This window comes from Sciurus vulgaris (genome assembly GCF_902686455.1).
Source record: "Sciurus vulgaris genome assembly, chromosome: 4".
Lineage (NCBI taxonomy): Eukaryota > Metazoa > Chordata > Mammalia > Rodentia > Sciuridae > Sciurus > Sciurus vulgaris.
Window position 1 is genome coordinate 156,988,744 of NC_136464.1, and position 576,716 is coordinate 157,565,459.

General features: G+C 37.4%; 2 protein-coding genes and 1 long non-coding RNA gene across 3 annotated transcripts; 1 reads left to right on the plus strand and 2 right to left on the minus strand.

Annotated features, from left to right (window-relative positions):
* The first annotated feature begins 38,304 nt into the window (after positions 1-38,304).
* Positions 38,305-453,726, plus strand: STARD13 (StAR related lipid transfer domain containing 13). The gene is given in 17 exon segments (XM_079137263.1): positions 38,305-38,457; positions 51,967-52,098; positions 115,784-115,817; positions 384,611-384,682; positions 387,291-387,372; positions 415,406-415,469; positions 426,293-426,362; positions 426,365-427,658; positions 428,802-428,975; positions 430,376-430,535; positions 437,991-438,189; positions 443,187-443,397; positions 443,990-444,104; positions 444,950-445,171; positions 446,477-446,694; positions 450,035-450,211; positions 451,340-453,726. Coding segments are annotated over 16 exon segments (3,240 nt in total). The 5' UTR covers positions 38,305-38,457; positions 51,967-52,068; the 3' UTR covers positions 451,458-453,726.
* LOC306659596 lies at positions 118,336-123,565 on the minus strand. Its single transcript, XR_013763345.1, has 2 exons — positions 123,273-123,565; positions 118,336-119,468 (listed from the first exon to the last, which is right to left on the minus strand). It is a non-coding gene; the product is annotated as an uncharacterized lncRNA (long non-coding RNA).
* A 41,168-nt stretch (positions 453,727-494,894) lies between the features above and the next one.
* On the minus strand, positions 494,895-532,428 carry KL (klotho). Its single transcript, XM_079136555.1, has 5 exons — positions 531,587-532,428; positions 502,059-502,569; positions 501,054-501,322; positions 496,041-497,142; positions 494,895-495,529 (listed from the first exon to the last, which is right to left on the minus strand). Exons 1-5 carry the CDS (start codon positions 532,391-532,393, stop codon positions 495,192-495,194), a joined length of 3,027 nt encoding a protein of 1,008 aa, XP_078992681.1. The 5' UTR covers positions 532,394-532,428; the 3' UTR covers positions 494,895-495,191.
* Positions 532,429-576,716: the final 44,288 nt, after the last annotated feature.

The following is a 576,716-nucleotide window of genomic DNA, read 5'->3' on the forward strand; positions in this document are numbered from 1 at the left end:
TCCTAAGCAATACTGTGTCCCCTTCTGATCACCTTGTGACTCTAGTTTTCCTCTAGACTTCAACTCTGAAATAACGTTTTCAGTTTTCTGGTGAATTAAGGCAAGAAGGTTGTGGGGAGAAAGAGGAGGAAGAGGAAGAGAAGACAAAAAGGAAAATAAGAATATATATGATATAGATAAACAAAATGCCTTAAAAACTGATGTAAACTTAAAAAATATTTTTTTAGTTTTTGAATACTAAAGGGAATTCGATTCATATGCATAAATAAACAAATATTCATCTTTTAAGGCAGAATTCTAAAATCTATCCACTAGTCTCAAAGCTAATGGAAAGCAATAAAATATTTTCTTTGTTGCTTTATAGCCAAATTGAACTAATTCTGATTAAATTTTGAGGGAGAAAAAGAAAAACATAGATGACAAATTAGGTGCCAGGTTTCAGCTTCCTGGGATTCAAAACCATGTTGCTAAGAAGCAGGCTGCTGACAGATCTTTAATTACCAATATTAGTGCTATGGGCATACAGCCTATAATAAGGAATGCATAATATGAATATAAAATACACAAGCAATATAAAATTCAAGCTGAAAGAATTTTAATTAATGAATGAACATCATAGTTGCATTAGTTTCTTAAGTAGGTCAGAACTCAACACTGTCCAAATAATAGATTTTTATGTTTTTTAAATCTTCATATAACTCAGGGCAAGAAATAAATATTGTCCTGTTTCAATGTCATTACTAGATTAATGACTGTCATGTGTGGAGCTTGGCTACAGGAAGCTCCTTAAATGCACAGTCATGTGTGGCTCCTGAAAAATGAACAGAATCATTTTTCTCAGAGGATATGATTACATTGGGATATCAAATAGATTATTTCTTTTTCAGAAAATAAGGAATGTTAAATTCATTCTGATGACAGTGATGAAATGAGACTTAGAAATGAGAATGCCTCTCCTTTCTGTCATGCCTAGCTTATGCAGTATAAATACCATTTCAATTTAGAAAATTTTATTGAGCACACTTTGGGGAATGCAAGGCTGAGAGAGATACGACTTTTTCCCTAGGAATGTTTTTCTACTTGGGGATAAATTACTCCATCAAGATCCATTGATATATATCTATATCTATATCTATATCTATATCTATATCTATACCTATCTATATATATATGTAGCAAATGCAAATAAACATGCTTGAAAATTGAAAATGGGTTTATAAATTATATTCATCTTCTTTAACACAATAACGTGTCAGTGGAGAGTTTCCTTTAGTTAAAAAAAATTTAAAATGTGATTCCAGATAATCATTGCTAGCTAGACTTCTCCATCTGCTAGACAAGATAGATAGACACATGTGAATGACAGGTCTGAGTCCTGGGAGGTGGATTTTGACTATTCGTCTGCCCTTGCCTTTCAGCAAAACTCTTCCACTCTGGAGGCAGCTCTTGAAGAGTAATGTAGGGAAGCTGTTCAAGGAGAACCCTACCAACAGGAGTTAGGCTTGTCTTCAAAATAAAATGAACATGAAATTCCAAACTTTATTAGAATAAAAAATTGCATATGTTAATGTGTGTGTGTGCGCACGGGCGTGTGTGTATGTGTGTGTGTGGTGCATTTGCTAAGCAAAGCCTTGTGCATTTGCTAAGCAAGTGTTCTACCACTGAGCTACACACCTAGTCCACATGATACATTCTAAGAGACTATTCTATAGTATTGCTTTGTGATACAAACAGAAATCATTTATTTTTTTTAAATCACAGATTGGAAAAAAAGTAATTTTAAGTCCTTATAACAACTTCAGGACTAAATGTTTAAAGTTCCATTGAAATTCTCTATATAATGATATTGTATGGATGATTTGTAAGAAAAGTAAAACAAACCTCCAGATTCGGCTTAGAGGTTATCAAGGAAAATGGATGGTCTAGAATCTCCTGTTAATTTAAGACGTTAAATGTGTCCACCCTTTGCCTTGGGCATCCTTATGAATCCTGAAGTCACCAGCACCCAGCTTATTGTAGATACCTGGAAAATGGCTTATTGAAAGTATAAGCCCATGAGTTAAGTGGGGGAGAAATTGTGAATAAGACAGCAAGTCAGTTAGTGTGTATGTGAATGAGTGAGTGAATAATGAATGAAAGGAGTTGTGCCAGGAACTGCGGTGAATACTAGGACTTGCTATGCCTCGAACCTCAAACCAAAGATGAATAAATGCTTCTTAAATCCTGTTTGCTATGCTTTTGTGTGTGACCCTTACTTGCTAGCCAAAGACTTTCTCAAGTTCTTCATTTCAATTGTGACAATGGTACAGATAGGGAAGCTGTCACCTCCTTTATTTTTAAGCAATTCTCTTTCAATCAACTTTTAATTATTCTAAAGGAGGAAATCAGTGGTGCAGATAATCCCCAAATCTCTTTTTGGAATGCATTAGATGATGACTTTTTTACAGTAGTTTGCCTTCCTAATTATGTTTTGATTAGGTTTATATTACAGTTATTGAGAATTCCCTTAGCAGAGAGGACAGCAGGTCAGGCCATCCATGACCACTATGAGCAATGCATTGAAGTTGCCTGGGACTGACCCAAACCTTTATCTAAGGCCTCCTTTTTAAAATGTATTGTACTGCTGGGTGCTATGGCACATGCCTATGATCCCCAGCTACTTGAGTGACTGAGGCAGGAGGATCTCAAGTTTGAGGCTAGCCTCAGCAGTTTACCAAGACTCCACAACTTAGCAAGATCCAGTCTCAAAATTAAAAATAAGGAGTACTGGGGATATAGCTCAATGGTAAAGCATCCCTGGGTTTAACCCCTGGTACTGCAAAAGTGAAAATAAACAAAATGCATTGTGTTAAATACTTTGAAGTATAGAAGGTCATAATAGATATTTAGGGTTCGAATTTTATTCAATGATCATCACTGAGAATCTATTAGAAGGTAGGTACTTTCCTACAGGTGCAGAGACTAAGAAAGAAAAGACATAATCTTATACAATGCATAATGAAATATAAGCGTGGAATTTTAGGGGCTTCCTACATAGACAGCAAATTCTCCCTGTGTGCCCTTTAGAAAGGCAAGGCAATGTGTGATGAATGTAAATGGGCAGAGAAGATGCAACAGGATTCTGCATAGGAGCACTGTTCAATAGAAAGTTAATATGAACCACACATGCAATTTAAACTTTCATCTCAGTTCAGACTGGTACATTTCAAGTGCTTCACAGCCACACAAAGCTAGAGAAGATCATATTGGGAAGCACAACTCTTGAACCTTGCTTCTCCATTATGGTCTGGGGATCAGCAGCATTGACAACATCTGGGAGACTTAGAAATACAGAGGCTCGGGCTTCACGTTAGGCATAGTACATCAAAATCTGCATTTTAAAAAGACAGATGATTCTCATGCACATTATAGGTTAAAGAAGCCTGGTCTAGACAGGAGAAAGTTTTGAATGATCATCTGAAGATGAAATGCTGAAGGATTGTTTAAAAGCCAACCATGAATAGGGTATGTGAGAGGTTAGAACCTGAAGACATAAGAGAGGTTGTCTATAAGGACTTAGATAAAAACCAGTTTTAATCTGAGTGTCTGTTTCTCGGTCTTCAAAAGGAAACTAATTTTGTCCACATTGCAGGACTGATGTTAGAATTAGAGACAGTTGGAGTAAATAAGTTTATATGATGCCTGGGTCCTAGAGAAAGAATTTACCAGATGTTATTACTGATGAGTCATAACCAGGTAAAGACTCTGTGCTGCAAGATTTTAACTATGAGGAAAATGCTTGAAATTACAAGAAAATTGGCCAAAAAGGGATGCTTGCAGAAGGTCACTGTTGTCACATACCAGTTCTGTATGTTTGGCAGGAGTCTCAAAAGAGAATTCCTGTCAAAGCAGTTTCACCCAAAGGAGGATGGGAAAGGATAGCCCTATGGGGGTGAGTGCAGGTGCTGGGATTCACATAGCAGAGTCTTAAGTCTACTTTGGCCTCCCCTCATCAAAAAGTCTTGCACAACTTTGGACATCTGATTTAACAGGGAATTAACAGGGTAGGAAAGGATCAGATCACTGGTCCTGGTGCTTATTTAACAGTTGGTTGTTTCATTAAATGGGCATGTTAGGGCAAGACACCTTATTCCAGCTGTCAAGCTGTATCACTGTGTCTGGAATATTATTCATCATCTCCCCTACTTCAAAACATCAGCTATCACCAGAAGGGGCTACAGTTGTGCAGACTCTTGGATTTAGGGGCATCCTGGAGATTTTCGAAAAAGAATCAAAGTGACTGAGTGAAATAAGTCACTTAATAGGGAAGAGAGAGAATTCTGGGATGATGAAAATATCCTGGTTTGGAAGTCTCTAGGATCACGGGATTCTAGTTTTAGCTCTGTCATGTAAACTAGTTGTTTTTCTTAACAGAAGTTTAATCTGCCATGGCTGCAGCTTCTGCCCTGATAAAACAAAGAGCTTTAATATGTAAATCTCTTTGGACATTAGTTTTATTTTTATTGATTTTAAAATGTTTACTTCACAATTTTTGCACAATGACAAAATTTACAATCCTAACCATTTTTATGTGTTCCAGTCAGTGGCATTAAATACTTTCTCAATGTTATGTAACCATCACCACTATCCATATCCAGTAATTTTCATCTGCTCAAACTGAAACTCCCTAACCATCAGACAATAACTCCCCATTTGTCCTGCCCTCAGACCCTGGCAACCACTACTCTGTATGAGTTGGACTACTCTAGGTACTTCATATATGTGAAATCATATCTTACAATATTTTTCTTTTGTGTCTGGCTTATTTTACTTAGTAGAATACAAGATACTTCTATGTTGTAGCATGTTGCAAAATCTCTTTCCTTTTTAGGATTATGGATATACTATATATATATATATAGTATATCATGGTATGTATATACTACGCTATTTTGTCCATTCAACTGTCAATAGAAATTTGAGTGTTTTCATCTTTCAGCTATTGAGAATAATGTTACTATGGAGATGATGCACAGCCAGACATCTGTTTGTGTACCTGCTTTTGGTTCCTTGGCATACATACCCAGCAGTGAATTGCTGGATCATATGGTAGCTCAACCTTTAATTTTCTGTGGAACTACAATCCTGTTTTCCATAGGTATAATACCATTTTACACTCCTCCAAGCAGTGAGTGCACAAAGGTTCCAAACTCTCCATATATGTTATTTTGTTTTGCTTATAATAGTCATCCTCATGGGAATGAAGTAGGATCTCATTGTGGTTTTAATTTACATCTCCCTGATGATAACTAACATTGGGCATGTTTTCATCTTTATTTGATTTTAAATGTTGTCTTAAAGCAATAGGAATTGGACCAAATTACCAAACTGAGCCACGCCTACCTGACTGCAGAGATGATCCCTATTCCTTGTGTCCATGGTGTCGTCCCCACTACTGTAGCAAAAACTGCATTTTAATATTCCTTGTGATGATCTATACTTGTCTCTGCAGAGCTCAAGGACTGTGAACAGACTTTCAGTTTGAGTGCATTGGTACATGATTTGGAAATTAGAGTTGCACTAGTTACTAGAGTGGTGCCTGAACTGGAGAATAGATGTGTTTCTACATTATCTGTGGTTTCTGGAGTTAATGGTGCCTTAACCCAAGCATCAAGAAGGGAAATAAGGAAGCCAGTCAAGGCAATGATGTAGAACTGCCAGAGACTGACTGAGGCCAGACTCTAAGGACAGAGAAAAGCCAGTTAATCAAAATTTCAGGGAAAGTATAAACCAAAACTTAGAGCCACCAAAAGAAAGATCTAAGATGGAGCTATGGAAAGACTAGAGAGATGCAGAAGCACTCAGGGGCTGAAGTCCAACGGAGGACTAACACTTTCAAATGGATATTGGAGGTTGATCTTTATTTTTATATGAGATATAATGCAGTGACTCCATTATAATTTAACTAGCATGACAGATTATGGAATTGATCTTGGTCCTACTGGGAGCTCATGCCACTCTAATAAATACATTGATCTGAAATTCCTGAAATGTTTTTATTTAAAGTTTTACAGAACTCCTACAGTGTTATGGTGGGAAAAGCCTTGGATGATTATCTAAACTGATTTTTCTCTATAATTGTTATATTTTAGGACCAGAGTTCTAGGAAAGGATTGATAAACACTACATACTAAAACATTCTGACAATCGTCCTTCTAATCTCAAAAGCTAAATTATGGGGAAAATGGGCATGAAGAAAAGGCTAATTTAAAAATTAATTGTGCAGAAAATTTTCTCATTATCTTTATGATATATTTAATAAATCAAAATCTACTTATTTAAACTGGGTTAGTAAGTACTAAATTAATCTGTAGAACCTGAGTATAATGTCTTTAGGTCCATTGAAACTGCAACTTTACAAGATTATTCTAAATTTATTTTAGAATTGAGCTATGAGTTGGGTTTTTAAAGAAGTATTCATTTAAAATCTTACAGTTCTGATATTTTTCTTGTATTTCCCTGGGAGAGATCAAGACGTACTTTTGTATGTGTGTTTTCTAATCTTGAATAATCATAATATAAGATTATTTTCTTATAAAAAGAGGAGAAAAAAACTAGACCAAGCAGACCTTTTATCAAATTGATGTTCTTCCTTTGTTTCTTACAGAGTGTCTACTCTCCTCAAATTATTTGTGTGTGGAGTCCTTTTTCAAATTTTTTTTGTTTAATATGTGATACATGGTCTTAAGACTATATTTTAATTAATAAACTTTATTTTTAAAGCAATTTTAGATTTATAGAAAAATGGATTTCATTTAGTTTTGTCTTTCATGGTTGTGGTTTGGGCTTGGTATCTAGAAAACCATTGTCAAATCAAAGGTTACCAAGATTTCCTCCCGTGTTATCTTCTAGGAGTCTTATAGCTTTAAATTGAAGTTGACAATCTTTCATTAGTTAGTTCTTGATGAAGGTAAAAAGTCTGTGTCTACAATCATTTTCTTTTCTCTCCTCTTTCTTTCTTTTCTTCTTCTTTTTTTTTTTTTTCATGTTGATGTCCAGTTGTTCCAAAGCCATTTGTTGTTGAGAAGACTATTCTATTCTTTCTCCATTGAATTACCTTCACTCTTTCATCAAGGATGAGTTTACTGTATCTGGTGTGTGTTCATTACTGGAACTCATTTTATTTGACATTAACTGATTTACTAGATTTTGCTTCTTAATACTATTGGTTATTAGTAAGCACATTCATTTTCTTTAAACCAGCAATTAAAGCATTAAGATATTAAAATCACTAAGAAAGCTTTTAGGAGTGTCTTCTACAGATGATTACACAAAATTCCATCAAACTGTATTAAGGTTTGTTACGCTAAACAATATTACATTATGTGTAATTTTAATCTCTAGTCCTTATTATTTTTTAATCCTATCTTTGGTGGAAAAACTTTAAGATTTCTCTAAATTTTGTTACTGTTAAAAGAAATATTTGGGGAATGAATGATTGACATGGATGTGGGGAATACTATGTGGTTTTCATTTTTCATAGAGAATTCATCAACCGAAGATTAATTATTACTATCCACCATCAAGAAACAGCACCAACAATAATTTTAAATATTTGAACTAAAAATTCTAAACTGATAATAGAAACAGGATGTTTCTGTCTTAGTTCATTTGTGGTGATACAGCAAAATACCTAAGACTTTGATTTATGAAGAACAGAAATTTATTTTTTCACAGTTTTGGAAGTGGGGAGTCTAAAATCAAGGTGGTGGTGTTTGGTCTGGTGAGGGCCTTGCTATATCTTCATCTGGGAGAAGGTCAAGGGCAAGGTAGCCTGCCTCTGCATAAAACCTCTTTAATAAAGGCTTTAATCCTATCCATGAGAGAAGAACCCACAGGGCCAAATCACCTCTTAAAGGACCAGACTCTTAATACTATGGCCTTGGCAACACCTGAATTAACAAGGATGCAAGCCATAAGCCATAAGAGTTTCCTTTAATTTTTCTAATTTCATTAATCCACTAACTTATTAATACATTCAATAAATAATTAATGAGTTCCTGCTGCCCATAAAATTCTCACTGGGATAGGTACTATGGTAAAATTAAAAATACTTTGAAAATAGATCCTTCATTTCAAGACCTTTACAGTTGAAGAGATCTGTCTCATATTCACCTTGTGGCACTATGAGTTATCCTACAAATATTATTTTTCTTGAGCCTTAGGCAACGTGATTTACCGAAAACCGCCGCTTCTTAACCTGGGTTGCTTCAAGCGGCTCGTGCCGTTTCTTGCTTTTTCGGCACGATCAGTGGGACAAGAGACACGTACTCTTCAGAAGTTCATGAAGCAGCTTTCCCTTTATTCAGATATCACCCTCAATATATAAGCAGTCTCATGCATAAGCAATTGTAACCAGATATGTCCATCCAATCCTGTTAAAGGTCAAGTGATCACTTGCTCAAGTGATCATGTAAAGTGTATCTGTCCACGCGCTAGGCGGCTGAACTGATTATCATACAGCCAATTGTAAACACTTCCTGCCTTTCTCCAAGAATAATCAGGATGCCATCTGCTCTCTGCCAGTTGCCATCTTTAGATGCATGTGGCATAACCCTGGGCCCCGGGTCTTGCCCACCACAGTGATTGGCAAGAAGGGAGAGGAGCACTCCATGTAGAGGGAATGGTATGTGACAAAGAAAAGCAATGCAGGGTCTTCCGGCCATTTCTTCTTTTCCCTATCCCCACATAATGTAAAATTTGATCAATGTGTGCAGAACATATGGTTATCTCTTTGCTCTTTTGAAGTCATTGCTAGCACAACTGACCTAGTGACAAAGGAATATAGGTATAAATTCTGTTGCTCCAGAGCTCATTAGGTTGCCAGCTCTTTGCTCAGTCACAGGAAAGAAATGAAGGGCAAATGTAGAAATCTAACACTAATAAGACATTATTATTCAGTGAATAAACATAGCTTTAGGGAAAGTCATCAAATGTAACATTTCCACATTTCTCTTAACCCATAGATATATTTTTTCCAAAATATAGAAGCTAAATGAGAGTAGATTTCACAAATGTAAAAGTGCTTGTAATGAATGAACTGTGAAATTCATTAAAATAATGGATGTTGCTTTTTGACTCATGAAAAATGTAATGATTTATTCATTTTCAATCTCTCTTTTTTTCTAAATGTTTCAAACATACAGATCTATGGATCACCAAGTGAGCTTCCTGGTTTGGAGCTATATTTTAAAGGAATGACCAAATATATTTCTGAGGTTTATCCCGAGGGTTAGACACCCCAACTTCCTATGATTAAACAGCAAAGAGATGGTCATAATGGAACTAATGTCAAGAACTTTGGTATCTGCCTGTAGGGAATTCACTGGCTATGCAGATCCGCCTCAGGAAGTTTGACAGTTAATCCCAATTATAGCCAATCCGTTGAAATGTTGCTTGACAGTTGATTTTTGAAAGGTGTATGTAAAATGTATGTAGTTAGTTATATCTTTCAAAAACTAAGAGCAACTAAATTCCTGATATGATCTATGTGAAATGAATATGAGGTTCTTCAGAAACTAAAGCAAAACAAACAGCTAGCATCAAACCCATTATTGGCATTCAATGAGCACTTTTGACAACCTACCTCTTCAAGTAAAACATTTAAATTTATTTTTGATATATATAGAGGTTTATTTACAAATTATATACTCATTTATTACTTACTATTGTATACATTTAAAACATGCAGAAACAGAGTATTTTGAAGTGTAAAGAGGACATAAATAATATTTTTGACTGATGTGCTAATGTTGGTGACTTTTTACCATCATTAGCTAAGATCACAGTTTATACTTGGAGTGAAGTTCATTTAAAATGTTAATGGATAAAAATCCATATTTTAAATTATTTTCTTGAATATTACTTTAAAAAGTTAGACTACTTCTTAGTTTTAGTTCCAAACTAAAAATTTTGACCAATTTGATTTGTTTACTTCCTGATGTAGTTGGGAGAGTGTTTGCAGTTGGACAAAGAGCAAGGATAGTTCAGAAATTTTCTTGCTTATAAATAAATAAATAAATACTTGTATTGTCAATATTGTCATCCAGTTTCATTGAAGAATCCTGTTTATTCACTTCTCCTTTATGTGAAGGTTATATAATCTAAAACTAGATAACATAAGCCATAAAGCTACTTTCAGCCAAGCACATAAAAACTGCAATCTGTCATGATGGTCAGACTTCAGGGTAGGGATAAAGGCAAGAGGGATGTGATTGGAAGTAACTCATGTATATTACCCCATTTTCATTCCTCTTAATATTTACTATCTCAAGCTTCAATTTCAGTCCATACTAGCACTAACAAACCGAAGACATTTATTTTAGAAGAAATATTTTTATAAACTGTACTGAAAAACTGCAGCTCGGTATCTAATATATGTGACAATAAACAAAAACATACAATAACCTCATTAGAAAGAAATCATGTAAACAATTAACACAGAAATATATCCAGAAAGAAAAACTGAAAAGTAATGAAGTGATTGACATTGTAAGATAATTTCTCCAAAAAGTAATATTTTTGACAAGTTTCATTAGGACCTTTGGGGTTATTTTTATGTCATATAGGTATATGCAAATATATGTTAAATATAGATATGTATATGCAAATATATGTTAAATATAGATATGTCTATGTGTAGATATCTATATCTATATAGATATGTATATGTGTGCTTCACTGTGCAAATGGTGATTTTTAGACTGAGAATATAACAACTTATGCTATTTAGGTCCCCATCTGTTATAAGTAAACAAGTTTAGAAATATGCTTCAACTATATTTTATTTCTTCCTCTTCAATATTCTTCTGTATTTCCAAGTACAATGGAAATACTATTGTATTTTTGGTCTTTAATATAGTTTGGAAGTACTTATAATCTGATAAATATTATCAATGATCAAGTTGATGTCCAGATCTTCCAAGTTCATTCTTGGGGAGGTTCTTTCACCTATTATATTCAATTACAAATTAAAAGCCTGCCAAAAATGATATTTCACATCAATACAACAAACTTGATGGCATTTTAGGAAGAGTAACATATACTACTAGAGAAGCACTTGACTTTTAAGGTGATTTGCACTACTTATGACTTTCCAAAGCATGATCCAGGAAGCAAGACACATTCAGGTGTCCCCACGATCAGCACACCTAGTCAATTCTCTTCCACCACATTCCAGACTTCTCTTCTTTGGCAAGCAATATTCCTGATTTTTTATCACATTCCTATACCACCTGTAATCATTATTTGTTTAACATTTAAGATCAAGTTTTCTTTTTAACTTAAATGTAATCTTTATCTATTTACTCTGAAATCACAGGGTTTTTTTTTTTTTGTCAGAAATCAATTTATTTTGTTTATAAACTGAAAAAAAAGAATATCTACTGATAATATCTGAGAAAAAAAGTCCTTGTATTCTGCTTTTTAAAGCCCTCTGTTCCCGCTAGCAGTTAGTATGGCAGCCTCTGTAGTAACATAGTCTATTGTCTTTCTCCTTTGCTAGTGAAGCAATAAAACTTCCTTTCCTTTTTCTCTAAATCTGCCCTCCTTATTGGACTGGCAGCAGGGACGAGGACTGAGCTTTTGTCTCATCCTCAGTTATTTCTTTTTCTTGCACTAATTTTTAAAACTTCCAGTATAATATTGAATAGAAGTTGTGAGAGGAGGCATCCTTGTCTTGCTCCCAATCTTAGGAGAAAAGCATTAAACCTTTCACTATTTTGATATTAGTTGTGTAGTTTTCCACATTCCCTTCATCTGGTTGATAAAAAGTCTTTATACTTCTGTTTTGTTGAATTTGTTTGTTGTTTAATCATGAAGCAGTTATTAGTTTTGTCAAATGGCTGTTTTGTGTTTATTTGATGAATGTTTTTTTTTGTTTTCTATTCTATTAACATAGTGTATGAAATCACAGTTTTTAATGTGTCATTTTTTCTAACATGTTATAAAAATGCACATAAAAGTTCTGCTCAAGTTTGTCAATATTACATACAGTATGCTGTGGGAAACAAATGCCAGAAATCAGGTTCCTACAACAGTGACAGAAAGATAGAGGGAAAGTCTAGCAGGAATCCCTGAGATCTAAATATTTCCTGAATTTAGTTCCCAAGTTGAACTAATGAAGGAACAATTGATTTCAGGTATAATATTTGACATTCTTATGAGATATAATTCACAGATTATCTTCTTTTGCTTCTTGGAATATCTTCCAGAATACCAATTTACTTTCGAACATGGGAACAAAACCTTAATATCTATTGTTGTAATATGATCTGATTGTTATCACAATTGTTTAATGGCTTTTCAGGAAAACCAAACCTTTCACATACACAAGTTCAGCCAGATATTTAGCTATATAATTTATGTTCTCTACTCTACCAGGATCTCTGGTCTTTAACAATATTACCACACATAGTATAAAGAGAGAAACAATTTCATAAAAAGATCAAGCCAATATTAATAACCTTTTTTCTTTGTGAAATAAAATTGCTATTCCCAAGTAGGATTAGCTTACATGTGTCATTTAAGATTAACTAAAATGAAGGTGTGTGATCATAGTATGCAACATATTCTCACATGCCATACATAAAAATATCTTTGCCTGATATCTTTAGCTTTTATAAAAACTTCAAAGTTTTAAACTAGCAGGGGAGACAAAACCCATAAACATGAACCAGTAAATGAAAAATGAAGTTTATCCCATTTAATTAAGAAACTGATCATATGTCATCATATGACACTGAAGTTACTTTATATTGGTTCAGAAGTATTAGCATTCTTTGAAATATTGGTTTGCTTCTTTCTTATATAAAAATTCTACAAAGTGTTATATTTGAAGCTGTATGAATAATATCATATAAAATCATTTTGGCTCACATTTCCCTGAGCGGTTTTTCTCTGTTTTATCTATGTAAGCCATCCTGATAATGGAGCAATCTATAGAGTAATAAATGGATAAACATTTCATAATTTAATTTGATATTATAATTGGAAAGGAGACTAAAATTGTTAATTCATATTGATAATGCATATGTATGATTTTATTATGGAGCAATAAAAAGAAAAAATCCTTAAGGAAATACATTAATGAAATGTGAAAAATAAAACATATCTCGAGGAATTTTTTTGCAACTCTTAAAATATAGATTTTCAAATTTGATATAATAAATTGATTAGGAAGTCATTTTTAGGGTTTTTTAGATATATAAAGCATCAGTATGAAACACTAGATTTTTGTTTAAGATCTGCAAATAGGTTGGTATACATGGGTATTAGACATTTAACCAGAGAACATGTTTTCCATGGACTTCTAAACTTCATTTGAATCCAAATGGCAATGCTTTATATAGAGAGCTATTGATTATACTTTTAAAGTTTCTAGTTTATGAGTTGAGATGTTTTCTTATGCACATGAATTATCTATACTGTTTGTATAGTCAGGTAGGTATCACCATCACCATCACCTTTCACTGTAGGAACCTAAAGGAAGACAATTTGACCTCGGAAAACATTTTTGATCAGAGGCCACATAGTCATGAATTTCTTCATTAGTATAACAACATAGAAATGCATATCCAATATGTTAAATATACTAATGTAATATGCTAAAGTATATATTCAGAAAATATGTACAAGATAAAAAATTGAAAAAAATAGTTTGCAATCCAAAGTCCTAAGTATGTTGTACTATTTGCACAAGAATATGGTACCCAGAAAGAAAGACTAGGGACAATTGACAGTTGAAGATTAGTATATTACTCAGCAGACAAAAAAGAAACCTTGTTTATTGCTTATTTAAGTAAATATACAGTTCTATATCTCTCTTTCTACTGTTCGCTTTAATTAATATTTAACAAATTTTGTTGTTTTCCAGCAGGCTGCTAATGTAAGGTCCTCAGAACAGTAATCTGGCATTCCCAGCCTAGTGGGAATTTATTTTATTTTGCAGGAAATTTTGGTGCCTGAGTTTGTCCCATATTTCCTCTGCTCTCAAAACCTGTACATTGTTAACTCCCAGAAGAGGCATATTTCCAGATCTCCTTAAATATTCTCCTGTGGGAAGCCGTCCTTATTTAGCAGAATCAGCCTAGGTTGAACCATGGGACACAGAGGCCTGGCATCTAGGAACTGCCAGGAAGCATGTGTGCTGCATGGGAGTAGGTCCTGTCTCCTTCTGGAATTTTCCCCTAGGAGGATGTCTCCCCTAACTCTACCATATCCTGTTCATCACAGAAGAAGCTCCTCCCAGTCCTGGCCCCCTTTACCTGTATATTATAAATAAAGGAGAGTTGGGCGACTCCATGTTGTTGTAAGAGGCCAGAGCTGGTAGGGCCGGGACTGTCACGCCCCCTCTCATAAAAAGAGTATTGGCTTTTGGGTGTTCATTGAGTAGATACGTTTTTTGGGTAATAGAAAAAACACCAACATCCTCCTCCTGCAGTTAACGCTTTTCTCATCCAAACAGGATGTGGCACAGAGGACCCCCCATGTTCTCCCATTGAGGAGTGGGGTGTAGCCCAGTGGTTGAGAATATGCTTAGAACATGTGAGACCTTAGGTTAAATTTCCAGCATTGAGAGAGAGAGAGAGAAAGGGAAAGAGAGAGAGAGAGAGAGAGAGAGATTTTGATCCTCCCACTCACAGAATCCTGTCATTGTAAAAGGTAAGCAGTTATTTCTGTGGCAGGGAAGTACCTGGTGCAGAGCAGGCTACATGTCATTTCTGGACCCCACCATAACATCTTCACCTCTTGGAGGGAGGGGGAAATATATGGAGCCCACTCTTCTACATTAGATACTGTTTCTGTTACATCTGTGGTAAACTTGAGCACAGAATAACTACTGACGAGAATGGGACTTGAGCGCAGACTTCCTGGCTCAGGAGAGAAGGAGGCATGGCCCAGGTCTCTTCCAACTCTCCAACATTTAGAATTAGGCATTTGAGTTTGACAACTAATATAAAATAAAGTATTAAAAACTGTCACAATAAACTGCTATATTTAATTTTTAACTATCTACACATTAGATATTTCTTTTCTTCTCAAAAGAAAAATAAAATAAGTTGAATTTGTGATATTAATTTTAGGGATTGAAAAGCTTTGGTTCACTTTGTGAGGAATTCCTCACTTTGGTAATTTCAACAAGATGCAATGTGAATTATAAGTGTCAAACAATTCCCCAATGTAGGTAATTCTACTTAAGATTCTTAATGGATATAACTCATTACAATGGATGCTCAACTTCAGAGAGAAGCAGGTGTCTTCCCCTATGAGTCTGCTAAGTGACCATTAATTTCAAAACTTTCAAAGAAGGACCTATCAGACACCAACTTGGGAATTCCTATAAATTCATGGCATGGAGTCTATACAGAAGGATTCCTCTTCAGGGTTACCCAGAGCAAGTGCAAGGTAATTCCTTCATCTCAGGACAACTGCCAGTACATGGACCATGAGCAGTGATTAAAAAAAAAAAAAAAAAAGAGGTTCTTATGGGGAACATATAATTTACTGCTATAGTAGTAGAATATTTGTATTTCCTTCTTCTAGTCATGTCCCTCTATACATCTTTCAAAATATCACTTCAAAGAAAAATCCAAAACAAATCCTAAACGATAACACAGCACAAGTTTTCCCCCAACCTCAAGTGCACAGCCATTGCTGTTGAAGGAGAATACAACATACATGATGTGTCAGGTGTCTTATTTGATGAGTGTGAACAGAGAGGAGAGGAGGATAGGGATGCCCTCAGCCAGTTTCTTCTCCAGGAAGCCCTTTTATAGGAACCTCCTCTGGGAGCTTACCCCACAAATGAGCAAACTATCTGTGGACTAACAAAGAAGAAAGTTCTGTATAATCAAGAGTTTCAGTAAGCATTTTGGAGACAAACTAGAAAAAGATAAAAGTGAACAAAGGGTAATCCACCTGGTGGTGAGCTCAGTTGTTAGCTAATGGCAGCAGGAATTAGGACACTGCATTAGACTTACACACTTTTGGAATGGTGGCGCCTAGATTATTTCTAGTGTATATATTACATTGTTCTTGCCAAGTAAAATAAGGGGCAGAAAGATCTGTGAATGGGGTCAAATTGGCAAAGTAATTGATGAAGTTTAAATTATCTGTAGGTGTCTCAATATGTTCCAAGTTTTTATCATTCATGTGTAAAACATCAAGGATATTACCACCCAACTGATAGGAAAACCAAGTTCCCAAATAATTCATCTTGCAGTTGAGTGTGAACATCTAGGTTTTAGGGTTCTAACTTCCTATCCCATGCTCTTTCATAGATGCCTTCATGATACACAGAACCAAAGGAAGGTTTAATTTTAAATGATTTCAAATGAAACACAATATTCATTACTTAAGCTTGTGTTTAGAATAGAGCTACATGCTGATTTCCTCTTTGGATGATAAATTTTTTAACAGAAATAAGCATTACTCTCTATGTATTTTATTTTAACTAGATCTTAAACTATTAATCAAAGGGGAAAATTCATGTTTCTGTCTGAAAGTTTAGTTAATAATTCACTCTATTGCCATGTCATCATAAACAAAATAAAAGGTTCACAAAAACAATCTGAATAGTCTATGCTATATATTATAGTTCAAAAGTCAAAACAGCACATCAATTATAATTCAAATTCATAATGAAATGTTGGTGTAATCATCACTTCCTAACTAACGGTCTATTTTGTAAACTTCTTACTTTTGATTGATCCACCTATAATGAGGAAGTTTTCTTTTTATTCACTTACTCCTTATTCAATTTTTTCCTTTAACTTCAAGCCCTATTTATAATTTGATTATTAAATCCCTAATATTTCTTTAAAACAAGTGCCATGATGGAGCATAGACCATTCTCTAATTGCAAATAATGTGCTACAGAGCATTGGTCTAAGCACTAGTGTTTCTATACCTCATTTTCAGTGTTGTCAGTCTGCTTTTCAAAGTATTCAATTTAACCAGCTTACCCTTTCACAAGCAAGGTGAAACTTACATTGTCCTTCTTACTTGCTGACAAAGAATAACATGGTTACGATATTGTGTACAAGATTATTTGATATATTTATACTAGTCATTTAATAGTATATGTAAATTAACATTCTCCCCAACTTTGATGTGTAAATTTTCTAGACATAAGGTTCAATAAACTTTGTCATTGTGTTTTTTATACTCAGATCACAATGATTAGTAATCAACAGTGAAGGTACTGTTTTTGTCTTCTACACTGTCAAATCTGTGAAGCAATTTCTTTTAAGAGGGTAATGGTTACTGGTAGTTAAAAAGTCATTAGATAGCAGATCTATGGGAAAAATGAATTTCCTAGCCCAATATGTCATTAGAATAATTCTGTCCAATTATAAATCTCAAAAGCTTTATTTGTTCAGTCTACTCTGAATTTTATGGATAGATTAGATATTGAAATAGATATATAGATATAGTTATATAGATATATGGATAGAGATAGCAAATCTTCCTGAAATGTAATTTAACAAATCTTCCTTGGATAAATATATAGCTAATTGTAAATTCTATAAATTATGCCGAGGCCTTATATGAATAGACAACTTTTTATATTTAGCCTATTTATTTGTTTAATTTCCCCTACCCTTTCATATCCTGGGACATCTGACATAATTAGCAAACCAGGACATTAATTGTTCCTCAATTACTTAGTGCCTTAGAGACAGCTAGCCATCCTGTGCAGACAGGAAACCCCATGGTAACAAAACTGGATTAAATCAAAAGTTTAATTAATTGTTACCTCCAATACTGTATTATTTCTCTTGAAAGTTTCATATACCTAGGACATAAATATTTAAAGCAAGTTTCAGAGCTGCTCTTTCTAGTATTTTATTAATAAATGATTGTTGCAGGAGAGTGCTAAGCATCTTATGGTACTTTCCAAGTTATTGACCCTAGAGAGCCCATTAATAGTTTATTTGCCATTGCTACCCCTTTAAGTTCCCTGTTTTTGCTAGCTTTTCATTACAATAAAATACCTGAGATAATCAGCTTAAAATGAGGAGAAATTTATTTTGGCTCACAGTTTCAGAGGTTTCAGTCTACGTTTGCTTGGCCCCCTTGCTTTGAGCCTGTGGGGAGGTAGAACACCACAGTAGGCACCATATGGGGCACAACTACTTGCCTCATGGTGACAAGTAGAAAACATGGAAAACATGTCATGGAAAACAAAAAGAGAAAGGGACAGTGTCCCCGTATTCTCACCAAGGGGATGATCCTAATCAACTGCCTTCCTTCTACCTCCCACCTCTTAAAAGTTCCAGGATCTGGGCTGGCTATATAGCTCAGCTGGTAGAGTGCTTGCCTCACATGCACAAGGTTCAATCCCCAGTACCACCAAAAAAAAAAAAAAAAGTTCCAGGATCTTCCATTAGTGCCATGGACTAATGACCAAACCTTTAGCATATGGGCCTTTGGGGGACATTTAACATCTAAATCAGAACTGGAGATGTGGGTTAGTGGTAAGGTCTTGCATGCAGAGGCCCTGGGTTCAGACCAAAAACAAACAAAATAATCAATCCAAACCATTACTCTAATCAACATTGGCATTTCTGACATTGATCCCAGGTCCTCTATACCTGTTTGTTTTCCTGCCCACAATTCCAAGCAGACTCTCTTTGTCTTTATGTTGATCAAAACATGTGCCAAAGTGAGGTGGCACATCATGATAAAAGAATTCATACTGCAGAATGAAGAGAATTACTTCTCAGGAATAACACCTGTTAATAAAGCCTGTAGTTACCCAGTTGTTTTTCCCCTCCATCCCGCATCCTTTGAATCATATTAACTATTCATGGAAACAGCAGAACAACAAAAAAAATCCCTAAATACCAACACCTTTAAAAACAAGCTCTTCTCTTTCCAAAGAAAAAATAAAAAGCAAACCCATAAGCATATTGTCATTTTATTAATAACAATGTATGACCCAGTGAAGTCCCAAAGCACTATTTACACACAGATATCTAAGGGAAGATCAAGGAGATAAAAGTGGGATTCTGGCACAAAGGGAATGCAGGACATTTTGACCCAGCTATTTAGACATAGAATATTTTGACCCCACATGTATAACTTACAAATGTTTCAATAATAAGTATATTGATGTTGATAAATAATTGCTGAAAATTCACATTCCAGAATGAATTTCATTAACTAATTTAACAATTAGATCATTTCTCTATGTAGTTGAACCATTTTCATTTTTTTGTCTACTTTCATTTTTTCCCAAAATGTTTCATTGCTTTCCTTTTCTGTATAAATTTAAGATTTGATTTACAGAACAGTTTTTGACCATATTGTTTCATAGATAAGAACTTATCAACTATAATTCCACCTTTACAAATTTGTAATTTGAGTTATTAGCTCTATGAGAGTCCATCTTTCGTGATCTAAATGCCAAGCTTTGATTCTTCTGTCAGTTGTAGTCTGCCACAGATTCCACCTTTGGCTGATTGTCAGTTCCATTTTGTGTTTATTATTTTTACTAAGTTCTCATTTTCTCTGGGTCCCTGTCATCTATTTTCACAAAGATGTACATGATGTCATGTACATTGCAGTTAGAATTCAGCCATTGATAGTTTTATTTTGTGTTGGGTACTCCTATCAGAATATTTGTTATAAATTTTATAAAAAGTTGTTCCTTCGTATTTATTTCTTGGAGCAAAGAGTATTAGAGGTGGGTGTGTGTACCTATCAGGGTCAGAGCATTCTGTTTCAGCAATATATATTTAAACCATAATCAAGTGAAGCTTAAATAAAGTTTTGGAGAAAAGCTGACATGTGCAGTAAAGCACAAGAATTGCTCTGCAGGAATACTAGAAGGGCATTCTATGGCTTGCTTAAAATGTTGAGGAGTAAGAAATAACTGAAACATCAAATTAGACAATGGGAAAGTGTATGCTAGAATCTAAATAATGTGGTAGGTGATGGAAGGCCTGCTATAAACTAGATGAAATAAGAAATAGATTATGGAAGGATGGAATTCAGAGACAGAAGGGATTGCCCAGTAACAGATTACACCTGAGGGCAGTGACCCCTTCTGCTGCTTAATTCCATGAAAGATCTACAATTGGGAATGCGGATTGCTCTGACCTGGCAAACTTCTCACTTCTCTTAGGTTACTTTACTAACAAGTTTAGGGTGGGGACACCGGGGATGGGGAGCTGGCTATATTTCAAACCATGCCACTGATTGGTCTTGTGATCTTTTGGCCCTCTTGTTTGAAGTTTCCACAGAAATGAAAGGGAGAGCAACCTTAAAAGAGGATAGGATACATTACCATAGGATAAAGTGTTTTATTCCTTCTATAGGGTTTTCCCAAGTGCCACAAACTGTGCAAGGGTTGAACTTGTACTGAAAACTGGGTATTGTCTCTGAGTCTCAGACAGAGATTATGAGGATATACAAATATTGTGGTAAGTTCTTTAACAGATACAGACACAGGTGCTTTTAAAGCCTGAAGGGGAAAGTAATTAATTGGGCTTGGGAAAGCTTTTTGAAAGTGACACTGATTTGGATGAATCAATGAATAAACAGGAAAGTGCTCGTGACACAGACAAGGGAAGAAGGGAATAGCTAAGGCATTCTGGATAAAGTCCTTGGCTGTTGGCTGATGTTAATGGCAATAACTGTGTCTTTCTGTGACTTTTTTGTTTTTTTTAAATCTGTTCAGAGGTAGGGCTGAATCTGGGCTAGGTGAATGATCTGCATGAGCCTACAGATAACTGATGTTCCTGTTTTCCCTCTCCTGGATTGCAGGCTCAAGTCCTCCATCACAGTAGTCTGCAAAACTTACTAAATCCATGACAAATTTACTTTTCTTCAGTTTTACCAGTATAAACTTCTATTTAAAGTCACCAAATATATTACATATTTTATGAAAATATATCTTTATAAACATCTTATTTTTAAAAATCTTCTCCAAAAACAACAAAATTGCTATTTTAAAAAAAAATTCAACTCTAGTTAAAAAAAAAAGTCCTAGCAGTGTCTTATAACACTCAATCTTACCTTAAACTAAATCAAATTTTACCTTGAGATCAAGGGTTTCCCTTATTGTTTCTCCTCTAATTATAATCCTCCAATGGCTTATGCTAAATCTAATTTTACCTTGGGATCAAGCATTTCCCTTGTTGTTTCTCCTCTCAGTTTCCAACTATCATGCTAGGAAATATGCTGTGATATATGAAATTTAACTTATAATTATTAATATTATAATATAATATTTGATGTCTTTATTTTATTATATTGTATATTTGTGAAACATGGTTTCTTTTTCTAAGGAACCAAATTAGGTAAATTAATCCTTAAATACATAAAATTAACATTGTTTTGCTGCATAGTTTGTTTATTCAACAAACATATATTGATAAATTACTTGGTACTCCAAGGTATAGAAAGACCAATGAGACGGAATCTCTAGACCTTGCAAAGTTTACTGGTGCATGTCACTTCTGAAATATAAGTAATTAATAAGTATGCAAAATTAAAAGTATTTGTAAAATACTATTTAATTACAAAAGAAAACAAGACTGACTGTGGAGAGTGCCAGAAAATTTCATGGATAAAAAGTCATTTAATCTGAGGATAGTGTTGAATAAATATTGGATACATGGGAATGGAAGATTATTCTATGCAAAGAGAAAAAAGTGAGTAAGAACATTTGGTGAAGGAGTATTGGTAGCCAAATTGGAGAATGATCAAAGGTTTACGGTCCATGACCATAAAGAAAATTATAGATAATAAACTTTTTCAGTTAAAAGTAAAAAAATAGTTAAAATAAATGTGAAGATTTGACTTTCTAAATGTGGATCTTATATCTTCCAAAATTGCCACTCACATACATTGGAAAAAATGTTTACAGTAGATCTATATATATCTCATAAGAAAAGGGAGCATTGAAATGAGGTTCTGAACTAAACATCATTAAAGACTGTAACTCATCTATTATCCTCAGATAGCAATGGAAATGTTATCTCAGCTCTGAATATTTTGAAAACTTTGAAACGAGATAATAAGCTGTTAAAGTTGAAAAAGATGACCAGTTCTTTCAAGCTGACTGAGAAACCTCAAGGCCAAATTATGTTACTTTTCAACTGCGGCTATGGTTTAAGCAGATAGAAATGACAGTGCATTAGTCATGTTATGTGGTACAATAATGGCTCCAGGGTGGGGTTATTACTAAATGATGACACCTTTGGAATTGTCTGACTAATGCTGTAAATTATCTCTGTGCTGTATAAAACGCATTACAGTATGATATTTTTTATATCTTTGGATTGAAAAGGATTAGCAAGTAGCTCTGAAAAGCTACTAATTTAGAAGGATTTGAAATGAAGAACAGTCTGAAGTTATTCACGGCTATCCATGATATTAAACTCAATATACTGGCAGAAGGCTGTAATGAATTTCAGGAAGGTAGTTTGGCACAGATCTATAAAATCCAATTTGTAATACACATCTAAAGTCATTCATGAAAACATTTTCTAAAAGACAAGAAGTGCAATGGAATAAATGAAACACTTCTAAGTAATGCAATTAGAAAATAACAAGAGAATTTCTAGTAGTGATCATAGGAATCACAGTCTGTCTGTCATAGGAAACCATGTTGCAAAGTGAATAGTAGAAAAGATTTCACACAAATAATTGTTATCTACGTAGTTCCTTCTCCCAAAAATGTCCATGTTCTTTGCAAAGGTGTTAAACCCCAGAATAAATCCTATAACTCTCTTTTACTTTTTTTTTTTTCTTTTAACTTGAATCAAAAACATGCAGAATTCCTTCCTTCCTTCCTTCCTTCCTTCCTTCCTTCCTTCCTTCCTTCCTTCCTTCCTTCCTTCCTTCCTTCCTTCCTTCCTTCCTTCCTTCCTTCCTTCCTTCGAAAGGAAAGGGATACTGGGGATCAAACTCAGGGCATTGTGAATGCTAGGCACACTCTTCCTCTGAGCTACATTCCCAGCCCTCAGGATTTCATCTTCATGCATAGCTAACATCCATTTGTTAGAATTCCAGAACAAAAAAGAAGAAGAAGAGAGAAAGAGATAAGGTGTGTGTGTGGGAAAAGGCTTCCAAGTTATTTGGATCAGTAACTTTATAAGCTTAAGTGCTTTTCATAGCAAACTAAAACTAGAAAAGGTTAGGGAATTAACCTAGAAAAAAAAAAAGATTCTCTTTTTTTCTTTTTGCAGTACTGGTTATTGAACCCAGAAAGCTCTGCTACATCCCCAACTCTTTTTAAATTTTATCTTGATAGATCAAAACCTAGGAATAAGACCAGAAACTATGCAACTCCTGGAAGAAAACTTAGGGTCAATACTTCAACTTCCAGGCAACATCAATGACTTTCTCAATAGGATTCATACAACTCAGGAAATAATGCCAGGAGTTAATAAATAGGATGGCATCAAACTATAAAACTTCTGCACAGCAAGGGAAACAAGTGTGTGGAGAATGATCCTCCAGAATGGGAGGAAATCTTTGCTAGTTACTCTTCTGACAAAGGATTAATATCCAGATGACATAAAACTCAAAAAAGTTACCACCAAAAAACAACCTGATTAATAAAGGGGCAAATGAATTAAACAGATACTTCTCAAAAGAAGAAATGCAAATGACCAACAAATACATGAAAAAATTTTCTACATCATTAGCAATTAGGGATATGTAAATTAAAACTATGACTGAGATTTCCTCTCATTCTAGTTAGAATGGTAGCCATCAAGAATACAAATAACAATGAATGCTGGAGAGGATGTGGAGAAAAAGAAACACTTTTACACTGTTGGTGGGATTGTAACAACTTCAAATTCTCCTATTTCAGCCTCCCAAGCAGCTAAGATTATAGGTGTGCATCACTGCACCAGGCAAGTATTATGTATATACATATATATGTATATATATTACATATTTTTAATGCAAGCTAGCAACAGTGGACTCTGAAAGAAATAACACTTTTGTAAAGCTTATTAATACACCAAAGACATGAAAAATATGCTTTCAGTACCAAAATCGTTAAGTCTGCTGAGCTGTTGTCAACAGATTGCAGAATAAAAAGAGATGGATAGAACTCAATCAAACATACGATTATATTTAATTATGTGGGGCTTTATTTGAAGTGTTCTGATTTTGTGTGTCTGCAAGTTCATTCAGTCTAATGAAAGCATAACTACAAAAAGCTGAAACTTACCTGATAGTGTTACCAGCCTTCAAATATTTTTAACTTCAAATAGGCAATGAGATGTTTTAAGAATTTTAAATGGTTTATAGCATGTGTACTTACCAAAAATTCTTTAATTATATAGTCTCAATGGGGTTGATTTCCTTTTAAATGTTGCTGCAGTGATCTATTCACTTTTGTTGGCAACAATTCTTCTGATGCATGAAAAAGTCCCTTTAGTGTGACCCATTGCTTGCAAGATTGATTATATAAACATAATCCTTCCACATTTTGAGGTAGCCATGTTTTTTGTTACCCTAGAGTCTGTGGGAAGAGGAAGAAACTAAACACATTCAGGCGTTTTCAAGGCTAATTATTTTATCTTTAAACTCTTTTCCCTTTAAAAAATGTTTCCCTAACATACTATGCCTATCAGCAGTCTATATAAGGACTGTCTGACTTTAAGAAAAAAAAAAAAAATCTAAACTAAACCTCATAATTTAAGCTTTAAACCAAGAAGAAGTTTTGTGAGAGGGGGAAAATGTGTTAAAAGTTAAGAACTAATGTTGCTCTAATATTTAATATACTACTTGTACAATATAAGACGATAGCAATTAGGGAACAGATAAGTAGGGAATATAGACTATCCTTGGGATATCACCTATAATGTTAACACTTTCTTATTTCAAATTAAGCACTCAGAATATGCAAATGTCTTATTCAGTTTGGGCTGCTATAACAAAATACCATAGATTGAGTGGCTTAAACAACAGACATATCTGTCATAACTCTGGAGGCTGAGAAGTCCCAGGTCAAGATGCCAGTTGATTCAGTTCCTGATGAAGGGTCTGCCCAGCTTGCAGACTGGAGCCTTCTTGCTCTATCTTCACATGGCAGAGAGAGTGTGTTCTGGTGTCTCTTTCTCAGCTTATAAGGGCACTATTCTCAGCATGAAGGCTGCACCTTCATGTCACCCAAACTTAATTAATTCCCAAAGACTCTAACTCCTAATACCATCGCATTGAGGGGTTAGGCTTTCAAAGTATAAATTGAGAGAAGACTTAAATATACAGTTCATAACACCAAATATATGAAGTTTTGACTCTTCTTAATATCTCTATTCTCCATCTTTCCTGGGCTCCAATAATGTTAAAATCCTTTCATACCTAAGGGGTATCTGATTATCATGTTCTGTGTTTAAATGGAATTTGTTTCAGTTGAATAGAATTGGTGGCACTTTTGGGAAAACAAGAGATTGCATTCTAAAAAAACATTATAAATAAATATGGTGGATTAATGTAGTTTCGAAAATAATTTGTAAAAATAGTATTCTTCAAAAATATTTTCCAAACCACTCCTCTAATTTGTGGACACAGGGAGAGCAAATTAAGAAACTCAATGGGCTTTGCTAATCACTTACAATGATTATTTTTCTGGGAAAGAGAATATAAATGACAGATCTGTTAAAAATTATACTCTAAACATGTCAGTCATATGCCTAGAAACGTTCAATTAAAAAGTCAACTTTTATAACATTTAACATTTTATTTTCTTCAATCATTAGGATATGTACTAACTTCCAGATGAACCTGGAGATTACTGACAGTTAAAAATGAAACTCATATTGAATGGAGCCTGTACTTGATATCAGCAGTAATGTTATATTAATAGACAGTATCATCATAATTATTTATTTGTCAGGCTGAATATTAGATGAGTCACTTTTTTATTGCATTTATCATGATTTCCATTTCCTAGGAAGTCAAACAGTATAGTAGAAACCAAAAAACAAAAAGAATCAATACACCATTATCTTACCAGAAAGGATACAATTTTTACTTTCCTTCTTAAAGAAAACTACTAATTCCATTTGATTTCTTTCCCTTCTTTTTCTCTACTACCTGGACAATTTTATTTTCCTTTTAAAATTCCAGATATAAGCACGAAGAGCCAAAAATAAATCTGGGGAAAAGTATCTTACCAATTGGGCCACATTTTAAAAGAAAATTTGTAAATGTGATTTTGTAAGGATATTTGTTTTTAAATGTCATTTATTTAACCAAGATTTATTGTTCCTAGTTTTTTCCTGGCACTTTTCTAAGTGTTTTTAAAATATTAACTGATTTGATGCTAACAACCTTGTGAATTGAACATCCTTCAATTTTAGACTAGGAAACTGAGGCATAGAAAGTTAAGTAGCTTGCACAAGGACCCAGAAACTATAAGTTATGGAAAGAGATTATGAGTGAAAAAATGTTGGCAGGATATGGACACTTTTTTCCCCTCCTGAAGTTCTGCTTTATTTCTCTTCTACAAATGAAATTGTATTCAACTTTTACTACAAAATCTTTTTTTGGCTATATTTGATTTTTTTATTTTTTTATTTTTATGGGACATTTTTATTAGTTTAAATCACATGCTGGCTCATTCCCTTGTGTTTCTGTCATCCACACTTAAGGATGCCCTGACTCAGAGAAGGAATCTTTGGCAACTCTACAATTTCCTTAAATTTAGGAACCATGGTCATGTCAGTACCTCTTTCTCTCAAAGTCCCCCATAGCCTCTGAAAAAACTGTCTACCTATTTAACTCCCTGTTTCTTTTGTTTTTATTTTTACAGACTGCATTTTGATTCATTGTACACAAACAGGGTACAATTTTTGTTCCTATTGCTGTGCACGATGTAGATTCATATCATTTGTGTAAACATACATGTACATGGGGTAATGATATATGTGTCATTCCACCATTTGTTATACCCCCACTCCCTCTCATTTCCCTCTATGTAACCTGAAGTTCCTCCATTCTTCTCTCACTCCACACGCCTCCACCCTTGTTATATATCATCATCCAATTGTCAGGGAAAACATTCAGCTTTTGGTTTTTTGGGATTGGCTTACTTCACTTAGCATGATATTCTCTAATTCAATCCATTTATCTGTAAATGCCATAATATTCTTCTTCTTTATGGCTGAATAATATTCCATTGTGTATATATACTACAATTTCTTTATCCATTCATCTGTTGAAGAGCATCTAGGTTGGTTCCACAATCTAGCTATTGTGAATTGAGCTGGTATAAACATTGATGTGGTTGTGTTACTGTAATGGGATAATTTTACATCCTTTGGGTATAAACCAAGGAGTGAGATTACTGGATCAAAGATGGGTCCATTCCAATACTATACTTTCAGGGATCATTTCTGTAGGATGTAAATCCCTGTTTCTTACCAAGGGCTTTATACCTAGACTTACTTTAATTTCTCCAGAAAACTAAAAGGGTGTGTGTGTGTGTGTGTGTGGAGGGGAGATGAAGTAATTTTTACAAAATTCACAATCTTTCCAGAGTGTGAACAGCAGTTCGAAAACATTTACAGAGCACCTTTTACATTACAGGCACAATGCCAGTACTGGGATTATGAAGAAAAATAAGCTACAATGCCTGTCCTCAGATCTAAATTCTATTTAGATTACAAATATAAAATTCTATTAAAATTTAAATGGCTTTTAAAAAATCTAAACTAAACCTCATAAATAAGGTTTATTATCATTAAAATCTACCTCAATCAATACACTAAAATATCACTGCATTCCCTATTTTATTTATGAAGTTATCTTTGTTTTGTTTATATAGGTATAATCACACTGCTTATATAATTTAACTTCCTATTTCACTTAATATGAATTCATATGCATTAGTATTTCTTATAACATTATTTATAATCATTTTAATAACCATACTATTTCTACTTGTGAGTCACACATTATCAATGGTTATTTATTTTATTTAGTGGTGCCGGGGAATAAAAACGATGGCTATTTTAATTAATTTCCTACTTAGGTGTTGTTTCCAATTTTGTATATTTATCAATGAAGTTGCAATTAGTATCTTTGCCTCACTCCATTTTATGATTATTTTCATAAAAGACATTCCCAGAAATAAAATCCCTAGGTCAAATACAACTGTTTATATCAACAAAAATTATTGAATTGTCCATTTAATTTTTTTTTTTTTTTTTTGGTATTGGGATTGAACCCAGGGGTGCTTAACCACTGAGACACATCCGCAGACCTTTTTTATATTTTGACACAGGGTCCCCCCAAGTTGCTTAGGGCTTCATTAAATTGTTGAGGCTGTCTTTGAACTCTGGATCCTCCTCCCTCAGCCTCCTGAACCACTGGGATTACAGCTATGCACCATTGTGCCTGGCTTCAAATTATTTTTTATTGTTGTTTTATATGCACTAAAATATGTAATTATATTTCTTGAGTATTTTGTTTAATTTATATTCTATTCCTACATTGGTATTAATATATTTCAGTTCTAATAGTTTTAAAATATGGCATTAAATCATCACACTCCAACCATAAACAAGTACAATTATAATCCGTCAATAAAAATGTTTAGTATAGCTTTATAATTCATTTCTCTTCCTTTCAAAACATTGTGTGCATTTTTGTGTTTATCAACTTCTAGATGAACTTTAGAGTGACTTTGTCAAGATGGAAAACAATTCAAACCAAAATTTTATTATGATTTCCCATGGATTACATTTAATCTATAATTAGGACCTTATAGGTAAAGCAGGGTTAAGAGATTATAGTCATAAATAAATTTAAAATAAAGGCAGACAGTTCACTATATAAATCAACTAATAACATTTAAAATACTTTTAAAGAGTATAATTAGCATTATTCAATAACTGTTATCCCTTCTTCCTAAGAATATTTTTGGTTTTCCTTAATTCACAAGTCTTCGATAAAGATTATGAATGTGTGTTTGCTTTGTTATAAATAAGAATTGTACGAAAGTTTCCCTTGGAGCTCCATCAGATGGTCAGAGTAAGCACAAAAGGATGGGAGGCAGACTTCCATAGATTCAGAGAAGCCTTTATTCCTTCGTGGACTCTGGCACCATTGGGGCCCATTTTCCAGATGGGGAAAATGGCCCTCAGTTACAGGGGGGATTTTGGTTTTATAGGATACAATGATGTAATCATTGGAAGCTGTGTATTTGCAGTTTTGACCATCAGAGGTTAGTTGTACAGTTAAAACTTTAACTTAGGAGGGTGGTTGTAAAAAGGTTGAAACTCATTGTTCTTACTCTGGGATCCATTGTTTCCCAGAGTCTCAATATTTGCTGTGCCTCCATTTAGGGCTAATTTGCTGTGGGGGACAATCTAAGTTTAGGGCCCATTGTTATTGGGAAAGGGTGTGCTGGGAGAGGTTTAAGTCTGGCCAATTTCCCCTCCCAAGCCACACTGTCCCTCCATTTTTCTTGGGGAATATTATTTTTCATAACCCTTCAGTCAGTGCTTTTTAATTTGATTATTCACTTGCCTTATTTAGCTTAGGATATTTGAAGGAGAAAATTCCCTTATAAAATACTCTTCAAATTCTTTCTACTTCATTGTTTTATGTTCCAGAGAACTTACTGCTAATGCTTAAATGACCATAGTAGAACACTGCTCTTTTCCTGAAGCTTCCAACGGTTTAAATTCCTTTCCTTTGATTTAGTTGCCTCAGCTTTCTATATTCATCAAACTGCACATTACAAAAATATCTACACTTGCTTTTCTATATTTTACCTCCTTTTCTTCTCTTAGGATCACATATTTTGTTATAATCCTAAAAAAAAAAAACTTCAAGAAAAATTACATATATTTTTACACAACATCCTAAATGCTCACATTTGTGGAAAAGTATAAGTAAATCCAGAATTCTGTACAATAGGAAGTTTAGTTGTAGAGACATTATTGTAGTATACACGAAATAGTTTAATAGAACTTTGCTTAAAGGGATTGAAGGCCATCTGGTAGAGAAACACATTAAAGACAGTGGGGATGAAATAAAGGTTGGGAAAGGTATGGTTGAAGAGAATGGATAATGGGAGGTTGGATTTAATCAATCCATACAAGTTATATGAATATATAGAAATATCAAAAACCCATTAATGTGTGCACCTAACATATGTTAACCAAAAATAAAAAATAAAAGATAAAAAATAGAATAACACAAACTATATATTTTGCAAAAAGCAATAAAGGGTATACATTAAATGATAACAAAAAACAGTGGGGTTCACACAACAGTTACATCTATGTAAGTAAAACATCAAGGATACGGAAAAGCTAGACTCATTTAACTAGTGCTAATGACTAATTTTGAGTAATACATGTACATGGCTAATAATCACAATGAAACATAAAGAGTTGTAAAAAAATCTAGGAAATGGCTATTTTGTGGTAATATTTTAAGACCATATAAAAATACCTTAATATTTTTACTTTTTCTAAAGTATTAAAATTAGCATTGCTGAAATTAATATGGCAAACTTAGATATGTTATTAAATAGTATATATTTTATCCATGCCTTACAATGTGCTAATAAAAATATCGGCTCAGTCAGTACTCTCATTTAAAAGTTATTATAACTCATCCATACATAAAATCCATTATCAATGTAAAATGCAATGTATTAGTTGTCTTTTTTGATCACAAATCAGAAATATTCTGAAAACACAATAATATATTTAGTTCACGAGGGAGCATGCTCATGAAATTAAGACAGCAGAATATTTAATTCAAATTTATTTCCAAAGAATAATTTGAACCTGACTTTAAAAAGTCAAAAGAGTAAAACATCTGAAAACTCAAATACATTATAAGGCCGTATGAAGGCTAGATATTCAACTGGCAGTGATGGACAAAATGATACATTGCCAGTATAAAGGATACAAAAACTGGTCTAACATTGAGTCAAAATGTGAACACCAGTATTGTTAGGCTAAAATGAAAACTTTTAATAAGTCAATTTATTGCAGGGAAAACAATATTTATAAAAATTCATCTAGTGGACTGGTTTGTGGCTCAGTGGTAGAGTGCTTGCCTAGCACATGTGAGGCACTAGGTTCAATTCTCGGCACCACATATAAATAAATTAATAAAATAAAGGTCCGTCGATAACAACAACAAAAAAATTTAAAGTTATCTGTGATAGTAAAGTCATCTGTGACCTAAGGACTCTCAAAGCCCATGAGCTTGCCTTACTCAGTATCTGACACAGAGATAGAAAAAAATCTAGTGGACTGACTTAAAAGAAGCAAGTGTAATTGATACCTAATTTTATTAAAAAAAAAAAAAAACACACACACAAGGTACAATTGCATTGATCTGATGTAACTTTGTAATAAATAGTATGGATCCATTCTGCAAAACTCAAATTGAATCCATTTCTTTCCTCACATTATTGAAGTTCTTAAAATTGCATTTATTTAATGGAAACCTTACTGAATCACTGCAAAGGCACCATTTTGTTGTTTTCATTATCAGATACATTAATTTGTAAACCAAGGAGGTACAAGTTATTTTTATAGTAAAGTCACTCATACTAGAACATTCCGAAGTTTTTATCAGTTTTAGGAATATCATCAGTTGTTATCTAACAATATTTGTACTTCAATTAGGAGCAAGGATGAAGATTATAGTGTGTATCGCATTTTATTCATAGGTAAGGGTCAGTAAATGCACTGGCTTTGACAGAAATAACTTAAAAGGCTTGCTGAAAAGGACAAAAATAAGTTTTGAGGTACCATTTTTACCAATGAAAGTACTATGTACGTTTTTAAATGGTATAGGGGTAAACAGTAGATGATTCAGTAAAACAAGGAACTATTGATACCGCCGTTCACTGGTGACAAGTTCTGCTTCCTCAGGTGTTGAAGTATAACATAAGAGAAACCCGCCAAGGCAAGCATATTAAGCAGGTTTTATTTAAAGGTAATGAATACAGACTTCTCCCAAGGGAGGAGAAGGGGCCATGGCTGATATTCTAAAGTCCCAAGAAGTGAGCGCAACCTACATCTTTTACAGGTTAAGGTCTCTTTTGTTCTCCAGTTCTCTCCCCACTTCTCTCTCTTTCCTGCCCAGGTGATTAGGCCTGGTTTTGCGGGTGAGATGTATAAAGTGAGAAGTGGGAGGGGCCAAGGTGATTCAGTCAGGTAAGGGCCCAGGGATCATTAATTAGAAGCTCCTTGCCTTGATAAGGACAGGTAAACTTAGTAATCAATGGGCTCTGGAGAGCCTTGGCATTCCATTCTCCCAGGGGCAGTCTCCAACTTGCAGAGGCAGATGGTGTTCATGGCCTCCATTTCCTGGATTTGACCTGATCCCCTATTTCTACACTAACTGCCTGTCCCCAATTTTGGTTTCACTATCACCTGATGCAAAGGGAAACCGAAAAGACTCTGAAATCTTCCAAAGGATAAAATTAAAGTGTTGAAACTCTTTTCTCCTTAACTGTAATGATTTCTGATTTATCAATTTTCAACAGCTAATGTGAAGAACAGAAATTACATCACAATAATTGAATTATTTAATATACTTGATGTTACAGCACCCTCTATCATATGATCAGATACAGAATATATTTATGTGAATTAGTTGCGTAAATAAGTATTTATGTAAAACCTTTCCTAGATTAGAGTTTAGTTTATTATTTCCCTTTCATGGAGTTAAAAAAAAAATTAGTCCACTTTTAATACCAGCAATTTAACCTAGTATCATCTCCCCTGCAATAAACAGCAAATGGCATTACTGATAAAGCAATCCTGAGCTCTTAAATTATTCCAGAGTGGTTCTAGCAGTAACCATCAGTATCACCTAAGAACTGCAATTATCCAGCTCTACATATTCCCAGATCTTCCCTCCCTCTTAGAAACTCTGTAGTTGGGGGCCAGCAGTCTTTTAATTAGGCTTTCAGAGAATTCTGACTTATGCCCAAGGTTGAGAACCAATGTAATAGAACAAACATCTAATGGCAAGTTAATATCTGAATTATAATGGATATTCCCTTTCACTACATATTTTGATACAAAAGGCACCATTCCAACAAAACACTGAAAACAATAGTTAATACTGTAAGCCTTTCAGCTTCCAGGAAAATCTGTTTATAGGCAAGAATTAAAAATCTGTCTTGATTTTGCGGACTTGAGGGGCTTACTTTCCCTGAAATATTCCATGTAAACCAATCTATATTCAGTGTTTGAGTATACTTTTTTCTTTTTTTTGTACTGGGGATTGAACCCAGGGGCCCTTAACCACTGACCCACATCCCTAGCCCCATTTTTTAAATGTAATTTATTTAGAAAAGGGTCTCCCGGAGTTGCTTAGGACCTGGATAAATTGCGAAGCTGGCTTTGAACTCCTGATCCTCCTGCCGCAGTCTCCTGAGCGGTTGGGGGTTACAAGCACAGGCCACCACGCCCAACCTGTGAGTTACTTTTCTAACGCAAATTATCCACTACATTTTCTGCTCTCCAATGGGTCCGGAATACACTGCATGATTTTATAACAAAAGTAAACGAATGGAAACAAAAGCTTGTGCCATCTTCCCCGGTGCAAGAAATGGGAGACTCCCGGTAAAAAAAGTGACGTGGATATAACTGGGAAGACAGAGTGAAAGAAAAAAACGAGACTATTTTTCGGGGCTTGAAACTAGAAAAGGCACACTTCCTCTCCGTCTGGGGTATTCATCCCTCCCACAAGCAGTTCCGGCTTCAGAGTCCCAGCGAAAAGCTTTCTGCGCGGGAACTCAGTGGGGCGGAGACTTCGGCCCCTCCCTCCTCGCGAGCTGGGCGGGCGAGAGAAAGGCAAGACGGGGCCGCGGTTTCTCTGGAAGGTTCGGAGAGTTAGGCGCGCGCCCCCTCCGCGGGCAGAGAAACTCAGCACCAGATGGCGCTGCAGCATCGAAAGCCAGAGTCTGCGCCGCTGGGGAAATAGGAACAGGCGTCACCGGATCCTTTACTTCGCGTCCGTCGCCGGAAATGTGCGCCGGCGCCAGCCTCTCGTCCCGGATATTAAGACTTCGGGAGCGTTCCCGCGTGGGGGCGGGGCTAGCACCGGAACCGAACGGCGACCGTCGGGCCTTGGGGCGGAAACCCTGGGTGGTGCCTGCAGGCCCTGATTTCCGGTGTTCGCCCCTAGTTTGGGCGGGAGCGCTAGGGGGAGGAGTTTCTCCCTGCGCTTGCGCACATTTAGAGCGCCGGCTCCCGCCAGTGTGTGTGTCTTTCTCCATTTTTGCACGTTTGCTGGAACTGGCAAAGCGGAAATGATAGCGTAATAAGTTTTTTTTTTTTTCCTCCCCCCGCCCACAGGGTTTGGTTTTCTGGCTGAGAGTCAGGTTTCTGGAAATCGCTGGAAAGTTAGTGGTTTGTGAGGTTAAAAACTGAGCTGTAGTTCCTTCGTAATCTTAAGCGGTCCAGATATGTGCTGGGCGCGGTCCCAGTATTTCCCCCTAAATCTGAGCCGGCTTGACCCACCTTGTTGTTTTTTTAAACATTTATTCTGAGAAACCTGGAGCGTCGCAAGGAAAATAGATGTCGCGCAGGCCAATAGGCTATTCGTGTGGAACCGAAAATATTAAGTTAAATACAGAAGGATGTGACAAAGTAATTTACTTGCTTTGACTCCCATTTTTTGTTTTGTCAGAATGAGCATTTGTATTCAGCTTTTTAGGGTGCGGCTTCGAACACTGCAGATGTTTATCAGAGGAAAGTTATGACCCTTCTTCACTCTATAGTGGCCAGCCACTTCCTTAGCGGCGCTTCAGGCTCCATTAGGTGCAGCGTGAGAGCGGCCAAGTACGTTGCAGAAAGTAAAATCTTTGTGAATGTGTGTCCTACCTTTTAATTTCTTGCCAACTCTAAAAGGTCCGCTGTTCGGAGTGCCCAGATCCCCCAGAAAATGTTTTCATCTTTGACATACAATATTTGGGATTTCAAAGCATGTTTTAAAAACACTACCTGAGACTTTTATGTAAACTGAAAAGGACGGGTGGCCTGCGGATCACAAGAGTTAGATGGTCTGGAGTAGCCAGATGAGGACATTTTACTGGTTTTTGCTACCGTCTTTTTAATAGTTTGGGTAGTTCATGTTGTAAAGGGAGCTATAGGGACTTGAGTAATGCCATGGCACATATTTATGTAAAAGCCAAAGGCGAAATATGGGCAATGTTACAGTATCGTTCAGGAGTGCTGAGAAAGGGCAAAAAGGAGACAGGATGTTCGGGGAGAAAAGGAAAACCGTAATGGAAGATAATAGAAAACATCTGAAAGAGAAGGTCACAGCTAAAGCTGAAAAAAGTTAATTTGGAAGACAGAGAAAAATAGTATTTAAGCCTCCAAATGAAAGTGTGGAATGAAGGAATAAGTTTATTTCATCATTGGATATTTCAGTAAGCTTTGGCTAGTTCCCTTCTCCCTTGCTTTAACTTCTCTATACATTCTCATCCTCCCTCGACTTCATCTCCAACAATCTTAAATTGAGAAATTACTTTGTTTTATCACCATTATACTGAAATTTGGGTAACTCTTTCAGAAATAGTGGCTTTGAAAACATTCCTGTGTAGATATTCTCAATTCTTGACTTTGGCACTTAACTTGCCTGTCAAAACACAAACCATGGGCAAACTCGTGCATTTAGGTTTTTTGTGCTTGCCCCCAGCAGCTTAGCAATTGGGTGGACACCCGAATTGGCTCCCTACATTGATTAGCCATATTACTGCTTTTCTCTAATTATTTTGCTTTCTCTCTCTTAATATTTAATTCTTTTTCTTCCTCAAATCACAGACTTCCTCCTTAACTAATGGCTTTGTGTCATTCCTTATTGAAAAAAGAATTGTTGGAACATAAACCAAGAACTCTCATATTCCCACTAATCCATCTACATCTGCACTCTTCAAACAAACATCTGTTTTCTAGTTCTATCACATGGCAACATTTAGTATTTTCAGCCTTTAGTTTTAATCATTGGTGGTCATATGGCATTACCTCATTTTTGTGACCTGTGTATACAAAATTTGCCCACTTTTAATCTGAGTTGTTGGTTTTAATTGGTTCTAGGAGTTACGAATACTTTTTTGTCAGAGGTATATGTTGTGAATATTTTTCTTACAGTATGTAGTGTCTTTTGAAGAGGAGCTTTGTAAATTTTATTTTTATTTAATTTTTTTTTTTTTAGTTATCCAAGTTCATCAGCATAAAGCTATTCACAAGATCCTCTTTTTAGTATTCATTGTAGAGAGTCCTTCCTGGATATCCTTGGAGGATTGATACCAGAACATTCCTTCAGTATGAAAATATGCAGATATTCAAACCTCTTCTAGGAAATGGTATAAAATTTGCATATAACCTATGTACTTACTCCTATATTTTTGAGATCACCTCTGGATTATTTAAAATATCTAATGCAACGTAAAAATTCCATGTAAATAGTTGTTTTATTCTATTTTTTTAGGGAATAATGACAAGAAATAAAGTCCGTACATGTTCAGTAGACATTTTTTTTTAAAGCATTTTCCATCCACAGTTCAATCTGTGAACACAGAACCCATGGGTACAGAAGTTTGTAGTTAATTTATGCCTCTGATCTACTTAAAGTAATTTTTCTGTATGGTTTAATAACAGGAGTTGATATTCATGTTTTTCAAAATAGGAATCCAGTTATTCTGCATGTATCAAAAAGATCATCCTTTAACTCCATAGCACCTTTGTCAAAAATCAGTTGATTTTCTGAATCTATTCTCTTTAGTTCAGTTGGTAAGTATATGTCTTTCCTTAAGCCAATGCCACCCTGTATTGATTACTATAACTTTATAAATCTTGAAATAATATAATGAAAGACATTCTTTTTTAAAAAATTATTCTAAATCCTTTGCATTTTAATATGAATGTTAGAATTGAAGTTTCAATTTCTACTAAAGCCTGTTGGGATTTTGATTGGGTTTCTGTTTAATCTACTCATCACTGTGGGGGAAATTGACATCTTAAAAATACTCAGTGTTTCAAACTATGAACAAGGCAAATATCTCCATTTATTTTGGTCTTTAATTGCTCTTTTGTAATATTCATTATACAGATCTTGCACTGATACTGTTAAATTTATTTCTAAATCCTGTTTTCTTTAAATTTTATAACTTTTTAAAATTTCTAATTGAGTCATATTTTTCTAGAATTTTCATGTCATCCATATGTGTATAGATTCTACTTTAGTGAAATTCTATGGTTTGTGCTTAATAATTCCTGTATTTGGATCTTCTTTACATCTTATTTCTGTATTGTCTTTATCTTATTCCTGTTTTGGGGTATACACAGAAATTCTGAGTGGAATGCTATTTTTGTTCACACAAAAAATTTAGATTTAGAGGGATGATTTTACTTTTATAAAAGATTTACTTTTGCATCTGTTAGGAAGTAAACTAAGAGAAGAGTACCTTAATCTAATGAAGAATTGAGATTATTTCAAACTGCTTTTCCATTTTTTGTTAGGCCTGCTCTATTTCAGGCTCTTTCTTATTTATTCTTAGGATGGTCCTTTATGTGTCCCAACTAAAAGCCTGAGGTGTTTTCACATCTCCACAGTGGGCCCTAAAAATCTTAGTTTTTATTTTCTTAGAACCATAGAGCTCCTGAAAGCTCTTCTCAGCTTATCTGCTTATTAGCTGTCATTTTCTGCATGAGTTCTCAGCCTCTGGAACAGTTTCCAACATGGCAAATAAGTCAGGGAAAATACAGTTGAATATGAGCAGACTTCTCTGCACCCTTCTTCATGATCGTACTCTTTCAAGGGATACCTTCAGAAAAGTCCTTTTTGTGTTTTACTCAGCTTTTCTAGTTCTCCACAGGAAGATGTATCTGGTTTAATTTTTTTTTTTTTTTTTAGTAGGACCTTTTTCTGCATATCAGTATCACCACTTTTTGTCTCCAAATATCAGAAACAACTTGGAAGATACAGTATTAGCTTTTTGTCTTGATTCTGGAGGTGTTTGTGGGTCCTCCTAGAAGTGGTACCCCCTTGCCACAGGTGGTTTCCCGGGAAATACCCTTAGTTCTCTTTAGTGTTTGTCTGTCTTCTGCATGGGGAAGCCCCCTCTACTCTTCCTGCTGAGAGACCAGCATGTTTAGTTGCCACATAAACTAAACATGACAGTTCTGTAGCTGTAAATTCGATCTGTCACCTTTGGTACTCTTACAAACATATGTTCTAGTCAAGCAGGATGAAATGTATCCTTTTTTTTTTATAGGTATCAGCAAAGAAATATGCTTACCAGAGAATAGATTTGATTTTTCACCTTAATGTCAAGAAGGATTACATAAACTATTGCCCACAGGTCTATAGTGTCCTGTATAAAGATCTGAGTGATCAGGACATAATCACAAATCCTCCACTTCCTGCACGGTTAGGTGGAATTCAGTAAGTTATTTCCTTTTTCTGACTCTCTGTTTCCCTTGTTGGTCAAACCAAATGTCTACTTTTGGGGGCTGCCATTAGGTTGAAAAAGATACTGCATGAAGTGATACATGATATGTTCTATTATTTATACAGAAAGCAGTTTTAACTTTGGAGAGAAGAGCCATAACTTATCTAAATAGCAGCAATATTTCAGAATGCAGAGTTTCCAGCTTACTGCTCATCACATAGTTTAATTTAGTAAACACTGATTTGGTCCCTACTAAATGTAGAGCACTATACTAATATACTAGGATGCAAAAACATTGAAATAATAACCTACGTCAGCTATGTTAACATTTTGTCCATTTTATTGAAAACCATGGTCAATTGTTCTGAAACGGTTTTATCATCAGTAGTGTTTATCAGAAATTTTGGTATTTGTTCTCTTGCTGCTATTTAATGCGTCCTGAAATAGGGTTTACAAACCTAAAATAAAATTTGATACAACTTAACCTAAAATTTAATAGAAAACAGCTCCCATATGAATAGCGCCCACTTGAATTTTGTTACTAACAAATCCATAATATAATATAATGATGCAGTTTCACTTAGAAGGCTATATGACAAAATGAGACCTGAGATCTGCTCCAGCATATTAATAATTAGTTTGTTACAGGGATTGGAAGAAAGACTGTCATCAGACATCAAAGGAAAGTTCTCCTGTTAAGTGTGATGACAGATGCAATTTCTTCTTAAAGAGGAAAACCCAAGTTGTTTTGTAGTAGACTCTTCATCAAGGGCTCTCTGTCAGGTAAAATTTTGTCCTTAGGATTGCCCATCCCAGATAGAGTTGAAATCTCCTTGAACACAAGACACTCAGCTTTAGTTATCATGTTTACTCTCATACCCATCCCTAGTATCTACCTAATAGTTATGCAGTATATAAAGACCAAGTAATTTAAAACATTCTCAGATCCAATAGATCTTCCTGTGATAAGAAAATGTATTTAAGAATCAAATATTCTAATTCCTGAGCTTGACTTTCTTTATTTGGAAGTTCATTTTCATTTCCACAGCCCATAGAAAAAACAAATACAGCTTAGAGCATTCTTAAATTTATTGACCAGAATATGATCCAAATGATGTTGCACTGTTAAAATTCCCTAATCTTCTTGCTTTAAAAATACACAAGGATTAAATCCCCAGTACCAATATACATATGTGTGTATGAATGATGTTTTATATACATATATAATATAATGGCATGTGATGTAATGACAATACAATTTAGTCATCTTATTCACCAATTCCATCTTGCTTCACTATTTTGTTTTGGACCTTTGAGTTTTCAGTTCTTTATGTCACAGGTTTAACATCATATATTTTGATTTTATTTACATGCACACATTGAAAAAGGAAATGTCAAATCTAAAGTGACTTTCTCATAACTCCGCTTTATTAATGTCTCAGAAATCGCCAGATGCTCTTATTTCACATCCTTATGAAGCCTGAGATGTTAAGTCTGACCTCTACATGTTCTATATGGTATTGCTCAACCCTCCTACATTCCAATAGTTTAAGTATAGATTTTCTGGCAGTTATCTGGCCTTTTATAATGCGCTTAGATGGAATCAGTAAAAAAAAAAATGTGCCTTTTCTTCCTTGAATGGGGTTATTGTAGAGAATTATGAAGAAGCCACAAATAAGGGTGCAAGGTTCCCTTTATCCCCAAAGCACAAATAGTCTTCTTGAGGGCTGGAATGTATTTACTCCAGTTTTTGTGATAAGAAAAAGAATATAAGTTTTTTATGTTCAAAATAAATTTGACCTTAGTGCAAAACAACTAAATATGTTGAAAAACTCTCTCCTCTTTTGTAGCAGGTCTTTGTTATATCTCTTTAATTCATATAATTGAATTATTTTTAAAAATCAAAAGAATAAATTGACTTTCAATTTTCGGCTTCTAGAAGTTTTTTTCTAAATTACTAAAATATAATACGTTCTTAATTGCTTGCTGTTGATTCTTTGTGGTGCAACTTAAAATACAGCTTATCATTTACTTAAGTATATTAATTTGAAATTATCACGGTTCAAAAATGATTCTAAACTGTTTTTAAAGCATCAATATTAAGCTAGATTTGGCTAAAGATTTGGTGCTAAAATTTGTTTTTGAGACCCTGTCTCAAAACAAAAAATAAAAAGGACTGGGGATGTGGCTTAGTGCTTAAGTGTCCCTGGGTTCAATCCCTGGTACCAAAAAACAAACAACGAAAACAAGAGGCACAATCCTTACTCTCATGGTGCTTATGGTAGGCATTTAATCACTAAATTGAGAAGATAAATTTATCTAAGATTATTGAAACTTTCTATAACCACTTTTAACATTGTTTCTACAATGTATTCTATGTATAAAAGGAAAATGTTAGGAAAGAAAATGTTCTTTTTCTCCTGAATATCATTGTACATGATTACAAAATGCAGGCATTAAATAACATCAAACATGGTTTCAAACATCTTTAAAACAAGGTTTCATGACTAAATAATTGATAAGCAAGAGAATTTTTATGTTGAATTCCAAAGTCTACTTGTTGAATCCACCAGAAAACATACACTTCTGTCTTTACCATTTTTCTTTGTCTTGAGGAGTATTTTTACAAAACTTAGAAACATCTTTACTCATAGAAGTGCATCATCCAGTTAAGTTATGACTGTCATTAATCTTTGTGTACCATTCCAACGAAGATATTCCAAAAGCCTGATTCCTCAAAATGACAATTTTTAAAGGCTTAATGGTTTATGGTAGGAGACTCTAAGACATAAATAATGAAACATTCTGTTCATAGTGAGAAATCTGAGACTATGGAGAAAGTAAAAAATACACTCAGCTAATAGAAGGTATGATAGGTTGCTGATAGATTTTCTTTGCCTGCCCCAAAGCATTCATATTTTGATGTCTTAACTCCACTTATTTCTATTTATTGTTTAGTCATCAATTATTCTTGAAAATTTCAATACACAAAATTCTGAACTATACTATAATTAATATAAAGTAAGTATAATGTTCTTTTTAGAAAGAGTAATTAGAGAAATAATTAATATAAAGTAAGTATAATATATGTCCTTCCTTTTTAGAAAGAGTAATTAGAGAAAAAAGACACACATGTAATGGGAACTACTTATAATGAAGTATGCAGTTAGGGTATTTCTCAGTCTGGTATCAAAGAAGAGCATAATAGTAGCCACTATTTGTTTATGCCTCTTCTAAGTCTTCATAATAAAAATCAGCATCACTGAGGAAGTAATTAAGCCATGCATCTTTTTTGTATGCTTTCCTGTATCTATTTTACAATAAAGGTATTATTTTGAAAAAACACACATACACAATGGAGGGAGTCAAAAGTAAGGAAAAGTTAATCTCAAATTAGGAATACTGAAATACTGGTGACTATTACGCATGCATAAAACTCTTATTTATATTGTCTCCCTGTATTTTTTAACATTCTCAGTTGTAAAATACAACAATAAAAATAGAATCCAGGGGCTGGGGATATAGCTCAGTCGGTAGAGTGCTTGCCTTGCAAGCACAAGGCCCTGGGTTCGATCCCCAGCACCAAAAAAAAAAAAAAAAAAAAAAAAAATAGAATCCACAGGTTTCCCATTACCTACAGCAAAAAGTCAAACTCCCTAATATGTGGCTTCTTATCTGGGGGTCCCCATTCACCTTTCACACATCATTTACTGCCATTGTTCTCTAGGTGCTATCAGATGAAGTCAGATAAAAATCCTCACTGTGCTTTGAACATGCTGTATTCTTTTTGTGCTTTCATGCCTTTGGGATTTTCTCCCCCTGAAATAGTACTGTTCGTCCTTCAAAACTGAGTTTAAAGGTTACCTCCTCCATGAACTCTTCCTTTTCCCTTAGGCAGAATAATTTGCTCTTTTGTCTGTGTTCCCATACCACTTTGTACATAGTTTGCCTTGTAATGTTATCTGCCTACATGACCCTTTATCCCTAGATGAGAAATCTTCAAGAAAATATGTGAAATTCACTTTTGTTTTCCTTGTGCTTGGACAAGGCTTGGCATATGAATGGATGTTTAAATAAGAAGAAACATCAATTGAGGGGTTCCAAAGATGTGCTTTTCTTAAGGAAAACTTTAAGTGAATGAAAACATGAACATACAAAAATTAACCATATGCAAGTGAAAAATAAAACATGACATTATTAAAGTGTGTTTTATATGTGTGTAGAACTGAACATCAATATGATTCTTCTTTGTTCTCATATCTCATTTTTATTCCATTAGTTCTATATCCATTGTCAGGGGATCATATTGACCTAGAGACATTTGGGTTCTTCAGTTAACATGGCACTAACTTTCTCTTTAGTGGGTTCATGTTGGATCCCTGTTGACATTTTTGTAGTAGTTGACCCATCCAAAAGGGTGAGTCCATAGCTCTCATAGACTATATAACATAAGATTTCTAGCTTCCTGAAGACCTGGCTGTGTCTTGGGTAAAATATGAGCCAAAAATAAAATGGGAAGTAATAAATAAAACCTTTTGAGTAGGTCCTGAACATCCCTAGTGAGACAAGAGACATTGAGAGGTTAAGTAACTTGTGAGGTCACACAGACAATAATCAGAGGAATCATGATAAGAATTTAGGTAGCAACCTGCTTTCACTACAATAAATTATAATCACTAAGTAAATGGTAGTGTGATGGGGAAGAGAAATCTTGTGTCCAGCAATAGAATATGTAAAACTGGAAGACCTCTTTGTTTCTCTAATCTGGAATCCAGTGGTATATTTTTAGTCGTGCAACAGAATAAGTACATTAGTTTCCATTCTAGGAATAACTGAGCTTAGAAACATTGACAAAGATTAATTCAATGCAAATTATTTTAGCTTGGGAAAAGCTATCCTGTGATTACGTTTTTTCATGGTGTTTTAAATGTCCTCTGAAGGTTAATTACACAAACTTGTTTTTTGACACGTAAGACAAATTTACATGAAAATAAATAACAAGGCCTCATTTATATTTGGAAATCTCAAATTAACATTACATTATTTAGCTTTTGTATATTAATATTCAGTGAAGTGAATGTTAATATTCAGTATTCTAAATGTTGAAAAACATGAATTTTTATTTTATTTTATTTTTTTGGCAGTACTGGGGATTGAACCCAGGGTCTTGTGCTTGGAAGGCAAACACTCTACCAACTGAGCTATATCCCTAGCCCATGAATTTGTTTTTTCTTTTTTTTTTTTTTAGTAAAGACTGCTGACAGCTGTTTATTTCTGGGACATAGTGAATGTGATTCATCCTGTTTTAACTGGATCAGCTGATTTTTTTAAAATTTATTTTTATTGTAAACAAATGGGATACATGTTGTTTCTGTCTGTACATGGAGTAACAGCATACCATGTGCGTAATCATATATTTACATAGGGTAATGATGTTTGATTCATTCTGTTACTCTTTCCTTCCCCCCCACCCCTCTCACCCCTGTTTTCCCTTTATACAGTCCCTCCTTCCTCCATTCTTGCCCCCCTCCAACCCCCCATTATTTGTCATCATCCACTTATCAGTGAGATCATTTGTCTTTTGGATTTTTGAGATTGGCTTATCTCACTTAGCATGATATTCTCCAATTTCATCCATTTGCCTGCAGATGCCATAATTTTATCATTCGTTATAGCTGAGTGATATTCCATTGTATATATATATACCACAGTTTCTTTATCCATTCATCAATTGAAGGACATCTAGGTTGGTTCCACAGTCTGGCTGTTGTGAATTGAGCAGTTATGAACATTGATGTGGCTGCGTATCTGTATTATGCTGATTTTAAGTCCTTTGGGTATAGGCCAAGAAGTGGGATAGCTGGGTCAAATGGTGGGTCCATTCCAAGTTTTCTAAGGAATCTCCACACTGCTTTCCAGAGTGGCTGCACTAATTTGCAGCCCCACCAGCAATGTATGAGTGTACCTTTCTCCCCACATCCTCACCAACACATATTGTTGCTTGTGTTTTTGATAATCACCATTCTAATTGGGGTGAGATGGAATCTTAGTGTAGTTTTGAATTGCATTTTTCTTATTACTAAAGATGGTGAACATTTTTTCATATGTTTGTTGATTGCTTGTAGATCTTCTGTGAAGCATCTGTTCATATCCTTAGCCCATTTGTTGATTGGGTTATTTGTATTCTTTGTGTAGAGTTTTTTGAGTTCTTTATATATTCTGGAAATTAGTGCTCTATCTGAAGTATGAGTAGCAAAGATATTCTCCCACTCTGTAGGCTCTCTCTTCACATTGCTGATAGTTTCCTTTGCTGAGAGAAAGCTATTTAGTTTGAATCTATCCCAGTTGTTGATTCTTGCTTTTATTTCTTGTGCTATGGGAGTCCTGTTAAGGAAGTCTGATCTTAAGCCAACAAGGTGAAGATTTAGACCTACTTTTTCTTCTATAAGATGCAGGGTCTCTGGTCTGATTTCGAGGTCCTTGATCCATCGTGAGTTGATTTTTGTGCAGGGTGAGAGATATGGGTTTAGTTTCATTCTGTTGCATATGGATTTCCAATTCTCCCAGCACCATTTGTTGAAGAGGCTATCTTTTCTCCATTGCATATTTTTGGCCCCTTTGTTTAGTGTGAGAAAATTGTATTTATTTGAGTTTGTGTCCGTGTCCTCTATTCTGTACCATTGATTTACCTGTCTATTTTGGTGCCAATACCATGTGGTTTTTTTTACTATATTGCTTTGTAGTATTGTTGAAGTTCTGGTATTGCGATACCCCCTGCTCCATTCTTCCTGCTAAGGATTGCTTAAACTATTCTGGATTTCTTATTCTTCCAGATGAATTTCATGATTGCTTACTCTATTTCTGTAAGGTACATCATTGCAATTTTAATTGGAATTGCATTAAATCTGTATAGCACTTTTGGTAGTATGGCCATTTTGATAATATTAATTCTGCCTATCCAAGAACATGGGAGATCTTTCCATCTTCTAAGGTCTTCCTCAATTTCTTTCTTTAATGTTTTGTAGTTTTCATTGTAGAGATCTTTTACCTCTTTGGTTAGATTGATGCCCAAGTATATTATTTTTTTCAAGGCTATTGCAAATGGAATTGTTTTCCTCATTTCCCTTTCAGCTTTTCGTCACTTGCATATAAAAATGCTTTAGATTTATGCGTGCTGATTTTATAGCCTGCTATTTTGCTGAATTCATTGATGAGGTCTAGAAGTTTTCTGGAGGAGTTTTTTGGATCCTCTAAATATAGAATCATGTCATCAGCAAATTGTGACAGCTTAAGTTCCTCTTTTCCTATTCGTATCCCTTTAATTTCTTTAGTCTGCCTAATTGCTCTGGTAGAGTTTTGAGGACAATGTTGAATAGAAGTGATGAAAGAAGATATCCCTGTCTTGTTCCCTTTTTTAAGGGGAGTGGTTTTAGTTTTTCTCCATTAAGAATGATGTTGGCCATGGGCTTAGTATAAATAGCCTTTACAATGTTCAGGTATGTTCCTACTATCCCTATTTTTCTAGTGTTTTGAGCATGAAGGGGTGTTGTATTTGTCGAACGCTTTTTCTGCATCAGTTGAAATAATCATCTGATTTTTATCCTTAAGTCTATTGACATAATGGATTATGTTTATTGATTTACAGATGTTAAACCATCCTTGCATTCCAGGGATGAACCCCACTTGATCGTGGTGCACAATTTTCTTAATATATTTTTGGATATGGTGGGCCAATATTTTGTTAAGGATCTTAGCATCTATATTCATCAAGGATATTGGTCTAAAATTTTCTTTCCTTGATGTGTCTTTTCCTGGTTTGGGTATGAGGGTGATATTAGCTTCATAGAATGAGTTTGGGAAGGTACCCTCTCTTTCTATTTCCTGGAATACTTTGAGAAGTATTGGAATGAGATCTTTTTTGAAGGTCTTATAGAACTCGGCTGAGAATCTGTCTGGTCCTGGGCTTTTCTTGGATGGTAGGTTTTTAGTGGCTTCTTCTATTTCATTGTTTGATATTGATCTGTTTAAATTGTGTACGTCCTCCTGGTTCAGTTTGGGAGGAGCGTATGTCTCTAGAAATTTGTCAATGTCTTTGGTAGATTCTATTTTGTTGGAATACAGATTATATTATGTATCTCAGTGGTGTCTGTCATGATATTTCCTTTTTCATCACGAATTTTAGTAATTTGAATTTTCTCTCTCCTTCTCTTTGTTAGTGTGGCTAAGGGTTTGTCTATTTTGTTTACTTTCTCCAAGAACCAACTTTTTGTTTTGTCAATTTTTTGAATAGTTTTCTTTTGTTTCAATTTCATTGATTTCAGCTCTGATTTTAATTATTTCCTTTGTCTTCTACTACTTTTGCTGTTATTCTGTTCTTCTTTTTCTAGGGCTTTGAGCTATAATGTTAGGTCATCTAGTTGTTGACTTTTCGTTCTTTTCTGGAATGCACTCCATGCAATGAATTTTCCTCTTAGTACCACTTTCATAGTGTCCCAGAGATTTTGATATGTTGTATCATCATTCTCATTGACCTCCAAGAATTTTTTTATTTCTTCCCTGATGTTTTCTGTTATGCATGTTTCATTCAATAGCATATTATTTAGTCTACAGGTGTTGGAGTAATTTCTGTTTTTTATTTTGTCATTGATTTCTACTCTCAGTCCATTATGATCTGATAGAACACAAGGCAGTATATTTTTTTGCATTTCCTAAGGGCTGCTTTGTGGCATAACATATGGTCTATTTTCAAGAAGGTTCCATGTGCTGCTGAGAAGAAAGTTGATGGATGGAATATTCTATATTTGTCTATTAAGTCTAGGTTATTGATTGTGTTATTGAGTTCTATGGTTTCTTTGTTTGGTTTTTGTTTGGAAGATCTATCTAGTGGTGACAGTGGTGCATTAAAGTCACCCAGAATTATCATGATGTGGTCTATTTGATTCCTGAAAATTGAGAAGGATTTGTTTGATGTACAGGGATGCACCATTGTTTGGAGCATAAATATTTACTATTGTTATGTCTTCCTGATTTATGGTTCCCTTAAGCAGTATGAAATGTCCTTCTTTATCCCTTCTGACTAACTTTGGCTTGAAGTCCACTTTATCTGATATAAGGATGGAAACCCCCACTTTTTTACTGAGTCCATGTGTGTGGTAGGTTTTTTCCCATCCTTTCACGTTTAGTCTGTGGATGTCTTTTTCTTTGAGATGAGTCTCTTGTAGGCAGCATATTTTTGGGACTTTCTTTTTAATCCATTTTGTCAGCCGATATCTTTTGATTGATGAGTTTAGGCCATTAACGTTCAGGGTTATTATTGAGATATGATTTGTATTCCCAGTCATTTGGCTTATTTTTGGTTTTTAAGTTGGCTTGGTTTCTCCTTTGGTCTTTCTCTAAGGTAATTCCTCCCTTTGCTGACCTACATTGTTGTTTTTCATTTCCTCCTCATAGAATATTTTGTTGAGAACATTCTGTAGTGCAGGCTTTCTATTTGTAAATTCTTTTAACTTTTGTTTATCATGGAAGAATTTTACTTCATCTTCAAATCTGAAGGTTAGTTTTGCTGAGTATAGGATTCTTGGTTGGCAACCATGTTCTTTCAGAGCTTGAAATATGTTGGTCCAGGTCCTTCTAGCTTTTAGAGTCTGGGTTGAGAAGTCAGCTGCTCATCCATATTGGTCTCCCCCTATATGTAATCTGATGCTTTTCTCTCGCGGCCTTCAAAATCCTATCTTTATTTTGAATGTTAGGCATTTTCATTATAATGTGCCTTGGTGTGGATCTGTTGTGATTTTGTGCATTTGGTGTTCTGTAAGCCTCTTGTATTTGATTTTCCATTTCATTCTTCAGGCTTGGGAAATTTTCTGATATTATTTCATTGAATAGGTTGTTCATGCCTTTGGTTTGTATCTCTGTGCCTTCCTCAATGCTGATAATTCTTAAATTTTGTCTTTTTGTGATGTCGCATAGTTCTTGGAGATTCTGTTCATGATTTCTTACCATCTCTGTTTGGGCAACTTTATTTTCAAGATTAAATATTTTGTCTTCATTGTCTAAGGTTCTGTCTCCAAGTGATCTAGTCTTTTGGTGCTTTCCATTGAGTTTTTTATTTGGTTTATTGTTTCCTTCATTTCAAGGATTTCCGTTTGGTTTTTTTTTTTTTTTTTTTTTTAGAATCTCTATCTCTTTGTTGAAATGATCTTTTGCTTCCTGCAGGTGCTCGTTCAGCTTATTATCATTCATTGCCTGCAATTGCTCTCTTATCTCATCCTTTGCTTCACGAATCATCTTAATTATGTATAATCTGAAGTCCTTTTCTGACATTTCTTCTATCATACTGTCATTGGATTCTATTACTATAGAATCTAGATTTGTTTGGATCATTTTCTTCCCTTGTTTTTTCATGCTGTTCATGTATCTTCCCCTCTAGCGCTGCAGATCTGGGGTGTTGCAAATTTCCCCCTATAGGCTTATAGTGGCCCTACAGGTTTCCAAAACCCTTTCTTTAAGGGGAGATCAATATTAGCAGTGCCCAATTCAGACACTATGTAATCCTAGACCAAATAGCCCCTATGAGGACAATAACAAAATTATCATAATAAACAGAATGAGTTCAAATATTATCTTCAGTAAAACAAAAAAAGATTTGCAATAAAGTCTGCAGTTTCTAATGGAGGACAAAGAGGATGCAGAGGGATGTAGAATGTGACTGTTAATGGGATAAGAGAAGAACATACAGAAGTTCTAGATAATAGAAAGGTTATGAGTATAATCAAAAGAAATTGAATGTTAGCATGCAAAAAAGGGAGAAAGAGACTCTGAGGCAACAGGTAAACAAAAGGAAAAGAAAGCAAGAAAAGTAAAGAAATAAAAACTTAAAATTTTTCAATAAGGAGAAAAAAGAAAATCTACAGTGTAACATTCATATACTAATGAAACCTCCCAGTGTTCAGTAGCTTGATGCATGAGAGGTACCTGACAGTGGCTTTAAGCCTCCAGCAGGCGTCTCAGGATGGGTTTTGCCCCACCTAAAGATCGGAGCTAAGGCTTCCAGGATTACCCAAGATGGCTGCTCTGGCTTCGAAATGTGTTGGCAAACGGGAGCTGCAGCTCAGGGTGTGGACGTGGTCAGCTGGAGGTCCTGGAGGCGGGATGTGGTTGGTCAGGCAGGGGTCCTGGAGGTCTGGTGTGTTTGGTGTGGTTGTGGGATCCTAGAGGCCGGGTGCAATCAGTCGGTCTGGGGTCCCGGTGATAGGGTGCAGTCAGTTCGTCTAGGGGTCCTGGCAGCAGGGAGCAGTCAGTCGATGTGAGGGCCCCAGAGGCAGGGACTGATTGGTCGGGCTGAGGGATCCTGGAGACGGGGCTCAGTCAGTCCGGCCAGGGGTCCTAGGGGGCCTGGCTGTTGTCTCAAAATGGTGCCAGCCACATGTAATCAAAACTGCAGGTACTGTGATAGAGAACTTCCAGGCAACAGCGGGCAGCTGGTGCTACACTGGAGGTTGGCGATCAGTTTGCTGACTGTTGTCGGATGATCAGGAGGTGAACCTTGTGCATTGGGTGATGGATGGGTGTAAGGCAGGCGATGGACAGGCCAGAGGCTGGCAAATGGCCCAGCCCATGAATTTTTAAAATACAAATGTTCTGCTTTCCTCTAGAAAACTTTATTATCTTGGTCTTCAGTTTCTCAATTAGTGAATTAGTAGGATTCTTCTTTCAAATAAGGAAGTTAAATAATTGGACAGTATAATTTTGAATTTTATATAAAATTAAAACATATTAGAAAAGTTGAATTTGTTTTAAATAAAATGCTTGTGTTTTCATTTTTCCTCCCTCATATTTTGAAAGAAGAGAATGAGTTAAGAATCTGTGCCTTTTCTCTCCAGCCTCAGTCAGTCTATAGTGTGCTACTTGATTTTTTGGCATATGTGCATTAAGGTGAATATCTTAGAAATTTTTCCCTATGCTCTCTTTCTGTAAAATTTGGGCATATATTAGATGATAATTTTACTATTGATTTTCTATAATTCATAATTTATTTCCTTTCGTGGCTTATTTGCATATAGATGAAAATATTCAATGATGTTTATCACATCAGTGAAGTCTAATATTCTAGGGTTTATACCTATTCATATCAACCTTAGAAAATGACTATAAGGATAGCATTTAAAAATTTTTGGTGTTACTTTTTATGTGTGCAAAGGGGCTCTAGGACAAGAACAAATGAAGAAGCGTAGGCATAATATAAGAATTACAAAAATTAAGCAATGGATAAAGACTCAGAGAAAAGAACAAAATTTGAAAAATCAAAGATTAATTTTCATGGAGTTATGAAGCCTGAAGGAAATCTTGTTTAGTTATTTGCATTAAAAAGATATTAAATTAAACCCTTTGAATTATATAATTTAAAAAAATCTAGTTTTAGAAGAACCTAAAAATGTAAGAAAAATTTCACTAAGGAACCAAACCTAATACTTTTCTCTGACTGTGTCACTTTTTTCCCAAAGAAGGAACAGTTTTTTTTGTTTTTGTTTTTTATTTGTTTTCTTTTTGACCACTAGGGCTTGTTACTTGTAATGGTTCTAATACAACACTAAAAAGTGTAACCATTACTGAAAACTTATATCACATGATTCTCAGAGGATCATCCCTGAGGCAGAGAGAATATCTTCATTTTATCTCTTTTACAGATCCATTATTTCTTTATCCAGTTACCTGTCATACACTATCAAAACAATAGCTAATATTAATTCATCACTTACAATGTGACAAAGTACTTTTAAAAGTGTCTTACACATATAAACCCTTTACAATCCAGGAAATGGGAAGTATTATTCTAGTTTTACAGATAAGGTACAAAGAGGGAAAGCAATTTAATTCAGGATTACTCTGCTAATTAATGGCAGAGCCTAGCTTTGAACCTAACACTAGCTACAGAGTTTGCATACTTAACCATTCTTTTGTCTCTTGGTTTGCTGTTTTAGTCTGTTTCCTGCCACTATAATGGAATTATCTGCAGAGTGGGTAATTTATAAACAAAAGTTTATTGAACAGCACAAAAAGCAATGGAAGAAATGAAAGAAATTATATTTTATACATTTTTTCATGGCTATAAATGTATATTTTTTCATATACCATAAATGTATACATTTGTCAATTAAGAAATAAACAAATAACAATTACAAATACAAAACTTTGGTATTGCTGTTTTAACAGTTTCCAAATATACCTATATAGTTTTATATTATACTTTGATAGTTCAAAATTACTTTTAGTTTATAAATAAGTTTTCAGGCTTTCCTAGGGCTGATTTCACTAAGGATAAATGTACTTGAAAAATTATTAATCTTTGAGGATATTCATACATTTTATGCTAATTTTCAAAGCTATTGTAATTTTAAAATGTATTTTTATTAATACATCATACATACATTGACTTACTTGAATTATTGCCTAGAAAAAGTTATTTATATTTGAAAAAACTTCTTAAATTTGTTCTTCTATAGCATTCTATAAATCTGGAGATCACTCTTAGAACATCAGAAGGGAAAAACATTTATAGAAACAAATTTGAAAACTTCCAGAATCTTGATGGTGTACCAAACCAAATGTCAACTGGAGCTCGACCAAAAACTAAGGTAAGGAACTTTATTACAGAATACCTGGCAAGAACTACATATCCTCTCTAAGTGCTGTTTACCAAGGTAAAGTAGAACCTACCACACTCACACATTCTCTACTTTTCTTCTCATTTTTAAGTTTAAGGTAGACCATTTTTATTACAACATGAGGGGATTTGTAATGAAAATATATGAAGTTGTTAACATTTACAAACATTATGTAGTCATTAACATTTACAAAATAAGAAAAAATTCTTTTCGATGTTCAGAGAAAATGATTAGTCCAATGTGATAGGTGGAGCCAGAGTAAGGGACTGTATGCATTTCATTTATAGTGGAAAAATATGCTTCAGTTGCAAATTTCCTTAGCTATTATTAGAAAAGACTTCCCATTGAGATGGTCTGCGTCCCATGGTTCAGTTGTCCGGAACACATATTCCAGACATTAATTTTGTTGTACCAAGATAAATAAAACCCAGAGATTTTGTTGTGTTTTTGATATACTAAAAATGAAGAAAAACTTACCAGCCTTCCTTACAGATATTTTGCAACTTTTAATCAGATTAAACCTTTTTCTGAATATTTAAATTTTTTTCATTTTTAAAAAATTGAATCCAAAGGTAGATATTAAGCCCAGACTTAATATATTAATTATTGGATATCTAAAGATGTTTAATAATAATTTGTAAGATTTTATGTAGGTGCTTATGATTCCTGATTTATGATGCCCTGGCTACTTTATGACATAAAAGAATAATAATTTTATGAATAAATATAAAGGTGACATTATGCATTGTCCTGACAGGAAACCGGAGGAACTTTTAAAACGTATCTGAAGTGGGATAATTTAACAGATTGCTTACAAAGCCATGGACAAGGTTAAGGGGAACCAATAATTCCTTAGATGTTTGATAGCCCAGCAGTTCGCCCAGAAGATCTTTGTTCTTCATGGGCAAATGTACCCCCCAACCAAACTAGAGACTAACAGAAGAAACTAAGTGAGCTGCTTCTAACCTTCTGTTCTTCTGGAACTCATATTGACTGAAATCATGGAGAATTAGAGGGAAGGACACTTGGTTGATGCAGAGGATTTTTAGGATAGTGAAACTACTCTTAAGAATTATATAGTGGTAAATACATGGCATTATACATTTTTCAAAATCCTTTGAACAACAGCAAGAGTGAAGCTTAATGTAAATAATAAAATTTGGATGATTATGATATGTCAGTGTAGGATTATCAGTTGTAACAAATATACCACTTAGTCAGGGAATGTCATTGGTGGGGGAAGCTATGCATGTGGGAGTTTGGGGAGATTTGGGAAAGCTCTGTACCTTCCTCTCAATATTTTGTGTACCTATAGGTCTCTAAAAAGTAAAATCTATTTTTCAAATGTTTTCCAAATTAATAGAGCAAAATATAGTACATCCTAACTATTCTCTCTTTTGGTAAAGAATGATAGACAATATCAAACTTTTGCACTCAACTTCCTTTTTAGATCATTCCTAGCCCAAGAAGAAAATGTCTATTACTCATCAATTGATTTTTTTTTAAAGATTAACAGTTAAAGTTAAATAGGAGAAAAGCATTATCTTTAGTGTGATGCTATAGTTCATTTCCTGTTGCCTCTTAAGGGAATGTAATTTATTAAAGAGGTATTTGGGACCTTTCTTAGCCACTTTCCTAATAGAACTTTTTAAAAAATTCCCATTCCTTTTTTTATACAGTAAGCTCTTAATTGTTCTTGGGCAGATAATTTATTTCCAAATTAGTCCTTCAGGATAGGGACAGGATAAATGTATAAGTTATTATATAAAAACATTGGCAAATATTTAATTTCCTAACCCATCCATAGAATCATAACCTGAGTCTTCAGTCGATTCTTAGTGACGTAAGGAATGTAGAAGATACATATATATTCTCAAATATTGACACAGGGATCTATGTAACCTCTGAAAATATTTTTCTGTTTTCTGTTGTCACTACCAACATGTATCACAGGTATTCCTTCTAAGATATTCTTTTGTAAGCAGGCAGCATGTAGGACAGGCAGGGGTCCCCTTGGTAGAGGAATTCTTAATTCTATTCTGCCTATGAATCCTTAGGCAAATGGATAATAGACTCTGAAAGCTTCCCTTGCTGTTTTCCTACTCTACTCTAGGAATACTCTGTAAAAGTCTGCTCACTTTTGGTTCCTCTGAATATGTCATGAACTTAGAGCCTCCTTGATAGAGAAAAAGTTTCATTGACTAAATTTCTTTCAAGATAGGAAACAAATATTTCTACACACATTTATGATTTATGGTAGCCTAATGTATGTTCATTTGTGTAACTTATTATCATGGTCATTTTCTCAGGCTAGCCTGCAAATCCCAATTTTATCCATAATGTATCTAATTTATAAAATTCACTGTCCTATAGAGCATGTCTGAAGAATATGTGTTCTTTTCTGAATGTAGCTATGGTTGCCAAACAAAGGACTCTCTGTTCCTACCAAATACTGAGGGCAAGGCCTCTTGTAGCTTTAGACAGTGTTTCCCCAGAGCTAGCACTGCACAGAGAATGGTGTATTAAGGTCTTATTGCTTGTGTCTTATTGCTTACAGTCTTATTACTTATGTTAATTTGCTTCTTATTACTGTAAAAAATATCTAAGATAACCAACTTAAAAAGAAGTCAGGTTTATTTTGGAGGTTTCAGTCTATGGTTGGTTAACCTGCCTTTGTGTAGGCAGTATATCATGCTATGAATACATGGTGGAGGAAGCCTTCACCTTATAGAGAGAAGAGAAAGAAACAGTAGGGTTCTGAGCTCTTAAACCCCTATGAGGGCATGCCTCCCCCCACAATGACTTGAGGATTTTCCACTAGGCTCCTCTCTTAATTGTTCTACTACATCACAATAGAGCCACAAACTGAGGACCAAGCCTTTAACACATGGGCTTTGGGGGGACATTATCCAAACTACAGCATTGCTTATCAAGACTTCAATGTACTTTGAGTACAAATTTCCGAAGTTCAGAACATGAGTTTGTACCCTTGTAGAACTACTCATTTCTATTCATCTTAGATATCAGTCCTTACGGACAAAGTAAAGCATGATAGTTGTTGTTGTGTTTTGGATATGAGATGTCCCTCAAAAGCTCATGTATGAGACCATGTAGGAAGGTTCAGAGGAGAAATGATTGGATTTCGAGACTCTTAACCTAATCGGTTCATTAAACCCTGATGGGATTAACTAAGTGGTAATTAGAGGCAGTGAGGTATGACTGGAGGAAGTGGTGAACTGGGAGCATGGATATGGGGTATATATTTTGTATCTGGAGAATGGTGGCCCTCTTTGCTTTCTGATCATGATGTGAGTTGGTTCCCTCTACCACACTCTTCCACCATGATGTCCTGCCTCACCTCAAGCTGCGAGGAATGGATCTACTCACACTTCTCCAGTGTCCTCTTTCTCTCCCCTGACTTTTACTTAATGCCACAGCCATATTAAACTACTTTTAGACCCTTAGATTTTTATTGACCCTCCTTATATTTACATCACTTGTTTCTTTCACCTGGAATTTCCTTTCTGTCTTCTTTACATTAGTTCACTTTACTAGGTTCTCAAGCTCTGCCATAGAAAGTCCCTGTTCTTCTGGTATTTATCACATTAATGCCTTTTGTATATTTTTGCTTCTCCTTCATAGATCTTGAGGCAATTTGAAGTCCATACTGAGTCATTCATCTTTGAAACCTCAGTGCTAGGCGAAATAATTGAAAATAGCATGCCCTCATGAAATGCTCAAAAATATACTATGTTCTACGTATTTCAGCTGGCAAGAGTACCTTTCTGCTGTGGAGTATGGACAGAAGTTGCTATTTAGATACATATGAATCAATGTTTTGGCAAGATTTTAACGCTAGAAATGAAGATGGAAATAAATTCACACCACAGAAAGTTAGTGGTTTCAGGATGTCAAGAATTAAATAACTGTCAGGGACAAAGCCTTCTCTCTAGTAGAAGTTCCTAGAAGAATTTCTCATCTAGGACAGACTTATGGTTCTTTCTCACCCCCATCCCATCCCCTGCCTATTTTTTGTCTGAGAGGAGTTGGCAGCATGCTGTCCTTTCCACTGCTACCTTCTTTATTTTCATCTATTATTTCATCTATTCTTTGACTCCTGAGAAATAAGAAAACTGGTCTCAAGAAAGAAATCTCTTCTACAAAATTTCTTATGGGTTTCACTAGAAATTATAAGAAATAGACAATGATGAAAAAAACATTTTACATACTATCCTTCTATCAATACTTTACATTTTTCCCAAAAGAGTATTGGTGGGAGATAAGACAGAACACAGGTCTTGAGCCATGTTTCTTATACTTTGGAAGCCACCTATGTTCAGTGAATTTCCTGGAATATAGTTTATAATAATTAAAGGATATCTGTAGACTTTGTAAGAGTTGAGATGAAACAGGCTAGAGATTTGGCAAATGAGTTTTTTTGCTAGAAGAGAGACAGCTACAGAAATGTGGGAGAGGGAAAGCCTCAGGTGGTGATGTTGGGGGAGAACATTCTGACTCTTGTTACTTCTTCCTTGCTGTTATTTCTAGAATGACTACCATATGGATCCCTGCCTGAGCTCCTCAGTGGGGAGAAGTTCAAAGATTTTTATATGGTCAAAGGAATGAGGAAAAGTGTGTGAAACATATCTTCCCAGTAGCAACTGTAAAGGAAGCAGAGTTACTTTGACCACCAGACTAAGAGCAATTCCCAAGGGACTATCTGTACCTACACAATGGCCCAGAAGACATAAGATAGAAACTATTACTGTGTATGTTTATTTTAGTAATATCTTAAAGAATAAAATACTTAATTTACATTGGATTCTATGAGCAAATTGTGATTAATCTTCTGTTTGTTACCATAGACTTAGAGAATATTTGCCAGAGCTAGTATGTACTGAGCCATAGCTGTGTAAAACAACATCTGTCTCAGGAACACAGCCCACTTGTGTGGGTGAAAATATGCAGTTGCAAGCCACATGTGGTCACTGCATTCTTTAAGCCTTCTTTGTCTTTGAAATCATCCCAGCTACCAACCAAATTTATTCCTCCTCCGAATTAGTAAAAAGTATTTCTAAACATGGCATATCTGAAAAATTCAAGGCTTTCATTCAGTTTGTTTTATAGTCCTTACTAATTACACAAATTTTCTCTGTATCTTGAATGGATAGCATTATTGACTATTGTAATAAATTCTCCACCCTGCAGACTTGTGCAGCACAGGTCTGTGCCAAAAGTTATGTGCCAGATGGCATCTGAAAATGACTGGATAACTATGGTGAGAGGGTATTTAGAGAAAATACACAGTAAAGTACTATATCCACTTTCAATGCTTTAAAAAATATATTGAATAAGACAGTCTGCAATATTAATTAAGTGCCTATTCTATGTAGGACTTTGCAAGTACTGCTGCTCTTGTGCCAAGTTATCTGGACATAGAACTTAAAAATATTACTAATATGTCATCTCTTACAAGAATATTGGAGAAATAATGACTTCCTCAAATTTCAAGGTTTATCCACTGTTGATTTTCTGTGATAGAAACTTGGAACTGGGAGTAAGAACATTTTAGTCAAGAACAATGTTTTCTGTGGGTTTCTTAGCTGGGAATTGTTAAGTTAAAAATTTCAAAACTTCTTAAAGCACTTCAAAAGACCTTTGCCATGGGATTGTGCAGTGGAGAGAGACTGTTCAACTTCAAATACAGCCCAGGCAAGTAAGAATTTATAATTAAAGATATGTGGGGGCCAGTGAATGAAAAATTTCTAAGAGGAAACATCAGGAGTGTTATGATTTGGATATGAGGTGTTTCCCAAAGGCTCATGGATTATCCAATGTAGCAATGTTCTTAGGTGAAATTATTAGATTATGAGAGATATAACTTAATCAGTGAATTAATCCATTTGATGTATTAATAATTTGAATGGAATACTGGATGGGAAATGTAGGCAGGTAAAGGGATGTCTGAATGAAGTAGGTCACTGGGACATGTTCTTAGGGATTATATTTTGTCACTGGTGCCTCTGTCTCTTTTTCAGCTGTCATGAACTGATAGTTTTCCCTGCCACTTCCTTTTGCCATGATTTTCTCTCAAGTTCAGAGCAATGGAGTCAACTTCCCATAGACTGAGACCTTTGAAACTTTAAACCAAAATAAACTTTTCTTCCTCTAAGTTGTTCTTGTTAGGTATATTGGTCATAGTAATGAAAAACTGACTAACACAAGGAGTAAGGGAGATTCCTGCTGAACCAACCTAATGGAATTCTTGCTGAAGGCAGGATGGTTATCTCAGACATCCCCTGGTGGATGGAAGAGGAGGGGGAACCCCACCAGATAATGAGGGTGATTAGATATTGAGGGTGGAAGTTTCATTCTCAACTAAGAGTAGGTTCTTGGTAAAATTGGGAAATGCTAGGAAGTGCTCAGTAAGATAAGTTTAGAAGAAAGTTTAGGAGCCTGACTAAAGTTTGGTTAAGTAGAGAATCTTTGTCAGCATGTTCCATGGCCTTAAGAGACCTGTGGGAGATAGGATCCATTGGGATGGCCCAACTCATGGGCAAGATCTGATCAAGTGACAGAAATAGATTTGGTCTGTGAACAATAGAGCAGGGCCCTAGAGACATTAAGCATCTAAGAAAGCCTCCATCAGAGTATAGAAGTGACTGTGAATTCTGATGATAAATGTTTGTGTCCTGACATTCTGGTTCCTTAGTAATTGCACAGCTGTTCCTGGAGAGAGTGGGGCACATAAATTAGTGACTGTAATGATTATGCTACTCACATCTGCTCTGCATCATCTTCTCTACCCTTTCCAAACAGCTGTAGCCAAGTATGAAATTTCCTTCCCCACAGTTTAGACCATAGGACCTTAAGTTGTATCCCATCCCATCTCCCACCTTCAGTATCAAAACAAAGATTCTTCAGTCTTCCAAGTTTTCATATCACTGTAGTGGAGGACAACCCCCAAGAGGTGGCCCCACTTCAAGGAAGAATACTATGAATTTTCCATGTTGACACAGTGGGTTTTTTTTTTTTTTCTTTTTTGACCACAAAAAAGTTATGTTGGTGGATTTAAAGAATAGCCACATGTAGATGGCTTTCTAATCCTTTATTTTGAACGGAGAGTCAAGCAGTAAGTCCAAAGTAGAAGGCAATTTAATTAATTCACACTTACGTATAAATTACTGAAAGACCTTAAATGCTCTTGGAAAGTTGCATTTTAAAATGATTCTCAGTATACTGAACTAAAGTTTAGTTCAGTGGAAAACCACTTGCTTAGCATGCACTGGACCCTGTGTTTGATCACAAGCACTGCAAAAATAAAATGAAATAAAATAAAATAAATAGATTCTCTTTTGATCCAAACAAATCTCTGGTGAAGGGTGATCTTGGCAATGTAATGTGGTAAAACAAACAAATCCATAAATGCCCCAGAAACTGTTTTAGATGCAGGAGCAGAACAGAGAGTATTATGGTTTGAATACGAAGTAGCTCACAAAGACTCATGTTGAAGACCTGGGTATTTGGGTAAGTGAGTGGATCATGAGGACTCTCGCCTCCTTCTTAGCTGAATGGACTATTAGGAGGTGGTGGGGGGTGGGACCTAGTTGAAGGGAATGGGTTATTGGGAGCATGCCCCTGAGAAGTCTATCTTGTCCCCAACCCCTTTCTTCTCCCCCTCCACTCTGCTTCTCAGCAGCCATGAGATGAGCATCATTCCTCCATTATACCATTTTACAGTGATACCCTGCTTTGCCTTAATCCTAAAGCAGTGGAGCTGACTATCATAGACTGAAACTTCTAAAGTCATGAAGCAAAATAAATCTTTCCTCCTTTAAGTTGTTTTTCTCAGGTATTTTGTCACAAAGAAAAATCTAACTTACATGACATATTCCCATCTAAGTTTGTGCTCTGTTAAGTTGTTCCTGTTTTCTCATAGCCTTTTCATGCTCCCTCTACTTCTAATTCCATGGTTATTTTGAAGTTTCAAGTCTTTTTTTTTTTTTTTTTTCTTCCAACAAACTTCAGAATCAGAACTTGAGGATGGGGGTAAAAATGCCTACCAGGGAGGAATGATAGGTAGGGAGTACAGAGACAGAACCATGGGTCTCTAAGTGTTCTGGTCATTGTGAGTCCTATTTCTAAACATCAGGGGAAGTCAGTGGTTTGTTATAATGTATCTGTGTATGGATTGATTTGTCTGTAAAAATATCAGAAGTAGAAAAATAATGGCAAACTATAATTGAGAGTAGCTGTTGATGTCAAGCATTTGGAAAACATCCAGCCCCATTGCTCCCTTGGGCTAGACTGATACTGCCTTGTGAACTTCCTTCAAGAAAAACATAACCAGTTTCACCATCCATTTTTATTAACTCCACATTCTCAGAGGAACCTTTATGTACTCCCTTGAATATCAGCACTAAATTTATTTCGCTCCATGAAGAACCATCTTACTAAATTCACAAAGCCAATTGTGCCTTCCAAGACAAGTAGGAATATCTGTGAATATTCTTCCTCCATTATGCCTGCTTTCTTTTAAGTCTCCAGTCATTATTTCAAGAATAAGGAAAGTGATATTTTTATTCCTAATGGAAAAATTTCAGAATCAATATGCTTGCTATGAGCGGCCTCAGGTACTTATATGAGTATGGGCTAAGAAACTTTTCTTTGGTTAAGGTAGAGATAGATCATCAAAAGGAATTGGGTTTTAGCTACTTTAATGGTGATATTAATGCCTACTAGAAAAGAAAATAGGCCAAGAGATTCAGGGTCTGATGAAGACCTGAGATTCAGAGTTGAAAGCTACAGGTCAGCACTGCCCTTGGAAGTGATCCACATATTTAGATTTTCTAGTAACCACTTTTAAAAAATGAAAGTTAACAGGTGAAATGAACTAATCTTAATAGCATATTATATTGAAACCAACATATACAAAGTTATTTCAACATGTAATTAATACAAAATTTTTAATAAGATTATTTTTGAATTCTAAGTCTTCAAAATAGAGTATGTATTTTACATGAAAAGCATATCTAGACTTAGACTAGCCATATTTTAAGTGTTCAATAGCCACATGCCTGGTAGACAGAACAGCTCCAGGGGATAATCCAAGAAAGAAATTCATGGTATTGAAAACCATTTATTTATTCTAATAGAACCTAAGTCAGAGAGAGCAGTAAGAATCTAATGAGAGAAAATTAAGAGAATTTCATAACTTTGGACAGAGATTTTCAAGAAATAGATTGATCAAAGATGATTAATGTGAATAGGCAGTATTTGCTGAGTATGATTCAGATGGATATAAGGGGATCAATTTTTACTTTAAGGGATGAACTTGGAATTCATCCAAAATGATTTTGGTTTTCTTAAAGTAAGTAAGAAAAACAGTTCTGCTCCTGGAACAGGGTAGAAGTAAAAGTTAAAGCCAAAGAACATGTGTCTAAAAAAAGCTCCAAGAATATATAACACCAAAGGGTAAAGAAGACTCCTGAAACTAATTTTATATATATAAAGTGCTTTGTTAGCTGAAACTCATAAACATTCATGGGTTATTGTTATTGGCTAAAGAAAGGGCTGTTTTGTGGAGATGAGCTATCAGGGAAAATCCATCATCAGAGAGCACCATTAACTGTCAGAGATGTGCTACTCCTGGTGAGCAATAGAGAATAAGTGGAAGTGAGGGAGGGCTGTCTTTCTGTTGAGGGCAATCAGAGATTTGTTTTATCAAAACATTTATTGCCTATTTTTTAGAGCCTTCATACCATTACTCTCATTATATATTTAGTGTGAGGGCATATTATGCTCAATAATTAGTTTTTTATCCCCTCAATGTAGGTTTTCAGTGACTTCATAAAAATGATAAATGGCTCTTCTTCATGCAAGATAGAGATTGGCAGGCAATTCAAAGTTAAGATTTCCCAGTAGAACCATCACTACCAAGGAGATCAAACACTGCCTCACCTCTATTCTGAAAAATGTCAAAATTAGGCCAAGATTTTTATGATCCCTACTCCATACTGCCTAAAAGGCTTTTATAGCTTCCCCTTTTTTTTTTTTTTTTTTTTTTTCCTTTTTGGTTGTTCATTTGCCAGCAATTTCTGCGTTTCCTCAGTTGTATCCATTTTGAATATGCAGTTGTTCACAGATGCTCCTAAAGGCAGTCATTTCAAGGAGCTCTAGGTTTTTCTGAGACCATTGTATATGTAGGAAAAATTATTTTCTTGGGAAATGGTTTAGGAAAACACAAAAACATTTTTACACTAGAAAGCAATTGAACTATTTGACAGCATATCCTGCAAAGCAGTACACTTGGAACCTTTAATAAATAGCCTATTCTGAAATATCCAATGTAAGTATAACACTATTAGAGGATTTTCTCACACCTCATCCTGTTTGAACTATACAATGACCTCATCAGGGCATTTGAAAGATTCTACTGTTTTGAAGCCAGAATGTTTAAATGACTTGACCAAGGTCACAGAGCTGGTATTTGACAAAACCAGTGTCTAGTGCTATTCTTTATATGCCATATCGTCGTCCTATTTCTTTGAAAGTGTCTACCAGACCACAAACCCTGGAAGTAATGACTATAACTACATGCTGTCTTTATGGCTCTGCTCCCATTTCTTATAACTTCAGATCCTACAATTTCTACCCATCATTCTAGGAGTCTCAGGGTCTTTGTTCCCCCAGGAATCTTGGTGGGAGTGGAGTATGAGAGTTCACATGTATTTGGAACAGTGCATTGTGACAAGCACCATTTTTTAAAGTTTAGTTTATTTTTAAAAACCATTTTATAATACAATTGGGAATCCATGGTGTCATCTCTTACTGCCCAAGTCATGAACAGTTGAATCCCTTTGAAGATACCAAATCTGCGGCAGTGTTATGTTCTCTCACTTGTCTGGTCCAGTTCCAGGCTGTTGTATTATGCTGCTCCGACTCCAAATGCAAAGGTAACACTTGAGCAGAGAAAGTGCCCTTTGCTCCACCCCCACATGCCACTTTCCTTTCTTCCAAAGCTGTTAAACACTGCCCTCAACAGAGTCTTTAAGGAAACTGCTCTTTTCACTTTGATTGCTTGTTTTTATAGTCTTCTTTCTCTGAGTAGTACCCAGAGACTGAATTAAAGAAACCAGGTAATAAGTCCCATACTGTTCCCTCCAGTTGCTACATTCCTCCTCAATGACCTATTGAGCTTAAACACAACTGACCTTCCTTTGAATAAGTTAATTCCCTAAATATTCTTAGATCTTTCCCAACAACAGATTCTGCCCATCCTTCCACAGCCCAGACATGTTCATGCTTTAGATAATAAAACCCAGATTGAAACAATTCCCCCCAGAAATTGTCCCCATTTTCTTAGTTACCCTTTGTGAACATCTATTGAATCAAAGCCAGATTTTTCTGCCTGAATGTCAAATTACCTTTCCCAACTGTTCATTTAATCTTATTATCTTTCATGCCCCTGCCTCTGTAGGATGTCAGAGAAAACTTGTGTGTAATGAGTGTTTTCCATAAGTATCAATGATATAAATGAGTGAATAACAAATTATGGGTGAAAGATTATAGACTGACTTTTAGATATATTTCTAGGTATTTTTTATTAATGATTAAAATTTTTTTCTCTCAAACTACAAAGCTGTTATTCATTATCAGTGTCTTACTCATCTTCAGTAGTCTCTTCTTATCAAGTTAACATGAATAAAGATGTTGGCAGTGAATAAGTAAGGTTTTTATTATTAATGAGGAAAACACATTAATTAGTACAACACTGAGTTAAGTTATTGAACAAACCAGACCTTAAATGAAACAAATACCTACTCAGAAGCTCAAAATCTTAAGGAAGGTTATAGTAACTTAGATCTCTTCTATAAAATGACATGCAGATACTCACAAATATATAATGCAACATGAAAAAAATCATACTTTGTGAACATTAGTACAAGTGGTTTTATGTAGTACAGAGTTTAAGAATGAGTCATGAGAATTGTATCTTCAGAGAGGATATAGCCAAGTTAAAAAAAAAAAAAAATCAACACTCACTTCCTTTTTGGAGAGACTTCAAGAAGGAAATGAGATTTCCAACACTCTTTCCTAAAGGAGGAAGGAAGAAGGTAAAGTTGTAGAGGTCAATTAATCCACATACCTCAATCATCTAGATTTGGAACTAATTGATATGTAAATACAAGCATAAAAAAGAGATGAAAATAAATACTTATATGGCTGATAAAACTAATTTGATGACCATGCTTTGTGCCCAAAATTGCCTTCTTGTTTTCCCCTCACTTTTATCCTGAATAGAATTTTCTTGTCCCAAGTGTATCAGCTGGACATATTCAGGCCTCTGTGAAAGAGTCAGGAGCTGGTGAAGGGTTACCATGCAATTTTCAAAGGAGAAATACAGAGAAAGTGAGCCTCATATGTCTAGCTTCCATCCCCAATTGGAAAAGTCAATAATCAGCAAACTTTCTGAAAAGGGCCGGGTAGTAAATAACTTAGGCTTTGAGACCATGTGTTCTTTGTTTCAACTACTCAACTTTGTGCTGGTTGCACGGGAGCAGATGTAGACAATATGTAAACAAAGTGAGTACAGCTGTTGTATTATTTTGGTAAGGCTGCCTTAACAAAAAACCACATACTGGCTTAAACAATAGAAATTTATTATCTCACAGCTCTGGAGACTAGAAGTCTAAGATCAAGGTGCAGGCAGGGTTGGTTTCTTCTGAGGATTGCAAGGGAAATCTGTTCCTGGCCTCTCTTAGCTTCTGGTGGTTTGCTGGGGATCTTAGGAATTGCTTGACTTGTAGAAACAAAATTCTGATCTCAGTCTTCATTTTCACATGACAATCTTCTTGTGTGTGTATCTCTGTTTAATGTCCTTTTTATAAGAACAACAGTCATATTGGATTAGGAATTCACTTTAGCCCAGCATAATCAATATTAATCAATTACATATATAAAATAATCTTTTTGCAGATTAAGTCCACATTTTTAAGTACCAGGGATTTCAATATATGAATTTGGGGTAGGCACAATTCAACCCATAAGAGCTGAGTTCCAATAAAACATTATATATACACATAAAATGTTGAATTCCATTAAAATGGCCTTCAACTGTTAATGCCTGTTATGATAAATCCTTTTTTTTTTTTTCCCACAATTATGCAGACCATACGAAAATAAGCCCCCACAGGTTACCAACTTCTGAGTTAAGTCACTCTTCCTCCAAAGGGAGGACTGTGTGAGGCAGGGAAGGAAACCAAAAGTGTTTCTACAATTCTTACTCTCTGGGGGTTGAGTGAGAATAGAAGTATGAGGACTGGGATAACAAATGCCTCATATCACATAGTCCAAAGAACCCTGGCCAACTGGGAGTCAGAATGGGAAGCATTATCCAGGATTTCCCATTGGGGATGAGATGGTCCAAGGTCAGAGATGACAGTGGAATAGGAAAAAATAAAAATCAGAGAAACAAGAAAGTTTAGAAAGTGTAACTTCCAGTCTTCATTTTAGGCCATTTAAAAGCCACAGTACACCTTAGAAGTAATTGATCAGCCAGGTCAAAGTAATTCAGGAAGAGGAGGAATAGAAGTAAATCCATAAGTAGGAACCTTGAGGAGAGGATAATGCAAAAATCCAGACTGACTTTACAAGAACCTGGACTGAAGCTATAGTTAAGAGGGAATAAAAAAAAATCTTAAAAAAAATCTTTCTCTGCTCTAAGTTCTCTGACACTTCTCTAAAATGCTTATTTCTGAAAGTCCTTGGTTATGAGTTCTTACACTACTTATTATTCCCATCTTGTAGGTAATGCAATTAAGACTTTGATTTTCATAGAAAGATTGCTCACACATAGGGTGTTTAGTGCAGAAATATATATATATATATATATATATATATATATATATATATATATATATATATAATTTTCAGCAACATGCCTTAGGCTCTTAATTTCCTGTGATCATTTTCATCCTTTAGATTCCCGTGGTTTGCTGTGTAATTTTTACTGCAAGGCTTTATGAATCAAATGATTATTGTGAGGGGTGGTCTTGAGGGACATACCAGCCTCGTCATCCCTTCCTGTAGAACACACTTCCAAAATCTGCTGAAATATCAAACTATATGACTAAAAACAGCCCATGTGTACTTCATTGTTTCAAACCCTCCTTCTGAATTGCCTCCAAGGATTTACAATTTAATAAGGGTCTCTGATTTTTAATTAAAGGGCAGTTTTTGCAATAAAAGTCACAGAGAGAACATTTCTGCATCTTTTGTGAAGCTTCTGCTGAAGATTTTTGATCCTATTATTTGATGCTAGTGCATGAAGCACTATGTAATAAGCTATTATTAGATTTTAGTGTTAGAAACAAAGAGAGAGTCTCCTTTGATGAAGTATTTCCTCTAAGATAACCATGCACACAGAACTCTTCAATATTCATTTTGTTTTACCATTTCAGAAGGTCAGAGATAAATTTTGTACTTTAGTTGAGAGACTCAACCCAGGTTTTCAGTTTAAGTTTTCTCCTCTCTCACTTTATTCTTTGGATCCTTTTATTTTTAACTTGCTTTCATGGTTTTATTAGAGTGCTTTTTATTGCAAAGAGACACAAAACATTTTTGAGCATAAGTAGACTATAAATCACCATTAATAAATGATTGGCTCTTATCACTTTGTCCATGGGGATTATCCTCTAATATGGAACTTTGTGACCTTGGTTACCTATTAATGCTATCTTGGGTTACAGTGAATTTTTTTTTTTTTTTTTCCACACAGGTTCCTTAATCAATGGTTTCTGTCTTGAAATGCTGTATTTGTTAAAGAAACAAACATGTATTGGACTGCAGAAATACACAAGTTTGTAAAAAGAAACTGTTTTTAGGAAGCAGTTTAATTATCTCTTTGAAAGAATTAAAATTAAATATAAAGCACTTTAGCTATGATGTTCCTTAGGATTTATTTGCTTGAAAGTGACAGAAGCCCAACTCAGTATCATTTAGGAAAAAAAGATATATATTGATTTGAAAAATTTGGGAAGCTTTACCTATAACTAGATCTAGGAGCTCAAATAAGACCCTTTTGCTCATCACTGCTTTACTGAACTATTTATTGACTTCATTTGAATCAGGTTTTCTCTACAATATACAAAAGTGACTAGCAGTAGTTCTGGGTTTCTAGTGTACCACTAACTGACATTTGAGGGAGTGGTGTGGGAAGGGGGAGTCTGTTTGAAGGCCATTTGTCAACAACTCCAAGGAAAGCTTTTATGGCCTGTCTTTGGTCATGTGACCTTCCTTGGACTTAACTGTGACTGAAGAATTCCAGTGAGTACTTAATTAGCCAGGGCCCCATGACATGCCTCTTCCTAGAGACAGGATATGTGATCTGCCCCACCCAAATTACTTGGACTCAGAAAGGAGAGTTCTTAAAGAAACTCTGGGATGAAGAAAGCACAGGTTAACTACATCTTTATGTTTCCATAACATGGATGCCCAGCATCCATTTTTATACCCATTTATAAAAATTCCCAAAATGGTTCTTGCTAATATAATGTAAATACACCTCTACAAGGAAAACTGCCCTACCTCCACCCTTAAGGGAGACAGGACTCATCCAGTTACTGCTTTCCACTTTAATTCCAGACTCTCTAAGTTAAGGCATTTTTCTTGGTTAGGTCTAAATGTATCTCCTCATGCCTTGGCTAAAGGATACATTTAACACTGCCAATTCATGGTGGTAGGGAGAGAGAGAGCACTTGCTGCAATAAAACTTCCATTTGGGAAAGGATAAGAGGGCAACCACTAAATAGTGATCTCAAATTTGATAGCAATTGTCTCATGCTACTGGGCAAAGAAAAGCAAGGACTCTCTGACTTAGCAGTGGAGGGAGTTGTTTGTTCAAGAATCTGACTTGCCCTTCACTGTTCCAGGAGGAACTCCTTTATCCATTGTCCTACATGGTGACAGACAGATAAACTTGAAGAGGTTTTCATTCAGACAGCTCTAACATTTCAGTTCCTATTTCCTGTAGATATAGATTTGGAGCCTGGAATTTGCCTTGTAAGTTGAGCATTTTCAGTTGTGTTTGGTAAGCCTTGGCATTTCTCTGGCAATGCCACTGCCTTTCCTGATGGACCTGGCTGCTATTTGTTGGTCTGTTGATTTCTTAGATACTCCCCAAAATGGTACCCAGAGCTCTTGGACAGTCACTAGTTTCAGTTCTCACTGATTCTCCTTCTTAGTAATCAGCCTTTATTCTCTGCCCTGCCCACCAGCCATATGGGAAACTAGGCTGCAGTCATGCAGATCCTAACCATTTGTGGTGGTGGAAATTTCTGGGAATGGGGTATTGTGGAAGAGTTTTAATTATCCTCTTTGTTAGGAAATGTATGGATAGCAACAAGTATTTGCAAGTGATCCTTTGGTTCAATTTCTTTTCTCATTCTGCTTTCTACCTGTACTAGCTTTAGCAATGGCAGAGACTAACACATCTACCATGTCAAAGGCACATGGTTATTTGCTCTTGGCCATTTTGGAGTTCCAGGTGAAGGCAAAAAGGATGACTCTGAGCAAGGACTTAATCTCATTTCCTCTCTGCTTCCAGAACTGCCAGATTAGTTTGGGGAATATCCTTTCTTGTACACTCTGGTTGAAGTTTAAAAATAGTCAAAGCCCTCCAAGATACTTTTTTTCCTGATTCCATAAAACTCTATACTTGATATTTATATGATTTGAGTTCCGAGACACATTAAGCATCTCCCAATGGACTTATTTGCTGTCAAGTAATAGGTTTTGCCTTTTTTCCTAGCCTTGAATGGGGGAATACTCCACCGACTTCAGCTCAGCCAATATCACATTTTAAGGTCTGTTGTTATCATGCTCTACATTAGAGTTTGGTACACATTCCTATAATGCATACCAAAAACTTAAATAGAAGGAATTTATTGGCTTCCACAATTAAGCCAAAAATATAGTTGTCTTCAAGCATATTTATAAAAGTTCAGTGATGAGACCAGGGCAAAAGACAGGTAGCTTATTATCAAAGAAAAGAAAATGGATAGATAACACTTCCCATCACCCCGTTGCTAACAACCTCCAGGACAGGGGAAGGATTGCACTTTCACCCCTGTGACTCTCTTCCTGCCTTTTGATCATTTTTGGTCACATATGCATGAGAAGAAAGGAAACCTAAAATTTATAAAGGGACAGGACATCCCCACTCCCTTGGGCACACCAGCTCTGAACCCCCACTCTCTGGAGGAATCTCTCTCTCTTCCCACTGCCCTCTGTTCTGTTTCTTAAATAAAATTTACTTTTTGCTTTTGCCTCAGCGTTTCTCAGGTGATTTATCTTCAACACCTGGGAAACAAGGACCTGATTCTGATTCTCAAGACCGGTTTCAGTGTGATCAGGACACATCTTTTTCCATCATCTCTACTGTTTTGGCCACAGTCTAATAGTTTTACTACTTATAAGCAAACAGTCAAAAAACAACTCTAAGCTTACATAATTCTCAGTGTTATCAACACAGCCAAAATTGTAAATGCAAATACAAGTTGAGCATCCTCAATCCAAAATCAAAAATCCTAAATGCTCTAAAATCCACAATTTTCTTAGAGCTGACATGATGCCATAAATGGAAAGTTCTACACTTAATCTCATGTATTAGATCACAATTAAAACACACACATGCATTAACAAGATTCTATAAAATTACCTTCAGGATCTGTGTAACATTAATGAATTTTGTGTTTAGGTTTGGGTCCTAACCCAAGATATCTCATTACATGTATGCAAATATTCCAAAATCCAAAAATATCCAAAATCTGAAATACATCTGGTCCCAAGTATTTCAGGTAAGGGATAACTTAACCTGTATTCCTTTGTTGGCCTGATGGGGTTGTTGGTACAACCCCAAGGGAACACAGTACTCTATTTAGTAAAGTTTGTAGCACATGTCAACCTGGAAACAGGGAGTAGGATCAGACACTTAGACTGAGAATGGAAGGGGAGTGGTTTCCCTGAAGAGATGCTAAATCAAAATGCTAATGTCCCCTGCATTGGATAAGTCACTTTATATAAAAGGGGAAGATTGATTCCTAAACACAATTCAGTCTTAATTATATACCACCATATGATTTTTAACATATTTTACAGCATAGCGATTCTTTTTTTATTATTTTGATTCATTGTACACAAATGGGGTACAACTTTCATTTCTCTCATTGTACACGAAGTAGTCACACCATTTGCATAATCATACATGTACATAGGGTAATGATGTTTGTCTCATTCTATTATTTTTTCCTTCCCCCCACCCCCTCCCCACCCCTCATTTTCCTCAATACAATCCATCCTTCCTCCATTCTTGCCTCCCTGCTACCCACCCCCCAACCCGTTATGTATCATCAGAGAAAGCATAGTGATTCTTAAACACTGTGGTCCCAGGATCCCTTTAACTTTTGAAAGTTATAAAGGATCCCAAAGAGGTATTGTTTGTATATGTTATAGCTGTTGATGATACTTATATTAGACATTAAAACAAAATTTAAAATTATACTCTTTAACTTCATTTAAATACAATAGTAATGAAACTACTACATATTAACATAATTAGAATATTTCAGTGAAATAATTGAAAAAAAGAAATTTAGTAATAAAATTTTACATTCTTTTAAACAGATTGCTACTTTCTTTTGCATTTTTGCAAATCTCTTTACTGTCTAACTTAATTAGCACCTGAATTTTCATATCTAATTCTGCTTCAATTTATTGTATTGTTGTTATTAAGAAAAATATTTTAAATTGCAGATGGACACAATACCTTTATTTTTTATTTATTTATTTTTATATGTCACTGAGGATTGAACCCAGTGCCTCATACATGCTAGGCAAGTGCTCTACCACTGAGCTACAACCACAGCCATGCAGTGTTGTTTTGGTGAAAGAAAATCTGGCCTCACAGTTACATAGTTGAGAAAGGAGAAGCATTTTAATAGCCCCTTTAGTAGTTTTTCGTATTCATTTTTACACTACATCAAAATCAACAAATAATAATTTCTTCATATATAGAATCTGAAACCATATTGATGAATTTTTCATCTTCTATTACATTAAAATACATTTATACAATGTGTTCTTTGAAAGTATCTTTTTTTGCACCCGTGATTTTATAGCATCTCACCTGGGTTATTTGGAAAATGTTGTTTCACTGAATTACGCAGATCTTCCAAATATTAACATGTTTCATTAGATGATGTAAAAAAAATCGCCTTAACTTATATAATCACTGTTCTCAGAAAAGTCTCCAATATTTGGAAGCTGTCAAACTCATTGTGGTGGATACAAGTTTTCCAAAAGTCTAACTTTCACTTGAAAACTGAAATTTTATAACTGGCAATAAATATTGTCTTTTACTTTGAGTGACCAGCTCACTTTGTTCATTTTTGAGAAAATATCTGCCAAACACCCAAAGCTGAATAAGTATAGTTTGTCTGTCAATTGTTCATTTATGTAAAAATGGTCTCCTATGACATAAGCATCTGGTCTAACTTGCAACCCAATCACACATGCTTTATACTTCAAGCACTTTCCTATGTAATAATAGTGCTTTATGCTTACTTCCTATGTTGTCACACAGAAATATTAAAAATAGGTACACTCAAGTGTTGAGATTTAAGAAAATAATTTTTTACTCCTTCATCACCAAAGACATTCTTAAATGAAATTTGTGTTTTGTGTTTCCTCCTACAAGTTCATGGCAGCGGAGGATACAGCTATGGCACAGTTTGGCACCATACCAGCAGTTTTTTTGTGTCATCAATAAGATATCAACATAGTGAACAAAGGCAAATAACATCTCAGTATTTTAAAGAAAATAATTTTGACCCTACAACCCCTCTGAAAGATTCTTAGAGACCCACAAAGTTATGAAGACCACATTTTGAGAACCAGTCATATTTCCTAAGAGTGGAACTAAAGATAATTTTTTAGGACTTACCATAAAAAGACCCAGGCACATAAGCTACTACTTTGACTTGTCTGCTGATTTTTTTTTTTTAATTTATTTGTTCTTTTTGGTTATACATGATTGTAGAAATATTTTGACATGTACTTGCATGGGATATTACTTCCCATTCTTGTGGTTGTACATGATGTGGAGTTACACAGGTAGTGTATTCATACATGAACATAGGAAAGTTATGTCCAATTATTCTACTGTCTTTCTTGTCCACTGATTCTTAATCAGTCATTTTTTATTATTATTAAAATCTTTTTTATTTTTACAGACTGCATTTTGATTCATTGTACACACATGGGGTACAACTTTTCATTTCTATGATTGTACACATTGTAGATTCACACCATTCATGTAATCATACATATACATAAGGTAATACTGTTTCATTCTACTATCTTTCTGTCCTCCATCCCCTCCCACCCCATTTCCTCTATACCTCCCAAAGTTCCTTCATTCTTCTCTTCCCTCCCATCACCCCCCACCCCTCATTATATATTGTCATACACTTATCAAGAAAACATTCAACCTTTGTTTTTGGGGGCTTGGGCTATTTCACTTAGCGTATTTTCCAACTTCATCCATTTACCAGCAAATGCCATAATTTTATTGTTCTTTATGGCTGAGTAATATACCATTGTGTATATATACCACAGTTTCTTTAGCTATTCGTCAATTGAAGGACATCTAGGTTGGTTCCACAATCTAGCTATTGTGAATTGAGCTGCTGTGAAAATTGATGTGGCTGCATCACTGTAGTATGCTGATTTTAAGTCATTTGGGTATAAACTGAGGAGTGGGATAGCTGGGTCAGATGGTGGGTCCATTCCAAACTTTCTGAGGAATCTCCATACTGCTTTCCAGAGTGGCTGCACCAATTTGCAACTCCACCAGCAATGTATGAGTGTGCCTTTTCCCCCACATCCATGCCAGCACTTATTATTGCTTGTGCTCTTGATAATAGCCATTCTAATTGGAGTTCGATGAAATCTTAGGGTGGTATTAATTTGCAGTTTTTCTAATTACTAGGGATGATGAGCAATTTTGCATATATTTATTGATCACCTGTATATCTTCTTCTGTGAAGTGTCTGCCCATTTCCTTAACCCATTTATTGATTGGGTTCTTTGTATTTGGGGTGTAAAGTTTTTTAAGTTCTTTATAAATTTGGAGATGAGTGCTCTGTCTGAAGTGTGTGAGGAAAAGATTTTCTCCCACTCTGTAGGCTCTCTTTTCACATTATTGATTTTTTCCTATGCTGAGAAAAAACTTTTTAGTTTGAATCTATCCTGTTTATTGATTCTTGCTTTTATTTCTTGCGCTATGGGGGTCTTGTTAAGGAAGTCTGGTCTTAAGCCAACGTGATGGAGATTCGGACCTGCTTTTTTCTTCTATTTGGTGAAGGGTCTCAGGTCTAATTCCTAGATCCTTGATCCATTTTGAGTTGAGTTTTGTACAAGGTGAGAAGGGATTAATTTCACTTTACTGCATATGGATTTCCAGTTTTGCCAGCACCATTTGTTGAAGAGGCTGTCTTTTCTGCATTGTAAGTTTTTGGCACCTTTGTCTAGTATGAGTTAACTGTACTTATGTGGGTATGTCTCCGTGTCTCCTATCCTGTACCATTGATCTACCTGTCTATTTTTGTGCCAATACCATGCCATTTTTGTTACTATTGCTCTATAGTAGAGTTTAAGGTCTGGTATTGTGATACCTCCTGTCATTCTTCCTGCCCAGGATTGCTTTGGCTACTCTGGGTCTTTTGTTCTTCCAGATTAATTTCACGATTGCTTTTTCTGTTTCTATAAGAAATGTCATAGGGATTTTAATTGGAATTGCATTAAATCTGTATAGTGCCTTTGGAAGTATGGCCATTTTGACAATATTAATTCTGCATATCCAACAACATGGGAGATCTTTCCATCTTCTAAGGTCTTCTTCAATTTCTTTCTTTAATGTTTTGTAGTTTTCATTTCAGAGCTCTTTCACCTCTTTGGTTAGATTGATTCCCAAGTATTTTATTTTTTTTGAGGCTACTGTGAACGGAGTTGTTTTCCTCATTTCCCTTTCAGATGTTTCATCGCTTATGTATAAAAATGCTTTAGATTTATGTGTGTTGTCATTGTGATAGTACATGGGAAACAACTTTGTAATACTTACTCTAAATTTTCTTTGAGAAATGAAGGAATAAAGTCAATTTAATGAAAATAGTTAAGGCAGAAAATATTGATTCTTGGCAAATGTGTGTGTCTGATAAGTTTTAAAATTGTCTATCTTTTAAAATGTTTTATTGTTTAAGAAATGTAATTTTGGACCTAGGGCTTGGGGCTCAGTGGTAGAGCTGCTTACCTAGCATGTTTGAGGCACTCGGTTCAATCCTTAATACCACATAAAAACAAACATAAAGCCATGCTGTCCATCTATAATTAAAAAAAAAATTTTAATAGAAACTTAATTTTGAGGGATACTATTAATATTTTGCTATTTATTTATTTTTTCTATACTATATAAAATTTCATTTCTATAAAATGACTATAAACATTTGTAACTTAATTCTGCATACTTGTAAAATACTTATAGATTTATATACAGAATTCTTTTTTAGAAATAGAGAAACCTAAGGTTGCATTTTTACCACACCATTTGCCAACTAATTGAGCATGGGTTTTTAAATATTGGGGATATTTTCTATGAATGGTATAATGGCATAATAAATGTGAATCAGTGTTTTGCTGGCCACATAGAAAACACTCAATAAATGTTCACTTTCTTCCACTCATTTACTATCCCTATACATATTTAATAAGAATGACAAACACTGGATTGCAGACTCATACAGTAGGGGTAGTGTTGATGTTCCTCCATTTACTTCTAAGTGAACACCCAAGCTGCTGTGAACCATGCCTGGGGAGCAGACTTGTTTTGAGGCAGATTAAGAAACAAGTATAACTGAGGACTTTCTGTATGAGTAGAACCTTTCTAGAGATAACCTCAAATAGAACAACATTTTTTGTTATCTTCTTGATTTTTTTTTTCTGATGAAAAAATATGGAAAGTGTGGAAGGAAATTAAAGAGAGAAAAGAAAGGTGATGTGGTAGGGAGATTTTTATTGTTGTTTTTCAGATTTCAGTTTTTTTCTTTAACACCACATTTTTTTTTCTAATAGCTAATACTGTTCTTCCTCAAAGAGTAAGCATCTTATAATTACAACATGAATACTGAAGCATTATTTGATAATCCTAAAAAATCTTATTGTCTTTACTATATAAATTTAAAAATAAAAGCAAGCCAATGCCCCAGTATCATGAAGATTTAGAAACTAGAATCATAGCATTTTATCTCTTACTGCTTATCCTCATGAGTGATGCTGCCCTCACAAGAGCATTCCTGCTATAGTAGGTTCTACCTTAATAATACTTGGCAACTCTTGGCTCCTTTTACTGCTAAATATATAAACAAAATGTTAGAAGAAGTCATCACAGTCTGAGGCAGAAAGGATTTGTAAAGCACTCAATCAATTTTGTCTGAAGAAATAACAAGCCAAAAAGCACCCAGAATGGATTTATTTAGCAGCCAGCAAATTTTTCTATTGAGCAACTATAAAATATTCTGTCAGGTACTGTTATAGCTGTTAAGCCTAGTAGTTATAAAGGCACATAGCTAAATAAAATGAGATGGACATCATATACAAACACACATACACACATACACATACACACACACACACATATACATACAGAGAACTGTGGGAATTTATTTATATATATATGCACATATATATGCATACATGCACACACACACACACACACACACACACACACACACACACACACAGAGTGAACTATGGGAAATTGCCAATCTGATTTCCCTTACGTTGGGAGTTGTCTAATCTTTAGCTTTTTTCAGCTCTGGTTTAAACATAAATAATTTTTAAAGTTAAATAGTATAAATTAAAATACACTGATAATTTGGTTTGAAAAGATGACTGGCCAAATGTTTTCGGGAGGCCTGGGTTTTAGTCCTTATTTTCACTCAAAAAATTTGTAAATTCACTGTTTGTTACTAAATGTTTGGTACCCCCAAAATTCATATTTAAGTCCCAACCCGGATGCGATTATATTTGGGTCTTTGGGAGGTAATTAACTTTAGATGAGTTCATAAAGCCAGATTCTCATGATAGCATTAGTGTCAATATAAGATGAGACAGAGGATCACAAATTCAAAGCTAGCCTCAGCAACAGTGAGGCACTAAGCAACTCCGTGAGACCCTGTCTCTAAATAAAATACAAAATAGGTTTGGGATGTGGCTCAGTGGTTGAGTGTCCCTGAGTTCAATCCCCAGTACCTATCCACCCCCGCCAAAAAGGAAGACGAACAGGAAGAAATAGAAGTTCATTTTCTCTCCCCCATATGAGGATACCACAAAGTGGCCATCTTCAACCCAGAAGAGCATCCTCACCAAAACCCGACCATACTGGCACCTTGATCTTGGACTTCCATCTTCCAGAAGCAAGAGAAGTAAATTTCTGTTGTTTAAGCCATCCAGTCTAAGTTATTTGTTCATGGCAGTCTGGACTGATTAATAATACTCATTCAAATCACCTAACTTCTTTCAGCCTCAGTTCTATCATTCATAAAAATAACAGTATCTGATTAAATAATTTTTTAGCTGATTCTTATGCTGGAATTTGAACTGCAGTGTACTCTGATAGTTTAATTGTGGTAGGGCGAACTTGAGACTGTTTCAAATTTTCTCTAAGTATTTTTAAAGCATTGCATGTTAAAACATGAAGAAGGCACAATAAATCTCTTCACTATTTTATATTGAAACTTGTGCAGCTTGTCGTGGTCTTTACTTTGGATTCATAATGTCACTGTCTCTGACATTCAGCATTTTTTATTGCATATGAGAATTGTCTCTCATCTTGCAAAGATGTTATTTGAAATTGTCATTTTATGTCTATTATTTGGATCCTTTAATGGATAGCATTTATACTCACTCAGTCTTACTGGCTATCTTTTCTCCCTAAAGTAAATGTAATATATTTTCATTTTATTAGTAGAGACCCTATTACTTTATCTCTTAGCTATCACAAAAATGTAAATATTTTTACATGTTGAATTCATTCACCACAGTGATATTCCAAAGTAAAAAGGCAGAAAGAATTCCTAATGTAAAGATATTAGAGAAATTTGAATTTTGATCTACTTATCTCTCACCTGTGTCATTTACATTATGACCCTTTCTCCAACATTGGAATAACATTCACCACAGGTACAAACTTGGCAGAAGAGAATTCCAAATTTCTATAACAATTGAAGTTTATCAGTTATCATGCTGTGCTTATATTTTGTTGCCTAAAAATCCCAGAGTAAATTGTTACTTTCATCTGTTTGCAAAGAACTAGCTGCTTTTAAAATTTCAGTCCAGATATGTGTAAGTATCAACAGCTTCTAGTTGGTTTTACTGAAGTCAGTCCACTGGTAGCACAACTCTTTTTAATTAGCTACTATTTTAATGTCTTATGCTATGCTAGTGAAAAGCTGCTTGCTATTGACAGTAAAAGTACTCATGTTATAATACAGATTCTTGTATGGCTGTATTTATCAATTCTAATGGCACTAAAGTAACATACTAGAGCTAGGGGGAAAAAAAAAAAAACACCGATCATCCAAATCATTTATCATTTTAGAGTTCTGAGGGGAATATGCTTCAAAAGACCCTCACCCATTTAGCTCCATTCTTATGAAACCTGATCCTTTCTACAATGAGGAGGATCCGTTGGACACACATAACATTAACAATGTACATGTGAGCATGAGAGAGCACACTACATCAGTCTTTCCAGGACAGTAATTAGATTAAAGATTTTGAAATCTTGAAGATCTTAGAATCTGATTAGACTCTTTGAGGTCATTCAAATTAAGCTAAGGATGTTTTTATTCTCCTCAAAATTTATAAGGCTTGCCAAGATTTATTTTTCTTGCCATAAAGAATAACCACAAAGGAAAACTAGTATAGGAATAGGCCAAAAGCGATTTCTGCTACAAAACTTTGATTTCTTATATTTTTGACATTTGCTCAGAAAATATCCTATGATTATCATTTTTCACATATATATGAAAACAATAATAATACTGATGATACTAATAATAGGAACAATAATAATTAACACTATATTTATAAGTGTATTATGCCATTATAATTTCTTATTTTACAATTAATTTCAAAATATTTATCATCTGAAATAACAAATTATACTAAATTTGGAAGATAATTATCCCAAGATGAAAATTAATTTAAACCATCCATTATAAGAAAGATGGCAGACAGAGATTAAAACAAAATAATTAAAAATATGCATAACTTCTTCCTCATTTCCATCAGTTTTATTCAAAGATAATATATACATGGCAAGTGTTTCTGTCCTGTTTAGAAGATAGGAAAACCGAGACAAAAATATTTAAATAAATTACTCTAGACAAAAATGTAAGTGATCCTCATGAAGAAAGTATTCATAACTTTAGGTCATAGAGGCCCTTGGGCATGTTTATCATTTGTCTTTGAGGATTACTCAAAGAGTTACATGAAAAGAGAAACACACATTATTTGTTAAGTAACCATTTCCTTAGCAAATCTCTAATGCAAAACAAAAGCACTTCTTCCAGATTTCCAGCTTTAAGTGATGTGAAAGAAGACCTGATGTGATGAAATTCTTATATTTGGCATGTACAACTATAAGAATGGCTGAAACTGTGAAATAAATTGACTTCTGACTTTATTTTTGCCTGTTGTATATTCTCTGAACAATTTTTATGATTTCCAGGGACCTGAGCTACAAGTATCTGACATTGATACATGAGAGCTAAACTCAGGGAGGCCTAGAGCTAACAGAATTGTAGGCAGGAAGTGGAGAGTCACTGAGTCATATCATGGGAATTCCAGCTTTGATAACATTCAGATAGACCACACTGTTGATTCTGGAAGATTTGCTGTGGGAACCCTAAGTAGAGTACTTTTGGGTGCATCTGTTTTTATGTATTTTACTATGTTTAAGGGGTCTGGACTATTTATTTCTTTTCTTTTTATGCCACAGCAGAGAAAACCTTGGCATGGTGACTATAGAATATATTGCATAAGCTCTCTGCTTGGCAGTTGTCCTAAATGGTCAACTGCTCACTCTTACTTTGCTACATATAGGGGGAGTGGGGAAAGGCCTCCAATTTCAATCAGCAAGCTATTTTGCTCAAATATCCATCCAATTACATTGGGATTATAATCTTATCAGTCAGTCATGCTGACCACTTTTTCTCTTCAGGAATCTTCTCCTTGGTAGTATACAGTGACCAATACCATGTATCAAAATAAAGCTGTGAAAGCTGGTGGCAGAAGGTCTGGGAAGATAGAGCAGGAGGACCTTAAACTCAGTGTTCTCATTGTAAATCCTTTTCACATATATTTTCTGCCAAGTTTTGGCTCGCTCATTCAAATCAGCAAATATTTATCAGAGGCAAACCAAATGTTATGTTCTGTGGTCTAAGGATACAACAGTAAGAACAAACTCTCTGCCCTCCTGAAACTTAAGACTTGTCCAGTGGGAAAACTATAAACAAAATAAGTTGTTTTCATCAGGTTTTTCACCACCATGACCAAAAGACCTGACAACAGTTTTAGAGGAGGAAAAGTTTATTTGGTGTTCACAATTTCAGAGGTCTCAGTCCAGGAAGACTGATTCTGTTGCTCTGGGTCCCAGGTGAGGCAGAACACCATGGCAGAAGGGTATGGCACGGGAAAGCAGCTCAAGACACAGCACCAAAAAAGAGAGACCTCTGTTCACCAGGGACAAATTATATACCCCAAAGGCATGCCCCCATGGATCTACCTCCTTCAGCTACACCTGACCTGTATACAGTTAGCACCCAGTTAATCCCTATCAGTTTATTAATTTACCAATCAGGTTAAGGCTCTTATAATCCAATCGTTTCACCCCTGAACTTCCTTGCATTGTCTCACACATGAGCTTTTGGGGGATACCTCATATCTAAATCATAACAGCAGTAAAATATGTTGTATTAGGTTTCTCTAGAAGAACAGAATCAACAGGAAGTTTGGTTATATAAAGGGGGTTTATTAGATTGACTTACACGACCAGAAGCTGGATAGTCTACGATGGCTGTCTGCAGGTTGGAAGAACTGGAAGAACCAGCAGCTGTGCAGTCCAAGATGCAGAAGCCCCAGAACAAGAAAGATGGACAGTGCTACCTTAGTCTGAGACCAAGGCTTCTGGAAACTACCTGGAGAATCCCTGGTAGAGTCCTCTTTGGAAGAGTGAAGAAGCAAGACTCTGATATCCTCAGAAGAACAAAGCAACAATCAAGAAGAGTGGAGCTTGCATCTGCATCTGCTTCCTTGTTCTTCCAACTTTTATTCCATCCAAGCCACCATCCTATTGGGTGGTGCTGCCCACACTTAGGAAGAGTCTCCACTTCACTTCACTATCCCATATTACAATCATTTCTAGACATGCCCTTATTGACACACCCAGAAGCTCCTAATCAATGGCATCACTTAATTCAATCAAGTTGACAATTAAAATTAACCATTACATATATAATATGCTTAATGCAATAACTGCACTGGGGGAAAAAGAAAGAAAGCCAGAAAGGAGGGTGGCGAGTTGGTGCAGGTAGGGATATGCAGTTGCAAAGCAGGTAGTTGGTGAATGCTGCACTGAGAAGATGCATTTCGAGCTGGTATTCCAGAAACCTAGCTCTTTCTGCCCTCTGTTGTAAAAGGACATTTGAGGTGAACAGCTAACCCTGGATAGGTTGATATTCTAATGTGTGCATTGTCACCACAGTATTTTTGCCTTTTTGGGTTTACCACTCTGTCTGCTGAGGAACTGACACCAAGTCATCCAGGATCTCATTGAGAAGGGCATTAATGTGGCACCACTTTGCTGATTCTCTCATTGCCCTTTTCCACTGAATCTCACCTTTGACCTTGAATGCCTCCAATCACTGGGCATTTTCTGTGAGTGTGCAACTGTAAATTTGGGGGCTGAGGAGTTAGAATTCTAGATTTGGGTTTTCTTAACTTTAATTTTGTTCTTATTTTTATCTTTTGGATATGCAATGTTTTATAACAGCTGCTATAGGAAATAATTTTAAAAAAATTAAACTTTAATTTTTAGAATAACTTAACTTTGTAAAAAAAATGAGCAAAAAATATAGTTTCTAAATAATTCCCACTCCCATTCCCCCACCCACTGTGCCCTATTACTAACATCTTATTTTAGTGTGGTGTACATTTGCTAAAATTGATGAACTTATATGATACATTCTTATTAACTAAAATCATTGTTAATATCAGTGTTCAATCCTGGTTTAATGTCCTAGGGATTTAGACAAGTGCCTAAGCACTTACTGATCATGTAATAACATTTCTTTATTCATTCTGGGACCTGGCTGGGGGACTGAGACTTCATGAGTATGCATCCAGACTAAGGAGGTATGTCCATGTCTGAGGGGTGGTTCTCTAAGGAGGTTCTGCTTGCAGTAATTGGCTTGTTGTTCATAAAGTTCAGGTGATGGTGATGAGCTTTTCAGATGTCCTACCCCATCCATACATAAATGCTGATTCTAACAGATGTGACCCAATTGTAATTACCTGTGTTCCCCAACATCATAAAACCTTATTCAACAGAACCAAGATATCCTAGAAAATCTTTGCAATGAGATGCCTCTTCCTTTGGTGGGCCATATTTGGAGCAAGATAATTGACTCACTAGGCAGTGAAATTTTGAGTGTCCTTGGGCAGCTTAACTTCTTTGAGTCTCAGCATTTGCAATTAAAAGTGGCATAAGAACACTAAATTCAGATTCAATGAGATAAACTCTACAAAGTACCTAGGTATAGTTGTCACTCAGTAAATGGTGTGTGACTGCCATTATCCAACTTTTCTTATTGCCCCATCTTAGAGGAGCTCTTACTTTTAGGTTTCTCAATAGAATTCCCTAGTATTATGGTTTCAAACTTTGTTCCTCTTTGCATTTGGGGAATAATAAAAAGAGTGGGCTGGACTCCAACTTTCCATTTTGTTATTTATAAAACAAATTACACCCAGTTTAATTGATTCTAACTTCTAAATATTAATTTTTATTTAAAGTTTACTATGGTATCAGGTGGTAAATATACTGTAGCAAGTATAAAATTTGAGAAGTTTGTAGATAACTAAAAAGATAAAGTGAAATTGGGGAAAATTTTATGGCAGGACATGTAGAGCAATTCATTGAGGGAAAGATCTTACATGTGGAAGAAGAAAAGGGCATTTTAGAAGACCAAGGTTAATCATAAAACTTCACATCCCTAACCCTGAGTCTTTGGAATTTCCCTCTCCCTTTTGGAGCCTTTATCTTGCATCAACATTCTAAAATTGTACTCCTTTTTTTTCTCTTACAGACTACTTAAAATATATTGATATCTTCTTTATATATAAGGCATGTAGCTAAAGTTACTTTAAATATTTTGAACATTTGGATGATTTTCTATGTATATATGTGAAATGATAATTACAGAAGACTAAATAGAGCCAAGAGACATTGCAAAAAGTATATCTATTATACATATGATGCAAATAACAACAAAATCAACAATAATAGCAGCAACATCAACTACTACATCAGCAGCTGCTAAGATTTTCCTTACTTTGTGCAAGGAGAATGGTGAGAGCTTTTACCTGGATTATCTCATTTGATTTCCACAAGTCTACAACACAGGGACTGTGAATGTCTATGTTTCATATGAAGAAACCAAAGCTTAGGGAGGTCAAGTTGCCCAAGGTCACAGAGCTTATGAGTGCTAAAACAATGACAGAGGCAGATTCTATACCCTTTGAAATGTCATTGTTTTAATAATAAATAGTTAACCCAGGCTAGTGGTAAGTGTAGAAAGATGCTCTTACTTGGGAGACTTATTCCCCAACAGAAAACTTCATGTTTTCAAAGGTATAACATAGTAGGCAGTACAACTTAACATACATTGCTTCTCTTTTTGGCAGACAAGGGGCAAGAAGTTGAAGTGCAATAGTTTGTGTTTGGGAAGAGCAGTTGAGGAGGGGAGTGACCACCAGGCAAAGAAGTCTGTTAGTAAACAGAATTGTATTAAGACATAAGTCATGTAATCACATATCTGGAAATAAATGTTGACAAGGAAGGATGGAAAGAGGAAGGAGGAAAAGAAAGAACTGGAAGCTTTCAAGAAAGCAGCTGACAGTTTTCTGGGTTCCACTGAACTCCTTCATGTTTGTTGCTTGGCAACTGTATTTAGACTGCAAAGCCTATTAACCTGCTATTAGTGACTCTTAAGTTCACTTTAGGAGTCTCTAGGTCCAAATATAAGAAATCACTTCAATCTTCTCCTTTCTTTAGGGCTACTCTGGGTCAGGGCTGATCTCAAAATGTAGGTGAAATAACTGAGGAACACTTTAATCATGATTTATAAGCAATGTAGTCAAGGGTCAACAGTGAATTATTTTCATCTTCAGCACTCTGAATTTTGAAATTTCTACATTCAACATTTAAAATATCTCTAATTGATCAATGTATACCTGATAATTAATCTCTTTTTAATTTATTCTGTTATTTGTTTTGTTCTTGCATATCTACATGAACCTTCTTTGTTCTTGAAGTAATCTGAAATTGAAAGGTTGTATAACAGTTCACTTTCTAGTAATGACATTGATAATATCTTATATTTTATAGACATTCATACAATTCAAAGTGATTGCATATCCATTACTTCATTTGATCTTGTTTGAAGTGAATAATGATGATTCTGTACCCTTGGAAGACCAATTTTTGAGATGTTTTTCAGGAAATTAATGAACCCCAGTCATTTCCAGAGTTGTCTTCATATAACACAAGAAATTTTCCAAGACTGAAAATTCCTTTATAATCTAAGCTGCTCTCCTTTCAAAACATTAATTCTTCTTCTTTTTTTTTTTTTTTTTTTTTGTAATGAACTTATGCCAAAGAGCATTTTTAAGTTTGAGGGCAAATATTATATGGTTCATTATATATACTGACACAATTTTCTAATTTCCTAGAGCATTTTTGAAATCCAGAAATATATTTAAAACAAGTATGTTAAATTTTAAGCTGGTCTCACTCAAAAGATTTTTGTTTAACATAATGCACTATTTCACTTTAGTATTTAAAAATACCTTTGAGTTTCAGAAGAACTGTTAAGCATAATAAAATTAATAATCATTGCTTATTTTTGACATTCATTTAATTTAAGGCAATCTGAATGCATTTCCACTAATTGCATTTTCAATTTAACAAGTAGGAGTTTTGGGGAAAATATTCTTGGGCTTAATTTGCAAATCTCTCATAATAATTGATTTTAAATAATGGAGATCAGTTCCTCAGTATGTGAATCTGCCATTTTTTATTTTCTGTGTTGCAATAGTTTGCTTATTCTTTCATCTTTGATAATCGTTATCAATATTTATAATGTCTATTTTTAATTTTAATCAATTATGTATTTACCAATAATTATAATTATTAAACCCACAAGAAATTTTTCACTTGATATGTCACTCCAAGAAAATTTTGAAAATGAGAAAATCTACATCTGTAGGCTTATTTTTGTTACAGAACTATGAATAGGTGATCCATAAAGTGCTTTATTGATCTCCTTTACATTAGGATAAAATTCTAATGGGTGAGTAGAACTGATTTTAAGGAGAAAAAGGAATACAACAGTAGTCCTTTCTTACTGTGGGGTACATTTCAAGATTCCCAGTAGATACTTGAAACTGTGAATAGTACTGAAACATATGCCTGCTATGTTTTTTTCTTTATATACGTACCTCTGATAAAGTTTAACTTACAAAATTAAGCAGAGTAAGAGACTAACAATAATAATAATAATAAAACAGAACAATTATATATTGTAATAACATTGCCAGTATCACTACTTGTACTTTGGGGCCACTATTAAGTAAAAATATGGGTTATTTAAATACAAGCATTATTCCCCTTTGACTGTTGATCTGATAATCCATGGCTACTAAGGAACTAAGATGGCTACTAAGGAACTAAGGTGTGGGAAGCAGATATGAGGTAGATATGACATACAAAAGGATGATTGATATCCAGGATGGCATGGAGAAGGATGGTTCAAGTATTCATCATGAGTGCATCATGTGCACTTAGAAGAGCCCACAATTTAAAACGTGCAAACTGTTTATTCTTGGAACTGGTCATTTAATATTTTTAGATTTTGATTGACTAAAGGTAAATGAAACTGCAGAAAAAAAAGTCTCATCAAACTGCTGTATAATGATTCCAAATTATTAATAGATGTTTTAAATTTCACTATGAAAATTTTCAAAATACAAAGAGTAGATGTACCCATTACCTAGTACCACTGTTAACAACTTATGCCAATCTTGTTTCACCTACATCCTCACCCACATCTCCCCTACCTATATTATTTGGAAGCAAATTCCAGTCATTATATCAATTAATCAATAAAATTTTGGCATCTATTTCTAAAAGATAAGGACTTTTAAAAACATAACCATAATATTATCATACCTAAAATTATCAATAATTTTTAGTATCACCAAATATCCAGCTCTTATAGCCAATTCAGATTTTTTTCTAAGTTTGTTTAAATCAGAATCCGAATAAAATACACACATTAAAATTGGTTTAATGACCCTCAAGTCTTAACTTATGGGTACTCCCACATACATGCCCCCCTTCCCACACCTTTGCCAAACTATTAATTGAAGAAATCAAACTGTGTGTTCTATAGTTTCACAGAGATTGGACTTTGATGATTACATTTAACATGTCCTTTTGTATTCTGTATTTCCTGCAAATTGGTAGTTGGATCTAGAAAGATAAATAGGATGTGGCTCAATATATTTTGGTAAAATTGCTTTATAGAAGGGGTTCTCTTCTTCCATTAGGAAGTATTTGTATCTGGTTATCTCTTGTTTTGTGATATTAGCAGCTGAAGTAAATCAATGCCTAGTTCCACTATTTCCTTAGGGATTGCAAATGGTGATATACAAAATTAGTATGTTCTAATTAATCATTAGTATGGTCTAATCAATTATCATGTTTTATTTATTAATGCTCTCCATCACTATTTGGATGTTTTAGTATAATTCATTTAGGGAAGACAGAATTAATGCTTGATTCTTTTTATTTACTATTTTTCGAAATAATTACTTTGTCCACTAGCATTTTCCAGTGATGTTTCTGGAAATTCATGGTTTTAACATATTTGGTATGCTTTAATCCACTGTCGTTTTCCTTAAATGTTTCCCTGTTTGGTCGATGAGGGACTCATAAAGTTGGCTCCTGGTTCTTTTGTCATAACAATTTTTCATAGCTTCCTGTAGGCTTTCAGGTATACTACGACTCTTCAGGTTTATCATAAATGTTGTCTACTTCAGATCTGAAATTAGCCATTTCTCTAAGGATGTATTTCAGTCAGTTTTTTTTACTGCTGTGACTAAATGACCCAACCAGCACAACTGTAGAGGAGAAAGATTTTATTTGAGGGCTCACAGTTTCAGAGGTCTCAATCCATAGATCTGGTTCCGTTTCTCACAGTTCGAAGTGAGGTAGACATCTTGATGGAAGAATGTGGCAGAGGGAAGCAGCTCACATCATGATCAGAAAGCAGAGAGAGACTCCTCCACTTGCCAGATACAAATATATACCCAAAGCCACACCGCAATTCCCACCTCCTCCAGCCATACCCTACCACTCAGTTAATCCCTAACAGGGCATTAAATCACTGATCGGGTTAAGACTTACAACCCAACAATTTCTGAACCTTCTTGCATTATCTCATGTGAGTTTTGGTGGAACACCTTACATGCAAACCATAATAGGAGGGTCTTTCTTTTTAGTAAAAATATGTAATTTGGAAAATCATAAATTATTACTCCTATTACTACTAGTCTAGTCACTGTTCCTAAATCTTTACAGTGGATAGATGTAAAATATATGTATCTGTGAATAAATGTATTTAAAGACAAAATAATAACAAGCTTCTGTTCTTGATTTCAATTTAAATTCAGTACTACAGCATTTCTACTTTTCTGTTTTGATTTTCTGTGTTCTCTTTTCCCATAGCAAGAATCCTTGTTCTGAAAAGCACTGAGAATGATAGGATACCATGCATGCAATAGTCATTTGTTTTATTCCATAATGTATGCAAAAAGTTTTCAGAATTGATTAAACCAATACTACTACTTCCAATATAAGTACTGGAAATAGTTAGTATTCATTCTTTGTAGTCACTTAGCTAGTTCTTCTCTGTATGGTTAGAATATCAACTGGATATGTATTGAGCTTCATTTTGTTTATTATTTTTATAGATTTCTCTTTTATTAGAGCATTATAGTTATACATAGTAGTTTCGTTCATTTTTACAAAGTCGTACGTGCATGGGAACTTAATTAATTCCATTTAAGTCCCTGTTTTCCCCCACCTTTTCCTCCCTTCTTCCCTTTACCTATTCTCCTTTCTCTACTTTAATCATTTTCCTCTTAATTTTAATGGGTGTTTTTTACCTATACATTAAAGTGGAGTTCTCTGTGGTTTATTTATAAATGTACATAGCATGGTTTTGTTGACCATTCTGTATTTCCTCCCCTGGCCCCCTCCCTTCCTCTTGATCTTTTTCTACTCCACTGATCTTCTCCATATCTTTATGACATCTATCCCCACACCATTGCCTTTTATTCCTCATTTTGCTCCAGCTTCCACATATGAGAGAAAACATTCAACCCTTGATTTTCTCAGGGTGGCTTATTTCACTTAGCTTGATGTTTTCCATTTTCATCCATTTGCCAACAAATGCCACATAGATTTCTTTTTTTAAATGTTTGATATTGTTCTACAATTCTGTAGGATATTAACGAAAAAATGGAATGTAATGGAGTCCTAGTTTCTATTCCTATTCTTTTGACTCTATTTCCTTCCTGCACTAATAGATAACATTTTCCATTTCTGTTTTTCTTTTTTTTTGTACTTGTGTTTAAACCTAGGGTCAATGTACCACTGAGTTATATCCCCAGTCCTTTGTATTTGATTTTTTATTGTTTGTTCTATTTAGTTATACATGACAGCAAAATGTATTTTGATTCATTGTACACAAATGGAGTACAACTTTTCATTTCTCTGTGCATGATGCAGAGTCACACCAATTGTGTAATCATACATGTACATAGGGTAATGATGTTTCTTATTCCACCATCTTTCCTTCCCCTGCCCCTCCCTTTCCCTCATTTCCCTCTGCACAGTCCAAAGTTCCTCCATTCTTCCCTTATCCCCCCAACCCCTCTTCCCCTTTTTGTATCAGCATCTATTTATCAGAGAAACCATTTGGTTTTGGTTTTCTGGGATTGGCTTATTTCACTTAGCATGATACTCTCCAACTCCATCCATTTACCTGTAAATGTCATAATTTTATTCTTCTTTATGACTGAGTAATATTCCATTGTGTTTATATACCACAGTTTCTTTATCCATTCATCTTTTTCCCCATATCCTCACCAGCACCTATTGTTGCCTGTATTCTTGATAATAGTCTTTCTAATTTGAATGAGTTGAAATTTAAGGGTAGTTTTGATTTGAATTTCTCTAATTACTGGAGATGTTTAACATTTTTTCCTATATTTGTGATCAATTGTATCTCTTCCTCTATGAAGTGTCTGCTCAGTTCCTTAGCCCATTTATTGATTGGTTTATTTGTTTGTTTTTTTTTTGGTGTTAAGTTTTTTGAGTTCTTTATATATCCTGGAGATTAGTGTTCTATCTGAGGTGCATATGGTAAAGATTTTCTTTCACTCTGTAGGCTTTCTCTTCACATTATTAATTGTTTCCTTTGCTGAGATAATGCTTTTTAGTTTGCATCCATCCCATTTATCAATTTTTTTTTTTTTTATTTCTTGTGCTTTGGGAGTCTTGTTATGGAAATCTTGTTCTAGGTTGACATGATGAAGATTTGGGCCTACTTTTTCTTTTATTTGGTGCAGTGTCTCTGGTCTAATTCCTAGGTCCTTGATCTATTTTGAGTTGAGTTTTGTGCAGGGTGAGAGATCGGGGTTTAATTTCATTTTACTGCATGTAGATTTTTAGTTTTCCCAACACTATTTATTGAAGAGGCTATCTTTTCTCCATGGTATTTTTTTGGCACCTTTGTGTAGTATGAGATAACTGTATTTATGTGGATTTGTCTATATGTCTTCTGTTCCATTTGTCTACCCATTTTGGTGCCAATACCAGGCAGTTTTTGTTACTACCACTCTGTAGTATAGTTTAAGGTCTATATGAATGAATACACTTTTATCCTCAGCAACACATGGATCCTTCTCTAAAATAGACCATATGTTATGCCACAAAGCAACTCTTAGCAAATACAAAAAATAGAGATACTACCTTCCATTCTATCAGATCATAATGGGATTAAATTAGAAATCAGTGATAATAAAAAACAGAAACTACTCCAATGCCTGGAGACTGAATAATACCCTTGAAGGATGCATGGATAGCAGAAGATATCAGGGAGGAGATAAAAAAAATTCTTAGAGGTAAATGAGAATAATATAACATATCAAAATATCTGGGACACTATGAAAGCAGTACTAAGAGGAAATTTTATTGCTTTGAGCTCATTAAATAAAAGAATAAAAAGTCAACAAATAAATGACCTAATATTACATTTCAAAACCCTAGAAAAAGAAGAACAGATCAACACCAAAAGTAGTAGAAGACAGGAAATAATTAAAATCAGAGCTGAAATTAATGAATTTGAAACAAAAGAAACAATTGGAAAAGTTGACAAAACAAAAAGTTGGTTCTTTGAAAAAATAAACAAAATTGATAAACTCTTAGCCATAGTAACATAAGAGGAGAGAAAAATCTCAAATTACTAAAATTTGTGATGAAAATGGAAATATCACCACAGACACTACGGAAATACAAAACATAATTAGAAGCTATTTTGAAAATCTATACTCCAACAAGATAGAAAATCTTGAAGACATCAACAAATTTCTAGAGACATATGATTCATCCAAACTGACTCAGGAGGACATGCACAATTTAAACAGATCAGTTTGAAATGATGAAATAGAAGAAACCATCAAAAGCCTACCAACCAAGAAAAGCTTAGAACCAGACAGATTCTCAGCTGAGTTCTACAAGACCTTCAGAGAAGAACTAATACTAATACTCCTCCAAGTATTCCATGAAATAGAAAAGGAGGGAACCCTTCCAAACTCATTCTATGAAGCTATTATCACCCTAATACCAAAACCAGACAAAGATAAATCAAGGAAAGAAAACTTCAGACCAATATCCCTAATGAACATAGATTGTATTTGATTTTGAGACAGGGTCTTACTAAGTTGCCCGGGTTGGTCTTAAACTTAGGATCCTTCTGCCTCGGCCATCTGAGTAGCTGGAATTATAGGTAAACACCACCATGCCAAGTGAATAGATAACCCATTTTAAACAAATTAAACTATCCTTCCACCATTGATTTAAATTCTATAATTATATATAATACACATGCATATATGTATGTTACAAATATATACATATATACACACACAAAAATACACATATGTGTATTCCTCCCTTTCTTAAATTATAGCACACTTTACATTCCGTCTTCCACTCTTGTTTTTTTATTTAATAATACATTTAATTTCATTTAACAACATGTCCTGCAGTTAACTCTGTAGTGCTACATATTCTTATCTTTTTTCTTAACACTTTAGCACTCCATTACAGGGATGTACCATAATTTATCCATCCTGTCTCTCACTGATGTTCATTTGAGTGTTTTCAGTCCTTGGTTTTTACAAGAGTACTGCAATGCAATGTGCATTTGTCTATTTGCATCTTCATTCCATATCCTTGAGAAAGTGGAATCAGTGCATTTCTAGATCCAAAGATAAGTACAGGAGTAGTTTTGTCAATTATTGCCAAATTCCTCTTCATAAGAGTATATCATATTTATATTCTCACCCGTACCTCTTTCCTCTTGCCAAAAAAGAATGCTGTTAAAGTTTTGGGAGTTGTACTAATCTAATAGATGAGGAATGGTATCTGTGTGGTTTTCATGTGCTTTTATCTTATTTTGAGAAAGGTTGATCATATTTTGTTTTAGTCAGCTCTTTCACCCTTGTGACTAAAAGACCTGACAAGAACAATTTTAGAGGAGGAAAAGTTTATTTGGAGCTCATGGTTTCAGTCCATCGATGACCAACTCCTTTGCTCTTGGCCTGAAATAAGGCAGAACTTCAAGGCAGAAGGACATGGTGGAGCAAAGCAGTTCAGGACATGACAATCAGGAAGCAGAAAGAGCTCTGGCTTACCAGGGACAAAATATGTACCCCTAAGGCATGCCCTAATGACCCACCTCCTCCAGCCATACCTTACCTGCTTAGAGTTACTACCCAATTATTCCCTATCAGGGAATCAATGCACTGATTAGAATAAAACTCTTATAATCCAATCATTTCACTTCTAAACTTTCTTGCATTGTCTCACACATGGGCTCTTGGGGACACCTCGTATCTAAAACATAACATCTTTTTGTATGATTAGGAACCATCTGTAACGTGATCCATTTCTATATGAACCATATATCCACTTCTGTGTTGCATTTCTCCATAGAGGTTTTGATTTTATCTTTTACTTTTAGAAGCTCCTTCTATATTAGGACATTAATAATTTGAGTGTGATATACTGCAAATATATTTTCCCAACTTGTCGTTTGACGTTTACTTCATTTTTAAAAATAGGCAATGGTGGGAATCAAATTACTATGGAATTTAGATTCCACTGGACACTTTGAAAAAAGAATGCCCCAGTTTTATTATAAAATGTAATATTTTATCATATATTTGACTTACATTCTTTTCTACTATTAAATATGTGTTGAAAAAATTGATGTTTAAGTTTTAAAAAAATTTTTAGAAGACACAAGAGGAGGTACCTAAGGAAAATCATTTGAAGATTACAGATCCTCATCAGTAATTTCTTTAGTTTGGCACGAACAAAACAGCATAGGCAGGTATCAAGAAAGATCATATGACTTTGTAGTCTGAAAGTAGAAATTCAGACTTTGCTGAATCACTATAGACAAGTTTCTAAACCTGTTTGATCCCTGATTGCCTCATATGTAATACATAAAAATATTAATATATCTCCCACATGGGGTCATTATGAATATTAAGTTGTAATGTCAATGTGCCTAAAATATAGTAGTCCTTAAATATTTTCATACTACTTCAGTTAAAAAATAAAGACATAGTTAGTTAGCCTTATCATATTATCAGTTAGCCAGGATCAGATTATGTTCCAATGCTTTTATGATTTTTCTTCTTCTTTTTCACAGTCTAAAAATAATAAGAAAAACGCTATTATACTGGTATGGTGATGTTTGGAATGCCATTCGTTCCTTTTATATCTCCTTTATGTGTAGAATGTGTATCAGGTACTATGCTAAATATAAATATTCAGAGATAAGACAAGATCCCCACCTGCATGGAGCTATCAGTGAAGCAGGCTAACAAGTGAACAAATGTAGTCAGAGCAGTGCTGGTTTTACTGACAGAGATATTTATATATTGACGTGGATGCACAGAACTCTTAACCTGAGATAGTCAAAGAAATCAGATCAAATAAGATATCTCAAATCAGATAATGACAAAGTATATACAAAGAATGAATAAAATTAGGATGTGGTAGGAAGAGGAAAGAAGGTGGGCAAATATTCAAGAGTTCAGAGCCTGAGAGCTGCTGTATCTTGAGTATGGCTAGAATACTGTGTGCACTTGAGAGTGACCAAGGTGGGAATAAAGTTGGAATCCAGGTCATAGAGGGAGGGGCAGACCTTGCCAAGGAACACGAATTAATAATGGAGTGAAAGGGTCAACATCAGGCTTCTGTTGTCCACAGATTACTTTGGCTGCATTATCAAGAGTTGATTGGAAGAAAAACTATATACAAGACTTCTGTACTCATTTGTTCATTCATTCAGGTATTTAACAAGAATTTACTACATATCCCAGGCCTGTGCTAAACACTGAGTAATAAAAACCTAAATGAAGGCACTGGCAGAATGTTTATACAATTTGTTGACATAGCAGAGAATGGGTTTGATGTGTTGGGAGAGGTATGGCAAGATGACGATATCTGGTTTAAGTGTCTAGATTGTGTTTGAGGAGGAATTTTCCTGTTCTAAATTGTTTTTAACTATTGGAAGTACTCTTTTCATTTCAATAAAAGACTATTTTTGTAAGAATCCACCTTGAAACTTACATACTGAGGCACACCTTGTTATAAACAACATACCCACATAATCAGCATTTAGTTCAAGAAATAGAACATTACTGCCCTCTAGATATTTCCCTTCATGTTCTCTTCTAGTCACCAACATTCCACAACTTCTAAAAACATAGATTTAGGTATTTTTGTTTTGTTTTTGTTCATTAAAGTTAAATGGTATGTATTCTTTTGTGTCATCTTCTTTATCTCAACATTATTTTTATCTAAATTAGTATATAAACCATAACTCATTCATTCTCATTGCTGCCTAGTATTCCGTTATGTGACTATACCATACCTTAGTTATTATTCTACTTAGATGGATATGTGTAGTTTCTAATTTGGGGTTATTACAAAAAGAGTTCCTAGTAGCATATATGTTGAGGCATATACATACCCATTCCTGGGTCCATCTAGGAGTGTAGTTGTTAGGTCACAGTATATATCTATTCAGTGTTATCAATTTTTTCTGGTGCTTATACCAACTCAAATTCATATTTCAAATTTTGCCAGTGTTTTAAATTTTATTCATTCTTTTGATATATGATGGTATCACATTGTGGTATTAATTTCCACTACCCTGCTGATCAGTGATATTCAACATTATTTCACATGTTTATTAGTCATTTAATATCCTCTTTTGCATCTTCTCAAGGATTTGCCTATTTTTATTGGGTATGTATTTTTCTTCTTATGTGTAAGATATAAATTAATATATTTTCATATATATCTATATAGTATATATATGATGTATTATGATGTATGTGTGTGTTCCCCAATCTAGAGACTGACCTTTAGCTCTTGGTGACTTAAATGAGCAGAGGTTTTTAGTTTTAATATGTTCCAATTTATCAATTTGTTTTTGTTTTGTGGTCAGTGCCTTTGGGGTTCTGTTTAAGGAAGTTTGTCTTCTTCAAGGACATGAAAATGTTCCTCTGTATTTTCCTCTAAAAACTTTATTATTTTACTTTTCACATTTATATGTACAATCCATCTGAAAACACTTTCTGCATCAGATGGGAAGGAGTCAATTTTTTTCATCAATCAAAAGCAAAGCCCTTGCTTGAGTGGGAGAAGCAGGAGTAAAGAAAAATGAGAAAATGTGATGAGTCACCACGAGGAGATTGTAACAAACATAAGGCCCTTTTACATTTCCTCTCTTGAATTAATACTTCTCTAATAACCCAATCTGAAGTGTTTTCTATCACTTTTGAACTTTCATGGTGCTTATTGTCTATATTAGAGCTTTCTCAACTTTTTAAACCCAAGAGACTTCAGATTTTGGAATGGTTGAAAATAATAAGCTGAGGTTCTAACTACCTCAAGTTCACACGTGGTCATGCATACTGTGGGGAATTAAGATCTTGGCACATTGTGTAACCCATTTATGGCACAATTATTAGGAAGTTCTACCTTATAATATTAATTTCAAGATTTTTTTAGGTATTAAATTGTTATGTAATGAATTAACCAGTGCCGCTCAAACTTTAGTATGGATTATAACATCACAAACAATATCTAAAAGGATTACTAAGCACAAATTTCTGCACTCTATTCCCAGAGCTTTGGATTCATAAGGTCTGGGATGGGGTCCAAGAATTGTGTTTCTAACTATGATGCTTGTGCTACTGGTCCAGGGACCACAAGTTTGAGAAACACTGTGTATATCTTATAACTCTCAGCACAGAACCTTCATATATGTTGCATCTCAATAGCATTAATAGCATTTGAAGTCTGAATGTTTAAATGAGTCAACAGTAGATTTATGAAGTCATAATTTCTCTTTATTATTAAGAATTTGTATAGATAGACACGCACTATTCTGTGAAGATATCTCTTACTTTTCAAGAGAGAATAATTTATCCTCTACCCTCCCTCCATATTATTGCTGAAATTTATACATATATTCAGTTGTATACTCACACATTATTTTGTAATTTTTACTTACAAGTATGTCCAGAAACTTTGTGTTTTTGAGCCAGACAGATTTATATAGCTTCAAATGGGAGTCCTGATACTTATTGGATCAGTAAAATTTAGCAAATTACTTAAAGCTCTAGTGTGACTTCCTAGGTTTAAGACTGTGGATGATACCATTTATTCTAGACTTTGTGAGCATTATATGAAGCTCCACTGTGGGACTTTATAGATGATGGTGTTCCTTCTTTTCCAGACACCAGATCCATGGTATTCTATTGATTTTTATACCCCAATGCCTTGCACTGTGGCTGCAATCACTTGATAAATGATGAGTTAATAAGCTGACTGACAAGTCCAAGGACACCTATAATTCTTAATTATTACATGTCTAATTTTTTTCATAACCTGTAGTTTCCTTCAGTGTATGAAGGAATCACTGAATTCCTGAGGCCACGTCATACCAATTCAGGGACTACCTAAAAACTGCCTGAATTTGGGGTAGATTGGTCTCTTCAGATTCTTTGAACAAGAAGGAGTCAAAGATATTTTAAAATCTAGAAAATTTTACATTTCTCTTGGGCATGGATGGGGCTAAAATGGGCCCCAGGTCTATGGAGAAACCATAGGAGGAAAACATAATCATTTGTCCCCATCCATTTTCCTCAGTGTTAGACCTATTCCTCACTTGTTGGACCTATCTTTGCATATACTTGATTCTAAACCATTCTGAATGGATTAGAAAAGTTGGGTACCTGAAGGCATTTCTTGGGTGCATTTTTGCTGCTGGATGTATTGGTGTATGTTTAGTATTCAGAGCTAAGCAATAAAACTGCACCATCTGTGTATGTTAGTGGGTCTTATTCTGACAGTTTTATTCCCTCTTCTCCACCCCAATTTGGGAACAGCAAATTTTAAAAATGACTAGATTGATGCTCTTGAAGATTACACGTAAAAAAGGAAGGTACCATCTATTTTATAATTCGATGAAGGACAAGGAGAGTACACTGTGTATTTTCACTTCACTTCTCGTGCTTTTATCTTAGAAAGGAATTAACATATGTAGATATTGTATCTATGTCTGAATGATTGTCTTTAAAGCATTTATAATGAAATATTATTCTTTTTATATTTCTTCTCACTTCCATTTGAGTCAAATGGAAAAGAGTAAATTCAGTTTGAAAGCATCTATAATGCAACTTGGTCTTCTAGTGCTGCAAAGATTTGTGTCCATTTCAAAAGAGTCCTTGAATGCTTCTCAGGAAGGTCATTTTGTTTTGCTTTAAAAAATAAAAATATGTTGTCTGCATTGCAGATAGGCATAAAATCAGTTGGTCACATGATTTTTTCCCCAAGGAGCCAAAAAAGCAGGGAGCTAATGTGACTGAACTGTGAATGCACCACTCTGGTAATCAATTATTTCTGAAATACAGCCATGAATGTGTTATATTTTAGAATGGAAAGAGCCCTCTGAGGGAACATGAGCTATTCCTTCCCATTCTGAAAGTAGAAGTAGCTTTGTGAATCTAGCAAATAAAAAAGAATTGGGAGTTTATTTAAATTGATCTGTGTGCTTGGAAGCTATGGATAAAATACTGTGAGCCAGCCATGACTGTAATGTATTTGCAGGAATCCAGTGCTGGTATCTGCCAGGCTGGTTTCTATTTGGCACATCACAGAATGATCTTTGCAGCATATCTCTGCATGCTGCTGTCTACTACTCTTTGTTACTAGATGGTGAGAGCAATTTCACACTCTTTTGTCTTTTCTATGAAAAAGACAGAAGTGTTTGACTGAACGTCTTATTCGTATTTTAAGATCATTACAGCAGTGACTCATTCAAAACAGTGCAGCCAGTGCTTCGTGAACATACATCCTTTCCCTTCATCCCTACCCTTTCTGGAATGGTTTCCTTGGGATGTCTCTGATCAGGAGATACAGATCCTACTTTTGGCCCCATCAATATCTCATCATATTGATTGGACCAATATTAAGTCAAATGTCTCAATTTCCTCTTAAATAAAATGGGTAATAATGTCTGCTCTTGGTATCTCACAGAATTATTATGAACAACTAATACACATAGTAAATATTTTTATCTCTCTCTGCTCTAGCATTTCTTTGCCAATGTCTCTTTCACAGTCACATACCTAATGTCTGTGAGAGTATCAGTAAACATCATTCCTTAAATACCTGTTGAATGAAACATAAGCTATTTCAGTTTAATAATTCTTTCTACTATTCATACTGAGGGACATTTCATATAAACTAAACTTTCAGTGACTCAATGAGCCAAAACGTTAAAAACATCTCTCAAAATGGTCTAAAACCAAAGAAACTATACCATATGAACTTTAATTCTTAAAATGACTTTTTTTCATTGTTTATAGGGAAAAGTGGTCATATAATATATATTAAGAGCTAGGCCTGGGAATTAGGCAATCCTCAGTTGACCACTGATTCTGAAACTTATCTGTGATACTGTGTAAGTTTCTTAAACAATAAAAACTTCAGTTTTGCTTTTTTTGTGTATGTGAAAATAGGAATAGTAATAATATATTGCTTATTGTATTATTCTGAGGGTTAAATGAGATAATTCATGAATGTGCTTAGCATGATGCCTGATATGTAGTAAGTGTGCATATTAGGGTAGGCCTATCTGTGGTAACGAATAGGTCCTCCAAATAAATACTGATTCAACTACAACAGCTTAAGACTTAGGTTCTTATTTAGCAGATTGCTCACTTTTGTATAATATTCAGGAATTCAAGTTCCTTTCTTTAAAGAGTCTGACTTACGTCTAAATTAGCAAAATAGGAAAAAGAGGGTGGACAAGGTCTTAGATAGGAAATTACCATAATGATCCTGCATTCGTCCATTGGTGAGATGTTGAAATGCAGAGGAAAGAATGAATGAGTTGGTTGCTGTCTTAGTGTGTTTTGTACTGCTGTAACAGACTACCTTTGACTGGGTAATTATTAATGAACAGATACTTATTTCTCAGTTTTTGAGGTTCAAAAGCCTGAGATCAAGGTACCAGCACCTGGTGAAGGCTTTCTTTCTGTGTCATCCCATGGCAGAAATAAAAGGAAGAGGGAAAGAGATTGACATATCCCTTTACAAGGAACCCACTCCTACAATTTTGAATCCACTTCCATAATAATGGCATTAATCCATTTATGAGGACAGTGCCTCCATAACCTAAATACCTGTCTTTGGCTGCACCTCTGCATTAGGGATCAAGTTTCCAACACAAAAACTTTGGAGGAACATATCTAAACCAGAGCAGTTACTAACTATTAAAAATCTGTCATGGATTAGTCAGATAAAAGGAGCAATAAGAGGTAAAACTAAAGGATAAAGCATTTCAAAGCAGAGTAACTATAGAGATACTGGTTCCTCTTTTTTTTTTTTTTTTTAAAGGCACAAAAATAATAAATAGGATGGGAAGAGAGAATTATTAATTCTAATTTAGAATGTTGAATTAGCTCTCCAGAAGAATATCCATATGCAAGAGTCTTTCAGGCAATTGGAAATGGAGGACTGAAACTGGGGATGGTAGGGAGTTCAGAGTGGTAATAACTTCTTTGTGAGTCCTTCTCATGGAATTGATGGTTATAGCCCAGTGATTGAAGGCAGTTGCTAAAAAGATGATTCTTCAATTTTAACTTGCCTTATTTCTGGCACATTTGCTGTTAGTTTTGCTTAAGTAACAAAAGCGTGATTATTCCTTATAACTTTTCAGAGGGTGACTGAACTGTGAAGATCTTGCTGATCACCCCCTTAAACAGCAGTTCCAAGTTGTCCTTAAATCAGGCCTAGTGATTAAGTATAATATCAAATATATACCCATATATAGAGAGATCATCTATATATGAATCTATCTATATATAGAAGATAGATATCTATGCATATATAGATATATATCATCTATAAAGTAGAGATAATAATAACATCTACCTCATGGAATTGTTATGAAGATTAACATACACTTGTCTCTGGGTGTCTGTGGGGAATTGGTTCCAAGACCTTTATTGGATACCAAAATTTGAGGATGCTTAAGTCCCTTATATAAAATGGGGTTGTATTTGCATATAATCTATACACCTTTTCCCATATTCTTCATATCATCTCTAAATTACTTGTAATAGCTAATACAATATAAATTCCATGTAAATACTTGTTGCGCTGTATGGCTTAAGAAATAATGGCAGGGAAAAAGCCTGTATGTGTTCAGTACAATGCAATATTTTTTAAAAAATATTTCTGATCTGTCATTGGTTGAATCCATGGATACAGAACCCACAGATATGGTGGATCTTGGCTATAGATGGTGCAGATAAAACGTCTACCTGGTACATGGTACATTTTCTCATCTTACTTTCAAATGACTGTCATTGTTACTATTATACCGTTAACTTAAATAGGCAACCCCAAGACCATCCATCCACAAATTTAATAGGTGCCCTCATTTTGCACTGAGAAGAGTTGTCCTGCTGCACTTAGATGTCTCCTAACTTTAACATCAACTTCTGATATGATTCTTTCTATATGATTCATCTATAGATGGGCCAGCTTTCAGCAGATCTCCTTTTTGTTTAGTGTCCTCTTGGAAAATAAAAGTATCTGCTACCCAACAATACACTGGTTATATGCTTGGGAAAATATTTATTTTGTTTGTTATTATGTGGACCAAAGATCAGAAAAAACTGCCAAGTACTTATTTCCCTTCTGTATTGTATTAAAATAGTATTTAGGGGTTTAAAAGACAAGAGTTCACAAAATCCATCTTCTGACTCTTAGACTACTTTATATTCATGTTACATTTTCTGTCTTGAAAGAAATTTAGAAATACCAATGAATGCCATAAAATTATGCTACATTTCTAGGTTAGTTTGTTAGTTAGTTTTGGTTTATATTTACTGCTTTCACTTAGAGATTTTCATCTAACTTATATCCAATCTTTAAACTCTTATGTGATGTTAGTATGCAAATACATTAAAGTTGAGTGAGATAGAATAAAATACAAATAAACAGTGAGCACATTCATTTCATGGGTGTAATATTAAACATGCAAGTCTGAAAATATAATTATTGCTAAGAACATAAGGGAATCTCATAGTTAATTTTGTTCTCATTTCTTACTTAATGTTAACTACATTATCCTGAAAGCTGATAGTAATCTGGTACAGGGAAGGTGCCAGTATTTCTGTATTTGTAATATACAGAATATTTGGCAGATTTTTTTCTCTATCCAACCTAGAGTGCTTCTTAGTGTAGCATGTGCCATTTCTCCAGGTAGGGCAGTTGATCTCTACAGGAATAAATGAGAAAAGTGGCATATGTAGATCAGGGAGGTCAGATCCTGTAAGATTCATCCTGAATGCAGTGGGAACTTATCAGATTTTCAAGCACTGAAAAGGAACGTTATCTGATGTATATTTTTTGAAGACTCCTCTTGGAGAAAGCATCATAAGAATACAAAAATAGAAGCAAGACCAATTAAGAGACTTCTGCAGTACAAGCAACATATGCATGAGGATCTAACAATAAAATACTCCTACACAAACTAGTTTTATACCCCTAAGCCTGGATTAGTACACCCCAGAACTCAAGTTAAATTATCATAGTGAATGGTAGAAGTAAGGAAAATGACAATGAAGAGGGTAAAAATGCAAAGGAGTTAAAAGCACTTGGTAATAAGTATGAATTCAGACAAGGAGAAATCAATGACAGTTTTCAAAATTTTGAGCTTGAGGTTGTGATAACAGAGATGGGGAAGATGCAGGGTTAAATGATTACCTGCAGTCTTACTTCGTTACTGGACCAAGAACTCCCCACAGGCAGGTAACACAGCTACTCATGTAGTAACTGGCACGTAGCAGAACTTCAGCACATCTTTAAATGAATAAAGATAGAGCATTGTTATGCAAAAGTAGCACAAGATCACTATGAAAGAAAGAGGAGAGTTTATGGCCATTTCCAGAATCCCTGCAGACACTAAAATTACCAGATGCCTTGCATATAACCCTTGCAAATTCTCCCATATACTTTAAATCATCTCTAGATTACTTATAATAGTAAGTAGCTGCTATAATAATAAATAGCTACTACTGCTATGGGATAAATCCAAGAAGCCTATACACATGGTTAGAGTCTCTAAAAGAAAGAAAAAGAGGAAAACAAAAAAGTAAATCAAAGAACAATGGCCAAATTTTTCCAAATTTAGTTAAAACTCAAAACTACTAGTACAGATGCCTACCAGGAAATTCAAGGAACTCCAAACATAAGAAATATGAAAATCACACAAATGTACATCATAATGAAAATAATTAAAACCAATGACAAGAAAAGATAAAAATAGAAAAGGAAAAGATACATTTCACACAGTAGATCAGATTTATGTTTGTAAACAATGCAAGCCAGTGGAGCCGATGTCTAAGTATTGTGGGGAAAAAGTGAAACTAGAATTATGAACCCAGAAAGATAATCTTACAAATAAAGGTGAAATAATCACTGTCTTATGCACACAACAATTAAAAAAAAAAAAAAGAATTCAGTATCAGTAGACCTGTATGTAGTTCCAGGAATATTAAAGACCTTCAGACAAAAGGAAATTGTGCCAGAGGGTAAATAAGGATCTACTCAAAGGAACAAGGAGTAATGGGAATGGTAAATGTGTAAATAAATGCAACTTAAGACATTTTAATCTCTGAAAATAATTTTTTAAAGCAACTTTGGCAACAGTGTGCTTGGTGGTTTATAATAGATGTAGCAGTTAAATGTATGACAGTGAATCAACTAAGGAAATAAAATCTTTAAAAAATGCAAAAGAAAGCAGACAAAGAGGCAAAGGCAATTTAATAGTGAAAAAGTAGTCTCTTGAGCAAATGGTGCTGAGACAATTGGATATCAAATTGAATATGTATATTCAAAAGAAAAAAATTGAAATTTAGCCCATACCTTTCATCACATTCCAACATTATTTGAAAGGGACCATAGACAAATATAAAATATAAAGCTACGAAATGTATATAAGAAAAAAGTCTTTGTGACCTTGGCTTGGACAAAGATATTATTATATTTCTCTACTATTTCAATTGAAGGCCTTGCCAGCCTACTTTTTTTAAAGCGGTTTTAAAATATATATTTTTAATAAGTATTTCTTTTCTAGTGTAGAAACTTTGAAGAGATATCATTTGAAACTATACAGAAATATTTTTCTGAACTTTTATTGTTTCTTGGAACAATTTATTTGTGATGTAGTTTTGTTCTATTCTTATCCTACCTGATTTTTTTCAAGTTTTTCTACCAGTTCCTGAGTGGTTCCTTCACCATTATTACTCATACTTGAATTCTATGTCCTGCTTCAAAAGAAATAATATGATTCTAGGGCTGGTGTTGAAGATGAATTGGGACAGTTTGTTGTTTTATCATAAACATTCTGTCACCGAATCTGTTATTTTCTTTGCCCCAGGGGAAGTCTTCTCTCATTTTTGGATATTCTTGGCAAATATTTTTCTGCAAAGGGCCAGATAGTAAATATTTTAGACTTTGGTAGTCATTCTTTCTCTGTCTCAATTATTCAACTCTCCCATTACAGCCTACTATGAATTGAAATGGATCCCCTTTCTTAGTCTGTTCAGACTGCTGTAACAAAATACTATAAATCAGGTAGCTTATGAACAACAAATTTATGTCTTACACTTCTGGAAACTAAGATCCCAGATCACAGTGCCAGGAGATTTGGTGTCTGGTGAGGGTTGGCTTTCTGGTTCATAGATGGTGACTTCTCACTGTGTCCTTAAATAATAGAATAGACATGCAGCTCTCTGTGGCTTATTTTATAAAGGAACTAATCCCATTTATGAGAACTCTACTTTCATGACCTAATCACCTCCCAAAACCCCTATTTCCTAATACTCCCAGGCTTCCTTTTGTGATAGGAAGCCACACATAAGGGGACTCCAGTTTCTCCCACACTCTCCTGGTACTGAGAGTTCTGGTTATAGATAATCACTTAGGCCTTTCACTCTTATGACACTTATTTTTGGACAAGTCTGCATCCTGTTCAGAGCTGGAGGTTTGGTTCTGTTCTCAGCATACTCATTTTGGCAGAACTTTCCATTGTAATTGACTTCTGTGTGTCATCATCCGTGGTTTAGGCTTATGGCCACATACTTTTTAGGTGAAGCAGGGTTGAATTTTATTCCTCCTGATTTCCATTATATCACTGGAATTTAAGAACTGGAACAAGTAAAAGTTCCTTTACTTACACTTTTTGTTTTTGTTTTTGCGGTGCTGGGGATCAAACCCAGGGCCTTGTGCTTGCAAGGCAAGCACTCTACCAACTGAGCTATCTCCCCAGCCCTACTTACACATTTTTGAAAGAAAGACAAACAATTCTTAATGGGAATGTGTCTTTTGTTCTCTGTGTTCCCAGAACATAGCCCAAGGACCTGTTCAGAGTAAATATCTGCTGAATCACCGGTGTTCTCAGTTTTCCCCATTTTATATTTCTGCACCTCTTTTCTCTACACTGGGACCCATTATACATACTGACTTCTTTGCATGTCTGCACCAACTTCCAGACTAGCTTCCTCTGACCTGTGCTTGTTCCTCACAAATTCATTCTCTACTTTGCAGCCAAATGATCTCATCCTATCGCACATCTTGTTTAAAATTCTTTAATAGCAGCTCTTTATTCTTAGATAAGCTCTAGAGCCAACCACATAGTATTCATTCAGTAAATATTTGTGAAATAAAAGATTGTAGGGAATCAGGAGCCTCGGGCCTTGAGATGGAACAGACGTAGGTCATTAAGTTGTAGTACCACTTTTGCCAGTTCATCAAATTTTTACTTGCTTCAGTTCTTTTGTCTATAAATATGTGCTTAGGACCATGAAACAAAAATAAGGCAATGTATAAATGTGTTAGTTCATATCTGCCAAGAAGCAGATATCAAGACAGGATAAGATACACAAGAGATTCATTGAGAAAGGGAGGAGGGAAAGGTGAGAAAAGCCCCTAGACTACAGTGGACATCTGTCATGAATGGAAGGAGAGAGGGATGAGGAATCTCATGCTACAGTGCAGTTTCAAGAAAGACTTAACCAGACCAAAGATAAGTCTTGGAGCCAAAACCATTCGTAAAAGGTGAGGCTAATAGGGCTGTATCAGTCCTCCCCGAAACTCCCCCACTGAAGTGAGCAGCCTATGGGAAGTACGGTTTCTTTACTAAAAGGGTGATGGACCAAGAGAGGCATAAATTTCCCACAGCAGAAGATCTGGGCAGTTCTGGGTGTCATGGCACATGCCTGTAATCTCAGCAATTGGTAGAGTAAGACAGGAGGATCACAAGTTGGAGGTCAACTTAAGCAACTTAGTGGATCCCTAAGTGAGACCCTCTTTCAGAATAAAAAAGGACTGGGGATGTAGCTCAGTGGCTAAGTGTCTCTGGGTTCAATCCCCAATAAAAAGAAGATAAGGCAGAAGAAGAGGAAGAGAAAAGGGAAGGGAAGGGGACGGGAGGGGGAAGAACTGAGCAGTACATTTTGCAAATAGAAGACCCTTAGAATTTAGAGATGATGAGACATTAAGTAAAACATGAGAAAAAAATCACTTTTCAGTTACACAAGGACTGTCTATTTAGCTTGTGGGTTTCACATCATAGACTCATCAGCCTTGCTTTTTAAGTCTCTTCTGCCCGCTACATTCCTTTTATCCATCTCACTCAGTACTTTTATGTAGAGGTTGACAGGAACAGAGAAGAAAAACTTCAGACCATTCCTTTCAGCTGTTGGGCTTTTAGCAGGACCCAATCCCCACTCTCCAACCATCACCACAACCTTTTATATTGTATTTTTCCATTTCTAAGGAATAATTTTCTCTTCTTTTTAAAGTGGTAGCATACAGTAGTATTTATGCAACTGTTTTTGTTACAGTTGATGTAAAATTACATTTGGATTGACAACAGTTTTAACATCCTACATCTCTACTAACAGATAAAAGTAGTGGTAGTATATTACTATTTTCTACTATATTTCACCTATTATTGATATTTCCTTAAACAATTGACTATTCTGTGGCTTTAAATTAAAAATGAAGGGCTGCTCTAAAAATCTAACATCACCATAGTTTCCTCCATACGTGGAAGAAAAATGTTCTTAGGGATCATTTTTAAGTTTTAAGCCCTTAGGTTTCATCCAGGAAGTTACTTGAGTGGAGTCCAGAAAGAGGAATGGCCATCCACTTCTGACATTTTCCAGGGCTGTGTGTCAGAACTTGGTGACCTAATTATCCTGTTGGCCTATGTTCAGCTGAACGAGTCATGGCCTAAGAGACATGGGGCTTATGAGGCAGGATTTTGGAGGGCTTTTTTTTTTTTTTTTTTAAAGCTCTCGACTATTGTTTTAAAGAAAATGAAGCTTTAATTAAAACATGCTACTTTAATCTTATATAATCCTGAAAGCTGGAAGTACTAGGCTATAAAAACAATCCTGAAGGCCAAAGCAAATATGGCTATGAAACAGTCAAACCCAGGGGGATGTTATCCAAGGAGGACCACCAAGTGCTAACAGTTAAACCAAACTCATGATATTGATTTCTTTTATGTAGGCGAAGGGTGACTACTAAGGGTCAAAATTGGGATGTGACAAAATGACTCTTTTCCAACATTTCTTTAATGTTAGGCAATATATTTTAAAGTTACAGATGAAACTGAAAATAGTAGCTAAAAAGGACATTTTCATATAAATACACATATGTGTTTCAGACTATGCATTTATTCAGAATGGATTAAAAAATCTGTATTCAGTCTAGTGCTAGATTCAATGGATGGGAGACAGTACATAATTTTTAAAATTTAATCTTTACATTCTTATGAGGTCTATATTACTATCTCCCATTTATACATAAGGGAACTAAGTCTTGGCCAAGTGTGAAGAATGCTCATGTAACTAGTGAGAGTTGTACTCAAGACTCAACCCCAATGTCTCAAACTAAAAACTCAAGTCTTTTTAATAAAAGTTTATTATCCTTTATCTTAAATGCCTGGAACCAGAAGTGTCTTAGATATTGAAGTTTTTCACATTTAGGATTATTTGCATATAAATAATGATATATCTTAGGGATGTAACCCAAGTTTAACATAAAATCCTTTTATGTTTTACAGACATCTTAAATATACATAGCCTAACAGTAATTTTACATAATATTCTGGAAATTTTTGTGCATAAACCAAAATTTGTGGTGTGGAATTGTCCACTGACATTACCAGCATCATGTCCAGTGTTCAAAATGTTTCGAATCTTGGAGCATTTCAGATCTTCATATTAGGGATGCTCAACCTATATACCATAATGGTTTAAAAGAAACAGAGATGAATTTTCATTCCCAGTGCTCACATTTATTTGAAAAGAAGATACATTTGTGAAATAACTAGAATATAGTTTGAGGAGGTATGTAAGTGTGAGACTACTATATTCTGAGCACCACAGGAATACAACAGTTGCTTTACAGACAGAAAACACTTTTCTCCTGTGCTCCTCTCTATTTCCAGGGTCTCCTACGCCATGTCTTTCATGTCCCAAGAGAATTGAGAGGTCCTCCCAAACAGGCCTCCAACTATCAGTTGTCCACCACAGCCAGACTATTAATATCCACACCCTCATTTTCTCCAGCTGACCCTACATTCTTGGACCCATTCTTAGACCCTTCTTCAGGTATCTGCTCCCTGGAATCTGCAACGGTAGTCTTTACAAGTTCTTTTTCCTTGAGCTGTAAACATATTGAAATATCTTCTAATTTAGAAAAGTGCTTCATCCAATTACCTCCTAAGACTAGAACTTTGGCTTCTTTCAACCTTTTCTGAGCTTCTTAAGATGACATTGCTTTATTTTTTATTTATTCCTTTATTTTATTCTAATTTCTATTCCCTGGTCTGGCCAAGGTCACATCATAATTACCAACTTCAGAGTTGACCGTTTTCAGTCCTTTACTATTAACCTACTTCTGCTGATTAAAATCTTCCCTTTTCTAATATATACTACATCATTTTCTTCTCTGGCTGCTTTTTCTTAATCATCCTTTCATCCTCATAAATACCATCATGCCCAGATTTTGGCCTTTACCTTTCTTTTTTTCAGCACAATCACTTTTTCTGAACAATCTCATCCTTGTTCAAGGCTAAAATTATCACCGATATTCTGTACTCATTCAGTCCAGACCACTTTCCCGAGCTCCAGCTTCTTTATACAGTTCAAGATGGTGTCCCACAGACCCTTCAAACTTAATGTGTCCAAAAGTGGAAGTCCCTTCACCACCTCTTCTGTCACTCATCTTCATCAATGTGACACATCCACCAACCAGGTGGCCCAAACCTGGAAACCATACAAGACACTCTCTCACACTCCCTTCCTCTCTCTGCTTTTAATCAGTCCCTTCTTAAATATACCTTAAATACCTGTGCTTCCTCACACAGTCTAGTACCAGCCCTGTGTTTTACCTAGTCATGGTCCATTGTAACAATTCCCTGGTTTGTTCACAATTTCTTCACCCTACCTGCAATCCACCCCATATGGTGGTTCCAAATTTGCCATTATAAAGCCTGCATTTTTTGAGTCTTCACCACCATATGAGTCATTTTCAACTCCTAAATGTAGTATGCACTCTCATGATCTAGCCCAATCCTATCCTTCTAATCCCATCACTCTCTATTCTTCTCCAAAACTGCTATTGTAGCAACACAAGAATGGCTTCATTTCTCCAGACACCCCTGCTTTCTTCTGCCCCTCATACACATTGTTCCTCCTCCCTGAAATCCCCCTCTCCCTCTTACTCTCCCAGTGAGCCTATTATTCTTCATAAACCTCCCCATTTCTCTCCATGAGATCCACCATTCATTCCTCTTCCAATATGAATATGTTTTATATACACCTTTGTTCCTATACTTGTTCTGTACTATTATAAACTTTGTGTTTGGGAGGGGTGTTGTCTTCTGCCATATCCTAGGATCTCATTCAGGGAATAAGAACTCATTTTAAGTTAGCCAAGTTTTCAATTGCACACACAAACTATTTCACCACCAACTATATTCTTAAATGTTAATTGAGTTTATTAGCTAAGTTAGTTAAATCCATATTGTAATAAATCCTGCACTGAATTGCTTTCTAGTAGTGTTATGTGTATATGTCTTATCTCTTCTTCTAGATTGTTGGATTTCTTTGTTTTACCACAAAATTATCCTAGGATGGATCAGGTGCTTCTTAAAGCTAGATAGCAGAGGCCAAGATGACCTTTATATTTGACCTCAATATCATGACTTCCCTAGGAAATACCTATTTCAGTCATGAAACAAAATACTTTTTTATGATTATTAAAGAATTATGAACTAAATAAAGAAAAATGTTTGATTTTGAGTTAATTAGTTCACATTTCCATGTCTTTATTTCTCACAAATTAACTCTTTTGGCTTTATATTCAGAGTTTTGGTTTATCAAAGACATCTCAGAGCATATTTTCTGTTATTACTACTATATGGGAAATGCTTGTGTACATGTAGTCACTAATTTTTAATTTTTTTAACAAAGTCTAGTGAAAATACATGTGACACATGTTATACTCTTATATGGAAGCTTCCAGATACGTATGATATCTTCCAGAGGAAAACAGAAGAAATTGGTTGGTTAGGATGAATGAGAATCAAAGGACAGCCCAAGTCACATGTCCATATTGGAGCAGGACACTGAGCACAGGATCTAAAGAGAGGAGCATAAAAAGTCTAAGCAAGAGGGAATAGGGAAACCTGTATTTCAGGTTCATGATTGGAAAAGGACTGCCCCAAAATGAAAGGGCATCTGGAAGCCCCAATGCCTGCCTGGCTTTCTCAGCAGCACCGTCCCTAGCTGTTGTCTGTCACACAGGGTCCTGGCAAACCCTGCCTTGAAAAGAAGGATTGATCATTTGCCTAGAGTGAATACGGTTGTACAAAAGGATGAAAGTTCTTAGGCCCTTTTGAATTGTTGCAGTTCTGGAAAACTTTATTCAAGTATTTGTCCAGATGCGAAATGCCTTGGATCATTGTTTTAGAATGAATTTTATTCACTAAACTAGATCCAGGAAACTTCCATAATCAGTTCTGTTATTAAGAAACTTCTTTTTCATTTGATGTATTCCTTTCTTCATTTATTCATTCTTGAGACTTGGCCCAACTCTTACATAAAACATACACAGAAAGATAGAAAATAAGTGGCCCCTTTATATAAACTAATCAAGAAGGAAATGAAGCCACCCAAATGTGGCCTATGCCATCTGTGGTCTGTGACAAATAGCAAAACTAAAGCCTTGGTTTTTTTCCTTAAATGTTAACAGTAAAATATAAAATCCTTTTTATTAGTACCAGATGTCAAGAATGCTTATTAAAATGCCATGGTTTATTAAATAACATCATTTCAGACTCACTGAACTAATAAAGATTAGGGGTTTTTTTGCATTAGATTAAGTGTCTGAAATTATGTATTACACTTCTGTTTCAAAATTTGAACACTAATATACACGTACCAAAATTTATATTTAGAAACAGAGATTTATACATCATGGGCTAAACTGAAAAATGCTTAAAACCACAAAAGTAGATTTTCATATCACTCTGAGGTTTAAGGTTTATTGAGATTTTTATATAGCACTGGAAATAAGATTACATATGTCAGGTTTATAGGAAATCAGGGAAACAGAGTAGATCTTAAATTATATAATATATTCTCTCTATAAATTTTTAGAATATTTTTCCTTGGATTTCATGGCATAATTATTTAAGGAAGTCTGTGTTCTTTCTCATCTCTCCCCTCCCTCCCACTATCTAATATTTTCTCAAACTTAGTTGGGAAAGGATAGATTTGACGTCTAGTCAAGAACCACTTTAGAGAGTTTTTTCATAAATTAAAAGGTTTTGTGAACTTCTCTGTGTGGCTATGATCAAAATATTTTTAATTCAAATTTAAAGTCAATGAGATTTCAGTAAGATAAATAAGGAACATCATATTTTTATTTTACTTCACTAACTGATGATTTGGTTGAAACATTTAAAATTATTCTGCAATTAGAGATTATAATGCTTTGAAGTATTTCTTCCCCATCTTTACCTATAATACGTATTCAATGTATTAGGTAGCTAATATGAGAGAGATTTAGGAAAAGGTTTTACTTTTTTGTTTGAGATATTATTCACCTTCAACAGTCAGTCTTAACTTACTTGAACCAAAGTCAGTGTGTAATATTCACATACCATATATTTGTCCAAGGAAACAAATTTTTAGTGGTAATCTGGTGATTAACCTTTTCTGCTCATTGCTACTTAGGCATTATTCAGTAATATTTAAATCAGGGCCACTACTGAATATGTTCTATTGAATTTGAAATCAGCAGGTGAGTTCTGGATAAGGTAAAGGGCAAATAGTAAAATGACTTACATGTTTACCTATGATTTTATTTACTTTGGGAGTTTACCTGCTGCTTTTGGTTTTCAGAGTTTATGAGGGCATTAGGAACAAATGGGTCTTTTGTGTTTCAGAGCAGCAGGTGTTGAAATAGCTTTCTAGTTTGACTACTACTATAGTAGGTAATGTATTTATTACATGCCATAGGCTCCCAATAAAAATTTATTGGGATGCTTTTATGGTTATCTAATTTAGTTATATATTTTAATCTAGCATATTTGGGTAAGTAGGCAAAGGATACATGTTTGGGTATCCTTTTATTTATTTTATTTTTATGTGGTGCTTGGGATTGAACCCAGTGCCTCACACATGCTAGGCAATCACTCTACCACTGAGTTATAACCACAGCCCAAGAAATTATGTTTTAAATATAGCCCTATCAGAACAAATACCTAAAATATTTTTTATCCTTAGGGTATGTGTGAACATGGAGTTATAATTACTAAGGCTATAGAGTTACTAGAAAATTTAACATCTTCGGAGGAATCTCACCAAATGAGGCAAGTGACTCTAATACTACTAATGAAGAAAGAAACAAAGTCACACAAATGTGGTCCAGCCATCTGTGATTTGTGATAAATATCAAAGCCACAGTCATGATTTTTCTATGAGAATTATCCATTAGCTAATTTTAACAATTGTTCGTGAATTGCCCATGAGATAATTCCAGCAATTCTAGAGTTCCCAAATCTCCAGATTGGATACTTACCTGCTCCCAGACACCTGTACAACAGAAAGAATAGGTGAAGCACTCAGCAAATGTTTATTTCTCTACATTTCTGTACCAACTAAGCACTCAACAAATATTTATTTAATAAAATATCTAGAGAAATAAAACATGAATGATTTGAAGACATGTAATCTAATTATACTGGCCCTAGTGAAGCTGGCATCATGCCACATTTTGTCCAAGATGTACCCTTCCTATATGTTTCTAGAGCTAACTATAATCTCATGATTATTAGAGGGGAATAAGTAAATACCTCTAAGAGAGTAGCAGTTCCTTTATTATTTTTTCTTAAGTCACAACTTGGATCTTAGAGAAGTATCCTATAAATGTGTTATATTGCTGGAATCTAAAGAGTTTCTACTCTATTAGTTGGATTTTTCTAAACAGAGGAGTTTGAATTGGGATGCAGTGGAAGTTTCAACGTATGGAGCTGCCTTAGACTGTGCATCTAGTGATTTTTATTTTAGGGATCATTTTTTGTATTTGTGATAAAATACACATAACATAAAATTCACCATCTTAACCATTTTTAAGTACAGTGGTATGAATCCAACTATATCATTGTGCAACCATCACCACCATCCACTCAAGAACTTTCATTTTGCAAAACTGAAACTCTGTACACATTAAGCAATAAATCCCCATTACTTACTCCTCCTACTCCCTGAGGTCTAGTGATTTTAAGTAAAAACAATTATGTTAAAATATTTTTATATATTCATAAAAAGTACATGTTCGCCATCACATTTATGAATTTTTAGTATTAACATGTTATAGAAAATACATATTTTACATTTGTTCTTTTCCTTATCAATTTTCCTGGGAAATGAGAGCTCCTATGCCTCTGCTTCTCATTTTTCAAACACAATTGAAATGGTTACATGCATCAGGGGCTTATTTTAAAATATTCCAACATCTTTATACTTTAGTAATATTTTTCATTATTCAAACTGACTTTTGTTGCTTTAATTTTAGACATTTACTTGTTACTGTTTTCAAATGACACTTCACATTTACAACATTCAGATTTTTAAATATGTTTAAACATCATCCCACTTTTTTTTTCTCTAAACTGTATCTTTTCTGTATGTTTCTAGAGCTAACTGTAATCTCATGATTTATGTACCTTTTAATGAAATGTTTATACTTAGGACAAAATAATACTTGACCATACTTTTGTCAAATGCTCTGTTTTATCTGAGAATCCCTATTTCACCTGTGTTGCATTAATTTATTTTGGAAATCAAGTAATCTGACTTCATTCTTGTATCAAGGGTAATTGTTGTTGTTATTATTTTTAAAAAATGTTTTTTTGTTGTAGGTGGACACGATACCTTTATAGTATTTATTTATTTTTTTAATGTGGTGCTGAGGATCAAACCCAGGGCCTCATATGTGCTAGGCAAACACTCTACCACTGAGCCACAACCCTAGCCTAGTGGTGGTGGTGGTGGGTGGTGGTGGTGGTGGTGGTGGTGGTGGTGGATGAATAGCTCTGTCAATACTCCATCTCAAGGTATGGTTGAAGAAGCCTATTTGTTATATTTTACTTCCTCTTCAAACCCTAGGGCTGAAATTTCTCTGAAGCAATTGCTCTTAACTCCTAAGTGAGAATTTTTTAAATAGCTGAACATGAAGAATTCTACCAGATTGTTTATGTTCATATGATTATTAAACCATTGCTGAATTTAGAAAAAATAATTCTTAATATTTTATTATGTTCAGGTAATAGAACTTATTTTACTTTCTAATTTTATCCTGCTTGTTATTCCACGTCAACTAGTCATTAAGTAATCTGCTTCCAAACCAAGTCAGAACCATTTAATAATTATATAGTACTCTAGTTGGGTAGGGTTCATTCTAGAGCAGAAAATAAGCATGTACTTAATATTATTTGAGAAATCTTTCCCCTCCTGTGTGTCACAGTGTCTGTAGGCTTACCATTAGAGGTTTATTGTCAGATGGTACTCCTTAATGTGTGCACATCCGTGGGAAGAGTGACTCTTATTATCAGTCACCAACAGTTTTGTAAATTTGCTATTACCCCAGGGCAAGTAGGAACAGAGATATAAGGAAAGGTGTGTGTGTGTGTGTGTGTGTGTGTGTGTGTGTGTGTGTGGACGCGAGAGAGAGAGAGAGAGAGAGAGAGAGAGAGAGAGAGAGAGAGAGAGAGAGAGAGAGCGAGAGAGAGAGAGAGAGAGAGAGAGAGAGAGAGAATTTTAAAAAAGGGTGGGGAGGAGCTGTGATATGTAGAACAAAACTTTAATTATGTCAGTGTTTTGCCTCTTTCATCTCAAATTCCTATAGAGTATTATTTATCTGATGCTTTGAAAAAATAAAGTGTAACCCCTGTTTTTCAGAATTTCTTTCAGAATAATCAACAAGTATTTATTTTATGCTTTCTCTATGCTACTCATGAGTCTCATTATATATCACTTGAATTATTGTACTTACTCCTCCAAGAAACCCCACTTCACTGATGAGGAAATTAGATGAATTTGGTAACTTTCTTGAGGTCATGCAGATAGTAACTATCTTTCTGATTGCTTAACCTCTGCACTATATTAATCCTTAGGTTCATGGGGGACTATTGTCTTTAAAAAATTTATTTGTCATATCATACATACATAGAGTATATCTTCCCATTCTTGTGGTTGTACATGATGTGGAGTTACACCAGTCATGTATTCATATTTGAACATAGGAAAGTTATGTCTGATTCATTCTACTGTCTTTCCCATTTCTAACTCCCTCCCCACCCCACTCCCTCCTCCCCAATCCAGTGAACCACCATTCCTTCCTCCCTGCTGCCTATTGTAAGTCAGCATCCACATATCAGAGAGAACATTTGGCCTTTGATTTTTGGGGATTGGCTTATTTCACTTATGATAGTCTCCAGTGCCATCCATTTACCCGCAAATGCCATAATTTCATTCTTGAAGGGTCTTAAGAAGACAATTAATGTAATCACATTGTTTTTAGAAAGATTAAACTGTCTGTGAGTAGATCAAAGAGAAATAAGGCTAGAGTCAGACTAAGAAGTTAGGAAGCTATGAGTTACCTAGGTAAGACTTGAATGTTGCACAGGAGGTGTCAGTAATAATGAAAAGTGGTGGATTGGCTAAAGTAAGATTTGGGAGTAGGCAACAACAGGATTTAGTGAAACCAGGAAGAGAGGTCAAGGATGAGCTCTGAGTTCCTGATTTTAGCAGCCAGGTAGATGGTGATGCCATTCATTAAGACAGGAACACAGAAAGAGGATCAGTTTGGAATTGGAAGTGTCTGGCCAAAGGAGTGGAGAGAGGATGTAGGAAGGCAGCCAAGGATTCTGAGTTTTGGACACATGGAGTTTGAGGTATTTACTAAAGCATGTCTAAATCAGATGTCTAATCAGCACTTGGCTTCATTGACCTGGAGCTCAAGGAAAGAGTCCAGGTTGGAGATATAATCTGAAGATTATCAGAATATGGACAGAAAGTAAATGATGTCACCCTGGAAGAAGGTACAAAATGAGGAGAGAAGGCCCAACACCTATCCCTGATGAAACAAAATAAAGTAAATGAAATCAACATATAAGGAAGACACAGGCAAAAGGGCAGCAAACCAATAAAATGATAAGGAACAGCCAGAGGGTAGAAAGACTGCAGGAGCAGAGTGGGAGTACAGAAGGCCTGAAGGATCATGTTTCAGAAGCGGGAGTGGTAGTTTGCATTGGCTGCTATAAATGTTATTGGGGAATCAAGTGAGGCAGGGACTGGATTTAGCACTAAGGAGATTCCTGATGATTTGAGGGCAGTAGGATAGTTGATAGAAACTGGAATTTAGTCTTCTTAGTCAGTGGATACATGGTAGCATGCAAATCTTTACTTAAATTAGAGAAAAATAACTTGATGCATCTTCCCCAGCAGTGATATATCTTTCCCCATTACTTTTGTGATTCCTAATGAGTTGTGTAGTCCCTCAAATCATTCAATTTTAATGCTTCATTTGTTTTCATTTCTGGAGTCCTTTTGATTCTCATTTTATAATCTGACTCTTTTGTTTTGAACTCAATGGTGATATTCTTGACAAAATGGTGAAATTTTGAGATATTAAGAGAATCATGATTTTTTACAGGTGCTCTCTGACAAACGAAGCAAAGGAAGAGCAGGTAAGTCTCCTTGATCAGTCATGTTTTACTGTTTATTGGTAGAAAATGTTTGAAGAAATTTGTCTAGTTCCTATAAATTTAAGCATGCCATGAGTGTTCTGAATCATTGATAGAAAGTCAGTGGTCACTATGTGGTGTTAAATCAGAATATGTTGTACATCTTGGAGACTGAATCAGTTCACTTTGTTCTTTCCTAATCCTCATGCCATCATTTTGTATGTTTATCCCCATTTGGTAAGGTTGGATTCATACAGAAATTGTTTTGCATAAGCAGTCTTTATATTGAAATGTATGCTATAAATTCAATAGGAATTAAATAAAAGCTTATGCATGTACTGAAAAATCCACTTAGAAGAGAAGTCATCTTGAGAAAATGGTACTTATGAGGCCAGCATCTCCAAATGTCTTTGAGTTTGGAAATGTTTTGTGTAAGTCCAACTATTTTCTATCTTAATTTATTGATTTTTTTATTTTGGTGACTTTGTAAAGTAAGAGCTAATGACTACTTGAGTCAGTACTTCTTAAGACCTTTTATCAGCTGTTGTTTTATTCTTGATTTGCTCACTTATCAGTCCTTAGTTCATATTGACATTTACATACTTAAACATGAGAAAGAACCACTTTGAAATCCTTTTTCTTCATATCTGTAGAATTACATGTTTCTGAACTGGTTCATTGTGATGTTAAAACTTCTTTTCTCTTGAGTTTTTATCATTAAAGTCTGATTTGAAATAATCTTGTCAAATAATCCCTCTAAAAATAATAGTCTAATGCCGCCCTCATCTACATTGTTAATCATCATTATTTCCTGTTTTATAAATTCATTTTTCTATCATCTCTTAGGAACCAGTTTTAGTTCATTATTCTAAAACTCAAGATCTTAGCTTTAGTGCCTATTAATACAGGATTGGATCTCTGGGATTTATAGTAATTCCTTACCTGTGGTTTTGGAGTCTATTGTTACAGTTACCTGAGGTCAACCTTGGTCTGAAAACATTAAATGGAAAATTCCAGAAAAAAATATTTCATAAATCTTAAATCATATGCAGTTCTGAGTAGCATGATGAAATCTATATTTCCCACTACATCCTGCTCAAGTTGTGGGTTGTTCCCTTTCCTCTCCATCTGTACTATCTGTGCTACCCTCCTACTAGTTATTTACTAGCTTCTCAGTTATCATATTGATTGTTGTGATATCACAGTGATCATATTCAAGTAACCTTTATTTTGCTTAATAATGACCCCTAAGCACAAGAAGTGATAGTAAAAATTTTATTGTAGTATAATGCATTAATAGTTCTATTTTATTATTACTTATTGTCAATCTCTTACTGTGTCTAATTGATAAATTAAGCTTTATCATGTTCATGTATGTATAGGAAAAAGGCATACCATATGTAGGATTTGGTGGTACCCACAGTTTGAGGCATCCATTGAGGATCTTGGAACATGTCCCCCATGAATAAAGGGAACTACTATAGTCACCTGCTATTTTTCCAGCTCCTGGAAAGATTTACAAGAACACCTTTTAGTAGACCACAGTTATGGTGACTGGCTTGAACTTTGTCAAGAAGTGTTGAAGTGTCTTCAGGGAGTATGCAGAGCTCAGCAGCTGTTTCAGTAAAAAAATGCTTGTTGCATCAAATGTATACAATTTTATCTATGCCTACTTTTGTGCTTGGGACTTTAACTACATTTAACTTTCAGAATCTGACATCTAAAAGGGAAATAAGTAAAGTCCTCTTCAAATTGTATAAATGTACCAAAATAGTAAATTATGCCCTAAGTAGAACCCTCTGTGCCTCATGTCTCTTGTTGAGATTCCATCCTGAATTCAAGGAATCAATGATGTATTTCCTTCAGCAAAGAATGTGTTTCACTCCAGAAATGACCAAATTAGGACTTTTCACAAGTGAGAAGCCTGTGAAACCCTTAGACAAATGAAACGCTTCTTCTGAAGATTTGACAATTGGAAAGGAAGAGACCTATTTTCTTCATATCATAAGCATGCTGAACTTATAGCTAAAGAATAGTCTTCATCCAATAAAAGCTGTAGTCAAGAAATTAATAAACAAGTGCAGTTTACTTCTGTTCAGAAATAATAAATACATTCCTAACAGATTCCCATAAGGAAGTTCAGTCGTGGATGCTGTGACATGGTGTAATAGTTCCAGACTGAGGGGATATGGTGTTTATTATAAGTATTTGGGTAGCATGCTGAATTCTTAGCTGCTTAACCACTCTGCCATTTCTGTCATTTAGTCTTTCATTTTGACAGGAAAGAAAATATTGAGTAGGCAAGCAAGACAGCAAAAAATAGAAAAGAGTCAAATCAATTTTCACATAAACATTTATGGAAAGTGCTCTGGGAGTAGGAAATATCAGTGAAGAATGTGTGAGAATGATTTTTCTGTACTTGTAAATCATGGGAGAATTTTTGAAACCTGGTTCAAATTTCCAAATATAAAAAGTACCTTACCTGAATTTTTCAACTACAGTTGTCTTCTTTTTTTTAAAAAAAAAATCATCTTTTGAATAAAATGATTAATAATTTTAAATGTTAATGGTGCTTCTAAAATGTGAAGTTAGTTCTCTCCATTTCTAATTTAGCTTCTCTTCATTGCTTATTGGTGGTAGTGTTCAAGATCTCTCCTCAGCTTATTTTGCCAGAGATGTAATGTGGTTGTCAAACTGAAGGGGCCACTCATATATACAAATGCAAGCTGGACCATAACATAGGAGAAGAATGTGACTGTGAGCAAACCCACTGTTTATCCTTGCAAGGCAATGCGTGATGATTCTTTGTTGTATTTTAGAACTTCCTGACCCATGTTTTCCTCTGGTCTCACTCACCGATTAGTGGTGAATGTGGAACCCAATGCAAGAGAGATTTCAAGCATTAAAATACAGTTAATAAAGCTATCTAAAGGCCAATCATTTATTGCTCTCACTAATAAAGTAAGAGAGGACACCATTAAACTATACTCTTTTCCAAGCAGTTGAAACTGTCCACTGAGACCAAAAGATCTCAGTCTATCGATAGAAGAAATATCTACTATAGCAACAGTGAAGTGACTTATCTCATTTAATGCCTATCATGCTGTGACCTTCATTAGATAAAAATTATAAGTGAATGTTTCAATTATTATGAATAAAAACATGTTTGAGTGTAACTTCTTTTATTTCACTTTAGTTTAATTACAGTGACAAATGCCTGAGCCCAAGAGATGCTAGCTACCCTTTATCCATTCCAGTCTGAACTTACAACTTCTATTTAATCCATTAAGTGTTTATTGAACATCTACAATGTCTCTGACACTACAGGGCATTACTAATACAAAGATAAATAAGATAAAATTATCCCTTTTTCAAGATAAAATTATCCCTCCTTCAAGAAACTTATCTAACTTAAATCTTCTCTCAAGATTTCTTCAGTGAAACCAGAGATTTTCAGTAAATTTTTGACTGTTTAGTGAAATTTATAGTAATTTAGTAAGATTTTAAAATTATGATTTCCTTTTGGCTATAGAAAGAGACACAATTACCATTCTGTGGCAATATACTCACATGAGGCAAAAAGAAAGCATCAAGCAGTGCCAAGAGAAACCTTAGTTTTATTTAGTGTGAATCTCCATCTTGAAATGCAAGGACCTAGGGAAGCATAAATCAGCAAGATATAACAATCATAAACATCTATGCCCCAAACAGTGGCTCATCCATGTATGTCAAACAAATCCTTCTCAATTTCAGAAACCAAATAGACCATAACACAATAATACTAGGTGATTTTAACACGCCTCTCTCACCACTGGACAGATCTTCCAGACAAAAATTGAACAAAGAAACCATAGATCTCAATAACACAATCAATAATTTAGACTTAACGGACATTTATAGAATATACCATCCAACCAAGAGCGAATACACTTTCTTCTCAGCAGCACATGGATCCTTCTCTAAAATAGACCATATATTATGCCACAAAGCTAATGTTAGCAAATACAAGAAGATAGAGACACTACCATGTATTCTATCAGATCATAATGGATTGAAGTTAGAAATAAATGAAAGAGTAAAACACAGAAACTATTCCAACATCTGGAGATTAAACAATATGCTATTATATGATGAATGGATAACAGAAGATATTAGGAAGGAAATTAAAAAATTCTTAGAGGTAAATGAGAACAAAGAAACATCATATCAAAATCTCTGGGACACTATGAAAGCAGTACTTAGAGGGAAATTTATTTCATGGAGCGCATTTAATAAAAGAAGTAAAACTCAACAAATAAACGACCTAACACTACAGCTCAAAGCCCTAGAAAAAGAAGAACAGACCAACACCAAAAGTAGTAGAAGACAGGAAATAGTTAAACTCAGAGCCGAAATCAATGAAATTGAAACAAAAGAAACAATACAAAAAATTGACAAAATAAATAGTTGGTTCTTCGAAAAAATAAACAAAATTGATAAACCTTTAGCCACACTAACAAAGAGAAGACGAGAGAAAACCCAAATCACTAAAATTCGGAATGAACAAGGAAATATCACAACAGACAGGATTGAAATACAAAACATAATTAGAAGCTATTTTGAAAATCTATACTCCAACAAAATAGAAAATTTCGAAGACATCAACAGGTTTCTAGAGACATATGAATTGCCTAAACTGAACGAGGAGGACATAAACAATTTAAATAGACCAATTTCAAGTACTGAAATAGAAGAAGTCATCAAAAGCCTTCCAACAAAGAAAAGTCCGGGACCAGATGGGTTCTCAGCCGAGTTCTACAAAACCTTTAAAGAAGAGCTCATTCCAATACTTCTCAAAGTATTCCATAAAATAGAAGAGGAGGGAACCCTTCCAAACTCATTCTATGAAGCCAATATCACACTGATACCTAAACCAGACAGAGACTCATCAAGGAAAGAAAATTTCAGACCAATATCCTTAATGAACATCGACGCAAAAATTCTCAACAAAATTTTAGCAAATCGCATACAAAAACATATTAAAAAGATAGTGCACCATGATCAAGTGGGCTTCATCCCAGGTATGCAAGCTTGGTTCAACATCAGGAAATCAATAAACGTAATTCACCATATTAATAGACTTAAAGTCAAGAATCACATGATTATTTCAATAGATGCAGAAAAAGCATTTGATAAAATACAGCACCCCTTCATGCTCAAAACACTAGAAAAAATAGGGATAGTGGGAACATTCCTTAACATTGTAAAGGCCATCTATGCTAAGCCCATGGCTAATATCATTCTAAATGGTGAAAAACTGAAAGCATTCCCCCTAAAAACTGGAACAAGGCAGGGATGCCCTCTTTCACCACTTCTATTCAACATCGTTCTTGAGACTCTGGCCAGAGCAATTAGACAAACCAAAGAAATTAAAGGGATACGAATTGGGAAAGAAGAACTCAAACTATCCCTGTTCGCTGATGACATGATTATATATTTAGAGGAACCTGGAAATTCCACCAGAAAACTCTTAGAACTCATAAGTGAATTCAGTAAAGTAGCAGGTTACAAGATCAATGCCCATAAATCCAACGCATTTTTATACATAAGTGATGAATCTTCGGAAAGGGAAATTAGGAAAACTACCCCATTCACTATAGCCTCGAAAAAAATAAAATACTTGGGAATCAATCTCACAAAAGAGGTGAAAGACCTCTACAATGAGAACTATACAACACTAAAGAAAGAAATTAAAGAACACCTTAGAAGATGGAAAGATCTTCCATGTTCTTGGATAGGAAGAATTAATATTGTCAAAATGGCCATACTACCTAAAGTGCTATACAAATTCAATGCAATTCCAATTAAAATCCCAATGACGTACCTTACAGAAATAGAGCAAGCAATCATGAAATTCATCTGGAAGAATAAGAAACCCAGAATAGCTAAAGCAATCCTTAGCAGGAAGAGTGAAACAGGGGGTATTGCAATTCCAGATCTTCAACTCTACTACAAAGCAATAGTAACAAAAACGGCATGGTATTGGTACCAAAATAGAAAGGTAGATCAATGGTACAGAATAGAGGACATGGACACAAACCCAAATAAATACAATTTTCTCATACTAGACAAAGGTGCCAAAAATATGCAATGGAGAAAAGATAGCCTCTTCAACAAATGGTGCTGGGAGAATTGGAAATCCATATGCAACAGAATGAAACTAAACCCATATCTCTCACCATGCACGAAACTAAACTCAAAATGGATTAAGGACCTCGGAATCAGACCAGAGACCCTGCATCTTATAGAAGAAAAAGTAGGTCCAAATCTTCACCTTGTTGGTCTAGGATCAGACTTCCTTAACAGGACTCCCATAGCACAAGAAATAAAAGCTAGAATCAACCACTGGGATAGATTCAAACTAAAAAGTTTTCTCTCAGCAAAGGAAACTATCAGCAATGCGAAGAAAGAGCCTACAGAGTGGGAGAATATCTTTGCCAATCATACTTCAGATAGAGCGCTAATCTCCAGAATCTATAAAGAACTCAAAAAACTCTACACGAAGAATACAAATAACCCAATCAACAAATGGGCTAAGGAAATGAATAGACACTTCACAGAAGAAGATCTACAGGCAATCAACAAACATATGGAAAAATGTTCAACATCTCTAGTAATAAGAGAAATGCAAATCAAAACTACCCTAAGATTCCATCTCACCCCAATTAGAATGGCGATTATCAAGAATACAAGCAACAACAGGTGTTGGCGAGGATGTGGGGAGAAAGGTACACTCTTACATTGCTGGTGGGGCTGCAAATTAGTGCAGCCACTCTGGAAAGCAGTGTGGAGATTCCTTAGAAAACTCGGAATGGACCCTCCATTTGCCCCAGCTATCCCACTCCTTGGCCTATACCCAAAGGACTTAAAATCAGCATACTACAGAGATACAGCCACATCAATGTTCATAGCTGCTCAATTCACAATAGCCAGACTGTGGATCCAACCTAGATGCCCTTCAATTGATGAGTGGATAAAGAAACTGTGGTATATATATACACTGGAATATTACTCAGCCATAAAGAATGATAAAATTATGGCATTTGCAGGAAAATGGATGAAATTGGAGAATATCATGCTAAGTGAGATAAGCCAATCTCAAAAAGCCAAGGGACGAATGATATCGCTAATAAGTGGAGGATGACACATAATGGGGGGGAGGGAAGGGTTAGTGTTAGGGTTAGAGTTAGGGTCAGGGAGGGGGGCAAGTATGGAGGAAGGAAGGACTGTATAGAGGGTAAAGAGGGGTGGGAGGGGTGGGGGGAAGGGAAAAAATAACAGAATGAATCAAACAACATTACTCTATGTAAATTTATGATTACACAAATGGTATGCCTTTGTGCCATGTACAAACAGAGAAACAACATGTATCCCATTTGTTTACAATAAAAAAAAAAAAAAAAAAAGAAATGCAAGGACCACATAAAGCTTAAGTGCTTTATAAATCTAGTTAAAATACAATCTTCCCGCTCTATATTTAAATTGTATCAGTTCATTCCCTAAGTATTGGTTTTCTGAGTTCCTCGTTATAACCCTTACAAGCTGCCAACTTAAATACAGACAAGGAAAAGGCATTTTCTATCTACCATTCCTACTCCTGGAAGCTGAAATTAATGTTCTTCTTCTGAGCAACATGTCTCAAATGTCTATGGAAGAGTCTTGAGAAGCAGGGGAGTTAAGAGAGTTTCTCAATCAGCAAATATGAAATTTATGTTTTGAACTCGGACAACTGGGAGCGTCGTAGAGGAGGCCACTCAGCACAGCGCTGGGACTCGGAGCCACCACTGGGACTCCAGAGGCTGCCTAGGGGAGGAGCAGCGAGGAGAGCTCTGTGGACTCAGGACACCGGGGCCTGCCCTGAGGAGGAGGAGGAGGAGCGTGGCCGCTTGGATTCGGAGTGACTACACCAGAGCTACAGGCAGTTGCCAGAGGAGAAGCTGCGCGGCGAGCTGTTTGGACTTAGAACGACCGCTTCTGAACACCGGGGCCTGCCCTGAGGACGAGGAGGAGGAGGAGCGGGGCCGCTTGGATTCGGAGTGACTGCACCAGAGCTACAGGAGGTTGCCAGAGGAGGGGCTGCGTGGCGAGCTGTTTGGACTCAGACCACTTCTGAACACCGGGGCCTGCCCGGAGGAGTAGGAGGAGGAGGAGGAGGAGCGTGGCAGGGCGTTTGGACTCGCAGTGACTGCATTAGCACTCCAGGTGGCTGCTCAGAGGAGAAGGCGAGTGGTGAGTTGTTTGGACTTAAAGCGACCGCTCCTGAACACAGGGGGGCTGCCTGGAGGAGAAGCACGGTGGGTCGCTTGGTCTCCAGTGGCTGCACCAGAGCTCCGGGTGGCTGCCCAGAGGACGCATGCAGCGGGTCATGTGGATTCAGAGCCACTCAGAGTGATCGCTCCTGAACACCAGGGGGGTTACCTGGAGGAGGAGGAGGAACAGGGAGGGTCATTTTGACTCGGAGTGATTGATTGCCCCGGGCTACGGGTGGTCGGTGGGAGGAGGAGGCACGCAGTGAGTTGCTTGGACTCCTAGTGACCGGAATACTGGGCGGCTGTCTGGAGGAAGAGGTGTGTGACGGGTCTCTGGGACTCAGAGCGATTGTACAGGGCCCCAGGTGGCTGCTCAGAGGAGGGGCCGCATAGCCAGGCGATTAGGTGCACAGCAGGGTCCCAGGATCTAGGAGGCTTCTTGGTGGAAGAGCCGCACAGAGACAGGCTTAGGGGTGGAGCGAAGGTTCCAGGCCTGCGGGCAGATTCTCTGAGGAGGGGCAGAATAAGGAGATTCATCTGCGAAGGGTGAGGCTCCCAGGCCCAGGAGGTAGGGCCGGGCCCCTGGGAACTTTGCAGAGGAAGGCAGCCCAGCCCAGGCAGTAGCTGTAAATTGAGGGGAACCTCTAGGAGGGAACTGACCAGTGAGACCTCCCCACCGGATGAGTCTTCCCTGCCGGGTGAGGTTTCCCCACAAGGACGGTAAAACCAGAGACACAGGCCCAAACAGGCCTTGCCTCAGCCCACAGCCTAGTTCCCCTTTGGATGACCATTGGTCAGCAAGTGGAGGCACCTCTGCCCACTAGCAGGGATTATACCCCACCTGAAGGCCACCACTCCTAGAGAGGCAGATTCCTGTGGAGCACCGCATTATCAACTTCCTCCAAGACTTCGGCCTACTGAAGGCTAAGAGGGGATATACATAGAAATCTTCAGGAACATTGTAAGTCAATAAAGGAAATCTACAATATCTCAGCAGTCCACTGATACCTGAACAATATGAGAAAACAAGGAAAGAAAATGCTGCAAACAAATCTAGATGTTACATCAATAAAACCCAATGACAGCATGGCAGAAGAAATGACAGAAAAGGAGTTCAGATTGTACATAATTAAAATGATCAAGGAAGCAAATGATGAGATGAAAGAGCAAATGCAGGCATTGAATGATCGCACCAATCGACAGTTAAAAGAGCAAATACAGGAAGCAAAAGATCATTTCAATAAAGAGTTAGAGATATTGAAAAAAAAACCAAACAGAAATCCTTGACATGAAGGAAACAATAAACCAAATTAAGAACTCCATCGAAAGCATATCCAGTAGGATAGAACACCTGGAAGACAGAACCTCAGACATTGAAGACAAAATATTTAACCTTGAAAACAAGGTTGAACAAACAGAGAAGATGGTAAGAAATCATGAACAGAATCTACAAGAACTATGGGATATCATGAAAAGGCCAAATTTAAGAATTATTGGGATTGAGGAAGGCTTAGAGAAACAAACCAAAGGAATGAACAATCTATTCAATGAAATAATATCAGAAAATCTCCCAAATCTGCAGAATGAAATGGAAAATCAAGTTCAAGAGGCTTATACGACTCCAAATACACAAAATTACAACAGACCCACACCAAGGCACATTATAATGAAAATGCCTAACATACAAAATAAAGACAGAATTTTAAAGGCTGTGAGAGAAAAGAACCAAAGTACATTCAGGGGGAAACCAATACGGATTTCAGCAGATTTTTCAATCCAGACCCTAAAAGCTAGAAGGGCCTGGAACAACATTTTTCAAGCCCTGAAAGAAAATGGATGCCAACCAAGAATCTTATACCCAGCAAAACTTACCTTCAAATTTGACGATGAAATAAAATCCTTCCATGATAAACAAAAGCTAAAAGAATTTACAAAAAGAAAGCCAGCATTACAGAACATTCTCAGCAAAATATTCCATGAGGAAGAGATGAAAAACAAAGAAGCAAATCAGCAAAGGGAGGAATTATCCTAAAGGAATTGTCAAATAAAGGAGGAGCCAAGTTGTGTCAAACAAATAAATAAATAAAATTTAAAAAATGAACCAAATGACCGGGAAACCAAATCATATCTCAATAATAACCCTGAATGTTAATGGCCTGAATTCATCAATCAAAAGACAGAGACTGGCGGATTGGATTAAAAAGAAAGATCCAACAATATGTTGCCTGCAAGAGACTCACCTCATAGAAAAAGATACCCATAGACTAAAGGTGAAAGGATGGGGAAAAACATACCATGCACATGGACTCAGCAAAAAAGCTGGAGTATCCTTCCTCATTTCAGATAGTGTGGACTTCAAGCCAAAGTTAGTCAGAAGGGATAAAGAAGGTCATTTCATCCTGTTAAGGGAAGCATAAATCAGCAAGATATAACAATCATAAACATCTATGCCCCAAACAGTGGCTCATCCATGTATGTCAAACAAATCCTTCTCGATTTCAGAAACCAAATAGACCATAACACAATTATACTAGGTGATTTTAACACGCCTCTCTCACCACTGGACACATCTTCCAGACAAAAATTGAACAAAGAAACCATAGATCTCAACAACACAATCAATAATTTAGACTTAACGGACATTTATAGAATATACCATCCAACCAAGAGTGAATACACTTTCTTCTCAGCAGCACATGGATCCTTCTCTAAAATAGACCATATATTATGCCACAAAGCTAATGTTAGCAAATACAAGAAGATAGAGACACTAGCATGTATTCTATCAGATCATAATGGATTGAAGTTAGAAATAAATGAAAGAGTAAAACACAGAAACTATTCCAACATCTGGAGATTAAACAATATGCTATTATATGATGAATAAATAACAGAAGATATTAGGAAGAAAATTTAAAAAATTCTCAGAGGTAAATGAGAACAAAGAAACATCATATCAAAATCTCTGGGACACTATGAAAGCAGTACTTAGAGGGAAATTTATTTCATGGAGCGCATTTAATAAAAGAAGTAAAACTCAACAAATAAACGACCTAACGCTACAGCTCAAAGCCCTAGAAAATGAAGAACAGACCAGCACCAAAAGTAGTAGAAGACAGGAAATAGTTAAACTCAGAGCTGAAATCAATGAAATTGAAACAAAAGAATCAATACAAAAAATTGACAAAATAAATAGCTGATTCTTCGAAAAAATAATCAAGATTGATAAACCTTTAGCCACACTAACAAAGAGAAGATGAGAGAAAACCCAAATCACTAAAATTCGGAATGAACAAGGAAATATCACAACACACAGGACTGAAATACAAAACATAATTAGAAGCTATTTTGAAAATCTATACTCCAACAAAATAGAAAACCTCGAAGACATCAACAGGATTCTAGAGACATATGAATTGCCTAAACTGAATGAGGAGGACATACACAATTTAAATAGACCAATTTCAAGTACTGAAATAGAAGAAGTCATCAAAAGCCTACCAACAAAGAAAAGTCCGGGACCAGATGGGTTCTCAGCCAAGTTCTACAAAACCTTTAAAGAAGAGCTCATTCCAATACTTCTCAAAGTATTCCATAAAATAGAAGAGGAGGGAACCCTCCCAAACTCATAGATCTATGAAGCCAATATCACACTGATACCTAAACCAGACAGAGACTCATCAAGGAAAGAAAATTTCAGACCAATATCCTTAATGAACATCGATGCAAAAATTCTCAACAAAATTTTAGCAAATCGCATACAAAAACATATTAAAAAGATAGTGCACCATGATCAAGTGGGTTTCATCCCAGGGATGCAAGGTTGGTTCAACATCCGGAAGTCAATAAATGTCATTCACCATATCAATAAACTTAAAGTCGAGAATCACATGATTATTTCAATAGATGCAGAAAAAGCATTTGATAAAATACAGCACCCCTTCATGCTCAAAACACTAGAAAAAATAGGGATAGTGGGAACATTCCTTAACATTGTAAAGGCCATTTATGCTAAGCCCATGGCTAATATCATTCTAAATGGTGAAAAACTGAAAGCATTCCCCTAAAAACTGGAACAAGGCAGGGATGCCCTCTTTCACCACTTCTATTCAACATCGTTCTTGAGACTCTAGCCAGAGCAATTAGACAGACCAAAGAAATTAAAGGGATACGAATTGGAAAAGAAGAACTCAAACTATCCCTGTTCGCTGATGACATGATTATATATTTAGAGGAACCTGGAAATTCCACCAGAAAACTCTTAGAACTCATAAGTGAATTCAGTAAAGTAGCAGATTACAAGATCAATGCTCATAAATCCAATGCATTTTTATACATAAGTGATAAATCTTCAGAAAGAGAAATTAGGAAAACTACCCCATTCTCAATAGCATTGAAAAAAATAAAATACTTGGGAATCAATCTCACAAAAGAGGTGAAAGACCTCTACAATGAGAACTATACAACACTAAAGAAAGAAATTAAAGAACACCTTAGAAGATGGAAAGATCTTCCATGTTCTTGGATAGGAAGAATTAATATTGTCAAAATGGCCATACTACCTAAAGTGCTATACAAATTCAATGCAATTCCAATTAAAATCCCAATGACGTACCTCACAGAAATAGAGCAAGCAATTATGAAATTCATCTGGAAGAATAAGAAACCCAGAATAGCTAAAGCAATCCTTAGCAGGAAGAGTGAAACAGGGGGTATTGCAATACCAGATCTTCAACTCTACTACAAAGCAATAGTAACAAAAACGGCATGGTATTGGTACCAAAATAGAAAGGTAGATCAATGGTACAGAATAGAGGACATGGACACAAACCCAAATAAATACAATTTTCTTGTACTAGACAAAGGGGCCAAAAATATTCAATGGAGAAAAGATAGCCTCTTCAACAAATGGTGCTGGGAGAATTGGAAATCCATATGCAACAGAATGAAACTAAACCCATATCTCTCACCATGCACGAAACTAAACTCAAAATGGATTAAGGACCTCGGAATCAGACCAGAGACCCTGCAGATTACAGAAGAAAAAGTAGGTCCAGATCTTCAACATGTCGGCTTAGGATCAGATTTCCTTAACAGGACTCCCATAGCACAAGAAATAAAAGCAAGAATCAATAACTGGGATAGATTCAAACTAAAAAGCTTTCTCTCAGCAAAGGAAACTATCAGCAATGTGAAGAAAGAGCCTACAGAGTGGGAGAATATCTTTGCCAATCATACTTCAGATAGAGCACTAATCTCCAGAATCTATAAAGAACTCAAAAAACTCTACTCCAAGAATTCAAATAATCCAGTCGACAAATGGGCTAAGGAAATGAATAGATACTTCACAGAAGAAGATCTACAAGCAATCAACAAACATATGGAAAAATGTTCAACATCTCTAGTAATAAGAGAAATGCAAATCAAAACTACCCTAAGATTCCACCTCACCCCAATTAGAATGGCGATTATCAAGAATACGAGCAACAACAGGTGTTGGCGAGGATGTGGGGAGAAAGGTACACTCATACATTGCTGGTGGGACTGCAAATTAGTGCAGCCACTCTGGAAAGCAGTGTGGAGATTCCTTAGAAAACTTGGAAGGGACCCTCCATTTGACCCAGCTATCCCACTCCTTGGCCTATACCCAAAGAACTTAAAATCAGCATACTACAGTGATAAGCCACATCAATGTTCATAGCTGCTCAATTCACAATAGCCAGACTGTGGAACCAACCTAGATGCCCTTCAATTGATGAGTGGATAAAGAAGCTGTGGTATATATATACAATGGAATATTACTCAGCCATAAAGAATGATAAAATTATGGCATTTGCAGGCAAATGGATGAAATTGGAGAATATCTTGCTAAGTGAGATAAGCCAATCTCAAAAAGCGAAAGGAAGAATGATATCGCTAATAAGTGGATGATGACACAAAATGGGGGGAGGGAAGGCTTAGTGTTAGGGTTAGAGTTAGGGTTAGGGAGGGGGGCAAGTATGGAGGAAGGAAGCTCTGTATAGAAGGAAAAGAGGGGTGGAAGGGGTGGGGGGAAGGGAAAAAATAACAGAATGAATCAAACAACATTACTCTATGTAAACTTATGATTACACAAATGGTATGCCTTTATGCCATGTACAAACAGAGAAACAACACGTATCCTATTTGTTTACAATAAAATAAAAAAAATAAATGAATATAAAATGAAAAAAAAAAAGAAATTTATGTTTTGCCTTAAAATTTCAGATGACTTTTGCATTGCTGTTCCTTCTGCCTGCAATGCTGTTCCCTAACTCTCAGCATGGCTGTCTCTCAGCTAAGAATTCAGCATGCTACCCAAATACTTATACTTCATGAAGCCAAAATGCTACCTGTGTTGAAAAACATTCTCTGTTAACTCTTGCTGAAGAGGTAGATTCAACCAACTGAACTCTATTATTGCAATTTTGCTGTTTCCTTCAGAACATCTGTCAAATTTATATTTATATATTTTCTCTCTCTCCATTTCTTCTCTGCCTTTCTTTCCTTCCTTCCTTTCTTCTTCCCTCCTTCCCTTCTTTCCTTTCCACTGTACTAGCAGTCCATGTCTTATTTACTGTTTTATCACTTGTACCCAGCAGACTGCTAGTACTCATCAGGTGCTCAAAAAATGTTGATTAAATGAAACCTGAAATAATTGTTTTATATTCGTATAATTATATGCCATCCAGAAAAATACATGCAAGGACAAAGTCATAGTATTTATCCCCTGACTTTGTAACCCTCTTGGCACATTGATAAGTATCCCAGTTTGAAGAAGATTAAATAATATAGAAGATCAGTATTTACTGAATGCCTGTTACATGCCACACAAATATTATATCCTCTTTATGTGTATTCATGCATGCAGTCCTCAAAATAACTCTAGAATGTAGGAAGTACTGTATTTAAAACAGTAAGTGGTCACCTTGCTCTGAAAGTATCTTGAGTTGGGAACTTGATCTGGTTCTATTTGATTTCTAAGATCACTTTTCTCTAATCAAATATATCTCAAGGAATATGTTGGGGGTGGGTGGGTTACTAATTGCTATTGCTTGTCCACAAACCTCCACTAATGTGCTTTATGAATTCATAAATTTATTAAGTAGGCACTTTAGTTCATTATGAGGAATGCAAACAAGAAAAAAGACAATGTCTTCCCTCAACAGGCTCATAATTAATGCAGAATGAGAATAAAGAAACTGAACACATTTAGGGATCAAACAGAAATATTTTCCATTCTATTTCTGATATTCAGAGTGTGAACATGACAGGAACATAGGCAGGATCCCTTAATTCAAGGGTGCATTGTTTTTGTGATGAGGATTAATGAATCTTTTCTTACCTGTTCCTTGTAAATAGAGTTGTTAATAAGAAAATGAGTTCTGGGAACCAAAACTAAAGTACTACAAGAGATTTGATTGTATTGTTTCCATAGTGCCTTTGCAGGAAACTACACTAACTTTAAATATAGACCAATTTTTACCCTTTTGTGGTCTTCTTGGAAGCGAGACCAGTTTTTCCAGAGGGTGAGAGACTTGAAAATATGAGATCTTGACCAGAAAGCAGAAAGCAATTACAATGCTGGGTAGGTAATTTGTTGGCAACAGGGAGAGCATATTATCTTCTTAAAAGAATCTTCCTAATGATTTATTTTTCAACCTATGAAAAACTAATATTATTATGTAACTTAACCATTACAATATATTTATGTGTACCTGTCAGCTTTCTGTTGCTATGAGGAAATGTCTGAGATAAACGCTTAAAAAGAGGAAAGATTTGTTTTGGCTCACGGTATTCGGGGGTTTGGGCTGTGGTTGGTTGGCTCTATCACTTTGGGTTAATGGTGAGGCCAGACATGGTGGAGAGCTTGTGGTGGAGCAAAGTTGCTCAAATCATGGCAGCTGGGAAGCTGGTAAAAGGGAAGGGGCAGGATTCCCAATTTACCCATCGAGTAACCTAACTTCCTCCAACTGGGTCCCACCCATTAAAGACTCTACCACTTTCCAGGAGTGCCATCAGCTGGGGACCAAGCCTTCAATGCATGAGCTTTTGGTTTCATATGTTGAAAAACAAATCATTAGAAAACAGTAGGGTATTACATGAATAAAGCATTGGCATTTGTAGGTTCAGATGTGTGTCAGAGACTTCCTCATTTGCTATCTTTGAACACTTGGACAATTAACTATTCTTATCCTCAGCTTTCTCATTTCTAAAATGAAGTTAATAACACTGATTTTGCCATTCTCAAGGTCAGTGAGATTATATAAATTTGTTTAGGTGAAAGGATCATCTAAATTCTATAATTACATGGAAATGTTTGTTGATAAGATTACTGGTACAGCTAGAAGATTTCAAGCTAGAGGATAAAAAAATTAATATCTCTTTTAATCATAGCTTATTACATTATGAATAATAATACCTCACATATTCACAGCGTATTTTTATTTTAAATTTTATTAAATATCTATCATTAAAAAAAAATAATCTTCCTTTAATATAACCAAAATTTCTTCAGTTAGAAACATTGAAGTAACAATCTGTTCTATTGTTCAGTGAAATATATTGCAAATAGTATATCTTACTGGGAAAAATATCTTTTCAGCCTTACTTCTTATTTGTTTTCTGATTTAAAAGGGAAATAAAAGTTCTATTCAATAGCAACATGAGTTTATCTCTTCTGATATCTAGAAAATAAGGTCTCTATTTTTGGCATATTGACTTATAAATAATGTAAATTAAATGTTGAGAATAATGCATTTTTTAGATCCTATAACATGCTCAGCTTGTAAATACATTTGAGAGTACTCAGTATTTATTTTTATCATTCGTTAAAAAAGTGTATTAAAGAAAATATTGAAGTTAAAAGGCAGTCATAATTTTTGCTTTCAAAACTGCCTTTTATAAGTATGTTGTACTCAAACATATAATTTTGAAAGTACCACTCATACACCATTATATTCATTCTGATTTTAACATAAATATAGCCCCATAGAAAATGTTAAATCACCTACCATGTTGACTGAGTATTTCTACAAATAAGTAATTTTTATATATGTCTCTAAAAATGAATTAAGTCTTTGGAAATACTGGTAGATATAAATGATTTCTTATAGACTCAGGTTTATTTGTGAAACTATACCTTTTCCTGAACAGCCCTGCAACTGTCCTGTTGAAAATGTGGGTCCTTTTATAAGGTATTGATCAGAGCTAAGCACGTATTAGACAAAAAGAAGAAAGAATATTTGCCCCACATAATTTTTTAAGAAATTAATCATTGAATGCTATTCAATTAAGTCTTGCTAATTTATGCTTATGTCTTCTCTTCCTCTAAGTAAGGAAGAAATATTCCTAAATTATATTAGAATATGTATGGGCACTCTATCAGCAAAATCTAGAAAGTGACTGTGGTTCCTCTTTTCTCCTCTCTCCCCTAGCTTAAGAAACATTCAACCCAAATCTTCCAGTACTGGAAACAAGCCACTGCCTCTCCTCCTTTATTTGGCAGGACCATAATCACCCTGTTGTTCCCTCAGTACACCCTGCTCTTTTATATCAGAGATGTAAAGACAAGGTATTCCCTGACTCCTCTACCTGACAAACTCTTTCACACATGATTGAGAGGCCATATCAGAGGCCAAGACCTCTATGGAATTTTCCTTAATCCTTGAGCAGAATTAACAAGTTACATTGACCCTATAATATCCATCAATATCTATTCAACAATGTCAACTATAACCTCCTTGAGGTCAGCAACCAGGATTGAGGTTCTTTGTATTCCTAGTGCCTACCACAGATTAAGTTCATGATACTTTTTTCCACTGAATGAAATTATTATTAATTTCATATTTATAACAACCCTGTATGAGATAAGCAATATAACTATAATTTTGCTTTTACAGAAATTGTGCTTAATAGACTAAATGATTTGTCAGATTTTACACATCTGTTCACTAGCAGACAAAAACTAAAACTAAATCTTTAATCAAATAACTTTTCTAGCATTATAATACATTACTTGTTGTTTTACATTTTTAAAAAAAACATTTTAATTATTTAAGATTGGTTATTTGAAAATATATATGTAGTTGACAACGGCATTGTCTAATAGAAATATAATGAAACCTACAAGTGTAATTTAAATTTTTCTATAAACCCAAAAAAATAGAAACAAGTGAAATTGATTTTAGTAACACTTTATTTAGCCAAATCTCTACAATATAGTTATAACAGATAATCAAAATAGAAATTACTGAGATATTTCACATTCATTTCTTATATTTAGTAGTCAAATTCTGGGTGTATTTTGTATTTATAGCATATCTCAATTCAGACTAGCCACTTGCTAATGCTCTGTAGCCACACAAGGCTAGAGGCTTCCAATTTGGACAATGTAGTTCCTATTGGTATGGTCTTTATGTAGGGCAATATTGGATGAATCAATTTCAAATATCAGCATGGTATAGTTAGTAAAAATCAGTGTGTCAGCAGTGTCTTTCCTTCTACTCTTTTTAATTTAAAATATTTGTGGAGATAATTAATTTTCTTAATAGATTTATTGAAAGCATTCCTACTTTGCACTACCAAATATTAATTTTATGTTTTACTTTTTTTAATAAAAAACTGAAGAACATTGTTCTTTTCAGAGACAGAGCACATGAACAGAGAGGCCTGTGTTTGAGTCTAGGCCCCTGTCATTTACGAGCCTTGTGATCAAAGGCAAGTCATTGGATTGTTTAATCCTCATTTTATTCATCTGTGAATATGGATAACAACTTTCCTATTTGTCAATGATTGCATATGTTATATGAGGTAATAGATGGTAAGCCATAAGTATGTTGCCTGCTCTGGATCTATATGTAGGAGCTATTACTTACATTATTATTATCAATAATAATTAATTATACCAAAGTTCCTATCATCTCCACCTACAAGTTTTATTTACCAAGGACCCAAATGATGATGCATAATAAAACATTTTAAATTATAAACCCAAGTCTATAAACAGAACAGGGAGAATCCAAGGGGATTGAAACTTTAAAATATCAAAGCTCATTCTTTTTTTATTTGTTCTAATTAGTTACACACGACAGCAGAATGTATTTCAACTCACTGTACACAAATGGAGCACAACTTCTCATTTCTCTGGCTGTAAAGGATGCAGTCACACATTTTATACAATCATACATCTACATAGGGAAATAATGTCTGTCTTATTCCATCACCTTAACCATCCCCACACTTTCTCCCCTCCCTTCACTCCCTCTTCTCAATCCAAAGTTTCTCCATTCTTCCCTTGCTCACCCCACCCCATATGGATCAGCATCTGCATATCAGAGAAAACATTTGGACTTTGGTATTTGGGATTGGCTATTTCACTTAGCATAATATTCTCCAGCTCCATCCATTCACCTGCAAATGCCATAATTTCATTCTTCATTAAGGCTGAGTAATATTACATTGTGCACATAAACCACATTTTCTTTATCCATTCATCTATTGAAGAGCATCTAGGTTGGTTCCATAGTTTAGCTGTTACGAGTTGAGCTGCTATAAACATTGATGTAGCTGTGTCACTATAGTGTGCTGATTTTAAGTTCTTTGGGTATAAACTGAGAAGTGGGATAGCTGGGTCAAAACGATGATTCCATTCCAAGTTTTCTGAGGAATCTCCATATTGCTTTCCAGAGTGGTTGCACCAATCTGCAGTCCCACCAGCAAAGTATGAGTGTACCTTTCTCCCCACATCTTTGCCAACACTTACTGTTGCTTGTAGCTCTGATAATTGCCATCCTGACTGGAGTGAAATGAAATCTCAGAATAGTTTCAATTTGCATTACTCTAATTGCTACAGATGTTGAACATTTTTTCATATATTTGTTGATTGATTATCTTCTGCAAAGTGTCTATTCAATTTCTTAGCCTATTTATTGATTGGGTTATTGGTTGTTTTGGTGTTAAGTTTCAAAGCTAATTCTTGATGTATAATTTTAGGTTAAGTCACATTCTTCAATATAAAATGTGAAAAACATTTTATTATAATAATAGAGGTACTGTGATTTCTTAATATAGCACATACTTCATAAACAGTTTTATAATAAATGAGTGCATTACTCTTCTGAAAAGAAATTTATAGATTGCAAAAAGCATAGTTTCAAAAAACAATGTAATGTCTCAAGCATAATAAAGTAAAAAGGAAAGTGATTTATAATTACATGAGTATTTGTATAATATATAATGTTTCTACATTAAGATATCTAATAAAGTTATCTGATGCCTGTAGTAAATAGTTTTGGATTTAAAAGAAGTAAGAATATGAGAAACCATGGATGAAGAGTTACAGGTAATTGAAGGAATGGAGGTAAGGGTAGAATTAGAATAAAACCATCATTGGGATGAGTAATAAGAGATAGACATGTAAGTGTGTGACAGAAAGCAGAAAAAAATCCTAAATTAAAGTAGCAGTGAGATGCTAAGACAAATTGTCAAATGTCAACATGGAGAAAATGGGAAAGTTTGATATTCCTGCAAATGAGTTGAGCTTTATATATGTATGATGTCATAATAATTAATTTCCTACATTATAACATGGAACAGGGTAGAAACAAAGTGTCACCCAGAATTTATCTCTGTTCTTGAAATCCTACAATTATTTAAAGTCATTGGTAATCCTTTCCTTCCATGAGCAACAAAAAATTAGATACATTTTCTTCCATGGGCAACAAAAAAATTGAGGGTGGATTAGAAAATGAAACTCTATTACAATAACTTTAGAGAGATTATATTATTGATCTATTAGAATAATATTGAAAAACCTAGATATCTCCAAAATAAATGGTTTAAATACACATTATCATATACAACATTTTAAAACAATGACTAAATATAAATATACAAATATGTATTTATTTGCATATATGTATCCACACAATAAAAATAGCAATTATAACAAATACAAATGCAGATTGCAACTGATAGGACAAGTTTTCTATCCCAATACTATGAATGGCATCATCCTTGGTGACATTATTTCTGGGATGGTGATCAACACTTCACAAGATTATGGACAAAATTTTATAGTCATCCCACAATTTGTATGGTAGTGTCATGCTGAAAAACTGAGACTATGTTAAAACCATGGTAAAACTACTTTCTGTTTGTATGGAAAATTGAATTAGAGTCTAGTCTTAGAGAAGCTCAGATTATAATTTATGAAGTAGGAGATTTGGAAAACATGTAGAATGAAGGGCAGTTCTTCACTGTCCTGTCTCATGAATTTCAGGAGAGTCAGGATGTTTTCAAGCCACTGCCACTAATTTCTAGTAGAAGATCCCAATCATTGCAATAATCAAAGTATTCCCCCTCATTTGTTCCTGAGTGCACCCATTCTAAGAGATGTAGAATCTCTACAGAGAACTACTGACTGAGAAAGGTAGAGCACCCCAGTCATTCATGGTCTCCATACACATAACCAGGGTATAATGCAGATACTTCCTGGAATAGGGATGGTTACACATTTGCTCCCTGTTCCTTCTACTGTGTGGTATACCAGTTCTGATAATTCCCGGACACACAAATGCTTGCTTATTGGTGACTTTGAAAGAATCTTCCTAGTAGAACACAGAGGCAAGGGGTTCATGATGCCTCCAGAACTTGTTAAAGATGACACCATCAAATACATGTGTATGTGATGAATATCTACTATCCATTTGCATAATTACATATACAGTAATCCTTCCCATATCCACAGGGGATAGGTTTTATGTTAGTTTTCATTTGTTGTGACAAAATACCTGTGAAAATCATCTTAAAGGAGAAAAAAATTATTTTGGCTCACATTTTCAGAGTTTGAGTTTATGATCATTTGACTCCATTTTTCTAGGCAGAACATCATGGGGAGAAGGGTGTGGTGGAGATAAGCCAGTTCACCTCACGGTGGCCAGGAAGCAGAGAAAAAGAGAGGAAGGGACTGGGAAAAACATACAGTTATCAAGGACATGCCCCCAGGGACCCACTTCCTATAATTAGGCTCCATCTCCTACATTTCTATTACCACCCAATAGTGCATTAAGTTATGAATTCATTAATAGATCAATCCATTGGTGAGATTAGAACCCTCATGATCAAACTACTTTCTAATGGTTCCACCTCTGAACTCTGCTGCCTTGGAGACCAAGTCTTAAATACCTAATCTTTGCAGATAAAATTCATATCCAAATCATAACAGGTTCCCAGACCCTCAGTGGATCACTTGAGAAGGCATATATTTCTGACCCCTATATTCACTGTTTTTCCTATACATATATTGCTATAATAAAGTTTAAGTTACAAATTAGACACATTAAGAGATTAGCAACAATAACTAATAGAAAAATAAAACAATCATAATGATGTACTATACTAAAAGTTATATGGAAAAAAGTTATGTGAATTTGGCCTCTTTCTCTTGAAAAGCCAAGACAAATATTAATTTCAATATTAATATTTTCAGACTGTGGGTAACTAAAACTGCAAAAGCAAAACCTCAGATAAGGAAGAACTATTAGATGATGGTGTTCTTTTTCACTGAGTTCTTGGATAAAGTAAGACCATAATTTTTGTTCTTTTTTTGAGATTTTTAATGAGATTTAAAGCCTTCTAATGTCTATTCTTAGTGCCAAAATTCACATCAAAATCAACCTGTCATTTGATAACAATTAGAAGCTCAAATTAAAAAATGCAGACATAGATAGGGTTTTAATTCACCTTTTAAAATCATCTTGCAATGGGAAGCAAACCACTTTGCTGGAAAATTCACTAAAGGCAAGCTTGTCAGCTGTGTCTATTTTGAGTAACTCTGCAAAATGTCTCAAAGGTACATTTGAGCTATCTAATAAGGTATAAGATGAATCTGGCCTTCTACATGTAAAACTACATTTACATCACTTCTGCTTATGACCTTTCATTGATGTTGAGAAATTTCATAGTTCCCCAGCACCCACAGGATGAAATCCAGACACTGGCCATTAAAGGTGCTAAGCAGTGTAAGTGCCACCCTGCCCCTGACCTTTCAGTGGCTTCCTGTACTTTCCACCTAAGAATTGTTACTTAGACCAGACACAAGAGACACTAAGATTGCAGTTGAGACCCTACTTGGTCACTTAAAATTACTATATTTTCAGAGTCAAATTTTTTCAAAAATCAAAAGCAGTAGGTAGTATGTGCAAAAACACATGATGAATGCTTAACACAAACCCTGGCAGGCAGTGCATATTCTACAAGTATCATATCATTTGTTCTCCCTTTTAATGCCTTCATTTCACAATCTAGGAAAGTACTGTGTTTGAGACCAGACCAAATTCCACCTCTGTGAAAATTTCCCCTGAGAGCTCAGCTAGAAATAATTATTCATTTATAGATGAAAAAATTAGCTACAAAGAGATTAAATAGCCCAGAACTTCATAACTGGCAAGTAAAAGCATGAGTTTCATTATGGGGGAAGTCTGGTTGTGGAGTCTGTTTTGAGTATTTATATCTTATTGAGATATAATTCACATAACATACAATTCATTCCCTTAAAATGTACAAGTCACTTATTTTTAATGTATTCATGGAGTTGTATAAGTATCACCATAATAAATATCAGAACATTTTCATCACTACAAAAAGAAATTCCGCATTGATCCCCTTTCCACCTCTATCTTGCCACCCAGTCCCTGGTCATTAATTTACTTTCTCTCTCTGTGGATTTTCCTGTTCTGGGCATTTCAATTAAATGGTCTTTGTAACTGGCTACCCTCTCAGCATAATGCTTTCAGGGTTTATCTATGTTGTAACAAGTATTAGTACTTCCTTTCTTCTTCTTTTTTTTTAAATTCATTGTCTTTCTTTTTATTTTTTATTTGTGTTAATTAATTATGCATGACAGTAGAATATATGTTGGCACATCATACATAAATGAAGTATAATTTTTCATTCTCTATATGTGATTTAGAATCACACTGGTCATGTAGTTCTGTATGTACGTAGAGTAATAATGTCTAATTCATTCTACTATCCTTCCTACTCTCATACCTCCTCCCCTCCCTTCACTACCCTCTATCTAATCCAAACTAACTCTATTTTCCCTCACCCCCCTCCCTTATTATGAATTAGCATCTGCTATCAGAGAAATCATTCAGCCTTTGGTTTTTGGGGATTGGCTTATTTCACTTAGCATGGTATAGTCCAACTCCATCCATTTACCTGCAAATGCCATAATTTCATTCTTCATTAAGCCTAATATTTCATTGTGTACATATACCACATTTTCCTTATCCATTCATCAGTTGAAGGACATCTAGGTTGGATCCATAGTTTAGCTATTGTGAGTTGAGCTGTTATAAACATTGATGTGGCTGTGTCACTATAGTATACTGATTTTAAGTCCTTTGAGTATAAACCAAGGAGTGGGATAACTGGGTCAGATGGTGATTCCATTCCAAGTTTTCTAAGGAATCTCCATATTGCTTTCAGAGTGGTTGCACCAACCACTGATGGGACTTTGCTGCAGTCCCATCAGCAAAGTGTGAATGTATCTTTTACCCCACATCTTTGCCAACACTCACTGTTGCTTGTAGTTCTGATAATTGCCATTCTGACTGGAGTGAGATGAAATCTTAGAGTAGTTTTGATTTGCATTTCTCTAATTGCCAGAGATGTTGACATTATTTGATCAGTTGTTTATCTTCTGTGAAATGTCTGTTCAGTTCCTTAGACTATTTATTGATTGGGTTATTTGTTGTTTTGGTGTTGAGTTTTTTGAGTTCTTCATATATCCTGGAGATTAATGTTTTATCTGAGGTGCATGTGGTAAAGATTTTCTCCCATTCTGTAGGCTCTCTCTTCACATTATTGATTGTTCCTTGCTGAAAAGAAACATTTTTAGTTTGAATCCATCCCATTTATTGATTCTTAATTTTACTTCTTGTGCTTTAGGAGTCTTGTTATGGAAGTCAGATCCTAGGCTGACTTTTTGGGCCTACTTTTTCTTATATTAGGCACAGGGTCTCTGTTCTAGTGCCTAAGTCTTTGATCCAGTTTGAGTTGAGTTTCATGCTGGGTGGGAGATAGGGGTTTAATTTAACTTTGTTACATATGAATTTCCAATTTTCCCAGCACCATTTAATTTTCCATTCAATGGACCTCCTACCTTGAGTTATCTGTTCTTCAGTTTATGATCTTTGGATTGTTCCCATTTCTTTGCTTTTGTGAATAGTGCTGCTATAAATATTTGCTTACATGATTTTGTATGAACATTTTTAAAAAATTTCTTGTGGGCTTATTTGTGGCATGCTGAATCCTACAATAATTCTGTGCTTGACTTTTTGAGGAAGAGTCAAACTATTATCCAAAGTGAATGCACCAGTTCAAATTCCCACCAGTAATGTATATGGATTCCAATTTCTCCACCTCCTCACCAAAACTTATTTTTTTATTTTAATCTCAATAGATATGAAACTGTACTTCATTGTAGTTTTTATTCACACTTTTCTAACAGCTAATGATGTCAAACTTTTTTTCATGTACCTAATGGCCATTTTTATATTTCTTTGAAGAAATACACATTCAAATCCTTTTAAATGAAATTTTAAAATTAGGTTATCTTTTTATAATATTGAAACATAGCAGTTATTTAAATAGTCTTGCATATAATTCCCTAGTTTGCATGTGATTTACAAATATTTTCTCCTTTGAGTTGTGTTTTCACTTTCTTGATGATGTCTTTGGATTACAGATTTTAAAATTTTGATGAATTCCAATTTATTTTATTTTTTTCTCTTTTTGCTTTTGCAGTTGCTGTTTTATCTAAGAAAGTTCCATAACCCACAGTCATGAAGACTTACTTCTAGGGTTTTTTCCTAAGTCTTATAGTTTTAGCACTTACCTTTAGACCTGTGACCCACTTGGAATTAATTATTGTTTATGGTCTAAGGAAGAGGTCTGACTTCATTCTTTTACACCTGAATTACTATTTGTTCCAGTGTTAGTTGTTGAAAATACTGTTCTTTACCCCCTTAAATTGACACTCTTTTCTAAAAAGAACCTGTGTATCTATCATTTCCATCAGATGCCCCCATTGTTATAAGCTACATTTCCTTCCTCAACCATGGTCCTACATACTTTCTTCCATTATTGTGTGCCTCCACTCTGGAATAGAGTTCCCCCTCTGTATACCAAAATTCTCCTCATCCTTAGACTACCTCAAATGGAACCTACTTTATCTAGTCATTGAGGCTTTATCATAAGCACATTCTATAGTTCTTAAAAATACTTTCATTACTGGATTATTATCTAGTTTATTGAAAATTCCTCTACTTTTTCACTTTTCTTTTTAATTCTCCTATTCTCTCTTTCCAGACACCTAATACGTATTAAACACTATAGATATAAATCTGTTGACCTGAATTAAAGAAAATGGCCTTACCCAGGATTTTAGGGCCTATAAGCAATCCAGGAAGATCTTAAAGAACTCAAACATTCAATAAATATGAAAGTCAATATAAATGAAAAGTGCAACCCACAGCAAATACATTTTCATTTTCTTTTTCTTCTGATAAATTTCCTATAGATTTATTATTGCTATAGCACTGTTATAAACAGAGAACGCTGAAAATTTTATAGATTGATAAAATGTTTTGCAAGTGAATGCAATTTTCTAATGTATTCTACAGCTTGCATTAGTAAGAATATTTTTTAAATCAATTTTGTTAAAGACTGTCTCTTGCTTCATTTTTATAGCTTATTTAAAGAAGATTAAGAATGTTTTACTTGCCAATAGTCATTTTGAATGTATATGTTTTGGGCTTCATTTTTTTTAAAGAAAACTGATTTATAAAGGTGTTTATGAAATCAACATTATGTACAGCCATCCAGAATTGAGGCCTGCAGAAGGCAGCAGCTGATGACAGAAAATACATATGAAATGAGAAGAAAGCACTATTCCAAAGCCCAATTCTAACAAAAATTAAATAAAACATTTTCTTTTTTTCTTCTTCTGGCAAATAAAAAAGAAAATGGGGAAAGGAATAACAGCCATGGTAGAAATAGTCCCTGCTTGTTCTTTGCCTTTATTCTGGATAACAGTGCTTAGTTCTAATGACAGGAGTTTACTCTACTAGATAATTTTCTAAATTTAATTTAAAGAACTTTACTTGTCTATTAACATAAGTTATTTCTAATAAAATAAATGATATGCTAAATCTTGCAATGGCTCAATATTTTGAGGAACTCAAATATTCAAAGTCAAAAATGTTGCCATAAAGTAGATGAAGTCATAGGCGTTGTACTGGTAGAACTAATAAAGAGCCTCTCTTTTCAAAAACCTCTTTCAGGGCCAACAGTTTACAAGGAAATTATGATAGAGTTGTTGGAACTGGGAAGCATGGTTAGGAATAAATGTCAGGTTTCTGGAAGTTGTAAAGAAAATGAACCACTTTCTTCCATTAGCTGTTGACCCGATGTCCTGCATAGGGTTGGGCTGGAAGAGGCTACCTCCTCACAATCTGATATTGAGCAGAAACTGCAGAGGTCTGCTGCCAGAGGAATGAAACCTTCTGTGTGGTTTGAGAAACAGATGAACTCAGGGTAACTTGTGCTTTCTTATGCCTACTATGTGTAAGAGAAAGTTGAAATTTTTTTGTTAAAAGAGACTAGTTTTCTCAGTGCAGGCAGATGACTTTAACCATCTCTCACAAGAGTCACCTTTTGTAGGGGAATGTTCAGAGGGAGGGCACAAGGGGTCAAGTATTCTGGGTGGAACTTGTAGATGGTAAATTAAACTGAGTACTTTTTTTTTCCCCCAGAAATGAATGAGTTTTGGAGTAGGAGATAGTGCCCAAGGGCTGAGGAAGTTTACAGCATGGGCCTTTGGGTTGGAATCCTAACTCTAATTCTCTTGGAATGTTGTTCTGATCAGGCTTGGTATTTATCTGCATTGTATACTATTAGTCTCTTTGCATAGTGGAACTGTCGACGAAGAAAGTGTACAGGACCTGCTCTTTTCTGCTCTCTGCTTCTGCTTTCACTTTTCTGACCATTAACATCTTCCATGACACCAATAAAAAAGGAGGAGATAGATTATCCCAGAAGGTTTTCAATAAATCACCGGAATATGACCTAAGCTAGGCATATATCAGAAGCATAATCCTGCAATGGAGAGGCACACACAGTTATTGATTTTTATTAAGCTTGCATTAAGCTCTTAGCAGTAGACAGCAATAAATTAGTAATCACCCCAGTGTTTAAGTTCAACTGAAATGGTACATTAGAGGAATTCTGAGATGCTATGTCAAACATACACTACATGGTGAGTGACACAGACCAGAGAAGGAAGGAGAAAGAAAGCTGAGAAAGACAGGAGAAGTTGAACTATAAGGATAATGTGCTGGGGAAAGCTGTGGATCTAAGGGTTGACATCTGTGTACAACGCAGAGTAGTTGAAATTCCAGAGTATCTTCCTTTCTTGGTAAGGTATTTGTAGTTCCAGTTAAGACTGGTAAATATAAATGATTAAGTCTTATTCCTGCAAGGATGTTAGTATGTCCTGACCTGCTATTTTCTGGAATGAATATGACTACTTAGCCAGGCAGGTACTACTAACATTCACTGCCCACATTCAAACTCTAAACATAATGTCCAGGGTGGAAAGAAATGGAATCTCATATTCCAGGACTTTTTTCTGCCAGAGGAGCGAAAGGACAGTAGAACAATGTACTTATTCCACACTTTGCCCTGTAGAATCTATATTTCATGTTGCAAATTGTCATTGAGCAAAGACATCATGATGTATAATGAGAGGAAGAAAACTTGCAACCTCTTCCCTCTCATTTTATAATTTAAGGATCATTTTCTTTTTGTTTAGTTTTTCTGTGGTACAAGGGAATGAACCCAGGGGCACTCTACCACTGACCACATCTCCAGTCCTTCTTGTTTTTTGTTTGGTTGGTTGGTTTGCTTTTTTTTTTTTTTTAATTTTGAGGAAGGATCTCACTAAAATGCCAAGACAAGCTTTCAACTTTCGGTGCTTCTGCCTCAGCCTCCCCAGTCTCTGGGATTATAGCCCTGTGCCACCACATCAGAACTAAGGGTCATTTTTTTTTTTTTTTCTTCCCTCAACATATAGCTAAAAGCACAGATTCTGGGGTCAGAAGATAGCACAGTGATAGAGTACTTGCCTAGCATGCACAAGGCCTTACATTTGACTCCCAACACTGAAAAACAAAGAGCACAGATTCCGGAACAAAACTGTTTTATGCTGTGGCTCCATCACACACCAGCTGGGTAACCTTAAATAAATTATTTGAATGTGCCTTCATTGTTTTAGTTGAAAATATGGACAATTATAGCACCTCTTAGAATTTTACAAGGGTAAAGTAAGTTAACATATAAATGTCCAGCATTATCTGCTCAAAAGTTAGTGATATATAAATAATAATATCTCAAAAATGCCTCTTATTTGCTACACACAGTTCTAGGTACTAGAGATAGAGTAGTGAGGAAAAAGTCTGAATCTCATAGTACTTTCTATTGGAAAAAACAAGTGATAAAGACAAGAAAATAGAGTTAAAATGATGGCTGTCATGCAAATATCAAGCAAAAGAGAGACAGATAATGTGATTGCTATTAGTATAGGTGGTCAGAGAAGGTCTCTTGGATTAGAGAACATTTGAGCAGATATTTGAAGGAAGGGAGAGAGCTATACAGAAACCTAGGAAAAACAAAATTCAAAACAGAAGGAAATACACTGGCAAAGACCTCAAGATAGAGTAGGCATGGCCTTTCACATGAAGATCAAAAATAGCCAAAGTAGACGAATCAAAGTGGGAAATGAGGAGAGAGATGAAATGGACTCGGATCATAAGAGTCATGGCCAGATTATTTATCACCCACAAATATATTTAACTCTTAAGTTTGAAGAGCATAATTATGAACTTCATTCCATGGGTTTATGTCATCCTATGTTTGTCTCATAAGATTTTAGCTATTTTAAAATAAAGGAGTAGGTAGAAGGAACCATTAACAGGTGAATGAATAAACAAAGGTGATATATCCATAAATGGAATATTATTCAGCTTTAAAAAGGAAAGCTATAATGTGGATGAACCTTGAGGATGGTGTGATAAGTGAAATAAACGAGTAAGAAAAAGATAAACACTGTGTGATTCTACTTAGACGAGGTACATGGAGCAGTCAAAATCATAGGAATAGAAAGTAGAATGGCAGTTGCTAGGGAATAGGCCAGAGGGGAATGGCAAGCTAGTATTTAATGGTTTACAGAGTTTCAATTTTACAAGTTGAATTTTTTCCTGGGGATTGTTTACACAACAACATAAGTATACTAATATTACTGAGAATGTATTTTTAAAAATGATTAGGATGGCCAATTTTATGTTATATGTGTAATTTACCACAGTTAAAATTTTTTAAATAGCTGGGTACAGTGGCATATGTCTGTAATCCTAGTGGCTTAGGAGGCTAAGACAGGAGGCTTGCAAGTTTGAGGATAGCAACTTAGCAAGGCCCTAAGAAATTTAGCAAGGCCCTGTCTTAAAATAAAAAATATATGTAAAAAAAGGGCTGGTTAAAGCACCCATGGCTGGGTTTAATACCCCAGTACCAAAAAAAATTTTTTTTTAAACAAAAAATAAATAAAGCAGTTGCATGGGTTCACCTCCAGACCTCTGACATCCAGTGGCAAGGCACCAGACAGTAGAAAGACAATCCCTGCTATCTGCCTATATACTACATAGAACAAGACCACAGAAAGGGCAACCAGTGACAATTCCATTCCTGAGGTTAGTTTTCACCTCACATTGGGATTAGTAGGTAAAAATTATCAATAAATTGAGTGAAGCACATTACTAAAATTATTCCCAAGTCCAGATTCTGTGAGAATAGGGGTGATATTAAGGGACATTTACCTTATTATAGCTTTGATGGTTTTCCATCAGTAGGTGTCCTTCTCATTCTCACCTGTGACTGCTCTGCAAGAACTGCCACATCCATGCAGCTGATTGAAACAATGTTCTTGATCCAGGCACAAGCTTTCCTGGCTGTGACTTGAGCACTAATGGAGAATAAGGCTGATGTAGGCTCAGAAATGAGAATGCTGAAGTCCCTCCAAGGATATGTATAGTCTGCATGCTTTTAAAAATACCTGACAGTACAAAAAAACATAATTTCCATTTGAGATAGCAATTCCAAAAAGTATTTTTCACAACTGTGATTAACTCCACTCTTTCTTCTCAGTATTGCTCAGAAAAACACAAAGGGAAAAATGGCAAAGTAAAAAGCAAAGCCAATAGTTCAACATACCAGAGAAGCCTTGTGCCCATGTTCCTTTGCAGTTGATATCCTACCCTTGTGGTGTTTAAAGCCATTGGTTTCTTTTTTAAAAAATATTTTTTAGTTGTCTATGGACATTTATTTTATTTATTTATATGTGGTGCTGAGAATCAAACCCAGTACCTCACACATGCTGGGCTAGTGCTCTACCACTGAGCCACAACCCCAGCCCCATGACATTAGTTTCATTTAGCTACTAACTACAGCAAGATGGAACTCCTGGACTATCTGTGATAAGAAAATGACTGTGAGCGTAGCCAAGCAGAAAAAGAGGGCTGTGGTGGACTGGTCTTGAAGCAGATTTGAAAGAGACCTGCATTTTGGTGAATATCCTACTGCTCATTAAAATGAACATTAAAGACCCAAAGATCACATGGCTTTAGCCTCTGTAGTCAGGACATAAGATATTATGTCATATGTATATTGCTAGATAATGTTTAAATTGGCTAAAATAACAGTGAGAATCCTGAATTACTGCTTCAAAGAATGACCTAATACAACTTGCCTTCACTCACCTGAACTGCCATGATTTCCTCCCAGTGTCTTACAGACACAGTAAATCCTCATTACTCATCACTCAAAATCTGTGAATTTTGCTACTCACCAAAGTGTGTAACTCTCAAATAAATACTTGGGCTGTCTTTACAGTCACTTTTAGACATGCACAGAGCAATGATGTGCACATTACTGGCTGCATTTGAACAAGGGGATGCTTCTACATCATGTTCTTGCTCTTATAGTGTAAATGAGTCTTTCAAATGGTCTATTTAGTACTGCATTTTTGCACATTTGTCCTTTGCTTATAATTTTATAGTTTAAAATGGTTCCCAGGCATAATACTGAAGTGCTATGTAGTGTTTCTGAGATTGAAAAGGCTGTGATGTGTTTTTATGGAGAAAATATATATGATATATGTTTTGTTCAGGCATGAGTCTAAAAGAAAGAAAACTTGTCTCATTGTTCCATGTAGAGTTTATGATTGGAGTATTTGGGGTAATGGAGAAAGCACAATCATGGTGACATAAAAATTAGAAGTTTTGAATCTTTATCTATTGTTTGCCAGCCTTGCTGGGGTAGACCATGCCCAAATCTTCATATTTATCACTCATTCAACAAATATATGTTATGTGCACAGAACTATGGGGCTGGAAGGTTATTCTATTTCTTACCAATACTTACATTAATTTTGTAAATCCATTGGGTTATATCCAAGTTAATCTGTCACACAAATGCATTAGAAGAAAGACTATAGTTTAGTTAATGCCTGAAGCACTGAAGCAGTGTATCTCAGCCTACATCTTGCCCCACCCAGTGAGGTTATCATAGAGTAACTTCTCTGGTTAGGACCAGTGGCTCAAATGGGCATTCATTCTTAAGAAGGATATGAGATTGCATGTAGTGGTGGGTAGAGAAGTTTTGTCAGAATGTCTTTGAGGCAAATGTAGTTAGCAAAAGTCTCAAAGGTAACTCTGATAGCCACCTTCTACCCACTTCAGCAGGGTGTGACATTTTCTTCTCATATTACTGGCTGGTGAAGTAGAAACCTAAGTGTACCTTGTCATTTCACAGAACTCTGAGTTCTAACCTGGTGTCCACATTTGGTATTTTCCTAATCCAAGACCTTACTTCACTATTGAGAGTGACTTGTTCTTAGTCACGCCTCTGAGTCAAGGGACGTATCTGAGATTCTCTCTCTGGAACATTGCCTATTCCACGTCACCAGTCATGCATTCTAAACATCAGAAATATCCATTCCTGTATAAAAATGTTGTACTGCTTCTGCTTAAGGCTCTTGACTTCTTCTATTAGATTCTCTGTCTCTTTGTGTCTGTCTCCGTCTCTCTCTTAAATAACAGAGAGCATTTTACTTTAATCTTCCTTGTTTGTGGGAAAACACATCTTTCTTGTTACTTGCCTTTAAAATAATTAAGAGGATATATCCTACACTTGAGAAAAGATTTATGTCAGCAGATATTCCATTGCTTTTTTGTCCTTTTGGAATCTGCAACTAGTCAAGATAGCCTTTGTAGTTCCCTAGTCTCTTCATCTGTATTCAAGGAGCCATTGAGATGTATTTCTTACTATCCATGAAAACCTTATCTTGTCATATCTAGTTCAGCTATGCACAACCAAGGATTATCAGCCCTTTCCATGTATTACTGCTCATCAATCACACTAGCTATTAAACCAATTAAAGATGAAGGTTTGTATATGACTCAAGAGATCCAAAGTGAAACATGTAATAGAACAGTTCTATTAGTAGTATCTAGACTGAGAGAATACAAAGAACTAAAAAGATAAAAATTTGACTAGAATTTACAATGAAGACTGAGCTTTTCAGCTATAATTGATTTTTTATCCATACAGCAAGTGGAGGTTATGGAAGTTTTGGTTACCATTGTGGAATATTTTGTATGTTCATGAGTTTTAGATATATAAAAGGAAAAATGATAGTCTGATTCTTATACCCTGCCACCCAAGGAGACTTTCAATTGTTGTGGTAAGATGACTATTTATACAGTGATAGTGCTCTGTAATGGTGTCATGTTAGGGCACATACTTGAATTCATGTCTAAGTTCTACCTCTTAGTAATGGCAAAGTTTGTCACAAAGCATTTATTTCTGTCCTGTTACATTTCTTTTCAAAACTGCCATGATACATACAAGTTAATTAAAGATGAAATATGTTGAATCAAAAATTTTTTAATGATAGCATGAATATCCATGATGCAAGTTTTCATTGTGGTTTGAACACTTCTTACATGCCAGGCATTTCCTTGGTCTCTGCCCAAATTATCCTAAAAACAATTAGTTTAGAAAACCTATAACCCCTCACCCTTGCCCTCCCCAAAAAGAAAGAAAGAAAGAAAGAAAGAAAGAAAGAAAGAAAAGGAAACCCATAACTTCTACACAATCATTCCTAAATCTAAACACAAGCTATCTCTGCCATTATTGCCACAGCAAATTTGATTAAACTTGGTTAAACCTATGAAGGGTCAGAAATCTTAGCCTCTTTGCAAGCTAACAAGTTAGCTTATTATAGCTTTAAGGACGTTGGCAGAAAACATGAATTTCCTGAATTAGATACAAAGGACTTTATTACTCATGGCAGTAGCAGAAGCCACAGTGTCAGCGTTTGCATTATTTTCCTGAACTCCAATTCCAACAGAGTAATACCTGTACATGTAGTGTAGTGCATTTTGGCACAACAGAGAACCCTTCATTTAATAAACCTGAAGTTTTTATAATGGGCAGTAAGAATGCCTGCACATTGCTTCTGAGGGAGACATTAGTATCCTCCAAGACTACTTGGTATACAAACATCTGTGGAGAAAATAGTTCAGAACAAATGTAATCAGTTTCTCTGCTTGTCATATAGAAAATTAAGAAAACATTGGAGACTCATTCCTCAATACGTATAGCTCCCCAGTTGTTCTTTCCTGGCCTTATGGAGTTTCTTTCTGTGCATCATAGTCTACAGCAACAGACTCAAGGAAAACCCTCTGTAGATCTCTACAACTATTTGTCTGCATAGCTCCCTACTCTCTGATTCTCTAATCTGTAAGTTCTAGTCATTCCAGCTTCCCTGAATTCTTATTTCTGTCTCTTCAATTTAATGTGATCTCTGTGTTTCTGCTGAGGTACCCCCTACCTGTACTTCAGTTCAGAAAGTGCTTCCAGGCAGAAAGTCAGGGGTAGTTATAGGGCTTATTTTACCTATTTCCCTCCTCTCAGGAATCACAGCTTTATGCTATTTCCTTTAAAATGTCAAGAAATAGATATTTTATAATTTTTTCCATTTTCTATTGTTTGCTGTGTGATTACAAATTCAGTACCAATTACCCAATAACCAGTTGTGCTCCAGAACATTAGAAACCAATGTCCCCATTTTGTGTGTGTGTGTGTATGTGTGTGTTTTAACAATTTATGGCACAGTTATTAAAAATGATTAGGCTTTAAGTTGCATAGATATAAAACTAAAATTAATTATATACCTAAAAAGGGACAGAATAATGTGACGACTACATTGACTCATAAAATGCTTCCTTTTCCATTTGTGCTTTTATGAAGCGGAGACTGTAGTATGAGGGCTCCTTTCAGGGAGACTAACAAGACCAGTCTGCTTGGGAGAAAGCCAGTGAGTTGAAGGAAGTGTCATTTGGGGAAGGATTAGAGGGGCCTTCCCACTTCTTTGAAATGTGGCTCACTGTGGGACCTTGGGGAAACTGTCAGATTGACTTCTTTGATGCTTTCTTATACTTTACAGTAAGTGTTTTAGGCTTGAATAGAGAAGTACTGTCATTTCTTGGGATCTACAGAGAATTGGTTCTAGCATCCCCATGAATACCAAAATCCACAGATACTCAGATCCTTATATAAAATGGCATAGTATTTTCACATAAGCTTTGCATATCCTCCTGTACACTTTAAGTCATCTCAAGATGACTTGTAATACCCAATACGATTTAAACACTATGTAAATAGTTGTTATACTGTACTGTTCAGATAATAAGGAATAAGTTCATATTATGTATGTTTAGTACAAATGTAATTTTTTTCTTCAAATAGTCTCAATCCTAGGTTGGTTAAATCCAGAGATTCAGTACTGGGGGAGGGTGATTATATGTCTTTCTACCTCAGGTCAATACCTCCAATTTTTTTATTCATTATAAAAATTGTGGTCTTCCCTTTCTAGTTATATAACTGGAGTAATTGCCAAGGATTAGACATAGTTTCATAACCCAGAAAGCACAGGTCAAGGCTAAGGCTTGATTGGAAAGAATTGGTTTCCAGTTGGTACCTTCACTATTTTGACAATTAACTCAGCATCAATGTAGTGAAGTGGAAAAATTGAGGGAAGAATCTGTCACTCTCTTTAGCTAATCTTTTTTCCAAATTGAATCAAACACCAGCATAGACACTGACTTGGTTTATTTCTCACTTTTTCTCATATTTCGTATTTCATCTCTCTCTCCATTTTATTTCTACCATAATAATTACATTATTTCAACTCTTTCATTTTATGATCTTGTAAAATCAATTAATTGCATTATAAAACCAATCAATAACATTATAAATAAATACATTCACAAAGAATGAATTTAAGCTACTTCAAACATTTAAGTTATTTTATTCAGTAGATGACTGAATTTTTCAGGTCACAATAATAATCCATTTCACCAGGACATATTTTAAAAAGCATGAATTTGTCCTTTTGGTATCATCATACTGTAATGTCAGAAAATTAGTAGATCTTTTTAAAGTCATTCTTATTTTGAACTGTAAGATATGGTTGACAGAGCACAACAATACTACCAAGGAAAAATAAAGTTCTTCTCAACTTCTTACCTAAGTTGTCTTCTCTACTGCTGCCATAATTGTCTTCCTTCATGAGAAATGAAACAATGCAGTCATGTCACTTGAAGACTTCTGATGGCCCCCTGATTTGATGGATATTCCAAAATATTTTAGAGATTAAAAGACCCATTATAATTTTAACCTAATTTCCAACCTCTGACACCATTTTTTGCCATTGTCTTATCTTACGATTCTGTCATGGAAATAACTGAAATCCCTGTACACCCTGTTCCAGGTCAGAAGACCTTTTCCAGATTCCCTGCCTTTGCTGTGCCTTTGCTTGAGTCATTTGATCTTCTAAGAAGTCCTCTCTGAATGAGTTGGTACTCTGGTCAAAGTTGTTCACTCATTCTTTCCCACTAGTGTCCAAGTGAAGTGCTCTTGAAGAACATCCTTGGCATGTTCTGCACTTTACCTGGTTAACACAAATATTACTGTTTTGCACTTACTGTTGATCAACAATAAGTCCCATCTCTTTACAAAAGTTTCCATCCTGAATATTCCTGAAAATCCTCTGGTGTGATTACATATGGGACTTGAAAGCCCTCCAGGCCCCACTAGACTACAGCAGAGAGAGGACACTGATGTTATATTCTGGAGCACTGCTCAATACAACCCTCTGTGATGATGGCAGTTTATTTGCCCTAATACAATAGCTACTAGTCACATATGGTGATGGAGTATTTGAAGTATGGCTAGTGTGATGGAACAACTGCATTTTAAAATTTTTATTTTAATTAAATTTAATTTAATTTAAATAGATACAAGCAACCAGTGGGTACCACTTTGGACAGGGAAATTCTAGAATTCTCGTAGGTCTATAGACCAATTCATAGGACTATTATCCAGGATTTATTTATGATAAAAATTAGAATAATTTTTTAAATGGAGACAACAGGGTCATAAAAATTAAGGAGCAATAATAATTGCATCCTTCTGTGGGCTTTAAGTCATCTCAAGATGACTTGTATTACCTGATGTGATGTAAACACTATGTAAATAGAAATGGAAAATACTTCTCACAATCATATGAATCAAATGGTTTTCCATTTCTATTCTTCAGGGATTAGTTACATAAAATTCATGCATAAATTTGCACTAGTCTTCACATTGCTTTTTTATAATTTTCTGCAACCTTTCTTCATCATTCAAGTTTTGTTGCTCTGAAACAATAGTCTTAATTTTCTATTTTGTTCATTATTTCCTTATATTTTTATGAGTGTCCTACACATAGAGAACACATATTAAATGATGGGGAGCTAGTAATTGGACTAGTCCATAAAATACTAGACAAGAAATACTACTTTAATGGAATATGTTAAAATACAGCAATCACTCCTGAATGAATTGTTCATATTCATCATAATAGGGAAGCTAATTCAATGTAGAAGTTAAAGCAAAAACGTGGGTGCCAGATAGATTTTGGTCAAGTTATTCAAGCTAAGTTTCACAATATCCTATTTTGTAAAAATGAAGTTAATAAAACTTTGTAACCCAATGGGAGAATTCATAGAAAGCCCTTAGCTTAGTGTCTGGCACAGAGTGAATATTTAAATGTCAATTGATATTTTTATTCTGATGATTACTATATTTTATTAGTATTCTCATTTCTGTGGAATTTTATTTGAACAGCACTTTCAGAACATAATTCGTTTGACTCTGAATAGCTTTGAAAGTGTGGTATACATTCTTTTCCACTTTATTAAAATAATTGGAGTTGGGAAATTTTAGCAATTTGCCCAAGAATCAGCAGGCCGAAAATGTTTACATACTGTATAACCCAAGCAAAGCCCACTACACTGTGCTGCCATTGTTATTGATAATCATCTTGCTTTTAAACATGCTCAGCAATTCATTTCTTCATCTTCAAATTGTACAATCTAATCTGGGTGTTAGCAAATGTTCCTGCTTGTCAGGAATGCTCTTTCCCTAGGATTGCCTACCTTTCCAGCCACATGTGGCTATTGTGTTTTAAATCTGTTTCTTGTGTATTGGGTGAATGGTGCTTCATAATGTGCTATAGTGGGGCTGGGGAGATAGCTCAGTTGGTAGAGTGCTCGCCTCATAATGTGCTATAGTGGCTTGCATAAGCATTGGCAAATCAATTTTTCAAACTCCTCTTATCCATGCTCAAGAGCAAACACTTATGGTTTACCTCTGAAAAGCTAGGCCAGCATCTGAATCTGGACCTCAACAAATGTGTCTTTGTTTCAGTGGTTCTTGACATCAGTTATAAAAGCTCTTAGGCATCTGCCAAGAGTCTTTGCCATATTGTACCTTACAAGTAAGAGACAAAGGACTTTGGAATAATTAAACAAAGCATGATTTCTACATTTTGTTTATTCAGGACTCTACCCTGTATTTTTTATGCCATTCACACTTAAATAGAAGTTACTTGAAAGGTGGTTCACATGAGTCTTAGAGGATATTCAATCTATACTCAATGCATGTTTGTTAGGTGATATCATGAATTGATTTCTCCTCTTCTAATTAGGCAGAGTATGAATGTGTGGTTAAATAAATGCAAGACTCCATGACTACATTCATTCTACTGCATCAGACAAAATATGATATAGCCAAATGAATATTGCATGCTTCACATGCAAACAAGATCTAAGTCTCTTTATTATATAAAATATTTGGCCTGAGGTAAATATTTTGCATTTTAAATTACTGATAACAAATGTGAACTAGACTACTGATCTGTAGGGATGTCTATATGATTATGAGCAGTTCAACTTTTCTATTTGTTTCTCCACCTACAAAACAAAGAAGTTGAGGAAAGAATTCTCACAACAGAACCAAATTCTCATTGTTTATTGACATGATGCAAGAGTTGGCCCATCTGTGAAAAACTTTTGTGTAGTAGAAAAATATGCTAAGGCCACTAACAGCAATAATATTTAGGATATTATGCTATGTAGGGTTTTCAAAAGGCAATAATTTTATAGTTGGCTGGGTTCGTTCCAGAGAATTCTTAGTATTGACCCAAAACTAACAACTGATGCCCTCTGCTTTCTTGCTGATTTCCTGAGTTGTTCTTTACTAAAGACTCTCTGTTCCATCATTTATGAAGCCTAGCTAAGGAGCATTTGATCATTTGATACTATAACATTCATAAGAAGTTTCTTAAAAGTATAACAATGTTTAAAATTTTTTTTCCAAGATTATGTGTTAAAGTAGTGTGTGGTATCCTTGGCCTGGTCATCAGTCTTGTATGTACTCTGTAGTAACACTGCTCTGGCCATGTTGGTTTATAGTAATGTTTCTGCTTGCAGTACAAAACACCTAGAATATCATTTAAAAATAAACTGTATAAATTTCAATGAAGAATACGAGCAACAACAGGTGTTGGCGAGGATGTGGGGAGAAAGGTACACTCATACATTGCTGGTGGAGCTGCAAATTAGTGCAGCCACTCTGGAAAGCAGTGTGGAGATTCCTTAGAAAACTTGGAATGGACCCTCCATTTGACCCAGCTCTCCCACTCCTTGGCCTATACCCAAAGGACTTAAAATCAGCATACTACAGAGATACAGCCACATCAATGTTCATAACTGCTCAATTCACAATAGCCAGACTGTGGAACCAACCTAGATGCCCTTCAATTGACGAGTGGATAAAGAAACTGTGGTATATATATACAATGGAATATTACTCAGCCATAAAGAATGATAAAATTATGGCATTTGCAGGCAAATGGATGAAATTGGAGAATATCATGCTAAGTGAGATAAGCCAATCTCAAAAAGCCAAAGGACGAATGATATCGCTAATAAGTGGAGGATGACACATAATGGGGGGGAGGGAAGGGTTAGTGTTAGGGTTAGAGTTAGGGTTAGGGAGGGGGGCAAGTATGGAGGAAGGAAGTACTGTATAGAGGGTAAAGAGGGGTGGGAGGGGTGGGGGGAAGGGAAAAAATAACAGAATGAATCAAACAACATTACTCTATGTAAATTTATGATTACACAAATGGTATGCCTTTATGCCATGTACAAGCAGAGAAACAACATGTATCCCATTTGTTTACAATAAAAAAAAAATTTCAATCAGTCATGGTTTTGGTAAATGCAGTGAATATTGAATGACCAAACTCACGAGAGTTGAGTGGATCATTTTGAAGGATTAATAATTATGACTTTTGTTTTTCTAAATGTGAGTGTTGTTTGTTCTTTTCCTTACCTAAAGCACACAATAATATTACAATTTACATAGATTGTTTCCTATTTCCTAAGATACAATCATTTATTTTAAAATAAAGTGTAATGAATATTCTTGAACTAAGATTTATTGTTGTTTTTACTATAATTCAGACTGAAATTTTCTATTCATTGAGAAGGGAGAATTATTTGTGTTTTACACACACACACACACACACACACACACACTTAAAAAAAGTAATCTGCAGAGTGATTAAGGGTTTTCAAGTGCTACCTGACAAAATCAATGCACTGGAAAGAAGATATAGAAGTACAAACTAGCCTATGAAATGGCTCCTGAAAATACTACATGCAAAGTCATCCAGAAATAGAAGAATGCTGCAGAGATTTTCAAAGGTGCATATAGAGTTGTTTTCCTCCTGGCATGTAGGTATAATGAAAATAACTCTTGCATCTTGATGGTGGACAGGACTTCCTAGCCACCAACACCACCAAAGCTAAAACATGGACAGTTTAACTTGGTATTATTCTGTTGAGAGGTCAAAATGGCAGCTCCCCATCTTCCTGGACCAAGAGTAACAACTTTTCTCATACTTGATCATAGCATTTCTGATACGAGCAAAGTTTGTGTCCTGAGCTATATTTCCAATAGCACTGACAGATTTGCATTGATTCATCATTATCTTCTTGCTATAAATTTATGAAGGGAAGGCTGAAGATACAAGCGCATACCGTCATTCTCAAGAAGACCAAGGCTTATGCTGCAAAAAGTGATAGCACTGGTGCCCTTGGAATCCCCAATAACTAGTTCTAGCAAATCAAGTCTCAAGAAAGTCAAGTGGAAAAGGACACTGGAAACCAAAACTCAAGATCTCTTGACACACAAGTTTGATGATTAATATGTCCTATAGTAATTGATCCTATTACTTTCTTTGTTGAGGTAAAATATTTTGCATTTTAAATTACCGATAACAAATGTGAACTAAAGTTCTGATCTGTAAGGATCTATATGATTATGAGCAGTTCAACTTCTCTATTTGTTTCTGGGCAAAGCAACTCCATACTAAAACCAGGGATGCTTTTGAGTTCTGATTTTAGAAATTAATTTGAACTTCGTAATTATTCTATTTTTATAAAATTATCAAGTTTGGGGATAGTGCCCCTTTTTTTATTTGTTAACGATAGTTTGCATAGTGTTGTTCATATAGTAAGTACTTAAGACATGCATTTTATTGAATTTTCTGGGGTTTTGCCCTTTCTAGATCCTAGTATCTTTCCTTTTTAATTCTTGATTTGACACATTCTATTTATGTTGCTGAAAGTGATCTCTATATCTTTCTTTTATCCTTGTACTAAAGAAGGGTGACTGGGCTCAGTCTTGACTATTTATCAATTGATACTTTTAAATAAAACTAGGAAATAAGTCAGATCTTCAGTAGTGGAACTTTAAAAAAGTCTTCTGAAGGAAAAGAAAGGTGGGAGCGGGCAATCTCATAAAAATAAAAGGGAGATCATTAGAATCCAGGAAAGGGACCAGGGTGTGAGAGGAGGGAAGGGAGGGAAGAAGTGCTGGGGACTGATATTGCCCAAATTATATTCTTATATTGTGTGCATGTATGAATATGTAATAACAAATCCCATCAGCAAGTATAACTGTAATGCATCAATAAAATAATTTGGAAAAAACTCTTTTGAATTACTTCCATACTTGTGAAGATACTGAGATCAAATTTACAGAATAGTCTTCCTTCCTGTGCATTAAAGCCAAGCTATCATATACTTGAACATAATAAATGAAGACAAATAAAATGAAATGAATTTAGTACATTGGTTTTAATTACAATTGATGATTATTGGCCTACATGGTTATGTAACATAAACATAATGATAGTAAACTTTTACATTATATTTATGCATTTATAAGTAATTAAATGCTAACAAACCATTTGAATATTAGAGAATGACATTTCTCAAGCAAATTTGTTGAATGTTTTCTTTTTGTGTTTTCTGCAGTTTATGATGGGAAAAAGATTTGCAAACCCATCTGACTACAGAATAAAAGGAAAATGAAGAGCTAAAGATGGTAGATGAGGGAGAGAATTCAGGAACTAAACAGCTGACCTGGCTCAGCTCACCTCCCTGCTTCCTTACCAGAAAGCTCCTCAACCCTGCTTTCCCAGAGTTCTTCTACCATCACATTCCCAAGTGAAGGGGCAAAGAACCCTTTTCCCTCCCTAAACTGTTCAATCACTTGGTTCATTCTTCCTTCTATACCAGTTACAGATATTCCATCCCTTTGAAGGATTGATGGGGCAAAAATGTAGAGCCAACAAGGTCCTGAGAGCTGGGACACTGAAGTCCCACTGGCACCTGCAGCAACAATGACATGATGCATAAGGCTATGATATTAGGATTGATCTCAGAGTGGAGGGCAGCTCTCAGCCTGCCAGTTGGAGTAAACTTGGTGCAGCTGCCAAGCTGCAGGGCAGGGTATCAAGGAGGTTATTTCAGGCCCACGTGCTTCAACAAGTCAGGATAGGGTGTGTCCATAAAGGGAAATTAACAATGCCAAGCAGAGCATTGTTACTAACTTCCAAAGGCCTGTAAGAGTTTAGAGGAAACAGATATCACAAGCTTCTAGAAGAGATGTAACTTAGCTGAGCTCTAAAGACAAGGCAAAATCTAAATAAACTAGCCCAGGAGGAAAGCAAAAATCTCACCAGTAGAACTGAAGCCTCAGAATCTTGTTAATTTTTCTCATGTTAGTTTAGAATCTTGTTAAACAGCTTCCTCCATTGTGGGTGTCTGTTCATGTCCTATCTCTATAGGCTTGAAACAACCACCACAACAGCCAAGAGCTCTTCCTAACACATAGCCCCTTCTGTAGAACACAGCCATCTGGTTATACCTGCTTTGTGACTGTACTGCCCGACTCTTACCTCTGCCAAGCCACTCAGGTGTTAGGCCTCTGTTGGCAGGTAAAGGCAAACCACAAACAAATGGTCACTTCCAGGCAGTTGCCTTTGATCTCTGCCCATTTACTTTAAACTCAGCTATTCTTGTTCAATTTCCCTTTAGTTCTTAAAACCCAGTCGTGATCTTTGTCTCCAGCTCCTCCTGTTCAACAAGGCATCTAGATGTTCTTTGAGGCTTCTGGGAACCTGGCTTCCAATTCCTTTTGGCTCTGTTCACCTCCTGATTTTGCCATCTCCTATGGTTGGGGATGAAAGACCTCTATGTTGCAGTCTCCATCTTATAAAAAGTACTGTTAGATTCTAATCACCCCTTCAGATTCTTCACACTTGTCCTTTTCCTCATCCCAGACTCAGCCCAGGACACACTTGTGTGTGTTCAAAGACGACTTGAACATACAGCAGGGAGGATGGGGGAGTGTTCCCTCAAGTCTGGGCCCCACCTGCACTCAAAATTGTCCCCTGCACAAAACAGATGTTTCTATTAATTGCAACCCATCATAAAGCTCAACCATTCTAGTCAGTTTCAACTGAGATTCCCTACTGTTGAGATCAAGACATCTGATGCCAACTCCCTTCACCCACGCTTCAGTTCCAAATCAAGATAGTAGAGGGCCTATGTGGATTGGCAAAGAAGGTGGTGAAAGTCCCTGTTTGCTTTCCTCAGACCATCATGACCTCACAGTTTAGAAAGGGTTGAAGTAGAAAAGCAAGGAGGGCAGATCTGTTATTTGTAGAGTGGTCAACATGCTATACTTCCCCCTCATCCTAAGTCAAATGAGGGGACCTCTGGGACTCCAGTGTCACAGAAGATCAGAGAACTCAACCTATATTCTTTGGACTTTAAAAGGCCCCTAATTTCTTTATGGGGAACAGAAAGACAAAAGGCTACTGTGCTTAATATGACTGCTTCTGGACAGAATGAGGCAGACGTTGGGAGGAAACCTCTCCCAATAAGGACAGTGGGGAGAGGTCCCTTGGTCCCAGGCTGCAAGTGCTCTTCATAGCAGAAAGTGCCACAAGAACTGCCTGTATGGAACTGGATGGGGTAGGCCACCAGATGCCTAGAGCCAAGAAAGAAATCTGTCAGTAAGCCCTTGTGGGAGAAGAATCAGCAAAGGAATCTGCCACACCCAGAGGGTATAGATATGGCACTTCTCTGGCCAAACAGCTAAGCAAGGAAGGCCTTTTCTCTTCATGCCCTCAAGCCTCTCACCACCCATTGCAATTTCCAAGGAAGCCAGAGTGGTCTAAGAAAAGCAGAGTGGGGGTGGCAGTGGGGAAAGGCAGTGACTGGAAAGCTGAAAAGAAAGGCTGCAAATCAGAAAAATCTCTAATATTGGATCAGATGTGAAACTTTTTATAATTACAGTGGTCTAGATGTTTCAATTTTGAAAATGAGATGACATGACCAGATTACTTTTAATTGGTTGTGTGATCTGCAGAACTGTGGCACCTTGGATTTCATTCACAATAAGGAAGAAAAGGTTCAAAGGGAGGGTAAGAAAACAAGACACGGAAGAAGAGTGAAGCTGCTGTTTGCACCCTTTTGAATTCAGCTGATATCAATGTAGCAGATGAGTAAATAAGGAATTGATGAGTGAGTCAATGCAAATTCAGTTGTGTTAATTTGACTCAGCACACATTTACCATACATTAAACTTTTAAAATGATCTCTACTTCTCCTTTCTAGTTCTCTCTTATTTCTGCTCTTAACCAGGTCAAAACTCTGGTCACTATCTGTTTATCATTCAAGGTGAATATTACTTTCCTCATGGTGTTTAGCTTCTCTGGATTATGCTCTTCTTATTTTCTGAGAAACTTTACTCTTGCTCGTAGTTGAGGACAACTGTACTGTTATGGTCTGGATGTGTTTTGTCCCCAACAGTTCATGCATTGGTCCTCAGGTGTTGGTATTGGGGAGGTAGAAGCTTTAAGAGAAGGGACCCACTGGGAAATCAGGTCATTGGAGTGTGCTGCCTTCCTAAGAGATTAGTGAGACCCTCATTAGTTCCTGTAAGAGCAGGTTGTTATAAAAGAGAAGACTAACCCCTCCCCATTTTCTGACTTCCTATCTTGCCATGTGATCTCCCTCTCATGTTCTTCTACCAAAGCTAAGGGTGCACTCGCCAGAGCTGAGCAGATTTTGGTACTGTGCCCTTAAACTTCCAACACTGTGAGTTAAATAATCTCTTTCATTTACAAATTACTTACCTTCAGGTATTTTATTTTAACAATGGAAAACAGACTAATACAAGTACCAAATAGGTGCATTGGCCTTTTATCTTCTCCAAGACTGTCCTATTTTTCTACTGTATGGATACATTCAAGATCTGTATCCCTTTCCTCCTTTTTATATTCCTTTCCCTTCACCCAGAGTACAAATGCAGAATTTCTAAGACATATTGGACAAGAACTATTATCAAGCAAGATACAGTTTGGAAAGGTTATGTTTATATTTTTTACTCTTCTCTCCTCTGCATCATTTTGGTTCCATACATGAGTTACCTGCCCTCCCTTGGTTTACCATCCTTAGTATTCCCATATGTCCCTGGCACATTACTCAACTCCCTCCCTTCTCAGCACACAGATTCCTTGGGTGTGGGTAGAGGTAGGTGGGATAGGATTAAGTAGAATGCTGGTTCCACAAGGAATAGAAAGATTAAAGAATTTGAGGATACATCCTTGTAGACAGCAATGAAAGTAACCATCTGGGTGACTTCAATACTTATACTCTGAATCCTCCTTCTACAATTCAAATTAGGATATTCTAACATCTATTTTTATACTAAATCACTATTGTATTTACCTTTCTTTTGTGCTACATACAGTACTTACTGATAGATTTTTTTTAAGTGTTCTTTACAGCTTATTAATATTGAATAGTTTGATTCAAAAGCATCTACTTTCTCAGGCCCAATGGACATGGCATACTCTTAAGGAGTATTAAAATATTGTTTGGCCAATGTTTAACAAGCCATACTGAGCAGTTTCCTGTAACTTAACAGTTGGCTTCCCTGATTCTTAGCTCAGCCAGTAGCATTATCAGTCTTTAACCATTTGTTGAGAAAATTGAAGAGAAATATTTCCCTCCCGTTATCATCAAGTGGCAAACAACAAGGATTAAAGCTGAAGGAAGGACTGCATAATTATCATTATTCCTTGTGTAATTACAGATGTCCTTTTGTGAATGTCTTCCCATAATGCCTTTCATTTGAGTATGATCTGTGGTCAGACCTCATCATGCAAGACACTACTTCAGACCTTTACCATCTTTGCTTCAGAGCTGGGCCAGCCAACTAGGTTACTCTAATTTATCTTATAGGTGACAAACTAAATAGAGCCAGACAAAGTCTGAATTTCAGCCTTGTGTTGTCTTGGTTGGTCAGGCCAAATTGGTAAGCAAATGTGTCCTGGAACAAGCTGTCTCCTATCTAACCTAACTGGTCAACCCACTCTGTTGCCTAATCCTAATACCTCTCTCTCTCTCTCTCTCTCTCTCTCTCTCTCTCTCTCTCTCTCTCTCTCTCTCTCTCTCTCTCTCTCTCTCTCTCTCTCTCTTTCTCTCTCCCCCTTATATCATGGAAGAAATTTTCCAGTAGGAAAACAAATCCACAGAGGACAAAGGTGCCAGGCCAGTGGGTCCGGGGGATGACTAGAAAGAGGTTGTGCAGCTTTATTTTTTTCAATCAATCACTGACTGCATGCTATTTCTACCCATGCCTCAAGGCTGCAAAGTTGTTGCCAGATTCTTCTGTTTGGTACTTCCATAGTGAACTCAGATGAAGCACAGGTTACTTGTGTGGCATGCCTATAAGGCAAGCAAAGGGAGAAAATATGAAGTGTCTTGTGGGAGAAGGTACATATATTTTGAAATTTTGATTTCATGGATTTTTTTTTCAATCCATAATGGGAGATTTGACAAGATGTCATCTACCAGCCCAGCCTAGCCCAGACCCACTGGGTTCTAAATAGGCAGAGTATTGCTTTTGGTTTAATGCTTCAGTTCCACAAAAGAATTGACAAATTGGAAGAAGTTTGAAATATCCACAAGAATAATAGAGGAATAGGAAGAATAATTTATGGAACAGATTAAAGGAATAAGGTATGTAAGAGTAGTTAAGTGAATAGCAGGCATGAAGCTAAAACTATTTAAAGTCTGTAAATGCCAATGTGAAAAAGTACATTACACATGTAGAGAAAGTGCTGGAATCTAGATATCATGAAATAAAATAAAAATGTATGTTGTTCAATTATAATAGTAATAGTAATAGCTAGTCTTTATTTAGCTATCAATAGAATAACTAAAGCAATGGAATAGCATTTATCCATCATTTTAAATTTAGAATAGCCTACACTATAGAAATGAGACTTAGGCTACAGTCAATTTATAGTCTTATAATTTTCAGTCTCATGAACTTTAAGTGTTCTTTAATTCATATTTGTTTAATTAACATTTGTATGCTAGATGCTAAAATATAATATTTAACAGAAACAGAGTTCCTGCTCTCAAGCAGATCATAGTCTACTGAAAGGACCAACAGTCAACAAATACTTACATAAACTTAAAATTACAACTGATATCTAATGCTAAGTAGGAAAAGATATATGGTATCCTAAGAGTTGACAACAGAAGCCTACCTCATCTGGGGGGATGGGAGGAAAAGGGACATTTCAGTTGAGGACTGAGGTCAGGAGTTGCCTGGGCTGGGATAGGCAGGAAGTTGTGGTAAAGGAATAGGAGACTGTACCACAGAAGCCCTGTGACACCAGGGAGCATGGGCACAGCTTTTATAATTGTATTAGTTTAACCTGAAACATAATTTCCTCAGAAGAAATAAAAATTAAGATGCAAGGCAAGTGCATGGGTAAGTGAAATTACCCATAGGAACACTGAAATTTCTATAATTCCACTAAGAACATTAAATTAAACATGACTTAGTGCTGATAAGGTAAGCCATGCTATGTTCATGACTATATTGCGTAGACTGGTCTTCTGCACATTTGCACTGAAGGCCAAGAAGATCAGCAGCTTGTGGAGTAGATGTGACCAGGATCATCTCTTGTGGCCATAGGCAAGTGAGTTCTTTCTATATAGAAAATTAAAGGATAAGCCATAGAGGAGACACCTATGGAAAATTATAGAATAGTATTTTAATTTTGATGTATCATTATTTAAAACCATATGAAGAAATACATTTTATGTTCTGGAAAATAATATTGAAAGCACCTCAAAGAAACTTAAAAGGATGCTCTGATCATATATAAAAAATTATAATTTCTGAGGTTCTTTAAGAGTTGTCTCCTGAATGTTTTTAAATGAGTAATGTGTATATCCATGTATGTATGTATGTATGTGTGTGTGTGTGTGTATATATATATACACACACACACACACATACATACATACATGTAGATATCCATTCCTGGGTTTTACCATTAGTGGATATTAGTGTAAGACAAATGTGATATGTTTAATAGGTGTTTGGTGAGGGTACTTCAAAGTACTATCAATTAGTTGAACACAATATGGACTAGTACGTAGGCTTCCTAATTTATTTTTTATTGTAAACAAATGGGATACGTGTTGTTTCTCTATTTGTACATGGAGTCAAGGCCTACCATTTGTGTAATCATAAATTTACATAGGGTAATGTTGTTTGATCCATTCTGTTATTTTTTCCCTTCCCTCCCACCCCTCCCACCCCCCTTTTCCCTCTATACAGTCCTTCCTTCCTCCATTCTTACCACCCTCCTTATCCCTAAACCTAAATCTAACCCTAACCCTAACACTAACCCTTCCCACCCCCCATTATATGTCCTCATCCGCTTATCAGCGAGATCTTTCGTCCTTTAGTTTTTTGAGATTGGCTTATCTCACTTAGCATGATATTCTCCAATTTCATCCATTTACCTGCAAATGCCATAATTTTATCATTCTTCATGGTGGAGTAATATTCCATTGTATATATATGCCACAGTTTCTTTATCCATTCATCAACTGAAGGGCATCTAGGTTGGTTCCACAATCTGGCTATTGTGAATTGAGCAGGTATGAACATTGATGTGGCTGTATCTCTGTAGTATGCTGGTTTTAAGTCCTTTGGGTATAGGCCAAGGAGTGGGATAGCTGGGTCAAATGGTGGGTCCATTCCAAGCTTTCTGAGGAATCTCCATACTGCTTTCCAGAGTGGCTGCACTAATTTGCAACCCCACCAGCAATGTATGAGTGTACCTTTTTCCCCACATCCTCGCCAACACCTATTGTTGCTTGTGTTCTTGATAATCGCCATTCTAATTGGGGTGAGATGAAATCTTAGGGTAGTTTTGATTTGCATTTCTCTTATCACTAGAGATGTTGAACATTTTTTTCATATATCTGTTGATTGCTTGTAGATCTTCTTCTGTGAAGTATCTATTCATTTCCTTAGCCCATTTGTTGATTGGATTATTTGTATTCTTGATGTAGAGCTTTTTGAGTTCTTCATAGATTCTGGAAATTAGCGCTCTATCTGAAGTATGAGTGGCAAAGATTTTCTCCCACTCTGTAGGCTCTTTCCTCGCATTGCTGATAGTTCCCTTTGCTGAGAGAAAGCTTTTTAGTTTGAATCTATCCCAGTTATTGATTCTTGCTTTTATTTCTTGTGCTATGGGAGTCCTGTTAAGGAAATCTGATCCTAAGCCGACATGTTGAAGATTTGGACCTACTTTTTCTTCTATAAGATGAAGGGTCTCTGGTCTGATTCCAAGGTCCTTGATCCATTTTGAGTTGAGTTTTGTGCAGGGTGAGAGATAGGGGTTTAGTTTCATTCTGTTGCATATGGATTTCCAGTTTTCCCAGCACCATTTGTTGAAGAGGCTATCTTTTCTGCATTGCATATTTTTGGCACCTTTGTCTACTATGAGAAAATTGTATTTATTTGGTTTTGTGTCCGTGTCCTTTATTCTGTACCATTGATCTACCTGTCTATTTTGGTACCAATATCATGCCGTTTTTGTTACTATTGCTTTGTAATAGAGTTGAAGATCTGGTATTGTGATACCCCCTGCTTTGCTCTTTCTACTGAGGATTGCTTTAGCTATTCTGGATTTCTTATTCTTCCAGATGAATTTCATAATTGCTTGCTCTATTTCTGTAAGGTACATCATTGGGATTTTAATTGGAATTGCATTGAATTTGTATAGCACTTTTGATAGTATGGCCATTTTGACAATATTAATTCTGCCTATCCAAGAACATGGAAGATCTTTCCATCTTCTAAGGTTTTCTTTAATTTCTTTCTTTAGTGTTCTGTAGTTCTCATGGTAGAGGTCTTTCACCTCTTTTGTGAGATTGATTCCCAAGTATTTTATTTTTTTCAATGCTATTGTGAATGGGGTAGTTTTCCTAATTTCTCTTTCTGAAGATTCATCACTTATGTATAAAAATGCATTGGATTTATGAGCATTGATCTTATATCCTGCTACTTTACTGAATTCACTTATGAGTTCTAAAAGTTTTCTGGTGGAATTTCCAGGTTCCTCTAAATATATAATCATGTCATCAGCGAACAGGGATAGTTTGAGTTCTTCTTTTCCAATTTGTATCCCTTTAATTTCTTTGGATTGTCTAATTGCTCTGGCTAGAGTCTCAAGAACGATGTTGAATAGAAGTGGTGAAAGAGGGCATCCCTGCCTTGTAATTTGATTCTTTTCTCTCGCGGCCTTTAAAATTCTGTCTTTATTTTTTATGTTAGAAATTTTCATTATAATTTGCCTTGGTGAGGGTCTGTTGTAATTTTGTATATTTGGAGTCCTATAAGCCTCTTGTACTTGGTTTTTCCATTTCATTCTTCAGATTTGGGAAATTTTCTGATATTATTTCATTGAATGGATCGTTCATTCCTTTGGTTTGTTTCTCCAAGCCTTCCTCAATCCCAATAATTCTTAAATTTGGCCTTTTCATGATATCCCATAGTTCTTGTAGATTCTGTTCATGATTTCTTACCATCTTCTCTGTTTGGTCAACTTTGTTTTCAAGATTAAATATTTTGTCTCCAATGTCTGAGGTTCTGTCTTCCAGGTGTTCTATCCTATTGGTTATGCTTTCTATGGAGTTTTTAACTTGGTTTATTGTTTCCTTCATTTCAAGGATTTCTGGTTTTTTTTTTTCAGTATCTCTAACTCTTTGTTGAAATGTTCTCTTGCTTCCCGTATTTGCTCTTTTAACTGTTGATTGGTGCAATCCTTTAATGCCTGCATTTGCTCTTTCATCTCCTCCTTCAATGCCTGCATTTGCTCTTTCATCTCCTTGTTTGCTTCCCTGATTGTTTTAATTATGTACATTCTGAACTCCCTTTCTGACATTTCTTCTGCTGTGCTGTCATTGGGTTTTATTGATTTAGTATCTAGGTTTGTTTGGGACATTTTCTTCCCTTGTTTTCTCATATTGGTCAGATGTCAGTGGGACTCTGAGATATTGCAGATTTCCTCTATTGGCTTATAGTGTCCTTGTAGATTTCCAGTGTATCACCTCCCAGCCTTCAGTAGCCTGAAGTCTTGGAGTAACTTGATAATGCAGTGCTTCCGAAGAAAGTTGCCCCTAGCCCCCTACTGGTCCAGGGCTTGGAGCTGGCTCTCTGCAGAAAGGCTCTCATTGGGGGGCCTGCTCTGAGAAGCTGGCCGTGTGGGAGGAGCCCACCACCGGAGTCAGCAGGGCTACCTGGGGAAGACTCTAGCTGCCCTGCCCTGCTCTGATAAGCCGCCCCTATCCGGGCCTGCCGCCCAGGTTGAGCTTCACCCGGTGGGGAAGACTCACCCTGTTGCTCTATTTTAGTCCGAGTCTCTCAATTGCTCCCCTTCTTGAATCCTGGGTTCTGGAACGACAGGAGATGCAGTCACCCTCTAGTCCGCTATGTTGGATCGCCCTTCCCAATGTTTTATATTAGTGTAACTTATGAAACTCTAGCAAGATAATAAAATATTTGGTATCTCCCAAGCTTATTTCATCAGAGAACACTTGTATTTCCCTTGAAATACATATTCATCAGAATACAGTTTTCCTATATACTTATATAGGTAACCCAAAATTAGAGAAAAGTCAAGGCTGTTTTTGGTTCAAGAATTTGTTGCCACTTAATTGACTTTGTATCAGTGTGATATTCCAAGCCAAACCTAGTGACTCTGTGGACCCAGTGCAGTCTTCTTTTCCATCTTGTCTGCCCTTGCCCATATACTTTATGTTCTGACCACGGTGAACTTCTTCCTTATCCTGAACCTTGCACATGTGCCTACTGCTTAGAAAGCCCTTGGCCCCACTCTGCACCTCTCTGTACCCTAGATCTCAATGTGGCTTGTCAGAAATTTGTTCATTCTTCAAGATCCAGTTCCAGAATCTCTTTCTGAGAACTTTATTCTTTCTTCTGTTTCAGCATTCACATCATTATATTCTTGTTTATCTGTTTACCTGATCCTTTCTTGCCTCTTCCCTTGGACTCAACTTCTTGCTTCTGGGCAGGGCAGAGAGATTTCTCTTGTTTGTGTACAGTCTTACTTAATAGAGTGCACCCACACCCAGAGGAAATGCCTGTGCTGACTGTATGAACTTAAAATTGCGTGGGTGATGATGAGTGTTCTCCATTTTTAAAATGAAACCAATAAGTCAAATTATAAAACACCTATCTGATAAAGAGCTCAACTTCTCTGTCTTGCATTCACTTCTTATTGCAGTTATCTTAAAATATTTAAATTATGTGTTTTTATGAGTCAGATCTGTCAAATCTGTCCTTTGCACCTAAGGACCTTGTCATGTTTGTTTTTCATGCTGAGCCCTTAGCAAAGAGTCTGACCCCTAGTCAATACCCCATAGATGATGTTCAAATTAAATGGAATCAAACCTTACTCAGCTCCTTGTTTTTTCACCTGCTGATATGAATATTGTCACTGCAAAGTGACTAAATAAGTATGTGAACTCTGAGATCCAGGTCTCAGATCAAGTGCCAGGTCTGAATCACAGTTGGTCACCAATGTGAACTTGGGAAGTTATTTGTCCTCTGATTCCTTCAAAGAGGATGTTAATGTCTACCTTCTAGGGCTGTTATGAAGATAAAATCCTTATCTATATTTATGTCTATATCTACATCAAGATCACATATTTATCTTAATTATTTAAAGTATAGTTTATCATGCTCTCCCTGTGAAAAAATTGACAAATATTGTGATACACAAAGAGAAAACTGCCCTTCTAAATATTATTAAATGTCAAATCAAAGATGGGGGTCATGTCAATAAAAAAATTCCCTAACCATGTATAAGGGGATAATTTGCCTTGTTTAATGATTGTTATAATCTGCTTAAGCAGCACTTGATTGTAATGATCCAATTTCTACCTTTTAAACATTGTTATTTGTTTTACGAAAGTGTCCACAAATATCAGAAGACACGTGCTATAGAACATGATTTTAATGTGGACTGTTTTATAAAGGTGTTTTAAAGTATATGTTATTCTCTTAAGAGTTCTATAAGGAAACCCAGATTTATTTTTATAGCCCAGCTGGAATGATGGTGCATATAAATGAAAATAAAGAGAGCATACATTAATTGTCAAATGCATGTTTCTAATAATATGCACAGGTTTTCACAGAATGGAATTACTCCTGAGAACCATAGATAGACATAAATGTATAATGGAGGATGGGTGGGTCTTGGCAGGTAAGACAGGCAGATAGGAGGAGGAGAAAGAGAAGGACAACAGCAGGAGCGAGGTGCAGAGGTTGGAGTACATTTGGAATGTTAAGTGTGATGAGCTCACAATGCAGCACAGTGTAGGCTCAGCCAGGTCTTGGGAGCTGAATCTGCCAGTCTGAAAATATGAAGGACCCAAATGCCATTATTCCTCCAGCAATGTTAACTATCCACTGAAGACACTGCTGACCAACTTTACCAATGAATTATAGCCAAAGAAGTTCTGAAGATCCTCCAGGGATCTAAAGCCACACACTAGTTTCCCTTCATTAAAATAAACTGCTTAATTGCTTCATTTCGCAAGCAGCAACCAATACCAGCATGGTTCCAGTACTGTAAAATCAGCCATCCAGCCACTAAGAAGTTACCAAGCATTCTTACCAGCATTGTATTGGCTATTGTGAAAGGTTTTACTAAAAGGACTTTGTTCATTTTGTTTTTAGATGATTTATTACCAATTTGTCCATTTTCCTCTGCTAGATTAATTTTAAAAACAAGCAACAAGGACAACAAAAACTGCTCACATCCCAATCCCTAGGCTTAAGACAAACCAACAAACAACAACAACAACAACAAAACAAACAAACAAACAAAAAAACTCAACTACACCATAACCACAGACGATCACATGCTTTTCTCCTCAGTGGAGCTTTTCAGTTCTGATTGGAATTATTCATGGATTTTGTATAATATTCCCTAAAAGTCTTATAAATAGGATGTTTTCTCACCCTCTGCAAATGATACATATATGGCTGGGGAATGGCGGGGGATAAGTTTAAGGCTGGAGGCATGAGGGCTTTAAATGTTCTACTAAGAGTCTTATATCATGTGAAAACTTCTAGAATTAAATAATAACAGTCTTAATACTGAAAATTCTGCATATATATCATTTTCCTTCCAAAGTTCAGTACTTTTCTGTCCCCATCATTAAGTCCATATGTACCCTTATTACCTTCAATCTTTCTCCCAAATATTTCTTCATATTAGAAAGAAGACCTAAAATAAAATTAAAAGTTTTCATGAGAACATGGTTCTTATTTATTGCTTCACATTTTTCAACATGTGAGTGGCATTTATAACCTATTCTCAGAGTAATCTTATGAGAGGAATTATACACTGGATATTGATGGAAAAGAAGAGATGCTTATTAGAATGGCGATTATCAAGAATACAAGCAACAATAGGTGTTGGCGAGGATGTGGGGAGAAAGGTACACTCATACATTGCTGGTGGGGCTGCAAATTAGTGCAGCCACTCTGGAAAGCAGTGTGGAGATTCCTTAGAAAACTTGGAATGGACCCACCATTTGACCCAGCTATCCCAACTCCTTGGCCTATACCCAAAGAACTAAAAATCAGCGAACTACAGAGATACAGCCACATCAATGTTCATACCTGCTCAATTCACAATAGCCAGATTGTGGAACCAACTAGATGTCCTTCAATTGATGAATAGCTAAAGAAACTGTGATATATATATATACAATGGAATATTATTCAGCCATAAAGAATGATAAAATTATGGCATTTGCAGGTAAATGGATGAAATTGGAGAATATCATGCTAAGTGAGATAAGCCAATCTCAAAAAGCGAAAGGAAGAATGATATCGCTAATAAGTGGATGATCTGTATATATGAAAAATTTGGGAAGCACTGCTCTACACTTTAACTATGAAGAATCATAATTCTAAAACCACACCCATGATTTTAGCTTCTATATTTTGTTTAGACTCTTTTTATAGAATATTGCCCCCATGATCTCTACTAATTGAAATTGTTAACTTTGCAAAGGTAAACCCCAACGACTGTATACGCCAACAACTAAATATTATCTTTATATTCTCTGAGCCTGATTACTATGGTATTTAATTTCTACTGTCTTATTACTGTCTTATTGACTTTGAATTACTATTCTTATGTACTAGTTTGATATGCACATTCATCTCCTCCTCATATCATAAGTCAAAATGGACTGAAACTGCTTTTATATTGTATTAAAATATAATGTAAAATTTACCATTTTAGTCATTTAAAATTATCCAGTTCTCTGGCATTAAGTACCTCCATATTATGTACTCTATACATCATATCCAGAATATTTTTCATCATCCCACATTAAAACTTGCACTCATTATACTTGAGCTCCCTATTTCCCCTTCCCTCCAGACTCTGGCCATCACCAATCTATTTTCTTTCTCTGTAAATCTGTCTATTCAAAGTATCTCAAAATACCTCTTTTAAGTAGAATCACACATTTATCCTTATGTATCTGACTTATTTCACTTAACATAATGTCTTCAAAGTTTATCTACGTAGTAGTATGTAAAAGAATTTCCTTCCTTTTTTAAGGTTAAATACATTCCATTGTATGTATATACCACACTTTTTTATTCATTCATCTGTTGATAAATTTTTGGGATGCTTTTACTTTTTGGCTAAGGTACATAATGCAACTATAAATATGTATATAAATATCTTTTCAAGTCCCCAATTTCAAATATTTGAGGTAAATATCCAATAGTAGAATTGCTAGATCATATGGCAATTCTGTTTTTAATTTTTTGAGGAACCTCTATCTCACTTTTTATAGTGATTGCTCCATTTTACATTCCTCCCAGCAGTTTACAAGGGTTCCGATTTTTCCACATCTTCACTGACACTTTTATTTTGTATTTTAAAAAATTATTAATAATAGCAGTCCTCCAATGGTATAGGTATGAAGTGCTTTCTTATGGTTTTGATTTGCATTTCCCTAGTAATTAGTTATGTTAAACATCTTTCATGTGCTTATTGGTCATTGTACATCTTTGGAGCAAAGTCTATTCAAGTTCTTTGCCTATTTATTAATTGTGTTGTTTTATTGTTGTTTAGTTGAAGAAGTTCTTTATACATGCTAGATATTAACCCTGTATCAGATATTTGATCTGCAAATATTTTCTGACTCTCTATATGTTGCCATTTGAGTCTCTTAATAGTGGCCTTTGATACAGGAACTGTTTTTGTACACTTTGTAGAATCAACGATAGTGTCTTCAAATGGTGTCTGATCAATATTTTTATTTTTCATTTAATTGAGTTCTTAAATTATGCTTAATGACTTATCACTGAACTTACACTTATCATGAAGTCTGACTAAAGATAAATTAACTTGTTTTTAAAATAATCAGTGACAGAACAAGACCAATGAAATTTAGAAATTCCAAATATAATCATAAACATTTCCAGGCTTGAGCTCTGTCAGGGTATATAAAGGAAGCTTCAAAGCTCCCCATCATTGCCCCTAGATTTAGAATTCTGACACTTCCAGAAAGAGACTGACTATTTATTGGTGCTGTATGGCAAGAATAAGATAAAAAATTACTGTAGGACAGATTTTTAAAATTCCTGCATTTGGTTAGTGGCAGTACTATGATCCAAGATGGATAGGAAATAGTAACTCTAAAAGAACTAAATTCTAAAAGAAGAATTTTCGGGTCAGTAAAGATATTCATAAAAATCAGAATGTACTCCAAAGATTGACTCCTGATGGTCTTACTATAATCAGTTGCATCACTGACAGTAGAAGCAAATGAGAAAAGTTAGTGAACACTTGTGGGATGGTAAATAGAAAGGGCTGCTAGGTTCTTTTTTTTTTTTTTCAGACTGCATTACTTGGCTAATTTACAATCCAAGAAAACGACTAAGAATAGCCATCCAATTCTGTTTCAGTTTTGCTTTCTCCTACTCTGATCTTTTTGCTCTGTGATTTATTTTTAGTTCAAGAACTTTCTTCCACAAATTATCATGAGGCCATAGAGTCATGTGAATTAGGTACTGCTGTAACCATGTGTCCTCTGTAGAAGAATTTAATGGAAACTCTGATCTCTGGTCATACTGGTTGGTTCACATTTGAAAGGATTATATAAAACTCCTTTGAGTAATTAGCATAGCATCTCAACAAAGGGTTAGTTGATTTTTTTACTGTAGAAGGTCAGGCAAGAGAAAGTCATTTAGAAGACATAAGAAATTGCCTTCCTGGGGTCATTTTCATTCTCAGTTATGAAATAACTTCAAAGACATGAGCTGGCACTTAGTATTTCTGGTGCAAAACATTACTACTGAGTAACTGTAGTTCAATGACAGCATCTCCACTGGGTTAACACAAAAGAGAGTTAATAAGTGGGGCTCATTCATGCACATATATAGGTGTACTTAATGGGGATGTGTGGGTACATTAACCAGGGTCATATTTAGCCTTTCGTTATAGTTCCCTGTTTACTCAACCTCTGACTTTATGATAAATGATCTGTTTGGAATGAACTTTTTGTGCCCTTTAGATATAGAACACTTATAACTGCTTACATCTAATGCTTTAAATTTTTTTTTCTCCGATTGGAGATTTGTTCACAAACCTTTATTTTGAAGTGATTTATCTGATTATTTACGTTAAAAGAAATTAAACACTCATAGAGAATTAGAATGGAGAATATGTAGACCTTCCAGCTTCTGATTGGTTGTGCATTAAATGTAAAATACTGCAGGTATTTCTGAGACATGGTCTATTTTTTCATATTCTTTGAGCTTTAATTATAAGTTGATCAGAAATACTTTTTTTGTGACTACATTTTCCCAATTTCACTTCAGGAATAGAAATAATTTAGTTTTATTTACAAAGCCTGAATTGGAAAAATGTGAAGTATGTGTGCTGGGTATCAAATATGTACCTGAAATTGTATAATTTTAGAAAAGAGACCTCAGAGGGTTTCTGTTCTGTTTCTCTCACTTTACAAAGGTAAAAACAAATGAAAGTTGCTGAGTTTAACCTCTGTAGCCTAACACAGGGTAGCTCATTAATGATAGGATGAGGACTTAAGCGGACCAGGGCACATCCTACTTCAGTGTCCTCTTTACTATTACAGGTTGTCTTCCTTCAGCTATTTCTTTCATAAGGACTATATTAATTACACATTGCTTTTTAATTAGAACGTGTCTTGTGGAATGAGGGAAGCAACAGGGAGTTTCTCTATTAACTTTTGACATTTTCCTTACTCTTAGCCTTTACAATGAAAAAAGAACACTTGAAATGGCAAACATGTTCAATGAGGTAACAAAATGCAATCTAGTGTAAAATACTTACTAGGCAATATATAATATATCCAGACGCAAGGAGGGTATACTTTCTAGTCAGTACTTCAGAAAAGACCTAGTTTTTAATTGATGTTTAACCAAAAGAGTGGTGAGGCGGTGTGTTGACTTTTTCTATATTTTGTGTGTTTTCAGATGCTAGTGAGGGTAAAAATGGACAAAACTAATAACATTATAGAATATCTCTTTGCTCAGATGGTAGACATATTAACAATAAAGAAGGAAATATAATTAAATTTTTCCTCCCATTGAGGAGAAGCCAATCTCAATGTTCTTAGTATATTTTATTGCTATTTTATTCAGAGATGAAGTGAGTCAATCCTGAACTTTGAGACAGATTTTTAATGAAACCAGTTATTTATTTGAAATTATTTTTATTATAAAGAAAATAGATTAAATGAAAGCAGAGTGAAATTCAGAAAAGACGATTTTGCTCTGCACGTGACTAGTACAAATAAACCAGGAAATCTATTAAGTTACAACTAAACATAAAAATGAATTCTATAATATGTTTTAAAATAGAATTGGCAGGTTTACAGTTTATAATTTGCTGTTGATCTTATGAAAGTAACCATATCACACAAACCATTGCTTTCAATTTCCCAAACTCAGCTAAGAATGAGTAAGATGTGGTGAAATTCAAACTCAGTGAAAGTGGTATTAGCAAATCTTCAAACTATATTAATTTCTTGCTACCTTTCTGAAACTAATTGTACTGTGCAAACCATGGTTCCAAGTTCCCCAAACTCAATCAAGAATGAGAAAGGTAAGAAAATTCAGCAGAAGTGTCCCATAAATTCTAAAATAAATTCCTGCTTCTAAGAGGATCAAAGGTAGTAAGTATATCTGCATTATAATAGACTAACATAAAAAAGCTCACAATGATTAAAAGTTAATTTATGTCAGGCCCTATTCTAAGTACCTTGTAAATATAATCTTACTTAATCTTCATAACAGTCCTATTAGGTAGGGGAAATTATTATTCCCATTTTACAGATGAGAAAGCAGAATCATAAAGAAACTGTGATTTGTTCTTGTAAGTGGCAGAGCTCACCTGGAAAACATCTTGGAAAAAGCCAAAACAATATGTACATTTATTTCATCATGTAGCTTAGATTCATTTCTAGTATTCTGAACCATCATGATAACTTGTCTTTTGATTATAAAACTAGAACTTTTGGGAAAACTTAAATGTTATGAATCTATCAATATTTCTTGAAATTTTTAAGTTATTTATTGAGAGATAACTGTGTGCCAAGCCAAGGGATGTTCTATTTTATTAATGATATGTGGCTATTAAAGTAAATTTTTCTTTCAGCTGCCTTCAAAATAAATCTTACCTAAAATATATAAAATTTTCATGTATATATATGAACATATACACACTTTTTTATAAATAAAAAGAAAGTGAGTCTTCAGATACTTCTTTGCATAGAAGACTAAAACAAATGGCAGTTGATTAGAGGACAAATGCATTCTCGACTTGATTTTCTGTTTGCCTTGAACTACTGGACCTATTTCCAGACCATTACTTTGCTCAGAACAGATAAATAAGCATCCATTAGGAAGTTTCAACATACAAGCTATTTTGAAGTGGGCTTTTTTTTTTTTTGGTGCTAACATCAAGTGCACTGAAACAGAATGAAGATGGCAATTTTTCAGGGTATTTGAAGGTAGAAAACTTCAGTAAGAGAGAGAGGCATTTCCACTGCCCAAAAGCAAATTTAATTTTGTTGTGAAGATCAAGCAATAGGTAGGGTTTCATATGTGTCAGCAGAAAAAGAAAAAAGCAGAGGCATCTGCTAAATGTCTAAGTGCTTTCTGAAGCTAAAGGAAGTGGGAGAAAGTACTTCTGAATTGGGGTCTGGGATGGCTGACGAGGCTTAACAGAGGTAAAGATATTACCCTGCTTCTAGGGTTTCCAGATAAAATGCAGAACAATATAAACACAAATATAAAATTGTTTTTTATCTGAAATTCCAATTGAATTGGCCATCCTATATGTTTTATTATAAATCTGATAGCCTTACCCATTTCCCATCTGCAGAATACCCTGGCTCCAAGTTGCTGGTGACTCTCATGGTCTTGGTCAGAGATTCTAATAGGGAATGTCTGTAGTGAAGGAATGATTTGTGAAGGAATCTCTAACAGGGGACATTGGGAGGGCTCCTGCTATCATTTGAATGTTTCCACCAAAGCTCATGTTGAAATTTAACCTCATTTTAAGGTGTTAAGAAGTGGGACCTTTAAAAGGTGATTAGGTCATAAGAATTTTGTCACTCGTGGGTTAATGGATTAATGAATTCATGGGTGATCTCAATAGTGACTGTTATAAAAGCTAGTTTGATTCTCTTGTCTGCATCCTTTTTACCATTGTTCTGTGCTACCTTAGGACTCTTCAGGGAGTCCTCAAAAGCAAGATGCAACCTCTCATGCTCGGACTTCTCAGCCTCCAAAACTGTAAGAAAAATTTTTCTTTCTTTATAAATCACCCAGTCTGTAGTATCCAGTTTTAGCAATAGAAAATGGAGTAAGGCAGCCTCCCAGAAGGCCCTCTGGCTGGAGACTGGAAACTCCTGTTTTATCTAACCCATTGAAAGAATCTAAATGTTGAACTGGATCCACATAACTTACCTAAAATATTAAAATTGTCATGTATGGATGTATGAACATATACCCACTTTTTTTATAAATAAAAAGAAAGTGAGTCTTCAGATACTTCTTTGTATACAAGTCTAAACATATGTTACTCTCCTGGTTCTGGAGTTGGTGGACCTGCCTTCATACCAACACCTCCATCTAGTTTCTGTCCAGGATGGCTCTTATTCTCACAGCTTTTCTAAGTCTACACTTTGTTGGAGACCTTTCATGACACAGGTTCTTTTATACTTACGTTGCTATCTCCATCACCAAGCAGGAAGCCCAGGATACAGTAGATGCAAAATACAAGTTTATTGACTGAGATTTCCAAAGGTTTTGTTTTTATTGTTTCTACAATTATTTCATGCTAATAACAGTGAAGAGGAAACAAGGATAAATTTGTTTCCTCCTACACACTCATTTTTTCTCTTAATTTGTAAAAACCCATAGGGAAAGACAAAGTTGCCTACGATGCCCTTTCACTATATGCCCAACATAATGTCTGGTATATTCAAGGTACTCAGAGTGAATAAATGCTAATTATAGTATTAGAGTACAAAGAGGGCTAGTATAAGATTTATCTACAGTTCTCAGACATACCATTTCACTGAAAGAGCTTTTCTGTATTATAGGAACTGGGCCAGGATGGGGGAGGCAAGCTGGCTCAATGTGCCACAGTTTGTGATACACTGAGAAGAGTTGGTGAGGGTGCTAGGAGGAAGTGGAGGCAGGTATTAGTTATGGGGTTTATTCTTTTAAGATAAGAAGTGTTTGAAGTAGGGGGAGAGACTGAGGACACAAGTAATACCAAATAGCAGGAAGAGAAGGAGGAAAAAGAGGAAGGAAATTCCAAACCAGGTTATCAGGGAGGGAAGGATATTTCTAACAGCTCCTGGGTCCTTTTTCCTAATGGCCATAAATCTCGAAATGACAAGTCTACATCGATATGTCTTAGGTAAGGACCACTCACTGTTAGAGATGACTGGATTCTTAAATTCACATAAAACAACAAACCTTTTTAAATTTTGTTTGATTTGATATAATTATTAGACTCCACCAAAGTACTGGATATAGGCAGGAAAAAAATATGTCGATTAGAACTGAGTTCCCCTCCAAATCATGTCTAATCAATTTACATTATATAATAAGGGGGAAGCATATTAGATAGGTAGTTAGCTGTCATTTAAGTTTGGGATACTTTTCCCATGGAGATGGAAGCAGAAATGAGCATGTCAAAGAAAACTGAACAATATGTCACTCAAGATTTAAGTAAATCATAGAAAAAGATTTTTAATACATGAGATGAGTTTATTTACTATCTTAAATTTTTTGGTCCTTTTAAAAATAGAAGTTCTTTCCCCCCATACTTGCCTATGGAAAGTGATAGTTTTAATGTTCTTTATTGCAGTTTACTGAAACACCGATATCTTAGGCTGAATTTAATTGAAGTCAGCTTGTTTGTGGCATTGATTAACTGTTTAAAGCAGAGAACTGTCTTCAGGTTTCAAAACACAGCTTGAAGTTTTTACACAAATCTATGCTTTATTAGATGTAAATTTAAAGAAGTTCCAGAAACAGCTGGAGACATTCTTTTTTTGTGTCTAACATACATTTTCTAAAAGAAAAATGGTCAAAATTAAGTCTTTTGGACAATGGTATAGCTCATTTCTGACCTGATGAAAATTGTGCTTTTCCCTTTTTCTTAATATATTATCTCCATTATGACAGAAAGGTCATGAGTGTGCATGCTGTTAATACTGTCATTTATCACTTATCTATGTACCAATTTCAATGTATTTTTAAAGCAGACTTGCACTACCAGATACTTTAAGTGTTCTCATATAGGACATGGATAATTTCATGTCATAACTGCTAAAAACCCTTCATAGGAAATAAACTTTTAGCTTGCGTCCAAAAAGGAGAGCTTTTATAACAGTTCATTGAAACCCCAGCTATGAGCTCCTTTCACTATTGCTGTCCTAATATCCGGCTTATCAAGTGAAATCAGTGTTTAATGCTTATGAAATACATAGAACTGTGTAAACATGCATTCTTAAAAGGCATTAACCCAGAGATCCAATAATATGAATAGTGAGATTTATCTTGACAGGTAAGGCAGTTCATTGCTAAGGAAAATAACCAGACAATACTACCCTTGTTATTGAGCTGCAGGTGTTTAAAAACTAAGCAGACTGAGAAACTTAAGCATTGTATCACTGGAGTAAATGATGGTAAGGGAAGCAAAGCTTGGTGAGTTAGTTAGACAGGTGCTTGGGAAATTTAAAGAGGAAAAAAGAAATGTAAATTCAAAAGCAGATGCTTGGTTAATTTTTTATGAATGTACTAGAAACAATAAGAGGGCTAAGGTTAGAAATAGGAAGGTCAAAATAGCTATTTCTAAGAAATCCTTTTTAGAAGAATAAAGTTTTGAAAATAACCCTGCTCAAAAACTTCACTGTGTCCAGATTAGCTATGGGGAAATCCAGTAATCTAAAAACAAACATATTTGATATCAGCATCAGAAATATTTATTCAATCCCTCCAAGATCTATGACAGAATTCTATCCTGTCTTTCTTAAGGTAACTATAATATAATCTCAGGAAGTATTTGGAAGTATTTTTAACTTCTGAGGCCAAGTGGTATATATGTGTAAACTATATATCAATCTGCTTACTGACCAGGTTTAAGCTCTTCTATATCCATAAAGCCATACCTACAAAAAAATCCATATATAGTACTTCTCTCTTATCCATGGGGATTTATTCCAGGCCTTTCACTGGATTCCTAACATCTCAGATCATATCAAATCCTACATATAAGATTTTCTTTCCTGTACATGCATACTCATGATGAAACTGAATTTATACATTAGGCACAGAAAGAGACTAACAAGAACTAGTAGAATTATAACAACATACACAATAAAAGTTATGTGAATGTGGTGCTGTCTTCCCCTCAATAACTTATGGTACTGTACACCCTTCATTTTCTTGTGATGATGTGAGATGACACAATGTTTATCTGACAAGATGAAGAGAGATGAATGATATATGGACCTTCTGATGACATGAAAACAATGCATTTTTTATTTCTGGAATTTTCTATTCAATGCTTTTGAACCTTGGCTGACCACAAGTAAATGAAGCTGTGAAATAGGAAACCATGAATAAAAGGAAACAATTATAGCCCTATAATGGAAGTCTTCAAGTAATAGTATTAAGAAAATATTTGCTTAAAATAAAACCATTGGTGGAACAAATGCTGAAAATATCTTAATAAAGGTATTTTAAAAGCAGCATGAGGGTGGCACAAAGAGTGAAATAAAATAAAACCACTGAAAAATTAGAGGAAAAACAGGAAGAATTTGCAAGCAGGGATAATATCTCAAGTCAAACCATTACTGTTTCATAATATCTCAAGTGAAAACTATTACCGTTTTATAGTTATACCAAGAAAAGTATGTCGAGTACAGAGAAGACAGAGCAAAATGTTTTACTGGTTAGATGCCTGACCTCCAATGAATTTATAGTTTGTATGTAAGGGTTACAGTTGGCATGATTTATTCTTCAAGGTATTAAAGGTTGAGGGGTGTCATTTAGTATTTATCTCTCCCACTATTCATCTACAAGGCTTTGATGAAATCCTGACATTTCATCTGCTAGGGAATCTTGTACTTACCTTGGCAGCCATCACCTAAGGACTGGGGTGGGAAAGGGGGATTCAAGTCTTGCTACACTGCTTTGTACACTTCCTTAGCAGAGTTCCCTCATCCAGTCTCAAACTGCCGTGATCCAGTATACCAAGTCATTTGAATGCACAATTTAAACTTATAACAGTGCAACAAAATGTGGAGTCACTAGCTGTATACTGTTGATGTGCATCAGAAGTACAGTTTTATGTTGGTTAACCCCCTTTTACCCAATTTAAAGCCTTTAAACATTCCCCTGGTGGCATGCCCTCTTACCATTTTTATACTTTCTGTCTTAGAATCCATTAAGGTTATTCATTGTGTTCAGGCCCTCTCTTCTCATGCTCCTATCCAGATTCACTCTTTGCTTCAGTCCTCCTTACTTATTCTTGTCTCTAGCAAATTGGGGTCTTTTCCTGCTGAGGCTAAGAGGGGCCTAAATCAATTTGTCTTGTGATGACATCACACTAAAGTGGAAGGTGCCCAACTGATTCTTATTCTGGAGTTTTTACCTATGCAACTGCCTCTCTCCAGATTAAATCCTAGCAGGTTCTATTCTGTTCCACCACTTCTGTCTGTAGCACTGCAGCCCTCTGTATTCTGTCTCAGTTATTTAACTCTCTCCATTCTACTCCTATTCACACTCTATAGTCTTTTCCTCCTCTTTCTTAAACATTATTCTGTTTTCCTTTAGAAACAGTCATATCTTGCCCATAAGGAAATTGTATTTTTTCCTTAAATAGTGTTGTATTCATATTCAGATACTAAAAGTTTACACATTAAATTCATAGTAAACTCTTGTATGGTAAAGATAATCTCATTGATTCTCATTATCTGTTCAAAGCACTGACAACTTTGAATTTCTATTTTCACACAGAAAACTCCAGATTCCAAATCTGGTTTGTGTCAAGGGAGAGAAGGTATTAATTTGAGACAAGATTAGCTTTCTCAAGTGTAAATTGTAGATTTTCAATTGGGGGGGTCCTAAGTAATGCTTTAAATTAATTAACCTGATTAAATATTATAAAATATTGTTAAATAATCATTTCTTGATATTTTGAATTTTCTTGTCATTCATGTTTATTTTATAACTTGTGACAGAACTTACATGTTTGTGTGCACACTTAATAATTACCATTTTTAACAGATTAATGTTAAAAATTTTCAACTTTTAAATAGGTAATACACAGTATACCTAGCTTCCCAAACCCACTCTTTTGCCCCAGTTTTCAATATTTCATTCATTCAGTGAATACATATTGAGCTCTTGCTATGCACACAGACCTTATTCATGGATAAAATCTTCCAAAATCCCCAGTAGTTACTGAAAACATGAGTAGTACCTAACTTTACTTATACTATGTTTTTTCTATACATGCATACCTATGGTCAAGTTTAACTTATAAATTAGGTAAGTGAGAGTTTATCAGCAGTTGTAATAAAATATTGTAACAATATAATATATGAAAATATAACATAAATAGAAAATTATAATTATATACTATTAAAAGATTATGTAAATGTGGTCTCTCAAAATAACTTATTGTATTGTACTCACTCTTATTCTTGTGATGATTCAAAATGATAAAATGCCTATATGATGAGATGAAACTAGGTGAATGACAATACTTAGACTGTAACAGCATCAGGCCACTACATAAGGATTACATGAACACAAGCTTCCACAATCTGATAGCCAAGAAGGCTACTAAGTGATTGGAAGGAGGGTGGACACATTGGACAAAGAACCGATTCTCATCCCAAGTAGGCAGGATTGAGTGAGATTCATCACACTACTCAAAATGACATGCAATTTAAAACATGCAAATTGTTTGCTCTAGGAATTTCCATTTAATATTTTCAGACCATGATTGGCCAAGGGTAAATAAACAAATAGAAAGCAAAACCATGAATAAAGGGGGGCTATTGTATTGAGCAATATTTGGTCCTCAGACATTAAAAGGAGGTTACAATGCAAGGGGAATGTGAAACTATTACTTTATGGACCTTATGTACATCTTTAAAAATGAAGAGTCAGGACTGGATATAGCTCAGTTGGTAAAGTGCTTGCCTCACCAGCACAAGGCCCTGGGTTCAATCCCCAGCACTGTAGGGAAAAAAAAAAAAAAGAATCAGTGTGTTCACCGAGGTAGAGAGAAAGTGATGCAGTCAAGAACCTATCAGTTCCTCTGTTTCCTCTGCAAAGTATCAGGCAAGCATTGATGTAGAGAGTAAGGGACGAAATCACACATGTGATGACATTCTGAGAGAGCTTTTGAGGTTGTGTCCAGAGAACAGGGACCAGCTAGGGACATAGCAAAATTGGGTCACCCCATCAGTGTTGTGTCATCAGTCTGCTCAATTTCAGTATGTCACAGATAGCATGTGATGGTCTACATGTAAGTGTGGGTACAGGTGTTTTGCCAGAGCAGTATGGAAGAACTAAGAACTAAAATAGTTGTGGCTGTGTGTGTGTGTGTGTGTGTGTGTGTGTGTGTGTGTGTGTGTAATGAGGCAGTGGTGGAAACTCTGGCTCTTGGAGCTTGGCCCAAGGCTAGGAGAGCATAGCACCAAGGAGAGGAGCTGATTAAGTAAAGGAAAAGCAGAAGCAAATATCAGAAGACAAGATGAGGAATGCCAAGAGGATTCAGAGTCCTTACAGAGGCTGAGATAAAGATTCAAGATTTCAGAAGTGCAGCAGGTTGAGTGGTGACTTAGACCAGGGTGTGTCCATGGGAGAGGGTGAGGGAAATAAAGACAAAGGCCCCCAGAGTTGTGAGTACAAGATTTAAGCTCTCTAGAGGAAACAGGTCAGAATCAGGTAACAGTGAGAATTTCCAGTAATAATATGCAGTTTTTTGGCAAGTGATTCACCATTTATTCATTCACCACATATGTTTATTGAGCATGTGTTTTATGCCAAAACTGCTTTAGATGGGAATCAGCATCCAAAAAGAAAGGCAAGGTCCTTGCTCTTAGGAAATTTTCAATCTAAGGAAGGAGTAATTCAGGCAAACAAAAATAAACCAATACAAAATATTATGTGGTCATGTGTTGAGATTTGGTCACAAATGAAGAATAATAGCATGTGTAGATAGGTGGGCAGGAAGGAACTCATAGGAGAGGACAATAAGACTGAGACCTAAAAGTTAAGAAAGTTAAACTCAATGACTTTTTAAAAATTGTTCTAGGCACAGGAAATACAAAGATAGATAGAAGATGGGCCCTGAGTTATATAGATAAATAGAAGCATCAAAAATTGAATTAAATTCAGAAAGATTTCTCAGGACTCCAAAATGGGTTTGGTTTACAGTTTTCTGTCTTTAATATCAACTCTTTTTATTTTAAATGGTACCTGAAAATATTTTATAAAAAAGCAAATTATTCCAAAAATATATTATTAGTGCTGAATGACCAGTGAAGCACAACTGAAGTCATTCAGACAATATCATATTTTCTCACATGGAAGGAAAAATGTTCAGGAGGACAGTAGACGAAAACATACATTAAATGATAAAAGTAATTTCTGTTGGTCCAGAAACTCTTAAAGGTAGTAACTCTCTTTGTGTTCACCATGCCATCATAAGGCACTAAAAGAAAAACACACATTTTTAAAAATCAAATACTTCTGAAGTATTTCTGTTGAAAAAATAAGGAATTATATCTTGAACTTCATGCTTTTTATCATATTTTATTTTTTAAAATGCTAAATAGATTTTATTGGTTCATTACAATTAGGCATAATAGTGGGATTACTTGTGACATATTTACATGTGCACATATCATAATTTGGTCCATTTCAATCCCCAGAACCTCCCCTTTCCTTCCCCTCTTCCCTCCTCCTGGTCCCCTTACTCTACTTTACTGGTCTCCTTTCTATTATCATGAGACCACCTCTTTTTTTTTTCCTTTTTTCCCTCTAGTTTCCACATAATGGGAGAAACAGACAATCCTGACTTTCTGAATCTGGATTATTTCACCTAACATAATTCTCTCAAGTTTCATCCATTTTCCCACCAATGAAATAATTTAGTCCTTCTTTATGGCTGAATAAAATTACATTGTGAATATATATCACATTGATATTGTCCATTCATCTGTAGATGGACACCTAGGCCATAACTTGTTTATCATGAATTGTCATGCTATAAACATGGGTATGCATGTATTGCTAAATATTCTGACTAATTCTTTGGGATAAATACCAAGAAATAGTATAGCTGAGTCATGTGGTGTTTCCATTCCTTGTCTTTTGAGAAAACTCTGTACTGATTTCCACAGTGGTTGTACTAACTTACAATCCCACCAACGATATATGTGTTCCTTTTCCCCTATATCCTTGCTAGCATTTATTATTATTTGTGTTCTTGATGACTGCCATTCTAACTGAAATGACATGAAATCTTAGTGTAGTTTTGATTTGCATTTCCCTGATTGCTAAACATGTAGAGCTTTCCCCGCCCCCCATTTATTTGTTGACCATTTTTATTTCTTCTTTTGGGAAGTATCTGTTTCATTTGCCTTTTATTGATTGGGTTATTTGTGGGTTATTTTTGGTGGTAAATATTTTTAGTTCTTTACATATTCTGGATACTAATTCTCTTTTGGAAGAGTAACTGGCAAAATTTATTCTTTCCTATTGTTTCCTTAGCTGTGCAGAAACTTTTCAATTTGATGACACTCCATTTATTAATTCTTGGTATTATTTTCTGAGCTTTAGGATTCCTATTGAGGAAGTCATTGCATACACCTATATCATGTTGGGAGTATTGACCCTACATTTTCCTCTAGGAGTTGCCTAGTTTTGTGTCTTACTATGAGGTCTTTGACCCTTTTTGAGTTGACATTTGTCCAGATGAAAGATAGAAACATTGCTTCATTCTTCTACATGTTTCATTCTTCTACCTGTGGCTATCAGTTTTTCCAAAACCATTTGTTAGTAAGGCTGTTCTTCCAACATGTTTTTGACCCCTTTGTTGAGGATCAGATGACTGTATCTTTGTGGGTGTGTCTCTTATCTTCTATTCCATTTCATTGTTCTATGAAGCTTTATACTTTTTAAAATATCATAAATTAAAATAAATTCTATAATATTATTTATACTCTTTAGAGTTCTGTTAGTAATAAGAATATGTCTTAGGATGTTGTGAGAACTCTGTCTTGGTTCTCATAGTGACTGAAAGAATCAGACACATTTAACTGACCTTAAGTCATCTCAGTAGTTGGAACACAGGCCACCAAAAAAAACCCTGTGTTATTTAATGAAGTGACCTTTGTTGAATAAATATAGTTTTAAGCAAGCAAATAGAAAATGTACCTGTTTCAAATATTCTCTAAATCTTCTCTTTTATCATATTATCTTTTGTTTGGATGACATTTTTAATTAAAACTTTCACATGTAGTTTAACTTTGATCAGTAGAACAAAATTTTCTTCTTTGTATGTGACAGATCAGGAAGCCTAGACATAGGGAGTTAAAACCATGGCTTCTACCACTCCCACTGCTTCTCACTCGCAACCGATATTTGAATCCTACTCTTATACCTTCCAAATTCATTGCTATTTTCTACCACTGCTTAGTGTCTTCTTCTTTTTAGCATAATGCTGTTCAGATTTCAGATGAATTGGAATCTCATGAGGATTGCAGAATTGCTTTAGACAAAATAATAATAATTGAAGCTAACATTTACTGAATGTAAATTTTATGGCAGGCACCATTTTAAGTATTTTACATGTACCATTGCATTTGATCCTTGTCAAAAGCTCTATGGGTGGCACCATTAGTATTCCCATTTCATAAATGCTGAGACTGAGTAACATAAAAGGTGGATAATTTATTGATATCACACAGCTAGTAGGGGTGTGGCCACAGTGTGGACCTAGTTGGCTGCCTCCTCTGCCTGGACTTCAGCCTTTTCACTCTACAATACCACTTATGGAGGCTGAGACTGGCTTTCTTTGCTCTTTAGTTGATGTGTTCATTGACCTTAGAGAGTTCAGTGGCACCGTATATGTTTCACAGTATATGTTTGAGTGTCTCCAAAATGTACTGAGGTCTTAAACTACCCTATAGTGGGGCAGTCATAGCAAAATGGATGAATCATAATAGGTCAATTTTCCTATATCCTCTTCCTATTCCTGTAGAATATGGAATATATACTGCCTGTTTTTAAACATGCCAAAGATTGCTTAATAAATATTTGTGTGGTAACAAAGTGTTACTCCATTGAAAGGGAGGAAGGTCTCAGCCCCTTCAGAATGTCTACACAGTGTCCACACCAATAAACACACTTAGCTGGCCTTAAATCATGTCAGTAGTAAGGACACAATTAGGTCCACCTAATAAAACAAGTTGTGTGCTAAACTTACTTACTCAACCTTTACAAAACAGACAGATTAAACAATCTCACAAGGTTATCTGCAAGCAAATGTTAAGATGATTGCAATAACTAGAAATTTCTTCAATCTAACATCTTGTGAGTGCCAAGAGAGATATGTGAGACACTGACCCAGGATCTCCCATATGGTAATGATGGTCTCCATAAGCATGCATGAAAAATACAGAAAGGAGTTACAGTATTTATAAAGTCTGTGAGATACAGATGGTCCTGGCATATGATTTTTTTTTTTTTTTTTTTTTACTTTGCCATGGTGAAAAAGTAATACCCATTCAATAGAAGATGCACTCTGAATTTGAGTCCTATCCTGGGTTAGAGATATGTGGTCAAATGCTCTCTCTTGTGATACTGGGCAGCAGCAGTACCTCAGCTCCTAGTCACTCTGATCATGATGGGCAACAACTAATACTACAATGACTATGTTGAGATGTTCTGTAGGTTAGTTGGATTCAATTCATTCAGTTTCGATTTATAATATTTTCAACCTATGATTGGTTTATCAGTACATAGCACTATTCAAGATCAAGAAGCATCTGTGTTATGATATGGCATTAAGCCTGGAGATTTGAAGCATGATCTAGTATACATCAGAAAAATACTAAACATAGCCAAAGTTATTAATCGCCAAGGCAGAGCTTACAGCTAAGACTAAATTTGCTTCTGAGGAAGCATGGAGCCCATTGTTTTTTTAATTAATAGAACCAAACCCCCAAAGCAAGACAAGTAGATTTAGAGGATGGCAATGGAGCACTGATGCACACCAAACAGGACGTGTTCACTTTATTGACTATGAACCAAAGTCCTGACGTGAAAAGTCTGCTTCTCCAGAATCTTCAACAAGACCCTGAAATGTAGCCTAAAGCATGCACCTAAGGAAAGGTTACTGTATCACATCTCTCTTGGGAAAGAACTTGCAAGGGAAAAGTTCTAAGAGCTCTTTACCCTTCTTTCTAGTAGCAAAAGGAAAAGAGTTCTTTTAAGGAGGACAGTTATCCACAGTAGAGCTGGAAACCACATGAAATTATGAACTGACCATGGGCTTCTGGCATAGAATTTCTGACTTGGTACATTTAGAAACTGGGCTCTATTCTTAAGCAAAGATTTACAACAACAAAATACCCAACAGGCAGTAGAAGTTACTTCTCCGCTTTTCCGTAGGGAGCACTGGACAGAATTAGAGTTGAACATGGGAAAGGGAATAAAAGAGATAAGGAATTTGTGGAATTGCATTGGCATTCAGATACATAAATAAGTGGGTGGCAAATTCTGCCTATTGCCTATGATGATGAATCTTAATTACATAGCGCTAAAAGAATTTCCATATGCCAAATTTTTTATCACAAGATTACTTGAAATTTCAGAAATTTGAGGGGAAATGTTCAAAATTATAAAAGTTTTGAAATACATTATGACGTGTCTATTCAATAGAATTTTATGTATTTGCTTAAATCTATTTTAAAAGATAGCATAAATAGGGAAAATTCTTACAACCTAATGGTAGCTGAAAAAAATGTAAAATTTGGTATAATTTTTTTAGTATACAAAGAAAAAACTGAAAATTTTCAAATGTTATCAAGTCTTTTTTGATACAGGTGATTTTAATGTTTCTTATTATAATTTTGTGTTTAAAAACTATAATCACTAATACATATAGTCTTTATATTTAAATTGATAAAATTCATATGAGAAGAGAATAATAATTAATGACAATGAAACCATAACATCATAAGTATAATTAAAATTTATATTTATACTGAGGAACAAATCCTGGTAATCACCTAAAATAATAGGAATATTTATTTAGTCAGTAAATCACCCTACTATGTGGTATTCACTGAAAAAGACACAAAGGATTCAGAAATAAAAGTACTGTCCCAGTTCCAGCAGGGGGATCTCAGGACTAGCGGGCAGGCAGAGAGGAAACACAGAATTATACACAGTGCTCTACAATGAGTGCTCCTCTGGAGGTGGCTCCAAGACACTATGAAAACACAGTAGAGGAAGAACCAGCCAGCCAGTGGAATTTATAGATGACTTCCAGGAGAAGGTGGTATTCAAGTCGAATAAAGATGAATGGGGAAAAATACTTGGGACAAGGGCATTCAACCAGGGTTACTGCATAAAGACATGGAGCAGAATGAGAGTAACACCCTGTAATGTGAACCTCATTACTCTGAAACCCAGGGGAGGAAAAGAGAAAACCTGAACTAAATCTGTTAGTATGGGGATGGAGAGTCAGGGAAAGATTCAAGCAATCAATACAAGGACTCCTAGAGGAGCTTAGCATGTCTTCTAGTTTTCTCTTGGACACTAGTAGCACTACATGGCTAACATAAGACATAGAGATAAAAGAGCAGATTTGGAGGGAAAGTTGGGGAAATGTCCATTAGGAAGTTAAACAAAATATGACCCTAGAATACAGTCCTTCATTTATTCTACAAGTATTTTCTGAGTCAGACTATCGGGGACTGTTCTGGATTCTGAAAATCCACAATCGAATAAGACATATCCACCTGGAGACCAACCACAAACACACAAACAGAACGTACAAAAGTGATGAATACTGCAAAGGAATTAAACTGGATGCCTTAGGAGGGAATTATGGTATTATTTAGACTTGGTGTCAAGGTTTCTTATAAGAACTTGGGAAAGACTTGGGCTAGACAGCGATGTAATAATAGTAGTATTATGGTTGGTAGCGTAGAATGAGTCCTTCCAATGTACCAAGTGGATTGCGTAATGTCATACACAATACAAGCCTCTAGGGAGTTACTATTGAGGGCAGAAACAAAAGAATCACATGGGACTGTTCCTCCAGCCATGTTCTTGGCCACATGGGATCTAGTGTGACAAGGAGAAGCCCAGGTAAGGATGTCCCAGGACCACCACAAGAAAAGACTGTCAGGAGGAATAGTTAGCAGTATGCAGTAGCCCTCATGTCCCAGAAAGGACAACCAGTAGATTTATTGGTGACATTATAAGAACAGTTTCAATGAGATAATAAGGGAGCCCACAGTGCAGCACCAATAAGGAGTACTTCCCCACCCCCCCAAGAGATAGAAGGTAGAGGCAGTGTGCTTTATTATAGTTGCTGTTGTTTGGGCTTTGATTTGTGTTAAAGGATGAGACTTGAGGGTTGAACCTAATGAGAGGGGGACATAGAGGAAATAGCAGATGCAGCAAACTTCCCATAGGAACAAGAAGGGCTAGACAGCAGAGTACAGGTTAGGGGCTAGGTCTTAGGCAGGAAGAACCACACCTCATCCGTTGTGATAGGCAGGAAGGGAGTAAGCCAGAAACAGGTAGGGGCAGGGAGCTGCCTGATTTCATTGCTCTGGAGTAAGTGGTATTTTCCTTTGCTTTCTGCAGAAGACCCCAGCGGGGGAAGGAGAAGCTCCACCTTTGGTTTAACTTTGAAACAGATCTTATGAAGAATGAGAGTGGATACTGAGGACCTGTATAAAAGATTCCAAGTGGCCCTGAGCTTCCTTTTGCGTTTGAAACATTTGCATTTATAGTGGCTCTGCACAGCTGTGAGATTCCTCCAGCAGGGCCAGCAGCTGGGCTGGGCCATGCTGTGTGGCATAAACTGCTCTCAGTCAGCACCTGTTCCAAGCAGATCACTTCAGTCTTTCATCAGCTTCTCTTAGACAGTCCTCAACTCATGAACCAGCCAGAACTAAACTAATTTGAAATGCCAGATTCTATCTTCAGATCAGTCATATAAGGAAAATTCCTAATACAGGGCATCTGAATATAAAATACATGTTAGAATAGAAAGTAGTAAGGGTTCAGATTCTTTGGAGCTAAATGATCATTAGTGAAATAACTTGAATATTCCTTGTTCTATTCCTGTGTATATAATGTTATAACTACTGCCTCTGCTTCAATAAGAGATCTCTTTTAAAAGTTGAATACATAGCTTCCCAGGAAATGTATTTGTGTTTTTGTTGTTATACTGTACAGCAGCCACTTTAAGAGAATACAAACTTACAGAGCATTTTTTTTTTTTTTTTTTTTTTTTTTTTTTTTACTACCTACTGCGTGCATACAAAACAGAGGATGTAATCAGAAGGGCATTTGGCATGGATCCAGAAGGCAATCTGGATTAGTCTGTAACTGGCTGCCACAACTTCAACTCCATTTCTGATCCATGCCTTATTGCTTCATAACTGACAACTTCAAAGGCTTACCAGGATGGCATAAAAACAGTTCACCATTATTTTCTAGCTTATTCTGAAGTGAGTTTCATCAGTGTATTCTTTTAAATATTTAAAATAATAAGATAATAAAGACTATTTTATAATTATTCCCCCACTTTTCCACCAACAATATGAACTGGTGGAGGAAATATTTACTAAAAGAACTGTACAAAGAAACTTAGATAGTTGCTAATTTCTATTCTAAGTCAGTAGTGATCTATATAATGGAGGACCGAATGATTTTCTTGAATTTTCAAACTTCCCATGGGGCATTTGAACATCATGAATCACATCAAATGTTGGCATGATTACTTTCTTGGAGGTCCTTACAGAACTTTAGAAACAAATCCTTGTAAATTGCAGGACACTCCCCTGAGGCTGAGATAGTTTTGTCTTGCCTTAGGAACTAAGAGTTGAAACCCAGAAAAGATTTGGTGGTCTCCTCCTGCTGTATTTCTTAAAGAGTCAATACATTTCCTCTCTTTGCTGCAGGTTTAGAGTTAATTTCTAATTAAAAGCTTATTTTATGCTTTTGGCTAAGACACTTTAAAATTATTTTATTTTCATGTTTCACTTCCTCATAATACTTACTTTTTAACTGTGTATGAATACATATACTTTCCCAGGGTATGCAAATCTATTTTGTGTAGGTTCCTCACAGTTTGACTTTAATATTTTGAAAATTATTTTTCTCACTGCTTATGCAATGGAAATATTTGTTAATTTCATCAATCCATGTTAATTTCATTATAGATTGCATTCAGGTAATTATTTTATTGGTGAAAATGAAAAGATTAAAAATATTATGTTACCAGTTTAGAACTCCAGAAGGTCAGCCTAACAGAGAAGCTCATTTCAAGTGACTTGAACTCAGGAAAACTGATGAATTATTATGGCGCTAAGGGTGACATATTTACATTTTTCGTTACAATTGTGATGGAGGCCTTTTCTGAGACTGAAAGATGACAAGTATCAGGAAATAGCAAGAACATGGTACAGCCCCTGATCTCTTGGTGAAACTGAGAAAGGGGAATTGGAAGCTCTCTGCGGTGCGTGGGGGCCAAGAGGACTAAGCTGTCAGGTTAGGAAAGGGAGGGAGGGAGGGAAGGAGAGAAAGCTCTCTCCTGGAAGGAGTGGGGCGCTAGACAGTCGAGAGGGAGAGGGAAGGGGAGGGAGAGAAGTGTAGTGGAGGAGCGCCCAGCGGAGGGGAGGGGAGGAGAGGGAAAGTGGAAAGGAGTGAGGAGTTGACGAAGCGCCGAGGTTAGCCTTGCGGGGTGCTCCACCCGCAAGGCATCCCTGTCTGAGCGCGTGGCGGAACCTCCCAGCGCCGGACGGACTCATGTCGCGCCGGCAGAGGGTCCCGGGACCCCAGCTGGAGTTACGTGTCTGGCCTCTCCAGTCTTGGGTAGTGTGAGTCGCGAGCCACGAGGGAGTGGCTGTGGTGAGCCCGCCGGTCGTTATGAGGAGGGATCTAAAATGACCAGCAAACGGAGAGCTTTCCAAACGCCCCTCAGGAGGTCAATCAGTGAGCAGTTACGAGACTCCACGGCCAGAGCCTGGGATCTGCTGTGGAAAAACGTCCGGGAGAGACGGTTGGCAGGTCGGTGCCCCGAGACTCTGGGACCCGCGGGGGCGGGAGGAGGCGCCGCCGTGTGCCAGCCTGGGCCCCTCTGTCCCACGATGGCAGGGTCGTCTGGGCACAGGTTTCAGTGCCTGAGGTTGGGTCGATCAAGCTGCATGCAACACCCTCCCTGGGCCAGCGCTGCGCACGCGGGTGGGTGTGGGCTCCGCACTCCGTGTGCGTGCTAACTGCCTGGCTGAGTGCTCCACGCGGATGGAGAGAACCAGCAGGGGTCACCTGGAGAGCCTTTCTCCCAGTGGCAGCTTATCCTGCGCTGGCCTCTGTGCCTCTGCTATCACATTCCACCCCAGCCTAAATGACCTTCCCCGAAGGCTGCCCCTCTCCCAAACTTGCCTTTTTCACGCGGTACACGTCCACTCAGTTAGTGAGGGGAGAGTCAGTACAAGGCAAGGGAGCACAGTCAAAGCTTTGGGAGACTAAAGGTTTAGGTGTAGAGGAAAACAGGGAATAGTTGTTGGTGCCAGTAACCAGCTGCTTGCACCCCTATCCAGCTGTGGATCAGGCTCTTTTCTGTTTGGGATTGCAAAGAAGGGCCTGCCTTCGGTAATCCATTTCCCAGGAATCAGAGAAAGAGTGAAGATGATGATTCTGAGCCAAGAGGTCCTTAAGAATCCTTGTGTAGGTCCGAAGGCGTGGCCCACTTCGTTCCACACCCCCACCACCACCCGCCCCCCCAGCCTTCCTGCCGTGTCCTCACTTCTGTGCATGCTCCTTGGAACCATTACCTTGTAGGTCCAGGGGCATAGTGAGTGGTCTGGCCTACTCAGAGTACTTCTTAGAAGCTTTAAGTCCCTTTAGTCACTGCAAAATACCTGTCCCATAAAGGAAAGTAGCACAGTTACAGGGCAGTGTAGGGTTCTGCCCTCCTTTGCTCAAATGTGACCTGCTGGAAGATGCTTCAGGAATTGGGGGAAGTGTGATTAGAAAGACCTCTGAGGTGAACATGAGTCAATTGGACCTTGCCCTCATCTCCTGAGGTATTTCCTGAAATAGATAATAATGCAGGGGTAGCAGAGAGTTCTAGAGAAGAAGGTGTGAGATCTGTGGAAAGGAAGGATGCCACAGTTGAAGAGGGAGATTTAACCCTCTTTGAGCAGCTCCTCTCCCTTTTCCTATTTGAACTATAGGTTTAATAGTTTGTAGGTTGCTAATGTTCTGCCCTTAAAATTCAGGTACCCTAACTTCCCAAAAACCTGATAGCATTCTGGTTTACCACCTCGAGCAGAAGGTTGTTATCAGGCTAACTAAATTAGAAGGAGGCATTATGGATGAGTCCAGTACTCACTGTGGTGAGCATGAAATGTTCTCCCATATTTTCTCTCCAGCACTGTGGCTTCATTTAGTGAACACCCAAGAAATAAACAGGTTTTTCAGTCTGTTCCCAGAAATAAGTTGTGGTCACCCAGTAATTTTGACTGGTGATTTTTGAAGACCTGTAAATGCATTGTAGACCTCAATTAATAACAATTAATAACATTCCCTATTATTGTGCTAAACTGTATACTCTAAATGATGGATAGTGTTAGAGAAATGTTTGTGGTCTAGTAAACTTTCATTGCTTCATAACTTCAGAATTCTTACTCTTTCATAGCTTCTGTTATTTAACTTTGGTAAGTTTGTTAAATCAGTGGATCCTGAGGAAATAAGGAGTCTTTCTAGGAGAGCTGCCAAGGCTATGTTGGGTTTTTACAGAAACTGTGACTGAAAGTGACTACAGCACTGTCTTTTTCAAAGAAAATCTGAGAGGGAAGGGTGTGTGATGTAAAGAGTAAAAACTATTACAGTTGTCCAGGAGGGTCATATAGTCACATGAGTTTTAGGCATTACAGTTAAGGCAGTGGTGGGGAAAAGTTTTGATCCTGGGAAATAAACTATAGGTAGAGATTTTAAGGCCATGAATATATAGAAATTAAGGCTAAAAGTGGTTTCAGTATGGTAAATATAAGAACTCTCTTAGAGAAGTGCAATTATTTTTTAAAATAGCAGTTTGTGGTTCTAAAATGTTTAATCAAAATATTAATATCTACTTACCCATAATCTGCTTACCACTCTGCTAACAGTAGATGCCAGCAGGTTATTCAACTGGGACCAAACAATCCACTGTGAAGCAGACTTCAACCTCTGCTTCTCTAAGCAAGCTGGGATGCTTGCCACAAAACCAAGCCAACTCCATGAAGGAGCTTTTAGATGCAAATTGATTTTCTTGTTTTTTTTTTGCTAAGGTAGCTAAAATATGGAACTTTGGCCATGAGACATTGAAATACTTAAGTTATTAATGTTGGCATCAATTCTAGGTGAAAATGTTCTTCATTTGTAAAAGTGTCCTTAAATGGTTCAGTTTGCAACATCAGAATAACCAACTATATGAATATGTCCCCAGAGGGCATCTGTTCTGCCAAGAGATGCTACAAGGCTATTGCTTTTTTTGTTTTTTTGTTTTGTTTATCTTTTTCTAGCAAATAAAAGTTTTGTGCTGGCTTTTCCTTAAGTTGCCTAAAATTGTCTTCTTATTATACTTAGTCAATGGAACAGCATTTGGAGTTCTTTGTAACAAATTTGTGTTTCTTGTCCAGAGAATTCTGGAGATATTTGATTCTCTCCCTTATGCTTTTTTACATCCCAAGGAAGTAAATCTTTATTCTACTTCAATCTTAAGTTCTCTTCATTGAAAAGGTGTCTTGTTAACTGAACAGAAAATGTGATTGTATATAAAAGAAATACAACTGTTTAAGCACATTGAAGCCTCTGGATTTCTGTGATATGGGACCATATTCAAGAAGGAGGGGAACATACATAGTTGAAGGATCATTTCTTAATAGGTCACAATGACACAGATAATGAAATCAATGAAAGGATAAGATTGAAAATGATGTTCAAATATATTCTTTTCATTGCAAAATTATATAAGGGAATTATTAAAGAACTGATATTGTGGGCCTTACTTGGGCTTTCCAATTCTGGGGTAATTGCTAAATTTCCATTAGGTTGTAGTGTTTTTGCAATGCATGCTTCTTAATTTCCAAAAATTCTAATCCTCTCATGGGGTCAGCAAGAGTTTTGCTCATCTGTCATCTCAACATTCATCATTGCCTTAGTGATGGTAATTGTTTATTTCTAAATGACAGTGTTGGTAAGTGTTCAAAGCAGGATTCAAGGTCAGTTCATCAGAAGTCAAAGGCCTTCTGTGACCATTTCCTATTATACCACACTGCTTTCCTCCCTAGGCTTTGTGAAGATATGTGGACCCCCAACTCCTTTCTAAGGCTCTGTTACTAGCTAGATTAAAAACTTTTAGCAAAAGACCTGCAAAAATTACTCTCTTCCCTCCAGGAGTGACAAAGATAACGCCATGCACTTAAAATAATTTGTCTCCTGGTCATCCCATTGGGCTGGTTAGTATATGAGCTTGTAGAGATTTTAAATGAATAAAGAGCCAAACATATAACTTGTTGGAGCTCCTATGTGATTCATCCCACCCACTACCAGAGAAGGGCCTGCAAGTATGAGAGGCTGTGGGGGACTCTGAGTGAACTACACATTTCTTCCAAGTGGATGAGCGACACGTTCTTTTGGCTTCCCCAGTTCCCTAATCATTCACTATTGTGACAATTCTAAACTTTTATAACATTATTAAATTCTTTAGGAAGAACACATACCCTTTAATATTTTAGTGTCTATAAGCATTTTGAGTTATTTTTCAAATGCTAAGTTCTGAGAAAATCCAAATGACTTTTCTAAAGCTTTCTGATTATTTAAAAACTCTGTTCTTTTTAATGGAAATTGTACCCTTATGTTTAATTCCTTTACACTCAAGTAACAATATTTAGGTAGCTTGTGAACTAATTGTTAACCAAGTCTTTTGATCTCTTTTATAGTCTCATTTTAAATAATTTCTCTGAACCACAGGAAGTATATTGCTGCCAAGAATATACTAACTTAAAACACTGAGTTTCATTAGAAACATTTATTCCACCAAATTTCAGTGGGTTCTCATCATGTTAAGACATGTTCATTCATTCTCAAAGTCAATAGCAGCATCCTGTGATGTGATGTAAACACAAGATTGAGATTTTAATGAGGAGCAAAATCAAGAATAAAACATAGGCCATAAAAAAATTCCTTATTAAAATCTAAATGTGTTCCATGATATCAAAAGCACAGGATGATACTATCCAATCCTTTCTGTGTATCTCATATCCTTTTTATTATCAGATTAATGTGAAAATAGGCCCTCCTACTCTGTCACAGTTTTGTTGTTGTTGTTGTTATTTTTAAAAATATCCCTTGATAGGCCTATGTTGAGATGTGATTTATATGAACAATAACAAAAAATAATTGAAGTCAAGTAAATATGCAATTAAAACCAGAGAAGAACACATCATCTATATCAGGGTTCTCAATTCTGTCTGCACAGAGAATCATCTGAAGCCTTTCAGAGGGCTAGTACCCTGTTCTCTTCCCAGAGATTCTGATTCAGTTTAGGCGAGGCCTGGGCATCAGTATTTTTTAACATTCTACAGAAGGTTCCACTGTGCAGTCAGGATTAGAACCACTGATTTGTACTTAAATATGACATGATAACTCATAGAATTCTAAGTCTAATACAATGTTATCCAGGCTGAGCATTCTTAATCAAAAAATCTCAAATCAAAATGGTCCAAAATGAAAGTTTTTTGAAGACTGACATGATGCCACAAGTGGAAAACTCCACACATGACCTCATGTGATGGGATTACGGTCAAAACACAGATGCACAAAAGAGTTTCTTCATCATCCTCAAGGGTAAAAGATCCTCTGAGTCTCTTCAACTGTAATATGCAAACTTACTTTTATGCATGAAATTATTTCAAATATTGTATAAAATTACTTTTAGGCCATGTATGTAGGGTATATATGAAATAGAAATGAATTTGCCTTTTAGACTTGGGTCCCATCCCCAAGATATCTCATTACATATATCAAAATATTCCAAAATCTAAAAAATTTCAAAAACCAAAATACTTCTGATACCTACCATTTTGTAAAAATGATGTTCAACCTGTATTCTAAGGCCCTAATAAAACTTTGGAGAAAGAAAATTTAGAAAAGAAATGAGGTCAGAGTAAGCTTGTCCTATTACAGGGACAGAGGGAGAATAAAAATGTCAATAGAGCCTGGTGAATAATGACAAAGGAGTCAATGGGAGGAGATGATGTCAGACACATTGACAGGATCAGGTTATTAGATTGGACTTCCTTGCCATTGAAAGAAGTTTGAATTTGGTACTCAAAAGACTTTGTGAAGTCACAAGACATGATTGAATTACTACCAGCAGTGTCTTTTAGGTCCACATGAGACATAAACAGTGACATAACTAGGGTGATAGTAGTAGAAATGAAAAGAAAGGGATGAATTTGAAGTGTCTTAGAAGTAGATACAGTAATGTGACAGACTGGTTGTTGAGGCAAGGGACACCTAGGTTTGAATATGAACCACACTAATGGAGGGTAGTTGCTGTTCGCTGAAATGGGAATAGCTGGCAGTTACATGGAAGGAGGAGGAGTGAAGAGTTCTCTGTTGGCCACGATAACTTTGGAATGCTTTATAGACATCCAAATGTAAAAGTCAAAGAATTGGATGTACAAGTAGGGCTTTGGAAGGAAAATCAGAACCAGAGAAATACATTTGGGGGGCATTCAAACTATTCTATAAAACCTTGGAATTCTAAGGCCTATTTAGAAGGAGAATATAGATAAGGGGAAGAGAAGGCCAAGGACCAAGTTCTAGGACATTCTTTCTTTAGAGCATAGCACTTGGACATAAATATATATATGCATGTGCTAAATTCCTGGGAGGATTAGAAAGATAGCTGCTTTCTTCTAGCACAATAGTAGTACTATATTGAATAATCTTTTGTAATAGATTTGCTTATTTAGTTCCGGAACGTTGATGAATAATAAAAATCATAAAATATCTCACTAAAAATACCTTTTAATTTAAAAAAACTATATTGTAAAGTAACAATAAAAATTTTAAAGTAACAGTAGGAAAAACTTCTTAAGGTTGCCTCTCCAGTCCCCATAAAAGAGAAAAATACAGTTAACTAAATAAAACGTGACCTTAACATGAATACTTCTTTAATTACTATAACTTGTTGGGCTCATGTATAATGGGGTGAGAACTTTATATTGGGCAGGTAAGGTTCTCCAAGTCATGATACTAGGAATAGCCTAAACAAAGCTTAGCTAGTAGAAAAGGTTATACATGTTGATTTTTCCAACACTGCATGCATCCTTTACTGACTTTTATTAGTTATGTTTTGCCCATAAAAAGTTGATTGATGTGGTATTTCTCAGATAAAAATAGGTAACCAACAGTTTAATTTTTTTGTGTGTTTGAAAGGGAAGTAACTTAATTTTCTGCTTTTGTCAGGAGAGTAACTTAAACTTGGCCATACCTATCTACAATTTGCAATTACTTAGAAGTAACAAACACACTTTCCTCCTGGAACTGAAACGGAGGAAGACCATGTTAACTGTTGGTGGTGGTTTGAGTAAGAGTCAAGCCTAGCTAGTTGGCTGAAATTCCTGAAGACCACTGCTTGATAACAATGTTGTTTTGGTATGTGTGTGTGAATCACCAACCTGATCAGTTAGCCACAGAGTGTATGCCTAGTAAAGTTAATATATACTTTTCTTTTGTGCTTTTCAAGTTTTACATTGAACAAAATAGCTTGTAAAGAAAAATTTGCCTGGAGACATTGTAGTTTTATCCAATAGTGTATTTCTATTCTGCCCTTTTGCAAGTTTAGTGATATTGCAAAATGAAAACAAACATTCCTGGGCTTTTTTTTCAGGGTCCTTGAATGTGTAGTCCTTAAACAGTCAAGTTGAAGGACAAACATTTTTGTCATGTTTGTAGTTAGTCGATAAGTATTTATTGAGCCATGAAATAGCATCCTTGTCAAAGCATGTTGGGACAGTAGTGCAGGATATTAATTCCGTACTGTGGTTGTATCCTGGCAAAGCGCATAAATTTCATTATGCTTCTCAAATCACTTAACTGGTCTATCTGACCAGAAATAGAGCAAGCTTCCAGAAATTGCAAAAAGAACAGTATAGAATGTGCCAGGACTACACAATATTGTATTTGCAAATCTGCTGTGTCAAACCATTTTACATTCTCAGGCAGAATATTCTTTAGTAACACTTTTATCCAAAGTAAAAATCTCAGATTATTATGGTTGTTATTTTGTATAATAGAGCATATATTATCTATATTTCACCATGCTATATGGTATTTGTTGAATATTTCTTTTTTCTATGTAGAAAATTAAATGAATAGAGACAATTATGCAACTCCATAAAATTGATATATTTACTAATAATGATATTAAATTGGATACCCTTTCTCCATCCAGATAAAGTGGAAATATTTTTAGGTTCCTTGGAGGATTTTTGAAAGTGTTTTCCATTGACAATTAGAATAACATCCTAAAGTACAAGTGTATGAATATCTAGGAAATGTAGAAAGTACAAATTATATTAATCAATCATTTCATGGGAAGATAGGGGCTGTTACAGTGACCCAAAAGAGCAAGACAGACCTTCCCCCCTTGCCTGATGTTGAGTTGGATATCTCATACAGCTCTGCAAAAACAATGATGATTTACATCTTTCCTAGCTACAAGGAGTTCTCCCCTTGCCTATGGTTTTGAAATAAATTGCATCTTTCTTTTAGTGGCAAGAGAACGCTTCATAACTAATAAACATAAAAGGGGATGAATCGTTAGAATGAAAATAAGTTTAAAAAAAACTTTCGCATATTTCAACTGGTGTCTTTTAGGCTATTTTGTTTTCAGAAAGTGAAAGAGAAACTTTGAGTTGTTTGATTTCTAGCTCTTAAATCTAAATCAAAGCAATAATGGTGTATGAAAAAAAATTTTTGTAGTGTTAACCCTTCAGAGGAACATCATCATGGTGGAAAAAGAATCGAAATTATTTGGAATATCATATTTATAAAATCACAGGTATATAATGAGTGGTTACATCAGTGAAATTAGCATAGTTCAGTTATAATACTGATAGAAACATCTGTCACAGATATAGCTACAATGCTAGGAGCATGGACTTCCCGTTGTCCTCAGGGTATGTTCTTTAACTCTTTGGTTCATACAACCACTTAGTAGAGATGGGGTTAATAGTGTTGGGACATAATGGAAGATCACCAGCACAGCATCACAATGCTAAGAGCAGCTGCTATAGCAAGACTACATGGGTTTGAATCATTCCTCTACCATGTCAACAGGAAGTTTGGAAGTAAAATAGTTAATCCCGATGTTCTTCATTTCTGTCTTCTTTAAAAAGGGGGATAAACATAGTACTTACCTCATAGGGTAATTATGAAATGATTAAATGAGTTAATATTTAAAAAGCACTTAGCACTGTGTCAATACACACACGCACGCACACACACACAGCTTAGAGCAGCAGAGATGTGTTTTTGGTTAAGGAAAAAGATTCTTTTAACACTAACCTTAAGCCACCATCCCTTTCCCTTCTGGATTCATCTGCCTCATTTGCCTAACTTTTGAACCCATTTTAGATCTCATGTCTAGGGACTTCAAAAGTGGCCAAAACGTTTGCCTCCTTTTCCTTATTCTGACTTGGATAAAAGAATAAACTGCTAAATATATTGTTAGCATGGTTGGCAACACCTTAAATAGATCCATTAGTGTTATAGAATGACCCATTCATTATGCTAACATTTTGTCTTTCTGAAAGATCATCAATTTACGTCGTTTCATCAAAATCACCATCAGCTTTAAAGCTGTGTAACTAAATTCATTTGCATGCTCCTGGACTAAATGGATATGAATATGATGATGACCTAATTAAAATGAGACATTGAAGTAGGATAATCTCTCAGGTCCCACTTAGCTTTAAAAATCAATGAATCTATAAAACTAGATTGTGGGTCTAAAAGAACTTCATGTCCTAAGTCTTTAGTTTCTCCTCTGTATGGATTTCATAGAATGTTCTGATAGACGAGAAAAAGGGGCAGAAGCCTGTAAGTGTAACCTAGGAAATCCATGAGTGTCATTTCCATGTGGCTTTGTTCACCTAGTCTACGCCAACAGCAACAACTTAACAAGTGATTCCTTCTATTATTGGAACTACATCTGCTATAATTGGAGAAGGAGCAAGAAAGGGATAAGCTAGGAGTAGGGCCTGCAAACACTCCTAAAACCTCAGCAGTTCCTGCACCAGTCTGGCAGGGCTTGTGGACTCCGTAGGCCTGCAACCTCATAGGCCAGCAACCACCTGGTCAGAAGTATCCATTCCTTGGTTTAAATGCTTTACTGCTAATCTCCTGAAATTCTTGAAATTCAGAAGACACATTTCATTTTGCATGGAGCCCTGGAAATGATAGAGCCAGTCCCACTCAGGGTAAGCCAACCCTTTGTGGAATCATGTTTTGCTTTGTGAGTTCACTTTATGTTAAATAGGTAAGATAAAAGTAATAAGTAAAATCATAGGAGGTTAGATCTAGAAGAGACCTTGGAAGGTTTCCCTTGAGCATTCGCAAATTCACAATTTGCATCCTCTGTGCTTCTTGCTCTCGGGGAAGGTGAGTTTTAAAAGGGAAAGTGTATTTGTTTTATTTTATTGCTTATTGATTCTGACAGCATTATTATGAACATTGCCCTTGATGTTTGCAGAGTTATAATGATTATAATTTAGTTATTACATTTATTGAAGTTAATATTTTAATTAATTTTTTATAAATATGACATTTAGGTATAATAAGAAATTGGAACAATTCAATTCTTCATATACTAGACTTTTCAGATCTTTGTTTGAAAACTTTTTGAATTCTTAATTAAATATTTATTTATAGTACTCATAATAAATAAATTCATCAAAACAATTCTATTAAAACCATTAAAGTTATTTCCTATAGTAAGCACCTATGGTACTTACTCAGAAAAGGAAATTAGGAGACATAGTAATGAAGCCTATTATTTATCACCAGGGATTTTCAGGCTATGTCTGCCAACATTTTTAATTTGTCATTATGTCCATCTGTCCCTGGAAAGAACACTAACACTGATTTGTTACAAATTTCCATAACTCACAAAGTTTCATAGGTTAAATCCTCTTTTGCTAACAGCACTTATACATAGAACTCTCACTGACAAGGTAAAAAATATGTATTTCCAAGCAACTGAAAAACAAGGAGTGTATGCATTTCCATTACTTCTAGGTTACATCTTCTGAGAATACAATTGAACAGTTCTAAATACTCATATAAATAAATGGGCAGATTCTAATCAGTGAATTGTAGGCCACATTGCAATAAGTTGATCTGCCTGATAGCAGGACCCTGCACCCAGATGGGCACAGATAGTAATCCGTGAAGAAATCTGGTGGCAGTGGCTTGGTAAGCCAGTTCTTTATATCTAATTCTAAACACTAGAGAAGTATGAGATGTGTAAGCAGTTATCAAAGAATCTTAACAATTTTACTTCCAGATAAGAAATGCTGAATTTGTAGGAGTAAATTAAACCTTAGTAGCATTGTCATCAGTATTCAGAAGTTCAAACTATAAGAGCTCTCTGAAAAGTTCTTCTGTCTGAATACCTAAATGTAATGATTTACCCAGATGCCTATATTTCCCCCTATGCCTCAAACTCTTTCCTGTGATATGCCAACTGCCCTAACATAGTAGCTAGGTACAGGAGACGCCCAGTGAGTGCATGTTGAGTGAATGAGTGTTATGGTTTGGATATGTTGTGTTCCCCAAAAGCACCAGTGTTAATGCAGTAAGTGAAATAATTAGATGAGAGTCATAAACTAATCAGTGGATTAATCCATATTTAAATGGATTACTGGGTAGTGGGTAACTAAGCAGGTAGGGCATGGCTAGAGGAGATGAGTCACTGGGATGTGCCTTGGAGTTTAAATATTTTGCTTTTCTCTTTCTCTTCTCTTCTCTTCTCTTCTCCTCTTCTCTTCTCTTCTCTCTTTCCTTCCATTCTCTTTCTCCTATCTATCATCTATCTATTTATCTATCATCTATATCTCCTTCCTGGCTACCATGAGGTAAGCAGCTTTCCTACACCATGCCCTTCCACCACCTTGGGCCCAGAGCAATGAAGCCATCTAACTAACCAACTGACCATGGACTGAACTTCTGAAACCATGAGCCCAAATAAGCTTTTCTTCCTCTAAGTCATTCTGGTTTGGTAGTTTGATCACAATGACCAAAACCTGAAGAATGCACTGAGCTGCTGATATCAAACTAAATAAAAGCTACCAGCATTGGGCCCTTTGACATGCTAGGAATTGTGCCAAGCACTTTACTGATTTTGTCATTTAATGTCCAGGCATCCAGTAGGTGCTACCAGGGTCACTATTCATATATATAGCACCTTGCTGTGATTTAGAAAAAGCTTTTTCTTTCACTTCCAGCACATGGTGAATGTCTAAGGGAACTCTGAATACTGCTGCTGTCCCCAATTAATGGGTGAGAAGCCAAGATTTAGAGGAGTTAAATGACTTGTTCAAGGTGCATACTTACTTTCTGTAGCTATGTAGGTTTGTGAGAGTGGTGTGATTCTTATGACTTATAACATTTGTGGAGCCAGAAGCCTCCAAGACTCATGCCTTAATCATAGTATATACACCGAGGAAGGTTCATGAATGTCATAGGGACCAACACATTAATCATTTTCAGATCCCAGCCTCAATGCTGACTCAAGGTAACCATAGGGTATTACAGGGCATTTTGGCACCCAAAGGTCTCCTTGGTAATAATGACGATGAATATTTATGGAACACTTTAAAGCTAAGTGTTTATCACCTAATGAAATGGCTTAAAATCAATAGGTTCTCACAAAAGTCCTTTGAGGGAGGCAGGGTAGATGCTATGATCACAGTTACATTAATAAAAACAAAGGAGGATAAGAAAAATCATGTGATTCCAGAGAGTCCCAAGGCCAGCACATGGCAGAGGGGATCTGAATCCAGACTTCTACTCCAGGCTTGCTCTTCTAGTCACCTTCATGCTGCCTGGTGTGGCTCAGCTCTTTCCAGGGCAGTCAGTTGCTGTTAACTGAACCCAAGTTTCCCAAACCTGAAGACCCATCAGAACTGTCAATAAAGCTTTGTAAACCTCCAGATCCTTAGAATCATCATTACATCTGTTGTGTGGTGCAGGAAGCAGGTAATATGTATTTTTTAACAAGCTTTCCAAGTAATAGCCTGCCTACTACTATCCTCTCACCCAGAGATTGGGGGGGTGGGGGGTAGACTCGAATTCTCATGACTGTCCGAGGTTCCTTACCTTATGTGTTTTCCTGGTCTAATACTTCATTTCCCTTATGCCTACCCAGATCCCTACCCATTTTTCAAGGACTAGCTCAAGTCCCTTATGACTTCATTGCCAGTGCCATTCTGGCGACCCCCTCCCTCTTCAGGAAGGTTCCCTTTCCATGTCTGAGTACTCCTTGGGAGGTAAGAAACCAGAAGGCCCAACTTCAGTGAGGGACTGCAGTGTCTGGCTTTCCATAGGCCATCTTTTTCATGACTCTGAGGCTGTGTACATTGTCCCCATTTTAAAGATGGAATAAGTAAGAAACTTCAGTAAGGAGCTTGACTGAGGCCTGTGGTCTGCACAGGTGGTAAAGTACAGAGTGGGGTCTCTGCTGACCTCACTCTTCTGCCTTTTCATTCTCTCTACTGTATGTTTCAGTCTTGCTTATCTTCTTAGCAAGATTTCTTTTGTAGTACAATAGAGAGACATTGTCTTACATTTTAAAAAACCTTTCAACTACCTTGTATAATCACATAGTAAAATAACCCAGTTATTGAAAAAGTGGCAGAGTCTCTTCTCATATTTCTTTTGTGAATTTCTGCCTAGCCAGATTTAAAAGACGAACTGATATTGGGAGAGAAATCATATTTTATTTATTCAACCCCTTTAATATTCCAAGAGAATTCTAGTCAACATATCTATCTCTTTTTTTTTTTTTTTTTTGCACTCAATGAACCATAAAATGTTAGCAACGCACAGAAGCCTTATAAATTACCTTGTCCAAGCCCTTTCTTTAGAAGAACTGATTGAACCTCAGAGAGGTTAAATTAACCTGTTCCAGATCACATATCTTATTCATGACAAATTTGAGATTAGGGGCTGGGGTTATGGCTCAGCAGTAGAGCACTCGCCTAGTGTGTGTGAGGCCACTGGGTTCGATCCTCAGCACCATATAAAAGTAAATTTAAAAAACAGAGGTGTCCACCTACAATAACAACAAAAATATTTTTTAAAAAAATTGAGATTAAAGCCTAACTCTAAATCACACCTATTGACTCTTGGGATTATAGGTGACTCTGAACTTAGCAAATCAATAGACCAAATGCATATTTCTGAAATTAGTCTACTAGAATATAGACTTTTTTTTTTTGGATACTGGAATTCGAACTGAGGTAGTCTTAGCCCACTTGAGCCACATCTCCAGCTCTGTTTTTATTTTGAGACAAGGTCTTGCCAAATTGCTAAGGCTGTCCTTAAACTTGTGATTCTCCTGCCTCAGCCTTCTGAGTTGCTGGGATCACAGGCAAGCACCACTGTGCCAGGCAGAATACAGACTTTCTGAGGGGAGGAGGGTAGCTTTTTACTGTCAGAAGCAAAGCCTGTCCTTTGAGCTAAGTATTATTAGTATTTGTTGGCAGCCAGCCTCACTGATTCAGTGACTGATTAAAGAGAGGACTGCCTGGCTAAATGATATTAAAGGCATCTGCTTGCTCTCTCCTAAGTGCTGAGGTCACCTCAGATGACCCTAAGTGCTGCCTGCTTTGCCATGATCCCACCCCTCTAGGTATTTGACACACCTGTCAGCTTTGTGAGTTTATGAAAGATAATCTTTTCCTATCTTCTAACCATCCTTCTAAAGTGCAATTAAAATATCTCATTTTACCACTAAAGGTAACAAACACTGCTGTATAACAAGTTAGGGTAGGAAAATGAATAAAGCATAGTTGAAATTTGAACATTTATTTTATCATCTGTATAAGATTAAAAAGTTCCTTTTTGACCACTTTAATACATTATAAAAGTACAGAAAATAATGGAATTACTTGAAAATTTTGTAAATTATGACTTTATTTTCATAGATACTCCAAGATTTCATTCACTTGATTTATTCAACAAATATTTATTAAGCAACTGCTATGCCAAAAATTGTCCCAGCTACTAGAGATTCAGTGGTGAATATAACAGACAAAAACCAATCTTCCATTAAAGTGGTAGAGAGCAGATAACAATAAATAAATGCATTATTATAATGTTAAAAATACCATATTATGAAGAAAAAAAAGTATGGGAGCTAGATAATGGAAGGGGATGATGTTTTAGATCTGATAGGGAAGTGTCTCAGCAGTTGGGTTGTTAAAATAGAAACCATAGAGTGAGCAGCTTAAATTACAAATATTTATTTCTCACAGTCTAGATGCTGGAAGTCCAAGCCGCATTGTTGGGTTCTGGTGAGAGCCCTTTTCCACAATGCCACATTCTTCTGGTTTTATCCTCACATGGTAGAAGGAGAAGTGAGAAAGCAAGCTCCTTTTTATAAGGGGCACTAATCACATTTGTGAGCTCTGCACCCTCACAATCTTAATGGGTTGGGGGTTAGATTTCGCATTTCAGCTTGGGGAGTCAAAAACAGGCACTCCTTTGTTGAGATTGCTGTCCAGGGAAGTGCACTGAAGTAGGGGTCTGAAGGAAAAGTTCTAAGCACAGGAAATAGGATGGGATTAGTCCTGAAGCAGGAGGTGGATGGGGCTGGGGTGCTGAGAGGGTCAGAGTGGCAAAATGTAGGATGGACAGGCAGCCAGGCTCTCTACAGCCTTATGTCTGGGAAGTAGTCTGGGTATGATTCTCTGAGAACAATGCTTGGTTTATGATGCAAAAGGTCAGAAGATAATAGAGGCCAAGAGTAGAAGCAATGAGACCTCTTAGAGGCTTCCCAGAAAGATCAAACTTAGTTCACATCTCAGTTATACAAAAATATTCTGTTGCTAGTCCAATAATGCCCCATCACTTAAAAGAAGGAAAAAACAACATCTGATCCTCAGACTTTCATACAAATGAGAGAAATTTGATTGTCTCATTCATCAAAAACCTTTATTAAATGGATTAATTGAAAAATATGTCTCTCAGATGTATTCAGTTGAAAATTTCTTCTGATATTTGTTCTTAATATTAAATGAATATTATATGTCAGATCATCTGTTATGCTCTGTATTAGATAAGAGAATGAAGCAGCACTGAGTCTAATAAAGAAATTGTGGACAAGTACAGGACTAGAAGAATATACAAACTGTGGAGGTAGGTCAGAGGATGGAGTGGCTTTGCAGAATAGTGGACCTCTGAGTTGGACCTTAAAAGAGAGGCCCTCAAGGAGGGAAGAACAGAGCATATGCAAAGAAACAGGCAGGAAATAGAATCAGTAATTATTCAATATTTCCGAGAGCTACAAGCTACAAGTAGGAGAGCAGGTAAAGACTGAAGAGGTAGACAGAGCCAAAAGATGAGTTTTTCAGATCTTGTAATTTGGTGAGGTATTGAGTAATCTGCAAATTCTCCTATAGGTGATCCCCAGCTTCACAATTTTTTGACTTTCTGATGGTACCAAGTGATACACATTCAGTAAAAATTGTACTCTGAAATTTGTATTTTGTTCCTCAGAGCTAGTGATATAGGTCTGCTCCTCTTTTGAGATTCTGGGCAGCAGCAACAATCTGCAGTGCCCAGTCAGCTACACAATCATGAGAATGCAACTACTGATACTCTGCAATATACAGTGTGCCAGTGTTTTTTTTGTTTTTTTTTTATTATGCTTTGTGTTTTCCCATCCCATTATGTCTACAAAATATCCATCTGTGTGTACATGAAATAGTCAACACTTTATTATAAAAAGGCTTGTTTTAGATGATAGTGCTCAACTGTAGGCTAATATACATGTTCTGAGCACATTTAAGGAAGCAGAGACTAAGTGGTTATGTTTGGGATATTAGGTGTATTATATGCATTTTTGACTTGTAATATTTTCAATTTACAATAGGTTTATGGGGAGGTGACCCCATAACCCATTGTAAGTCAAGGACACATATGTACATAAATATGTGAATCAATTTTCTTGCTTTATCATATGCATCAGTAGCCCCTATTAATTTTTCTGCCCATTATTTCTAAATAATTTCTTTTAAATTACTTTATGAGTTTATAGATAACCATTAGTGTGTCTTTGCTTGCATGATGTTGCAAAGAGTATGAGGTCCTCCATGGCTTTTAAAGATGGCTTTTCCTGAATTAGTAAGGACCTACAGGACCTCCTAGAATTCCCTGTATAGTCTCTTGGGGCTTCTTCATTCAGATCTTGGAGCAGGTGTTCTAGATTTAATGAGTATCAGAGTGTACATGTGAAGTGTTACAGAGACTGGGTATTGGTAATCTTGATAGAGGGACTGGGTATGACTTCTTGAGCTACTTTTTCTAAGGTTTTTGGGGCAAATAGTTACCTAAAAAAGATCCTTTCAAAAAAAAAGATCTGAATTGGACCTCAAAGGCTGTATTTGTTCACTTGGTAAGCATTTATTGGTGACCTGCATTATGCAAGATTGTGTACAACATGTTTGGGACACAAAAATTAATTAATATAAAATTCTTTCTGTTAAGGGTTTTGTCATAATGACTTCTTACAATACTTATAATAAATCACAATTATAACACTTCAGTATATTTCCAAAATGATTTTTGTTCAGTAGTTATAAAGGTTTTATAATATTTCATTAAAATTTTTGAGTTCTTTAATTGTGCATAAGTTCAGCCTCATGGAAAGCTGAATTTATTTTTCTAACATACTGACTAATGATAGGGGGGAAAAAGTCAGAAGAAAAGTACCAATTCATGGTTCTCAACTTGAGAATCTGCATTGAGCAGCTGCATTGTAACACTTACCCTTTTTGTTCACTTGGAGTTGCTCTCCGGGATCCTCATATAATCGTGGTCGCCTAAGGGCTCTTCAAATGTCACCAGGGCAACAACAAAGTAACACACATGAAGTGGGCCCTCTGTGGCATTCTTTATGAAAAGCACTGAATTAAATTATTGCATAACAAATCATCTACATATGAAAGGCAGTGGACTGTTAGAGAACCCAAGTGAAGACAATGCAGAGTCTGATTCCTACCTCCACTCACAACTCATTGGCACCCTTAGAAATCTTGTGGTGACCTAAGTCCACTACTTAGAATGTGGGAAATATTAATACTGTACTTTTGACCTCAAGGGAATTACAAACTAACTTAAGGAGATTATTGTGATGGTTAGAGACAAACTCCCATCCTTGCCTTTTGCTCTTTCTTGGTCAGCCTCTCAAAAAGATAAATGAATTTCCCCATACTCCCCACCAATGGAGTTCCTAAAAAAACTGACAATAGCTACCATTGATCCAGTCCTTACCATGTGCCATGGAGCTGCTAAGCACTGTATGGGCATTATTTTATCTATCCTAATTGCCTGTAGTGTCAGTACTATTAACATCTCCATTTTATAATGAGAAAGTTTAGGCTTTAGAATATGTGATTCTTGGCCCAGGTTCTCAAAATGAAGGAGTATTTTGACACTAAGATTAGAACTAGGTGATCCGTTTCATGAGGTCTCAAACCTCTATACATATTAAGGAAACTACTTCATACCATAGTCTCTATCACCATTATACTACTTGGTTCCCACTTCATCTAGAAACTGTAAATAGAAATCTTTATTGTAGAATACTCAATTTCTACAGAACCAAAAGGAGAGACAGCATATGAAAAATAGATAGCATGTGATGTTTTAGGCATGATTAGACCAAAATAAGACAGATTTCTAAATATACAGAATATTTACATCCAAATGATACTAGGCCCATCCCCTTATCCCAGTAATGCTTGAAGTTCCTCTCTGAAAATTTCTAGCTTTTGACCTGCACAAGAACACAAGTCTCACTCCTTTTTGGTCAGATTTCAATTTTAGATTCCAGAAGAAGATCAATTACCTTCCCTTCAGCAGGTTCAACCATGAAAGACTTAACTATTTTAAAGCAAGTTGATTCTCAAAGTACAGAAATTGGGCACCATTACTATGTATTTGAAAGGACCAATTTTCCTCTCCTTTTAAATTTTAATTTAAAATGATAAAAACAAGAGGATAATTATAACAACCACTTGCAGATAATCATTACACACTTCTAAATTGTATTCAAAAGAGTATTCTGAATACATTTCAAGCAGGCCAGCATATCATATTGAAATGATTTCCCAAGAGAATGCCTTTAGTGGGGACAGCAAATATATAGCTATTACATGTGTTTTTAAAATGGTAATACTGCTTTAAAATCACATATCTGCCAGGCATGGTGGCTCACACCAGTAATCCCAGAGGCTCAGGAGGCTAAGGCAGGAGGATCCAAAGTTCAAAGCCAGCCTCAGGGAAAGTGAGGTACTAAGCAACTCAGTGAGATGTTGTCTTTAAATAAAATACAAAATAGGGCTGGAGATGTGGCTCAGTGGCTGAGTGCCCCTGAGTTCAATTCCTAGTACCAAAAAAAAAAAAAAAAATCATATATCTACCATGGTGCTCTAAGATAAAAGCATTAATTATGGATATATACATGGCTATTGTTTTTCCAAGGAATATTGTAATAACTATAACTTTTTTGGCTATCAGGCATGCATATCATTGAATTCGACTCTTAAAACAATCCTAGTAGGTCATCATTACACTGATTTTCAATACAATCCAACCAAAGTTCATTGAGGGTTGACCTGAGCAAAATCTCATGACTAAGATAAGACTGTCTTCTATTGAGATGTATGCATTTAACCTCAAAACATCAAGATGGAAGGGCAGTAATGCTTTCCACTTAAATGGAGAATAAACAAATAAAGCAAGTAATAAACACTCAATAAGTTGAGTGTGAATGCATTACTAGAACTCAGAAGAATGATGTACAGTCATCCTTCTATATCCTTCTATTCTACAGCTGTGGATTCAACCAACTAAAGATCAAAAATATTCAAAAGCTTTCCAGAAAATTCCAAAAATCAAAATTTGAATTTGCTGCTCATTGAGCACTGCACTGACTCCATGTGAATGAAGTGATGTGTAGGCATACCTGATGTAGCTTCCTGCATTTCACAGTGCCTCCCTCTCTTCAGCATGTGTTGCTTTCACATTGTTGGTCTCTTCACTTAGCCTGCTATGGTTTGGTCTAAAAATGCACATTCTTCCCTTTATCATTATTCCTCAACCAATATAGTATACAACTGTTCACATAGCATTACATTATATTATGTACTATATATCATCTAGAGATTATTTAAAGTATAGAAAAAGATGTGCAGAGGTTCTATGCTAATTACCATTTTATATTATAAGGGACTTGAGTTTGCTTGGGTATGGTATCTAGGGAGTTCTGGAACCTACTTTCATATAACAAGGGATGATCATATTCTTAATGAATAGAATCAATTATGTGTAAACACTTGGACAAAATTACGTTAATCTCAAATTGTAGTAAAAAGGGATCACTCCAAGGTGCTTTTTCAATGTACTTAATTTGTACATACCCATGAAAAGGGGAAATTTAACAGATTGGGGTCCATGAGCCTGCATTTTGAAGACTTTTACAAGGAAATTGTGAGGCAGGTGATCTGTAAACCCCACTTTGAAAACACCATTCTATTATAAAACAGATGGTCTCAACATGTTTTCCTCTCTTTTCCCTAAATGTCTGAGTACAGGAAGAAAACCAAACACAATAGCTTAAACCAAGGAACTCAGCACATAGGGTATTATGTCTGGTTTACATTATCTAATTGAAATATATCAAAATGAAATTTCATTTCAAATTTAACTTCTTACTTTTATAGTCTCTTCATAAAGCTACAGTGTACTGATGAGGTATTTAAATAAAGAAAATTCTCACAGAAGGCTCTGGTTGATAAATCTCAGGATGCTCTCAGCACAGGGAACAGCCAGAGTAATGCCAGGTGGGGATGAGGGGGATTTCCTGTTTATTTTTGTTACCTATTTAAAATGGTTTTGTACATCCTGTGATTTTTACAGTTGTTCTGAAAGGAAGCTCTTATATTTAACTCCATTGAAATGTAGTGCTTGTGTTTTTGAAGGAGTGTGAGACGGATACAAATCTCCTTTGCACTTTTCATCAGTTGATGGATTAGATATTCTTTCGGCTTCACTTTTCTGTTTCTAAGTAACAATGTTAGGCTTCATAGAACTGAGGGTGACTTTCTGAGGTTCATAAGTTATGTATCAGACAGTTATTTCAAGAGGCAGTGTTTGTATTTTTACTTTTTTTCCCTTTTTCCTCTTTCCCTCTCCTTTTGTGTTTGACATTTGGATAATTTAGTTCAGTCCATAAAGAGATCAAGAAAAGGAGGTAAAAATCAATTCTTTAAAATACCTCAGATACAAAGATTTAGTGAAGAAAGTGGTTCAAAATCCTAGGTCATATTAAGATTTTATATAGATTTTAATTTTTAAAATATTCTATCTTCTCTACAAAGAATAATCAGCAATTGTCTAAAGGCAGAACTGTTTGCTGATGACAGAAAGCAGAGTACCAAGGAAAGGCCCTCATCCTATTATCTCTTGGAGTCACTGAGGCTTGTTCTATCAGCCAATTTAGGATTTGATGACTGGGGTGGGTAGGATGGAGAGATAGATAAGAGCATCTCTTATTCAGCATCAGTAGGAAGTAGTGTTGGTTGCACTAAAAGCAAAGTTGAATCCATAATGTTTAGAAAAGGAAGGATGAGCCAATATAAGACTCAAGCAAACTGAGAAACTTTGATGCATAGATTCACAATGCTTGAGAGAGAGAGAGAGAGAGAGAGAGAGAGAGAGAGAGAAGCGCGTACTCTTTTAATAAGCAAAAAAGAAAAAATAAGTAAGTGGTAGTAAAAAAAACAGATTTCAGGATCTAACAACACAGGGACTGTAGAAACAGTCATTGCATAGCTTGGAGGAGCTGCACCCATGTTCAGGAAAGAAGGTTTTAGGGGATAATGTCCCCTAGTTAATATTCAGTAAAAAAAAAAAAAAGGAATTTACATTTTAAAACTTTATTTGTGAACAAGTTGTGGAGGATTTATTTTTAATAGAAAAAAAGTCCTAACTATCTTGACTCTGAAATTCAAACTCTTATACTCTCTTCAATATCAGCTTTTGATCTTGTGTTTGATGGACTAAGATCATAAGCATTCGCACTCACAAAATCTATTTAGAACTTTTAAGTCTGGGTAAAATAATCCAGTTTCTAAGTTAGGTATCAGTCTTTACCCTGGGCATAAGGCACTTCGTTATATAGGATTTGAGGAATGCCCCAGCTGGGGAAATGCCACTTAATAGATTCAGACAGATGGATTTTGATGAGCGTCTGCACTGTTCACACCCCTTTAACAATGTTTTAGAATATTCTCAAGTAACATACTTAACTTGAAAACAAATATGGATTTGCTTACTTTTGAGCCAATAATTATTATCATTAGTAGAATATAAAATATCTTTTCTGTTTTTTTTATCTTAGAGTGCTAAATTCATATGCACATTGTATCTCTAGACCTTTTGTTGCCTTGTACATACAGACAAAATGCACTTTGAATTGAAAACCAGGCTTTGGCAGAAAATTATTTCAGCTGTTGTGAAATATTGCACTTCTTTTTTTTTTTTTTTTTTTTAAATCTCCTCTTGCCCCAAACCAGTGATCATCAGCTGTGGAAATAACCACATGAAATTCCCAAGAGGAATGCAAGATCCTGTTACAGTGTGCTCTTATCAATTGAGATGGTGGATTCAGACCAAAAGGGAGTTACACTAGGCTAGAAATCAGACTGGCCCAAGAAGCAAGATGGCATTTCCTACTGGAGCCATTTGGTGGAGTCTAGGTCTCTTCCTGAGCATGAGGCATATCTCTGCACATATTTTTGTCCCCAAAGTTTATTTTCTTCTGGCATTGAATTGAAGGCCAGAGAGTCAAGTTTTACATAAAGGAGAACAAAAAAACAAGAGGTTGGAGATACTATTTTGAGGTGGTATAATTAGAACACAAGTACCTGTATTAATGTATTCAGTGCTTCTTTTGGGCAGGAAATAAAGACAAAGGCCCCCAGAGTTGTGAGTACAAGATTTAAGCTCTCTAGAGGAAACAGGTCAGAATCAGGTAACAGTGAGAATTTCCAGTAATAATATGCAGTTTTTTGGCAAGTGATTCACCATTTATTCATTCACCACATATGTTTATTGAGCATGTGTTTTATGCCAAAACTGCTTTAGATGGGAATCAGCATCCAAAAAGAAAGGCAAGGTCCTTGCTCTTAGGAAATTTTCAATCTAAGGAAGGAGTAATTCAGGCAAACAAAAATAAACCAATACAAAATATTATGTGGTCATGTGTTGAGATTTGGTCACAAATGAAGAATAATAGCATGTGTAGATAGGTGGGCAGGAAGGAACTCATAGGAGAGGACAATAAGACTGAGACCTAAAAGTTAAGAAAGTTAAACTCAATGACTTTTTAAAAATTGTTCTAGGCACAGGAAATACAAAGATAGATAGAAGATGGGCCCTGAGTTATATAGATAAATAGAAGCATCAAAAATTGAATTAAATTCAGAAAGATTTCTCAGGACTCCAAAATGGGTTTGGTTTACAGTTTTCTGTCTTTAATATCAACTCTTTTTATTTTAAATGGTACCTGAAATATTTTATAAAAAAGCAAATTATTCCAAAAATATATTATTAGTGCTGAATGACCAGTGAAGCACAACTGAAGTCATTCAGACAATATCATATTTTCTCACATGGAAGGAAAAATGTTCAGGAGGACAGTAGACGAAAACATACATTAAATGATAAAAGTAATTTCTGTTGGTCCAGAAACTCTTAAAGGTAGTAACTCTCTTTGTGTTCACCATGCCATCATAAGGCACTAAAAGAAAAACACACATTTTTAAAAATCAAATACTTCTGAAGTATTTCTGTTGAAAAAATAAGGAATTATATCTTGAACTTCATGCTTTTTATCATATTTTATTTTTTAAAATGCTAAATAGATTTTATTGGTTCATTACAATTAGGCATAATAGTGGGATTACTTGTGACATATTTACATGTGCACATATCATAATTTGGTCCATTTCAATCCCCAGAACCTCCCCTTTCCTTCCCCTCTTCCCTCCTCCTGGTCCCCTTACTCTACTTTACTGGTCTCCTTTCTATTATCATGAGACCACCTCTTTTTTTTTCCTTTTTTCCCTCTAGTTTCCACATAATGGGAGAAACAGACAATCCTGACTTTCTGAATCTGGATTATTTCACCTAACATAATTCTCTCAAGTTTCATCCATTTTCCCACCAATGAAATAATTTAGTCCTTCTTTATGGCTGAATAAAATTACATTGTGAATATATATCACATTGATATTGTCCATTCATCTGTAGATGGACACCTAGGCCATAACTTGTTATCATGAATTGTCATGCTATAAACATGGGTATGCATGTATTGCTAAATATTCTGACTAATTCTTTGGGATAAATACCAAGAAATAGTATAGCTGAGTCATGTGGTGTTTCCATTCCTTGTCTTTTGAGAAAACTCTGTACTGATTTCCACAGTGGTTGTACTAACTTACAATCCCACCAACGATATATGTGTTCCTTTTCCCCTATATCCTTGCTAGCATTTATTATTATTTGTGTTCTTGATGACTGCCATTCTAACTGAAATGACATGAAATCTTAGTGTAGTTTTGATTTGCATTTCCCTGATTGCTAAACATGTAGAGCTTTCCCCGCCCCCCATTTATTTGTTGACCATTTTTATTTCTTCTTTGGGAAGTATCTGTTTCATTTGCCTTTTATTGATTGGGTTATTTGTGGGTTATTTTTGGTGGTAAATATTTTTAGTTCTTTACATATTCTGGATACTAATTCTCTTTTGGAAGAGTAACTGGCAAAATTTATTCTTTCCTATTGTTTCCTTAGCTGTGCAGAAACTTTTCAATTTGATGACACTCCATTTATTAATTCTTGGTATTATTTTCTGAGCTTTAGGATTCCTATTGAGGAAGTCATTGCATACACCTATATCATGTTGGGAGTATTGACCCTACATTTTCCTCTAGGAGTTGCCTAGTTTTGTGTCTTACTATGAGGTCTTTGACCCTTTTTGAGTTGACATTTGTCCAGATGAAAGATAGAAACATTGCTTCATTCTTCTACATGTTTCATTCTTCTTCTGTGGCTATCAGTTTTTCCAAAACCATTTGTTAGTAAGGCTGTTCTTCCAACATGTTTTTGACCCCTTTGTTGAGGATCAGATGACTGTATCTTTGTGGGTGTGTCTCTTATCTTCTATTCCATTTCATTGTTCTATGAAGCTTTATACTTTTTAAAATATCATAAATTAAAATAAATTCTATAATATTATTTATACTCTTTAGAGTTCTGTTAGTAATAAGAATATGTCTTAGGATGTTGTGAGAACTCTGTCTTGGTTCTCATAGTGACTGAAAGAATCAGACACATTTAACTGACCTTAAGTCATCTCAGTAGTTGGAACACAGGCCACCAAAAAAAACCCTGTGTTTTTAATGAAGTGACCTTTGTTGAATAAATATAGTTTTAAGCAAGCAAATAGAAAATGTACCTGTTTCAAATATTCTCTAAATCTTCTCTTTTATCATATTATCTTTTGTTTGGATGACATTTTTAATTAAAACTTTCACATGTAGTTTAACTTTGATCAGTAGAACAAAATTTTCTTCTTTGTATGTGACAGATCAGGAAGCCTAGACATAGGGAGTTAAAACCATGGCTTCTACCACTCCCACTGCTTCTCACTCGCAACCGATATTTGAATCCTACTCTTATACCTTCCAAATTCATTGCTCTTTTCTACCACTGCTTAGTGTCTTCTTCTTTTTAGCATAATGCTGTTCAGATTTCAGATGAATTGGAAATCTCATGAGGATTGCAGAATTGCTTTAGACAAAATAATAATAATTGAAGCTAACATTTTACTGAATGTAAATTTTATGGCAGGCACCATTTTAAGTATTTTACATGTACCATTGCATTTGATCCTTGTCAAAAGCTCTATGGGTGGCACCATTAGTATTCCCATTTCATAAATGCTGAGACTGAGTAACATAAAAGGTGGATAATTTATTGATATCACACAGCTAGTAGGGGTGTGGCCACAGTGTGGACCTAGTTGGCTGCCTCCTCTGCCTGGACTTCAGCCTTTTCACTCTACAATACCACTTATGGAGGCTGAGACTGGCTTTCTTTGCTCTTTAGTTGATGTGTTCATTGACCTTAGAGAGTTCAGTGGCACCGTATATGTTTCACAGTATATGTTTGAGTGTCTCCAAAATGTACTGAGGTCTTAAACTACCCTATAGTGGGGCAGTCATAGCAAAATGGATGAATCATAATAGGTCAATTTTCCTATATCCTCTTCCTATTCCTGTAGAATATGGAATATATACTGCCTGTTTTTAAACATGCCAAAGATTGCTTAATAAATATTTGTGTGGTAACAAAGTGTTACTCCATTGAAAGGGAGGAAGGTCTCAGCCCCCTTCAGAATGTCTACACAGTGTCCACACCAATAAACACACTTAGCTGGCCTTAAATCATGTCAGTAGTAAGGACACAATTAGGTCCACCTAATAAAACCAGTTGTGTGCTAAACTTACTTACTCAACCTTTACAAAACAGACAGATTAAAACAATCTCACAAGGTTATCTGCAAGCAAATGTTAAGATGATTGCAATAACTAGAAATTTCTTCAATCTAACATCTTGTGAGTGCCAAGAGAGATATGTGAGACACTGACCCAGGATCTCCCATATGGTAATGATGGTCTCCATAAGCATGCATGAAAAATACAGAAAGGAGTTACAGTATTTATAAAGTCTGTGAGATACAGATGGTCCTGGCATATGATTTTTTTTTTTTTTTTTTTTACTTTGCCATGGTGAAAAAGTAATACCCATTCAATAGAAGATGCACTCTGAATTTGAGTCCTATCCTGGGTTAGAGATATGTGGTCAAATGCTCTCTCTTGTGATACTGGGCAGCAGCAGTACCTCAGCTCCTAGTCACTCTGATCATGATGGGCAACAACTAATACTACAATGACTATGTTGAGATGTTCTGTAGGTTAGTTGGATTCAATTCATTCAGTTTCGATTTATAATATTTTCAACCTATGATTGGTTTATCAGTACATAGCACTATTCAAGATCAAGAAGCATCTGTGTTATGATATGGCATTAAGCCTGGAGATTTGAAGCATGATCTAGTATACATCAGAAAAATACTAAACATAGCCAAAGTTATTAATCGCCAAGGCAGAGCTTACAGCTAAGACTAAATTTGCTTCTGAGGAAGCATGGAGCCCATTGTTTTTTTAATTAATAGAACCAAACCCCCAAAGCAAGACAAGTAGATTTAGAGGATGGCAATGGAGCACTGATGCACACCAAACAGGACGTGTTCACTTTATTGGACTATGAACCAAAGTCCTGACGTGAAAAAGTCTGCTTCTTCTCCAGAAATCTTCACAAGACCCTGAAATGTAGCCTAAAGCATGCACCTAAGGAAAGGTTACTGTATCACCATCTCTCTTGGGAAAGAACTTGCAAGGGAAAAGTTCTAAGAGCTCTTTACCCTTCTTTCTAGTAGCAAAAAGGAAAAGAGTTCTTTTAAGGAGGACAGTTATCCACAGTAGAGCTGGAAACCACATGAAATTATGAACTGCCATGGGCTTCTGGCATAGAATTTCTGACTTGGGTACATTTAGAAACTGGGCTCTATTCTTAAGCAAAGATTTACAACAACAAAATACCCAACAGGCAGTAGAAGTTACTTCTCCGCTTTTTCCGTAGGAGCACTGGACAGAATTAGAGTGAACATGGGAAAGGGAATAAAAGAGATAAGGAATTTGTGGAATTGCATTGGCATTCAGATACATAAATAAGTGGGTGGCAAATTCTGCCTATTGCCTATGATGATGAATCTTAATTACATAGCGCTAAAAGCATTTCCATATGCCAAATTTTTTATCACAAGATTACTTGAAATTTCAGAAATTTGAGGGGAAATGTTCAAAATTATAAAAGTTTTGAAATACATTATGACGTGTCTATTCAATAGAATTTATGTATTGCTTAAATCTATTTTAAAAGATAGCATAAATAGGGAAAATTCTTACAACCTAATGGTAGCTGAAAAAAATGTAAAATTGGTATATTTTTTAGTATACAAAGAAAAAACTGAAAATTTTCAATGTTATCAAGTCTTTTTGATACAGGTGATTTTAATGTTTCTTATTATAATTTTGTGTTTTAAAAAACTATAATCACTAATACATAAGTCTTATATTTAAATTGATAAAATTCATATGAGAAGAGAATAATAATTAATGACAATGAAACCATAACATCATAAGTATAATTAAAATTTATATTTATACTGAGGAACAAATCCTGGTAATCACCTAAAATAATAGGAATATTTATTTAGTCAGTAAATCACCCTACTATGTGGTATTCACTGAAAAAGACACAAAGGATTCAGAAATAAAAGTACTGTCCCAGTTCCAGCAGGGGGATCTCAGGACTAGCGGGCAGGCAGAGAGGAAACACAGAATTATACACAGTGCTCTACAATGAGTGCTCCTCTGGAGGTGGCTCCAAGACACTATGAAAACACAGTAGAGGAAGAACCAGCCAGCCAGTGGAATTTATAGATGACTTCCAGGAGAAGGTGGTATTCAAGTCGAATAAAGATGAATGGGGAAAAATACTTGGGACAAGGGCATTCAACCAGGGTTACTGCATAAAGACATGGAGCAGAATGAGAGTAACACCCTGTAATGTGAACCTCATTACTCTGAAACCCAGGGGAGGAAAAAGAGAAAAACCTGAACTAAATCTGTTTAGTATGGGGATGGAGAGTCAGGGAAAGATTCAAGCAATCAATACAAGGACTCCTAGAGGAGCTTAGCATGTCTTCTAGTTTTCCTCTTGGACACTAGTAGCACTACATGGCTAACATAAGACATAGAGATAAAGAGCAGATTTGGAGGGAAAGTTGGGGAAATGTCCATTAGGAAGTTAAACAAAATATGACCCTAGAATAACAGTCCTTCATTTATTCTACAAGTATTTTTCTGAGTCAGACTATCGGGACTGTTCTGGATTCCTGAAAATCCACAATCGAATAGAGACATATCCACCTGGAGACCAACCACAAACACACAAACAGAACGTACAAAAGTGATGAATACTGCAAAGGAATTAAACTGGATGCCTTAGGAGGGAATTATGGTATTATTTAGACTTGGTGTCAAGGTTTCTTATAAGAACTTGGGAAAGACTTGGCTAGACAGCGATGTAATAATAGTAGTATTATGGTTGGTAGCGTAGAATGAGTCCTTCCAATGTACCAAGTGGATTGCGTAATGTCATACACAATACAAGCCTCTAGGGAGTTACTATTGAGGGCAGAAACAAAAGAATCCACATGGGACTGTTCCTCCAGCCATGTTCTTGGCCACATGGGATCTAGTGTGACAAGGAGAAGCCCAGGTAAGGATGTCCAGGACCACCACAAGAAAAGACTGTCAGGAGGAATAGTTAGCAGTATGCAGTAGCCCTCATGTCCCAGAAAGGACAACCAGTAGATTTATTGGTGACATTATAAGAACAGTTCAATGAGATAATAAGGGAGCCCACGTGCAGCACCAATAAGGAGTACTTCCCCCACCCCCCCAAGAGATAGAAGGTAGAGGCAGTGTGCTTTATTATAGTTGCTGTTGTTTGGGCTTTGATTTGTGTTAAAGGATGAGACTTGAGGGTTGAACCTAATGAGAGGGGGACATAGAGGAAATAGCAGATGCAGCAAACTTCCCATAGGAACAAGAAGGGCTAGACAGCAGAGTACAGGTTAGGGGCTAGGTCTTAGGCAGGAAGAACCACACCTCATCCGTTGTGATAGGCAGGAAGGGAGTAAGCCAGAAACAGGTAGGGGCAGGGAGCTGCCTGATTTCATTGCTCTGGAGTAAGTGGTATTTTCCTTTGCTTTCTGCAGAAGACCCCAGCGGGGGAAGGAGAAGCTCCACCTTTGGTTTAACTTTTGAAACAGATCTTATGAAGAATGAGAGTGGATACTGAGGACCTGTATAAAAGATTCCAAGTGGCCCTGAGCTTCCTTTTGCGTTTGAAACATTTGCATTTATAGTGGCTCTGCACAGCTGTGAGATTCCTCCAGCAGGGCCAGCAGCTGGGCTGGCCATGCTGTGTGGCATAAACTGCTCTCAGTCAGCACCTGTTCCAAGCAGATCACTTCAGTCTTTCATCAGCTTCTCTTAGACAGTCCTCAACTCATGAACCAGCCAGAACTAAACTAATTTGAAATGCCAGATTCTATCTTCAGATCAGTCATATAAGGAAAATTCCTAATACAGGGCATCTGAATATAAAATACATGTTAGAATAGAAAGTAGTAAGGGTTCAGATTCTTTGGAGCTAAATGATCATTAGTGAAATAACTTGAATATTCCTTGTTCTATTCCTGTGTATATATGTTATAACTACTGCCTCTGCTTCAATAAGAGATCTCTTTTAAAAGTTGAATACATAGCTTCCCAGGAAATGTATTTGTGTTTTTGTTGTTATACTGTACAGCAGCCACTTTAAGAGAATACAAACTTACAGAGCATTTTTTTTTTTTTTTTTTTTTTTTTTTTTTTTTACTACCTACTGCGTGCATACAAACAGAGGATGTAATCAGAAGGGCATTTGGCATGGATCCAGAAGGCAATCTGGATTGTCTGTAACTGGCTGCCACAACTTCAACTCCATTTCTGATCCATGCCTTATTGCTTCATAACTGACAACTTCAAAGGCTTACCAGGATGGCATAAAAACAGTTCACCATTATTTTCTAGCTTATTCTGAAGTGAGTTTCATCAGTGTATTCTTTTAAATATTTAAAATAATAAGATAATAAAGACTATTTTATAATTATTCCCCCACTTTTCCACCAACAATATGAACTGGTGGAGGAAATATTTACTAAAAGAACTGTACAAAGAAACTTAGATAGTTGCTAATTTCTATTCTAAGTCAGTAGTGATCTATATAATGGAGGACCGAATGATTTTCTTGAATTTTCAAACTTCCCATGGGGCATTTGAACATCATGAATCACATCAAATGTTGGCATGATTACTTTCTTGGAGGTCCTTACAGAACTTTAGAAACAAATCCTTGTAAATTGCAGGACACTCCCCTGAGGCTGAGATAGTTTTGTCTTGCCTTAGGAACTAAGAGTTGAAACCCAGAAAAGATTTGGTGGTCTCCTCCTGCTGTATTTCTTAAAGAGTCAATACATTTCCTCTCTTTGCTGCAGGTTTAGAGTTAATTTCTAATTAAAAGCTTATTTTATGCTTTTGGCTAAGACACTTTAAATTATTTTATTTTCATGTTTCACTTCCTCATAATACTTACTTTTTAACTGTGTATGAATACATATACTTTCCCAGGGTATGCAAATCTATTTTGTGTAGGTTCCTCACAGTTTGACTTTAATATTTTGAAAATTATTTTTCTCACTGCTTATGCAATGGAAATATTTGTTAATTTCATCAATCCATGTTAATTTCATTATAGATTGCATTCAGGTAATTATTTTATTGGTGAAAATGAAAAGATTAAAAATATTATGTTACCAGTTTAGAACTCCAGAAGGTCAGCCTAACAGAGAAGCTCATTTCAAGTGACTTGAACTCAGGAAAACTGATGAATTATTATGGCGCTAAGGGTGACATATTTACATTTTTCGTTACAATTGTGATGGAGGCCTTTTCTGAGACTGAAAGATGACAAGTATCAGGAAATAGCAAGAACATGGTACAGCCCCTGATCTCTTGGTGAAACTGAGAAAGGGGAATTGGAAGCTCTCTGCGGTGCGTGGGGGCCAAGAGGACTAAGCTGTCAGGTTAGGAAAGGGAGGGAGGGAGGGAAGGAGAGAAAGCTCTCTCCTGGAAGGAGTGGGGCGCTAGACAGTCGAGAGGGAGAGGGAAGGGGAGGGAGAGAAGTGTAGTGGAGGAGCGCCCAGCGGAGGGGAGGGGAGGAGAGGGAAAGTGGAAAGGAGTGAGGAGTTGACGAAGCGCCGAGGTTAGCCTTGCGGGGTGCTCCACCCGCAAGGCATCCCTGTCTGAGCGCGTGGCGGAACCTCCCAGCGCCGGACGGACTCATGTCGCGCCGGCAGAGGGTCCCGGGACCCCAGCTGGAGTTACGTGTCTGGCCTCTCCAGTCTTGGGTAGTGTGAGTCGCGAGCCACGAGGGAGTGGCTGTGGTGAGCCCGCCGGTCGTTATGAGGAGGGATCTAAAATGACCAGCAAACGGAGAGCTTTCCAAACGCCCCTCAGGAGGTCAATCAGTGAGCAGTTACGAGACTCCACGGCCAGAGCCTGGGATCTGCTGTGGAAAAACGTCCGGGAGAGACGGTTGGCAGGTCGGTGCCCCGAGACTCTGGGACCCGCGGGGGCGGGAGGAGGCGCCGCCGTGTGCCAGCCTGGGCCCCTCTGTCCCACGATGGCAGGGTCGTCTGGGCACAGGTTTCAGTGCCTGAGGTTGGGTCGATCAAGCTGCATGCAACACCCTCCCTGGGCCAGCGCTGCGCACGCGGGTGGGTGTGGGCTCCGCACTCCGTGTGCGTGCTAACTGCCTGGCTGAGTGCTCCACGCGGATGGAGAGAACCAGCAGGGGTCACCTGGAGAGCCTTTCTCCCAGTGGCAGCTTATCCTGCGCTGGCCTCTGTGCCTCTGCTATCACATTCCACCCCAGCCTAAATGACCTTCCCCGAAGGCTGCCCCTCTCCCAAACTTGCCTTTTTCACGCGGTACACGTCCACTCAGTTAGTGAGGGGAGAGTCAGTACAAGGCAAGGGAGCACAGTCAAAGCTTTGGGAGACTAAAGGTTTAGGTGTAGAGGAAAACAGGGAATAGTTGTTGGTGCCAGTAACCAGCTGCTTGCACCCCTATCCAGCTGTGGATCAGGCTCTTTTCTGTTTGGGATTGCAAAGAAGGGCCTGCCTTCGGTAATCCATTTCCCAGGAATCAGAGAAAGAGTGAAGATGATGATTCTGAGCCAAGAGGTCCTTAAGAATCCTTGTGTAGGTCCGAAGGCGTGGCCCACTTCGTTCCACACCCCCCCACCACCCGCCCCCCCAGCCTTCCTGCCGTGTCCTCACTTCTGTGCATGCTCCTTGGAACCATTACCTTGTAGGTCCAGGGGCATAGTGAGTGGTCTGGCCTACTCAGAGTACTTCTTAGAAGCTTTAAGTCCCTTTAGTCACTGCAAAATACCTGTCCCATAAAGGAAAGTAGCACAGTTACAGGGCAGTGTAGGGTTCTGCCCTCCTTTGCTCAAATGTGACCTGCTGGAAGATGCTTCAGGAATTGGGGGAAGTGTGATTAGAAAGACCTCTGAGGTGAACATGAGTCAATTGGACCTTGCCCTCATCTCCTGAGGTATTTCCTGAAATAGATAATAATGCAGGGGTAGCAGAGAGTTCTAGAGAAGAAGGTGTGAGATCTGTGGAAAGGAAGGATGCCACAGTTGAAGAGGGAGATTTAACCCTCTTTGAGCAGCTCCTCTCCCTTTTCCTATTTGAACTATAGGTTTAATAGTTTGTAGGTTGCTAATGTTCTGCCCTTAAAATTCAGGTACCCTAACTTCCCAAAAACCTGATAGCATTCTGGTTTACCACCTCGAGCAGAAGGTTGTTATCAGGCTAACTAAATTAGAAGGAGGCATTATGGATGAGTCCAGTACTCACTGTGGTGAGCATGAAATGTTCTCCCATATTTTCTCTCCAGCACTGTGGCTTCATTTAGTGAACACCCAAGAAATAAACAGGTTTTTCAGTCTGTTCCCAGAAATAAGTTGTGGTCACCCAGTAATTTTGACTGGTGATTTTTGAAGACCTGTAAATGCATTGTAGACCTCAATTAATAACAATTAATAACATTCCCTATTATTGTGCTAAACTGTATACTCTAAATGATGGATAGTGTTAGAGAAATGTTTGTGGTCTAGTAAACTTTCATTGCTTCATAACTTCAGAATTCTTACTCTTTCATAGCTTCTGTTATTTAACTTTGGTAAGTTTGTTAAATCAGTGGATCCTGAGGAAATAAGGAGTCTTTCTAGGAGAGCTGCCAAGGCTATGTTGGGTTTTTACAGAAACTGTGACTGAAAGTGACTACAGCACTGTCTTTTTCAAAAGAAAATCTGAGAGGGAAGGGTGTGTGATGTAAAGAGTAAAAACTATTACAGTTGTCCAGGAGGGTCATATAGTCACATGAGTTTTAGGCATTACAGTTAAGGCAGTGGTGGGGAAAAGTTTTGATCCTGGGAAATAAACTATAGGTAGAGATTTTAAGGCCATGAATATATAGAAATTAAGGCTAAAAGTGGTTTCAGTATGGTAAATATAAGAACTCTCTTAGAGAAGTGCAATTATTTTTTAAAATAGCAGTTTGTGGTTCTAAAATGTTTAATCAAAATATTAATATCTACTTACCCATAATCTGCTTACCACTCTGCTAACAGTAGATGCCAGCAGGTTATTCAACTGGGACCAAACAATCCACTGTGAAGCAGACTTCAACCTCTGCTTCTCTAAGCAAGCTGGGATGCTTGCCACAAAACCAAGCCAACTCCATGAAGGAGCTTTTAGATGCAAATTGATTTTCTTGTTTTTTTTTTGCTAAGGTAGCTAAAATATGGAACTTTGGCCATGAGACATTGAAATACTTAAGTTATTAATGTTGGCATCAATTCTAGGTGAAAATGTTCTTCATTTGTAAAAGTGTCCTTAAATGGTTCAGTTTGCAACATCAGAATAACCAACTATATGAATATGTCCCCAGAGGGCATCTGTTCTGCCAAGAGATGCTACAAGGCTATTGCTTTTTTTGTTTTTTTGTTTTGTTTATCTTTTTCTAGCAAATAAAAGTTTTGTGCTGGCTTTTCCTTAAGTTGCCTAAAATTGTCTTCTTATTATACTTAGTCAATGGAACAGCATTTGGAGTTCTTTGTAACAAATTTGTGTTTCTTGTCCAGAGAATTCTGGAGATATTTGATTCTCTCCCTTATGCTTTTTTACATCCCAAGGAAGTAAATCTTTATTCTACTTCAATCTTAAGTTCTCTTCATTGAAAAGGTGTCTTGTTAACTGAACAGAAAATGTGATTGTATATAAAAAGAAATACAACTGTTTAAGCACATTGAAGCCTCTGGATTTCTGTGATATGGGACCATATTCAAGAAGGAGGGGAACATACATAGTTGAAGGATCATTTCTTAATAGGTCACAATGACACAGATAATGAAATCAATGAAAGGATAAGATTGAAAATGATGTTCAAATATATTCTTTTCATTGCAAAATTATATAAGGGAATTATTAAAGAACTGATATTGTGGGCCTTACTTGGGCTTTCCAATTCTGGGGTAATTGCTAAATTTCCATTAGGTTGTAGTGTTTTTGCAATGCATGCTTCTTAATTTCCAAAAATTCTAATCCTCTCATGGGGTCAGCAAGAGTTTTGCTCATCTGTCATCTCAACATTCATCATTGCCTTAGTGATGGTAATTGTTTATTTCTAAATGACAGTGTTGGTAAGTGTTCAAAGCAGGATTCAAGGTCAGTTCATCAGAAGTCAAAGGCCTTCTGTGACCATTTCCTATTATACCACACTGCTTTCCTCCCTAGGCTTTGTGAAGATATGTGGACCCCCAACTCCTTTCTAAGGCTCTGTTACTAGCTAGATTAAAAACTTTTAGCAAAAGACCTGCAAAAATTACTCTCTTCCCTCCAGGAGTGACAAAGATAACGCCATGCACTTAAAATAATTTGTCTCCTGGTCATCCCATTGGGCTGGTTAGTATATGAGCTTGTAGAGATTTTAAATGAATAAAGAGCCAAACATATAACTTGTTGGAGCTCCTATGTGATTCATCCCACCCACTACCAGAGAAGGGCCTGCAAGTATGAGAGGCTGTGGGGGACTCTGAGTGAACTACACATTTCTTCCAAGTGGATGAGCGACACGTTCTTTTGGCTTCCCCAGTTCCCTAATCATTCACTATTGTGACAATTCTAAACTTTTATAACATTATTAAATTCTTTAGGAAGAACACATACCCTTTAATATTTTAGTGTCTATAAGCATTTTGAGTTATTTTTCAAATGCTAAGTTCTGAGAAAATCCAAATGACTTTTCTAAAGCTTTCTGATTATTTAAAAACTCTGTTCTTTTTAATGGAAATTGTACCCTTATGTTTAATTCCTTTACACTCAAGTAACAATATTTAGGTAGCTTGTGAACTAATTGTTAACCAAGTCTTTTGATCTCTTTTATAGTCTCATTTTAAATAATTTCTCTGAACCACAGGAAGTATATTGCTGCCAAGAATATACTAACTTAAAACACTGAGTTTCATTAGAAACATTTATTCCACCAAATTTCAGTGGGTTCTCATCATGTTAAGACATGTTCATTCATTCTCAAAGTCAATAGCAGCATCCTGTGATGTGATGTAAACACAAGATTGAGATTTTAATGAGGAGCAAAATCAAGAATAAAACATAGGCCATAAAAAAATTCCTTATTAAAATCTAAATGTGTTCCATGATATCAAAAGCACAGGATGATACTATCCAATCCTTTCTGTGTATCTCATATCCTTTTTATTATCAGATTAATGTGAAAATAGGCCCTCCTACTCTGTCACAGTTTTGTTGTTGTTGTTGTTATTTTTAAAAATATCCCTTGATAGGCCTATGTTGAGATGTGATTTATATGAACAATAACAAAAAATAATTGAAGTCAAGTAAATATGCAATTAAAACCAGAGAAGAACACATCATCTATATCAGGGTTCTCAATTCTGTCTGCACAGAGAATCATCTGAAGCCTTTCAGAGGGCTAGTACCCTGTTCTCTTCCCAGAGATTCTGATTCAGTTTAGGCGAGGCCTGGGCATCAGTATTTTTTAACATTCTACAGAAGGTTCCACTGTGCAGTCAGGATTAGAACCACTGATTTGTACTTAAATATGACATGATAACTCATAGAATTCTAAGTCTAATACAATGTTATCCAGGCTGAGCATTCTTAATCAAAAAATCTCAAAATCAAAATGGTCCAAAATGAAAGTTTTTTGAAGACTGACATGATGCCACAAGTGGAAAACTCCACACATGACCTCATGTGATGGGATTACGGTCAAAACACAGATGCACAAAAGAGTTTCTTCATCATCCTCAAGGGTAAAAGATCCTCTGAGTCTCTTCAACTGTAATATGCAAACTTACTTTTATGCATGAAATTATTTCAAATATTGTATAAAATTACTTTTAGGCCATGTATGTAGGGTATATATGAAATAGAAATGAATTTGCCTTTTAGACTTGGGTCCCATCCCCAAGATATCTCATTACATATATCAAAATATTCCAAAATCTAAAAAATTTCAAAAACCAAAATACTTCTGATACCTACCATTTTGTAAAAATGATGTTCAACCTGTATTCTAAGGCCCTAATAAAACTTTGGAGAAAGAAAATTTAGAAAAGAAATGAGGTCAGAGTAAGCTTGTCCTATTACAGGGACAGAGGGAGAATAAAAATGTCAATAGAGCCTGGTGAATAATGACAAAGGAGTCAATGGGAGGAGATGATGTCAGACACATTGACAGGATCAGGTTATTAGATTGGACTTCCTTGCCATTGAAAGAAGTTTGAATTTGGTACTCAAAAGACTTTGTGAAGTCACAAGACATGATTGAATTACTACCAGCAGTGTCTTTTAGGTCCACATGAGACATAAACAGTGACATAACTAGGGTGATAGTAGTAGAAATGAAAAGAAAGGGATGAATTTGAAGTGTCTTAGAAGTAGATACAGTAATGTGACAGACTGGTTGTTGAGGCAAGGGACACCTAGGTTTGAATATGAACCACACTAATGGAGGGTAGTTGCTGTTCGCTGAAATGGGAATAGCTGGCAGTTACATGGAAGGAGGAGGAGTGAAGAGTTCTCTGTTGGCCACGATAACTTTGGAATGCTTTATAGACATCCAAATGTAAAAGTCAAAGAATTGGATGTACAAGTAGGGCTTTGGAAGGAAAATCAGAACCAGAGAAATACATTTGGGGGGCATTCAAACTATTCTATAAAACCTTGGAATTCTAAGGCCTATTTAGAAGGAGAATATAGATAAGGGGAAGAGAAGGCCAAGGACCAAGTTCTAGGACATTCTTTCTTTAGAGCATAGCACTTGGACATAAATATATATATGCATGTGCTAAATTCCTGGGAGGATTAGAAAGATAGCTGCTTTCTTCTAGCACAATAGTAGTACTATATTGAATAATCTTTTGTAATAGATTTGCTTATTTAGTTCCGGAACGTTGATGAATAATAAAAATCATAAAAATATCTCACTAAAAATACCTTTTTAATTTAAAAAAACTATATTGTAAAGTAACAATAAAAATTTTAAAGTAACAGTAGGAAAAACTTCTTAAGGTTGCCTCTCCAGTCCCCATAAAAGAGAAAAATACAGTTAACTAAATAAAACGTGACCTTAACATGAATACTTCTTTAATTACTATAACTTGTTGGGCTCATGTATAATGGGGTGAGAACTTTATATTGGGCAGGTAAGGTTCTCCAAGTCATGATACTAGGAATAGCCTAAACAAAGCTTAGCTAGTAGAAAAGGTTATACATGTTGATTTTTCCAACACTGCATGCATCCTTTACTGACTTTTATTAGTTATGTTTTGCCCATAAAAAAGTTGATTGATGTGGTATTTCTCAGATAAAAATAGGTAACCAACAGTTTAATTTTTTTGTGTGTTTGAAAGGGAAGTAACTTAATTTTCTGCTTTTGTCAGGAGAGTAACTTAAACTTGGCCATACCTATCTACAATTTGCAATTACTTAGAAGTAACAAACACACTTTCCTCCTGGAACTGAAACGGAGGAAGACCATGTTAACTGTTGGTGGTGGTTTTGAGTAAGAGTCAAGCCTAGCTAGTTGGCTGAAATTCCTGAAGACCACTGCTTGATAACAATGTTGTTTTGGTATGTGTGTGTGAATCACCAACCTGATCAGTTAGCCACAGAGTGTATGCCTAGTAAAGTTAATATATACTTTTCTTTTGTGCTTTTCAAGTTTTACATTGAACAAAATAGCTTGTAAAGAAAAATTTGCCTGGAGACATTGTAGTTTTATCCAATAGTGTATTTCTATTCTGCCCTTTTGCAAGTTTAGTGATATTGCAAAATGAAAACAAACATTCCTGGGCTTTTTTTTCAGGGTCCTTGAATGTGTAGTCCTTAAACAGTCAAGTTGAAGGACAAACATTTTTGTCATGTTTGTAGTTAGTCGATAAGTATTTATTGAGCCATGAAATAGCATCCTTGTCAAAGCATGTTGGGACAGTAGTGCAGGATATTAATTCCGTACTGTGGTTGTATCCTGGCAAAGCGCATAAATTTCATTATGCTTCTCAAATCACTTAACTGGTCTATCTGACCAGAAATAGAGCAAGCTTCCAGAAATTGCAAAAGAACAGTATAGAATGTGCCAGGACTACACAATATTGTATTTGCAAATCTGCTGTGTCAAACCATTTTACATTCTCAGGCAGAATATTTCTTTAGTAACACTTTTATCCAAAGTAAAAATCTCAGATTATTATGGTTGTTATTTTGTATAATAGAGCATATATTATCTATATTTCACCATGCTATATGGTATTTGTTGAATATTTCTTTTTTTCTATGTAGAAAATTAAATGAATAGAGACAATTATGCAACTCCATAAAAATTGATATATTTACTAATAATGATATTAAATTGGATACCCTTTCTCCATCCAGATAAAGTGGAAATATTTTTAGGTTCCTTGGAGGATTTTTGAAAGTGTTTTCCATTGACAATTAGAATAACATCCTAAAGTACAAGTGTATGAATATCTAGGAAATGTAGAAAGTACAAATTATATTAATCAATCATTTCATGGGAATATAGGGGCTGTTACAGTGACCCAAAAGAGCAAGACAGACCTTCCCCCCTTGCCTGATGTTGAGTTGGATATCTCATACAGCTCTGCAAAAACAATGATGATTTACATCTTTCCTAGCTACAAGGAGTTCTCCCCTTGCCTATGGTTTTGAAATAAATTGCATCTTTCTTTTAGTGGCAAGAGAACGCTTCATAACTAATAAACATAAAAGGGGATGAATCGTTAGAATGAAAATAAGTTTAAAAAAACTTTCGCATATTTCAACTGGTGTCTTTTAGGCTATTTTGTTTTCAGAAAGTGAAAGAGAAACTTTGAGTTGTTTGATTTCTAGCTCTTAAATCTAAATCAAAGCAATAATGGTGTATGAAAAAAAATTTTTGTAGTGTTAACCCTTCAGAGGAACATCATCATGGTGGAAAAAGAATCGAAATTATTTGGAATATCATATTTATAAAATCACAGGTATATAATGAGTGGTTAACATCAGTGAAATTAGCATAGTTCAGTTATAATACTGATAGAAACATCTGTCACAGATATAGCTACAATGCTAGGAGCATGGACTTCCCCGTTGTCCTCAGGGTATGTTCTTTAACTCTTGGTTCATACAACCACTTAGTAGAGATGGGGTTAATAGTGTTGGGACATAATGGAAGATCACCAGCACAGCATCACAATGCTAAGAGCAGCTGCTATAGCAAGACTACATGGGTTTGAATCATTCCTCTACCATGTCAACAGGAAGTTTGGAAGTAAAATAGTTAATCCCGATGTTCTTCATTTCTGTCTTCTTTAAAAAGGGGGATAAACATAGTACTTACCTCATAGGGTAATTATGAATGATTAAATGAGTTAATATTTAAAAAGCACTTAGCACTGTGTCAATACACACACGCACGCACACACACACAGCTTAGAGCAGCAGAGATGTGTTTTTGGTTAAGGAAAAAGATTCTTTTAACACTAACCTTAAGCCACCATCCCTTTCCCTTCTGGATTCATCTGCCTCATTTGCCTAACTTTTGAACCCATTTTAGATCTCATGTCTAGGGACTTCAAAGTGGCCAAAACGTTTGCCTCCTTTTCCTTATTCTGACTTGGATAAAAGAATAAACTGCTAAATATATTGTTAGCATGGTTGGCAACACCTTAAATAGATCCATTAGTGTTATAGAATGACCCATTCATTATGCTAACATTTTGTCTTTCTGAAAGATCATCAATTTACGTTCGTTCATCAAAATCACCATCAGCTTTAAAGCTGTGTAACTAAATTCATTTGCATGCTCCTGGACTAAATGGGATATGAATATGATGATGACCTAATTAAAATGAGACATTGAAGTAGGATAATCTCTCAGGTCCCACTTAGCTTTAAAAATCAATGAATCTATAAAACTAGATTGTGGGTCTAAAAGAACTTCATGTCCTAAGTCTTTTAGTTTCTCCTCTGTATGGATTTCATAGAATGTTCTGATAGACGAGAAAAAGGGCAGAAGCCTGTAAGTGTAACCTAGGAAATCCATGAGTGTCATTTCCATGTGGCTTTGTTCACCTAGTCTACGCCAACAGCAACAACTTAACAAGTGATTCCTTCTATTATTGGAACTACATCTGCTATAATTGGAGAAGGAGCAAGAAAGGGATAAGCTAGGAGTAGGGCCTGCAAACACTCCTAAAACCTCAGCAGTTCCTGCACCAGTCTGGCAGGGCTTGTGGACTCCGTAGGCCTGCAACCTCATAGGCCAGCAACCACCTGGTCAGAAGTATCCATTCCTTGGTTTAATGCTTTACTGCTAATCTCCTGAAATTCTTGAAATTCAGAAGACACATTTTCATTTTGCATGGAGCCCTGGAAATGATAGAGCCAGTCCCACTCAGGGTAAGCCAACCCTTTGTGGAATCATGTTTTGCTTTGTGAGTTCACTTTATGTTAAATAGGTAAGATAAAAGTAATAAGTAAAATCATAGGAGGTTAGATCTAGAAGAGACCTTGGAAGGTTTCCCTTGAGCATTCGCAAATTCACAATTTGCATCCTCTGTGCTTCTTGCTCTCGGGGAAGGTGAGTTTTAAAAGGGAAAGTGTATTTGTTTTATTTTATTGCTTATTGATTCTGACAGCATTATTATGAACATTGCCCTTGATGTTTGCAGAGTTATAATGATTATAATTTAGTTATTACATTTATTGAAGTTAATATTTTAATTAATTTTTTATAAATATGACATTTAGGTATAATAAGAAATTGGAACAATTCAATTCTTCATATACTAGACTTTTCAGATCTTTGTTTTGAAAACTTTTTGAATTCTTAATTAAATATTTATTTATAGTACTCATAATAAATAAATTCATCAAAACAATTCTATTAAAACCATTAAAGTTATTTCCTATAGTAAGCACCTATGGTACTTACTCAGAAAAGGAAATTAGGAGACATAGTAATGAAGCCTATTATTTATCACCAGGGATTTTCAGGCTATGTCTGCCAACATTTTATTTTGTCATTATGTCCATCTGTCCCTGGAAAGAACACTAACACTGATTTGTTACAAATTTCCATAACTCACAAAGTTTCATAGGTTAAATCCTCTTTTGCTAACAGCACTTATACATAGAACTCTCACTTGACAAGGTAAAAAATATGTATTTCCAAGCAACTGAAAAACAAGGAGTGTATGCATTTCCATTTACTTCTAGGTTACATCTTCTGAGAATACAATTGAACAGTTCTAAATACTCATATAAATAAATGGGCAGATTCTAATCAGTGAATTGTAGGCCACATTGCAATAAAGTTGATCTGCCTGATAGCAGGACCCTGCACCCAGATGGGCACAGATAGTAATCCGTGAAGAAAATCTGGTGGCAGTGGCTTGGTAAGCCAGTTCTTTATATCTAATTCTAAACACTAGAGAAGTATGAGATGTGTAAGCAGTTTATCAAAGAATCTTAACAAGTTTTACTTCCAGATAAGAAATGCTGAATTTGTAGGAGTAAATTAAACCTTAGTAGCATTGTCATCAGTATTCAGAAGTTCAAACTATAAGAGCTCTCTGAAAAGTTCTTCTGTCTGAATACCTAAATGTAATGATTTACCCAGATGCCTATATTTCCCCCTATGCCTCAAACTCTTTCCTGTGATATGCCAACTGCCCTAACATAGTAGCTAGGTACAGGAGACGCCCAGTGAGTGCATGTTGAGTGAATGAGTGTTATGGTTTGGATATGTTGTGTTCCCCAAAAGCACCAGTGTTAATGCAGTAAGTGAAATAATTAGATGAGAGTCATAAACTAATCAGTGGATTAATCCATATTTAAATGGATTACTGGGTAGTGGGTAACTAAGCAGGTAGGGCATGGCTAGAGGAGATGAGTCACTGGGGATGTGCCTTGGAGTTTAAATATTTTGCTTTTCTCTTTTCTCTTCTCTTCTCTTCTCTTCTCCTCTTCTCTTCTCTTCTCTCTTTCCTTCCATTCTCTTTTCTCCTATCTATCATCTATCTATTTATCTATCATCTATATCTCCTTCCTGGCTACCATGAGGTAAGCAGCTTTCCTACACCATGCCCTTCCACCACCTTGGGCCCAGAGCAATGAAGCCATCTAACTAACCAACTGACCATGGACTGAACTTCTGAAACCATGAGCCCAAATAAGCTTTTCTTCCTCTAAGTCATTCTGGTTTGGTAGTTTGATCACAATGACCAAAACCTGAAGAATGCAATGAGCTGCTGATATCAAACTAAATAAAAGCTACCAGCATTGGGCCCTTTGACATGCTAGGAATTGTGCCAAGCACTTTACTGATTTTGTCATTTAATGTCCAGGCATCCCAGTAGGTGCTACCAGGGTCACTATTCATATATATAGCACCTTGCTGTGATTTAGAAAAAGCTTTTCTTTCACTTCCAGCACATGGTGAATGTCTAAGGGAACTCTGAATACTGCTGCTGTCCCCAATTAATGGGTGAAGAAGCCAAGATTTAGAGGAGTTAAATGACTTGTTCAAGGTGCATACTTACTTTCTGTAGCTATGTAGGTTTGTGAGAGTGGTGTGATTCTTATGACTTATAACATTTGTGGAGCCAGAAGCCTCCAAGACTCATGCCTTAATCATAGTATAACACCGAGGAAGGTTCATGAATGTCATAGGGACAACACATTATCATTTTCAGATCCCAGCCTCAATGCTGACTCAAGGTAACCATAGGGTATTACAGGGCATTTTGGCACCCAAAGGTCTCCTTGGTAATAATGACGATGAATATTTATGGAACACTTTAAAGCTAAGTGTTTATCACCTAATGAAATGGCTTAAAATCAATAGGTTCTCACAAAAGTCCTTTGAGGGAGGCAGGGTAGATGCTATGATCACAGTTACATTAATAAAACAAAGGAGGATAAGAAAAATCATGTGATTCCAGAGAGTCCCAAGGCCAGCACATGGCAGAGGGGATCTGAATCCAGACTTCTACTCCAGGCTTGCTCTTCTAGTCACCTTCATGCTGCCTGGTGTGGCTCAGCTCTTTCCAGGGCAGTCAGTTGCTGTTAACTGAACCCAAGTTTCCCAAACCTGAAGACCCATCAGAACTGTCAATAAAGCTTTGTAAACTCCAGATCCTTAGAATCATCATTACATCTGTTGTGTGGTGCAGGAAGCAGGTAATATGTATTTTTTTAACAAGCTTTCCAAGTAATAGCCTGCCTACTACTATCCTCTCACCCAGAGATTGGGGGGTGGGGGTAGACTCGAAATTCTCATGACTGTCCGAGGTTCCTTACCTTATGTTGTTTTCCTGGTCTAATACTTCATTTCCCTTATGCCTACCCAGATCCTACCCATTTTTCAAGGACTAGCTCAAGTCCCTTATGACTTCATTGCCAGTGCCATTCTGGCGACCCCCTCCCTCTTCAGGAAGGTTTCCCTTTCCATGTCTGAGTACTCCTTGGGAGGTAAGAAACCAGAAGGCCCAACTTCAGTGAGGGACTGCAGTGTCTGGCTTTTCCATAGGCCATCTTTTCATGACTCTGAGGCTGTGTACATTGTCCCCATTTTAAAGATGGAATAAGTAAGAAACTTCAGTAAGGAGCTTGACTGAGGCCTGTGGTCTGCACAGGTGGTAAAGTACAGAGTGGGGTCTCTGCTGACCTCACTCTTCTGCCTTTTCATTCTCTCTACTGTATGTTTCAGTCTTGCTTTATCTTCTTAGCAAGATTTCTTTTGTAGTACAATAGAGAGACATTGTCTTACATTTTAAAAAACCTTTCAACTACCTTGTATAATCACATAGTAAAATAACCCAGTTATTGAAAAAGTGGCAGAGTCTCTTCTCATATTTCTTTTGTGAATTTCTGCCTAGCCAGATTTAAAAAGACGAACTGATATTGGGAGAGAAATCATATTTTATTTATTCAACCCCTTTAATATTCCAAGAGAATTCTAGTCAACATATCTATCTCTTTTTTTTTTTTTTTTTTGCACTCAATGAACCATAAAATGTTAGCACGCACAGAAGCCTTATAAATTACCTTGTCCAAGCCCTTTCTTTTAGAAGAACTGATTGAACCTCAGAGAGGTTAAATTAACCTGTTCCAGATCACATATCTTATTCATGACAAATTTGAGATTAGGGGCTGGGGTTATGGCTCAGCAGTAGAGCACTCGCCTAGTGTGTGTGAGGCACTGGGTTCGATCCTCAGCACCATATAAAAGTAAATTTAAAAAACAGAGGTGTCCACCTACAATAACAACAAAAATATTTTTTAAAAAAATTGAGATTAAAGCCTAACTCTAAATCACACCTATTGACTCTTGGGATTATAGGTGACTCTGAACTTAGCAAATCAATAGACCAAATGCATATTTCTGAAATTAGTCTACTAGAATATAGACTTTTTTTTTTTTTGGATACTGGATATCGAACTGAGGTAGTCTTAGCCACTGAGCCACATCTCCAGCTCTTTTTTTATTTTGAGACAAGGTCTTGCCAAATTGCTAAGGCTGTCCTTAAACTTGTGATTCTCCTGCCTCAGCCTTCTGAGTTGCTGGGATCACAGGCAAGCACCACTGTGCCAGGCAGAATACAGACTTTCTGAGGGGAAGGAGGGTAGCTTTTTACTGTCAGAAGCAAAGCCTGTCCTTTGAGCTAAGTATTATTAGTATTTGTTGGCAGCCAGCCTCACTGATTCAGTGACTGATTAAAGAGAGGACTGCCTGGCTAAATGATATTAAAGGCATCTGCTTGCTCTCTCCTAAGTGCTGAGTTCACCTCAGATGACCCTAAGTGCTGCCTGCTTTGCCATGATCCCACCCCTAGGTATTTGACACACCTGTCAGCTTTGTGAGTTTATGAAAGATAATCTTTTCCTATCTTCTAACCTCCTTCTAAAGTGCAATTAAAATTCTCATTTTACCACTAAAGGTAACAAACACTGCTGTTATAACAAGTTAGGGTAGGAAAAATGAATAAAGCATAGTTGAAATTTGAACATTTATTTTATCATCTGTATAAGATTAAAAAGTTCCTTTTTGACCACTTTTAATACATTATAAAAGTACAGAAAATAATGGAATTACTTGAAAATTTTTGTAAATTATGACTTTATTTTCATAGATACTCCAAGATTCTCATTCACTTGATTTATTCAACAAATATTTATTAAGCAACTGCTATGCCAAAAATTGTCCCAGCTACTAGAGATTCAGTGGTGAATATAACAGACAAAAACCAATCTTCCATTAAAGTGGTAGAGACAGATAACAATAAATAAATGCATTATTATAAATGTTAAAAATACCATATTATGAAGAAAAAAAAGTATGGGAGCTAGATAATGGAAGGGGATGATGTTTTAGATCTGATAGGGAAAGTGTCTCAGCAGTTTGGGTTGTTAAAATAGAACCATAGAGTGAGCAGCTTAAATTACAAATATTTATTTCTCACAGTCTAGATGCTGGAAGTCCAAGCCAGCATTGTTGGGTTCTGGTGAGAGCCCTTTTCCACAATGCCACATTCTTCTGGTTTTATCCTCACATGGTAGAAGGAGAGTGAGAAAGCAAGCTCCTTTTTATAAGGGCACTAATCACATTTGTGAGCTCTGCACCCTCACAATCTTAATGGGTTGGGGGTTAGAATTTCAGCATTTCAGCTTGGGGAGTCAAAAACAGGCACTCCTTTGTTGAGATTGCTGTCCAGGGAAGTGCACTGAAGTAGGGGTCTGAAGGAAAAAGTTCTAAGCACAGGAAATAGGATGGGATTAGTCCTGAAGCAGGAGGTGGATGGGGCTGGGGTGCTGAGAGGGTCAGAGTGGCAAAATGTAGGATGGACAGGCAGCCAGGCTCTCTACAGCCTTATGTCTGGGAAGTAGTCTGGGTATGATTCTCTGAGAACAATGCTTGGTTTATGATGCAAAAGGTCAGAAGATAATAGAGGCCAAGAGTAGAAGCAATGAGACCTCTTAGAGGCTTCCCAGAAAGATCAAACTTAGTTCACATCTCAGTTATACAAAAATATTCTGTTGCTAGTCCAATAATGCCCATCACTTAAAAGAAGGAAAAAAACAACATCTGATCCTCAGACTTTCATACAAATGAGAGAAATTTGATTTTCTCATTCATCAAAAACCTTTATTAAATGGATTAATTGAAAAATATGTCTCTCAGATGTATTCAGTTGAAAAATTTCTTCTGATATTTGTTCTTAAATATTAAATGAATATTATATGTCAGATCATCTGTTATGCTCTGTATTAGATAAGAGAATGAAGCAGCACTGAGTCTAATAAAGAAATTGTGGACAAGTACAGGACTAGAAGAATATACAAACTGTGGAGGTAGGTCAGAGGATGGAGTGGCTTTGCAGAATAGTGGACCTCTGAGTTGGACCTTAAAAGAGAGGCCCTCAAGGAGGGAAGAACAGAGCATATGCAAAGAAACAGGCAGGAAATAGAATCAGTAATTATTCAATATTTCCGAGAGCTACAAGCTACAAGTAGGAGAGCAGGTAAAGACTGAAGAGGTAGACAGAGCCAAAAGATGAGTTTTCAGATCTTGTATTTGGTGAGGTATTGAGTAATCTGCAAATTCTCCTATAGGTGATCCCCAGCTTCACAATTTTTTGACTTTCTGATGGTACCAAAGTGATACACATTCAGTAAAAATTGTACTCTGAAATTTGTATTTTGTTCCTCAGAGCTAGTGATATGAGGTCTGCTCCTCTTTTGAGATTCTGGGCAGCAGCAACAATCTGCAGTGCCCAGTCAGCTACACAATCATGAGAATGCAACTACTGATACTCTGCAATATACAGTGTTGCCAGTGTTTTTTTTGTTTTTTTTTTTATTATGCTTTGTGTTTTCCCATCCCATTATGTCTACAAAATATCCATCTGTGTGTACATGAAATAGTCAACACTTTATTATAAAAAAGGCTTTGTTTTAGATGATAGTGCTCAACTGTAGGCTAATATACATGTTCTGAGCACATTTAAGGAAGCAGAGACTAAGTGGTTATGTTTGGGATATTAGGTGTATTATATGCATTTTTGACTTGTAATATTTTCAATTTACAATAGGTTTATGGGGAGGTGACCCCATAACCCCATTGTAAGTCAAGACACATATGTACATAAATATGTGAATCAATTTTCTTTGCTTTATCATATGCATCAGTAGCCCCTATTAATTTTTCTGCCCATTATTTCTAAATTAATTTCTTTTTAAATTACTTTATGAGTTTATAGATAACCATTAGTGTGTCTTTGCTTGCATGAATGTTGCAAAGAGTATGAGGTCCTCCATGGCTTTTAAAGATGGCTTTTCCTGAATTAGTAGGACCTACAGGACCTCCTAGAATTCCCTGTATAGTCTCTTGGGGCTTCTTCATTTCAGATCTTGGAGCAGGTGTTCTAGATTTAATGAGTATCAGATGTACATGTGAAGTGTTACAGAGACTGGGTAGTTGGTAATCTTGATAGAGGGACTGGTATGACTTCTTGATCTACTTTTTCTAAGGTTTTTGGGGCAATAGTTACCTAAAAAAGATCCTTTTAAAAAAAAAGATCTGAATTGGACCTCAAAGGCTGTATTTGTTCACTTGTAAGCATTTATTGGTGACCTGCATTATGCAAGATTGTGTACAACATGTTTGGGACACAAAAATTAATTAATATAAAATTCTTTCTGTTAAGGGTTTTGTCATAATGACTTCTTACAATACTTATAATAAATCACAATTATAACACTTCAGTATATTTCCAAAATGATTTTTGTTCAGTAGTTATAAAGGTTTTATAATATTTCATTAAAATTTTTGAGTTCTTTAATTGTGCATAAGTTCAGCCTCATGGAAAGCTGAATTTATTTTTCTAACATACTGACTAATGATAGGGGGGAAAAAGTCAGAAGAAAAGTACCAATTCATGGTTCTCAACTTGAGAATCTGCATTGAGCAGCTGCATTGTAACACTTACCCTTTTTGTTCACTTGGAGTTGCTCTCCGGGATCCTCATATAATCGTGGTCGCCTAAGGGCTCTTCAAATGTCACCAGGGCAACAACAAAGTAACACACATGAAGTGGGCCCTCTGTGGCATTCTTTATGAAAAGCACTGAATTAAATTATTGCATAACAAATCATCTACATATGAAAGGCAGTGGACTGTTAGAGAACCCAAGTGAAGACAATGCAGAGTCTGATTCCTACCTCCACTCACAACTCATTGGCACCCTTAGAAATCTTGTGGTGACCTAAGTCCACTACTTAGAATGTGGGAAATATTAATACTGTACTTTTGACCTCAAGGGAATTACAAACTAACTTAAGGAGATTATTGTGATGGTTAGAGACAAACTCCCATCCTTGCCTTTTGCTCTTTCTTGGTCAGCCTCTCAAAAAGATAAATGAATTTCCCCATACTCCCCACCAATGGAGTTCCTAAAAAAACTGACAATAGCTACCATTGATCCAGTCCTTACCATGTGCCATGGAGCTGCTAAGCACTGTATGGGCATTATTTTATCTATCCTAATTGCCTGTAGTGTCAGTACTATTAACATCTCCATTTTATAATGAGAAAGTTTAGGCTTTAGAATATGTGATTCTTGGCCCAGGTTCTCAAAATGAAGGAGTATTTTGACACTAAGATTAGAACTAGGTGATCCGTTTCATGAGGTCTCAAACCTCTATACATATTAAGGAAACTACTTCATACCATAGTCTCTATCACCATTATACTACTTGGTTCCCACTTCATCTAGAAACTGTAAATAGAAATCTTTATTGTAGAATACTCAATTTCTACAGAACCAAAAGGAGAGACAGCATATGAAAAATAGATAGCATGTGATGTTTTAGGCATGATTAGACCAAAATAAGACAGATTTCTAAATATACAGAAATATTTACATCCAAATGATACTAGTGGCCCATCCCCTTATCCCAGTAATGCTTGAAGTTCCTCTCTGAAAATTTCTAGCTTTTGACCTGCACAAGAACACAAGTCTCACTCCTTTTTGGTCAGATTTCAATTTTAGATTCCAGAAGAAGATCAATTACCTTCCCTTCAGCAGGTTCAACCATGAAAGACTTAACTATTTTAAAGCAAGTTGATTCTCAAAGTACAGAAATTGGGCACCATTACTATGTATTTGAAAGGACCAATTTTCCTCTCCTTTTAAATTTTAATTTAAAATGATAAAAACAAGAGGATAATTATAACAACCACTTGCAGATAATCATTACACACTTCTAAATTGTATTCAAAAGAGTATTCTGAATACATTTCAAGCAGGCCAGCATATCATATTGAAATGAATGATTTCCCAAGAGAATGCCTTTAGTGGGGACAGCAAATATATAGCTATTACATGTGTTTTTAAAATGGTAATACTGCTTTAAAATCACATATCTGCCAGGCATGGTGGCTCACACCAGTAATCCCAGAGGCTCAGGAGGCTAAGGCAGGAGGATCCAAAGTTCAAAGCCAGCCTCAGGGAAAGTGAGGTACTAAGCAACTCAGTGAGATGTTGTCTTTAAATAAAATACAAAATAGGGCTGGAGATGTGGCTCAGTGGCTGAGTGCCCCTGAGTTCAATTCCTAGTACCAAAAAAAAAAAAAAAAAATCATATATCTACCATGGTGCTCTAAGATAAAAGCATTAATTATGGATATATACATGGCTATTGTTTTTCCAAGGAATATTGTAATAACTATAACTTTTTTGGCTATCAGGCATGCATATCATTGAATTCGACTCTTAAAACAATCCTAGTAGGTCATCATTACACTGATTTTCAATACAATCCAACCAAAGTTCATTGAGGGTTGACCTGAGCAAAATCTCATGACTAAGATAAGACTGTCTTCTATTGAGATGTATGCATTTAACCTCAAAACATCAAGATGGAAGGGCAGTAATGCTTTCCACTTAAATGGAGAATAAACAAATAAAGCAAGTAATAAACACTCAATAAGTTGAGTGTGAATGCATTACTAGAACTCAGAAGAATGATGTACAGTCATCCTTCTATATCCTTCTATTCTACAGCTGTGGATTCAACCAACTAAAGATCAAAAATATTCAAAAGCTTTCCAGAAAATTCCAAAAATCAAAATTTGAATTTGCTGCTCATTGAGCACTGCACTGACTCCATGTGAATGAAGTGATGTGTAGGCATACCTGATGTAGCTTCCTGCATTTCACAGTGCCTCCCTCTCTTCAGCATGTGTTGCTTTCACATTGTTGGTCTCTTCACTTAGCCTGCTATGGTTTGGTCTAAAAATGCACATTCTTCCCTTTATCATTATTCCTCAACCAATATAGTATACAACTGTTCACATAGCATTACATTATATTATGTACTATATATCATCTAGAGATTATTTAAAGTATAGAAAAAGATGTGCAGAGGTTCTATGCTAATTACCATTTTATATTATAAGGGACTTGAGTTTGCTTGGGTATGGTATCTAGGGAGTTCTGGAACCTACTTTCATATAACAAGGGATGATCATATTCTTAATGAATAGAATCAATTATGTGTAAACACTTGGACAAAATTACGTTAATCTCAAATTGTAGTAAAAAGGGATCACTCCAAGGTGCTTTTTCAATGTACTTAATTTGTACATACCCATGAAAAGGGGAAATTTAACAGATTGGGGTCCATGAGCCTGCATTTTGAAGACTTTTACAAGGAAATTGTGAGGCAGGTGATCTGTAAACCCCACTTTGAAAACACCATTCTATTATAAAACAGATGGTCTCAACATGTTTTCCTCTCTTTTCCCTAAATGTCTGAGTACAGGAAGAAAACCAAACACAATAGCTTAAACCAAGGAACTCAGCACATAGGGTATTATGTCTGGTTTACATTATCTAATTGAAATATATCAAAATGAAATTTCATTTCAAATTTAACTTCTTACTTTTATAGTCTCTTCATAAAGCTACAGTGTACTGATGAGGTATTTAAATAAAGAAAATTCTCACAGAAGGCTCTGGTTGATAAATCTCAGGATGCTCTCAGCACAGGGAACAGCCAGAGTAATGCCAGGTGGGGATGAGGGGGATTTCCTGTTTATTTTTGTTACCTATTTAAAATGGTTTTGTACATCCTGTGATTTTTACAGTTGTTCTGAAAGGAAGCTCTTATATTTAACTCCATTGAAATGTAGTGCTTGTGTTTTTGAAGGAGTGTGAGACGGATACAAATCTCCTTTGCACTTTTCATCAGTTGATGGATTAGATATTCTTTCGGCTTCACTTTTCTGTTTCTAAGTAACAATGTTAGGCTTCATAGAACTGAGGGTGACTTTCTGAGGTTCATAAGTTATGTATCAGACAGTTATTTCAAGAGGCAGTGTTTGTATTTTTACTTTTTTTCCCTTTTTCCTCTTTCCCTCTCCTTTTGTGTTTGACATTTGGATAATTTAGTTCAGTCCATAAAGAGATCAAGAAAAGGAGGTAAAAATCAATTCTTTAAAATACCTCAGATACAAAGATTTAGTGAAGAAAGTGGTTCAAAATCCTAGGTCATATTAAGATTTTATATAGATTTTAATTTTTAAAATATTCTATCTTCTCTACAAAGAATAATCAGCAATTGTCTAAAGGCAGAACTGTTTGCTGATGACAGAAAGCAGAGTACCAAGGAAAGGCCCTCATCCTATTATCTCTTGGAGTCACTGAGGCTTGTTCTATCAGCCAATTTAGGATTTGATGACTGGGGTGGGTAGGATGGAGAGATAGATAAGAGCATCTCTTATTCAGCATCAGTAGGAAGTAGTGTTGGTTGCACTAAAAGCAAAGTTGAATCCATAATGTTTAGAAAAGGAAGGATGAGCCAATATAAGACTCAAGCAAACTGAGAAACTTTGATGCATAGATTCACAATGCTTGAGAGAGAGAGAGAGAGAGAGAGAGAGAGAGAGAGAGAGAGAGCGCTAGTACTCTTTTAATAAGCAAAAAAGAAAAAAAAGTAAGTAAGTGGTAGTAAAAAAAACAGATTTCAGGATCTAACAACACAGGGACTGTAGAAACAGTCATTGCATAGCTTGGAGGAGCTGCACCCATGTTCAGGAAAGAAGGTTTTAGGGGATAATGTCCCCTAGTTAATATTCAGTAAAAAAAAAAAAAAAGGAATTTACATTTTAAAACTTTATTTGTGAACAAGTTGTGGAGGATTTATTTTTAATAGAAAAAAAGTCCTAACTATCTTGACTCTGAAATTCAAACTCTTATACTCTCTTCAATATCAGCTTTTGATCTTGTGTTTGATGGACTAAGATCATAAGCATTCGCACTCACAAAATCTATTTAGAACTTTTAAGTCTGGGTAAAATAATCCAGTTTCTAAGTTAGGTATCAGTCTTTACCCTGGGCATAAGGCACTTCGTTATATAGGATTTGAGGAATGCCCCAGCTGGGGAAATGCCACTTAATAGATTCAGACAGATGGATTTTGATGAGCGTCTGCACTGTTCACACCCCTTTAACAAATGTTTTAGAATATTCTCAAGTAACATACTTAACTTGAAAACAAATATGGATTTGCTTACTTTTGAGCCAATAATTATTATCATTAGTAGAATATAAAAATATCTTTTCTGTTTTTTTTATCTTAGAGTGCTAAATTCATATGCACATTGTATCTCTAGACCTTTTGTTGCCTTGTACATACAGACAAAATGCACTTTGAATTGAAAACCAGGCTTTGGCAGAAAATTATTTCAGCTGTTGTGAAATATTGCACTTCTTTTTTTTTTTTTTTTTTTTTAAATCTCCTCTTGCCCCAAACCAGTGATCATCAGCTGTGGAAATAACCACATGAAATTCCCAAGAGGAATGCAAGATCCTGTTACAGTGTGCTCTTATCAATTGAGATGGTGGATTCAGACCAAAAGGGAGTTACACTAGGCTAGAAATCAGACTGGCCCAAGAAGCAAGATGGCATTTCCTACTGGAGCCATTTGGTGGAGTCTAGGTCTCTTCCTGAGCATGAGGCATATCTCTGCACATATTTTTGTCCCCAAAGTTTATTTTCTTCTGGCATTGAGTTAATTGAAGGCCAGAGAGTCAAGTTTTACATAAAGGAGAACAAAAAAACAAGAGGTTGGAGATACTATTTTGAGGTGGTATAATTAGAACACAAGTACCTGTATTAATGTATTCAGTGCTTCTTTTGGGCAAGGCACTTTGCTGGGTTCTGTGAGAAAGACTGAAAAAACAAGAATTCTTCATCAACTTTGACCTGCCTGGGGGATAGATTGCCCTTATAAGACAAATTGCATATTGAATTATTTAATGGCAGTTACAAAATGCTGTAGAAGAGAAGAAAGGAGGGCATCAGGGATACCCAAAGTATCTGTAGAGTTGGACAACTCTTCCTTGAGGAACAACACTTGAGCTAAGTTCTAGAGGATAGTATAAAATCCTTATAAAAGTCTAAAAGGAGCATAGAAGATGGTGGAACAGCATGGGCAAGGACTCAGAATCAGGAGTGCTCTTGGGTCATAGGGGTTAGAAGGCAATGTGTTAATGGATGCCATGAACATAAGAGTGCCCAACCCTGATGAGAGCCTCTTCACTTTATATTTGTTGGGCTCCACATTTTGGCTTTGGTTGGTGCTACTTGTTTTCTGGTTAGAAGGAAAAACATGAGACTTCAAATTTCTTTCCTTATTCTGGCCCAGTCCTTACCTGTGTCTGCATCTCCATCTCAAAGTTTCTAAAAAAGTTTTTTGGGTTTTGTAAGAAAATCATACAACTACTTGTTTATAATGACCTAGCAACTTTAACTTATTTAATATGTTTAAACCTTATTTAGGTTGTATATTTTTTTCAAAAGCTAACTTCATTCAAATTCATGGGAATGTGAACTGTATCATATGATCATAGCATGTATTCATTTAGGTTTTGAAAATAGTAGTCTTTTTAACTTCTGCAAGGCCTGGTTTATAAAGAGGAAAATAAACCAAGTCTTACATACCATAAATAGAAGACTTTCCAGATTCTACTTCTCAATAACTGAATGACATTTCTACAGCTTTTATGTAACATCTGCACATTCGACAGCTGTTAGGTCATTCCTGCTACTCCAGCATTTGTTCATATTTTCAGATGTTCAACATTTTTATGAGCAGATGTAAGTTTTCAAGTTTTATTTGAAGAAAACATGCCTTTCCAGTTGCAAAATATAATTTCTGGTTCATTTGTTAGGAAATGAAAATATCAGATACATTTTTAAATGTATTTATGGTGATTTAAATTCTCATCCAAACTATGTGGAGAACTGCATAAACAACATCAAGAACAGAGGGCTCCTTTAGCTGGTAGGACAAGATTTTAGAGATTACATTGTTTTGAAGTATTATGTTACTAAGACTTTGGACTGTTTATTCATACATGGTGTATATTTATGAGGAAATATGAGCCAATTTTATGTGATTGTTGTTATCCCCAGATTTGAAAAGTTATGTAAGTGAAAATATTAAATACAATGATGAGTAGTTATATAAAATTTATAAATGAAGTCAATTTGGATATGATATGTAATATTTGTTAGTTACATACATGCTAATCTCAATGTTCTATTAATGAATAGTGAATTGATAGTATCTGCAGAACGCCTACTTTATTCAGAACATTCTTTTGCTCACAAGTCATAGCAGAATAAAAAGTAGAAGATGAATTATTAGCTTTGTAATCAGATAAAAATTTAATTCAATGCACAAAATGTGTGTCCCTGATGATGCTTGAAAAGTGACAAAAATTACAAGCAAATATTCTATAAATTGAATTTGTAAATACTGAAAGAATAGAGAAGAAAAATTCCTATCAGCAAAGATTGCTTAAGAATGCCTTTCAAAGGAGAGAATTTGAGGTTTGCCTGGAGAGGAAAGTAAGCTGTGTAGGTTGTTCAGTGAGGAGGTCTAAAACATAGGAAAGGCCATTTCTTTAGTGCTACCACCTCCTGGCTGTGTGGCTTTAGGCAATGTTTCACCACTCCAACTCAGATTTCCCATCTGTAGAATGGGAATAATAATCTTTTTAAAGTGAGTAGTAAATAAGGTAATATATGCAAGACAATAGTAATGGCACTGAATAAGTGCTTAAAATGTTAGTTTTTAATACTTGTTTATCTTTATTCCATTAATAGAAATTATTGAAATCAGGGGTTTTAGGTATCAAGAATGTTTTATACAAGAGTACAGAGGGAGTAAGTAGCCTGATTTAAAAATATTTAGTCAGTTTTAAACAATAGAAAAGTTCTTTAAGGTAAAGAATACTTACTGGTCTCCATAAAGCACTTTGTGTGACTTTTACCTGTCCCTGAAATCTGGAGATGGGTCATTTTCATCCAGAATTATAACTATGACTAGCCCATAGCTAACCTTCACTATTCACTCATTTACATGAATCAGGGTTTGACAACTTTGCTGTGGTTTTAAAGTGTCCTCTGCCCCAAATCTGTATGTTAAAGACTTGCTCCCCAGCCTATGGTGCTATTGGAAGTTGGTGGAACCTTTAGGAGGTAGGGCCTAGTGAAAAGAATTTAGTTCGCTGGGGCCATCCCCTTGAAGGAAGTATGGGGACTTCAGTGCCATCCTCTCTTTTTGCTTACTGACTGCCACTAGATGAACAGGCTTTTTCCACCACATGCTTCTGCCTTAACAAAATGCTTCACCACAGGCTCAAAATCAACAGGTCCAGCTAATCATGGACTGAAACCTCTAAAACAATGAGCCAACATAAACCTTTCTTCCGTGTTAAGTTTAAATTCTCAGCCAATTACCTCATTTTGTTACTGTACAGTAAACATTTGTTACTTTAACACAAAACAAACAGAAATTTCTACTGAAAATTTGTTAATCCAGTTTCCCATTTAGAATAGTATGTAAGGGAAGTTGATCATTTTGTTAATAGTTAAGAAAAATCTATGGAGAGAAATGTAATTTAGAGAAACATACGTAAAATACATAGTATAAGGTTATTTGGGGAGTTTTCACATTCTGGAAAAATCATGAGTAGGGCCAACAGAAAAGCATTAAACATAGAGGTCATATTCAGAGGAACGTCTCAAAGATATGTTCCATGCCTTTTTCTCATACTAGTTAGCTAATCCCTACACACACTCCTCCAAGAAGCCCTGCAATGCCTTGATGTCACAGGCACCTAGAATCCTGATCCATGGCCTCTAAGGGGGAAGGAAGGGCCCTAATCTAAGCCAGACAGCCCCTCAGCTCCTGGTTCAAGGCACTTCATAGGTCAGATTATTTTCTCATGTAAAATAGGTAAAGACTAAAAACCAAACAAACACTTTAGGTAGTATGGCCATTTTGACAATATTAATTCTTCCTATCCAAGAACATGGGAGATCTTTCCATCTTCTAAGGTTTTCTTTAATTTCTTTCTTTAGTACTGTAGTTCTTTAGAACTGTAGTTCTCATTGTAGAGGTCTTTCACCTCTTTTGTGAGATTGATTCCCAAGTATTTTATTTTTTTTGAGGCTATTGTGAATGGGGTAGTTTTCCTGATTATTTTTTCCAAAGATTCATCACTTATGTATAAAAATGCATTAGATTTATGTGCATTGATCTTATATCCTACTACTTTACTGAATTCACTTATGAGTTCTAAAAGTTTTCTGGTGGAATTTCCTGGTTCCTCTAAGTATATAATCATATCATCAACAATTCCAATTAAAATCCCAATGACGTACCTTACAGAAATAGAGCAAGCAATTATGAAACTCATCTGGAAGAATAAGAAACCCAGAATAGCTAAAGCAATCCTTAGCAGGAAGAGTGAAACAGGGGGTATCGCAATATCAGATCTTCAACTCTACTACAAAGCAATAGTAACAAAAACGGCATGGTATTGGTACCAAAATAGAAAGGTAGATCAATGGTACAGAATAGAGGACACGGACACAAACCCAAATAAATACAATTTTCTTATACTAGACAAAGGGGCCAAAAATATGCAATGGAGAAAAGATAGCCTCTTCAACAAATGGTGCTGGGAGAATTGGAAATCCATATGCAACAGAATGAAACTAAACCCATATCTCTCACCCTGCACGAAACTAAACTCAAAATGGATTAAGGACCTCGGAATCAGACCAGAGACACTGCAAATTATAGAAGAAAAAGTAGGTCCAGATCTTCAACATGTTGGCTAAGGACCAGACTTCCTCAACAGGACTCCCGTAGCATAAGAAATAAAAGCAAGAATCAATAGCTGGGATAGATTCAAACTAAAAAGCTTTCTCTCAGCAAAGGAAACTATCAGCAATGCGAAGAAAGAGCCTACAGAGTGGGAGAAAATCTTTGCCAAACATACTTCAGATAGAGCACTAATCTCCAGAATCTATAAAGAACTCAAAAAACTCTACACCAAGAATGCAAATAATCCAGTCGACAAATGGGCTAAGGAAATGAATAGACACTTCACAGAAGAAGATCTACAAGCAATCAACAAACTATGGAAAAATGTTCAACATCTCTAGTAATAAGAGAAATGCAAATCAAAACCACCCTAAGATTCCATCTCACCCTAATTAGAATGGCGATTATCAAGAATACAAGCAACAACAGGTGTTGGCGAGGATGTGGGGAGAAAGGTACACTCCTACATTTCTGGTGGGGCTGCAAATTAGTGCAGCCACTCTGGAAAGCAGTGTGGAGGTTCCTTAGAAAACTTGGAATGGACCCACCATTTGACCCAGCTATCCCACTCCTTGGCCTATACCCAAAGGACTTAAAATCAGCATACTACAGAGATACAGCCACATCAATGTTCATAGCTGTTCAATTCACAATAGCCAGATTGTGGAACCAACCTAGATGTCCTTCAATTGATGAATGGATAAAGAAACTGTGGTAGATATATATATATATATATACACAATGGAATATTACTCAGCCATAAAGAATGACAAAATTATTACATTTGAAGGCAAATGGATGAAATTGGAGAATATCATGCTAAGTGAGATAAGCCAATCTCAAAAAACCAAAGGTTGAATGATATCGCTAATACGTGGATGAGGACACATAATGGGGGGAGGGTTAGAGTTAGGGTTAGGGAGGGGGGCAAGAATGGAGGAAGGAAGGACTGTATAGAGGGAAAAGAGGGGTGGGAGGGGTGGGGGGAAGGGAAAAAATAACAGAATGAATCAAACAACAATACCCTATGTAAATTTGTGATTACACAAATGGTATGCCTTTATGCCATGTACAAACAGAGAAACAACATGTATCCCATTTGTTTACAATAAAAAAAACAAACAAAAAGCCAACATTTGTAAAATTCACTAAGCATTCCATAAAGAATATTTAATGATCTCCATAAAGTACTTTGTGTAACTTTTAACTAAAATCTGGAGATGGGTCATATTCATCCAGAATTATAAATATGACTAGCCCATAGCTAACCTTTAATGTTCACTCGTATACATGAGTCAGGATGTGACAGCTTTGCAACTGTTGCTCTTTAAATTTAGCAGAAAAGTTGATAACCACGTTGTTCTGTTTCAAACCTTTATTAGTGTGCTCTGTGATTAACACTTTCTATATACAAATTCATTTAATATTTATTGGACATTGCTGTTAACCAGTTTTACTGAAGAAGTAGCTGAAGTGGAATGAAGTAAAATATTTTATCTAAGTTCAGGCATGTAGCAAGCAACAAAGCAAGATTTTGAACTGGAATGATCTGGATCCTCCAAAGCTGGGTTCTCACTCATTGAACTATACAGTCTTATCTACATTAGAAATACAGTTAAGGAGTACACAAGTACACAGTACGCACCTTATCTTTGTAGGGGTTTTATTAAGTTTTTTTTTTTTTTTTAACAGACTTATAATATTGAGCTACAGAACTAAGGGTGATCTTCAAGTTCAACCCTTTATTCTTTATGTCCTCACTGAGGGTCAGATAGGGTAAATGTTTGCCTCACTGTGACAGTGGTCTGGATTACAGAGAGGTAGCAGGTATCCAGGTCTCCTGATTTCAGTGCTCTTCCCATTTCATAGTGCTGCCTCTCTAGCTTTACAGGAGATAATTTATCTTATTGTTAAAGTCACATCTATTTAAAAAATTATTGAGACAAAAATCATATAAAATGCACCCTTATAAAATGTATGCTTTGGTGGTTTTTAGTATATTCACAAATTTGTGTATCTGTCACCACTAATTCCAGAGCATTTCATCACACTAAAAAGAAACCTAGATCCAAAGGCATATTTCTGACAGGGGGAACCACAGGGGCGTCCAGAGTTTTTCTGAAGGGAATAAGAGGTTATGAGATTTTGGTCTTTCTACTTTTCAGTGTTAAAAATGTCAGTTCTGTTAATGAAATGATGATGTTATTGTTGAATGCTTTGATTTAGCAAAATTAAAATGTAAACTCTAGTTTTACTCCAAAACTTTGTTTTGAAATTATTCCTAGTCTGTAAAAATCCCAAAGTCTAGGATCCTCTGTCCTAAGTTACACTGATTCTGAAGTCTATAAACATTGGTTCACGTAAATATGATGGTATCACTAAGAATTTTTCATTATAATTGCTGTTAACAGATGATGACTTTGCTACCAGGGGTCTTTAAAAACTTTCTCCTGTTGAGGTAGCCAAAGGCAGTTTCTGTATACATACAAAATGTGAAGTCTGATACACACAAATTTATAGTTGTACTATCTAATTTTGACTGGCAACCTCTTTTGAAATTGATAGACTGGATGCTTAGATCAGATCACACTGATATTCCTGCAGATCCTTTTCAGTTCAGTGGAAGGATATGACAAATTAGATGAAGTAGGAAAGTGAGGTATTGCCAGGGGTCTTCATGTACAGAATTAAGTCTCTCTAGTTTTTATTTCACATTTGTGTTCCAAACACAACTGTCCAAGGGGAGCTATGTTTTAACTAAAGTAAGTTCATTTTAATTTATATCAATAAAGATGAGCATATTCTGTTCCTTGACATAGTATTTTAGAATGTGTTTTGTATTGTTTCTTCTCAAGGATGTTATGGAGTATGTATATTATCCAAACCTTATGCAAACATCTATAACTGTCAATGAAAAGGTGTGCTCTCCTAAATTTTTTAAAAGTGTCTTCTCATGTTTGAAACACCCCTCAATTTCCCTCAGATATGTACTCCTTTTCTTCTAAATAAATCTGTATGCCTAAATTACAAAAAAAAGTTTGTACACCATTTGTTTTAGTGCTGTCTCCTTCTTAGTCAATCACTTATATTCTACACAGAGTATGTTACCAGATACTGTGATTATAAAAGGTATAACTTCTGGTTTCAAGAATTTGATTTCTACATATTAAATAAATTGGAATAAAGCATAAATGCAAGTTAGTACTGGGGAAGGGCACCAACTCTGGGATCCTAAAGAATTTGGGTTTGAATTGTGGCTCTACCACTTAATTTTCTTATCCTCTGTTTGTGGCATAGGGATACTAATATTGGCTTTATTGGGTGCTTGATTGTATTATTGATTATTATAAGAATAAAATGAGAAACTGCATTCATTCACTTATCAAGTGTTTTTGGACATATACATCAAAAAAACTCCTTAACAAAGAGCCTGGACTATAGTGAGTCTTAATTCAATTTCAATTACTTCAACTTTCATTCTGTGTCTTGAGAACTTCAGATAACTGGCCTTCTGCCATAATACCTTATACTATATTCCCTGTCATGGTAAACGTTTAAACAGCTTTCCCTTGCCCATGACATTCCCACCACCATGGTTGGAATTATACTCCAAATCACTATTGGTGCCTGGGAGTAAAACTGTTGACACTTGCCTGTTTTGTCTATTGTCTTTGAGTTAGTCATCATTGTATTTTGCCCATCTCAGAGTTTCTCTGATGCTATAGTCTGTGTTGGTCTCATGGGTATCTGTCCATTTCTTATCTCTCAGATTTGGCATATTCCATGATTAGATTTTCCCTCATCCCATTCCTAAAAATGTTTCTTTCTCCAGATACCAGTCCCTACCAGTGTTCCTCATACTGTCATGGCTGACTATACCACACCTAACTCTCAGGGTTGATACGCTGAGAGTCCAGGTAACTTATGGATAGAAAATCCAGATGGCATGTGACCCCAGCCTTGTGCATTATGCAGATGGATGGCAAAGGATTAAAGTACATACTATAGTTTTTAAAATATTGTTATAGAAAAGAAAGAAATTGACCCAAAGAAAGCATAAGAGTATTTCTGGGGATGCAAAATGATATCTATGAATGTTTGGGGAAAAGAGAATGAGTTGATTTGCCAGGCAAGTGAAAGGTTTCAATTAAGATCAAGTAGATATGAAGTCAGTCAATTTAAGACAGTTTAATGATTGTCTTAGAGTAAGAAGACATGCCTTAGCAACTTGGCTCTACCACTTATTAACAGTGTGATTTTGGTCATTTCTACTCTATAAATGGTAGTTATTACTAATACAATAAGCAAGAAGAGTGGAACTATGCTACATAACAGCTGAAAAATATAAGCTTGGGGTTCTGTGCAAGTCCCAGATTAGAGGAAGGTGGAGTTTGAACAAGTAGGTTGTGGATTGCTCTTCAGAAGAAGTAACTTTCAAGTTAAATTTTTAGCTGAAAGTAGAAATTCACAGAAGATGGAGTGGAGGAAAAATGCTCTGGCAATGTCAGCAACATGTGCAGAGATATTTAGGCATGAAAGTATAGCAAGCTGGAAGCAAAGGGGCTAGGATTCCTGACCCCAAATCATCCTGGAGGATGTACAAATGGAACTAGTAAGTGGGACTAGTGGCTTCTACTTATTGGGTTCAAATACATTATTATTAATAAAGCAAGCATTTTTTCATGTTATGTAGACATGAAATTTCCCAATGGAGTAGTACTTGTCATTCTCCATACCCTGTTTTTCTAAGAATAAATACTCCTACCAATACACTCATGACAAATTAAAAAGAAAAAAATTTCAAAAGCAACATTTAAAGTCACATTCTTATTGGATGTTTATATGTCTGTTCCCAGATAACCTACAGTGTTTTGAAAATATCTAATGGCAAATTTGGTCACTTACAAAGAGATTAAATGCAAATTATGAGCTTACGTTCAGAATTTCAGTTCTACTAAGTTGGATCTAAACATTTTGGAACGCACTATAATTGGCTTAGAAGTGTTGTTACCTAGGAAGAATGTTATTGCTTGGGAATAAATTTTGGGCAGAGCCCTGTTAAATCTGACTCAACAAATGTATCACTCCTTATGGAATTTTTGTTGTTTATTTTTGTTTTTACTTTGATCTGAATGAGAGGTTCCAAAATAAAATTGTCCCTGAATCCAACAACAGGTATTCACATAGTTATCCAGGAGAACTTTTTGTTTGTTTTGATTGGCAGAGGGAAACTATGTTGCCACATGTTTGCCCAAATAAATTAACATTACCATCTAAACTGACTCATTTGGAAGGAACAAGATCACATAGCTGAAAGTATGTAAATATCAGGAAGTATTCATGCAAAAAACATTGAGAAGTGACAGATTTCCTATTTTCTTCTTGTTTCAATGATACCATCTCTCAACCTTGACCTGCCATTCTGAGTCAAGAACAAAGGCCTAACATGGACGTGGAAAATGAGAGAATGTCACAGACTGTAGGGAAGAGTTGGAGAAAGAGGGGAGGAGCACAAAAAGCATGTTTTAGTTTCTCAAGATAGGAATTTGGGCACAAAATGCCCCTGACAAGGGAATTTCAACTTGAAAGAATATCTTCCCCAGCTAGGTGGCATCTAGAACCTAGAATTGGTATTCAGAAAAAGAAAAAGGAACATAGTATTTTTTCCTTAGGACAAAATGGGTTGTTTCTCTTTAATAAATGCCTGAGCTTTAATATGGAACTTTGTATTATACCATCAAATCAAAAGAAATCATAAGATAAACATTAAAATTGTTTTGTTGTTAGAGTTATTATAGCTTTTTATGTATACACATATATTATATATATGTAATATATTATTAAGCAAAACATATTTCAAGCAATGTTTCAAGCACAACTTTTTAAAGAAAAACAATAAGTATATATTCTGATAAGATTTGCATATTCAATGGTGAGCAAATTGTGTAGTTTCTTTTCCTCATAGTAAGAGCATTAATAGTTTTTTAGATATTGAAAGAATCACATGATTTTTCCTTCAATATAGAACTTTACAAGATAATTCACATGCAAGAAAAGCACAGTATAAACAATATCTCTCCCCTACCGAGTTGCTTTCCACTGATGTTGAGAATAGGATTTGGCCCTGTCTTTGGCCTCATCTCCTCTCCTGTCATGAGATGCTCTGTGCTCTTGAAACTCTGAGACTTTCTACTTTAGTCTCTGTATTCCAGAGCCAGAAAGGAGTCTACTAAGATTTTTTGTTGTTGTTGTTTTGTTTTACTAAATGAACAGAAAAATTAATAACTTCAGACTAGAAATGATGAAACATGAAAATAAGAAATGAGATTATAAGTAATATTTATAGTTTAAAAAGATTTTCATTGTCTGCCTTAATTCTAAAAATCATGGTATGAAGTAGGCTTCTCCTACCTCTATTTTATAAGTAAGGAAATAGAAGCTCACAGAGGTTAAGTAAGCTGCCCAAGAGTCACTGACTTGGGATTAGCACCCATTTCTTCCCTAAATCCCATATGCTTTCTACTACATCTTGCTATCCTGAAAAGTCTGAATACACAATGAGTTGAAGGTGAAAAGATTACATCTAATATGTTGAATTTTATTCAAGGTGAAATAAGAAAGCAGTCTATTTTCAGAAAGGTCAGAATATTAATCACACTTCATGAGTGCTCATATTCATTTGGCTTGTTATTCTTTATAATGAAAGAACCAGCAATGCAAGTTTAATATCACAAGAGAATTGGCAGTATTTTATTCATCTATGCTACTACACTACCTTCAATGCTGTAAGGATTGCTATATATCAGTTTGTGTAGTGAACTGAATTATAGCCTGGAGATGTATAATTTTCACTTACTGAAAAAGAGGCAGGGAGGTACAAAACATTCTATTGTAATCATTGGAATATATATATTTTAAAATATATTTTCTTTTTGCAATCTCATGATTTCCTTTCTTACAATCTTGTCTTTAACTGATATGTACCTGGAAGAACCATCAGCATCTTCATTAGTGAAGGAGAAATTAGAACCATCAACGCATCCGAGAAGGTGTCAGCAACCTTGTCTCCCAAGAACTAAGTGAGAAATAACTGCCTGCTGCCATGTAGACCTGTAGTTGAGAAGAGCAACTGCAGGGCTAGGAGTGTACCTCGGCGGTAGAACACTTGCCTAGCATGCATAAGGCCCTGGTTTCGATCCCCCAAAACTAAAAATATAAAAGGCAAAAGCAGTCTCTCAATGTGATCATGTATACCCAACTTTCCAGAGCTTGGGAAGCAGAAGACTTCCAAGTCAAGATTTTCTTTCTAGATGCATCCCCTTCCACCCCTTGAGGAACATAATGTCACCAGGCTCTATATAAAGATTATTTTTAAAATGAATCAAATAGATCATTATAATACTTGTTAATTTCTGGAAATGGGCTTCGTGTGAAAGAAAAACATGTTTCCCTTCTTGAAGGGAAACATTTAACTCAGAAGAGACTCTCTCATTCATTCCTAGTTTAGAATATTACTATCTCCTTGTAAATGTCTTCTCTGCTACTATTTGCAGACTCCAAGAAATACTGCAAATTATAAAGAAACTGTGTCAAATGTCCTGAATGGGAATAAGAAATCCTAAACACAGTGTGGTTGTTACAGACTCACATAGATCACCTGTCAGTGCTTTTTATGGTAATTTGTTCAGCAAACTTGGATGAAATGACAGCTAAATATGACTTCTTTCCTGTTCTTCTCTTAGCCCAGTGGCTCACCCTGGGCTTTGTAAATATGGGCATTATACCAGCTTCTCTCCACTTTCTTTTGACCTTGACCTACATCCTTCAATAGTGTTTGGACAGGTGTCTCCTCAAACTGACTCACAACTTCAATTTTCACTCTCACTGAAGACTCCAAATTCCCTACCTCCAGAAATTCTGGGCTCCTGATGCATCTCTTGAAGCTACAGTTCTCTAATTTCATTTCAAGCTCCTTAAGATTCAGAGAAGGAAGAGTGAGTACATCACTTGAGCAGGTACCATGGAGTAGGCAGGGTTTAAACTCATTGAGGCATTAGTTTCTTCTTTATGAAAATTGTCCAGTTAGAGCTTTTATATTAAGAGAATGTATTTGATTCTTGGACTTCAGTGTCATGCCTAATAGGCAGCCAATGTTTCTCATTAAATCTAAATTGCTCATCTGAAATCAGTATTAAGTCTAAAGAAAACTGTGCTGTTTGCTGTTTGGAAAATCACAAATTAATTACTTCATGAAAGAGCCTGGTAAGAAGCAAAGCGACCCACAGGTCATCTAGGCCCTTGCCCACCTCAGAGCTGGGAAAAGACTCACAGCACACTTAGTGGGGGCACAATAAGGCACCATATGGGAGGAAATAGGTGTTCCCATGAGACAAATGAGGCATTAATAGGGTTTCAAGCTCAGCTCCTTCAATAAAGGCCATTGTTCATGTTGACATATGCTTGTCAACACTTTAAAGGTATTATAAACCTTATTCTTATGTTGATACTTGGCATGTGACTCCAACATTGTGTCCTGTGCTATTTTCACCATGAACTATCTGTGTATCATTTACTTGCAGGAACATTTTATTTAGAAAAAACAAAATAAGAAATAAATAATTGGGAAGCAGACTAATTTTTAAGTGACAGAGATCTTCATTTTCAGAGGAGGTGGCTGTCTCCTTCAGAGACTCTATGGTGGTTTTTGCCAGTTCTCCTGAAGCAAATGCTACTGTAAAGCTCCATGTGAGAGGTAGCTCCATTTGGAGAGGGCTATTGTCTCTCCAAATATAGTGCCTTTGAGTTGAGGGCCACAGAATCCAGTGACAAAGTAGAGCAATGGGATTCTGCCCAGAAAACTTTTGTAAATAGCTATCCCTTTGATAAAAATTGATTAGTAAGGAGATATCATAATTGCTCTTTTACCATCTTTTATATTTGATTATAAATGAACAACATGTGGTGGGTTTATGACTAAGAAAATCCATATTTTTACGTGTGCTCCTCCAATATAAGAGGTGTAGCATAAGCACAGAAGGATTAACATAAAACTAGACTTTACTAGTTCTTGGGTATACCTTCATGATGCAGATGGAGAGAACGTATGACAATCTTTTATTTTAAGTAAGTATTTTATTTTTCAACTTTTTTTATTAAAAAAAATTCACACATGTATGTAGTATAATAATGTCTGTCTCATTCTACCATCCTTCCTTCCCTACTGCCCCCCCATTCGCCTCAGCATAATCCAAAGTTTCTTCATTCTTCCCTACCCACCCACCACTGTGGATCACCATCTTCTTATTGGAGAAAACATTCGGCCTTTGGTTTTTTGGGATTGGCTTATTTCACTTAGCCTGATATTCTCCAGCTCCATCTATTTACCTGCAAATGCCATAATTTCATTTTTCTGAACTAATAAGTAATACTCCAGTGTGTATATACACCACATTTTCTATATCCATTCATCAGTTGAAGGACATCTAGGTTGCTTCCATAGTTTAGCTATTGTGAACTGAGCTGCTATAAACATTGATGTGACTGTGTCACTATAGTATGCTGATTTTAAGTCCTTTGGGTATAAATTGAGAAGTGGGGTAGCTGGGTCAAATGGTGGTCCCATTCCAAGTTTTCTGGGGAATCTCCATACTGCTTTCCAAAGAGGTTGCACCAATCTGCAGTCCCACCAGCAATGTATGAGTGTACCTTTTTCCCCACATCCTTGCCAAACTTACTGTTGCTTGAATTCTTGATAATTGTCATTCTGACTGGAGTGAGACGAAATCTTAAGAGTAGTTCTGATTTGCATTTCTCTAATTACAAGTGATGATGAACATTTTTTCATGTTTGTTGATCAATTATATTTCTTTTTCTATGAAGTGTTTGTTCAGTTCCTTATCCCATTTATTGATTGGGGCTATTTGGTTTTTTCGTTGTTAAGTTTTTTGAGTTCTTTATATATCCTGGAGATTAGTGTTCTATCCAAGGTGAATGTGGTAAAGATTTTTTCCCATTTTGCAGGCTTTCTCTTCACTTCATTCATTGTTTCTTTGCTGAGAAGAAGCTTTTTAGTTTAAATCCATCCCATTTATTGATTCTTAATTTTACTTCTTGCACTTTAGGAGTCTTATTAAGGAAGTCAGGTCCTAAGCCAACATGATGAAGATTTGGGCCTACTTTTTCTTCTGTTAGGTGCAGGGTCTCTGTTCTAGTGCCTAAGTGTTTGATCCACTTTGAGTTGATTTTTGTGCAGGGTGAGAGATAGAGGTTTAATTTCATTTTGTTACATATGGATTTCCAGTTTCCCCAGCACCATTTGTCGAAGAGGCTGTCTTTTCTCGATTGTATATTTTTGGCCTTTGTCTAGTATGAGATACCTGTATTTATGTGGGTTTGTCTCTGGTTTTCTATGTTGTACCATTGGTCTACATATTTATTTTGGTGCCAATACAATGCCATTTTTGTTACTATTGCTCTATAGTATAGTTTAAGGTTTGGTATTGTGATACCTCCTACTTCACTCTTCATGCTAAGGATTGCTTTGGCTATTCTGGTTTTCTTATTTTTCCAAATGAATTTCATGATTGCTTTTTCTATTTCTATGAAGAATGTCATTGTGATTTTAATAGAATTGCATTGAATCTGTATAACACTTTTGGTAGTGTGGTCATTTTGACAATATTAATTCTGCCTATCCAAGAGCATTGGAGATCTTTCCATCTTCTAAAGGTCTTCTTCAATTTCTTTCTTTAGTGTTCTGTAGTTTTGATTGTAGAGGTCTTTCACCTCTTTTGTTAGATTGATTTCCAAGTATTTTATTTTTTTGAGGCTATTGTGAATGGGGTAGCTTTCCTAATTTCTTCTGCAGTGGATTTGTCGCTTATGTATAAAAATGCATTTGATTTATGGGTATTGATTTTATATCTTGCTACTTTGCTGAATTCATTTGTGAGTTCTAGAAGTTTTCTGGTGGAATTTTTTGGATTTTCTAAATAAAGAATCATTTCATTGGCAAATAGCAATAGTTTGAGTTTTTCTTTTCCTATTCATATCCCTTTAATTTCTTTCATCTGTCTGATTGCTCTGGCTAGAGTTTCAAGGATGATGTTGAAGAGAAGTAGTGAAAGAAGGCATCCCTGTCTTGTTCCAGTTTTTAGAGGAAATGCTTTCAATTTTTCTCCATTTAAAATGATGTTGGTCATGGGATTAGCATAGGTAGCTTTTATAATGTTGAGGTATGTTCTTACTATCCCTAGTTTTTCTAGTGTTTTGAATGTGAAGAGGTGTTGTATTTTGTCAAATACTTTTTCTGCATCTATTGAGATAATCATGTGACTCTTGTCTTTTAAGCCTATTGATGTGACATATTATGTTTATTGATTTCCATAGGTTGAACCAACCTTGCATTCCAGGGATAAACCCCACCTGATTGTGGTGCACTATCTTTTTAATATGTTTTTTATGTGATTTGCCAGAATTTTATTGAGAATTTTTGTGTCTGTGTTTATCAGGGATATTGGTCTGAAGTTTTCTTTCCTTAATGTGTCTTTGTCTGGTTTTGGTATAAGAGTGATATTAGCCTCATGGAATGAGTTTGGAAAGGTTCCCTCATTTTCTATTTCATGGAATAATTTGAGGAATATTAGTGTTAATTCTTCTCTGAAGGTCTTGTAGAACTCAGCTGAGAGTTCTTTTGGTCCTAGGCCTTTCTTGGTTGGTAGGCTTTTGATGGTGTCTTCTATTTCATTGCTTGAAATTGATCTGTTTAAATTGTGTATGACATCCTGCATCAGTTTGGGTACACCATGTGATTCTAGAAATTTGATGTATGACACTCTTTAAAGTGGACAGAAGCCCTTCCCAAATTCCCTTCTGCTGATCCCCCACAAGGATGATGAGGTCTGCCTGCAAGTTTCCATAAAACTCTGTACTTTAATAGATCATAACACTTATTAGAGGATATTATAATTATTTATACTTGTTTGTCCACCCCACAAAGGGAGGGTCTATGTCCTTCAATTCTTATGCTTATTATTTAGTACAGTTGCCCTTGGTGTCCAAAAGGAATTGGTTGCAGGACCTCCTCCCTGATACTAAAATCCACAAATGCTTAAGACCCTTATAAAATGGCACAATATTTGCATGTAACCTATGTACATCCTCCTGTACACTTTAAAGCATCTATAGATTATTTATGATACCCTATATAGTTTATAATTCTTATAAATAAAATGTGCAAATATTAATAATATTTTGGGTGGATTTTAAAGGGACAAGTAGAATTTCAATAGGTGTAGATGTTAGGGAAGACATATACCCTTGTTTTTAAACTCATACTTGAAAGTTATAGAATTCCTTCATTCAGAGATGTGCAATTTGAAAATTATATAGAATTCTTATCTTTATGTCTGCAGGGAAAATCAAGTATTTTAAAGCTGAAAATTTTATCTCATGGAACATTGGTAAATATTTCTTTTTAAGATTTAAAAGGGGAGGACTTTAGAATTTAATCATATGAAATTAATGTTAACCATGAAAACACATTTCTACAAGAAAATTTTAAGCTATTTTGGTAACTGAAAATAGACTTTAATCTTTTTCAGAATGAAAGGTTATCTAGATCAATAAGATGTTTAAGAAAAGCTACTTTAATGACAAATCACATTTAAAGTATGATGTATAGAAACATCAAAGAAATGCATAAACATCTACCTAACCATGTAAGATATCCCTGGCTTAGTGGCAAGATCCAAAACCTCAAAATTAATGACCCTCAGCCTGTCCATGTCTGCAGTTAGCAGATTTCACAACCTTGGAAAGTCCATGAATTCAACTTTCTTGTTGATGAAAGTGATTATGTTAGAACATCACCCCTTGAATATTATTGTGCCCACAAGTCACCTGCAAATCTTGTAAAAGTGCAGGTTCTGAATGAACAGGCCTGGGACCAGGCCTGAGAATCTACATTTCTGACAAGTTTTGGGATGATGCTGTGCCTGTGGCTGTTGACCTCACTTAGGGTCACAAAGGATTAGAAGTCTTTTACAGGTGTCCTGTTGCACTCGGGACCCAGGTAAGCCTTCTGGGTTCTAACATGAAAACTTTCTCTTCAGATATCAACTAAATGATGGTTTAACTACAGAATCAGTATAGAATGCCTTCTTATTGATGGTGCACAGTGCTTTTCTTTTCTTTTCTTTTTTTTTTTTTTTTTTTTTTGCCACTTGGAATTAAAGCAATAGTGGGTCCCCCCTGGATGTCTTTGGCATACAGTATATTCTCTTCATTCCCCTATATAAGTGTCAGAATTGGTGGTGTTTAAATTCCAGTACATAGTGGAATATACTTCTTGTACTTCAGGCTCTCTCAGTAATTTGGCCAGTAGTTATTGCATCATTTGTCAACCAGAATTTCTTATTATTTATTCATCCCTACTCTGTGTCAAAGACTATATAATCCAAGATGTATCATTATTGTTTATTTTTTAGATGAGGACACTGATACTAAGAGAGATATAGATGAAGTCTAGGGTCACCCTGCCAATAGGAGAAGCTTACATACAAAGCTTTGAATGTAAGTCTTGCTGGTTCAAGCATTGCTCTGTCTGCTGTATCACACTGCTTCTCTGTGGAGGCATAAGGATGAAAGAGGGAGGCTCAAAGATGTGCATAGAACATTGTGGGTTTCAAGCATTTTTTTAATATAAGAGCAATAAGAGATGAAACAAAGCAACAGAGAATAAAGTGTCCCATGACTGTACCAGAGGTCTTATGAGAATGCAAAGAAAGAGGAGATGGAAGAGGAGGAAGGCTTCCCAGAGAGGAGAACTCTGAGTCAGGTCTTGAAAAATGAGAAGAAATCGAAGGAGTCAGAAGAGAGTCTAATGGGCAATGGAGACAGGAAGAATCCCTTTCCTTCAAACCTTGAACAATTTCAATGGCTTTTAGGACAAAAAGTGAGTTCACCGTGACAGTCCTTTAATGCCAAATTGAAGAATTTGAACTTCATTCTTTTATCAGTGAGGGGAATCTTTCAACGTTTTAAAATAATATATCAGAACTATTCCATAAAAGGTATAATAAATCAGAGCTATAGGAGATGAATCTAACAACTATAAATGTTAGAAGCTAGAGCAGGAAGATAAGAAGGTAGATTCCTCATGAGCAAAATGAGAATAAAATAGTAACTAGTGCCTAGAATTGATTTGAGAATTAGGTGAGATGCATATATAGACTACTTGAAACAGTGCCTGACACACAAGTGTTCAAAAAATGTGAGTTCTCGTTACTTTGGTACTCTAACCATGAGGGTACAGGAGCCCAAATTCTTCACTTACTCACATTTAGCAAATATTATAGTCAATTCTTCACTTTTAGTGTCAGGCACATAGAAGGTACTGTCAGACTTTTGTTGGTGGTGTCATCCTTATTTTCCTCTCCATTCTTCTTCCAGTAGGTGTGTATTTGCGTGTGTGTGTGTGTGTGTGTGTGTGTGTGTTTTAAAATCAGGGAAGCACGGTGACTTTCCTTTGACTTAATGTTGCCCCATTGCTTGTATCAGTCTTTCCTCCCATAATTTTACTGCAGTCACTACATGAGAGGTCTTCCTGAGCATGTTGTCTGCCTCTAAGACCAATATGAAGGAAGGGCTATAATTCTTAGAATAACTTAACAAAAAATGGATGAGTCTAGGTTTTTTAAGAGAAAGAAACTCAAGGTAGACATTCTCTGCAGAAGAATTTCATTGGAAGGACCCTTGAGATATGATACAACTTTGAGTTTTCATAGGTTAGTCCTCTTCTAAAACACTGAGAACATACAAATGTAAAGTATATATTTGATATCTTCAAGTAAGATGAAGTCAAGTCCAGAAGAGGAAAAAAAGAAGAGAAGACATGGTGGGAAAGAAGAGGGATAAAGCAGACATCAGAGTTCTAGGTTGCTATGCTTTATCCTCACTTTGTAGTCACATATCCTTGTGTAAATCACTTTGTTTTTCACATGTAGAATAAATAGGTATTAATCAAATAATAACCATGCCAAAATATCATAATACAAGATGGAAAAGGCCACAGAGCTATTGTGTTTTTGAGTTACACAAAGAGAATTGCATCATGTATCATTATATAACTTTAAAATAAGCATGTTAAATAAAATTAGCATTTATCCCACTCAAGGAATCACAGAACAAGATATATACTGGCTATTTGCTGTGGTCATAAAATACTCTCTTAGTATCCACATGTTGAGTGCATATAGAGTTTGTCACTTCCCAGAATCATAAGTTCTTATTTGAAGGGACCTTCCCCACCAACCTATGACATTTCCCATCTGGTTGACCACTCTAAAATTGAAAACTTCTAAGGATTAGGACCTTCTAGTATTGAAAGTAGCCCCTTTTATTTTTATGCTTTGAACTTGAGTTAACATTCTATTCATATTGCGAGTGAGAAGGGAAGAACTATCTTATCGTATTCTAAGTGTTTCATTTACATAATCTAACTTAGCCCTCATGAGAGTTTTATGAGTCTGACCTCAATTCTATAGATAAGAAAACTGCGTTGCAGAAAAATGAACTTACTTTATTTGTCCAAGTTTATATAGTAAATACCAAGCAGAGCCTGACTTTGAATACATGTTGACTTGATTACAAATGCACAGTTCTAGGTGTTCCAAACCTTTATTTAAGAGCCACTTAAAAATATTTGGAGCATAATGGCATCCTTTGAAGATCTTATGAAATCCAAAGACCTGTGCTCTAGGAAAGTGAACATGTGCTCATCATCTTGCATGCAGTTCCAGAATTCCAGTGGAACATGGGTCACACATTATTAATAGCACCCATGCTCTATGTTCATCAATTAGAACACAAGCTTCATTAGGACAGAGATCACATCTGTTTTATTCATTGATACATTCCTAGCACCAAGAACTTTGCTTGGCACAGAATAGGTATTTATTAAATAGTTGTTAAATGAAAGGAATTCCAAATGCCTGGGCCCATTTGCCTAGTTCCTTAAAGCAGATGCTAGAAGTAGGATTAGGTGTTTGCCTCTGTGCAGAACTCACCAAAACTATGGAATGACTTCCTACCTCTGACCATAAGGGTCCTCAAGGGAACTTCTAGGTCCTAGTTTGTGAAGTTATGAGCCAAGTTTTTTTCATTTTGTTTCATTTTGCTTTTTCACTTTCAAGTCATTTTCTCTTCTCTACCCTGAGAAAAGGATAATATTGTTAATAGTTCCTTTTAAAATTGGAATTTGAAGTGCATTAGTACTTGAAAGTATTTGAATAAAAAATGTTTAGACTACTTTGTCCAAATTGTTCCTAGTATCACCACTGTATTATGTAAATGGATTTTGCTCATTATTGTGGGATTAGAACTTGAAATTGCCTCTGTGTACTTGTGAAGCTGACATAAATATCCATTCTTAGGAAATAACTGTAAGGATATTATGGGGTACTATACCAAGTTTGAAAACAAGGAATTGCTTCAAAGATAATTTCCTGATCTCTATGTCTGATATTGGGTCTGTGCAATTGATGGTTCTTGCTATATTCATGGAACCATTTCCAACAGGTAGCATTCAAGAAGTGATGTACAAATTATCATACTGTTCTCTATGGAGGTATGTACAAATATTATGCATTAATGAAAAAATTTGTCCGCACATCTCCATCCCAATTTCCTTAATTCTTTGGAATGTAAATTTGAAAACCAAGCAATCATTCTTTTGTCAGTGAAGTTCTATTACAGGAGAAACCCAGAAAACGATATTAAACTGTGGAAAATAGACAATGAGACTCTATTTCTCTGAATCAAAACAACCAGGCAATTGGATTAATTTAGCCAAGCATTAAATTGAATCAATTAAAAAAATCAGCCAAAAAAGCAAAAAAATAGAAATAAGAAGTCATACAAAATTATTTTTCAACTACCTTTTTGTTTCTTGGCTTAGATATTGACCAGTTGACATAAGGAGTGTAAAAGGAACTGACAATCACATATACTTGATCTGTTTATGCATATGAATATATACCAGATATGTGTGTGTCCGTATAAATGCATATGAACTGTTCTGTAGAAAGGGAAAGAGACCAAACTAATTGAAACAGTAAAATGATAAAGTCATTATTTGGTGTTTTGCAACAAGAGAGTAAAGTGTTTCAAGGTGACATGATCAAAGTGGCATCCTGAGAAGCTCAACATTCTGTGGTGTTCAGGGTAGACAAAGGAGGAAGTAAGACTAGACACAGACACTCAAGGATGACAACTGTCAGAATACTCTAGGCAGGACAGCTAGCCCCTATGGGATGGAGGCAAAAATGCAAGAAGGAATGGATATGAGAGACATTTGAAAAAGGAATAAATAGACCCTTTCATTTTCTCTTTCTTGGATATAATTGTTTTGAAAACTGAAGTTTTGCCTAACTGTGAAGCACTAAGGGAGTTCAAGCCATGTAAGACGGTGTCTATGATCTTTGGGCAAATTTCCTTGTCTCTCTGTCATCCATCTGTGATGCACAGAGGCAACTGGAAATATGCTGAGGCCACCGCTGCTTCTTCACATTTCTTAATGTAAATTGCTGGTTAGCCTGGACCCCCTCATTATGTAAGGAATGCAATTAGTCACACGACAGAATATTTGAAAAATGTAAATCTAAGAAACACCCACATTTCCACCATCCTGAAAATGGCCATAATTATCTTAAACATTTTTACTAAGCATTTTTAAACTAATTTCTAAAAATTTGTGGTCATTGAACATATTGTACCAATTTGTATTTGCATTTTTTATGTACAATACACTGATTGATTAATGATCCATCCATATTGACAGCAAGCCAAGGTCAAGGATATCACTTGAGACCCCTAAAGTCAGGGACTGAAAGAGAGTATTTTAAGTTTATTGTAGACTGAGGGTAGCTTTTGGTATGTTCTGTTCTGTGCAGTGAACACATTTTTGATATTCAGTAAGCATTCTCCAATGATTGATTAGGGTTGAGTCATCTTGGTGGAGCACAGTAAGAAGAAGGTAACCACACCTGGCTATCTGTGCTGTCTGTTTAAACAGGTCTATGCCATAAGACAGTGTGATTATGGCTGTGCTCTAGGAGGTTGGCCAGAGGCCACTGCGTGCTTTCATAATCATCAAGTTCTGATGATATAAGAAATCTCAGGAGTGTCTCTACATAATTATACACACACATATATATTCTTTAATAAAAAAGAACTCCCTTAGAAAGGCTGCACAAAACAGGCACAACAATGGATGAACCTGGAGGACATTACATGATATGAAATAAGCCAGATGTGGAGAGACAAATACCACATGATCTCACTTACACATGGAATCTAAAAAAAGAGTCAAACTCAGAAGCAGGGAGTAGAATGGTGTCTGTCTGTGCCTGTGGAACGGGTAGAATGGGGAGATATGTAGGTTAAAGGGTACAGACTTTCAATTGTAAAATGAATAAATTCTACAGATCTAATGTATAGCTTAGTAACTATAGCAAATGATACTGTTTTGTTTACTTGAAATTGATAAAAGAGCAGATTTTTAAGTGTTCTCATCCCCCCACCACCACACACTATACAATGACAACTATGGGTGGTGGTGTATGGATTGATTAATTTGTGGTAATCAGTACATGGTATATACCTGTATCGAGTCATCATGTTGTATGCCTTAAATATTAACAAGTTTTATTTGTCAAGTAAATATGTTTTTAAAAGCACAACAGCCAAGGAATAATCCCTTCTTCCCTTAATTCAAAGAAGCACTAGGATGAGAAACCTTCAAGGAAAGCTTCTATGGGTTTAGGTTTAGAAACCTGCTTTGTCTAAAAGTAGAGTTGTACTGATTTTGAAAAGACTATTAGATAAAATTTAGTTTGTTCCACAATTCCAGAGTACTAATGGAGGGTAGATTTGGGGGGACACATTGGCTGTAGATCTGAGCCTTCCCAGGAAACCACACTTTCTTCCACTCAAGCCTACAATCCCTAACTTCAGTTTCCTTCTTCAGTTATTTACCTTTATTTAATATAGTCTTTCTCCTAAAAGATTATTTCCAGGAAATAGCCATCCCTATCTCCCACATGTAGAACTCTTGGTGGGGAAAGGGAGGTTGAATCAAGAGGAGCCTGGGTAGAATATAGCCTTCTAACTTGAGTTTTAGAATCTTAGAAGCCTCTACATTATGGTTTAGAAATTTTTGAATAAGAAGGGGTAGGAGAAAGATGCAAATAACATGGGTGAGTTGGTGGCATTGTTTCTATTTTGACAAGATACTAGCAAATATCATATTTTCATCACACCGAATTACCTTTAGTTAAATTATTCCTCTCAACTCAAAAAAGGAAGCCCCCTTGCTGCTCAGCTTGAAGTCCCAAAATTTATATTCCTAATCACCTTCAGAGTTCTCCTGAAGCCTAATTCTAGACCTCTAGAGGGACATTTTGTTCTGTTCCCCTTGTATATTCTTAGTCTTCCTCTTTTTATGGAATATTAATTAATGTTTTTGTTCTTTCTACCACTTTCCATTCTTTGAGGTACAGGTTGATAGATAGCCTTCTATCAGGAATAAGGAGGAAAAAATGCTATCATGTTCTTTATTCTGCTGAGCTGTATTTACTCAAGGAGGCATTTGTGGTTTAAATATATAAAACATGAAATTACATTATTTATCTTACACCCTTATTCTTCCACTGTTTGTGAGCTGTGGATAGTTCCAAACTTTACTCAATGCCCAACTTTTACATGGATTCAGATAAAAAGGAATTAGATATAAAAATGGAGCAAGATTCGAGGTAAGAGGTCACATACAATCTTGATAATGGGGTTCATTTCATTATGTAGTCCCAAACTTTTACAAAACAGATAATGTAGAGAATAAATAATATATTTTTCCAAAAGATTGATCATAGGATTTGTTTAATGAGAAAACTTCCATTTTATATTCAAATCAAAAAATTTTATGTTCAACAATAAGAAAATGTATTCATTGTTGCTCAAGATGGGGAAGGAGTTTATAGAATTCTATCTAACACAAAAGAGGGGAAGTCTCTAAGTGAAGACAAATTCCACCTTAGAATTTAAATAATCCCTCCTAGTATTCTAAGCAAACCTTTTAAAAAAATGAACATTTGCTTTTATTTTCAATTGGCACAAAAATTAGTAGGTTCTAGAAAATACTAGACAGTGAATTAATTAAAATCTCCAAATTATCAAAACAATCATTGAAGAGATACATATGAGAATGATTGGTAACCCAAATGCAACATGGCTTCACAAAGAACAAAAGCAGCTAAATAAATACAGCTTCCCATTTTGGTAATGTAGCAAGACTGACCAGTCCCAAGAAGACCATAAATGCAAAATGTGATCACCTTAGGAGATTTTGCCATGATATCACTATGGAAGCATACAGACTAGAAAACAAGCTATCTTAGAGAATTGCATCAGTTTGAATAGTGGTTCTGCAGAGCATAGATCAGTGGATTAAACTCAGAAGGAGCATCTGCAGAGGACAATTGAAGTTCTCTGTAACTGGCCCACTGAAGTTCAACTTTTTAATTAAAGGCACAATAACATGCTTATTAAATTTGAGGCAGATACAAAGGTAAGGCAGATATCAACATTTTTCTGATACTTTTTAGCACCTCTTTGTGAAGCAAGAAGTTGCTCATCTCTCCAGGCTCCCCCCCTTTTTTTTTTTTTAGCTATTAACCAACAAAGCAAACTATGTATATTTAAGGCTCTTTCTGGAAGATGAAACCTTGAATTATCTGTCATGCAGTCTTTATCCAATCCAAGTTATTGTATGAACTACAACATTTATAATGCCTAAAATGTTTGCTTCCATTCCTCTAGAGAGTCTGAACTTTATCTTTGGAAAAATTCATATAATCCTCCATTGAATTATTTATTCAACCAATTATTGATTTCTTACTATGTGCCAGACCTTGTGGCAGACACTGAGTACAAATTGAATGAAACAGACATAGTCTAAGCAACACATAGGTCAATGATCAAATACACATGTAATTACAAACTTGAAAAACTGCTAACGTGCAACAAATGGTGTGTTGCTTCCACTTAGGTACTGTGAACAGGAATGGCCTGCCTGAGGATAGATCAGTGATGCTGATGAGGAAAGCTGAGGAGCTAGTGTTCCAAAGGGCTCCAGAAAGACAATCCCAGGCTGAAGAATAGCATGTACAGTGAGAAATCTGAAAGTTAAGGAAGTAAGAAAGGAGACTAGTGAAAAACGGAATGGTAAACAGGGACCTGATTGTTTAGGACCTGGTGGTCTAAGTAAGGAGTATGGTGAGCAGGGAAGTGATGATGAGTTCAACGCATGGTTTAAAATATCATAAAGAGTAGCATGCTTACACCATATTTTTGGAGGCCCTCATAGAAATTACTTTTCCTAAATAATGCTTTGTTATGTATATACTATTATTGAAAGATACAGTTAAGTTTTATTTTCATATCCAATATCTTTGAAGATGCTGATTCTTTATGAGAACCCAGAAAATCTTCCCAGAGGTTATAATACCTGGTGATGTGTTTATTTTGCATTTCTAATCTGGTCTTTATCTTATGGATATACTGAATTTTGTAATAGGTCTTGTTTTTGTTTGTTTTGTGTGTTTTTGTTTTGTTTTGTTTTGTTTTTTGCTTTGTCTCAGAGGAATCTTAAACCACATTTTCACCTACCTCCAGCAAATGTACAGGGTTGTGTGGCTTCTATTTCTATAAACTGATTTCACCCTTGGCTTTTATTCTTTTCCCACCTTTACTTTACCTTTCCCCAAATTCACTCAGTTGTTTATTTTTCACTTTTTATACCATAGGTATTTTTGTTAGTCATCAAAATGAATAAGGTAGAAATAGATTTTGGGGGGAGAAAATCAGGAATTTGAAATATTTCAATAATTCCTGTAAGTTTAAAGACCTATTCTTAAGTTCAAAATTTATTTGTTAAATACAGAATAGAGAATATTCATCTAACATCAGATTGTATGAAAATACATAAACATCACACAGCTTAAGCATTTAGGTCAACTGTAAAACAGATAGCCTCCCACACAACACTTAATACATGGTATAGTGTTGAGTTTCTTTTCTGTCTTCCCTGAAAAATAATCCCTTGAGGGCAGAGACCATATTCTATTACCATTGTATCTCCCATACCTAATGCAGTGCTGTGCAGGCATTCAGTCAATGTTGAATTCATTAATAAGTAAACATAAAATTTAAAATAAACCCGCCATAATCCAAACTGATTCTGCAAGAGTGCCAAAGCCTGAATGCAGGAAGTAACCACACATTGTACTGTATATTACCATGCTTGGCCATATTAGGACCTCTAAACTTAGAATAGGTGCCATATTTTTAAAAGAATATTCATAAAATAGATTCAAAAGAGAGCAATCTGCTTGAGAAATAGTTAGAAGTTGTATGGTTTGATGATAAAGAATGCCTAGATTACAAAAGATTCTTGTAAGAGACATGTTGACTTTCTTCAAACATCCAAAGGACAGTCCTGTCTCATTCCAAATGACAGAATTAGAGGCAGTGGATGGACATTATAGGGAAGAACTTTCTTCAACAGCTTTAGGTTCTCTGTGAGATAATGCACTCTGCATATGAAGGTAGAAAATCAATTGATCTCACAGGGGAACAGCAATAGTAGTTGATTGGTTACATTAGAAATTGTTTAACATCCCTTCTAAATTTAAGATGTAAAAATTTTATGTCCATAATAAATGCAATGAACAAATAGAATCCATATGAGCAGGTAAGAGTCTAATCTAATTAATGTGTTATGTAGTGACTGTTTATAGGTATTAATATGAAGGGGAAAAATACTAAAGAATTTTGTATCAGTCATGAAAACGTTTGCAAATGCAAGAGGATTTAACTGAGTCTCATGGATGGAAGAATAGAGAATCACACAATTCCAAACCTGTGAAACAACTGAGAAAAGTCGAAGAATTTTGATTTGGCTGGAATGGTTGGGTGTGAGCCATGGTACCAGAACAGGCCAGGCCAGATAATTGGGCATATGAGCTGAGCTGATATTTGGGTCCCCGGGGGATGGTATAAGAGTAGAGTATATGCTGTAGGAAGCCAATATACAGTGGGCGGGAAAGGGAGGTTAACCAAAAATAGTGGAGAGGGCTGAGATTGCAACAATATCCAGGCTCCAATTGGAAGCCATGGTCTGGAACTGGGGAGCTGAACAGAAGAAGATCCAGTCTGAACCCTGTCACAGATGACCCTGGTCATAGGTACAAGTGTTGGTATTGTTGTCTTGCCTACATTGGGCTTGCTGTACATAAAAATTGTGAAGGCTCTTTGCACAGAGTTGGGCATACATATCACAGCTGCTGGAAATCCTCCCAAACTGAGCCACAAAGCCCACAGAAAGACTTTGACATCAACCCACAACCTTTGGGTTTGTGTAATTTCAAAAGCAGTCTTCTGAATCCATTCTGCATTTTTCTGCCTGCCACTTGTATCTCAAACATTTTTCTACTTGGCAGCACTACCTTGGCTCCCTCCACACAGACTGACTGTTGAGGAGGCTGGAATGTGTGTGAAGGAGTAGAAGGAGATACAGACAGATGAAAGACTAGTGAGCCATTCCTGGCTTCTGTAAAAGTGCTCCTAGCTTTCTGCCATGTGTATACAGGATTCCAATGAGCACTAATCTAGGATCATCTATCAAAAGATTGGAACATTTTTAATACTTGAAGTTTTATTAAGAGATCAAATATCGGAGTTTGACTATATTTGGAGTATTTACTTTGAGAGTGAATGCCATGGAAAAGGCAAGACCTGGGTAGAGCTAGCCTTGAGGATGTGTAGAAACCAGAGGAAAAAGAACCTATTCTCCAAAAGAAGAGTTGTCAAAGAAGGCAGGGATCAGGCTGTGGGTGTGCATGCTGCTGCTTCATTTTAGAATGAAGTTCTCAGCTATGGATTCTTCCTTAGGGGCCTGTGGCTGTCATTGATTATTCAAGGGCTGTTCTTCTTACTTTAGAACCCTCAGAACTCAGTCACCATGGGATTTTGGCCATTATACACTCATATTTCCAGTTAGACATTCCAGGATCACAAGCAACTAAATAGGATTAAGATCATTCTCAGTCTGTTCTCCCCCAATTTTCTTTCCTATCTAATTTCTTAAGCACTTTTTCAGTGCCACAATTTTACCTTCTCTTGACAGCAGAAATGGTCAAAATATCGTCAGCTTGGAGACACACAGGCTCTACATTGACTTGCTATATAACCTGGACCATTGCTTCATCTCTGTGAGCCTTTTCTTTTCCATAAAATAGGGTACTTCCAAAGGTCTATACTACTTGGGAAATATAAAATGGCGAAAACATGGTGAGCAGTTGCATGAATTTGTGATACTACTTGAGCCATAAAATAAGACTTGGAACCTTGTATATGACATGGGGAGACAGAGTTCTTGTACATAATCCTTCCTTGATTCTCTTGTTAAACCATTATGGTTTTTCTTTTTAATTTTGAAAAATTAGGCTTATTCTAGTTGCCTTTCTTTTAATCAGGGAATAAAATTCCCTTTTTTCTCTAATTTAAATTCAATTTGTGCCAGTCTATGAGATATGATTTCATCTGTTTACATGTCAAAGTATACATATTTATGATCTTGATGTTTTCAGAATAAAAGACACCTTAGGACTTTAACACCTTCATTATTATGCAAACAAAAGGACAATGTAATTTTTATTTTCAGTAACCTAGTCTTAGTATGCTTCAGTGCTTCTCAGGAAGAATCATTGTATTTATTTATTTTAATTTTTTTACATTGTATTAAACTCAATTAAATTTTATTGGTGGATAATAATTATACCAAATAGGATGTTTTATTGTGGTATATTTGTATATACACATCACATAATTTTATTTTTTAAATGCAGCCAGGAAAACAGTGAATTGCAAGATTGTCATTGAGAATGACCAGTCTTTTTTAAAGTGTTATTCACAGCTGTAAAATGACTACATATCATTTCCTGCCTTTTACTCTCCTTTGCTTAGCTTCCTGAAACACGTCCAAAGTCCCCATATTCTATGCCCTTCTCTTCCTTCACTGTCCACCCTTCTTCCATTCTCTTGTGGTGAAAAGGCAATAACTGGCAAGTTCCTGGCTAGAATGAAAGGTTTATGACAAGGACACCCTCAGGGTTATTCTGCCAAGCCAGAAACGTGCACAAAGTGGCTGACAATAGATCACCTTGATCAGATGGCAGCCAGTGCTGACTCTGTGAACTTAGCTAATGGACCTTCCAGGCATCTAATATTGCAATATTGTACTAAACCTTTCTACTATTCATGTCCATGCTTTTCTTTTACCAGTCACTAGATCTTAGATCTCTCTCACCTTTCTACAAAGGATGCTGGGGAACAAAAACACTTCCTTCAAATCCTAAGTAAGAATAGAAAGTGCACAGTATGATCCAGTGAAACCTTCCTTTCCTTTTCTACTATGATGCCAACCTGAAAACTAACACTTGCCTTCTCTTGTATAGTAATCACAAAAAGGATCACAATTGCCATGACAATGTAGGTTCTAGTATCAGGATATCAAAAATTCTATCCAGGAAAGATGTTAAAGCTGACTGCTGCCAAAGAGCCACAGTAACAAGAATTGAGGTCCTAATTGAAGTCCTGCTGCACTTTTAATTGAGAATTTCTCATTATTATACATGTTTCAGTTTGGGTCAGCCAAATGTAAAAACAACCTGGCCATATGCTTCTTTATCAAAGAAGTTTATGCATTCTGCCTAGGCTCATAATTTGATAACATGTTTTTCATGGACTTTTTTCTCTTTACATCGAACAATTATAAAGAGGAAGCGGGGGGGGGGGATTCTAATTAATCCCACATGGATACATGGATATGACCAAATTGAATTACTAACAGTTTCCTTAAACACACATTCTGGTTCCCAGTCTGCACACATTGTGGACATAGTTCATCCTGTAAAGCCCTCCCCAGACTTCATTTATATATATATAATGTGTGAGAGTGTGTGTGTGTGTGTATCCAAATGTCTTCTTTGCCTGGCTTGGTAAGCATCATCCCAGTCAGAAATAATATTACTCACCTGGTATTGTGTTAGTCTTTTAAAAATTGCCTCTCACACGTGGCCTTGTATTATAAGTTTTTGCATAACTTCTCTGTTGATCCACTATAGTAGGTTGGCAACAGTTATATTTGCAAGTATTTTGCACCCTGTGTTGTAAATGCTATAGGTACTTCCCATTAGTATTCTGCTTCTTGGTGGTTAAAAATTGGGTAAATAGAAAAATTAAAGGGGAATGTATGGATGTTTAATAATCTTTGTGTAATTTGCCTCTCTGAGTCTTATCTATAAGAGCCCATCAGGTCCCATAATTGAAGGGCGGGAATCTTGCATATTTTAGTCCTTAAAGTAGGAGTAAAAAGTTTATTTTTCACTGAAAAAGTTTTATTTATTTCCTTCAATGAAGGTTGGTAGTTTATACTCAGTTGTTAGTGCTTATTTGAAGTCGTTTCTTATTTAAGACGTTTATCATTTCTACCTTTTTTTTTTTTCTCCCACCTGCTTATAGCAGTCTTATAGAAAGCCAAGAAACTTTCTCTTAACTTTTGTAGCCTTAAAGGTTTCCTATGCCCAGGGCTTGTACGACTCCTGGTGTTTTGTTTTGTTTTGTTTTGTTTTTGGTGTGTGTGTGTGTGTGTGTGTGTGTGTGTGTGTTTGTTTTTGTTTTTGTTTTTGTTTCTCTCTCTCTCTTCCTTCTCCTTCTCTTTTAACTCTTTCAGTGCGTGCTAGATTTTTGGTGCTTCGTCAGCTCTGAGGCATGTCAAATAATTGTACTCGCTTTTAGCACTGCGTGGGGGATCCAAGCTGCTTGAACTGCCGGCCTCTCTGCGGAGCTTGGGGCCGACTGCGAACGTTCCCAGTTTTCTCTCGTCCTCGGATTGGCTCCCGGAGGTCACGTGAGGGCTGGGGATTGGAATTCTGAGTTGTGGCTTTTGGCACTCCTTTTTCTTTTTAAAAATCGCTTGGTCTGTTGAGCTCTCCTGGGCTTGGTGCTTTTAGACAGAGGCTGGAGACAGTTGCAAACAGCCACAGGCAGACTGAGGTGGCGATAGAAAATCTGCCGAGATGTTCAGTCAGGTGCCCAGGACCCCAGCTTCAGGCTGCTACTATCTAAATTCCATGACACCTGAGGGCCAGGAGATGTACTTGCGATTTGATCAGACTACAAGACGCTCTCCTTACAGGATGAGCCGGATTCTAGCACGCCATCAGCTAGTGACTAAAATTCAACAAGGTGAGTTGCCGGTAGTGGAAAGCTGTTGCTAATTCTGATTTCTGTTGGCTCTGTTTCATGCTAACCCAGTTTTTAAAGTTATTGTTTTCACTTTACAATATATGGATTTCTATGCCACGCTGCGCGTAACTTTTAAAAATAACTTTATGCTGCAGTTTTAAGCAAACTGTGACAGCACTTTGTTGCCACATAACTCAACATAAAGTGCATAAAAAAACTTAACGGCAGGATGGTGAATCATAAATTCCAAAACGTACGTGTGTCTACAGAACAAATGAGAAAGGTTTACTCAGTGTTTGTTTTTGGAGCTTTCTGCGGGTTCCTCAGGCTGGTCACTTTTAAAACGTGGGCACTTGTTTATTTAATTAGGGAGAAGACGGGCGGACTGAAAGTCCACCCAGCCCAGAGTTCTTAGAACAATCTCAGTGACGAGGGGAAAGTAAGAAAGCTGTTCTTAAAGCCACTGAGTTGACAACTAGAATTATATTCTCTTCCTGTTTGTATGTTTATATCAGGAGTTGCCACTGATCTGTTGATACTGTTTTTCTCTTAAAGGATAAAAATGTTTGTTCACTTCACAAAAAATCCTGTGACCTGCACACAGAAGCACTAGCTTCCTCAGGCAAAGAGGAGAGAATATTGATTACAAGCTGCTAGATTTTTATTTTTTTAAATTCTTGGGGGACAAAATCTTGAAGTTTGGACATTTCTAAAACTTAACATGCTCCAAAAAAAGCTTAAAACATACTCCTCATAGAAGAGACCCTTAGAAAGTTAAGCCTCTAGCTCGTGCCCATTTAAAACACAATCAGTTAATAACTACCCCCACCTGACTAATAAAATGAATTATTCTTTTGGTACTATATGATTTTAGCAGGAATTTCTAGAGCCTTTATAAAATTACCATTTCCATTTCAATAAATGAGTGTAAGATTATATTGAATTTTTAGAGGGGAAGTTGAAATTTGTAATCTCGAAAATCTTATTGTAATTTTTCCAGAAGGAACAATATGTATTCTAGTGAGCAGCATTTGATGAGATTGTTTCCTTGGAAATTGGGATTTGTTTGTAAAGGTTCAGGAACTGGTTATGTGTGAAGGATACTGGTCCTACATACCGGTCTGATTTCAGGAAGGATATTATGTCATTCCATAAACTGTGTGCAGGTCTTGATTGAATAGAAACAAAAGTATTTCCCTGTGGTTTGATTTAAAAATACATTGGGCTTAGAATAAAAAACAGCTCCATTTTAGTTTTAGAAATGTCTTACAATAGTGCTTTACCAGATGCTATCATCTTTATGGACAAAGGGTTTAATAAATGTTTGATGGCAAACTATCATCTATAATCTATAAATGTTCCTCAGCATGCATATAAAGAGCATGTCATTTTAGATATATCACATAGAATTCAGTGCAATTTCTTTGAGGACCACCTTGGATATATTCAAAATAATTGATTTCATTAAGAAACTATTTATGTTCTTTTTGGATGAGGGTTGTTTTTCCTTTAAAGATTTGAAGATCTGAACATATTCATTATCATTGAAACTACCCTCTCAAACAGACATATGGGCACTCTTTCATTTTTTCTAATTAGAAAATTTAAACATCCCCACCTTTTTATGCTGAGCAATGGAAATTTTGAAGTCAATGAATACCTAGAAATTTAAAGTGAGACTTAAGATCATAGGGAAGCATAAAAGAATCCCAACAATTTGGTGATTCAGAAATCATTTGTTAATATCGTATTACTGTTTAATAAGATGGAAAGTAGAAGCAAAGTGATTTTATTGGGTTTACTATATAATATATTGTAAACATAAGACTGATTTTCTGTCATAATAGAGAATATTTGAGCATTCACAATTTACAAGGCACTGCTATGAGAGCTTTCTATGAATTTTAATTTATTTTTTCCCTTGAACAAATCCTTGTAATTAAATTCTGTTTAGAGATGAGAAAGCCAGAGTTACCTGGAGCTCAATTAACTTGTCCACGGTTACATTGTAAGAGATGATATTTGAATACAGGTCTAATGCCTGTGATCTACAGTGCTATGTAGTCTCTTGATTAGTTAGTACCTGCTGGCATAAGGTGAAAAGCTATTTTATCAACAAACTAATCTTTCACTTAAAGTTTATCAAGCATATATTAAATTAATAACAGCATTATTTTTGTAGTGCCTGTATTAATATTGGGAAATGAAAGCCACATCAAAACTTGCTTACTTTACTCTGCTTTACGTCTTTCAAAGAAAATTTAGCATTACATTCATATAATTTGGGGCATCATTACTTATAACTTCTCATTACTGGTGGGAGAAGTATAAACAGGAGTAAGTTGCTCCCCACTGACCTCATTGCAGTGAGATAATCATTGAATGGCATGGACATGATTCAACAGCAGATACTCATGGGGAGGAAAAACAAGGAGGATAAATAAAGGAATCTTTGATGATGCATAGGATCAGAATTAGTTACCCAAATCCAGGATGAATCTAAACGTGCTCATTGTAAGGAACATTCCAAAATATGCATGCATCATTTCTATAAGTCTTTTGTGTTGTTTATCTAAGTTCAATTAAGTAGAGAGGAGATCTTTTAAAAAAAGAGAATGAAGTGGTATATTGCAGAATGAAAGTTTATCAGAAGTCATACTGCTTTTAATTCCTACCCCCACATTCTTGATTGAATCAATAGGGAAATTGTTGTGCGCATGCACACGCACACGCACACACACACACACACACACACACACACACACACAGAAAGAGAGAGAGAGAGAATAATAATGGTCCTTATTTCCCTCACTGGCAGGCACTTGGGAATAGAGAAGAGAGAAGATGCTAAGGGAGTAGAGGAGGAGCATGGTGGTTCATGGCAAGAAAGAATTAGATTTTTTTCTATTTAAATTTGCCATCTTAACAATTTTTAAGTATACAGATCAATGATATTAAATATACTCACAATTCATAATGTTTTGCAGTCATCACCACCATCCAACTCCATATAACTCTTTCCATCTTTCAAAACTGAAACTCTAAACCCTTTAAAGACTAGCTCCTTATACCTCTCTCTTTCCAACGCCTGGCAACCACCATTGTACTTTGTGTCTCTATGAATTTGACATCTCTATGTAACTCATATAATTGAAATCATATGGCATTTATTTTTGTGACCTGTTTATTTTATTTAACATAATGTCCTTGAAGTTCATCTTTGTTGTGGCATTTTGACAGGATTTATTTCCTTTTTAAGGCTGATAATAATTCATTGTATGTCTATACCATATTTCTGAGTCTTTTTGATAATAGCTGTCCGAATTAATGGTTGTGAGATGGAAGAACTAGATTTCTATGTCATTATCTGAGAGTTGTGATCTACTCATACAGGAACACCATGTTAAATGTCTATACTCACACACACACACACACACACACACACACACACACACAACACAATCTGGAAAATCCAAACCTAGCAGAGACATAAATGTGATTGCTTTCCTTGTGAATGAATTAAGTATCAGTTAAACTCTAAATTTTATTTTACGTGCTTAGAAAACGGCATGATGTGTCTCAGATTGCAGTAAAGTTCACTTTCTTGGAAAGTGGAAGCTGGAAAAAGGAGATGGGAAACCAGAATGTGTAGACTCTCTCTTCTTTCATTCTTTATGGTGGCAAGTTCCACAATTTCACTGGACCTTCATTCCTTGATGAAGTAGATTGACTATGATTGCACAGGTTTATTCTGGTTCTCCTGTTGTGAAATTTTCTCTGTTGTTAAGTCTGTACTCCTTGAATAAACATAGAAACAAGGCAAACTTAATCTAATTTAATAGAACCTGCAAAGGAAACAGAGCAGTTTTACTACATTAAATCATTCAGTGGCTTCCAATTTTTGTACTCCTACTACAAATTTGTGTGATAGAAGGGATGTCATAACTTCTCTGGAGTTTATTTTCTTAAGTCTTGGCTTAAACTATCTCTAAACTTCCCATCATCTCTGAAATTCAAGAATTCTTTGATTGCAGCTATGACCTAGTGAGAAGGACAATTCTTATATTATGTCATTCAGCCATTACCTGCAGCCACTTCTTTGATGCCTGTGTAACGCTCTCATTGTTCACATGAGAGGAATGTTAGAAAGTCCAGTCTTGTGGACTATATAAATGTCATTATTACTGTAATTATAAAGAAACATGTGGAAACCACTCTTTCTCAGGGGACTCTCATATTCATTGACTTTTTTTTTTAAACCTGAAACAATCTTTAAATATAGCAACTACATTGAGCTTAACTAGAGTGAAATATGCTGCCTTTTCTATGTCCCCAGCTCATGCAAGTGGGCATGAGTGACATATTCTCCCCCATTACTCTGTCAAATGGCATTTTGGGAATTTGCCCAACCTAAGTGGTGAATGTTGCCCATCCCTGATGAGTGACACCCCCACCAACTGGGTGGCATCAGCTTAAATTAAGCTGTCATTTGTTCTTTTGGAATTGCATTTTTCTCTGTTTAGTACTTTCTTACCCAACTACTTTCACAACAAGAGGGTGAATACACTGGCAGAAAAACAAATGAAACGCGGAAAACAGGCTGAGACTGCATCAGTCATGTATTGCTCAAGTTCTTTTTGTTTTTAAGTGGTGACTGTCGTAAATTCACATTTTATGAATCAGAGTCTCATTCTATTCAGTGCTGGTGACTGAAGGGCCTATACAGAAAGGATACTGTTTAAGCAAAGATACAGGAAAATCTGTTAAGTGAATTAAGTCCATGAACTTTGAATAATAGTTGAAAGTTATTACACAGTCCTAGAAGAAAATTAGAAGAGCAATATACTTGTAAGTATACAAAACTTGAGATTTTCACATTAACCAAACTGATGGTTCAATAGCTCCACATCACTGCTTTTATTAGCTCTGATTTTATAAATACACATCCCAGATACAGGCAATTGCCAAATCTGGAATCTGCAACATTAGTTTAAGTGAATGGAGATTCATTTTTCTCATTTCCCTCCCATCACCAGTGCTTTCATTCCTAGTAAATTCTGGACGGTGGTCAACTCTTACATTACATGATCCCTCATTTCCTTGGCAACTTAATCATGAGGAGAGATGGAAGCACAAATTAAAAATAAAACAGACAAACCACCAGCAGTCTTAGCAATATCAGTTGATAACCCCAAATAAATTTTAAAAGACAACAAATAACAAGTGGGCTTTGGTAAAACTCTTGCATAATAAGGAATAAACAGGTGGGGATGTAATGGAGACAAGTCATTAGGGAGGATACAGCTTGTCTCTGAGTTTCATTAGCTATGAGAACACAGTGGTGAGACTATCAAAGAATATGAGAAGAACATAGGTAAACCTGAATACAAATTATAGTCCAGATATTTGAATAAGATAAAGATTATAAAAAATTATTTGCTGTCTCCTCAGGGTCAACTGGAATATGATATGAGGGTGGGGAAAGATATATATTGATTTGCACTAGAGAATTTGAGGTAGTTTATAAAAGAAATACAACTCATTAAGATTATAAAAACAGCCAGGGGCAGTGGTACATGCCTGTAATCGCAGCAGCCTGGGAGGCTAAGATAGGAAGATCAAGAGTTCAAAGCCAACATCAGCAGGGCGAGGTACTGAGCAACTCAGTGAAACCCTTTCTCTAAATAAAATAAAAAACAGGGCTGGGGATATGTCTCAGTGGTTAGGTGTCCTTGAGTTCAATCCCTGGTACCAAAAGGGGGAAAAAAAAAAAAAGGGAGGCAGGGGCTGCAAATTTAACTTGAGTTTCCTTAGTCTAAGCAAAGGGGAAAACATGATCAAGGGAAAATTTACCACGTCCATAAGGTAAACTCTTTCCAACATAGCTTTTCCTAAGAATTTGTATTTGGGAGAAACTTCTCCCAAGACTTGGTACGTGAGAGTAATTTCACATACAGATCTCCTCAGGGGACTACTACAAGGTATAATGGATGATACTGGTAGCCATTGCTACAGTGAATTCAACAGCAAATCTCATTTGATTATGAATTATAACATCTAGCAGTGGAAGTAAGGACATCACAAAAAATTATAATTCAGTAAAAATATTTGGGCATGTGATGAGTAAAATTAAGAAGTTTCAGGTATGCAATTCTCTGATTCCCTGTCTTAACCCAGAAATAGTATGGAGCCCATCTAGAAAGAATTTTTCAGTCTGCTTTACAGAACACAAGTCCCACTAGATAGATGTTAAAGAGGGAAAATGTTTCTGTGGTTAAGCAATTTTGGGAAATACTACATTCTCTTTTCTTTCTTGGAAATTCACACTTAGGAAAGACAGAGAAATCCTGCAAAAAGTAGTTTGATTTTGTTTAAATTGGTATACGTCATCATGAAACCGCTTTTCACCAGATACCAGGAAGTGAATCTTGCAAAACCAGTGTTCCCTAGGGAACCCATTTGGAAATGCTGATTTAGGAGAGTGCATGACCTATGGTTTGTTCGGATAATTCTCTTTGAATCTATTTCTGGCAAGAATTATTAGGCAGTAGATAATTTAAAGTCATAATTTGGAAAGTGACATTGCAAGTATCCTGTTTTTTAAAGATGGCCAGTTTCACACACCTTAAAAATCAACTGGGTAAAGGCAAGATGGCCATCTTTTCATGAAAACTTAACAACCAAATGAAGATTCTAATCTGATTAGGCAGCCCCTATACATATGTAGGAGAGAACATTGAAGGAGTCAGTGTATAGGCAGAGTTAACAATTATAAAACTATAAAACCAAATATGCACAGAACTCTACAACTTTCAGTTGCCCCTGAAAAAAGAAATATCTGAACCAGAAGAAAGAGATGATTGCCTTCTAGATCTGAATTTTTCTAACCTATTATATAACTGACATCCTGAGCAGATTCTTAAGGGGTCTGACATTCCTGTAGCTAATTCAGAATAGTCTATGGCTGCTGGGAAGTGGAGTCACTGTCCACAGGAAAGAAGCAGGAAACCCTTCAGGAGTCCCAACCCCCTCCCTGGTCAGAGGTGATGTGAACTCACTGAAACTCAGGCATTGATGTGGCTCAGAGTCTGTTTCTGACTTCACAGTCCAAAATGTGTTTGGTTGTGCAAAATCTCTCTCAGTACAACGAAATAAAGTGAACTGGTCCAATATAGGTAATTTTAATTGGTAAAATCTGTTTGGTTGAGTTGTGTAAGCAATTTATTAATTCCCAGTTGGCCTGCAAAGATATTAAGGTATATTTTTCCTCCTACTGACAAAGAGGCAGAACATTTGCATTATGAAATAACGATGCTTTTTGATAGTAATTCACACAATGTCGAAAAGCTATAGCAAAATACACAGGGAACTGGCCAATCCATCTAGCCCCAGTCCTCATGTTGTAAAGTTACATAAGACTATAGTAACCTCTGGAATGGCACCATCTGGGCAGGACAGAGTCCTGTGAAATTTTGCACACTAAAGTTTGAAAAGATGTGAATCCTCTTTTTTGGAGCAACTTAGATTCTAATGGCACATAAATAAGGAACTTGGAAAATAACTTTAAAATGACAGAATATGCTAATGCTGTTAGATAAAGGAAATCAGTTGATATAAATCCAAAATAAGTGGCCAGACTGACAAATGGTTTCTCTCTCAAGGTGTAGGAATTCTGACAATTTTGAAAGTCGAGGCAGATCTGACTAAAATACAAATGATTTGTGTTGCTTTGCGTCCCTTAGTAGTCTGATAAAACACAAGAGTAAAAAAGTATAGAGAGACTGTAACAGAACTTGGCAGTCACCACGTGCCTAATTTACATGTCAGTATTTTGAGCTGAAGTAGGCATTCTCTTCCTGCATTCCAACTCCCGTCTTCCTGGTTAATTCTGAAAATCATACATATGGATAGCAAGAACCTTTGATTAGTATTCAGTCTGTATAAGTGAATGGTAGCATTTCACATACATTTATATTCACCAAATGATGAATACTTTTTCCAAATGGGAAAAAGTATGTATAGTAATAAAATCATAACTCCCCCTGATAGATTTACTACCCTGAAATTATAATATTTTTAATTATAAGAAATTAAGGCAGATTCACAAATCCAGCATTAATGATATCCCAGATATCCCACCCAAATAAGACTAGAGAAACTTGAAGAATTTCCCCCAGACACTTGGAGGGACATAACACATTTCCTACTAAATGCATTTCTCAAAATAGAGAATGAAATCCATCCCAAGTCCCTAAGTGATTGGATTTATGTAAAATCATGTGTCGTGTATAACAGGATCACAGTCATCAAACTCCCTACCATTCTTCTCTTGTGGGCAGGAAGGTCTGTGAATCTCCTTCCTTGCAAATTCAGATCCTTACCACTTGTTTTCTGCTTCACCTGTTCCCTTTCTAGGTCTAAGGCAGACAAAGCTGCTTATATATATATATTTATTGCTGGCTTCCCAGAAGAAAGAGAGGGTAGGGAAACTTGGCAAGAAAGAAAGGAAATCATCCTCGCATGTTGTCTTGAAGAAAACTGAGAAGGAATTCCATTCAATGAGTTCCTCTTCTGTTAGTCCTAACACCATGTGTGATAGAACTTCACATTTATATTTTTGTGAATTATCACTGGCCAGGGCATTCAGTCCACTGGGCTTGCTCATCAAATGACAGCATAGGATGGAGAGAATGTGTGTTTTCTTTGTGCCTTCCTATTTGACAGTCTTCTAGGAGTTACTGTGTTGGCAGTATGTTGAAACTTGTGTTATTCTTAGGGGTGAATAATTGAAACATGTTAGTTGAATTTCAAGATACACTTTCTTACCTTTTCAAATAACCCCAGGAGTGAAGAGTGCCCCAGCAATACCATCCATTGAACTCAAACTCGAAATTTCTGCACTTGCAGTTTGGCAGTATTTAGGGCTTGGGAATCATGCAGCTTGTGTTTGAACTCTAGTCCTATAGGCATCTTCCCAGCAGAGTGTCATTGGGCACATTATTTAACATTTATAAGTCTTGGTTCCGATGTGGGGAACATGAAGCTATAATAGCAACTATCCCAGAGGTATTAAAAGGATTAGATGAGGGAATATAATTAACACAGAGCAGAGTGCCCCATACAGACTGAATGCTCAATATAAGAAAAAACACAATACATATCTGTGTAAATAAGATACTTCAAGGTGTCATCAGATGAAAAGTAAATTGTGTACTCTATACCGTGTTAACTACGGCAGACTTAAATAATGCCATATATTTTGTGTGTCCTCAAAAGGTGACCATCAAAATATTTGAAATAAAGTGTGTGTGTGTGTGTGTGTGTTTTTATCTTAAACTGTAATGAAAACAATTGCCTTTTTCAATTGTGGATTCCCATGAATAGTAGTTGCTATCTCAGTTTTGAACTGGCCTTAAATGGTGGATTTAGACCAGGTTTCAACTCCTGTAGGTGAATAGCAAAGCATATTAGCCCTCTCCTTCCAAATAAAAAAAGAGACAATTTTTGGCGTCCCTGACTTTTGGAATCACTTACCAGTAAATTCCAAAGTTGAGAACAGTCTGGGGACTGGGGAACTGAAGAAACAAGACTGTGTCCAAGTGAGGGGCTGGGGGACAGAGGTCTAATATCAAGGCTTCAGATGAGCATCATTAACCAGCAGTAGATGAGAATTTTATTGATGGGATATTTGGTTTAAATTGCATCGTTCTTAAAAATCTGCATAACTGTTTTAACAGTGATCTTTTAAAAGCCATCTGAAAACCATTTATGTCCACCCTCCCCCTCAATGATGGCAACACACGCAGTAGGTAGACCACTAAACCCACTATGGGATGGCACTGTATAATTCACATAAGTCTTCTGGACTTCAATTTCCTCTTCCATAATGCAAGTGGTAAGCAGATCAATCTGTAACTGTCCAGAAAGACAGTTGCACAAAGGTTGGCACTGTATTAGTCATAGAAAATAACTTTAAGATCACAGACCATGCTAATGTTTTAATGATCTGTATTAGTTTATTAGGACTATCATAACAAAGTACACAGACTGAGTAGTCTAGACAACAGAAATTTGTTTTCTCTGAAGTCTGAGAACAAGGTGCTGGCAGGGTTGGTTCCTTCTAAGGCCTCTCTCCTTGAATTATAGATAACAATCTTCTCCCTGTATCTTTACATGCTTTTTCCTGTGTGTGTGTGTGTGTGTGTGTGTGTGTGTGTGTATGTTTGTGTCCTCAACTTGCCTTCTTATAAGGATACCAGTAAAATTGTTTTAGGGTTTACCCATAAGATCTCTTTTATATTAATTATCTCTTTAATGGACCTGTGTCCAAATATTATCATATTCTAAGGTGTTGAGACTTAAAATTCAACATGAATCTTAGGAAGACACAATTCAGCCCACAACACTAATCAAATGTTTATTTTCCAGTTTTATTTGTTACACTGAAAAAGAGAAGGGAAGCTAACTTTTAGAGTACTTATGCTTACCAGACACTGTGCTAATTGTTTCTTTTTGTCCTATTCAATACTCATAACAACCCTTGAAGATAGATATTAGTATAGGCTGAGCATCCTTAATCCAAAATCTGCAACCTCCTTCCTGGCCATTAGCAAGTGGAAAATTTCACACCTAACCTCATGTGAAAGGTTGTATTCAACATACCAGGTACACTGAAAATGTTGTATAAAACTGCCTTTTGGCTATATGTAGAAGGTATATATCAAACATGTTATGTTTGACTAGGGTCCCATTTCCAGTATGTTTTATTATGTATATGAAAATATTCCAAAATATATCCCCATTTTTAGCAGAGACTAGTTAGAAAAGACAATCATAAGCTGAAACAAAATTAATGAAAGACTAAAAATATATTTGAAAAAGATATCTTAACTCCCCTCCTGAAGGGGAATGTATGGATATTGAATAAATAATCTTTGTGTAATTTGCCTCTCTGAGTCTTATCTGTAAGAGCCCATCAGGTCCCATAATTGAATCTTGCATATTTGTGATCTTCTAAATTTTTGTTAACTTTGAGATTTTTAATTTTGTAGGAACTTTTCAGTTTTCCATGTTTTTATATAAAGTAGTAGTACATAGGACAGAAAACCTGTAAAATGTGCACGAAATTTCTAATGTCCTACTGATAATTTTTAAAAATATTTTTAGTTGTTGATGGATCCTTATTTAATTTATTTATTTATATGTGGTGCTGAAAATCAAACCCAGTGCTTCACACATACTAGGCTAGCACTCTACCACTGAGCTACAACCCCAGCTCTCCTATTGATAATTTTAACACTAAGCTCTCTCTTTCTCATACTTATCCAAAGAAGACATTTAAGAAACATTTAATTGCTCATTTCTTTTAAGGACTGTATTCCTTTAAATTGAAGAATATTCTTTGTATTTGTTGAATCTTCTAGCTAATGAATATCATAATTATTATTTGTTGCAATTTGTTGTTAGTGTTGATTGGATTACCATTTGACAAATAAACCTTATGAATGTTTTTGCTTCATTAATTTTATACACTACATTTTTTTAGATCCCCTTCCGTGTAGGAAGTCCCCCATAAGGTTTAGAAACACCAGTGTAGTACAATCTTATATGTCATAACTAATGTTAATCTTGAGCCCTGTAAAAAGCTTGCTTTATATGAAATATTTGATGTCTGCATTTAGCATCTTGTAAACCCTGAAAAACTTTTATAATATTAATTCCTTCACTGGGATAGTGCTTGACAGTCTGTGGAACAATTCCACATGCTTTATCTTTTTTGAATACATGTGTGAAATGGTACTACAAATCTTGAATTAGGAAGCTTTGTTCCCTAACATCTGTCTTTCTGAGATCTGACAAATGTATGTGCATGTGTTCCTACTTTGAAACATTTCTGATCTCATCTTCCTGAATTGTTCCTTTGGAAATGGAATTTTGTGGTTTGGAAAAGCACACTTACCTGAGTGGGCCTCTGTGAATAAGTATAAACTCACTGAATATAATAAGGAAACTTGGCAGCAAGCAGCTGCAATTGTAAAACATTAACCAGTAGAATAGAGATTGTTTCAGAGTCCAATTTTTCTTCCTCCCTTTGCCTTCTAGAGTAAAGGGACTTCCTCACTTCCGGCTTTACAATTGCATTTTGGGCAAAGCTATTCTATTTCTGGATTTTTTTGTTTGTTTGTTTGTTTTGTTTTGTTTTGTTTTCACTTGAGGCTTTCTCCTCCCACTCTGGTGTCCTCCTTCAGTTTTTGGTTACCTTTGCAGAGCAGACCCTGGACACAGCAACTTCAATCCTTGAGGTTTATTGCTTTGTTTCATAATGCCAGGAAGGACATGGAGTTGAGACAGGTTCTTTTCAACTCATTAACTATCAGTCCCTCTTCTGTGGGCTTCTTGAGTCTGTGCAGCTGCATCCAGAGCACTGGGAGCCCTGCCTCCTGGGCTGCAGGGGAACTTTTCCACTGGTCACCCACGTGAAAAGACGAGGGTCTCACACTGAGAGGCGGGTTGTAAGCAGAGTTTATTAACATTTGGATGCAATTAGATGAACTATTTGGGTCTGGGACTGGTCATTTTACTCCTAGATTTTACACCACAAATTTTATCTTTTCAAACATTTACAAAATTTAAAACACAGAAACACTAAATGTATAACCCCCCTGGAGGGCTCCCTATGATATACTAGGGACTGTTTTCAACATTATGTACATTGTTTTTCTGTTTAATTTTCATGAACACCTGAGAGTTAAGTTTACTCATCTGGAAAATAAATATAACCATGCCTAATGCTTCAGTCTCACCATGTCCATTTACCCAATGAGTAAACAAAGGCTCTGAGCATTAAATAAACTTCCCCAAATTCACACAGCAAGTGGGTGGCACAAGTGGGCTTTGAACTCATGTATGGATGATTTGGGGGCCCACATAATTCACTGCTATGCAAGCCCATCATCTTCCTAATTATAGCTGGACTTGTTTCCTTGGAATCAAGGAAGGTTTCAGTCTTTGTTTTTCATTATTATAAACCCAGTTGGACCTCCCTCCCCTACCAACCCCTCAAGGTGTTGGAAGGCCTCATTGTGCCACTAAAACCAGAAACAACACTGCATGACTATTCTATATTAATTCCCTTCTCACTGCCCTCTTGAGGACTAGTTGCTCTTTATCAAGAACACTCTGTCCAAAGTAAATGTCAGAGCAGCACAATTCTTTGCCAAAGGCTGGAATCCAGCATGGTTTGGTAGGAACAGGCCTAACAGAGGGAAAGGACAGATTCCTCCACCTCCAACCTCCAACCTCCTCCTTTCCATACTTCCGACCCTTCAAAATACTGCCTTTCTTCCTAGAAAGTGCTGGGGCATGGATTGTCTGGCCTCCTCTACATTTTCCTAGGGCTCCCAGGGTCCTGGGAGCTCAGGGACTCACATAACTTCACAGTGGGCCTTTTCAGACAGAGGGTAGGGGGAGAGAGAGGCAAGGTGGGAATTGGGATAGACCTGTCCTGTTCTGGGGACTGTGGATCTCAAAATCATGAGCTCTGTAGTTCAAGAAAAGTGCCTGTTAAATGAATGTCATTTGACAATTCTGACCTCAGTCATGAATGTGGCCTACAGACCAGAATATTCAGAGTTGTACTCTGTACTTGTAGCTAGAGAACAGTAGCTAGTCAGAAGAAAATATCAATGTTCTGCCAACTTCTGCTGTTTGTGAAATTTTGCCAGAAGCAAAACAGGATCAAAAATAATAAACAGACCTCCTCCCTTGCTTCATGACTGCTATTTACATAAAGAGATTGATGAACTGACTATGCTTGTGCAGTGCTCAGGAAAGAGAATTTTTGAGAAAAGGTTAATTTGGTGGTCTTTGGTTGCATGTGATTTTGATTTTTCCCTAATATAACTGAGTTTCCAAAAGACAATCTGTAGTGCAAATAGTGCAATGCAGGCCGCCTAAACTGTGGACCTTACAAACTGACACAGAGTTGCATGCAGCCATAAAACTTCCTCAGGGAGAGAAATGATTCTCAAAGAAAAAGGAACAGTATGAGCCTTAAGGGGAATGGTCATTTCCAATAGAAAAAGAGAATTAATCCATATGTGAAGCTCAAGGAACAGGGAGAGGCAGGACACCAGGGTCTAAGAGAACTTTGTCCTAACCTGGTATTCTGAATGTTGTCATTTTACCTATCAATGGGGTTTTTTCTCATCAAATGGGAATAATGTTAGCTCCTGTTATTCAGTAATATTATTGAAGAAAAATAATTGATGTAAAATCAATTAAAATAGAAGACATGGTGCTGGATTCTGTAGTGGCTTAGGGATGTGGATAAAGCATATGGATAAAGCAAGATTCAGTTCTTTGCTGTCCTCAGTTGGACATAAAACATGATCCTACTTGCTTCTGTTCTGAGAATAATAATTCATATCATTCCCTGAGGATATGGAAATAATGTGCCACTCTGTGGGTTTGGCTTGTTTTTAATTGGTTCCCAACTGGGCCAAGTCTACTAATTTTTTAATATATCTGGTGTACTGTAATTCTATATAATTAATTGGAGTCACAGTAAACTCCAGTTTTCTCTCTCATTTTTCTTTCATTCTGAGGTGTCAAGAATTTTGTTTTGTATTTACTCAGCTAATAAATATTGTTTTCACTCTTAATGAATAATTTCCTGTAACCATGAGCAGAATAAAACCTTGCAAAGTGAAAGATATTGTGTCATGGACTCAGGAACTGTGACAAGTTCAAGTGTTGTAAATCATATGCTTTCAGTGTTATGAAAACTGGATTTACTGCCTTTGGCTAAGTTTTTATGTGAATTGTACTTCTTTAGGCAGGATGGCCTGGTGCGGTTGTCCTAACCAGAGACCTACAAGCACTTCTGTGGTCACAGTTGGTTTTATGACTCTGAGGGGACTAAAAGGAACTTGATGTCACACCACTTGGTCTGATGAGGGAAACACATTCCATCTTCCTGCTGTCCTGTCTGGCCCAGCTCAGAGTAGAAAGTGTTAGAAATGTAGGGTGAAAGATATAAGGAACATATGCTTTTTAAACATATCCCTTGAAGTGCTTGAGTTTTGTTTAATAGTTTTGAAGTCATTTTTATTTTGTTTGTTTTAAATATTTGATGCGCCACTGATGGCAGATTTCAGGGGAAAGGGTGCTTACTAAGCTAAGACTTGTGTGAAAGTCTTTGAAAACTGCTCAGCACTCTGCATGTTTGGTTATTATTTGTAAAATTTGGGTGTCATACATGAAGTGGAATTTGAGGGAGAACATGAATAAAGAGGGAAGGAGCTTGCTTGGCACAGGAGTATCTCAGCTTGTGAAATGAGTTTCCAAGACTCTTTACTTCAGCAAAAACTGAACCCTAAGATTTCGTTTATTTCTTTCTTATATACAAGGGTAAGAATAACTTCTCTCCACCTCCACACAGCTATGTGATGCCTCTGAGTTTCCCAACAGCCTTTGGCATAGCAGAACAGTTTTCTTGTTTATAGCTGGCTCTGCTCAAGTGAACAGACATTTAAATAAATTATCATGTTTTTTGATTCTTGTTAATAATTTGACATGGGAAGCCTTCGGATCCTTATTTCAGCAGAAATAATCTTTCAGTGTTTTTCTTTTTCTTTGGCCCTGTAAAGCTGTGCATTTTCTGAAACTTGTAGTTTGTAGATGCAACATATATTACTTAAAATCATAGTTTGTATTTTTTAGACCTGCGTTCAAAGTCCAGTTTCAATGTTTATTAGCTGTGTGATCTTAAACAGGTTCCCATGACCTCTAAGCCTGTTTCCTCATCTAACATGGGAATAATAACAATATCTACCACCTGAAGTTATGGGAATAGAGTGTTATCACACATGTAAGGAGCTTAGCCCAGAGCCTGATGCCTACTCAAGGCAGTATGTGTGTTGTTGTATGTTTTGGTCAGCATTGCATTGCTGTGATCAAAATACCTGATAATAACAATTTTAAGGAGGTCTTCTCAGAGGGACAAAATATAAACCCTTGAGTCACACCTCCAGTGACCTACTTCCTCCAACCCTACCCTATTTTCCTACAGTCACTGCCCAGTTAATTCATTTCAGAGGATTGATCTGCTAATTAGGTTATACTTCTCATAATCTAATTATTTCACCTCTGAAAATTCTTGCATTGTCTCACACATGAGCTTTTGGGGGCCATCTCATATCTAAACCATACAGTTCTGCCTCTAGACCCCAAAAGCTCATTTCCATCTCACAATTCAAAATACATTTAGTCCATTTCCAAGAGTCCCCATAGTCTTAATAGTTCCACCATTGCCCAAAAGTCCCAGTTCAAAATCTCATCTGAGATTCCAGGCAAGACCAAAAGCAAGTTACATATTTGCAATATATAATGTCACAGGGTAAACATTTCCATTCCAAAAGGGAGAAATGAGTGAATAGAAAAATGGGACAGAACCAAAGCAAGACCAAAATCCAGCTGGTGAAACAAGTTCTGTAACTCCACATCCAGCATCTTGGGCACATGCATTGCGATAGCCTCTCATTGCGATAGCTTGTATAGCTCTGCCCCTGTAGCCTTGCTGATTGAAGCTCACATGGTCTCTAACTTTTGTTTCTACTCTATTTCTGCAGCTTTCCTCAGCAGATGTTCCACATTACTGGAATCTCTTAATCTGATGTTCTCCCCTGAAACTTCAAGTTCCATCTCACATCTTTAGCAATCACCTTCCCAGCGGCAGCTCACAGGGGTTCCAATCCTGCTACACTTTGTCTAGCCTCCCAGGCCTTCCTATGAAATCTCAGTGGAAGCATCGATAACCCCCTAACTCCAGCATCTCAGATTACCACAGACCAGCACCATATGGTTGATTTCAAGGTCTTCTACCATCTTGAGTAGTAGTCAAGCCTCCTTGAACCATGACTGCAGAAATCTCTAAATGATGGATGACTGCGCATGTTGAAAAAGCTTCCTAGTCCTCTCTCACTGTGCAATCAGGGTGCATCCCTGATCTTTTCTCAAAGGAATTTTTACTTTTACTTGAGCCTGAGATGGGTGTGACCTTGCCAATTTCTGAGATGCCCTCAAGCCATCTTTCCTATTGTCTTTCTGCAGAGTACTTAGCATCTTTTTAGTAGATATAATGTCTTTAACAACCACAACTTACTTAGCCCCAGTTTTACTTGCACTTTTCTGGTCACACTGAAAATTTTACAAATCTTTCTTCATTACTTTCTGCTCCTATCATAGTAAACTTGGCTAAAAACTGCTACCAATATACATGCCACCACCTGAATGCTGTACTGCATTGAAATTTCCTGTATCAGATTAATTAGTTCATCACCTTTAAATTTAGCCTCACGTGTCTGAGGACATGGTTAAAGTGTAGACAACACTTTGTACACAACAATATGTTAAACTAACAACTCTAGTTCAATTTCCAAGAGTCTTCCTTCTCTGAGACCTCATGAGCCCAGCCTTTACTATCCACAGTCCTACTGGCATTTTGAGTTCCCACCAAAATTGTCCATTAATCTCCTTTTACAAAATTCCAAAACCTTTTCTGCTTGCATCTCTAAGCTTTTCAAATATCCCCCCCACAGAGAAAACAGCTCCAAAGACTTCTAAATCACATAGTAAGGTTAGTTATAGCAATGACCTCAATTCTCAGTACCAATTTCTGTTTTAGTCAGCTTTTCGTTTCTGTGACCAAAAGACCCAACAAGAACCATGTAGAGGAGGAAAAGTTTATTTTGGCTCACAGTTTGAGAGGTTCAATCTGTGGTTGGCCAAATTGATAGCTCTGTGCCTGAAGTGAGGCAGAACATAATGACAGAAGGGTGTGGCAGAGAAAGCAGCTCAGGGTGTGGCAACCAGGAAATGGAGAGAGAACTTTGCTCACCAGGGACAAAATGTATACCCCAGAGTAGCACCCTCAATGACCTACTTCCTCTAGCCACATTCTACCTGTCTATAGTTACTGCCCAGTTTATTCATAACATTGGATTAATCTAATGATTAGGTTATATCTCACATATTTAATCCTTTCACCTCTGAAAATTATGCTTTGTTTCACACATGAACTTTTGGGGGATACTTCATATCTAAATCATAACACTAAAAAGAAAGCATAAAAGATACTAACAATCAGATACATAGCCCATTCTGCCATGGAGTAGCAACTTGCAGAGAAGATCAAACACCCAAACTTGAATAATTACATAAAGTAGAACCTATAAAAAGGCCATAATTGTAGTAAATTGGAGAGTGTCAGAAGTCCATTTCTCTGAGAGGAGAAAACATGATAGTGACAGTTTAGAAACTTTGCAGTTTCGAGTAAGGATTTTCCTGATCAAACGGATTTACCTTTGAAAATAAATAGCTGTCAAATTCTAGTTATAATAGATAATATTTTTATTATCTATCTAAACTAATGAGACCAACCTCCCAAAGTCCAGTGTATGAACTACAACTCTGGCATAAGTTGATACAAGCATGTCTAACCTTTGTTAATGCCCACTCTTCATATTTCAAGTTTGACTTTTGAAAATGAAGCACAGAATCTTTGAAACATTTGTCTTAACAATTCAATTAATTGAGAATTAATAACATATCATCCTGTCTCCTCTCATGAGATGTGGTAGAATGAGCCTGCAGGAAGCCTGCTGTACCACCCTTTGCCCCACCCTCAAGTTTGCAGCCTGCTTCAAAGCCTAGAAGAAAGGAGACACCTCAGCTAGTAGCAACAACATATCTTCAAAGCCTGGAGTCCCCTTGGCTTCTTTTCAGAGGCAGCTCTTTAAGTCTTCTGTGTTTATTAATTTTGCTGTACTCGAAACACTGAACTCAAATTTGTTGTAACATACTCTATTGGCCTACAGAGAATCAAGTACATTTATTGTCTTTCCATTTGTGTATGGGGGACATATCCATTCATTCACTCACTCTGAAAATCATCTGTAAAATATATACTCTGTGCCAGATGTTGTTAGGACCTTGGGCTGTAATACCTTAAAAAATAATCACACCACAGTTTAGTGAGTGGACCTTAAACAGGTGCCACAGGGTGCTATAGATTTTGGGAAGGGCATCTGTGTAGAGGACTGGAGGCACAGTGGAAAATTTGGAGTTCAAGTTATAACTCTTAGTTTTCATTGTTGCTGTAGTGTCTTGTTGTTTCAGTTCCTTGGCTTCCATCCCTCTGTCAGAAAGTACTCCTACCTGGTATTACTGGGGAGGAGCAGGGGGTTATTCTCTAGTTGTCCGGGACGTCCTAATGTTAGGACTTCATCCATTTTTGCCCCATCAGGCCAAATGTCTTTCTTAGAATCTGGATAACTGGATTCCAGTCTCAGGAATGAAACCCTCTCCCTTCTATGAAAACTGTACAATGTCTATTGTGTGCAAGATTTTGCTGATATTGCTTGTGATACATAAGTTATATAAAACATTATTGCTGCCCTCAAGGAGATTGCCATTAAGTGCAATAAGACCTAAACTGTCATGAATATTGACAATTGAAGGGAGTATATATTTTAGTGACTAACAAGTGCTCAGAGCAATGAAGATCTTAACTGTGGCAATGAAGAAATGATTAATACAGTATATAATGCTATAATTTTTAGGATGGCAAAATATTTATGTGCTTTATAAAATTTTAATGATTCCACTACCTATCTCATCATGCTTTTCCATGTTCACCGTGAACATGAATTTGAATATATGACTATACCTTCTACTTGAAATTTTCATTCTACTTTGTGACACCTTTTCAGTGATTTGTGTTGTCGGTAACTCTTAATTGGTAAAATTTGGTCACCTTACAACAGAACTTTCACTGAATTATAATTAAATTCTGATGGAATGATAAGTAATTTTCTCCTTCTTTAGGCATGAGCGCTTTAACAATGTGTTGGTAAGGAATAAATGAAACCAAATCCTAACACTGAATGAATTTAATATGTGTGGTAAGGAGATTTAAACTTTAAACCCCTAGCCATTGCATATTAGTTTGAAGTATTTCATAGTTCAATAAAAAGGTTTTTAAACAGTATCATGTACCCAAATATAAATATAATTTAGTACCTGATTTTAGGAATGTGAATAAACTAAAACACTACATAAATTTGTCCAGTTTGTGTGAAATAGCTAGAAACCACAAGATTAATTTGTAGAGAAACTCAACAAACAAATTATCTGTAGGGCACCTGTTCTTATTTATATTAAATTCTTAAATAGCCAGTCAACATTTCATGAAGGAGGAGAATTTGAAATGTGAACTCTCTCAGAAGTAATTTAAAGATGTTTAAATATTTTATGAAGTATGAAATTGCATATATTTGCCTCAGGCAGGTACCCCACTGATATTGAATAAAAAATACCCACATAGGATTTTAGAAGAGCTATTAATATAAAATTTTACTTTTTAAGCTAAATTGTAGTTCATATTCTGAATCTAGCTGCAGGGTAAATTAAAATTCAGTGAGATGACCAAAGAGCCTTCAGGGAACAGTTTGTGCCTCAAGGAAGAAGCCACCACATTGGAGAATTGGAAATACTCACAAGATATACAAATGATGCTGAATTATCTAGTGTGCTCTTTAGTCCTTCTATACCCATTTTTTTTTTTTTTTTTTTTTTTGCACTCTTGGAAGAAAACAACTTTTCACCATTTCCCACAAGTCCAATCTACTCCTCTTTCTTCAGCTCTACAGGTCTGTCTGCAGATCATGATGGGCAAAGTCAGGCAGGGACTGTCCTTGGCAGGTGATAGTTGCACTCATTCCTGTGACCTCTCCCAACAAGCAAGAACTGCCTAGCCTCTGGGTCAATGCCAGGTTGTCCTCTAGAACAGGCTGCTTCTGATCTAATAATTGGTGACTGAAGACCCACAGCTTCCCAAGGGAGCACCGTTTCAAAGCTCACAGTTAGTGCTCCTGTGGATATTCATAGGTGAATGAATGCAGCTCTCTCCTTCTTGCTGGTCAAGTTGCTCTGCACATCCATGGCATGGAAGGAATTACAACCAATGCACTTCCTTTGTGTCAAGGGAGACCTATAGATACCACAAGTAAAATGAGTGACCATGCACAGTGGGACACCTGTGACTTGCTGGTTTCCGATGTAACCTCTAGCTGAGCTAATCCTATAGAATTAATCCAAGCTCCCCAAGGACCATGCTCTCCCTGCAACAGGGGCTACACTCCACAAAACTGTGTTCTGGTTTTATTGCTATGTGATAAACCAATGTAAACTTGTCATTAAATGGCCATGTTAGTATGCTAATGGATTCTGTGGTTTAGGAAAGACATAATAAAGATGACTTTGTCTTTTCATGAGGACTGTGACATGAGCTGGAATGATGTGAAGGTGAGGTATGGCTCAGTGTCTGTGCCCTGGGCTCATCCAAAGCTTCATCACTGGAAGCGCATACTCCTGCAGTCAAAACTTCAGCGGAAGCTGCCAGCTGGCACATCTACACTTGTCCTCTCTATGTGATTGCTCAGGCTTCCTTGTAACAGAAGTTTTAAGAATGAGCAGTGCAAAAGCACATGCCCTTTCATGACCTGGCCTTGGATGTTGCCTAGTGTCACTTTTGTTATATTCCACAGGTCAACACAAAGTTCTGCTTAGGTTCAAGTGGAGAAGATATTGACCCCCAACTTGTTGACAAAAGGGTCAAAGAATTTGTGGATATATATCACTAGTATGTCCTTATTCACAGTTTCACTTTCTGCAGTTTCAGTTACCAGCAGACAATAGTGTTTCAAAAATACTAAATGGAAATTTAAAGGAATAATCAGTTAATAAATTTAAATTGAGTAGTGTGATGAAATCTTGTGCTGTTCTACTACTTCCTGCCTAAGACATTAATTACCCCTTGGGTCCAGTGTATCCACTACCACCCATTAGTCACTTGGTAGCTGTCTCAGTTATCAGATTGACTGTCATGATATTACAGTGCTTGTGTTCGAGTATCCTGTATTTTTCTTAATAAGGCCTCTAAGGTGTAACAGTAGTAAAGCTGGCAAATCGGACATGTCAAAGAAGCCAAAATGTGTTTTCTTTAGGTGATAATTCAATAAGAGATTTTGAAAAAGAGTGAACCCTCATTCACATATTTTTTTATGATAGCACATTGTTATAATTATTTTATTATTGTTGTGGTTAATCTCTTATTATGCCTAAATGATAAATGAAACTTTATCAAGGGTATGTATGTACAGGAAAAACATAATATATGTAGAATTCAGTACTAACTGTGGTTTTAGGCATCCACTGCAAGCTTAGAAAGTATCTCCTAAGAATAAGGGAAGACTGTCGTAGTTCATAGTAGCTACCAAATAATGCTTGACGCTCAATCATTCTGGCTCACTCTCATTCTTGCTGGCATTTGGCCAGCACCTGACTGATTTATCTGACTGAAGGTTACAGTTAGAATCATCACACAAAGAGACTTTGCCCCCAAACATTCCATGTGCTCTAGCTACAGTACTATTTCTTCAGTTGCACAAATACTTATAGATGTTATTCTGTATTTCATGTACCTTCATAAACATTAACTCATGTAAGCCTTCACAACACTGTTAGGTAGGAAAGGGGAACATACTCCCATCGCTACCCTTTGCCCAGTGTTAAAGAGAATCCAGAACCTCCAAGATTAAGGTTGGAGAAAATCTGCAAGTGAGGCCACATAGTTCTCCTTTTTGTCCCAAATCCTGTTTTCCACCCTGAGTGCTCCTGTTTCACTGATAGCTATTTTCATTGCCACTCCCTGAATCCTTGGGGGTAGAATTAAATGTTTCTGGGTGATGTTTTGTTAAATATTAAAGAAGATAGGTTTCCTTTGCTGTAGTGATTTTCAGACAGGAACAGTTTTACCTTCAAGGGGACATTTGGCACTACGTAGAGATATTTTTGATTTTCACAACTGAGGGAATGTGTGCTGCTGGCATCTAACAGGCCAAGGCCAGTGATACTGCTAGACTTCCTACAATTTCAGGACAGCACTCCTTCCCGCCCCCAGCCCCCCACACACACAAAAAAAATGATCTGGCCAAATGGCAGTGGTGCCACTGTTGAGAAACCCTGCCTCACAGGAATTTTATAATCCTTATCAAAACAAGGAAACTGGAACTTTAAGAGGCTGAGCAACTTGCTCAAAATCCCACCCCTTGGATCCACAAGATGGAGCAGACTGCAGGCCCCCTTTTGAGCTCTTCAGACACATGTCTTTATTTCCTTATGGAACTTCTGCTGGCTCTGCCACCTGTCTGTAGAAAGAAAACTTGGATGGAGAAGTGGTTTTTTGAACTTTTATTGAGTCCTAGGAGTGTGAGGTCCTCCACACCCATGCAATGAGTATAACCCTTGGGGTGGATATTGTGCACCTGTGGTTTTCTTTATTCTTCAGGAGACAGGTGCGACACTCATGTGGGCATAGTGACTTTGCTAAAGTCTAGATAGGAATTGGAATCTAACCTGCAGCTTGAAATTTGTAAATAATACCTGAAAAATTGGAGATTGGAGTGTGTGTGCATGTGGTCTGGTTGTGGTGTGGGAGGGCAAAAAGATCTTATTATGACTAGCAAACACTAATTACTTGTTAATTTTGAAGGTAATTGTTTTCTCATCCTGCAATCATGTCAATCAGGAAATTAATCTAAGCCCCAAAAAGTTCAGATCATCTGCTTATTGTCCCATTAGAGGGTCCCATCACATGTAACAGGCAGATTGAAGACTGCAGCTGCAGCAGAGCTGCCACCCTTATGCATGGCCCCTTTTGCACACTTGGAACTTGAGAGAAAACAGTACTGCAGGGAGCATCTGGCAAAGGCAGGCCCCAGGCAGACACGCCCCCAGCTCCCTGTGGACCCTGATTCCTGCCACCTGGTGGGGAAGTCTCCTTATGAGTCATCCTTTCTGATAGACCCATCCATCACTTCGCATTCCATGTCAGAGCAAGAGCTGTCTTCATTCAGCCTTGGACAAATGACTGTTCAGGTAATAGATGACAGAATGTCAGGTGAATATTGTCTCTAGTGTCTTGACCATTCCTGTTCAGCCTCTTTCTTCCCAGTCTGAGACAGTGTCTCTTCATTTCCAAAAGGGCGCACATACACAATCCAGATTGTTCACTTCAGTGAAGCATCTCCAGCCCCTATCTTCGCACTGCTCATGGGTTTAAGTTCACCAGGGAAAGCCTTCTAGGGTTGAGCAACAGAACAAAAGAAAGGCCCGCCCTGCCTTCCAAACCCGAGCAACCACACATACAGTGTTTTAACTGTTCTAGAAAGAATAAAGCATTCATGAGCCTCATGAGCCATTCCATTTTCAAGAAAAAAAATTTCCTGTGACATTTTAATCCCCTTTTGTGCTGGAGTGTTTTTAGAGTTTTCTCCTGCCAGTCATCTCAAATGTTTTGTGTCTTTCTCTGTTAGCTGAATTGCATATTATGAGCCATGACCCACAATAAAAAATAATGCCACTGTTATTGAATGAAAGTCTCGTTCTTTGGGTTATTCTGGACTATGGGTCAGTCTATAAATGCTGACCTCTGAAAATCCAAAGATGTTATCTAGTTGAGGCTTATGCCAGGGAGAAAAAAATGAACTATGAAATGAAAATGACCACTTGGGATCTCCAGTTTGGTTTATGTTTCTGTGAAATAGTTTCTGTAAAATACATGAGTGGGCACCATAGGTTTTTTTTTTTTTTTTTTTTTTTTTTTTTTCCTGATTTGACAGCTAGCTTATTTCTAAAAACTGTTGTCTGCTTGTGGAATTTTTCTAGGTACTCTATACCTAAATTTTTCTAGATACTCTCTACCCTACTGCTATTGGCATTTGGGGGTCCAGATAATTCTTCTGTAAGGGGGCTGTTCTGTGCAGTGTAGGTTGTTAAGTAGATCTGTAATTTCTACCCTCTAAATACCAGAAGTGGCCAACTTCCCAAGTTGCAGAAAACAAAAATGTCTCCTGATATTGCCACATGTTCACAGTTGAGTTTAATGCTATTGTGGGTAAAAGAAGAATGAAAATTAATTCATTTCTTTCCTCGGTTCTTTAACAAATACTTCATAATTATCACCTTTAGTAACTTGCAGGGAAGGTAGACATTAATCTAAATAATTATATCAGTGACATCCTTTAATAAAAATTGGGAGAACTTGGCATGAGAGTTCAGGGGAAGACTTTACTTCAAAGTTATCAGACTTGTTTGAAATTCTGATACTACATTTATTCAAGAAGCACTTATATTTTAAGGGGGAAATATCCAGTTTATCATGATATTACACTAGAGTGAGTTTCAAAACTAAGGAATTGTTTTTTTTTTTAAATGTGTTTTTTAAATGTGTTTAAATTTTTATTGTCAAGTACTGATTTTTAAAATGCTCTCATATCTAGATATGAATGGTCATACAAAACATGTACACGAAAGTGTCTGAGTGAATTGATTGGGTATTGGTGGTTCAAAAGGCTACCTGAATCCTGAGCCTTGGACAATGCTCAGGCTCAGTCTCAGGAAGCTGTCTGTCATGCGTTGAAGTCACAGTGTTCAACCTTTGTTTTCAGTAACAGACAATGTGAATGTTTACACTCTTCTAGGCCCCAGATTTGATAGCTTCCCTATAAAATGTGGAGAGCAGTAAAATGAACTTGAAAATAAACTTGCTTTAACTATTGAAGCGGCATTGGTGATAGTTGCCCACCATGAGCTACAGCAAGACACACAGTGCCCAGCCTACTAGGTGAACACTCTTCCCCTTTCTCTTTCATTGCAATTAAGTATGAAATATGCTATTATAAGGGATGGCTTTGAATCTATGAAAATTTATATTTTAAATGATCTGCATCTTTTAACTATGTAGGAGACAGTGTGATTTAATCATTAAGAACAGTAACTGGGGAATCAGAAAGATGAGACTAGCATTTTGACCATGTGTAAGTCATTTAGGACCGCTGTTCCTCAGGTTCTTTGTAGAAACTGGAATAAAAAGGTCCACCTCAAAGAACATTGTGAGCATATTTGTATCTGGGATATGTGAAGAATTAAAAAATTGCCCAATCTAAGGGTTGGATGCATGGATGGTGCCAGTATGAATGTGTTAGTAACACATTATTTGCTACATATCACATATTGGTGTGCCCTTGAACCTAATCATCAAAACTGTTGCTTTAAAGCTAGAAAGGAACAAAACTAGGAAGCATCATCACTCCACAGAGTAGCTGTGTTTCTTAAAACCAAAGACTAAAAACTGTTGTCTTTCCTTCTAATACCAAGAAGTCAGTACAGTTGGTATCGATGTTGTAGGAGTGGCATTTGTAAAAGAGCTGATGCATCTAAGATGAATTGAAAGAGAAGGTGGGGTGGAGAAGGGGGATTCAGAAGGTCTTCACAGCCCAGGAAAAATCCACATAAATAGGCATAAAGCAAGACTTTAATTTGTTTTCACTTCAGCTATAATTTGGAATATCAGTAATAATTTTTAAATTTGAGAAAGGTGGTGTGTTAGCCAGCTTTCCATCATTATAACAAATACCTTAGACAATCAGTTTATAAATTGAAAATTTTATTTTGGCTATGGTTTTAGAGGTTCCAATTCATGATTGGCTACACTCATTGTTTTCAGGCCTCCTTTATGAGGACAGTACATCCTGGTGGGAGCACAGAGCACAGCAAAACCTCTTGCCTCATGAGTGGGAGGTGAAAAGAGAGGATGAACTTGCCAGTGACCCAATATTCCCTTCAAGGGCACACCCCCAATTACCTGAAGTCTTCCCACTAAATTCTGATTCTTAAATGTTCCCCTGTCTTCCAATAGCAGCAAACTGGGGACCAAGGCTTTTAAAAGCACAAAGCTTTGAGGGACATTCCAGGTCTAAACTCTAGCAGGTGGTATCACTTTTTGGTGATTTCTTGGGCCATAAACAGGGTCATCCTGTGCCCTTGATCCTTGAAACTTAAGAATGTATTCAAGCCACTTTCAGTTCTCTTTTTGCATCACAACTATGTAGATGTGATGGAGGATAGTAACATCAAGACAGAGTAAACACCCTGCACCAGGGTGGAGAAAACATCACATCATCAGATCGAGTACTGCAAGTGTAAAGTTTTAAGAATGGAAACATAGATGAGAGTTCTCATTTTAAAGAGGTTCTTTCCTTTTCTGTGAATAATTTTATCTGTACATCATCCTAATTGATATGTTTCTCTATTAATTTTTAATTTCTACCAAAACATCAGAAGAATATTGTTAGTCCCTCTGAAAATGATGACCCTGTAAATCATACCAATTTCTTTCTCAAAACAATTTGTTCCTCTTATCCATTCCCTCATTTATTCATTCAGAGTTTATTCTGCACCTGTTATAAACTGGGCAAGACAAGATGTGGGTCTTGCTCTCAAACTTCATTCTAGTGGAGGCAGGGGAGGCAGAGAGAGAGAGAGAGAAGTATAGGGGTAATAACAGAACCGGGCAAAAGTACAGTGGCACCTGTAAGTGCAGAGGGCAGTGGGAGCCCCAGAGCCTGCACTAGGTGCTTCTGAGTGTTGGGCAGTCAGAGCTTCCAAGAATGTTCCAGCTAACATCTGAAGGACATAACCAAGCAAAGAGAGAACAGAGAACTGCCCCCCCTACCTCCCCCAATACTAGAGCATGACACTCAAAGAGAAGAAAGATTATTTGTAGGAGAAAGATCTCTCATGCTGTAGTTAAGCAGAGTGAGAAAGTATGGTCTGTTTTACAAAGAGGAAATTAAGGGGAAACCTCATTTTCTTTATGGACGCAGAGGCCTGCATAGGTCACTGTGGCTCCATAATGACCATGCATGTGTAATTTTATCAAGCAGACCACTGGAGCCTATCTCTAAATCAACCCAACCATTAAAGGGTGTATGGCTCCATTTGGTCCTTATGCAGAAGCAGTATACATAAAGATTTAATTGAAAGTCTTTAATTGAAAATTGCAAGAATGGTTCTCAGAAATATTCTGCTATTCTGCATTTAGAAACAGTCTGAATTATTTTGCAGTCCGTCTAGAGGGAATATTACCTGCCTATATTTAAAAGGGCATCATCCTTCACCACTTTCACCTTCCCCTGGTTCCTTTTTTTGACTTCTTAATCTCTAAAAGGACAGATTGCATGGCCTCTTGTGCTAATGTGTTCCTGTACTGTTAGTCTTAAAAGTCATTAAACGACTTCTAAATTTAATCGAAATCAAATTGAAACTTATCTTTCATCCATCTTCAATTGAAAACAAAGAACAACTGTTCTCTAAAACATCTGTTTTCTCATACAATAATTGTGAAAGCATTTACTCCAGTGGCATGACATGGGTGGGCCCTTGCTTGCTTTAACTCGGTCAGATAAAGGATGAAACTTAAGCAATCAAATCATTGACCCTGCAGCACAAGGAAGACACTAAGGAAGTCTTCTAGCTGGAAGGAAATTTGCAAGCGAGGGATTCTTCCTCACTTACTTAACCCAAGGAGCTGATAAAAGGGGAACTGTCCGTTTAAAATGATTCAGAGCCTTATCACGTTCATATAAAACAAAAGGACAAAATGAAGCAGCTGGAAGATTATAGTGAGTTTTAATTATCTTTTAATAGCCAAAGGGCTCTTGCCAACACATGCTGATAACCTGTCAGTTGTTATGTGCCATATAATCTCTGTTTATGAGTCTCAGCTGTTACAAATTGGAAAATATATTTACAGCAATGATCTTTTCTTGTTTAATGCAAATTCCCAGAGATGTTCAAACTGAAATTTGGCCTCACTGCTTTGTTTCTGTTGCCCTCTTGTGTGGAATTGAAAAGGCTGGCAAAATCTGTTCATAATAACCAACCTTCTCCTCCTTCGTAAATTATTACTCTCATTATGAGTATAATAATCCCAATTCTTTAAAAGTAAGAGTAAAATCATTTATAAAGCTCATAGTGCATATTTCTATAAATTGACTACAAATCATTTTTAATGGTAATCTACAGTCTTTGCAAATCAACCTGCCACCTTCTCCTTCTCTCCTTAGATTTTCCATCTCAAATGTTTTTTGAGCTTCAAGGCTCCAAGACAGCTGCTATGATGTTTTATCACATTCCCTCTATATCCCTGTATTCCATAGGTAGACAGACATAGAGGTAATGATTGTACAGGGTTAAAGTACAGTCAGTAAAGTCCTGTAAGTGCAGGATGCATGGGGGCTCCACAGGAGCCTCACACTAAGTAATAAGATGGATGGATGGATAGATAGATAGATAGATAGATAGATAGATAGATAGATAGATACATACATACATACATACATACATACATACATCTATATACAGCTTTTCACATTTAGTACAGAGTAGACCAAATGAACAAAAGCTTTTGAAGTTACAAAAGCTTGTCTTCTTATCTTGTCTTGAACTCAGTAATATCTCATTTTGCTGCTTCTCTTGACTCTTGTACTGATGCCTTGCTAGCTACTCTTATTCCTCCTCCTGGCTCCATGTTCCCAAAGCCTAAGTTCCCATTCATGACTCCTGCTACCACTTTTAAGTGGCTGATTCCCAAAGATACATTTGCAGATCAGACCTCATTTCAAATTGCCTTAATTGAACATCTCCAGTTATGTAATCATTATCACTTCTAATCAATCACAAATTTAACAACTGAATTTATTAACTTTCTCTCTGGAACTTTTTTCTATTTTGGATAGAGCTTCATTTGTTTTCCCAAATTCTTGATAAGAAATGTAGGATCATTTTTTAAAAATTTGACTAGCTTTTATATCAATGATCAGTCTCTAAGGACTACCATTTTTTTCTTAACAATATTTGAGATTAACATAAGGAATTTATTTCTACTGCAAACATGTGGCTTAAATTAGAAATTTCTGCTTACTTTCAGCTTAAGGATTTAATATATAAACAGATTATACTTTATTGAAATCTTCCTTGGCCCTAGCCACCACTTATAGCTGGGCTTAGCAGCAGTGAGTCATCATTTTTGTTTTTTCATCCCATTTATTGATAGGCTTGTCTCTTTTAAGATCGATTAGAACGAGTTTTGCAGTCAATTTGAACTGATTCTGATCTAGTGGATGCAAAGACTCATTCAAAATTCAAAAGCAGTTCAAAGTTGCAGTGACCATAATAACATCAACAACAACAGAACACAAACAAAAAACCCAAAATCCTATGATTATTATAGAAACAAAAGTAGTTTTTAAAAACTTGAAAGGGAAGAAAATGTGTTGTTTGTGAACTTGGGATGACTAGTTTATTAATTGTTAAGCTGTCAAAGTGCTAATGGGTTCTGAAGAACCTAAGAAAATTATATACTAAGGGAAGAGTGCAGAGCTCACATGCCTGGCAATAATCTGCAAAAGAGGAGGAATCAGGTTGACATAATAGCAACACTGTTGAATGGAGGGCTAGAGGAGCAGGCTGGAAGCCACTCACTGCCTTACCAGCCAGAGGCATTCCAGAAGGCTGAGGAAGTGGGGTGTAGTTAATGAAATGCACATCATTGATACCACAATTATGCAGATTTGCACATCAGAATGGTTATGTCTCAGGGCTATCAACAAGTCCAAGGCACTTTCAGAGCTTTGGGATTTCATGAAACCAACTTTAAAAATTAATTTTGAAAACGAACCTTCTTTTATATTTTTTATGTTCAACTTCTTAGTATTTCAGTAGGCCAAATTTACTAACACATGTTGAAAAATTGTCAGATGAGAATAATCAAGCTTATCTGTGTATATTTATATTTTTTATTTGTACTTGATATAAAACTTTACCTGAATACAAGTTCTCTTTCTTTGGTGAGCCTGAAGAGTCTTCTACTATCTGTAAGCCAACATTATGAATGTCAGTCTGGGTGTGCATTACTGGCAAGGGGCAGTAATTAATGCTTTCTCTTCAGTTCAATAGGTAGATCATCTGGAGGTCTCATCCCTTCATAGTTCCATGTAAGCCCTGGACTATTTGCCATGGACTAGCCCTTCCCTGCCCTGGAAGGAGTGTGGCAAAGAGGAAATATAACAATGGAATTTTTTGTAGATAGCACTTGCTTGTTGCTAATAATGAGCAGGCATCTTTGGATTGACTGGTTCAGTTTGATTTTTTTTTTTTTTTTTTCCTGTCTCTAGTGGTCTTGGTTGGTGTAGATTTTGTAACAAGAAAAAGAAAATTGCCAGCAATCTCATTACACCATACACACCTTCTTTACTCATTCACCTCCTTATATAGACTTGGGTAGGTTGAGCAGGGGTGTAATTGATGGAAAATAGGGCCCACAAGCTCCAGAACAAGGTGTCTGGCTCTGGTTCTGGGTGGTTCTCTTTGGAGAGTGGGGTACTGGATAAATCTTCATCCTTAGCTTTAATAATAATAGTGAAAGCATTTTTACTATGAAAATTTATCTATCCTTTATTATAAAAGCAGAGAACAGAGTTATCATACTTGGATCCTTCTGGGTATGAAGGAGGAGATATGTAAATACCCATCAGTTTATACATCTAATAAGAGGTTGTACTCACAGGATGCACTCAAACACTAGAATGTAGGGGACATCTGTGAGGGGATTGAAAGACCTAAAACAGTGGTAAGCCAACTGCCATGTGCTATTGTGTTACAGTGTCTATAAAGGTGACCCCACTATAGCACATATACTTGTTCTTTATTATTTCAGCACTATCGAACCTATTGTCCTGACTTCATCTTCTCGTGTCTAGTCTAGCATGTCAGATGTCCAAATTATCCTCTTCACAGCTGATCTGATCTTGTGCTGTTCCTCTAACCTTAGTCAGATTCACAGCCCATGACCTACTCATTAGCATCCCCCTGCTGGGGACCAACCAGCCTGTTTTGCCTGGAACTCCAGGGTATCTTGGAACATTGAACTTACAGTGCTGAAAATGGGACAACAGCAGGGAAATGGAATGGCTATTACCCTACATGTGACAGAAATCATCTCAATAGTGCCTTCATTCAGCTGTAGCACCACTTCATTTTACAAATTGATCACCAATGGGCAGCACACCTGGTTTGTAGTACCCCTTGGGGACTCTGACAGTCCTGTGGAAACGTGCTTGTTTATATTTGGTTCATTGCTTAATGAACTTGTCCACTCAAAGGAGGGTTTTGTTTTTATCCCATTCAGTCTAGTTGGAATCCAGATATGATCTTTAGAGTGGTCATGTGTGAAAAGTTTAATTCCAGGTTTTGATGATATGCTTACAAATCAGAGAGCTTGACATAAACCAGTAGAACTGGCTCTCTCTATTGAAAAGAGTCACAGTTGGATCAAAGGCCAGAGGGAACCCAAAAGGCCACAGAGCTGTCAGCAGACCTGCCAGAGAAGGTAGCCTTGCTGTCATTGCTTATCAGTAGCCTCACCCTTCACAAAAGAACGCCCTTGCCCACCAGCCCCACAGTTGGAGCCAAATGTCATGCATAGGTTATGAATATTTTCTGCACTATAGCCCTTATTGTGGGTAGAACCCTCATCTAGCACTTAAACTAAGTTCTGTATGTTCTTTGGGATAATGACATTTTTTTCTTGATAAAACATTCACTACATATATCCTTCCCAGCCATGGTAACACTGCCCTTTGGATCAATATATATTTATTATGAATATATGTTTATTAGATATATCTCTATATATTTATTTAAATGGTTTATGTGTTAAGATCTTAGAAATTGGACTCCAGAGTAAGAATACTGAGCATAACAACATAAAACAATGACTGAAAGAGGAAGAGAGCACAGGTCAAAGAAGTCTTTGAGGAAATCCAGTGGTCCACAGTCATCACCTTAAGACCACAAAAGCCATCCATTCAGGCAGGACTGGGAGGTTGGTTGGTAGAGAACATATGTTGGGTTCTCCAGGTATGAAGATAGGTTTTCTTTCCTGTTCTTAGAAATACCCTGATATTAGGATCTAGGTGTCATGGGAAAATTGTTTGGCATTGACCTTTCTATGTGTCGCTAATTAATTTAAGCATGAAAGGACTGGGCCAGATCATTCATTACACAAGTGGTGTGGGTGCAAGGTTTATTCCTTAGGAAAGTTCTTTTGGCAGGTGACTCACCCACTGTCATCTCTAACCCCCAGCTCCCTGGTGCCTCAGGCAAAGGACAACCACTTTATTCCTTTATAACCCTCATCATCCCACCCATGGCAGGAACAGGACCATAGAACTTTTGTGACTGGCACAGACAACTTGATAGAAAAAGTACTTTCAGATGCAAATCTTGCAAAATTATTTGATGTGGGAAAATATCTAAACAAATGTTCTTCTGGATGCAGTCTTCCATTGTGCAATTTTGAGCAATTTCCCTCATAATTCAAGTGAAACACACACCTGCTGGGTTAAGACTGTTGATAGTGACAACATGGGCTTTCCTCTTGCATCATCAACTTTGTGTTGGAAACCTGGAGTGTATAGAGCTTGCAGGTTGGGATTTATAAAGAGAAAACTGTTCAGAGCTGGAACTGGTTGTTTAGTACACTTGAAAATATGCGGAAGGGAGGGACCTAAATACAGCTATGACTGAGGACCTTCTCAGTCATTCCATGTGGTTAAAAACAAATGACAGAGGGCTCTTGTGCAGCTATTTCAGGGTTCCAAATGGAATGTCTAGCACTCTGTTATCGCTGCTTCCACAGCAGCCTTGTGAGGCCCCGGGGCCATCCTAGGGAGCCTCACCCTGTTCTCATCACCCCCTGGTCAAAAATAGACAGTCACTAGGGGCATGGCAACCAGGGAGGATTAAAGGCAGGGAATTTCAAATAAAGGGCAGTTTCTGAGACATCAAAGCAACCCAAAATCTTGAATAAATCATATATGTTTAACCCAAATAAATTGAATTAGAAGATGATGTTTCTTTTTTCTTTGTACCAGAGGGCCATTGTGATGTGGGAAATATTAAATGTAGTGATGAGAAGCATACCATTTTTATTTGTGATTATTTGTGTGTGTAGTTTTTCAGGATGAATAAAACTTGTTTTGATTTAGGCTTTATCAGAAGTCTGCAGAGGTAGGGTTTTGCTAGTTTGTCTATTTTGTAAAGGAAAGAAATTTACTTTTGAAATTGCATTCAGGATTAGCTGTTGTTTAAGCAGCAGCATTACTTGACAAGCTAAATAGGGTGCTAAATCTGAGGCTTGTAAAGAGTATACTTTTAAAATTTCCTTCTAACATTAAAAATGTATTTCATTATAGCTTACTATCAAGGGAAGGAAAACCCCAATGTATCAACATGCCTGCACTCTAAACAAACAGCAATTAATTAAGCATACATATATCTTTTAACTAACAGAGAAACTTTGGGACGTGTAAATATGTGTATCTACTTACGTATGAAGAGCCCACCAGCCTCTTACATGGGGCTGACCTAATGATGTCTTGCATACTTCCTCTTTTAAAAAACAAAAAAAGAAATGACACTAAGACCCCAAGCTGAAAATTAGTGGCCGTTCAGCCTTTATAACATAGTTTTCTGATGATGACCACAGCTGGGATAGATGAATCATCCTAACCTGGCAAACTGTTTTAGTAAATCTTCCATTTTAATGAAGTGATTCATTTGGAAAGGTAGGCAATGCAGTGAGCATAAAGCCCAGACACTCCAGCAGCCTGAAATGGCTCTAAGCCACATAACTGATCATACTGGCAACCCCGATAGTAGAGGGAAGAAAATCCAGGAAGCCTATAAACTCTCAGTGGGTTCTTCCCCCTGTTTACTAGATGTTTGTATACATCCTCTCACTTGATTTTTAAAACAATCCTCTGAGGTTGATGTTATATTTTGCAAATGAAAATCGGAAGCTTTGAGAAGTTAAACAATTTATAACTTAGTGTCTTAGATTCCAAACTATGCATCCTCATTCTTTATCTTATTCCGTTCCCTCTTATTCCCCTGTCTTCCCTCCCCTATCCCCTTCCTTTCCCTGTTCCCATTTTCCCTCTTCATTTGTTCTTTCATTTTTCAAAATATATTGAACTTCTATATCATGCCAGGCCCTGTGCTAATTGCTAGAATTCAGTGAACAAGACAGACAAGGCCATTGTCCTCATGGTTTAGAGCCTAGCCAACAGGAACAGAAGTATGTTTATATAAAGAGTAAGGGGCATGTAGGAGGAACTGTGCATGTAGAAGGGATGCATCCTAGGAAGAATAACTAGTATACTAGTTGGCACACTAAGAATTTTAAAAGATCTCAACTGGATAGGGTAATGGACCAAGACCATTGGTTGAAATTAAACAGAAATAAACAATATCTTTCACTGACATTTGTTTTTATATAAATCTAAAGTCAGTGAGATAAGACTTCATAGAGCTTCAGATGAAATTTGAAACTCCAGCAATATGAAGAATGCCTTAAGAAGGATGCAGTCTATAGAAGGCTATGTCCATACCAGCATGGATTCCAAAGCAGCTGGTGATAATTCCATATCACATCTAGAACTCTCTACAGGTTTTTGTTTGTTTGTTTTAAGGGAGACACTGATTATGAGATAGTGTATATCATTTTAAGAGAATAAAATTCTCCAAAATTCTGTTTCCTCTAATAGAGGGTAAGAGATACACACTTAATTTTTATTTATTCTTCTATCCTAATAAACTTTTCCTTGGGGAAATTTTGGCATCCTAGATATGAACTAAGGAGATCATTGGAATCCCAAAGTAGCTGATTTTCCCTAAGAATACATAGCAATTATCTGTTGTTCATTTACAGTACAGTTTTCCAGAATTTCTTTTCACTATTTTAGTCTTAGAATATGAAATAAGCTTCTGTAATGCTGCTATGAAATAATAATTAGTTTATTATGTCATGAGGATGAACCCAAGAATAAGAAAGAACACTGGCATTGGAATTAGACACTTGAGTTGAATTCCAACTCTACTTAGGTTAATTGTGGTACAAACAAGTTATTTAACATTCTCTGAGTCTTATTTTCTTTATTTGTAAAATGATGATACATAGCTCTGCACCACAGTAGTGTCTCAGCAATTACAAATAATACTGACAAATTGATGATCAAAGAGCCTAACATAATGTAAGTGGCTAAGGAAACCTTGAGAAAAGAAATCACTGAAAGAAAGGGGGAGGAATCAAGGAAGAATTCCTAGAAGAAATGCTTTTTGATTTTCATTCTTAATAAGTCATTGACATGGATTGAATACTAAAAACCCACTTGTAACTGGGAAAAAAGTGACAAAATGAAGATATAAGGGGAAGTTTTGTGCAGATGCTGTTGTGTTTTCTCTTTGGCCAGCCAGGGCATCACTTGAGAGTGTGTTCGATTGGGATGGAAATTGACAACTGTGTGTATCCAGCAATAATCTCTGGGCATATGTTGAATATCTGCTTCTAAATCCTCCTCATTTGGAAAATATCATTACATTGTTTTCAACTTTTTCTTATTGTAATTTATAAAACCAGCAGTCATTTTTATGACACATAAAATGTCAAATGCCTTTTATAAGAATTTCCATGAAGCACACTTGTGATGGCTACCTTAAAATAAAAGGTGCTTATTTCTGTTCCTTTATCAGAAATATCTAGCAAGAAGACAAGGTTTCTTTTCTTTATCAGAAACTACCACCCAACTTAATTTGTGACAAAAACTTATTTTTTATATTTGTTATTTTAAAGAAAACTAGGTACATTCAACTTGCCACTCAATCTAAAACTAGGGAATATAATAATATAATTAATAATTTTAAATATTATGTAATTCATGTGTTTCTGCTTAATAATCTGAGAAAGGGCATTGGTGAAAAAGAAATGATCAGAGATATGGAGGAAGAAGAGAAGGAAAAAAAAAACCAAATGTGAGTCAGAAAAAGAGAATGAAATGAACACAAGAAAGAAGAAAGAAGCAGGAATTTAAAAAAAAGAGAGAGACGCAGAAAAATTAAGGAAGAGGAATAGAGGAGCGAGGTGGGCCAGTATGGAGTAGGGGCCACCCTACTTTCACCCATAAACCCTTTTGTTCTTCCCCACCCCAGATCTAAGGCTTGACCTGGATGGAGGGCACTCTAGAAGCTGAAGTGGACAGATCTTTTTTTTTTTTTTTTTTTTTTTTTTAGTTGTAGGTGAACACAATACCTTGATTTGTATTTATTTATTTTTATGTGGTGCTGAGTATTGAACCCAGTGCCTCACACACACTAGATGAGTGCTCTACCACTGAGCCATAACCCCAGCCCTGAGATGTACAGATCTTTAGCACATCTCAAATATGCAGGATCATCATAGACTTCCAGTTTTAAGTAGTGCCTAGAACTTCCGTTTCATTAAAAATCTACCAAGTTATAGTCCCTTCTTTCTTTCTTGTCTTCTTCCTCCTGGTGATAACTTTGACTCATTCAAAACCCAAGATTACAATAGGAATCAGAGATAAAATGTTATATGTTCATTTATTCAAAATAATTTTTTTAGCCTAGTTGGGTCTTGAAGTGCAATAATATAAGGACACCTCAGAAAACATGTTAATCTCCTGAATAAAAATCTTTTGCATCAGACATCCCCAATCTTGTGGGCAGATTAGAATCACTTGACCAGCTACTAAAAACTGGGGAGGAGTCTGGGGCTATCAAGTGGGGTTGTTGTGGTGGGTGGCAGCATCCATTATTTTGTAAGTACCTAGGATGCTGTGATACGGGTGAGATGTGCAACCAGTGTTGAGAACCATGCATTTTGGTCTGTAGTGATGGTATGTGAATCAAGGTTCCAGCACTTACTAGTAAGATATATACACACACGTACATGTGTAATATTATATAATGTATTTAACAAGTTGTAAAACTTTATATAATGGATATATAACTATTATATATGTTGCTTATATGTGCTATATAAATAATATGTTATATGTAGCAAATTGCAAAACTTATTGTGTGTGAGTGTATTAAAGGACATCTGAGTCTCCTAAAATGGGTTATAAAAAGGCTAGCTCCTACAAACAGAGAAACAACATGTATCCCATTTGTTTACAATAAAAAAAAAAGACAAAAAAAAAAAAAAAAAAAAGGTTAGCTCCAGTGGGCTAGAGTTGTGACTCAGTTAGTCCACCTGCCTGGCATGCATGAGACACTGGGTTCAATTCTCAGCACTGCATATAAATAAATAAAATAAAGGTCCATTGACAACTGTAAAAATATTTAAAAAAAAAGACTAGCTCCAAAAAATGAGAGGTGCACTGGCCATGTGAAATGGCAGTAGTGCTGGAAATGACTTCGTGTTGAATTTCTGTTTCTTATCCATCCCTTAAGCATGGTGCTCATCCCATTTCCCCCCTTGCCTGCTGAATGAAGCAGCATCTCCTCACTTGGAGTGCCCCTCCATTCTGATTCTCCACCTTCTGACACCTTATGTCCAGCCACACTCACCCACAATGTACTTTATCTCCTGCACTTTTATCCATCCTTTCCTTTATTGGGCCAATCTAAAACTCTCCATAACAACACCTCCATCATTGTCTATTGAAATTTTATCCATCCTCACAGTTTTTCTTCCAGTAAGCAATCTTAATTCTTTTGCCAACAGATACAATCCTTCTTGTCTTTGAAATTCTATTGCATGCTGTTTTATGTGCCTCCCCTCTCTGTTTATCTCCTTTTGTTTTATGGTTGTGAATATTTTTATCTTATCTGTCTAATGAGCTGAGTAAAGGTTGAGAATATCTCCTATATCCTTGCATTCCCTGTTGTGCCAGCCTAGCACTGTGTTCTGCACAGAATGTGCTCAACAGATATTCAGTGGAATTAATAAAATTGAAACAAGATGTCAATTGAGGTATAAAACTGACAGAGATAGAAAACTAAAATTTAGGTAGCTGTGTTTGTTGAAATAAATCAGCAATTTCAGCAGAAGCTGTTCTATTCCTGGATATAGAGACTTAGACAATGACAATCATATGAGAAGCTGATGTGGCCAGCATGGACTACAGACCTGTGTACATGGCTCTAGGATGTATTGAGTGCTCACAGAGCAAAGGAATGAATAGGTCATGTTGGTTCTTCTGTCCTTTGTGAAACAAGACAGTCACTTGTTCATCTTAAATCACTTCCTTTCCCTTCACTTTGACACTCATGTATTAAATTATAACCCTGAGATTTATAATCTCTTTGTTCAAAAGACAAAGTATTTATGTCTATGAATACTGTGCAATTGTTCTTTTATCCACAAACTAAAGAAAGAGAAAAAAGGAATTATAATTTTAAAGAAATAGCCAAGCTTGAGCATATTGTTTACAATGTTCTCTGAATAACAGGCCCACCCTGACCCCTTCGTGCACCCTCAAAATAAGCCCACTTGTACTTTAAATAAAATGAGATGGTTGTCCTTAAGCCACATTGTTCTTCTGCTGCATACAGTAAGCATGTGTGTACATTTAAAAGTCAAATCTGGCCTCTTCAGTTTACAAGTTAATTTAATCAACCTTCTTTAAATTACTTAAAAAAAAAAAGAAAAGAAAATCTGTTTTTAGAAACAGAGGTGTATCTATGCAGCTTTCTTTGCACATGGAAGACAAAGGATCTCTCCAATAGGAAGACAGAATGACAGTTTCACTTATCTTGGCTGCTCATAAATTAGATCAGTGACATATTTTCTTTTGAAGAAGAAACCTTATCTTAGTGGCTACATTTCTGAATCAATCATCTGCATTTCAGTCCTGCCCCCTCTCACAAGCAAGGAGCATTATACAATTTGTACATTTCAATTAGGTTGCCATAAAAAATGAGTAGCTCAAGGGCATTAGTTTATTACTGGTATCCAGCTATGGTTTCCTTTCTAAATGACATTCTGAAAGCCTTCTTTCTGAGCATAATCACCTTAGGGCACCCAGAGTGTGGCCCCAAATGATTCAATTACAGCTGAGAGTTGCATAAGGCTCCAGAAACCTATCTTCAGTCTTTTGTATTTGCAGGATATTTTTTTTTCTTTTATAAACGTTCCTGAGAGAATGTAAATGCAGATGAAGATTATGTTCTGTCTTCTCAGTCTTGTTTCTTTTCTGTCTGATCTGTATTTATGAAGTGCAGTGTCACATCTTGGGACAAATGTTGTTCAGTTTACCGAGCGAGTTTATAAATCATTTGACTCAAAGGAGAAACATTTCCCCATAGAAACCATGGTAAAGGATGCTGAGTTTCCCATTGACCTTCATTTAACTCCCCATGAAACTCAGCTCAACAGTATTAATAATTTCCTTTCATTTCTAGGGGAAAGGAGTTAATGTTTCCAATAACTTGGAAACGATTTTTTTGGGACTGTCTCTGATAATGTGCTAGCTCCCTCCTCCCTGAAAGTGTCTCTTCTGAGACAGATTCCTGTGGTATATTTGAATGCAGGAATGTATGAATTACCTACTGCAATGTAACAAACCACTCCAAACTTAGTGATTGAAATCACTTATTGGTTCACACTTCTGTATATCAGCAATTTATACAGGGCTCAGTTGGTAGATTCTTCTGCTGGTCTCTTATGTCTCATGCAGTTGATTGGTAGATTGGTGGAGTTTGGTGACCCAGCATTGCCCTCATCACATGACTAGGGTTTGGTTTTGACTGTCAGCTTGATCTCTCTCTCCATTTGACCCTTCATCCTCTTAGAGGCTGGCCTGGACTTCTGGTCTTAGAGTTCTAGAGGAGTGATTGGAAACTGAAAGACCTCTTCCACCTAGGCTCATAAGGTTCACAGCATCACTTCTGCTTCATGTGCTGGTCAAAACAAGTCACACAGTCAAATCCAGATTTAGGATTTTTTTCTTTCCTTGATGAGAGGAGTAGCAAGGTCAATTTGCAGAGGGACATGCAGGGATGGGAGGAATTATTGCAACCATCTACAGAAAGAGTCTACTATAGTAGTATTGGGGTGAAGGAGTGAGAAGTCAGAGTGGTAGAAGGGAGGGAGATGGTGACTGCTAACTTTGAAGTTCAAAGGACCTGGATTCCAATCTCACTTGTACCCTTGTATGTGCTGGAAAAGATAATTAACCTATCCAAGCTTTAATTTCCTAACTCTTGAGGATAATCCTCCCCAATTATGATTGTTGTGATAATTAGAGATAATGTTTCTATACTCACCTAGCAAAGTACTGGTTCCATAGTAGCTGTCAGTAAACAATTAAAGCAAAATACTTCCTGTGTGCCCCCCTTACCTCACAAAGGCATCAGGAAGCATAGACTTTGGTCATCTCAACCTGGATGCTTTTCAGGCATTTTGAAATCATATCATGCACAAAGAACTCACAGATTCATTCATTCCCATTCTCTCTCTCTCTCTCTCTCTCTCTCTCTCTCTCTCTCTCTCTCTCTCTCTCTCTCTCTCTCTTTCTCTCTCTCTCTCTCTCTCTCTCTCTCTCTCTCTCTTTCCTCCCTCACCCCTCTCTCTTCATCTCCCCCATCCTGGTTTGCAGATTTGCAGGTTTCATTGCAGATTAAGATATTGCTATTCAAATAAGTGCCCAAGTTAGGGGCCTGGGAGCCATCCCCTCCATTTCCCTCATCCCATTATCTACCTGTTGGCACCTTCTCCCATCCTTTCCACCAGTGTTTATTAGACACCTGAGAATGCCAGACTTTGGACCAGGTCTGAAATTAACAGGTAAATGAGAATGATGTGGTTCCTACCTCTAAGGAACTTGTACTCCACTGATAACTTGAGAATCTCCCAAGTTTTATGAAAGAAACAAGATATTGTGAAGAAAAGCAAAGACACCGAGGAACCAATTTTTGCCCACCCTTCATCTCCACAGCCCCAGTGCTGAATCTAGGCTGCCATTATCCTCTACCAGGTCCCTAGCATCAAAGGTCCTCTCTCCTTTGTGATTCATCTTCCACACAGTTGCTGGATATGTCTTTTGGGGACACAAGAAATTCATCTTTAATTCTCTCCTTGAAAATCCCTATAACTCACAGGATTAAAATCCAGACTCCTCAAGGCTCCTTCACTCTTGGCCTCAGATGTAGGCATTTCCCCACAGAGGGTTCCTTCATCCTTATACTCTACATTCCTCACAGGTCCATTGATCTGTGCCTTCACTTCAGGGCAAGTCTTTACTACAAAATGCTTCTCTTGGATGCCTACCTTTATCCCTACTATACATACACAGTTTCTACTTACTTTTGCACTTAATAGCTTTAGAACATAGTATTCAGTAACTGTTTCTTGAATGAATTTTGGTGACAATGGTCAGAGGTAAGAGGTAGTATGATTCTAGTGAGGGATAGATGAGTATGGCTAGTGTCTATCCAAAAGCACAGTGGTGAAGAAGATGAGTGAGGTACATTGTGCTGCAGGGATAGGGGCTTGAAATGGAATGAGAGGGAGAATCCTTGGCAAAACAGCAGTAGAAAGGAAACAGGAACTCCTATAACCAGATCAACCAGAAAGGAGAGTTGCAATAGAGATGTGTTTTATGAAACTGAATGAATGCTTCCAGAAATCATCAGTTTGGAAGAGACCATGGTTATTTTTATTGCACAGTAAGCAGTTAATATATAGCTTCCAACTTTGAAGTCTAAATAGGTCTTGCAAGCTCCAAGAACAGGAAAGGACACAGACATACCAGCTCATCTAAATATATCAGACCTAATACATAATAAAGAAAAATTTTGAAAGTTTTGATCATAAAACTATTATTAATTCCATACTATTTAATTTTATTATATATATATATGATATAATTAAAAGTGAAATTACCTAAAAAATATGTTGGAATTAGAACTGAAACTGTTATATTGAAAGCCAAAGATTTTGTGGTAGTTTAACATAAATAGAAAGTTTGATTTGCAGTTTATTCTTTTGCCGTATGATAGCTCTACAGGTCCAAGTTACTTCTTAGCTAGATTTTAAGCATCACTAGGTCCTTTTTACTCATTTCATTATTTTTACCTTTATTGACCTCCATGAGTGCTAAGAAATAACATATCTATTTACTGTGAATAGAGGTCTGTTTTGACATTTAATTGATTGTAGAAATCAATGATATTCAATCTATAGATTTTTATGAACATATGGACTGTTTTAAAGTGAGGATTCAGGAAAAGCAAGTATGAGACAACCTCATGATTTTTTATAGTCCCTCATAGCTGCAGAGAATATGTTCCAAGACCCCATTGGATGCCTGAAACTGCATATAGTACCAACCATGTAGATACTAAGTTTTTTCAATGTGTATATATCTGTGATAAAATTTGGCACAGTAAGAAATTAACACCAATAAGTACTAAAAACATTTACTATATTAAGTCAGATCAAGTAAAATACCTGAACACAAATACTGATACTGGAACAGTATCTAATTATCTAGGCAACTACTAAGTAACTAAGAAGCAGGTAGCAATACAACATGGATACACAGTACAAAGTGATGATTCACATCCCATGCAGTATAAAGTGGGATGTGCAAGAATTTATCATGCTATTTGGACAACTAGAACTTCAAAAATAGATAAGGGGAGAACTTCTCTATTTTTGTTTTGTTTTGTTTGTTTTTTGCCTGGTTATCTAGGAGTGGCATTTCCAAAATTAGGAATATTGAGCATAAAGAGAAGATTAATATGACTCCTGAGAAAGATAATGAGTTTGGTTTGAAAAGAAGATTGAAGAGAATCAAATTGAAGATTTAAGAGAATCAAATAATTTGGAATGACCTCCAAAGATGGCTAGAATTTCCAAAAATTAGCACATTCAGTAATATATACAACATTGAGGAGATCTAGTGGGTAGATGTTGTGAGCCTGAGTGTGATCATAAGCCATTGCCCCCATGGTCTTCAAGGCTTTGAGAACTTGTTGATCCCTAATGGGTTTCACTTGCAGTCACCTCCAAGTCAAGCATTTAAATTATTCTACTATCAGAAAATTCAAGGAAATAAAGATTTCTCTTGCTCTGTGTCCAAATAGATGTGCCTTCCTAAGGAGCTTCTTTATGCTTGATGCATGACCGCCATATTGCTAAGGAAGTAGGGACACTCCCAAAGAAGATTGTTGCTAAAAGCTTCTGATTTAGTACTCAAAAGTTTGGAAATCTCTGCATGTGTACAAAGGCTTAAGGGGATTAACTGTGATGAAATATTGAGGTCTATAACTCAGCTCAAGAGATTTTCCTCAAAGTCTCTAACACTCAGACAACCATGCATTCTTACCAATGGCCTCCTTGCCCCATCCTTCCTTCCTTGTCTCCACAGAAATGCTAACAATTTATGTAAGGTATGTTCTGCTTGTTACCAAGTCAGAAGAGAATGTAAATCAGATTCCTGTTAGATATTTTGGATTCTGCCTTATTGGCCAATCATCATTTTTGTCTTCTGAAAGAAGTGATATGATTCATTCTCAACAATCAGAAGCATTCTATAATATAATAATAATTCAGTTTTCAAAAATTAAAAGGCATTGCAGGTTCTCCAGAATGCCAAAGATAACTATAAAGCACAAATTATCTATAATTTATGATGTAAGTTTTCATCATTTTAAAATTATGATGAGCTTTAAGACAACTTAAGTCCTTAGTGTGTTGGAAAGCAAAACATGTGGATAAATACATACAGCTTTATCATTAATGACTTTTTATTTCTGTAGCAGACAATTGAATAGGAAAGGAATGAGTGAGTGAATAAAGATACGTGTACATTTTGAAGATAGAAATATTAAGGATTTTGTGCAATTGTTGTTAGGAAGCATTTATAAAGTAATTTTTTTCTTCATAGTATTTTTTTTTTGTCATAACTACTTCAACTTGGCAATCCTTGTGAGCTGGGTAACAATTATTATTCTCATTTTACATGCAGGAAACTGGTATGTCAAGATTAGGTGACTTGCCTGTGGCCAAAGAGAGTTTAATTTGTTGAAGGCAGAATGCTAAAGTAACAGTATTTTAGCTTCTTAAAAAAATATTATAAGAATCCGGACTATCATCTCACATAATACAAAAATTCCCTCAAGCCTCATACCTCATTTTCACAAAAATCATGAAAAGTGATTGAATAGCCCTATTTTACTGATGAGAAATCCATGGGCAGTTGTAGATATGTCCAAGTGGGAAAGTCACTGAAGCACCTGAGAGCCCAGAGAATGAGAGAGAGAAGACAAGGCAGTAAGTTGGAAGACACTGAACTATGGAGGGAAGAAGGCTGTTGGACTCCATTAAAAATAGCTGGGACTCTGTTGTATGTACCCTTGGGAGCATTTTCTCAGAAGAATAAAATTTAAAACCCATTGAGGACAAAAGGACAAAAAAAAAAAAAATCAGCTTATGACAGGAAAAGCAAGTACTAGTCAACATGTCGAAGGGCAGATGTTCCCATCTGCTTGATTCAGTCCCTGCTCAGTGGGACAGAACCAAGTCTATTCTGTCAATCAGCCTAGCCCATATTTCTCTGGATACATGAACTTGTAAGCCACATGTGGGTAGGAACATGGTTCTTTCTTCAGCTTGTCTACAAAGCCTTGAACAGTGAGTGTCTTCTGGATTGAGTAATGTTCAATCCATATTGAGGTTTCTAAGTTATGGCTGCAAGACTGCGGAAGAAAAGAGAAAGGACGAAAGATTATAAATTGAGCAATTGCTTTTTCTTCCATCCCAGAGTGTATGAGATTTAATACTGTGACCTGTGATCTTGATGATTGAAAAAAAGCACATAGTAATGTCCCCTTGTCCATGATTCTGTTTTTCTAGGTTTCAGTTATGCACAGTCAACTGTGGTCCAGAAATAGTAAACAGAAAATTCTGAAAATAAACAGGAATCACAGTCATATAATGTTTATTGCAGTATTTTTTATAATTATTCTATTTTATCATCAATTATTGCTGTTAATCTCATACTGTGCCAAATTTATAAATTAAACTTTATCTTAAGTATGTATAGGAAAAAATACACTATAGTTGTCCCTCAGTGCATATGAAAGATTGGTTCCAGGATCTGCATAGATACCAAAATCCACAGATGCTCAAGTTCCTTATATATGATAGCAACATATTTGCATAGAACCTACCCATATCTTCCCACATCTCCAGATTGCTTATAATACTCAATACAATGCAAATGCTTTATAGTGTTGTTGCATTATTTAGGGGAAAATGATTTTAAAAAGTCTGAGCATGTTTGTTAAGTATAGATATTTTTTTCAAATATATTCAAGCCACTGTTGTTTGAATCCACAGATGTGGGACTAGTGGATACAAAGAGCCAACTGAATAGGGTTGCACAGTATCCTTGGTTTCAGGAATTCAATGGGGGTCTTAAAAGCTGTCCCTCATAAATACAGGAGGATTACTGTACTAAGATGACACTGAGTCATAAGGTTGTTAAAAAAAAGTCTTCAACGTTTCAGATAAAACACAGTGATCTTGAAAAGTTAGAGAAATGCCACAATCAGAAAGACCAATCTACAAATTGAGCAACAGTTTGGCCCATGTGACCAAGGCCATTTTTAGGATATTAATTATGAAAGAGTTTAAGGGACAAACTGTCCCTTTCCTCCCCCATGGGTATGTATGGAGCTCAGAAAATAAGTGGTACAAGTGAAGGCATGCTGCAAGATTTTTAATTTATCCTTTCAACTAAATATGGTGCTCAGGATCCAAATACAGTACCCTAAAATGTACTCCCCTTCGGATCCCTTATTTATGATGCAAGTCTCTCAAGTTCCCATGCCTACAGGACAGTGATGCTGGCCTGAGTGGGCCATTCTGTGTGCTTTGCAGGAGGGTTGAGCTGTGAAAATCTCAGGCACCCCCAAAACCTAAAGAGAAGTACTCAGGTACCACCCCTGGGCTACACCTGACCCCTGTCTCTATGGTGCTTTGAGTTATGAGCCACAGAATAAGAGTCTGGCCTTCCTTCCTGAACATCTTCACCCCTCTCCAGGGCTTTATGCCTGGATATCTGCTGGGTCCACAGCCTTGAAGCCTGGTCAGTCCCTCATCATTGTTCCCAGCCCACTGCTATTTAGACTTTCCCTAATCCTTGAGATATGATTTATGTTCTGTCCTTCACAGTTAGGGTGACAGACTGAGGGGTTTCTTGGGATGCAAGGCTTTTAGTTTTAAAATAGTAGATTACCTGACAGAGAACCCAGCGTAAATTCTCTTTCATAATTAATGTTCCAATCTCTCCGATAGCAATTAAGTATTATTTTCTCTCTTCTTAATTTGCCCACAAATTTGGGATTATAGCTTTATTTTAACCCTCTTGGGTATTAGAATTCTTTACCAAGTGTTTGTTTCCTTCAGCAGATTTTTATACAGTTGCGTATAAGAATATGTGTATGATGTGCTCTGCACATCAGGGTGCTTCAGAATTCTTTGCATGAACTGAAGAAATTAGTCATCAAATACAAAATGAGTAGAAACTGACCTTAGGCATCACAATGGACTAAATAAACAGAGTTTTAGAAGAGATAATGTGATTCTCAGATGAATCAACATGAGGATAACAGGAAATAGCCTGAGATTTCAGCAAAAGAGAATCTCATGCATCAAAAAGCAGCCCTTGACCGGAAGGATGGTAGGGGGGAAAAGAAGTAGATATAGCTTGCAAAAGATTGTGAAATCTGTTTTGTCAAAAATCATTAAACATTGTCCCAGCATCTATGTATCTTAGTTTGAAGTGATGATTTTCTAAAATAAGGGACTAGACAAAGTAATGTTGGAGGCAGTATTCAGGCAGGCTGCCTCCAGGATACACAGCGAGCCAAGATGAGTGTTCTTCATGTTTCCACACCCTGTTTTCTTTATAACCAAGGTAAGATGTGCATGTACTGGCTTTCTCTTGTCTAAGTTGTAATGTTTGAAGTTTAGAAGTCAATAGTGTAAAGCTTACTAGCAGCATGTGATATCACAATATTGCTGATGACTTTTCCCAACAAGATTTATTTGGGGACATGAACACTCAGTGAATTACCATTTGCCATGGTCTTCGCTGAACAGCGACCGCTCCAGTCTCCTTCTTCACCATGTGGACTGACCATCTGCTCCCGATAATTGCAAATTTACTTCCAGGACTCATAAAGTCTCCCTGTATTCTTGCATGTCTTTGAAATGCCTCAGGCAACTGCTCCTCTCACCAACAGAGCAGCCTGAGCAGCCCCAACAGCTGTGGGATTCACTGGGGTTTGTCCCTGCTCCATTTCTGGCAGTCGGCAACAACCACTAGCTACCCTCCAAAAAAGCCTGCACATTGTAAACCCATTAAGGCTTAACTCCTAGGGGACAACAAAGAGAACTGCCTTTGAATGTGAGCTCTGTGTGGATCACAGAGCCTTCTGGCACTGGGACTTGTCCTCAGGGCCAGGGTGATCTGTAGGGAAAGTTACAAGCTTCTGAGGGAATATTTTCACAGGTTTTCTAAACAAAAACTTCTTTCTTCCAACTCTGTACAACTCTTTTCTGATTGCTAATTAACCAAGCCTAGTGAAAAACAGGCCATTTCTGTAAATAGACTAGAAGTATGTGTGTGTGTGGGTGTGGGTGTGTATGTGCGCGTGTGTATGTGCATGGTGATGTCAACGGGAGTTTTAATGTGTTTTGGTTTTGTTTGAGGCAGCATTAATAAAGCCTTGTTTTGAGTTTGACAAGATGGCAAGGGGACTGTCATAGGGTATCTCATCTCTTCTAGTGATTTTTCTTGCGTGAACAGTCACAGCTGCTTTTGCATATTAAACAGCTATACACTTTCCCCTTGGAAAGTTGCTCCAATCTTTACCTGAGGGTTTGTTTCGGCCTGTGCCCTGAGAGGACATATTTCAGCTGTCTTCCCCTGTTTACTGCCATACAGTCACTATGTAGGAAGTCCCTTCTTGGCTCCTATGTCTTAAATTACTGAGCTGTTGTTTACTTTCCCACCCAGGAACCCTCCCTCTGTTCCTAGCTTGCCTTTTGTATTTAGTATGCACTAAAAGATCTGGAAGCCCATACAGGTTGCCGGCAATTTCTATTCCATCTGCTTCACCATTTGATACATACTTCTACTTAGGCAAAACCAGCCAGAGCCTGGTTGCCTTTTGGAATTGTTGCTAAAGCTTTCAAAATCTTCTTTTAATTTTGCTTTCTTTTGTGGGACAGTGAAGGAGGAGACTGGAGCCATCGCTTTTCAGTGAAGACCATGGCAAATGGTAATTCACTGAGTCTTCATGTCCCTGAATAAATCTTGAGGGGAGGTGGGTGTTACATATCAGTCATTTTGTAAGTTTTGCAGTTCAGTATTTTGAACTTTGAAAACTTCATATTGTTTCTTTTATCTACAATTATGGTACTTGATGTGAGGTTGCCTATCAATTCAGTCTTTGCCTTACTGCTTTATAATCAATATTTCTTATTTGTTTTAAATCTGGTCTTTTTGGTTTGAGACACTATGTGTCCAGGGGGGAAAAAAGCTCTTCACAGGCCTCTAGTGGACATGTCGTAGAACTGCAAAAATCTTCATTCAAATGTATAAAACTGGTATAATGCATGCAGGACTTAGGCAATCACAAAAGTGAGTCCTTCATTTGGAGACAAATAGTATGCTCAGAGGCAAGGAAAATAAGAACACCAATGAAATAAAACGCTTGGTTAACTAGCCACAGATTATTATCTGTCAACTATTGCCTATTGTTGAATGAACTGAATTTCTTTGACTAAAAAAAAAAAAAAATCCATGTAGATTCATAGACTAAAAAGTCTATTTTATAACAGCAGGTTAATTTTAACTTCAAATTATAATTATAAATCAACTGTACTCTTAATTCATTTTTGTCAAGTTTTTAAAAGAATTTGAAAAGCCTGGTAGCTTGATAGATTCATAGTTTAAGTAAGAAACAATTGGTTTAAATGTCATCTCAAAAAGTTGAAAATAATATGCTGTAGAAAGAAATATGTGAGGAAGTAATGTTGTCCAGAGATTGCCCCAACCTTCTCTGGAGACTAAAATCCATCAGAGCTCTCTCCTGGCCTTTGGTGATTTTCCATGAGCACTCCATGTACCCTTTGTGCTTCCGTGTCTTGGTTTTATGTCCCCTTTGCCTGAAATGACTCCTCCCTTCCACCACTTCTCAACCTGGCAGAATTCTTCATATCCTTGCAACTCCCAGTCAAATGCTACTTTTTATATGCAGCTTCCCTATCCTACCACCTAACTTTTGAAACCTACTCTAAACTTAATCCTCAATACCCAACACACAACTCCAGGTATTTAGTGAAGTTTGTTTTTTTGTTTGTTTTTTGGGTTTTTTCTTTTCACCATTTTAAGAGATAGTTAAAAGATAGTTCATAGGATCGGTCAGATCAATAATCTTTTTGTCTAAACATTACCTGAACCAGACTAAATATTAAACTTTCATTTATTTCCCAATCATTTACTAAATTGTCTTATCTGAATAACAGAATTAAATTTGAAAACTGTTGTTCAAATATCCTAACACTTATGACAATAGCCTTTTACTAAGGACTTCCTGTTCTCTTATGAAGCAAAAATGAACAAATTGAAGTGATTAATGGAATTGAAAGAATAGTTTATTTATAAAAGAATAAAAGAGCACAAAAAATTATCTCTAAAAATAAGATATTTAGAGCTTATGGTTAGTTTGCTCAGGCTGTCATAATAAAAGACAATAGTCTGGGTTACTCGAACAAAAGAACTTCTCACAGTTCTGGATTCTGAAGATTCAAAATCAGGGTGCCCACATGGTAGATTCTGATGAGGGCTGTCTCTTCCTGGTTTGAATATGACCACCTTCTTGCTATATCCTCACACTGAGGAGGGAGAGCAAGTTCTCTTATGTCTCTTCAGAAACTCTATCATGAGAGCCTCACCTGACTATAATTATTTCCTAAAGGCCCAATCCCAAAATGCAAGCATTTTGGGGTTAGAGATTCAACATATGAAGTTGAATCTAATCTACAATCAGAGCCTAAGCAAGCCATTTGGTATAAGCATTAACTTGGTATGTAGTTTTTTGAATTTGACATTGAACTTTACCATTAGAAGGAATCACATACATGAAGGATTTTGTTTTTATTAAGGAGAAGATTTAAAGAAGAGTATAAAGCATGAATATTCAAAGAGGTAGAGCAAGGACATTTTGTTGGCACCGAATGCAGAAGGCTGTTGGTGCTGAAAGCCTACTTCAATGAAGAGACATTCTAAAACTTTTCAGCCATCATCGTATACCTTCAAATTCCATGACATGTCTTCAGATTCAACATACTCTACAAATACAGGAAGTAGTACTTGTCAGTTCATTCTGTAAGCAACCATCTTTATAGACCCTAACTCCCCTTGCAAGAAAAAAAAAAAAAAAGAGTATAAAGCAGTGTTTTATATAAAATATATCAAGGATAATTATTCTTAATGAAATGAGAACACGAGATGTTCTAAGTTCATCCAAAATTCAGTTATGTTTCAGCATCAGCTCTAGAAAAAAAAAATCTAAAAACAACATAAACTTTATGCACCAAAAGTTCTGGTGTTTTATTCCTAGAAAGCATCTGACATCCTTACAACATGGCTTATTTACTCTTCTTTTACAGATAGTTTTTAAAAGTTCATTTTCAGGCTCTCAGAAGATTGAATGTTAAAAATTAGAAGGAAGAGGGTGACTATAGGTAGACAGCAGATGGAAGTGGTGGCTAATTTGACAGCAATGAAGTGAGATAAGATAATTATAAAAAGTCAATCAGGCTCAAAGGCCCTAATGGCAGCCTGAGGTCAGGAATATTCTTATTCCCTATGTATTCCCAGTTTCTGACAGAGCACTTGGTATGTATTTATTGAATTAATTCATATTTTATTTGGTACAAAAGAGATCATTGTATAGTAACTGCTATTCATAATATTGATCTACAATGATTAAGAAAATATTAAATTATATGTGTGTATTTTGTTTTAAAGGAAAGGCTCATATCCATTTTCTAATATTTTCCTTCTAATATTTTCTAATATTTCCAAAGTTCAGATGCTCTAATGTTAACTCCTTAGATCTACATATAAAAAAACCCCTCGGTTATCATGCAATATCTCATTCCTGAAATATTCAGATTTTTCTCTTATTTGTTCCTAAAAGGAATGGAATGGTGTCTTAGTTCATTTTCTTTTTCAATAACAAAATACTTGAGATGGGTTATTTGTAAAGATGAGAAGTTTATTTAGCTTGTGGTTCTCAAGGTTAGAAAGTCCAAGAGACCATGGCACTGGTATCTTCCCCTGAGGACCTTCTTTCTGTGTTATAATGTTGCATAATGCTTCACATTGCAATACAGTGCAAGTGTGCCAGAGAGAACTCACTTTTATAAGAAAGTCAATTGCATGATGACCCTTTAATCCATTAATGGATAATCAATTGGTAAGGGCAGAGCCCTCATGATCCATTCACCTCCCAGAGGTCCCACAACTCAACACTACTGCACTAAGGACCAAGATTACAATCCATGAAACATATTACCTAACAACCATAGTAATTAGGTAACTGTCTAATGGTAAAATCAAAAGTCAAAAGTCAGGTTACCCACATATGTACACAGAGTAAGATGTTGTCATACTCAGAAAGACAGAGAAATGCATAGAGATAATGGTGCTTTCTATATTATTTATAGTACACTACTATTAATGTCACTGTTTCTTAAAGGAACAGAGACCCAGTGAAAGCAGCTCAACCATAAAGGGAGGATGTAGTAGTCATTAGAGCTATTTCCAAAATATTCTAATGTGACATGTGGTGGGACTGAACTTCCTCTCTGATATTAGGCATGGCCATATGACTGGCTTTGATTGATGAAATGTGACTAGGCAGAGGCTTTAAAAGCTAGTGTGTGACTGACATATTCCCTTTGTGCTGCTGTGGGGATTGTTGAGTCGAGGTCTTCGGCTATGTCTCTAAGGGACTAGAAGAACTGCACTCAAGCCAACCCTTAGTGTACATACAGAATGAGGAGTACTCTCTGGTGTTAAGCTGCTGAGATTGGGATGTGGGGGCATTTGTTACTGAAGCATGACTTAACCTATCCTGACTACTCCAGAATGATTGTAAAGATAAGAATTATTCCTTAAACCTAATACAAGGAGAGAAGATACCATTAGGGTTCATGGGAATTGAAATGAAGACTTAGCAGGAATAAAGCATTATCTTTACCCCATGGTTAAATGATGTTTTCCATCTTTGTTTCTCTCCACAAATTGTAAGTTACTTTCAATCACCTGGTCAAAAAACTTCCTCTGCTTTCTCATCTACACATTATCAAATGTAACTGCTATCTTTCCTCACTATCATAGATTCAAATTGCTTTTGGCCACCTAGTTCCATTTCCCCAGAGTAGGAATCTTTTGGGCCTTTTCTAGTGCCTCTTGGGTCAGGTGTCATCTCCTATAATCAGCTGTGGCTATCACTCAGAAAACCTGGAATTTAGGAAATTCCTAAATATGAGAAAATAATGGTTAATATTTAGTGACCATTTAGTATTACCAGGTAATATTCTAAATGCTTACATGTGAGGACTCATTCTCTTTTGCAGTGACCATATGACATGGGTATTATTATTGTTGTCCCCACATTACAGGTGTTTAAACTTATAAAATGGCTCAGGGCACACATCCAGAAGTGGTAGAGGCAGTGATTTGAACATAGACAGTGTGGCTCCAGAACCCACTGTTTTAACTTCTGTATACGGAATGTTTTAAGACTATTTGGTTTTACAGTCAGAACTGCAATACATACGAGCTTCTGAAATGTATCCAGGTTGTCTTTAGTTTTGTTTTATGATAGCAATAGGAAAACATTGGTCTTGAAGAAGCAGAGTTGGAACTCTGTATTGCAGTACACTGTCTGAACCGCTGTCCTCAGATAACTCTTCACATCTTTTTCCAGACTTTCAGCACTGCCAATAAATGCTAGGTAATCTAGGACAAGTTGGATGACTTCCACAAAAGTTTTTTTTCTTTTTTAGGTTACTATCAGATCTTAACTAAATTAATCCGTGGTCTGTTCTCAGAAATGAAATTTTGTAGTAATCTCAAAGTAAAAAATGGATGTCTGTCCCCTCTTTCCCTATGAAAGCATTGTATTTACCAATCATTTAATTTATCAGTGCTTCACAGACCAGTGATCAACATGAAATTAATCCAGTCTTAAGAAGGGTCAGTCTGGTAACAAATAAGAATTATAGCAGTTAAACCCAGGGCCATGTTTCTTCAGCTTACTGAGGCATTTTCCCTGTGACATTATTCATTACCAAAGAGGAACTTGGAACATTTTGTTGTTTTACTAAGTTTTAACTGGCTGGGAATTTTTAGGACCTTGCTATTTATGTTATGTGACTAGCACATATAGCTATCTTATTCCTTCTTTATTTGTAACTTAAAGAACTATGCAGAAAGAGCAAAGCAGGAACTCAATAGAAGTGAACAGTGAATGTGTTGTAGGAAAAGTCAGCAGAATGTACTCTGGAAACATTCTGTGTCTGTTAATATTATATATTGGCTGTGTATACATATGTGGATGTGCTACCAAGTAGGATGCTATTAAGTAGGAACTTAGAAGGTCCCAGTACTTGGTTTAAGGTTCTGCTATTACCATCTTGAAATATTTCATCATTTCATTAATTATGATCAAATACACAGGATATGAAATTTACCATCTCTGCCATTCTCAGGTGTATAGTTTTCTAGTGTTAAACATATTCACATTCTTGCCCAATTTCCAAAACTCTTTTGATCCGATACAACTGAAACTCTACACCTATAAACAACTTTCCATTTCTACTTCCCAGCCCCTGGAAACCACCATTTAACTGTCTATAAGTTTGACTATACTAGGTATATCTTATAAGTGGAATTGTGTTTGTCTTTTTTATCTGACATTTCATCTAGCGTAGTGTTCTCAAAGTCCATCCACGTTGTAGCATATGTCAGAATTTCCATGCTTTTTAAAGCTGAATAATACTCCGTTGTATGTATAGACCACCTTTTGTTTTTACATTCATCTCTGAATGGGCACTTGGGTTGCTTCTTTTGGCTATTGTGAATAATGCTGCTGTGAATGTGGTGTACAATAATCCCTTTGAGACTGAAATTGTTAATAGTTGTTGAGCATGGCATGTTTGCATTTTGCACTGAGATCCACAAATTATGTGGCCAGCTGCACAGAGGGCTGGTGAGAGTGAGCCAGAACACCAAGAAAAGTTGGACTGGCCAAGCAGAGGGGCAAGAGGGCTCCACTCAGGATCAGTGTGAACTAAACTCAAAGGGAATTGGGGTCACATATCAAAGAAATTGATAAGTCTCTGCCTAATATCAGTTTTCAACTCTACTTCATTGCAAAAGTTGATAATGTTATTAAAAGTGCTGATAAGGTACTACAAGAATATGGTTTAAAAGCAGTTTCTCTGCTCATCAGCATCTCAGTCTGGAACCCCAGCAGCTATCTATTTTCATGTTGTGCCCTCTCCTCCCTCCTCTAAAGTCACAGGCTTGACCTATGAGGTACTGCATGGTGACCATCTCCCTTACTCTATGGAAAGTTTTTTTGAAATTTATTTTTTAAATTCTCATATCCACCCCCAGCATCTTACACAGTATTCTGTATACAATAGGTATAATAAAGAGATGTTTGTCGTATTTTAAAAACTGAGGAAGTAACATGCTCTGTGTATTTCTAGTTCCCTTATATTTACAGCCATCTGGATTCTAGGTTTACCTTTAGTTTTTCTTTTTAAAGAAATAATCTTACAAGTATTCTCAGATTTTTCAGTGTCATGTGGTTCAGTATAACTAAGCATGGAACAGTGTGAGCTAACGTGTATTTATCACAGTGTCCTTCTCTGTCTTTTTAATATCAAAATATCAAAGCCAGGATTCAAGAATATATACTCTGCTATCTGCTCTTCACAGACAACTGAATAAAAAGATAAGTGGATATGTTGTGATAATGCCATCTTGAATTTATACAAACTCCTGCTGTGTTATGGTACTGGCAGCATTTCTTATAATGTTTTATTTAGCAGAGAGGTTAAACAGTTTGCTATAAGCCAGAGAAGTGAGGTGAATGGTCATCATCATGTAGGAACAGTTTGGGCTTTAGAACCTCATGCTTTGGAGTAGATTCAAATACAGAGTTAGCTACTTATGTATAGCCTGGGACTCCAAATAAATCTCTGAACTTCCATTTCCTCCTCTGCAGAATGGGGATAAAATGAAATGTATATATATGTGTGTGTGTAATGTATTCTGCCCCAAGCTTTGTCAGTAAGTAGGCACTCAGTAAATGTTCACATCCCTTGTCTTTCTCTGTAGAAATGACCACTTCCCTCTTTACTTGTCCTGCTAGATCAAGGCTTTCTGATGAAAGGAATCATCCCTTATTATCTTTGGCCCCAACACAGCTCCTAGGCTTATAAAGTTTTAGTAAAGTTGAATTTTTTAAAAGTCAATTTTATGTTTAATTTATATTGATATTAATTTGAATTTGATATTTTTAATGAAGGTGGTTCTTATTTCCAGCTCAGTGGCATTCCTCCCAGCAGGGATGACACTATCCTTCTTTACTCTCTCAAAGGCACAAGTGCATCAAGTCACCAGTGTGCTTTCACCTCCAAGTGGCAGGCCAGTAATCATTTTGCACACGTCATCAAAAACAATGAGCTGTGGATGTGGGAAATGTTTTTTCAAAATTCATGTCCTGTAGGCTATGATGGGTGTTAAATGGTCAAATATTGCCAACCAACATTCTTCATTCTTTTTTTAAAGTTTGTTCTAATTAGTTATATATAACAGCAGAATGCATTTTGACACACTGTACATAAATGGAGACAACTTATTCCTCTGGCTGTACATGATGCAGAAGCACACCAGTTGTGCAATCATACATGTATATAGGGTAATAATGTCCCCTATCCTTCCCACCTCCATACGCCCTCCTCTCTGCTCACTACCCCCTGCCCAATCCAAAGTTCTTCCATTCTTCCCTACCCATTCCCATTATGAATTAGCATCTACTTATCAGAGAACACATTCAGCCTTTGTTTTTTTGGGATTGGCTTATTTCACTTAGCATAATATGCTCCAACTCCATCCATTTACCTGCAAATGCCATAATTTCATTCTTCTTTAAGGCTGAGTAATATTTCATGGTATACACATACCACATTTTCTTTATTCATTTATCTGTTGAAGAGCATCTAGATTGGTTCCATAGTTTAGCTATTGTGAATTGAGCTGCTACAACATTGATGTGACTGTGTCACTGTAGTATGCTGATTTTAAGTCCTTTGGGCATAAATTGAGGAGTGGGATAGCTGAATGGTGGTTCCATTCCAGGTTTTCTGAGGAATCTCCATTCTGCTTTCTAGAGAAAGTACCCATTTGCAGTCCCAACAGCAAGGTATGAGTGTACCTTTTCCCTACATCCTCGCCAACACTTTTTGTTGCTTGTATTCTTGATAATTGCCATTCTGACTGCAGTGAGATGAAATCTTAGTTTTCTAATTGCTAGAGATATTGAACATTTTTTCATATATTTATTGATCAATTGTATATCTTCTTTTGTGAAGTGTCTGTTCAGTTCTGTAGCCCATTTATTGATTAGATTATTTGATTTTTGGTGTTGAGTTTTTTGGGTTCTTTATATATCCTGGAGATTAATACTCTATCTGAGGTGCAGGTGGTGAATGTTTTCTCCCATTCTGTAGGCTCTCCACGTTATTGATTATTTCCTTTGCTGAGAAGAAGCTTTTTAGTTTGAACTCATCCTATTTATTGATTCTTGATTTTACTTCTTGTTAAGGAAGTCAAATCCTAAGCCAACGCAATGAACATTTGGGCCTATTTTTTCTTCTATTAGGTGCAGGGTCTCTGTCTAGTGCCTAAGTCTTTGATCCACTTTGACTTGAGTTTCATGCAGGATGAGAAATAGGGGTTTAATTTCATTTTGTTATATGTGGCTTTCCAGTTTTCCCAGCACCATTTGTTGAAGAGGCTATCTTTTCTCCAGTGAATGTTTTCAGTGCCTTTATCTAGTATGAGATAATCATGTTTATGTGGGTTTGTCTCTGTGTCTTCTGTTCTATACCATTGGTCTATGTGTCTGTCTTGGTCTCAGTACAATTCTGTTTTTGTTGTTATGGCTCTGTAGCATAGTATAAGGTCTGGTATTTTGATGCCTCCTGTTTCACTCTTCTTGTGAAGAATTGCTTTGGCTATTCTGGGTCTCTTATTTTCCAAATGAATTTCATGGTTGCCTTTTCTAGTTCTATGAAGAATGCCACTGGAATTTTAATAGGAATTGCATTAAATCTGTATATCGCTTTTGGTAGTATGACCATTTTGACAATATTAATTCTGCCTATCCAAGAACATGGGAGATCTTTCCAATTCTAAAGTCTTTTTCAATTTCTTTCTTTAGTATTCTGTAATCTTCATTGTTGAGGTCTTTCACCTCTTTTGTTAGATTGATTCCCAAGTGTTTTATTTCCTTGAAACTTTAGCCAAAGTCATTAGACAGATGAAAGAAATTAAAGGGATACAAATAGGAAAAGAAGAACTCAAACTATCATTGTTTGTCAACAAAACGATTCTATATTTAGAAGATCCAAAAAATTCCACAAGAAAACTTCTAGAACTAACAAATGAATTCAGCAAAGTAGCAGAATATAAAATCAACACCCATAAATCAAGTGCATTTGTATACATTAGTGATAAATCCACTGAAAGAAAAATTAGGATAACTACCCCATTTACAATAGCCTACCACATTCTTGATCCTAAAAAGCTACCTGGTTCATCTCTGGTTTTTGAATGGCCTACACTCACATGCTTTAGGGAAATAATATTCCACCTTTCTTTTAAGACATTTAGAAAGTGATATTTCTCTTTTTCCATAGTTTTTCATTCCATTAGTTCTTAAATCATGACTGACCCATGTGACAGCCACATCACCAGGTGAGAAAACAGACCTCACATATGTGATGAGCATTATCATGTTCAAGCTTCATGGATCCAAACTCTGACTCTGTCATGATCAAAAGAACAAAGTATCATCAGGTTTGGTTTTAAAAAGTAAATAAATAAATCATAATATATTACAAAGTGAAGAAATGCCTATGGGCACTAAGAAGACACTTGGAGATATTTGGAGAAGATATTTGGAGAAGATATTTGGAGAGTTGGTTGGGAGTTGAAATAGGAGATGAATCTTCACTGTTTTCTAGAAGTAAAGGAAATGTTAGTTGTATTAGTCAGCATTCTATTACTGTAACAAAATACCTGAAATAATCAACTTATAAAAAGAAAAGTTTTATTTTGGTTCACAGTTTTAGAGGTTTCAGTTCATGTTTGGGTGGACCCGTCACTTTTGGGCCTGTGGCAAGGTGGCACATCATAGCAGGAGCATGTGGTAGAGCAAGCTGCTCATCTCCTGGCCACTAGAAAGCAAAGAAAGAGAGATAGGAGGTGGTCAGGGTCCCAGTATCCCCTTCGAGAACATGCCTCCAGTGATCTAACTTCCTCCTACTCGGTCCCACCTTGTAAAGGTTCCATCACCTCCAAGTAGCACCACCCTGGGCACCAAGCTTTTAACACAGGGGCCTTTGAGGAACACTTATCCAAACCATAGCATTAACCTTATGGGCCTAAGATGGCCTGGGAAGAACAGAGGCCAGGCTTCAAACATGGGAAATTCAGCATAACTTCAACAAAGTAGAAAGCGGTCTGCTGATGTCTTTTTAAGGAGGAATCCAATGTGAAATCAAGATTCCACAATTCAGAGACTAGTAGGTCCAGCTCTGGGTGCTCTATTTTATTTTTTATTTTTCTTCCCAACATATTAATTTTATTCCTGGATTCTCTGAAGCACTCACCTCTGATCTGGTGAAACATTTTGTTGTCCCTATAAATACATTCTTTTTGCAAGAAACAAAGTTTTGGGTGTCTTAGGGAGAAAACTATAGCCAGAACCTAATGCTTCCAAGAGATTCAAACATGATTCTGTTTCCCTGGAAACCAGGCCCTGTCCTGCTGGTTGCACACATTACTTATAGGAGATCAATGCACCTGAATCTCTTGACAGTGAAGACCACCTTGAAACTCAAAACATCTGTGGTATTTTGAAGCACAACCTTGTTGTTTAAAAAGCTCACACACTGCACAGCACTGCATTTGCAAATATTTGGCGTTAGCTATTATTACAAGGTTGTGTGTGTCTGTGTGTGGGGGGGGGTGTATCTGTAAGGTAAAAAATCTGGCATTGATAAAAGCTAAGGTTTTTAATAAATTCTGAAGTCACTGAAGGGTTGTTGGAGCTGGCAGAAGCCACTATCACTCAGTACTGATGTTCCCGCATTTGGATTACTGGGGCATTACAGGAGAGTAGCTAATCTTTTGTGGCCAGTGCTGCTTGCCTGTGTTGATAAGTGTGATTAACAACTTAAAGTCAAATACATTAGCAAATGCCTTATAGCTGCCAGGAATGTGCACGGCCACCCATGCTTCACAGCAAAATGAGAAACACAACAAGTTCTAGGAGCCTAGGATTCCTAGACATTTTGGATTTGCATGCCTCCAAGTTTGGTTTTTAAGTTGGCTTCAGTCAAGTCATGAAGGCTATTGTTAGAAAGAAGCAGTAAGATATATACCAAAAAATAAGGAATGTGTTTTCTGTTTGGGATGTTGTAAAAAAAAAATGATGTTTATTAGATTTGCAGAATCTTCTTTGGGTGTGCTTTTTTCCCCAAATTTCAAGTGAACTTTAAAAGAGATAGTAGGTATTTTAGAAATTTCATTGCACAATCCAGTTTTTGAGGCTAACTCTTCAAGCTCTAGGCTTCTTACACATTGAGTGAGGCAATGATAGGTGAGGTAATATTCAAAACAACTGCTTAGGCAGTGATCAACCCTTCTTGCCACCTGAGGCGGGGCTTTGTTCTTTGGAAACTGCAGTTTCATTGTTGATGCTCATTAGCATGTTAATTAAAGCAGGTCCTTGTACTTAGTGTCCTATCAGGAATTTCTCTGCTCAGGATAAAAGATACCAAAACTGAAAATTTGAAGGATAAGATTTGATACTTACAAGTGAAGGGTTAGCGGAGACAGTAGGGGAAAAAGGACAGGACAAGCATGGAATTAGACCATCAGGAGGAATAGTAGTCCCAGTTGCAAGAAGCAAATCTGTTCTTGTAGTAATGCCATGAACACAATGCATGAAGTTGGCTCTCCCCAGCAGGTAGTTTATGCTTTCTGCCTCCCTGTTGACTTTCCCTGGTCTGTGGCTGCTGAGTGCCAGAACTTCGAGTACTTTCCCTACCAGGAGGAGGCCAGAGTATGCTCCATTCCTTGGCAACAGAAGCAAAGAGCCAGTTCTCTTGAGCATCGAACCTGTAGGAAAGATGCTAATGTGAAGCAAACTCTTTGGTGTTATTTTGTTTTGTTTTTATTTTATTTTTTTTCCATCACTTGTATCTTCAGAGTTGCTATTGTGAATAGTTCTTGTACCACCTGAGTTTTTTTTCTCTGCTTTCAGTACAACATCCCAAAGTACGGTTGACTTTTTTGCTGACACAACAAAATTGTTTTCCCATTTCTCTCCTTCTTCTTATTTTGGCTTCAAAATAATCTAAAAACCTAACACAAATAATGTTTGGGAATTTACAAATATTGCAACAAAAATCCTATGTGTATGGTGGAACATCCACAGAGATAAAACAGTACTGACATTTTCAAATGGTACCTACTGTGGAATTAAATTCTTATCACTTGAATTCCATGTACAGCTGTCATTGCTCCTACAGTTCATTTCAGAGCCCTCATGCTGCAGATATGCTGTCTGACTCTCCTTATGGAATCTTTTTAGATAAAATAAGTTCAGGAAATCAAGGTCATTATTCCAAGTAGCCAAATGTATTAACCTTGATTTGCTTCAAAATAAGAACATGTCAGAGATGAGGTGTAGGTTCCTTTGATCTAGAAACATAATGATTTCACAAAACTTTCCATTTTAAACAATGCTTACAGCAAAGTGGAAATTTATAATTTAATAAGGAAAAGTAACTTTTTTCCCAGAAAAAGAAAGGGTATTTAATAATAGTAGAAATTATAGATAGATTATTATATCTGTTTAGGAATGTGAAATGCTGGAAAAGAGATTGTAGAGTTTATCTTTAGAGTACACTGTCAACATGAGTTTGTTTGATTCTCAACATTACCTGGAATGTTTGCTAATGAAATTGTGTTAGAAGCATACATAGTGTTCTAAGAACCCAAGAACCACAAGTTGCAACTTGAAAATGGTTCCATGACCATAGAGAGTGTGGAAAGTCCCTCAGCTCTTTTTATACACATTTGCACCTGCCTGTCCTGCTCGCAGGACCCTTATGAATGAACATGTCACCACTTGCCTGTGCTCTGGGTGCATGTGTACCCAAGCAATTCAGCAGTCAAATTCAAACTTCAATTTTCCATTGCTATTAATAAGAATAATTCAACAGTAGAAGGCAGTATTTATTTCCTGCTTAAAGTGATAGAAAACAAGGCAAGCATACTCTGAATATCTGTATACATGGGAGAAGGACAGTCTGTCTCCTTCAGGAAGTAAAGAAATTTAATTCTACTCAGTTCATTTTTTCATCTAATAGTTTGTTTTTCATTCATTCATCCATTTATTCTCCCATTCTAATGTAAATTAATGTAAATTTTACAAATGTAAAATTACTAGAGAGGAACAGAAGTGGGATATCTGTCAGCTTCAGGGGGAAAAGTGGTCCCCCTCTCTATAGAAAGTGTGAGCATGTTCTGATGCCATTCAGGAGTGACCTTGTTCCCCGAGTGCCACACTTACAACTATAGCAGTCACTTGGATTTCACTGATCTAAGCAAATAGTTTCCTAACTACTCATTTGAAGATCTCCAAGACAAGTTAAATGAACAAAGTAAGACTGAGAAAAATACATGTAATATGATCCAATTTTGTTGGAAAAGAATTATCTTATGGGTATGCAGCATGGTTATATATGTACATATATGTACAGATGCATGTGTATACTTTACATAAAATATGTGCATATACATGGGGCACACACACAAACACATACAGGTGTGTAACAAATTCAGGAGGATAGTCACCAAACTTTTAATAATAATTCATATAGAGAGGGACTTGGAATTAGGAGTTGGGAATAAAATGAGGTTTTTCTTTTTTAGTCCATATTCTGCATTGTTTGAATTTTTTACATTTTAATTCTGTTTTTCATTTTAATATATTAAATGTTTTATGTAAACTTTTAAAGTACCTTTAAGAAAAATATTTTAAAGGTCTTAAAATGTGTTAGGTATTCTTTGATTTCACTTTGTGAAGAAAACAATAATTATTAAAGATAAATGAATCCCTCTTACAAAATAAAAACTATTTTCATATTTACAGTTATATTCACAGCATAATAAAAATTATGTGTAATGTATCTCTGGTATTTTATTTTCTTCTCATTTCTTTTTGCCAAGAAATTTGTGGATCCTTAGTATGTAAGTTCTAATTATGGCCACAAGAAACATCTTTATTTTGAGCCCTCTAGTCAAATAAACTTAGGAACTTCGGGTGATTTTCTTAAATGTCCCATGCCCCATGCTGTCTTTATCAGTTGACTACAGTGATCAAATTGGCATACATAACTCTTAGGTTCTTTTTAGCAGATAATGGTCACCAAAGACATTTTAAGGCAAAATAGGATTGGCAACTCTCCCTAAAAGCTCATGATGAAGTCATATTGATACCAAATGTAGTCAGATATGGAGACATTTGTTAAGAAACAGGGTCTGGAGATGTATCTCAGTGCACCCACTTAACATATGTGAGGACCTGGGCTCCATCCCCAGCACCAATAACTAAATTAATTAATTGACAAACAAGCAGCCACATACCCTCATTCAGAAATCATCTCCTATAAACTGTATGCCGGCTTGAAGAAGTCCTAGCTTTTGACTTTCCTTTTAAATGTTTCAACCACAACCTTAACATAAAAGATTTTCCTGAGACTTGAGGCAAACATGAGACAAGCAGAGACCTCCAAAGTTCATGACTGAACCAAAACCATTAAAGGATTTAAACTAGGGCATTATTACCCAATAAGTGAAGACTTCATTGGATTTTTACACAGAAAGACTTTTAGCCAGTCTGTTTTTCTTGAATACCTTAATTCCACCAAGCACATTAGTTAGTGGTCGAGACTTCCACCAATCAACACCCATTTTTTTTTTTTTTTTTTTTTTTTTTTTTGCGGTACTGGGGATCCATTTTTGATGTTCAAATTGCTCACTGGAGGTGGAGGAGAGAGATGTTGATAGCAATTCTTGTAGCAGTGGATTCTGAAGTATAGACTTTTTCTTTATGCAAGACTGATCACACTTGGAATGCTTGGTTAGATACTAGCAGCACCTGGGTTATAGCTTACCCTAAGTAACCCACACATAGTATGGCACTATGGATGCCCAAGTATTTTAAAGTAGCTTACAGACAAGTAGTGCAATTAGCTCTTCTTGCAGAGATTGTTTCTTGAATTACAGCTAATCAAATTCAAGCCTTTAAGTGTAATCATACTCACTTATATTTTTAAAATTCTAACAATTGAATGATGGATAATATGTATTGGATATTTAAGACAAGCTCTGCTGAAAGCATTTTGCATGTATTAACCCATTTAATCCCCTACTGGGGCTATCATTATTATCTATTTAACAATGAGATATCGCAAGTAACTTGTTCAGGTTCACAAACTAGCCTTGCTTCCTGTCTCCTTCTGTGTGTCAGAGCTCACTCCCTACTTTGAAAGTGTTCTTCTCTCCCAAGTACACTGCCTTGCAAGACAGTCTCTGCCTATGCAAGTGTTTTCTGGATTCTCTAACCCCCACTCCCAAACCTAGATGCTGTTCTTCCCTTGTGAACCTGCCCTGCTCTCTTTCTACCCCTCACTATTCTCACATTCTGTTTTTGGTCATACAGGTTGAAAATCGTAATCCAAAAAATCCAAAATCTGAAACTTTTTGAGTGCCAGCATGACATCACATTTGAAAAATTCCACACCAGGAAACTTTGCTTCATTTATTGAACTTTGAAAAATATTATGTAAAATTACTTGCATGCTATATATAGACATATATAGACATATATACATGTGTGTGTGTGTGTGTGTGTGTGTGTGTGTATAGTGCATGTGAAACCTAAATGAACTTCATGTTTAGGCTTGTATCCCATCTCCAAGATATCTCATTATTAACATATGCAAATACTCCAATCTGAAAGACTCCAAACTTTGAAACACTTCTGGTCCCAAGCATTTCAGATAAGGGACACTCAAATTGTAATTGTGTGTGCCCTTGTCAACCAGCTATTCCAAAGAGAGCTGTCAGCATGCATCTTCTAGGTAACTAATATTTAGAATGCCTTGTATATTATAGGAATAAAAAAGTATTTATTAGATCTTCACAGTTGGTAAATTCCCTTTCCCAAAATAAGTATAATTCTTCAGTTTGGAAATAAGAGATAGCATACTTGGATCCATTATGAAAGTAGATTACTTTTCTAATACCTTTAGCCATGAACTCATCATTGGTAGTGAGGTCCCATATAAGGAGGAGCAGGTGACTCCCGTATCATCTATATTTCCTTAGCCCAAATTCTGCACATGTCCAGCTACTAGTAGCTACACAGGCTACATGGAAGTGGGTCCTGATGGACTTTGAGGCTCACTTCTTGCCAGTCAAAGCAAGCAAGGTCTCACAAACACATTTTGGAAAATTTACTCTAATAGTCCATGTACTTTTATTAAAGGGATGTTTACAAACATTCTGGTTCTCCACTCAAGCTCCTTGTTAGCAGGATAACTTTCTCAGAGGAGGATGTAGGAAAGGGGAGGTGTTGGGGCAGTGAGTACAGAAAGCTAGATCAGATAAGGGGTCCTGGAACAATATATCTCTTCTTACTTTCCAGTGATCCAGAAGGCCTTTCTTCCTCTAAATCCCACCTTCACATTTGAGGAACCTGCAAGGACACACAGGTAGTCTCAAACTTGAAGTATCTGGTCTTCCAGTTTCAAGCTCAGACTTCTCACAATAACCCCAACCTCTTCCCTTAGCATGAGTAGCTGTGTCTCTCTGCCCTTAAAAAGCTCATAGCCAATGACAGTTCCAGGATTCTATTAAGTGAGATTGATGAAGGAGAATTAAGGTAGCAAATGTTTACTACTCAATCCCTCTCTGACTTATGCTCATCATATATTCTTTCTTACTGTAGAGTTCAAATATTTAAAATTTGATTTACTATTATTTGCAGCAAGCATTTTAGACTCTGCACATTATTCCCACAGTTCTTTTATCTTTAGCTCTCCTTATCACAGGCTGTTGTATTTAGATTGGTACCATCCTTTGCCAGATTAAATATTTATATTGATTTAATATTCCCTCTTGTTGAAAAGAACAATATGAATATTGAATTATAACAACAAAGTACCTTATTGTCTTCATTTATTCTTGAAATCACCTGTGAAGTCCCAGAGTTCATTCTGTGCCTTTCATGTTCAAGGATATCACTGAGAAATAAAACTGATACCTTTTGACTCTGAATCCTAATATTCAAAGCTTTAACCTTGGTAACACTCACACAGGCTGTTTGCACAAATGTGTGCCCCCACTAGCAGAAAAGATTTGACTATTGTTAACTGTACAGAATCAAAAGTTTAGAATGCATAGTTCATCATTTTTTCATTTAGAACGATCTAGCAGTCTTCTTTCATCTAGAACCTGAAATACATCTCTTACATTCTCTTGATTTACCAAGATCACTGATAGTACTAGCAAATTCTGTTGCTTAGGTTGTAACTTCATCTGAATATGAATGATGTTTTAAGTTTTAGGACAGAAGATTATAAGCACACCCATTTTGTAATGTACTGTTTGGGCATTTTCTCCTTTTCCTTTTTCTCTTTGAAATTGTTTTACACAGTGTGAACATGTTACAGATTATTCAGTCGTGGGTGTGAGTGTGTGTATGTATGTGTGTGTGTGTTCCCATCATGGTCATCTTCTTTTGAATTTTATTAGTTATGAAAAAATCTAAGCCAGGTATACAACTTCCTCCTTTCCCATAAAGTTTCAGGCTAATTGAAATGAGATTTGTTATATAAGAAGTGTGCTTGACACTGGGCAGGGGAATCTAGGAGAAGGAGTGCCCCTCTTGGTTTGTGATAGACTGGCAGCATTTTTCCTCTGGTATGTGCCAGAGCTGCAGAGCCAGTTTTAAAAGAGAGGGTTTATAGGAAATCCAGCTGTGAGTTTTCATTTTTTCTCTTGGAGCTGGAGGCGGGGCCAAAACCAACCTCAAACTAGACTCACCATTGATCAGGCTAGAATGATGTGGACCAGTCTCTCGGACAACAGCTAAGCATAGAGGAAATATTAGCTGGCAGAGATAACGAAGAGGAAATGCTCAGTGACAGATGCACCATCTGTCGGTTACTGAGGAGCAGTTTTCAAGAAAGCAGAAAATGAAATGAAGACGAGAGTGGTTTTGTTTCAAAGGTACAGGACAGCCTAAGGACATTTTTAAACAAAGTAAGTTTGTGTTCCACAGAAAAAGATGTCATGGTGGTGGGAAAGACAGCAGTTGCTTCCTATTTAGACTGTCGTTTTGTTATTGATATATAAAGTTTTCTTTGTGGTGGATTTGATATTTGGGTGAACATTCTTTAACAAGAACTTGACTTAAAAAGCAGTGCCTATCATTCACTTTGAAGACATTTGAAAGTTACAGTAATATTTACTTTACTTTTATTTAATCTCAAAAGAACAGTTTTATCTCAGATTACAGACATAAATAAGTACTTTTTTCCTTCCTTCCTTACTGCCCCCCCAACTTCTCTTTCTGCCTTCTCTTCTCCCTCCTTACCTCCTTTCCTTTTTTCTTTTCTTCCTCTCTCTCTCTCTCTCTCTCTCTCTCTCTCTCTCTCTCTCTCTCTCTCTCTCTCTCTCTCTCTCTCTCTTTCTCTCTCTGTCTTTTCCTTCTGAACTACAGACAAAATTATTTGTATCTTTCCTCAAAGACAATTTAGTGAGAAAGTGACCCACCTTTCAGATGTAAGAAGCTGCAAGGTTGTAACTGTCTAAGATTGCTTAATTCCATGAGATAGATTACTTAAGTAGCCTTGAATATGATCTAGGTTTCCTGTGGTCCTTCCAAATAATGTTACTGATGTTGACATAGTTATTTTAAAGGAAGCTGCTTCTGAAGACTTTTTAGTTTATCTTTCTTTTTAAAAGTCCATCACCCTCTTTCAGAACATAAACTAACTTAAGGATCAGTCCTATTTATGTTTAATACATTTTCCTAAGTACTTGTTTTCAAAGTTGGAGTTCTACTGTGTATTTCTTGTATCTGAGTGGTTTGTGCTCAATGTCAGATGTCCTAGGTTTTATTAGGCCAGGATTTGTCTAATTCCAAAGGGAAATAAAGTAATGATTTGGAATGATGTGATTCTTTGAGCAATAGCAAAAAGTGTTGAGAAGGATCACAGGTTCCATTTATTGGAAAAAAGCAGCTGTCTTATCATTTGCACAGGCAAAAAGGGATTTATCTTGCATTGGTGTAAAGAAGCTGTGTAGTCCAAACCAGAAGTGGAAGTACTGGCAGAAGCAGAAACCACTCAGTGTTATGGCCCAATATGGATGTCAGAGCTCTGTAGCATGTGTGGGAAAATGGCCACAGGCCAACGTCTGGAATCATTTATCTTCTGCTAGAGTCTAGAAGACAACTGTTTTATGCATTTTACAGAAATCCTCGCTGATTGATTTCATTTACATGGAGCGGGTGCAGTGACGAATGGTGGGGACAGCTACATGTGGGAGAAATATTGATCTATTTCTGTTTTTCTGACATCCTGCTCCCATTAGTGGCCCTAGCACCTTGAATGAGATTGTGCCATTCCTGACAGCTATATGGTTTCAACAAGGACCCTTTCCACAGATTTTGTAATGAATGCCACATTTATGTCTTTCCTTATTGGGAAAGTCAGAAATTAAGAGTTGAAAGTTTGGTCTTACTATCTTTTCAGTAGCCTAACCTATTTCCTGCCTTGTAGATTTGAAAAATGAGAGGAAGAAAACATCAGTAGAGGTCTCTGTAGGCTCCATGCAGCCTGGGCAATCATTTAGAGATGTGTGTGTGTGTGTGTGATGGTCTTTGGGAAATCCTGAAACATAGCGTTGTCGATATTCTGATCTGTATCTACATGCAAGAGAATCATATTTGGCAGCCAGTTTATTCTCCTGTGAGCAAATGTCATGTGTGCTGACAAATGTGACAGGGTGATATCTGGACCTCCTTTCTAATGTGTGAAGGAATATTTGCCCACTTCTGACAGTATCCATATCAGTTTTTATGGAGATTTTTAAGTTTATCACAAAAAACAAGAAAACACAAACTTTAAATTTCAGCCACTACCCTTATGTTGTCTAACTTTGTAACCTTGAAGAAGATAATTAACCTTTTAATAAATCTATTTCACTGCTTAAAAATAGAGAAAATGATTCCAGCCATTTCTGTCTCCCAGAGATACTTCTAATGTCAGTAAGATATTTATAATGTTTCTTGTGCTATTAGTTTTTTAAAAGTATCTAAGCCATTTACGACATTGCCTCTGTTTCCTTAGATACAACTTCTGCATAACACTGAAAAACTCTGCATCATTAAAGATAAAATTCTATAATCTGTGTAGTAGTACTTTTGTTTATAGTAGCCCTCTCCTGAAGGTACTTGCACCAGTCTTTTCTTTCTCTGTGCAATTTTTCTTTTATTTTCTCATCACAATTTCCAGCACTGTGAAGGACTAGCCATTTCCTCAAACAGGTTGAAGTTTTAGAAATTGAGTTAGAGTTGGTGCAATATTGCTTTGATTTATCAGGGTTGAATAGATGCAATGTTTAACTTCTTAATGTAAAGAAAAATGAATGATAGTGCAAATTAAGATGTCTGCTATTTTCTTCCAATTAATAGAAACGAACATAAATGTGTATATATATATATATATATAAAATATATATGTGTGTGTGTGTGTGTGTGACTGTGTGTTTCTGTGTGTGTATATATACACATATATATGCCCTGTAAAAACAAATGTATTTATCTTCAAAAAATGGTATCTTTTAACAATATTCCAATAAAAGTGGTAGTGTGTAAAATACTAAAACTAAAAGATAGAAACTATTAGTGTGTGGGCTGGGGAGATAGCTCAGTTGGTAAAGTACTTGCCTTGCAAGCACAGGGCCCTGGGTTCGATCCCCAGCACTGAAAAAAAAAAAAAAAGAAAGAAAGAAACCATTAGTGTGTTTCATTTTAAACCATTTTCATTTTAAGTGATAAAATGATAGCAGCTTATCATAGTACAGAGGACATCAGAAGTCAGATGTCTCTATATCAGCTGCCACATCACTGTGCTGCTCATAGAACCATGGACTCCTTTGTCCAACACAGGACATAAGGTGGCCCCTGGGAAATGTGAAGCATAGCAACATTGTGCTCCATCCCACTCAACTGTGTGACCTTGGGCAAGTCATTTGACTCAACTGACGTAGGTTCTGCTGCAGTAAGGGGATAAGAATGTGTACCTTACCACATGAGGTAGTCATGGGGGTCCAGTGACATCATATGTATGACAGTTCTAAAGCCACTTAAAGTCACTAATTAAACTTTGACATTTTCATTCTTCCTGGAATATTCCTTTCTTCCCTAACATATCCCACTCATCATTCAAAGGCTTCTTTGAACTCTTTCCTCATCTGCTCAAATATGGCTTTCTTTTAAGGACTTAGATCCCTTCCTTGGAGGAATTAACCAGTTTTGTCCCCCATGTTTGTTCTTCCCTGTCCAGCAATTGACCCTCATTATTATACTTTGCCTTTCCATGTCTTCCTGCTCTGCTCATTTTCTCTGTTAGCTCTAACTCCATTGCATCACTCTCCTCATCCTCCAAAGCTAAATATCAATAGTCTTTGAAGCCTTCTCTAAACATCATTTCGCCACAGAAATAGAGCCCCCTTCATTCTTGGTCCCCATAGGTTAACTTCCAGTCAAATCCTTATCGTGTTCTATTTGGTCCTTTATTTACCAATCTTCCCCCTTTCCTCAAAGACAGGGAGTCTGCCATGCTCCACTAATTCCCCAGTGCTTACCATAGTTTCTCGTAACTGGTTGGCATTCAAGTCATGTTTGTTGAATGAATATCAACACAGATATATAGATAGATAGATAGTTTTAATTCATCCATCTTTTTGAAAAGCAGTTTGGCAGTACTTATCAAGACCCTATGATTCAGTAACTCTCCTCCTGGGAAAATTTTCCTAAGGAAATGGTTAGAAAAAAATAAACAAAGCTTTCTGCAGAAAGTTACTTAGCAGAATATTATTCATAAATAATATGAAAAGTGGCAAATAAGTGACTAGCACAGTTTTTATAATGTGAATAACCCAAAGCTTACTTGACATATTATATACTAATTACATTGGCCCCAAGGACTATCTTTCTTTTTAAGATACTTTTCCATAGAATCGTAAACTTGGAACAATTAAGTTTAGCATCTTTTTCCTAGGTTTTTGATTTTATTATTCTTCTTCCTTTTCTTTTTTTTTTTAATATGGTGAAATAAGGTAACCTTTGAGGTCAAAATTTGAAAATTCTTTGACAGAACAATAATCTTAGCATCAAAAAAGTCCTAGAAGGCCTGTCTCACCCATTTTTCTTCAAAAACAGGCTGTCACTGAAAGATGGAAATTCTAACTGGTTGAAGTTTTCTCTTAAACTGAGACTAAAAACAGTTAATAAAAAAAAAAAAAGGAAAACTTGAGTCTACTTATTAAATGACTATGAAGAAAAATATGTAAATGATGGAAGCTTTTTATAATCTCTCATTTAATCTCTTTTTACATGGAATAACTGGCAGAGGTAAAGCCATTTTATCATGATAGTGTTCTGCATGTTTTATCAGGACAAACCACAGGAATATTGTAAATAATCTCCCACCAAATCAGGGATGTGTAGTCAGTTGAATGTTAAGCTGACTTAGGTACCATCCATCATTTACCACTGTGTTTAGTAAGGGGAGCTTTCTTTTTTCAATTCTCAAAATTATGCTTAAAATTCATCCCCCCTAATAGCACCACTCCCTGAAACTCTCAATAGAGAGGCCAGGGCAGAGGATTGCTCGTGAACAGGAACATTCCTCAAGAGGACTTTCCGTCTTGTCTTAAAAGTGCCTAGAAACATGTGCCTTCTTTAAAGATGTTTCTAGATGGTCCTGTTTGGGTGCGTGTTTGGTGTGCTGCTGCATAAGTGATGCAAGTCCTCTGTCCACTGTTTAGATGGTGGGAGAATGACCACTTCAGATTAAATAAAAACACAGCAGTAAGTATACAAATGAATTTCTGAGTGGAATACAGTTAGGCAAACCAGCAATGTCTATGTGGACTGTTTGTGTGTGAAAGGGGCAGGGAAAAATGGAATCCTGAAAGATCAACACTACAAGATGCTCGAATCTTAAAAGGAAAGTTCTTTGAAGTGTCTTATTCATTTTCAGGGAAGCTTTAGAAGACCACAGAGTGACACCTTCACAGGGTGGCATGCTTGCTAGTGAGTGACTTGCTGGTGGCTTCCATAGACACCTAGTAGGCAGTGCAAGACTGAAGTTGGTCAGTTTTCTGAGTTTGGGTTTTGCCAAGCTAGTTATGGAGGCTAGAAGTGAATGAAAGAGCAAGTTGCTAGCTAAAGGACCTGTTATCTTACAAGGCCATGGAGCCCTCACAGGACGCTAAAGAAGGGTGTGAGTGCTGTCAACAATTGAAGGGGAAGAGGTTCAAGGGGGGCATGCAGTTACCCTTCACCCTCTGCAGAGGGGCCTCCTGTGAGACCTGTTCATTCTGTACCTTGCAAAGGGCAAGAGAATCCTGATTTTTTTGCTCACGGTTCTAGAATTCAAACTCACTCTACTTCCGCAGCAAAGATTGTGCTAAAAAAAAAACCCTTTGGAATTATTGGTTCTCTACCACCCACAAGAAAACAATGATTTAGAAAAATCTCCTGAGTAATGTTCTTTCCACATGTGCTTATTATCCTGCATCTCAGACCATTTGTACAGGGCCCAGCCAGTGACTAGCTGTGTATATTCTGAAGACATGCCCAGAGAAGAGAAACCAAGCAAGTAGCTGAGATACAATTTCTAGAATTAACCATGAATTACCCCATGAAAAGAACCCTTATGTAACACTGAGGCATCCCAACTGGTGTTCTTTGTGCCTTGTAAGCACTTGAATAAAACCACAAAATAGTTAAACAACAATAGTGGGAGTTTAGTTTAAATAAAAGCAGTTTATTTTTAACTAAGGATCAGACTCTAAATTAAGTGACCCTTCTGTGCCAGGCATTACAACAGAGAAAAAATAAGATATCTCTGTCTTTAGAGTTTTTTAAAGTGTTCTGCTCCATGTTGGTTTAAGCTAAAATTTTATTTTCCTTTTGGAGTCACTGTCATTTGCATTTTTTTATGTTGGTGTATTTCTTCTACAAAAGACCTGTCTTACTATATGCATGTCTTACTATGATTCTCTTAAGAATCACAACTAGTGACATTCTATATTTCATTTCAACAAATGTTTACTGAGCATTTACTATGTGCAAGGAACTATGAAAAGGAAACTGATCTGTAATACTATAATGCCTTCCCAAGGATGTTCAGTCCCATCTTGGGGACAGATATGGATGCAATTCAAGAAAGGCTGCCTTTCATGCTAATGAAAGCCTAAGGCAAGACATTATAGAGCACATGTTTAAATCTAATTGGAAGAATGGGAAAGCTTCACAGATGATATGAAGCTTGATCTGGAACCATCAAGGGATTTCAATAGAGGACAAAAAAAGGAACAGATGCTCCAGACTAAAGGATATGTAGCTAAAACACAAAGACTTTAAAGTGTTGCATGTGTTCAAAAATAAAAGAGTGGACCCAAGATGACTAAGCCTTAGAAGCTAGAGAAAGATCACTATGTTGAGAACTAAGACTGGAAAGGGTGCTTGAGGCTAGATTATTTTAAGGTTTTGGATGTTATTTCAAAAATCAGATACAGCTACTGACCCTCGTATGGAGGGTAGTGATTTTTAACTGGTAACTTAAGACAAACATTATGATAGAAAGGGGGTGTCAGAAAGAAAGCAATGATATTATTTATAGGTCCATTACAATGATCTATCCATCCAACAAATACTAACGAGGTAAGTACTATGTGCCATGCCCTATTTCAGGCTATAGAGATACAAGAATAAGCAAAATAAACTTTCTTGCCCACATAGAGCTTATGGGGAAATGGGGAATTGAGACAAGGAGCAGCACAAACAAGCAACTTGTATTTACTCTAGGGATACAGTGTAAAGATTAGCAAACAGTGTATATAGTTTAACTGTGGTTTGTTGATTCATTTGGCAAACATATAAAATAAGTACTTATTGCATGAGTAACACTGTGTTGAATGATGAGCATACAGAGGTGAAATATGCTCACTGATGGAGAGTAAAGAGAATATTTATAAATATATGAAATTTGGTCCTTTATCAGTTTTGGAGATCTGACAAGCCCACTTTTTATATAAACAGGTTTTATTAGGCAGATTCTCAGAAGGTCCAGTTCTTTAAATCACCCCCATGTCACTTAGAATTAAATAGCTGTATCCTTCAATAATCAACTCACTTAAATCTGTTTATAAAGCTGAGTTCCCATGCCAGGTACTTGAAAGGTACCTCAAGTGGGAGATGCATGTACTGTGAATAGACTCCAGGTATGCCAAAGGTACCTACTGATCCCCTTGGCTTTGGGCTGACTGAGTGGGGTCTGGGGTTAGCCAAAGGCATCATCTGGTAACCTCGAACTTCCAGCAACCTAGTAGTTTATGACAGTACAAATGTGTATGCCACATTGTGGAAAAGGTTGAAGCAGTCAGTTGGAGATGGCCCCACAATATGTCCTACTCTGTCCTTGTACAGTGACCCCACTCCTTTTTGAATATACAGGTGTTCCCTTTATCCAGGGTTTTGCTTTTCACAGTTTCAGTTACCCATGGTCAACCACGGTCAGAAAATATTAAATGGAAAATTCCAGAAATAAACAATTTATTATGACATTTGCTGGTAAATGGATGAAGCTGGAGAATACCATGCTAAGTGAAATAAGCCAATCCCAAAGACCCAAAGGCCGGGATGTTTTCTCTGATATGCAGATGCTAATTCACAATAAGCAGGAGGGGGGATTGAAGAATAGAGGTACTTTGGATTAGGCAGAGGGGAGTGAAGGAGGAGAGGGGGTATAGGGGTAGGAAGGATAGTAGAATGAATCAGACATTATAATCCTATGTACATACATGAGTACATGATCAGTGTAATTCTGCATCATGTACAATCAGAAGAATGAGAAGTTATACTCCATTTATGTATATGTATCAAAATATATTTTACCATCATGTGTAACTATTTAGAATAAATTTTTAAAAAGAAAAAAGAAATAAACAATTTATAAGTTTTAAATTGCATGCCATTCTGAGTAGCTTGATGTCCTCATGAGCCACCCTACTCTATCCTGCTTGAGATGTGAGTCAGCACTCTGTTCAGTGTACCCACACTATATATACTACTCGCAGATTAGTCACTTAGTATTAGCTCATCAGATTGACTGCTGTGCTATGGATGTGCTTGTACTTAGGGTTCAGACAACCACTTGGAATCTTGGAATGTATACTCCAAGTATAGGTGAAGACTATAAGTAACAAAATTTTGAGCAGTATTCCTTATACATTATGTACTTTGTAGGTTGTATACATGTCCTAGTATCAGTAAAATCTCAAGTCATAAAGTACATCAACAAATATATAAATCCCTATCTCAAATTGTGTTCTCAGACAATTTTAAATTAGTTCAAATGGGCTGGGGAGATAGCTCAGCTGGTAGAGTGCTTGCCTTGTAAGCACAAGGCCCTGAGTTTGATCCCTAGTACCGCAAAAAAAAAAAATATATATATATATATATATTTTATATATATATATATATATATATATATTAGTTCAACTGACTTTATGTCCACTGTAAATCTATTCTCATCAGTCTTACCTTGGTGATGTGACTGTTAACAGGGCGAGTACCAGGAGAACAGAAATTTCAGCTTTGCATATTTCTTATTGGTTATTCATGGCTGTTAATTAATATTTTCTATTCATGGCTTCTCTGCAAGAATCTTCTAAAGTCACTTCTTCATTTTGTGAGGGTTAGTTAGGTTAAGAGTAAAGCAGCATAACCTCTGATCCTCTCAGTTGCCTACATGTAAACTGCAGTCCCTCATGACATACAGCAATCTTGAGAACAAGTATGTAGGTGAGACTACTGGAACTAACCCTGTGTACCATGTAGTTCTCACTGACCCTTAGAAAGCACCAGCAGGTATGCAGTTCAAACAAGGACACCTTGCATCAGACCCTGAATACTGAATTTATTTGTTAAAAATTATTTAAGTAAAACATTTAAGATAAACACAATTAGAACTTTTAATGTATTTATCTGCACCCCACTCTGGAGATGGTTGTTCTCATATTTTGTATCTATTACCTACATCCATAACTAAATGAAAAAAATATGTTTCTTATCTGCCAACCACACAGTACAGATCATCTCATGTCATCCTCCTAGCCACCCTCTGAGGCAGGGCCATTATCTCCATTTGACAAATGAGAAAACCGAGGCTCAGTGAGGTTTACTAACTTGTCCAGGATGGCATTGCCTCTAAAAAACAGATTTAAACAGATCTTTCTAGTCTTAATTGTCATCTTCCTTCTCTAGGTAATTTCCATTCTTGGGTCTAAAGAACTAAGTTCTGGGGGGAAAAAAAATTGAGTTCTCAAGACTCTCTTTTAAGATAATACTGCTGTGGTTGCTACGCGGCAGCTGTCTGGCTAAAACTGTAGCACCAGGAGAGTGGGTTTGTGTCCCTGCCACAAATTTGGTTGCTATGGAATCTTTCGCATAGGAAAATATTTGTCAGCTCCAGGTGGCTGGGACACCAGACAGGCTTACTGATAGTTAGATGAACACAGGCGATGATTTAGCAAGTTACAGGGTAGTCTCTGAGAGAAAAACAGTCTCCAGAAACTTCTATGAAATAGGTTACAGATGCTCAGATTATGTTTCCACTGCTACAAAATTTCAACAGTTGTATTACAGAGAAAGTGGATAAGTCTGCAAAGATGAAACTGTAGATTGCTAAAATAGTATTCTTTCCTGTGGGGGACATATAGTGCATTAGAATAAATGGATGTGTTGACCCAGTAAAATTAAATTGCTATGTCCAAAGTGGTGACAAAATTAAGCATTTTAATTGTTGGTCATTGATTTCAAGCATCTCCTTAGTCCAAATTCATTCTTGTTGAAGATGATTACATCCAGATAATGTTCTCTTCCAGTAACAAAGGAAGAACAAAGGAAAATAAATAAAACACAGTTTACTAGAATCTCATAAAAGTTCTTGCATAAGAAGTGAAGAAGCATGGGAAAATATGAGTTTTTTTTTTAAATAAAAACAAGTTTTTCCTTGAAGTTCCTGCAAGATTACAGTTCACATAACATATTGGTATGTGTATATGTTTATACAAGAGAAGGCTGTCTCACCAGAAAAATGTGAATCAGAGTTTCTATGGTAGCTATGATCATTTTTTTAGAATGACTAAGAGCATATATAATCTCTTATATGCTTTTCTAAAAAGCAGTTTATTATTATTCCTGATTTTTTTAAAAAATTCATTTTTACTTTCTCCAAAAAATACTACTGCTGAGGGTTGAGAACCATATTTTTTTCATCTTAATTCTTTGCCATTTTGAATTCGTCCTACATTCTGCCCCACACTAGCAAAGCGTATAGCATTGAAAAGTGTTCTGTTAACAAGCATGACAAATCAATATCTAGTCCATACTGAACCAATTTTCTTCTGTGATAAATACTTTAAAATATGTTTAAGTATAAATCTACTTTCAAATCTAGAACAAATGCTGATTAACCTTATTTTGTGTTCTTAGCATAAAAGGATCCACATTTACAACATACATAAATCAAAGATCTTTAAGATTCAAAGTACTCTTTGAAAATGAAAATGTGAGTCTCTTTTTAGTAGAGTGAATGTCATAGCAAAATATTTCCAAAATGAAATACTAACCGTTTCTTCATATTTATATTAAGATTCACTTACCAAAAAAATCATTTAACACACAATTTTAAGGAAATAACCCGTTTTTAAAAAGAAAGTGTATTTGTGGCTCAAATGTCATTTAATGTGTTTATTAAGCATGGGCTGTGTTCATTGGCCTGTTCCTGTGACTTTTCTGCTGAGTTTAGTCCATTGAATATAAATACCTAGTAAGTCAAAAAGAACTTGGAAGAGTGTGTGCTTCTAAAGAATTCTTTCTTTTTCCCTGTATAAGTGAAAATAAGCTCTAACAATCTTTGAGGTCTCTGGGATCATTCTAGACTAGTTTCTAATAAAAAACAACAACATGAAAATCTCGGTTTATAGGAACAGTTTTGCTTCAGCTCTGAAGGGGAAAATGCATAATCCTATTACACTTAGTTATCAGCACCATTTGAAATGCTGGCTGCCTTGATAATCACCATGGAGCTGCATAGGACTTAGCTGGTAGGTAGCTAAATTTAATTAATTGTACAGATGACTGGATTAAACTCCTCATTTATTTTATTGGTCTGTGTACATTCTCTACCCTGCCCCCCAAGTTCAGGTTTTTTTGTTTTTTTTTTAACCTTGTCTGCCTGATGCAAGTACTGTATAGCAGCCATCGAAAACACAAACACAGCAGCAAGAGGAATCTGAGCACTGTGGAAAGGTGGAAGTCTTTGAATTCGGACAGATCTGGGTTTGAATCCTGGCAGGTGCATGCTTTCCTGCTGCTTTGAGTTTCCAGTTGCTCATCTCCAAAGTTGTGATGAAGAGGAGACATCATACAGTAAAGGGCCTCCTGCTGGGCTTGTGGGGGGGGCAGACATCCAATAACAAACTCTGTTAAGATGATATTCTCATTGTTACTATTCCTCATCTCTTGAAAAGCTCTTAGAGCTGATGCAAAATCTAATGTTCCTACCTAGAGCATTCTGCAAAGCGTCAAGACCTTTGGAAAAGCTTTGTTTGATGATTCAACTTTCCCTTCCCTTCTTATCAATAACAAATTGTATTTTCATTGGCTTTTTTGCCCTGCCTTACAGATGACCAGTTTTTCTACTACTCACTTCTATATCTGGTACAGTGTTGAATGTTTATAGCTAATGACTGGTTGTATAGTTAAATGAATGGAGAAATTACATGAACAAAATTTTTCAGTTGGATTTTTATTTATCATTTATACTCATTTCGTTCAAAAGGATTTGGAAAAGCATTGCTGTTTTTAATTTACTTATTCCCATATAGTTATGAATAAAGAGTAGAATTGGAACAGAAGCTCTTATTTTGAGTTACAGCAACCTTATAGGTGACCTTGAGCACATTATTTAACCTTCTTGAGCCATAGTTTCTTCTCCATAAAATGGCAATGGTGATAACTTTTAAAAGTTCCTGTGTGGATTAAATGAGACATTGTACAAAAAGCACTTAGCATCATGCCTGGCACAAGATATAAACAATAACAATGCAGATATCTTTTAGCCAAATATTTGAACAGTATATACATATGAGAGAATTGAAAAAAGAACCAAATGTATTTTCTGGACCTTATAAAACCTTTCTCACATAATTCATATCAGTGAGAACAATCCATAATATGTCTAAAAAAATTAAAACCTGCAGCATCTTAACAAATCAAAACCTTTAACAAATTCCTATAACATGTACATGATTATGACCAACAAGTTAAGGAATAATGGAAGCAGTTACTAATAAACAATTTTAGCTTCTAAGTAGCATATTCCCTATTTAGTACATACTGCAATTATACAGCAAATGCTTATCTCCAAATTACAAAATACCTAAAGTCTTCACATGCTCTAGAATTTCTTTTTGCCTTTTTAATAATAAGCATTTAGGAATTGCTCACAAGTTTTACCATTCCAGTTTGTACCTGACAGTGTGTCAAGTGCTGCAAGAACTCCTGAAAAACAAACACTCAAGCTCACAGACTTCTGTAACTCGATTTCAGAGAAAGCTGTCCAAGGCATGTGCACTAAGGGCCAGATTGCCTGACTGATTTGTAGGCTGGGTGCAGTCCAAGTTCATTTACCCAGACGTATTAATAACTGTTTAATAGTAACTGGCTGCCTTTAAAAATGCAGTTTTATGCATCTCCTCACACTCAGAATTCTGCCTTTATTCTTATTTTCACAGAATTAGATTATACAACAAGAAGAGATCAGAAATATTACACTTAAGAATAAAACTGAAAAAGAAAACTAGTTGGGGTTGATGTCAGAGACCAAGATAGCTGCCGAGGCTGTGGTCTCTGGGGACTTACAGCCTGCTGTGTCAGAGACCACACTATGAAATCACATCAACCATTTGGTCAGGGCTCATCAACATTTTTTCCCAGCAACCAAGTGTTAGACAAGCCCAAATTCATATGAGTTTTTCAGTTAGCATGGGTGTGGCCATTGTCTGCAATCAGATAGAGAGGACTAGAGGTGCATGGTTTATCTTCTCTAGAATTCCAAAGTAGCATTGGTTTCACAGATTGCAGGTGCTGCCAGCCTGACACTCCCATCTTACAAGTCATAGGATTTTAGAATATTACAAAATAAAAGAGACTTCACCTTCCTTGTGAGAAGAGGGATATTAGGTAGAGGGTCAAGTTCATGACAAAGGCTGCACAGCTCCTGAGCTACTTCATCAGGTCCTTTCATTGGGCAACTTTTGACTGTCCTCTGGAGCTGTAACTTATTCTATAAAAGCCTTTGCCTTCAACAGACTCTCTTTTTTTTTTCTATTATTTTCTGTAAATATACATTTTCTTCAAGAAAATTTGAAATAAAATTTTTATAAATATTTTGGTCACAACAATCAGTGGATTTTGACCACTGTTATTTTTTTAATTATACTAAAAATATTTAGAGTTACTGTGCTTATAATCTGGTAATCCATAGTTGTCTAATCATCAAAGCTTCCCAAAGAAAAATAGACTTAAAAACCTGAAAATCATGCATATTATTTTTGATACAATTTCACTTTAGAGCTATTTATGCCATAACTTATGAAAATTAAAATAAGCATTCCTTGTAAATTGTTAACAAATTCCAAAGCCTGTTTTGAAAGTCTGAGTATAACAATGCATTGGAAAAACACTGAGTTTTTTTTTTAAGATTATGTAATTTATATTGGGCACATGCAATATTCCAACTATATATCCTTTAATTTTGATCTGTCATAGGGTGGTAGTGCTAAGAGCCACATTTTAAAGACATGTGGGGTTTTACTTTCATGCCTGTCTCAGTAAATTCTTAAAATATTTTTTTAAACAAACCACAATTGGGTTATAATAAAGCCTAAGCTGGCATTCACTACCCATGATGGAACTTGTAGCCAAAAACTTATTCTTCAGCTCATGTAAACTTACCAGGTGATCACAAGGTACTTAGTACAATGAGAAGCTTGTTTTGTCCCAGAGGGCACTAGGAAGCTAAGTTTTAAAATAACAGTAAATCCAGAGTTAATTTCAGGATCACCATCTTTACAATAGCATTTAAAATGATTTAGAGTGGGTTGAAGTTGAGAAAAGGTGAGTTTTAAGGTATACATTTCAATCTATTGAATGCCTACCAAAATCCAGACCACCTAGGATAGGCCAAAAAATGGGGAGTACACATACAGAGAACCATCCTGTAGATGGGAGAGTGAGTGGTCCAAGCAAAATATGGTATTTAGAAAGGTAAAATCAAGAAATGTGTCATAGTTTCTGATTTGAGAAGTAACTGTGAACCAGAAACTGTCTGAAATAAATGCAAACAAACAAGTTCTTTCTCCCTTGGAGAGAGGTTCATTTATTTCATTCTCACTGCCTTTCTTCTCTCTTACTTATAACAAAAAGTTAGTTATATCTAGCCATTAAGTACTAGTTTTAAAAGATGCAATCACTTTGGAAGTTCCAACATGAGTCTGCTGTCACCTTGAAAATATACTAGAGGAATTTTTTAAAATTTTGATTTGTAACTCTTCCTTATGATTTTTGAGACATACAGTATGTGTAGGGTTACTTTTTAAACAATAGAAAGCAATGAAATACAACATTTTTAAATGACAAAATAGCATAAACACAGACCTGGGACTCATTGAATGTCAGTTCCAATAAACTGTAACAATTAGTTTAAAAAGGAAACAGCAAATAATCTTAATAGGTTTAAGCCTAGAAATCCAGTTTAGAATGAAAATAAATACATATGTACAAAGGATTTGTGGATTTTTGTTATTAAGGAGAAGTATCTTATCACTTGTCATTTTCATGGACTAGTCTAACAGGTGTAAGAGTTTTCTATATGGAAAGAACAGGGAACAAAAATATTCTTACCCACCTAGTCAGTATTCCCTTGGGGGATCTGCCATTGAAGTGTAGAAAATTCCAAACTGCCTTTTAAATGTATTTGAGTCTCTGAAACTGATGAGCAATGAAGCAAACCTATTCAGTCAACCAAAGTAGTTTGTTAGAGGAGAAAAAATAAATAAATCCTTTCAAAAGAAGCTGTTTCACAATCTATCTTAGTGTGGTGCCTATTGAGGGTTGGATGCCTTCCATGCAAACAAAAGTGGACATAAAAGACAGGAGAGTTTCTGAATAATCTCAAGAGTGAGGTTGAAACGCTGTGTATGTGTGTGTGCATGGCATATATATGTAATAACAGCAAAGCATTCCCAGAACTTTTCCTGAGAATTAACAGTGCTCATTTTTACTTTCATGGGCATTATTCCCATAAATGTTGAATCCAAATCACCTCCTCTTTTCCAGACAGTATAGTGGCCACTGGGGATTCAATGTCAAATAAATCAGAGATCCCTGTCCTCAAAGTACTTATCATCTTAACCAGAAAACTCTGATTCACATTCAGGGAGACTGAACCTCTGCCACCTCCACAGGTAACTCAACTCCTAAGGTCACCTGGGCACTGGCACACCTACTGGTGGTTGGAGGAGAGACGAGTGCTAGAACCCATGACAGGCTCACCCACATACTTTTGGCCAGAACTCTTTCAAGTGCCCTAACTACTATGGATACTGGGATCTTTAGTCCATGGGTGTGTTTGTTGAATAGTTAGTTTGTTAGACAGGTTTTTCTGTTTCTGCCACATTGTTTTAAAATTCTTAATTAAAAAAAATTTATAGTAAAAGTGTCCTTTTGTTGAAAAGTGATCTGAAAAGCTAAGATTCATATAATACATCTGATTTATTAATTTACAAATTAATAGCGAATGACAAATGAGGATAGGCGTCTCAATAAAATGCATGGCTATCCAACCACTTTCTTGTGAGCAGGTCTCAGGTTTGTTTAATTGGGCTTTTCATATATCTAAGGTTGATGTGTTTTTGTTTGTTTGTTTGCTTTGTTTTGTTTTGTTTTGTTTTGTTTTTTTGGTACCAGAGATTGAGCTAAGGGGCACTCAACCACTGAGCCACATCCCAGCCCTATTTTGTATTTTATTTAGAGGCAGGGTCTCACTGAGTTGCTTAGCACCTCACTTTTGCTGAGGCTGGCTTTGAACTCTCTATCCTCCTGCCTGAGCCTCCCAAGTCACTGGGATTACAGGCATGTGCCACAGCACCAGGCCAAGATTGATGAATTTGCTTATTTCTTTTCCTCTCCATTTTCCTGAAGTTGCAAATAAGCCATGGAAAGGTGAAGAGTGCAATAGCGATCCTGGAGGTAAATCAAGTATTAAGTAATGCACAACTCAGGTCATTACTGTAATGACAATAATTATCTTCTAAAAAATCAAGAGTTGGCAGCACTTGGCAACTCCCTGTCTGACTCTGATGGAGCAGCCCCAATTCACTCTCTGCCTGCCTTCCTGGCAACTCGTGCTGCCTCCCATCATTGTCAATTTCATCACACCCTTTGGTCAAGGCTCTCAACAGAAGTTTAAAAGGCAGGAAGTGACTCAGTGGTTCCCCCCAGGGGTCAGGTGTGTGGGTAGTGAGAGTAGGGAATTCCAGATTAGAAAAGTAACCCACACTGGAGGACATCTGGACTGGAATTTCAGAAATCACAGTGACATAAGCACAGAGATCCTCCTCCACTTTCCCAGACAAGCATCACAAAAGGCTGCTGTGAACTGTTTTCCCCCCTATTTTTCAGGACTGGAAACAGGACTGGAAACAAGGAAGTACCAACTTGGAACCTAAGGAGAATGATTGTCAGTACTTGAAGTAGAGTTTCATTTCAGATTTCTGGCAAAATTTATTGATAGTTCAGTGGTGCCTGAGGTCTTACAAATAGAAGCCATTATGCCAAGGAGAATCTTAAAAGTTAGAATTTGGTAAACCTAAAATGTTTGTGTGTGTGCTGTTTTGGGGATTATTGATTTCAGATATCCTAAATTTGATGCTACCATTATTATGTTCTAAAATAAGTGAAGTTATGAAATACATAATTAATAATATAAATATAAACCATACTTGACATTATAACATTTAAAAGCAGCAAACGGCCAGAGACAAAATATTCCAGAGACACTGCATTGTACTTTTTGTACCAAGGAGGAAGAAGTCATCATCTTGCTACTTTTAGTCAACTGTAGAACGTCTTATTTTGTTCTGTGGTGCTGCAGATGGAACTCAAAGCCTCGTTGTGCATGCTTGCAGTTGCTGTACCATGGATCCATGACCCCTCTCCCCTGGAATGTTTTTCAAACTGCTTTTATGATCTGAAAGGGCATGTAAGAAAAGTTTCGGAAATTTGAGACAAAAGATTAACCATTGGGATTACACTCTGACTCTTAAACTGTTTCTTTATGAGTAGAGAGTTCCGTTCCTTACTAAAAGACTCTGTTGATAGTGTGGATCAGTGGAACTACTCCACCTTACATTTTAGTTCTGTTGGGGGGGTTGATTCATTAGAAAGTTGTGATTCTATCTGTTACAAATGGAATCCTTTCTTTATGGGCCTTTATTTCACTTGAGGTTATGATGCAAATCCATGGTGTTCTTTTTTGTGAATGAAAACAATGAGGAGAGGAAGTGTGGAGGCTTGGAATCTCAGCTGAGGCTTCCCAGGTCACTGGGGAACAGGGACGCTCCCATCAGCTCTTAGTGGCCGGAAGCTGGAGAAAGGATGATTATCTGTACCCTGTCTGTGCTGAAAGCTTCTTCCATTCTCCAAGAAAATATTCATCAAGCCTTGTAGGGCTGCTATGCACTGTCCTGGTGCAGAAAATGCAAAGACAATGGCTGCAGAGGGAACAGAAAAGCAGAGTAAACTGAAAATTCCAGAGCTGGGGTAAGTGCTGGATCAGAACATGGAGGGTAGGAAGGAGAGAAGGGAAAGAGAGAAGGGCAAACCTTACTTAGCCTTGTGTGGAAAGAGTGGCAGACTTCACAGGAAGGTAAAACTAGATCTGAGAAGTAAAGAAGCAGAGGGGAAAGGAATGGTCAGAATCCGCTTGTCAGATGAAGTGGGAGAATGTCATTCGAAACAGAGAGAAAAGTACCTACAGGAAATGGGATGGGGTTGGGGTGGCATTGCAGTTAGGGGACCTCAGATTGTTAAACATTACTAGGTAGCATCACTGGCATCCAGGGCATGTGGATACAGAACAACATGCCCAACCTGTGCTGAACTCAAGAATTGTACGCCTTCTGAGGGCATTTGGATTTTACTTCAAAGGGTGTTCAGAACTGTGAAGGATTCTAAGCAGGAGCGTTAGTGATCAGATCTGGGTTCTAGCTCTGAAGTTATCTCTTTGCATGATATCAATTGCATTCTTGAATAAAGTGCACATGAGATCTCTTGCTAGTTTATGGAAATATATTTGAGAATATCTGTATTTTCAAGCCACTTTATGTTGCTGAGCAGAGATTCTGCCTTCATCCTTTGATCTTAAGCTTAACCAACATCAGCATCCATTGTCTGTGTGTCTCCCGGTTCTTTCAAGTCAGACTTCTGGCTCTGCCATACTGTCTTCTGGGCCTGAATGGAGTTAGAATTTGCCTGGTACATGGGGAAACTGTTATAAAAAATAGATAAATAGGTCATCTCTCTAAAAGTGAGATTTGTCTTTTAAATTTACATCTGAGCTTCTTCAATGAGGCAGAATGCCCAGGAGTCTTCAGAAGATAAAGGATAGTGCATCTTCTTGAAGTATCAGTGTTTCTTAAATTTGAAGGAAAGGTATATATATATATATATATATATATATATATATATATATATATATATATATTAAAATGAGTGTGAGTGTGTTATATTCCATCTATGTGTAGAAGAAAATGTCAAATAAATTCATTGGGGGTAGACTTTTATGTTCAGGTATGTCAGTAGAAAAAGGTGAAAAGTACTCATTTCAGTTAAGAGTCATAGCTTCAACTTCTAACAGCCTACTCTATGTCAATATACATAAATTCATTTTGTTCAACAGATGTAACACAAAGTAAAATCCACAGCCCTGTGCCAGAGAACCAGAATTGAAGTACTAAACCAAAATCCTTCTTCTTTTGGAGTTTCTTACATCCTTACAACTTCTCTGAAGAGTATATACAACATTATACACATTTTGCAGATGAGGAGACTGAGGCTTTAGGATGTAACAAGGGTCGTCCAGGGATCCCTACAGTAGGGGTCCCTGCCTTTTTTTATCTGTTAAGGATGTCCATTCCTTTCTCTCAGGTCTGTCACTTTTCTCTCTTTAGAAATTAGCAACTGGCATCTTCAATCACACACAGTCATATTCACATACGAGCTTGTTTTACTAAGTGTTAATAATAGCCACAATTACTACAACCATCAAACCCTGTATTGAGCCCCTATTTTTGGTTAATTCACTATGCTCAGACTTCTGGTCTACAGAGACAGAAGTTCCAGTCACAGAGAACAAATCAAATGACAATTCAAGATGGCAAGGGGTCATAGAGTAGGGTGACCCCAGAGGTGCTAGAAGATTGAGAGAAGGCTTCTTTTGAAGGAGATGTTCAACAAGCTATACCTTCAAGAAAAGCTTTGTCTAAGCAAAGTGGAGGATCTCCTAAGCAGGCCTAGCTGGTTCAGTGGCCTATTACATCACACATTTTCCCTTGCTCCTAAAAATCAAAATAATCTTAACTGAATGTGGTTATGTTGCAAGGGATGGGAGGCATTACTCTAATTAAAAGCATCCCACATCTCTACTTCCTCAGGGAGGCCATCATGGACTGAATTACTGACTGCCTGAGAGGTAGGAATGGGGCAGCCTGGGGGAGTTGGATTTCCTCCAGGGCACATCCTGGGAGATGTGGGCAGTCTAGACTGAACTAGGCCTCAGATCCTCCCAAAGAGGACCTAATCCTTTGCTTGTCACCAGAACTGCCCTCCTTTTCCCAGGCCTTCTAGGCTGGAAATGCCTCTGGACCAAATCTGACTTCCCATCGCTGTTCCAAACCACATCTGGAAAACCTCTAGGCTGCAAATTTCATGTCATTGATTTGTTATTGATTAAGACTGGGGCCTGGCACTCAGCCCAACCTCAGCCCCAGCAACAGTAGCAGCAGACTTCTCAAACAGAGTGGAAAAGAAAGCTATGAAACCTGGCACGTGTTCCTCTGCTTCCTTAAATCAAACCAGGAAAGGAAAAAGAAAGCAAGCGAGAGCTTTCAGGGGTTACAGTATTCCTTCTCCAAAATCTTTTGACCAGAAGTATTTTGAAGGTCCTTTTCCAGAAGTAAGTTGAAGGGCCACCATCCATTCTGGTTGGAGATAAATGCAGTGCAAGGAAGGCACTTCCCAGCTCCTCCTCAATTCAGCATGCATGGAGAACACTCAGGCTCCTTGTGTGCTGCCAGTACTTGTGGTACAAAAAGTGACTAAGAAAACCTCAGCCCTTGAAAAGCTTGTGATCCCATGGGGGAGGCAGACATGCAATGAGAACATTCCAGGATAATCTCATAAGAACTGTAATAGATGTACAAAAACCCAGAGAAGAGCCAGGCCAACCTGGGATTCAGAAGATGATGTCTAAGCTGAATCATAGTAGAAGATAAATGATAGTAAGCAAGGAGCAAAAATGTAGAAACAATGTGACAGATGAAAAGATGAAGGACAAGTAAGCAGCCAGAGCACAAGCACAGGATGTAGAACAGCAGCCTGGGCTGGGGAGCTCCAGATGGTGCTGCACAGCTGGATATGAACTCTCAGAAGCTGGCATGGAGGCACTGCAGGCCACAGTGGTGGGCTCGCACTTCATTCTGTAGATGACAGGGAGGCATGAAGGAGCTTTCAGAATGATCATAAATTGAATTTTAGAGATGCAAGGAGGGATTGATGTAAGAACTGATGTAAGGAGACCTGTTAGGACTGTTGCAGTATTCCTAGGGGCAGGATGAGAATCTAAACCAAGATGGAAGGAGTGGAGTTAGGGAGGAGACTAGGAGATTGAAAAATATATTTAAGAGGCAGATTCAGGAGGTCCTAGTGCTTTGTTATGATAATATGGGGAACAAAAATAGGGGAGGAAGATGCCCCAGGTATCAGACTCAGAACTCTCTTCAGCTTATTCATTATTATTATTTTAACCAGATGCTTCTCATGTAAACAAATGTTATCTAAAGCCATATTCTTTAAACTGGGAGAGTAAAAAATCAGCTAGCAATTTTTTATGGGAAAGGATTGGACAGGAAATGTCAGATGGGTTTGCATATATAAAATATATGCAATAATAAACTATTACTTCGTGAAACTTTGTTTCAGCCTATGTATATGTAAGTGTGCATGTGTGGGTATGTGTGCATATTCACACTATATGCAATGTATTTCTTATATTGACCACAATAAAGAAATGTGGTCAGAACATTTGAAAGCATTGTGGAATTCTTTTTCTATTATTGTTACACAACTATGAATTATTTTCAAGTATGACAATATTGCAGTCAGTTTGACCATCTTAAAAAGGTAGACTGATTTCTTTATGAGAAAACAGGACAATCTTTTCTTGCTGTTATTTTTTTTTAAGACTAAATCTTGCAGTTCTCTGTATGCTTGGGATTTCCAAGGATTTGGATATAGAGAGACAGGAAATTGGGATCAGAGCCAACAGAAATGATTGTCTCAGTCAATGCCAGGACAGTGTCAAATGTCTTGCCCTTCAGAGAAAAGAAATGACATCAAGATATGCAAAGACTCTCCTGCCCAAGGATATCCATAAGCATGTATCTAGAGGTGAAACCAAAATTGGAATGATGTTGTGATTTCACTTATGTATTTCATTTCATGTATTTTCATTGAGTGCTTTACAATTTACAAAGTTCTTTCACATTTGTCCATATTGAAAACAGTCCTGTGAGTTTGGAGGGACCTGAATATCTGAGAGATGTTTGGAGTTTATTGGCCTACAGATCTATAAATATTTTCCTCTTAATATAATTTTTCATGCATTTAGTCAACGTTCACTAAATGATCACCATTTGCAAGGCTTTCGACTAAGAACAGGAGATGTAAAGATGCAATCTGGCTTCCAATCTGGTAATGTGTATCTGAAATGTAATAATTTAAGAAGATGCAAAATCTGCATATTTATTCAAAGATTTTTGCAGTTTTACCTAGTACACAGTTACAGAATACATGTGCCACCAGTATACATGTGTCTATGTCTGTATGTGTGTGTGTGTGTGTGTGTGTGTGTGTGAAAGAGAGAGAGAGATTATTTATCTTTCTGTTCTAAATTCAAAATCTGATAATCCACAGGGAACAGAGCAGAAGAAAACTGACACTTTTTTAAGCCTTCTCATTTTATAAAGTTTTCTTTTTGGGCTAAATATGAGTACCTTGGAGGTAGAATAAGCAGTAGAATAAGCATGCCATTTGATAAAAGCTAAATTACCCCAAGCGGAAAAGCAGCTCATATGCAGCAATGTTTGTGTACAAAGGGCTCCTGGGACCCTGAATTCTACACAAAAAGCCCAGGTTAAGAACCCCGACACCATGTACTAGTTTGAGCAGGACAAAGTTCATCTTTTTTTTTTTTAATTATGTATCAATATTTTCTTTTTCTTTATTTTAAAAACAAGATTCAAGGAGGACTAAATTTTCTGTTTAGCATTAGGGACACTTTGAGCAGTCATAGACTTTAATTATCATTTTATGCATAAGAGCAAAATATGTCTTTGCTTTTTAATGTAAGTGATTTGAAGTATCTGAATGACTTTTCCAGTTTCTTTCCCACGAAGCAGATCCCTGAATACACACCTAGGATGTTTTTAATAATGAGAGTGACCTTGGCAGGAAGCCTACCTTGAACATTCATGACATTTGGAGGTCAGTGACCTTGGGCTCCACCATTACACCCCCAACTTCTCCCAGTCACTAATCCACAGGAAGCCCATATCCTTCACTCACAATTTACTTATTTTTTCAGGTTTCTTTTCCTAATAGTGTGGAAAAATAACCTTCTGAAAATATTTCCCTTAATGAAGCCCACATGTCTGATACAGATTTCTTTCCCAAGGTTCTGCTATGTTTAGTTATGTTTTAACACATCTTTGACCTTGGAATCTTCACATATCAGGCACAGAATGGCTAATATTTTACTTATTAACTGGTGAGCACATTGTAAACTATAATCACAAAACTGTCTTCCTCAGCCTAGTGTTCATATCCCAGAAGTAACAGCCTTTTAGGATAAGGCCCTTATTGCCATTTTCAAAGTGTCACATTTCATTTATGACTCTCACAGCATTGTGTTAAATAGCATGGTGTGGAAGCATGGCTTGCTGCATTGTAGAGCATCATTTAACAGAAAGAGTGTAACAAAATGTTTTGTAAAAATGAATTGCCTGTTAGATATTTGTCATAAGAAGACTCTGGATGCAGGTTGATGGGCACACATAACCCCAAGGTTCTCCTGCAGGCATAGATGCAAGAACTGAAGAATCTACTGCCAGGAAGGCAGAGGGTTCACAAGAATTCAGCTACAGAACAGTCAGTGGGTGGAAAAGGGTTGTCTACAGAGAACCATTTGGCTAAACCATTTGGCTCAAATCTTTCATCATCTGCCAGGCTGTTGCTGCTCACCTTATCAAAAATGCCCCCTCTTGCTACCAACTATAGGGGACATTGTCCTTCTCTGGAGAGCTAGTAAAGCCTAGACTTTTGCTTTTCTTCCTCAACTTAGAGACCTACAGGGCAGGACCTGGCTGTCCACAGCCTTGCATTCTCCCACAGTGCTTAATAGTAGGCTTTCACATCAGGGGCACCAAATAGATGTCTCTTAAATAAATAAATAGACTGATCCCTCTATATCTAAAGGTCAAATGAAGAAGAACTGAGTGGGAAGTATCAGAGGCCAGGAGAACCACTATTTTCTATTAGAGAAAAATAAGAATAAGCACCTTTACTGTAGTAGGAGTAGCATATGATACTCTAGGTGTGTATCTAATCACATTACAGTGTGTGATCATTTAATTCTTATGACAACTCTCTGAGTTATGTACTATTGTTTAGCCCCATTTAATAGATGAAAAGTAGGCCTGCTGAAGCTGATCTATCCAACTTTGCAAAGGGAAATAAGACTGGCCCTTGCTTCTAATCATTTTATTTATGTGTTGCTTTTCTTATATCCAAATAGTGCACTTATTATGCCTTCAAATACAGAAACATTTTCTAGATAAACTGACAGGTTCCCTTTTAAAAGTTAATATGTAAAACCAAGTATTTGTATTCAATAAGAGAAAAGACTAGAGTTATATTTAAGTACTAGATATGCCATTAGTTAAGAGCAAAGTTAAATTAGAATACATCTACATTTAAAACTCCCCTTTGGGCTACTCTCAGCAACTTGGTAAGGCCCTAAGCAGCTTAGCAAGATCCTGTCTCAAAATATTTTTTTTTTTATAAAGGGGAGGGGGTGGGTGACTGGGATATAGCTCAGTGGTCAAGTGCCTCTGGGTTAAATCCACAGTACCAAAATATAAAAAATTTTAAAATTTAAAAAACTTCTCTTTGTAGAAATAATATTTACTTTGCATAAAAATAAATTTATCTGAAGTTGTACTTTTGGCAAATTTACTGGTATTTACAAATTTGGTTTACATTGTGCTTTTGATTATTTAAATGATTTGAAGAATCATATAGACAACAAATATTCATCTAGTCATTAAAACAAGGTGTGAACGTTTTTCTTTATCTAGGGTGTTTGTTTTGTTTTTCAAGTACAAACTTGGAACTTCAGTACTCAGGAAATACCAGTTTGTTACATAAAGTGTAATGCATCTTTGAAATTGACTAAATATATATGCAGGAGGTCAAAGACAAGTGGAACAGCTGTTACATAAAATCTCCAGTCTCCAAATACCTAAGAGGTCCAAGAAGTAAGAGGTGGGAACATGGTCCAGGATCTAACCTTGACTTTGAACTTCCTGGCCTGTGTTAGTTTAAGACATCCCTGTAGCATCATTTAAACATAGTTCTGGTGTATGAATAAACTTCCACTTGGAATTTCCTTTTTGAAGTTTGCTGAGAATATAAATCAAAACCATATGAGATGTGTCTTAATCCAGAATGTAAAATAACATGAGAAATGTCAACTCAGAAGTAGTCCCTGAAATAAATTCACCAGGATGCACATTCTGAAGAAATTCTTCATTTAGAATGAAAGTCTCCAGAGAAGTGGATTATTTTTAGCCCATGATTATAGAATTCTTGATTGATAAAAAGAAGATGATTTTTTAAAGTAATGACAGTAGGAATCTATTCAGTCATCTAAAATGTTTGAAAGGACATCTGTTGGCATTGTCAAGTGAAAATTTATTTAAAGATCATATAAAGTAGATAGTATACTTAGACTAGATACATGTACACATTTTCATAATAAAAGAATGAGAGACTATGTATGCCAACTAGAAGCTCATCTTCAGGGGGATTTTTCCCCTTCCTTTTTTTTTTTTTTTTTTCTATTTTCTTTTATCTTTTTACTCAAAATCAGAAACCTAAATTACAGTCCTCCTTTGATATCATAAGGGAATTGATTCCAAGATATACCCCTGCAAACACTTAGATCCATGAATGTTCAAGTCCCTTGTAGAAAATGGTGCAATATTTGCATATAACCTAGGAATATCATCCTGCACAGTTTAAATCATCATTTAATGACTTAATAACACCTAATGTAATGTAAACACTGTAAATAGTTGTTATACTGTATTGTTTGGGGAATAATGAGTAATGACAAGAGGAAAACTATACAAGTTCAGTATAGACAATTTATTTTTATGAATTTTTTGATCTGAGGTTGGTTGAATCCAGCAGCTGTGGAACTGAGGGATATAAACAGCCAACCATATATTTGATTAGAAAATAAATAAGTGTAGTGTCTTTACTTGACAACTTTATTGTTTGTCACATTGCCTTACTTGAATGCAGCTGAAATCTAGTGCTGTCCCTTGCTGGGAGGTCTTGAGTTGGATCTATTTGAAGCCTGTACACTATCCAGTGTTTAGGGTCATCCTGTAATTAGCATCACCAAAATGTTGCAATAGTGCCCATGTGTTGGTACTCAAGTAACAAAAGAATCTTTGGTGGGCTGGGGATGTGGTTTAATGGTGTAGCACTTGCCTCACATGTGGAGGATTTAGTCCCCAGCACTACAAAAGGAAGAGAAAAAGAAAAAAAATGGATCCTTGGTAGCACTTTCAAATTGCTGATTTTTGTTCTCTCTTTTTATGAATAAACTAAGCCTTGGTTGGAATATGTATGCATAAGTAAATCTCAAGTGTAGATTTTGCTACTCCTCTATTTCTAAGATTTCACTTAATGAGGAATGTGAAGTCACTTTCTCCTTAAGTCTGTTCTTAGGGAAAATTATCCTTTTATAACTCATTTTATACCTGAACTGAGTGAGTATTGGCACAAGCCTATTATCCAAGACCAGCATGTTGACCATATTAATAAAATTGTTATGTCTCCCAAAACTAGATATAAAATTCAATTATATTCATATTATACCTCCAATAAGAAGTAGTTGTATGTTCACATGAAATATACACCTGCTGTTTTCTATTTCATTCTCAACTTAATTTTTGAATAGCACCAAGCTTGGAAGAGTGGCATACACTTGTAATCCCAGCAACTGAGGCAGAAGGATTGCAAGTTCAACGCCAGCCTCAGCAACTTAGCTCGGCCCTAAGCAACTTAGTGAGACCCTATCTTTAAAAAATAAAAAAAAAAAGGCCAGGGATATGGTTCAGTTGTCAAGTGCCCCTGGGTTCAATCCCTAGTACTGAAGGAAGGAAGGAAGGAAGAAAGGAAGGAGGGAGAGAGGTAAGGAAGGAAGGGAAGATCTTTTTGAAGAGGCCCAATCAAGATTTTGGAGTAATGATTATTAAGACCTAAAGAATTTCTTAGAATTCAGAGTTACCTACCATACAAATTGAACTTCTATTGTATTTTAAACTTTTAAAACATTTTATAGCTTAAGTAATTTTTTATTTGTTCTAATTAGTTATACATGATAGTAGAATGCATTTTGACACATCATACACAAATGGAGTATAACATCTCATTCTTCTGGTTGTACATGATGTAGAATCATACCAGTCATGTAGTCATATATGTACATAGGGTAATAATGTCCAGTTCATCCTATTATCCTTCCTATCCCCATACCCCTTCCCTCCCTTCATTCCCCTCTGCCTAATCCAAAGTAACTCTATTTTTCCATACCCTACCACTCCACCCATTGTAAATTAGCTTCTGCATAGCAGAGAAAGCAGTCAGCCTTTGGTTTTTTGGGTTTGGCTTATTTTACTTAGCATGACATTCTCCAACTCCATCCATTTACCTGCAGATACCATCATTTCATTCTTCTTTATGACTGAGTAATATTCCATTGTGTATATATACCACGTTTTCTTTATCCATTCATCTGTTGAAGAGCATTAGGTTGGTTCCACAGTTTGGCTATTGTGAATTGAGCTGCTATAACATTGATGTGGTTGCGTCACTGTAGTATGCTGATTTTAAGTCCTTCGGGTATAAATTGAGGAGTGGGATAGCTGAGTCAAATGGTGGTTCCAGTCCAAGTTTTCTGAGGAATCTCCATACTGTTTTCCAGAGTGGTTGCACCCATTTGCAGTCCCATCCCAGCAATGTATGAGTGTACCTTTTCCCCACATCCTCACCAAAACTTTTTGTTGCATGTATTCTTGATAATTGCCATTCTGACTGGAGTGAGATGAAATCTTGGAGTAGTTTTGATTTGCATTTGTCGAATTGCTAGAGATGTTAAACATTTCTTCATGTATTTGTTGATCAGTTATATATCTTCCTCTGTGAAGTGTCTGTTCAGTTCTGTAGCCCATTTATTGTTTGGGATTTGTTTTTTGGTGTTGAGTTTTTTTCGGTTCTTTATGTATCCTGGAGATTAATGCTCTACATTTGTTGCATAGGCTACCTCAGTTGACTTTAATATCAGTATGCCATATGATTAGATGCCAGCATGACACAAGTCATGAATGAATCATGTCTGTTGGGTCCAACAGTTTCCCGCATCTTCAGCAGAGAGCTTGAATTCCTTCACCACCATTAGCTTGAGCTCTTTGAATTACCTGATCTCATTTTTTATTTCCTTCTGTAAGGAATATATGTCAATATCTATTAACAAATTGCAAAATAAAAATTCCATTACTTAAGTGAGCAAGCCTCTAAGCTTAGCAATCTCTTTGGCCTTAAAAAATAGGGAGAAAAATAAATCAGTAGCTGAAAACTACTCATAACTTAATTTCTTGAATAAGACCCTTTTCTTTCTGGGATATGGTGTATGTTTAGAAAATCATTCACAGAGTCAATGCCATCTTCATTCAGCAGACAACTAGAAAGCATTTCAAAAAACTGGCAAAGACATGTTGAAAATTTTCCAGCAAATATTTCATTTGCAATCTGAATCAGTACCAAGAAATAAAAGAAAATACATAAATATGTAATATCAGGTTTTTATATGTAGTCAGATAATAAAAGTGTTCCTGTGTTATTCAGATGTTTCCTTGGGATTAAATTAAGCAAAAATTAGTTTTGATTGATTAGGTATATTATGATCACACAGAAATCAAATGCAAACCCTCTTCAAAAGCTCTAGTCAAGTCCTATCTTGCCATGCCAGCCCTAGGAGGGAAAGAATTGAAGGGACTTGCTGGATTCTTGGAAGCACTTTATTCTAACAGACTCTGTATTCCTTCTTTTTGCCTACATAGCAAGGTTTTCCCTGAAATGATGGAAGTTTCTGATTTATTTAGAGTATCCAGGTATCCAGAACTATAAGAGTTGAGCAGACATTCACATATTTGGAAGGAGGCACAGAAGAGTTTCAGTCCCTAAAACCATTCATGATTTTTTAACATTAAAAAATAAAAGTCTTAAAGCAATGTTGAATGGAAGAATACCTCCCAGAAGTTAAAAAAAAAAAAAAAAAAAAAACACCTGACTTCCTGGTAGTGGTAGAGTTTGTTCAAGGTGATTGCTTTTTCCCAGGCAAGAGATCAGTGTGATAAAGGGTGAATTCACAAGGGCCCTGCAGATGCTGGAACTTGTGAAGTTAAAGTTTCCTTGTGGAACTTAGAGTTTCTGCTCCTGAGTGTCAACACCAAGCCAGCCACCATGGACTCTCATTCTTCACCTTGCCAAAAGAAGCCAGAGAAAATGAATTAGAGAGAGAGCATTTGCAGACTCTAATGCTCTTGCTTCAAGAAGGGTTACTACTAGAGACTATTGTCTGGGTAGGCCAACATGGAGGCATGTCAGCCAATTCCCACAAATCCTGGTCCTTTCTAATTGTCTGAATCATTTCTCTGGTCCCCAGCCTTGCATTTCAGTTGCTTAACAGTCCATCTTGAGAATCTCTTGAGAGTTAGTGGTAGGCAGAGGCTCCACAACTTCCAAAAGCTTGGGATGTTCATGCACTTGTGTATGCATATAGCCTCCCTGAGAAATACCACAAGCGCCTGATGGGAACAATCTGTACCAAATGAAAGGGGAGAATAAAGTACTACTCTGCCTCATGGAAAACTTTAGTCAAAACAATCTGGTCAGAAACTATTTGGCTACAAGAGCATATATTTTCTTCCTTTTTCTTTGATATTGATTGAAGTGGGGGGGGTTGAATTTTTTTTTTCTTCTTAAATACTACTAGGAGTATGGGTGTGGAGATTAATGTTTACATTTCTGAGGAGTTTCCTGTTCAATTGCAACTGGACTTTTGGTTTCTGTGGTGCAAGTGAGGGGGTGCACATAAGAGAGGAGCATGAAAGGATTGTTTACATTTTCTGAATTTGTATAAGCCACATACTGTCTGTAGGTAAGGAAGCATAATTCCAGGCAGAAATAATATACTGAGTCTGTGTTAATCTATGCCACACTAACAAACATGCACCAATAGTTTCAAGTTTAAATAAAGGCACATAGTGTCTTCTATATGCTTCACCTATGGAATGAATAGCTGGCAGCTGTGTTAAATTGGCTTACTCCAGATCATGCCCCTCTACAGACTCCCTCCCCACATTGTGGTGGTATAAAATGATGGAAGTCTATTTCTTATTCACATTCTATGTCAGCGGCTTTTCTGTTGTGGCTCTGTCCCTCGTGTGGTCAAGCTCAAGGGATAGCCTCAACTGAGACATGCTAGCTTCATGATAAAGGGACAAAAACAGGAAAGCTGGTACAAGTAGGAGATGGCCCTGAAGTGTTTGCTTGAAATTAGCAAACATTACTTATACTCACATTTCATTGGGTAAAGTGATCCTGTGGCCAAGCCTGATATAAGTGGGGTGAGAATTATTTGCCTCCCAGTCAGAGAAGCACTATGAGTCACATGGGTACTAGAAAGAGAAGGGCATCATTGGAAACACATAAGAAAAAAAAATATGTATATATATATATGTTTAAGAAAATATATATATCATGTTTTAATTATAAATGTAATAATTTATATAAGATACATATAAGATTTGATTTGTATATTTACATGTATATGACATATACCCCTATGTTATGTATTTCATACACATATGCACACACACATACACACGCATTATTTTCCCAATCAGGCTGAAAAAGAATGATTGAAAAAACCCTTGAGTGTGTAGGAATTAGCCTACTTCATAGAGTTTGCTTGCTACTCTTTCACTCTAGTAGATATTATTTAAGTGACCAGATTTGCTGTGAATTCAGCTCATAGAAGATACCTGAAGGCCTGAGAAGTAAGACTAATGTTAAGAATTGTTGATGGTGTATTATGTCTCAGTGTGTCTGTGATTCTTGCTATGGGGAGAGAAATATACATTACCCAGCCATGCATCTCTGTCTTAACTGAATGCAATTAGGTGTCATAGTGAAATATGCATATATGCCTCTTCCACATTTCTTCTTCCTATAGTTATATACTTGCTGACAATAAGATATTTTACCATGCATCAAGAAAAATGTTGCAGCCGGGCATAGTGGCGCACACCTAAAATCCCAGCGACTCAGGAGGCTGAGGCAGGAGAATCAGGAGTTCAAAGCCAGCCTCAGCAACAGCAAGGCACTAAGCAATTCAGTGAGACCCTGTCTCTAAATAAAATACAAAATAGGGCTGGGGATGGGGCTCAGTGGTTGAGTGCCCCTGATTCAATCCCTCCTACCCAGCCACCCCCTACAAAAAATAATAATAAAAAAGTTGCTTCAAATTATGGAGAAATAAGATGGCAGTTTATAAGTTGGCTCAATGTTTTGAATATTCAGTGGTTGATAATATTAAATTTATTCTAAATAACTTGTATTTTAGCTCCTTTTAGGAACTTAGAATAGCATGAAAAAAATGTTATGCATGTTAGGAAAAAAATTATACTTAGCATACGTTTAAAATTTATTCAGGACTTTTACACATCAAAACAAAAGATATCTAATTTTAAAAAGTGTAACTATTTATATATTCCATCAGGCCATGGAATCTAAATCAAAGTCTATTACTGTGAAAAGGCTAATGGTGCACCCTACCTATAATTAAAACTATGAAACTCTCTGGGGAGAAGGTTCATGGTGTAGTGTAAGGTTCTGTATAACAGTAATGACTGCACCATTCATACCTTATGTAGATAGGATGGATACCCTGGCATTGATGTCACAAAACTGGTCTAGGTCTGGCCAAGGAAATATACCATCTATAAATAGGGACTTGGCTTGAGAAATTCTCTCTCAAGACAAAGGTTTCATTTGCCTTAATAATGAAGCTAACTCATCCATATGAATTATCCTAAACCAACAACCATGATCCTGTTGAAATGTTAATACCTTTGATATACTTTAATGGTAGTAATTGCATCCACTGCAGACATCTTGTGGTGGCTGAGTCACTTTGCCATGCTCATACCTGTCATCTTTCAGAAATAGAGTGCCCACCAAGAACCTGTTCAAATGAAAAAACAAAACACCCTTCCCAAGCCTACTTTTCTAAATCACATGAAGATCAGGTTGCTTCCTTCCCCCACGGCCACCCCCACTTCTCTTGAGTACTTTTAATGAACATGTTTTCAGAAAGACCTACTTAAATTGGAGCCAGTTTGACCTTGAAAATTCAAAATTTGTAAAAACAACATATGCCTATATAATGATTGCATAAACTTTCACAGTAAAGCAGACTCCTTCTAGCCAACTAAATGTCCCATGATAATAAATTTTAATTTGGCCCTAATTGGAATTTTTGGTCATTTAGAAAGAATACCCAATACCTTTGGGTTATCTGTGGAAGCATGTATTTGCTATGCAGAGAATAATATAAACCAAAATGTACTTAAATGCTCAGCTAGGAGAACACACTGTTCTGAAGCATACCAGAAGCACCAGTTTAAAAATACAATGAGATTGTAACTTGAGACACAGCTTGCAAACCTGGCCTGCAAATTTTCTGTGCTCAATATAACTCCTTACTCGACTGAGGAGGCCCTCCTGAGCCTTGTGCATTCAATTGTTCACATCCAAATCACTAAATTAACATTTCTTTAAAGAAACAGGGTGTAAATCTCTAACTCACTTGAACTTTCAGTCTTCTCCCTTTTCAGACTGCACTGAGAAGGTCTTACTTAAGTGTTTTATCTTGGTTACCTTGATGTTACACCCTCCCAGCAGTGAAATAAGGTTTGGTGCTATTTAAAAATCAAGCATTTAAAAAATAAGCATCATTCCCAAAACAAAGTAAATTTCCCATTTTTATAAACAGTGTCATTGTATGGGAAAATATTCATACTATGTAAAAAAAGAAAAAGCAGTCATCCTAAGATATTATTACCATATTACCACTTTGACAAATAACATACATCAAATTATGTGTTAGTAATGGGACAAGAGTTGACTTTTTTCTTTTATTGTGACTTTCAGAATTTTTTATAAGTTAAAACTGAACATGTATAATTAAGAAACATGATAATACTTTGTAAAAACATATCATAGGCCAGGGTTTGTTTCCATAGTGGCTTTGTTCTCATGCCCATAGGAATGTCCCCCTCCCGCAGGCACCAGTGAGTTAGCCTCCTTACCAAATCTGTCTCTGAACAAAGGTAATGTCATTTTCTGAGCAACTGTTGTCAATCAGTTTCACATTATATTCTAAGGAACTGGCTGTCAATCAGATAAGGATTTAAATTGAATGCAGTAAATTTGTATCCAGGTTTAGGTAAAGGCAACTGAGGCAAAACTGACTTTACCTCAAGTGAAATGGCAGATAAGTAGCAGGAAATTGTGCCTAGCACCAAACCACCTACCGAATTTGTGAGTAAACCAGTGAAAGGTTTGCTTGGTTTATATGCAGATCAAGCCACCAAGTGAAAAACTATGTGTCTCACTTCCAGCCAGTTGGTTTCATTCCCAAATGACTATTGACCTAAGGTTCCAAACTTCCTCAATCTCCATAGACTAAAGGCAAAGAGATGCTGTTTAGAAGCAGGACATCCTCATGTGGGTAACGGTCATAGGATAGGTATGTGATTGGAGGCAAGAGCTCTTAACCCCACTTAACCCACACAGAAGATGCTCCTCACACAGAGAAATTCTGTTATCAGAAATAGGGAAGAATGCTGAAAAGGCAAAAACAGATACCTACTACAGGCCAAAATGGAATAACTAATTATAAAACTTCTTTTAAAATGTTGTCATAATAATCAGCCAAATGTATTGCATTTTCCTCAGCAAAGTACAATAGTCCCTGCTCCTTATCCACAATTTCATTTATTCACAGTCTAGGTCAGAAAATGTTAAATGGAAGAGGCCATAAATAAACAATTCATTTGTTTAAAATTCTACACTATTCTGATACCATGAGGTCAGTCTCATGCTGTCCTGCACTGTCCTGTTCTTTTCCACTTGGGATGTGAATTAGCCTTTGGTCCAAGTGCATTCATGCTGTATAAGCTACCTGCCTGTTAGTCACTTAGTAGGCATGTCAGTCATCAGATCAAAAAGCATAGTGTATACCATGTCTCATATAGGGTTTGATATAGGTTTCTGGCATCCACTGGGAGTCTTAGACCATACTCCATATATACAGGAGGACTACTATAGCACAGTAACATTCATAGAGATCTGCAGGCTCCTCTGTTCAGTGGCATTCTCTAGTTCACATCATAACTCAGGTTTTCAACAAGAAAGCAGTAATGAGTTGATTCTTTGCCTTGTAACCCTGAAGCTACTACAAGGGCAAGTAATGGTTAAATGGAGAACAAATAAAATTGTTAAAATGTGATTTTAATAGCTCTTAGTGCTTTTATGTAATATGATGCTGGCTAACAAGAACACATTAAAAAGGAGATTTTCATACTTTTTTCCTCAAATGTCATTTAAATCTCATTAGGTAAATCTTTGTGAAATGATGACATTGGCAATATGATTCCTTTTTAATTTTCCTATATGGGCCACTGCAAGAGCCCTGGGGAAAATATTAATGTTTGGCTGGTAGGTATTAGTAGGGACTGTAAGGGATCAATAGAAATTGCAAGAGCCTCCAAATCAATTTCATAGGCAAAATCAAATTTGAGAGTGGTTAATTGTGCCAGGTAATTTTGTTCATCACTGATCAGTAAATAAGATTTGTTTTGCCCTTAAACTGAGACATCAATTGTCTTTGGAAGGTAGCATATAGTTGGGTCTTATAGGAGAATGGAAAAGATGTCATGTGTTTGAGGGGAACTTAGTAAATAGATGGTAATTAAGCATGGGGAGCCATGGCTCAAGGAGTTGAGGCTTGGGTGTGTTTTAGAGTTACTCTGCAATTTTTGTTGTTGTTTGATTCTCAGACCTAAAAGCTAAATGCCTACCCATTTAAAAACAAAAAACAAACAAATAAATAGCCTATTGACTGGTTGACTATCTGGGTTTTGGTTAAGATTTGATTTTTCAGATTTGTTTATGAATAAGATTTTAATATTTCAATTCCTTATCAATTATCAGTGTTGCTTTTGTTTAGGAAAAAAATGAAATGAAAACCCCTGCCTCTCCCAGTCTAGCTTAGCCCCATCCCACTGCCAAAACAGAGTTTTCAGCTCTAAAAGTTTTTCTAGAAGGACCCTTGACTGTTCACTTCTCCCCACCTGCTGTTCCTCCCATCACCAGCCTGGTAGAGTGCATACTGATTCCTAGCTCACTTCCTAATCTCCTTTAAGCTTTCTATGTTGTACAGCCCCTCTCTTCTGGGTCTCTTCCATTTGTTCTTCATGGCCTGGCTCCCTAGAATTCTCTTGTTTAACACTACATTTTCATCATAGTAAAGGGAATAATGAAATAGAAAAAGGCAAAGTATTGAAATAGAAAATACAAATTCAAATAGAAAATACAAAATTCAGTGCTTCCCTCTAAAGCTTGCTGACACATAATCAAGTTTAAAGCATATCTAGAAATTAGATATTTTCTCATTACTACCCACTGTATCATATTGAAGCAAAAAGCAAATCTCAGGCTTGAAAATTTATAGGGCATCATTTTATCTATGATTCAGCAGAGACTAACCACATTTTCTAAGTGTAACAAATAGAAGGTTCCTTTCCTAGTTACTGAGAAATAGTCCTGTGATTATCAGAGTAAAAGCCTTCACAGAAGGACTCTCTAAGCAGTATTGAATAGAACCTTCTGGCAATACATGAATTGCCCTTTGCACCTTACAAAGGGAAAGCACACGTTAGCCAGTGCAGTATAATGTAGCTGAAGCTCTGGTTTGAACAGCCCTGTGAAGCAGAGACTCTCCTCCTGGTAGAAATATTTCCCAAAGTTTTTTATTTCCAACTTGGTTCCCCAGGTATTTCTGAAGCATGTATGTGGCAGGAATAAGAACATGTTAGGTCTGTACTGGTCAAAATTACGTGGAAAACCTCACACATCAGGGATAAAACTCAAATTGAGAAATGATCAGTCCCTGGGGTGACAGTAGAATAAGGAATGCTAAAGAAACAGGCATTTTGGAGCAGGAATCATGTAAGGTTCTGCTTCCCTGAATTTATTGGCAAATTTCAATCCGGGTCTAAATAACCAAATCAGCAGGTCAGAGATATAGCTTTTGCTCTATTTGCGGGGGAGTAAGAACTGGACTTCGGTCTGTTTTCCTAACATATATACCAAATGTCTCTGTCATATCAAACATTATATTTTACAGATACTGAACTTTCAATGTAAGGTACAGTCTCAGGCCCATGACCAATGTTAGTGTAGATGGATTCTGTGGTGTTGTCCTAAGAAGGCTCTACACTCTCCAGCTTTGGCTATGAGGAAACCAAACATCACAGTAAATGGAAATGTGCTGACCTGATGTGGGCACATCCCAACAGCCTTAGTAGAGACCTGTTATAATCAGCTATTTAATTTTGTTTGGAGGAAACTGGACTTTTGACAGATGAACTTCTTTTCCCTTAAAGTTGTGTTTATCTAACAGAGTTATGGCTGGGAAATGATCCAGGATTCATAAGGTCGAATGGTGACCTGGTTCACACACTGGACTCCTCCCATCTCACACCACAGCTTTCCCAGGCAGGTGGTCAAATGGTCCTTTGGGTGACCCCTCAATGGTCGCCTGAAGGATATAACATTTTGGGCTCGGCCCTCGGAGATTCTAGTACCCCATCAAACTCAAGTCTCAATTTTCTTTTCCATGCTGCACTCTGAGCTTGAAATCATTCCAGTGTGCTTGATGAATGAACATCTTGTTAAAATGCATTGGGAATTAAGGCAATCAGTGAAATTAAAGGAATAATAATGCTTTGGATTTTTGTAATACCTTTCTTCATGAGAAAAATACATGAAAAATACACCAGTTGTGGTCTTTCATTATCCTAAGAGTGAAAGAATAAAGGAATGTTGAATAAATACCCTTAACCTTATCTTGGAAACTTAAAAAATGCCATTAAAAAGAGGATTATAAAGAAATCTTTCCTCCTTCTGCCTGCTCCCCTGGTTCCCTGGTTTATAAATAAGACATTTTTCCCTGCCTGAAAATGGGTCTTTATATTCTGTCATCTGTGGTTTTGTCATTACCTCCACACTTGTGGATCTGCAGTGAAGATAATTTCACATAGCAAGGTCCTTTATGTTGCCTGCTCACTTTATGCCCATTTTGGGATGGGAAGACTTATACAGACTTACCTGGAACAATTTTGCCTTGTAACAACTTGCACAAAGCTAACAAGCATCTCCTCAGTGAAGGAGGCAGAGTGCTGGGGTGTGCCTGTTGAACTCACAATTTTCTCTTTCTTGTATTTTTCAGAAATTGAGGCGAAGGAAGCATGTGACTGGCTTCGGGCTGCTGGTTTCCCACAATACGCGCAGTTATACGAGGGTATGTGCGACCTTTCTCTTTGTTCTTCTCAAAGGGAATAAAATTCAAAATAAACCACATGGATCGTTTTGTTTTCCAGGTCTTTTCTCTCCTGTTTTGCTTTGCTTTCTTGTCCACTCAGCCTTTGCAATGCCCAGGCTTATCCTGATACCAACTTGGAAATGGAAATCTCTTCCCAAGCCCAGTTTCTTTCTACTTCCCACTACAATGCTCATCTCTTTATCAGAAACCCCAACTCTGTTTTTCTTCCAGTATTTTGTCATCAGCAGCTTTTAGGCATTTTTTTCCCCTTATTTTTCCTAGATTTTTTTTTTCTGTGTAATACTAATTTTCTTAAAACTGCAATAAGTCAGTTGTTAAAATTTCCTAGAGGTCTCAAAATTATTTGGTTTGTAATTTATTTCTGTTCACTGCATGTATGTATGTGTATATCTATATATATAAAATAATCACAGCTTAACTCTTTTTTGGGTGGTCCTTATTTGAAGTGCAGTAGTCAGGATTCCAGCAAGGAACAGACAGCATAGTTGAGCTCATCTGCAAAGGATTATTGCTAATAGGGTTCATTACAAAGGTGTGGACAGGGTAGAGAATCCATGAGGAGCAGTGCAGCAGAGCTGTCATACCAATGACCCAAAGCAGGAAAGGAGCAGTGCCAGAGCACCAGGGAGAGGAGACCAGGAGCAGACTCTTAGGAGCACACAGCTGACCCTTGGCAGTGTTCACTGTCAAGAACCAGAGTATAACTATCCTGACCTCAGGCTCCTCTTTCAGTTTCCAGTCAGGGCTTCCCACTGATCAAACATGAAAGGAAGCCAGAGGGCACAGGTCCCCTGGGATGTCATACATCCTAACAGGGCACGAAGCAGGGCACAAAATAGAAATGGAAGGTAGGTCTGCAGGGCTACACAGGGATTCCCAGCACACTAAACATTGTAAACTTTTCCTCCTGATGCATGAAATTTGTGTAGAATGGAAAGAACCAACCAGATTAATTTTTACTTAGATGTAACTTCATCCCTTCATCTGGAAGCTCAGTTTCATATTAAAAAACAGAACTTTCTACTTCTCTCACTTAAATTCTGTAAGGTTTTCTCTGTGTGTTTGAGGTCTAGGATCTCTGGTAGAAGTTTTCATAGAACTGTCACCTTTTAGACAAGGAGGAATCTTACAAAGTTTAAATAGTTTGTGCAATTCTCCCTCACTCCCATTCTCCACCAGTTTACTAATGAGGAATGAGAAGCATAAGGTTGAGCTTAAGTGGCATTTCCAAAGAGGAACAGTCAGAACTAAAATCCTAATCTCTTGACCCTTAATGAACATATTTTCTATAATGTACAATCTCTTATAAACTTAAAATACTATGAGATTTAAATGTTAAAGAGACCATAAATGTCTAACAGGTAAAGATAACTCCTAGGTTACATGTACCTCTCTGATTGTGTTTAAGAAACTTGTATAGACTAAATGTAACAAGACCAAGTACTTCTATAAAATCAGGTACTCTTCAGAGCACATTACTTATACTAAGTGTTAATATTCACAACACTGCCATGTGGTGGGTATTATAATTATCATCATCCCCATTTTATAGATGAGGAAAGAGAGGCCCAAAGACAGCTAAGTATCTTGCCCCCAGTTGCACAGCTTAGAAGTAATTGGAACTCAAAGCCAGGACAACTGGGGTCAGCTTCTGCTCTTCACTACAACACACTTGCTGATAGAATGAGACAATCTTTATTCTGGGACCATGTGAAATTCAAACACAGTATTTTTTTCACCAGAAGAGGAATTGTTTCTGTTTGCAGCTCACACTAAGATATAGATACCCTTAATTTATCATGATTGGCAAGATATAGGCAGGAGAATATAAGATGAGAAAGAATGAACCAACATTGTTAAAATCGACCAGGGTCTCAATGCCAAATGATCTCCCAATTTTCATCTACATCAATAAGGTATCTAAAATTAATATGATGTTTCTGAAGATTGCCATTGACCTCTCAACCTGACATGGATTGTCTGTTGGAAAAAAGTCATGGTATTAAAATTTTTCCTTCTCTTTGGATAGAATCAATTGCTTGACTATTTTGCTTACACTTCAAAGTAACTCAAGATTTGGCTACAAAAGAAAACATTTGAGACCATTGAACTTTGGGTATTTTGGGAAATGTTCTTTTTGAAGGAGAAAAGAAAATCTGCCACACTAAGCATTCCATGAAATCATTAGGACAGAAGTCAGTGACCTACACTTTAGGTGGCTGGTGAGAGTGTAAAAGCTCTCCTCCAAGCCCTCATCGGCCTCTAATAAGGATGTCTATAATAAGGATAAGCTATAAAAATACTGGCACTTAGTATTTAATTCTACCCAAGGTCAAACACTTGATTATTCTCATATTTCACACTTACATTATACTCTCAAAAGCATTCATTGTGATAAAAATAAAATTGTCTGCTATATTAAACAGCACCAACATAATGGTAATGGGTCCTAATATGCTGTTAAGATTTGTGGCTTATGGAGACCTTGGTGACCTGAATATGTTGGTGCCCATTCAGATAAAACAAGGTGCATGAACCTGTTTGTCTCTTCCTTTTTTCCCCTCAGATTCACAATTTCCCATCAACATTGTGGGTGTCAAGAATGATCATGATTTTCTTGAAAAGGACCTTGTAGAACCTCTTTGCAGGTAAATTATGTGAAGTGGTTTTGTTTCTTTCTATTGGTCAGCCTCCAGTAGGTATCACTAAATTAAGGAACAAGTTTAACAATTCAGTAAATATTTATTATGTACCTATTATGCCTATTATGTGTTGGATGAGATTCAGGTTCTGAGTATATTACAGTGAGCAGGTCAGTTGATGTTTTCATGGAGCTTAAATTCTGGTAGGAGACCTGAAACATTGGATTAGGGAAAAGGAAGAGGAGAGAGAAAGAAGGGGAAAGGTTATTTCAGAGCACAATAAATATTATTAAAGTGTAAAATAGGTTGAGGATATGGGCAGAAGTTGGAATACATTGATGAGTTAATGGGAGGAGACAGCAGGGGTGGCCGCAACAAGAGTGGTCAAAGAAGACTCTGGAAACCTCCATGAGTTTATCAAACTTGACCATATTTTTTTCAAAGTCAATTGATTATCCTCAAATTATTTGGCCTTAATATGTAAGGCCAAATAATTATATCAGAAAACCAACATTATTTAACCTATTGCCATGTGATAGGTGCTATAGGAGACAAAGATGTATGTGTGAATAATTCTCTCCTCTTAAACACTTCATAGTGGAGTTGAAAAAACCTAGTTGAATAAGTGAGGCATGAATACGTGAACAAATAAGTAACGATTACAATTTGGATACTAATAAAGCATCCAATATAATTTATATTCTGCATAAGAGGAGATCTGTTTCTGTAGAGGACTTTGAAGTTTCCTAATGAAGGCACTGGAGAGAGGTCAGTTGGAGGTGAGTATTAGTTATTGAGAGATAAGTTACTTCACTGCAGTCATATAGCTTGTTATGAGTTGATAGGACCTTAAAATCTGGTAACACTGACATTCAGTTTCAAGGCTCTTTCTAGTACATTCTGCATTAGCATATAAAGATGGTAGTGTGAGGGGAAAATAATGATAATCAAAACTTGTCAACATTAGGAGAGACCAGTGCATGGTAGAAGTGTGTAAAATCATCTTAATTTTAGGCTTGCTGAATCTTCAGACATACATATTTTTGTGCTCATAAGTTGGTCACTTCATGGTTCGTATGTGAAAATAAAATAAATTTATATTAAAAATATCTTTGAATGTTCAAGAAAGCAATACTGTGAGTTTGCTCAAGTTCAAGATAACAATCTGGTCAGGTAGAAGAGCAAAGAACTCTTCAAATCATAAATTTGAACAGGAACAGGCTATTTGAACTAGAAAACAAATAAGCACAAAATGCCATTTATGAGAGTTTGTGAGTTGAATGGATGATTTGATTGTGATTCTTTAAAGGTAATGAATTAGAAAAGCATTTTTTTCTTTTCTGCATGTTGAAGGCACCTGCCAAGCAGGAGCAGATTCTTCCTCAGAAGCATTCATTTCACTCAGTACTCTTCAGCCAGTATCTCATCTTGAGTTTTTCATCTTTTTGTTCACTGAGCATGTTAATTACTAGTTGGCACTTAAAAAAATAATAACAGTTTTATTTTTTAAATTATATTACATTATATTTTTCTTATTGAATTTTTTAATGTTTTCCTTAATTTATTTTTTATTTGTTCTTTTTAGTTATAGATGACAGTAGAGTGTGTTTTATATCATCCATAAATGGAGTATTTTCCTTATATTGAAGTATGGTTTATATATAAAGTAAGATTCACCCATTTTTAGTTTACATTTTTTTGACAATACCTATAGTCATATAACAACCAATACAATGTAGACAAAGCACAGCTCTGTCACCCCCAATTCCCTTGTTCTAATTGATAACTTTAACCCATACTCCCAATCTCAGCAACCATTAATGTATGTTTTTCTACGTATTAGCTTTCCCTTTCCCAGAATGTCATACAAAGGAAATTAAAACAGTGTGTAGCCTTTTTAGCCAGTCTTCTTTCTCCTGGTGTAATGCATTTAAGATTCACTCATGTTGTTAGGTTTTTCACTAGTCCATTCTGTTGCATTTCTGAGTAGTAGTCCATTATATGGATATACCACAGTTTGTTTATCTACTTACTTGGTATATTTGGGTTAATGCTGGTTTGAGATGATTATAAGGGCACTCTGAACATTCATATTCAAATTTTTGAGTGAGCATAAGTTTTCATTTCTTTTGAATAAAATCTTAGGAATGAGACTGTGGGGGCCATATGACAAATCTGTTTTAACTTAAGAAACCAGTAAATATTTCCAGAGTGATCCTACTCTTTTGTATTTCCACCAATAACACATGAGAGTTGTAATTGTGCTATACCTCTTTATTGTCAGTTTTGGTTTTGTTTTTAGACTTTCTAACAGATGTCCAGTATTATTTCATTGATTTTAATTTAAATTTTCCTAATGACTAATAATATTGAACATTTTTTGTGTACTTATTTGACATTCATCTGTCTTCTTTTGTAATATAACTTCAAATCTTTTTTGTAATATAACTTCAAATCTTTTGCCCACTTTTAATTGTATTGTTTTCTACTGTTGATTTCTGAGAGATTTTGTTCTAGATACAAATCCTTTGTCAGATACATGTTTTAAAAATACATGTTTGCTGGGCGCAATGGCACATGCCTGTAATCCTAGTGACTGAGAAGGCTGAGGCAAGAGGATCCCAAGTTCAAAGACAGACTTAGCAAGGAGCTAAGCAACTTAGCAAGACCCTGTCTCAAAATAAAAAATAAAAGGGGCTGGGGATGTGGTTTAGTGGTTGAGTGCCCCTGGGTTCAATCCCTGGAAGATATATATATATATGTTTTTAAACTATTTTCTTCTTGTCCATTGTCTTTTCAGTATCTTAGCAGTATTTTTCCTAGGATGAAAACTTTCAATTTTGCTGAAGTCTGTTATTTATTTATCTATTTTTTCATGTTTTTAAAGTATTTACTTAATATAAGGTCATGCTTATTTTTCCTATATTTTCTTCTAGATATTTAATAACTACCTTTTATATTTATATATGATCCATTCTGAGTTGACTTTTGTGTAACATGCACAGTGTGGATCAAAATTCATTTTTTTGCATATCAATATCCAAAATATCCAATTGTTTCAATTCCATGTTGAATAGACGATGCTATCTTTCCTTTGACCATATATGTATATGTTTCTATCTCTTTGGATCTGCTCTACTTATTTATATGTCTATCCTTTTACCAATTTGACATTGCCTTGATTATTTAGCTTTCGATAACTCTTAGGATCCAATAGTGAGTTCTCCAACTTGTTTTTTTTCCCTTCCAGGATGTTTTAACTATTCTAGTTCCTCTGCCTGTCCATATAAATGTTAAAAACAACTTGTCAGTATCTATTTTAAAAATCATACTGTGGTTTTGGTTTGTATTTTGTTGAATCTAGGTATTAGTTGGAAAGAACTGACACCCTAATAATATTTACTCTTCTCTTCTATCTATTTAGGTGTCTGATTTTCCAACAGTGATTTTTAGTTTTCAGTATATGGATGTTATACATACTTACTTGATAATACCTAGGAATTTCTTGGTTATGTTGCTATTGTAAATGATACTCTCTTTTATCATTTCAAATTCCAGTTATCTATTGCTAGAATGTATTTTTTGTATATTGTCCTTTAATCCTGCAGTCTTTCTAGACTCACTCATTAGTTCCAGTAGCTTTGTTGTACTTTACTTTGAATTTGATCTTTAAAATGTTAATGAAATACTGCATTTTAAACCAAGAATAAAAATTCTTATTACATATTTTAAAATCAAAATTTCAGGCACAAAGACTGAGTGTGTAGCTCTGTTCACAGGATGATGTATGTGGTTTAGTGGGTCAAGCTTTAAATCTCAAACATGGGTGGTAAATCCTTATCTACTCACTTCTGCCTGTGATCCAAAAATGCTTAGAATAAGTTATGAACTTTTCTATCAAAGTCTACACTTTAAAAAAATCTTTCAGATGTGTTATGGGAATGAGCCAATGCTATTAATATGAAGTCATATAGACATATACAGTTCTGAGTAATAATACTTGTGTCAGCGAGAAAAGTCAAGAAGTCTTCTCTTGTAGAATACATGACCATTGGGACACAGCTGTAGAAAAAACCCATATGTCTGTACCCCAAAAGGCATTACTACATCAACACAAGGGAGGGTAACAATACTAGAAACTGCAGCACTCCTGATAAGAGCCCAGCTTGTGTAAAAATGGTTAGAGTGACAGGAGGTTATTATAATTGGAAGAATTCTTAGGACAGCTATGTCTCCAAAAATATTATGAAGCAAGAAAAACTTTTGGCTAGAGGTGTGTGAACTAAAATTCTTGGGCCGCAGGAGCTATGGGTAGAACAGAGGCCAAAGGAGTAATCACACCCAGGGTGGATCAAAGGGAGCAGGCGGAGGAGGTAGACAGATGGAGGTGGCTTAGCCAAGAAGAAGCAGCATGGAGTTTCTTTCCCTTACTGTGAGTTCCATCAAGACACAGATTCCTTGCCTTGCAAACAGCAGAAAGTAGGCAGAAGATCTCCAGCCCAGGGGAAATGACAGCGCTTTTAAAAGTTTGAGATTGATGAGTGGTTAATTAGACACTCACCCACTCAGGATGGTAAGTCATGATTAATGCCAAAAGAGCAGTAAGAGGTTGCAATTTTGTTCATTTTCTTTCTTATGTACTGTAGATACAGAGATGGAGCTGGTCTCCTGTTTTATTTTTAAAGCTTCGTGGGCTGTATAGTTCTCATACATATTTGAAATGCTGAGATACTGCAGAATTGTAGAGAAATCCTAGCCCAAGGGCAGGGTGGCTTCTGCCAGGTAGACTAAAGAAGACAGGAAAGCTGGAAGTCTCCTGTGAATGATATCAATGACAAAAATTTTACTTACCTTTGGATTTCTGCAGATGTCTCTCCTGTGTAGACAGGCAGCTAATTGTGCTAGGTCCCAATTTACTAGAGAATTATCACCTTTTTTTGATTGGTTTGGAAATACATATAATGTACTAAGGGTGCAGCTGGCAGGAAGGGCCCAGGACTGGCTCCAAATATGTGGATGTGTAGATCTCATTTTCTTTTTTTAATTTTTGCAGCTCTTAATTTTAGTCCCCAGAAATTAGACAGGTTTTCTGTCTTTGTTGAAGGCATGAAGTTCCAGAATGACAGCTGAATTTCACTGTGGCTCCAGGAAAGCTAACAGGATCAGTATACAATAGGCACTCTATAAATGTTTGTTACTGCCAATCACAAGAGTATGCTATTATTTTAGCAACCATAGTTAAAATTCTCTTCAGATATTTTTGATTGAATCCTTAACTTAAAAAATTTTCTCTTGTAAGTCATGGGAAGCTCATTGCGAATCTAAGCTAAGCAAAATGAGTGAAACAACAACCCTTTCAGACTGTAGGGATAATCAAGGTGTCAAACTAACTTGTAAAGCTTGTCAACTTTAAGGAACATTAAATCAAACCAAATATCCAGGATGAAATTTTTTGGAGAAGTAACATGTTCTATTAGCATTTCAATACGTTCACAGTGTTCACTCAGACTGCTAACATAGGGCCTTGGATTTCTAAGTGGGTGTTAGTTACCATTTGCATACTTTGTTTTGTTAATAAATGCTAATTAATTATAGCATGTGTAAAATAAGGGCATCCAAAGTGTTCAGTGTTGTTTGATGGAGCTATGGATTTGGTTAGGACCATGGAGTGTATCTCTGCCCTTCATATTTAAAGGAATAATATAGGACACTGAGTTTCACATAGAGCAAGGAGGGGAGTCTAATGAGAATGATATTTACAATTCAGCTCTACATATAAAGACCCACATTTGATTTGAGTATGATAATGGCATTAATAATATTAAATAATGCTAATCTTCATGAATATTGATAATATATTATAAATATTTTCCCTTCTAGAATGTTTATCACAGAAAATGTACAGTGTTACATATTGTATTATTGTGTCATATAATAGTATATGATTATTAATTGACTTAGTCCTTGGGCAAGTCAGTGGGCAAAGGTTATAGGGGATTACTTGATCCTTACAGCATCCTTCCACTTTTACAATCTTGGGTCTGCAAATAAATACGATTCCCAATGAACAGTTATTTTATTTCTTTAAAACACTAACAAAATTCTGTGTACCAGGCACTTCTCTTGAGCATTTTTACAAATATTTACTCTGAATTCTCATAGCAATCCTATAAGATAGGCCCTAAGGTATTCCCATTTTACAGAGGAGGAAAGTGAGACTTCAAAATAATTTGCCCACCAATATCTAGTAAAATGCTAGTAGGAATTATCCACAAGAACACTGATGTGACTATTCTGAACATTTCATTTTGATGGGACTATTTCAAACATTTAATTTTTTAAGCTAAATGAATATTCAGAAAAGGTCTCTTTATTCTCATCCCCACTCCCACCATGAACCTCGCCACCATGATAGCCTATGCAGTATGAGAACAAGCTAGGGGTAGTCAGGTACAGACCTGGGGGAGTCAAAACAGGGCATTTCTCTATGCATTATTTTGCATGAAAACATTGATTTCATGTTTTAAAATAGCCTCTTTTGTGACCTTTTCTAAGGAGCTACTCAAGGTGACTTTGTGATCCTTAAACTTTCAGGAAGAATACACAGGAAACTATGAAATCAGACAACAGATTGAGGAAAGAAGAAGGAGTTTATATTTTTAATATTACTCACTTCTCTCTATATGCATTTTTAGGTGTTTGTATTACATTAGCTGTGTTTTTAAAAATGCCTTTCTTTGCCAGAAAATTGTTAGCATGTAGTAAGTGCCATCATGCACTAAGTAGTGTGCACCCATTTAGTTGCCACCACGACCTGTGAAGAACAGATATGGTAGCTGCTGTTGTTTAAGGGAACCGGCTGGGTGGTGGAGATGCCCTACCCTGAGACAGGGAACAATCACCTCTCTGGCAGGTGGTGCAGGGGGCTGGTGAAGGTCCAAGAAGTGGCCAGAAGGGAAAATAAGATGAGCAGATGTGCCTGGGACACCAGGGGAAGGTTGAGATGTCCACAGTGCAGCTGGGTGAACAGGGACCTCACAGGAGACTAAAGTCAACAGCATTGTAGGCTCTAAAGATTCTGAGAGTGGTGAGGTCACTGGAGATGGGGGCAGGAGAAGAGTAAGAGCCCAAGACTGAGGCTGGGGAATCCTCATCCACAGGGCAGGAGAAGAGAAGCCCCCATCGTGTGGTGTCAGTGAACAGAGGCTTCTAAACTGTTCAGTTCCCACTGGGCTGTTTGTGTTCTGCTTTCAGTTCTTAACCTTTCTCAGAAATCTCTGGCTGTGACCCCTACTTCAACTTGGACTGGTTCTCACTAGTGAAATTACTGGATCAGATGAAGTTGTTGTAAACAGTCGAAAATCTTAGCACTTTTTGGAATTTTCTAATGTAGGCATATACGAATATATAATTTTGAAATTCTACAAACTAAAATCTAAGAAAACCTCCCCACCACCCTTTATTTCTTCTTCTTTCTCAGGTATTTACCTCTGGACCCCTTTGGTTGTCATCCTTTACTGATTGGTCCATAAAATTAATCTATTATTTGAAACTTTGATCATTAGAATATATAACTTACTTAACATTATCTTCCTATGCAAGATAGATGACATCACACAAGGCCATACCTATGTCCTCTCTTCTGACAACAGCTAACCATGGCCTCCATTTTTCTCCCACATCTCAGCTAATATCCAGAGGCAGTTGTTTGGGGTTCAAGGTCACTTTGCCTCCTGCAGCGTGAACACTTGGTGGAAGAGCCAGAAGAGAAAATTCAGCAGAGCAGAGGCATGACCTTCCCAGACTGGCTCCACAGTGCCATGCTGACGGTCACTTGCTGATTTCCTATTACTCTTATGTTTTACCTCCCCCAGACACCCTACCGATAGCCTGTGACTTTTGAAAGGCCCCGCCCTCAGAGATTGCATACCAGAGCTGTGTGTTTGGCATAGCATAACCACTTTGCTCTCCAGAATCAGTGTTTGCTGAACCCCATCTGCACACAGCCTTTTCCCATGCCCTGTGGCTATAGCCCAGAAGAAGAGCTAGCCCCTGACTTGCTTGAACTTGCTCACCTTTGATCCCTGTGTCAGTAGCCCATCTTCAGTGACTTAGTTCCTGAATGTCTTTGAGGGCCCCACCCAGAACACTCCTCAGCAGATGGGGCTAAGTCCACTGCCCTGATACGGAACCCAGGGTGAGAAGTTCAGGCTGCTGGGCTTGACTCAAAATTGTCTCAAAGAGATGAACTCTCTTGTTCTCTTGTTATTTCTCACATGCCTTTGGCAGGAATTTTAGAACTATCATAGGAAACTGGCCATGAAATCGGCATGAGTGACCTCATGTCCAATCTGAAGTCTGGCAGTTTAAATGTAAAATATGAGTCTAAAATATGAGAAAGAAAGGGGTCCTATTGTTTTCCCATACATCTGTAGACGGAGACTTCTGTGGTCTCCCCAGGCTTCTGTGTAGAGTGGGTTTGGGCTCAGTGATCTTCCCAGTTATCCTCCAACATTCCTGACACACACTGCTCACAATCCACAGCCCTCCCACTACACCCTGCCCTCCCTTCCTGGTCTTCTGCAGGATCCCTCCACTCCTACAGTCCAGGCCATCCTCCCAGAGCCTGGACCTTCTGTCTCTCTGACTCTCCTCCTGTGTGCACCCCTGGGAGGTTGTACCCAAATCAATTTTACTCTGCCCACTGCCTGGCTCCTACTATGGTCAGCAGGGCATGGGAGGGACTTTCTACCAGTTTCTAACAGCTCCACAGTGGGGACTGTGTCTTCTTTATTTGTATATTTTGGGTCCTTGGTATTTCATGACCTTGTATTAAGCATGACATCAATGAATGTTAAGTTGAACTAGCACTCAAAAGAAAGTTAAGTTCACAAATTATTGTATTGTTTCTTCATGTAAGAGAATATTATGATAATGCCTTATTCATTTTCTCCTCAAAATATCCTAAATCACTCTCCCTCTGAGATGAATTCATAAGCAAATATGTGGTGCCCACTGTCTTCCCTTTCAGGGTCCACTTCCTTCTCAGCCACCCCTCTCTCTGCTCTGTCCGCACCTTCTCTATACACTACTCTTGTCAACTGCTACATCTAAAAGACATTTGTATTCCTTTGCTTGTAATTCTCCTAGCCCTAGGTAGCAAATTTCTCTCATTCATATCCCTGTTCACCTTCTCTGGGAGGTGTTATCCTTATGCTTTCAGGAATTGAGTTGCTTATTCTCTTACTTATCATGTTAATATTCCACATAGAACTATGAGATCCCCAAGGGCAGCAACCATGTCTTGTTCATCTCCGTATTCCCAGCCCCTAGCCCTTTCCTGGTATAGAACACCCACTCTTAAAATGAGACCATTATTTCCCCTTTACCCATATGTCAACCCTTCAAAAGGATTCTGAAGACAACAGTAGAAATTAATAGGTTTTGTGGACATTTCTTCTGAAGGTGCAGACCATTTTTCATATATTAACATGGAAATTCAGTTTGCTTTAAGCACAAAGGAAGCAGTCCTCATCTGTGTTGTGGTTTTCTCTTTTCATGGAAAAAGTGGACACAGGAAGGAAACAGCCATTTGTTGAGTAGCCTGTGCCAGGTACCTGACACATGCCCTCATTTTCCAGGCCCTCCTAAAATTCTTCTTGGGTAGACAGGAGCAGATAAATCACTGAACAGGAAGAAGTTCTAGCTCATCAGTTACTAATGTGTGGGTCCCTTGAAAGCGTGGATCTGTCAGAGGCTTTGTCTCCTCGTCTGAAAATAAAAGAATCAGTCCAAAGGGTCCCTGGAGTTGGCCAGGCTCTACTGTTTCCTTAGCAAACATTGACTAAATGGATTTACTGTGACCCTGGGCATTGGGTAGGCAGTAGGGATGCAAATAAGATACAGCTCACAGCCTGTCATATTCATTGGTGGAAAATAAATGTGTTATTCTGACCACACAAGTTCCACTGCAACTGCTTAGAATAAATCAGTAATCAGACTCACATAAACAAAATATGTTCAGTTAAAAATGAAAAGCCTATAATGACTATCATGTATAAAACTTCCCTCTAGGACTTAATGGGGTTTGGAAGAAAAATATATCATGCTGTGTGCTTCAAGATAGGCCCTGATCCAGTGGATTCAATTATAAACTTTATAATTGAAATATTTGTTCATGCTGGAACAGTTTTCAGGCAACAGTATTAGACTAACTCGCATTACCTGAAGGATTTTGTATTTGGGGGGATTAAGTTAAATGGAAACAAATTCCAATGCTAAATATTTGTCTGAAGCACAGGCTGGTCTCACACCAGAATTTCATAGTGGTTTTTCTCAGGTGAAATGAATACTTCTCTTATGTGACATTCTTTTACCTATGGGAGCCAGATCAGAAAGAGACAATTTTGTCATATATCTCTGGAATATATGTTTCATCCAGTTTGATTCTTGGAGAGGTTAGCCATTGTTTATTTTGCTTTGTGTGAGATAAATCATCATGCCTAGAATGTGTACAAAGTTTCAGACTACTTTAAAGAATATTTTCCTCTTTGGCACAAAGCAAGAGTCAGAAGAGATAAATGGTTTGTGTGCATGACTGAGATTGTACCCAAAATGTCTAAGATGTTTTCAATAATGATAATTTTGTATATAGGATTGAGAAATAATGAGGAAGTAGACCGAAAACAAAAGAAATACAGATCACTTTACATCAGTAATTTTAAAATCCAAGAAACAAAATGATTTTTAATGACAAAACAAAGATTACATTTTTTAAAAAATTGACGTTTTGGGGGCAGTTTTAGGTTCACAACCAATAGAAGCAGCAAGTACAGAGCTCCCATTTACCCCTTCCATTATTCACGTTTCCACCAGTATCAATATTCCCCACCAGAGAAGTACATTTGTTACCATCCATGAACCTATGTTGATACATCATTATCACCCAAAGTTCATAGGTTCACTCTTTTTTTGTTGTTTTTGTTTTGTGTAGTGCTGGGAATTGAACACAGGGCCTTGTGCATGTGAGGCAAACACTCTACCAACTGAGCTATATCCCCAGCCCCTAATACATTCACTCTTAATGGTTTTATTCTATGAGTTTTCACAAATGTACATGTATTCAACTTTTTAGTATCTTACAGTTTTACTACTAAAAATCTTCTGGGTTCTGCCTGTTCCTCTCTCCTTTTCCCACATCTCTGGCAACCAATGACCTTTTCATTGTCTCCCTAGTTTTCCCTCTTCAGAATGCAATATAGCTAGAATCATATAATATGTAGCCTTTTCTCTTTTTTTTAATTTTATTAGTTTTTATTTTTATTGTAAACAAATGGGGTACATCTTGTTTCTCTGATTGTACATGAAGTAGAAGCATACCATTCGTATAATCATACATTTACATAGGGTAATGGTGTTTGATTCATTCTGTTATTTTTTCCTCCCCCCCACCCCTCCCACCCCTCTTTTCCCTCTATACAGTCCCTCCTTCCTCCATTCTTGCCTCCCTCCCACCCCCCATTATGTATCATCATCCGCTTATCAACGGGATCATTCGTCCTTTGGTTTTTTGAGATTGGCTTATCTCACTTAGCATGATATTCTCCAATTTCATCCATTTGCCTGTAAATGCCATACTTCTATTATTCTTCATGACTGAGTAATATCCATTGTATATATATACCACAGTTTCTTTATCCATTCATCAACTGAAGGGCATCCATCTAGGTTGGTTCCACAATCTGGCTATTGTGAATTGAGCAGCTATGAACATTGATGTGGCTGTATCTCTGTAGTATGCTGACTTTAAGTCCTTTGGGTATTGACCAAGGAGTGGGATGGCTGGGTCAAATGGTGCTTCCATTCCAAGTTTTCTAAGGAATCTCCATACTGCTTTCCAGAGTGGCTGCACTAATTTGCAACCCCACCAGCAATGTATGAGTGTACCTTTTTCCCCACATCCTCTCCAACACCTATTGTTGCTTGTGTTCTTGATAATTGCCATTCTAATTGGGATGAGATGAAATCTTAGGGTGGTTTTGATTTGCATTTCTCTTATTACTAGAGATGTTGAACATTTTTTTCATATATCTGTTGATTGCTTGTAGATCTTCTTCTGTGAAGTGTCTGTTCATTTCCTTAGCCAATTTGTTGATTGGGTTATTTGTATTCTTCATGTAGAGTTTTTGAGTTCTTTATAGATTCTGGAAATTAGCGCTCTATCTGAAGTATGAGTGGCAAAGATTTTCTCCCACTCTGTAGGCTCTTTCCTCGCATTGCTGATAGTTCCCTTTGCTGAGAGAAAGCTTTTTAGTTTGAATCTATCCCAATTATTGATTCTTGCTTTTATTTCTTGTGCTATGGGAGTCCTGTTAAGGAAATCTGATCCTAAGCCGACATGTTGAAGATTTGGACCTACTTTTTCTTCTATAAGATGAAGGGTCTCTGGTCTGATTCCAAGGTCCTTGATCCATTTTGAGTTGAGTTTTGTGCAGGGTGAGAGATAGGGGTTTAGTTTCATTCTGCTGCATATGGTTTTCCAGTTTTCCCAGCACCATTTGTTGAAGAGGCTATCTTTTCTGCATTGCATATTTTTGGCACCTTTGTCTACTATGAGAAAATTGTATTTATTTGGTTTTGTGTCCGTGTCCTTTATTCTGTACCATTGATCTACCTGTCTATTTTGGCAACACCATGCCATTTTTGTTACTATTGTTTTGTAGTATAGTTGAAGTTCTGGCATTACGATACCCTCTGCTTCACTCTTCCTGCTAAGGATTGCTTTAGCTATTCTGGGTTTCTTATTCTTCCAGATGAATTTCATGATTGCTTGCTCTATTTCTGTAAGGTACACCATTGGGATTTTAATTGGAATTGCATCAATGCAATATCTGTATAGCACTTTTGGTAGTATGACCATTTTGACAATATTAATTCTGCCTATCCAAGAACATGGGAGATCTTTCCATCTTCTAAGGTTTTCATTAATTTCTTTCTTTAGTGTTCTGTAGTTCTCATTGTAGAGGTCTTTCACCTCTTTTGTGAGATTGATTCCCAAGTATTTTATTTTTTTCAATGCTATCGTGAATGGGGTAGTTTTCCTAATTTCTCTTTCTGAAGATTCATCACTAATGTATAAAAATGCATTGGATTTATGAGCATTGATCTTGTAACCTGCTACTTTACTGAATTCGCTTATGAGTTCTAAAAGTTTCCTGGTGGAATTTCCGGGTTCCTCTAAATATATAATCATGTCATCAGCGAACAGGGATAGTTTGAGTTCTTCTTTTCCAATTCGTACCCCTTTAATTTCTTTGGTTTGTCTAATTGCTCTGGCTAGAGTCTCAAGGACGGTGTTGAATAGAAGTGGTGAAAGAGGGCATCCCTGCCTTGTTCCAGTTTTTAGGGGGAATGCTTTCAGTTTTTCACCATTTAGAATGATATTGGCCATGGGCTTAGCGTAGATGGCCTTTACAATGTTAAGGAATGTACCTCTATCCCTATTTTTTCTAGTGTTTTGAGCATGAAGGGGTGCTGTATTTTATCAAATGATTTTTCTGCATCTATCGCAATAATCATGTGATTCTTAACTTTAAGTCTGTTGATATGGTGAATGACATTTATTGATTTCCATATGTTGAACCAACTTGCATCCCTGGGATAAAATCCAGTTGATCGTGGTACACTATTTTTTAATATATTTTTGTATGCTATTTGCTAAAATTTTTTTGAGAATTTTTGCATCAATGTTCATTAAGGTTATTAGTCTGAAATTTTCTTTCTTCGGTGTGCCTCTGTCTGGTTTAGGTATCAGGGTGATATTGGCTTCATAGAATGAGTTTGGGAGGGTTCCCTCCTCTTCTATTTCATGGAATACTTTGAGGAGTATTGGAATGAGCTTTTCTTTAAAGGAGTGAATCAAATAGACCACAACACAATAATGCTAGGTGGCTTTATACACCTCTCTCACCACTGGACAGATCTTCCAACTAAAAATTGAACAAAGAAACCATAGATCTCAATAACACAATCAATAATTTAGACTTAATGGACATATATAGAATATATCATCCAACAATGAGCAAATACACTTTCTTCTGAGCAGCACATGGATTATTCTCTAAAATAGACCATATATTATGCCACAAAGTTTCCGTTAGCAAATACAAGAAGGTAGAGATTCTACCTTGTATTCTATCAGATCATAATGGATTGAAACTAGAAATAAATGACAGGATAAAAAACAGAAACTACTCCAACACCTGGAGATTAAATAATACACTATTGAATGATGAATGGATAACAGAAGACATCAGGGGGGATATAAAAAAAATTCTTAGAGGTAAACGAGAACAAAGACACATTATATCAAAATCTCTGGGACACTATGAAAGCAGTACTTAGAGGAAAATTTATTTCATGGAGCACATTCAATAAAAGAAGAAAAAAATCATCAAATAAACAACCTAACACTACAGCTCAAAGCCCTAGAAAAAGAACAGATCAACACCAAAAGTAGTAGAAGACAGGAAATAGTTAAAATCAGAGCTGAAATAAATGAAATTGAAACAAAAGAAACAATGGAAAAATTTGACAAAACGTTGGTTCTTTGAAAAAAATAAACAAAATTGATAAATGCTTAGCCACACTAACAAAGAAAAAGAGAGAGAAAACTCAAATTACAAAAATTTGGAATAAACAAGGAAATATCACAACGGACATGATTGAAATACAAAACATAATTAGAAACTATTTTGAAAATCTATACTCCAACAAAATGGAAAATCTCAAAGACATCAATAGGTTTCTAGAGACATATGAATTACCTAAACTGAACCAGGAGAACATACACAATTTAAATAGATCAATTTCAAGTAATGAAATAGAAGAAGTCATCAAAAGCCTACTAACAAAGAAAAATCTGGGACCATATGGGTTCACAAATTTTGGCAATAGTGAGTAAAGTTTGCTATAAACACCTTTGTGCAGAATTTTGTGTAGACATAAATTTTAACTCACTTGGGTAAGTACCCAGAGTGTGACTTGACTGATGGATCAAATGGCAAGGGTATGTTTTGCAGTGAGAAACTGCTCAATTATTTTTCCAAGTGGCTGAGACATTTGCATTCTCACCAGCATGGGTGAGAATTTCTGTGGTCAGTGTTTTAGATTTTTGTTTTTGATAGATAGTGGTATCTCATGATTGTTTTAATTTGCAATTCCCTTATGACATGTAATGTTGAAGTCTTTTAATATGCTTATTTTTCTGTGTATCTTTTTTGGTAAGATGCCTGTTCAAATCTTCACCCATTTCTAAATTGGCCTGTTTGTTTTCTAATAGTTGGATTTTTAAAATTTTAGCTAATAGTCCTTTATCAGTTATGTCTTTTGCAAATATTTTCTCCCAGTGTACAGCTTGTCTTCTCGTTCCCTTTACAGTGTCATTCTCAGACTAGAAGTTTTGAATTTTAATGAAGTCTTGTTCATCAGTTTTTTCCCCATGGATTGCACCTTTGATATTGAATCGAAAAAGTTATCACCATACCCACGGCCATGTAGACCTTATCCTGTGTTCTCACTTAGAAGTTGTATAGTTTTGTGTTTACAACAAAGTCTGTGATCCATTTTAAGTTGATTTCTCTTCTCTGAAGGGCATGAATTCTGGGTCTAGACTGATTTTTTTGCTTGTGGATATTTCAAAGATTATCTTTCATTGAGTGATTATAATTTATCGGTTATATTGCCTTTGCTCTTTTATAAAGTTATATGATCTATATTTGTGTGAGTCTATTTGGGGCTCTCAGTTCTGTCCTGTTGATCAGCATGTCTGTACTTTTACCAATATCACACTCACTTGATTATTGTTATTTATTGATAAACCTTGAATTTAGGTAGTGTCAGCCCTCCAGTTTTGTTCTTCTCCATCAATAATATGTTGACTCTTCCAGGTCTTTTGCCTCTCCACACAAATGTTAGAATCAGTTTTGTTGATGTATACTGTCTTGTGGGGTTTTTTTGTTTGTTTGTATAAAACTGTACATTTTGAATATTATTATGCGACAATTGAAAATCAAATTCTCCTTCCCCAGGGTTTTTTGTTATTATTTTTTTAGTGACTTCTCTCAACCAATGCTGTTGTCTATATCCTTTGTCATGTATGGCCACTGAAGTTTCTACGCAGTTAACTTAGCCAATAGGAAAAGATTATGTGGCGATTTCCTTAAATACCTTTAACCAATATGTCTCCCAGGCTTTTCCAAAGAGCATTTTGTGAATGTTTCAATATGGCTTGAATGTTCCAGCAATAAATTGATAACTTGACTTTAGTCACTTCCTGTTTGTGTGATTATCTAGACCAGACAAAGGTGAGAGATTAGGGCCTTCCCGGGTCTTTCCTGGGTGCATACAGTACTTGCATATGTGCTTGGCCCCCTAGATCCCTAAGAATATGTTGGAAATTTTTTAAGTTCCCTGTGGACACCATCTCATTACCCCAGCTATTTCTTTTAAGCTTTTTGGTCTGCTACTAGTTTGATCCATCCATTATCACTATTTCATGCAATTGCATTATTTAAAAAATTGCCACTGGAGGCTGGGGTTGTAACTCAGTGAGAGTACTTAACTAGCATGTGTAAGGCACTGGGTTCAATCCTTAGCACCACATAAAAATAAATAAATAAAATTAATGTATTGTGTCCATCTACAACTAAAAAATATATATATTTTTTTAAATTGCCACTGATTGTCTTTGACAAATACCCTGGGTAAAAAGCTCTTCTCAATGATGAACTCAGATTCAGGTTAAATAAAGATAAGTCCTGAGAATGGAGGTTTTCTGAGAACTTCTAGAAAGTTCGGAAAGTGACCATCTCAGTTTATGGAGGTTTGGGGAGCACAAACTTGTTCTACTTTCTCTGATGGCTTCTGGGTTGCTGGTTTCCCTAGTTACTCTGATTTTTAGGTGGTTGGTTTTCAAAGCTCCCACAGAGCTAGGGAAAGGGGCATGAAAATAGGGCTTATTATTCTTATATGCATTCAGTCATTTTTTAAAAATAGACACCACTGTATTAATTCCCTATATTCTTAAAAGGTTATTTTTGACAATATTTGTAAGTATTCTGCTTTTATGAAGGAACAGAGTTTTAGAGGTCTTTCTTCACCATTCTCACTAGCATTACTCACATTATTTTTATTCAGTTTTATTAAAGTATAATTTACATTTGAAAGAAATCACCAATTTAAGGTATCCAATTTAAAGAGTTTTGTCAAATGTAATCAGTTATATAACTATCACCACAAGCATAATACAGAAACTTTTTGTTAACTCAGTACCCCATTACTGGCATTTGGCAAACATGATCTGTTTTTTGCCACCACAATTATGCCTTTTCTAACATGTTTTTAAATAAATGAAATCATCTGTATACATTCACTGTGTCTGGCTTTTTTTTTTTTTTCACTTAGCCAAATGGTTCTGAGAGTTATCCATGTTTTTGCATATATCAGTAATTAGTTACTTGAATTATTGAGTATTCCGTTGTATGGCTATACCACAGTTTTTACATCCATTTACTAGTAGGTGTGAATTTGGGTTACTTGTGCTTCTTACTATTTTATGAATAAAACTCCTATGTACATTCAAGTACCATTCTTTTTATGGACATATGATTTCTTTTATCTTGAACAAACAGCTAAGAATGGAATTAGTAGGGCAAATGCTTAAAATATGTTTAATTTTATAAGAAATTACAAATTTAAAAAAAAAATTTTTAGTTGTAGGTGGACACAATATCTTTATTTTATTTATTTATATGCAGTGCTCAGAATCCAACCCAGTGCCTCACAGGTGCTAGTCAAGCACTCTACCACTGCAACAACCCCAGCCCTCCAAATGCTTTTTTAAAGAGACTTCATCCTTTTGGAAGTTTTAGAAGTTCTACATCCTTGCTAACAATGTTGTCAATGGTTGTAATTTGGACATTTTAGTGCACACGTAGTGATGTCTCATTTTGATTTTAATTTGCCTTTTTCCCATGACTAATGATGTTAAATGTCACCTCTTGTGCTTATTAGCCATTTGTATATCTTCTCTTAGAAATGCCTATTCACAAATTTAGTTCATTTTTAAAATCAAATTGTTCAACTTATTATGGAGGTTAAAAGTTTTTTAAAAATATGTTCTACTTATGAGTCCAATATAAGATTCTCTATAACTTTTGTGAACATTTTCTTCAAGTATAGAAGCAATTCATTTTTTCTTGGGGAGGGCTACCAGGGTTTGACCTCAGGGGCACTCAACCACTGAGCCACATCCCCAACCCTATTTTGTATTTTATTTAGAGACAGGTCTCAATGAGTTGCTTAGTGCCTCACTTTTGCTGAGGCTGGCTTTGAACTTGTGATCCTCCTGCCTCAGCCTCCCAAGCCACTGGGATTACAGGAGTGCACCACTGCACCCAGCTAGAAGCAATTGTTAAGGTGCAGACAGATTTTTGAGTATATGATTAAAGGTCCAAATCTTCAAAGAGGAATCTAGCTAGAGTCTCCAGCTTTAAAAAGTAATTTTTCTCCATGTATCAAAAAATATAAAGTGTATTTGATCTCATGGCATATTAAGAATGAGCCCTTTGATATCTTTGTGTATGTAGAGGTAAACTTCTTAATAAATGGAATGATGTGTTTGTGCTTCCACCTAAAATGAAAGAACAAGTATGTTAGATAGGTAAATTTTATAAATGACGGGCAATCCTTCAAACCTGTCACAGCTACCAAATGAGTAACATTATTATTATTTTTTTATTTTAATTAAAAATCATAAATTTACATAGGGCAATGTTGTTTAATTCATTCTGTTATTTTTCCCTTCCCCCCCCCACCCCTCCCACCACTCTTTTCCCTCTATAGAGTCCTTCCTTCCTCCATTCTTGCCACCTTCCTTATCCCTAACCCTAACCCTAACGCTAACCCCTCCTACCCCCCCTTATATGTCCTCATCCACTTATCAGCGAGATCATTCGTCCTTTAGTTTTTTGAGATTGGCTTATTTCACTTAGCATAATATCCTCCAATTTCATCCACTTGCCTGCAAATGCCATAATTTTATCATTCCTCATGGCGGAGTAATATTCCATTGTATATATATGCCACAGTTTCTTTATCCATTCATCAGCTGAAGGACATCTAGGTTGGTTCCACAATCTGGCTATTGTGAATTGAGCAGCTATGAACATTGATGTGGCTGTATCTCTGTAGTATGCTGACTTTAAGTCCTTTGGGTATAAGCCAAGGAGTGGGATAGCTGGGTCAAATGGTGCTTCCATTCCAAGCTTTCTGAGGAATCTCCATACTGCTTTCCAAAGTGGCTGCACTAATTTGCAACCCCACCAGCAATGTATGAGTGTACCTTTTTCCCCACATCCTCGCCAACACCTATTTTTGCTTGTGTTCTTGATAATTACCATTCTAATTGGGATGAGATGAAATCTTAGGGTGGTTTTGATTTGCATTTCTCTTATCACTAGAGATGTTGAACATTTTTTCATATAACTGTTGATTGCTTGTACATCTTCTTCTGTGAAGTGTCTGTTCATTTCCTTAGCCCATTTGTTGATTGGGTTATTTGTATTCTTCGTGTAGAGCTTTTTGAGTTCTTTATAGATTCTGGAAATTAGCGCTCTATCTGAAGTATGAGTGGCAAAGATTTTCTCCCACTCTGTAGGCTCTCTCTTCACATTACTGATAGTTTCCTTTGCTGAGAGAAAGCTTTTTAGTTTGAATCTATCCCAGTTGTTGATTCTTGCTTTTATTTCTTGTGCTATGGGAGTCCTGTTAAGGAAGTCTGATCCTAAGCAACAAGTTGAAGGTTTGGATCTACTTTTTCTTCTATAAGATGCAGGGTCTCTGGTCTGATTCCAAGGTCTTTGATCCATTTTGAGTTGAGTTTTGTGCAGGGTGAGAGATAGGGATTTAGTTTCATTCTGCTGCATATGGATTTCCAGTTTTCCCAGCACCATTTGTTGAAGAGGCTATCTTTTCTCCATTGCATATTTTTGGCCCCTTTGTCTAGTATGAGAAAATTGTATTTATTTGGGTTTGTGTCCATGTCCTCTATTCTGTACCACTGATCTACCTGTCTATTTTGGTACCAATACCATGCCGTTTTTGTTACTATTGCTTTGTAATAGAGTTGAAGATCTGGTATTGCGATACCCCCTGCTTCGCTCTTTCTACTAAGGATTGTTTTAGCTATTCTGGGTTTCTTATTCTTCCAGATGAATTTCATAATTGCTTGCTCTATTTCTGTAAGGTACACCATTGGGATTTTAATTGGAATTGCATTGAATCTGTATAGCACTTTTGGTAGTATGGCCATTTTGACAATATTAATTCGGCCTATCCAAGAACATGGGAGATCTTTCCATCTTCTAAGGTTTTCTTTAATTTCTTTCTTTAGTGTTCTGTAGTTCTCATTGTAGAGGTCTTTCACCTCTTGTGTGAGATTGATTCCCAAGTATTTTATTTTCTTCGATGCTATTGTGAATGGGGTAGTTTTCCTAATTTCTCTTTCTGAAGATTCATCACTTATGTATAAAAATGCATTGGATTTATGAGCATTGATCTTATAACCTGCTACTTTACTGAATTCGCTTATGAGTTCTAAAAGTTTCCTGGTGGAATTTCCGGGTTCCTCTAAATATATAATCATGTCATCAGCGAACAGGGATAGTTTGAGTTCTTCTTTTCCAATTCGTATCCCTTTAATTTCTTTGGTTTGTCTAATTGCTCTGGCTAGAGTCTCAAGGACGGTGTTGAATAGAAGTGGTGAAAGAGGGCATCCCTGCCTTGTTCCAGCTTTTAGGGGGAATGCTTTCAGTTTTTCACCATTTAGAATGATATTGGCCATGGGCTTAGCGTAGATGGCCTTTACAATGTTAAGGAATGTTCCCACTACCCCAATTTTCTCTAGTGTTTTGAGCATGAAGGGGTGCTGTATTTTATCAAATGCTTTTTCTGCATCTATTGAAATAATCATGTGATTCTTAACTTTTAGTCTGTTGATATGGTGAATGACATTTATTGATTTCCGGATGTTGAACCAACCTTGCTTCCCTGGGATAAAACCCACTTGATTGTGGTGCACTATCTTTTTAATATTTTTGTATGCCATTTGCTAAAATTTTGTTGAGAATTTTTGCGTCGATGTTCATTAAGGATAATGGTCTGAAATTTTCTTTCCTCGATGTGTCTCTGTCTGGTTTAGGTATCATGGTGATATTGGCTTCATAGAATGAGTTTGGGAGGGTTCCCTTCTCTTCTATTTTATGGAATATTTAAGAAGTATTAGAATGAGCTCTTCTTTAACTGTTTTGTAAAACTCAACTGAGAATCCATCTGGTCCTGGACTTTTCTTTGTTGGTAGGCTTTTGATGACCTCTTCTATTTCATTGCTTGAAATTGATGTATTTAAGTTGTGTATGTCCTCCTCGTTCAGTTTAGATAATTCATATGTCTCTAGAAACTTGTTGATGTCTTCGAGGTTTTCTGTTTTGTTGGAGTATAGATTTTCAAAATAGCTTCTAATTATGTTTTGTATTTCACTCATGTCTGTTGTGATATTTCCTTGTTCATTTTGAAATTTAGTAATTTGAGTTTTCTCCCTCTTTCTCTTTGTTAGTGTGGCTAAGGGTTTATCAATTTTGTTTATTTTTTCAAAGAACCAACTATTTATTTTGTTAATTTTTCCAATTGTTTCTTTTGTTTCAATTTCATTGATTTCGGCTCTGATTTTAACTATTTACTTTCTTCTACTACTTTTGGTGTTGGTCTGCTCTTCTTTTTCTAGGGCTTTGAGCTGTAGTGTTAAGTCGTTTATTTGTTGATTTCTACTTCTTTTGTTGAATGCGCCCCATGAAATAAATCTTCCTCTAAGTACTGCTTTCATAGTGTCCCAGAGATTTTGATATGATGTGTCTTTGTTCTCATTTACTTCTAAAAATTTTTTTATTTCCCTCCTGATGTCTTCTGTTATCCATTCATCATATAATAGTGTATTATTTAATCTCCAGGTATTGGAGAAATTTCTGTTTTTTATTCTGTCATTTATTTCTAATTTCAATCCATTATGATCTGATAGAGTACAAGGTAGTATCTCTATCTTCTTGTATTTTCTAACAGTAGCTTTGTGGCATAAGACATGTTCTATTTTAGAGAAGGATCCATGTGCTGCTGAGAAGAAAGTATATTCGTTCTTTGTTGAATGGTATATTCTATATAAGTCGGTTAAGTCTAAGTTGTTGATTGTGTTATTGAGATCTATGGTTTCTTTATTCAATTTTTGTTTGGATGATCTATCCAGTGGTGAGAGTGGTGTGTTAAAATTGCCTAGTATTATTGTGTTGTGGTCTATTTGATTTCTGGAATTGAGAAGGATTTGTTTGACGTACATGGATGAGCCAATGTTCGGGGCATAGATATTTATGATTGTTATGTCTTGCTGATTTATGCTTCCCTTAAGCAGTATGTAATGTCCTTCTTTATCCCTTCTGACTAGTTTTGGCTTGAAGTCCACATTATCTGAAATGAGGATGGATACTCCAGCTTTTTTGCTGTGTCCGTGTGCATGGTATGTTTTTTCCCATTCTTTCACCTTTAGTCTATGGGTATCTCTTTCTATGAGATGCGTCTCTTGCAGGCAGCAAATTGTTGGATTTTTCTTTTTAATCCATTCTGCCAGTCTATGTCTTTTGATTGATGAGTTCAGGACATTAACATTCACGGTTATTATTGTGATATGATTTGTATTCCCAGTCATTGACTCATTTTTGGTTTTTGCCATGATTTGGGTTTCTCCTTTATTTGGCTATTCCTTTAGGCTAGTTCCTCCCATTGCTGATTTGCATCGTTGTTTTTCATCTCTTCCTCATGGAATATTTTGCTGAGAATGTTCTGCAATGCTGGCTTTCTTTTTGTAAATTCCTTTAGCTTTTGTTTATCATGGAAGGATCTTATTTCATCGTCAAATCTGAAAGTAAGTTTTGCTGGGTATAAGATTCTTGGTTGGCATCCATTTTCTTTCAGGGCTTGGTAAATGTTGTTGCAGGCCCTTCTAGCTTTTAGGGTCTAGATTGAAAAATCTGCTGATATTCTTATTGGTTTCCCCCTGAATGTAATTTGATTCTTTTCTCTCGCGGCATTTAAAATTCTTTCTTTATTTTGTATGTTAGGTATTTTCATAATAATGTGCCTTGGTGTGGGTCTGTTGTAATTTTGTATATTTGGAGTCCTATAAGCCTCTTGTACTTGGTTTTCTATTTCATTCTTCAGATTTGGGAAATTTTCTGATATTATTTCATTGAATAGATTGTTCATTCCTTTGGTTCGTTTCTCTAAGCCTTCCTCAATCCCAATAATTCTTAAATTTGGCCTTTTCATGATATCCCATAATTCTTGTAGATTCTGTTCATGATTTCTTACCATCTTTTCTGTTTGGTCAACTTTGTTTTCAAGATTAAATATTTTGTCTTCAATATCTGAGGTTCTGTCTTCCAGGTGTTCTATCCTATTGGTTATGCTTTCTATGGAGTTTTTAACTTGGTTTATTGTTTCCTTCATTTCAAGGATTTCTGTTTGGTTTTTTTTTTTTTTTTTTTTTTTCAGTATCTCTAACTCTTTATTGAAATGTTCTCTTGCTTCCCGTATTTGCTCTTTTAACTGTTGATTGGTGCGATCATTTAATGCCTGCATTTGCTCTTTCATCTCCTCCTTCAATGCCTGCATTTGCTCTTTCATCTTCTCGTTTGCTTCCCTGATTGTTTTAATTATGTACATTCTGAACTCCCTTTCTGACATTTTTTCTGCTGTGTTGTCATTGGGTTTTATTGATATAGTATCTAGGTTTGTTTGGGACATCTTCTTCCCTTGTTTTCTCATATTGGTCATATGTCAGTGGGACTTTGTGATATTGCAGAATTCTTCTATTGGCTTATAGTGTCCCTGTAGATTTCCAGTGTATCACCTTCCTGCCTTCAGTAGCCTGAAGTCTTGAAGTAACTTGATAATGCAGTGCTTCCAAGGAAAGCTGCCCCTAGCCTGCTCCTGGTTCCAGGACTTGAAGCTGGCTCTGTGTGGAAAGGCTCTCACTGGGGGGCCTGCTCCGAGAAGGTAGCCTAGAAATGTGCTTCCCGCCGGAGGGGGCCAGGCTGCGGGCTTCTTGGGGAAGTCTCTGGCTGCCCTGTTTTGGTCCCTGAAGCAACCTGCAGGCAGGAACTCGCCACTCGCTGCCCTGGTTCAGGGACTTGAAGCTTGGTTCTGTGCAGGAAGGCTCTCACTGGGGGGCCTGCTCCAAGATGCTGGAGAATCTGGCCCTGTGGGAGGAGCCCACCGCCGGACTGCGCAGGGCTGCCTTGGGAGGACTCTAGCTGCTCTGCCCTACTCTTAATAAGCTACCCGAATCTGGGCCTGCCGCCCAGGCAGCACTTCACCGGGTGGGGGAGACTCACCCCGAGGCTCTATTTTAGTCTGAGTCTCTCAATGCCTCCCCTTCTTGAATCCTGGGTTCTGGAGTGACTGGAGATGCCGTCACCCTCTAGTCTGCCATCTTGGATCACCCCCCCATTATTATTATTTTTAATTTTACGTACCACCTTTAGTTAAAGATATTAAGACATATGGAATTGACCAAGAAGATAATCTGTTAGCAGCCAAGGCCAAGAAGCCGCTAAAGACAGACTTAGACCAGATGATCAGCTTCTCATCCTGAATTCCCTATTTTATTTGACACTATTAGGAATTCATATACAGTGGGCAAATTGGAGATGACTGAAAACAAAGAGAATCATCATACATTTTTTAAGTCAATGAGTGATGTGATGTGATCGTAAATTGAGAAATAGAACTGGTTGCAGTGTGAAGCATTGGAAATAGTAGTGAAGCCAATTAAGAGGCTGTTGCCTAACTTGAGGTGAGAAATGAGAAGGAACTGAACTAGGAACAAAGGAGAGGAAAGACTTCAAAGACATTACAGAAGTAGAATTGACAGGACCTTGTGATCAGTGATGTAGATCTTTAAGAGAATCTCAATATGACTCCATTTTGTAGTGTGGGTAGCCTATTGGTGATGTGCTCATTCAAACAGCAAATAGGAGAAAAGTTTTTGAAGATAATACAATGAGTTACATGAATTTGAAGAACCCAAAGGACCCTAAAGATTGGTGAGAGCAGGGTGTAGTTAAAAATGTAGCTATGGCTCAGGTGAGATGGACCAAAACTAGAGGAGTATATACCATCAGAATCTAGCTTATTTTGAAATGAATTGAGACACTCCAATATGCCCATGCAGAGTAATAAGAGCAAATACTTCAGCATGAATTCTAAATAAATAATGTAGCCAAAACTCATTGAACTGAAATCATAAGATCTGCACACACAAAAAAAAAGATCATTGATCAAAGATGAGGGATTAAACACTGGAATTTGCTTACTTCTAAGTCCCAATTAATTTCCAGAGAGACATTTCCTCACAAGGAGATCACAACTATAAACTATTCCAAGCAGAAAAATAGAAATATGTCATAGAGTACTTAGAAAGGCCAAGGAACAAAATTTAAGTGGTCAACGGAGAAAATTGTCATATATCTCAATTTTCACAGAAATCCTAAAATACTATAAAAATGTTAGTGAGCATGGAGGTAGGCTAAATACGGGAGGGTTGTTTGAAACTGTATTTTAAAGTAGATAGAAACCTAGATCTACCTTTTCAGTCTATATCAAGGTGATTTCTCTCCCCACTGTCAATACAAGACTAGAAGTTGATTCCCCAAAAAGACTAAAACAGAACCTTCTTGACTGAAAACATCAAACATTGTTGAAGATGGGTGCTCTACTAAAAACAGAAGTCATGTCCCAGTCTGCATACTTTCTAAATGTCTGCGTTCCCAAGCGTCTTCTATTAAGTACTCAGCTCCAGAACAGTGGAAAACACTCTCAAGAGGAATCTCATTTCTGAGAAATGTGATCAGCTCAGAATAAAAAACAAAACAATGGTAACAAATCCCAATTAGAACAGGTCAAAAAACTCAAAGACACATGTCTCCAAGGAAACTAAATTGATAGATGATTCAATATGATAGAAAACACACAGAGACTAATGTAACTGGAAAAGCATTTGGATTTGGATTTAGGGATAAGCACTTAGAAAATTAAGGAAATAAACCAGATACCTATTAACTCCAGATATAATAAAAAGTTGAGAAGGAAAGGAAAAGTAATCAAAGTATGATATACAGTGAATAGCATTTCCTTGGTCGTGATAAACACTTAATATTGATTTATCCATGAATTATGACATGACTGTATTTAAGAAAGAGGCAAAGGGTGAGCGTGTATGGGGGGGTGGGGAGGGTGAGAAGTGGATAGTAAAAGAAAATAAGTTTTCAACTTCCAAAAACAAATTCAGCAGATTATTACTTACATTGCAAGATCAAAAGTCTAAAAGAGTTGTTTCCAAAGAGTGATAAATGGGAAAGGATATGAGGGGTAGTGTTTAACTCTTTAAAGCTTTATGCACTCGTTAATTGTGATTTTTTTATAAAGAAATCAAATGAAACAATAAGGGATTTGAAAAGAGAATTTCATGACAATCAGATTGGAAAGGATTAAAGAATGGGTGAAAATTGAGTCTGTCTTCTGAATAGTGAAAAGGAAACATTTAACATGGAAATGTTGGGGTAGTGAGTACAGACCCCTCGTGGAAAGGTTGAAAGAAGATTGGTAGTTTGCTTGATTACGGTTCTTTAGATAGCTAACTAATTAGTCAATTTACGGAAGACAGAAATGGGCTGTCAGAGAAGAAAGCAGTTGAGAGAGAATTTGCTGAATGAGAGGGAACAAATGAAGTCTTAAATTCCAAATGAAGTGGTGGATATTGAAATAAAGAACAATGTTTCGAAGGTTAGCATTGAAGAAGAATAGGACTATCTTTTCCTGCAAAGCAGAGAGGCAGGATTAAGGGCATATAGATATAATTGATAATGAAGGAAAGAATTCTGAAAAGAATTTATATCTGATAGTTTGTATTTTCTTACAGGCAGCTGTGGCTAAATCCTCAGTTGAGGAACTGGGTCTTTTCGATTGCCTGAGATTGGGAGCCAAACAGGAGAAAATGAAAGGAATGCTGCTGAGTAGTAATTTGGGGAGCCCAGCTGAGGGTGAAAATCAAAATGTATAAGTCAGCATGGGCTGCCATGACAGAATACCACAGACTGGGTGGCCTCAACAATAAGAATTTATTTTCTCACAGTTCATAGTTCTGGAGGCTGAAAAGTCCAAGGTGAAGGTGCTGGCAGAATTTGGTTCATGGTTAGGATCCTCTTCCTGACTTGCAGGCAGCCACCTTCTCTGGTATTCTCACATGGGGGGAGTTGGGGAAGGGAGAAAGAGAGAGAGAACACACAAACTCTCTGGTGTCTCTTCTTATAGGAACACTAATCCTATTGAACCAGGACTCCTCCCTTGTGACCTTATTTACCCTCATATACCTCTTTCTTGTAAATATAGTCACACTGGGGGCTGGAGCTTCAACATATGAGTTTTGAGGGGGATAGTTCAGGCAATAGTGTGGATAATTCAGCACAGTTATTTTTCCATGTATACTCAACTGCCTGAGAGCAAGAGAAAAGACAGGTGGTTGAACTGATCCTTTTGGGAGATTAGTAGGATAGACTTGATGGAAGGTCAAGGGGGCAAATGACTGAGGGACTGGTGAAAGTATAGCTAAAATGATTGGCATAGATTCCAAGAAAGGTAGAAGAGAAGCCAGAAAAGCACTGGGTTTAGATTAGATAAGATACAGGATAGGTGGGCTTGGTGACAGGCCCAAATGGAAGCTATAGGTTATCTTCTAGAGGTATACCACTGTCTTGGGACATTAAAGGTTGTTTCTACTCTTTTGATGTTGCTGAAAAGTAAAGGAGGATTATCAAACTGGAAAGAAGATTTAGATTCATTAGAAGTAGTAATCACCATTTTTTTCTTTCTTTTTTAGACGACTAAATACATTGAACAAGTGTGCCTCAATGAAACTTGATGTGAACTTCCAAAGGAAAAAGGTAAGTGTCCACACCTTGCTAAACCCATGACCGCACCAACATAAGCAGCTTGTATTCATAGATTAAAAACAACATGAACAAAACAAAATTCTGAAATGCTCAACCATCTGTTGCTTCTCCAAATATCCCATCTTATCATAGTGGTCCTAAATAAATCATTGTAAACCCACTCTGAGAGCTGTTTGTCTCACTGTTTCAGTTTGCTTTAGTGTTTTTTCAGAGGGTTTGCATAAAGACGCAAATATCTCAATTCTTCTTGGTAATCTTTCAGGAGTTTTTGTATTTGTAAATGCCAACCCATATTAGACTCAAATACTCCACAGCAACTAGTAGATTAAGAAAGTACAGAAAAGGCTCAATGGGTTCATGCTAAGTATCTTCTGATTCATTCTATATGTCAAGTATGCATTCATTCTCAGGCAGGTTCATTTAATGATATAATAAAGAAGCTGGTGGACAGTGTAACCACAAAATACTGAGTCTGCCTCATCTTTTACCATTCTCTCCCTTGCACCTTTATCCAGTCACAGGATATTTGGTGCATCTTAAAAAGTCACTATATTATCTGCTCCTTTGTGTGTGCTATTCCCTCTGAGTGAACAAGTCTGGAGATTTCAGTCTCAAAGCTATACAGGCTCAGTGTCCCTAACCTGAAAATCCAAAATCTATAATACTCAAATCCAAGACAATTTAGTACCTACACAGTGCTCAAAAAATTTTGGGTTTTAGAGCATTATAGATTTGGGGTTTTCTTTTTTTCTTCTTTTTTTAATTTTTTTTTATTTATTTATTTTGATTCATTGTACACAAATGGGGTACAACTGTTATTTCTCTGGTTGTACACAAAGTAGAATCTTACCATTTGTGTAATCTGTAATCATACATGTACATAGGGTAATGATGTTTGTCTCATTCTGTTATTTTTTCTTCCCCCACCCACTCCCATCCCTCTTTTTCCACTATACAATCCAGCCTTCCTCCATTCTTACCTCCCTCCCACCACCACCACCTCCCCACCCCGTTATGTATCATCATCCGCTTATCAGAGAGATCATTCAGCCTTTGGTTTTTTGCTATTGGCTTATCTCACTTAGGAGTTGGAGAATATCATGGAGTTTTCTAATTAGAGATTCTCAACCAATAAAACCTACACACATACTCCAAAATTAAAAAAAAAAAAAAAAAAAAAAAAAAAACTCCAAAATCTCTAACACTTCCTTTTCTAGGCATTTTAGGCAAGAGGTAATCAACCTATAATTTATTCTATTTTCCAGGAACTAGGTTATGCGCATGCATTATCTCATCTAATTCATTTCTGTAGGACTTCTCTGCTTTCTAGATAAGAAAGTAAACCTTGACAGACTGTCATTTGCCTATAGCCTTACAGCTAGTGGCATAACAGAGTTTCAACCATAGGGACATCTAACTCCAAAACCAAAACTCCTAACCACTGTGGTCTTCTATCTCTTTGTCACTGAATTGATCCTTTTTAAAGAAATCCAGGATTAAAATCATTCACTACTTCTTTTCCTTTAGCATCTCAACTGTGTAACTAATCAAGCCTTAGTATATTTTGAAGAAGCAGAGAAAACATCTTTGAGTCAAAAGAAAGTATTCTTTATTCTGGTTTACACAGAGAAACCATTACATCCAATGGATTTTAAGTACCTCCTGAGTAACCTAATCTTTAAAAATAACTTTAACCTGAATTTGTGCTCTAAAATAGCACCCCTTAAAAAAACTCAAATGAATTTGAATTGACCTCACCTTAAAAACAATTCGTGGTTTGAGCTAGGAATCAAAGATTTAAGCTAGGGAGGTAAAGGAGTGAAAAACAATATCCAGAGAAGTATTAAAACATGAGCAATTTGTCCAGGCCAAAGACAAATTTAAAATGTGGGAATACACCTCCCGACAGCTGTCTGGCTGAATAGACCCCTTGAGAAGCATACATACTATTTGAAGCATGAGGGTCAGATGTTGTTTTGATTGTAACACATGGTTCTTATTAAACTGAACACAGCCATGCCTGTGTGTCTAAAGCGTGGGTGCTCAGATGGCGGGTATAGACGGCTGCATCTACAGACCTTTAGCTGCAGTGTATCACAAAAGAAAATGCCTCAAGCTAATGACATGATTTGTTTCCCACAAAGTGGAGTGACTGGATTTTTACCCTGTCATCAGCTTTTCAAAACCCACAGGCGCAATAGTCTTGAATAACCTTTGTTAGGCTCCTCATGCATTATGTTCACAAAAGCTCCTCTGTAAATTGGTCACTTCAGTATTCTAACATTCTTGGTGTATTTCTTATATTGGATACAGTTGCACACACTCACACCCCCCCTGCTAAGCAATAGGTCTCAGAAAAGCCTGCACTTAAATAAAATACTGCTTTTTCTACTGTAAATTGGAGAGTCATGGCCTGAATTTTCAAATAAAAAATTTCAAGATGTGGTCTCCACCCACTTGTGACTCTCAGTAATGACCAGCATTATTGAGAATCCAAACTCTGATGCAGGAGGCACTGTGTGGTAGCACTTATTTCTGTGATCTACCCTTACATAAGTCATAGGGTAATTCTTGATTTTACTGTAAAAAAAAAAAAGAGAACAGGGTTAACACTAGTCCAAGTGATCAAAAATAGAAAGTGAGACTTAGGAACTGGGCACCCCATGAAGCTCCTGCCAACTTCAGAATTCATTTATTTAGAAGAAAATTAAGACAGCAGCATTTCCTCTAGGTCTGTTCCCATTTTAAGCAATCCAAGAAATAGAAGCAGAATCTTTATCTCCAATCTGCAGAGACTCTGACTTGTTGTTTTGCAGAATCTAGTTCCCAAATGACTTAAGTACCCAGTATCACAGTCCTTTTCCCTTTGTGGTTGTTAAACCTATGACAGTGGTGTGGCAGTTTGGGTGGTTAACAAATGCTGGCATATGGCCTCCTCTCTGCCAGACCCTATTCTTCATCACTAAGTCCATATCACAGATGCAGAAATTAAAGGGCCCCATTACTTGCCCACAGCCACACACAAATGGTAGAGGCAGGATTTGAACACCAGTATTCTGGTACCAGACTGCTTCTCTTCACTTTTCAAAGATATTCAGAAAGGTATTGGAGCTTGAGTGAGCTTCTGGCCCTTGTCTGAAAGCCAAAAGGGTCTCATATTTCCTCAGCAATACATTCAGTTAACTATTTGTATTGTCATTTTTAGAAAAGAGACGTGTCTTACCTTCTATATTAATAACCACAAGTGATTGTCTTCATGGCAGTCTTGTTTAGTTCCAAAGATTTGAGTCGGCTGATCAAAGGAAGAAAAATGAAAAGTCCACAGATAAGTGATGTATATATAGTGAAGATACTTGGTTAGGTGTATGTCAAATGTCACTTGTAAAGCACCAGAGGATGACATTGCACCTGCCCTCCCACAAGGTAGTATCTAACCATTTTGTAGAAGAGAAAATTGTTTTTTTAAGGATACAATATCACTGACCCTGCCTCTGAGAGTCAGGTGGAGACCAATGTTCTCATCTGATCTTGACCTTACCACCTCATTGAAAGGTTGACTGAAACGTAGCCAAGAGGCATTTCAGGAAACCCCAGGGCACCAGCAGTTGGGCTACCTGTGGCTTCAGGTTCTTCAGCCCTGCCTCATTCCAAGTGGCACATTCCTGTCTCTGAACAGACTTACTTAGCCACTCAGACCCAGTTAACTTTAATGAAAGACACACTTCTAAATCTCTATAAAACTATGGGTTAGCAGCCTCTTACAGCTGCAGATCCATGTGGCTTCTCTTTCCCATGTAAAGATATGACCAAATTCCAGGGTTGTTTTTTTTAAAATTCCCTCTTTATGGAGTGTCTGTTTGGCATCTGTCTCCAAGAAATATATAATTTCAGTGAATACTGATCTCACTTTTAGAAAAAGTCAAACATCAGAGACTCATCTAAATTGAAAACCCTAAGGCACACGCCAAGCTGCCTATCTTCAGAAAAAAAATGTTTCTTCCTCATTATTTCCTACCAAATTCACACTGGCTTCATTAGGATACTGAGCTCCCCTGATTATGGCTAGTGTTTCTATGATGTGACTTCTATTCAAAGGAAAAATGGAGTCTGGAGACTCCTGTAAGGCTCTTAATGAAGAAAGGAGACACATGCCACACCAGACTGGTCTTTCATCATAACAAAGACTTCCCAGGAAGGAAAGAACAGCTTCAAAAGAAGATTCTGGTTAAAGTTCCAATTTTAATAAGACTCTCTGAAATCATGACCAATGGTGGAAAGCAACACAGAAACCATGACTAATTGCCACCTTGCAGCCAGCACCCCTGCCTGGATGCCATGGGCATCGCAGAGGAGCTGCAGCTGTGGATAAGGGCCCAGTCTTCACCCCCACCTCCCACTGCCTTTCACACCCCTGCATCTTCCACAAATAGCACTCCTCCTGGCAGCTCTGAACAGCAGAGTCAAAGGAGAGAAAAACAACATTGTATTCCATCATTCACTTGGCTAGAGAATATGAACAGTTTTGAATTGCATGTGAATGTCCTAGAACCTTAGAATCTTGGAGCTGGAAGGGATCCTCGGTCATGTTTTCCAACCCCCCCACCCACTCACTACAGGATTTCTTTCTCAGAGCATCCCTTACAATTCACTCAGTCCCCACTTGTAAGCTTCTGGGCAGGAAGAGCTCTTTCCATCACAAGGCACCTATTTTTTTTCTAATTACTAGAAGTCTTCCACATAATAAGCTAAAAGCTGCTTTGAAATAAATTAGCCATTTGATGCTAACTCTTTTCTCTGGAGACTCCCAGAATATGAATTTTCCCTTTTGCACACCCAGCAGCCCTTCAGCGATGTCCTCTAGAGCACAGTTGACAAACTACTGTTTCTGTTTTTGTAAATAAGGCTTTATTGGAACATAGCCATACCCATTGTTTTTGAGACAACAGAGTTGAGTATTTGTAACAGAGACCATAAGGCCTGTAAACCTAAAATATTTACTACCTGGACCTTCACAGAAAAGTTTTCTGACCCATGCTGCCTATAACAAATTTTCCCAAACTGTCTGTAGTGAATTACCAGGTTTTTTATTTTATTTTTATTTGTTGTCTACCACAGATACTTTTATAAAATTCAATGCACATGAATTAATAGAAATATGAAATGTTTATTTATGGAAGATACCAGTGTTTAGTAATACTAAATGTTTTTGTATTAGACTCAGCTGGCACAGAATTACATCCCAGTGAATATAAGAAGAACAAATTAAACAAAATAGAAAAAAAATCACAAAAACTGCCCATATTTTTATTGAACATGTGCATCATATGAAGAATCATGATCGTACTCATAATTTTGTTATTCATCTATCTTAACTACATAAAAGAGTTTACATTGAGATGGCAACAAACTAATTCTTCATATTAAATGCCCGGCTACACACTTTGAACAATCACTATAACCATGAATATGTAAGATTTTTAATGTGACAATGAGTTTTTGTTTGTTATCTAATTTAGGCTGGATGGACAACAACACTAGTCACAGGAATACTGTATATCTAAAATGTTTCTTTTTTGTTTTGTTTTAATATCAGTCATCATAAAGAAACTAGCCCTACAGAGTATGCTGACTAGAATGGAATAGGATGTTTTAAAGCAGTTTCAAAATTGAGAGTCTTCCTTCAAATACCTATTATTCTAAATGAAACAGGTTGTTCCATACTTTCCAAGTCCATCTGCCACCTCATCATCAACCATGTCCTATAATTATAAAGTTGTAAATTTAGATCATCTTTATGTGGAACAATCGATCCTATACATGAAGCACTGTGGGTTATGGTAGGTAAACCAATCTACCCTGCTCAAAAAGACAAATCCACCAATCTTGAGCTTGGATAGCAAAGCCCTTGTCAAATAGGGACAAATCATTTTAATGCCTATTCTCAATTTCTGTGCCTATCTCACATGACTGGGAAGTTTGGGCCCAAGCAGCCCCCAACCACACCTTAAGTTGCACTGTCTAGAGTCCCTCATTTCTAAATCAAACTGTTAGTTCTTTAAATTTTCACAGGAGGTAATGGTTCCTAGATTCTTGCTTATCCTTATCCCCAATATGGCAAAAGAAAAAAAAAAAAAAGATACACTGGGCTCTAACCTCCTGAGACTTTGGATCCTTGCTCTGATCATGGGCCCTAAGGTTGGTACCTTTGGAAGCCATATTCCATGGTTAACCCACATTAAGATTATATCTGCCCAAATTCTCAAGGTTATTAATTGAAAGAGCAGTTGAATTAAGTCCATTTTATCCTGCATATCTTATAGTTGACTTTTAAAGTTGGGATATTTTTATTTTTCTCATGCACTTTCAGCTTATTAACAAGTCTTCCTTCAATTCTGTTAAGATCTTTATATATCTCAATACAAGATGAGCATCCCTTCCAAAAATGCTGGGTATCAGATGTGTATTGGGGATATTTTTAGGGTTTGGAATACTTGGATAAATGTAATGAGGTACATTGCACATGGGGCCCAAGTCTTTCTTTCTAATTCATTTATTTTTTCATATATGCCTTATAGATAATTTGTTGGAATATTTTTTAGTAATTTTGTACACAGATGGAACACAATTTTGTGGTATGGAATTTTCCACTTGTGGTATCAGTTTAACCTTCAAAGAATTTCAGACACTGGAGCATTTTGGATTTTGGATTTGGGGATTAGGGATGCTCCACCCTTGTTGCTATTCCCTAATGATAATAATTACTGGGGGTTTTTGTTTGTTTGGTTTTGTTTTTGGTACCAGGGGTTGAATTCAGGGGTACTTAACCACTGAGCCACATCCCCTCCTGAATCTCTGGGAGTGATAATACTTTTATGTATCACTTCTAGGATTATGTAGTGTTTTCACATATTAATTTCACCTGGTTTTGTTGATATAAATCATGTTAGAGATTGCATTGTTATTATTTTCATTTTACAACTGAAAAAAAGCAGCCTCAAAGAGAATGCCTAGCTCAAGATACCTTCATGACTAACCTTATGTCATCTTTACATTCTAAAAGCATGAGTTATTCTTACTCATGAATTTATTCTTAAAATGACCATAACCTTGAGGCATACCTCCTAAGATCTCTCCCTCAATTGCTTTCAGTCTTTTGATCACACTCTTTGGTGGAGGTATTCAACCACTTACTAACAAAACTCTAGCAACTTCAAGCTTGCATAGTTAGCTGTCTCAGTCAGCAGTATTATCATCCATTGTCTTACTGAAATTCCTGTGTTGTGGGTCCATAGTATGTTCATCGTCTTCTATACCACTGAGGTCTGAGAATATAATTAAAAATTTTTTAGATGTTGATAGATCTTTATTTTACTCATTTATTTATATGCGGTGCTGAGAATCGAACCCAGTGTCTCACACATGCTAGGCAAGTGCTCTACCACTGAGCCACAACTCCAGACCCTGAAAATATAATTAGAGTCTTCATAAACACATCCAACTCCCAGAGATCTGCACCTAGAATTTCTAAATAATCACAAACTATTTGTCTGTAACCTAAAAAAAAAAAAAATCAGATGAAATCTGACAATTTCTTTAAAATTAGGATACTTTCACAAATACCATTTAGGAGGCTGCCATGTGCCTGAATACTGGTGCCTGAATATTCTGCCTGGTTCAGAGTGTGTAAAAGAAACTTAAACTGTAGTGCAATGTGTTTTACATACTGTAGATCATGGCTCCTTGACACGTTGTCCGATGAATTTAATGGGGCACAAAAAACATGTTTTAAAAAAATGAAATAAACTAGACTACAGGTTGAGTATCTCTTATTAAATGTTGGGACAGAAGAGATTCAGATTTTCATTTTAGGGGGAATTATGAAATACATGCATATACTTAAATGAGATATTTGGGGTATGGAACCCAATTCTAAGCATGAAATTTATTTATATTTCATATATACCTTATACACATAGCCTGTAGGTAATTTATTCAGTATTTTTAGTGTGCCTGTGGTTTGATTGCACCCTATCACGTGAGGTCAGGTATGGAATTTTCTATTTGTGGTATTATCTAGAAAAAAAACACTTTAAATTTGGAGCATTTCAAATTTCATAATTTTAGATTAAGGATATTCAACCTGAATAAAATATGAGTACAAACAAAAAAGCTAAGTATTATAGCAAGTTTTTTTTGCTTTAGTGTAGTATGTTTATATACCCTGAGTTGTAATGGAAAATGAATCTCTTATTGTTTGTCACAATCAATACTTTGAAAGATCTTAACACTAGTGGAAAAAACATACTCATAACTGTTTTTATGTCCTTGGGGATATACTGTGATAATTTTATGCTTCTCCTTTAGCAAAAGGACAAAGGGTAGGTTTTTTCCCTTTGTTTTGTTTTTATTTTTTATTGCTTTGGTTTTTGTTTGCTTCAGTTCAAACAACCTAAATACTGCAGAATTTCCCTAAACTGTTTGCCTCTTTTTTCAGGAGTTTTTCAGGAGTTTACCACTTTCCACATGCCTCAGTTGGGTTGTAAATGTCTTCCTCTTGGTCAAAGCTAGTGGAATAAGCTCCTAGAGCCCAGCAGACGAGGGGTGCATTCTGGCCCGTCCTCAGAGCACAGCTTGGCATCTCCCCTTAACCTAAATATAAGAGTCTTTATCCAACTAGTATGTGGTTTGCTAGCATCAGTAACCAGATTTGAGAGAGTCCTTGGAACCAGGATTAAATATTATAGTTTCTATTTTTAAATACTTATATTTTCTCTAAAAGTGGATCCTTCTTTGGCCTTCTCTAAAACTCTTTGTTGAAAGAACTCTTTGAGAATGCTTACTCAATATCAACTACTTCTCACAAGTTCTTGAAATGTGATCTGAAAATCCAACAACCCAGCCTTCAGCTATCATATTGCCTTATACATAAATGTCCCTCAGATGTTTATCTTTATGATATTAATCATAGGAAAAGAGGAAATCAAAAGTATCACAAGGAAAGTCTATGTTGATTCATAGTCCCAGAGTCTTGCCTTTTTTCCATGTGTACAATTATAATTTCTAAAATTCTTTCACCAAAGCTTCATATGACATTTTTTAAAAATTAAAGCTATATTCCTCACTGTAAATTCAAAGTTGAAATGCTTGTCTGTACCTTGACTTTGTGCTTTCTTCTACGTCATACTTGAATGTTGGAATTTAGTCCAACCCAGATAGAATCTAGATTTTGAAAGATAGACTAATCTTTGAAACATTGACAAATAACAAGTAAACAAATACTTCACATCAAGGGACCACTAAATACATTACCTTATTTAATTCCCTCAACAAACCTATGAGGCAGAGCCTATTTTTAATTTGTACATAATGGAAACTTACTTCAGAGAGGGTAAGTAACTCGTACACTGTTGCATAACTCTTAACTGATGCCACTAGCACTCAGAACCAGGTCTTAGAACTGGATACCAAAGAAGATTTTTTTTTTAATTCAGTTAAAAAAAAGGTTGAGCAATTATTATGGGTTTGAGATTGGGAAGGATATAAATATAAGCAAAATAGAGAAAGACAAGCCCTGTTCTTGTTGATCTTCCCTGTATCAATTGAGAGTGGATGCTCAACCTGAAGGCTGTTGTTCTGGGAAATTATACATCATATTTGGAGTGTACTGTGGAAAGCCACTTAGTTGTGGATCATGCTGGAGACAAGGATTCTTGCCAGGTTTTTACTGTAATAGATCTAGAGAGAGGTGGCAAGGGCCTAGACATGGGAGTGAGAGTGAAAATATTAAAGAGGGGTCATATATGAAAATCATTTTCACAGGCTGGGGATATAGCTCAGTTGGTAGAGTGCTTGCCTTGCAAGCACAAGACCCTGGGTTCAAATCCCCAGCACCAAAAAAAAAAAAAAAAAAATCATTTTCACATAGGGTCTTGGTGGTGTGCATGGTGAGGAGGGGGCAGGAGCTGATACTTCATTTTGGAAGTAAATTATATGCTCCTGTTCAAGGTCCATGCTTGGCCCAAAGATATGCAAGGATAAATAAGGCCATCTTTGACCTCAGGAAATGAAGACTGTCAATTCTCAGGGGCTGCAAATTCAGGCAAAAACAGGTGAGACCAGTGTGTCTGATGCAGAAGGCAGGACATTTCCAAGCCATGAGGACTGACCACAACTTAAAGGTGTGTGTCCCTCCAAAGGCATTCCTGAAGAAGGCTGGTCAAGTGGAGCAGCTGTATTAGACTCAGTTCTAATATGATCTCTAGATTGACTCCCAAAATACTACTCAAAGAAATTCAGTACATGATTTTGCTGAATTTATACAGGAAATATACCAAAAGAATCAAGTATGGGAGATTGAGGTAAGGATTGTTAGTTTTAAGATCTGTTGACATTGAGGTTCCAAAGAAATTAGTTAAAGAATAAGGGTTCCAGGACTCAGCAAAGAGATTTGGGGAAAGAAGTAAGTGCCCTTTATGGCAGAGTTGAGCTTCTTTGTGAAAAAGATGACTGCAGGTGTTTTATATTTAGACTGTCTAGTCAGATGGTAATTACACCCTCTTTGTAATCAGGAAAAATTTGTTAAAGAAAGAAGGATTCAAAAATTCTATGAAAATGGAAAGTTGGCAAGTTGAGAAGAGGTCCTCTGGCTGCTGGGGAGAAAGAGGATGTGCAGACAATGAAAGATGGTGGAGAGACCAAATGGGGGTGTCCAAGGAACCCAGCATAAGTGACAAGGACGTGGATGTGCCACGGCTGCCTTGGTTACCTTGCTGCCAAAGCTCCCTGTAATGAGCATCCTCCCTGTTGTTTTGCAGGGTGACGACTCAGATGAGGAAGATCTTTGTATCAGCAACAAATGGACTTTCCAGAGAACCAGCCGCAGGTGGCTCGTGTGACGACCTGCACCACACTATTCCCTGGGGGAGACAGAAATGGGTCACCAGGAGGCCCTATGATGAGAAACACAACGAGCAGTGAGAGCGTTCTCACAGACCTGAGTGAGCCCGAGGTCTGCTCCATTCACAGTGAAAGCAGCGGAGGCAGTGACGGCCGTAGTCAGTCAGGCCAGTACTGTTCTGACAGCCCAGTCATGCTAGAGGCCACCCTAGTCAGCAGTGGCCTTTCACAGTCCCCCCAAGACACTCTCAACCACCCTTTCCACCCCAAGAATGAGAAACCCAACAGGGCCAGGGCCAAGTCGATTTTGAAACACATGGAAACACTCCGAGCCAAGGGAGTACATGGGAAGCAGAAGGGGCTAGGGCGGACAGGTGGCCTTGTGATCAGTGGACCTGTGTTGCAACAGGAGCCAGAGTCCTTTAAGGTCATGCAATGCATCCAGATACCAAATGGAGATCTCCAGAACTCACCCCCAGCTGCCTGCAGAAAAGGGCTTCCATGCTCCAGCAAATCCAGCGGTGAGAGCAGTCCCTCAAACAGCAGCAGTGGGGTCAGCACACCATGCCTGAAGGAACGAAAATGCCACCAGGAGGCCAACAAGCGTGGGGGCATGTACTTGGAGGACCTGGATGTGCTGGCAGGGACAGCACTGCGGGATACAGGGGATCAAAGCCACACACATGGGTTTCATTCCCAAGAGAATTTGGTGGTACATATTCCCAAGGATCATAAACCAGGAACGTTCCCCAAGGCACTTTCTATCGAAAGCCTGTCACCCACAGACAATAGCAATGGGGTTAACTGGAGAACCGGGAGCATCTCCCTGGGCAGGCAGCAGGGAGGAAGCCCAGGTGGGAGGGAGCCAAGACTCATGGCATCCTGCCACAGAGCAAGCCGAATCAGTATCTATGACAATGTCCCCGGCTCCCATCTGTATGCCAGCACAGGAGATCTGCTGGACTTGGAGAAAGACGACCTGTTCCCACACTTAGATGACATTCTGCAGCATGTCAATGGACTCCAAGAAGTAGTAGATGACTGGTCGAAAAATGTCTTGCCTGAACTGCAGACTCATGATGCATTGGGTGGGGAACCTGGTTTACCCCACTTCCCATCTTCTAATCAGATCACCTTAGATTTTGAAGGCCACTCTGTCTCAGAAGGTCGGACAACACCCAGTGATGTAGAAAGAGATGGAACATCTCTGAATGAATCTGAGGCCCCTGGGGTCAGAGAAAGGAGGGATTCTGGTGTAGGGGCTTCTCTGACCAGGCCAAACAGGTAGGTGGCATGTTTTCATAAAATGAGCTTCATTCATTTTGTAATAGTTATGCTCTGTTTATTTGCGTTAACAAACATGGATAGAGAACTTACACAAAGCCTGATGCCTTTCTTAGGTGATATATGTGACTTGGAATTATTTGAACAGAAGTGTATCCTTTGTACAGATGCAGTAACCAAATCCATGTCAGAACACATTTATTTCTCTCTTTACCCTTTATTTCAATATTAGGTTTTTTTTTTTCAAAAAAATATTTTGGGCTTCATATTTGCAAAGCTCTTTACTAGGCATCCATGTAGGAAATGACAGTTCCTGTCCATGGATGCCCCCTAGTATTAGTTAAAAGTGTTTCTACTTCCAAATTTAAACTCTTTAATCCCATGAGAAATATCTGAGATCTAAGGTGTGTCTCTCATAAGTTGTTTTTGCTTTAGGATGCTGATTACAAAACATGTTAAGAGCTGGTTTACAAAGATCATTTCAGAAATACCCTAAAAAATGGCCCTGGGAGGGCCTAACTAATAGAATCAGTACCACTGTCTGTGCTGCTGAGCTCTAGTTGAGTCAGTGCTAAGTCCTGTGGTTGACTGATATGCTGTCATCTGAGCCTGTCACTTTCAGGCTCCATCTGGACATGAACTGGAGTTACATAGAGACCCAGAAGGAAACGTGAAGTGGCCTACAGCCCCCAAATGTCTGAAAGTACGTCTTCTCTGCCCACCATCCTTCTGTATCTCTGTCTCTGTCTTTCTGTGTCCCTCTCTGTCTCTTTTTCCTTTTTCTGTGTCTGTCTTTGTCTCTATCACTCTCTTACACACACACACACACACACACACACACACACACACACACACACACGAGTCTCAGGTTCTTAATATTTGGGGAATTAACAAAAATTTATTTTATCATTTATTTAAATCTCATAATGAAACTGATAATATGATACTTTCCATATTTTTCCAACTTGGAAAAAACATTTCTAATATTAATTCTGTACATTCCTGTTGTTGATTCCATTTGTTCTGTGATTCACTTGGCTCTGAAATGGTTTTGATTAGCTGCTTATAGATGAGGGATATCCTGTGCTTCCCAGTAATGAGTCCACTTTGTGACTGGCTTCTCTGATGGTCTTTCTGCTCAAGGCGACTCCGATGGAACAGCTTCCAGCTCTCCCACCAGCCCCAGCTATCCCTGGCATCACCCCACATCAGCAGTCAGACAGCTGGCCAGCTGAACCTACTCCAGCGCTTCTCACTGCTTCGCCTCACAGCCATCATGGAGAAGTACTCCATGTCCAACAAGCATGGCTGGACATGGTGCGTAGCACGTTCACGGTGAGATTGTTCACTCACAGCTAACTATGCGATTGCGAAAGCTGCAGTGTTTGCATTCTGATGTCTGAAGAATCCATTCACTGCCTGCCCTGACACTGTCCTGGAAGTAACCCATGGAGTTCTGCCTTGCTGTCTGCCTTCTGGGCAACCACAGCTCGGGTGTGATAGAGCCTGCAGGAAGCATTGCTTTATTTGTAACTCTCAGTTGGTTTCCAGGGAAGGCAGTCAGACTCCAGGACAGAAAAAGAGACAAGTAAAGGGTGATTAATTGTGAACAGAGGAATTAAAAATAAACTGGCTATAAAATAATTCTGGCAGTCTGCAGAGAAACATCTGTCACTTGTACCTTCTTGCCCAATGCAGAACTCACTACTTAGAGCATTGATTGATTCAAAGTGCATTTGATTCTTCAAATATATTTGTGCTTTTATTTCATTTGCAAATTAAAATGAGAATATCCAGTAAACCTTTGTAATTAAGGAATTAACTTAAAAGCATATGTTGGAACTTGTATTTGGATCTATTGTAGATGACTTGGTGAATTTGAAAATGTGTCAGTGATTGTCCTGTGTTATATATTATGTATGTAGATGAACCCATGGTGCTTTTATAAAAAATATGTTAGGAGTTTATAAATTGCATGGCAAAATCAATATATGCTTATGTATTAAAATTCCTTTTCAAAAATGCAGCTGGCTCCAGAAAACTAAGAACATAACCAAAAAAATGTGGTTCATCTTCTCTCCACTCATTTTTCCCCCAATTCCAACCAGACTTCTTCCTGTTGGAGTTTTTTTAAAGTTTTTTTTTATTATACACACACACACACACACACACACACACACACACACACACATATACACACACATATATACACACACACACACATATATATACACATGTATATATTTAGTTGTGTATAAACACAATGCCTTCATGTTATTTATTTTATGCAGTGCTGAGGATCAAACCCAGTGCCTCACACATATTAGGCGCATACTTTACCACTGAGCTACAGCCCCAGTCCCCCACTGGAATTTTTACATGTGTTTTATTTTATTCTGTAGCAGACTTTCAAGTGTTCATCACTTGGGAGATGGGTCAGTCACAATTAAATTGGAAAATTGTCCATTTGACCTGAAAACAAAGCTACAAATACATTCTGCTAACATGATTCATGCTGTTTAATAGACATAACAGTGTGGGCAAGGGCCACACATAGTACTGCCATGCAAAGTGATTAATATAGAAAGAATGTTGAATTCTCCCTGTGTCTCTGGGGTATTCCAACAAGAGCTTGGCTTCCCTCTCTCTTGCTTCCACAGCCTCTCCCCACGGTGTGCCCCAGGGGGCTTGCATGACCTGGTTTCTGTGAATTCTAGGTCAGTTCCAAAGTTCATGAAGAGGATGAAAGTTCCTGATTACAAAGACAAGGCTGTCTTTGGTGTTCCTCTCATAGTCCACGTCCAAAGAACAGGACAGCCTCTGCCTCAAAGCATTCAGCAAGCACTAAGATATCTTCGTAGCAACTGCCTTGATCAGGTATGACTGTAAACCAAACTTGGACTTGGATTGAAGGAATGCCAGACTGAATCATATCTCCACTTTCAGGCAAGACCTGCCCCACCAAAACTAAAGGCATCGGCAACCTTTATATGTCGAAATTTAATTTAACTAGGCTCAATTCCTGCTAAGCTGTGTGAGGATGTTTCCTTATGGCTACTGGGGTAACACCCTGAGGTGACTGCAGAAAGTTAATGTTAATAATTTGTACCTGTGATGTCTGATTTACATTCCCTAGAAACTGGAAGGTAAACTATGTACTGCATTTCTTTTGTATTTTTGGCAGAGGTGGGGGTTACTAGGGATTGAACCAGGGGCACTTTACCACTGAGCTACATCCACAATCCTTTTTACTTTTTATTTTGAGAGAGTATTTTGCTAAGTTGCTGAGTGTCTCACCAAATTGCTGAAGCTGACATTGAACTTGCATACTTCCTGCCTCAGCCTCTTGAGTGGCTCGGATTACAGGTGTGCACCATTGTGCCCAGTTTGCATTTGCTTTTTAATTATAGTCTCAGTGCCACCACTAATTTCACAGCATGCTCTTATCCTTCTCATATTGTTTTTGAAAAAAAGAATTTGGTTTTTGTGACTCCCTTTATTAATTTTTTGAAGCAGCATATGACCAGAAAAGCTTAAAAGCCAAAGACAGATTTATTTACATCTTTTTAAAACATACAAGTAAAATATGAAAACAGTATAATCTAAATCAAATATTCCTATTTCTAAAAGAGTTGATTAAAACTTACATTATACAAAATATTTAGAGATTATTTTCTGCTTCTAGGGCTATTTGGGGACCATAATAATGGTGGACTGTGATTATTCTATAATTTACAAAACAAAGCCTTTGCTTCTCCATGTTAACATCCATTAGTTTCTTAGACATTCTGTCTAAAATAAAAGTCATGTACCTGCTCCATATATTACAACCTTAAGTCGTGGGTATATTTGCAGGCAACAAAGTAACCATCTTTGTTCACCATACTCTCTAGTGGCATGCAGAGAATCTGTACTAACCTGAGATTATTCAAAGTTTTTATTGATTTGCCCTTGGCCATGGCTCAGTTGATACAAGTGAGCTATGCTACATGAGTTCAAAGATCTTAGCAACTGATTCTTGTAGAAATACCAAAACCGAAAGCACACATAGAGGCAAGATGATTTCCTAATGAATTAAATACTGGTTTTCAGTGGAGCAAAGTCGGAGTAACTTTGTCAATTGAAATCATCGTTGATTTCAATTTGGATGCATGATATCCTTCAATCCTTTGCACATGTAATCTAGAGAATATACTGATTTTTTTTTGCATATTTGTATGTCATTGTAGAAGGCAGGGTGGTTGCTGTTGTTACAATGATGATGTTTTGGTTTTGTGAAAACAATTTAATAGCTTGCCTCTTATTTCTCAGAAATAAGGGCAACAAACTGTTTAAAAATAGGATGCTATGACAAAATATTTTGCTCCAAAAGTATGACCACCTATTGCTATCAGCAAAACTCTATTAAGAAAAAAAACTGTTAGTTCAGGAATGCCCAAAGGAACTATATAGTCCATCTATGCCATAAGTTGAATAATAATAACCTTTCTTGACTGTCTAGCATGTTTCAGGCAACTGTACTCCAAGTTATGCTTTCCTGCCTCATTTAATCCCATATACACCCTGGGTAGTTTTAATACCCCAGTCTCCATTATGGAGCCAACACCTGCTTTAAATCTGTCCAACTCCAGAGTTTAACTCCAGTGTTTAGCCACTGCACTCTACTGTACTGTTAGAATTGCTTTTCCCCTGTGAACTTTAGGGTGACTCCATCTCCAGCATTGAGGAGCACTTTAAGAGTTGGTCCTAGCCAGGCATGGTGGTGCATGCTTGTAATCCCAGGACCTTGGGAGGCTGAGGCAGGAGGATCACAAGTTCAAAGCCAGCCTTATCAACAGTAAGGCACTAAGAAACTCAATGAGACCCTGTCTCTAAATAAAATACAAAATGGGGGGGGGGGGATGTGCCTCAGAGGTTAAGTGTCCCTGAGTTTAATCCCCAGTAACCACCCCCCACAAAAAAAAAAAAAAAAAAAAAGTTGGTCCCATACAACTCATTGATGAATTCACTGTTCATATTTTGTTGACAGTTTTGATCATTACATCCTGTAGTGTCCTCTGTGTGAGAATAGGAGAATTTTATTCTCAGGTGCTATCTGGCTCTTGAAAATAGCGTGCTTCTTTTGAATAATTTGTCTGCTTTTTATATTATAGACACAAGGCTCATTCAGTTGTGTGTGTTTTTTCTCTCTGTACTGTCTGCTAGAAAGCTTAGAGCCAAATGCGTATTCTGCCTTAGTAAATATAGACAACTTTTTTATGAATTTTCTGCATCAGCCTCCTATCTAGTTCCAGTTACTATTTTCTATCTTTATTTTCCTCTTGCTATAATTTCCTATTATCTTTAATTTGATTGTATCTTATTATATTTTATATATCATTGTAAGTCACCTTAAAACCTTCCTTGAACAGGTTGGGTATAAATAAATGAATTCTAATACCACTAGTCTACTTACCACCAGGTCTTTAGTGTAGAATGGTAAGAGGAATTCCCATCCAGTGCAGGTTTTTAATAATATGCAACACCAGTATTACTGCTTTGATTGGACCCAATCTCCCTTTCAAAGCACAAGTTGCATGGAGAGAAGAAAGTCATAAATAGAGAGGAGAGTGCACACCAAACCTTCCTCCACCCTTGCTCACTGACTTGTCCCTGATTTCCATCTAAAGTTCCTAACTAATTTTTAAGTCTGGAAGAATTTCATTCTGTAAAACTATACAGACAAAGCTTTGTAGGAAAGAGATTCATTTCCAGGACATAAAGACTGACTCTAAATATAACCAGAGTGAACAAGGCAATGTTTCTCTCGTTATCAGTCACAAGGAAGAATTCATAGAATGTCAATGGAACTTTTGCTTTAGTGAATTCCCACCCTAATCCTAGCAGGGTTTCTCCCGTCTTATATGTCTCTCTCCTTCCGTGTCTCAGTGGGGAACATGCAGAGGTCACCCTTCAGGTCCCTGCAGGAAAGGAAAGTTGTAGAAGAAGGAAACTGAGGAAAACTAGAGAAACGAAGAACCCCAGAAGAATCCAAGTAGAAAAGGAAGACTGTCCTAGAGAATTAAGAGCAAATAAAAACTAATGAATCTGAAAAGAGAGGGAATCAAGAGAAAAAAGGAAGAAAAGAAACATTAGATGAATGTCCCTTCTATGCCAGCAGCACCTCCTTAGAGAAAAGATCCAGGTCTGCACAGGACCTTGAAATCTCAGCCCTACTCATAGAAGACCAGAAGGTCTCCAATATCCTTCTTCTAAACCACACTTGAGCAAGAACCACCATCCAAGACCTGCCCAAGGCTCTGGCCTTGATCTCAGGGAGGGAGGATTCCTACAGGGAGCCCGACCATTTCCCCTCAAGCCCAGCATTCATCTGGAACATAAGCCCTCGTCACAGAGTTGATTCCAGCCCCACGAAGTCCTGAAACAGTGCCACCATTTCACCTTTCACACTCCCCAGTGCAGAGCAGTTTATATATGATGAAGCATAGCTTATCCATTTGCTCCCTTGCAGATGGCTGTAGATGAAATGAGGAAGTTTAGCCTTCAATTACAAACCATTTGTATTCAGACATAGCAGTGTGTAAGAGGAGCCTCGTTTTGTCGTCTGCACTTTTATTTCTGCCCTAAATCAATGGCACACAGAAGCAAAGGTTATACTGGTTCCTAATGAATATGAAGTCAGCTCAGTGCTCAAAATCAGAACCCGCCGCACACTCTTCCTATGAATCTCTCCCTTTCTGAGTAAAGCCAACCTTTCTTCATTAGCTGAGCACATTTCTAAAGAAAAGGAAATGGAAGTCCTGATAAACATCATTAAGCCCTGAAAGGATTAGCATAAACAGGATGCCAAGAAGGAGATTTAATATTATTTAGATGAAATTTGAATTGTAATGCAGCACTCATGCCCAACCGCTCCTTCTAATGGAGCAGTAAGTTTTCTAAAAACCTAATTATGCTGGGAAGGCACTCCATGCTCAGTGCTGGGGTCCTCTACTCGTCACTTCACCTATCTCATACATAATGAAGGATGCTCTGAGACCATCGATTTAAATCATACCCTCAGCCCTTGGTTTCTCAAAGCTGGGTTTTTAGGTGGAAGACAAAAGAAAGTAGAAAAAACTAGACTAAGGGAAGGAACATTATGCACCATTCATTCATTCTTTCTTCTTAAGGTGGAGAGAGTGTGCAGGCAAGAAAGATGTTTATAAAATGAATTCTGCATTGCTGACTACCATTGTCTCCTTTTCATAGAGGATATTTGAGCTGGGCTTTGAAGGCATGTAAGAGCAGGACCTGTTATGTAATTTGTGGGGCCCAGGATAAAATGAAAATGTGTGATTCCGTCTTCATATATTATTGAGAATTTCATAACAGCAACAATAGAACATTAAAGGCATATGTGACTGCCCAGGTTGCCCACCTGCTAAGTAACAGACACAAGAGGTAAATGAAAGACATGTAGCCCCTATTGAGTCTTGTGCAGAGTGAAGCTGAGGGAATCTGAGTTCACCTCCCACCATCAGCAATAATAATGATGCCCTCAGAAGCAACAGGTTTCTTCATTCTCTATTTTTTACATAAAAAAAAAAAAAAATTATAGTAAAAAAATGCAAATTTATCCCTGTGTTGAAAACTTTTTGAAAAAGAAATGACTATCACCAATCACTTATACCACCATACAGTCTTGTTCTATGCGGACAGTTAGGAGGCACTTTTCTTTGGTCTCAGGACCCCTACACCATTAGAAGTACCTTCTGCTTACTGTGTCCAGATGCTGTTTATAGCAACTAAAAGAAGCCTCAGTCCAAAATAGCTTGAACATTAGGAAATTCATATCTCACATACAGACAATAATGAGTCAGAAAACAGGGTGGTGCCAGGATTAGTTCATTCATCAGCTCATCAATATCTTTGGAGACTGTGGTTCTTTCCATCTTTCCCTTTTGCCATCTTTAGCTATTGCATCTAAAATCTAGTTCAATTTGAGACCACCTTTCCTTTATTAGATTTAGGACATTTCCTCTGGCTTCCAACAAAAATCCACAGGACGCACAGATATTTCCCATGTTTCTGGAAGGTAAGGGCAGGGCTGGAATGTTATTGTCAGAATTTGAAACAAAACAAATAAATCTCTGACAACCCTTGAGACATCCTCTGAGCTCTAAGTCAGAACAAGCAGCTCAGAGTGTGCCACTAGAGAGCCCCAGACATGTCTAAAAGAATTAAAATAACAATATTTGCCAAAAAGAGAAAGAAACTTGGAATCCAAACAATACAAAGAAAACATCCCTAGGATGTGTGTGTGCATGCACATCAGTATGGACCCAGAAACAGAGCTTGAAGGACACAGTAGACAAGAGGGACATGCTCGGCAATTTAAACACAAACATTCTTTTTATAGATCTAATCAATATTTCTCTGCTGTTTAAAAAACATAGGGATTCTTCTCAAATGGAATAATACCAACTCACATAAGGATAAATATTTGTGACTTACACTTAAGAATTCACCTTTGGGGCATTGAGATCCTGAGAACTCCCATGCAGTGCAGTTCTGTGATGTACACAGTCCTGGGCCTTCTTCCAGAATAAAAAATTCAGAGATGTAAACAAACAGAAGATGCATCTCACTTTAATAATCACCCATCTGACATCTTATATTTTTCTTTTGACGATGCATGCTTTCTTCTCATGCACTTTGATGAAATATGGAAAAGTTGCCAGATGAAGGAAGATAAATTTTATTTAGATTATTTATGGAGAATCAGCTAAGTATGGCAAAGTTTTCCATTTTCTAGATATTCCAATCGTTAAGAATAAAAAGGTATTGAAAATTTTAAGATAATATGTCTGGATATACTGACCTATAAAATTAGGATTAGGATGATAAGCCTTGGAATGCAAAAAAGTTTTGCTAAGAATTCTGTTTTTGTGACCACAAAAAGCAGCACTGTATAATTTCCCTTGTGATCCATGCAACTGACATATACAAAAGCCTGAGTGTTCTCTAATGGCTTGGATTTCTTTCTTTGCTTTTACTGCAGTTTAAAAGAATTAGGGCTGCTCTCATTTATAGCAACAATCATGAGAGCCTTTGTCAGACACCTGAACTTGGGTCAGGGCCCAGGTGTGATCTTGGCACACAGCAGAACTGGTGAAAAAACCGTGCTCATGTATTTCTTCAATGCCAATTCTGGTGTTACTACCTACCATCCAGCCACTTGGAAGCATTCCCACCTTGCATTGCAAAAGTGGGCCAACCCCAGAACCACTGAGGAATGAGAGGAGAGAATAAGAATCGAAAAACTGAGTTCTGAAAAACTTGATGCCCTCTAGGTATTTAAAATTATCAGACATTCTTTCACTGTACACCAGAGCTCCCAGGAAAGTTCAGTTCTTCTTATGGATAAGAAGCAAGTCCAGGGTGGGGAGGGCTTCTAGAGAACCTGAGCTTAACCTGCCCAACCACGCCAGGATCTTCACTCTTACAACAAATGCTCTGCTTACCTCACTCATTCCTATCAGGACCATTACTTTTTGGTGTCTTATTTCTCTGTTTATTTGTCAAGCAGGGAAGTGTTTAAGTCCTAGATATGAAAAAAGGATTGATAGGATCATGTCTGAATAAAAGCCACCCATGTGTCTCAATAGAGGGTCTACACACAAAACCAAATGGAGTAATAAGTGCCAGGCATATAAGCCACATACATCACAGGTGCCAAGGATTAAGCAAATAAGACCCTTAAATCAAATTACGTACTTATAATAATATTTCCTTGCATGGACATAATCCCTATAGACTTCTCCACCAAAAGGGTACTGAATATGGTTGCTTATCTCGAACCCTTCCATTCACCAAGCACCTTATTCCCAGCAAATTCTCATTGATCAGACTTTCTCAAAATCCCCATGAAAGTGTAAATGCTAAAGGGCAGAGAATTTTGTCTGCTCTGCTACCTAATGATTCTTAGCAAAAGAATGCCTGACACATAGTGGGTACTTAATCACTTCTTGTCAAATAAACGAAAACAATAGCAACATCTACAGTGTACTGAGACTCTACAGGTCACACAGCAGCTTCATATGTTTTCTCATTTAGTCTCCACAATAGCCCAATGCCGTGGGATGTAGTTCTTACCTTTGTTTCTTAGGAGAAATGTCATTGTTCAGCTGCTGCCTACAGTAGCAGCAGTAGTATTCAGGATTGTGAATAAGAATGCAATTCCAGCTCATTCAGTTCCGGTCCTAGGCCTTCTGAGACAACCAGTGTTGGGAGGAAGATGGTGTTGGGAAAAGAGTGGCTCAGCTAACGTATCCTGATGGCTCATTTCAGGTGGGTCTTTTTCGCAAGTCGGGAGTGAAGTCTCGGATCCATGCTCTACGTCAGATGAACGAGAACTTTCCTGAGAATGTCAGCTATGAAGACCAGTCTGCTTATGATGTGGCAGACATGGTGAAGCAGTTCTTCCGCGACCTCCCCGAGCCTCTTTTCACCAACAAACTCAGCGAGACCTTCCTCCACATCTATCAGTGTAAGTGGGGGTCATACCAGTGCTCTCATGTGCATCCAGCCATTAAAAAAAAAAAAAAAAAAAAAACCCTCTAGATCGAATTTTAGCACATGAATCCAAAAAGAAGTGTGTAAAAATTTTAGTCGTACTCTCCTCTCCAAAAATAATCTTTGTTCTGAGTTTGGTGTAGAATCTCCACGCCGTTTTTTTATGCACTGGAAAATACCTTTTTGACATCAAAATATTCCTTTTCAATAGGTCTTTGTGTAAAATCTCAAACTAACTTTCAATAATATACTTTAAAGAAATTTAAAAGGAAAAGGGGACATGGTCAAATTTATTTTTTATATTGGTATTTGTTAAAAATTTATTTAATTTTTTTAAAAATACACATTTCCTTGGGATATAGGAAATGTAAAGCAAATATGTTAAAAAGACTAGAAATTTTTTTAAAAGCAAATATATTTTAATTGGTGAAAAGCAAACAAACCAAATCAGTGCTTTTAGCTGAATGTAACTAATTCATATTTTCACTTGGAATTTTTAAAATAATGTTAAAATCAATATTCTCAGAGCAAAGCCACTATAATTAAAATAATCATTCAAAATAAAAATTGCTGATTAAAAAACCTATCCTGCCAAAGGTAGTTGCGAAGAGGGGTGACTAGAAACAAACATGTAAAGCTGGGTGTGATGGTTCATGCCTATCACCCCAGTGACTTGGGAGCCCGAGGAAGCAGGATCAAAAGTTCCAGACCAACTTAGGCAACTTAGCGACACCTGTCTCAAAATAAAAAAGAAAAGAAAAAGGGTTGGGGATGTAGCTCAGTGGTAGGTTGCCCCTTTGTTCAACCCCCAGTACCATAAAAAAAGAGGAGGAGGAGGAAGAGGAGAAGAGGAAGAAGAAAAGACAAAAGAAAGAAAAATGTGAATCTTTTCTTGATATGATAATATTGGAACTATGAATTATTTTCATGGCCCAAGTCTCAATTCCTTAGAGGAGGGGAAGACAATCAGTTGGCCTGTGGACTTTCAGTTTACAGCAAAATATGCCTAAAATGGGTCTTGACATGGAATTGACCCAATTTGAAGATCCCTGCTGCAGAGATTTCTGTGTTTAAAGAGTGTATAATATTACAAATTCAAAAAGGATTATAATTAGTACCAGTTGTGAAAACAGAATAAAGTGGTGACCCACTAAATAAATATTATTTTGTGCAAGTGAATAGGTTAAATTGAATTCACGATTCAAGGTGCTACAGCCTAAACATGGAGTATTTGTAATGGTGCTGCTGAGAGGTCAAGCACCATTTTCAATTAAGCCTCCCTATGGCTTGGAAGTATCGCATATGAGTCTTGACATTTAATCAGTTCTGGGGTTGAAGTTGACACTAGACTACATCTAAAGTTAGATTATTTCCAAGAGATAAATGTCTTTGGCTCTTTCTGAGATATAACCAAAAAGCCAGATCAAAGCAGGGCTTTATTTTAGCTGAGCAAACATTTACTGAGCGGGGATTATGTACAGGCTCTATGCGTAGGGCAGCAGGGCATGTGGATGATGCATGAGACTCATGCTCTGCTCTTAAGGATCTTACAACTGAAAGAGTCAAGACATGACCATAAATGACTGCAATGCAACAAGGTGTGAGAAATTACACAAAAAGGTTACAAAGACAAGTCCAAGAAAGCTGAGATGAGCAGTGAGAACTTGGAGGAAGAGAAAATGACACCCAAAGGTTGAGATATGTAAGGAACACATGCTGGGTGAAGCAAGTGGCATGAGCATGTGTCAGAACAACTCAGGATATTTGTCTGTCTGTCCTCCATGGGTACTAAATGTACAATGTGACGCCAGATGACACTGAAAAATTAGGCCAGGATCACACAGGAGAGCATTGAAAATTGGAGCAAGAGGTCTATATTTGATCCATTAAGCACTGGGGAACCTTCAGGTGTTATTGAGAGACTTGTCAGTTATGATTCTTTCTACTATAAAGACAATCAAAAGTTCAGCAAACAACTGTTTAAACAATAAGGACATTTTATTATCTCACATGACAAGAAATTAGAATCAAAACATTTCGGTGTTAGGTAATTCTGCAACCAGTGATGCCAGGACAAAGTCAGCCTCTCTTGGCTTCCTTTTGAGGTCACAATATGACTGCCACAATATAATTGTCACATCTTCATAAAATCACATTCAAAAGCATAGAGAGAGACGAGAAAGTCCTTCTCCTTGAGCATGTCTCTTTTTATCAGGGAGATAAATCTTGCAGAAGCTCCTAGCATGGTTTTCATCTTCTTCCCTAAATCAGTCAATGGAAAGAGGAATGGAATTACCATTTTTGGTTTAAGTCAACACAGTTCATCCTGAGGGAAGGGATCTCTGAGTACACTGCAGCCCCACACCTGAACAGAATGTGTGTTTTCTTAGGAAGTAAGGGAAGAATAAAGAAGGAAAGAATGAATATTGAGTATGTAGTCAATCGTATGCTTGCCACCAAGGTGAGAGTTGATGAGAACTGTTCTTTTGATTCATGAATCTGGAAGTGGTATGCAAGAGGTATTTTATAGGCAAGAATGGAGGGCTAGAGAGCTGGTATACTAATGGAGGTTCTGGATTACTTTCTGTGACTTCCAGCAGTGAGACTGGAGCCTGGACATAGGACAGTCCATGGATAGACTCTCCAGTCAAAGTGTCCAGAGAACTCTGGGGTAAGGAGGAATCATTCCCCTCCCAGTTCTCCAGAGAAGTTCTGTTTTTCACCTGGGTTACTTCTTGGGCTTTCATCAGATGATGAACATAAATAGAGTATGGGGTAGACCATGAAAGTATTTTAATCCTCCCAGTCTGTAAGAGGGGAAAGGGTGGAGGGATTAAAAATAGCCCTACAGTTGTAAGGCTTGACTACTGAGAGAATGTGGACAGAAAGAGAATGGGAGCTGACTTGTGGGGAGAAAGGAAAAGGTGTTCAGAATAGAGAGGACATTGAGTGTGAAAGACTGAAGGTCCCCCACTTAGAAAGGTCCTCAACACTTAGAAAGGCAGATCTTGAATGGGCTCCAAAAAGTCAAGAAAGGCAGGAACCACAGCAGTGTCATGTGTAACAGAAAGGTCAAAAATGAAAAGGTTCAGAATGAATGCTGAATTTAGGGATTAATAGTTGACTTTCTCAAGCCTTTTTTAGTAGAAAATAACATATAGTAGATATTTTCTGAGGGATAAAAGAACAAGTAGGAAATCAAAATAGTATATGAAGATGACAGATGATTCCTTTAAAATGATGGTATGGGGAAAAATGTTGGCTTAGAAAAAAGTTAGACTTGTGATGACATCTTACCTATAGCAGCATATTTAAAAGTAGCTCAGTGGCTCAAGCTGAATTTATAATAATGTTAACCAGATTGAAATTCTAAATAGTACCTATTTTAACACAAGCAAGAAAACAGAAAATGGTTTGCTATCATTTAAACATAATGGCTCTTTTCTACAAACCCAGGTTTATCTTGTGCCAGTACATAGTGGACACAGTGGGGTTGTGATGGATTTCAGCATGCTGCATGCAGGGTCACACTTTTCCAGAAATCTGGATTTGCTGGCTGACTGGAACCAGGAGTCTGGTCATTTCTGAGATATAAGATCCTCTTAAATGATGCTGGCCAGGCGCACAGGAGAGCCCAACATAGACAACCTACAGAATCACAAGTCTTTAGGCCTTTGAGGACCTAGACAGAAGGATACACCACGGCCCCATGTGGAACAGGAAGCACTAATTTCTTTTTAATCATGTACCCCATACCAGTAGTAAAAATCTATGTGTATTTATTTAATAATTTAAGTGTTCTGTGATGTGCTATGATTTAGAGTGCACATTGTAAGACAATTCAAGCAGTACTTTTAATGGACAAGAGAAAACATAAACACAATTGGAAGTTCTAATATTTTCTTCCCATACCTCAAAGGAATTGTCATGAGTACACCCCACCCCTGAACCCTTGGGAGAACAGATGCCCTAGTGTGGAGATCTCTGCTCCAGAAAGCAGCCTTTTAAGAAAGAGGGCAGTATTAACTAAAGTCAGCTCCTGACTGTCAGTAAATCAAACCTAAAGGATCATAAAGCAAACACAGCCAGGGGGCAGCAAAATGCAGCACCTAACACCCATTCACTGTGACTTTTCCATTTGTTTCACTTCATAATGTCAAGTCAGTTCCCTTTAAGTCTGCAAAACCAATACCCACCACTACCACCTCAAGGACCACCCTCAAGGAGAATGGGACTGTCCATTTCCTATAACCTTACAAAGCCTAGTTCCTCTTCCTCAAGCAGTCTCTATTTCCATAATCCTCCAAGATTATAGGATAAGTGACAGTGAGTCTCCACCCAAAGTCAATTGAGTACATCTTCCAAACCAAACCCTGGTGACTTACAGAAACAAGGAAGGGAAGAGGCACTCTAGGAGTGCCCCAGGAGTAGCCAGCTGGATACTCTTGGTTAACTGTGGCCATGCTGGCATCAAGGCCTGGCTGTTCCATGAGGGATGGGAAAAGGTCAGGCTGCTGTTCTCTCACTCAGTGATTTTCATATCATGTCCTGTAGAGTCCTGAGCATCCCAACAGGTGCTTCCAGAACTGTCTGGCAAGGAGGGTGCGCAAGAAAAAACCAAGTTGGCCAAGCTCTGAGTCCATTGCCAACTTTGTCTACAACAGAAAAATCAACTGAAAACAGATGACCAGGCTGATTGCTCAGAGTATGAAAAGCCAGAATGGGGGTGGGAGGTGTTACTTTATAAGTACGACTGGTTCATTCAGACCGTGGGTTCTGGAGTTATACTCTTGGGATTCAAATTCCAGCTCTGCCTCTCACTTATCTCTGAGGCCTAAGCAATTAGTTACTTCTTCGTGCCATTAGTTATTTGGTTTTGGTGGTTGGTGTCAGGAAGTTGAGATTATACACTCTCCTGCTAACTCTTTTGGTGGCCATCGCTCTAATGACCTGGTGCCCACTTTTCCTCAGATGTCCCCAAAGAGCAGCGACTGCAGGCTGTGCAGGCCGCCATCTTGCTGCTGGCAGATGAAAACAGGGAGGCCCTGCAGACTCTCCTGTGCTTCCTAAATGACGTCGTCAACTTGGTGGAAGAAAATCAGATGACGCCCATGAACCTGGCTGTGTGTCTGGCCCCCTCCCTTTTTCATCTTAATTTATTGAAGAAAGAAAGCTCTCCAAGGTGAGTTTTCCTCCACAACAACAATCCCAAACCAGGCCTCCCCCACAATTCATAAATTAACTCTTCTCATGCCAAATTTCAACTTGAAGATTCGTCAGCTCTCACTTTATAATCAGAACATGCTCCAAAGCGACCTCATTCACATGACTCAGGTTCATGGAATTGTCCAAGTAGTATTGAAGAACGTCAGTTGAGATCCAGAAAGCCTGAGGAGTTTTGTTTGTGTGAGTGGGAAGAAGGGGAAAAGTACATAGTCGTATTTTACGATCTTTAATTTTGAAAGACTGTATTTTTAAAAAATGAAGTGCAGGAGCATGCAGTTGAGTGGTTTCAAACTTTAGAAAAAATAGATCCATTCCTCTTCCCACGGCTCTTCCTGCCCTGTGTTTTTCCAGGGTTTTGGATTGTGAACTGTTGAGCCATTAGCCTGCCTCAGAATATCTAAGATGTGTGGTCATTGTTTTTATTTGGAAATGAGAAAGCCTGGGCTCTGGATAGCATCTGGGGATGAACAGAAAACAAAAGGGATGTGCTCAGTATTGTGAAAAGCTCTTTGGTTTGGGTTCTGCTCAGCACTCACACTCACTTACAGAGTCATCCAGAAGAAATGTGCCACTGGGAAGCCAGATCAGAAGGACCTCAATGAGAATCTGGCTGCAGCTCAGGGCCTTGCCCACATGATCATGGAATGCAACAGGCTGTTTGAGGTGAGCAAAAGGCTCTGCCGCCTTTCTCATACTCTTGGAAGTAGATAAGAAACTTGGAACGGTTGCTGTGTTTATGGTTTATGTCTGTTTGTTCCTGATTTTATGACAGTAGTATATGTGATAGCTCTGGGTTTTGCCTCCCAAGAAACGCAAAGCGCTAGCTATATAGTCAAGGCTTTGATAGAGACACTTGGAGTCACCAAGATGATGGTTTTTATGCAAACAATTGCATCACCTTCCTTTGTGAGGTTTAAGACCAGTCAGCCAATTTTGTTATATTTGATTTTACCTCAGGGCTTGATTAGGCTCCACATCCATGTGTGTGTGTGCGTGTGTGGGATATCAAGTAATGACAGCCTAGGAGTAGAGCCACAGATATGCTAAAGAAGTAAGCGAACAAGACTTCTGGTATATTTTCTGTGGTAAAATTGGCATTTGTCAATGGGAAGAGAGTGTTTAAAAGGTAAAGCTATTTCTAAGTCATTTTTTATGTTTCCCTTCACAAGTCTATTGCATTGTCTGTTCAGAGTTGAATTGTCTGAGCCCAAATTTTGACATACAGAATAAAAATAAATTAAAAGAAAAGGAAATGGAAAGAATGAATGGGAAGTCACATAACTGTTTTGAATAATAAATATAGCCTCAGTAACATATTTGTATTTCCTAACTTCAGGAAGGCTCCTCCCAGACTTGGCAGTGATCTTAGAAAAAACATCTAGCCCTGTGACCCTCAGCCTGTTGCTCAGACCTTGGTTGTTGATGAAATGATTTCGCTTCCTCTAACCATTAGTCTCAGCATTTCCCTTACCTCAGTGTGCTGCTATTCTGTGTATCCTTTGCTTCAGGTCCCACATGAGTTGGTTGCCCAGTCTCGCAACTCATATGCGGAGGCTGAGATCCACGCACCCACTCTGGAAGACTTGGGGTCACAGCTGGAGGAGAGTGGAGCAACTTTCCACACTTACCTGGAGCATCTTGTCCAAGGCCTCCAGAAAGAAGCCAAGGAGAAGTTCAAAGGATGGGTCACGTGTTCCAGCCCTGACAACACTGACCTTGCTTTCAAAAAGGTAATCTCCCAATAGCCACATCTAACAACTAGGGATCTGTATTTGCTTACAAATGACTACTCACACATAGATCTTGGCACACAGGTGAACAGTTAAGAAAACATATTGTTCAAAGACTGTCTAGATACTGCTAAGCAGCCCTGTTGCATGTCGTCAGGAGTCCAAACCATGGAGCCCAACTTCTGGATCCCAATTCTATCTCTGCCCAAGCTATGTGATGTTGGGCAAGTCATTGCCTCTATTTTTTCATTTGGAAAACTGGATATTCTAAGAGAACCAGAGTCAGAAAGGGGGCTATTTATAACTCAAATATGTTGGAACAGTGCCTGGCACACAGTAGGCACTGTGTGTGTTGGTGATTATCATTTTGATTGTCATTGTAGAGACATGTTTAAGCAGCTCTAAGATGGCGGCTGGCATTTGGCCAAGAGGTGGCACATAATGAGTGTTAACATGGCGTGATCTCTCATGACCTTTTGCCTGATTGGTTGATGTCCCTTCTGTGCTAGTGGTCAACACATGTTCCTCATTCTTTCTCGATTGCTACCATGGTGCGTGCTCCAAACGTGCTACTTAATCCTAAGTTGATAGGCTGCCTTAGTGTATATAAGACATTCTCTTCACCTGGGAGGAGATCGTAGAACACGGGACTGAGAACACACCTCTAGATCGCAGAATGCAGGACTAAGAACACACCTCTAGATCGCAGAATAAAGGACGCAGTACGAGGGACACACCACTAAGAAGCACCTCTGATAGAAAGCACCTCTAGCACACACCTGTAGGACACACCTCTAGCACGCACCTCTAGCACGCACCTTTAGGACGCAGGATGCAGGACGCACCTCTAAGAAGAAGCAGCAGACCTCTAAGAAATAGCTTCTCTGAAAGTGTAGCCTCTCTGAAAGCGTAGTACCTCTAAAAGCAAGTAAGCCTCTCTTCCTCTAAAAGCAAGCAAGCCTCTCTTCCTCTAAAAGCAAGCAAGCCTCTCTTCCTCTAAAAGCAAGCAAGCCTCTCTTCCTCTATAAACTAGCAAACAAGCAAGCAAGCAAGAAAGCAACCCAGAAAAAGATAATAGAAGTAGTTCATTCCGCCTCCAATTCCTTCCCGCGGGATTGTTGCTGTGGGTGGCAACATGTCATTATTATTCTTAAGCTTAAAGATTAAAATGTTTACATTTTAAACTGAGAGGTGTGTAGCATCACTCTCAATTTACATAAGAGATTGATAGTTTTTAAACACCTAAGTAGGACTGGTTTCTGTGGGACCCCAACCTCTTCAGTTTCTGCTGATGTCTTTCCCAAGGTGGGGGACGGGAATCCGCTGAAGCTGTGGAAGGCATCTGTGGAGGTGGAGGCGCCCCCCTCGGTGGTGCTGAACCGCGTGCTCAGAGAGCGCCACCTGTGGGATGAGGACTTCGTGCAGTGGAAGGTGGTGGAAACTCTGGACAGGCAGACAGAAATCTATCAGTACGTGTTGAACAGCATGGCTCCCCATCCTTCCAGAGACTTTGTGGTTCTCAGGTAAGCGTGACTCCGAGTTTTATGATGTCCTGTTCCAAAAGCAGGACTAGAGCTGCAGATTTAAGCACTTCTTGGAGTTCTACCACCTAAATCCAGCCTCCACTGGGAACACTAAGCCACCTCTCATTTCCCACAGTGAAACCTGACTTGGCTGTATTTATGCCTGACTTCCTGCTTCTTCACCCAATTTACAGCTCTGCCCGAACTCTCCTACAGCCCCTCTCCTTGTGGAGCACAGAGTTTATTAGGCCATAAATATCATTCATTTCCCCAGAACACAGGCCTCTGAATAGCTGCTGTTTGTCCAGTTGCACTTTCTGCCAAATTATGCAAATCGAATCTGATTGGCTTTTCTCCTGATTTTTGCATTTCTCCCTGAGGGAGAAAAGCAAGTCTTCATTTTGTAAAACTAACACAAGAATGTGTGTAATTTCAAAACCCTTCTGTCTAACTTCAGATGTTCATGACTGATTACCATGCCTGGAAACATTGATGCAGCCCTGCAGGTCCACAATTGCTGAGACGCTGGACTTGCAATCAGATTTCAGGCTTGGTGGGTCTTGCGCCTGCCACTGAAATATTGTTTCTGATTGATTCATGAATTAAGTTCCAGACCCCTGTTCCCTGGGCTTGGAATGAGATGCTGAGGCAACAATAGGAAATTTGCACAGAAGTGCAGTATTTCATCAGAAAGAACAGATTGGGGATATTAAAGAACTTGAATACAATGTAATTAGATCAATATATCCTTTTTATTAAAAACCTAAGCAAACCCATGTCTTCTCACGGATCATCAGTGTAAAAGGAATCACTAGTGAAATTCCCAAAAGTATATTTAAAATGGTTTCTTTATGAAACTAGTTTCAAGAGCAAACCAAGGTCTACTTTTCACATGGGCTCTTTATTGGTATTGGTATTGGTCCTTGGGACGTTAACTTTTAAGGGTGAGTTTTTCCTAAATATATGTGTGTATCCCGGTAAACTTGGGATCCTGGTAGAGAATGTGAGCAGCTCATTGCCAACAGTTGTTGGGACATTGGTCATCTTGTGGAATCAAAATTCAGCCTTCATTCTCACAAGCAGAGAATCAAGTGGTTGTCCAGGGTGTAGCCAAAGGAATGGCCGTGCCCTAGCATGCCTCTTATTTCCCTGCAGACAGGCAGAGGGGGACTCCCACATGGAACCTCCCCGACTCCACCCACCTGTACAGCAACCCTGCCAGCCTTCCATTTATTAGTGTGTCGCAACTTCATACCTCATGCTAGCCCTGTTGCAGGCTCTGAGGTGAGCACAACAGACCACGGTCCTGATCTCTCAGGATTTACATTTTACTGGAGAGAGAGTTGATAAATGATCACAGAAAGGGGTAGGCTTATTTAGCCTAGTTGTAATGAATAAAGGGGAGATAGTAAGGGTGTAATTTTAAATATAGTGGTCAGGGCTGTGTCTTACTGCATGGATACCTGGTCCAAGACTCGGAGGAGAGGTAAGTGGACCATGAGGCTCTGGAGGGGAGCTTGGCAGTTAGGAGGATTAACTAATGATGCACCAGACCTGGTCCCTGCCAACAGGAATTCCTTGTTTATGATACAGGAAGGTGGAAAGTGATAGGTGTGGTGAGGAAGTGGCAGGGTTGAGATGCATCCTGTCTTCAGAGCATCTACCCATCTGGGCTGGCATCTGAGGCTGGTCATCTCTTAGGATTACTGTGTTTACCTCTCATTTTATAACCATCTCTAGCTCCTCAAGAGCTACAGTGAGAGTTACTGAAGATTTTCCCATCTTAACTCCACAGAGATCTATGACTGTCAGTCTTCATTATTTATCATATTGCCATACATGAAAAGAAAGTGGTCATAGCCAAGGGGAACTTGCTGAGCATTTGTGCCAGGCTTGATTATTCCCAAATTCTGGTTGTATAGCTTAATTCAGTTTCTGTTACTATAAGAAAATATCTGAGACTGGGTAATTTATAAAGAATAGAGGTTTATTTAGCTCACAATTCTGGAGGCTGGGAAGTCCAAGAAGAGCATGGCACCAGCATCCACTCGGCATCTGGTGAGGGCCTCCTGCTAGGTTCTGACGTGGCAGAAGACATCATATGGTGAGACAGAGTAAGCATGCCAGAAAGAGCTTGCTTCTATGACAAAGCCAATCCCTCAATCACCCTTTGATTTATCAATCTATTAATCCATAATTGTTCTTAAGGGCAAAGTCCTCATGACCCAATGTCTCCTAGAGATCCCACCTCTCAACACTACTATATTGGGGACCAAGTTCCCAAGACATGAACATTTGGGAACACGTTCAAACCATAGCACTGGGCATATCTAAAGCTTATCTTCTTCATGTGGTGGGCAGGTAAAGTCACAGATGAATCCACTGAGCCAGGGAATCAGATCTGTTAAATGAATGAATGACAGGGATTATAATACAGTCTGTTATCACAGATCCCCATGGTGGAAGGGAAAGTTAGAGATACTTCTTACCTCATGGTTCCTGACTCCATCTACCACTATTTTCCAAGTAGTAGCCCCGCTGAGCTTGAATAGCTCCCATGACAGGGAATTCAGTACCTCACAAGACAGACTGTTATATCTGTGGGCAGTTCACGCAGTCAGCTCTTCTCCATACTGAGCCAAAATGTGCCTTGCTGCTTACACTTCCTGGAGTCAAATCAACTATGTTTATTTCCCCTTCTACCCATGAGCCACTGAGGCATTTGGAGACAATTAACAGGCCCATACAGGGTTAGTTTTCTTCTAATTAGGCACCAAAAATTATTTATTTAAGACTTGAATCACCTACTACAGAAAGCCCCGACAAGTGCCCTCGGACCCCTCCATGCCATCTCAGAGCCTTCTGTGCAGAGTGGTGTCATTGCACTCACCGTGGTGTTTTTAGAATTGGCAGTGTCTCCTCCTGGTCTATATGTGTCTTCACATTGTTAGTGGCTTCTCAGGGCCTGGCACAAGGATGTCTCCATAGATGAATAGAGGAATTGAGGGAGTCCTAATTCCTAAACTGTAAAATCACCTCTTCATTAATGAGCAGGAACTTCCACAAGTTCCTGAGCAGGACCGGGCCTCAGTTTGGGGTTCCAAATGCAGGTCTGAAAGCTGCTAGACCATTTGGCCTCTGAGTTTGAGAGCTGAAGTCCTTGCTTTGAACTGCACTGTATAAACTTCACACAAGCTTATGGAAACCATTAGCTTAATCCAAGTAACATTGGAATTCGAGCTCAGGTTTTTGGCAGGAAAATACAAGTGTAAACCTTAGCTCTGTGTTCAGGTTTTTCTCTCTTAACCATAACTCTGATGTATGGCTTGTTTTGCTCCAGGACCTGGAAGACTGATTTGCCCAAAGGAATGTGCACCCTGGTGTCCCTCTCTGTGGAGCACGAGGAAGCCCCACTCATGGGTGGCGTGCGGGCTGTGGTGATGGATTCTCAGTACTTAATAGAACCGTGTGGTTCTGGAAAATCCAGACTGACCCACATCTGCAGGGTAGACCTGAAGTAAGTGGCAGCTCTAAGCATGGCAGGCTGGGTCTCAGGATTCTTCCTTACCTATGGCACATTCACCAGAGCCTTATTGTCAGCCTGATTTCTCATTTTACCCTACTGCTTTTCCTCATTGCCATTAGCAGACTTCGGTAGATGATTGCAGACTCCTCCTCTTTTTCCTAAAGTTCTAACACTTCTCCTCCAGCCCTTTGCTCTTTTTTATAGTTTCTAATTTATGTATTCACTTACTTCTCATTAGCGAGCAAAAATTATACATACTTACAGTGTACAGCATGATGTTTTTATATATGAATGTATTGCAGAATCACCAAAGCAAGCTATTCACTTATTTTTCCTCACGTATTTATTTTCTATGATGAGAACACCTAAAATCTACTCTCCGAGCAATTTTCAAGAACACAATGCATCATCATTCATGATAGTCAGCATGTTGTACAATTGATCTCTTGAACTTCTTACTCCATCTAACAGAAAGTTTGTCTCCTTTGATCAATGTCCATCTCCCTACCTTACTAAGCTTCTGGTATCCAACATTCTACCCTCTACTTCCAGCAGTTCCACATTTTTAGATTCTACATGTAATGAGAACATGCAGTATTTGCCATTCTGTGCCTGGCATGTTTCATTTAATGTAATGTCCTCCAGGTTCCTCCACATTGTCACAAATGACCAAATCCCCTTCTTTTTGAAGACTGAGTAGTATTCTATTGTTATGTATAGGCCACATATGCTTTATCTATTCATTCACCAGTGGGCACTTGGATTAAATCCAAATGTTGCTGTTCCCTGCGTTGTTTCTTTGAAAACAAAACTAACTTAAAACCAGTCCCTTCAGGGCACCCTGGATACTGAGCTAAGTTCTTGGTGTAAGAAAATATAAATTTAGTTTTTTGAGTAAATTCTAGATTCAGTGTGAATCTTCCCATTTTACCCCAAGGAGTTGGTTTAATTTATAAGCAGCTGATAGCAGAATGGGGTCCTCAGATCCTCAAGGCAGCAGCCCCAAGTTGTTCACAGGTATATTAGTGACCAGAGCCCAAGGACAGCACTGTCTACCCTACAAACTGCTGTGGTTTGGAAGAGACTTCCCGACTTCCTTTCTCATTTCTTTTCCTATAGAGGTCACTCTCCAGAATGGTACAGCCGAGGCTTTGGACATCTTTGTGCAGCAGAAGTTGCCAGGATTAGAAACTCTTTTCAGCCCCTCATGGCTGAGGGTCCAGAAACTAAAATCTGAGTTTTCCCCAGTGTGACATCAAACTCAGGGAACAGGAAGCTACAACGCGCGTTTGAGGCAAAGAGTGTGAGCGTGAGAGAGCAAGCAGGAGAGAGGCGCTGGTGGACGTGGTCAATACTTAAAAATGGAAACACTGCGAGGTTGGAATGTTGGAGATGCAAGAATTTTCTGAGAACTTTTTCAGCCCTCCTGGAGACGGCGACATCCCTACTAATATAATATTTTTTAAGAAATCAGAACGTTTATCTATGCTACTTAAAATTAAATGGATTATTCCTTATGCATTGCCTAATTTGCTATTTAAAGGCTTCTAAGAAGCATATTCTTAACTGTAAATAAATGTACATGTACCATATGTACATATACGTGTATATCTCTATCTTAATGTATATATGTAAAATATTGATTTTATATGTAATTGCCTGACTCGGTGAGTCCTTTCCTCACACAGCTCTTCCCAAGTTTCTCTGGCCCCAGTCCCTACTGTCCCTTAGCTAAGCAGAGCCTGCTGCTAACACCACGGTGTGAAATGTATCATCTGTCAGCCTTACTTGATGTCTAGCCAAAGATTAGCTAACCAAAGGAAAATAGCATTGAAAGGTTCTTAAGCATTTTGACAATTTGTTTCTGTAGTTCAAAAACTGAGAGTGGAGTGTTGGGATACAGCATGAGAAAGATTCCTTCCTCCTCTTTAAAGCAAAGCATTGGGTGAGAAGTCATTGCAAAGTCTAGATTTCAAGTAGCATCTGGCAGTTTTACTCAGTGCAGTATCAGATGGACAACAATGACTAAAACAAAACCAACACCCCACCCCCAAAAGGGCTGAGTATCATGCCTTTTCATATTCACAAAGAGAGACTCTGCCTTGTCTCAAGTTTTCATAGATACTTTCCATAATGTTATTAAATGTTCTTTTATTTGACCAGTGGCCCATGTGGCCATAGTTAATTGGCATTTCATTACCGGTGTATTGCACTGAATTTACTCTGCACACCTGACAAAGGGAGATAACAGTCATTCAAGAGTTTTGGACAGTCACAGCTTCAGGAAATTCATATTTTGCTATATGTGATGTTCTTAAAATATAATTCATTAAAATATTGCCATTTGAAAAGACAGGGTTTTAACTAACATAAGACCAAAACTATATTTTAATTAGTTTTAGAAAATATAAACAGATATATTAATTCTATGTTTCTTCATTAGCCAGTTCAAGCTACCTATGCATTTGATTCCACCTTATTTATTATTGTACAGACTAAGCAAATTAACTTTTCCTTATTCATTTGCAAATGGGTTTAAGTTGACTTTTTTTATTACTGTAATACAACTATAGACATAAAAATAACTTATTGTGCTTGGTTTTAAGGAGAGATTTTCTTTGGTTGTCTATGACAAAGACTGATACGATATAGCAACTGGTGTTGGAGAGGAAAATGACTGTTTTCAGGTGTTTTTTTTTGTATTATAAACATTTATGTAATATTTTCCCTTATAAGTGATGTGCAATTGTTTTTTGAAAGGAATAAAGAAGCTCTGAGTTTGGTATGATGCAAGGAAAATCATGCTAGGAATTTTTCATTCCCATGTCTACCTAAAATGGTTGCCAGAATTTAGCCCACAACTTACCATTTGGGCAAGTCTCGGTGAGCAAGACAAATATGCTTCTGCCTTGACATCCTAAATTTAATCATATATCCCAGATTACTTTTTATGCATCGACACGATCATTAATGAAGTTTAATCTAGCTGAACACTGGTCCTGCTCCAGAGCTGGGACACTATGTGTTTGGAAAATAGAATAGGCACACCAGGATGAATGACATCATATCAGACAAGGCAGTGCTACCTACTCCAACTCTAGCACACACAGGAGTCGTGCTAGAGGATCAGGTTTAAAATGCACACTCTGTTCAGGCAGTCTGGGGTGGGCCTGACACTCTGCATTTGTAATGAGCCTTAGAGATGCCCAGGAGTGGAGCCCCAAGGAAACTCTTTGAGGAAAAAGGACCTAGAGGATACTGAAAACATAATAAAAATAAATGTGATTGTATTTCTAACTCCCCCCTCTTCCGATTACTTGTCATTTTAGTTTCTATGCACATACTAATCATATCACCCCTGTATAACAACATGGTGCATCTTTAAAACAGAGGAAAAGAGGGGGGAAAAAAAGAAAAGAGATACATCAAGCTTGTTTGTCAAATACCACAGTATTTTATTCATTGTTTTCTTGCCAATGGAAATAAAATGATATTGCATTTAAATATCTTATTTATACCTCATGTATATTTTTACCTCAATTGTTGGTATCAATCATCAACTGTAAATAAATAATTGCCAAAGCAAATAAATTTATATACATTAAATATTTCCTATTTTCGATAAAATACATGTTGGTTTTCATGCTTCATCCTAAAAGTGGAAAACATGCTCCCATAGGAAGATTTCCTTCAAAGGGTATGCCATGAGCTTTACTCCTGGTGTTGGTCTGTGTCAATATCATCTCCAAAATACAAGGATGTTGTTATCAGCAGACATTCGCTGTCAGGTTAGACACGAACTAACTGGGGTTAAAGGCGTTAAAGTGATGGGTAGGGGTTATCACACACACACACACACACACACACACACACACACACACACACACACATAGATATAGACATATACGCATACATATACTTAAATCTGGAAGTTATAAAACATACTGATAGTGTATTTTCAAATATTTAGTGAACTCTTTACTACATATTATTTTTGTTGAGTAAAGACTTTATAAAATGATGGAAACTGCACCATTAAACCATGAAGAATGACTCTGAGCCTCCACCCTTGCATTCTTGGACTTGTGCCCTCTAGATTTTATTTCTAAAAAAACAACAAAGATAACCCTTGGTCAAGTATGCAGGCACCCCCAAACATTCTCAGCTATAGGCTTCAAAAGCCACAGCAGCCCCAAAGACCATATGGCCCCATAAAAGTTATCCCAACTCTGCTCTTTGTTCATCTCACATGTGCAAAGGAGGAATTCAATGTCCCCTGCTCTTCTTCTATGTGAAAGAACAAGAAAGTGGTGGTACAAATGTTTTCCTGGGAACATGGATGATATGAATCCAAACTTGATTCTAAACATTCCTGGTGTGATTCTTAAGTATGCAACTTCTACTTCCATCTTTTAATATTTGGTCATGGGAAAAACAACCATGAGACTTCTAGGGAAGATAGGGTAAAGGGATAAAATAGACCCCAGCCAGGTGGAATGTCACAAAAGCCAAGTCAATACATACTGATATCACAGAAGAAAAAAAAAAACAAACAAAAAACCTGTCATTGCAGCCTTGTACCAGTACAAAGCCATGAAGTTTGAATAACTAGCTGATACTTGTTAAGCAGAGTACATCCTTGTAGATTTTCTTCAAAACAGTGTGTACTTCCACCCTAATAAACCCAGCCATCAGGCCACCTCAGTGACTGCTAGCCACATCCTCCTTGTGCAGGCAAGATTTAAAATTCCAACGCTGTACTTCTCGAGCCAGATTACCCACAGGAGACACTTCATCATTCAGCACACATTCCTTCAACCCTGAACAGGAGCAGGACACTGCAGGCAGGGGTCCTGATTCTAAGGAGACATGGTGTGAAGTGGGAACACTGGCGATTCTCATTGTTCGTGGTAGTTCTGTTCTATAAAGTCTCTACAAAACCGAATTTAGTGCCAATGTTCCTAAGGGAAATACAGGGCTAGGTCCCTGTGAGCCTCTGGTCACAAGGCTTTGGTCAACCCATCAGTGTGTAAACGTTTCATTGTGTTTCTATATAAAGACACACACACACACGCACATACATGTATTTTAAATGAATTATCTGCAGTATTTCTTTATAATACAACCCTGGCCAAGAAGGGTTTAACATTTTCCTGACGCTGGGTAATGTGACCATAAATATCCTGGGTTTTCAGTCTCTCAAGAATGTTCTTTGGACTACACTTCTTAAAACCAGTTTTGTCATCTCATGAATCCACCAGTTTAGCTGCTTTTCTATAGCTTCATCACCCACCATAAATATCACTTCAGTAGATTTGGAGCAGCCTTACCTGCTGACCAGTGACTTGACTCTTCCTTTTTCTGTGTGCCACATTTTTGGTTATTAACATTGAATCCATGGCCAACAGCCCACTAACTCTGGTCTGAACGAAGCTCATCTAACACACAGATTTTCCCCATAAGGCACATCCCAGCCTCCTTGCTCTTAGGAACCCCAGACAACACTTCATCCATTTTAAACAATGAAATCACATTCAAAAAGGAAAAAAATAAACAGGGAAAGCATGGCACTAAATAAACTATGAAAAGGACACATATTTATAGTATGAGACTTGAAATAAGAAGGCGGGTTGTCGCATGGTTCACCCGCAGCTGGGAATGTTAACACTGATGACTTTAACTTTTTTACACTCTTAAATGTCCATAAATGACCACATGACCTAATATTGATTTTGAGATTACACATAAACCTTAGAGAGTAGGGAATTCATAAATATGGAATCCACAAGTAGTGAGAAAGAACTGTAGATAAAATGCCCAGTGACCCGTTCCTGAGAAGTCTGTGACAGCCCAGAGGACAGGATGTCTCACCTGAACTGGAGGGATTTGGACTTCAGTGAGTAAACGAGAGCTAAGAAACTCAGAAGAGAGATCACACTGGTTTTCATGATGGAGACTTAAAAAAGACCGAAATAGACTTGGCGTATTGCTAGCGCCTATGCAGGAGCAGAGGTGTGAAGCTGTGTCCATCTCTGCCAGCCTTCTTCGCCCCTGTGGTTTCCAGGTTAAACAGTTGTGGAATTTCTCACCACCATGATCGCCTTCCTTTCCCTCCATTTTAGGACATGCAGCTTTCCCTAATTTCATCTGATCAACCTCAGGGAGGAGACTTTCAAAGCCCAAACACCACTGTTAATGCCAACACTCATATAGCACCGTATCAGTCTGGGTCGTACACAATCCGAGGATGCCAAGAGCCAGAGAGATGGAGTTACTGGTGAGAGGACACACTTCAAATGGGCAGGAAAGACAGGAGTGTGAGGCTCGCACTTCCCCTTGTTATGACGTCCACTGCTTCTCACAGGAGGTAAGCTGGCCCTGGTGATGGAAGGGGACTGAGCCTGGGCCACTTGCTCCCTGCAGCAGAGGTCTTATTTGTATGAGCCAAGTGTAAGCCACCTCTTTGCCTCCACCCCTGACTCCAGCATGACCACCACACGGAACTAGGATCCTTCTATGGGCTAGATTGAAATCTGTCCTTTTCTGGTCAGCCCAAGACCCCATGTGTGCTAAGGAGACGCCTTGAACTGGTAACCCAAAGAAGGAGCAGCTATGTTGAGTGTGGAATGACCTGATGAAGGCCAGAGTTAAGGCTGAGAATCTGTTTGAAAGCTATAGGAACAACCCAGATCCAAAATGGCTTGGGGAAAGGAGTGGATACATTTTTTAAGACATTTTTTGACTTAGACTAACAAAGTCTCTTAGTAGCTGGTTATGGAAAGGTGGGGAAAGGAGTTAGTTCAGGATGATTCTGAGTCTTCCAACTTGAGAGTGGTGAGTCCTTTAAGTGACCTAGGGATAAAGAAGAGCGCCAGCAGGTTTCTGGTGGGCATCAGGAAAGAAGAGAGCTATGTTGGGAAGGGTTCCCTGAGTTGTGCACACATGGTGCTTATGATGAGTGCCCGGCACCCAGTTACACATAGGGCTGATAAAGGAACCACCTGTGACAGTTGATGCTTCTGTGTCAACTTGCCTGGCCCGCAGGGTGCCCAGACTAAGCATCATTTCTGGCTATGTCCTTGAGGGGGTTTCTGGATGAGCTAAGCATTTGAATCTGTGAAGCAGATTGCCTTCCACAAAGAGACTGGGTGTAATCTAGTTCTGAACAGAACAAAAGGTGGGGGAAGGAGGAATTTGCCCCTTTTTCCCCTCCATCACTGCTTGAACTGGGACATCTTATGTCATCTTCTGCTCGAGAATCAGGATTTCCATCAGCAGCTCCCTCAGTCCTTCAGGCTTGAATGGAATCACACCACCAACTTTCTTGGGGCTCCAGCTGGCAGGCCATAGATCTGCCTTCTCAGTCTCCATAACCTCATGATCTAATTTCATAATAAATCTCCAGATACATATATTGCATATGTTTTATATATTTTCTGATTATTAATATTATACATACTGTAATCTCAAATGTACTATATGATGTCAAACTGCTCTCGCACATGTCTGTGACCTTGCATTGACCTTCTCCCCACCTTATTGGTCATTGATAGCCTATTTATTCCTTAAAACCCTCTCAAAGCATCATTTCCTCCCTGCACTTATGGACTTTCCTGATCACACCTCTTAAATTCATCCATTTCTTTACACAGCTCTTTTATTACCTCATCACATGAACTGCCAGTTAATCCATTTGTTGGGCACCTCCTTGTGAAGAAAAAGAGGCATGGCTCCCCAGAAAAATGAATGCTGTGAGCCCGGTACTTGCTGATGCAAGGTGGATACATCTTCTGAGCCAATAGGAGAGCAGGCCAGCAGCCATGCACAGATGTTAGAAGCCCAAGACATGTCCCAAGACCACCACTTTTATTACTAGGTGATAATAGAGCAAGCCCCTGGTTGTTTTGATTTCCAGAAGCCAGCACCTCTCAACAGCCCCGGGACACCTGGGAAAGTTTTCAGATGTGCGGATTCCCTTGCTCAGGTCTGAGGTCTCCATCACCCTCCACAGGCCACCCTGCTGCCAATGACCTGTCACACTGTCCAGCACCACATAGTTGCTGTCCATTCTGGTTATACTGACACCAAACCAGGCCTTAAGGCAAGGACCCAGTTCTCCAGTTGATTCCCCCTGTGGATCTGGTCCAAGTTCCTTAGGTCCCCACAGCCCAACAGAGACTAGGCTGTCACTGGTAATAAGACTCACCCAACATATTAGAGAGAAGAGAAGAAACACAAGCAGAATTTGAAACTGCTAATTAAAGTGCTTCATTACCTGTGCAGTGGTGAACTCCTGTAATCCCAGGGACTCGGGAGGCTAAAGCAGGAGGTTCTCAAGTTCAAGGTCAGCCTCAGCAATTTAGTGAGGCCCTAAGCAATTTAGTGAGATCCTGTCTCAAATAAAAAAATAAAAATGGCTGGGATGCGCCTCTGAGTTCAATCCCTAGTACCAAAAAAAAAAAAAAAAAAAAAAAAAATTTTAAAGTGGTTCCTCTTAGAGTCCATTGACCCAAGCCTGACCTTAGTAGCTCTACCTTTCAGTATGCCAAGTCCACTTTGACCATTAGTGAACACCCACACCAAGCTAGAGTGACACCAATCCTACCTTTCTCTCAGTCTCAAGTCCTCACGGTCTTTATAATGGGATGAACACAAATGCGAGCGCAGGGGATCTCGTTCACCTTGGGAGAAGACCTAGCTCCATTGACTTATCTATGCGCTGCAGCTCCACCTGATGACCCCAGAAGATAACCACACAATGGACCAAAGTTGACTCATTTCCCTAGCATGGGTTATCTCACAGGAAACACCACCGCATTGTTCCCACGGGCATAACTGAAGAGCCAGCCCCTCCAGCCCGCCCTGGGAAGGTGGGCAGCACCAGGCCTCCTGGCCTTCCCTTTCTGGGGCCCACTCCTGGCAGCAACGTCAGGCAGCTCTCCCCTTAGTGCTACCCAGTTTTGAAATGCCTTCCCACCTCCTTGCACATCAGCAGATCCACCTGCTGAAAAGCTGACTGATGCCATTTTAATATGAATGAGTTTCAGCCAGGAACTACTCCACTACATATTTGCATAATTAAGCCTTTTATCTCATTATTGGGAATCAGAGGCTTTGTCTCCTGTTGGGTGGATTTCAGGCATCAGCAGGTAGGTGGGAGCTATTTTTGGAATAAGGAAAAGCCTGAAATTACACAACATAAAAAAGCCTAATTCTGAAAGTCAACCTGACCTTGTCTCCTAGGATAACTGGGGTGGGCAAAAGGACAGTTTCTGTCCCCACAAGATCCCTGCTTCCCTGGGAAGGCTGCGAGCTGAACCTTTTCGGGACAGCAGGGAGTTTTGGCTTGAATTCAGAAGGATTCTTCCTCTTTCCTGACCCTTCCTTTAGCTGCTCCCTCTTTCCTCATTCACTACAAAGTTGTCCAAGTCTCATCTCTTCTTCTGGGAGAATCTGAGGCCTTTGTTTTTCTGGTCTTTCCATACCTGTCAAGCACTTGCTAAAGAAATTCCCAGGATTGTGTGGCAACTTCTTTGTTCACATCATGTCGGGCACAGCTTCACCAGATGCTTTCTGACAGAGGAAGAACCAAGGCAACTCCCACATCATATGTCAGTGATGCCAGTGGAGGAAAGGGGCCAACAGGGAGAGGATAGACTGTGGCTCCAGTGGATAAGTGTTGAACATGTTATGTGAGGAAGCACCAAACTGGGGACACCTAACAAAAGATGGCTGGATTCTTGTACTATTCATTGGTTTTTCCCATTCGTTTGGTTATATACAGGGGAAAACAAAAAGAAACAGGCACAACTTCCTATTCTGTTTAAGCTGTAGGTCCAGCAGTGTCCTGTACTGGATGTGAATCATCTCTTTGTCTCCTGTATCCACACTGTATATGCTACCCACCTGTTCAGCACTGAGTAGCCATCTTGGTTATCAGATTGGTCATTGCAGTATTGTTGTGAATCTCTTACTATGAATAATTTATAAATCAAAATTTAACATAACTTCACATAAGGAAAAAATATAGTATTATAGTTTTTAGTATTACCCATGATTTGAAGCATCCCCCTTGGGGTCTTGGACTGTGATTTAGTCATCTTTTTCACTGGTGTGAGCAAAAGACCTGACAAGAACAGGTTTTTTTGGAGTTTTCTGGTTTGTTTGTTTTTGTTTTTTTGTTTTGTTTTGTTTTATTGTAAACAAATGGGATACATGTTGTTTCTCTGTTTGTACATGGAGTCAAGGCATACCATTTATGTAATCATAAATTTACATAGGGTAATGTTTGATTCATTCAGTTATTTTTTCCCATCCCCCCCACCCCTCCCACTCCTCTTTTCCCTCTATACAGTCCTTCCTTCCTCCATTCTTACCACCCTCCTTATCCCTAACCCTAAACATAACCCTAATGCTAACCCCTCCCACCCCCCTTATATGTACTCATCCGCTTATCACCGAGATCATTGGTCCTTTAATTTTTTGAGATTGGCTTATCTCACTTAGCATGATATTCTCCAATTTCATCCATTTGCCTGCAAATGCCATAATTTTAACATTCCTCATGGTGGAGTAATATTCCATTATATATATATATATATATATATATATATATATATATATATATATATGCGCCACAGTTTCTTTATCCATTCATCAACTGAAGGACATCTAGGTTGGTTCCACAATCTGGCTATGGTGAATTGAGCAGCTATGAACATTGATGTGGCTGTATCTCTGTAGTATGCTGATTTAAAGACCTTTGGGTATAGACCAAGGAGTGGGATAGCTGGGTCACATGGTGCTTCCATTCCAAGCTTTCTGAGGAATCTCCATACCACTTTCCAGAGTGGCTGCACTAATTTGCAACCCCACCCGCAATTGTATGAGTGTACCTTTTTCCCCACATCCTCGCCAATACCTATTGTTGCTTGTGTTCTTGAATATCGCCATTCTAATTGGGGTGAGATGAAATCTTAGGGTGGTTTTGATTTGCATTTCTCTTATTACTAGAGATGTTGAACATTTTTTCATATATCTGTTGATTGCTTGTAGAACTTCTTCTGTAAAGTGTCTGTTCATTTCCTTAGCCCATTTGTTGATTGGATTATTTGTATTCTTGGTGTAGAGTTTTTTGAGTTCTTTATAGATTCTGGAAATTAGTGCTCTATCTGAAGTATGAGTGGCAAAGATATTCTCCCACTCTGTAGGCTCTCTCTTCACATTACTGATAGTTTCCTTTGCTGAGAGAAAGCTTTTTAGTTTGAATCTATCCCAGTTGTTGATTCTTGCTTTTATTTCTTGTGCTATGGGAGTCCTGTTAAGGAAGTCTGATCCTAAGCCAACAAGTTGAAGGTTTGGACCTACTTTTTCTTCTATAAGATATAGGGTCTCTGGTCTGATTCCAAGGTCCTTAATCCATTTTGAGTTGAGATTTGTGCAGGGTGAGAGATAGGGGTTTAATTTCATTCTGTTGTATATGGTTTTCCAGTTTTCCCAGCACCATTTGTTGAAGAGGCTATCTTTTCTCCATTGCATATTTTTGGCATCTTTGTCTGCTATGAGAAAATTGTATTTATTTGGGTTTGTGTCCGTGTCCTCTATTCTGTACCACTGATCTACCTGTCTATTTTGGTACCAATACCATGCCGTTTTTGTTACTATTGCTTTGTAATAGAGTTGAAGGTCTGGTATTGTGATACCCCCTGCTTCGCTCTTTCTACTGAGGATTGTTTTAGCTATTCTGGGTTTCTTATTCTTCCAGATGAATTTCACAATTGCTTGCTCTATTTCTGTAAGGAGCATTATTGGGATTTTAATTAGAATTGCATTGAATCTGTATAGCACTTTTGATAGTATGGCCATTTTGACAATATTAATTCTGCCTATCCAAGAACATGGGTGATCTTTCCATCTTCTAAGGTTTTCTTTAATTTCTTTCTTTAGTGTTCTGTAGTTCTCATTGTAGAGGTCTTTCACCTCTTGTGTGAGATTGATTCCCAAGTATTTTATTTTCTTCGATGCTATTGTGAATGGGGTAGTTTTCCTAATTTCTCTTTCTGAAGATTCATCACTTATGTATAAAAATGCATTGGATTTATGAGCATTGATCTTGTAACCTGCTACTTTACTGAATTCACTTATGAGTTCTAAAAGTTTTCTGGTGGAATTTCCAAGTTCCTCTAAATATAAAATCATGTCATCAGCGAACAGAGATAGTTTGAGTTCTTCTTTTCCAATTCGTATCCCTTTAATTTCTTTGGTTTGTCTAATTGTTCTGGCTAGAGTCTCAAGGACGATGTTGAATAGAAGTGGTGAAAGGGGGCATCCCTGCCTTGTTCCACTTTTTAGGGAGAATGCTTTCAGTTTTTCACCATATAGAATAATACTGGCCATGGGCGTAGCGTAGATGGCCTTTACAATATTAAGGAATGTTCCCACTACCCCAATTTTTTCTAGTGTTTTGAGCATGAAGGGATGCTGTATTTTATCAAATGCTTTTTCTGCATCTATTGAAATAATCATGTGATTCTTAACTTTTAGTCTGTTCACATAGTGAATGACATTTATTGATTTCCAGATGTTGAACCAATCTTGCATCCCTGGGATAAAACCCACTTGATCGTGGTGCACTATCTTTTTAATATATTTTTGTATGCGATTTGCTAAAATTTTGTTGAGAATTTTTGCATCGATGTTCATTAAGGATATTGGTCTGAAATTTTCTTTCCTCGATGTGTCTCTGTCTGGTTTAGGTATCAGGGTGATATTGGCTTCATAGAATGAGTTTGGGAGGGTTCCCTCCTCTTCTATTTCATGAAATACTTTGAGGAGTATTGAAATGAGCTCTTCTTTAAAGGTTTTGTAGAACTTGGCTGAGAACCCATCTGGTCCCAACTTTTCTTTGTTGGTAGGCTTTTGATGACTTCTTCTATTTCATTGCTTGAAATTGATTTATTTAAGTTGTGTATGTCCTCCTCGTTCAGTTTAGTAATTCATAAGTCTCTAGAAACTTGTTGATGTATTCGAAGTTTTCTGTTTTGTTGGAGTATAGATTTTCAAAATAGCTTCTAATTATATTTTGTATTTCACTCGTGTCTGTTGTGATATTTCCTTGTTCATTCCGAATTTTAGTAATTTGAGTTTTCTCCCTCTTTCTCTTTGTTAGTGTGGCTAAGGGCTTATCAATTTTGCTTATTTTTTCAAAGAACCAACTATTTATTTTGTTAATTTTTCCGATTGTTTCTTTTGTTTCAATTTCATTGATTTTGGCTCTGATTTTAACTATTTCCTGTCTTCTACTACTTTTGGTGTTGTCTGCTCTTCTTTTTCTACGGCTTTGAGCTATAGTGTTAAGTCATTTATTTGTTGATTTCTACTTCTTTTGTTGAATGTGCCCCATGAAATAAATCTTCCTCTAAGTACAGCTTTCATCGTGTCCCAGAGATTTTGATATGATGTGTCTTTGTTCTTGTTTACTTCTAAGAATTTTTTAATTTCCCTCCTGATGTCTTCTGTTATCCATTCATCATATAATAGTGTATTATTTAATCTCCAAGCATTGAAGAAGTTTCTGTTTTTTATTCTGTCATTTATTTCTAATTTCAATCCATTATGATCTGATAGAGTACAAGGTAGTATCTCTATCTTCTTGTCTTTGCTAACAGTAGCTTTGTGGCATAAGACATGTTCTATTTTAGAGAAGGATCATGTGCTGCTGAGAAGAATGTGTATTCGTTCTTTGTTGGATGGTATATTCTATATATGTCGGTTAAGTCTAAACTGTTGATTGTGTTATTGAGATCTATGGTTTCTTTATTCAATTTTTGTTTGGAAGATCTATCCAGTGGTGAGAGAGGTGTGTTAAAATTGCCTAGTATTATTGTGTTGTGGTCTATTTGATTTCTGGAATTGAGAAGGATTTGTTTGACATTCATGGATGAGCCAATGTTTGGGGCATAGATATTTATGATTGTTATGTCTTGCTGATTTATGCTTCCCTTAAGCAGTATGTAATGTCCTTCTTTATCCCTTCTGACTAGTTTTGGCTTGAAGTCCACATTATCTGAAATGAGAATGGATACTCCAGCTTTTTTGCTGTGTCCGTGTGCATGGTATGTTTTTTCCCATCCTTTCACCTTTAGTCTACGGGTATCTCTTTCTATGAGATGAGTCTCTTGCAGGCAGCATATTGTTGGATTTTTCTTTTTAATCCAATCTGCCAGTCTATGTCTTTTGATTGATGAGTTCAGGCACTAACATTCAGGGTTATTATTGTGATATGATTTGTATTCCCAGTCATCTGACTCATTTTTGTTTTTTGACATGATTTGGTTTCTCCTTTATTTGGCTATTCCTTTAGGCTAGTTCCTCCCGTTGCTGATTTGCATCATTGTTTTTCATCTCTTCCTCATGGAATATTTTGCTGAGAATGTTCTGCAATGCTGGCTTTCTTTTTGTAAATTCCTTTAGCTTTTGTTTATCTTTTATTTCATCGTCAAATCTGAAAGTAAGTTTTGCTGGGTATAAGATTCTTGGTTGGCTTCGTTTTCTTTCAGGGCTTGGTAAATGTTGTTCCAGGCCCTTCTAGCTTTTAGGGTCTAGATTGAAAAATCTGCTGATATTCTTATTGGTTTCCCCCTGAATGTAATTTGATTCTTTTCTCTCGCGGCCTTTAAAAATCTTTCTTTATTTTGTATGTTAGGAATTTTCATAATAATGTGCCTTGGTGTGGGTCTGTTGTAATTTTGTATATTTGGAGTCCTATAAGCCTCTTGTACTTGGTTTTCCATTTCATTCTTCAGATTTGGGAAATTTTCTGATATTATTTCATTGAATAGATTGCTCATTCCTTTGGTTCGTTTCTCTATGCCTTCCTCAATCCCAATAATTCTTAAATTTGGCCTTTTCATGATATCCCATAATTCTTGTAGATTCTGTTCATGATTTCTTACCATCTTTTCTGTTTGGTCAACTTTGTTTTCAAGATTAAATATTTTGTCTTCAATATCTGAGGTTCTGTCTTCCAGGTGTTCTATCCTATTGGTTATGCTTTCTATGGAGTTTTTAACTTGGTTTATTGTTTCCTTCATTTCAAGGATTTCTGTTTGGTTTTTTTTTTTTTTTTTTTTTTCAGTATCTCTAACTCTTTATTGAAATGTTCTCTTGCTTCCCGTATTTGCTCTTTTAACTGTTGATTGGTGCGATCATTTAATGCCTGCATTTGCTCTTTCATCTCCTCGTTTGCTTCCCTGATTGTTTTAATTACGTACATTCTGAACTCCCTTTCTGACATTTCTTCTGCTGTGCTGTCATTGGGTCTTATTGATATAGTATCTAGGTTTGTTTGGGACATCTTCTTCCCTTGTTTTCTCATATTGGTCATATGTCAGTGGGACTTTGTGATATTGCAGATATCCTCTATTGGCTTATAGTGTCCCTGTAGATTTCCCGTGTATCACCTCCCAGCCTTCAGTAGCCTGAAGTCTTGGAGTAACTTGATAATGCAGTGCTTCCGATGAAAGCTGCCTCTAGCCTGCTACTGTTTCCAGGGCTTGGAGCTGGTTCTGTGTGGAAAGGCTCTCGCTGGGGGGCCTGTTCCAAGAAGCTGGCTGTGTGGGAGGAGCCCACCACCGGAGTGAGCAGGGCTACCTGGAGAAGACTCTAGCTGCCTGCCCTGCTCTGATAAGCTGCCCCTATCCGTGCCTGCCGCCCAGGCTGAGCTTCACCGGGTGGGGAAGACTCACCCTGTGGCTCTATTTTAGTCCAAATCTCTCTGTGCCTCCCCTTCTTGAATCCTGGGTTCCGGAGCGACTGGAGATGCAGTCACCCTCTAGTCCACCATCTTGGATCACCCCGTGGAAAGAGCCTGCAGCCGGAGGGGGCAGTGCTGCCTGGAGAAGTCTCTGGCTACACTGCCCTGGTCCCAGAGGCTGCCTGTGGGTCAGAGCTCTCCATTGGCTCACGGACTTGTGGCTGGCTCTGTGCAGAAAGGCTCTCACTGGGCAGTCTGCTCCGAGAAGCTAGCCTTGAAAGGCGCCTCCCGCTGGAGGGAGCCAGGCTGCTTGGAGAAGTCCCTGGCTGTCCTGTCCTAATCCCTGAAGCTGCCTGCGGGCCAGAGCTCACCACGCTGACTCCAGGACTTGGAGCTGGTTCTGTGCAGAAAGGCTCTCACTGGGGGCCTACTCCGAGAAGCTGGAGAAGCTGGCCGTATGGGAGGAGCCCACCACCGGATGCACAGGGCTGCCTGGGGAAGACTCTAGCTGCCCTGCCCTACTCTGATAAGCCGCCCCAATCCGGGCCTGCCACCCAGGCCAAGCTTCACCCAGTGGGGGAGACTCACCCCGTGGCTCTATTTTAGTCCGAATCTCTCAATACCTCCCCTTCTTGAATCCTGGGTTCTGGAGCGACAGGAGATGCATTCACCCTCTAGTCCACCATCTTGAATCGCCCACAAGAACAGTTTTAAGAGAAAAAGTTTATTTGGGGACTCATGTTTTCAGAGGTCTCAGGCCATGGGGAGATGGCTCCATTTCTTGGGGCTCACAGTGAGACAGAACATCATGGCAGAGGAGTGTGGTGGAGGAAAGCAGCTCAGGACATCACACCAAGAAGCAGAAAGTGAAGAAGAGTTCAACTCACCTGGGACAAAATATATACCCCAAAGATACACCGGCAACAGCCCACTTCCCCCAGCCACGGCCTGCCAGCCCACGCTTTCCACCCAGTTAATCCCCATGAGGGGATCCATTCACGGATTAGTCGGCTCTCATAACTCACTCATTTCACCTCTAAGCTCTCTTGCATTTTTTTACACATGAGCTTTTGGAGAACACCTCGTATCTAGCGGCAGGGAACAGTCAGTTGATGTGAGGGCCCCGGAGGCAGGGAGTGATTGGTTGGGCTGAGGGATCCTGGAGATAGGGCTCAGTCAGTCCAGCCAGGGGTCCTAAGGGGCCTGGCTGTTGTCTCAAAATGGTGGCAGCCACGTGTAACCAAACCTGCAGGTACTGTGACAGTGAACTTCCAGGCAACAGCAGGCAGCTGGTGCTCCACTGGCGGTCTGCAGTCAGTCTGCTGGCAGCTGTCAGACGATCAGAGGTGAACCTTGGGTGGTGGGTGATGGGTAGGTGAAAGACAGGCGATGGACAGGCGAGAGGCAGGCAAATGGCGGATGATAGGCGCCTGACAGCAAGCAATCTGCACTCAAAAAAGGCGTCTCGATATGCTGGCAGACTGCAGGTCATCACAGCAGACAAATGGGGTAAACAGCAGGGGATCGATAAGCAGCAAAAACTGCCTCACCAAGAAACAGATATCCTCTGCTTGAAACCTGAATTACGGAGTGACAAGGTACGCAGCCTCCCTCTAGTCCGCCATCTTGGATCTCCAACACCTCGTATCTAAACCATAAGAGACTATATATATCCCCTGAGGACAAGGGAGGACAACTGTATTATCTTCCATGGAGATGGACAATTCAAAATTATCCTGGAGAATATGCTATACGATCATCTAAAATTAAACATGTTCTTTAAAGAGCAGCCTCTGGTGTGATGACAACTCCCATCCCTGGGCTCTGCTAGCTGCCATGTGGGAGGCTGAGCCTTGAGTGTCATGCAGAAGGAGCACAAGCTCCAGAACTATTTCTCTTCTAGAATGCATCAAACAGAACGCTCAACTCCAAAGAAACTTGGAAGTGGCAAATTTGGAAGGCCACTGCTTCTTTCTTTTCTCTCCTTTTTCAGGAGTTTCAGAATAAGACCAGCAGTGTATACTATGCAGCACAAAAAAACATTCACCACTTCATGGAAAGAAACATCAAATCAACCATGCAGTGTTTCCAGCACAATGCAGCAGTCAGATTCAGAGAGCCTTGTGGCTGTTCTAACCTGCCCCATAAATCCCAAAGTCCACATTGAAAAGAGCTGCAAGAGCCTGGAGTCCAGATGACTAGATGACTGTTCAGGGACCAGATTGTTGCAAAGCAGGCATCAAGCAGGATACTTGTACATGAGCTGAAGGGATTTTAAACAATAGCATGCTCAGCAACGATTGTTGCTTCATGGAAGTGAATAGGAGCGGGAGCGGGCCTTCTTTCTCTAAGAAGATAGAACACTTTGTAATTCTAGTTCAAGGATTTGGGAGTGTAAAACAAACAGCTCCTCTTGTTCTCACATTCCAGAGTCAAGATGTTATGCAGAGATTGGAAATAGATTGTTCAAGGTAACATCGTGAGCCATGCAAATCAGGAAGAGAGTCCTTCTGAGACTAAAATTCCCAGGATAGGGAATTAATGTCAGAAAAGGACCTGGGGCTAAAGCATATTCATACAGTATACTCCAGGGCATAAGAAAACCCCACCAACCAGCAAGCAGGCATGACAGTTCCCTTAGAGCATTTTCTAAGTGGTAACTGACTTAAGGACAGAATACCAGGACTTCAGACCCCAAAGTACAAATGGTGACATCAAGAAGAGTTTCTGATGCATTTTGTCTTCTTGTCTCAGATGGTCATGTGATAAACACCCACTAAGGAAAAAGTGAGAAGACAGCAACTACTGCAGGCTTAGAGCAGAGGGCTTATATAGGTACATGTACTGACATTCACAGACACATGTATACATACATACACATCCATCCATATAAATGCACATATAGTTTGATATATATGTAAAAGTTATGCATTAATCCTCACAACAACCCCAATATGACTTCTGTTTTAAAAGAGTAAATCAAGGCACTGAAAAGACTCACGATTTTCCTGAAATCACACATCCAGAACTGAAATCCAGTCTTTCCTTGCTGCTGTCCTGAATGAGGAGGGGGCTTCTCCCTGACAGAATGATGAAACGAATGAGGGAGAGGGGAAGCAGTTGTGTCTCTGAGAAGACCAGGGTGGAATCTGGCTGAGTGAATCTTCTACAGAAAGAATTTTGAATATAATTGCAAATAATCCCCATAATGAAAAAGATGCTGAAGACAAGGAGTCTGCACAGCAAGCTCTCGATGAGTTCAGGTTTTTCAAAGGCGATGGGGCACATTAGGGAGGGACAATTTCCACCCCTTCTCCTCCCCTGAAACTCCTGTCTCTGCCTTCCTAGCCCCCGTCTAGGGAAAGACAGATGCTGATGGGATTCTCTGGGTCAATGGATTCTCTGGGTCAATGTTTGCACACAGTCACAACGTTCCTGGGCGGCCTCCATCGTGTACACTTCAGTGAGCCTACAGCCAGGAAGTCAAGTCTGAAACACACATGGACCTCTTTGTACCCACCCACCCCAAACTCCCAACCAGTTGCATGTCTAGGCCTTGCTGATCCTAAGATTTAGATTCAAAATAGGAACCTTTTACTACAGTGCTCAGACATGTGAATAGCTATAAATAGAGATGTCTTCTCATTCCCTTCTGCTTTTGTTTTCGTGCACAGAGATTCTTTGGAACCTAGTGGGAAGGATTAATACTGAGATTTCAGCATTCCTGGGTCCCTGGCAATAATAATATATAATGGCATTAGAATTATATACTATTACATAATTATTATTTATTATTATATATGATCATAAAATTATATACCAAATTATACCAAATATATAATTATTGTTTCTTGGATACAAGGCAAAGTATTTGAAACAAATCCCAAAGACGAGCATAATATCCAGGAGAGGTCTCAGGAAGCCCAAAGTCCAGAATGTACTGAGGTTTTCCAAATGTATAGTAGAGAGCAAAAAATAAAAATAGCAATATAAGGAATTTTAGAAGGCATATTTAGTGCAAGCATAAAGAGAAGGAAGAGCTAGGTTCGACCTGGATGATATAATGTCAACGGGAGACTAAAGGAAGGCAAAATGATCCCTTCCATACAGTGTCATCATCTTTTCAGCCATAAGCATCACTCTCTGAAAAAATATACAACAAAACTTTGTTAAAAAGGTACGGTAGTTTCAAAACATGTCCACAAATGATTTGATTTTCCCCCCTCTTCAAGAGGTGGAGCTTAATACTTCTCCTGTTAAGTGTGAGCTATGTATAGTGACTTGCATTAACAATAGAATGTGACAGAAATACCATGTGATTCCAAGCATGGGTATGAATTTCTCTTGGTAGATACTTAGGAGTGGAATTATTGGACCATATGGTACATTTGTGTTTAACTTTTTAAGAAACTGCCAAACTACCTTCCCACGTAGCTACACCACCTTTACACTTCCACCAGCACTATATGAGGGTTCCAGTTTCTTAGCATCATCCCCAGCATTTGTGATTGTCCATCTTTTGGATGACGGCCATCCCATCCCAATGGCCATGAAGTACCATCTCAATCTCATCTATGGTTGTTAATTTTAAGCCAAGATAAAAGTGCTAAGTGGCACGTGAATGGATAGAATTCAGTTTTCTTTCTCTTTATAATCACTCGACTGTCGTTTATTTCAAATCTACAGTTCAACAAAAAGACAAAACAAAAAAACACAGAAAGGAAACTGCAATCAAATTGTGCCCAAAGCGAAGGAAAACAATTCCAAACTCTTAACTAACTCTTGAAACAAACTCATGTAGCTGAATCTATTTGTCAGGGACTGACCATAATGGATACTTCTCTGAATGAACTTCCTTGAGGAGTAAACTGTTTATTAAAGGATAGATAATGAAATATGCAAATCTGAAGCTTACACATATTTCATCAAAACTCAGCAATAATTTTAGCAATTCACTTGAATTTAATTTTTTCTCAAGGAAAAATAATTTAAGGCTAAAATTATATAGAGTTGTCAGCCCTGGTGATAATAAAAAAACAGCTCACATTTTAGTCTACATTCATGTTTTCACCTTTTCTCAGGTGATGTGATAACAGTCTTTTCTTGCTTATGCTCCAGCCAGAACTCCCAGGTCCCAGTAATGGTACTCTGATGAAGACCCTCCCCTGTGCCCCAGGAAAAAGCTGTGGGCATGTGGGGAAGCTGGGCTTTTTACTGCCCGCTGTATTTATCACACAGAGGGTGAATTGTAGCTGTTTAACTTGCTACTTTTACAAATCGCCAAGGGGCTCTGGCCATTTGCCAGGTTGCTTGCTAACAAGGAGCCAGGGAGCGCAAGCTGGAAAGTATATCTCTGCCCTTGCTCCCAAGACCCTCATCTGAAATCCAGCTGGGCTTGGGTGTATGCTTCCTTGGGCTCTTTCTTCCTTCTTGAAGATTCCCCTCATGAATGGGGAAGAAAAATGAGCAAACTGAGCCAGGACCCAGATGGTGGGGCAGGATGGGGGAGGACCCTGAGGCACCCCTGGATCCTAGGCACCTAAGAGCAGTTAATCTTTGAGAGGAAAAACAGGGACTGGCAGAAAGGTGCAGTCACTTTAAAACAGAATGGCTCCCACTTCAGAATGACTGGAAGCAGGTCCAATAAAACCATAAAGAATGCTCTGCCCAGATCGGCCTCTGGTCAGCCTTGGGACCACAGCAAAGAACACCATCTGAGACTTCTGGAAAGAGGGAGTGAGCAACAGGCTCCTAGAGCCTGGCTCCCCTCTCCATGCCACCCTCCAAGGAGCCAGGGGCTGCAAGCATGCTCTCCCCTGCTTTGCTGAATTGTTCCATGCTGAGCAACCTTCAGGGTTTGTTTGGCTTTAAGTCGGGGAGACTCACAGATCATGAGCACTGGGGACTGATTTGGGGCCTCCGTGCAGAATGGCAGATACAGATTTGAGGGAAGAAGACTGGGGACAGTAAGGGACCTCATTACCAGGAATTCCTGGTCACAAAGAACATTGTCCACCCCCCTGCTGACCTCCAATGGCTCCCTGAGCCATCAGGCACTGCCTTAACCAGGTCATAAATAGGGCTCAATGACCATTTCCCATGGTGGACATGTGCATGATTGAACATTCTCAGAAAAACAAGAGCCCATAAGTGAAGGTGGAGTTTTTGAGAGTGGACATCCAAGGGCACACACTGAGCCACAGCAGAGGGACTCATGAATGCCAAGTCCCCTTTGACACCACAACCTTGAATTACAGCTATGTTCAAAGAACTTATGCTCAGAGCATCATTATGCAAATTAAAATTGTGTTAGCTGTTCTTGTTGGAACATTAACATCTTCGAAATTTAGATTAAGGATGGTACCACGAAGTGGCGCAATGCACCAGGGACTCTTTTGTCGTTATTGTTTAATGCGGCCATTCTCCCAGAAATTACTTTCCCATAAACAAGAATCTCCACAGGAGCAGAGTGGTTCTCAGCGGATGCTAAGCACAGTTTCTGAGGAGCCTGAAACTTCACAAAGCCTGCGGGGCATTTGGCATCGTTTTTGTTGTTTTGTTTTGTTTTTTGTTTGTTTGTTTGTTTGTTTTTGAAAGGACAAGCTATCAAGCCATGGAGGTTTGTTCTCAAACATTCTGTCTTGGCCCTCCATGAACCTGCTGCCTAACTTATGATACCTAACTTACAGAGGGGTATGGTCCCATAAAACCATCCTAAGTTGGAAGGAGTCTCAATCAAAATGCATGTAACATGCCCAACCTACGTCCTGGCTCAGGGTCACATACACGGTAGAGTCTCCTCTCCCCTTGTGATCACAGGAGTGACAGGGAGCTGCGGTCACAGTCACTGCACTGCATTGCAGCACAGGATCAGATCACAGAGCACTAGCTTGGGGGAAGATCCACGTTCAAAATTCCAAGTATACTTCCGCTGAATATATATCACTTTCCCAACATCTTAAAGTTGAAAGATCATTCTAAGTCAAACCATTGTAGGTCAATTATTCAATAAATTGTTACCTAATACGTGCCCCAAAGCCCATCTCGAGATACTCTGAGTTGCACAGGCAAAGAGGGCGTGTGATAGGAGCTTGATAGGAGATCACTGGAGGGTAGGGTGTGATGCTCCCCAAACCTGCCCTACCCAATCAGCTTTGGCAGCACTGACTCTGTTCTGAGATCTACATTGGATCACAAGGTGCACTTGTTTGAGGGTTAGGTGACGTAACTGTGCATTTTAGCTGGCCACTGGTTTATCAATAGGGAGGATGGTGTGGCTTCATGGTTCCTAAGCCTTTTTTCAAGGGACCCAAGCAAATAACGACTCTTTGGGAGGAAGGACAGCCCAAGAGGAGGGAAAAAATTATGGGAAGGAGGGTAACTAGAAGGCAGGGCAGAAGTAGCAGGAGCAGTTGCCTCACTCCCTGCAGCCTCTCTTCAGTCCTCAAGTGAGTGTTTGGCCTGGGTACAGCCTTGAAGACGAGGTGCCTGTTTTACTGACATTCTGAGTGCTAGATACCACGGGAAACCTTTCACAGGCACAGACTCCTGCTTCTCTTCCTAGTGTGCTAAAATTCCAGGAATTCAGAGAAACCTGGTTGCAAAAATTCACTTGTATAGATTTCTATATTTTTATTTAATTAAAATATCTTAAAATATGGAGCGGATCCTAGAATTGGCAGGTGTGTTAAACTGCCAAGCCTGGTGAAATGGCCACACAGCCTTCTCTCTTTTTCTGTGACAGGAACACAACCTGATAAATGGAGTGATAAAGAAACGCAGAGCACCAGTGTTTATTTAATAGGCCGGAAAAATGAAAAAGAGTTCTCCCCGGTCCACCCCGTGAAAAATAATGGCTGACAGGAGAAGAGCAGCTACAGGAACAATGGGTAGGAAAGTCAGGCCTTAGGAGGAAGTGAACTGAAGGCGTGCCTGGGCGGCCCGGCGTGGTTTTATTTTTTATAGTTCAGGCAGAGAACATAAATGGGGATCATGTCCTACCTGCTGGCTGTTTAAATAATTCACTCTCCCCCTTCCTTGTTTTCGTTTCTTTCTCCTCTGCTTACATCTCTCCTTCCTTCTTTCTTTTTCTTCTCTTCTTCCCTTTCTTCTTTTCTTCCTAGACCACATCAAGAACCTTGGGTTAACAACCTAGTTGTTGTGAACAAATATTTGTTTATCTCAATATCCCAAACACAGGAAAAAATATTTATGTTTACACATACTTTTGTCTTTGTTTATTAGTATTACCTACAGAAATTCAGTGTTATACATCTCTCCAGTCAGATTTTCTCACTCAGCAGTACACCATGGCAACCCTAACCAAATGAACTGGTTTTTCTGTAATTTAATCTTTTGAATGACTGCATGATATTATTCAATAAAATTGACTCAGCCATCTCCCTTTTCATAGGGAGTCATATTGTTTCAGAATTTTAACTGACTAAAGCTGCAATAAACATGTATGGATATTCTTAAGGCATTATGTTATTATGTATTTTTACTTTTTGGAATATCCTTCCAGGAATGACCCTGGTTGATCAGAGTACACATGAATTCCTATTTTTAGAAGATATCACCTTGCTGCAGTTAAAAAAATGGACTTAATAATTCACATTTCATTTGCAAAGTATGACAGTACCTTTTCCTTTGCATTCCTACCTCTAAAGAAAATGAGAGTGTTATCGTTCTATTATTTTCTGTTAATTAGGTGGTTATAAAAGCTACTGTGTTATTTCTTTAATTTGCATTTCCTTGATTACTGATAATTTAGGGTATCTATATTGTGGCCATCATATCCACTTTTGGGTGAATTATCCACTTGTGTCTATTTTCTCTTATTTGATTCCCATTAGTAGGAACTCTTGGCATTTTAAAGATGTTAACCTTTATCTGTCATCTGTGATGCAAATATATTTTTAACTCTGTAATTTCTCCTTGACCTAGTTTAATCTTTGGCAGTTTTTGGTGTCTTATTAAGAACTATCCCACAAACCTTGGACTATATGTAGAAACACCTGGATTTTTTCCTGTAATTTATTTATTCATTTACATATTCATTTATTTGGCTTTACACCAAAGATTTCAGCTATAGGGATTTATGTACATCTCTTCTGGAAAGAGGTACCTATTTCTATTTTCTCCTAGAGGAAGAGTCAGTTCACCAGCACCTTCCTCCTAACACAGAACTGAAATAGCAACTCCATAATGTATTAAAATAGCCTGTACTGGGGAATCTGCATCTAGATTTATCATTTAATTCCTTTATTTTTTTATTCACTTGCTTGTAATCACTATATATATGTTTTAATATTTGCACTCACCATTCCTCTTTTTATACATTTTATTCTTGGGCATTTTATTTTTTCATAGAAGCTTTGAGATCATTTTACCTTATTTTTAAATGTTGTAATTGCAATTGGAATTGTAATATATATTATAATCAATACATCGATAGTATATATTCAAATATATGTGTAGTGAATTTGGGGAAACAACATTTTAGTTACTTTCCGTATATACATCTAATATCCTAATATATCCCTAAAAACTGAATGTGTGCATGTTTTTTTAATGGTGTGAGACTTGTGTACAGGATTCAGTTTTCTCTGTCCGTATTCATTTCCATTTTAGTGAAACTATGAATTAATTTTTCCCATTTGAATGTTTCCTCCAAAACTCATGTTGAATTTTAACTTCCATTGTAACAGTACCGAGAGGGCGACCTTTAGGAGGTAATCAGGTGGGGAGGGCTCTAGTCTCATGAAGGATTAATTTCATTATTCAGGGAGTGGATAAAAGGTAGTGAGTCTCTGATAAAAGGATAAGTTCAGCCCCTCTCCTTTGTCTCCCTGATTTTCCTGATACCTATGCAAATTTGCCCTTCCTCCATATTGTGATGCAGCATGAAGACCCTCGCTGGATACAAACACCATGCTCCTGGGCCCTCCAGCTTGCAGAACTGAGTCAAATATTCTACTCTTTATAAACTGCCCATTCTGTGCTTTACAGCAGAAAATAGACTTAAGTCTATTGGGTGTTCCAGGAATATATTACTATTATCAACAAAAAGAGTTTTTTCTTCTCTTTTCCAATGTTGATACAAATTACTTCACTGCATTTTCTTATTGCATTTGCTAAAACTTCCAAGATTTTAATAATGGTAAGAGCAAGCAATTTTATCTAGTTCCTTATCATAATTGAAGTGATTTTACTGTTTTGCTGTGAAAATAATGTCTGCCTATTTTCATAGTCTTTATCAGATTTAAAAGGTTTCTCATGTATACATTTTCTTAGAGTTATTAAGAACACCTCCTGAATTTTTATCAAAGTGATTTTTCAGCATCTTTTGACATGTTCACTCATTTTTCTTCTACAATATGTAGATTTAATGAATTATTTTGCTAGCTTTCCTGGTTTTACCTATACGAACTTGCATTCTTATAATAAACTTTACTTGGCCATATTGTATTTGTTGTTAATACATTGTGGAATTATTCTAGCCAAAAATCACATTTAGAGACTTTTGCATCTGAAAAGTGATATTGATTTTTTTATGGTGTCTTTATAAGGTTTCAATAGTAAGACAAGATTCACATATCCAATGAGAAGTCGTCCATCTTCTTCTATACTATTGAGTCGTTTAAACCTAGATTTCATGGTGTTCCGTCTATTCAAGTTTTTTATTTCCTTTTCATTCAATTTTAACAATTTACATTTTCCTAGGAAATCATCCATGTTTTCTAGGCTTCCAAATTACTTTTTTGAGGTTCAAGTTTTCTGTGTGACCAACTAAATAATCAACTATTTTTGTAACTGTTACACAGACATTAAAACATGGTATGTTCTTTAGGAGTCTCTAAATAAATACATTGGTATTAAGTAAACAGAAATATATTGAATCTACCTTATACTAGACATTCATTCTAGGCCCAGGATAAATAGGCCAAATTCCTGCCTGTCTCCTTTTCCCATCCCCAAACTTTTCTATAATGATGTCCACTATGTCTGCTCCATTGACTAACTCTTGTTTTGCCTAGGTCTCAGTTTTATGTTGCTTTCCCCAAGAAGGCCTCCTTGGTACCCTAGGCCAGGTTGGAGGACAGTGTCACAATGCACGGAACTATTTCTTGTTGGTATTTGTCTCCTTTATAATGATGTAGTTATTTGTGTAAATAATAATGACGTTTTCTCCTACCAACTAGTGAGCTCTATGAGGCTGAGCAATGTCTGCTTCATTTTAACCTCCAATTTAGTTGAAGATGGTGAAGGATCTGGCACAACATAAGCATGCAGCAAATATCTTTTATGTAAATGGACGATTGAACACCTGATTAATTAATAGAGGACATATAAATGCAAGAACTGTCACTAGTGATTTTCTACCATGTGGTTGGAAAGCCAGACTACCACATCAAAGACTTGAAGCAGACAGGCAAGAGAAAAACAGAGTTAAGAGACAAAGAAAACAAGATTTCCTGACTCCCGAGAGCATATCTAACCCTGCTTAAAGTTCGAACCAAAGGCCCACTCCTTGGAGTTTTTGAGATCTGCTATAGCCTTATAATTCCACTTTTTGTTAAAGTTAAAAATAAGAAAGCAGATTTCTTTAGGTTTTTGTCTATTGTCCATTTTTTGTTTCAGAACCCTATGCAGGGTACCATATTACATTCCCTCAAGATTCTGCTGGCTTTGATAGTTTCTCAGACTTTCCTTGTTTTAGATGACCTCATTGTATTTTTTGTACTTTATTTTATTCCTTCTAATTTTATGTTTATTTGTGTTAGCTTCAGTTTACTTTGTTGTCTTCTCTTTCCTATTGCTAGTGTTTACTGGTTTTCATAAGTCTCTTTTCATTATCTTTATCCTTTTGTTAACATTGCTTCTCTACTGCAATTTTCTATTCTATAAACATTGCCTTCCCTCCTTAAGGGCTCAAAAGAAAGCACATATTTCTTTTTAATATTTTCTTTCCTAGTGCTAGGGATTGAACCTAGAGGTGCTTTACCACTGAGCTACTCCTCTAGCCCTTTTAATATTTTATTTTGAGACGAGGTCTTTCTAAGTTGATAAGACTGGCCTCAAACTTGGGATCATCCTGCCTCAGTCTCCCAAGTCACTGAGATTACAGGTGTTCACCACAATACCCAGCTAAATACACAAATATGTGTAATTACAAAAAAATTGACAACATGTAATTTATTTCTTTCACCAAGATAGTCTATCCCAAGAAGCTCAATCTCTTGTAATATTTATACTTCTCTATTCTTCTCAACCCTATTCTCATTCAGACCAAGATAAAATCATTGAAATACTTTGCCTCGTTTCACTTTTTCTTCTCCTTTACTCCCAAATTCTATTTTTTTCTGAGATACCTTAGTATTTTTAGTTTGAGGTTATCATTAGAATTTCCCCTATTGTCAGAGTTATCATTTAGAGTAACCACCATATGTTCTTGCTCTATTGTCTTTCATTAGTTTAAACTATGTATGCACTGCTGATTATTGTCTGTTATCCTCTTGATATACTCCTACCTCTGATGGTGGTGCTGTGTATTAATCCATTTCCCATTGCTGTAACAAGATACCTGAGGCTGAGTACTTTATAAATAAAATAGGATTATGTATCTCACAGTTCTGGAGGCTTGAAAAGTCTAAGCTTGGGCAGTCACATTAATTTGTCCTTTGATGAGGGCCTCTTGGAAGATGGCTTCACAATGGCAGAAACACCACTGCCAGAACAATCACATGCCAAAGCAGGAAACCAGAAAGCAGGAAGAGGCCAGTCTTCCTTATTTATAGCAGCCTTTTCTAAAGAGAAGTAAATCCCTCGGCAAAACCAGCACCTATCCCTTCCAAAGGAGATGCTCCCGTAAACCACTCCCCTCTTACGAGGTCCTGCCTCTGAAAGGTTCCACCACCTCAACACCACCACTCTGAGGACCAAGTCTCTCTGACACGTGAACATTTGGGAAGAAACGCATCCAAACTCTAATGTGCTGGCCCTGGGTGGTGTGTGGTTATGGCGCTGTGTGTGTAGACTTCCTCTGGTGGTTTGCTCCAGTACCCCAGGACCATGAGGGACACACTGTCTGAGCCACAGCACACCACTCTCCCCACCCTGAAAGGACAACGACACCATCAGTGTATACAGGGATCTCAGGGTGCAGTCCTCGTCGATGGACAGGTGTTCTCCACTGTCTTCTAAGGTGGCACACGAAGCATTATGTGACAGTCTGGTCCTTCAAGTAACTACTTCCATCCAGAAGTTTGTAATGTTTTGTTTTCATTCCTGAGATTCAAAAACTTCCCAAACCAGCTTCAGGGTCCGCTGCTGTTGTCGTGGTCATTGTTGTTGTTTTCCCTCATCCCCTCTGCTTGGAACTTGGTGGACCGTTGGAATTTGCCCATCCAGGTTGTTCTTCATCTTGGAGACACCTTCTTCTTTCACTCATTTAATGATTGCCTTCTCTCTATCTCTTCCCTTTTCCTCTCTGGATCTTCTCTTATTCACATTTGTTTCTTCAAGATACAGCCTTCAAAACCTATTGTTTTCCCTGGTGATGTTCTTCTTACATTTTTACTCTGTGTTTTGAGATACTACCTCCAGATGAACTTCTAGGCCATGATGCAAGTCTCAACAGTGACCACTTCTCTCCTTCAATTTGTTTACCAGAATCTTTAGTTCAAAGATGATGCAGAAATTCTTTTACTGCATCGTCCACTCTTACATGTGTCTCCATTTGTTTCAAGTTTTAATCAGTTCTTTTGAGAGCTAGCCAGAGTCCTGCATGCTTGTCCTCTCTGTCTTCTGGGCCTTCTCTGAACACGGGGCCCAGGTCCAACTGTTGGGAGTCCATCAAATGATGCCATGACACAGGGCTCTCAGATGTGGCCCTCAGAGCCCTGGAGTGCCCAAGACTCTCTCTGGGCTCTACAAGACCACCACTACTTTTATAATAATATTAGCATGTTGTCTGCTTTTTTCATCTTGCTGACAAGGCAAAACTCTTGGTTATTCAGCATGACTCCAAGCAATGTCACCAAAATTTTTCAATTGTCACCATACCCTTTACTGCCACATACAGAGAAAGTCAAGAATTAAAGACTTGAGAGATTTGTAAAGGTCACTGCCATATGCAAAGCTGGGCCCACTGCCAACATCACAGACACCAGGAGGCTCTGTCCTCTCCCTACCCCTAATAAGCCAGCTCTAATTTTGGAGAAAGAAAATAAAAACACACATAAAATGTTCCAGCATGTTTTACAAGAGTGGTGACTAAGTGAAAGAAAAAAGCTTTTTTCCCTTTTCTTCATCTTTAATGTCATCCAACACCTAATGTGCTGCTTTGGCAACTGGAGAAAAAGAACAGACCGATCTGAAACGCTGGCCTGGTCTGGCCAGAGGCCAGGAGGTAGCGCTTGACCCCCCAGAGCCGTGACGCACTCGACGCCCAGCCTCAAGCTGACAGTTTCCTTTGCTGCACGTCTGCAGCTTTCATCAGGATAAAAAGGAAGCTTGGACTCTTGGTTGAGAACTGTGTCCTCCTTTCTCTTCTAGAAATAAATGCTTCTTCTCCTGGAAGCAGGGCCAAGTCATAATTTGAATGGCCTGATGCAAAGTAAACCACAAAAACTTCTTTTTCAAAAAACAGGGGGAAAAAATGCCATGAAGGTACTAAATTGTGAAGATTTTGCCTAAAAATATTTTGCTACAAGACAAGTAACAGGGGTAATAGTGATACACTAATAACAACATAAATGCATGGCTATGCAAAATAATATTTTGATATCATGACTTTATATACAGTAATGCAATAAATATTTATATTTATTTACTTATAATTCATTTATAACTAATAAATATATATAAATTTTAAGATTTTTCTAGCTCACTTTTTTGTAAATTTATTAGATCATCAAAATCAGATATATTGAACTATTTTTGATAGATCTAATTGATGTAGTGTCAATCGCTCTTACAAATGAAAGATTACAATTTTTGATCATTTTTAATTTTGAAAAGGATCTTTCTGCATTTGCAACTGTTACTAGAGCTATTAACAGTATCTCATAGGCTGTGACAACATCCTTGTGATTATTTTCTGATATATGATTGGAATAAATTTCTGAGCATTTCTATCAAAACTTAAATTTTATTACATGTAAAACTGATCATTCTCACTGAGCAATTTTTCTAAAAGACTTAACTCCATTCAAATCATTGTCAGAAGTCTGGAGTTAACTTTAAATGCTTACAATGTTATTTTAATCGCCCCTCTGACATTTCCTATAATTTGTGGAGCTTTGTCACTTCTGTGGTTGTTGCGGATGTCCACCAATCTGGACCCAGGACCTAGCCTGGGCACTTCTCAGGAACCTTGGCCTGTCCCAAGCACATGAGACCTGGGCATGGCTGTGTGTGCACATACTGCCTGCCATGCCCACGGGCTGCTTCTGGATGGCAACCACACACACACACACACTGCTGTCTGGCACAAGAAACATGTACATTGGCTCATCAGACATCATCAGAAAATATAAGCTCAAGGAGAAAATTATATGAAGAATCCCCAAACAGTCACAGAGGAACATTAAGTCAAGCACAAGTTCCTGTGCAAGAAATCACACAGGTCACACTAGCAGGAAGCCACCCAGGCCTGGGAGTCCAGACACACATCAATAGTAATTTCTGGCTTCCTACCTACCAGTGATTTGGATTGGAGTGTTTAATGCACTTTTTATTGCCAATCTAGTAAGCAATTTGTCTTATAAATCTGCTGCTTACAATCTCCCCAAGAAGTGGTTGAGACTTTATGCAGCTTAGCCAGCCAGGAGCTTTCTCTCCTCTCTTGTAAGTCACTTGGTTATCTTCTCTACACAAGTCAACCTTCAATAATTACTATGACCTAAATTAGTTGCTGGGTCTTTCTGAGTCCCTAATCTTCCTCAGGAGTTATTAGCTCAGGCCTGGAGAAGCCCTGGACTCAGACGGCCATTGAGAACATGATGGCTGTAAAGCATCATTGGCAGAACTGGGAGGGCAAGTTCTGGAGCAATCCCACCTGCTCAAATCCCACTTTACCTCCACTTTCCAGCTGTGAGTTTGGGGAATGTTATTAACCTCTGAAAGCCTCAGTTTGCTTGTCTTTTAAATGGGGATAATGCTATATCTTTAAAAATAGGGCTTGATAAATATTTATTGCTATCCAGTTCTAAATAAAGGGGGTTTCATCTCTTAGCTTATAGCAGTGATGTTCCTAAGGAGACAGAAATAATAGCTCTGACTAACATAAATTTTTTGTGTGAAAAATGGAGAGGATGTTCACTAGGGCTTTCTGAAGTGGTCTATCGGGAACAGAAACAGGGGTTCATTCAGTAAGACCATTTGCAGAGTCAGGAGAAGCTGCTGCAGCATTGGTTGAGGGTGTAAGAGTGTGTGTGTGTGCACCTGTTGCACATCTGTGCACATGCATGTGTAGAAAGGGCTCTGGGTCTGTACACGATCTACCCTGCACTCACTTGAAGGAAGACCCTGAGTGTCCACAAGTACAACACACACACATACACACACACACACACACACACACACACACACACACACACACGGCCTTCATTCCATTGCTAGGGTTGCTTCCTCCTGGTTATACCCCAGACGTCAGCAGATCCTCAGTGAGACAACACGGGTGAGGAATGTAGAACAGAACTCCTCTTCTAAACCACACAAGACAAAGAGCAGGCAGTTTTTGAAGTGTCTTGTTTGTTTTGTTTTGTTTTGTTTTGTTTTGTTTTGTTTTGTTTTGTTGTGAAGTGGGATGAGGCTTCTCAAACCTACCTTATGCTGGTCATGAGTTTGAACCCTAAGCCAACACCAGCTTTCTGTAAAAAGGAATTCAGAATATAAAAAGGAATTCACATTTACGTTTCATCAGCGTTGCCAGTGGAGACTAAAAGGTTAAGTAGGGTTAATTAATCAACCCTATACACCAATAGATAAGCATGTTAAAAATTAATTTCTTCCTTGATGCATTTTATAAAATATAAGTGTGACCTATTGCAAGGAAATTAAATCATCAAAAATGATGAAGCCATCATGCTTCGTTAAATTCTGCCAGGAGATTTGTGTGGTAGAATACCTGAAGCTGTCTCTGCTGCTGAGTGACCTCTGGAAATGGTTACCAAACCCACGTCCTCCAGACCCTCCTTGGCCAGGACTAGCCGGGAATGGCTGTGCTCTGTTGCTCCAGGGTAGGTCAACTTCCGTTTTCAGTCTTCACTACTGGCCGTGTTAGGATCCAGTGAGTACCTGACGCGGAACCACTTTGAAGTCCATAGCAAAGGAAGTGTCACAGAGAGAAAGACTCAGTTACAAGATAATGAGAAGAGCTGAAAAGCCAACAGGGGGTGGTGGGGAGAATCAGAGAGCAGCAAGGCAGGAGGCAGCCGCCACCCAGTGCTATAGTGTGGATCTGGAATGTCCCCACGCAATGCTACTGAAACATGGAAGAGCCTTTGAGAGGAGGGGCTAGGTGGTTGCAGGCATGCTCTCAAGGGGCCTGTGAGATCTCAAGACTCACTGACTCTCTCTTTCACTTTCAAGCTATGAGGTCAATAGCACTGCTCCCCCACGCATTTCGGCCATGATGCGCTGCCTCACTCCAGGTCACAACCCAGCCGACCAATCTGAGACTGAAACCTCTAAAACTGTGAGTCAAAATAAACCTTTTCTCTTTATAAGTCGATTGTCTCATTTCTTTGTTGCAGTAATGGAAATCAGACCAGCATTCCCAGTTTACAGCATAGAGGAGGCATTCCTGAACCCCAAGGGGCAGGGTCACCTGGGATTGGCTGGCAGGCCCATCCAGAGACTGCAACCAAGAAGGAGATGCAGGGCAATGTCCCGGATCAATTAAGTTGGATTCCCTGCAAGTGGGACCAACTATCAATGATTTGTCAAACTCTCAGGTGATTCCAAAATGCAACCAGGATCGAGAACCACTGCTTAAATTATCTGGTCAGAGTCCTCCTTCCCAATATTGATTCCGTTCCAGACTGAACAGTGACATCAGATCACTCCAGGTCCAGAAGCATTCACCAAAGAGACCGGTAGACCAGGCAGCCAATCCACTCTAAATTACCTGTGAAGAAATAGCAAGGAACCATGTTTGATTTGTAGAACTTTTCTTCATAGGTCATTTTTTAGTAATCTAGAAAAGGTACTATTTTAAAGAACCATATTTTTCTTAATGTCTATCAAAAAAGTAATTAAATTTCACACTGTATGCTAATTACAGTAAACTATTATCTAGCATAATTTATTCCAAGACATTCTGAATATGCATAAATTGACTAGGGTAGGATATCCTGCTTAATAACTCCATTAACTTGCACATATTAAGTGTGTGCTAATTATTTGTTGAATGAACTAACCATCAAAGGAAGATTAATGTTCAGATTGATATTATTGTGATTTTTATTGTATTTTAATTCTTTGAAAATTGATAATCTACCATGATACATATAATGAACTGTTAATGAGAAACAAACATCTTAATATGATCTCCTTTAAATGACTGAGAAGGCATCTGAATATTCTGTATAGCCCTCGGGTAAATACCACAAACACAAATTATCATGTTAAAGAGAACTCTGATTGGCAAAATGCCAGATAAGAGAATTCAACCAAGCCTGGGGTAACTAGAAAAACAACTGATTGCTTTTAAAGACCCACCTGTAATAAGTGCCTATGTCCTTTTCATTAAGTGTTTAATCATACAATGCACTTTATGAAGAAATTAATAAGCATCCTAGGGAATAACAAGACAAACAAGATGAGGCCATTGCCTTAGAACACCTTATAATCTAATGGCAAAAATGAGGTCATCACACAAGTCCAGCCCCTATTGGAATAGCAGGTGTTAAATCTAGTGTTCAGTCAAATTCAAGGTTGACCAGAAGGGAAGTTTGAGAGCAAATGCCAGGAGGACCTGAAGATGGAGATGACCTCATCAAGATGGTGTTTGTTGTGTGGAAGGGACACAAACCAGAAAACCAGTTAGGGATTATTGAAAAAGTCTAAGCAAAAAGTCCAAAGAGGATAGTCACGGCAAGTATACAAATGCCTTCATGAGTGCTAGAAATATTAAAATGAAAACAATCCCTAGGATTTCATGCCTGCGTATCTCAAGGGTCACCTGGGAAAATTAGGAGAAAAGAAGTTCCTTAGAAGAAGATTGGCTATTCCCCTTCAGGCATACCTGGTTGAAGGCTGAATAAGATATCCCATAAGAGACACTCAACAAGAATGCACTCAACATCTTGACAGTATTTGCAAAGTAGTTTTATTATGATATTGTCATTGTGTTACCTGTATCCAGAAATAAAACATTCAATCACTCATATTCCAAACTATTTTAAATAACAATAAAAATTCCTTAGTTAACACATTCTTAAAGACTTTTAAAATAGCAGTGCAAGCCATTTTTAAATACATCGAACGTATGCTATTTCCACTTTAACAGAATCATGATGTGAAAGATGATATCATCCAGACTTTCATGTTTACACTGATGAAACGAGATCCAGCATCCATCCCAAGGGCTGTGCTGAAGAGTGATCATCCTGACGTGGCACACTGTGTAGATTTGTGCCTTCCTGCAAGAACTGGAGCCAACTGAGACAACAGAGACCATACTTTAAAACTGCATGGCCAGTTGCGTTGGTAAGAGCCCTACGCTTAGCTTTATAAGAACAGCATTTCATTGACTCCCTTATTTTTTTTAAATTTCTTTAGAGGTGACAGAAGCGAATTCAGCATGAGGGAGTCAGATAAGATCTTCCACCTGAACGATGCTTCGACATTTACAAACTACTTTCTCATATGACATTAACACACTCAGTTTCACAATAAGCCTGGGAAGTGGGTGTCATTAACCACTTGCAGATGGATGCACCCAGCACTGAACAGAAGTGACAATTAAACCCCAGTTTTCTGACTCCATCCCTCTCAGGAGGAAAGGACAGATCTATGGTAAGTACAGAAGCATTTGTTCCAGAATTGTGTTGTTTTTTGGACTTCGAGCTGCCCAACCCAGATTTATTTTTTATTGTCTTCATTCAATGTGTATGTTGTTTTATTTTTGTGTTTTGCTACCAGGGATTGAACCCAGGGGTGCTTAATCACTGAGTCCCATTGCCAGCCATTTTCATCTTTTATTTGGAGACAGGATCTCACTAAATTGCTTAGGGCCTACTCAGTTGCTGAGGCTGGCTTTGAATTTGCAATCCTCCTGCCTCAGCCTCCCCAGCTCCTGGGATTTCAGGCATGTCCCCCCACACTCGGTTCAATGTGTATTTTAAAAAAATATTCCCAATGGTGGAAAAAAGTTCCAGTGAATTTGAAGCTCTGATGTTTCATAATTCACACTTTATCCATTAGTAAATATATACAACATTTTATGTCATTATAAAATCTGTCATGTTTAATTCTGCTTTTAAATCTCATATTGAACATACATCACCAGATGTTAGATCTTAGAGAACATTTGTAACATAAGTCTACAAACACAAGCACAGGGATTTGGTTACTCTTCTAACATGATAAAAATAAGAAGAAAAAAATGCAGATAGTTTTGTCCTAAACTTTTTTTAAAGTTTTAAAATTAAAGTTAGTTTTAACTTTAAAACTATAGTCATTTAGACTTAAAAGGCTATTACTTAATTGTGTGTGTGTGTGTGTGTGTGTTTAAGTATAGTCACCCAGACCTAAAAGTTCTGTTTCAAAGATAACTATGCCTTTAAGATGAGAATTTGCTCTTAAAACACTATGCCTAGAGATTTGATGAGGACAGCCTGGAATCGACACCTGTTTGCCATTTGTGGCACTTGCTTCCATTTGGCCCTACCTGTAAGTCCACAGCTGCTGTGTCCCTCTGGACCCACGGGGTGTCACCTCCACAAGGCAGGCAGCAGGCAGGCAGCAGGCAGGCGCTTGGTTTGCTCTGTAGTCTGACCCTCGCCTCGGGCCTTGGGCTGTCTACCACCAGCGTGCCCTATGACCTCACGGGCTCCCTCCTGGGTGGTGGGTGCAGGACATGCCTCAGGAAGGCAAGGGAGCATGAGGCACCCCCAGCGTCAGTCTGCGACCCTAGCAGCCACTGGTCCACTAATCAGCCTGTGCTCGACAGCCATCCGCCTGATCCCTAGCGCTTGAATTTTAACTGCTCAGCAATTGGCCCATCCGATGTTAGCCCGGGAAATTCCACTATTTAAAGGAAGCTCCCCAGCCATGCTCCCTCTCCCCCCTCCCCCCTCCCCTTCCCTTCTCCCCCTCACCTTCTCTCCATACCTCTCTCTCTCTCTCTCTCTCTCCAGGACAGACACTGTTCATCTGCCTAATAAAATCTCTTGCATGAGTCCTGGATCCGGAGTGGTTTTTCTGGGCACTTTTCACTTTTCAGGCCCTTTCTACCATTCTAATAAAAACATATTACATTCCAATAAAAACAAATTACAGTCGGGTGGGGAGGCACATTCCTATAATTCCAGCGGCTTGGGAGGCTGAGGCAGGAAGATCGCTAGTTCAAAGACAGCCTCAGGAAAGCAAAGCACTAAGTCACTCAGTGAGACCTTGTCTGTAAATAAAATACAAAATAGGGCTGGGGATGTAGCTCAGTGGTTGAGTGACCCTGAGTTCAATCCCTGGTACAACCCTCCCCCCCAAAATTACATCCCCTTCTCATCACAGAGGACCCTGAGCCCCTTCCTCCTCAAATTGTGGTCCACAGAACAACTGAATCATGGACACCCTCGGAACACTGTTAGAAATGCAAGACCTCAGTCCCACACCAGGCCCGAAGAAGCAGAACTGGCATTTTACCAAGATCACTGGGTGATTCATGTATACATTAAAGTTGGAGAAGGCTGATTGAGATTATAGGGTTCCCAGTTTTAGCTTCCCATTGTAATTGCCTGGGAGCCGAATCCCGCCCTAGAGAAACTGATTTAATTGGTCTGAGGATTTTTTTTATAACTCCCAGGTGATTCAAACATGTAACCAAGAGTAAACCCACTGGTCTTAACTCTCTATAGACAAGAACAATGCCCAGTGGTTTAGATGATTTGCTCCAGGTTACAAAGCAAATTTTCATGAATAAGAAATGAGAAGGTCTCTGTCTGATATGGGACTGGCCCTACTATACAGGAGCCCCTTCCTTTCAGACCCCCAGGCCTCTCTTCTCATGTTGGGGAACTGGCCTCATCATTGCTTCCCAGAGCCATTTCCATTCACCTGCTTAGCTTAGGTGTGTTCTGCCTTTCTGGACACACCACACGCCTCTTACGGTTTTCCATGATACTTTGCTTTCCTCTATGAGTCCCACCCTCATAAACCCTGGATCATCCTCAGCCTTTTCAGCCTCATGGACTAACTCATCACCTCCAGAGGTATCTCTTCTTCGACGCCATCTTCCTGGCCATTCTGCTCCTCCTCTTTCTGGTTCAATTCCCTGTGCTTGGATTCTCCTCTCCTTGCAGCCACAGAAACTGCTCTTGATAACCTTTCTATAGCCTGGTGGCTCTCCAAGGTAGGCTGTTAGATTCATAAGGGAGAGCCCTTTGCTTGCCCCCACACAATGCTGCCCTCTCCCCAAAAGCACTTAGACAAGGTCAGGACATTTTCCTTTTGACACAGGGCACCTAGATCCAGGGGAGCAGCTCCACTCGGAGTCTCTCTCCAGGCCTTTCATCCTCTCGACTTTTCCTCATCTCCCGTCCTTCTCTGAGTAAACCAGTGCAGCCTGGCCTGTCCCCAGCACTGCTGGACTCTTAGAGCTCACCTGATGACATGAGCAGATTGGTAGGTCCATTTCAGGCAGACAAAATAAGGACATTTTAGAATGCTACCAATTTGGATTAAAGGCTGGCTCATTATTCATCTTGTCATTTTTTGGTACTAGGAATTGAACCCTGGGGCACTTAACCACTGAGCCACATCCCCAAACCCCTTTAAAAAAATTTTTTTTTAGTCATAGGTGGACATACTATCTTTATTTAATTTATTTATTTATATGTAGTGCTGAGGATTGAATCCAGTGCCTCACACGTGCTAGGCAAGTGCTCTACCACTGAGTACAACCCCAGCCCATCCCCAGCCCTTTTAATTTTTTATTTTGAGACAGGGTCCTGCTAAGTTGCTTAGGGCCTTGCTAAATTGCTGAGGCTGGCCTTGAACTTGCTATCTTCCTGCCTTCGCCTCCCAAGCTGCTGGGATTACAGGTGTGTGCCACTGTGCCCAGCTCATCTGATCTTTTACTGGTAGAATATTTGTACCTGACCCATCAATCATTCTCTAATTCTCTCTCTCTTTTGCTTCTCTCCAGTTTACCACTACTGGCCCCTGGGAAAAAATCCCTTTAAATTTAAAGGGGAAAAAACGAGTTATAAAACTTCGTGTCTTAAATACAACATCATGACCTCGAAACACTACAGAATTGCCATCTTATAACTTGGATATAAATTGCCAAAGCTTTGATTCACATACAGTCAGAGAACAAAACAAATCAAATGCCTTAGGCAACATTTATGCTCAAGGCCATAATTAGACAACTGCTATAATATTGAAAGAAAATGGACTGTTTCAAACTAATCAATTGAGATTGTAAAAAAAGAGAGAGAGAGAGAGATCGATCAGCTTATTCTAACAATTAATTAAAGGGCAATGTTTCAGTTGAAAATAATTTAAGCAAAATAAAGAAAGCCATTTAACATTAGTTTTGCCATAAAATAAATATATTAAAAATCATACTAAAATCAGAAAGTCTACCAAAGGTTTTTGAATCACATAAAAATTAGTTAATGAGGGGCTGGGGATATAGCTCAGCTGGTAGAGTGCTTGCCTCACATGCACAAGGCCATGGGTTCAATCCCCAGCACCCAAAAAAAAAAAAAAAAAAAAAAAAAAAAAATTAATGAGATTTCAGTTATTTACCAGCTAAATAACAAATACAAAAATTTTAATGTTTTGTCTGTGTCATTAGATTGTATCAAAAGAGCAGATGCTACAACATACTGATATAGAAACATCTTCTGCCAAATTATCTTTAGGATCCTATCAATTCAACGTTTGTAATATTTGAATCAAAAATAATAATTTGGTCACATTAAGTAAATGTGAGGATTGATTTTTTTAATGCTGCCAAGGGATTATTTTATGCAAAGTCACAAATAAAGTAACGAAAGGGCTTCAGGATGAATCATTTTGACTGTGATAGTCCCTGGTTTTACAAAATTGATCTAGACTTATCCAAGTGCACAGAGCTGCAAGGTCATTTTGAACCTGGGTCTTGCCCACTCTTTTTCCTGTGCCTTTCCATCTCAATTGATATGTAGGTTGACTTTGTTTTCTCATCTCTTAACCTCTTGGTCAAAAAAAAGTTTGGGAGGTGCCTTAATATTATTAGTTGTCAAATCTTTCCTGGTATACAGAAATCACGTCCTGAAATGGAATTTCACCACATTTTAGGCATCTTACCCTAGTCCAATGGTATTTCCACCCTTCAGTCAAGGCTTCATGTAATTTTTCTGGACCTCTTTCTCCTTGTTTTCAAACAAATGCATCTGCCACAAATGTGTGAAAACAACATTCCAGGAAATACCTCGAACCCAACAACATATTCTAGGGAGTTATAAGTACTTGGATATGACGTGTAGTGTTCTCTATAAGACGCCCTCCCTAGTTGTATTCATAAATATTGAACTTAGTTGGAGAAAGAAAGCCTGCTACCTAGTTAAGAGTGTGAATTATGAAAGTTACAGTCCTTTCAGTGATAAGAAATGATAGCTTGGATAGCTGTGTTATTATCTAGAAAAGCAAGCTATCAAAGGTCATTGTGTGGAAGCTAATGGATACTTCTCAATACATTGGAGTGATCTGTGTGGAATCTAACACATGTCCATTTCCTGTTGACTGCTGGTCTCTATTAATTCAGTCTTTGGATAAAGATACTGGCAGTAAGCTAATTGTTTATTCATTTATTCTGTCATTCATTTCTGTTTCTAGTTAATCAACTTTATTTATTTATTTTTTTTTTTGGTACTGGGGATTGAACCAAGAGGTGCTTTACCAGTGAGCCATATCCTCAATCCTTTTTATTTTTTATTTTGAGAGTTTTGCTAAGTTACTGAGACTGGTCTCCAAATTTCAATCCTTCTGCCTTAGCCTCCCCAGACACTGAGATTACAGGCATGTGCCACAACATCCAGTCAATCAATGTTTTTCAGCAATATTATGTATATGACACTGCATTAAACATGGAAAAAAACCCAAAGATGACTTGACCTCTTGACCTCATTTCAAGGATGATCAAAGTCATCCAAATGAGCAATCTTCCAGCAGCATTGCTCAATATGAAACACTAAATGGATATACTATAGAACAATGTACTTACTCTATTATTCAGAAAAGGACAATTTGAAGAAAAGACTGATTTGTGCACATGTAAAACACAAAACAGTTTAACTCTACTTGAGAATTCTTCTAATTTGTTAAATATTTTGGAAATCTTAATTATATTTAACAGGTTTGTGCTCTTCAAAACCATAGCCATTAGCCTCATGTGGCAACTGAGTATGTAATATGTAGCTATTCCAAATTGAGCACACAGTGTGCTGCATGTATTTCCAAGACTCAGTGCAAAAAAAGTATATTGAGATATAAATATCTCAATAATTTTAAACTAATTATATGTTGAGAGTCTAATATTTTGGATATATTGGGGAAAACTGCATCTGTAAAATAAAATTGATTTTAATACCATTACAAGAAAATTTTAAATATGCAATTTGCATTATATCTCTGATGGACAGTAGTGCTATAAAAATATAAAGGAAAGGTTCTAAGGTTTTAAGTAGATTCTAATAATTATCCATAGAAGACGCAAATAAAGTGATGAATGCCTCTAATGAATCTGAAAACCCATCTCTCCAAAATGAAGTGAGGATAAGTGCAAAGGGTCCCCCTGGGACAAGCAGCAAATACAGTGTAGTTGTAAATAGCCACAGGGCCTCAGGGAACCACGAGTATTCTGCTCATCGCCCCTACAAAGTTGGCCCCACAACACTGAAGAGCGGTATGGAATCCAAGAAAATACATGTGGTATGTATATGGAAAACCTGGAACCCATGAGAACAGAGGATCAAAGAAGAGGTCAGGAGTGGAGGACGCAGGGCTCTGAGAATCCAGTAAGGATGTGAGTGAGGACTGGGGAAGCTTCGTGGAAGGGCGCTTGCCTAGCACGTGGGAGGCCCTGGATTCAATCCCCAGCACTGTATTCCAAAAAGAAAGACAAAGAAAGGAGTATGCATCACTTGCCATGATTTAGACATGTCCCCGGGAATTCCTGTGTTGAAAACTTAATCCTCAATGTCATCTATTAATAGTATCTGGGGGTAATTAGAGTTAGATGAGGTCAGGAGGGTAGGGCTTCCATGGTGGGGCCAGCAGCTTTGTAAGAGAGACCTATGCTAGCCTGCTTGCTCTGTCTCACCATGTGATGCCCTCTGCCATGTCAAGGTGCAAAAAGAGGGCTCTAGGCACAAGCAGGCACCTGGGTACTGGCCTCCCAGCTTCCCATGCCATTAGCTAAAGAAACTTCCATGCTTTATCCATGTTTTTTATTATCCAGTCTATGGGATTCAGTTACAGCAACAGAAGACAATTAAGACAATCCTACTGGACCAGAAAGACTCTCCTCCCAGTCCCTCCTGTGAGTTCCAAGCCTGATCTGAGAGGCACCCTCTCTCCTTTCACCTAGCCAGAGCACCCGCTCTGAAGGTCGGCCGGGATTCAGAGTTAACATGATGCTGACATTACAGTTGAGTTGAATGGCTTTGAGGCATCATTGCTCTTTGGCACTTTGGCTTCTCTATTTTATTCCTTTCAGCTTTTCCTCTATTTCACTCTCTCTGTTCTGAAGTTCTCTTTCAGCTCAGCCACATGGACTACCTGGGACGCCGTCCCTGCTTCCACCACTGTCCATCATTGGTAGGTCACATCTGCTGCAGTCACATTACTTCATTGTTCCAGTCACATCCTAAGTGGCTTAGTGAACATGGATTTTTTTTAAATTAAAAAATAAATAACTAGCAGTCAGACACATGGTTATGAAAGAAGATAAAGTTGCAGGCAGATTTATTACAATAGTTGGTCAAAGAGCAGAGTTACTTCTCTGTTACACTCAAGGAAATGAATGTAAATGTTGTAGCAAGAAAATTTTTTAAACAACGTTCATTATTTAACATTAGAAAGAAACTAGTCTAACAAATAGAAAATGGTCAAATAATTTGCTGTATATTCATATAGTAGAATTCTCTACAACTATTAAATTATACCTTTGAAGACTAATGACAAAGGACAGTTATGCAATAAAAATTAATAAAGGTACATAATTATATATAATATGATCTGACTGTAACATAAAATACATAGGAAATGTTAATTGTGGCTAGCTCTGGGTTGTGACATTATAGGTAATTTTTATTTTTTCTTTACATATAGTCTCTGCATTTAAATTTTTTTTTACAACTAACCTATATTACTCTTACAATCCAAAAAATATATACATAAAATAAACTATTGATTCTCTAGTGTCTGATTTTAATAAAGTGTCCAGTTTTATAAAGAATATCACCAAAAGCTTATCTTTCACAAAAAAAATTATACCACCTCTCAAGATGATATATAATACAGTACAGTATTTTATTATACACTATGACCCTGGGTCAGCAAGGTTAGTTATGTCTGTTATGACTGTTTTATCTCACCCGATACATTATCGACTATCTATAAAACAAGTCTAGTGTAAGAAAGAGACTTGCCTGTCTAAAAATCAGCAAGACTTATTTAAAGGGCATTAAAGGAGAGACCTTAGAGTTGAAGAAATAGCTCATTTTGGAGAGCGCTTGCCTAGCATGCGCAAGGGCCATGGTTCAAATCTCCAGCCCCTCAGAGGGGAAAAAAAAAAAAGAAGAAGAAGACCTAATTAGCCCTTTCTACAGGAATCAGTAGCATGTTTCAGTACAAAAGTTCAAAACAAAACTAGTTCAAAGCTACCTCCACAGATGCAAAAACAAAACAAATCCAGTGTCATCAGACCTGATTACCTTTGAATACATTAAGAAATTTTAAAACGTATTAAGAATTTTTTTCAAAAAATTCATAGCACATTCTGAAGAACAGAAAGCGGATTCACTTTTCACAAATGAGTTACGGTTTCATCCTTATTCTCTCAGGAAAAGTCATTTCACTCATTCCAAGGTCTGCTCAAAAACAAAAGGATGTAAAATCAATTAATCATGTTGCTCATAATAAGCATGTTTTCGTCCACCTAGGGCCACTACAGTAGACTGCATTTCACAATTGCTTTCTGCTTCCCCAAGAACCCAACATCTCATAATTCATCTTTATGTTTTTACAAACATTTCTCAAAAGTCACCTAGGTGCCGGCCCTCAACAAGCCACCAGTGAAACAAAACCCTTAAGGACCAAGGGTTCAGAGAGTGCCTCCAGAAATTCACATCAAATGCAAACTTCCATAATTTTATAAGTATATCATTGATCAAATATAAAAATTGGTATTAGCAGCATTGGGTAAAACACTACTTTTAAAAGGAAGATTTCACCCTAGGGACCCTTTGTCATCTCTCTGGTATGTATTCTGTTACCTTCTTCATAGGTTAGTTAGAGGCATGGCATTAGGCATTATCATGGCAGTTGGAGAGACATTACTTGGGACTTAACTTTTTAATCTAATTCTTGCAATTATCTCTTCAAGAAAACCATGAAATTTAAAATGGGCACAATATTCGTAATCTTACGAATTTTATTCGTAATTTTACGAATAAAAATATTCGTAATCTTATTCAAATTTCTGTACAAAGGTTATGTTGCTATGGTTCCTATTTGTCAAGTTTTCCATACAGAGTATTAAAGAAATTATGGTGCCTATCAGTCTCTTAATTGCTCAAAAAGAGAACAAATTCACCTGATTTATTATTTCACAGTCACCCATGCCCATGTTAGAACTTCTGTCATATACCACAGAAATGTTTCCTAAAGGCCAAACGGATGAAATCTCACAACATTGAGAGGTACAAACGGTTAACAGTTCATGTGTGAGAATAATTATTTCAAAACAAATGAACAGAAAAAGACTAGTTCAGACTATTTGTAACTTCTTCTGCCTTTCTTAGAGTAGTAAAAAATAAGGGAAAGAGAAATAATAAAAGCAAAAAGTAGAAAAGCCATGAAAGCCAGTAAAGACTTCCTGGCGTGAAAAAAGTTGCATTCGGTACACATGGTGTATTCTTCTGGACAGAACCTTTCCAGAGTTTCAGAACCCAGGAAACCATTGTTGTCGATGATTTGCCTGTAATGCTTCATGGATGGTTTGGGCTCAAACTGATTTGCAGCATAACGATAGAGGCCAAACTTCGGAGCTGAGCGATCATTAAATGAATAAGCGAAGTATCCACAAAGATTGATACCATCCAACATGTAGGCTGGGAAAACACAAGGATGGGAGGAGTTATTAAAATATTTTGCACACAGGGCATCCCTTTGACATAGCCTCGGTCCATCAGGGAAAATACCATTTAATAAAACTTCAGACTCAATTAGATTTAATTAGAAAAGTCTTCTTTCATGTGAAGACAAATAATGAACTACACTGAACAGTTAGTTTTACATAATTAAACCTACTATAAGGCATTTGGCTTAAATTTTATGTACATCAAAGCAGTTCAGATGACTGTGGGACCATCTGAGATTGAAGACAAGAGAGTCAATTCTTTAACAGATCCAGAGTAGGTGATAGGGATTTCTATCTGGTCTTCCACTTTCCCCTAAACTCTTCTATTCCTAGGGAAAATACTAGCTATCTCTTGGACTGTTTTAGTGTAGCCAGGAACAGTCAGGTCCTTTGTTGGGGGTGACAGTGTGTGTTTCTGTTGAGAGTTTCCTTCAGATACACTTTGGTGACCTTCAGAGATTTCCGTTTCAGGGGCTCCTTACCTTTCAGAGCTTCATTTACGTAATTCTGTATGTAATACATCCTCAACTTGTCTTGTTCGGCTTGCGGATCATCGTCAATGCCATTGGCCATCACATACATGGGGAGATCTCCATACTTGAACTTCAACCAGTTCAGCACTTTGCGCAACCCCCAAGGCACTACCGCCACCTGGCTGGGGGAGTTGAGCCAGGTGATGTCGGTCATTTCTTGCACCTCCAGGTAATCGTTGTATTTTATCGGATCTTCTTTCTCCCAGTCGACAAGTATGGTGGTGTAATGGCTTAAAGCCAGAAAGTCGAAGGAACCCTGGATCAGCTTTTTTTCATCTTCAGTGAAATAAGGTAGAAGAAAATTGTTTCTTTGGGTCAGCCAGTCCCTCATCACACGTGGATAATCTCCAGAGCCGAAAATGGGCTCGGCCAGCCAGCCAATGTCAAATTCCAAAACTCTCTCGGCCACTTCTTTGTCCTTTTGGGACAGAGGGCACGCCGGTTCGATCCAATCAGCCTGCAAGGCGATGGATATCTTACCTTTTTGGGCAGGCCTAAACCTCTCATCATACGTGTGCCAGGCCAACGCATGCGCCTTCAGAAGGTGGTGGCCAGCCCGGTAGGACATATTGCGTGTGTCCGGCTCGTTCATCGTGATCCAAAACTTGACGTGGTGACCGAGCTCTTGAAAGCACAGTCTGGCATACTCTGCAAAAGCCAGGGTGGTGCGCGGGTTCTCCCAGGCGCCCTGCTTGGCCAGGGGACGCGGCAGACCTTGGTGCGGGGCCGCAGGGTGCCACAGGGCCACCACCGGCGTGATGTTGGCGCGGACCAGTTCGCTGACCACGCAGCGATAGAAGTGCAGGACCGTGTGGTTCACGTGGGACTGGTTGCCCAGAGGGAGGATCAGGGCCCAGTCCAGGGAGAAGTGAAAATGCGTAACGTGCATTTCCTGGAGTAAGGCGATCTGGGGCCCGATGGCAGCGAAATCCACGCAGTAGGATTTCCTCTTCTTGGTCACAACTCCGTCCACTTTAATAAGCCTCTTACTGTGATGGACATCCCACAGGTAAACATTCGGGTCAGTGAACTGAGAGAGAGTGGTGTCCACCTACAAAAAGTAGAGTAAACGTTTGCTTCACCTGGGAAAATCCTGAAAAGTCCATGTAAGTATTACAACAAAATTAGCAAGTAAGATGGGCAAAATTAGTCTCCTTTCTAGCTGAGAATTTAAACCACCTTTCATAAATTGTAGTTCCTGAAGAAGAAAAGATTCCACTTTTTTTTTTTTTTAAAGTACATTTATATTACAGTTCTTGCTTTTACATTTAACATTTGAGTTTTAAAAAACTATCCGATTTTGGTCACTTCAGTTGACACAAATGAATGATTTTTGCACACAGGAAGTCTGTATTGTGAAAGAAGGGTATCGGATGTTTTAATATCAGAAATCACTAATGGCATGAAGTTTTCAAATTTTAAAATAAGTGGGCAAATGTAAAAGCTTAAAAGCTGCATGAGTTAAAGCTAGGAAATGAAATTATATTTATAATTAAATTGTGCTTCTTAAAATCATGTTCTATGTTTAGGTTTGCCCTGGGGTGCTAAATAAGCATAACTGTTGTTTTCTGTAGGTTTTAGGGTCAGTGATAGAAGTTAACAAATTCAATTCAATGGTATAAAGTCTGAGAGAGAATGTGGAAATAAGGAACAATAATGTCATCCATCCACAGAGGGATTTTTAAAAATGTAGCTTTTTTTTAGTTTTCTAAAATGTTTTTTTCTGTAATAATATTGACCATAGGGTTCTCAAACAAGTGACATATAAGCTTCGAAAATGTAAACAGGTGCCTAGGAAAAGTGGACAAAATGTACAAACAAAAATCATAAAATCCTCCCTCCACAACTTACACAAAAACTGAAAAGTCCACCTGGAAGACCTGCAACCTAACCCAGTTTCTCTGAAATAATCCTGTTAGAACAGGTGTCTGGGCCTGACCCTGCCATAAAAGCAAGGATCAGATAAACCCTGGTTTTGAAGCTCTATCAGCAGTGTTGTGAATTTTACAGTTCTGTCATAAACACACAATTCGTTGCTGGTTCTCTGAGGGGGTGAGTGCTGTGTTTATAAGGGAAAGTAATAAAAACCAAGGTGTCAGAGGAAATTGACTTTCCGGGACAATTGTCCCTTGTGGATCACCCACGAGTGCCTTTCCCCTTGGTGCTGTGGGAATGCTGTCAGAAGTCATTTTCTACTATCATATACCCACAGAGTGTGTTTCCTCAGCTCCACAAGAGAAAATATTTGCAGGCTCTTTAAAAAAAAAAAAAAAATTGTTCGAGCTTGAAGGAATTTTTTTGCATTATTTTTATAGAACTTTGAGATGACTAAATTCGTAACTTTTCTGCCAGAATCATCCAAAGAAACAGCTTTTATTCACTCCATCTGAAAACAAACATGAAAGACCAAGACAGGATTATTTTTGAGGGGGGGTAGAATCATATTTTTAAAATATGGGGCATTTAGAAATGAGTGTTCAGGTTAAATTTCATCTAACTATTAATTTGATGACTTAGTTTTTACTTAAAAATGAAATAATCAAATGGAACCTTTGAGAAGGAATGGGTATGAAGTATGTATCTAGTATATTATGGAAGAAACCCTCTCCTAACAGGGACCAAAGTCAAAGAAGCTCCATGTCCTCAATATGTAGCACCTTCTGTCCTTCTGTTACCTAGGAGCCTTAGTGGTTATGGGAAAGCAAGCCTGCCATCTGGGAAGCTGGGTCCACGTAAAAGGTCGCTGCATGTGAATGAGCCAACATCAGACTTCAGACAGGTCATGCTTAATGGATATTATTTTAAAAGTTACTAAGGTGAAACACAAGCCTCAAATATTAAGAGTTTGACACACTAACCAGGAATGGAAAGATGAATTTGGATGGTTTAAACGTCACTTCTCTGGACTTCAACGTGTTAAGTTAGAGCACTACTTGTCAATGAAAATGCTCATATCCCTCAGAACTGAGGGGACAAAGGACCTACTTTTACTATGTCAGTCAGGGCATTAGCCTGGAGTTGCTAATGTAAGGCAAAGAGCAAACAGCAACCCGGAAAGAGGAGGATGCAGTTGCAGCTCGTTCCCACCCGAGCTTCCAGGGAGTTCACATCCACCATGGTTTTGGGAGTCGCTTAATTTTGTGTTTGTGGGGTTCTGCACGGGTGGTAGAGACCTGATGAGCTAAAAGTGCAACCTAAGAGAGGGGCCCTGAGACCAGTGAGTGGCTCCCCCAGGGTTAACCCATTTTGTGTTTCCATCCTAGATATACAATATCCATAAAAACTTAATCATGTAATATATAATAATTATAAAATAGTAATATTATGTGTGTGTGTGTGTGTGTGTATATATATATATACACACACAGATTATGGTTTCAGATTATGCTTCAGATTATGGTTTCCAACTTATTTTATCCTTTTTAATGTACCTGTATCAATTTCATTGAAATATTCACAGAATTGAAAACTTGGGATTTAGTGGGATGAACATGCTGTAAAATAGGACTTCTCTCTCCATCTCCCTATTTGCTTACCTCATGGTCAGGATACAAAGAAGAGAAAGAGGAAAGGGCTGGAGCCCCACTATTCTCCTCAAGGGGACATCCACAATTACCTGAAGGCCTCCCACCACCTCCCAATAGTGCCATGTTGGAAACCAAACCTTTAACACATAGGGCTCTGGGCATATTCTACCTCCACTCTGAAGAGCTAACCAACACCCCTCATTAAATGTGAAGAAAGGATCTGAGACTGGGATCACATCTAAACCCAACTGCATGGTCTGAAAAAAATGTAAGAATAATCTAAACCAACAAAAAATATATTAAGGACACAGTTGATTTAGTTACTTATAAATACATACTTCGATCTGATATTTACCAGGAAACAACAATCCAATGCAACCAGAACTCACTTTCCTCAGATCCAAGCATTCTTCCAAATACTTCTTTTAAAGCTTCTTTTAAAGCAACGAATTGGCTAGAAGAATCCAACATGCTAAATCTCCCTGTTTAACTGTGGAGACTGGACTGTGTCTCTATCTCCATCCGTTTTCATCTCAGAATCTGCTGGGCAACACCCACTGCCTCACCCGCTCGCTTACCCTCCAGTTCTGCACATTTCTTGACGTTGTTTGTGTATCCATCTCTTATTCCCAATAATCTCCTTTGCTCCTTCGAAAGCAGGGTGCTTTTGCTCATTTCAGTGTGTCCCCTACAGACAATCCTACTAATCAAGTGACCCTAGCAACGCACAAGGCTCTGTACACACTAAGCATCTAATAAGCACTTACTGAAGTATTCGATCAAACCTTAGAAAATAAATCCCTTTAAAAATAAGGAAATTTAAAAAGAACATTGAGAATTAACTAACTATATTGTAGATATTCAGTAAATATTTACTGATCATTTCAAAGCATTTCCATACCATTTCAATGACTGTCTGTAGAAAGGACATTTCTATCGGTGAATCATTGGAGAAAGGTTTGCACTCATGAGGGATTTCTGCGAGTCTGGGGGTGGCCCATGTTTACGACTTAGGAGGGCTGTATCTTATGTTCCCACCTCACTCTCAGCAGGTCCACTGAGATCTCAGAGACTCTGGAGTTCCATGTCATATCTTATTTATGAAAAAGCTCAACTGCTTTAAAGGCAATCAGCACCCCACGATACTCAGAGACAGTTTTTTTTTTTTTTTCTTTTTACTGTCTTATCAAATCTTAAATATTCATGTTTTTAAATTTGTTCCCTTTGGATCTAATTTAAAGTATAAGATGAAGAATGGAAGATCTTTGGAGAGAAGCGTGCAGCATTCCAATTGGTGATCTTCGTGTGCTCCTTAGGGAACTGTGTCTGGCTCCAGGAACCGGGAGCGTTGCATGACAAGAGCCTGATAGGGAAGCACTACTTACTAGTGACAGGGCTTGGTGAGACTGCTGACTGGTTTTGTCAGCTGACTTACTTGAACGTAGTGGTCAACAACTCCCCAAGCAAAGTCACATGGAAATGTCCCTTCTAGGGGTTGATTTTCGGGTAAAGGAGGGAAGCCATTTTTCTCTATCAGCTTTTGGTAGAACAAGGCTGAAGACTTCGGCAACAGCTTCTTATCCTGGCTCAGAAAGTCGACATAGAAGAGTCCACGTCTGATGCTGTAGCCTCTGTGCCACTCGAAACCATCCATGAGGGACCACGCCGTGTACCCGATGACGCTGACCCCATCAAGCCTGATGGCTGCAAAAGGCAGAGAGGACAAGAGCAGCATGACCCTCCCCTGGGCACTCACCTCCTGGTTCAAGAGAATCTGAGGGTTTCACCACTTTAAAAAATGCCAAGTATAATGCTTCTAGTTTGGCAGACCAATGCTTTTTCTTATTGACAAAAGGTTCTCATTGATTCTAGATAATGCTACAAATAAACGTCTTCACAAATAGACTTATCTCTTATGTTTTTATTTGGATTTCTGAGACAGGATAGGTTCTTACTCCCAGTGGGTGCGCTACAGGGCTGATGTATCTTTTCTGCTTTCCATCCTGAGCACCTAGCGTTGGATCTCGGATCATAAATGAAAAAAAAGTCTTTAAAAGCATGAACTATTACTTTCTCCAGATAATATGTATACACCTTTTTTTTTTAAAAAAAAAGCATTTTAATCAAAGCAATAAGAACTCAAAAACACAGAAAGCTACATATCTTGAGATTTATATTATACTTAAAATCTAGATTAATAACTCTGCAAATCCAGTCATTTCAAACATTAACCCGGTTTCTCGTTTGTAAAGCAAGCTTTAAAAATTAAGTTCTTCAAGGCCTCAAACAAGAAAGATACTACATTAATGCATTTCTACTATTGCCAAAATGAATTCCTACATTATGATTAAAAATAGAACATAGCATATTGCAGATAATCTTAAGGATTGTTTTTCCTGTGGATTTTGAAAAGAAATGAAAAATTTACCCCAAATCCTACCTTTTAAGGTTTCCATTATGAACTTTTTGAGGTAATACATGTATTTGGCATCATCTCTCTTGGTGGTCCCTGAGACAAACCAGCCATTTTCCACAATAAATATTTGAGGGTGGTTATATTCGAGGTCAATCCAAGAAAGGAGTTGCCTCAGGCTGGGAGATTCTAATTGGTGGAACTTCATGTGAGGGTCCAGTAGTTGAAAACTCAAGGTTGGTCCAAAGGAAAGAGCGAAAAAGTCAGCAGTTCCCCTGATGAACTTTTTCTCAGATTCAGTAAAATCAGGCAGAAGAGATGAAAGGTTAGTCTTCATGCTCTCAGGATAGTCGCCATCAATAAATATGGGTTTGGCAAACCAGCCTAACACAAAGTCAAGAGATTTTTGACATTCTTTGATGTTATGGTCCGTCATTCTTCGAGGACTGATCCAGTGAGAGCTTAGGGCGATGGACACCTGGCCTCCCTGAGCTGGTCGGAAAGAAGTATTATAGAGATGCCAGATTTTGGCATGAGCCTGTGAAGAGAAAAATCAGGGTGAATTTCAGAGATGGGGTGCATAATTGATTCCCCAACTCCAGTCATATCTATTTCCCATCAAGCCTAACCTAATGACTAACTCACACAATAAAAATGAGCTGGAACCAATAAATTATTTCAGAGGTAGCTCACCCCACCGTGAGCTGCTACCATGATTGAAATTATTTCCATTGTTTTTCAGCATCCAGTGGAAAATATTAACTTATTATGTTGAGTTGGTAGTTATTATTCATATTTTGAAAAGTTAATGAAATAAGAATTTGTTATACTGTCTTACTTACTTGACTTTGGATTATGTATTTTTAATTAATGGGTTTCATGAAAAGAACCAATCTTGCATCTGTGATCACACTAGGAATTTCTAAATAGGATTATATACTTTATCCTAAGAGACTGGAAGTTTCCAAACTGACTCAAGCTGTTGGAGTCAATTTAATATTTCTCACTCATCTCCCATAGCTAAATTCCAATGTGTGTCCTCAGAATTTTTGTTCTTCCCTATGAATCAGCACGATGTATTAAAAGACAATCCAAATTCTAACCTTGGCCTGCCCTCCAGAACTTTGGAACTGTGCTGGCTTCCTGCAGATCCAGGGTACAAGGTATAAGCCAAGAGAAAAACACAACTAAATACAACTGGGAGGAAACAGGCCATCTTACAGTTAAGTCAGCACTCGGTTTGTTACAGTTTTCTAGCAGTGAAAAGCATTTCGCTTCCATAAAACTAACTTTATATGCCCATAAAATCTTACTGACTTCTGATATCTTTTCATTTGTTTCCTTTTTAGTTACAAATATTGAGACTTATGTGGGTTCTTTTCCCCTCCTACTCAAAGTTTCGCTTTACCTTTGAATTCCTTGATTTACTCCCCTTATTTTCCTACAAATAGAAATAATATTAGAATTTTATTCCCATAACATACATTCTTTGAAAACTCTTTTAATTCTCCATTTATTTCTCCACTCCCATCATTTAATGAAGGTAATGATGCATCCTTCTCCAGACTGAGCTCCCTCAGGAATCCCTCATACCCTCCCGGGCCCTCAGAGGCCCCAGTCTGTTAAACAGAATTAACTTTGCTCCATTATCTCCTCACGAGATTGTTCATTCCATTTGCAGATGGTGGGCTTGAGAAAATCAGATGCAGTACTGAGGCAGAATGTGGGAAAGGTCATCATTTAGTATCTTGCAACAACCAAGGACGATTTATAGGGAGAAGATCATGCATGATCTTCCATTGCTTTCTAATTATTCCAGATATGCTAATCTTATAAGCTTGTGGTCTTAAGATTGAGACTTAATAAAGCTAGTGACAAGGACTCAGAGAAATAATTAACTGTATGGGCAAGAACAAATGCTCATCTGCATACTATTTCTAATAGTAAAACATTGAAAATAAATGCAGTGTCCAATATTCAACTATGTTTACAAGCATATAAACATACAGGAATGTTTTAATACATGATGGTATAACTGAAAACTAAGACATTGTTTTAAGACATTACAAATCATTCAAAAGAATATCTATAAACATGTAAAAATGTTTCTAAAATAATAACTATGAACCAAAAACAAGTTACAAAACAATAAGTAGAGTGCAGTGGTGTTTTTATTAAAGAAAAATATGTACATAAAGATCTAGAAGGATTTATAACTTGTTAAGTTTGTGGCAAGACTGTGGGTGGTATAATTCTCTTCACTTTTTCATTTCCTACCATAAATATGCATTGCTTTAGAGATTTGGAAAAATTAAAATTCAAAAAGAAAAATTGTTCATAGCAATTGGATGGCAGGCTCTCCTGGTATACCTAACCCCTACCATCCTGTTTTCTAAATTTCCCTATAGGCGCTGCCTCAAATCCCAAATCCCAAGCTCAATGAATCCTACCTGAGGTTCTGAGACACCTAGGCTCCCACATTTATATAACTAAAGCTCTCTAAACTATTTTTTTAAGCTATACCAGGTCCTTCAACCCTACCGCCATTTCAAAACTCAGTCCCACTATCACCACTTCCACGAAACCTTCCCTGACATTTTCCCTCTTCCCAGTCTTGCTTTAGCAACAGGTCCATTCTATGTGTTTCCATAACTAACCTCTCTCAAAGACCTTAATGATATTTTATTGCATTTATTTAATTATCTAGATCGAAGGTGTTTCAAAGGTATTGATTAGGACTTTCGTCTCTCTCTCCTTGGATTCCAGCAAAATGTCTGCAATAGAGTCAGTAATAAATATATATGGAGGAAGGAAGGCTAGCGGGAAACCAGATCAAAGGGTCTGAGACAGATGCAAATGTTTTCCAGACCAAAGCAGGAAAACACTCTCATACAAGATATTTCTATTTTATTTCCAAGACCTTGAAGACAGAGAACTTTTATGCACATAATATTAAAAAAATAAATTGGAAGAATTTGACAAGGTAATCTCTGACAATAATACTGTATTGTCTCACAATGTAGTAATGATCCAATTTGGGATGCAAATCATTCTGGTATTTGATACCCTCCTCACTTCCTTCCGAGCCTCAATTTAGATTTGAAATATAAGGTCTAAAACCCTAAAAAATGTAGGAAAAAAATTGACTCTGGTATTCCTTTCTACCAATCACTTGGTATTTCCATATTTTGAAAGTCAAGGAAAATACTCCAAATGTAATACTCCAAATTTATCCCAGACATTTTCTCTTGGGATTAATTGTAAGCTTCTTGTCATTTACCTATGTGTATCCTTCAGTGTCCAGCACAAAGGTTTACACAGAATAAGGTGATGAAAGGGAACTTAGGTGGTGAGACTCGTGTCTATCCAGCCTTCTGCCTTGGGTCATGTTCTAGACACGGGTGAGGGAGATGCAGCCAAGCAATAGGTTGCAGTCTCACCGAGCTGAGTAGGCAGAAGTCAGACACAAGGACTGCTAAAGTAGGTCCACATCTTGGAGAGAAGGAAGTTCCACAAAGGAAGACCCAGAAGCCAGCCAGGGAATTTTCTGAGGGTCCATAACTGCATGTGCACAGTGCAGAATTCTGTGACACTTATCACAGAGAACCTGCCACGTCTTGGACCTGAACATCAAAGGCTGTGCCAGGCTGTGAAGCACAATAATCCAGAGTAGCCATAATAGAGAAATTGAGCCCAGCACTTCAGACGTTCAATTAACAGTCACACCTGAGGAGTTAAGTACAAAGTAGAAACAGACCAGCCCTGACAAAGCTTAAACCAAGCCCAGAAGGACCAAGAAAATCCTCTGATAACTTAAACTCCTTGGCAGAATAAAATATATCATTTAAAAGCAGACAACACTAGTCAGACTCCCTATAATGTGTCATTCATAGTGTGCTAGACATACGGAAAATCAGAAAAGTGAAACTCTCAATTAAGAAAAGAAAATATTCAAAATAAACAGAAGTCAATACATCCCAGATATTGGAATCAGCGGAAGATTTTAAAATAACTATTTTAAATATGTTCAAATATTTTGAGGAAAAGATATAATAAGCAAGTGGGGAATAACAGAAGAAAAACAGAAACTGAAAAAAAATTAGATCTAGAACTGAAAAGTAAAACAAATAAAATGAAAATTTCTTGAATAGAAATAATATTAATTCTAACTAGACTATATGATAATGATAAATAATGTAATCCCCAAAACCCCACCAAAATATAGTAAAAGGACTATCTAAAAAGCCAAACAAAATAATTACTAAAAATATACAATTCATCCACAATGATTGAAGGGGCAAACAGAAAACAAATAGAAGGTAAACAAACCCAATCATATCAATAAATTCTCAGAGAAATATGGACTAAATAAGCCCAGTACAAGAAAAAAATACTGTCAAGCTACATTTTTAAAGAGTTAGTTCTAACCATATCTGTGTGCAATAAATATACTATAAAGTCTCAGTTTGAAAGAAAAAGAACAAAAAGAGATAGATGGTGCAAATGGAAAGAAAAAAAGTTGATAGATCAAATTATATTGTGTGCATGTCCCACCGTTGTATAACTATAATGCACCAATTAAAAAAATATGTAGAGGGTAATGAGAGGGAGGGGGGTATGAAAAATGGTGGAATGAGACAGATATCATCACCCTGTGTACATGTATGATTACACGAATGGTATGAATCTACATCATGCACAACCATAGAAACAAAATGATGTGCCCTATTTGTGTACAATGAATCAAAATGCAGTGTGTAAAAATAAATAAGTAAATACAGAGAGAAAGGAAGAAAAAAGCTGACAGCTACAGTAAAGAAGAAAATAGTCTTCGAGGCAAGCACTGATAGCTGAGATCAAGACAAAAAGAGGGTTGATTCACCAAAAAGACAAAATTCTAAATGTAATATCTGAACTTTACATAAAGCAAAACCACAGAATATTTTTAAAAACCAAATAGAAAAACTGACAATTATCTTTAGAGGTTTTAATTCCCCACTCAGTAATTTATTAAGGAAATAGAGAAAAAAAATCCATTGATTATATATATATGTTGTCTAAACAATATTATCAATCAACTTGACAATGTGAGGTCAACATTAAACAATATCTTCAAGTGCTTGTGATATGTTCACAAATATCAATAATGTTGAGCCATAAAATAAATTTCAAGAAATAGCATTACAGTACCATCTACAGAGAATATGCTGTGACCAGAAAGGAATTAAATTAGAAGTTAGTAACACCTCTAGAAAAATGCACCAAAAATTTGGAAATTAAACACACATTTATAAATAATCTATAAGTCAAAGGAAAAAAAAACTTCTTAATACACAGAAAACAATTATGAAACAAAAATTATTGATAAATGGAACATCATCAAAATTAAAATCTGTTCAAAAGTTTTCAAAATGAAAAGGGAAATCACTTAATGGGAGGAAATGGGAGATGTACATATATATAGTATTGTGATGTGTATATTATGTGTTATTTATATTATATTACATATTTTGATATATATCAAAATAATTCTATCCAAATAAATATAATCATTCTACCAATCAGTAGTAAAAATGAAATAACTCCCCTCCCCACCATGAACAAAAGATCTGAACAGATATTTTGCAAGAGAATCTTCCCCAGTGCCCATAAGCACACAGAGAGTGCTCAACATCAACAGAGAAATACGAATTAAAACCACAATGAGCAATCACACCAAGATGCCTGCAATTGGAAAGGCTGACCACAAATTCTAGCAAGGATATAAAGCAACTGGAACTTGTGACCTCGTATAATGGACTGTGGTCAAAACACAGATGCACACAAAATAGTATATACAATTACCTTCAGTCTATGTATATAAGATGTATACGGAATACAAATTTTCAGACTTGGGTCCCATCCCCAAGACATCTCATTATTTATATGCAAATATTCCAAAATTCAAAATCTGAAACTCTTCTGGTCTGAAGCATTTTGAATAAAGGACACTCAAATTACATATAGAAAGCCCTTGGAATTGGGACGGGCACATAGTCAACACCATACAAACATTTATCATTTGCTTGTGGTAGTAATGTAATTTGATTTCTGAATTTTGGGAGATTACTGAGTGCTCTGTGGAGAAAAGAAGAGTGAAGAAAGAGTTGGGCCAGAATTGCAATGATCCAAGCCAAAGATGATGCTGGTAACGGAAGTAGCACGAAGTGGCCGAATTTAAGCTACCAGTGAAGGCAAAATCAATAGTACAATTTGTTGATAATTTGGACATGTTTACATGTGCAGTGGGGGAGGAGCATGAAAGACAACAAAGAAAGCAAAAATAAGAGGTCAAGTTCAGTACAGTCATGGGTTTTCCATCTCAGTGAAGCTGCCTGGGAGGCAGCGGGGCATATGAATCTGCAGTTGGAAAAAACAATGATAGTATTAACAATCTGTTGAAAATATTTCAGGGGTAATACCAAAAGGGACACCTTTTTGTTACCATTCCTTAGATTTTTTTTTTAATGAAATGGAATAATTCTTAAAAGATTAATTTAATCCTACAAATAATCTTAATTAAATTGACTGAGACCAACAGTGAAAGAAATGAAATGCAGCCCACAAACAGAAAATGGTTCCAAAAGCTCATTCGTGTCTACTCCCTCTCCATGCCCTCCAGATGTTACTTCAGATCTCAATCACAGGTGCACTTTCTGAAAATGTCAAAGGACTAAAAAGATTTCAGAGCGCACCAGAGGCTTCTTTCCTTTCAGGCATTCATTTACCTTAGACTTCGACAACGGTATCAAGATGCCACATCCAAGTCCCTGCATTATCCTGTGCTGTTACACAAGCATGCCAACGGGCCTAATGCTGGTGTTTGTCGAGCAAATTACTCCTCTTGTTTCTATCAGCATGGGTCCATGGATTATAAACTGCAGCTGCTTAAGAGAGCATTTCAATCAGCCTTCTACAAAACAATCATGTTGTAGAAAACATAAATGATTCCTCCAAAATAGCCATCTATAGCATTTATCACAAAAATATCCAGGAGTCTCTTTGAATTCCTTAAAAGTTGCTTGGACCATAACATAACCTGTGCCCAGGACCTCACGTCTACCTTCCTGGCAGTCTGGTGCATGGGTTTATGTGAACAGGTAGCAGCTGGGATTGCTTGCTTTTACTTTGGACTTCTTAGCAAATCTGATGAGTGAAATTTCTAGCTGCGGGCACTATGCCCTACAACCTCCCACAAGTTAATAGGAAGAACCAGTGCAGTTTCCTGTAAACGTATAGCTCATCACCTTCTGGTCCAATTCTTCTATTACAGTTAGGCTAGTTTCTCATTATGCCTCACCTACAGCTGTACCTACCTTGGATGACCTCCTGCCAACCCGAAAGTAACAGTCTGCCTTTCCTCTATTACCTACATCCCTCTTCACCTTCTGTTTTGTACTTGCCTCTTCTAAGAAGCCCCTAATATACTTCATTCTTAATACTGTTTTCCCCAGTTATTCACTGAAAAATGCTTATTCTTTCCAAATTTGGTTCAATTCTCATCTCTACTGTGAAGTTTTGTTTGACTGTACAGATACATATAGGAATTCCTTCACCAATGCACCCTTACAGTGCATTTGGAATAAATTCCATACATCATTACAGTTTCCCATAAATCAGCAGCTTTTCAGTAAGATTATATGCACGCTCTCCATCAACAGTGGAGTTGAATAGAAACAACATGAACTTCCAACAACTTGGGATTATTCATTTCTTTATTTTTTCTGTCAAATATTTATTGAGTAGCTATTATGTACTAGTCATATCCCTCAAAGGGATAAAAAGTAGGACAAATAGTAGGGACTCATTGAAATAACCCAGGAATAAGGATCAACTGGAACAAACTAATTTTTAGCAAAAAATGATTATGATTTACTTTAATAAATTATATTTAGCAGTAGATAAGCCATGTTCAATATTAACTTATTTATGAAATCATATTACATATATAAAATAAATATATGTAGGACAGGATTTTTAAGGATTTGAACCAATGGGATAATAATTGTCTCTACTGAGTTGGACTATGGGCAATTTTTTATGTCCTCCTGTTTCTCTGATTCTTTGACTTTTATGTAATGAGCATGTATTGCTTATCTAATAAGAAAAAAAAAAAAAACAAGAAAAGAAATTGGAATGTTTGAGTTTAAAGATTTTCCACTGCAAATTGTTGACCACACAGTTTTTCTAAACTGCTCATTTAACTATTTCCCCTTTTCACAGGATAGATGGCAGAGATTGTTCCAACTAATTCAATTCCTTACCTCTCAGCAATTATTTATGATTTACAAATATCGTATTACTCTACCTTTCAGTTATTCCAAAATCTTACAAACATGGAAGGGTAACAGTTTCTTACATTTTAACCTTTTAATTTTTGAAAAAGAATAGTTAGAAATGCTTTAAAGATTCTTGAGGGCTGGGGAGATAGCTCAGTCAGTAGAGTATTTGCCTTGCAAGCACAAAGCCCTGGGTTCGATCCCCAGCACCGCAAAGAAAAAAAAAAAAAAAGATTCTTGGAATACCAAAATTATTAACTCTGGAAAGCCTAGAAATTGGGATTTATTTTCAACCAACTGGTTCTAGTTGGTTGAATTATTCTCCACTGAAATGTTTTTTACCAAGTTGCATTTCATCAAATCATCTGCAACTCCCCAAAACAACTATAAATTTCAGATAATGAAGCCAAACAATTGTCCTTTCTTTCCTAGCCTGTGCCACCTCTGGGGCAGATGGTTTGGGAACAATCTTTACAATATCCCCCACTATGGAATTTGTCTGGTGCTTAGGGAGGGCAATGGAGTATTTAAGCATGGAAATTATGATTAAAAGCATGGGTATAAGAATTGAACCAATGTGTTGTGAAAATATTAATATCAGCCTAATTAGAGGAAAGGATTAAAAGTTTGTGGCTTTTGGAAACTAAGTTTAAAATAGAGAGTATGGGACTAGAATAAGAAAAAAATTGAGCATGAAGTTACTTGGACTTGATGTAATAGGTCACAAGTTTCTGAGACAGTGATGATCTAAGTTTTATGCTCAAAATCATCCATGCATAATAGATTAAAATCTGAACAGCTGGATGCTAAAAGGTGGAACAACTCTGCCAAAATGTAGATACTTCCAAGGTTCTGGTGACGACTACTGGAAAGTCAAAAGGGAAAATCTGAGAAAAGTTTGGAAGCAGAGAATGGAAAGCGCAGAGTGCATTAGTTACATCACTCACGCCCATGAACAGCATTACTTCTGAGCAGGGTTAAGCTCTATCTAGCATTTCTTCTGTTCTCAAGCGGCAGATCCAGGATGCTGTTGGCTGGTACAAATAGGACAGTGTGGCTCTGCTCCACAGGTCTCCTCTCCCTGTGGATCAGCCCAGGCATTTTCTCCCAGCAATTGCAGAGGACCGGCTATCAGCATTAAGACTGCAAACACGCCATTGGCTAAAGCAAGTCACATGACTCAGGCCAGTGTGGAAGGTGGAGCTGAATAATTGCCAGAGCGGAGAAGGCTGCAAGGTTACCTAGCAAGGGGCATGACACAATGGAGAGATGACTGAACTGAGGCTTGAATTTAATCAGTCTACAGCAGACTGGAAGACTAAATTGAGGCAATAAAAAAGAAAGCGTTGAAGATGACAGTATGATCCAAAGCTAAACTGATACATGCGTCAGCCTGAAAAGTGAAGTTTCTGTCACTCTCTGGCTGGATTCACAGAGTCAAAAATCTTTGTTGACTTTTAAAGGTGACTCATTTGACAGATGGTTTGGTTCCCATGCCAAGGAATTTAATCATTTATTCAACAAGTATTATTCAACACTTACTATATGGCAGACACCTAAGTGCTGGGAATACAGAAATGAACACAAGTCCCAGGTTTAGCTGTGTGCCATTACTTACGGCATACTAACACAGATAAGAAAACTGACTCCCAGTGTTCCCCAAGACACACCCAAAAGATGTATGCTCCCAATACTAAAGTCTTTCCACCTAGCCCCCAGAACATGGTTATGTTCCATATTGTAACATTCTGATTTCAAATCTTTAAGATCTTCAAGGTGAAATCTACTGCTACACATGACTGCTAAAGCCCCTTATTATTCTGTCCTGAAAGAACTAAATTTTGGACTTGATCTTCTCTAGAAATCACAGGACACTATGGCATATGCAAGTTTTGAGAAATAGACAATAAGATAGATAATAGGTTTATTTCTTTTTTTTTTTTTTTTTTTTACTGTGGCACAATATGCCTAATGTAAAATTTACCCATTTAACCAATTTTTAAGGTCACTAACTCAATAACTGGTTTCTTAAGCATCTACTATGTACTGACTATCATATTAGGTTCTAGAGACACTGAACATGAATAAGGTATAATACCTACCCCTCGAAATTTTTACTGCAATCCCCTGGTTTCACAGAAAAGCTGTAAAAATAAAAGAACATTTGTTTCTCTTCTCCTATTTCAAGTTGAATGACTCTAGCCAGACCAACAAGATAGCTTCCCTGAGATTTTTCTGCTGGAATAAAGGCCAGCAGCTCTCCTACATATGGAGAGAAAGTGAATCTGGAGTGCTGAATGGGAAAAGACCCACTGCTGAGGATGCAAGAAGCCCAACTGACCTGGCCACAAGTGTGTGTATGTGCATGTGTGTATGTGCATGTGTGTGCTAGGGGAAGTCCCCAGTGGAGTGACTACCTGAAAGCCCAGCTCCTGAAGTCTAAGATCCCTGGGGCTCTTTCTGAATTCTGTCTCCTTCTTATAAAGTCACTTTTCTTCTTTAGGCTAGAATTAGTTGGAGTTGATCAAATGCAAAGTTTCTTAATTCACTTATTACCCTACTTGAGCTTCTACAGGAACTTCAATTACAGGTATGCTTTAACAACTAGGCATAACAAAGGCCAAGGCATAAATCATTTTTTTAAATATATATTTTAGTTGTAGGTGGACACAATTCCTTTTTTTAATTTTTATGTGGTGCTGAGGATTGAACCCAGGGCCCCACGCGTGCTAGGTGAGCGTTCTACCTCTGAGCCACAATTCCAGCCCAGCTGAGGCATAACTCTTTAAATCATGTTGTCATTTTGGAGTTTTGTTATTTCAAATACTTTGTCTGGATTTTTTTCAAAGTAGATTACATAAAAGGCCTTATTCATTTGTTTTTAAATAAAAGCTTCCTTCAAAGGAAATAAAAATAATTTCATAACTCACATTAGGTAAATACACTAATAAATCCAAGATTAAGTTTTTACCTCATTAATTTATATGTACAGACCTACTCAACATCAGTGAAATCATTCTATTTAATACTAAATCATGCTGCTACAAAAACCCTTCTGAATCATTGATGTTAGCTTGTTAAAATATCCCAGTTTGTGGCCGTAATCCATCTAGCCCACTAATAACAATGTTATTATTTAAGACATAAGGTGTTCCAATTTCTGGGTTCCTATCTCTGTTTTTCTAGCAGCAGTGAGAACAGTGAAGGGAGAAGTAGGGAGGCATGAGGCTAGATGAGGGAAAGAGACAAGAAGATGAAGAACTGAGATAAGTGATGTATTTACAAGTCAGCAAAAGCATCCTGCAGTTCATCTTTCAAATAAGATCTTTCCAGTAAACTATAATCGCCCATGTAATTCTATAATACCCTCATGAAACAGCTACTCTCAACTTCAACGAAACTGGTTCAAGTGTCTTCCTTCCATAACAGTCACCTTTACCTCCCAAATGCTCTCCCTCTGCCTAATTCTCCTGCTCTGTATTATCAACAGCAGATGGCAACCCACTCTCCCTGAGACGAAGATCATCATTTATCTGTTCGCAGCATCATTTGTAGCTCTTTGCTTTTGAAATAACTCAATTCCCCTGGCAGCAGAGAACAATTTAACCCAAAGAAAAAAAAGTGACATGTGAATGTATTTCTACCTCAACAGATAGGGAATGCAATGTGCTTTCTAGAGTGGTCGATAAAAAGTCATCTGCCTGCCCTTCCCACTACACGTCTATTTCTCATTTGCCTATTTGTGGTAGCAGGATCTTCATGGTCTTACATCAAAGTTTTCCATTCTACAGGTGATGAAGTCAATTCATGGGTTGCCTCAATAATCTGGAAAACTGAAATAGAAGAGATTAGAAAGTATCAGAAGGCACTGCATGTAATAAAGATAAGTATTGTTTCATGATCCTTTAGTTTCAATTCTACGTTAAGATGTCATTTACCTTTCTTACTGTGGATCAAGGTCAAAAGGTTTGAAAGTCACTGGCCTAAGTCTAGGGACATTTCCATTCCAGAAGTGTTTATGAAGCACATACTATGTGCCTGGCACATTTTAGTGCTTTGGGATACAACATGACATACAGACAAAAACCTCTGTCCTTCGGAGCTTCCATTTTAGCAGGACTAAAAGTCAACAGGCATTACAATGTGATTTGTAAAGAATGTTAGAAGGCAACATGTGTCATTTTCTTTTTTACTACAGAATGAGATAAAGGCGGCCTGGTGTGGTGGGCCAAGGCGATTTTATTTTTTCCCAGTGTTGCTCACCAGAGTCTTTATTTTCCTTTCAGTAAATATGTTGTGGTTTTAATCTTTTCATTTACATCTCTACAGGGCAAAACTCATGTGTGTTCCTATTGGGCAAACATCTTCATCACTGTTTCCCATAAGCAAATTGTACAAAGGTGCACTCCCTGCTGCACCCCCAGAGAATCCGAATCAGGGAATGGGATTAACCAGGCAGACCTGCTCTGAGGTCTCAGCTCGGACACCAGTAATCCTTCTGCCCCATTTCCAAATCTAGGAAAAAATGTCCTTACAGTCTCCCTTTGTGATCAGAAATAATCTCTGAAGGTTATTCTTTATCCAAAAAAAAAAAAAAAAAGTTGGTCTCCTTAGACTTTGACCAGATTCATTTACAAATGTTCCTCAAAGGTGTTAAGGAACACTATATAAGCCTCTTGGCCCTACAGTTTTAAACCCAAAGAATTAGCTTCTGTCTGGGGATTTCATAAGGAATCTCACATTTCCTTTTCAGTAGCCACTATTATGCCAGATGGGTTTTGATTGTTTTTGTTTTTTAAAAGAACATTTCTCTTATTGGTACTTCCATTCAGAAGCTAAAAAAAAAAAAATCAAAGTGGAGAAAATCCGCTTCATATATTTCGTGGGCCAGACCTGTAATGTGGTGCCTTCCTGTCTCCCAGAGGCCCCAAGAAGGGGCCTTCTCTACTGCATGTCAGGCTGGGTTGCTGGGAGAAGCAGTTTTAAATGGGGTGGTACAGGGTGTGCCTGTTTTGAGAAAGTGGCTTGGGAGCATAGACTTATTAAGGAAGTGAGGTCGCTGGTTCTATGGCTAGGGGGAGTGTAGGTGAGGTGGAAAGAACATTCTAGCAGAAAAGAGTCAAAAAAAAAAAAAAAAAAAAAAGACCCCAAGGCACAACCACAAGACCCTTGGTGTGGCTGGAAGGCTGAACAGGGACCTACATTGATAAGAGCTGCTCCATCCATCTTCCTCTATGACAAAAGGGAAATATTAAAAATCACAGGGCTTAAACATGAAAGGACAAAGGACAAGCTTTTTAATCAAATTGTAAATGACATGGTGTTTGCCTTCTCTGCGCCTTTTCTTTCTCACAGAGTAGCAATAAACACAGGAGATGGCCACATTGTCTATACAGTGACTCTTCATAAAAGACACCTAGGTCTAGGGATCAGAGTGGACATGTGTTTTTTTGTCAGCACTGCTATTTGAGTCATCATGGAATTGTTTCATTAAGCAGATATGTATTCAATGGTTATTATGCAGAGCATTGCATGGGGCCGGAGCACAGGTACACATGATAATCATGGTGCATGATTGAAAGCAAAAGTGCCATAAGACGGATTTTTAGGAACCGCGATGGCGATTCGATTCAGAGGAAGGAAAGACTCCTTGCTGAGGGAAATCAGTCAAGTTTTCCTGTGGGAAGTAGTTTCTAGACCACATAATAAAAGATCCCATGTCCTGGGCATTTCAGATGACCTCTCCCACTGAGAACACCATGTTGGTGAAGCCAACAAAGGTACTGTGGTCAACAGCCGGCATCAACTGCCAGTCAGTGGGTGACGGGTCCTGGATGCCCAAGGTGGTGGAGGCTTCAGATGACTGCAGACCACAGGAAAACTGCCCAGGGAGCCCTTCCATAATCCTGACCCACAACAATAAGCCAAATAAAATGGTTATTTAAAGCCACTGAGGGCACTATAGAGCAATAGGAACTGAAACAGGTGTCTCTGGGTCAGTGGATTTTTAAAAACCAGTCTTGGTGAGCCTCTGAGATGTTAGTGAAGGTTAATGACAAGTCTGAACTCACACTCTCCTCCGTTTCAGGTGCTGACGTGCACAAGGAGGGTGTAGATATTGGTGAGTACACCCCCTCAGAAACCCATGCTGGACTGGGGCAGTATGGAGTCATGGACTGAACGCTTGGAATAGGGGCTCAGAAAACTTGGGTTCTGATCCCAATTCTACCACTTGGCAACCCTAAGAAAATCTGTTATACTCTCCAAGTCTCTCAGTGAACTTACCTGCCCCCAAAACACACACAAAAACACTCAGACCCTATACAGCTGATTAAGTGGAATTTTAATTACTTTTAATGAAATTCATTCATGCAGCTTAAAATCAAGTAATATCAAAGGCTTATCATGAGAAATAGTGAACATCTTTCCCATCTCCCAGACTCCCACGCCTCCTCCCAACAGTCACATGTAACTTATAGCTGTTTCTTCTAGTAATTGCCATCACATTCCTAAATACTATGATTATTCTGGAATTTAATAATCCATCAGGAAGATGAGCTGCTGCATCTTTGACATCCCCTTAAAAATCAGGAAATTTTACCTAAGATCTTGAATTTCTAGCTTCTTTTGAAAACTCAGAGGATCTGGAAGGACCACACTTCATCCCTCCTGATAATGGTCTGCTGCAGAGACTAGCTGGACCCATCAAAGTCCACAGTTTTTCCCACCTGGCCCATTTCACTCAATCAGAAGACCTGTTTGCCCTGCTCAGCATCGTTATCTTATGTGGCAGCCCTCCCTGCAGATCTTCATGTCAACCCACATGTTTCTCTGAGCTTCCTCAGTAGAACTGTATCTACAAGAAATAAAATCCTATTATACAACTATGTTAGGATTGTGAAGGAAGAAGGAAAGGGATCAGAGTTGTCTAATAGGTACAACAAATGGTAATATTTGATCAACAATTGATAATAGTTATATGAAAGATGAAAATCTCAGTTTTAAAAGGAAGGAAGTATAATTTCAGAAACAATAGACTCATGAATAAAGCATCATGTAATGGTTAATAAAACTGCTTTGGTATTGAAGAAGAGAATACTACTAGGAGAGGACTTGTAAACTGAGTCTGCCAAACTAGCCTCAAATAATTTTTACAGCATTATATAGCTTGTCTGGAACACAATAGTTGTATCTTTGTATATAATTATTTTGATAACTAAAAAACCTCCTTGTGATATTCTTTGGACCCAAAAGAAGAAAATGGGGCCTATATATGACAGTTCTCTTGCTATTTGAAGAACTGTATTTTAAAAGTATTCACTGGTTAAACAAAAGTTTGCTTGTTGCTAAGTGCCAAATAATGAGAGTGAAACATTGATTAATGAGACAGATCCTCTTCAAAAAAGTTAACTAACAATATGAGTTTACTCATAAACCTATTTCTTTATAACTTTTTATAATCAAAGAGAACCAGGTATGGTGGCACATGCCTGAAATCCTAGTGGCTCGGGAGGCTAAGGACGATTGCAAATTCAAAGTCAGCCACAGCAGCTCAGTGAGGCCCTAGCAATTCGATGAGACTTTGTCCCTAAATAAAATATTTAAAAAGGGCTGGGGATGTAGCTCAGTGGTTAAGCACCCCTGGGTTCAATCCCTGGTACAAAAAGAGCAAGAGCGAGAGAGAGATGGAGACCCAGAAGGCATTACTCTGAATATATGGAAATTCTCCAAAGCTTGATTCAAAAAGATCTCTATAGTCTGGAAGGCTATAAATGTGCTGTAACTAGCAAAATTAATTTTTAAAGTGATGCTAAAATACCTATTTCTTATTTTATGAAAGCAATACATATTCGTGCTTTAAAAGAAAAATCATAGTTCTCTGTCTCCAGTTACCCTCCCTATGGGTAAAATCATTTATGAGTCATGACTTTTATTATGGAATTTACACACCTAATAACTCCCATACTGAAATGGTATCCACTGGCTTCCTGTTATGGCAGAGGAGGATTTAGCTCTCTTGTACAGCCACTTTAGCTATACAACGGTTTTAGTTTCACTAATATTAAAGGCTGACATTATTCTGCGCATGTGACTATTATTCACAGATGGGTATGATAATATGGTAACTAATACTCTATTTTCTTTTTGTTTGTTTGTTTTCCTTAATGTTAATAGTTCCATTGCTTTTTCATTTGCTTGCTTTTCTTTGTGTGTGAATCATTTTTCCCACAATTTCCAGTAGCCTCTCTGCACAGATTTCCACAAGGTCACATCAGCCTCAATAATTATCCTGGAGGCACCATTCTGGAATCTTCTCCCTTTACACTAGTTGCTGTTATGTCTATTGCACTGCTGACCTCCTGGGTCCACAATTATTATTACCTTCGTTCCTGAGATAGACCTACTGTTTTGTTTCTCCTTTGTCCTCTTCCTTCTTGTTTTCATCACTTACGTGGAATTTATTCTCCCGTGGCTTCCTGAGCATGGATTCATGGAATTTTCTTTTTTTCTTTTGAGACTTTGAATGTCTGGAAATTTCCTTATTCTATAGTCACAAATGGTTGATAGTTTGGACAAGTATCAAGCTCTAGGTAGGAAATGATGTTCATTCCCTTCTGGATGGCGTTCCTCACTGTTCTTCATGGTGGCCATGAAAATGGCTATCATAATGGCTATCAAGAGCACAGTCCACTGATGGCACCAGAGGCTACCCCTTTGGAACACAACCACAGTTGGTCCTGAGGCTGTGCTTCACATAGGAAGTTCTCATAGGGGTGCTAATGGAGTCCCATGGCTGCAAGATGTGGACTCTTCCTGTGGATAGTGTTGGCTGAAGCATTCCTCATTGACCTGACCAGATCTTTCTTAGACTTATGCTTCCACCTGAGACTCCTACCCAGTCTTCTCTCCCTCCTGCCCTTCTCCTTTACAGAGGCCAGGTGTGGTATGTATCATTCTAAAGGCTCACTTGCCTTCTCTGGCTCTTTCCCTTTTATCATTTATAGTTGTTTCCCCAGCAAATTTCTTGTGCATCAAACTCTGTCCTGAAATTCACTTCTTAGAAGACCCAAACTAACACAAGTGGGCTTTGAGAACCAACACATTCATTTCCTAGAAGACAAAGAGAATGCCATTCTGAGTAATATGTAAGGGACAGAGAGTCTCCTGGCACAAACAGTGTGCCAGTTACTGAATATTTCTCCTGGGGTAACCCAGGGAAGTGTCCTGGCAGAGGGGCATACCACTGTTTAAGTACAATGATTCAGGTATTCCAATGCCTAGAAGGGAAGGGGCACTGACTCCTTTTTATATTACACTGACATCCTATGGAGAGGGAATGAGAAACCGAGGGCCATTATCAAGTAGTTAAAGGATCAATATGAAAGCCAGAAGATCCCATTGGTAGCTCACAGAGAAGCCCTTATCTACTGCAATGGAGGAGTAGACAGAGCTTAGCAGCAGACCTAAGACCTAATAGAGTTGCAGCAAACCAGGGATGTTCATGTATTCAGCCACAGCAAGTCTTTCATGCTGAGGTTAGAATGCTGACTGGGAAAATCTGGGACTCTGAAACATGAGATATGGTTATCCCAAGGAGGCCGGCTCTTCAGACTCCTTGGAATCCTTAGCACTTAGGGAAGTAGTCCACACTTCCCTAGTAAAAGATTAAACTTTCCTATGCTAAAGAGGTCACGTGCCTAAAAGACAACAGGTGCTACCCCTAGGAGCTGACAGATCACTAAGACTGAATTCCAAAATAACCTATTTGGAGACAGCCATGTCTGAACAAGGAGGAAAGACATTACATACAATTAAGCAAGTTTTGCAAGAACAAGACCACTGGGATCAAATTTTGAGGGTTCTTTACCAAGGAACTAGAATATGGGACAGTACAAAAAAGAATTCATTGACTAGGTGCACTTTTTCCAAAAATATGTTTTAAAGCTCTGACCAAAGAATGGCCAAGATGGACTTTGATTCCCCAGTGTCTCTGTCTACATGGCCTCTCGTCTTTCAGTAAGAGTGCCTGTCATAAATTTGTTTAATATAGTTAAGTTTCTGCCTTGACATTCACTTTTAGGTCTGACACAGTTGTTTGAAACCCAGTCATGTCCTGTCACCTTTGACCTAGTTACAACTTCTCTATGTGATTAGTTGTGATACACCCTGTTGGTTCCTCATCCCACTGACCCAAATTCCAAAACACCCCCTCTCCAGAAGCAGACCATGAACAAACCTAATGATCAACACTTATCATCGTGTAAATGATGTTCCTTTTTGCATTTATCTTCTTTAAACCAGTCAATCCACATCCCTACAGGAAAGCCTCAGGAATGACACCACTGGACCTTAATGAAAGCACACTCCCACAGGTTCTCTCTCTCTCTTTCCCCTCTTCCCTCATCCTCTGCTTCCACCCACTGGTTGAGCTCCCCATCACCTGGAGACTTTTCACAGGCCTCCTGTTGGTGCGCTAACCTCTCTGCGGCCTGTGAATAATAAAATTTTTCAATTTCATGTATTTTGATTTCACCTCCTCATTGTGTCTTACCTGACACATACACCTGAACCTAACTCCCCTCAACTCCTCCACACATCAGAAGTCTCCTAAAGAGTGACTCTCTTGGCTTACAGCCACTCTCAAAAGAGAAACCTCAAGTAAATTAAAAGTAAACTATTACTGTGGAAACCACAACATAGCCCAGGTATGGCTTTTAAGAGGGAGTGATCCAACAGGAAAAATTCCAATGTGCACAAACTTATCAACTTTTTACTTGCCTACTGTCCCATTGGCCAAAGCAAGTCACATAATCAAGTTGTCACTTCCTCTGGGAGGAAAGTGTACCAGGGTGTGGACACGGAGCTGCATTTTCAGTAGGGGACACAGGAACAACACTGCTGTACCCTGCTCCCTTTCTGCAACTCCTATTACTTGAATTCTAGACCTCTGACTGCTCCTCTGATTATCTTACTTTTTTTTTCTATTATTTTCCATCTCTTTGCCTTCTTGTTCTACTCTGAGATTTATAAACTTCATTTTCCAGCCTTTCTAAAATATTCATTTCTGCTATAATATATTCATTCAAAACATTCTTTTTTTTTTTTGTCCCTTGAATATTTGATGTATTATCCTGTTCCCATTTTCTAGATGCAATATCTTCTCTGATCTCTTCAAGAATACTAGTGTAAGTTGGTTTGCTGTTGTTACTGTTGTTTTTAGCTTTTTTCCTCCCTGCATAGTCCATTTTCTCTAAGTGGCTTTCCTCCCTTCTATTTAACTGTGTGGATCTCAATCTTTCATGTTAAAGGCTTTCTTAAGATGTCTGTTTATTCTTGATTGTCTACTCATGTTTAAGACTTGAGAAACAAAATCCCCATTGGAAGGTCTGAGCACGTGGGTGTAGTTTGTTTGCTTGAGCTGCACCATAAAGTATCTTGACCGTTTGTGGTGGAATTTCTAGGATGGGCATCTGAGGTCTTTCCTCATGAGCTCATCAGACTCTCTAGGAAAGGTTCTTCCAGTCCCTACCTCAGAGTCAAAGCAGACACTAGCATTCTGAGAACCTGGAGAGGAGAGTGCTGGGGTGGACCCAGCTCTCGGTTGCTTATGTTCTTCTGAATCTGTCTCAGTGTGGTGCTCACCCATGCCTCAAGTGTGCTTGATGTTCCATAGTCCAGACACCTTTCATGTGATACTCTACAAACTATTAACTTCCCATTTTCTCCTTGAACGAGGAGGGGCAAATGTCCAGCAGTCAAGACAGGGTTTATAGACTAGAAATCTATCGTATCTTAAACAACTTTCAGCTATTCTCCTCATTTTAGCCAATCACTCCCTCCAACCCCAATTCCAGAATAACTGGTTTTGCTTCTCTTGGCCCTTTGAAGGTTCTGCAATGATCAGATTGGTTGTTGGCTTCTCCTACTGCTAATGTAGTGGTCAGTTTTCTCAGGTCTGCTAAATCAACTCCATAAACATTCATCCAGCTGCCCTTCAACTTCCAAAATATTGTTACTCTGCTCACTCTACATCTGTATGTGTATGTGCATGTTTGTGTGTGTGTATGTGCATGTTTGTGTGTGTGTGTGTGTGTGTGTGTGTCTTCCTTCAGTTGAATTTAATGAGGCTTCAACAGGGAACAAAGCTGATGGGTGAGTTCTATGTGCCATCTTTCCTCAGAAATAGTACTTGGTGTTTATTAGACCAATGACACATAGCACCTACAGGAAAATTAGAAAATCTAGATAATCAAAAAGAAAAAAGAACACCTGCAATCCCACCATCCAGAAATAACCCAAGTTCTCCTTTCACACTGTATGAGTGTAGGGAAAGCAGTGCATGCTTTCATTCACATAGCAAATATCTGCACAGCTCCTCTCTGCAGGCCCTCTGAGGTTTTGGGTATATTAGAAAGTTAGATAAACATGGCTCCTTCCTCCCAGCTTGAGATCTACTTGGGGGAAACTAATAAACCATTTCAATAAAACGTGGGAAGTACTATTAAAGGGTAGTACAGTATTTGGGGGAAGAAGAAGGAAGAAATATCAAACTTATTCTTGGACCTGCATGCCAGGTGGAGTTCCTTGGAGATAAGATAAAAAGGACAGAGAGTCCCTAGCCAAAGAACCGTAAAGTATACATTACTTATTCATACTTACTTACACAGCAGAGATATAGAAAGAGCATAACACAACTGACTTGTTTTTCCCCTTAACAATACACCACGTGCAACTTTGTAAAAACCCTATGTTCACCTTTTAATAGCCATTTAGATTTCCACTGAACAAGTGTAACACTATTCCTTAAACTGATCATTTTATAACATATAGATTATTTCCATTTCTTAATAACCCACCACCTGTAGTAAACTTCCTCTGAATGAAATTTGATAAGATTAAAAGTTCAAAACTAAACCAAGAAAGATGACAGGAGATGGCTGGCCTAACAGTAACGTGCACAAGGGGGAAAGCCTGAGAGGTTTTAGCTGATGACAGACTCATCCGAGCCAGCAGTGAGGTGACAGCCAAAACTGTTTAATGCAATCTTGGACAGCATGACAATGATTTGGTGTCTAGAACAAGCAATGTAATCACTCAAGTCGACTGCACATCTGGGGCACTCCTTTGCTCTACACAACAAACGTTGAAAGAGTCATTGGAAATTCCCAGACTTGCTTTTTCATCTTCTTGTCCTTTCCTACCAGGGCTTCTGAAGTAGTGCATCTTGTGTGATTTGTCAAATTGTTTCACCTGCTCTAACCTCACAAGGGCTGTTTCATAGAACTACACAATGTGCTTCCTACTTTGTGTGTCTGACACGCCCAGCGCAGCAAAAGGACCACCACCTAGTGTTATAAATCAAATTTTATTGTAACCCAGCTGTGCCCATTCTTTTACATATTGCCAATGGCTGTTCTCTTGCTGCAACATACTAAGAAGTTGCAACCGACATGACATGACCCATAAAACCGGAAACAGTGCTCGACAGAAAGTTTGTCAGCCTCTGATCTCATCTGTACAGTTTTCCCTAACAGTTCCCCCACTCCTCCTGCCCCTCAAAACTTTTTCCACTAAAGCATTTATAAATTCTATTGCAATTATTTGATGATTATCTCTCCCTCACTAATCTGTGACATGATGACAGAGATCTTATCTTTCTCCATTTCTTGCAGCAACCTAAGTGAGATTTGCCACCTGAAACCTCCAGCCACAGTTAGAGTGAGGAGCAAAGCAGCTGAGTCAGAGAGAAGGCTGTTGTTCTCTCTCAGTTCAGAGAGCCTTGGAAATGCAACCCCAGCCAAGAAGGAGTGGAGCGGCCGCTCACGTTAGGGCTTCCTATGCAGCCCTTGGTCGGAACATGGGAGGAAGCTGACTCTGTCATGCAAACCAATGTGCTTTTGATAAGAAATACACATGCTGTGACTTGTGTTTGACTTGAGAAAATTTCAGGGAGAATGTACCTGATACCAGAGTGAAAGACCCTCACCACCATTCCCCACCTCTGCAAAATCTGTCAGAAAGGCCAGAGGTGGTGCAAATGGACACCACCTGGGGACACTGAAGAGAGGAAGGGGTTGAAAGGAGAGGACCATGAATGAGGACTCCAAAGAGAAGAGGGGTTAGGGGAGGGAAAGGAGACCCCCAAATGGCTCCACAAGGGCCTTGATGCAGTGGCCATTCCACCAGCCCTCTCACCAGCCCTTCCTCCACTGGGGCTTTGGAGCCACCCCTGGGCCTGTGAATACAGCTGTATTCTCTGCAGGGTCCAGAGTTGGAGACCTACTTCCAGCACCTCATCCTTAGTCATCTATACCCATCACCTCCCCTCATGATGGACAATGGGCAGACAACCCCAGACCCTTCCCTCTGGGAAGAGAAAGATCCACTCTTTTCCATCCCCTCTCCTCCACCTCCTCCTCAAGGGTCAGATGATCGAGGGGCCTAGTCAAAGGTTGCATTTGTGTTCCCAGTTTTCTGCCACACAGTTCTCAAGGAATGTCCCTGATGGAATGTCCAGCTCCAGCTGTCTTTTCTGAGCATATTTTAAGACAAAAGAAAAAATATTTAGGAAGAATATGGTGGCTTTTTCAAATATTAGAAAAGTTGTTGTCTTAGTCTGTTTTCTGCTTCTCTAACAGAATATCATACACTGGATGGCTTAAAAAGAAGAGAAAGGAATTTCTCAAGGTTCTGGGGTGTGGGAAGTCCAGGGGCTACATCTGGTGAGGGCCTTCATGTTGCATAATCACATGAGGGAATCACATGGCAAGAGAGAGATGGAGAGGAGGCCAAAGTTTCAATCCTACTGCCAGCAGTAACAACGCTTATCCATTCATAAGGGCAAAGCCCCCTGACCTAAAATCCTCCCACTAGCTCCGCCTCCCATCACTATGGCAACAGCAATTAAATCTCAACACAAGTTTTGCAGGGGACAAATATTCACAGCACAGCAGTTGTCTTGTCAAAAAGTGATTTGCTTTATTCTTTGAGATTTAGGAAGGTAAAGAGACAAACAGGACGTCAGTCCTGTACTGCAGCTGGTTTCAGTGCAACACACACAAAAAAAATCAAGTTGGAAACTTGAGAGGCCCTGAGTTCACCTTGCTGCAGACAGGAGAGCAGAAGGTAGGTGACCCCACCAGGGTTTGTCCCAGGGAGAAATTTGGCCTGGAATTTCTCTGGTCCCTCTGACTCTAACATTTTAATTATCAACTAAAAATACACATACAGACACAGAAATAATATTTACACTATATAAAATGTACCTCACTGCTTTCAGTTTATTTTGTGAATTATAACAAACTATAATGATAGTGGTTCATGGATGATGTTCTGACATCCATACTTCAACTAATAATGTAATTAATAAACAACTATTTAGAGTGCAACCATAGATTTCACTGAATATTTTCTTTAGCTCATGTATTATATTACATCAATCATAAACTTTAGTATAGTCTTTTAAACACCAAACTGGGTCCCAAAAAGATACTTGGTAATACATCTTACAAAAATTAGGTTGTTTTAAACTCGATTTGGTAGTCTTTAGTCAAATGCTATTAAAATAATTTCAAGAAAGAGTACATCCCATTGAATGCCACAGGTTCCAAACTAAGAAGTTAGATGATGTTACAAGTTCTCAAGCATTTGTCTAATTCTTCTTTTCTGAACAGCTGGAAAGGACTGTTTCTTAAGTAATTTTTGCTATAATTATTATTATTGATTGTAAATTCATATCTCACTGCTATGGCATGGATGAGTACCCCCTAGAGATCCATGCATTAAAGGATTGTACCCCACAGTGGCACTATTGAAAGGTTCTGTCAACTTTTAGGAGGTGGAGCCTTGCGAGAGGTATATAGGTCATGGAGGTTTGCCCTCAAAGGGGACTGTGAGACCCAGGTCTCTTTCTCATGCCCATTTGCTTCCTGGCTGATGGGGTAACTGGTTTGTTCTTCACACACTTCTGCTATGATGTGCTGCCCTTCTGGGGTCCCAAAACAATGGAGTCAGTGATCCTGGACTGGGACTTCTAAAACTATAAGGCAAAAAAAAAAAAAAAAAACCTTTCTCTTTATAAGTTATTTGTCATAGATATTTTGTTATAGAAATGGGAAGCTAATACACTCACATTTGTAGGACTTTTTGAATTTTTCAAAACACATTGGCATATATAATTTGGTTTTAATTCTCACAATATATCTGGAAGGGAAGCAATGTGGTAGAGATTGCTGTCTGTCCTAAGTGATTTGTTCCCACCTGCTTTCAACATAATAGGATGATTCTCTGAGCATATGGCTTAGCCATGGACAAAAATTCCCAGACTCCTTTGCACATCACTTGGTTCCATTAAGGGGAAAGTGGAAGTGAAGAAACAACTTCCAGGTCAAGAAGTTGTTGAGAGGCCCGGTTCTCCTTGCCCACTGAATGAAAATGGGATATTACTTGCTCTGGAAATCCACAGAGGTCATGTACACATAGAGTTAGGAACTTTTTCACTATTTTTCCTCACTTTAAAATTTCTCCTAAGATACAGCAGGAAAAAAGTGGACTGTAAGTATTTAACTTACAAGAAAATGGACATATTGAAATAAGCAGAAAATATTTTGCATATACCTTTATTTATTCATTAAAAGTGTATGGAATATTTCCTCTGTGTCAAATACTGACATGAACACTAAATATTTGAAAATAAATATGATGTGTATTTTGTGCCCTCAAAGAGCCACAAATGAGTAAACGATCCACTCTCCCAGTGGTTGTCCCAAAAATTAGAGTATTTGAGTCAAGTCTTTGATGGGTAAAGAAGAGTTTATCCAAGATGGAGGGGAGAAAAGTTATGTATATCCTTCAGATTAGCTTTGTACCCAGAGTATATCAAAACAGAACCTATAAAAGGTATATTATGGCTCTGTTTAAATATAGGTTACAAATTTAACTTTCTTGTAACATTTCTGGAGATGATGTGGATCTTGGAGGATTTAATAACAATAGGTATTTTTCTCACCCACTCTTTATCTCTTACCCTCCCAATAGACATATGTTCTATCTCCTCCTACACCTAAAATTCCTTTATGTCTAAAAAAATATAAATTTGCTGATATAAAGGCACTTTTACACAAATTGATTATAATAAAATTATGGTTTAGAGCAATGATATTCTTATGAAAAAAATAAGATAACTCTGAAGGTTCTTGTGTGCAAAGCCATGACTGACTACATATGCAGGTATCACAGTTCACTCATTTTACCCTTGAGAAATGCACATTGACCTTATTTAGATGCTTGTCAGTTTACATTTTCCATCTTCAACTCAAAATAATTGATGTTGTTAAAACAGTGCTATGATTTTAAACATTATTTTATTACTTCTTTCCTTATTTTAAATTTTTTCTTGGACTTGTTTTTAACCTTCAGAAAATATTGTCTTCAATCACATATTCAAAGAGGAGTGAGTCACGCTCTTTGGAAAACATTTCAACTACTTTTGATTGAGTGGCTATTGCATTCAGTCATGTTCTATAAAATACATTACCTTTCAACCCAACCGTGTACTACATACATTTTAATGAGAGGGAAATTTTCAAAGTGCTTCTCAAAAGTACATAGTATATATAATTTGAGCATACATGTAGTAGATGATTTGCTTACACTTATTACTTGGAAATGAAAATTCAACCAGACAGCAAATACATATGCCTAAAGCTAGCCAAGAGACTTTACCACTCACCCCATTCTGAAAACATCTCATAATGCTCTCTGGTGACTACAGAGAGTTTTAAACTGGAAGTTTTTGCAACGGAGTCCTAAATTTGGTGTTGAACCTTACATATTCATTGTAAATGTCAGATGCTACACCATTATGTTTACTGGTTTTTCTATCTGGTTAGGATTTGGTATTCCCTGTTCTATTGGAAAATGGCTAGACAGATTGGGAAGGAGAGCAAATCCCAGAAGTACAAACTTATAAAGGCAAAACCAGATTATTCACTAATCAGAAGGCACACCCTGAGCACCTACCAAGAGAAGGATGTAATTGTAGGAGAAGCAGGTAAAGGCAACAAGGGTCCCTCACTTAAGGAATTGTCCAGCTAGTGGTTAAATAAAAGGAGAAGTGCAGTAGGAGGCATCAGAGTGAAGTGATGCATTGTGGGATTCCAGAGAAGGAAGAGGCAGTATTCAGGTGTGGGGCCAAAGGGGTAAGCAAACTGGTTCTTGAAGCATAGGTGGGATTTTAATAAGCAGGGAACTGTCTTGTTCACGCACAGTGACAAACTGGGACACACTGCAGGGAGCAAGGGCCTAAGTACTGGTTCCAGGCAGGAGGCTCTTCCAATCACCCAGGCAGAATCCCACAGTGGCTTGGACCTCAGGCACAGCCACAGATAAAGGGAGAAGGGGTTTGATTCTGGATACTTTCTGGTAGGTAGAGTTCTAGAACTTGTCAACAGATGAGCAGTAAGATCTGAGAGAAAGGGGAGAGTTACGATTTGGGGCCCAACAACAGAAGAGTTAAGTGCTGTACAGAGATGGAGACAATAGGAGTTAGGTTTTAAATGTGTCACTTGTGACTCACCTGTTAGACTGCTAAGAGGACAAGATGGTTATCTCTCCAGGACTTCAGAGAAGTCCCAGCTGGAGACACAAAATTTGGAATTGCCAGGATACAGAGGCTGTTCAATGGGATCCCTAGAGTAAATCAAGACAGGAGGCCCTGGACACAGCCATGGACCCTCTGCTCTTTCCAGATAAAGTGATAAGGAAGAAGCCACAGAGAAGAAGAAGGACTCACTAAGGAACTAAGAAGAGAAACAAGAGAGAGCAGGGTCTGGAAGCCAGGTTGAGGAAGTGTGGCATAAAGAGGGAGTGGTGGCTTAGATGCATGCTGCACAGGACAGATGGCCAAAAGGATCATGGAGACCCACACTGTGAGCAGAGTCCCCCATTATTTGTCCTGCCGTTTGTTTGCCCTGCCATCAGACAAGGATTCAGGAATCTCTGTGGGGTTCAACTGTCCATTCTCCCAGGTATTTCCTAAGCCACTTGTAAATTAGTGGAAAAAGAAAGGAGTGGGGTGGGGTGGGCCTGCTCTGTCCTTCACCAGCATTAGAGCCCCAGATGAAAATTAATATGCCAAGGGCTCCCTGGTCCCTAAATGCACAAAAGCAATATCTAAGCACCAGTGGAAATATCCTATTACCAAAATCTGCAGAATAAATTTTCTCTTTTCAGATAAGGTCAAAACTTACCTATCCAACCCCCTACCCACTACACTCACATCTAGAAAGAACATTGAAAACAGAATGAAAGAAGCTCAGACAACAAAATGAACTTAAGATACCCTAGTAAATAATTGCAACTTCTAAATGAGATAGAAAAATGACTAAATTCCAAGCTCAAACAAATTTGAAAGGAAAATTAATATTTCACAACAACTAACATTTTGTTTGCAGCATCAGCAAAACCAAGCCTAGTGTCTATCAGTCACTAAGTTCTTATGAATACAAAGTCCGCTGCATTTCTATGAAGGATGGTTAGTGTTTGGCAAATTTTTGGTGTAATTTCTCAAAAATATAACTCAAAAGTTAACCACAGGGCCAAGAGTGGCCACAAGAACCTAAAATGTGTTAATCGTTTGAAAAACCAGAGCACCAGAGAGTTCTTGCAATTGCTTATCTTATAAATGCAATGATCATTGGTCAATATAACAACCAACAACTTTTGTGTGCATAGAGTTTGTTGTATGCAAACATATATATGTCTAAAAATAGATATTATATAATTTAAATCTTAAACAGTGATTTTTACAAGAAAGGTCTATCAGCTCCTCCAGTTGGTCCACTGATCTCCTGTTTGTGGCACGAACTGGTAATTTGCTTAAGCTTTCTTCAAAAGATGAGGCAGTTCTACCCATGGTTTCTATTACCAACCATCAATTGGTGATGGTTAGGGTTATTGGCTCCTTAAAAGTATTGACAGAAGAAAAAGTTTAAGAAGTAACCCTATGAGAAGATATATATAAATATGAAATCACCAAAATCACAACTTGTCCAATAAATCTAACATTCTTGTATGACCAATGGTAACAAACAGGTTTGTGAAACAGACAAGCAAGCTAATTTCACCACTATTACATTACCAGCAGCTCAGAGCACTAAGTCAACTCAATAACCCAGTACTGTTCTGCCTCAATTATCTATGGCTTTAATTAAAAATGTTTAGAAATAGTCTTCATCTTGAATTTGTCAGAATATGTGACTTGATTCTAAATTCAAGAATAGATCTTCCAGTAGATCCACAAGTCACCAAAAAAGGGTACCAAATCGACTGATACAAATGAGCCCTCAAACCAGTGGGGATTTGAACCTAAACAGAAAGGAGGAAGCAATAATTGAGAGACAGCTTTATCATGGCATATCAATATTTCCTGCTGTCAAAATATATGAGCACTCTTGCACAAGGGTGTTAAAATTACTTTTGTCAGGCTGATAATCTCATCAGTCAGGAATCCTTTCAACTAGAGACAGCACTGGGGAAATACAGATGTTGCACATACAATCTACATCATCCTGCAGTTGGTTCCGAATTGTTTGTGCCTAGCTTGTTTAAGACTGTGTAAAGTGGTCTTCAGACCCTCGGTGAGTAAGGTGAGTAAGGTTGGTGTGGATGCTGTTCTCTGCCCTGCCGCAGAAGGGACCTCCAAACACAGATTACACCCGACCCTCCCAGAGATGCGGATTTGACACCTTCGCATTTGAAGCAGTGTGCCCTTTTGCCACAAGTAAGACACGTTTTAACGGATTAACACTGAGCCTTGACTGAGTGCAATGCCTGTCTATCTGCATGGCTTGTGAACAAACTTGTTTCTTTCAATCATCCTCCTCATTCCCTCCCTACTGCTACCACTAGGAAATCCCTCCTGCCCTTCCCTCTAGGAATTCCTCAACACCCAGAGAAAGTTCTCTTCCCTTACAGAAACTGATTCCTGTTTCCTTTTGATAAGAAGCTCCAAGGGGCACTCACTCGCGCGCTCACTCAAGGACTTCCCTGCAGTTCCCAACTCCACGCCTTCAAGGACAGCCCGAGCTGCTCAGTTCCCTCGCGAGGTGCGAATCCTGTGTGACCCCACAGAGCAGTTCAAGCAAGGCCTCCTGTGAGAGCTGGAAACTCGGGCCCCCCTCGGGCCTCTGGCACCCCGAGACCCTCTCTCCCCTCTGCCTGGCCCCTCGCACTCACCAGAAGAAGGTTGTGCGCCACCAGGTACCCAAGGCTCGGGCTGCCCCGGACGCCGGGGGCCAGGCGTCCGGTGGCGTAGCCGTGCCAGGCCACCACGTAGGGGTTGTCGATGGTGATCCAGTACTTGACCTGGCCGCCGAAGTGGCGGAAGCAGAGCTCTGCGTAATCCCTGAAGTGTTCCGCCAGGGCGCGGTTGGCCCAGCCGCCATAGGCGTCCTGCAGGCGCTGGGGCAGGTCCCAGTGGTACAAGGTGACCACCGGCTCCACGCCCAGCTCCCGCAGCCGCTCCAGCAGGCGCCGGTAGTACCGTAGCCCCTCGCGGTTGGGGGCTCCCGCGCTGCCATTGGGGAGAACCCGCGCCCACGAGATAGAGAAGCGGTAGTGGGTGACTCCGAGATCGCGCAGCCCCTCTGTGTCTCGGAAGACGTTGTTGTAGCCGTCGCTGGCCACGTCCCCTGTGGCGGGCGGCGGAGGCGATGGAGCGCCCGACGGCAGACCAGCTGTCGGGGGATCGCCCAGGGTCCCCGGAGGGTGATGAGTGAACGTGTCCCAGATGGATGCGCCCTTGCCGTGCTGCCTCCAGCCACCCTCGGTCTGGTAGGCGGCGCTGCCCACCGCCCAGAGGAAGCCGTCGGGGAAAGTGTCGTGGAGCAGGTCCGCAGCCTCCGGAGCCGCAGGGCGCGCGAAGCGGGCCCAGGTCTGCGCGCCGTCGCCGGGCTCCGCGCGCAGGCAGCGGCCGCTCAGGGCGAGCAGCAGCAGCAGCAACCGCTGCGGCCGCGGGGTGCGCGGAGGGGTGCTGGCGGGCATGCTGCGCGGGAACCGGGTGCTGGGGCCCCGCGCGGTGCCCCTTTATGCCCGCGTCGCTCAGCTCCCTCCCGCCCCAGCCGGAGCCCACCCCCGCTCCCCACGGGCCCCGCTGGCAATAATTACCTATGAGCAGGCGCCTCCCTCCGCCCTGGCATGGGAGGGGGGGCCGGGGCGCAAAGGGCGAGGGGCGCCCCGGGAAGCGGCGCGACAGTCGACCAGGTGCGGCCAGTGTCGGTTGCGGACGTCGGAGGAAGGGCACCTGTTCCTCCCAGCTCGTGGGAGCCCCATATGCTATTTGGGCAACGCTCAAGTCCTCTGAGCGCCACCTTCTCTTTGCCATCATAGAGCCCTTCTGGGAGAAGTGGTGGCGCTGGTGATCGTCGAGGTCAGAAGACTGCCGCCCAACTTTCCCCACCATGGGCGCCGGGTCTTCGCCGGCAAGCACCTGCTTTCTCTTTTCTCCTACTCGGAGGTCAAGGGAGCCTAGGATTGGCATTGCTATATGGATTAGGAATTGTCTGAAATCGTAGAGGGAGGGCCAGGTAGGGAGAGCCACGTTGGAACTTTGCCTTGTCCTGAAAGAAAGGACGGTTAAGTGGCAGGGTTTCACTTAGGTAAGGTGCTCTCAGGGAGACGCACCCCACCTTTGCCTTAGGAAAGGGATGGCCCTTTCTAGGTTCCCCAGTCTCGGAAGCCTTCGAGGAAGACAAGCTAGATTCATGGGTTGCTTCTCTCTCTCTCTCTCTCTCTCTCTCACACACACACACACACACACACACACACGCACACACACACAGACACACACACACACACACACTTTTTAACCATTTTAAACCAGCACTAGTTCTTTAATTATATCTCAGAATTCCCTAGTGAACTTCAAATCATAAATGCTGATTGTTCTTCTGGGGGAAAAAAAGAAGAAAGGTACAGAAACAAAACCACAGAGGTTTGACTTTGAGTACATCTCATTGACCATTTTTACCCTTTTGCATTCATTTTAGGAACAATGACCTTTTAGCTTTCCATTCTGACTTAGCAAGGAACTCCCCTGGCACAGCTGTGCTGGTGCCTAAGCTCCCGCTTCCCACATTTACTCCCTATGAGGGAAAAGGGGAAAGGAGATTTAGCCCAGGCATTTCCAACCCCTGCAGCAAAATAGTGCCATGATGATTTTCCAGTTGCCACGGAGCCCTTGGGACAGAAGTTAGGTGCCAGGACAGCCATGGCGTATAAGTATGTGTGTGTATATATACATATACATGCATATAAATACAGGACTGGTGAATAATTGATATACATTTGCTGAGTACTAGAAGGCCTGGACTCCACCTTTGTGATTGGGGGCAGGACAATCTCTGGAAGCTCAGGTTTCCTCTTTTATAAAAGGGGATGGACTGCCTGCCCTTTAACCTCAGAGGATTGTGGTGCTCCAATAAAATAAATGTACACAAAGGTGACTCAAAAATGGAAAGCCCAGACAAAGGAAAGATCTTGGTAATCACTAATGTTCTTACCTTCCTATTCAGTATGTTATAACTCAGTCACCGCCTGCCCACACCTGTCGAATGACTAATTTCCTCACAGAGATACATGCATTCTCCACTGTGACCTCCCCTGCACTATCTCATATGAGTTTAGAGTCAATGAAGCTTTAAGTGTTGCAGACAAAGGTATTAGTCCTTTGAAATTTAAGCACAACAAATTTATTGCAGTATTTTATTAAATATTCCCAACTCCAGCTAGCATATATTATCATGATTAGTAAGATTAAGTCATCAGACCGGAACAAAGGCTTGTTGCTATTCTGTTAAATGTGCTATTTACATTTTTCAGTAAATGTGAAATAACAATGATACTTCAGCAATTATAAAAATATGCCACACAACTTCACAGTTACCCTCCCTTCCAGCTACGTTAAAAAGCTTCTATGCCTTGCATGTAGCATCACATGTCCCATTTAGAACTGAAGAGCTGAAGATTCGAGTGTTTGCTGGCCGGGAGCTTGTTAATTTTCAATTAGAAATGCTTCATGAGTCTGGTGTAAAATAGCTTAGGCTAAGTAGTCACTTATTGAAGTATATCTGTTTGCTCAGGGAAGATTGTATCTATTGCTGTTTTTATTTAACCAATAGTTTTTGTAAAAGTTTCTTTTAGAGCAGTGATTAAAAAGTGGGATCAAGTTAATTAATGCTTCACATCTCAAAGTCATCTAAAGGGGACGTAAGTCACATACATCTCTTAGGATGGACTTCAAACCAGCATTTGCAGTTTTCCCCAATGATGGTTAATTTAACCCAACAAAAAAGATTACATGATTATTAAAGTTAATTTCCAAAAACTCTTTGTTTATCAAGGTTCCATTCATGATTAATAAGTTCTAGATTCCCTAAGCGTGAATAAGTACTACTGCTGCTTTTCATGTGTTTAGTTTTATATTTGTTATTTTTTATAACCACCTTCAAACATTTACCAAGTTGGCATCAAATGCTTTGCTCCCTTGCATAGAAGAGATTAATTACTTGATGTGTTTTGAATATGAAGGTGGAGTTATTGATAAAGGAAGGAAAGGACATTTTAAAATTTGCTTACTGACTGGTTCTAGTGATGATTTTTCACAGCCTAGAAGTGGTCAGCTGTAATGATTTTCCGCAACCTAAAAGTGGTCAATAATCTAGTTATTTTTCCTCTATTATTCATATTCTTTCATCTAGTCCCTTCTCAAGTGGGACCATGTGATTCACCACCAAAGGAACAGAAGGAGGTTCCCTGATTCTCATGAACCCCAACACAATACCAACCTCACCAGTCAGTTCACCAGAAGCAGGTTCTCACCCCACTGGGAAGGTTATTTCTATCAGCCGTAGCAATTTCACTAGGCAACAACCATGAACCAGACAACGGTGAAGTGCTTAGACTTCAAAACGTAAGTGACAGGCCTGGCCCTCAAAAGCAATGTGTAATTGGAAAGAAAGGATAAAACTGACAATAAATAAGTGGTTTAGTTTGTTTTATGTAGTGTCAATAAATGACACTTTGAATAGCTGTTAGAGAAACTCAGAGAAAGGAAAAATTACCCTACTTTGAGTTGATTGGAAAAGTTTCTCAGAGAAAATAGGATGCTCTCTGGACTTAAAGAGTAAAACTTGCAAAGAGACCTGGAGGCAAGGAACCAAGGACAGAATTGTGCTGAAGAAGAAAAAGCTTCACAGTATATTTATGGCCGAAAGAAGTGTTCATATGCGCAAGGACAGAGGGCTGAAGAGTGAGGTTGGGGTCAGATTATTAGGAGCCTTTTATAGGTTTCATTTTACCTTACTTCCCTGGTTAGATTCTGACAAGCCAAACGGAAGTGAAAAGGAAGGGACACAGGAGTTCAGAGCTTCTCTGACCTAGAACATTCTTCATTCAGGGGAGGTCTTCAGAACCACCAAACATCAGGCTCACCTTCACAGGGAGCTAGAGAGGCCAACAGGGGGCCATTCACACCCAGCAGCATCCTCACTTCCCTTATTTGTAAGTGAAACAAAAGTAAAAGTGATTTACATTCCAAGATCTCAACTTCAAACCCAGGAGTCCCCTAGGGTTTTGTTTTGTTTTGTTTAGATTCAAGATATTTTATTAAGATCTACTATAAACAGTAATATAGTTCAGTTAGATTACCAAGTTCAAAATCAACATACAAAAATCAGTAGTTTACATATATTCAAACAATCTTTTGAAAGATTTAATGGAAGAAAAGATTTCATAGGTAACAGTAAGAAAAATATATTGTTTGTCAATAAAAATGTGAGATCTGTTAAAAATTAAAATTAAAATACCACTGAAACAAAAAAATAGCTTTTCTACAAATAGAAGGATCATATTATTGTGTAAATTAATTTGTAAATTTAACAAAATCTAAATGAAAACAGTTTAAGCTATGTCACCTGATGCTAAATTTAGTGAAAAAAAAACAAAACAAAACATAGAAGTGGGAACACATTCAGGCATTTTTAAAAGCCTAAATAATTTAAGAGTATCATACTGGTCTATTAGCAAAACAGAATGCCCATATGTGAGTACACTCAGATAACATATAGAAATTGAATGTATAAAGAGGACATCATCTCGAATCACTGGAAAAAAGAAGTAGTCAATAAATGTTATAGGGATAAGTAAAGTAATATCCCTGCCTTACCTCATGTACCATAATAAATCCCATATGTACCCAAGATATTTTTAAAATAACACAACCATTAAATAGGGTTACAAGGGCAAACAGTAAGATATGTCAACTTATTGTAATAAAGGGGCAGTATTAATTAGTCAGTCAATTGACTTGGTAGTAACCCACAGGATTAAGTAGAAGAGGAGATCTTGGGATCTAGAAAACACTTTGAAAGCAACTGTAGCAACCTGATAATGAACAAAGGAAAGGTTATGCCTAGCATGGTTTAAAATGCAAAGAAGAGGGGAAAGGTGCAAGATAACACACAAGAAGACAAATTAAATATGGAAGGTAGCAGAGGAGAGATTAGAGATGGTTTAAATAGTTTGAATTTAGTTGAAATTAAAAATGACAGGATCACAAGTAAACTTAAGTACATCAAGAGGTATCGTTAATTCAGGCAAAAGATGTGTTCATGTCAAACAGTTGAATTTGAAGTATCTGTCAAAGATGTAAATGAAGATATCAAGCATATAAATGGAGATATAGAAACAAAGTTCGAGAAGCAGTTACAAATGAAAATTTTATACCAGAAAGTTTGATACCCGAATATTGGATAAAATTAGGGCAGTAAAAGAAAAACAACTAAAAGGAGAGATCTGAAGCCTGATGTAGTTCTCCATCTGGGGAGATGGGTAGGATGAAGTAAGAAAGGAAGCCAAAAACAAACAAGCAATAAATAATAATACTAAAAAAAACAAAACAACAACAAAAACAAAAAAAACCTGAGGAGTACCAGAAGTCCCCAGGGTCCCTTTTGAGTTTAGATGACTATTTCAAAATGGAGAGATTGTTATCCATCCTTGTCCCCATGCCAATCCAATGAGAACATGGTTTTGAGAAAAAGGAAAAAGGTCTATTGCTTTGCCAGCAAAAGCAAACTCCTGTCCCAGAGCCTGTAATTCTGCTCATCCACAGGAACAGGGGGCTTTTAAAGAAGGATTCAAAGACTGCATTCCACACATTATCTGCCTGGAGTTGTAATCAATTTGTTAATTTGGGAGAGAGTCATTTCTGAGATCTTCTGGTGCCATTCCCAAAGTTTGCCTAGGATGGGGAAGAAAGGTAATCCAGTTTCCCCCAAGATGAGGGAGCGGGAGAGATTAGGGAAGCAGGGAGAGAGGAACAGAAAGAAACATGTCCGTTTTAAAAATAAGTTGCAGTGGCAGAGCAGCAAGGGCTACAGTCAAAGCATAAAGTGAACCACTGTTACACGATGATCCTATTTGCTGAGAAAAGACAATTGATCTAGAAGTAACTCATATGGTGATTTGGGGAACCGTAACTTGATTTTACTTTAGCTTTGCTTTTCTCCATTGTAATGGGAATAGGCCAGATTAGAATGGAAAGCATTAATGAGAGTCTGTGGGAGGCAAGAACATAAAGGCCACAGTATACACTCTTCTGAAAGTTTCCCAGTAAAAGGAATGAGAAGAGATGCCCCTTGTGGGGTTAGCGGAGTTCAGAGAACAATGTGCTCAAGATAGGTATTTGTGCTCAGAATCTTGAGGGGGAAGGGACATTGAGCATTTCCTGGGGAAGAAGAAACAAAATAGCATCATCTGTGATCTAAAGTAGCTGTTTGCAGACTTTTAAGACCCCAAGATATTAAACATGTAAACAGAGGAAAAGAAAAACAAGAGCATGCAGCTTGACTGACTGCTAGAGAGAGGAGCAGAAGCATCAGGCACAGTGGACAAAAAGCTATTAAAAAGGGGGACAAAAAGGAGCCCCATAAAAGGCTTCAAGACAACTGCAAAGGGATCTCAGGAAGGTACAGCCCTGCAGAGCCCCCTAAAGCAAACAGGGATCCTGAAGCCAGTAGGTGGGCTCCGGATGCTTTTGCCATCCACGAAGGCTGTTGCTCCTGCATGGCTTCATCCCTTCTGAGTGGATCGGGAAGCCCAAAGGCTTGGATCTTGCCCTTCTCAACTCTGCCAAGGAAAACTGCTGCTGCCATGACCTCAACTGATTTGGACACTAACTAACATGTCCTGACACGAGACTTAACGTCTAGAAGCTGGGACTTACACACCAGAGACTTGGAGCACTGAGTTGCTGGAGTCAAGTGTTGTTTGTTTGTTTGTTTGTTTGTTTGTTTGTTTGTTTGTTTTAGAAATAGAGATTGAACCCAGGGACACTCTACCACTGAGCCACATCCCCAGCCATTTTTTTTATTTTTAATTTTGAGAAAGGATCTTGCTAAGCTGTCACTAGCCTTGTCTTCCAGCCTCAAGTGTTTCTACTCCCCCTTATCTCTCAAAAATACTACCAATGAGAATAAAAGACATATTTTTCAAAGAAAATTAGACAGGTTATTACATGGAAAGGAAATGGAAATAGAGCTTTACCTGAGAGAGATATGAATAAGAAGCAAGATGATTTATCTGGCATTGCTCCAGAAAGTATCAAGAACTGAGGTACTATGACAGGAAAGGAGAGACAGAGCCCTGAAGAGAGGAGCCATTACATTCAGTTTTCCACCCTTGCTCAGCAGAGGTAGGCACTACTCATCCCATATCCCCCAGCCCCTTCCTGGGGGCAGAGAAATCCACTGCATCCCTCTCTAGACTTCAAAATGGAGGAGAAATACCCCATCCAGACTCACTAAAGGACTGAGATCCTCTGCCGGGACTACAGAGTAAGTTCCCTTTCTCACCTTACCACACATCAACAGGACTCTTGTATAATAGGGGATGACAGTCAAATCCTCACACCGGATAAGGAAGGAGATGCTAGGGAAGCCCAAAGACAATAGGGAGGACAAAAACAAGGACACCAGAGGAAATTTTAGCCTCTGACACCACAACTACAGTGAAGAGTAAGCACAGTATTATTCCTGGTTAAATATAAAATTTTACACTAATGTCCTATCTGTCTCAGTTCCTTTTATTTGATGCACCATGTCTAGTTTTCAACAAAAAATTGCAAGGCATGTTAAAAGACCAAATAATAATAATAATAACAATAATGTGAAAAGACAACACAACTAACTCAAAAATTTTAAAAATGAAGTAAGCACTTCTCCATGGCAGGGGGAGTATGATAAAGAAAATGTTATTCATAGTACACTACTTGGCTTAGCTGTAAATGAAATTCACGTATATTATATTTTATATGAATATAGTAGAGAATTGTGATTATAACTATATTAGGCAGTTGCACAATTGATTCAAGAGAACATGGCATATGCATATTATTTAAATATGTGGAGGTAAAATATCAAGGAAAAAAACAGATAAAAGGATTGAAAGGGGGAAAGCTGTGGGTCTATGATTTTTGAACACACTGTTCATTATTTGACTTTTCACCTTATGCATAAGTTGAAGGAAGGACCTGTCAATGCATCTTGATCCAAATGCAGGATTGTATCTTCCTGGGGAAAAAGGAAAAGAGGTGCAGAGAGCCACAGAAAGATGGGCAGCAGAGAGGAAGCTACTGATACATATATTTTGAAGTGAAAGGCTGCTGCAGGTTGAGGGAAATGGCAGGGATCTCAAATCTAATAGTTTATATTTTGTAGAATAAAGATAATCACTGAGCGTGAGCAAGCTGGGTGAGTCTGAAAAAAAGAGCCAATAAAGTAAATATCCCGAGTAGTCAGCAAAAGATGATTGAACCATCACTGGACAGCAGGATCGAAGGATTGCATTTTTAAAAGGAACCCTTTTTTTAAACCAATTTATCTCAAATACCCTCTTTAGTCTTTCAGGTCAGCTAGATGCTTAAAATCCACAAATTTGTGATCTATTTTTCACTGAGCTAATGAAACACCTAGACTTTCACATACTAGAAAATCAAATTTGCTCTTTCCTTAAATATAATCAGTCTCTTGTTGAACTGGACTAAGGTCAGCAGTTTAGAATTTAGATGGCCCAATTAGCATCTTTTGGGGCTGTTCTCATAGATCCACATCCTGTTTCTGGCCATATGCTTGATATTGGCATCGTGAGTCACCAAGTCATGGGTTGGAAGAAAAAGGGAATTAATTAGTTGGAATGTATCACTAGCATAGAAAATAGCTCAAAATGCATCACTCTCCAAGTGTGACTAATAAAACTTGGTGTCACCCCCTTGACCAAGTGACAATAGAGCAAGCTCTAAGTCCTTGCCCCTGTGGTATGAATGTTCTACCTGTACCATTTTGGTTATCTCTGAAGACAGAGACTAAAGAAGACTTTGTTTTTTCCCTCAAGAACTCCTAGTAGTGCCAGCACTTTGATCTTTATAGTTTACTTTCTGTGGCACAAATCTTGTGATTCTAGCTTCCAGGTTCTAGTTTGGGTCCTCTTCCTCTTCGTTACTGTCCCCATCTCCTGTCTTTGGCTATCTATTCACCTCTTTCCTGATGTCTTACTTGCTGAGAGTGCAACTACTTCTTGGTTTCAACCATAAGAGCAATTCACAAATTTAAATCTCTCCAGCCATGACCTTGTCCTCCCCACACAACATGCCCCCCATTTCCATTGGGACATCTCAAGTTTCCATCTAAAGTGAGCATGTTTAATTGGCAAAGTACACAGAGAATTAGCAGGAGAACAATCAGACAAAGAACAAACCTGAAAAATATCCAACATCATTAGGAATAAAAATAAATAAATTATGCAAAAGTAGTCCAGAAAGTTGTAGAAAGAAAAATAAGAGAAAATTGTACACTAATATAATCAAAGCAATGTATTAGTGGAATCAGGATAATAAAAAAGCAAAGAAACATAGAAGAATATACAAACAACTCTGGAGAGAGATGGTAATTTGTATAAGCTAAAATGTGGGAAAAGATTGATTTTCTTTTTAAAATGGAGGAAAATGGCCATTCATTTGGAAAAAAAAAAATCAAATTCACACAATACTAACAAAATATTCCTGATTGACGAAATAAGAAAAAAAAATTAAATATATAAAAGAATTGGAAAGATGTGGCAGATTTCTTTTCTTCTTGTGACGAAGAAAGCCTTTCCTAGGATGCAGCAAAACCCAGAAAACAAAGGAAAAGACTGACAAAGGTGATTATAATAAAGGACACTAGTGGTAGAATTAGAGAAAAGTGATAGAACTAGAAGAAATTATTTGCAGAAAGCTAAAATCCATAACCTATAAGGGGCCCAGGTAAGTTAATTAATTAGTTAATTAAAATCAATCTACTCAGTGTGAAAATCATCATAGGATCTGAACAGAGAAGTCATTAAGGAAAAAAATGAAAATGTGCAACAAACATAAAGCCCCCCCCCCCCAACAACAGAAAAAATCCTACCAAACTAAGAGAAAACAAGAAAATTGTTGAGAAAGGGAGATACAATGTTTTATCCCCAAACGGGAAAAGATTAACATTTAATGTGAGAACACAGGAAAATGTGCATTTATATACTATTGGTGAAAATATAAGTCTGACACCTTTGGAGGAGAGTAATTTGTCATTTTCTAGAAAACATATACACACCATGCCTTATCATCTAGAAATTTCACTTCAAGTTCCTTCCTATGGCAATACAATAACAAATGCATAAGAATATATGTGCACAAAAGTCTGGGGATCATTTTTTGTAATAACAAACTATAGGAAAATTCCCACTAGCTATCAATAGGTTAAAATGAAATAAATTATGTTTTAAGTTCAGATTTCTTTTAAAAAGCTCCTAGTTAAAGATATAACAAATTCTTATCTCTGAGACATGGAAGTGGGGGAGGGATCTTCCTCTTTTTAAAATTTTTACTTTATAAATACTTAGTCCCCATCCCTCATACTTGATGGGAGAGAGAGAGAGAGAGAGAGAGAGAGAGAAAGAGAAGGAGAGGGGAAAGGAGGGAGGGAGGGAGGAAGTGAGGGGGAAAGTGAGCCAAATAATCACATTGGAATTAACTCCATTTTGTAGTGCCAGAGGGTGTAGACATCAACAAAGATTGATGCTCTACACACGGGAACAATCTCTGGTTTCATTAGTTCTTTTCTTTCCAACTCTGTTTCTCTCCCAGAGAAAAAATTTGGTGCAATTATCTAGAAATTCCAAACATGGAGCCTACATTCTTGCAATGTCAAAAAAGAGTGCATAAAGAGTTGGGGAGTTGACATGAGACACAGAGCCAAGGAAGGAAGGGAAAGAGAGAGGCAGAGCCTCAGCAAACATTTCCAGGACACATGTAGCCCCTCTTGGGGATGGTGGCGCCCTGCACCTGGCAGCTGCAGGAGTGGGAGTGGCTTCCTGTTCCTGGAAGCTCTGGCTCCATTGTGTTTTGAAAAGCCACCTGATACCATTAATAAACAAATCCCTTTTCTGTGGAGGCCAGCCAGAGTGGGTTCTGTCATTTGTAGCTGACACTGGCCAATATACTAACCATATGGCTTTATCCAGCTGGGTGCCCTAAATGTATAATAAACAGAATCTTTGACTCAGAAAGATGCTTAGAAGTCATGTGATCTAAACTCCCACCCAGGTAGGAGTCTTCTCTAACCTCATTTGTCTCTACCTAAGCATTTCCTATGACAAGAAAGTCACCACCCGGTGAAGAGGCCACACCTTTACTGGACGATTATAATAAATCAAATGTCATTTCTTCTGTGGACATGGCTTCCTTGAACCTTCTACTGGAGGGTCTTTATTCTCTCCCAGGAGCAATACAGAGCCTCTAGCTTTCAAATCTTATGGTTTGAAAAGCCTCATGTCAATCTCTCACCTTGAAAAGTGCTCAGTGAATATTGGGGGAATGAACAGAAGAACGAGGAGCATCTAATTTTAAGGGCTGCAGCAACTGCAACGAGATAGAGCTTGTGGCCCACACGTTCTTACAAAACCCATCCTTCCAGGTCTCCCTCCTCCTGTCGACTACCAGCGAAGGACACCAGTCTTGCTCCCCATGGTGGGAGGAAGCACTAGGCCCACACGGTACACTTGGGGGAATCCTGCCCCTGGGGACAGTGTTAGAGGATGTGAATGGGAGGCACATAGAAGGCAATACTGGGGCACAGGCTACGTGTTCTGGAATTCGAGAAGACTGAAAAGCAGAAATAGGGACGAAATTGGGGGGCTCTAACTAGCTCACTATACACAGTGAGCAGACTGAAGTCCCATGGAGGTAGAGCTTTACAAGGAACAGTTTAGGGCAGTCCACCTGGAGCTGCACCCCAGTTTGGAGTGGGGAGTCATCTACAACCACGGTTCTTTGGGCATAATGAACCACCTATATGCTGAAAAGAGATGAGGATAATCTACCTGAACTAGAATTAAACTACAGCAAGCAGACCAAAATGCAAACTTCATTTAATAATCCCTTGGGTAGAAGAAATGGTTTATTCATTTATTCAAATATTTACTGATCATCTGCTATAGTGGGCAAATTATGTACTATCACCCTCAAAGATATCCATCTCCTAATCCCTGGACCATGTGAATGTGGCCAAAGGGACTTACATGGCAAAAGGGACTATGGAGATGTGAATAAGTTAAGGATCTTGAGATGGGGCGATTACCCTACCCGGTGTAATCATAGAGTCCTCGTAAGAGAAAGAGGGAGGTAGGAGAATCAGTTAGAGAAGGGTGTTATCAGTGATAAAGGAAGTAGAGGGATTGTGATGGGAGGCGATGAGCCAAGGAATGTAGGCAGCCCCAGGAAGCTGAAAAGCCAAGGGAATCCTTTTCCTAGAGCTTCAAGAAGACATGAGCCGTGTCTAGTGATTTTAGCCCAGTAGAACCTCTAGAACTGTAAGATAGTACATTCGTATTGTTTTTAAGCTGGTGAGGTATAGTGGCTAGAGGAAATGAACACACCTGCTCCGTGCTGGTCATCACACACAGAGCAGTGAGGAAAATAAATGAGTCTTATTTATTTATTTTCTCGTGTCATTTAGGTTGTAATGAAAAGGAAACAAAACATAAACAATAGGAATATTAAGTAGGTGCTTCAATATACAGTATGTTGGGAGGTGATGTCCACATAGGATATTCTGTAGGGGGGAAATGGAATCAAGACAGAGGGAAGAGTACTATGGGGGCTCCTGAGGAGCAACTGCAATTTTAAATAGGGTGCTCAGCGTGGGCTTCACTGAGAAGGCAGCATTTTGGCAGAGAACTGAGGCCCGTGGGAGAGTGAGGATGAAATATATATGGACGAAGAATAAACCAGACAGGGGGCAGCAGATGTGAAGGGCCTCAGCTCGCCTGACTCCTTCAGCGCCGGCAAGGAGGGCAGAACGGAGAGCGCTGGCTCTTGCCGCGTGTGATGGGGACCTGCCAGAGAGCTGGAGCAGAGGGCCACATGAGAGCGTGGGATTCTAAGGGATCTTTGTCTGCTCCGTTGGAAACAAGTGGGGTGGCCGGGGGCTGGGAACAGGGCACAGCAATGCAAGTGGGGAAAATAGTGAAGTCCTGATATACTCGGGATGTAGAGACAAAGGGCTTCCTGATGGATAAGATGAGAGGTTCTGAGAGGGAAGTAAAAGGTGACCCCAAAGTTAAATCAGGAGCATGGGTTAAACCCAGAAGCACTGGTTAAAGTTCCTACTTAATAAGTTCAAAGAAACTTCACAACCATCAAGCATGCAAATAAGAGGATATGGAGGTTTTTGTGTGTGTGTGTGTGTGTGTGTGCTGGGGATCGAATGCAGGGCCTTGTGCTTGCAAGGCAAGTACTCTACTGACTGAGCTATCTCCCCAGCCCTGAGCTTTTTTGCCATTAAAGAAAACATAAAAGAATAGTTTTAGCCTCGTAGGCAGCTTCCTTCTCACTATTTTCTCACATAGGAAAGAAAAAAAGATGAGTATGTGTGTGTGTGTGTGTGTGCACACGCAACAGAGAGAGAGAGAGAGAGAGAGAGAGAGAGAGAGAGAAAGGAGACACACGGATGCTCAGGTTCCTCTGGTAAGGGCACTAATCCTACCATGAGGACCCCACCCTCATGACTTAATCCCCTTCCTAAGTCCCAAACTTCAAATTCCCTCAATTGGGGATTAGAAGCACATGAATTTGGGAGACACACAAACATTCAGTTCCCAGGAGTCCTTAAACTGACCAAGTGTTGGTGAGGGTGCAGGGAAGGAAACACCTTCTAAGCTGCACACATTCACTGGATGCAGGCGCAGCTGCTGTAACAACAATCCAGGGACTTAGATAATCCAGGGGAAGGGAATTCAGGGTTTGTGCTGTTGCTGTCATTCCCAGCATGTGACTCCAGAGTCCCTCCGGTTATAGTCATTTTTCAATCACTGACAAGGCTTCTAACCTGGAGGTCATTTTTCTTTCCTCTGCTCCCTTGCTACTTACAAGCCATGATCAGATTGTGTTGGTTCCTTTTCCAAAACGCCTTTTACATTTACCCCTTCTTTCCTTGCATAATAGGCCTCTCCTAACTATGACCAAGGTGCCCAACAGCCCTCCTTGCCTCAGTCTCTGTCCACCCAGTGTCTGCAGGTGGAACTTGCAAAACCTTGTTTGCCATCCTGCTTGCAAAGCCTTCAAGGACCTTCCTTACACAGAGGCTATGCACCTCGCTTGCTATCTCGGCTGCGAGGCCCTGTTTCACAAGCAGTTCCTTCTGTTAAAAGCATTGAAACCCCTCGACCATTGAAGACCTGGCACCCGCTCATAGCCCCTTCCTCTACTCCTTTTCCACTCTGGTGGCGATTTCAGTATCCATGCAGACCCCCTCCAACACTGGGGCCTCCAAGTTCATCTCAGTGATCCTGGCTTCAACCACTTTGGCCAGTCTCCCACCTCATACCCTAGATTTGTCACTATAAATAATTGCATCAGCTCTAAAATCTCAGTCTCAAGCATCCTGCTCTCCAACGACCACTGGCCACCTTGCCATCTTATTCCCAGTAGGACTGATAATCACTTGACCCTACCACCTTGCACTGCCCGTCACTCCAACCCCACTTTGGCCTTACTTCCCTCCTTAAAAAACTTAAATTCCTTTGCTGGCCATTATAATCACTTTCTTGCACTCATTCTCAATGGCCTTACCCGTCTCCCTTCAAAATACTAGTCTGGAGAATCCCCAATCCCATTTAAGTCCAACTTTCTACTTAACTCCTCTTCCACCCCTGATCAGTTGGACAGGACTAGAGAAAAACACCACCATATTGGTCTCATTTAAACTCATGGCCACAAGTCACAGATGGACCTTCAGCTCAACTTAGCCATCCTGCACAATTCCTACTTCCTTTCCCTCTCCCACTCCCTAACTCGCCCTTCTCCCTTTCTTCTAACTCCAATACCTCCTCCTCCTCCATTCCTTCTCTTAAGTGCTGACTTTACTGCTTATTTCATTGAGAAGACTAATTGGTTGGGATAATACATTCCACAACCTCCCTCACCTAATCTAGCAACCCTGTGTGCACCTGCGCTTACGTGCTCTGCTTCCATTCTGTAACAATGGTGGAACCGCCACACTCCTATCCAGAATTAACCTTCTTCTAGTTGCTGGATTCTCCATCCCATCCCACCTTGATAACCACGAACTCTACTCTTAACATTTCTCCCTCTTTTACTCCTCCATCGTCATTCTTTACCTCTCTGCTGGAGGACCATGTCCATCAGTATGCAAACACATAGACTGGGGAGTGCTACAGGGAATTGAGGCCACATCCCCTGCAGTTACCACGCTCTTAGCAGAATAGCTCTCCAAAGAATGATCTACATTCACTTCAATTCCTTTCTTTTCATTCTTTTTTCTATTGAATTTAGAATATAGTTAGATGTAATATGTGTTTTATAGAAAAGGAATTATGAATTATTTATTTAAGATGTGATACATACTAATCTAATAAAGTCTAATAAATCCACATGGACCAATCATGCGATCTAAGAACTGAAAGGTCACCAGTCTCCAGTTCACATCATGAGTTCCTCCTTTACTCAGTCAGGTTATTTCTCAAAGAGACAACTTTAATCCCTCTTAAAACCATCCCATCCATACTTTAGTCAACCCCCTAAAACGACTAATGTGGAGATCATGAATAAGCTCTGTGTGACTAAATCCAGTGGTTAATTCTCAGTCCTCAATTTAATTAATCTCTCAGCAGCATTTAAAGTAGCCGACTGTTCTCTCCTTCTTAAAACAATATTTAATGCCCCAAATCTTGAAATCATCTTGATTTTCTCCCTCGGGTAACCCTTTTCCATCAGCAAACCCCACTGGTTTTACTTTAACATAAGCCCTAAATCTGGCACTCCCTATAGTCGCTCACCTTATCACCTTTATCCCAGCCACTGTTATCTAGGTCCTAGACCACAGCAATCTACCACCTTACTTATCTCTCTACTTTCATTCCATCTCCCTGATTCCTCAAGCAGCTGCCAAAGCGACCTTTTCGAAATGTCAAATTAATCATTTTCCTATTCAGTACCCTCCACTGACTTCCCATCATACTCAGAGAAATTCTGAATTCTTTTTTTTTTTTTTTTTTTTTGTGGTACTGGGGATCGAACTCAGGGCCTTGTGCTTGCGAGGCGAGCACTCTACCAGCTGAGCTATCTCCCCAGCCCGAAATTCTGAATTCTTCATGGGACCTGCAAGGCCCTCTAAGCTCCACACTTTGCTGCCTGCTTTGTTTCCACCTTCTGCCATTCGCACTCCATGCCACGGGGCCTTCCAGCACTTCCTTCCTTCAACAGATCAGTCAGAGCCTTGACTCACATCATTTGTACTTGCTGATCCCTCCACCTGAAATGTTTGTCCCTAAATATCTGCAGACTCATTCCTCACTGCATTCAGGTCTTTACCTACAGGGCTTCTCAAACATCCTTCTCTGACCATACAGTCCCACATGCACCCCTCACCTCAGTACTCTCTAACCTTTATCTCATATTGCATCTGACATTGTTTGTTTCTCCTTGCTTCTCTGTGCATTTTCTCTCTCATTCTGCTAGAATATAGCAAGGACTTTGAAATGCTCAGTGTGGATGACTTTCCCTTTGCTGGTGCCTGGATAAATAAAAGGTACCTAAATATTTGTGGAATGAATGACCTGGAAAACCAGAACAAATCCCTGTTCCCATATAATCAAAGAAAGTTGGGCACTGCCCAAGTCCGTATCTCTAAATGTATCACCATAATTCTGCAAGTATACCATCACTACTTGTCAGATGCCAGTTTTCAAGGAAGAACATACAACATGAAGATAATTGTCACTGAGTGGTATAAAATTATAAAGTAAAAGTAAGTCCTAATAGAGTTAAGAGGATAGCACATAATAAGATAACAACACAGCACTGCCAATAAAACAATGACCTTTCATCTTTGATATGGTTCAAATGTTTGTCCACCAAAATTTAAGTGTTGGAAACTTAATCTCCAAAATCATATGATGTTAATTGTATTTGGAGGTGGGACCTTTGGGAGGTGATTTGGTCAAGAGAGCTCTGCCCTCAAGAATGGATTAAACTATTTATGAATTAATGAGTTATTTCAGGGGTGACTTAGTTATGAAAATAATACCTCTCTAGAACACTTGTTCTGTCTCTCATGTGATGGCCTGCATTGCCTTGGGACTCTGCAGAGAGTTCCACCAGCATGAAGTCCCTCTTCAGATGTGGCCCCCAACTTTGAACTATAAGAAATAAGAACTATAAGAAATAAATATCCACAAGCAACAATAGGTGTTGGCGAGGATGTGGGGAAAAAGGTACACTCATACATTGCTGGTGGGGTTGCAAATTAGTGCAGCCACTCTGGAAAGCAGTGTGGAGATTCCTCAGAAAACTTGGAATGGACCCACCATTTGACCCAGCTATCCCACTCCTCGGCCAAATACCCAAAGGACTTAAAATCAGCATACTACAGAGATGCAGCCACATCAATGTTCATAACTGCTCAATTCACAATAGCCAGATTGTGGAACCAACCTAGATGCCCTTCAATTGATGAATGGATAAAGAAACTGTGGTATATATATATATATATACAATGGAATACTACTCAGCCATAAAGAATAGTAAAATTATGGCATTTGCAGGCAAATGGATGAAATTGGAGAATATCATGCTAAGCGAGATAAGCCAATCTCAAAAAACCAAAGGATGAATGATCTCACTGATAAACAGATGATGACACACAATAGGGGGTGGAAGGGCAAGAATGGAGGAAGGAGGGACTGTATAGAGGGAGAAGAGGTGTGGGAGGGGTGGGGGGGAGGAAAAAATAACAGAATGAATCAAACACCATTACCCTATGTAAATGTATGATTACACAAATGGTATGCCTTTACTTCTTGTACAAACAGAAACAACATGTATCCCATTTGTTTATAATAAAAATAAATTAAAGAAATAAATATCTTTTCATTATAAATTATCCAGTCTCAGGTATTCTGTTATAGCAGCAGAAAAAAACCAAGATACTCCTATATCAGAGTTTGTCTCTCTAGGACTTCAAAGCTTTCTTGTGAGAAGGTAGGGCACTGGTTAGAGAAAAGTTGTAAGGTAACATATGGACCACTGAGCATCACCACACCAGAGGTGCCACTGGTGTTCACGCTGGGGCCAAGGGTTGGTGTGTAGCCTGTTAGGCAGTTCAGTGCTCCTGAATGGCCCCCAGAAGCACAGAGCAGCCTCAGTACACATCAGATGAGCTCATGGTCTGCCCCCGGCCCAAGTCAACCCACAAGTGGATCCTAGAGAGAAGGTTCTAAGCCCTTCCTTCCTTGAAAGTTCTGGTCATTTCACAAAGTATGAATAAGAAAAAAATAGTTTCAATGTATTCTTAAATTTATTTTCCTGAATTTGACAAAAATAAGGAATACCTCCTTCTGTATTCCATTCCACACTGAAATGTCAAAGGGAATCATGAGCAGGGCAGGGCATGGAGCAGGTCTGCCCTGACCCTCTGGTTATAGCAGCTACTGGGGTTATATTCTTTTTTTAATATTTTTTTTTAGTTGATGATGGACTTTTATTTTTATTTATTTATATGCAGTGCTGGTAATCGAACCCAGTGCCTCCCACACGCTAGGCAAGTGCTCCACCACTGAGCCACAACCCCGGTCCCTGGGTCGTATTCTTGATCCCGTGGTCTGCAACAGCTTTTCCTTGGTCAGATGTACAACATGAGGGAGTGCAACTGCTTCTATTAGCTGATCTCCTACTCTAGCTACAAAAGCCCTCTCAGAGAAGGCTTGGCCCAAGAAATGGGGACTTCTCCTTCCTCTCCATTTACCACCAGGAACTTTCCATACTTGCCTGGCAAGGGTATCCTTTATGATGCTCCAGTGTGCCCTCTGAACACTAGAAAAGAAGTCCACAAATAAGAAGAAGCATGCATAGCTTATGATTTGATCAAGGAAGCAAGCTATGCCCTTAATAAAGCACTTAGAAAACATGGCCACTGTACACTAACACCAGGCACTTCAGGAGAGGAGAGAGGAAGAGGGACGTGTAGGGACCGCAAATAAACAGGATGGTTTTGTTCCCAAAATTTATTATTAGGAGGCTGCCATGAAAATGAGATCAAGAGTAAGCGAGATTTCAAATGTAGACTGTCCCCATAAGAAGGTGGCAATTTTTACTGAAATAAAAAGTGAGAGAGGCCTGTGTTGGGGTTTACAAGCCAGAATGTCTGCCTGCCCCGGCAGAATGGCACAGTGCCCATCTGTACTCATCATTCATTCTGCCTGTTTGTGACGGAATAAGATCAGAATAGAAGGAACAAGGCAAACTGATTAAAGCATTGAGCCCATACTTTTTTTTAAAAAAAAAAACTAAGCTATTTATTTTAAGAAGTGTTCAACAATTATTAAAGGTCCTCAGAATTCTACTAAGTTACTTAATTGCCTGGATTTTGAAGATTAAGGTTTTCTATAAACATCTTCACTTAGATTTGTCATTACTGTTTCACAATTAGATTCCAGATGGTTCACAGAGTCTTTTAATTAATTTTATGTACCTTGTATTAAAACTGATCATGTGGAAAATTTTTATGTTTGACTCAGCTTTTCTTCCAGATGTTTGTAACTATATGGCTACAACTTCCATGTTTGACAATTTTATTTTAAAAGAAACTATTCGAAATGCCCATTTTCAATCATGACATGTCTATGTAACTACTTTTTTTCCACCAAGTCAAAACCACATGACTCATATTTATTTACCAGATTGCTTTTAGTGTCCATTTTCTAGTCTCTCATATATGTTCCACTTAAATCAAATTATTAAATTAATAGGCTTTTGAAAGTTGCCTTAAGTATTTAAATGAGCACAGTAGAGACATAATCCATATGAGAAAGGAAGTTAATTAGTCTCTAAATATTTGCCATATTGAACTAGTATAAGTTGTGTCCAACATGAAAAAGTATATGATGATTTGAAGTTATGAAATTTGCTACTTTTTATTTTTTTTTGGGGGGGGGGTGCTGGGGATCGAACCCAGGGCCTTGTGCTTACAAGGCAAGCATTCTACTGACTGAGCTATATCCCCAGCCCCCCAAAATTTGCTATTAATACAACTATGTGAGAGGTTCTAAATGCAGTCAAAGCTATATGATACATACGTGTGTATCTTCTTGCACATTATAGTTCTCCTTCTATAAAATCCATCATTTATCCATTTATTTATTCAGTAAATACTTATAGAATACCTTCTATGTGTCTGGCTCCTGAGAGAGTTGCTAGCTGCCTTCTTCAAAACACAACTCAGCCTCCCCAGTGCAGCCTGGACCACCCACCTCTTCCCAGAGAGCATTATACCTATGAGTGTCTCTGAAGCCAAGGAAAACTGGTGGGCCAGAAGGATGCTTAGGTTTGACTCTGCTCTCTCATTTCAATTTCAATATGCCAAAACTGAACTCCTGAGAGTCCCTTCAAACCCCTGTGTGAGTCAGCTTTCCATTACTATGACAAAATATCTGAGATAGTCAACTTATAAGGAAAGAAGGTTTATTTTTGCTCAAAGTTTCAAAGGTTTCCATCTGTGGTTGCTTGGCTACACCGCTTTCGGGCCTTTGGTAAGGCAGCACATCATGGTGAGCAGTGTGTGATGGAGCAAAGCTGTTCACGCCCAGTGACTAATCAAAAGAAACAGAGAGAGGAGAAAGGAGCTGGGGTCTCAGAATCCCTAAACTTACCACCACCTTCCAATAGTGCCAAGCTTGGGACCTAGCCTTTAACAAGTGGCCCTCTGGGGCACATTTCAAATCCAAACTGTATCAATTCCCAACCCAGATGTTGGAAACTCGATCCTTCTGGTGGTACAGACCAACAACAACCTTCAAATCATCCTGACCTTTTTACTTTTCCTCAGACCACATCCAATCTGTCATGAAATCCTTCTGACTCTACACTCAAACATTATCCAGAATCCAAGCATTGCTCACCTCCTCTGCTACCACTCTGATCCAAGCCACCTTCGTCTCTCTCCCGGTCAATGCTGATGTTTCCACTGGCCTTGCTGCTTCTGCCCTGGCCTTCCCACCATCTGTTTGTGAACCGAGTAGCCAGAGTGAGCGTATAAAGCAAATCAAATCCTGTTACTCCTTTACTCCACTCCCAAGAATAGCATCCCAAAGTTCTCAGAACAAAATCTAAACCCCTGAGATGCTCTAAGGCCCTACAAGGCTCTCCCTGCTTCTCCTCACATCTCTCGGTCTACTCTTCTTCTCTCCTTAGACTTTTGCTTCTGTGTAGGGTGTCTGTACTTATTCTTTGGGGAAGGCAAAGAAGAAGTGATTTATCTCAAATGGATGTTTGTTTTGTTCCCTTACCTTTTTCAAGTCTCTACTCAACTGTCACCTTCTCAGGGGAGCATTCCCTATTTTAACTCACAACCTCTTATTCTAATACTTCCTATTTATCTCTCCTGCTTTGTTTTTATCTACAGCGCTTATTCCAACCTATGTACCATTCATCTACTCATCTTCCCAAAGAAAGGCAAGTTCCATATAAAAGTAGGAATTTTTATGTTTAATTCCCTGCCACACTGCCAGCATCTAGTAGGGTGCCAGACATATAGTAGTTACTCAGTAAATTTTCTTTGAGTGAATAGATGAATGTCCATTATGAAGATGAGGTCATATTGAAGTAGTAGAGCCCATAATCCAACAGGACTGGTGTCCTTACAAGACCGAAGAAGAGGCGGACAGACACACAGGGAAGAAGACCATGTGATGATGGACATGTGGGTTATAGTAATGCAGCTGTAAGCCAAAGATTGTCAGGAACACTAGAAGCCAGAAAAGGCAAGAAAAAAAAAATTCCACCCAGAATCCCAAACAAGGCCAGGAGTGGTGGTACACACCTATAATCCCAACAGCTTGGAGGCAGAGGCAAGAGGATCCCAAGTTCAAAGCCAGTTTCAGCAACTAAGCGAGGCCCTGTGTCAAAATAATAAAATAAAAAGGGCTGGGGCTGGGGCACTCCTGGGTTCAATCCCTGGTACCAAATAGAATAAAACAAAAATCAGAATCCAAACAGACCATGGCCCTGCTGACATCTTTGCTTTCAGTCTTTTGGCTTCCATGACGGTGAGAGAATACATTCCTATTATTTTAAGCCACACCTTTTATGGTAATTTGATATGGTAGCCCAAAGAAACTAATACAGTTGCCAGTCATGACCTTCTTTCAAAACCAGTTCATCCTTCTGACATCCCTAGTTCCATTTTTGTGACCTCTCTTCTCATGGTCACCTAAACTGGAAATATTTTCAAAGTATCACGGAACTTTCCTGAGGACAATAGTTGAATTGATAACTAAATAATAAACTCATTTTTTTTTTGTTTCCACAAACAAAAGTGCTTAAAATGACTCCCTCCCTGTGTGAAGAATCTCTGTCCTAGGTCAATGCCTAGGCCAAGTCCTTACCCTCAGGAGCTGCAGAGGATGGTGGTCATGGATAAGGGAGGAGACAGACAAATATAATTACCAAGAGCACTGGTATGTATGAGAAGTTTGGGAAACGTGGTTTCAAAGGTTCTTTCCAGTAATGATTCTTTCATGACTCCTTGTCTGTACCACTCACTAGCATTCACTTTGTGCTGAATACTTCATGCTACCATGAAATATGATTTAACTCTTACATTATTTAATTTTCTGTAAGTTCAAATCATGTAACCCAAAGTAGATTGAGAGCTTAAGATAAAATATCTTCTTTTTTTGCTTGTCCTGCACCAATGCCTGTGGAGTGGGAATTCAACAACCATGTCCATTCATTATGTCAATTACTTTCAAATAAACAACTGTCCATATCCTCTTTCCTTCTAATTTTATCTTCGCTATATATTAAAATTTGCTGATGCAGGTTACTTGTGTCTAGAGAGGGTACTAACAGGGTTGGTCTCCATTTTTCTAATTCTTGCTTTATAAACACTTAAGTCCTTTATAATAAGATACTTAATAGTATAAGAGAATTATACTATCCAGTAAAAAGCAGCAGGATACAAAATAACATAACAGAAGATATCCCAAAGTGAATCTAGAACACGGGATTGAGAGAGACAAAGACGTACGTAACTGGAATGTTGCAGATGTCACGTCACCAACTTCCAAATGCAAATGTTGTCATGCTACTATTTTTATGCCAGGATTCCTGTTCTTGCTCCCCTCTGTACATGCAGAACTGGAGGTGAGGTGCCCTTTAAAGCTCTGTCCCAAAGGATACTTCACATGTGCTCACATCTGACTCGGGGCAGACATTTACTGGCTTCTAACATGTCACCTGTCTGTTCCCCAGATCTTGTTCACCAATAGTGAGGTCACCTGAGGGCAATGAACTCCAGGAGAGAAATGCCAATGTCTGCCCTAGATGGGCTCAGTCCCCAAAACCACCACAGTGCTGCCAGGACCCACAGCAATGGGGAGATCAGCCCCTTTGCAGCTCCAATACAGTGTCCCCCAGCTCCAAAGTCACACTCTTTGTGTTCATAAACTCAGAAATTCACAGAAGGAAATCACTTGTCCTCTGTTCCAATTCCTCTCCCTCCCTAAAGCCTGAAACCCCATCTGAGAGCCAGCTTAGGAAAGAGACATCATTCCTTTCTCCCACCGCCTTTGTCTTCATCTGTACCTTCACCTGGGCCCTCAGAAATGCATCAAAGAACCGATATCCCCCTCCCAGCAAAAACGCTCTCCAGAGAATCAGGGACCCGGAGCATCAAACACACACTCACCCCCGGAGGGGTCAGCAGCCCAATCCATTGTCCAAATGTTCAAACTCAGAAGAACTCAATTTGGGTTCAACTAGGACACACTACGATATATATGGGTATAATCATGTGTATGGGTAAAGCTAGACAGAAACCCATCAAAACACTAACAGTAGATCCCTTTTGGGTAGTCAAACTTCTAGTCATTTTGATTTTTTCTTTGTTCTTTTTATATTTTCCAAATTTTCTAGATTGTTAGTTTTATAATCAAGGGGAAAAAAGATAATTAAAAATATCTGATCAAGTTTGCAAGCTATCCAGGCAGCTGCTCTTGTGAACGTCCCCAGTGGAAGTCAGAGAGCAGATGAGAAAACCGTAGGGTGAAGGTGGTGGTGTTAAAATTGCAAGGTTGATAGGCAACAAAATCCTGCAGTACATCTCAGATGTGTTCTAGGTGCCAGAATCTGCTGGGGTGCTACCATTAATTTAGTTCATTAAAAGTAGAGACACACAGCAAAACTGGCTTTTGGTTGGTATGTTGCCTGATGAGGTTCAAGATTCACAAAGGCAAGGAAGTTCATTCTAGAGGAAAAAAAAAATTGCAAGCCATTCATGTGTACTAGTAGCTGCAGAATTAACTGAACCAGCATAGGGAAGCCTGAGGAGTCCTCACGGGCAGCCTGATGAAGACATCTGCTCAATAGAGGAAGCTGGCCAGGAACGTAATAAGACATCAGGCTGTGTGACAAAGAGAATATAGAGTATCACTATGGAAAAATTAATAGTGTTGTGTGCACTAATGAGCAATTTATTCTCTCTTCATTTGATGGAACCATTCTGTGTCAACAGGGGCTGAGGGAAGCATCCAAGGCACAAGAAAGCAGGTTGATTTTTAGAATAATAATAGAGTTCATGAAAAATAGCAAAACTAACTTTAAATATACTTTTTTTTTTTTTTTTTTTTTACTTTTTAAAACTTTATTGATTTACCACCTGATCAAAGCATGGGATATTTTAACAATATTATACATAATATTTTTACATAGAAAACTTTACATAGCATTTCATATTATATAATTTTGCTTTATTCTTTCAAAAATGTATACATCCACTGGGCAAGGAATGCTTTTCATTAAATTACCAATATTAAATGCACTTAATCATTGTGTATAGATTAACCAAAGTAGCTATTAACTAACTTCTAGGCATTTTAAGGAGGTAAAACATACATTTTGCACATAAAGAAATATTTGATGCAAATATGCAGATAATTTTTTTAAAATTAGAATACTGAGAAAACTACACCTTTGATGAGTGTCATTTTTTGAGAGCAAGGATTTCCAGATATATTCATTCTTTTAAAATAATTCAGTTTTGGTTTCTTTGTTTTCCAAACTGCAAAGCTCCTGGTAGCAAAACTCCAGGGTTTCATGTGAGTTCAAGCTATGTCTACACAGATGTTAAAACACAAGGACCCAGCTTCTACTGAAACCAATGCCCGTTTGCATCATAACAACAAACGTCTGGATGAGATGGCTATACTTGCATTTATCAGCAGGTCACTTAAATAACTATAAAGACTACTAAATGTATAGCCATAATCACAACAGAATAACAAAAAGGTTTGGTTTTTTGTTTGTTTGTTTTTTGCATTTTGTACAAAAGTTACCTGTCAGAGGAAAATGTTCTGTTCCCAGATATTATTATACAATTTTTATAATGTATGTTCTTTGGTTGTACATGAAGAGTACAAGGAAAAGGTGTACTTGACACTAAAGGTGCATATTAGAAATAAAATCTACCATCCACCGTTTGTTGTTAAGATGCCAAAGCTGGTGATTTCCCTAACAGACAATGAAGAAAAACAAAATTGCTTACAGCAGCAGTATCACAACAGAACTCCTCTAGAGACCCAGCACAGATAACCAACACTTAATAAAGCATTCTGAGAAAGAAATAAGGCCTTGGAAATGCCTCGCTCTCCTCCATAACTTCCTAAATACCAAAGAACCTCTTGGCTGGGGCTGCAGAGCTGACACGCCCTTTTCACCAGCGTTGAGTGAATCAAGTCACATTTCCCATGAGAAAGAACAGACTAGTCACAAAAAAGAACTCAGGCGGAACGGCTTGTTACTGGAGGTAAGGGGTTTCCTCTGACACTGTCCACTGACAAGAAAAATTACCCTGAATGGTTTTGCATCTAGTTTTTAAAAGGTCCGTTGCTGGTACAATTCAAATGCCCCGTTCTGAAAATTAAATCTTTTAAATTAAAAAGAAATTCAAGCCTAAACATTTCAGCAAGTAATAAAACACACTGACATTTCCTAACCTGTGAGAGGCAAAAATCAAAGAGAAGGCAGGATATACTTTTAAATTAGAGATAATTCACAATATCTGTCTAAATAAGGTGAATACAGGTCACTTTGCTTTGTGTCTCCCTCAAAAATAAGCAGCAGGAAAGCAAACTTGTGACATATGAGCACATACATATATATGATATAAAATGAAAATAATGCATCTCCAAAATTATAATGCAGCAAGGATAAATGAGCTTGCTTTAAAAAATATAAAATGAAAGTTTTTAAAGATGCACGTACATGAAATTTTGTGTGGTAGAGAGAGAATCATCCTATAATATAAGAAAACACAGCCACAATGGTATGAGACAGTAGAGATATTTCTTCAAATGTGATAAGAAATTGATTACTTTTTACATTATACAATTTGTTAAATTTACTATTCCAGTTGTTGTATGGAAAATCACTTCCCAAAATAAAAAATATAAGGAAATTTAAAACCCATTTCAAAAAAAGTAGTTTTCTGCAAATACCCAAAGCAAAATAAAAGTTATGAAGATGATTGCTCTTCTGTATGTACAAGTCCCCTAGTACATTCTCTTAACCTGTATTATAGAAGCATTCCTCATTTTATTGTGCTTTGCTATATTGCACTTGCAGATAGACAGATACTAGTACTGATACTGCCACAAACATACTGAAGTTTGTGGCAACTCTCTGTCAAGCCAGTCTTCCACTGACGTCTTTTCCAATAGCTCAGATGATTGTTAGCATTTTTTTTAACAACAAACTATTTTAATTAAGGTATGTAGATTATGTTTTCTGGGCAAAATGCTATGACATAGCTAATACACTATACTGTAGAGTAACATAACTTTTTAAAGGAGGCATCAGAAAACCAAAAACTTTGTGTGACCCACTTTACTGTGATAATTTGCTTTATTGCAGTGTTCCAGAACCAAACCTGCAGCACCTTTGCAGTATGACTGCATTGCAAACCAAAAAGGGCAGAGAGTGTGGAAGAACAGATGTGTGCAAGAGAAGGAATGGAAAATCTGTGCCCATCTGTATTTTAAAGTAGCCATCTAAAGAACAGATAAATCTTCTGCTCATCAAACCCATGACCATGCCACCTCTTGCATGTAGTAATCTCGTCTATAGATGAAGCCTCCTGCAACACTGATGGAGAATCATGACTTAAATGTGATTAAGACCCTAGTTTGACTTATGCATTCATTTCTTCCAGATCGCCTAACAGCTGATAATGAAAATCGTATTCTCAGGACACTTTAAATGTCACCAAATGTAAAACTCAATTCTAATCCGGGTCATCACACCCCAGGGAAAGGGGTGTTTATTGTCCTCAGCTCAATCCACCCGAATCTCCAACTCCCCACCCTCCTGGCAGTCCTTCCCTCCCCATCCTCCTCACTTTTCTCTTACAGCACCTGGAGCAACGCCCTTCAAACCTGGTTTTAGCTGCAGTTTCCTTTAGAGTGCTGCATATCAAACGATTCTCGAGCACCACCAAACCACACCTGAGGAGACAGATCGGCACACAAACGGCTATGGACCCAGCCTCTTCTCACTGCCTGAGGTGCCCAGGAGGATTGTGGGAGTGACAGGGAAGGGATCTCTTCCCAGTGCCATGACCAGACTCAGCAGTCAGTTAATCTTTCCTGATTGACTCCAGGTTTAGAGGATTGTTTGTAGGATAAGAAAGATGCCTTTCCCTGATTTACTTCACTCTATAACTTTGTTCTGAGGCTCTGCAAATTCAGCCAGAACCTGTACCCATTTGCATCCTCACTCAACACTGCCTAGCAGAGAACTGATTTGGGGGTAGAACCTTATCTGGATAAATAATGTGATTATTTAATGTAGATTCATGAACCCATGTGAGTTATAGTGGTTTACTGATAAGGACTTAAAACAATGGATAGAGAATAATTGCATATTTATTATACTCGTTTCTTGTCCAGTCAATGCATGTGAAGAGTCTAAGTCTCAGGTCTGACATAAACTAGAACCATCCCAAATCAAGGTGTCAACACCAGTCTAGTGGCCTAATTCCTTGGAATCCAAGAAAAAAATCCCACGCCAGGCAGCAGAAGGGCTCGCCATGGGACCCCTCTCTTAGAGTATGGCCCCCCGGGCACAAATCCCAGAACTCCTGGGTCAGCTGGTCAATGCCATGTGTGGGGAATGAGATCAAGATTTAGAAAGCACCCCAAAGGGGAGAAACGAGGCACTGGGGGAATGAGGGTCTAATTAGCGTCCACAGGCCACTCGGAGAGCACTGTGTTATGGCTATCCCAGTCGCCAGAGGGGTCTGGGAATTTTTTTGGAAATGTGCTTCAAAGGATAATGCAGTTTGCAAGGTCCTGAGCTGGGTACCATTGCACAGTTCTAAGGGTGATACTCCTCTCAGTCTTCCTTTCAAAGACTCCCTGACCCATTCTTGATGCCCTCTCTTAATGATGATCTAACCTAGTGCAATCCAACAGAAATACGATGTGAGCCATAGATGTGACTTCGAATGTACTAGAAAGCATATTTTTAAAAAGTAAAGAAAGTGGATGTCATTTCAGTAACATTTTATTTAATCCAATTTGATATAACCGAGATACCGAGTGGATCCTCCTTATCCATTGATTTTCATTTTTTTAGGCTCTATATAAATCATTTATATTTTCCATTGATTTTCAAATTCATCCACTACCAAAAATTTATTTTGTCCCCCACATCAACTTTTGCAGCGCTTTCATGATCCTTTGTGGGATGACACACAGTGGTGAAAAAATTGAGTCTCCCAACACACACGTTCCCAGCGGAGGCTGATATGGCCACTCTGCTTCCCTTTTCAGCTCTCATACGATAGACACATGTCCTTTTGCAGTCTATTTTGTGCCACATTTTCACTTTTTTACTTTTTTGCTTTTTTGTTGGTGATTTTACTGTTTAAAGTGGCCCCCAAGCATAGTGTTTAGGTGCTCTTTGGTGTTTGGACTTGATGTGTCCCGCCAAGTTTTGCATTCAGGTCTGAGTTAGCATTATCCTTCTGACAAATCACCTGTTCATTCATCAGCCTGATTCCATCGGACTAGCTTTAAGGCAGTGACTGCTTCCAATTCACATTTTTATTTCATTAACAAATATTTTCTATATCAAGCACCTTCTGTGCACATGCCTTGTGAAAAGCCTAGAGTTTACTGTGATGAGCAAAAATTGACATGTGCCTGCCCTCAGGACCTTACAGACTAATAGGTGAGTCAGATGTTATTCAGACAAACCTTCAAATACATGAATATGCACACACTGTGATAAGCACTTTTTTTATTAAAATCTTTTTTTTAATTTTTATAGACTGCATTTTGATTCATCATACACAAATGGGGTACAACTTTTCATTTCTATGGTTGTGCACAATGTAGCTTCATACCATGCATGTCATCATACATTGCTGGTGGAGTTGCGAACTGGTGCAGCCACTCTGGAAAGCAGTATGGAGATCTCTCAGAAAGCTTGGAATGGACCCACCATTTGACCCAGCTATCCCACTCCTCAGTTTATACCCAAAGGACTTAAAATCAGCATACTACAGTGATGCAGCCACATCAATGTTCATAGCAGCTCAATTCACAATAGCTAGATTGTGGAACTAACCTAGATGCCCTTCAACTGATGAATGGATAAAGAAACTGTGATAAGCGCTCTGAAGGTGTTCAAGGTGTTTTGAGAACTTGTAATGAGGAGGCCTGATCTACTCTGGGGGATCAGACTTCCCTGAAGAAGTAATGCTGACTAAGTCAGAGATAATGCACCAGAAGTCAGGTTCAAGTCACCAAAATGAAGCCTAAAAGAGGGCAGAGAGTTTATTTCATCACTGAATCTCCAGCACCTAAATCAGTGCCAGGCATGTAGTAGGTCCTCATTATGTTTTTATGAGTAAATGGATGGAAGATATACAAAAGAAGAAAAATAAAGGAAGGAAAAGAGGATATTTTGAAACTATGGCAAAAGCATGTAGAAAGAAAGATTCTTTTGCAGGAAGAGGTGTGGTGCCTACAAGGATTATACGTTAGCATGGATTGGCAAAGGGAGAGGTAGGGATGAGACAAGGACAGGAAGACGGATGGGGGCAAACTGTGAATGGGTCACTGGTCACTTTCAACCTGAGAGACGTGTTTTTTTTTCTCCAACTCATAACCAGATTTGGCTTCAGTGTAGGGGAGGTGGAGGATGGGGCAGGTTTAAGGCTGAAAATTCTGCTATGAAATAAGAGATAATAACAGAAGCTTGGACAGGGATGGTGGCTGAGGATGAAGTAAAGTGATGGGTTTGAGAAATATGGAAAAGACAAAAATCAAAAGAAGTTGGTGGCAAGATTGGATAAAAGAAGCGACAGAGATGTCAGAGATGACCACCAATTATCTGACTTGTGCCAATTGGATGATGGAATGATTCTGAGAAAACCTGAAAGAAAAACAACAGTTGTGGGAGATGAATCAGCGTTTGTTTTTGGACATGTTGGGTTTCAGGGATCTCAGGAACAGTCAGTAGTAATGTGAAGATTGCCACGGGTTTGGAATTCAGAGAAGTCTGGGATAGAGATATAAATCTGAGAATTATGACATACAATAGTAATTAAGCCCCAGAATCTGTCACATGGTCGGTGTTTCTTGAATATTTGCTGAACTAATGAGCATTTTAGGGTGGGGGAGTTTTATTAGCATGGTGGGTTTGTGGTAACTAGGGACTACTAAATAGAACTAAGTGCACCTCTAAAGTTTTATTTTCCATAGGAGATTATAAGTTAATAACATTTAATCTTCTTCACATTATTTTATGTGATAGTTTATTTTTAATTATATTTCTTGGCTTTCCTGTTTTCCAGCATCACTTGGCATAAAAGCTACATTGAAGATAGAATCTCATTTATTATACATCAGTTTATCCTACCATCTAAGCACTTAGAAGATACTTTTCTCCAGTAATTAATTTTTATTTTTCTCCCTGTTCTTGTGGCACATGTACTTTTCTGCCTAAAATTACAAAGATTCTTTATCTTGTGTCCATAAATCATATTTAGACTCAGATACCATCAGAAAGCACCAATTCAAATGAAGTGTCTGGAAAAAGTAGAACCTTAATAAATGTTTATTAAATGGAATTGAATTGAGAAATCACAGGTATTTTTTCCTTTTGTTCCATTCCCTTTTATCTCTGTAGTTAACCTTTCCCCTACACCTCACTTAAAGAAGCAAATAAATTTTCGTTCATTTCTTTTCTCAGGGAGACTTATGTTCAGTTTCAATTTTTCAAACACACTTGAAAATTTTCTTAGCATGAGTTCTTTTGGGATGCATACTTGTTATTGAGTGCAGACATTTTAAATTTATTTAAATGGAAATAGGGTATATATCTCATTGTCTTATTCGTGTATGGGTATGCTACTATAATTGAATGCCTGAAAATAAGCAATCTATTAAAAAAAATTATTTCCTACAGTTTAGGGAGGCTTGAAGTTCAAGGGCATGCACCTGGAGAGGGCCTTCTTGCTGCATAATCCCATGATAGAAGGAAGAAGGGCAAGCCAGCTTAGATGCTGCCCGAGAGCAAGACATCGGATTTGCAGCCCCAAGCCTTTTCCTAACTGATGTTAATGCATTGGTAGGGGTAGACTTCTAATGAATTACACACCTCCCATTAAGCCCCACCTCCAACACTGCTGCGTTAGGGAGCATGCTCCAACCATGAAACACATTCCTCACAGCATTCATCTTTTCTTGCCTTATTTACTAAGCACTCTCATTTTAAGATCTACTTGTGTTAATGAAGACAACACATTGCTTTTAATGTGTCATAGTCTTCCATGGTTGCTCATCCCTTGAGGAACATCAGATCACCTCCTTGACTTGCCTCCACAGGCAACCTGCAATCAACTCCCCGTATACATTCCCCTGGGCCAGCAATGAGAATGTTCTAAGCAGCACCCAAAGGAGGAATAGCCAGGGCAAAGTAGCCAGGCTACTGTCCCACCAGCAGGGCACGAGGATGCCTAACTTCACACCCACACTCTCATCGAGATAGGCATCATCCGGTTCTCTTAGCACCATGTAAATGGATAGAAAGTGACATTTCATCATTCAGTTTGCATTTCTCTTATTAATGATGACTTTGAGCATCTTTTTATACTTTTGTTAGCCCACAGAGAACTCTTTCTTATGAACTGTCCTTTATTTTACCCATTTTTCTTTTGGGGCATTTGCTGTTGCTCATATGTAGAAACTCCTTGTGTATTCTAGATATTAATCCCTTGCCAGATGGACTTTACAAATATCTGACCCCTTTATTTCACCATGATCCATGGAGTCCCAAAGTTTGGTTTTTATCTTATTATAGTTAGTAGTTCCAGATTTTTTAAATGAATTAACTTTTCCAACAATGAAAATTACATTTTCTGTAATGCTTGTTCCCTCTCTTTAATTAAATTAACTAATAGAATGATGCATTTAGAACAGTCTGGCATATATTAAGCCTCCTCTGCATGTCATTGTTATCATCGCTGTATTTAATTCAAACATATGTTTCTCATGAAGTTGTCTCATATGACCTAAATAGTATAATTGTCAATCTAAATGATTGACATTTAGGGTCACTGTGTTAATCAGCAAAGATGATTCAGAGGCATTTAGTCATATTATTAGAAGAAAGGAAAAAATAAGAAATGCACAGACACAGTCTACTCTGTTGACTCATATATGGTCTTTTGGGACCTGAGGGCTGTATATGCCACAGGAATTATCACATCTGTCGACTTTTAGAAAAACTGAATGTCCTTTGGCATACTTGCAGCCTATGAAAATGTTTCATTGGTCTCATCTTCTTGATTCTCACTCTTCTGTGCAGGTCACTTTATGGTGACCCCATTTTTTTTTTTTATTCCAGGTGTTGAGAGTCAGTTTCATGTTAAAGAAGTGCACAGGTGATGTGATCCTTTTCTCCCTTTAAATCTCCCAGGTAAATGCTGTCACAGTTCAGTTTCTGTCTCCTTCCTCCTTATGAAGACCGACCAACCAGCCTTCCCCATGCTTCCCTCTGCATCTTCTCTATTGTGATCAAAATGCTCACAATCATGTCAGGGATGGGAGAGAAATCCTACAGAGAGAATACAAGACACAGGCATGGCCTCTGTCGCAGGAGACTGGAACTTCTGACTCAGTGATGTGGAAACAAAACCAAGTCAAGTTTGGGGAGTACACACAGGTGGGACTTAATTGGGTCTTCAGCCCAAGCAGGTAACTGGGGCTTCAGCTGAAGGGAATCAAGTTGATCAAGAGACCAGGCTGCCCCCTGGTCAAAGGGGAAGTGCAAGCTTTTTATGATTTGCTGGGGTGGGCTCGAGTCCAGTAATTTTCCACCCATCAGGGCCACAGTTCCTAAAGAGATTTATTCTTGTACAAGATCTGTACCATTGGCAGTCACAGTCAGCTTGTCCCAGAAACTGCTAAGTTACTCTTGCAGTTGGTGCCATCACACCTGGCCTTGTGACTCAGTCTGGGCCTTAGGGCTGAAGACTTCAGGTGCTCCTGCTGCTACAGCACCAGGTGGGGCGGAAGGAAATACCTTTCAACTCCAACAGGCAATGGACAGAGAGAGCAGCAGAGGGGAAGGACATAACATGAAGACAGAGACATCAAACCTTTGCATGCCATCTCAGTCCCCGTCAGATACCTGCAGGCCCAAGTGAAGAGCCAGTATCTTCAAAAGTGGCTTTCATGTCCCCCAAAAGTAACCTAGGCAACTGTTACCATCAGCAAAAAGAAGTGGGAAAAATAATAATACACTGCCCAGCTGTGTGACCTCCAAGATTAGTGATTTTTAAGTTGACTAAGAATAAATGAAACTAGAGCAATCACTTTGTTTTCCCCCTGATAATAGTTTCATCCTGTGGTTTCATCAGGGTCCCTTGACAGGTCTTGTTGAGAAGAGCACAGGGGAAAGAAGCAACCTACCAGCTGCAGAGGGTGATAGTTCATTGTGCCCGAGGGCTTATTTCAGTGTCCCAGCCTATTGCCCAGCAGTGTGGCCCCAACTGTCCCCTGTCTGTTACCACACAGCAGACTCCTCCCACCAGGCCTTCCCATCAGCCCATGGCAGAACAAAGTTGTTGGGTTCTTAGGAAACATTTTTTCAAAGAGTTACTTCAATTAATTACATATAAATAAGCAAATGTATTAACTGTGATGTCAGAAAGCCCATCCAGATTTCCTATTTTATAATTCCTGAGGGTTTTTTCTTTCTTTGTTCTACTGTGCTGGGGACCCAGGCCAGGAGTCAAGTGCTCTACCACAGTGCGACATTCCCAGCCCCTGAGATATTTTAATGGCATCCAAGATTATATACATAAAAATAATATGTATATAAAAATGATATACATTTTATACATATACAAAAATAATGTTAGTACATATCCAAATGTAAATTTTCTCATTACATTCAGAGAATGAGGTCATATTGAAACTGAGAGGTTTTCTTGCCTACATCATGGGATAGTTTTAATGTAAATAATACTTCCCAATTCTTTTCCAGACTCTTTATGAATATATTATCTAAAAAAAATTAACCACAGACTATGACGATCGTTATTATGAGCGTCACAGTGTTATCACAGTGAAAACGGGGTATGCCATTCACAATAGCAAACTTTTCCTCAAGCTTACACACGTACCATTCCCTCGGTGCATTTTACAGGCTGAGTATACTTTACCTAAAATGTTTGGGACTTAAGTGTTTCAGATTTGGGATATTTTTGTTTGTTTACTTTTAGAATCATTTGCATATACATAATGAGCTATGTTGGGGTGAGCACCCAATTCCGAACACAAAATTCATTCATGTTTTGTATGCAACTTAAACACATAGAAGGTCACTTTGCAACGTGGGTGAATCTGGGCCGTGGTGGATGGATTTTTAGTTTAGCAAAACTTCGTAGCACTTATGGTGTCAGGTAGGAGCTTAAAACGTTTCAGATTTTGGAGAATTTTGAATTTGGATTTTCAGATTATGGATGCTCAACCTGTACTTTCTTCCCCAAAAAAGAAACTCCTCTGAACAGTTAAATGGGATATTGGTGCATTTTAAATGATTTCCAATATTTTCCCTTTCCAGATTAGAGAACTGTTATGTTATGGATCAAAACATGAAAGAGAAGGCTCAGTGTTAGCAGTGGGCTTTGTTTTAATGCGTTGAGTATGTTTTCTTAGTGGTTTTGTAAACTTTAACCATCTGTTGCTGAGCTATGAGGACCACATATTTCTTTTCAAGTAAAACCAGAAGCAATATATTTAACAACTCTATGTGTAAGACCAACTGTCTAAAAATATAGAAGAATGAAACAAAGTCACACTGAAGTCATAAAGCTAACATTTAGCAACTCTCCTGGAAATGTCTTTGTAAACATCTTCACAGTGTTATTTGTACTGTAGATTAGGGATGACTCTTGAGACTGAACAGATACATGTGGCATTTGTTTAATGCAGATTTCCTTCTCTTGGTTTGCTGCCTCTCACTACTCTACATGGAGAGTGCTACATTGAAAAGTAAATTAGGCCAAAAGATTCTCATCCTCAGCTCACCAACTGGAGCCCCTGGAATCTAGTGTTGTCCTTGGGAAAACACATCATGAAGAACTGAAATGTATCTCCATCATTTTCAACCTCTTCCTTGACAGGAAATGGTCTCAACAATGAATTCATAAGGTAAAGGGGGCACCTTTTAAGTACCTTCTCACAACTTAAACAAAAGTGTCTGCTTTTAAAAATTAGATGTTTTTACCCAAAGAAATGGATGCATGGAAGAATTTCAAATATTGGAGCATCTTTTCAAATAAAATAATCAGCATTTTACTACTGGGTTAGTCAGCTTTTCATCTCTGTGACCAAAATATCTGATGAGAACAATGCAGAGGAGGAAATGTTTATTTTGGCTCATAATTTCAGAGTTTCAGTCCATAATTGGTCAACTCCATTGCTCTGCACCCAAGGTCTGGCGGCGATCATGGTGGAAGGACATGGCAGAGAGAAGCTGCTCAGGACTTGGTAGCCAGGAAGTCAAGGGGTAGCAGAGCCATAGGGAAGATGAACCCTTCCGAGGCATGCCTGCAGGGACCCACCTCCTCCAGCCACACCTAACACCGTAGTCCTAGGATGGACTGATTAGATTTCAGCTCTTACAATCCAATCATTTCACCTCCCAACATTCCTACATTAACCTAAGAGCTTGAAGATCTCCTCACATCCAAACCATAATGACTACTTTGCATTTTCTCATATTCTCTGTTCTTTGCTTTGTTTGCTACTAAATGGTGAGTCCCTCAGGACCTGGGTCAAGTTTTGACTCCTCTAGCTCCTCTCCTGTGCTCTGCCAACAGGTCCTGTGTCTATTCTACCCAGTCCTATCCCCCAGGGCTGTTCTAGAAATTTCCTTCAATGGTTTATAATTTTTTTTCTTGAAAGTAGTGAATGAAATCATATTGAGACCTTTATAAAGGGACAGGCTTCCAGTTTTGATAAAGACTAAGCTAGTGCAAAATGCTGGGGGTACTTTCTCCAGGAGAGGAACTAGCAACCCAGCTGAGGTGGGCAGAACTTGGGAACCAGACTCAGTCAGGGGAGGCACTAAAGGACTTAAATTTAAGGAGGCGCCTACTCTCAGTGCCAAATTCTGTGCTTGTACAGCTTGGAAAGTAAGTGCCTCCTTAAATTTTATGCAGGAGGGGAGCTTGGGCCGGAGTGTCACCTTCCTCTTGCACCTACCCTACAAACTTCACTTATCTTTGACCCTTGTATTGGCTGTGTTCTCTTAAAATTAGTTTTCCAGGTGACCAAATTGTAGACCCAGTGTGTAATTCTGATATTAATCATTTTAACACACAATATTGTTGAACTGGGAGAGATTTTTTCCCCCCAAATATGGTAAGGTTTGTTGTTTGACCTAGAAGCTTTAGGATCGTGCATATATGCTTTCTCCCAAAAAAAAAAAAACTTTAGGAAAAGATGATTGTTTTTTGTTTTGTTTTTTATAATTTCGCCATCCCTCAGAATCACATCAAAGAGGTTTTCCTTTCCGCACAGCTTGCTCTGTCACCAAACTTGAAATAAAATGATAGATAAAAAGATTCCAAGTAGTCCCATCTGGGATGGCTGAAGGACATGCCCTTCAGTGGATCCTGGCCAGCTGGGAGCTGACTGAGACAGGTCAGGCAGGAGGAAACCTACCTGAGTGCAGGTGGTAGAGTTCCACCTGCTCCCTGCAGGTGCGTGGAACAAGCAGGAGATAGATCCAACCCAAGGGGGCAGGGCAGAGGGAGTCCACCAGGGGTCTAAGCCAAGTAGGTCGTCGCAGGTGAAAGGTGATCATTCTCTAGAGTTTAGCAAAATCTTTAGACTGGACTCTTCTCTTAGGTGTACTGACTATTCTCTTTGCCTCCCCAGAACCCTCTGCCCTACTGAGTGCCCAGGTGGCTGGTGGCTCTGAACTGCACCTCCCAGCTCTTGGCCCTCTGGTTGCGTTTAGCCAACAGGTAACACTGGCAGGAGATCAGAGGGCAGCATGAAAAAACAATTGGGTATTTCCTTCACTGTTCCTTGCCTCAGTCATGGACTGGCCCTGCTCCTGCCCGGTGTGACAGCCTGAGAGCTAACCCTTCTGGGACCCCAGTTCTCATGGGTTCTGGTAACAGATTTCTTCTCCCCGCCCCTTCAGGACATCAGGAGGTAACGGCTTCTCCTGGTGCCAGTTCCCTGAGGGTCACTGTGCCTACTGAGTTCCCTTCATTCTCCCTACAGTTCTGCAAATTGCCACTTTTTAGTTAAATTCTTTCAAGTGGAATTCTCTTGCTAGAAGTCTGAGTGATGTATCTGATATATAGGATAACACCATTTTTTTATAGTTTATAGAATAAATTATCTTAATTTCTGCTAAATTAAAAAAAAAAACAAACTAATCTGAGTTCACCTGACAAAAATACAGGAATATAGGAATTCAGGGAGAGAAAGGAAATATAAATCTAAGAAAAGAATTACTTTAGTCAGGATCCTCCAGGGAAAAAGAACCAATGAAGTGTGATATATATATATATATACATATACATACACACACACACACACACACACACATGCACATGTACACATATGTATATACAGTGTGTGTGTGTACACATGTGTGTATGTATGATCTATGTGTATTTATGTACTTAGTCTTTTGGAGAATTCACTCTTTTTTTTTTTATCTTCAGGGAATGTTTTATTTACACTTTTTTTTTCTTTTTTTTTATTGTAAACAAATGGGATACATGTTGTTTCTCTGTTTGTACATGGCGTAAAGGCATACCATTTGTGTAATCATAAATTTACATAGAGTAATGTTGTTTGATTCATTCTGTTATTTTTTCCCTTCCCCCCACCCCTCCCACCCCTCTTTACCCTCTATACAGTACTTCCTTCCTCCATACTTGCCCCCCTCCCTAACCCTAACTCTAAACCTAACACTAACCCTTCCCTCCCCCCATTATGTGTCATCATCCTCTTATTAGCAATATCATTCTTCCTTTGGCTTTTTGAGATTGGCTTATCTCACTTAGCATGATATTCTCCAATTTCATCCATTTGCCTGCAAATGCCATAATTTTATCATTCTTTATGGCTGAGTAATATTCCATTGTATATATATATACCACAGCTTCTTTATCCACTCATCAATTGAAGGGCATCTAGGTTGGTTCCACAGTCTGGCTATTGTGAATTGAGCAGCTATGAACATTGACGTGGCTGTATCTCTGTAGTATGCTGATTTTAAGTCCTTTGGGTATAGGCCAAGGAGTGGGATAGCTGGGTCAAATGGAGGGTCCATTCCAAGTTTTCTAAGGAATCTCCACACTGCTTTCCAGAGTGGCTGCACTAATTTGCAGTCCCACCAGCAATGTATGAGTGTACCTTTCTCCCCACATCCTCGCCAACACCTGTTGTTGCTCATATTCTTGATAATCGCCATTCTAATTGGGGTGAGGTGGAATCTTAGGGTGGTTTTGATTTGCATTTCTCTTATTACTAGAGATGTTGAGCATTTTTCCATATGTTTGTTGATTGCTTGTAGATCTTCTTCTGTGAAGTGTCTATTCATTTCCTTAGCCCATTTATCGAATGGATTATTTGAATTCTTGGAGTAGAGTTTTTTGAGTTCTTTATAGATTCTGGAGATTAGTGCTCTATCTGAAGTATGATTGGCAAAGATATTCTCCCACTCTGTAGGTTGTTTCTTCGCATTGCTGATAGTTTCCTTTGCTGAGAGAAAGTTTTTTAGTTTGAATCTATCCCAGTTATTGATTCTTGCTTTTATTTCTTGTGCTATGGGAGTCCTGTTGAGGAAGTCTGTTCCTAGACCGACATGTTGAAGATCTGGACCTACTTTTTCTTCTATAATCTGCAGAGTCTCTGGTCTGATTCCAAGGTCCTTAATCCATTTTGAGTTGAGTTTTGTGCAGGGTGAGAGATATGGGTTTAGTTTCATTCAATTGCATATGGATTTCCAATTCTCCCAGCACCATTTGTTGAAGAGGCTATCTTTTCTCCATTGCATATTTTTGGCACCTTTGTCTAGTATTAGAAAGTTGTATTTATTTGGGTTTGTGTCCAAGTCCTCTATTCTGTACCATTGATCTACCTGTCTATTTTGGTACCAATACCATGCCGTCTTTGTTACTATTGCTTTGTAATAAAGTTGAAGTTCGGGTATTGCGATACCCCCTGCTTCATTTTTCGGCGAAGGATTGCTTTAGCTATTCTGAGTTTCTTATTCGTCCAGATGAATTTCATGATTGCTTGCTCTATTTCTGTAAGGTACATCATTGGGATTTTAATTGGAATTGCATTGAATCTGTATAGCACTTTTGGTAGTATGGCCATTTTGACAATATTAATTCTGCCTATCCAAGAACATGGGAGATCTTTCCATCTTCTAAGGTTTTCTTTAATTTCTTTCTTTAGTGTTCTGTAGTTCTCATTGTAGAGGTCTTTCACCTCTTTTGTGAGATTGATTCCCAAGTATTTTATTTTTTTCGATGCTATCGTGAATGGGGTAGTTTTCATAATTTCTCTTTCTGAGGATTCATCACTTATGTATAAAAATGCATTGGATTTATGAGCATTGATCTTGTAACCTGCTACTTTACTGAATTCACTTATGAGTTGTAAAAGTTTTCTGGTGGTATTTCCTGGTTCCTCTAAGTATATAACCATATCATCTGCAAATAGGGATAGTTTGAGTTCTTCTTTTCCTATTCATATTCCTTTAATTTCTTTGGTCTGTCTAATTGCTCTGGCTAGAGTTTCAAGGATGATATTGAATAGAAGTGGTGAAAGAGGGCATCCCTGCCTTGTTCCAGTTTTTAGGGGGAATGCTTTCAGTTTTTCACCATTTAGAATGATATTGGCCATGGGCTTAGCATAGATAGCATTTACAATGTTGAGGTATGTTTCTACTATTCCTATTTTTTCTAGTGTTTTGAGCATGAAGGGGTGCTGTATTTTATCAAATGCTTTTTCTGCATCTATTGAAATAATCATGTGATTCTTGACTTTAAGTCTATTGATATGGTGAATTACATTTATTCATTTCCGGATGTTGAACCAACCTTGCATCCCTGGGATAAAACCCACTTGATCATGGTGCGCTATCTTTTTAATATATTTTTGTATGCGATTTGCTAAAATTTCGTTGAGAATTTTTGCGTCAATTTTCATTAATGATATTGGTCTGAAATTTTCTTTCCTCGATGTGTCTCTTTCTGGTTTGGGTATCAGGGTGATATTGGCTTCATAGAATGAGTTTGGGAGGGTTTCCTCCTCTTCTATTTCATGGAATACTTTGAGAAGTTTTGGAATGAGCTCTTCTTTAAAGGTTTTGTAGAACTCGGCTGAGAACCCATCTGGTCCCGGACTTTTCTTTGTTGGTAGGCTTTTGATGACTTCTTCTATTTCAGTACTTGAAATTGGTCTATTTAAATTGTGTATGTCCTCCTCGTTCAGTTTAGGCAATTCATATGTCTCTAGAAACCTGTTAATGTCTTCGACATTTTCTGTTTTGTTGGAGTATAGATTTTCAAAATAGCTTCTAATTATGTTTTGTATTTCAATCATGTCTGTTATGATATTTCCTTGTTCATTCTGAATTTTAGTGATTTGGGTTTTCTCTCGTCTTCTCTTTGTTAGAGTGGCTAAGGGTTTATCAATTTTGTTTATTTTTTCGAAGAACCAACTATTTATTTTGTCACATTTTTGTATTGTTTCTTTTGTTTCAATTTTGTTGATTTCAGCTCTGAGTTTAACTATTTCCTGTCTTCTACTACTTTTGGTGTTGGTCTGTTCTTCTTTTTCTAGGGCTTTGAGCTGTAGTGTTAGGTCGTTTATTTGTTGATTTTTACTTCTTTTATTGAATGCGCTCCATGAAATAAATTTTCCTCTAAGTACTGCTTTCATAGTGTCCCAAAGATTTTGATATGATATTTCTTTGTTCTCATTTATCTCTAAGAATTTTTTAATTTCCTTCCTAATATCTTCTGTTATCCATTCATCATGTAATAGCATATTGTTTAATCTCCAGGTGTTGGAGTAGCTTCTGTTTTTTACTCTTTCATTTATTTCTAATTTCAATCCATTATGATCTGATAGAATACAAGGTAGTGTCTCTATCTTCTTGTATTTGCTTACATTACCTTTGTGGCATAATATATGGTCTATTTTAGAGAAGGATCGATGTGCTGCTGAGAAGAAAGTGTATTCGCTCTTGGTTGGATGGTATATGCTATAAATGTCTGTTAAGTCTAAATTATTGATTGTGTTATTGAGATCTATGGTTTCTTTGTTCAATTTTTGTTTGGAAGATCTGTCCAGTGGTGAGAGAGGTGTGTTAAAATCACCTAGTATTATTGTGTTATGGTCTATTTGGTTTCTGAAATTGAGAAGGATTTGTTTGACATACATGGATGAGCCACTGTTTGGGGCATAGATGTTTATGATTGTTATGTCTTGCTGATTTATGGTTCCCTTAAGCAATATGTCATGTCCTTCTTTGTCCCTTCTGACTAACTTTGGCTTGAAGTCCACATTATCTGAAATGAGGATGTATACCCCAGCTTTTTTGCTGAGTCCATGTGCATGGTATGTTTTTCCCCATCCTTTCACCTTTAGTCTATGGGTATCTTTTTCTATGAGGTGAGTCTCTTGCAGGCAACATATTGTTGGATCTTTCTTTTTGATCCAATCTGCCAGTCTATGTCTTTTGATTGATGAGTTCAGGCCATTAATATTCAGGGTTATTATTGAGATATGATTTGTATTCCCGGTCATTTGGCTCATTTTATTTATTTATTTATTTATTTTGATACGACTTGGTTCTTCCTTTATTTGACAATTCCTTTATGATAGTTCCTCCCAATGCTGATTTGTTTCTTTGTTTTTCATCTCTTCCTCATGGAATATTTTGCTGAGAATGTTCTGTAATGCTGGCTTTCTTTTTGTAAATTCTTTTAGCTTTTGTTTATCATGGAAGGATTTTATTTCATCATCAAATTTGAAGATAAGTTTTGCTGGGTATTAGATTCTTGGTTGGCATCCATTTTCTTTCAGGGCTTGAAAAATGTTGTTCCAGGCCCTTCTAGCTTTTAGGGTCTGGATTGAAAAATCTGCTGATATCCGTATTGGTTTCCCCCTGAATGTAATTTGATTCTTTTCTCTTGCAGCCTTTAAAATTCTGTCTTTATTTTGTATGTTAGGTATTTTCATTATAATGTGCCTTGGTGTGGGTCTGTTGTAATTTTGTGTATTTGGAGTCCTATAAGCCTCTTGTACTTGATCTTCCATTTCATTCTTCAGATTTGGGAAATTTTCTGATATTATTTCATTGAATAGATTGTTCATTCCTTTGGCTTGTTTCTCTAGGCCTTCCTCAATCCCAATAATTCTTAAATTTGGCCTTTTCATGATATCCCATAGTTCTTGTAGATTCTGTTCATGATTTCTTACCATCTTTTCTGTTTGGTCCACTTTGTTTTCAAGGTTAAATATTTTGTCTTCAATATCTGAGGTTCTGTCTTCCAGGTGTTCTATCCTATTGGTTATGCTTTCTATGGAGTTCTTAATTTGGTTTATTGTTTCCTTCATTTCAAGGATTTCTGTTTGGTTTTTTTTCAATATCTCTAACTCTTTATTGAAATGATCTTTTGCTTCCTGTATTTGCTCTTTTAACTGTTGATTGGTGCAATCATTCAGTGCCTGCATTTGCTCTTGCATCTCGTCATTTGCTTCCTTGATTGTTTTAATTATGTACATTCTGAACTCCCTTTCTCTCATTTCTTCTGCCATGCTGTCGTTGGGTTTCATTGATGTAACATCTAGATTTGTTTGCAGCATTTTCTTTCCTTGTTTTCTCATATTGTTCAGGTATCAGTTGACCACTGTGATATTGCAGATTTCCTCTATTGACTTATAATGTCCCTGAAGATTTCTAGTATATCCCCTCTTAGCCTTCAGTAGCCTGAAGTCTTGGAGGAAGTTGATAATGCGGTGCTCCACAAGGAAGCTGACTCCCTAGGGTTGGTGGCCTTCGGTGGGGTATGTTCCCTGCTAGTGGGCAGAGGTACCTTCACTTGCTGACGAATGGTCATCCAAAGGGGAAGTAGGATGTAGGCTGAGGCAAGGCCAGTTTGGGCCTGTGTCTCTGGTTTTACAGTCCTTGTGGGAGAACCTCACCTGGCAGGGAGGACTCACCCGGTGGGGAGGTCTCGCTGGTCAGTTCCCCTCGTAGAGGTTCCATTCAATTCACAACTACCACCTGGGCTGGGCAGCCTTCTTCTGCAATGTTCCCAGGGACCCAGACCTACCTCCTGGTCCTGGAAGCCTCGCCCTTTGCAGACGAATCTCCTTTGACTGCCTCTCCTTAGAGAAGCTGCCTGCAGTCCTGGAGCCTTCGCTCCGCCCCTCAGTTTTTCTGTGCGGCTCTTCCACCAAGAAGCTGCCTAGGCCCTGGGACCCTGCTCTGCACCTAATCGCCTGGCTACGCGGCCCCTCCTCTGAGCAGCCAGATGGAGCCCCTTACAGTTGCTCCGAGTCCCAGTGACCCGCCACACGCCTCTTCCTCCGGCAGCCGCCTGGTGTTCCGTGCAGTTGCTCTAAGTCCAAGTGACCCACCGCGCACCTCCTTCTCCACCAGGCAGTCACACAGAGATCTGGTGCGTTCGTCACGAGTCCCAGGAACTCACTGTGCACCTCCTCGTCCCGACTGCCACCCATAGCCCCGGTGCAGTCACTCTGAGCCCAAGCACCCCGCCGCGCTCCTCTTCCTCCTCCAGACAACCCCCCTGTGTTTAGGAGCGGTTGCTCTGAGTCCAAACCACTCACCATGCTGCTCCTCCGGATAGCCGCCCGGAGCCCTGGTGCAGCTGCTCCAAGTCCAAGCGACGTGCCGAGCCCGTGCTTCTCCTTCTCCTCTGGGCAGCCCCCTGTGTTCAGGGGTGGTCGCTTTAAGTCCAAACAGCTCGCCGCGCATCCCCTCCTTTGGGCAGCCTCCCAGAGCCCGGGTGGGTTGCGCCGAGTCCCAGTGCTGTGCTGAGCGGCCTCCTCTCCGATGCTCCCAGTTTTCCGAGTTCACTGCTCCAGTGGGGGGAGGGGTGTCTCGCCGGGCAGCTCTACTTCA

What these genes read in the sequence shown, in the direction of transcription:
- KL (XM_079136555.1), bottom strand. Translation starts at nt 532,393, where the DNA reads ATGCCCGCCAGCACCCCTCCGCGCACCCCGCGGCCGCAGCGGTTGCTG. An exon ending in CATAATGGAAACCTTAAAAG is followed by an intron (nt 501,323 to 502,058) that starts GTAGGATTTGGG and finishes TGCCTTTTGCAG; the next exon opens with CCATCAGGCTTGATGGGGTC. An exon ending in TTGTTGACCACTACGTTCAA is followed by an intron (nt 497,143 to 501,053) that starts GTAAGTCAGCTG and finishes TACTTTTTGTAG; the next exon opens with GTGGACACCACTCTCTCTCA.